Source organism: Saccopteryx bilineata, chromosome 3 (genome assembly GCF_036850765.1).
Source record: "Saccopteryx bilineata isolate mSacBil1 chromosome 3, mSacBil1_pri_phased_curated, whole genome shotgun sequence".
Lineage (NCBI taxonomy): Eukaryota > Metazoa > Chordata > Mammalia > Chiroptera > Emballonuridae > Saccopteryx > Saccopteryx bilineata.
In genome coordinates, this window is record NC_089492.1 from 151,918,343 (window position 1) to 152,370,544 (window position 452,202).

Here is a 452,202-nt window from a genome sequence, read left to right on the forward strand (position 1 = left end):
TGCTGATAGCAAAGTATTCATGGTCTGATTTCTAACACCAGGATAATGCCATTGGCAGGTTTTTATCTATTCCTTCGCTTGGACAAGCTGCTTAACATCTCTGAGTCTCAATGTAATCATTTTTAAATGAGGATAAAAATCATAAATATCTGATGAGGTTATTTGAGGATTGAATGAGATAAATGAAATGTGTACTGGGTTTAACATCACATTGTGAAGATTTTATGAATGTCAAGTATTACTAATTTATGATTTTAAAAGTCCTTTTATTGATTGATTTTTTTAAAGAGAGAGAGAGAAACATCAACCTGTTGTTCCACCCATTCATGCTGTCACCAGTTAATTCTTTTTCTTTCTTTTTTTTTGTAACAGAGACAGAGAGAGTCAGAGAGAGGGACAGATAGGGACAGACAGACAGGAAGGGAGAGAGATGAGAAGCATCAATTCTTCGATGCAGCACCTTAGTTGTTCATTGATTGCTTTCTCATATGTGCCTTGATCGGGGGGGCTACAGCAGACCAAGTGACCCCTTGCTTGAGCCAGAAACCTTGGGTCCAAGCTGGTGAGTTTTGCTTAAACCAGTTGAGCCCGCGCTCAAGCTGGCGACCTCAGGGTCTCGAACCTGGGTCCTCCACATCCCAGTCCGATGCTCTATCCACTGTGCCACCACCTGGTCAGGCCGGTTAATTCTTGTATGTGCCCTAACTGGGGATAGAACCCACAACCTTGGCTTAGGATGGCACTCTAACCTGGCCAGGACCTATGTTTTGTTTTAAAATAGGATTTGGGATAGCAATGAAAACATGAGCCAAATTATAAAATAAAAAGAAGTAAAAACCAGAGTCAAGAAGGATATTGTATTACCCAGAGAATGAGGGTTTTAGCTTTCTTACATCAAATAGCAACTTGGCCATCCATTCATTCTCTGGATGGGCACTTAACTCAACAGCTTTCTGCCTGGCAGCGTATATGAAGGAGTGAAAACCATGTTTGTGCTTCAGACAGGGAATCAGAGCCCAACTGAAATAGTGTGGCAAGAACTGTGAGAGAAAGGGGAGAAGAGCTTGCCTGGGAAAGTAGCCCTCCCATATGAGGATGAGGTGAGTCTTCAGTTACTTTCTGTACTGATCATATCTGTTCTGTGTTCATGTTTCAGGAACCACCTTGGAGTGAATATAACAAAGCAAGAAGATGGCCAAAATTAACACCCAATACTTCCACTCCAACCCACCCCACCCTGCAGTAAGGACCACAGACAGAGATCTTGATCACCTTGAAAACGGTCTCAGCAGGTAAGATGGGTTTTTTCTTTTATGCCTGAAAAATGTTATTCCCAAAGCTGATCTAAACTCTGGGGGAAGAATGCCTTTGCCTGTGGCCAGCCACAGGTCAGAAGGCTGGGGCTATTCACAGTGTTCCTTCTAACTCCATTTTTCATCTCACTGAATCCTCATGACCCACAGTGAAGTAGTTTGTGTTCTTATTTTAGATATGTGGGGAAATAAGGCTCTAAAAGTTACATAACTTCTAGATAGTACAAAGTGAAGATTCCAAAATGATGGATTCAATTCTACTGTAGAAATTTCTCCAAATTGTCATACTTTCCCAGATGAACACCAAACATGTACTGGACTCTATCTGTGCACCAGCCATTGTCCTGGACACTGGGGATGCCCTGTCCACACTTTCAGGGGCAGGTCAGGATTCATGCTGTGCACATGGGCCTGAAGGGAGTGGACTGGACCCTGCCAGCAAAGCCATTAACCCCGCCAATGACATCCCAACACACGCAGCTGTAGGAAGCTCTGCAGCCTTGAGTTCTACAAACTTTTAGCTGAGTTGCAAACTTCCTAGGGGACTTGGGAAAACTGACTTAACCTTTCCATGCATCAGTTTCTTCAACTGCAAAATGGAGCAGTATTCTTTTCCAAGTTCCTGACAAATTAGTGAGGAAACAAGAGAATGAATACCTGTTTGGTGTAAGTGGACTCACATTTTTTTGTTTCCTAAATTCCCAATGAGTTGACTGAGTAGAGAACTTTATTTCCAAAATTTATGTTATTTTGTCCTCTGTTTATAACCCTGAACACTTTTTTCTCCCATGGTCACTGCATATTATTTGATAAGCAAACATTGCAATGGCAGCCCCTCGGCCCCCGCCGCGCTGGCACTGCTCCCTCTTTCCCCATTTCTTTCTCCTCTGCAGATGCATATGTCTGGATTCTTGGTTCCAGCTCCTTAACAAAACTCTGCTAATAAGTGATGGATAACAATTTCCAAAGATATTAGGGCCCTATTTTGAAAACTTATGCAGCCCCTGAAACCCACCTTCTAGGATTCAGGCAAAGGAGGAAAATCTCAAAGCACCCCATCAGAGATTAGGCCCTCCCAGCACGTTAACACAATGCTGGGGCCCCAGGAAATTTTTGTTTGTTTGTTTGTTTTTAAAGATTTTATTTATTCATTTTAGAGAGGAGAGAGAAAGAGAAGGGGAGGAGGAGCAGGAAGCATCAACTGTCATATGTGCCTTGACCGGGAAAACCAGGGTTTTGAACCAGCGACCTCAGAGTTCCAGATCCCCAGGAAATTTGATATGACACGGGGGCTTCAGAAATCCCCTCCCTCGGATGATAGGATGGGATAAAGCTGAAGGGAAGGGGGGAGGGCGCTATGGGGAGGGGGGTAAGGGAGATGTTGAGGGGAATACGGGGGAGGGGGGATGCATTAGGGGCAACACTAGAATTTATGTAAACACAATAAATTAAAATCAATTAAAAAAAAAAGAAATGCCCATCTTCCTCAAATTGTTCCCTCCTAACTGGACTACTGTCAATCCCTGGATCCCAAAACTACGGACTTACTCCTTAAGTTAAGGAGTAACTCCCTATTTAAAAGGAAAAAAAAGAATATTATTAGTATAGTTATCTGCCATGAATGCTTTAGTTTGCATTAATAGTTTCCTACCCATAACTGAGTTAATAAAACCTCTCAAAGGTGGACTTCAAAGAAGTTTGGGGGAGGGGAGAAAAGACCCAAGCAGGGGGCACAGTAGGAAAATCAGGCTCCCTGGGCCACATCTGGCTGCTGGGATCTTGGGCTCAGTGGGAGAAGGAGAGAGACTGTCAGCATCAGGGAGAATTTTTTTTAATTATTATTAATTTTAATAAGGTGACATTGATAAATCAGGGTACATCTGTTCAGAAAAACATCTCCAGGTTATTTTGATATTTGATTATGTTGCATACCCATCACCCAAAGTCAAATTGTCTTCCAGCACCTTCTATCTGGTTTTCTTTGTGCCCCTCCCCTCCCCGTCCCCCCCCACCCGTAACCACCACCCTCTTGTCCATGTATCTGAGTCTCATTTTTATGTCTCACCTATGTATGGAATCATATACAGTGTGTCCGAAAAGTCGTGGTGCACTTTTGACTGGTCACGGGAAAGCAACAAAAGATGATAGAAATGTGAAATCTGCACCAAATCAAAGGAAAACTCTCCCAGTTTTTGTAGATGATATGGCAGCATGTGCGCACGCACAGATGATGACGTAACACCGTGTATACAGCGAAGCAGCCCACGGCCATGCCAGTCAAGAAGTGAATGGTACAGAGGAAAGTTGTGTGTTCTATGGCTCGCTGTATTTGAATCCATGACCAAAGTGCAAAGTGAATATCGGCGCGTTTATAACGAAGCACCACCACATAGGAATAACATTACTCGGTGGGATAAGCAGTTGAAGGAAACTGGCAGTTTGGTGGAGAAACCCCGTTCTGGTAGGCCATCAGTCAGTGACGAGTCTGTAGAGGCTATACAGGATAGCTACCTAAGGAGCCCTAAAAAATCTGTGCATGAGCCCACATCGAACTACACTGAATAAGTATGAAACTGGGAGAGTTTTCTTTTATTTGGTGCAGATTTCACATTTCTATCGTCTTTCGTTGCTTTCTTGTGACCTGTCAAAAGTGCACCATGACTTTACAGACACACTGTAGTTCTTAGTTTTTTCTGATTTATTTCACTCAGTATAATGTTATCAAGCTTTCATCCATGTTGTCGTAAATGATCTGATGTCATCATTTATTATGGCTGAGTAGTATTCCATAGTATATATATTCCAAAGCTTTTTAATCCACTCGTCCACTGACGGACACTTGGGCTTTTTCCAGATTTTCGCAATTGTGAACAATGCTGCCATAAACATGGGAGGTGCATTTCTCCTTTTGAAACAGTGCTATGGTGTTCAGGGGGTATATTCCTAAAGGTGGGATAGCTGGGTCAAAAGGCAGTTCAATTTTTAATTTTTTAAGGAATCTCCATACTGTTTTCCACAGTGGCTGCACCAATCTGCATTCCCACCAGCAGTGCAGGAGGGTTCCCTTTTCTCCACATCCTCACCAGCATTTATTCTGTGTTGTTTTGTTGATGAGCGAGCACCATTCTGACTGGAGTAAGGTGATATCTCATTGTGGTTTTAATTTGCAATTCTCTAATGATTAGTGATGTTGAGCATTTTTTCATATGCCTATTGGCCATCTGTATGTCCTCTTTGGAGAAGAGTCTATTCATTTCTTTTGCCCATTATTGATTGGATTGTTTGTCTTCCTGGTGTTGAGTTTTACAAGTTTCTTTATAAATTTTGGATATTAACTCCTTATTAGACATATTGTCGAATATGTTCTCCCATTGTGTAGTTTGTCTTTTTATTCTGTTCTTATTGTCTTTAGCTGCACAAAAGCTTTTTAGTTTGATATAGTCCCATTTGTTTATTCTGTCTTTTATTTCACTTGCCCGTGGAGATAAATTGGCAAATACATTGCTACAAGAGATGTCAGAGAGCTTACTGCCTATGTTTTCTTCTAAGATGGTTATGGTTTCACAGCTTAAATTTAAGTCTTTTATTCATCTTGAGTTTATTTTTGTGAATGGTGTAAGTTGGTGGTCTAGTTTCATTATTTTGCAGGTAGCTGTCCAATTTTCCCAACACCATTTATTGAAGAGGCTGTCTTTACTCCAATGTATGCTCTTACCTTCTTTGTCAAATATCAGTTGTCCAAAGAGTTGTGGGTTTATTTCCGGGTTCTCTGTTCTGTTCCATTGATCTATATGCCTGTTTTTATGCCAGTACCAGGCTGTTTTGAATACAATGGTCTTGTAGTATAACTTGGTATCTGAAAGTGTGATACCTCCCACTTTATTCTTCCTTTTTAAGATTGCTGAAGCTATTCCTGTTCTCTTTTGGTTCCATATAAATTTTTGGATTATGTGTTCTATATCTTTGAAGTAAGTCATTGGTATTTTAATCAGTATTGCATTGAATTTATAAATTGCTTTGGGTAATATAGACATTTTAATGATGTTTATTCTTCCTAACCATGAGCACGGTATATGCTTCCACTTGTTTGTATCTTCCTTGATGTCTTTTATCAAAGTTTTATAATTTTCCGAGTACAAGTCTTTACTCTCCTTGGTTAAATTTATTCCTAGGTACTTTATTTTTTTTGGTTGCAATGGTGAAGGGGATTGCTTCCTTAATTTCTCTTTCTGACAGTTCACTGTTAGTGTGTAAAAATGCCTCTGATTTCTGAGTATTAATTTTATATCCTGCCACCTTGTTGAATTCATTTATCAAGTCCAGTAGTTTTTTGACTGCGACTTTAGGGTTTTCTATATACAATATCATATCATCTGCAAATAATGATAGTTTTACTTCTTCTTTTCCAATTTGGATGCCTTTTATTTCTTTTTCTTGTCTGATTGCTGTGGCTAGGACTTCCAGAATTATGTTGAATAAGAGTGGTGAAAGGGGGCATCCCTGCCTTGTTCCTGATCTTAAGGGTATTGCTTTTCATTTTTGACCATTGAATATGATGTTGGTTGTAGGTTTATCATAGATGGCCTTTATCATGTTGAGGTATGGTCCCTGTATTCCCACTTTGCTGAGAGTTTTGATCATGAATGGGTGCTGGATTTTATCAAATGCTTTTTTCTGCATCTATTGAAATTATCATGTGGTTTTTCTCCTTTCTTTTGTTTATGTGATGAATCACATTGATTGATTTGCAAATATTGTATCAGCCTTGCCTCCCAAGAATAAATTCAACTTGATCATGATGTATGATTTTTTCCATATATTGCTGGATCCAGTTTGCTAATATTTTGTTGAGGATTTTAGCATTTAAATTCATCAGTCATATTGGCCTATAATTTTCTTTCTTTGTGTTGTCTTTGCTTGGTTTTGGAATCAGAATTATACTCACCTCATAAAAGGAGCTTGGAAGTCTTCCTTCCTCTTGAATTTTTTGAAATAGCTTGAGAAGGATAGGAGTTAGTTCTTCTTTGAATATTTGGTAGAATTCACTTGTGAAGCATCAGGCCCAGGACTTTTTTTTTTGGGGGGGGGGGGGAGTTTTTTGATAACTGTTTCTATCTCATTTGTTGTAATCGGTCTGTTTAGATTTTCTGATTCTTTCAGATTAATTTTTGGAAGATTATATTATTCAAGGAATTTTTCCATTTCATCTAGGTTGTCTAGTTTTTTGACATACAGTTCTTCATAGTATTTTCTTACAATATTTTGTATTTCTGTTGTGTCAGTTGTTATTTCTCCACTCTTGTTTCTAATTTTATTTATTTGAGTCCTCTCTCTTTTTTTCTTGGTGAGTCTAGTTAAAGGTTCATCAATCTTGTTTACCTTTACAAAGAACCAGCTCCTGGTTTCATTGATCCTCTGTATTGTTTCTTTAGCCTCTATGTCATTTATTTCTGCTCTGATCTTTATTATTTCCTTCCTTCTACTAGCTCTGGGCGTTACTTGCTTTTCTTTTCTAGTTCTTTTAGATGCAGGGTCAAGTTGTTTATTTGAGCTTTTTCTAACTTCTTAAGGTATGCCTGTAATGCTATGAACTTCCCTCTCAGGACTGCTTTTGCTGTGTCCCATAAATTTTGAGTTGATGTATGCTCATTATCATTCGTTTCTAAAATTTTTTTTATTTCTTCTTTGATCTTGTTAACCCATTCATTATTTAATAACATGCTATTTAGTTTCCAAGTGTTTGAGTATTTTTCAGTTTTTCTGTTGTGGTTGATTTCTAGTTTCATGCCATTGTGATCAGAGAAAGTGCTCAATACAAATTAAATTTGTTGAGACCACTTTTGTGCCCCAACATGTGGTCTATCCTAGAGAATATACCATGAGCACTTAAAAAGAATGTATATTTTGCTGCTTTAGGGTGAAAGGTTCTGAAGATATCTATTAAATCCATTTGATCTAGTGTGTTTTTTAAGTCTGCTGTTTCTTTGTTAATTTTCTTTCTTGAGGATCTATCTAATGATGTTAGTGGGGTATTAAAATCCCCTACTATTATAGTATTGCTGTTGATCTCACCCCTTATATCCATTAATGTCTGCTTTATATATCTGGGTGCTCCTATATTAGGTTTCTAGATATTTATAACTGTTATATCTTCCTGTTGGATTGCTCCCTTTATCATTATGTAGTGACCTTCTTTATCTCTTATTATAGTCTTTGTTTTAAAGTCCATTTTGTCTGATATAAGTATTGCTATCCCAGCATTTTTTTTTTCATTTCTGTTTGCATGAAATATTTTTTTCCATCCTTTTACCTTCAGTCTTTGTGCATCTTTTGTTTTAAGGTGTCTCTTGTAGACAGCATATGTATGAGTCCTGTTTTCTTATCCATGCAGCTACCCTATGTCTTTTGATCGGATCATTTAATCCATTTACATTTAAGGTTATTATTAATATGTTGTTGTTTATTGCCATTTTATTCTTTAAAGCTGTATTCCTCTTTTGCTATATTCTTTTTCCCCTTTGATCTGTTTACAACAGGTCCCTTAGCATTTCTTGCAGCATTGGTTTGGTTGTAGTGAACTCCTTGAGGGGTTTTTTTTTTGTTTGTTTTTTGTTTGGGAAGCTTTTAATTTCTCCTTCAGTTTTAAGCAATAGCCTTGCTAGATAAAGTAGTCTCGGTTGTAGGCTCTTGTTCTGCATTACTTTGAATATTTCTTGCCATTTCCTTCTGGCCTCAAGTGTTTCTGTTGAGAAGTTGGATGTCATCCTTATTGTGGCTCCTTTGTAGGTGATAGCCTTTTTTTCTCTAGTAGCTTTTAATATTTTCTCTTTATCACTTAGCTTTGGTATTTTAATTATGATGTGTCTTAGTGTAGATTTCTTTGGGTTTCTCTTTAATGGAGTTCTCTGTGCTTCTTGAACTTGTGAGATATTTTCTTGAATTAATTTAGGGAAGTTTTCAGCTATGATATGATTGAACAAAGTCTTTATCCCTTGTTCTTTCTCTTCTTCTTCAGGAATTCCTATGATGCGGATGTTATTTCTCTTCATGTTGTCACAAAGCTCTCTTAGAGTTTCCTCAGACTTTTTGAGTCTTTTCTTTTTTCTGCTCTGCTTCCATGCCTTCATTTATCTTGTCCTCTAACTCATTGATTTGATCCTCAGCTTCATCCATTCTGTTTTTAATTCCTTCCATTGTGGTCTTCATTTCTGATATTGTATTTGTCATTTCTGACTGATTCTTTTTTATTATTTCAATGTCCTTTTTTATATTTAGTATGTCTTTACTTACATGTTCATAATGACCATCTATTGTTGTTCTAAGATCTTTGAGCATCCTAACAATTGTTATTTTAAACTCTTCATCCAGTAATTTGGTTAAATCTGACTCATTCGGGTCCTTTTCTGGGGATTTCTCTTGATTCATTTGTGTTGCATTTCTCTGCTTTCCCATTTTGTCTGTGTATAAGAAGGTTTTGGCCACTGGAGTCCAATGGGTGTGGCCTCTGTGTTCCCTTGGTGTGGTCTGTATGCAGGCCCTCCACCACCTCTGCCACTGCTGCCTAGGATATTCAGGTATGGGTGTTGCCTGTGCCAGGCCACTGGGGCTGTCACAGCAGTTTCTGCCTCTCCTCCACGGGAGGGGCTGTGATCACGTGCCCAGGTCTACAAGCCTGGGGGGCCTTGGCCTTCTCCCCGCCCCCATGGGTGGGGTTATGAGCTGTGCGGTCCGCAAGCCTCAGCACCGCAGACAGCGGTGAGCACCTTTGCTCAGCTACTGGTCTCCACCTGTTTCCCGGCTTTCGCCCTGCCCGCATATGGGCCTGCTCTCCAGTGAGCTGTAAGCCTTGGCTCTGCAGGCAGGTGGGGCTGTGTGCCCACACACAGTCGTGGGACTCTGCCTGTTCTGGGCTTTCACCCCTCTCCCGCCAGAGGAGCCAGCTTGCACGTGCAACGGGCTGCAAGCCTCGGTTCTGGGAGTCGGGGAGGCTGCACCCCCACATGCCCTTGCTCAGCGGGGGGTTTCTGCCCCTTCTGGGGCTCCCATTCTCCCCCCCCCCAACTGCAAGCAGGATTGCAGGCGGTGGGCAGCTGGGCCTGACCACTTTCGCGTGTCCCCTCCTCCCCCACTGGGCAAGACAGCTTACATCTGGGCCTCAGTCGTGGCTGGCAGGCTTCTGCCCTTGCGGATGTAGCCACGCTTCCACCTCCCACCACTTCCCGCCCTCTAGCGAGCCCTCAGCTGTGTGGGTGAGGGCACTGCAGCTCAGACCCTAACACTCCATACTGTAGTCTGGAAAGCTCTCTCCTTCTAAGCAACTCTGCTCTGAGTGCTGCAGGAGAGCTTGGCTGGCTGGTGTCCTGCTTCCCTTTGCTGGTATTGCTATTTCCAGGGGAAAATATTTGCTTCAAATTTGGGGAGTGACTCAGCCAAGGGGTTAGGATGGCTGTCCCTCAAAATGTTTCTCCCTATGCCTCCTAGATTACACTCTCTTCCTGCTACTCCAGTCCTCTCCTCCCTTGCTGTCCGCCAGAGCCCCAGGTGAATGGTTGTGAGGGAGGTTTTCTGTATGGTCCCTTTAAGAAGAATCCTGGGTCTGAGAAATCTGTCTCTTTCTCACAAACAGTATCCTGACTTGTTTTGCTGCCAAATACTGTCCATATTCCTCTTCTAGACTCTGGGGCTGCAGGCTGGGGCTTTGTTCCTGGGACTCAGGACCCTCCCCTCTCCGCTAAACTCACTTCCCACCACGCGAGTCTCTCCCGGCTGCCGTTCACTCCGAGGAGCTGGGCAGCCCTCTCCACATTTCTGCTTTTCCTACCAGTCTCAGTGTGGCTTCTTCAGTGTTCCTTGGTTGAAGAGTCCTCTTAGTTCAGTTGGTTTTTCCAGATGATGGTTCTTAAAATTAAGTTGTAATCCACTTTGGTTCTGGGAGGTGGAAGTTGGTACATCTCCTACTCCATCGCCATCTTGCCACTCCACATCAGGAAGAATTTGAAGCAACATGGAACTTTTCCCCATGGCTCCCTTCACCTCTAGTGGGGCACAATCAGAGTATCTGTTGGAGCCTGCAGACTCCTGAGGCTGCAAAGAGTGGGGGCTCAGTCTGGCTCCCGGTCAGGGCTCTGAATCAATGCCCTTCCACAATGCTATTTGTGGTTTTCATGGGAGAGAATGTCCTCCCCTAACTTCCCACCACCTGGTCCCTGACCAGCATGATGGCTAACAGCACAGATCAGATTGCTGATCTGAACAATGGCTATAGCTTACCAGCTCTGAAAATATGCTTTACTGCTCCAAGCTTCCATTTCCTCATCTACACAACATACTAGTACTTACCTCAGAGGGATACCGTGAGGTTCAAACCAAGTTTAAGAAAGGTGCAGTTCTCCTTTAATAAGCACTCCATGAAACTCACTGTCAGTCTTAGAAATGAATCCCACTCCTGTGGGCTGTCTCAGGTATCCCAGGCTGGAAGACTTCTCCTCCCCTGACCTCAGAGAGCCCTAGCTGTCTAGACATCTGGAAATGGCCCTTTCCTGCCTGTGTCCCAGTCATGCTCTTTCAGCCTGACTGCTAGCCAGGTCTCACTGAGCCCCACATGAGGCCTTGCTTGCTGAAGATTAATAGAGTTCCATGGAAATACTGCATATATTTCAAACAGATAGAGAGAAAAACTGCTTCTTTCATCAGGTGTTGTGCTTCATTTCATAGAGGCAGGAGGAAGATGGAAGTTTCCAGAATGGGTCCCATGGTACACCAGGGATTGAGACCCTGTCTCAGGCTGGGAGTAGTATGGTGGGGTCCAGGGCCCTCCCCTGCTTCCCAATGTAGTCCAGTGTCTGTCTAGTCACAGAAGAATTCTCCTATAAGATTTATTTGCAGGACTTTGGTACAAATACAAAAACATTTTAAAGTTTCAAATCACTATTTTAGGGGAGGATATGGTGTTTTAACAAACCATAGATCTTTGCCTTGAAATTCAATCTTTTTTAGAAAGCTTTTAGGAGGAATGATTGTGAATGTGTGCCCTTAAATATTTTTTAAATTTTTAATTGACTTGACAGAGAGATAAGAAGGGAGAGAGAGAGAAAGAAAAAAATGAACAGACATCAATTTGTTGTTTCACTTGTTTACACATTCATTGAGGTTGATTCTTGTATATGTCCTGACACTGGGGGTTGAACCAGCATCCTTGGTGTATCAGGACAGTGCCCTAACCCATTTAGTTACCTGGCCAGGGCACATCCTTAAATATTAATTACTCCTTATCCTCAGTGACACCCCAAAAATGTGCTGAGGGCCTGTGTCAGGTGGCACTTGGCTGAGTCCCTCCAAGAGGGTGGAGACGCCATGGTCTCCTTCCCTGAGAGAGCCCCGCCCTAGTTTGCTTTTTGTTTTTGTATGTTTGTTTGCTTGTTTTTTACCAAAATGGAGACCCAGGTTTCTGTTTCTTTTTTAAAATCATTGGGATCATTTTCCTAATGACCAGTCATAAGGAAGAATGGAAACAGTTCCCTTGAACAAAGAATTAAGCTTACACTCTGAAAATACCATGAGAAGCAACCAGTGATGGATGCTTGCCTTCCCCTTCCCTTCTCTCTTCTTTCCTCTCTCTGTCTCTCTAAAAATCAATCAATAAATTTTTTAAAACTTTCTTTTTTATTTAGATCTGTTTAAGTTGACTCAGTTACTTAGGAGCTGCCAGGTATTTTTTGAAGATGACATAATAGGGAAAGACTTAGAAAATTGTAGTTAGGACTGAGGGTGCCCCCGGTCCCAGCCCAATGTACTGGGGTAGTAGCTATTTTAGGTGAGCTTTGGAGCATAGGATTCTGTGTCCTAAAGAAGAGGCATTTTCTGTGTTGATCCCCAAGCAGAGTCCCAAGCAATTATCACTGAAGAAAACCATTTTCAGCTGCTTACCAATAGTAGGTAAGAATGCAGTGACTTTAGTTCCCTGGGCACGTGCGGCTAGTGTTGGTACATGATGATCACTCAAATTCCTCAGGGCTTGGGAGGAAGTAAAATAAGATATCAGATTCTTCGCTCTTGTTCTGAAAGGCCGCTTCTGTTTACTCTCATGTCCCCAAAGTCACCTGAGGAAGGCAACAGATACTCCACAGAGGACAAAGTTAACTACCACTTCCAGTTCTGATGAGACCTCTGTCTTCTCCTAGTGACAGAGGAAACTTTACCTCATGGACATCAAATCCTCTTTAGAAGTAAACATAGAAGTAAGCATTGCACGTTGGAAAGTATCTTGTCTTTCAAAGAGTCACTTCATTGTGTTGCACTCTTTGCTCTTATTCTTGCTAATTACCAAGTTCATGAGGCCTCTTTCTGCTAAAGCACCATCACCACCTAGAGCCGGGGTCTGTGAGTGGGAAGGCAGGTGGCTTTAGGGCTGTCCTGGACTGACCTGCTCATTTTGCAGAGACTGAGGCCTTGTGGAGTCCTTGCCCCAGGCCCCTCAGCCAGCTCAGTGCAAGACAGGGTCCCGCCTCCCACCTCTGAATTTCACTGGGAGATTCTAGATCCTGTTCTTGCATCGATTCCAAAAATGTCTTCCTTTTCTCAGTGCCTGTGTGTCCTTGGGGACTCAAAATGTCACCTAAACATTCAGTTCCTTTCCTCTTTTCCCATCTCAGAGGAGTAACTACTTGGGTTTACTGCTTAAATACTCCAAGCACTTAACACATCGCAGATCAATCAGTAGTTTTTTGCTAGCTTTATCCAGTGGCCAGATAAGTTTCTATTGAACAAATCAAAACATTTTACATAAGTGTTAAAGGCATGCTTTTAAAATACCAATTGCATTTTGAAGTTATTTATTACATGTTCTTACAAGCTAATATCTTTTAAAAGTACAATACTTTGTAAAACAAGCCTTAGAACAGAAAACACGAGAATTCTCGTGATCCATTCACATTGTTAACAGGTAGAGACTCTGGCCTAGAACAAAGACATCACGTTAGAAATTCAAGCATCACCTGACCGGGCGGTGGCACAGTGGATAGAGCGTCGGACCGGGATGCAGAGGACCCAGGTTTGAGACCCCGAGGTCGCCCGCTTGGGCGCAGCTCATCTGGTTTGAGCAAAGCTTACCACCTTGAGCCCAAGGTCACTGCCTCGATCAAGGGATTACTCCATCTGCTGTAGTCCCACAGTCAAGGCACATAAGAGAAAGCAATCAATGAACAACTAAGGTTTTGCAACGAAAAACTGGTGATTGATGCTTCTCATCTCTCTCCGTTCCTGTCTGTCTGTCCCTATCTATCCCTCTCCTTGACTCTCTCTCTGTATCTGTAAAAAAAAAAAAAAAAAAAAAAAAAAAAGAAATTCAACCATCAAGAACCAAGTGCAGAGATGCACAGGGAAGAAAGACTCCCTCAGGTCCATTGACCTTACATTATATGAGGCTCCACTGTTCTTCATGGTTAAATGTGCCTTTCTGGACTTGAGTCTGTGAACAACACTTACATCAATATGAAATTACCATTTTCCCCTTTCTTCCCTTTTTGAAAACCAGGACACAAACCCAGGGAGGGTGAGTGACCAGCCCACAAAACCTCTGCAGAAAAGGTGCTGGGGCAGGGATTCGATCTAAGCCTCTCACTCTGCCACCTCTCCTCCGAGTGGGTGTTATAGGTCCAGTTTACACACAATAGCTCTCATTGTGGCCAGCAGCAGGCCTGCTTTGAAATCGGGGTGAGTTCTGCCCTCCTCACTGGCTCACAAGCATTGATGTCATGGGCAATGATTCCTTTGCTGCTAATGCAACTAAATCTGGTCACAGGATGTGTCCTCTGGTAATTAATAGAAGCCAGACTCAGCAGAAATGCTGGGCCAACTGCTTGGTGCCAAGAGCTCCCCGAGGAGCTGCTGGGGGGCAACAAAACACCTCCATCCTTGGGATTGCCTCCAGACCTTACAGGTGTACCTGCCATGACAGACCTCCAGCCAGCTGTCCATCGCTGCCACCACCTACCATCATCACATGCCAGCTGCTAGGACCCAGGGGCTGGAAAGACAGGTTCCCCTGTCTCGTCCTGCTGTCACTGACCCAGGTGCCTCGGAATGAACATTCCACCTTTGTAATATACAGCATATTAGAAAGGCAACTGAATTGTAGCTCTCTTAACTGCAGTAGGGCCTGGCAGGATGAGGATGAGATATGAGTGGTCTCTTATGGGCGTAGAGGGGGAATTCAATTAAGTGGTTTGGCAATGAAGAGCCATGCCTACTTAGTACTACTGGGTGGATTGGAGCCACGTCTCTCGTTGCATGCCACGGGGCTCAGTCCTCAGCCTTGTCTTATGCAACTTTTGCTTTAATTGATACCATATGTGAAAACAGAGGGCAACTTTCTGGAGTGGGTGTGAGCAGGCTTTAAAATAGAATAGAATGGGCCCTGGCTGGTTAGCTCAGTCAGTTAAGAGTGTCATCCTGAAACTACAAGGTTGCAGGTTCGATTCCCAGTCAGGGTACACATGGGAAGCAACCAGTGAACACACAACTGAGTGGAACAACAGATGGATGCTTGCCTTCCCCCTCCCTTCTCTCTCCTTTTCTCTCTCTGTCTCTCTAAAAATCAATCAATAAATTAAAAAAAAAATAAAGCCCTAGCTGGATAGCTTGGTTGGTTGGAGCATTATCTTGGAGTACGGAGGTTGCCTGTTCAATGCCACGGTCAGGACACATACAGGAGCAGCTTGATGTTCTAGTCTCTCTCTCTCCCTACCTCTCTCTCTCTCAAAAAGGGGGCGGGGGATAGGACTAGTTTCAAATCTCAGCTTTGCCACTTGGCTGAGTGCCCTTGGAAAAGTTACTTAACCTCTCTGAACCTTGTTTTCCTCTTTTATAGTAGGGTTGTACATGGCCGACATACAGTAAGCAGTCAATAAATAGCATATGGTTTGTGCATTGTATTTTTGAGTGAGATGGAGTTGGGAGGAAAGGCTAGTATGATGCCACTGAACACCAAGGGTCCCATAACATCAAGTGACTCAGATAAATAGGAAAGTCCAATTCTTATTTCCAATAAATAAATTGTACATGCACAAAACAGGACCCCTGGCTTAGCTGCAGCCATGTTATAGGATGTTGCGTTTGGGCTGATAGTTGGTGATGGGGCACCAAAGCACATGAACCCACAAACCTACCAACCCTCTAGCTTATGCTGGGTAGGGTGGTCTTAGTCTCCCTGTCCAGCCAGGCAAGAATGCAGGAACCTATTCCCAGGAGAATGATTGGGGAATGACAGAAAGAGATTTGACCCTGATGAGGAATAGCAGGTGAGCTGAGGGTGCTAGCCTGGAAAAGCAGCACAGGTGTGGGAGTTGTCCCATCATGGAAGGCAGCCATGGAGAAGGTGAAGGCACCAGCCTCTGTGGTTCCAGAAGAAGAAAGCAGCCCTGCCATGGGGAAGCTGAGGGCAAGGGAACCTGCTAGCCGGGCTGCACAGAGAGGGCCTGCACAGGACACGGCATGGTCGTGAGTCTGCCACAGCTGGGATGGCAGGATTTGCAGGAAGGAGGAGGCTACAGCTCAGTGGCTGGGATGCAGGATTCTGCCTTCCGATCACTCACTGGGGAGAAGTGGAGCCTTTTCCCCTGACATTAACTCTTGCCTCTTCCTTCAGCCTTTAATACCATGTCAAGAAGGCTGAATAGGTTGGAATAGGTCATGAGATAGAATTAATTTGTCTTGCCTGGGCTCTTTAAGACTCGCAGAATGGAGTACACATCCCTAGAGGTCAATGCTTGGATGGCTTTTAATCAGGCTGATCAAACTTTAGCCCCAGGAGTTTTTAAAAAATGGGAAATAAAGGAAAATATTCCCAGACACACTGGTCTTATTCCAGGCAATTTCATAAACACCAGGGTGGCACTCATCTTGCCTTAGAAGATGGGATGAATTTGAACCAAATCCTCATGTGGAATCAGAGTGTGGAAACAGCTGCTATGTCTCCAGGTAGCGGCTCTAGGACCTCCCCCTCCCAGTGCTCTGATGAGGACCATTTGTTGCTGGCCTGCCCCTCACTGAGCCAATGGCAGCAGCTGGTGTTGAGCAACTTTCCTGGATCAGGCTTGCTATAAAGGAAAGGTCTCATGTATCCTAAAGGGCCAGGATTTGCAGCAGCGTGACCTGAAGTGGGGAGCCCCTGGCTGAGGACCTGCGACAGCAGCTGTCCTCATTAAGCAGAGCATCTGGCCATCTCATTCCTGATTGTGTCCAGGAGGTGGAGGAGCTTGGAATCAATTTAGCCCGCTGCATTTCTGATTTCTTAGGAGCCACTCACCATGCGAGGAGATGTGGTCAGGACTGCGGCAAGGGATTGCCATGGACACCAGAGGACGGGCTGAATCCAGGCGAGGCTCCTTCACTGGCCAGGAGCCTGCCAGGTAACTGGTGGGTCTCAACCTTCACCTTGGGAAGGAGGAAACTGAGGCAGAAAGAAAGCAGATGCATTTCACAAAGGTGGGTGGAGGTGGGTTGAAGATTTGGAGAAAAAAGAGGCAGGAGCAGAGCTGTCAGAAACCCATCAATGAGTACTTCTCTGTTGGGTCAGGTGTTCCAAGCTCAGGAATGTCTAAGAAAAACTGCATTTATCTGAAATTGCTTTAATAAAACGTGCTATTGAGAAATTTGCTCAATTCTGGAAGAATTAAAAAATAAATAAATAAAAAGCAATCCAGAAAGTTTTGGAAAAATGGTCCAGCCAGCCATGGAGACCCTTGCATGGACCACTCACTGTAGCATGTAGACAGCAATAGTAGCACTTCTGAGATGGCCTCTGGCAGGCCCTCACCAGTATAGCATGTGTCCTTGTAAAAGATCTGAAAGATGAGCCAGGCTCTGTCTCCTTCTGATGCCTGTCCTCTGGCATTGGCAGCTATGCCACCTGGAGGAAATCTGGCACCTTTCCAACTCTCATCTGGAAGTGCATCTAATCAGCCAGCCCACGGCCCCATGGTGGCTGCAGTTAGACACCAACTCACAATGGGGGTCCACACAGCTGGGTATATTGTTGCCCTCCATCAATTTTGTCCATAGTTATTTTACATAATCATGTTTTCTACAGTTTTTGCTTAAGATCACTGCACAAATTTAATTTGCTTATCCTTCATATTTTTCATTGTGAAGGATGCTACCATTATTTGTTTCACTATTCTATTGTAGCTGGACATTTAAATGGTTTCCAATGCTTTAGTCTTACTAATGAAGTACTGTCTTAAGGCTCATTGATTGCAAGAAAGAGAGTACCTTCAAATCAGCTCAAATGAAAAGACCTGGGGCAGGGCTGGGGCAGGTTGCTGGGGGAAGGTGGGACACAGGCCACCTCATGGATGTGGAGCTGGTGGGGCTCAGGAGGAGAGCTGGGGAGGCAGTAGCTTCTCCCTGTCATGGAGTTTCAGGTCCTTGGTGCTTTTTCTCTGCATATCTCCTTTGTTTTTGTCTTTCTGCTCACACATCAGTAGTAGGCACAGGCTGAGAATCACCTTCACCATGTGATCTTGAGTTGAAACATCCAACTCCATCTTGGAGTGGCTCTTAGATCAGTGGCTTGAGTGGCTCTGTGGTTTAGCTGTCCACCTCTGAGGCCGCTGTGTGAGGCTAGAGAGTGATATGGCTTTGGTTTCACCTTCTCAGCCAAGGGAAGATGTGGAAGGGGGCGTGTCCAGGCTGACAAGTTGGGCTGGGTGGGGCTTCAGCAGATGTTCACAGCAGTAGCTGTTTATGTTCTTGGGGCTTTTTCTTGCTTCATTTTATTCCCTTAGGCTAAGGTCACAAGACTGCAATTAGGTTCAAAGTATGTGAGCATTTGTGATTTCACTCCAGGTTGCAGAACTATGTATATTTGGGGGACTGTGGTGTGCACTGTTGGCGCCAAGTCAGCGAAACCAAACACCAAAATATACAGCTGAGCCTCTCCTCCTGTTCCCCTCGGGCAGAAACAGGGATGGCAGGCAGCAGGGCTCAACTCAGAACACCTCACTAAGTGTTCTAACTGTCCCTGCCCAAATCCAAGCTCTGTGGGCATGGGCTGTCGGTCTCAGGGCCTGAGGCCCCAGTGGGGTTTGGTTCCAGGAGAAGGATCAAGGCAAGGTGCAACTGGATTTATGTACAAGCCTGAGGAGAAAATGAAAGTTTGTATAAGAAACAGTAAGACAGGGACTGGGGGAAGGCTCTAAACTGTATCTGATAACTTGTTCCCTTAAACCTTGCTCTAAATTTTTCACCATTTGGAAATTGCTTCTTTTTTTTTTTTCCTATTCCTATACTAGCCAGGCATAACAAAGAGTTCCACGCAGGATAAAAGGAACAGTGAGCAGAAAAGCTTGTTCACATCCATTTGAAGGCTCATGCCTTTGTCAAGTGAAGGTATTAGAAGGACAAAGCCATAATGAGGATGGCATCCCTTACAGAGGGGGAGGCTGTGTTCAGGGTGCAGGTGTTAAAGGAGATGGAAATACAAGGCCCTGGAAGAGTGAGGTGCAACCTAAGCCAGGACCAAGGAGACGAGAGCTTTCTTCTTCCTCCTCCGGGCACTGGCTGCCCATCTGTGCCCTTCCAGGTTGTGGCGCCTCATCATCGCGCTGCGTGTGTGGGCTTCCAGGCACTTACACCACCGGGAACAGAGACCAGACTCCTTCCTGGAGCGTTTCCACGGAGCTGAGCTCAAGGAGGTGTCCAGCCAAGAAAGCAATGCCCAGTCCAATGTGGGCACCCAGGAGCCTCCAGACAGAGAAAGAAGGTAGGGTCCGAAGTGGGAGAAAGCCACCTGCACCAGGCAAGCAGCAGGAGGCATCATGTGCTAGTTCAGCTGTAAGTTACTTCTTGAAAGTTTCTGTCTTAGGGGAGCACTGAGTGTTCTAACTGTCCCCACCCAAATCCAAGAAGTCCTGCAGAGTAAACCAGAGTCCCCAGCCTCATGTGACCCCTAACCCATCCTATTCATAGCTGAGCTAGTGTCCTCTGGAATTGGAACTTTCAGAGACACACATGAGGGACCTTGCCTGACCCATCTCTGCCCACCAAAGGACCCTCCTCCTAGACTGCTCTATAACCCACCTTGATATAAGCCCACTTTAGGAGACCCACATTGTTTTCTTGCTTGGGAAGGTGTGAGGGTTGCTGACTGAGAGGCAAAGGACCCCTGGAAGGACATTCTTGAGCTCCTGTTTTCACATGAGCCTGGCCTGCAAACCTTTGGGCTCCTCAGGCTGTGGGAAGGGGGCCGTGGAGGGTGTGGGTGCTGGCCACAATCTATGCAGGGACATCCCAAGTTCCCAGGACCAGGCTTCCCAGACCACATAGGCTTTTTCTGACTGCAAGGCCTTAGCTCTACTCACTGCTGAACCAGAAAGATGAGATGGGGGTGTGATTGTTGGCAGCTAAGGAAAAAGAGAAGGTGGAGAAGGAGGAGGAGCAAGAGAAGGAAAGAGGGAGGAAAGAGAGGTTTGATGGCAAGCCAACCAGACCTGCTTAGTTCCTTTTGGGCAAGCAAAGACTTCTTTAGCTAAACTGACTGAATTCTCCACAACCTTAGACTAATGGAAGTGAACGTTAGACTCTGCTGATTCCCCAGTGTGATCAGATGAGTGGAGAGTTGAAATAGGACCAGGGCCAGGCTTGACTGAATCACAAATGCCTGGTCAGTGGCGGGAAGGATCAGAGTGGATAGATTAATTTGATGGTGCAGGATAATAGCTGATCAATTAGGGAGGCTTCCTGGGAAATGAAGACCTTAACTTTTTGAGGCAAGTCCCATTGGCAAAGCAGAATGCACACAAAGAGAGGTCTTACTTCAGTGGGTTTGGGCTTGTGGGATCACTGGCTCAGAGTATGATGAACACAGGCCACTGCCCCACAGAGTTAAATTTTCACTTCTTCACAATCTCACAGGGAAGTTTTCTTTCCTGGGTTTTCAGATGATTGGAACCAATCCCCAAATAAGCCTGGGTGAGGAGAGGGAGACTTGGGTAGGACACGTAGAAGCCCCCAAATGGCATTTGGCTGGATAGTCAGCATTGTAGAAGAGGGACCCTGAGGGTCAGGCTGGGGCTGCTGGCTTTGGTCTCCAGGTCTCCTATGAGTATCTGCAGTGACTATGAACAGGCAGCTTGGGGAGGCCATGCTGGCTTCTTTACACCATCCATGTCATAAGTATGCCCTGGCAGCTGACCACTTGGAGATAATGCCTTTTCCCATGAAGTGCTGAGTCATTCAGCTTTTCTTTTTTTTTTTTTTTTTACAGAGAGAGAGTCAGAGAGAGGGGTAGATAGGGACAGACAGACAGGAACGGAAAGAGATGAGAAGTATCAAATCAATCATCAGTTTTTTGTTGGGACACCTTAGTTGTTCATTGCTTGCTTTCTCATATGTGCCTTGACCATGGGCCTTCAGCAGACCGAGTAACCCCTTGCTCAAGCCAGTGACCTTGGGTCCAAGCTGGTGAGCTTTGCTCAAACCAGATGCCCTCATGCTGTCGACCTCAGGGTCTCAAACCTGGGTCCTCTGCATCCCAGTCCGACACTCTATCCACTGTGCCACCACCTGGTCAGGCCATTCAGCTTTAAGTAAATGTTTCGTTGGGTGCAAAACCAGCTCCCCCTTCTACCAGATCCTCATATAGAACAGGGGTGGCAGGACCAGACATTTTAAGATGAATGTGAAGGCAGGGGATGGGAGAGGAGAGACTAACAACTGGGGCAATTCTGTCCACGGTCCTAAGTTCACCCTGAAAATTGGAAGTGGCAGCCATTAGTGAATTTCCAAACAGGGCTACTCTTTGAGAGCCAGGCCTGTGCAGACCAGGGTAGCCAGTTGTCACCACTGCTGATGGGTCCATTCTGATGTACCAGGCACTTGACCTGCCTTACCTGAGAGCACCTGAAGCACAGGTGTCACATTAGGTCCATGGCTGTACCGTTCTTGCCACTTTCACATGATTAAACTGAACGAAATAGAGTGGAATCTGAGTCAGATGCCAGGTGGAGTCACATGGTTGATCCCCATTCACTCTGAAGCCTCCCTTTAGCCAAGCGTTTACCCTCTCTTCACCCCAAGGCTTTTACCAGAATTAACTAGTCACAAAATATTTTAGTCCCTGATACCCTCTGTTCTTCAAGCTGTGTGGAAGTCCTGGGGAACAGGGTAGGGGTACTGGACTACCCACCTGAGGCAAATGAATTGGAGCTGAGTTCATGTTCCCATGCTTCATTCTCTCTGCCTCCTGCAGCGGCTGGCCCCTGGCCAGAAACAATGCCAACACCTGCAACAACTCAGGGAAGGAGTGAGTACCTCAGCTCCCCATGAGCCCAGCCTTCCCTCCTCCCCGCAAATGCCCCAGCTTTGCCTTCTCCTTAAGTATCCCTGCTTCTCATCCTCTCAAAACACTGCCAGACCATTCTAGAATCCCGTTCCCATCACTGGAATTCCGTTCCTGGGAACAAAGAGCAGAGAGGAACTTGCTCTGTATGACTTCTTGGGGCAAATAATTGTATTACTTTGCCTGAATTTTTTTTATCTATAAAGCAAGAGGTTGGATGGGATAAACATTTTAAATTTTAATGCCTTCTGTTGCAGTCTATTTGAGAGTGCAACACGAAGCTCCTTTACCATGCAGTGGCGTTCTCTTATACCTCAAGCTCCTGTGAGCCAGTGAAATGCTCTTATCTTAAAAGCCAATCCAGGCCAGTTTGAAGGGTGGAATCAGGGCGGTAGAAAGAGGAAATTTAAATATTTCCAGAACATAGCCTCTAGAAATGGTGACCCACTCTACTTACTTTCTGTCACAGAGCCAGCATATCAGTATGATGTGAAATGATGGCAAATGCCACCCAAGAGCCCAAGAAGGTATGTGCACATATGATCATACATGTGTATATGTGTGATCTTACATGCATGTGCATCATTCTCCTGCCTTCTTCATGGAATACCATGAGAATAGGTAGAGGAGTGTGTTTCAGTTAGAGCCTAGGGAAAAATCATCAATATCAGCAAGAAATGCCAATTTCTTGACTACCAATTGAAAGAGAAATGTACCAAGGCTTTTTCTTATTTCCCTCTATTGGAAACTTTTTTACATTTTCCTTCATGAACCTTAGTTCCATTTTGTTTGCATAAATTTTGACATCAAATCCAGATACCCAAATGAAAACAATCAAGAAAAATGAAATTATTTCATCTATAAAACAATAGCTATTGTGATGTATGCTTAATGTATAGCCAAACCTGATATTAAATCCTTTGAAATCTGCTACTGAGTCCCACAGTGAGGAAAGGCTCAGGCCACTAGAAACCATAAACAGAGGTCCTAGGGCTCTCTTGGCTTCTTTGTATTGGGGACGGCATGTGGTTGAGAATGGGGGTGGATGACGTTGGCTGCAATGACTCCTAGAAACCTTTTCAGATGGGCTCATATGACAGATCTACACTGCAGCCAAGGGCTGAGGGACAAAATTGGACACTGTCCCAAAGAGTGCCACCTAGACACAGAGATACAGAAATAATTCTTATGGACACCCATCCCCATTCACCTGCCACACTTCTGGCATTTTCACTTAGTCCCATGAATCTTAAATCTCCCTCCATGATAAAACTGTTCCAGACAAACCAGTATCATTTTGCAGCTGGGTGGATTTGAGGATGCAGCTGGATGATGCTGGGTCTTTCCTAAGCCCTCATCAGGATGGTAGCCAGAGGAAAGGCCAAAGCCTATAATCAGGGGTCAAAATCCTAGACAAGGAAACCTGAACCTGGTGCAATTAAAACTCCCACCAAGGCCAAAAAGCTTGTGGGCACAGCCCTCTGCTGGTGTCTTTATGTTAAGACTTCAGAGGGATCCAAGATCATGGCAGAGTAGGTGGAAGCTACACTCACCTCCTTCCCAGACCAAACTGGATTTACAATAAAAATACAGAGCAGTCAACTTGAACAACCAACTGAAGACTAGCTGAATAAAATTCTTATAACCAAGGATTTACAGAAGAAGCCACATCGAGTTTGCAGAAAGTGCGAAGACACAAAAAGGGCTGGCCCACTCCCATGGGTGGTCACTGAGATTCCAGAGGGATATCTCAGCTGCAAAGGCCCCCCCCCTGAGAAGTGTGAGATATCAACCCATATCAGGCTCCCCAGACCAAAGCACCAACACCAGAAGAGGCACCCACATAACATCTGGCTATGAACAGTAGCAGGGTTTCTGTCTACCAGAGAGATATGAGTCCACTAGATACAAAGGTACCCTCTTTTTTATTTAGAAATTAAATTTAATGGAGTGACATTGATCAATAAGAGTTTATAGGTTTCAGGTGAACATCTCTATAGCATTTGAACTGTTGATTGTGTTGTGTGCCCATTACCCAAAGTCAAATCATTTTCCATCACCATATATTTGTCCCTCTTTACTCCCCTCCTCCCATCGCTTCCCCTAGTACCCACTTTACTTTTATCTATGTCCATGAGTCTCAATTTTATATCTCAGCTATGTGTGAAATCATACAGTTCTTAGCTCTTTCTGATATACTTATTCACTTAGTATAATGTTCTCAAGGTCCATCTATGTTGTTGTAAATGGCACTATGTCATCATTTCTTGTGGCTGAGTAGTATTCCATTGTATATGTGGACCACATCTTTTTTATCCAATCCTCTTTTGAGGGACACTTTGGTTGTTTCTGTCTTGGCCACCATAAATAATGCTGTGATGAACATGGGAATGCATGTGTTTTTGTATACTGATATTTCTGGGGGTTTTGAGTAGACACTCAGTAAAGGAATTGCTGGGTCATATGGTAATTTTTTTATTCTTAACATTTTTAGGTACCACCATACTGTCTTCCATAATGGCTGAACCAGTTTACATTACTAATAACAGTGAATGAGGGCTCCTTTTTCTCCACAGCCTTTCCAACACTTGTCATTACCTGTTTTGTTGATAACAGCCAACTTAAGAAGTGTAAAGAGGTATCTCATTGTAGTTTTGATTTGCATTTCTCTAATAGCTAGCGAAGATAAGCATCTTTTCATATACGTGTTGGCCATTTTTGTTTTCTTAGGAGAAGAGTCTGTTCAAGTCCTCTCCCCATTTTTTAATTGGATTCTTTGCTTGTTTATTGCTGAACTTTGTGAGTTCTTTATATAATTTGGGCATTAAACCCTTATTGGAGCTGTTGTTTGTGAATATTGTCTCCCATTTGGTTGGCTGTTTTTTTGTTTGTTTGTTTTGTTGGTTTCTTTTGCTGTTCTTTTAATATTGATATAGTTCCATTCATTTATTGTTGTTGCCTTTATTTCCTTTGCCTTTGGGGTCAAATTAATAAAATGTTCTCTATAACAAATATCCATAGGTTTACTACTTATATTTTATTCTATGTAATTTATTATTTCAGATCTTATATTTAGGTCTTTGATCCATTTTGAATTAATTTTTGTGCAGGGTAACAAGATGTAGTCAAGTTTCATTCTTTTGCATGTAGTTTTCCAATTTTCCTAGCACCATTTATTAAAAAGACTTCTTTTTTTCATTGTGTGTATTTGGCTCTTTGTCAAAGATTTTTGTCCATATAGATGTGGTCTCATTTCTGGGCTCTCGATTCTGTTCCATTGTTCTGTATGTTTGTTTTTCTGCCAATACCATGCTGTTTTGATTATCATGGCTCTATAGTATAATTTGAAGTCAGGTAGTGTGATACCTCCAGCTTCATTCTTTTTCCTCAGAATTGCTTTGGCTGTTTGGGGTCTTTTATAATTCCATACAAATCTGGTGATTTTTTTTGTTCTATTTCTTTAATAAAATGACACTGGGATTTTAATAGGAATTACAATAAATCTGTATATTGCTTTGGGTAATATGGTCATTATAAACTATGTTGAGTCTTCTGACCCATGGACATAGACTATTTTTCCACTTCATTGTGTCTTTTTCAATTTCAATAATATTTTGTAGTTTTCAGTATATAAGTCTTTCACATCCTTTTTTAAGTTTCTTCTTAGATATTTTATTTTATTTTGTGTTGCAGTTGTAACAAAAATTGTTTGTTTTTTTCAATTTATTTTATGAAGTTTTATTGTTGAAGTATAAGAAAGCAGTGGATTTTTGTATATTGATTTTGTATCCTGAGACTTTACTTCATTTATTTATTGTTTCTAATAGTTTTTCAGTGGAGCCTTTGGGGTTTTCTATGTATAGGATCTTCTTATCTGCAAAAAGTGAAGCCTTTACATCTTCTTCCTTAATATGAATGTCTTTTATTTCTTTCTCTTGCCTGATTGCTCTGGATACAACTTCTAGCACTATGTTGAATAAGAGTGGAGAGATTGGGCAGCCTTACCTTGTTCCTAATTTTAGAGAAAAAGCTTTCAGTTTTTTATCATTTAGTATGATGTTGGCTGATGGTTTGTCATATATGGCCTTCATTATATTGAGGTACTTTTCCTTCTATACCCATGTTATTGACAGTTTTAATCATAAATGGATGTTGTATCTTATTAGATGCCTTTAATGCATCTATGATAAGATCACATGATTTTTGTAGGCACCCTCATTAGTAAGCACATTCTCATTCACAGCCACTCACCCTGAGTTCTGGTGAAGGAAGGGTAGAGTGGACAAGAGTCATGCAAGGAGAGTCTGGGGTTTTCGGCGCTAGGGAGAGAGTTGATGGGACAGCCATCAGAACCCCCTGTGCCAAGTCACTCTATTGCACTGCAGACTCTTATCTTTCTAGGGTGGAGCTTAATCATCCTTATAGCATCAGCCTGATGGAAAGCTATAGCTCTGATGAGGAGTTGGCTTCCTGGCCTGGGATACAGAGGTCTGGGCAGACTCAAGGGTTGTCAGTGACTGAGTTGTGTGACTTTTGGTTGGGGGCTATTCTCCCATTTTCTCATGAAATTGACTGGTGCCTCCCCCTTATGGGAGACCCACTAACCCCATATTCTGGGATCCTGGTGGCCCCATCCTCTTGACTCTTGGTGGCTCCACCCTGCTGATATTTAGACAAAATCCAGGACAGACTGAATTGTGTGGCTCTGGAGTATGGCCACACATACCCCCATCTTCTCCTAAAACTGACTAGCATATCCCCCTCTCCTGAATCCCAGCAACCTGCCCTGCTGAGATTGGGATCCTGGCAGATTTTAGGACAGATTAAGTTGTGTGGCTCCAGGAAGGGAGAAATATTCTCTTCATATGCTTGACCAGTGCAGAGTACTCCTTTCACACAGCCAAATATTGGTTTGTTAAAACCCGATAAACAGTCCGTCAGTGGACAAGTGGATTAAAAAGCTTTGGTACATATATACTATGGAATACTACTCAGTCATAAGAAATGATGATATATTACCATCTATGACAACATGAATAGATCTTGATAACATTATACTGAGTGAAATAAGTAAATCAGAAAAAAAACTAAGAACTATATGATTTCATACATAAATGAGACATAAAAATGAGACTCAGAGACATGGACAAGAGTGTGGTGGTTACCGGGGGTGAGGGGAGGGGAGGGGCACAAAGAAAACCAGATAGAAGGTGACGGAAGACAATTTGACTTTGGGTGATGGATATGCAACATAATCAAATGTTAAAATAACCTGGAAATGTTTTCTCTGAACATATGTACCCTGATTTATCAATGTCATTCCATTAAAATTAATAATTAAAAAAAAAGAATAGGAAAGACTTTTCTAAGAATGAAACAACCCCCCCTACTGTATATATAGAGAAGCTGAATTGATACTTTTGACTATCTAATAATTTAAAGTTTTTGCAAGAAGTAAAATACTACAAGCAATAACAAAGGAGAAACACAAATCTAGAAAAATAATTGCAAAAGACTTGTATAGAAAGAGCTGTTACGAAACATTACGTAAAGGGACAAGAAACCAAAGAAAAATGGACACTGGACCCAAACTGGAAGATCAGAGAAAAAAGAGAGTGCCTCATCTTCACTTAGAGTTAAAGAAATAAATCCAAAGGATGAAGTACTATTTTCACCTCTTAGGTTTGCAAATAAAGACTGACAGAGCACATACCACAGGCATGTCAGGAAAGCAGCACTCTCGTGTCCTGGTGATGGAACTGCAAAGTGGAACTCTGTCTTTTTGGAGGGGGTTGGGCAACAGCTACTAAAATTTAAATGGAGGCATTTTTTGATCCATTACACTCCAGGATTACTCTACAGATGCACTCATATGTGTAAGAAGATGTAAGCATAAAGATGGTTATTGCGGAAATGTGTGTGAGAGCAGAAACTGAAAACAACCTAAATATTGAGCAGTGAGGTCTGGTTAAATAAAGTATAGCATAGCCACACAAGGAAATACTGTGAAAAAAAAGACTTTAAATCCATAAGGCTGATATTGAAAGCTCTCCAAGAAATGTGAAAAGATGCACAGTGCAGAGCAGCCTGTGCGATGTACTCCACTGACGTGGGAAAACAGTGTGCACACCACTGCCTCTGGGTGCTTCTTCCGCTCGTGCCACTTCCGGGATTCTCTCTTTATCTTTGCCTTTCCAGACTTTCTGGCGAAAACATAAAAAGGCCTTAAATGAGGAGGAATGGTGGGTCAGGTGGGAGGAAGCTGTACTGAGCATAATATATGCCCTTTGGTTTTATTCAACATTTTCACTTTCAATTAAACTTGTTTTTTAAAAGAACATGTTTTGATTTGAGGGGAAATTTGTTTTATCTTCTGTTTAGGTTTATTCTGTTCACTGGGAGGTCCACAGGAGAACTCGTACTGCATTTACTTTCTATCAAGTCCATCAACAAGTATTTACTGACTGAGTTAGAAATTATTGTGGGATATATCATACATATCACAAATACAGAAAGTGTGTGCAAACAATTTAAAGATGAATAATAAAAACAAACACATATATACCACCCTTCCCCTAGCAATATCTGGGAACATCCACATGCTCCCCTGTAAAACACACCCTTCCCTCTGTACCCCAACAACTCTTTGAGCTCAAGTAGATTGGGTCCGGTTCCTTAAAAAAAGAAAAAGAAACCCTGATAAACTGCTGATCTCACCATGATGATTCCCTGAGACCCCACCCCACCACAAAGGTATGTGAGCACCCAGCTGGTGTCGGTGAGACTTGATATACCCTGGGACATTTGCTGAGTGCTCTCAGACCCAGCACTGGCACCGAGTGTGAACCTGTATTAATCTAGTGAATACCACTCGTCCTTTATTCACTGAGGGATTTATAGTATGCATCTTGAATATTGCCAAGTCTCTTTCAGTGACTGAGCCTAATAGGCAGTTGGGAGGTGGAGTCTGGCAGAGGCTGATCTCAGGGTTTCTTGGGACTTTTCTGACCTGCCTTGGACTCAGTGCTGGTGAAAGCTGGCCTGATGTTCAGCTCCAAATAGGTTGCCCAGGGCTAGTCACTGGCAATGTATGATATTGGCCAATGTCAGCATCCCTCCCAAGAGGCCCCAGAACTAACACACCCAGTGGCCAGCTTCAGACAACATCAGAGCAGGATCCAATTAGCTTCATAAGTGACATATCCAAAGGAAGATCTTGGCAGGCACCAAACCCTGCTGAGGTGCATTCCACTTTATGTGGTAAGGACCTGCACAGCAACTTCATGCCATTGTCAAGGTTGAGCTTCACAGTCAACCATCCTGAAGGTTGATCCCATGCTCAAATGGGCCAGTAACAATCAAGACTCAATTATAACAAGAGGGCCCATATCACTCACACAAAAGACATTCTTGGAGTACCCAGCACAGGTGATCAAGAAGACTGCACCACAGGGTACCATAGAACACCTACTATATAAGGCCACCCTACAAAGAATAGGAATTACAGCAGATCTACCTAATACATAGAAATAAACACAAAGAGGCAGTCAAACTGGGGAGACAGAGAAACATGCTCTAAATGAAAGAGCAAGAGAATGTCCAGAAAAAGAGCTAAATGAAATGGAGACAAGCACTTTACCAAGTATAGAGTTCAAAAGAATGATTATAAGGATGTTCAAGGAGCTTAGTGAGAACTAGAGGGAGCTTTGTGAGAACTATCAACAACATGAAATAACATAGAAACTATAAAAGAACCAGTCAGATATGAAGAATATAATATCTAACATGAAGAATACACTAAAAAGAGTGAACAGTAGATTAGATGAAGCAGAAGATTAAAATCAGTTAATTGGAAGACAAGGTAGCAGAACACACCCAATCATAGCAGCAAAAAAGAAAAAATAATTTTAAAAAGTGAAGATAGTTTAAGGTCCTTTGGAATAACATGGAGCAAATCAATATCTGCGTCATAAGGATCCCAGAAGGAGAAGAGAGTGAATAAGGGATAGAGAACTTATTTGATGATGAAGTGATGACTGAAAACTTCCCTAACCTGGTGAAGAAAAATGGCACACAAGTCCAGGAAAGTCAGAGTTCCAAATAAGATGAACCCAAAGAGGCCCACACCAAGATACATCATAATAAAAGTGGCAAAGGTTAAAGGTAAATTGAGAATCTTAAAAGCAGCAAGAGAAAGACAGTTACCTACAAGGAAGCTCTTATAATACTGTTAGCTGATTTCTCAACAGAAATATTTCAGGCCAGAGAAATTGACATGAACTATTCAAAGTGATGGAAAGCAAGGGTCTACATTGAAGACTACTTTATCCAGCAAAGATATCATTTAAAATTGAAGGAAGGAAAAATAAAGAGCTTCCCAGAGTAGAAAAAGCTAAAGGAGTTTGTTACCATCAAACTAGTATTACAAGAAATGTTAAAGGGCCTGCATTAAGAACAGGTCCTTTAACATTGGTGGTGACACACTGAATAGAGTGTTGACCTGGGGCACTGAGGTCCCGTGTTCAGAACCCAGAGCTCACTGGCTTGACACAGGCTCATTTGGCTTGAGTGTAGGCTCACTAATTTGAGCGTGAGCTCTCCAGCTTAAGCGTGAGATCATCAACTTGATCACAAGGTCACTGGCTTGAGCAAGGGGTCACTGACTAAGCTTGAGCACCTCTCCTGGGTCAAGGCATATATGAGAAACAATTAATGAACAAATAAAGTGATGCAACTATGAGGTCATGTTTCTCATCCCTCTCCCTTCCTGTCTCTCTCCCTTCCTGTCTCTATCTCTCTCAGAAAATAAAAATAAAATAAAATAAAATAAAAAAGAACAGGAAGAAGTATAAAAATAATCAAACAGAAGAACACAGTTTAAAGACTAAAATGGCAATAAATATGTACCTATCAGTAATCATTTTAAATGTAAATGGCTTAAATGCTCCAATCAAAAGACATTGGGTAACTGAACAGATAAGAAAACAAGACCTATATATGTGTTGTCTACAAGAGACACACCTCAGAATGAAAGATACACAGACTAAAAGTAAAGACGTGGAAAAAGATATTTCATGCAAATGGAAATAAATAAAAGCTAGAGTAACAATACTTATATCTGACAAAATAGACTTTAAAACAAAGCTATGTTCTGAGACAAAGAAGTATACTAAAAAATAATAAAGGGAACAATCCAACAACAGGATAAAACCCTTGTAAACTTCTATGTACCCAACATAGGAGGACCTAAATATGTAACACAAATATTGATAAACATAAAAGGAGAGATTGACAGTAATACAGCCATAGTAGGGGAATTTAATACCCCATTAATAAAAATGGATAGGTCTTCCATATAGAAAATCAACAAGGAAATGGCAGCCTTAAGTGTCACATTAGACTAGCTGGATTTAATACCTTCAGAGTATTTCACCCAAAGCAGAATGTAATGTATATTCTTTTCAAGTGCACATAAGACATTTGCCAGGATGGACCATGTTAGGACAAAAAATAAGTCTCAATAAATTTAAGAAGATTGAAATCATATCAAGCATATTCTCTGACCATAATGGTATAAAACTAGAAATCAATCACAAGAAAATTAATGAAAAACACACAAAGACCTAGAAGCTAAATAAGATGTTACTAAACAGTGAATGGTTAACAATGAGATCAAGGAAGAAATCAAAAGATGCCTTGAAACAAATGAAAATGAGGACACAACAATTCAATATCTATGGGACACACACACAAAAAAAGCAGTCCTAAGAGGGAAACGTATAGCATTACAGGCCTACCTCAAGAAAAAAATCCCAAATAATTTAATTTCTAACTTTACACTTAAAGGAACTATATAAAAAATAACAAACAAAGAGGGTAGATGAAATGAAATAATAAAGGTCAGAGCTGAAATCAACAAAATAAAATCTAAAAAACAAAATATCAATGAAACCAAGAGCTGGATGAAATAATAAGTTCCTAGAAACATACAATCTTCCAAAACTGTATCAGGAAGAATCAGAGATTCTGAATTGACGGATTATGACTAGTAAAACTGAAGCAGTAATAAAAAAACTTCTAACAAACAAAAGTCATAGACCAGATGGTTTCACAAGAAAATTTTACTAAACATTCAAAAAAGAACTAACATCTATCCTTCTCAAACTACTCCAAAAAATTCAAAAGGAAGAAAGACTCCCAAGCTCATTTTACAAGACCAGCATTATCCTTATTCCAAAACCAGATAAAGACACTACACTAGACTAGAAAATGAAATGGAGGCAAGCACTTCAAGCATTTATCAGGAAATATCCTGATAAATACAGATGCTAAAATCCTCAACAAAATATTAGCAAACCAGATCTAGTATTACATTAAACAGATCATACACCATGATCAAGTGGGATTCTAGGGATACAAGGTTGGTAAAAATTGGCATTATAAACATGATACACCATATAAACAAGATGAAGGCTAAAAATCACATGATCATATCTGTAGATGCAGAAAAAGCATTTGATAATATCCAGCACTCATTTACAATAAAAACTCTTCAATCAAGGGGGAATAGAGAGAACATACCTCTACACAATACAGGCCATACATGACAAACCCACAGCCAACATCATACTCAATGGGCGAAAGCTAAAAACCTTTCTCTTAAGATTGGGAACAATGCAGGGATGTCTAGTATCACCACTCTTATTCAATATAGTACTGTATGTCCTAACTGCAGCAATCAGACAAAAGAAGAAATAAAAGCCAACACAACTGGAAAGGAAGAAGTAAAACTCAATATTTGCAGATGACATGACACTATAGAGAGAACTGTATAGGCTCCACCAAAAACTACTAGAACTGATAAATGAATTTAGTGAAGTAGCAGAATATAAAATAAATATCCAGAAATCAGTTGCATTTTTATACACTGATAATGAACTATCAGAAAGGGAAACTAAGAAAACAATTCCATTTACAATTGCATTAAAAAAATAAAATACTTAGGAATATATTTACCAAGGATCTAAAAGGCCCCTACTTGGAAAATTATGAGACACTGAAGAAGAAAATTGAAGATACATATAAGTAGAAACATATCATATATTGTGTTCATGGATAAAAAACCATTGAGATTAAAGATTTGTCTGCGAGCCAGATGCAGCTATCAAAAGTGCCACATCTGAAAAAAAGACAAGATGGTGCTGGAGTAGGAGGACGTACCAACATCCACCTCCCAGAACCAAAGTGGATTACAAACTAATTTTAAGAACTATCATGTGGAAAAACCAACTTTGGACTAAACTAAGAGGACTCTTCAACCAAGGAACACTGAAGAAGCCATACCGAGACTGCTCCAGATATATGGAAAAGATTTACATAGGCGGATGGGGATCCTCAAACCCCTCAGCGAGATCTTTTGAGCATGGCCTTTAAGATACCAAGAGGCAGAAAAAGCCCAATAGAGATCAGGGGAACTACCAGCTTTTAGGATACGCCCTTAAAGGCTCCAACACCCCAAAGGGGTCTCATAGGATGCCATCTGGGTCCTGCTTCAATAGTGGAAATGAAGGTCATTGAGCTAAAGCCTGCCAGACTTACATGCCTCTGCTGTGAGGAAACAGGAACACTGGAAGGTAGGCTTCCCCCTTGCTCTTCTAAGGGAGGGTTCAGTCTCTTCCAGCCCTGCTCCAGCCACCTATGACCTAACCTTGCCCAGAATGCTGGGGTTTGCCACTGAAGGCTAAAGGTGCCCAGGGCCCTTGGCCCCATCTACGACACTGTGGATGAGCCTAGGGTATTTCTTCCAAGTAGCAGGTAAACTGATCTCATTTGCACAAGGACCACTTAACTATGTCTTGCCTGAATAGTCAGGTTTTTTATTCTTCCCTCATAGATCTCTGTTGTGGGTGTTGATAGTCCTATTTTCTGCTGCTTTGTTTAATATATAGTGTCTCCTTTATTCCTCCTACCTCAATGCCCCACTCATATTCCAGGCTGGGTCCTACTCCTAATTTAGAGCTCTCTTTCCCCCTTTTGCCCACTTCTATTATGAATCTACCTTTGCCGCCCAGCTTGGTGTATCCCAGGGTTCTCTTTGCCAGGCCACAGTCGCAGAGCTCCAGGGAGGAGCGGCCTGGTCTCATCTCTCCAGGCAGAGGAGAGCGGAGGCTCCATCTCCACACATGCTGCAGATGGCTTTTCCAGTCTGCCTGAATCATTACCAGCTAGAAGCAGTGGTCATTGGGACTTGTACATGAGCTGCAAAGTGTGGAGTTGTGACAACAATTCCAGTGCCATGCGAACTTTTCCTGGATGTGGACTTTTCCTGGACTCCTGCTCCTTGTGACAACTCCTGACGAACTGAACTGGGGTTGGGTTGTATTTTTCAGGGATTTGGCATGGTGTTGGGGCCAACTTGGACTTGCTGAACATATTAGGGACACTACTCTTTTATGGATTCTTGTTGTATTGGCCAAGAGTTTGCTTTAAGGCTTTAATCACTGTAAAAAATATATATATATAGAAGACTGGATAAAGAAGATGTGGCACATATACACCATGGTTTACTATTCAGCCATAAGAAATGATGACATCGAATCACTTACAACAAAATGGTGGGATCTTGATAACATTATACGGAGTGAAATAGGTGAATCAGAAAAAAACAAGAACTGCAGGATTTCATACATTGGTGGGACATAAAAACAACACTAAGAGACATGGACAAGAGTGTGGTGGTTACGGGGGGTGGGGGGAGGGAAAGTGGGAGAGGGGGAGGGGGCGGGGGTGGGGCACAAAGAAAACTAGATAGAAGGTGACGGAGGACAATCTGACTTTGGGTGATGGGTATGCAACAGAATTGAGTGACAAGATAAGCTGGACATGTTTTCTTTGAATATATGTACCCTGATTTACTGATGTCCCCCCATTAAAATAAAAATTAAAAAAAAAACAAAAACCATTGACATTAAAATCTCTGTATTACTAAAATATATTTATAGATTCAGTGTAATTTCTATCAAGATACCAGTGGCATAGTTCACAGAGCTAGAATAAATATTTCAAAAATTTATGGAACCACAAAAAACTGTGAATAGCCACAGCAATCTGAAGAAAGAAGAACAAAGTTGAAGAAATCATGCTACCTGATATCAAACTATACAAGGCCTTAGTAGTCAAAATAGCATGGTACTGACATAAAAAACAGAGATATAGATCAATGAAACAGAAAAGAGAACACAGAAATAAACCCACGCTGTTATGGTCAATTAATTATTTTGTATATGTGTGTGACAGAGACAGAGAGAGGGACAGATAAGGACAGACTGACAGGAAGGGAGAGAAATGAGAAGCATTAATTCTTTGTTGCAGCATGTTCCTTGTTTATCAATTGCTTTCTCATATGTGCCTTTACAGGGATGGGAGTGGGGCTACAGCAGAGCAAGTGACCCCTTGCTCAAACCAGTGGCCTTGGACTCAAACCAGTGACCATGAGGTCATGTCTATGATCCTGTGCTCAAGCTGGTGAGCCCATGCTCAAGTCAGTGACCTTGGGGTTTCGAACCTGGATCCTCTGCATCCCAGTTTGATGCTCTATCCACTGAGCCACCTCCTGATCAGGCTGGTCAATTAATATTTGACAAAGGATGCAAAACCCTACAATATGGTAAAGATAGTCTATTCAACAAATGGCATTTCAAAAATTGAACAGATACATACATAACAACAAAAAAAGAAAAGCCGTCTACCTTCTAACACCATACACAAGAATAAACTTAAAATGTATTAAAGACATAAATGTAGGACTCAAAACCATAAAACTCCTTGAAGAAAACATAAGCAGTTTTCATAGCATTTCTCATAGCAATATATTTTTTCTGATATATCTCCTTGGACCAGGGAAACAAGGAAAAATAAACAAATGAGACTACATCAAACTAAAAAGATTTTTCACGGCAAAGGAAACCATCAACAAAATGAAAAGACAATATATTCGCTAATGATACATCTGATAAGGAGTTAATATCCAAAATTCATGAAGAACCAACACAACTCAACACCAAAAGAAACAAAAAAGCCCCTCCCCAACAACCTAGTTAAAAAATGGGTAAATAGACACTTCTCCAAAGAGGACATGCAGGTGGCCAATACATATGAAAAAATGCTCAATGTCACTATCATCAGAGAGATGTAGATTAAAATCACAATGAGACATCACCTGACATCCGTCAGAATGACTATCATCAATAAATCAACAAAGAACAAGTGCTGGCAAGGAGGTGGAGAAAAGGGAACCCTCATGCACTGCTGGTGGGAATGCAGATTGGTGCAGCCACTGTGGAAAGCAATTGGAGTTACCTCAAAATATTAATAACAGAGCTGCATTCTGACTCAGTGATTCCACTTCTGGGAATATATCCGAAGAAACCTGAAACACTAATTCAAAAGATTATATTCATCCCCATGTTTATTGCAGCGTTATTTACAATAGCCAAGATTTGGAAGCAGCCCAAGTGTCTATCAGTAGCTGAGTGGATAAAAGAGCTATGGTAAATTTACATAATAAAATACTACTCGGCCATAAAAGAAAGAAATCTTACCTTTTGTAACAGCATGGATGGACCTGATGATTATTATGCTAAGTGAAATAAACCAGCCAGAGAAAGAAAATACAATATGATTTCACTGACATGTAGAAGCTAATGAACAAAATAAGCTAACAAACAAAACAGCAACAGACTCAGATACAGAGAACAGACTGACAGCTATCAGAGGGGAGGGGCATTACAAGGCTGCATGTAAAAGGTGAATAGATTAAGGGGAAAAAAAGCTAAGAGACAACAACAGTATCACAATCACTAGAGGTAAAGGGGGTTAGGGCAAAATAGGAGAGGGTATTGGGGGTCGTAAATTGTAATGGAAGGAAACTTGACTTGTGGTGCTGAACACACAATACAGTATACAGACGGTGTTGTTGCAGGAGAGCAAAACCTTAGAGGATTGACACTCAGATAACTTATAAGAGGAAAAAGAATTTATTAAGCCAGTGGAGCACGAGAGGCTATAGCTCCAAAGACCATGTGCTCCCTGAAATTAGATTTCTTACATCTCATATACCCTTTACAGAACTTAAGTTCACATTTATGGGTCTCGTGATTCCTTTGTCGTCAATCACACAATTTCAGGATGAGAGGGGGCTTACAGGATGCTGGAGGATAATCATTTGTAAATCGTTCATTAAGGAGAAAGAAAGGAGAAGAGAAAAGGGCTACTCAAATCTCCTTTCCCCCTTATATATTCCTGGCTGTTTACCTTCTTTCACCCAGGTGTATAGAAGAGAGGGGGTTCAAGCCTCCTTCCTCCTTCTATTAAAACCTTCTAAGTATGAATATTGTAAAGTAGCATACCTTAATTCCGCCAGTTATGTAGAGACACCAAAGAAGAATTTTTAAGAGGAGATTTATTAATAAGCCAGCTGCATATGACTTACACGGGGTATAGCTAACCCAAATCATGTGTGTCCAAAATAGCCCTGAAGCTAGTTATATAGACCTGACCATGTATAGTTTGGGGGAAAAGGAGGGGGAGCATGACACAATAATCAATCATTAACAAGCTTATGACATTTGTCTATAGGATCTATAAAAACATTCCTATAGGATGTGAGGGCGATCTGGCTGCGACATCTGTCACCCCATTGATCGCCAGGGTTGATTCATCTGATCTGGCTGGCAAGGCAGGTGTCCCCTTCCTCCCTCACTGCTCCATGTGCATGCCTCCCGGAGCTGCGCTCTCAGTCAAAGAGGACGACCTTCCTCGCTAGAGGAGAGGACCGTTATTCGGTCAAGGGTATATGAGTAGCTGCGCTCCCCTGCTAGAACCTCCAAACAAGTCTCAAAAACATTTCTACATATTAAAACTTACAAGGTAACACAATAGTGATGTCATTTTACATATCAAAGACATTCACAAATCTTTTAGTGTCTACCTCCCATCCCTTTGTCTAGAGCAGGGGTCCCCAAACTATGGTCCACGGGCCACATGCGGCCCCCTGAGGCCGTTTATCCGGCCCCCGATGCACTTCCAGAAGGGGCACCTCTTTCATTGGTGGTCAGTGAGAAGAGCATAGTTCCCATTGAAATACTGGTCAGTTTGTTGATTTAAACTTACTTGTTCTTTATTTTAAATATTGTATTTATTCCCGTTTTGTTTTTTTACTTTAAAATAAGATATGTGCAGTGTGCATAGGGATTTGTTCATAGTTTTTTTTTATAGTCCAGCCCTCCAATGGTCTGAGGGACAGTGAACTGGCCCCCTGTGTACAAAGTTTGGGGACCCTTGGTCTAGAGGTATATGTTACTCTCAGGATTCTAGGAAGGGAGGAAGAGTTAAAATCAGTGTAAGGTATGTAAATATTGTCTCTTATTGAAAGGGAAAGGAAGGTCTCAGATAACCTTTATCTTCTTTGTTGTCTAGTAAGTAGTGGCCTCAGTCCTGCCAGAGAACTATAGTTAAACTATGACTAGATGACCCATTTGTCCCTATAAGCCAGGAAGATCCCACATTCTTCTCTCTCCATTCTCTAAAGAAAGGAGGGGGCAAGAAGCCTGACTTTTCCTCTTTAAAATGGTGTTGCCAATAGTAAGTTTTATAGTTCTTTGGCACCTTATCACGTGAAAACCTCTTTATTTACATTATAACAGCCATTCCTAAAAAGGAATATGATCAGCCATCTTGAGATTTTGTAAATTACACAAAAATTTATATTTACAAACTCTCTCTGAACACTTAGCCTAAATTATAAAATATTCTTGAAGCCTCTTATTTGAAGGGATGTCTCCTTCCTCAGTGTATTATAGAATTGTACACCTGAAACCTATAGAATCTTATTAACCAGTGTCACCTCAATAAATTTAATTAGGAATTGTAAATAAAATACAGGCAAAAAATAAAATGAAAACACTTCAGTGGGAGAAAAGTCTTTCAGGGGGTGTATCACAGCAGATCCAAGAGGGCAGAAGAGGAGTGACTTTCTTTGCTCTTCTCACTTAACAAGTTTAACACATTTTATTCTTATTCAGTGTATTCATTGTCTAAAACTTGCAAAACACAGAAAAGCACATATGAGCATACACCCATAGAAAAGCAGACTGCATGTTAATAGTGAAATTCCATGATCAGTAAAAAACCCTTACCTTAACATGTTGGCAAAGATTCCTCACAGTTTTTCCTAGGTATAAAAAAATCAAATGAATTAATGGATAAATATATAGATGATATATAGATAGAATATAATTAATATATATACTGTTAAGAGCATTCGTATCCCAACTCAGCCACCTAAGAGCTGTGTGACCTTGGGTAAGCTACCTGACCTCTCTGTGCATTAGGTTCCTGACTTATAAAATAAGTATTATAATAGTGTCTTACTTACAGATTTGTCTGAAGAGGAAATGTGTTAATATATGTAAAGTGCTTAGAACAGTGCCTGGTACATAGCAAGTGCCCAATAAATATGGACTTGTACATTAAGCAGAATAATTTCAGACTGTAGTTGGAACCAGGCTTGGGGATTTGGACCTTAGGTTGCAGGTATGACTGGGCCAGACATGTGAACACAAGTGGAGGATGCCATGTTGCTGACCTGGCCTTCACAGTCCGACCAAGAGGAACACTCCCAGTGCCCCACCTCCCCTGGCCTCTATTGTGCTTCTGCTGCCCCCTAGCGCTAATTCCCGGGGCAGTGCTGCTTCTGCTGCCCAGTTCACTTAGCAGCTGCCTCCAACATGCTGAAAGTCACCAGACCGCTGCATGCCTCTTGCTCTGTCAAGTTATTTGTCCCCTGGTGTGGACGGACACTGTAAGAGGCACCTGTGTAATTACCAAATGACAAGGAATTGTTGCATTAGTAAAGGATGATTGTACTGCCATCACAAACACCTGTAATAAGTCTGGGGCTATCCAGTCCTGGCAATGGGCCCAGGACTGCTGATGGGATTGTCAACCATCCAAAAGAGCAGACAGAGACAGCTTCAGTTCCCCTCAGGGCTGAGGAAGAATTTGAGAAGTTCATTAATGGCAAAGATGTTTCTGTGGTGGACTTTCTCAAGGATTTATTCAGTGAAGCTCACTTTGAGTTTCTAAAAGCAGCCGGCATCTTGAGGGGTAACTACTGATTGGCACGAAACTGTAGGCAATCACCCCTCTAACCTGAACCCTCCATGACTGAGATTGGGGAACTTTAGTTAAAAGCCCTGAGTGAATGTCTCTTGGATGAAAACACTAAGAAGCTGTGTGAGTGAGTGACCTTTGTGCAGACACAAAGGAATGCATGTGAACTGCTTACGAAAATTAGCCTAGAGGTTCTAGACTGCCTCTTCTTTTGTGCTTGTTAATTAACAAAAGAAAAAGAATATACTGACCAAATTAGCCCTTTCTCCATATCAGCAAAATGGACATTAGTCATTCTTTCCCCTTATCACCTGGCCTCCCTCCCTTGTAATCCTGTTACTCTGTTCTGCTTCTGATCAATAAAAGCTAAGGGAGAGGGAAATTCAGGAAGTCTTCTTTGCCTCCCTTGGCAGGCCTCCTCCTCTTCCTCTTGACATCAGTTTGTGTCTTGAGTAGGATTTTTCCATGTGACACTGTAGTTCCCGGCGGGCTGAAGTGCTACATGCAACGATGCTGAGTTTCTGGTGAACAAGTCTGATGACAATGGAGAGGGTATCATCTTATTCCATCCTTCACATCTGATAAACAAGTTTGAGGACAAAACTGTGACATATACCAAACAGAAAGTGTCCAGGGGCAAGACTTAAAATTTTTTCCGGAAAAATACTTTTGGTATCTTCCCTCACAGACTTGATGTAGAGCAAGGACTTTAGTTATGGCTTCTTCTGATGTCGACTATGAAAAAAATGCTAAAGTTTCTGATACTGGAAAAATAGGGTGATGATGGTGCAAAGAAATTCGTGGATGGATGCTGTACACAAACTCAACTTTGCTGTAGCTAGCCACAAAAATCTTTAGCCATGAACTTTCTGTTTTTGGTTTGCAAAGCACTGCTGAAGAGCTGTCTGTTGTCACTATCAGAACTGTAAAATGAGAGAAGTTTGTCATGAAGGAGGAGTTCTCAGGGCATAGCAAGGCTCTTGAGAGATCCCTGTAGGATCACTTTGATGGCATCCTGAAGAGATACCTAAAATCTGAGCCTATCCCAGAGAGCAAAGGATCCCATAAAGGTAGTGGTAGGTAGAACAATGGTTCTCCATGATGCCCAGGCCCTAATCCCTTCATCCTGTGACTATACAGGGGATCCTTGGATTATGACACAGTTCTGTTCCTATGACAGTGATGTAACCCAAGATTTTTTTTTAATAAATTTTTATTTTAATGGGGTGACATCAATAAATCAGGGTACATATATTCAAAGAAAACATTTCCAGGTTATCTTGTCATTTAGTTCTGTTGCATACCCATCACCCAAAGAGAGATCGTCCTCCGTCACCCTCTATCCAGTTTTCTTTGTACCCATCCCCCTCCCCCCTCCCCCTCTCCCTCCTTCCCTCCCCCCACCCCCCGTAACCACCACACTCCTGTCCAGGTCTCTTAGTCTCACTTTTATGTCCCACCAATGTATGGAATCCTGCAGTTCTTGTTTTTTTCTGATTCACTTATTTCACTCCACATAATGTTATCAAGATTCCACCATTCTGCTGTAAGTGCTCTGATGTCATCATTTCTTCTAGCTGAATAGTATACCATGCTGTATATGTGTCCCATCTTCTTTATCCAGTCTTTTATTTTTTTTACAGTGATTAAAAGCCTTTAAGCAAACTCTTGGCCAATACAGCAAGAATCCATAAAAAAGTAGTGTCCTTAATATGTTCACCAAGTCCAAGTTGGCCCCATCACCATGCCAAATCCCTGAAAAATGCAACCCAACCACAGTTCAGTCTGTTAGGAGCTGTCACAGGAAGCAGGAGTCCAGGAAAAGTCCACATCCAGGAAAAGTCCGCATGGCACTGGAATTGTTGTCACAACTCCACACTTTGCAGCTCACGTTCAAGTCCCAATGACTGCTGCTTCTAGCTGGTAATGGTTCAGGTAGACTGGAAAAGCCATCTGCAGCATGCATGGATATGGAGCTTCTGTTCTTCTCTGCCTGGAGAGATGAGACCAGGTTGCTTTTCCCTGGAGCTCTGCGGCTGTGGCATGGTAAAGAGAACCTTGGGGTACACTAAGCTGGATGGCCAAGGTAGATTTATAATAGAATTTGGCAAAAGGGGGAAAGAGAGCTCTAAATTAGGAGTAGGACCCAGCCTGAAATATGAGTGGGGCATTGAGGTAGGAGGGATAAAGAAAACCCTATATATTAAGCAAAGCAGCAGAAAATAGGACTATCAACACCCACAACAGAGATCTTCGAGGGAAGAATAAAAAACCTGACTATTCAGGCAAGACATAGTTAAGTGGCCCTTGTGCAAATGAGATCAGTTTACCTGCTACTTGGAAGAAATACCCTAGGCTCATCCACAGTGTCGTAGATGGGGCTGACGGCCCTGGTCACCTTCAGCCCTCAGTGGCAAACCCCAGCATTCTGGGCAAGGTTAGGTCATAGGTGGCTGGAGCAGGGCTGGAAGAGACTGAACCCTCCCTTAGAAGAGGCAGGGGGAAGCCTACCTTCCAGTGTCCCTGTTTCCTCACAGCAGAGGCATGTAAGTCTGGCAGGCTTTAGCTCAATGACCTTCATTTCCACTATTGAAGCAGGGCCCAGATGGCATCCTATGAGACCCCTTTGCGGGGTTGGAGCCTTTAAGGGTGTATCCTAAAAGCTGGTAGTTCCCCTGATCTCTATTGGGCTTTTTCTGCCTCAAGGTATCTTAAAAGCCATGCTCAGAAGATCTCGCTGAGGGGTTTGAGGATCCCCATCCACCTATATAAATCTTTTCCATTTATCTGGAGCTATTTGGAAAAAGTCAAAACAGTGTTATTAGCTGGATCTAATAAAGAAGGTAGTAGTTTGCAGGCAAAAAAGATTTGGTGTCTCCTGTTCATCAGCATTCCAAAGAAATGTAAAAAATTTTTTTAAGTAAAAAACATGATATGGTAGACCCGTAGGAGTTCCAGGATATGACTACCCCCTCTTAAATTTTTTTTTAATTGACCTTAAAATGTTTGCTGAGTACACTTTAATAATACCTTAACTTTAAAGATTGTAAGCATGACAAAATACAGGAAATGCTTTTGCTCCATATGCAGGAGCATTTTCAGTTTAGCCAGTTTAGGAAATCCAATAATAGAACAATGCATACAGACAATGAGCTATAGCATGCTTAGCAGCCTCTCCTGTTCTGACCGAGGTTACTATAGATCCGGAATATGTATCCACTGTAATGTGGACATATGACTGTTTGCCGAATGAAGGTATATGAGTAACATCCATCTGCCAAAGTTGTCCTGGTAGGGGTCCTTGAGGGTTAACTCCAAATGAAGGGGCAGATTGTAGTATAGGACCCCTTGGACAGGATTTCCCAATCTGCCGTGCTGCTTCCCGAGAAAGTTGAAACTTTTTACACCAGGCTGCAGTGTTCTTGTGATGAATAGTTAGAGACTGACTTGCTCGGTCTGTCATGGTTGCTCCATATAATTTTCTTTTGGGTAGCTTGATCAACAAGGGCATTCCTAGGCCCTGGCCGGTTGGCTCAGTGGTAGAGCATTGGCCTGGTGTGCAGGATTCCTGGGTTCAATTCCCAGTCAGAGCACACAGAAGAAGTGCCCCTCTACTTCTCCACACCTCCCCCTCTCCTTCCTCTCTGTCTCTCTCTTCCCCTCCTGCAGCCAAGGCTCCACCGGAGCAAAGCCACCCCGGGCACTAAGGATGACCCCATTGCCTCTGCCTCAGGTGCTAGAATGGCTCTGGTTGCAACAGAGCAACACCCCAGATGGGCAGAGCATTCCCCCCTGGTAGGCATGCCAGGTGGATTCCGGTCAGGCGCATGTGGGAGTCTGTCTGACGGCCTCCCCATTTCCATCTTCAGAAAAATACAAAAAATAAGTAAATAAAAGAAAAAATACAACAACAACAAAAAGAAGGTATTCCCTTGTGCTAAAGCTCCAGGGAGCATGGAGTGAGCTTGAGGATGTCCTATGAAACATGGAGCTCTGTGTTGACATATAACTCTTTGAAGAAGGAGGAACTACTGAAATAGTTCATCAGCATTTGTCCCTAAGACAGCAGTCTTTATAGTGGAAATACCATAAGTAAATATTTGCTGTCTGTCTATAGATTAAAGGGGAAATATGGCAAATGCTGAAAAGCCATGATCTTTGTACCCCTCCCCTCCCCCAACCCCCTTCCTCTCCTCCCCGCACCCTGTAACCCCAACACTGTTGTCCATGTCTCTGAGTCTCATCTTTATGTCCCACCTATGTATGGAATCATATAGTTCTTAGTTTTTTCTGATTTACTACTTTCACTCCGTATAATGTTATCAAGGCCCATCCATGTTGTTGTAAAAGATCCTATGTCATCATTTCTTATGGCTGAGTAGTATTCCATTGTATATATATACGAAAGCTTTTTAATCCACTTGTCCTCTGATGGACACTTGGGCTGTTTCCAGATCTTTGCTATTGTGAACAATGCTGCCATAAACATGGGGGTGCATTTCTTCTTTTGAAACAGTGCTATGGTGTTCTTGGGGTATATTCCTAACAGTGGTATAGCTGGATCAAAAGGCAGTTCGATTTTTAATTTCTTGAGGAATCTCCATACTGTTTTCCACAGTGCCTGCACCAGTCTGCATTCCCACCAGCAGTGCAGGAGGGTTCCCTTTTCTCCACATCCTCGCCAACACTTATTCTGTGTTGTTTTATCGATGAGCGCCATTCTGACTGGTGTGAGGTGATATCTCATTGTGGTTTTAATTTGCATTTCTCTAATCATTAATGATGTTGAACATTTTTTCATATGCCTATTGGCCATCTGTGTGTCCTCTTTGGAGAAGTGCCTATTCATTTCTTTTGCCCATTTTTGGATTGGATTGTTTGTCATCCTGGTATTAAGTTTTACAAGTTCTTTATAAATTTTGGTTATTAACCCCTTATCAGGCACAATGTCAAATATATTCTCCCACTGTGTAGTTTGTCTTTTTATTCTGTTCTTATTGTCTTTAGCTGTGCAGAAGCTTTTTAGTTTGATAAAGTCCCATTTGTTTATCCTGTCTTTTATTTCACTTGCCTGTGGAGACAAATCAGCAAATATATCGCTGCGACAGATGTCGGAGAGCTTACTGCCTATGTTTTCTTCTAAGATGCTTATGGTTTCACGGCCTACATTTAAGTCTTTTATCCATTTTGAGTTTATTTTTGTGGGTGTAAGTTGGTGGTCTAGTTTCATTTTTTTGCAAGTAGCTGTCCAATTTTCCCAACACCATTTGTTGAAGAGGCTGTCTTTACTCCATTGTATTTCCTTACCTCCTTTGTCAAATATCAGTTGTCCATAGAGCTGTGGGTTTATTTCTGGGTTCTCTGTTCTGTTCCATTGATCTATGTGCCTGTTCTTATGCCAGTACCATGCTGTTTTGAGTACAACGGCCTTATAATATAACTTGATATTGGGAAGTGTGATACCACCCACTTTATTCTTCCTTTTCAAGATTGCTGAGGCTATTTGTGTTCTCTTTTAGTTCCATATAAATTTTTGGAATATGTGTTCTACATCTTTGAAGTAAGTCATTGGTATTTTAATCGGTATTGCATTGAATTTATAAATTTCTTTGGGTAATATAGACATTTTAATGATGTTTATTCTTCCTAACCATGAGCATGGTATATGCCTCCACTTATTCGTATCTTCCCTGATTTCTTTTATCAATGTTTTATAATTTTCCGAGTACAAATCTTTAATCTCCTTGGTTAGATTTATTCCTAGGTACTTTATTTTTTTGGTTGCAATGGTAAAGGGGATTGATTCCTTGATTTCTCTTTCTGACAGTTCATTATTAGTGTATAAAAATGCCTCTGATTTCTAGTATTGATTTTATATCCTGCCACCTTGCCAAATTCATTTATCAGGTCTAATAGTTTTTTTACTGAGACTTTAGGGTTTTCTATATATACAATATCACATCATCTGCAAATAATGATAGTTTTACTTCTTCTTTTCCAATTTGGATGCCTTTTATTTCTTTTTCTTGTCTGATTGCTGTGGCTAAGACTTCTAGAACTATGTTGAATAAGAGTGGTGAAAGGGTGCCTTGTTCCTGATCTTAAAGGGATTGCTTTTAATTTTTGCCATTGAGTACGATGTTGGCTGTGGGTTTGTCATAGATGGCCTTTATCATGTTGAGGTATGTTCCCTGTATTCCCACTTTGCTGAGAGTTTTGATCATGAATGGGTGCTGGATTTTATCAAATGCCTTTTCTGCATCTATTGAAAATATCATGTGGGTTTTCTCCTTTTTTTTTTTTTTTTGTTTATGTGATGAATAACATTGATTGATTTGCGAATATTGTACCAGCCTTGCCTCCCAAGAATAAATCCCACTTGATTGTGGTGTATGATTTTTTTTCATATATTGCTGGATCCAGTTTGCTAATATTTTGTTGAGGATTTTTGCATCTATATTCATCAGGAATATTGGCCTATAATTTTCTTTTTTTGTGTTGTCTTTGCCTGGTTTTGGATTCAGAATTATGCTTGCCTCATAAAAGGAGTTTGGAAGTCTTCCTTACTCTTGAATTTTTTGAAATAGCTTGAGAAGGATAAGAGTTAGTTCTTTGAATATTCAGTAGAATTCACTTGTGAAGCCATCAGGCCCAGGACTTTTCTTTGTTGGGAGTTTTTTGATATATGTTTCTATCTCATTTGGTGTAATCGGTCTGTTTAGGTTTTCTGATTCTTCCAGATTGATTTTTGGAAGATTATATTATTCAAGGAATTTTTCCATTTCATCTAGATTGTCTAGTTTTTTTGGTGTACAGTTCTTCATAGTATTTTCTTACAATATTTTGTATTTCTGTTGTTTCAGTTGTTATTTCTCCACTCTCGTTTCTAATTTTATTAATTTGAGTCCTCTCTCTTTTTTTCTTGGTGAGTCTCGTTAAAGGTTCATCGATCTTGTTTACCTTTTCAAAGAACCAGCTCCTGGTTTCATTGATCCTCTGTATTGTTTCTTTAGCCTCTATGTAATTTATTTCTGCTCTGATCTTTATTATTTCCTTCCTTCTACTAGCTCTGGGCTTTACTTGCTGTTCCTTTTCTAGTTCTTTTAGATGTAGGGTTAAGTTGTTTGTTTGAGCTTTTTCTAGCTTCTTGAGGTATGCCTGTAATGCTATAAACTTCCCTCTCAGGACTGCTTTTGCCGTGTCCCATAAATTTTGAGTTGATGTATGCTCATTATCGTTTGTTTCTAGGAATTTTTAAATTTTTCTTTGATCTCAATGTTAACCCATTCATTATTTAATAACATGCTATTCCTAGTGTTTGAATGTTTTTCAATTTTTTATTGTGGTCGATTTCTAGTTTAATGCCATTGTGATCAGAGAAAGTGCTCAATATGATTTCAACCTTCTTAAATTTGTTGAGACCGCTTTTGTGCCCTAACATGTGGTCTATTCTAGAGAATGTACCATGAGCGCTTGAAAAGAATGTATATTCTGCTGTTTTAGGGTGAAAGGTTCTGAAGATATCTATTAAATCGAGTTGATCTAATATGTCCTTTAAGTCTGCTGTTTCTTTGTTAATTTTCTTTCTTGAGGATCTATCTAATGATGGTAATGGGGTATTGAAATCCCCTACTATTATAGTATTGCTGTTGATCTCACCCTTTAAGTCCATCAAAGTCTGCTTTATATATTTAGGTGCTCCTATATTAGGTGTGTAGATATTTATAATGGTTATATCTTCCTTTTGGATTGCTCCCTTTATCATTATGTAATGACCTTCTTTATCTCTAACTATGGTCTTTGTTTTAAAGTCTATTTTGTCTGATATAAGTATTGCTACCTCAGCTTTTTTTTCATTTCCATTTGCGTGAAAAAATTTTTCCATCCTTTTATCTTCAGTCTGTGTGCATCTTTTGATTTAAGGTGTGTCTCTTGTAGACAGCTTTTGTATGGGTCCTGTTTTCTTATCCATGCAGCTACCCTATGTCTCTTTATCGGATCATTTAATCCATTAACATTTAAGGTTATTACTGATATGTAATTGTTTATTGCCATTTTTTTCTTTAAAACTGTATTCCTTTTTTGTTATATTCTTTTTTTCCTTTGATCTGTTTACAACAGGTCCCTTAGCATTTCTTGCAGCCTTGGTTTGGTTGCAGTGAATTCCTTGAGTTTTTTTTTGTCTGTAAAGCTTTTTATTTCTCCTTCAATTTTAAATGATAGCCTTTCTGGATAAAGTAGTCTTGGTTGTAGGTTCTTGTTCTGCATTAGTTTGAATATTTCTTGCCATTCCCTTCTGGCCTCAAGTATTTCTGTTGAGAAGTCGGATGTCATCCTTATGGGGGCTCCTTTGTAGGTGATAGTCTTTTTTTCTCTAGCAGCTTTTAATATTTTCTCTTTATCATTTAGCTTTGGTATTTTAATTATGATGTGTCTTGGTGTTGGTTTCTTTGGGTTTCTCCTTAATGGAGTTCTCTGTGCTTCCTGAACATGTGAAATGTTTTCCTGCCTTAATTGGGGGAAGTTTTTCGCTATGATACGTTTGAACAAAGTCTCTATCCCTTGTTCTTTCTCTTCTTCTTCAGGAACCCCTATGATGCGGATGTTATTTCTCTTCATGTTGTCACAGAGCTCTCTTAGAGTTTCCTCAGACTTTTTGAGTCTCTTTTCTTTTTTCTGCTCTGCTTCTGTGCCTTTAGTTATCGTGTCCTCTAACTCGCTGATTCAATTCTCTGCTTCATCCATCCTGCTTTTAATTCCTTCCATTGTATTCTTTATTTCAGATATTGTATTTGTCATTTCTGACTGATTCTTTTTTATTATTTCAATGTCCTTTTTTATATTTGTTATCTCTTTATTTAGGTTTTTGTAATGGCCATCTATGGTTATTCTAATATCTTTGAGCATCCTAACAATCGTTATTTTAAACTCTGCATCTGGTAATTTGATTATATCTGATTCACCTAGGTCCTTTTCTGGGGATTTCTCTTGGTTTATTTGTGTTGTATTTCTCTGCCTCCGCATTTTCTCTTCACAGAAGTGGCTGTGATCACGCGCTCGGGTGCACAAGCGTTGGTGGCCTTGGCCTTTGCCCCACCCCTGTGTGTGATGTTATGCTCAGTCCTGAGGGCACTGGTGAGCACCTTTGCTCAGCTGCGGGTCTCTGCCTGTTTCCAGGCTTTCGCCCTGCCCTTGCAGAGGAGCCCACTCAAGGAACGGCTGCTAGCCTTGGCTCTACCACCAGGCAGGACTGCATGTCCAAGCTCAGCTCAGTAGCGGAACTCCAAGTCTTCTAGGCTTTTGGCTCCACCCCCGTGGGAGGAGCCGGCTACCAAGTCAGACTGCAAGCCAGGGTTGCACAGGCGGGGCAAGGCTGTGCTCCTGTTCCCTTGCTCAGGGGCTAGTCTCCACCCTTTCCAGGTTCCTGCCCTTCTCCCACAGGCTGGATTACAGGCTGCCAGCAGCTGAGCTTGACCACTTTTGCATGCCCCCTTCTCCCCAGCCAGGCAAGATTGAGCTCACACCTGAGCCCAGTGGTGGCCCACTGGCTTCCACCTCTGCCCGCAGAACCATGCTTTTGTCTCCCGCTGCCGCCCGCCCTCTGGCGAGCCCTCAGCTGTGTGGGTGGGGGCGTTGCAGCTCAGACCCTAAGACTCACTACTGTAGACCCCAAAACTCCCTCCTTCTATGTGACTCTGCTCTGAATGCTGCAGGGGAGCTTGTTTGGCTGCTCTCCTGCTTCCCTTTGCTGGTATTGCTGTTTCCGGGGGAAATATTCACTTCAGCTTTGGGGAGTGACTTGTTCCTGGGGTTAGGGTAGCTATCTCCCAAAATGTTTCTCCCTGTGCCTCCTAGATTACACTCTCTTCCTGTTACTCTGGTCCTCTCCTCTCTCCCCGTCCCCAGGAGCCCCAGGTGAGTGGTTGTGAGAGAGATGTTCTGCGCGGTTCCTTTAAGAAGGATCCTGGGTCTGAGAAGTCAGACTCTTTCTCACAAACAGTATCCTGACTTGTTTCCAGCTAAATACTGTCCTTATGCCTCTTCTGGGCTCTGGGGCTGCAGGCTGAGACTTTGTTCCTGGGGCTCAGGACCCTTCCCCCTCTGCTAAATTCACTTCCTGCCATGCGAGTTTCTCCCTGCTGCCTTTCGCTCCGGGGAGCTGGGCAGCCCTCTCCGCGTTTCCACTTTTCCTACCAGTCTCGGTGTGGCTTCTTCAGTGTTCCTTGGTTGAAGAGTCCTCTTAGTTTAGTCCAAAGTTGGTTTTTCCAGATGATATTTCTTAAAATTAGTTTGTAATCCACTTTGGTTCTGGGAGGTAGATGTTGGTACGTCCGCCTACTCCAGCGCCATCTTGTCTCAGAGTAACCCAAGTTTTAATGTAAATCGAAACACACCCTAGCCTAAGTCACTTACCTATCATAACACAGTATTAAAATCATAATCTAGAACATAAAGACACAACTAAGCCACAGAAAAAAGGAAGCACATACTGTACTGTGCATTGTACTGTAGTAACAGAAAAAATGACTTACATCTCAACTTGTTTAACTTTTTATGGGAGTGAGCATTGTAAAATTGAAATGTCGTATGTCAAGACTGTCATAACCCGAGGACCCCCTGTATTATTTTACATGGCAAAAGGAACTTTGCAGATGTGATTAGATTTAAGGACATTAAGATAGCAGATGATCTTGATCCTGGATTATCAGGGTGGGACCCCACTAATCACATGCATTCTTCAAAGTAGAGAATCTTTCCTAGTTGCAGAGAACCAGGGAGACAGCATCTAGAAAAGAATCCAATCAGCTATTTCTGGCTTTGAAGATGGGAGAAGAGTAGCACAAACCAAGGATGCAGCAGCCTCTGTAAGCTGGGAATGCCCTCAGCCTACAGGCAGCAACAAAATGAGGACGCTGATTCTGTAACTACAAGGAACTGAATTCTGCCAACAGTCCAAATGAGTAAGAAACAGACTCTCCCCTGGAATCTTCAGAAGGGGCCACAGCCCTGTGCTACTTTGATTTTAGCCTGGTGAGACCCAAACCACACTCGGACCCACAGATCTGCAAGATAACTTTGGGTTGTTTAAAGCCATTAAGTTTGTGATAATGTGTTCTGGCAGCACTGCAAAAAGAATACATCTATTATTATAAAAACTCTTGTGTAGTCTGCTTTGCAACTTAGCTAAACATCAGGACCATTTTCCCATGTCCTGAATATTCTTCAACGATATTTGTAGAGACCCCATAGAATCACTGTTGATGATGCTGCTCCTACTGTCGCATGATTAGTTTGCTTACATATTTTGCCTATTATCCATAATAATAGCAAGTATTCTTTTATATGCATGTTTTCACACAGCTTTGGTTATTTCCTTAGGAAATGTTGTATACACTGCATTGATCTTTTTCAATGTATGTGTAATTAGCAGACATTTATTTCTTATTCAGTGTCTTGGGGTGGGGGGTTGCTTATGCCCCCTACCTTCTGCCTTGGTTTCCTTGGCTGTACAATGGGCGGTAATGCCTGCCTTGCAGAACTGTTGTAACTATTAACAAATAACCTTCATGACCCTGCCTAGTCCTGAAAAGACAGCCAATAAAGAAGAGGAAGCAAAGTAAAGCCATGTGCTGAGGAGACTGCTGCACTCACAGGCCCTTGCTCTCACCTGTATGGAGCTTGCCTCCTTCCTGGCCCCCTTTCTCGTCGTGGCCAGTGTTTCATTTGATGAAAAGACAGGTTTTGAGAAAAACAAACATGCCACACTCTTTCCTTCCTAAGAAAGCACTTTATCACTTTCCAAGAGTCTCAGTGACTTTTTACCCTAAAAGCAAAGGTGGATTTAACGGCGGGCGCACCAGGCGCGTGTCCTGGGCCCCAACTTCTGCAGGGCCTTGCAAAACCCCAACTTTATATTTTTTTCTAATGACACCAAGTTTGGGTTCACTTGTGCAATTTTAACATTAATAGTATATAATATTTTTATTTATTTAAAACTATGGTTAACATGTTTTTTAATTTTCCTTGTCTCTCTCTTTTTTTTAAGGGGCCCAATATTTTCTTCTGCACCCAGGGCCTCAACTAACCTTAATCTGCTTCTGCCTAAAAGTGTGGATTTGGGTTTATTTCCTATTACCTCAAAGTGCCTCCAGTCTCAGCTGTTTGTGACCTCCCAGGGGCTCGTGAAAATGGGTCAAAAATTGCACCACACTAGGCTGAACCACTGTGTACATGTTAGTGTACACGATATGAGTTTCACTGGCTGGCTTACCTTACATTTCAGAAATAACAATAATAATATTTATTATTGTTTATTATGAAATCAGTAACCTCCTTTCACCCCAGGGTGCTAGAATACCCACTTCCTATCCCATGCCCTCTCCTCCACATCACTCCAGCTTACCCCCTCCATGTCATAGTGTCTGTGGTATATGAAAATTGCTTAATGTCACCCTGTATTACCCAGTGACAAGGCAAGAAAGGAGGAGAAAGAGAAAAAGGAAGAAGAGAGAAAGGAAAACTGCCTAAAACAAGAGGAGTAAGTACTTAGAAAAGTGCTTCCAAAGAGGGGTTCAGTGATCACATGGAGCCTGACCCCACCCAGGGCCCCAGGACCTGGGACTAAGTGTGAGGCTGTCAGGCTTCAGGGTAGCCCTGGAGAGAAGGCTGGTGAGGACTGTGGAAGAGGAGCTGGTCCCAGGCAAGGGTCAGGCTTATGAGATCCTCTGAGGGTCTCGTCCTACAGGGAGAGTCTGGTGCAGCTGTGGAACTTCAAAGAGGGTCTACTGGCAGAAATGGTGGTCTGCAGCCTCAGGAGAGCAATTAGGGGCTGTCTCCATGAACCCATGCAAACCACCATCCCCAGGCATTCTATTTGGCCACTCAAATGCTGTTTACACAGCCCAGGTAAGCTGAGGCCTTCTCTTGGGCACTTGAGAATACTATAGTCACACATCTTAATCTATACCCAATGGTGATAAGTATTGGGAACAATCTGAATCCTATTGGTGAGCAGGTAATTTTGCACTTGCTGAATTCAGGTAAGGGCAGGAAGGTCCCTGGGTCTCTTCCAGGGCATAAGGGCCGCTCTGCAGACCTGGCCAGCATATGGGCTGGGGGAGAAGACACATGGACCCAAAGAAAAAGAATCTTTAGCACTACCTGTTAACGCTAATCCTCAGAAAGTCCTGAAAATGAAGCCAGAAACACCCTTAACCACTTCTCTTCTCAGTATTCTCATTTTTACCTACAGGGCAAAGCCACATTACCTAGGTGATGGACAGGCAGGATCCAGGTGCCTGGAAATGAGCTATTAGAATATCTGTGTAAATGATGTGAGAAAGAAGGCCCAGGCTCTCAAACTCTGTCCTGAGAAGGGCTGCCCAGACCCACTGAGCAGTACATGCATGCACATTGGCAGGCTCCAGCTGTGGGGGATTGTGGGGGTCAGGGGAACCTGGGGATTTCCACAAAGTTCCCAATGGTTCTGAGACTCCATCCACAGCCCTCAGTGATGTCATGATGCTGCATTTTTATTCCCAGCATCCTGAAGGCGTGGAGGATGCCATGGGGCACGTGGGAATGTCATCACCATGATTTTTTTGTCAACTTGGCTTCCTGGAGAACTAAGCTGGGAGGGAGAAAACTCCAGAGTCTGCTCTGCCTCTCAGCCTTCTTCCCTTGCAGGGGCCATGTGACCCCTGAGACCCCTGAGACTGACAGGATACTGTCTGCAACAGCCCTCCCTTGAGCTTCCGCTCACCACTGCCCTAGACTTCTTAAGCTAGGCTAGGTCTCTAAGACCCTCCAAAGTTGTGGTTAACCAACACACTGCACTGTGTGGGTGTCTGTGTTTCCAGAAAGAAGGACACCATTGTGGTGGACCCCTCCAGCAACGTGTACTACCGCTGGCTGACAGTCATTGCCCTGCCTGTCTTCTACAACTGGTGTCTGCTGGTGTGCAGGTAGGGGTATGGGCGGGACCTCCACCAAGGAGGCTAAGGAAGTGGGAGGGCAGTCAGACTTCCAGGCAGAAATCTGAGTCTCACTCAAGAGCCAGGCTCCTGATCTCCTCTTGGCCACCATCCAGCTGCTTGCACCTCACTTTCTCTGTCTGTAAGGTGACTCTGAAAGAGCACCATCAGGGCCCTCTGAAGCACTGATAGAGACCTGTGCTTGGGCACCACAGCAAGGGTCCTGGCACCTGGGGGCCTTAATCAATTGCAAGAGGAAGACGTGAGGCATGCTGCCCATTCTCAGGGTGGGGCGTTCCCAGCAGGGGTGAGAGACAGGGCTTTTCTCTGGTTGTAAGCTGTGGGATGGGCTTTTCACACTGGGGTATAGGAGTATGCTGCTCTTATGAAGGCAGCCAGGGCCTTTGGGGTGCAAGTTGTACTTCTGGAGTACAGGGACGAACTGCTGCTCTTCTGGGGATAAGTGGGGTCCCAGGACTTTTGTAAGCAAGCTGCAGGGGAGAGAGGCAAGGTGATTGGTTCCTCTGGAGAGGCAGAGAGCAGGAGGTTTGAGCCTCTCCTAGGAAGATACTGATTCTCTGAGGGTAAGGGGAGCTGGGCTTTCCTGAGCAAGCCTACAAGTGGGGCTGCTGGTGGGCTATGCTCTTCCTGCACAAGCGGAAGGACAGAGATGCAGGTGAGCTGCTGCTCTCTGTGGGCACACAGAAAATCTGCAGGAAAAGGAGGTCAGGGGGAGACCTGAAGATGGCAGCAGAGTAGGCAGATGCACAGACTCCCAGCTACACCACCGAATTGGATTATAAACTAATTTATGAACAATCAGCGTGAAAAACCAAATCTGGACTACAAGAACAGCTTTCAAAAATCAAGGAGCAAAGAAGAAGCCACAATAAACCTGGTAGGGAGCGCCTGAATCTCCCCTGCTTGCTGGAACGGGGGGGGGGGAGGGGGGGAGGCTGAGCTCTCAATTCCAAGGATAAAGAGCAGTAAATATTGCTCACAGCCACTTACCTGGTGACCAGGAAACAAGGAGTGTTGAAAGGGCCCGCTTGTCTTCCAAAAAGAAAGGAGAAAGAGAGAGACGGATGGTGAGGGGGAGAGGAATATAGGTGGTGACATAAAAAGCTGACTCATTCAGTGCTGGAGGTGACCATAACTGGGGGAGGGGTCGATCCTTCCACAAAGCAAAATACAAAAGTACTTCCAGGTCACAGAGATACAGACATCTCTCCAGCTCCAATCAGCGTAACAAGACACAGCTGAAAACAAGAAGTGGGGAGGAGGGGAAGTAACTCAGGTCTCCCTGGAGATCTGAGATACACCTCCCCCTACTGAAGCTGAGAAAGCAACCCACCCCCAGAGGGATTAACTGGCAAAAGAGGATTTCAAAGCCTCAAGTCACACCCACTGCATTCCTGGATACAGTTTCAAATAAGCCCCCTGCTGAGAACAGCAAACAAGACAATCAAGACTTCAAAGCAGCCCAAATCCTAAAGTGGATTACAAATAATAGCTGAAGCCAACCCAAGAAGACTTAGAAACAACACAAGTAAAAACTAGAAACAGACAACACCAAGCCTAGACTCAACCAGCTCTACAAAGAAAACACCCAGATTCCCAGGCATAATGAGAAAACAAAGAAGTACAATCCAAATGAAACCACAAGAGAGACCTTCAGGAGATGAACTGACTGATAGGGAAATAATCAAACTTCCGGATGCAGAGTTCAAAATAATGATTGTAAGGATGCTTAGGGAACTTAGAACAACAATGGATGGTCATCACAAACACCTAAATAAAGAAATAGCAAGTATAAAAAAGGATATTGAAATATTAAAAAAGAATCAGTCGGAGATGACAAATACAATATCAGAAATGAAGACCACAATGGAAGGAATTAAAAACAGGATGGATACAGCTGAGGATCGAATCAGTGAATTGGAGGACAACTGGAATGAAGGCATGAAAGCAGAGAATAAAAGAGAAAAGAGACTCAAAAAGTCAGAGGAAACTCTTAGAGAGCTCTGTGACAACATGAAAAGAAATAACATCTGCATCATAGGAGTTCCTGAAGAAGAAGAAAAAGAATAAGGGATAGAGACTTTGTTCAATCATATCATAGCTGAAAACTTCCCTAAATTAATGCAAGAGAAACTCTCACAAGTCCAAGAAGCACAGAGGACTCCATTAAAGAGAAACCCAAAGAAACCTACACCAAGACACATCATAATTAAAATACCAAAGCTAAGCGATAAAGAGAAAATATTAAAAGCTGCAAGAGAAAAAAAAGTTATCACCTACAAAGGAGCCCCCATAAGGATGACATCCAACTTCTCAACAGAAACACTGGAGGCCAGGAGGGAATGGTAAGAAATATTCAAATAATGCAGAACAAGAACCTACAACCAAGACTACTTTATCCAGCAAGGCTATCATTTAAAATTGAAGGAGAAATAAAAAGCTTCCCAGACAAAAAACAACTCAAGGAATTCATTACAACCAAACCAATGCTGCAGGACATGTTAAGGAGCATGGTGTAAACAGACCAAAGTGGGAAAAGAATATAGCAAAAGAGAAATACAGCTTTAAAGAATAAAATGACAATAAACAATTACGTGTCAATAATAACCCTAAATGTAAATGGATTAAATGATCCAATCAAAAGACATAGGGTAGCTGCATGGATAAGAAAACAGGACCCGTACATATGCTGTCTACAAGAGACACACCTTAAAACAAAAGATGCACATAGGTTGAAGGTAAAAGGATGGAAAAAAACATTTCATGCAAATGGAAATGAAAAAAAAGCTGGGGTAGCAATACTTATATCAGACAAAATGGACTTTAAAACAAAGAACATAGTAAGAGATAAAGAAGGCCACTACATAATGATAAAGGGAGCAATCCAACAGGAAGATATAACTATTATAAATATCTACACACCTAATATAGGAGCACCTAAATATATAAAGCAGACTTTGATGGATATAAAGAGCGAGATCAACATCAACACTATAATAGTAGGGGATTTTAATACCCCACTAACATCACTAGATAGATCCTCAAGAAAGAAAATTAACAAAGAAAGAGCAGACTTAAAGGACACACTAGATCAACTCGATTTAATAGATATCTACAGAACCTTTCACCCTAAAACAGCAGAATATACATTCTTTTCAAGTGTTCATGGTACATTCTCTAGGATAGACCACATGTTAGGGCACAAAAGTGGTCTCAACAAATTTAAGAAGATTGAAATCATATCAAACACTTTCTCTGATCATAATGGCATGAAACTAGTAATCAACCACAACAGAAAAGCTCAAAAATTCTCCAACACATGGAAACTAAATAGCAGGTTGTTAAATAATGAATGGATTAAGAATGAGATCAAAGAAGAAATAAAAAAATTCCTAGAAACTAATGATAATGAGTATACAACAACTCAAAATTTATGGGACACAGCAAAAGCAGTAATGAGAGGGAAGTTCATAGCACTACAGGCACACTTTCAGAAGCTAGAAAAAGCTCAAATAAACAACTTAACCCTGCATCTAAAAGAACTAGAAAAAGAACAGCAAGTAAAGCCTAAATGTAGTAGAAGGAAGGAAATAATAAAAATCAGAGCAGAAATAAATGATATAGAGACTAAAGAAACAATACAGAGGATAAATGAAACTAGGAGCTGGTTTTTTGAAAAGGTAAACAAGATTGATGAACCTTTAACTCAGTGTTTCCCAACATGGGGCCCATGCCCCACAGGGGGCAATTCAATAGTTAAGGGGGGCAATTTGAAAATGGACTCACAGGACTTTAACTCTTTTGCCTCGGGCCATTCAAATGCAATGCTAGATATCGGTGCCAGATTTAACAAAAAATGCAATTCTTAAATAATTGCGGTAAATAATTATTAAGTATAATTTCGTTTAACGAGACCAAAATATCAACTGGGTGATTGGCGTCGTCAAGTAAACTTCATCCTGGGTTCACCGTGGAGTGTGCCGTCTGCCGCGGGGAACCCTGGACATTTTAAAAACTCGCTAAACAACGCAGTTATTCTCACCTAATTGGCCCATCGCAACTTCTGTAGTGTTTCACATCATTCAGTTGGTGTTAATTTGAAATAAGTGTCAGTCAAAACTGTTGTAAAAGCTCATTGATTTAATAAATATACATATATATATTGTATAGATATAATTGGTAAGTATTTGATTTTATTTTTATCAATATTAAACTCTTTATTAAGTACTTCTTGCATCGGGGCTAGAAAGCACTAATATTTTATAAATATTATTGGGGCTATAATAGTGCATGCATGACAATTTTAATTTTAGAAGCATAACTTTCCAGAAAATTTTTCAAGTGGAAAAAATATAGATACCTTTTGATTTGCGGTGGTAGTGTAGTAAATGTGTTTTATACATTTAAATAAATATGAATTTTTAGTATACGTTTACTCTATGTCACATTGAATATATTTTAACACATATTTTAATATTAGTTTTTAATTGATCTTATTTTTATTATAGCCCATAGTAAAATGAGTGGTGCAAGCAAGAAAAAAACTCATCAATATTCAGAGGAATATTTAAAATTTGGGTTCATACCCGCTGTTCACATGAGCGAATTCCTTTTTGTCTTTTATGCCAGCAATGCTTGACCAATGAATCAATGAAACAAGGTCATCTTGAGGCGCATTTGAAGGCGAAACATAGTGCTCATATTAATTCAGATTTGAGTTACTTTAAAACTTTAAAGAAAATTTTTGAAAAAAGAACATTAAAGTCTCTATTTACTGCTCATACTTCAACTAATAATCGTGTTCTTGAGGCTAGTTATCAAATTTCTTTATTCATTGCTAAAACTGGAGAAAATCACAGTATAGAGAGAATTTAATAAAACCATCAATATCAGCATTTCTTAAAACGGTTCTTGAAAAAGAAGACAAAGATGTAAAAGCTATGCCACTCAGTGACAATTCTGTTAGCAGAAGAATAGACGAAATGAGTGAGGATATTGAAAAACAACTTATTGAAAAGCTGAAAACAAGAAAATTCTCCTTGCAAATGGATGAATCAACTTTGAGAGACAGTGAGGCAGTGTTGATAACTTACGTAAGATTATTGATAAAGGACATTTTGCTGAAGAAATGTTGTTCTGTAAAAGATTAGAAAGCACCACTACCTCCAAAGATATATATAATAAGCTAAAAAACTACTTAGATGTCAATGATATACCAATGAAAAATAGAACATCTTGTGCTGCAGATGGTGCTCCCAATATGATGGGCAAGAAAAATGGCTGCTTAAAATTGATGAAAGATGCGAATCCAGAAATGATTCTTGTGCATTGTGTTATTCATAGGGAAAACTTGGTAGCTAAAAACATCTCGCCTGTTCTGAATGAAGTATTACATACAGTAATAAAGTGTGTTAATGCTATTCAAGCTAGTGCCAAATGTGAGCGTCTTTTCAAACTATTTTGTGAAGAACAAAATGAAGACCATGTGAGACTTTTACTTCATCCTGAAGTAAGATGGCTATCTAAAGGAAACTGTTTGAAAAGATTTATGGAACTGTTTGATACTCTTAGTGATTTTTTAAGCGACAAACCTGAAATGAAGTATCGGTTAACAATAGATGGTAAAGCATTTGTGAGTTATTTAGCCAATATCTTTGAAACACTAAATATATTAAATAAGCAACTTCAAGGAACAAATAAAACTCTTGTCGATGCAAAAGCAAAGATATTTGGTTTCATTACCAATATTGAGTTATGTCAGAAACATATTAACAACAAAAACTTTAAACAGTTTCATTGGCTCCAAAAATGTGAAGTAACTGATACCACTTTACTTGTTATTGTCAATCATTTGAATATTCTATCGGCTGATTTAAAAGAAAGATTTTCTGATTTAAAACAAATTGATTTCCCAACATGGATGATGCAGCCAATGTTAGTGGATTTGTCTGATATATCAAGTATGCAGTATCAAGAAGAACTCACAGAATTGCAAAATGATGAGTCAGTTAAAGCTTTATTTAATATCAAAGGAGCGATGGCATGGCTTTGTGAGGAAACAGAAATCAAATACCCAAATTCAACCAAATGTGCAAGAAAACTATTGCTACCGTTTCCATTTGCATTTTTAGCTGAATGTGAATTTAGTGCTGTAAATGATTTACTGGTAAAAAAAAGAAATTGGCTGGATATAACACAACGTGGAGACTTGAGACTAAAGCTAACCAAATTGGAACCTAATATAAAATCTCTGTGCAGCAAGCGTCAAGCACAAGGATCATACTAAATTAAAATAATAAATTAATATAGAAAAATCTGTATTAAAATTATTTGGAATTTAAATTTCTGTTTTTCATTATATGTTTTGAAATTTTACTTACTGTGTTTTGTTAACAATTTCATAGTGATTTCTTCCTAGAACCTATCATTTATGTTTATTAAGTGAACAAATCAATTTTTTTAATGTTAAAAATTATGTATTTTACATAGGGGGGACATAAAAATTTTAGAAAGGTTAAGGTGGAACATGGCACAAAAAAGGTTGGGAAACACTGCTTTAACTAGACTCACCGAGAAAAAAAGAGAGAGGACTCAAATAAATAAAATTAGAAATGAGAGGGGAGAAATAACAACTGACACAACAGAAATACAAAGGATTGTAAGAAAATACTGTGAAGAACTGTATGCCAAAAAACTAGACAACCTAGATGAAATGGACAAATTCCTTGAAACATACAATCTTCCAAAAATCAGTCTGGAAGAATCAGAAAACCTAAACAGACCAATTACACCAAATGAGATAGAAACAGTTATCAAAAAACTCTCAACAAAGAAAAGTCCTGGGCCAAATGGCTTCACAAGTGAATTCTACCAACTATTCAAAGAAGAACTAACTCCTATCCTTCTCAAGCTATTTCAAAAAATTCAAGAGGAAGGAAGACTTCCAAGCTCCTTTTATGAGGCGTGCATAATTCTGATTCCAAAATCAGGCAAAGACAACACAAAGAAAGAAAATTATAGGCCAATATCCCTGATGAACATAGATGCTAAAATCCTCAACAAAATATTAGCAAACTGGATCCAACAATATATGGAAAATATCATACACCATGATCAAGTGGGATTTATTCTGGGGAGGCAAGGCTGGTACAGTATTTGCAAATCTATCAATGTTATTCATCACATAAATGAAAGGAAGGAGAAAACGCACATGATAATTTCAATAGATGCAGAAAAAGCATTTGATAAAATCCAGCACCCATTCATGATCAAAACTCTCAGCAAAGTGGGAATACAGGGAACATACCTCAACATGATAAAAGCCATCTATGAGAAACCCACAGCCAACATCATACTCAATGGGCAAAAATTAAAAGCAATCCCCTTAAGATCAGGAACAAGGCAGGGGTGCCCCCTTTCACCGCTCTTATTCAACATAGTCCTGGAAGTCCTAGCCACAGCAATCAGACAAGAAGAAGAAATACAAGGCATTCAGGTTGGAAAAAAAAAAGTAAAGCTATCATTATTTGCAGATGATATGATATTGTATATAGAAAATCTTAACGTCTCAGTCAAAAAACTACTGGACCTGATAAATGAATTCAGCAAGGTGGCAGGATATAAAATTAATACTCAGAAATCAGAGGCATTTTTATACACCAACAATGAACAATCAGAAAGAGAAATTAAGGAAACAATCCCCTTCACTATTGCAACCAAAAAAATAAAGTACCTAGGAGTACATTTAACTAAGGAGACTAAAGACTTGTACTCGGAAAATAATAAAACACTGATAAAAGAAATCAAGTAAGATACAAACAAGTGGAAGCATATACCATGTTCATGATTAGGAAGAATAAACATCATTAAAATATCTATATTACCCAAAGTAATTTATAAATTCAATGCAATACTGATTAAAATACCAGTGAGATATTTCAAAGATATAGATCACATATTCCAAAAATTTATATGAACCAAAAGAGAACATGAATAGCCTCAGCAATCTTAAAAAAGAAGAATAAAGGGGGAGGTATCACACTTCCCGATATCAAGCTATACTACAAGGCCATTATACTCAAAACAGCCTGGTACTGGTGTAAGAACAGGCACATAGATCAATGGAACAGAACAGAGAACCCAGAAATAAACCCACAGCTCTATGGACAACTGATATTTGACAAAGGAGGTAAGGAAATACAATGGAGTAAAGACAGCCTCTTCAACAAAAGGTATTGGGAAAATTGGACAACAACCTGCAAAAAAATGAAACTAGATCACCAACTTACACCATTCACAAAAATAAACTCAAAATGGATAAAAGACTTAAATGTAAGGCATGAAACCATAAGCATCTTAGAAGAAAACATAGGCAGAAAGCTCTCTGACATCTCTCGCAGCGATATATTTGCTGATTTATCTCCACGGGCAAGTGAAATAAAAGACAGGATAAACAAATGGGACTTTATCAAACTAAAAAGCTTCTGCACAGCTAAAGACAATAAGAACAGAATAAAAAGACAAACTACACAATGGGAGAACATATTCGACAATATGTCTAATAAGGAGTTAATATCCAAAATTTATAAAGAAACTTGTAAAACTCAACACCAGGAAGACAAACAATCCAATCAACAAATGGGCAAAAGAAATGAATAGACTCTTCTCCAAAGAGGACATACAGATGGCCAATAGGCATATGAAAAAATGCTCAACATCACTAATCATTAGAGAATTGCAAATTAAAACCACAATGAGCTATCACCTTACTCCAGTCAGAATGGTGCTCGCTCATCAACAAAACAACACAGAATAAATGCTGGTGAGGATGTGGAGAAAAGGGAACCCTCCTGCACTGCTGGTGGGAATGCAGACTGATGCAGCCACTGTGGAAAACAGTATGGAGATTCCTCAAAAAATTGAAAATCGAACTGCCTTTTGACCCAGCCATCCCACTTTTAGGAATATACCCCAAGGACACCATAGAAGGGTTCCAGAAGGAGAAATGCACCCCCATGTTTATAGCAGCATTATTCACAATAGCGAAGATCTGGAAACAGCCCATGTGTCCATCAGAGGACAAGTGGATTAAAAAGCTTTGGTACATATATACTATGGAATACTACTCAGCCATAAGAAATGATGACATCAGATCATTTACAATAACATGGATGGACCTTGATAACATTATATGGAGTGAAATAAGTAAATTAGAAAAAAACTAAGAACTATATGAACCAATGCATAGATGGGACATAAAAATGAGACTTAGAGACGTGGACAAGAATGTGATGGTAACAGGGCGTGGGGTTGAGGGGTGGGGAAGGGGCGAGGAAGGAGAGGGAGGGAGTGGGGGGAGGTTAGGGGTACAAAGAAAACCAGATAGAAGGTGACGGAGGACAATTTGACTTTGAGTGAGGGGTATGCAGCATAATCAAAGGTCAAAATAATCTGGAGATGTTTTCTCGGAACATATGTACCCTGATTTATCAATGTCACTGCATTAAAATTAATAAAAATAAGATTTAAAAAAAAAGGAGGTCAGGATGGGTTGTTTTTTCTCTAATGGGGTAGACAGGGGTCAGTGGGGCATTTTTAAACAAGGTACAGGGTAAGGATGCAGGGATAAGAGGCTCCATTTCTGAAAGTGACTCGTGGCTTTGGGACATTCCTGTTCAAGTCTGGAGACAAGAACGCAGGGTTAAGGGGTTCTAGGAAGGTGGGATTCGGGCCCCTGGAGAGGCTGAGCAGGTGTAGCTACCTCTTTTAGGGGGTAAGGACTTTGGGAAATTCCTATGCAGGCATTCGGAGACAAAGCTGTTGCTCTTCTGGGGTCTACAGGAGGGTTGGGCTTTTCTAACCAAACCTTATGACACAGTAAAGGGTGAGTGGCTCATCTCTGAGAATGAGCAATGAGTTGGGGGCTCTTCCTAGCAGGCCTGCAGGGCAAAGATGCAGTGTGACCTGTTGCTCTTCTGAGAGTAGACATGGGGTGCAGAGGAAGGAGGCAGAAGAGTTTGGGGCCATTCCTAAACAAGCCTGCAAAGCAAGATGACTACTTCTGGGGGTAAGCAGGGCTTTGGAACTTTCCTGAGGATGTGGTAGGACTGGGATGTGGAAGAGAGGTACTACTCTATGAGGGTGAGCAGGGGCTTTGGGACTTTCCTGAGCCAGCCTGCCAGGCAAGAATGCAGGGGTGAGTCCTGCTCCCCTGGTGGGTATTGGAGCCATCTGATCATGCCTCACAACAAGGAATGCAGATACCCATGGTTCCCTGAGTGTAAGCAGGGGCTTTTGGGATTATCTGAGCAAGGGTTGGTCGCTTGCACTTCTGAGGGTATGAGGTGAAGACAGGGAGAACTCAGGGCCTTTCCTAGCATGCCTGGGGACAAAGAGGCAAGTGGCTGCTCTTTGGGGGGTAAGAAGGGTATTTTGTGGGTATTGCCTGTATGAGAAAGTGAACATAAAGATCTGGAAAGTAGAAACTATTTACTGGTTTGTTCAGTTGTTAATCTCCCAGAAATCTCATTTTTTACTTTAGAAAGGGCACCTGACTCCATCAGTGAGGCCTGGAAAAACTGTCTCTCCTAGGATCTCGGAACTTACTGTTCAGAAGCAATAGAGTCCATTATTTGGGGTTAATCCCAGCCTTTCTTAGCTATGTGACTTTGGGACAGAAAAGCTTCTCAGAACCTGGCTTTCCCCATCAGGGCTGGGGTGAGGGTACTGGGGCACAAACCCTGCAGGCAGGGCAGTTACTGGATGAACCAACTCAGTGTTTACAGCAGAGCTGGTGCCCAGATGAGGACCCTGTCCCAGACAGCCCAATCCTTGTTACGCTGGTTTAGGGCCTGTTTTGATGAGCTGCAGTCTGAGCACCTGGTGCTGTGGGTGGTCCTGGACTACGTGGCAGACGTCCTCTATGGCTTGGATGTGCTGGTACGAGCCCGGACAGGTGAGTATGCCCTCAACCCAGAGTCCTGTGGGCCAGGCTGCAGTCCCCACATCAGGAGGGGCCTGGGGGACCACAACTATGTTCAGGGAGATCCAGAATGGTAGGCTAGACATTACCTACCCCTGACCACCAGAGGCCAAGCATGCCTGGGGAGCCTCTGGTGCCACCTGAAGCTTCCTTAACAGTGACCACTTGGACAGGACCCTGAGCAGGGGTAATGACACCTGGGTTCTGGGTTTCTTGTCCCGATGAGCTGTGTGACCTTGTTTAAGTTGAGCTGTCTTTCTCAGCCTCATTGGTATTACTTATGATGTAAGAAAGCCAGATCATCATCCCAAAGCTCCCCTCCAGCCCCGCACTGCTGGAAGCAGAAGACAGGGCTCGGTCGACCTTCTCTTGGACAGTCAGATGACCCAGGACATGTTATCTGTGGCTTTTAGAGGAGTATTACATATGGAGAACTAAAATCAGAAACAGGGCCTTCTTACAGGTTACCTCGGTTGCAGTTGGGAACTAAACTCCCTCCCTCCCCCATGCCTCAGAACCCAAGCCGTGCATCTTTGGGGAACCTTTTTCTGATTTGCACAAAGATATCACATAAACTATCGGAGGTCTTGCTTGTAACTTCCAAGATTTTTTAATTATAAACTGTGCCGTAGTTGTCAGTATAAACACGGCCCAATCACAGTGACAAACCATGTGGCCTCACAGTATACAAAGCTTTTCAGCACTTCTGTTTTCTCAGTAGAACTGCTGATTTAGATACTAAGGCCCAGAGATGCTGAGTGACTGGTCCAAAGTTACAGTCACTGTCCAGCAGCCTACCGGCTTCATGGCAGTGCCCAGCATCGTCAGAGAAGACCTCATGTACACACATGTACACACCCAGCTTGAGGCTCGCATGGGTGTGGTGGGCACTCCACAGTCATTTAAGCCTACCAAGACACAAGAGCTCCTGGAGTGACCAGACTCGGTGGACTAACTGTCCCTGTTTCAGCCAAACTTCAGCAGGACAGGTAACTCTGACTCAGACATCGACTCCACCCCTCCTTGTGCTTTGGTGGTACTGCTGGCAGGAAGCTGGAGGATGAGGGGGCAGGTGGGCACAGAAACCAATTGGCTGTGGATTATATTTCAAGGGGAAAAAACACTTCAAACTTGAAAGCAGCTGTAATAAGGGAGTATCAAGAGGTCTCAAGGCACAAGGAGTGCTATGTAATGAACTAGGTTCTCAATAAACATGAGTATAACCAAAGAACAAGATAAGGAATACGGGGCTGGGAAGCAGGGTATCTCTAACATGTGACAACAGATGTGATGTTTATCTTCCCCAGAAGGGCAGTCCTACCCCCGTGCACCTCAGAGCGTGACCCTGGACCTGTAGCAGCTGCAGAAGCAGCCCTTGGGCCTGTTAGAAGCGCCCAAGCCCTAATGTTAGGGATAGGCCCAGCATTCTACGTCTTACAGAGCCCTCAGAGTGACTCAATGATTACCAAAATCTAAAAAGAATTCATTATATTATTCTCTTTACTTTTGCACATGTTTGAAAATGTTATAAAAATAAAAATTTTAAAAAAGAATGCAAGTCATGTTCACCAGATTGATTTCACCAGTAATTATGACTCCCAATGTTCAGACCAGTCTGACTTTTGGGGGGTGGGTTTCAGGCTTCATGTTTTCAAAACCCCTTGGATGGCAATAATGTACAACCAGGAAGATGTACTACTGCTTTCCTACACAATGTCTTTAAAAGGCCAGTCATGCCCCATTAGTGACTAGTGAAATCAACTGAATGGGCTAGAACTTGTGGTTTTAAATTCATATTTTCAAACATACACAAAACCAGAGCAAGTATATTATGGATTCCCATGCATCCTCACCCAGCTTCCACCATTATCAATATTTTGCCAATCTTGTTTCAGCCACCTACCTCCACCCCTTTTCTCAGCTGGAATATTTTAAATCAAATCTCCAGACAGTAACCACTTTATCACGTATCTCTAATTTTAAAGAACCCATGAAAATAATGTTCATTTATGTTTTAAAATTTAATGATCATTTCTTTCTATCTCTAATACCCAATCCACATTCAAATGGATCCAATTAATCTATATTTTTTATTGAATAAAATGGATTAGAACATCATAGACTCATAAATATCAGAGTGTATTTCCTGTAGTAATGGTAAATGTGGCTTTTGAAGTGATATCTATTTCTTGTGTATAACTGTCTTCTGTAGCCACATTATGAAATATCTTTCTGTGGGCCATAGTAAAAAAACGCAGCCTCTTTGATGCCCAGGTGACCTCCATCTCCTTATTTAGGCTTTCTCGAACAAGGCTTGATGGTCAGGGACGCCAAAAAGCTGTGGCAACATTACACAAAAACCTTGCACTTCAAGCTGGACATGTTCTCCCTAATCCCCACAGACCTGGCTTATTTTAAGCTGGGCATAAACTACCCAGAGCTGAGGTTCAACCGCCTATTGAAGTTTTCCCGGCTCTTCGAATTCTTTGACCGCACAGAGACAAGGACTAACTACCCTAATGTGTTCAGGATCGGGAACTTGGTTTTGTACATCCTTGTCATTATCCACTGGAATGCCTGCATCTACTTTGCCATTTCCAAGTTCATTGGTTTCGGGACAGATTCTTGGGTCTACCCAAACATCTCAAACCCAGAGTATGGGCGCCTCTCTAGGAAGTACATTTACAGTCTCTACTGGTCCACTTTGACCCTGACCACCATTGGTGAGACCCCACCCCCTGTGAAAGACGAGGAGTATCTCTTTGTAGTCATAGACTTCCTGGTGGGTGTCCTCATTTTTGCCACCATTGTGGGCAATGTGGGCTCCATGATCTCAAACATGAATGCATCACGGGCCGAGTTCCAGGCCAAGATCGACTCCATCAAGCAGTACATGCAGTTTCGCAAGGTGAGCAAGGACTTGGAGACACGGGTTATCAGGTGGTTTGACTACCTGTGGGCCAACCGGAAGACAGCGGAGGAGAAGGAGGTGCTCAAGAGCCTCCCAGACAAGCTGAAGGCTGAGATCGCCATCAACGTGCACCTGGACACCCTGAAAAAGGTCCGCATTTTCCAGGACTGTGAGGCAGGGCTCCTGGTGGAACTTGTGCTGAAGCTGCGGCCCACGGTGTTCAGCCCGGGGGACTACATCTGCAAGAAGGGGGACATTGGGAGGGAGATGTACATCATCAAAGAGGGTAAACTGGCAGTGGTGGCTGATGATGGGATCACCCAGTTTGTGGTCCTCAGTGATGGGAGTTACTTTGGGGAGATCAGCATCTTAAATATCAAGGGGAGCAAGTCAGGAAACCGCAGGACGGCCAACATCCGGAGCATCGGTTACTCGGACCTGTTCTGCCTTTCCAAGGATGATTTGATGGAGGCGCTCACCGAATACCCGGATGCCAAGAAGGCCCTGGAGGAGAAGGGACGGCAGATCCTGATGAAGGACAACCTGATCGATGAGGACCTGGCCAGTGCGGGGGCAGACCCCAAGGACATCGAGGAGAAGGTGGAGCACCTGGAGTCCTCCCTGGACACCCTACAGACTAGGTTTGCACGGCTCCTGGCCGAGTACAATGCCAGCCAAATGAAAGTGAAGCAGCGTCTCAGCCAATTGGAAAGCCAGATGAAGCTCTTTGGGAGCAGCCCTTTGCTTGATGAGGGCGCTCTAGAACCAGATGCCAAGCAACAGTGAACATGCTGAGGTTTGTCTCCTGCCCCCTGGAGTCAGCTGTCTGTGTGATACCACATAACCCACATGGCAAAGGACTTGGCAGGGTTGTATTTCAGCTATTCTTACCCTTTGCAAGCTGAGTGGCCTTGGCATAGTCTCGGTTTTTCATCTAGAAAATGGGACTCATTATGTCAGCCCCAGTCAAATGGCAGGTTACTAAAAGGTCCACATGGAACACTGCATGGGGCAGGACTTTGTAAAGTACATGGTGTCCCCAGCCCAAGCATATGAAAGTATGGGTACCGAACTTATGTTTTATTCGTGAGGAATTTTTAGACTTCTGACCTTCCTTTTGTTATAAGTGAAAGGTTATTTAGTCCCCATCCCCACCTCCTGGGAAACCCCCCCACACCTCCTTTTTATAAAGGAGATGTAACAGAGGCTGACAGCATGGTGCAGTAACTCATTCAAATGAGCCTCACACAGGCAGTTTAAGGCAGATTTCTGAATCTGGTGTCTCCTTGAGGGCTCGTTGGGGCCCTAGAAACCCAAGCCTTTGGTGGTGCTGTGACAAGCACAGGATGAAGCAAGGTCACCCCATTTGAGGTCATTTAAAGTCTGTGATGCAAATCCAAACACCTTGTGAAATGGGAATCTGTTTCATAGAAAAGAGCACCTCATAGAAAAGGCTGGGCCAGACCTTGCCAAAACGACTCGAAGACAGTCTCTCATCCTTGAGTGGGAGCTCTGGGGAGGCCTGTCCAGACTGGTGAAAGAGTTATGTTTAGGGGAGAGCTTTTCAGGTGGAGGTTGGAATGGGGCTCTCAACCAACCAGATCTGACCATTGGGACTTTGAAAAGATGAGACCCTTAGGCTATATATTTGTACATTGCCCCTTCACCCTCTAGGAAGCCTCCCCCACCCCCCAGAATTGCATCCTGAGGCAAAGCTCTTAGCAAGCAACAAGTGTATGTATAGTGTGGAAAGTAATTTTTTAAAAAACCGAGTAAGTAGAATTCCATTAACATTTTATAAGGTATTTATGTAATTGGGTTCTATGGCTGTAAATTATAACTTTAATGGCCCATCCTTTGCTTACATATGCATTGTAAATTACACCAAGAAGAGTCATCTCCTGACAGACAAGCCATACCGGCAGGTTTTCCTTCCTTCCTCTTCAATCTCTCCTCCCTCCCCCCCTCCCTCTTCTTTCTCCTCTTCTTCCCAGATAAAATGCCCCATTTTGCTTTGGCAATTTTGAAATCTGTGTTCTGATGTTATAATCCATATGCCACATGACTGGGCCCTAATGTAGTTCATACAAAAGATGCTGCATTTTCAAGTCTGTATTTTGAATTTTTATGGGTCTCTTCCAGTTTTTAGTATAAATTATTTAACCATTTTAACTTTTTAAAATAAATTTAAAATGTCTGTTAAAGGAAGTTATGATCCACGCTCATATTATCAGCAAAATGCAACTAGCAATGTATTTTCAAAATGTATATATTTTAAAAGCCTTAACTATTAATTATGCCTACGTTCATATTTGCACAGGAAAAATAAAAACCTATATTAAAAAATATTGAATGGCTCCTGCTTCATATTTTGCCATCAGGGAAGATGCGGTCCTGAGGCATGTTTCTGGGGCTGTGGCCTGGCTACCCCGAAGAGAAGAGGTGCTGGTGGGCAGTGGACGGCACACACTCCTTGTGAGGGTGCGCACACAGCCAGGAGCAGGGAAGGGAGTGCAGCCAAAGCTGCAGCGCGTGTCAGCATAAAGAAATGAAAACATTCAGATATATAGGCAGTGTGCCCCGGGAAGGATGCTCAACTTGTGGTATCCTTTGTCCAGGGTCACACAGGGTGTTCAGGCAGTTAGGGAGGCATGAACAGACAGGAAGCTGAGAGAAGCTGGGGAAGCATATCCTCTGCTCTTCCACTGCTTGTGCCTGAGATGTTTCTGTAATAAATTAGAAAATAGGAAGTCAGGCCTGCAAGGTTCAAGTCATAACCTCACTATCGTGGTCCAACCACAACAAGTCTGTTACAGGGTCCTCGAATGAAAAAAGGTAAGGAATTAAATAAATGATAGACAGAGAATTAAAGATATATACATAAAGATGGGTTTGGGAGGACTGCACAGCAAACAGTCTCTACTGCTCCTAAACTGATGCAATAGCGGCCCCCAGAAACTCATCGTCTTTATTCAAGGAAAAAGCATGGTCCATTAGCAATTCAATTGTTTCCAAGACAACTCAAAGATAACCCTCACCATACCATTTAGATCTAACTTTACACCAATAAGAAACTAGCTTCCAGCTCTTCTGGAGAGCATGGGTGGGATAAGCAATAGTCAGGTAAAGCTCTTTGTTAACTGGGCAGGTGAGATGGGTGGTTAGGCCCAGCACCTGTCCCCTGGATATAAAAACACCCTGTTTATAGTTTGGTCCCCAACAGATCTCCCTTTTGTATTTATTAAAACTTCAAATTCACATGTTGTGATTCATACTCATCTGAATTGCCATGTTCGGATTTGGAGGCAGACTGGAAAAATATAAAATAAACAACAATTTTAAAATAGCCAATGCTAACAGATACTATAACAAGTGTCCTAATACAATGAAGTGATTAAAGCCTATTAGATTATCAAGCAAAGTCTTAACTAATACAACAGGATCTAAAATAAAATTCTTAGTCTTAAATGTCCTTAACATGTTATAGTAATTTCACCAAGTCCATGTTGACACCATCACCGCTTCATATTATTTGTAAATATAACTTCTCACTTCAGTCTGAGAAGTGTCCCAAGGAGCAGGAGTCACACACATTCAGGAAAAGTCCACCAGGCACTGGAGTTGCAGTCACATTTCCATGCTTTGCAACTAGAGTCCAAGTCCCAATGACCACTGCTTCTAACTGGCAATGATTCAGGTAGACTGGAAAAGCCATCTGCAGCACATATGGAGACAGAGCTTCTGTTTTCTTTAAACTGGAGAGGTGAACCCAGGGGACCTTTCCCTGGAGCTCTGCAACCATGGCATGGTGAAGAGAACATGGGGATACGCTATGCTGAGTAGCAGAGGTAAATTTGTCTAAATTAGGAGCAAGTCCCAGCCTAAAATAGGCATGGGGCATTGAGGCAAGAGGAATAAAGGAAACACTATATATTAAACAAAGCAGCAGAAAATAAGACTATCAACACCCACAACAGAGATCTTTGAGGGATGAATAAAAACCTGAATATTCAGGCAAGGCATAGTAAGTGGCCCTTATGTCCATAAGAAATGAGATCAGTTTACCTGCTACTTGGAATAAATACTCTAGGCTCGTCCACAGGGACATGAGATGGGGCCGATGGCCCTGGGCACCTTTAGTCTTCAGTGGCAAGCCCCAGTAGGCTGGCAAGGTCAGGTCACAGGTGGCTGGAGCAGGGCTGGAAGAGACTGAACCCTCCCTGGGAGGAGTGAGGGGGCAGCTTACCTTCCAGTGTCCCTTTTTCCCACAGCAAAGGCATGTCCCTGGTGGGGACAGAGAAGCCTGGCAGGTTTTAGCTTAATGACCTTCCTTTCCACTCTTGAAGCAGGGCCCTAATGGAATCCTATGAAGCCCCTTCAGGGCATTGGAGCCTTTATGGGCGTATGCCAAGAGCTGGTATTTTGCCTGATCTCTTTTTGGGCTTTGTCTGCCTTTTCTGTTCCTCTCTTGGTCATTATAGACCTTAAAAGCCATGCTCAAAAGATCTCGCTGAGGGGTTGAGGGTCCCCATCTGCCTATATAAACATTTTCCGTATATCTGGAGCTAATTGGAAAAAGACAAAACAGCGTTATCAGCTGGATCAAATAAAAGAGGGTAGAAGTTTGCAGGAGAAAGAAAAGAAGTTTGGCATCTCCTGTAGGATTCCAATCTCTCAGCCTCTGTACATCAACATTCAAAAGAAATTTTTTTAAAGTAAAAAGCATGATAAAATAGATTTGCAGGAGTTCCAGGATATGACTCCCCCCCTTTTTATATTATTTATAATTGACCTTTAAGCATTTGTTGAGCACACTTTATAATACCTTGACTTCAAAATTGTAAGAAATACTTGTCTTTATGTTAACTTCTAACAAAATATAGTAAATAAATTTTCAAGTAACATTCCCATATTTATTAAAACATTTCTACCCTATTAATTAACAGGCAAATTAAAGAGCACATTAAAGCTGGAAAATTCTAGTGTGGCTTTCATTATTTTCCTATATTATTAACAAAAATCTACACCTTTGTTAGGTAAATCTACTCTGCTTCAAGCTCTGTACCTGCAGTAGCAGCCTGAAGTTTGAAGCAGTTTAGCCAAAACTAGCAAGTCTTTAGGATCCACATTCCATTCTATTTAAATTTAAATGAGTGTTATATCTGTTCCAATTAAATTAAAAATTTGTAGGGATGATATAATTTTACTTTTTCAATATTAAAGCCGGCGTTTCCAGTTTTTTGCATGCAAGAACTTAAAACATCACAGTTAGACAACATTAAACAAAAACCAAACACAAACAAAGATCAGACACGGTAGACAAATCAGACAAATTAGAGAGAAACCGGGATTTTAGAGATTAGAACGTGGCCTGCTTGATCTTTATGCAGGGCTATTATGATAGGAACAAAAGTATAGAAACTAAACAGAACTCTCTCGAAAAGGTTCCAGAACGGCCGTTTATGAGATTCTGTTTAGCCACATCCAAACAGGCGTTCCCTTCGCTCTCATTTCAGGCATAGAACAGTAAAGAAATAAAATGAGCCCTGGCCGGTTGGCTCAGCGGTAGAGCGTCGGCCTAGCGTTTGGAGGACCCGGGTTCGATTCCCGGCCAGGGCACATAGGAGAAGCGCCCATTTGCTTCTCCACCCCTCCGCCGCGCCTTCCTCTCTGTCTCTCTCTTCCCCTCCCGCAGCCGAGGCTCCATTGGAGCAAGGATGGCCCGGGCGCTGGGGATGGCTCTGTGGCCTCTGCCCCAGGCGCTAGAGTGGCTCTGGTCGCAACATGGCGACACCCAGGAGGGTCGCAACATGGCGACGCCCAGGATGGGCAGAGCATCGCCCCCTGGTGGGCAGAGCGTCGCCCCCTGGTGGGCGTGCCGGGTGGATCCCGGTCGGGCGCATGCGGGAGTCTGTCTGACTGTCTCTCCCTGTTTCCAGCTTCAGAAAAAAAAAAAAAAATGCAAAAAAAAAATAAATAAATAAAATGAGTTTAGAGAAAGAGAATATTGCCTGGTCAAGGCACATATGGGAGTTGATGCTTCCAGCTCCTCCCTCCTTCTCTCTCTGTTTCTCTCTCTCCCTCTCTCTCTCTCCTCTCTAAAAATGGATAAAATAAAGTAGCGTAGAGAAGGAGAATAGTTGGAAAAATCTGTAATTTTCCCAAACTCTTAAGTATTTCTATTTACTAAAGAAAATCAGATAATAACACAAATTTAAAAAGCATCTCAGTCTTCTAATCATTCATAAATTCTAATAGCTGCTACAACCAGCAGCTGAAATCTCTTCATTTCAACCCCTGCTGAAAGGCAGGTTTAGCTTATCTGGGAGGGGAGTATTTTCCCGCTCCTCTTCTGGGGTTGGGGCTCCAGGCAGAGCCAAACCTCACTCGCACAAAGGTAGCCTGCTGTAGAGCCGCCACCTCCGCGGCCACAGGGATTTGGGGCCCTGGGCCTTGGAGGCGCTTCCTCTGCTGCTGCGCCTCAAGCTCATTGGAGCTGCACATTTCAGCAAAGGAGGCTGCGCTGGCCTGTGCCACCTGTGAGACATGTCCCGTGTGCCGCCCGCCTGCAACGCTTTCTTCGCCGCCCACGCGAGTGGCCGCCTGCGCGTCCAAGAAGGGACCATGGCCAGGCGGCACTGGCGGCCGCTCAGACTCAAGGCGGTGGCTACCACGGCTTCTCGCGCTTGCACTACGGAAACTTGGCGGCCTCGGAGCCTTGTATTTGGGGCGTACCTTCCCTGCTGCACACCTTTTGTATGCGGATTCCGAGCACTGGCCAGAGCTCTCTCCCGCCCCATTTGTGTCTTTTTCGCCCCGCTGACCTGGGAAGCCACCGCTCCTGCCTCCGCTGTCGCCTGCTTGCTTCACCTCGGAGGCACGGGACAGGGCAAGCTGCAAGGCCAGCACGAACCCTAGTCCGCGGGTGGCCTTGTCCCTGCCGCTTTACCGGCTCTCGGCTCATCGCCCCTGCCTGGGGAGGCCAGCTTTCCACTCTTTGGAGCAGAGATTTCCAAGGATCTGAGACAAAGACTTTGCGAGTTTAAAATGGCCACAGCTGTGATATTCCCATCATCTGAGTTACTCTCAGACTCCAACCTCTTGCATTTACATTCCTCTATTTCTACCTCATTCTGATCAAACAACTTATTCTCAAAAAAGGAAAAGGTCCCTCACTTTTGAACCTAGTACTCCCATAGTTATTTACTCCCAAATTATTACTATACTCTCCCCCCACACACACTGTACGTAAAAGCTTCACTCTCTAAAAGCTTTAACTTACTTCGTGTGCTCACCTCGGGGGGGGGGGGGGGGTTCCATTACCTCTCCGCTTTCCCTTTTTCGATGCCCACACATATGGGCGCCAATTGTCGCGGTCCAGCCACGACAAGTCTGTTACAGGGTCCTCGAATGGGAAAAGGTATGGAATTAATTAAATGATAGAGAATTAAAGATATATACATAAAGATGGGTTCAGGAGGACCACACAGCAAACAGTCTCTACTGCTCCTAAGCCAATGCAATGGCGGCCCCCAGAAGCTCATCTGTCTTTATTCAGGGGGGAAAAAAAAACGTGGTCTATTAGCAATTCAATTGTTTCCAAGACAACTCAAAGACAACCCCCACCATACCATTTAGATCTAACTTTACACCAATAAGAAACTAGCTTCTAGCCTCTTCTGGAGAACATGGGTGGGATAAGCAATAATCAGGTAAAGCTCTTTGTTAACTGGGCAGGTGAGATGGGTGGTTAGGCCCAGCACCTGTCCCCTGGATATAAAAGCACCTTGTTTATATTTTGGTCCCCAACACCTCACCACTCGGGTAAGTTATTTTAGCTTTAGGCCTCACCTTTCTCACCTGAAAAATAGGGATTATACTGCCCACCTCACAGAGTTGTTGTTAATAACACACTATTTTGAGCAGTGCACAACTAGAGCAGCTATCTGTGACAATCCTGAACATAGTCACTAGAAACAAGCCAAAGAATGAGCAACCTGCTCCACTGAAAGGAACACTATTTTCCTAGAGGATCAATTTTAGCTAGTTAGCCTCCAACTGCCAGGATTATTGGGAAATTGAGTCTCAGGACTCCTATTCACTGACTTGAGATAGGGTTTGTGGCCTCCCAGACATTGTGTGTGTGTGTGTGTGTGTATGTGTGTGTGTGTGTGTACAGACAGTCCCTGAGACAGGAAAGAAAGAAATTGGGTATGGACTGATGCAGGCTCCCTGGGAGAACCCTGGGAAGGTGAGAGGTAGTGGGACCTCAGATGAGGGGCTAGAGCATTGGCTTTGTGGAACCCAACCTAACAAAGATTCCAGTGCCTCAGTCTTGGAAACCCCATAGCTCATGAAAACATGCACCATTGGACAAAGGGTATCTTGGTAGTAAGCAGTATAAACAATGTCTGGAAATGTTTGAAACTCAAATGATTCATCAGGAGAGAAGCCTGCTCCACATACCAAAGCATTGGGCCTCAGAGTTCTGATGCTCCCAGTTCTCAAAGTTAAACAGAGCCAGGGACCTAGAATAGCTTCATCAGGCCAACTGTGGTCCCTCTCAGACCCTTCTGCCAGTATTTTATTAAATAGAAGACAAGGTAGCTTCTATCTTTGCATCTCATGGCTATTAGTAATATCCCAAGGAAGGAAAAGTGAGATGCAAACTGTGATAAACAAAATGTAGAATAAAAATGCTTCCCTGGAGTGCAGAGAAGATTTTGTCCAGTAAGGATGATGACACTCATCCCTGTTACCTAACAACCCTACTTCTGGCTCCACATTCTAGAATAGCTCTCACCTATGTGTACCCAGAGACGGGTATAAATGTTTATTGCAGCATTGCTTTTAATAGAAAAAAAAAAACAAAGAAATAACCTGAATATCAGAATCTAAGAACAAATTAGGAAAAATGTATAACGTGTTAGGTATTTTACCAAAGAGAATTTAATATAAAAAATGAATTGTGTGAGCATTGGAGAGCTGGAAGGACAGGCAAAGAACCCTGAGGTTGTCTGGACAGAGCAACTGTGGATGCAGCTCTGGCCCCTCAGGCTGGGGGAACATAGGAAAGAGGTGCTGAAGGACAGCTCCTCAGAGCTGGACCATGGACCTTTGAGGAAGGGTTCCACTGTTACTGGTAATTTAGGAACTCACAGGAGTTTAGCAAAGATGGGACTTTGGACATTAACTGAAGAGTGTCATTGAATGGTGAGATTGGTCCTGGGAGTCCTCCCCCCAAAAAATGTCCCCAAAGATGACTGGAACCAATTGCCACTACCCTGATCTTCCATTGCTGCTAAGACTATATAACCATGACAGCAGGCACATGGGAAAAGAAAGTCCCTCTCTCTTCCCCCTTCTTCTCAATCTTCCTAGTAGAGAGATCTAGAAAAGCGAGGACCGAAAGGAGGACTTTGGACTTGACTGACAGTGTTGTCTCATTTGTATTTATTTGTTCACAAGTGATTTTAATATTTCCCCCTTTGGTTTATTAGTCATTTGAATCTTATTTTCTGTGCATTGTCCATTCCAACAATATTTTATGCTTACTTAACATTCCAGGTCTGGGTAAGAAGAGAATCAAGTGTTGCCAAAATCACGCCAGGAAGTCTCTCACATTGCCCTCTGCTTTCAGTCTACAACAGTTTGTTCTGTCCAGCATGGCTAGTGTTCCCTTCAGTGGAGCAGGTTGCTCATTCTTTGGCTTTTTAGTGACTGTGTTCAGGATTGTCACAGATAGCTGCTCTAGTTGTGCACTGCTCAAAAGGGTCCCTTCTAAAAAAGCATGCTGTATTGTCGCCATCAATTTTTGTTTTTATTATGATCATTTTCCAGCAGATAGCAGTAGAGGGTTTTGTTCTAATAGTCATTACAGTATGACAATTCTCCAACAGGGAGAGGCAAAGAGTCTTTTCTGTTCGGGGTGCTGGGTATATTCCCTTTCACTTGAGTAAGGGTTTTTAATCAAGTCAATTTCTGACTCCTTCTAGAATGTTAAAACATATTTGTAGCAATGGTTCACTTCTAAGTTCTTTTGTATATATTTATATACAGAATCAGGTAGCCAATACCTGTTGTCAGTGGAGATGTAGCTTCTCTTAAGATTTACAAAGTCACAAGAAAAACCGGCAAATGCCATGCTCATTTCTATAGAAAAGAGACAATGGGACATAAAATCATTAAAATGGCAGAGAATTTAAACCCCACAAAAGTGTGTGTGTGTGTACTTCATAACAAATCAATATATCTTAGTGATTTTGAGTTCCTGTGACAATTCAAAATGCCTATTTTATGTTTGATAATTTGCTTCATATAGTTTTACTTTTTTTTTTTTTTTTTTTTGCATTTTTCTGAAGCTGGAAACAGGGAGAGACAGTCAGACAGACTCCCGCATGTGCCCGACCGGGATCCACTCGGCACGCCCACCATGGGGCGACGCTCTTCCCACCAGGGGGCGATGCTCTGCCCATCCTGGGCGTCGCCATGTTGTGACCAGAGCCACTCTAGCACCTGAGGCAGAGGCCACAGAGCCATCCCCAGCGCCCAGGCCATCTTTGCTCCAATGGAGCCTTGGCTGCGGGAGGGGAAGAGAGAGACAGAGAGGAAGGTGCTGCGGAGGGGTGGAGAAGCAAATGGGCACTTCTCCTGTGTGCCCTGGCTGGGAATCGAACACGCTAGGCCGACGCTCTACCGCTGAGCCAACCGGCCAGGGCCTCATATAGTTTTAAAGAATGGTTTTACGTTTGTTATAATTGTTCATATTGAGAAATTTTAAAAATCTATTAACTAAACAACATGTTTGCCTGGTCCTGGCATGTTGAGCGTCAGTGTGGTGAACTGCTCAGACTCTGAGATGCTCTTGGGATCTGCACTCCCTTCAGCAGTGGAAGGATGAGCAGTTTTCTACACTGTTCAGATTACTTTCCTCCTCCCCTCCCTTCCACTCTGCCCCATACTCAGACAGTAGGATTTGCAGAAGTCAAATGAGTAAATGGTACAGCTCCACCATGCCCCTGAATGTTTGTTGGCAAAGGATACTGTGTTCAGGGCTGTGGGACCACTGTGGTGGGTTAATGTAACTGCCACCAGGGTGACAGCATCGCTATTGTACCTCTGAACCTGGGGCAGGGACAGGAACATGGAGCCAGCCAGTTTCCAAGGTCTTTCCTGCTTTGCCGTCCTCTGATCCTGTCAGGAAGAAAGAGAACTGTGGCCCTGGTGTTTTGTAGGTAGCTCTGGTGGCCACTGGTCTTTTGGGTAATGTTGCCTGACAATTAAAATGGACTCAGTGTTTCCTAGGAATATTAAAAACATGTTCATCATGGAAGGAAACAGGAATTATAACAGGCTGGCTCTGAGTCATCACTGTCATGGCTTTTGCAGTTGCTGTCTGGGACAGAGCAGCCCGTTCCTGTATTGAAAGCATCATACTGAGGATACAGGGCATCTGCCCGCTGCCCTACTAAATACCATGAGCATCTATAGTCACCTTGATAAGCCAGCATGCTTTCCCCACACTTCCCAGTGCCCTCTGGGAGGTTGGTTGAGAACCATTGAAATTTATTCTAATTTCAGAAATTAATGTGGCTTTTTAAATATTCTTTTGTGGCAACAGTCCTATTTTAAATTAGACATGAATTGTGGAATACAGAGTTCTGTCTTTGTAATTCATTTTTATCTCCTATAAGCCACTCAACAATTCAGGTTAAACACATTTTAAAGTAATACCATTTTCAACTAAAAGCTCCCTATTTAGAAAAGTTACTCACCCTTAGATCAGGTCCCACTTTTGCAGGGTAAAAGGCAAATCCACAGGTTCAGGAAGGGTACAAAGAAAGGAGGAGAGGCTTTGGAGGGAGTCCCATCTCTTGTTCAGCCCCCATCCCCACCCCACCCCCCAGTGCCCCCAAGCCAAACTCTGCTCCACATATCCCTAACTCACATTCCTGATGGCACCTCTGCCACCACCAATCTGGGTTGCCTGTCTTCCTTACAAAATGAGTGATGGGCAGGGCAGGGATGGAGGGAGGGAGATAGCCTGATTGCAGCAAAGAGAAAGAATCTTGCTATCCCCGTAGAATTCGGGTTCTATTTTCTAATTGATAATATTATAATATCAGTTAAATAGAAATCTGTAAGTGTCTGAAAATGTTGTCCCCATTTGTAATATTGATTCTCTGGGGGGAAAAACACAAGTCCAATTCTAGACAACATTGAAAACAAACTTCTTTTTGGTAATTCCTTTCATAGGATTTATTTTTATTTGGGGCAGTGGCAGACAAGGGGATATGATGAATGGCTCCTTTCTGCTTCCCCATTAGACAAAGGAAACCCTGATGTCTGTCTGTGCAGAGATCCATTTTTCAGTGTGCTCAGGCGCAGTTTACATTGTCTTAAATGATTGCACACCCTGCTTTTATTGGAACCTGGGAACTCACATGTTTGTATGTTGAGTTCCCTGGGTGAGTTGCCATCTTTCTCAGTTGTTCCTTGGGTTCATATGCATGCACCAACATATCCTCAACTGTGGAGGGAGAAACCATCCCTGTGTGACCCTCTGCCACCTTTACTTTTTACTCCACACCTGAAAAAGTCCAGCAGCATTCCACACTGAGATTCAGAACCCAACCTTTCAATGCATTTCTGCACTAGCTTGTAACTTAGTCTTGGGTGGGGGAGGTGCTCAGTGCTGACAACTGAAGTGGCCATGAAATTAAGCTCCAGTTGAAGAGTGAAAATAGGCTGCTATCGGCATTGCCCTGGTCTTTTGGCCTTATGACCCTCACCTCCTCTATTGATGGAGATGCTGAGGCTATTGAAATTATTGAAATTATTGAAAGTTTGGCATCTACGTAGCACCCTTATTTCAGGCTACCAGCACCATTCATTTATTCATTCATTCATTCTACATCCTATATTGCTAAGAATGAAAAAGTTGATGGCTTGAGATGAAATAGGAGAGACAGTTAAGGGCTGATCAACTTATTTCATAACATGTCTTCCTTCTCTCACCCCTTCTTCCTGGTTAATCCTCTTTTGGCACTTTCCAGATTCTCTCTACCTTTGGCTTTTGCTAGTTTGATTATGATGTATCTAGGTGTGAATCTCTTTGAGTTTATCCTAGTTGGATTTACTAAAATCTAGGATGTGTAGATTAGTGTTTTTCCATCAAGTTTTAAAATCAAATTGGGAAGTTTTTAGCCATTATATCTTCAAATATTCTTTCTATACCTTTCTTTCTGTCCTCCTTCTGGGACTTCTAATAGAAGTTGATATAGTAAATGGCGTTCCACAGATCTCTAAGGCTCTGTTTATTCTTTTTTCTTTATGTCCCTCAACTTGCCTATCTTCAAGTGCTAATTCTTTCTTCTGCCAGCTCAATTCTGCTGTTGTACCCCTCTAACAGATATTTTTTTTCATTTCAGTTAATTATAGGATTTTTATTTGGTTCTTTTACGATTCTTATCTCTTTATTGATACTCCCTTTTTGTTGCTCTCAAACTTTTTTTTTAATTCTGGGGACAATTTTTGTCTAGTAAGTCCAACATTTTATTTCTTCATGGACATTCTTTCTCCTACTTTTTAGCCTGTGTTTTTTGTTTCTTTATGTATCTTATAACTTTTTGTTTAAAACTAGACATTTTAAATAATTAACATGGCAATTCTAGAATCATATTTCCCTCTATCCCAGAGTTTGTTGTCGCTTTTTGTTTGTTTAGTGACTATCTTGGAATAATTCTGCAGAGTCTGTATTCTTTGTCACTTGTAGCCACTGAAGGATTTGCTTGGGTAGCTTAATAATTTGCTAATGATTAGACAAATATATTCTCAGATGTTGATTAGACAAAGTTATTCTCAAATGCTGGAACCAATATGCCTCCCTGTCTTTATGGAAAGGCTCTGTGTATATGTTGACTCATGTCTTCAATGATCAGGCAGACAGTTTACAACTCTGCCTCAGCCTTCACTTCTTGCTTGCTCAAAGCCTCAATGTCAGCCAGCAGTGAGAGAGTATGGCCTTCTCAAGCCTTTCCTGGGCATGTGCACAGTTGTACATGTGTATGTCCATTTTTAAAAATTATTAATTGATTTTAGTGAGAGGGGAAAGAGAGAGACATTGATTTGTTGTTTTGCTTAAGGTGCACATTCATCAGTTACTTCTTGTATGTGCCATGACTGGGGATTGAGCCTGTAATTTTGGCAGTGTTATGTCCTTTTAGATTCCCAGAAATATGTCATATCTTTCCAAAATTCCCACCCTGCTCCATGAACATCAATCCCTCATTACTTCCTTTTAATTTATTTGGTTAACCTCTTGTTAGCTACAACTGGTGTTACCTCCTTAGGTAGCTAAATGTTAAACAATCGCTGTTGATCGACTCACCAAATGCCTTGTTGGATAGAACATTTGCACAGAGTAAGTTCTGAGTCAGGTCAAATAAAGACCAGCCCTGAGATTTGAGCTTTTCAAGTAAGGTGCCAGACCAGTAAAATAGGGACACATCCCTGGGGATAGGACTTTGGCAACAAGGCTGTTGGTTTTCAAGGTTACCTATGTTGTCTAATGACAGCACATATCAACATAAATATATCATGTTTAATAGTCCAAAAAGAAATTCTCATGTAGGTTGGTTCAAGTTCCCAAGATAACACTGTTCAACTTATAATTACCTTGTCTAAATCAGTTTACTAAGTGTATATATGATTATCTAGGCCCACATGTTTATCAGAATCCCTTGGGAGACTTGTTAAATACAGATTGCTTGGCCCCACTTTCAGAGTTTTTGATTCAGCAGATCTGGCATGGAGCCTGGGAATATGCATTTCTAGCAAGTTCTGGGAGGATGTTAATGCTGCTGGTTGGGAAACCCATGTTGAGAACTTCTAAAGGTTGGGAATACTTTCTTCTATCATGTGATGCTAAGGGTATGCACAGCATCATATTTACTGACCAGCTTGGTTCCATTTTTCTCTCCATAATGTTTTTTTTTTACTAGAGAAATTCAAAATCATGGTAGAAGATTTTTAAAAAAGAGTTATTTATTGATTTTTTTTTTTAGAGAGAAGGTGGGGAGTAGCAGGAAGCATAGTTGTTGCTTCTTGCATGTACCTTGACCAGGCAAATCCAGGGTTTTGAACCAGCAACCTCAGCATTCCAGGTAGACACTTTATCTATTGTGTCACCTAGGTCACTACAGGTTAGGCTCCATAATGTTTACTCTACAATTGGAGCCTCATTTCTTGCCACACTGAGAACATGATTAATCTTTTAAGATTATGCTGAATTACACAGTGGTCGAATGACAACTTTTATTGGAAGCCTGAACCTCAGTCAGTGTTTGTTACTATGCTAAATGAATGAATTGTTGAAATTAAACTAATGTCTATTTTTAAATATTTGTGAACTTAAATGTTTATTTTTTAAAGCTAATAATTTAAAAACACTCTCAGCTTGATTAAAGTTAGCCTGTATTGTCTAAACTTTTTTGAGAACAATTTTGAGACTGAAAGAGGACCCTATTAATAGTTTGTCTGGGTAAAAGGTGCCAACTGGTGCTGCCTCAGGTAAACCAGGTATATTGATCATCTTTATATTAGATAATAAAATATACGTATATTTTGTGTTTCCACAAATTTGTTTGATTTCCTGATTTTAATTTTATACTAGGGCTAAGGTTCTGATAGTTTTATTTCCATTTATCTGAAGAAATTATAAGTGTTTTCTTTATAAATTACTTTTAGAGAAGAAATAAAATAAACATCAGAAAAGAATTAGACTTAAAATAGTTTTATATTTGATTATTTTTTATTCTAGACTATTATCTGCATATGGTTTTTAGTGACATGGGGAATCTCAGATATAATTCTAAATGAGATCAGATAATTGTTTAATTTTTATTTATTTATTTTAAGTGAGAGGAGAGGAGATAGACAGACTTCCACATGTGCCTGACCAGGATTCACTGAGCAAACCCCATCTGGGACCTATGCTCAAATCAACCTATCCTCAGCATCTGGGGCTGATGCTCCAACCAGTCAAGCCACTGGCTGTGAGAGGGAAAGAGAGGGAGAATGGGGAGAGGCAGGGGGAGAGAAGCAGATGGTTGCTTCTCATGTGTTCCCTGAATGGGGGTCAAACCTGGGATGTATGTACACTGGGTGGACGCTCTATCCACTGAGCCAACCTGCCAGAACCTAATTTTTTGTTTCTAATAGGTTAATATCCTTCCTTTTTAAGGCAAATTATAAATGCTTACTTTTATACCTGAGGAATGTGAATGCTAAGTGTTCTGGTTTATTGAATGAAAATAATTCTCACTTAAGAACTTAAAGGAGAAATTTTTTTTCTGATAAAATTTAAATACTTCAAGATAAAATGTTTATATTCAGCCCAGTATTTATCCTAGCTTAAGCAGAAATATTAAAGTTTAAATCCATATTTGTTGTATCAGAACAGTGAGAAACATGTCCTGCCACAAAATCAAGAAGCCAAATTAAGAAATTAAAGAGTCTTTATTAATGCTGGCTGTGCTGACTGCATGGAGACCTAAGTCATTCAAACCAATGCGGCACCGAACACAGTTGGGGCTAGCTTTTAAAGACAAAATTACATACTGATTGAGGAATGGGGAGGAGTGGAAGCATAGCAGTGAAACAAGCTTTCTTACAATGTTTATCTATAGGGTTAATTCAGGGAGAAACATTCTGAGAACACCTGCAACCTTGCAAAGTGAGCCCAAGGCCACAGCCCGGGAGACCAGCCTCAAGGCCAGGAATAGGGAGTCTTTTCAGAGTAAGTTCTGCTAAAAGTCTCTGTTTTAGAGAAAGTAAGTTCTGCTAAAAATTATTCATGCTAAGCCTTTCTTTTCTATGTTTCATATTGAAGTAAAATATTTCTTCCAAAATTTCTATTTTATTTTCCTAAAATAAAACAGAGCTTTGAGGACAAGTGTAGGGAACGAATTTTTGGTGCGAGTTTATAAATGCGTATTTACACAATGTACCAGCACAGGTCTGGAAGAATGTTAACAGTTTCTCTTCTTTTTGGTCATCTGCATTTTGGCAAGTAAGATGTTAACTTTGCGTGTTTCTGGGTTAAATGTTGCGTTTCCTAACTTCTCCCAGGGCTTGGGGGCATTTGCTCCAGGAACACGCGCACATCCTGCGGGCAGACTGCAGCGGAGCATGTCCAGGTTCGGGCTCTCTTGTGGAACCGCCTACTTTAGGGATTGCCAGGGCCTCAGAAGCGTTACTACATTAGGGCGACATACCGCGGTCCGCTTAGGTGCAGAGGTCCAAGAATCCCTGAAGGAGATGCAGCCCCGCGCCCAGAGTGGGGTCTCGCGGGAACCCAGGAGTAGCCTTCAGAAGTCGGTCTCGAGGGCGGGCCCCGCAGGGCGCATGCGCGGCGAGGGCGTGCCGAGGCGGGGCTGCGTGGCTTCTGCCTCCAGAGCAGCGGCTGCCGTGCGGACTTCGGGCTGCGGCGCGGGTGGCAGGTTGGCGGTCGGAGCGCGAGGACCGGCGTCTGGAGCCGAGCCGGATCCCACGACTCGGTAACTCAGCGACGGCGCTGCAGCTGTGCGGCCTGGTCGCGCAACACGGCGGACGGACGACGGAAAGCAGCGGGGCGCGCCAGGTAGGTGGGCCGGTCGGGCCCGGGGCGCTGCGACGCTGCGGGGCCGGGACCCAGATATCCCCGGCGGAGCGCAGCGTGCACCGCGACACCCGTGCGCCAGATGCGGGTGGCGCCGCGGTTGTCGTAGAATTGTGCAGCCTAGCGGTGCAATCGCGGTCGCGTCTTCTGAGACCTGTCCGGCCCAGCGCACCCAGGCGGAGGCAGACCCTGTGTCTCCGGCGAGGGCAGCGGCACGGCGGACACGGGCCGCGGGCTGGTCGGCGTCAGCCTGATACGTCTCTAGGGCGGATCTGGTGACTCCAGACGTTGAAGGCCTTGCGGTCTTTCGGGTGTAAACATATCGGGTAAAAATAAAAATGGGAAATTCAGCGTCCACCTTCGGAACTCTGCCCTTCGCTGCCGGTCCCTAACTCCTGACAGCATTTCTGGTATCTTTGCTCTTTATATTTTGCTTCTTTCTGTCTTTGGTAGTCAATGAATTGAGGCCTGAAACATTTGCAGGGAGCTATGATCGTCACATAAAAAGCCAGTCATGAGTGTGTAGGCCATGGAAGACTAAAACACTCAAAATGTCAAAGGTAAATTTATGTCTTTTTGGTCTCAGCTTTCCGTTCCCCGTGTGGTCTGCCCTCTGACATTACATAATGGTGTGTTCCTGCTGCCTGAATGACAGATCAGGAAAATATTCTTCTGAGTAGGAAATAAGTATAGACAGTGGTAAAACCCATCTTCTTGTTTTTTGCTTTGCTTCTGTATGTGTTCTGTGTTGAGAGGCTGTTTAAGAAGAGTGATTTGTCACCTGCCCCTTGGTGAGGGGGTGGGATGGCAATTTGAATGTTGGAGTGAATGTTGGCCTGATTCATCTCCATTTCACAGTGGAGTGTGGACTGTGGGCAAGCCAGTGAGGTGGGGACAGACTGGCCCACTGGGTGTGAATCCTGGATTTGTCACTTGCTAACTCTTGTTCCGAATTTTCTCATCTCTGAAAGGTGAGAACAGAACCTCCTTTGCTGAGTGTTCTGTAATCTACATGCTCTTGGAATTGGTAAATTCACATAGGATAGCTGTAGATTGGGATAAAATTAAGCCTAATTATTTTTAGTTGAAAACAGGCTTTCTTTAAGAGGAATTTTGTCTTTGGATCTAGGGTAGGGCCATCTTTTGGAGAATTCTTTGCAGAAATGTTTACTTCTAGAAGATTCAATTTAGTGCTTTCATTGAAGAAAGATGTATAGTGGTGCCCACATGGGGAGGACAGTATGGTTGTTCTGTTGTAGGGTTGGTGTCAGAAGACCATGTCCTGTCCCTGCAGTGGTGTTACATGTAAATGGAGCCTCATAAGGCCTCTGTCCCTGCTGTAAACACACCTCTGTAGCAACAAGCCAGGATTACCAGGATGGTTTGCCAAGAAGACAGGCCTTAAATGAGTGGATGCTGGACAGATTCAAAGAGGAGAGAAGGTGGGATTTCTACTAAGCTCAGTGACAGAATTTTTTACCTATTTTTTATTTGGCTTATGCCCTGTCAGAGTGTTTATCTGCTCAGGTACAAGCCCTGTCTCCCATCTAGACTCTTTAAGTTGAGGGTAGACCCAGTTTATCCCATTGTCTTGAAAATTGGATGTTTGTCTTAAGACTGAGAAACTGAATATTAGGATTTTAAAAATTACTTTAAAGAAAGGATGAAATAATATAATGTAGATGAGAATGTGGTGTAAACTATAAAGCACCAGAGAGGCAGGATCTAGGATGCCAGAACTCTTGACCCTGAAATTTCCTTAGCCCGCTGCCTACCTAGAGCTTTCTCTCCAGCCAGCAAATCTGTAAATGCCTCAGAGGAATGGTATGAAAAGGTGTGTGACTGACCCCTGATCTGTACTCCATGGCTTAACATCTTAAGAATCTAACAAGACAGAGTAGAGGGGGAGTCTTCGGATCAAGACTGTTATTCTGGTTTCTTACAAAAACCTTCTTTATAGATTACATATGTACATGTTCCAGGAAAGTCCTTTAGCATCATCAGCTATTCATGGTGGCAGGATGCTTGTCACCAAGGGAAAATTAGCACAAATCTGCAATAAAGAAGGTGTAATTATGTCATTGCATCTTTTGTGGAACTTGAGTGATGAGCTGGTCTTGAGAAATCATTCAAAACAGCTTTTTCTAGTGTCCCGGAGCAGAAGCTCCGGGAGGAGTATTCCGGGGAGGCCGGTATTAATTCTAGGGCAGACCCACTTTGTTTTGTCTCTGTGCTTTTTAGGAAAAGGACATCATGAACCTAACCCTCAGGAATTGACCTATAATTTCATAATATGCACATCTAACTCTTTAAAAAAATGTTTTTTGAGCAGCTGTCTTAGCATGCCCCATATGCTGGTGTATGTTACTTTCCCTACTAGCTTTTAGAAACCTTTGATGATTCTTACCTGAATCAGTTATGATGATAGTTGACAGATGATGATTTTTCAATTCCATATTTCCTTCTACACTTATTAGTTGAAATTGTGCTGAAAGGAAGAATTTTTCTTTGTCCCTTATTTTTTTAAAATATTTTTTAAATTGATTTTTTGAGAGAGAGAAGAAGGGCAGGGAGAGATATAAAGAAACAAACATTGGCCCTGGCCGGTTGGCTTAGCGGTAGAGCGTTGGCCTGGCTTGCGGGGGACCCGGGTTCGATTCCCGGCCAGGGCACATAGGAGAAGCGCCCATTTGCTTCTCCACCCCCCTCCTCCTTCCTCTCTGTCTCTCTCTACCCCTCCCGCAGCCAAGGCTCTATTGGAGCAAAGATGGCCCGGGCGCTGGGGATGGCTCCTTAGCCTCTGCCCCAGGTGCTAGAGTGGCTCTGGTCGCAGCAGAGCGACGCCTGGAGGGGCAGAGCATCGCCCCCTGGTGGGCAGAGCGTCGCCCCTGGTGGGCGTGCCGGGTGAATCCCGGTCGGGCGCATGCAGGAGTCTGTCTGACTGTCTCTCCCCGTTTCCAGCTTCAGAAAAATACAAAAAAAAAAAAAGAAAAAGAAAAAAGAAACAAACATTGATTTGTTTTTCCACTTATTTATGCTTTCATTGGCTGATTCTTGTATGTGTCCTGACAAGAGATTAAACCTACAATTTTGGTGTATTGGGAAGATGCTCTAACCAATTGGGCTACCCAGCCAAGGCTCTCCATTTTTCTTTGATTTATATCTCTGCAGTCATGAATTCCATCTTTCACAATAGATTATATAGTCTGTTACTTTCACTATTCATTTTGTTGCTTAAACTGTCCCAGGCTTGGCCTGCAGGAATTCTATCACCCTGACCCAAATGTCCTTTTTATGTGTCCTGATTATTCTTTGAGGACTGTTTTACTTTCTGGCAAAAAATCTTCAAGACTCCACCTGTGCTTTCCAACCCTCGAATCAGCCATGCCTCCCAGAGTCTGGTTCCTTTGAATGGAGAATGGTATTTAAAAACCAAGATCTGGGTGTGAGGTGGTTTCATTGCTACTGGGGTGTCACTACTTCTAGGCCTTTTTAGTGGGCCAATGCTCTTGTTGTAAACATAAACATTGATGCATTATTCAAAGTTTTCTTGGATTTATTTTTTAAAATTTAATACTATGTCAGGAGATCTAGATGTATTGACATGAAAAGTTTGCCTTTTTTCTGTCTGTATTCCATTCCAGAGTATGGGTTTATCATAGCTTACTTAACTATTCTTGATTGACATTTAGGTTGTTTTCAATTTTCTGCTCTAAAAGTAATGGAGAATCTGTGAACCATATCACTATTAGCACTCACAGATATCTCAGTTTTCTAGATCCCTAGAGGTAAAATTTCTGGGTCAAAGAGTAATTTTAAGTTGATAGTTTTGCCAAATGGCTCCCCTCTCCCTACTTCCGAGAGGCTTTATCAGTTTGTATTTCTTCTGTTGGTGTGTGAAATTGCCTTTTCCCCTTTAACTCAGCCAACACTGAAGAGTGTAAATCTTGTTAATTTTTAAAAATCTAATGGATAAAGAAGACATTGTTTTAGTTACATTTCCCAACTTACCAAAATATTGAAAATCTCTTCTTGCTAATCGATATTTTTATCTTCTGTGAATTAACTATGAATAGCTTTGCCCATTTTTTCTAATTAGGCTGGTTTCTTTATTTTTCTAGATGAGGGAAGTTACTGTTACTTAGGACTTTATTGTCAGTGGCCTTAGAAGTCTCCTTTAAGTGTGATGAGTTTTCGTTCATCCCAAAGGGGAAGGAACCTGCCATTTTCTGAGCACCAACTGCATCCCAGTCTTCCTGTGTCTCCTTTGAGGAGATCCTGTGGGAAGGGAGTTGGGGCATGGAGGAGGAAGCCAAGGCATTCCCCTGAGGGCGGTTGTAAGGGTTTGAACTGACTTTCAGAACTTGGTCTGTCTGGATTTAGTGCCATTTACATTGAACCACATAGCTGCTGTGGGGAAAACAGCTGTGTTAAGCTTGCTTGCTGGTTCCTGGCTGCGAGCACTTTTCACGATTGGTGTGTGAGCACGTGGAAGAAAGCCATGTGTGTGTCTCTGTGAAAAGCTATGGGTGCTTTGGCTTGCGGGTGATTCTCCCAGATGGTTCTCCCACCACCCACTGTGAGGGTCAGTTCCCTGATTCCCTCAGCCACCACCGTGAGGGGCGGTGTTCCTGGTCCCTTGCCCTCCACTGTGAAAAGTGGTTTTCTGTTGCTTATTCACTCGCCCATCTCTGGGAGCCTCCAATAAACGGGAATGGCCCCACACTTTCTGTCTCCGCAGTTCCTCTACCGTTTTTCCGAGTTCAGTGTAAACCTGCCTAGCCTTGACCACTGGCATTGCATCTGCCTTCATGGGACTTTAAAATAAATGCCATACCTCACCACATATCAATGTAGGGATGAAAATTAATCACTAGGGTCACCAATATCAACAATTTCTATTTTCAGTATTTTGATTTATTAGTAAGGAATCCCACCCTCTCTCCTTTTTTTTTTTTAAACTCAGCCCTGTTTGCTGAGCATACACATCTTTCAAAACTATTTTAATCCAGAAACTATTGTGGTCTTGAGAGCTGAGCTTGTATGAGCCTTCAGCTAGCTGTGTGACTTGGGGTGAGTAGTTTAATCTTTCTGCACCTTAGTTTCCTCATCTGCAAAATCAGGCTGATGGTGGTAGCAACTCCAGAGGCTTGTTAGGGAGTAAAATGAGTGAATACATGTCAAGTGCTTGGAGTGATGGTTCCTACTGAGCACTGAGTGGTAGCTGTTACGATGAGCTTTCATGTAGAGTGGGTGCAGAAGTGTGGAGCTGATCAGCCTATCAGCCTTTTCTCTGTGAGTTTAATCTTTTAACAATTCCTTTTGCCATAATCTGGCTGAGGAGTGGGAAACCAGAGCACTGGGGTGCTCTATCTGGTCTCTGTACATACCTGTTTGTGTTGTGTCCCATGCTGCCAGCCCAGCTGCTCCTGGTGTTTGTCATGGTCCCTAACCTGGGTCAGGTGAGACCCTGCAGGCCTTTCAGTGGGGAGTCCGTTCAATGAGGTTCACCTGGTGAAGGCCTCAGAAGAAGAAAGGATCTAGTGGGGGAGGGGGTGATCTGTGGTGATAAAGATGAGATATTCATTTTCTGGAATAGGGTCAGGAAGACAGAAGGGTGTCCTCTGGTGTCCAGGAGGATGTGAGGGACCACTGCAGGAGGAATGCGTTCACCCCCTCCATTCCTAGGATCTTTACTGAGCTCTGTCCCACAGACACCTGGTCATTCTAAGCTGGAGTTCCTGCATATCCACCTGGTGCCCTCACTAAATAGGATTCTGAGGCCTCTGAAACCTCCTGACTCTCTTCCTGCCCCCTACCCCCACACCTTCACTATAGCTATTCCTTGCTCAATTAGAACAAAATTGAGAGTAATACTTTTAGTGGTATCAGCTGCTGTTATAGGCTGTCTGATAAGATTAATTCACTAGGGTGTAGAACTCCTTTCTTGTGTTGATTGCATTTCACATGGTGTATTCTCTAAGTTGTTCAAATTTTCAAGAATGACCTAGGTGTACCAATTCTGGACGTGTGAAGGAAATATAGTTAAGTAGGTAGGTGTTTCTGGGGAACACCTATGAGGAAACAAGGATGCCCATTTCAAAGGTCCCTTGGATTATGGGGCATGTTAGGGGGATGCTTATGGTTGCCAAGTAAACAATGAGGACATTTATTCTCTCACAGCCCTGGAGCCTTACTGTGTCATCAGTTTCATCAAGGACCTTGGTTCTTCTATCTTCTTTTTCAAGTCATTCCTGCTTCCTTGTGATTATGAGATGGTCCTTACGGTCAGTGGAACTGTGTGCCTCCCTGCTCCTGTTCCTGTCAGCAACAGGGAAGGAAATACGCCAGCCGGTCCTCAGCCACAGTGTCTACTGGTCCTCCCTTTGGCTGTGGAGCAGTGAGGGTTATGTGGTCTCCCTGGACCAAGAACCTGAGGCTGTGAGAGTGGTGTTCCTCCACGTGTGGTCCCTCTCCATGTCTGGTCCCCAGGCCTGCAGCTTCAGAATCATCTGAGATTTAATATAAATGCAGTGTCGCCCCCACCTCCACCCCTCACCCCCAAATTAGGAACTCTGGGATGGAGCCCAGCAATGATCATGTTTTAACAAGCCCTCTAGGTGATTCTGATGCAAGGTCAAGTTTGAGAATTGCTTTCTTAGTCCAATCAAGACCATAGCCACTCCTCAGCTAGAGGTGGGACTGGCTTTTCCTCAATCCAGAGAGGACAGTTCCCAGAGTCGGAAGAAGGAAGAGTGAATATGGGTGGTCAGCCACAGTATGAACTGAGGATCATGGGAAGTGTTTAAAGCTGTGGGCAGCTTTGCTGTCCTTGTACCTGCCGCACACTCACCCTGTGCCCCAGTGTTTTGGCCCAGCTAAGTTTCCCAGCTCCAATACCTGCAGCTCTCCAGCTTCTCTGAGCAAGGCCCAGACCTGCCCTGCAGGCCTGGGTGCTAAAGGAAGTAGCACTGATGACAGTTTGTCTCAGACCCAACAGGAGAGCAGTCTTTTGGGCTTGCCATTGAGGGTCTGGTCAGGCCCTTATGACCCACTCTCTGAAGCCATTCCTGAAATGCGTTCAGATCTGTAGTTTCCATCATCTGCTATTCCTTGCTCAATTAGAACAAAATTGAGAGTAATACTTTTAGTAGGGGCTTGGGAAATGTTTAAGCAATTGGCCTAGAGCAGTGGTCGGCAAACTCATTAGTCAACAGAGCCAAATATCAACAGTACAATGATTGGAATTTCTTTTGAGAGCCAAATTTTTTAAACTTAAACTATATAGGTAGGTACATTGTTATTAACTTAATTAGGGTACTCCTAAACTGGCCTTTGCTAAACCAAGGGGCCAAAGAGCCGCATGTGGCTCGCGAGCTGCAGTTTGCCGACCAAGGGCCTAGAGGCAGCTGAAGAAGGGCCTATTTTTAATGGCAGTTTGTAGCTCTCTCTGTCTGGCTCCACCCAGGTGACCTGCATTTTTGTCCCCTTCTGCAAGTATAGCTCCAACTCGATGTCTGGGTGGTGTGAAATAGCCACCAAACCGTGTAATTTGTGAGACCAGAATAGCCCACTGTTAGATATTTTCCTGGAACTAGTGAGCTGAGGTATTTCTAGATTATCTTGACTTTCCAAGGTTCATCTTAGTCCTGAAAAAATGGTTAGGAAGTCTCACGCTGAACTGTACCGCTTCGGTGCTAATCACTGAGAAAAGACAATGCTGAGGAGAAGATAGCTAGAGGGGTCCAGAAATGAACCCATTTGAGGTTATAACCAGTACTTGAATTTTTTTTTTTAAATAAAGTAGAAAATATCCAAGTATATTTTTTGTAAGAAGGGTGTAAGCATTTTTGATAAAACATTGTTATTTGCATATATATAGTATATGATTGGGTAAAGTCACAATACAGATGTTTCTTACTGAGTGTTTTGGTAAAAATGTATCAAACTGGGGAATAAGGTGGGTGTGGGGCAGATACAGGGAAAGCAAAAGGAGGAGGAGGCTACTCTGAACGTGTGTATCCAGGGGTCCTTTCCTGGGGGGAGGGCCTACATCTCCCATAGGCGGAGAACCACTGATCTAAAACGAGAGGGGCCTTTAGCAGTGTGGGCCAGTGGAAGTGGAGCTGGAGCCCACAAAACTCAGTAAGAAAGGTATAAACTTTTGTTCTTGCTCTGGTTTACCCTCTGTAGTGTTTGGTAACCTGGGCCAGATCATCCTGGTGATGTTGGAGGTCCTCAGCATGGCCACTCTGAGAGATGGGGAGGCAGTGGCAGGGAGTGTGTTGATTTGTCACAGGCTTAAAATTTAACTGTTGATCCCTGCCTCATCCTTCTCCTATTTAGGTGGATCAGCACCCCCTACCTACAGAGGGAGTCAGGGAGGGGAGAGAGGGGAAAAAAGGACATCTGACCCCATTGAAGCCACAGCTGCTCCTCATTCCCCCTTGCAATCCTTTGTGACAGGGTAATCCCAAGTCATGTTGGCTGCCTTTGGGACAGGTGTGATATACATTCTTCGATGCTGATGTTAGTCTGGTTTGTGTCACAAAGCATTGCAGTCATGTCTTTGGGGCATCTTGTCTGTTTCCTAAGGGGGAAAGTTGGATTGTGGGAAGAAAAAGATCTAGACATGAACCAGAGTCAACTTTCTCATCTGTGAAGTGGGGAAGTGCCCAGCTCACAGGGGTTGTATGCATTCAGTATTACAAGCAGGAGAGATCTTTGCCTGCAGGTCACTGAGCCAGTGCAGGGAGGAAGTTTCTGTCTTGCAGGAGACTCCAAGTCTTTCCTCTTGACTTTACAGTCTGGATAGCTGTTTGTCCTAGAGTGCCCCTATTTAAAAAAAATGTATTCAGAAGGTGAGGAGTACATCCCATCTCTGACTCCTGCCCAGGACAACTCTGAGGGGAAATGTTGCAGAAGGAGGAGGCTCTGAGAAGCAGGGAACCACCAGCAAAGGTCAGAGGACTAGGATGTGGGCAGAAGCAAAGGAGGAAGTGGGAGGTTTGGCTCCTAAACTCTTAGTTAGGTGGTAATGACCCAGCTAAGTCTTCTACTGACACTTGTTTTTTAAGCACATGAAAACTTTTGGTTGTGTGCAGTGGAATGTTCAGTATTTCCACATTTCTTATTCATTGCTTTGATTATGTTCTGCATACACAAATGTTAAACCAAGTGATCACATTACATAATTAGGTGATAGTCAGATATACAATAAACTGGAATTAAGATGAGACTATGAGCCAAGAAATGTCAAGCTACCCTAGAATCTTCCAAACATTGTTCCTCCTATGGCTTGAAAGAGGAGAGAGAGGTGAGAGGTGGGTGAATTGGCCTTAGGGAAACACCTTGCTGGTGGACAGTGCCCGTCTCAGGTGGCAGAAAAAGACACACTTGGATTTTGCTCCCAGCTTGTGGTGACTTGAAGTGATGCCTGAATCTCACCATCTCCTTCCTCGTTCATGTAGTGAAGGCAAGTCCCTTCATTTCTTCCTCACTTGGCTTCCAATTCAGCACTGAAGTGGAGCTGTGATAGTGCTGAGGACTGGCTGGCCTTGGGGTGATGCTCACATGCACAGAGTCATTTAGGGAAGTGCTGCTTTCATGTGGCCTTGGGACCCGCGCTGCTGCCTCCTTGGTCTTTCACTTTCACTCCCTGCAGTGATTCAGCAGCAGCTTTCTACAGTAGGGAAACTTGGTGTCAGGGATCCTGGGACACCCTGGGTATGTCCATGGAGATTGATGCTGCCTCTGTAGTGTGAGGCCAGACTCTTCCTGGCCCAGGCAGAGCAGCCGGTGTCTGGCCCCACACTCCCTCTTCTGAGGCCCTTTGCAGACAGGCCTCCAGTACAGCCACAGGTTCTGTGTTGCGACCACCTCATTTCCCACGGGTTGATGGGGACCACTCAACGTCTTGGAACTTTCCCAATAACTTATGCATAGTTGTCGTTTTCCTGATCACTTACACATAGTCTTGTTCTTATCTGCACCCTCTTCCTGGCAGCTTGACATCCTTTCTCACTTGCCTGTCTTTGACCTTTCTCTAACTCTATTTTTAACCTATTACGTTTCCTATTTAGCTATTCCTGACCTTTTACATAAAGACTACCTGGATTTAAACTTACCATTAAAAGCATAAACTGTTTAAAAAACTAAAGAGCTCAGATGGATACAACTTTATTGCATGCTGTCCCTTAAAGAATCCCAACATATTGCTGAAAGCTTTCACATTATTCATTTGTGTGCTTTTCTCCTTAAAGCCCTGCAGAGCTCTTGAGAACAGGCCCTGTCTTACTTGACAGAGCCCAGTCTTCCATGTAGCCTGCTACCCACAGCAGCCCGACACACATGTTTTGTGATTTTCATTATGGGTGCCTACCAATTTCATGGTAGGTGGTTTGAGCAATTCTACTGGAGGGAGGAAGATTTTTGCATTTGGAGTCAACTTAATCATTTAATCATTCTTTAATTAGTCAAATATTTTTCCCAAGCCAGGTATTAACTTGTTGATAGAAGAGAGAAGAGAAGCTGGCAGAGAGAATGTGAAGCAGTAAGGCCTTTGCGGGGGTGATGGGCTCTGAGAGGCTGTTCTAGTGACTGACTGCAGTGTCACTTGCATACCAGCTTGGTTGTGAAGAGGCATACAGGTTTTAAAGTGAATTCCCATCAGTTTCTAACCTGGGGAGACACTGGCCCTTTGCACAGGGGACTGGACTATTGGGCTGTGTCCCCCTGTGTGCGCAGCCCCGATGCTCTCAGTCTTGGCCACCTGTCTCGAGTGCGGCTCTGGCCTCGTTCAAGCGGCCATCACAGCTGTAGCCCCTTAGAAGCAAAACGTGTTCTAAGCTGTCATGGGACAGGCTCAGCTCAGCCAGGGTCAGGTGAGGGATGACCCAGCTGCAGGGCAGGAACCACATGTCGTTCCCTGGATAGCACAGGATCTGAGCAGTGCTGCACAGCCACAAGCTGGCTGTTTTGTCAACTGTTAGGTCTCATACCAGTGCTTGTCATGGCAACCAGCAGCTCGTGGCTTAGACTGTGAATCTAACTTAATGAACTAACTGTAATGAGTAAAAGACTATTTTTACCTCATAACCTAGATTTGTCTGTATTAAATATGCAAGCCAAACTATTATATGTTTGGGGCAGTAAATGGGAATTTAGTACATTAAAACATTTTGAGTTTGCTACTTAGGCAGGGCTAGAAATAGGATTGGTTAGCTTTTTAGGATCATAAATGTTGATTATATTAGGGAGAAATTGTTCTATAAAGTAACTCTACAACAAAATGAATCATATTATGTTTATAAGGTCTTGTGAGAATGTATTCACCCTGGGTAAATTTGAGAGTGCTTTATTTAAGGGCCTCTTTCTGGAAAAAATAGGCATGTTAATGAATTGGAATCTTAAATAGTATCTTTCCTTACCCCCAGCATTCCAGGATGGTGACATTCTCTAGCATTCAGTAGAAGAAGGGAATGGTAAATTGTTAGAATCAACACTTGACTGTGTATAACAGAAAAAACTGAAGGAAAAGAGGGTTGGTCAAGATAGATGTTTATTTCTCTTTTATTTACTGAGGTCTGGAGATGGGCAGGCAGAGTTTATGCCCCATCATCCCCTGGATGAGGCCCAGGGCCTCCTGTCCAGGATGGTGGCCAGAAGTATAGCCTGCTTGTAGGCGTTCCAGACACCAGGCTGGAGGAAGGCACTCTTCCTGAGAACTCCTTATCTGACGTTGTCCTTGTATCTTGTTGGCAGGAACTGAACCCCTGGCCACACCTAGCTGCAAGGGAGGCAGATAGCCCTGTGCCGACTAAAAGCTAGGGTCCTGGGCCTGTCACTGAGGAGGAAGGGAAGAATGGATATTAGAGGTGGTTGGCTGTGTCTTTCCTCGATGAGTTTTTGTGCTCATTAGGAAAATGTTGGCAGAATGTTGGGAAATTTTCTGCAGGGAAACTATAGGTGTGGGCTAACTATAGACTTCTCCCTTCCATATGTGCTAGCAATTCCTAACTCAAAATAAAGCCTCTGTGATGGTTGGATGTCAGACCCTAGAAAAAGCATGGATGGGAGAAGTTGGGGGCCCTCCTTGTGTTTGCCAGACACTGAGCATAAGCATTTGGCTGCTGCACATATAGGTAAAGCTGGCTATACCAGCTGCTTCTATCACCTTCCTCCACTCAACCTGGTGCACATGCCCACTGTAATGCTGGTGGCTGAGATCAGGCAGGTTCACATTGGATCTGGGCAGACAGTAGAGGAACTGCAGAGCTGGAAAGTGTCGGGCCATACTTGTTTATTGGAGGCTTGCAAAGACAGGTGAGCAAATAAACAACAAAAGGGAAAAAGCCAATAAAAAGGGGAAAATCTTTTTGTAGTGAAAGGCAAGGGAACAGGGAAAACACTTCACAGTGGTGGGAGAGCAATCTGGGAGAATTGCCACCCAGGGGAAGCACCCACAGCCTTACATAGACCACACATACATGGCACTACCACACACCATGCACCAATCAGGCAAAGTGCTTGCAGCCAGTAAACCCGTGAGCAAGCCTAACAGACATTTCCCCTACATTCCACCTCTTTAGGGTCGCTTACCTCACAATCTATGTGATAGGTTTCTTCTGTGATTGTCGCTGTGTGAGAAGTGAGGTACATTATACAAACAGAAACAGTACAGACCACAGAATTACAAAACATAAGCTATAGGAGAAATGAGACAGTGATCAGTGGCACTCGACCTCGTTCAGCTTCTTGCACAGAGCTATTGGTTTCTTCTCGCAGGATTGTAAAAAAAACCCCAGCCCATGATTCCCACCAGGAGAGCCACTGGGAGCAGCCACTCTATTCCACCCCTCAAGGGTATCAGCGGTTCCATACCCATCTGCTACGAACCCTGCCCACTACGCCAGATGTAATGCTGGTGGCTGAGGCCAGACAGGCTCACATTGGATTCGGGCAGATGGTAGAAAAACTGTGGAGCCGGAAGGCCTTGGACCATTCTGTTTAATAAAATCTCACAATGTCGGATAAGCACACAGGCAGAGGAAACTGCCTCTCAGGCAAACAAACAGCAAAATGGTCCCTCACAGTGGCTGGCAGACAATCGTGCATCTGCAATCTCCCATCTCTCTGAGCACAAGCACCCATCCCATAGCCTTATATAGGCCATACACATGTGATGATGCTACATGCTCACGCACTAATCAGGCAAAGGGCTTCCAGCTGGTAAACCCTACCACAGCTGCCCCACGGTGCCCTTCATAATGCTGTTTCCTTGAGCACTAGAGGGATAATTCATTTCTATCTTAGGTGGCCAGGTGCTGGTTGCTCAGGGAGTTAACTGGAGGTCCCCCTCTAGTCCCCTACCCCATGGTGCCACCAAGGCCACCCATCATAGGTGGGGGGTATGTACAGTCGAGGGCCATGTTCATTGAAGCCGTTGGCCTTTAAGGAGGGCTGTTGGGGCAGGCAAATGCATGTTGCCCTGCCATGCAATGCCTGGCTTGAGTAAAGCATCCTTGGTGCGTATCTGCAACTGGATGGGAGCAGCTGTCCAGTGCAGGAGCGCCTCCACCAGAGCTGAGCCGACCTGTCAAGGTCTCTCATTCAAAATCTAGAGTACTATCCACAAGCGGTGTGTCCATCCAGTAAGGGAGCCATTACTCCCTCCTGTCACAGTCCCTGCTTTAAGAGTCCATTATACTGCTCAGTGATAACAGCAGCCTGTAGGTGGTAGGGGACATGATACTTCCAGTCCACCTCTAGGTCTTGAGCCCATTGCCTCACCATTGAACCCGTGAAATGGGTACCATTGTCACTTTCAAGGACCAGCGGCTACCCATACGCAGCATTCAGGCAGTTCAGAGCCTGTATGACTGCCCTTTGGTCTGGGGTTATGGGCTGGGTAAGCAGCAAGCAGACTGGTGGCAGTATCTACCCAGGTAACTGCATACTGGTACCCGTCTGGCTTTGGTAAGGGTCCAGTGATGTCTATTTGCTACCGTGTCAGTGGAACATGACCCCTCTGGATCTATCCAGGTGACACCAGTTGTCTCTGAGGGTGCTCCTTAGAACACACTGCATGTTGATCACGAGCTGCAAGTATCCTTGTACAGGACACAGGTAAGTTCTATGCCTTAACCGTAGCCCACATAGTTTTCTGTCCTGCATGGAGCAGATGCCGGTGGAGCCACTGTGCCATGTCACCTGCAGCCACAGTCTCCAACCATTGTACCCTCGCTAAGGTGTCTGCCTTATCATTCCCAGGATGGGCTAGAGGGGCATGCCCTGTGACATGATATACTGTCACCTGCTTCTGGTGTCCTGTTTCCCATAAGTCCTGCCACATGACCGGACCCCATAGTGGGTAATGCATTACCATCCACTGGTTAACGTGCCAAGTAGCAATCCAAAGGGTCAGTTCACAATAGACAGCCCAGCTATCGGTGCAAATCACCAGAGATCAAGGTTCATTATGGGCAGCTAGCCATATGGCTCTTAATTCCGCCCATTGGCTGCTTTGGCCTGTAACTTTGTCCATCCAAATAGTCTCAGTGGCCAGATGGAAGGCTATGGCCATCCACTTGGCCCCATCTAGAACCATCAGTATACCAGACTGCAGAGGATGAGGTCCCGCATCCCAGCAGTAAACACTTCCTCAGGGATGGGTGTTGGCCCTTCCTGGTAGGGACTGATTTCAGGTTCTGCCTCCTGAACCCCAGCTGCACCTGACTCTAAGGTCGTATAAGTGACGGGACCCAAGACTTCCTGCAATTTGGCTCTCAACAGGCTCGTGCTAAGGGCGCAGTGTTGTTGCAAGTATGCACCCCACTTGGCCAGGGTGGAGGTTTTGGCCGTACCACTACGAATTTTGGTTGCCCAATCCTGTAATGGGGTATGTTGTCTTGACCATAACTGGAGTTGTGATTGTAATACTCTCAGTGGCTAGGAGGGCAGCATACACAGCTGCTTTTTCTCTACTAATGAATAATGGACTTTAGCACCTTTCCAAAATTGGGACCAAAACACAATAGGGTGCCATAAGTGCTCTGTTCGTTGACATAAGCCTCATTCAAACCCCTCAGAGGTTACATGGACATCAAGCTCTTAGGGCCTGGCAGGAGCAAACACATTCAAGGCCTGTGCCACCTTGACAGCTCTCTTAGCTGCTGCAAATGCACCTTGCGCCTGCTCAGTCCAATCCCAGCAAACTCCCTTCCAAATAAGATGATATAAGGGGCGCAGTAATTGAGCCAAATGGGGTATAAATGCTCACCAATACCTCAGCAGACTTAGGAATTCCTGTAACTGCTTTACTGTGGTGGGCAAGGGGTATGCTTGAATCTTATCTATAAATGCATCAGGGTTAACCTTTGTCTTACCTGACCAGACAGCCCCCAGGAACTTAACAGATAACCCAGGTCATTGTAATTTGCCCTTGATGACCACCCAGCCACACGCTTTCATGTGGGATAACAGAGTAGGGACTGCTTGCTCCAATTCTGGAAGAAAGTCACTAGTTATAATGTCATTGATATAATAATACATACAAACTGCCTCTGGTTGTTTCCACTTAGCCAGGTCAGCAGCTACCAGTTCATGACACAGAGTAGGGCTATGATAGCGCTGCAGTATTACTGTAAAGGTCCATTGCCGCCCTTCCCAGGTGAAGAAAAATTGGTCTTGACTCTCTTGCAGCTATATCAATAGAGATAAAGGCATTAGCCAAATCTGCCACAAAGTGGGATATCTCCAACTCATGGCTTAACCAATCCATCAGGTTAGTTATTGAGGGTATAGCAGTATTTAAAAGGGCAACAACTTTATTAAGTTCCCTGTAATCTACTGTCATTTGCCAGATTCTATCTGGTTTGCATACAGGCCACACTGGGGAGTTGTAAGGGCTATGTGCTGGCCAGATGATTCCCACCTTTTTGAGATCATCCTAGTGATTTCTTAATAGCAGCTTGGCAGGCAGTACTGCTTCGTGCTAGTTACATGCTAGAGAATGGGTTATTGCAAGGAGGAATGTGCTGTGTGTCCCCACAACACTACCTTCATAGCCCGGACTTACAGGAGGAAGTCCCTGGCTGTAGTTTCCAACCACAGTCTTTGTAAGACATCTACCCCCCAAAATATATTCAGGAATAGGAGATACATATACCATATATGGTTTAGGAAGCAGTCTTCCTATCACCAATGGAATAGATATTGGCTTCACTTGAACAGTTTGGCCCCCATAACTGTCAATGGCCACTGGGGTCCCAACAAACCGTTCTGCAGCCCATAAAGAAGGGAATATTCTGTACCTGTATCCACGAAGGCCAATACTCATTATACATTAGAAGGGGACCAGTGGATAACCAGTTCCATGTGGGGCCTCTGGTTCCCGCCTGTCCCTGTTAGATGGGTCCCTCAGCCTTTCCCCTATTCAAACTGGAACGGCAGGTCTTGGGGGTCCTCCTCTCCATCAGTGGTCTCTATCATATAATCTTGTAACCGTGCTGCCCGTGCACCAACCATTTTATTGGTAGCTGCTGGGGCCATTCATCTCAGCGGCTGGAATCTCTGCCCTGGTTTAAGCTGCTGCCAAAGCTCCAAAAGAACTTTATTAGGCTTGTCATTTGATTTATCCCTATCTGCCCACATCTGTGTTTGGTTAACTTTCACAGGCCCATTTCTCTTGCTAGTCATGGGGGCAGAACAGGCAGCAGCCCTAACAGCTTTGTGATTCTGTGCTGCCTCCAGCTCCCCCAAATCTGCTACCATCTGCATAACCACCTTGATGGGCTGTCACACATAGGGCCCTAGGATAGCCACTAGTAGTGACCCAAAAAGGGCTGATGTGGCACTGCAGAGGATGAGGTCCCACATCCCGGCTGTAAACACTTTCTCATCTGGCCCATGGGACCCCAGGTTGAAAGCAGCATTCTTCATACTTAGTTCCTGAAAGACGCAAGGCAGTTCACTATAGCACTGCCACTGACTCACTGCCCCCGGCAAGTCCCCAGCATCCTGCCAGACCATACAAATGGCAGCCATTACCCATTCTAATAGGGTATGGTCTCCTGGGCTAACATGGCAGTTCTGAAGATGCTACCTTAAGGAGGAATGTGTGGTAATGGTGGCCAATTTTTTTTTATCTCTGCTCCAGAGAACATGATGCCATCCACCCCCTATGTCCCACAACTGCAGCAACAGGCTGCCACGGGCTCGGTGGGTTTCTGCCTGAATTGTACCCCCAACTCCATCAGCTCTGCCTGGATGTAGGGCTGGACCACAGAGTGCTTCACTCCCTGGGGAGGGGGTTGTGCTTGTCCCTGAGGGACTCTTGGCTGCTGGGTCTTCTTTTTTTTTTTTATAGAGACAGAGAGAGGGATAGATAGGGACAGACAGACAGGAACGGAGAGAGATGAGAAGCATCAATCATCAGTTTTTCATTGCAACACCTTAGTTGTTCATTGATTGCTTTCTCATATGTGCCTTGACCATGGGCCTTCAACAGACCGAGTAACCCCTTGCTCGAGCCAGCGACCTTGGATCCAAGCTGGTGAGCTTTACTCAAACCAGATGAGCCCTCGCTCAAGCTGGGATCTCGAACCTGGGTCCTCCTCATCCCAGTCTGATGCTTTATGCACTGCGCCACCACCTGGCGGGCTTGGCTGCTGGGTCTTTACTTTCTTGGTGACTACTAGCTGGGCTCTGAGTCTGTGGATAGCAGTTTCAGCCCGAGCCTCCCCATCAGAAGAAGAGGAGTTGGAAATGCCTGTTCCTGCCGACTCAGAGCCACTCCACTGGCAGGAATGCAGCTACGTCTTCTGCACCTGCTTTGGCTCCTGTGGCTACCGGCTCTCGGCCTGAACCCACAGTTGTTTCTCCAATAGCTGTTGCTGCCAATGTTCAGCTTCCAGGGCAAACTGCAACTTGCGAACTCACAATTCCTTCTCCAGAGACCAGGTGCCATTGGTGCTCAGCCTGCATCTCACACTGCAGCTCTTGAACCCGGTTGGCCTCCCTCTCCAGCACTTGCTCCAGTTCACACCATCATTGATTCTCAGCCTGCAGCCGACCTGCAGTTCTCAGATCTGCAGCTCTTTCTCCACTGACCATTCCAGCTCATGTCATTGTTGCCGCTCAGTCTGCAGCTCACCCTGGAACTCTCGACCTCGGGCAGCCTCTCACACAGAGCTCTCATTTTCTCCCGCAGGGCTGTAAAAATCACCCAGCCCACGGTCCCCAAAAGGACAGCCATGGGAAACCATACACTGAAGAACAATGACCATTCTTCTACCCCACCCTTCAAGGGTGTCAGGGACTTCATGCTGATTTGCTCTGAATCCTACCCACTATGCCAGATGTAATGCTGGTTGTTAAGGCCAGGCAGGTTCTCACTGAATTCGGGCAGATGGCAGAAGAACTGTGGAGCCGGAAAGCATCGGGCCATACCTATTTATTTGAGGCTTGCAAAGACAAGCTAGCGAATAAACAACAAAGGGAAAGAGCCAATAAACAAAGGAAAATCTGCTTTTTGCAGTGAAAGGCAAAGGAGCAGAGAAAACCGCACTTCACAGTAGCGATCTGGGAGAATCGCCGTCCAGGAAAAGCCCCGGCAGCCTTACATAGACCACACACACATGGTGCTGTCATGGGCCCATGTACCAACCAGGCAAAGTGTTTGCAGCTGGTAAACCCATGAGCAAGCCTAACAGCTGTTTTCCCCATGCCCACACACACCACTCACGTTTCTCATGAGCTCACCACCCATGTGCTCTCACATGCCATCTATGTGTGCACTGACAACTGCCACTTGCCTGTGTGCATGCACACACACACCCTAATAAGGCAGTGGCCCCAGGAAGCTGAGTTCCCTGAGGAGCCATTCTGTGCTTCCTGGCTGGTGGGACTTCCTGGGAGTTACAGGTGTAGATGTGCATGCACAGATCTGTACAGAGAAACATTCCCTGACTCACACTTCTGAAATAAAACTTCTGATAGTGTTTCCAAAGCTGGTCATGAACATTTGTTAATCTGCAGTAACAATTTTTTCTAGCCTTGAAACTTTTTTACTTCACATTTTAAAAGGGCAGGGATTATCAACTGGCTCTTTCTCACCTTCTCTGCCCAGGAGGGGCTACTGCAGGCCATGAGTGGGCACAGTGTCTTTCTTGTTTCTCAGTATGAATTGTTACTGCCAGAGCTGCTGATTACCTTCTAGATTGTTCTGCTCTACAGTTCTTTCTTATTAAAAACATCTTTTTTTTTTTTTTAATTTTGGTGAGATATTTTACATAAGGGAGGTGACCACTGTATTTCAGAGAACCCCTTTCCCTCCATGGACTTGCTGGTTCAGGTGTTGTTTGGGACTTGCCTTTTCATTTCCAAGGTGCCATGGCGGGTGTCTGCCCCAGTGAGTCAGATGCTACATGTGCTTCCCAGAGGAAGCAGAGACTGTTGGGACATTCTCTGTATGCATCACGAGTGCAGAAAGCAAGGTTTTGGCCAGGGCACTGTTTCCAAGTTCCACCTGTTACCTGTCACTCCTAACGGGGAGGCCTGGCCAGTGGAGCATGGCGGAGATAGAAGTGTAGAGAAAGTGAAGTCTGAAAGCATTGCTGACTAGGAGGTGGCTGTCAGCACCCTGTTTGGCTGCCGGTCTGGTAACTCTTGCCAGGACATAGTAAGTAGGCACTTGGGGAATGTCTGGGTTCCAGGAGGCACCTGAAGAGTGGCTGGAGCACCCATGGAACACAGAAGTAGGGTCCTAAGTTGGGATCGGGTAGCACACAGGCATAGAGTTCCGCCCTTAGGGAATGATGTTCACTATGAGACAAGGTGGATGGTGGAAGTCTGGACTGTCCCAGGAGAAGGAGTTCACTCACTGAGTGGACCTGGGTCAGGTGCTCGTCCTGATGCTGGGGAACTTGGAGCACTCTGCCTGCCTGAGTCTCCTGACCACTGTGCCCCTCACCCCTAAGCCTAGTGTCTTGAAGGTGGGCAGTACAGTTTCCCTGATGGAGCACAAGGCCCCATTACTGAAAGGAAGGGGGTGAGTGCTGGGCGGCATAAAGGAAACAGCCTGGAAGTAAAGTGGGCGGCCCTGGGAGTGCCTCAGGGCTGGTGTGCGGGCACTCAGTAGCTGCTGTCCTGCCCCTGTACTGCTGGCCCTTACCCTCCTTCTAGCTCCTGACAGTAACTCCTTAAGGGTCTGGAGGAATCACTCATGTTAAATTCTGCTTTACTGCATTTGATGGGGGACATTGTGTCCCACAGTGGCATTTACAAATGTTAAGATTGTTCTCTAGGGACATGCCCAGTGTACATTACAAATCTGGAGTGTCATTCATAAGTCTTAAGTGTCTTTCAGAGCAGGGACAGTAGCTCAGTTTTCTTTGTATCTTCAGAGCATCCCACAGTGCTTGGCACAAAATAGTTGTATAGTCAGTGTTTGTCAGTGTTTGAATGAATGAGGGATCAGAGCTACTGTGTCATTGTCAAAAGTACAAAAAGATAGTCCATTTCTGGAAGGTCAGATTGGGGTTCAATCTAAGGAGAGGGAGGTAATTCCAGAGCCTGTGGCACAGCTGTGAACCCAGTAAGTTCTTAGGGTGAAACCAAACCTATCAGTAGTGCCCAGCCCTTGATGTGTCCTCGTTGTGCAATGATGTTTGTGTCCTCGGCACACTAGCCCTCTCATCCATTAGACTCCGGGGACTGCTTCTGTTCACCTGGGAAGAGGGTACTACACCCTAGTGCTTGGTATTTTGGAGTTTTTCTTTCTAAATTTAGTCAACCTAAAGAATAGTTCTGTTTGCATATGCACAGGGTCCTGAGTGTGGTTTCATAGGCACTAGAGATGAGGAGAAGCTGGGAGGGTGGAGTGTCCCGGAAACGTAGGGCACCCCGGAACTTCATGCAGGGTGACTTATGTGTCAGGAGGGGGTGATGGCTCCTGCTGGGGGGGCTCATGAGAGAAGTGTGGGAGTTCTGGGGGTGGTTGGCGACCAAGGGGTTCAGGGCCTGTCAGGCTATCTTCAGGGTTTGGGACTTCTGAAGCTGCTGCAGACTTTAAGCCTTTTTATTCTGTTTTGCTTCTATGATTATTATGATTTTAAAAGACAACAGCAACTTTATAGTCTTGTTAATGGTCTGAGCATACCCTTGCTTAGAGCATTATAGTTCTTCCATGCCTGCTCGCTAACCAGGTTTGAGGGTCAAGATTGGCTTCTTCATCCCTGCTCAGGGTTGGACCAGCAGGTTCTGATGCAGGGTGGCTGAAGTGCCATCAACAATCAGAGCATCACCAGAGTCCACAGTGGTGGCAGACACCATGTCTGAAATGATAGAAATGAAACCAACCCTGTGGTCCCCAACCTTTTTTGGGCCACGGACCAGTTTAATGTCAGAAAATATTTTCACGGACTGGCCTTTAGGGTGGGATGGATAAATGTATCACGTGACTGAGACAAGCATCAAGAGTGAGTCTTAGATGGATGTAACAGAGGGAATCTGGTCATTTTTAAAAAATAAAACATCGTTCAGACTTAAATATAAATAAAATGGAAATAATGTAAGTTATTTATTCTTTCTCTGTGGACCGGTACCAAATGGCCCACGGACTGGTACCGGTCCGTAACCCGGGGGTTGGGGTCCACTGCTCTAAACCACCCATGAAAAACTGAGGTGATTGAGCAAGAGGAAGCATTGGGGTGTGAAGAGCCCCCAGAAATGTAGGTTTCTAGAAATGGATATTCATCCTTCAAGATCCTCCTTGTAGTGGAACAGCTGAGCTGACAGCTTTGCTTGGCCCCAACGTCACACAGCCATACTTTCTTGTGACCTTGTGGTGTCTGTGCCATTGGTGGGAGGAGAGCAGGGAATGAGAGATCATGGGCCAGGACTTAGCCTGTGATTCCCCTTAGGTACGCTCCATTTCGGAGATCTGGAACTTTGGGACCAGGAGCCTAAACTTTATATAGTGAAGTTGGCAGGGAGGAACACATGGCAGGAGCAGCCAGGATGGAGAAGAGGGAGGTGATTCTGTCACCTGCTGGGGTGGCTCTGCCCTGGAGACGGCCCCTTTAAAGCCCCTCCCTCTTTGTGGTGGCTACATGTCAATGTCAGTTGGTGGGACTCCTCAAACCAGCCTTATTTAGCTTTATTGGACACATTTAATAACATTTTATGTTATATTTTGCAATAGGCATATATTTTCATGGTTTAAAAATTATAAGGTACAGCAGGCTGTGTCGTAGTCTGCCTCCTATCCCACCCCTCAGCTACCCAGGTTCCCTCTCTGGAGACACCAGTGCCATGTGCTGCTTCTGTATTCTTCCCAGGATATTGAAGAGTCCATGTACATATTAAATACATTTTCATACCTATGGCATCGTGCTCTACACTTGCTGTGTCCCTTCCTGCCTCCCCTCACTGTCTCTTGGTACTTATAGCGCACAGAGATCTCTCTCTTTCTCTCTCTCTCTCTCTCTTTTTGCTCAGCTACACAGCATTCGCTTTCCAGGCTGTACTGTCAGTTGTTTAACCAGAGCTCTCTTGATACCTGGTGGGCCCTTTGCAGCCTGCGCTTGGCACTGATGTACAAAGTCTTTGGAAGAGCTGCACCCCTTTTTTGTAATGTCTGGGCTGAGTGTCCCCCCTGGCTAGAAGGGGAGAACCTGGGGTTACATGATGTCAGGAGGTTCTTCCCTATTTATTTCACTTCTCATCTGGCCTGTAACTTCTTTGGGAAGTGGAGGGCAGTTAATCTTATATTTGTAAGCTCGCTCTTTAAAATATGACCTCGTTACACACACACCTTTTCACTGAACCCTTGCCATCCCAAGTGAAGCTTTTCAAGGCTGTCTTTGACCCCCTTGAGAATAGTGGCTCCCAGGGGCTTTCTTCTGCCCATGGGGCTGAGCTGCAGGTGCTGCTAGTTCTGGAAGACGGCTGACAGCCAGGACCTGAATGCACAGTTCTTGCCCAATCAGGGAGACTGCTGGTTGTGATGGGGTCCTGCTGAGGCTGGTTCTGGTCCTGCCTTCCCAGCTGATAAGCTGCTTCCACCAGCATGCTCTGCAGCTGGGAGGGACAGGCACAGCCCAGACGGGCATTAGAAATATGTTTTGGAGCCATATTGGGTGATTATCATCAGCTTCTAAATCTGCAGGGAAGATCATCACAAGTGCTTTGGGAGTACAGTTACCTTTTGCAACCTTGTGAAGGCAGAGGGTGTCTATGGGGACCCCTCCCACTCTGGGGACCTCCCCTCGACCCCCCAGCAGGCTTGGGAGGGGGAGCAGCCTGCCTGTGTACACTTGCTCCTGGACACTGCAAGCAGGGGAAGGGACTGGTGCCGTGCTGGTCCAGAAGATGCACTGGAGAGCAGCGCTTGTTGCCCCCCTCAGGAGTAACCAGGTGTGTGTCTGGAGATTGCAGACAGGTCCTTCCGTGGGACTTAGCTGAACAGGTCTGAGCCAGGAGGCCTCTGGGGAGTGAGAGGCTGGTGGACGTTAGACGTTAGCCCCTGGGGTCTGCTGTGTGCAGTGCTGGTGGCTGAGGACCACTGAGGGGGTTCCTCTTTGGGGGCCATGGTTCACTGCATGCACACCACTGTCCCCTTCTTGTCTTGGTGGTGGCTGTCAGCTAGTTCAGAGCACACATCTCACTGAGTGAATCAGCTCTTATAGAACGTTGGAGAATAATGGGTGCCAAGAAGACAGCTCAGAGGGCCATGCAGATGGCCACTTTTAGGAAGTGAATAAATAGGCTTCTCCTTTGGTTAATCTTTTCTCTGAAATACTTGATGTTTTAAGGCCCTACCCTGGAGTGCTTTGTGCTGAAAGCTGCTTGGCTTGGTGCAAGGGATTGTACTGGTGCAGGCCAGAGTCAAGGTGGCGGGGTCCTTGGGGCAGCAGAGCCCCAGCTCTCAAACTGAGTGGGGGCAGGGGGAGGGCACAAGAGCCGCCAGGATCCCCAGCTTCATGGCGTAGAGCCCAGAGGAAGCTGAGGCTGCAGGGTCTGTACGAGAGAGGCCACCAGCAACGCAGGAAGTGGAATTACTTCACATCCTGTGTTTCGACACCAGGACTCCACCCTCAAGAAGGAAAACCAAGAACAGAGGTGCATGGAGCAGGCTAGAGGAAGGAAAAGCTGGGGCAGAGGGCCAATGTTAGGCCCCCCCCAGGTTTGGTGGGGGCCATTGTCCTGGTTGGCTCTGGTTAGAGGTCTCAGACCCCGTTTTGGAAGCCCCATGCAACCCCTCCTTTGGCAGCTGCAGGGACTGTGGCTGAGAGGGGTGTTCTCTCGCTGTCTACTCAAGGCTGGTGCCTGAGGTCAGGAGGGTACACCCCAGGGACATCAGCAGGGGCCCCTATGAAATACCTGAGTTAATTGTACTGCAGGTTTAAGACAAATGCCTGTGGCAAAATTAGATTTATATAGGGCAGGCTAAGAATCCTTGGGTACTCCCTTCTGGGAGAGACAATGTATATGAAGGAGCTTTAAAATCTAAGCAGGATAATGATCGCATGAGCTGCCATCCTTGCACAGCTGAAGACTGGCTGGTGGCCCGGGAAGGGTGGCAGGAACTGTCCTTCCCTGACAGATTTTAGGCACTGTGCTAATCACCTTGTGTGCAGTTCCCATTCGATCCCAGTGTTTGTGTCTAGGGCTGCTATAACAAGTACCTACAGATGGGGAAGTTTAAACAACACAGATTTATTCTTTTTCAGTTCTGGAGGCTGGAAGTTCAAAGTCAGTATCCCAGGGCCAAAGTCAAGGCATCAGCAGGGCTATGCTCCCTCTGGTAGCTTTAGAGGAACATCAGTCCTTGCCTGGTCCAGCTTCTGGTGGCTGCGGGCATTCCTTTGCTTTCTGGCCCCTTCCGGCATCTTCAGTGCTAGCTGGGTAGCATCTTCTGTGTGACTGCTTCCCTCTGTTTGTCACATGGCTTCCTCTTCTGTCTAAAGTCTCTCTCAGCCTCCTTCTCATAAATACTTATGATTGGTTTTAGGGCCCACTCATATGATCAGGCAAAATCTCTTTATCTCAAACCCTCAATTTCATCTTATCTGCAAAGCCTGTGCCAAAAAACGGCATCCACAGGTTCCAGGAATTAGAACATGACATATTTTGGAGCCACTGTGGGACTTCGCACATCCCACAGCAGCCTTATGAGGACATAGAGGACATAATGAGGAAGCTGAGGCTGAGCAGCTGTTGGGTGGCCATGGTTTTCTCTCCTCCAGACTGCAATGGGGGCCATTTGCGTGATGTTGCTGGACATGTACTTGGTGAACAGATACGCACCAGTCATTTTTCTTTCTTGTTATATTGGTTTGAAAACATACGAGCTTTGGGGCCAGGCAGCCAGGTTGCATCTTGCTAGGACATGTTTGTTGACTGAGTGGATGCCTTCACCGTGGCCAGATGCTTTGGACAGCTTCATTTTCCTCATCTGTACACTGATGGCAGGACTGTGATGGCAAACCTTTTCATAAAAACCGCCCACTTTTGCAGTGCTGGTCAACCTGGTCCCTCCCACCCACTAGTGGGCGTTCCAACTTTCATGGTGGGCCAATCACGGCCTCTTTGGATGCTCTACTACCACCCACCATGAAAGCTGGAACTTCCACTAGTGGGCAGGAGGGACCAGTTTGACCAGCACTGCAAAAGTGGGCGGTTTTTATAAAAAGGTTCGCCATCACGGTGGCAGGACCACCTATGGGCCCTGGTAGAAATTAGTTAGTATCACTTCAAATGGCCCAGCATTGGTGGCCTAGTAAGGGTCTGTGCAGCGTGTGAGTTCCAGGTCCCAGCCAAGGAGAAGGCACATGAGCAAGGCCAGGATGGACTGTGTACATACCTGGAACAGGTAGTGCATTGGGAGATGTGTACATAGTTAACCCATTGACCTGACAGACATTCATCGAATGCCAGTTCACACTGAGCAGTCTAGTGGACAAAGCAAATGACCAACCCTTCTTGCCATGGGTGAGGAAGTGAGAGGACAAACAGTGCAAGAATCCTTCTACAAGTGCAGACTCAAAGATGTAGTCTTAAAATTTGAATATGTATGCGTATGCATATATTATATGTTTACATACTAGAAATAACCTGATGAAAATTCATTAGTAGTCCATGTTCCTGAACCTGTTTGATATCTTCAGCTCATCCTTTGTCTCTCACCCACCTCAATGGCTGGTTGTAGGTCCCTGAGATCCCAGTGGCTGGCTTTTAGGCCACTGGAGTAGCTGGATGGGCTCAGTTATCTCCTTCCCATTGAGCAGAGCCCGCTTCCTACCTCTTGTCAGTGAGTCTGTGCTGCCGTCAGGGCCTGTGGATTCTCTGCCCGGTGCAGCCCTTTAGGTGGACAGCAGCATGCCTAGAAGGCACTGCCAGCACTCGGATGGCCTCTCTGAGAGCTGTTCCTGGCCCTGCCTAGGCGCACATTGCTTCCCTTAATCCTCTGAACACCTGAGTGGTACGTGGTCATCCTCCAGTTCACAGAACGGGGGTGCAGAGAAGTTAAGTCACCTGGCTGGTCAGTGGCAGAAGTATTTCTGTCTGCAAAGCTTCTCACGGTTAGACAAGCTACACATTCACAGGAGTGACAGGGTTGCCCACAGGTGAGGATGCCTGCCTGTATTTTTTTGATGAGGACCCACAGTTTTTTCTCTCTCTCTCTGTAACACTTGTCTCACACTTGTGGATGCGCTGGCCATCCCTGAGTGGCTATCCCAGGCTTCTGGCCTCAGAGTGTCTGGAGGGGTGTGGGGGAGGGGTACTTGCCTCTTTCCCCTTGGATGCCTTGTGCCTGGCTGCTTCCCCGGTCGGTTTGCTGGCCACCACTCTGGTAACGTGGTCTCCGTCTGTTTACCTCTTTTCTTCTTTTTTACGCTGTTAGTAGACTGAGAACCTGTCAGCAATAGCAGTGACACCCGCATGTGGGGGCAGCAGGTCTGGTGAAGACCCAGCAGCATCAGTGTCCTCCGCACTTGGAAGTACGCAGAATGTCCCTCCAGGCCTCCGTGGACCGACTTCACATGCGTGCTGTTAAGCATCTTTAAGTAACAATTCTTTCATTCCCCCCCACAACGCACTACACAGGCAAACACACACTTAATTTTCTTGAATTATAATAACATTTTCTTATTTTAAATCAATAAAAGAACAAATGAGTTAAATTGTCATTTGCCTCTTAACTTGGAAAATTAAGTAGCATTTAATGATAATTTTTTTTAATTTTTTTTTTTTTTAGTGAGAGGTGGGAAGGCAGAGAGACAGACTTCCGCATGCACCCCACCAGGATCCACTCAGTAAGCCCATTAGGGGGCGATGCTCTGCCCATCTAGGCTGTTGCTCTGTTGCAACTGGGGCCATTCTAGTGCCTGAGATGGAGGCCATGGAGCTGTCCTCAGTGCCTGGACCAACTCGCTCTAATCAAGCCCTGGCAGGAGGAGAGGGGAGGGGGAGAGAGAGAGAGAAAGGGGAAGGGTGGAGGAGTAGTTGAGTGCTTCTCCTGTGTGCCCTGACCAGGAATTGAACCCAGGACATCCACATGCTGGGTCGACACTACCACTGAGCCAAACGACCAAGGCCCTTAATGGTAATTTTACATGAAAAGTATTCTCTAGGTTCCAAATAACTTATAAATGGGATTTGGCAGGTGATTGCCCATAAGCTCAACCTCACCTTTGTGAAATTCCAGAACTGAGATTTAAAATTCTCTGTCAATGATGGTGTTTTGTTCACTTTCCAACACAGTGAGATCATGGACTGATCTACCATGTGACGACTCTAAGTAGAATAGTAGGAAAACTTGGAGGTCTTACAGTAAAGGAGTGAGAGCTGGAGACACACCAGCTTTGAGGTCTCAGTAAGGAAAACAGAACATTTCAGAGTGCCATCAGGGAGAGGTAATAAATGAAAGAAGGGGAATAAAACCCAAACCACAGTTAGCACAGTGTTGTATGAGGCTGCCTCTGAGACCTGTAGCCCCTCTCTCTTTATGGCCTTGATCCTGAACCCAGTGAGAGGTTGGCTTGTAAAGGAGAAACAATACATCCTTTGGACAGTGAAGAATCAAAGTGTATATTCCCTGATAGGTTTGCAAGGGACCATCAGTTTCATTTGAAACCAGCACAGAGCTCATGACTGGATGGAGGGGGTGCTGGGGAGACCTCACGGTGCCAAGCCACCCTTGGGAACTCCCAGCCTAGGATGCTTGGTGGAGACCTTACTGAGATGGCAGGAGGACAGATGTGGACAGCCTTGGAGAAGGACTTGCTGGGGATTGGGGTTACAGAGGGAAGCAGAGTGGTGCAGCTTCTTCATCCTGCTGCACATGGGAGTCACCTGGTGACTTTAAAAAACCCCATCCCCAAGACTAATAAAATAATGTGGGGGTGGGGTCAGCAATAGCATTTGTCACCTTTCCCAGGAGGTAACTCTAAGGTGCAGCTGGGGTGGGGAGTGCTGGGCCCTGGAGGTTTAGAACTTGGACTTCTGAACTGGACCATCCTGTTTTGAATCCCCACAGAGCTGAGGTGAGCCAGGCTAGTAAGTGCTGAGCCTCACTCAGTGCTGCCATGTCTGAGCTTGCAGAGATGGACTGAGGGCTCTTGGACTCTGCTGGGCCGAGGAAGCTCTGTGAGAGTGGCTGGCTTGTCACTAGTATGAGGGGGCTGGTGGCAAATGGCCCACCTGGCCCCTCTCTCTTCACGGTTTTACTTTGTGACATATGGCTGTAGAAGAACATACAACTACTCTAAATGCGTGACCACGAGAGTAGGTGAGACTAGAGGCCCTCAGAGTCTTTCCCTACTATCCTAGACAAGGGGCTAACCAGCCTTCTCTGTCAGGTCGGATAGTTCGTATTTTAGGCTTTGTGGCCACACCGGCTTTGTCAGAGTACTCCCGAGCCCTGCTGCTGGAGCACACAGATGGACATGCTGAGTTCCAGTGACACTTTGTTTTAAAAAACCAAATGGTGGGTACAGTTGACCCTTGGGCTGGAGTTTGGCAATCCCTGTCCTAGACTATTGTTTCATACTTTGTCCTCACGCCTCTAAAACCTCTGAGTGCACTCCCTGCATCCCCTCACTGCCACTGTCCTTGCTTCCTATTTACTGAGAAAACTGTTAACCTGGAGAGCACGTCTTAGACCCACTGACCAGCATCTGCACTGTTGCTCGACCTCTGAGGCCAGCCTCCTGTGCCCTGGACCTGTCCCTCACAGTGCTCAGTCCCCAGGCTGTGACAGAGGTGGTCTGGTGACCTCATTTCATCACCCCTTTGTTGTTCTACTCTCTCCTCTCAGCTCCCAGGACCTCGGACTTAAGAGCCTTCCTGTCTCAGTCAGCCTCCTTGGCTGGTTTCTCTTCCACTCCCCAGTGTTGCCAGGGCCTGTCCTAGGACCTCTTCACTTCTCTGCTCACTTCTTTGGTGGTGGTGTCCACTCTGGTGCTTCATTTCCCACTGATTGGCTGATGGTCCCTAATAATACTTCTCCCCGGCCTCAGGCTCTGATACCCACCACCTTCTTGGCAGCCAGCATATCAGACTTCCCAATTCCCCTCACCCATACCTCCTTCCTCTCAGCAGATGACCATGCGTCTCCCTGGTACTAGGTGCTCAGTGAAACCTGGGGGTCATCCTGACTGCTCTTCACTTCCTGTGCTGCCTCTGTCCGGAAATGCTGCTGGCTCCATCTTCAGAGTGCACACGCTTCTCCTTTCTTTTTGCTCCACCTTTGCCTCCATCACTGCAGTGTCTGCAGGGAACCCACCTCCCTGTGGTTGCCCTCACCCCGTCCATCAGTCTGTTTCTAGCAACATCAGCTCAGAGCCCTCCCCTGCTCAGAGCCCTCTCCCAGGGTTTCATCTGTGTAAAGCAGTGTCATGAGGCCCCCTGCCCCCCATCTCCTGCTCTCCCCACTGCAGCCTTGGTGGGCTGTCTGGCTTGCCTTTCTTTCTGGCATCTCTTACCTCAGACATGCACATGACTTACTCATTTTCACAGATTCTTTGGGTCTTTTCTCAAATGTCACTTTCTTAATAAGGCCTGTTCTGGCAACTGTATTTAAAATGTAAGCCTGCCACCTCTTCCTGGGTTGGCCCACAGTCTCTGCTGTTGTGGCTTGGGAGCTTTTCCGGGTCTTGAGAGCCCACGATGTTGGCACAGCATAGGACCCACATGAGGCCCGACACCCAGGCAACTGTTTCCAGCTCCTCTGCAACGAGGTATGGCTGTCCTGTCAGTGGCTTTGATGGGTGTATCCCACAGCCAAGTGTTCGGCATGGAGATGATGGAGAAGTGAGGGGACAGCCGTGGGGAAGCGCTGCTTTCTTCTTGATAACAAATGTGACTTATTTTTCATTAAGAGCTTAGGATTTATAACCACAAAGCCTTCGTAATGACACATTTATTAATTTATTACATTATGTTCCTCTTAGACATATTAAAGGGTAATGTGCAGGCTGAGCTGAGGTGCTAACCCACTGGCTCCACAAAGACTTTCCCTGATTTTGCCTTTTCCTTTCCTTTTCACTTCTTGAGATTTCAGAGTCCCACTGTTTGCCTTGTCTTGTCCCTGGATTTTAAGAAGCCTATCTGGGGTGTGGGTGGGAAAAGCTGGCCTGTGGGGGCTAACCAAGTTCAGATGTACCCACTTTGGGTGCCTCCTGACCTCCTGACCCTGGATCCAAGTTGCCTCTGGACTTCATGACCCCCACCCCCTGGGTGCCTACAGACTGGAGCCCTGCCTGGCTCCCAGCTTTCACTGCACAGAGCAGGGGCGAGGTCCACCTGCTGTTGCTGGTTCTGACCTCTGCAGGAGCTCAGAGCTTGCCTGTGACCCCAAATGGGTGGTCCTTCCCTCCTCCTGCATCGGAAGGCAGATCTGGAGCCCAGAGTGCAGCCTACTGCTCTTGGCCCTGTGCAGGGAGGGCCGTGGGGTGATTCTTCCTTCATGGCCAGCCACTAAGGAGCAGGAAGGGGAAGAAATGGTGTGCGTGAGTGGTTCTTTCCTGGTTGTCCTCTGGTCAGGCGTGGTTCAGGGCCATGCTGCAGGAGGATCTGGAGGACTTTTCCTGAGAAACCTTCACTGCCATCTTCAAATGAGTTTCAATATGTGCTTCATTTTTGCCACACTTGATCCGTAGTCTCAGAAACCAGAATGATTTGGGCAAACTTTTTATTTGAGGTCACATTAAAACAGTTTTAGCCATGAGCGTTGTGTGTGTATGTGTGAGTTCACATGTATGTATGTGTCTGTGGCTCTGCTCTGGGCAGCCAGCATGAACAGTGTCCTAACTTTCATCTTGCTGAAAATACCATTTTATTCTTTGTATTAATTACACATAGGAGAGAAGGATGGATGACTCTGTAAGGTTAAAAATGAGTTTTAGAAAGTTTTTCCTTCTAAGTTTGGCAATCTTGCTAAGCTGTGGAGAAATAAAATATGCAACATGTAGGAGTATGTGTATTTTTAACTTACATTTAAGACTTACATTGTCTGACCAGGCGGTGGCGCAGTGGATAGAGCATCGGACGGGGATGTGGAGGACCCAGGTTTGAGACCCTGAGGTCGCCAGCTTGAGCGCGGGCTCATCTGGTTTGAGCAAAGCTCACCAGCTTGGACCCAAGGTCGCTGGTTTGAGCAAGGGGTTACTCGGTCTGCTGAAGGCCCACGGTCAAGGCACATATGAGAAAGCAATCAATGAACAACTAAGGTGTCGCAACGAAAAATTGATGATTGATACTTCTCATCTCTCTCCGTTCCTGTCTGTCTGTCCCTATCTATCCCTCTCTCTGACTCACTCTCTGTCTCTGAAAAAAATAAAAAAAGACATTATTAGGCTGTCTGAGATGTTAAATTCTTGTGAATGAAGGCAAAGTACTTTTGAACATCAGGTCTGTAATACTGCTTCTTCTCAGAGGCTAAAAGCCTCAGTTTGAGCTTTTGGGAACCAAGGGTTGAGCTCAGTGTGTGTAGCTGAGTGGACTGTGTAGATTTGGAATGCTTAGCTCAGTGATCTGCAAGCTTTTTTTTTTTTTTTTTTTTAACATCCCGTTAATATTGAAGCTCTCCAAGATGTTGTGGACCCTGTCAATGCCCCCTCCAACCTGCAGAAGTGTTCAAGATCCCCCAGTGTGTCTAAACCCAAAGCAGTAGAAGATCAAGTTATAGGTGTGGGATTCGCCCCATACCACGAGACTAAAGGGACAGGTCCCTGTGGGCTTATCTAAGCAGGAGCTGTTATGATTGGCTTTGAAAGCACTTGAGGTCCCACTGACTGTAGTGTTGGTGCTGAGCTTATTATACCTAAGGACCATCTGTGCTTGTCCCTCTCTCTGTGCCCTGCCGGGAGTGTATGGGGGCCAAGGTATCAACTGGGATGTGGTCTGCTTCAACAAGGCCCCTTTTTTGATCTTCTCGGTGATTTTTAATTTTCCTTCCTTTAGCCAGACCTATTTCTGCCCCTCATGGGCCAGCATCACCGTTCACACTCTCAGAGAGCTGAGGCCTTGTAGGTGATGAGCATGAGCCATGGGTAGGGTCCTTGGTGAGTGGAAGACAGTACAAGGTACATGGCGGGGCAAGAACCTAACACCACATGGTAGTTCCTCGCATCCAGAGTATGAGGGTCAGATGGCAAGCCCCGGGCCTGGACTCCTCCGGCAGGTGTTCACTGCTGTCCTGTGTGCCAGGCTCTACCCCCAACACCTCTGGGGACTGTGGGGAGGATGAGAGTGGAGCAAACTGCTCTCTCTGGAAGCCCACAGCCCAGTGGAGGAGACAAGTACTGTGACAAGTGTCCAAGGAACCAGGCCATTCTTCCAAAGAGGCCTGATGCAGCTGTCTGTCCCCCTTCACCAGCTGCTTCTGCTGAGGTCCCCTCTCCCTGTGTATCCTTTTCTCGTGTGTCACCCTGTCCTGGGGATGGAGACAGACGTCTTGGCTTTACCACCAGCCCCGACCCAACCTCCTCAATGGTCTGTGGTGGTCCTTGGAATGTGTGAGTCCTCGCAGAAGGCTTCTGATTGGGCGTCTGAGGTTCCCCTTTTACAGAAGAGGGAACCAGGGGCCAGAAAGGGCGAGTGACCTGGCAGCTGAGCCCAGGCCAGAGCTGGTTCTGGAGCCCTGGTTCCTAGCCTCCCTCTCCCCTCGGAATGCTCTTTCCACTGCACGGAGCTGCTCTTCTGAACCACATAGCGGAGGAGGGGAAGGCATTGTAGGTGCTGTTGGGGAGGGTGACAGCCAGCTGTCTGCTTCTGCCTCCCCATACACTCTGGACATGGTCATGACAGCTGCAGTAGGCATTGTGCACCGTGGGTGGTGGTCTTACCTGGGATGGGCAGTGCTGTGTTGGTGCCTAGGTGGGTACTTGGAGACACCTTGCACCTACAGGCTGGCCCACCCTTACTCCTGGCCTGCTGACCATCCCGGCTGCCTCAATTCATCCCCTTCTTCATTCTCCATCTTTCATCTGTCCATCCCAGATCGTGCACCACTTCCCATGAACCCAATGGGCCGTTTCTACCTGCCTCTGTCCATCCCAACCGCCTTGGGGGGACAGTGGGGCATGGCGTTTGTGTTTCTTAGAAGCTGGAAGTGATTGTTTTGTTAAATGCTGCCCAAGGTTACACAGAATTAAAAAGCTGATCTGAACTTTAAGTTATCTTGACTTTCTGCTCATTAGGGAGTTGAATGAAAACATGTTTGAGGGTTACTACATATGACTGGTAAAAATAAAATTTGTTCACTGTGGAACATTTTCAGAACTTGTCTTGAGGCTAATATATACCTTATGTCAGTAATTTTCAACCTTTTTCATCTCATAGCACACAAAAACTAATTACTAAAATTCTGTGGCACACCAAAAAATACATTTTTTATGGATCTGACAAAAAAAAAGGTACAATTTTGATTCATTCACACCAGATAGTCATTGTTGGGTTAACTGTTGTCAGTTTTTTATTGTTGTTAACTATTTTTAATCAATTAAATCCCTTAGATTTTTTACAGTCTAAGAGAAAAGAGGTCAGTGCCCCTGACTAAATATGTATTACATGTTTTAAAAATTCTTGCAGCACACCGGTTGGAAATGGCTATGAGGTGTGTAGCTTACCTGTGGTACCCAAGATTATAGAAATAAGAAAAACCAGTCTCCTGGCCTGTCCTCCAGGCCCCTCTCTGGTGTGGCTTCCTGGAGGCTGTCTGTCAGGTACAGATGTGTGTTCTGTACCATCTTCCATCTGAAGTAGGCAGGAATTATCCAGGCTTATTTGGAAAGCCATGTACATGGGGTTACAAAGTCATGTGTGGTTTTTGGGTTTTTTTTTTATCTTATTTTTATTAATTTTAATGCAGTGACATTGATAAATCAGGGTACATATGTTCCGAGAAAACATCTCCAGATTATTTTGACTTTTGATTATGCTGCATACCCCTCACCCAAAGTCAAATTGTCTTCTGTCACCTTCTATCTGGTTTTCTTTGTGCCCCTACCCTCCCCCTACCCCCTCCCTCTCCTTCCTCGCCCCCTCCCCACCCCTACACCCCACCCCTTGTTACTATCACACTCTTGTCCATATCTCTGAGTCTCATTTTTATGTCCCATCTATGCATGGGTTCATATAGTTCTTAGTTTTTTCTGATTTACTTATTTCACTCCGTATAATGTTATCAAGGTCCATCCATGTTATTGTAAATGATCTGATGTCATCATTACTTATGGCTGAGTAGTATTCCATAGTATAGTATATATGTACCAAAGCTTTTTAATCCACTCGTCCTCTGACAGACACTTGGGCTGTTTCCAGATCTTCGCTATTGTGAACAATGCTGCTGTAAACATGGGGATGCATTTCTCCTTCTGGAACCATTCTATGGTGTTCTTGGGGTATATTCCTAAAAGTGAGATGGCTGGGTCAAAAGGCAGGAGGTAAGGGCATACAATGGAGTAAAGACAGCCTCTTCAACAAATGGTGTTGGGAAAATTGGACAGCAACCTGCAAAAAAATGAAACTAGACCACCAACTTACACCATTCACAAAAATAAACTCAAAATGGATAAAAGACTTAAATGTAAGGCATGGTATCATAAGCATCTTAGAAGAAAACATAGGCAGTAAGCTCTCCGACATCTCTTGCAGAGATATATTTGCTGATTTATCTCCATGGGCAAGGGATAAATCAAATGGGACTATATCAAACTAAAAAGCTTTTGCACAGCCAAAGAAAAGAACAGCATAAAAAGACAAACTACACAATGGGAGAACATATTTGACAGTACATTTGATAAGGGGTTAATAACCAAAATTTATAAAGAACTTGTAAATCTCAACACCAGGAAGACAAACAGTCCAATCCAAAAATGGGCAAAAGAAATGAATACACACTTCTCCAAAGAGGACATACAGATGGCCAATAGGCATATGAAAAAATGCTCAACATCACTAATCATTAGAGAAATGCAAATTAGAGAAATGAGATATCATCTCACACCGGTCAGAATGGCACTCATCAACAAAACAACACAGAATAAGTGCTGGCGAGGATGTGGAGAAAAGGGAACCCTCCTACACTGCTGGTGGGAATGCAGACTGGTACAGCCTCTGTGGAAAACAGTATGGAGATTCCTCAAAAAATTGAAAATCATGTGTGGTTTTTATTTCAGACTCCCAGTAAAGTGGTATCTTGAGATATGAATTTAATTCATTCTGTAACCGAGCTTGTAAGTCAATCAACTCGTATATCAAACTGCCGATACTGGACTCGTGCGCCAATGCGCCAACTAGCAGCAGCTTCCTGAATCACGACTCGTATCTTGGAATTTCACTCGGATCTCGAACAAAATACAGACCGAGTCGTAGCTCGTATCTTAAAAAAAATTCGTATGTTGGTCTGTTCTTATCTCAAGATACCACTGTATTTTTCTTTTTCTGTTATTAATATCTAATGTTACCCTTTTAGCCTCAGGATCAGCCTGCTGCTCGGGAGATATTGGTGAACACGATGCAGTGGTGACAGCTGCCTCCTAGTCTCCCGGGCACTTGGTGACATCTGTAGCAGGTCGTGTGTTTTAAGCAGGACTCCTACATGAAAGGATGTCCACCAGAGTAGTTGCAGTTGGAGGCTTGTTTTGTTGCATTGTATGGTTTGTAACATGGAAGTAAATGCCCTAGGTACTCTGTGCTTGGAAGAGCTTGGGGTGAGATGAGTTCTGACTGATACCTTCTAACCCATTACTCCACAGAAGTCTTTTTTTTAAAATTGATTTTGAGAGAGGAAAGGGGAGAGAGAGAGAGAGAGAGAGAGCGAGAAAGAAACATCAACTTATAGCTGCTTCAGTTTAGTTGCTCATTGATTACTTCTCATATGTACCTTGATTGGGAGGCTTAAGCCGAACCAGTGACCCCTTGCTCAAGCCAGCGACCTTGGGCCCCACGCCAGTGACCATGGGGTCATGTCTATGATCCCACGCTCAAGCCAGTAACTGTGCTCAAGCCAGCAACTGTGGGGTTTCAGACCTAGGGCCTTCAGCTTTCCAGATCAACACTCTGTCCACTGTGCCACCATGATCAGCCATGAAAGTCATGTTAAGGGGCAAGTGAAGGAGGGGTCTGCTGGTAAGCAATGGACAAGACAAACGCAGGCTTCTGATTCAGGCCTTGCCCTTGTATACCATGAGGCTCCAGGAATCTGTAGACCCCTCTCAGCCAGTTGTCACCTCCGTCAGCCTGCCGTCACCCTAACAGTTTGCTGCCTTTCTTTGCACAGTGCCACCAGTAATTTATTGTCATAATTTTAAACATTTCATTGATAAAAAGCACTTCCAAATAATTTTTGTTATGTTCCATACCCATCTGGGGCACTGATGATACTTTTTCTGTCATTTACTCATTTCATAAGAGCTTGCTTGAGTTCCTTCAGTAGTTCTGCCCCATGGTCAGCACTGAAGGGTGCAGATGATGATGACTCAGTCCCTTAAGGAGCTCAGGAGAGACAAGGATTTACATTGTGTTATGTCTTCATGGCTGTAGAAAGGGCTGCCATAAAGAGCAAGGGGATGTGCGCTGCCTGGTAGAAGCTTCACAGAGGAGTTGGTGGTGAAGCATGGTAGGACTAGTCAAGCCCAAGGCCAGGGAGGGCCCTCCAGGCAGAGGGGACAGCCTGAGCAAGGGCATGGTGAGAAACAGCCTGGAGTGTGGTACCGAGTAATCATGGGAAAGGTGGCAGGCCAGATGTCCATGCTGGTGAAGGACTTGACACTACATCCTGCCTGTGCTGAGAAAGCTGTGGAGGAATGGAAGCCTAGAAATAAGCCTGTCAGTTCCAGGTTCCAGAGAACCTTCTGTGACCCCACAGGCTATGATTCAAGTTGGGAAGACTTCTCTCCCCAGCTATTTAAACTCTGTGCCTTATCATTGGGTATGAGAAGCAAGGGTAGGAAAGGGAGGCCAGGCTTTGGATGAAGCAGACCATGGGCAACACAAAAGAGTTCAAATGTCATACAAAATGAGTTTAATCTGGCTAAAATTACATGTAAAATTTAGCAGCACCTCGAACTTTTATATTTTAAGTGTTAGTATTACATTGCATGACCAGAAATCATAATGACCTGTCCTTGGCTGTCTCAGAGGCTGTGTGGGCAGGGGTGGAGCTCCAAGTCCTCCCCTCCTTCCTGGTTTCCTTACCTGGGCAGGGGCTGAGGAAGAGGGCACTCTCAACAGTGGCTGGCGAGAGACAAGCCTCAGTGGGGCCCTGTGTGTCCCCCTCGGTTGCTGTTGTTTCCGTTAACAGTATGGAGTGCAGTTAGAGTGGCTTTTGTTTCTGCAAATGTCTTATTTTTTCTCGTTTACCAAGGCTGACCCACAGTTGCTTAATCTGCTCACAGGTAGTCAAAATTTGAGGGCAGAACATTACTAAAATGAACTCCAAATAGCTTTGTGGCAATCAGCCTTTTTTGCAGTGAGATTTTGCCCATGTTTCTCTTCTCTTCTTTTTTTTTCTTTTTCTTTTTTTTCTTTTTGTATTTTTCTGAAGCTGGAAACAGGGAGAGACAGTCAGACAGACTCCCGCATGCGCCCGACCGGGATCCACCCGGCACGCCCACTAGGGGGCGACGCTCTGCCCACCAGGGGGCAATGCTCTGCCCCTCTGGGGCGTCGCTCTGTCGTGACCAGAGCCACTCTAGCGCCTGGGGCAGAGGCCACAGAGCCATCCCCAGCGCCCGGGCCATCTTTGCTCCAGTGGAGCCTTGCTGCAGGAGGGGAAGAGAGAGACAGAGAGGAAGGAGAGGGGGAGGGGTGGAGAAGCAAATGGGCACCTCTCCTGTGTGCACTGGCCGGGAATCGAACCTGGGACTCCTGCACGCCGGGCCGACGCTCTACCGCTGAGCCAACCGGCCAGGGCTGGTAAACCAGTTCTTAAAATGGCACTTGTGATCAGGGTTCTCTCTAAGGTAGGTGCCTGGACAGCCGCCCCATGTGGAAATCACAAATTTACATTCCTTACTCTTTTTTAACATTCATCTGCGCAACAGCGTATTCTAAGTACCTGTAGTAATGTTTATTTTGTCCATAGGTAAAAAAAAATTGCAAGTGAGGATGCCAATCAAGGAGCAATATGAAAATATCTTAAATAACAGTGGTACCTTGACACACAAGTTTCATTCGTTTCATGGCCGAGCTTGTGACTCAATTTGCTCATGTGTCAAATCGAATTTCCCCATTTAAATTAATAGGAATGCAGTTAATCCGTTCTGGTCCCCAAAAACCACACGAATGTTTTGTTTTATATGCTTTTAAATAAGAAAATGTACTTTATGAATAACAAATACACACACACACACACACACATATATATATACACATAAGAAGAGAGAATGTAAAGAAATAAACTGGTTTATGAAGTGTAATTTACCTTCAAGGTCAGGCAAAGATGCTGGCAGAGGAGGTTTTCATTTTGTGTGCTATCGCTTAATTTACTCTCTACACATTAATGCTACATTTAATTGCAAAATTTAACTAACATATTACATGTGGTATGTAACTGTCACTAAACTTAATTGCTATGTTTTTACTTTGCTTAATTATTGTCATTTTCTTCATTGACTTTTGGCTTTTTCTCCACACTTTCCTCACTTTCACTTAGAGGCTGTTTTAACAAAAACCTTTCCATGGAAGTTTGTTTCTTCCTCTCTTTCAGAACGTTCGGCAGGCCACCTAGTAGAGGGTGGTGGAAGCTTGTGATTCAAATAATCACTAATATCTGCTAGTGACTTAAAGCAAAAAATCCTGCGAGTGACTGCTCGTCTCTCAAATTGCTTGTGATTTAAAATGCTCGTGTGTCAAGGTACCTCTGTAATAGTTTTATTGTTTTTTGTCAGATATTATTTAATATTTTTTCATTAACATTTTTAAACTCTTCTAACATAATCTAGTTTTGTGTATCTCTTTTATTTTTATTTAAGTATTAAATGCGTGAAATAATAAACTACCTTTCAATATATCATTTTTTATACTTAAAATGGTTATTAGGGCAGAGACCTGGTTGTTAAATTATTTGAATCCCACTACTGGGTGAGCACCCCCCACACACACCAGTTTCCAGCCCTCGAGTCAAGGGACTCTCTCCTGGGAGTTAGGTCACCAAAAGAAGGACCCACAGGCTTGATGACTTTTATAAGAAATTTATGCATCTGTAAACAGACAGGCTAAGTCCAAAATGGCATCAACCCTGAGGGTCTGGGAGTTTAAGCTTTTATAGGATTAGTGAGCAAGGCTTAGTTAGTAGGTTAGTTTTGGCAGGAAATTTTGGGATAGGGTGAGGGGATCGCTTACTGAGGAGATTGTCCCAGTGGGGGGTTGGGTGAGGGGGTCCCTTCCTGAGGAGATGAGGGTATCCCTTCCTGAGGAGGTTGTCCCAGTGGGGGTTGAGTGAGAGGATCCCTTCCTGAGGAGGTTGTCCCAGTGGGGGGTTGAGTGAGAGGATCCCTTCCTGAGGAGTTGTCCCAGTGGGGGGTGGGGTGAGGGGATCCCTTCCTGAGGAGGTTGTCCCAGTGGGGGTTGAGTGAGAGGATCCCTTCCTGAGGAGGTGTCCCAGTGGGGGGTGGGGTGAGGGGATCCCTTCCTGAGGAGGTTGTCCCAGTGGGGGTTGAGTGAGAGGATCCCTTCCTGAGGAGGTGTCCCAGTGGGGGGTTGGGTGAGGGGATCCCTTCCTGAGGAGATGAGGGGATCCCTTCCTGAGGAGGTTGTCCCAGTGGGGGTTGAGTGAGAGGATCCCTTCCTGAGGAGGTTGTCCTAGTGAGGGGTTGAGTGAGAGGATCCCTTCCTGAGGAGGTGTCCCAGTGGGGGGTGGGGTGAGGGGATCCCTTCCTGAGGAGGTTGTCTCAGTGGGGGTTTGGGTGAGGGGATCCCTTCCTGAGGAGGTTGTCCCAGTGGGGGTTGAGTGAGAGGATCCCTTCCTGAGGAGGTTGTCCCAGTGGGGGTTTGGGTGAGGGGATCCCTTCCTGAGGAGGTTGTCCCAGTGGGGGTTGAGTGAGAGGATCCCTTCCTGAGGAGGTGTCCCAGTGGGGGGTGGGATGAGGGGATCCCTTCCTGAGGAGGTATCCCAGTGGGGGGTGGGGTGAGGGGATCCCTTCCTGAGGAGATGAGGGGATCTCTTCCTGAGGAGGTGTCCCAGTGGGGGGTGGGGTGAGGGGATCCCTTCCTGAGGAGGTTGTCCCAGTAGGGGGTGGGGTGAAGGGATCCCTTCCTGAGGAGGTTGTCCCAGTAGGGGGTTGGGTGAGGAGATGTGGGATATCAGTCAGGTTTGCTCAGATAGGAAGTTACAGGAACTGCTTTGGTGCCAGATTACTTAAAGTTTAACCTTGCTTATTAGAGGTTTTTGGTCAGAGGCCCTGGACCTGCACCTAACACCGGGCACCGTGCCGCTCCAGGTATGTGTGTGTGAGGAGGAAACCACTGCAGGGGATGGGGGGGTCTGGGTTGGCGTCTTGGAAATCTCTCCCTGCTCCAGAGGGGAGTGGGTCCACACCCATCAGAGGTTCTGGCCACCAAGGTGATTTCCCTCATGTGCCATTACATGGAAGTGCCTCCTTCTGTCTTCCAGAAATTCTAATAGGCCCTCTGGCCTATTCTTTTCCTAGCCAGATTTTTAATTGGGTACTTTTAGTAGTTTTATTGACCTTCTTCACAGCCTTATTTCTTGTGGTAAGCCTTCCGTGTTCTCTAGGCACTTAGAGCCCTCCTGCTGTCCTTGATCTAGGGGACAAGGGTCCTAGACCCTTTGCTGACCTGGATCCTTATAGGACCCATGTTTCTGATTGGGTAGGAAGGAGTCCAGGGCCTAGGGAGTGTCAGGTGGCTTCGGTCACAGAGCAGCAAACCCTTAGATAGCATTTCTGTGTGCCAGGTACAGTCTGTAGGGATAGGATCTTCCTAGTTCTGGAAACAACCTGATGACTTGGATGACTGTTCTGCCCATTTTAGAGTGCAGACAGAAAAGCAAAGGGTTAAGCAGTTCCCCCCGTTAATAGGTGAACAGGTGTGTGGCAGAGCCGAGGAGGAACAGATGGTCTGGCTCCAGCCTGTACACCTCACTGTGAAGCTTCACCTCTTTTCAGGGACACGAGACATGCTGCCCTGACCCCCTGCCATCCTGACTCCCTGCCATCTTGACTCCCTGAACTGCCCACCGCAGTGCCCCCAGGTCTTTGTTCTGAGCTGTGTGGTGGCACACCCTTGTTGTTTTGGCTGGACTAGGGAAACATGGCCCCAGCAGTATCCCAGTTCTCAGCAAGTTTCTGCTCCAGGCCCCATTTCCAAATGCCAGAGGTGTTTTTACTACAGCCATTCTCTGTGTGAAGTATGCAAACATAGAGTTACCAGACCACAGCCTAAGAAGAGGATTAACCAAGCCCTCCATTTCAGCAGACCTCCAGCCATTCTGGCTGGCCACCACCTCCCCTTCCCTGTGTCCCCAGAATATAACTTGGTCTTATTGGAACTGTCCTCCTTTTGTGAGAGAATAGGACCGTGATGGTCACAGTTGTTCTGTTAGTGACTGTTCTTCTTTAGTTCACAGTTTGAGTATGATGAGCTGGCGGGGGGGGGGGGGGTGGCGCCTTCTGCATCCACCCCCACGACCATTCCCACCCAGTGCCCTTGTATCCAGGAATGCCAGTTGTGCCTGGGGAACCACAGCTGGAGGAGGGAGTAGATGCTGAGGGTCTCCCTGACCCAGACTGCTTGGGCCCCCCAGTGAGAGCAGAGCTACATAGCAGAGGTCAGAGTAGACAAGGTGGAATATGAGTCAGGAGGACCTAAGCAACCATTTAGCTCTTGGAGCTTCAGACTCCTGGATCTTAACAGTGGGCTGGAGGGGGAGGTGGTTAACTGCTGTCTGCCCTGCAGCCTCTTATTAGGAACTCAAACTCAGAGTCTGTTTTATAGCCCATTTAGGAGCTGCCTTTGGTCTGCCTTATGTGGGATGTGCTATTTTAGATATTGCTGCCTCTGAAGGATGTGTGTTTAAAGCTAAAATAGGGTGCACATTTAATTTGCAGGTGTTGCCTTTTCTGGACTCAGGCACACTGTGTTTACGTCACAGGACAGCCTCAGGCTGCCTGGACACTGAGGCTGGGTGTGGGGAGGCTGCCCTCCTCACAGTGTGAGAGGAGTGTCTTGCTCGGCAGGCTCATCCACATCCTGAGCTGTTTTCACGGGGCAGTTCATAACCCCAGCTACCTGATGAGGTAGTCATTGCTCATTTTCAGTTGAAGAGAAGGGAAGGGAAGGTCAGAGAGGTCAGGTGACTTGCCCAGATTTTATCCGGCATCCTGTCATGTGTTCTTGTGGCTCAGTATGGTTTTTGCTGTGGGAAGGATTGTCCCTGTGAATGGACCTGTTAGGAACATCCTGGCTGATAGCTTTCCTTATACTGCCAGTGATGAGAGCAGGGCCCACATCTGCACTCCTCTCCTTGGCTCTTGCTCTCTCATGTGGCGCTTAGTGGGCTCTCTGTGTGCCAGGCAGTGAACGGGCAAGGCCACCAGCTCCTGTGCATTTATACATTTGCTCCCTCACTTCTGGGCAACAGTCTTGCCAGAGGTACTCCATATTCAGCCTCTGAATGGCCAGGACACTGACTGCAGCCAGTCTGCCTTGTTTCCCTGGAGCCCTGTGTCTGTCTCCCCAGCCTGTGCAGGGTGAGCGGGCGGCAGGGCCACCCTATGCCGCAGACCCTTCCTGCCACTGCAGTGAGGAGTGTTGTGGTTTGTGCCCAGCCTTTTGCCTTTGCTTTTCCCTTTGTTACGTGTCTGCCACCTTGGAGTGGCTTAATAGTTCAATACTGTGCCTTTTAAAAGCTTGTAAAGTTTAAGTAAAAGCAGTATTAAAAAATGTGGCACAGCCGGTGATGTCAGGGACCTTATTGGGCACCCTTTGCTCTGAAATGTTTCCTGTGCTCTGAAATGTTCCTCCCCTTGTTGCCTCTACTCTTGTAGCTCCCTTGTTATCACATTTGGCCAAGACTTCGAGGGTATGGGTAAAGGTGCATCTCAAGGGGACAGCAGGTTATATTGCTACTGATGACCACCATCAGTGCAAGTCACTGCAGGGCCTTGACAGATGTCACATGTCAGTCTTGCCTGGTTCCAGGTGTAAGGACCCTACAAGGAGGGCAGGTTGGTGGGGGCTTAAAAATGAAAGGTGGAACTCTCTAGACAGGTGTAACTGTCTCTCTGGGAAGGTAGAAAGGGGCCAGCTGTGGGCAGCTATGAGGTGGCCCCTCCACTTGTCATTCCTCCTGCCTGGATGAGGTTGTCTCCCCAGTAAGCCTGTCACACGGGGCAGATGCCAGCAAACAGCAAGTTGTCATTGACAGTGGGCAGGTGTGGCTAACATCAGGGATGTGACCCACAATGACAGATGCCTAATTATCTGTTTAAAAGGAATGCATGGCTTTTGATATCAGCTTAAAAAGTTTTTTGTTATACTTACATTGCTTTTTTGAAAAGAAAAAAAAGAAGTGAAAATATAATACAGATAGAGATTTTTGGATGTACTTTATTATAATAAAAACATTTTAGTTGATACTTTATATGAAAACCACCAGAGGAAAAATAATACAGTGAATGCCCATTTAGCTTAAGACACTTTACTTCCCAATACAAATTTTCTTTTATTATTATTTAGCGCACGTGAGAGACACAGACATGAAAGAAGAGAGATGAGAAGCATCAGTTCTTAGTTGCAACACCTTAGTTGTTCATTGATTGCTTTCTCATATGTGTCTTGACTGGGGTGGGAGAAGGCTTTAGTCAAGTCAGTAACCCTTTGCTCAAGCCAGGTGACCTTGGGCTTCAAGCCAGTGACCTTTGGGCTCAAGCTAGCGACCATGGGGTCATGTGTATGATCCCATGCTCAAGCTGGCAACCCTGTGCTCAAGCTGGTGAGCCTGTGCTCAAGCCAGATGAGCCTGCGCTCAAGCTGGTGACCTCTGGGTTTTTAACCCGGGTCCTCAGCATTCCAGGCCAATGCTCTATGCACTGCACCACCGCTTGGTCGGGTCAGGCACTTCCCAATACAGTTGAAGCTACATGCGCCCTCACTGCTCCCTGGGGTTACCATCACCCTGAATTTACGCTTTATTATTTCCACCCACTTAATTCTTTTTATTTTGTGACCCAGGCCTCATAAATTTTTGTGCTGTGAGATGAGAAATAAGTACTGCCTTATAATTCTGAGTTTCAGTTAGTGATACTGAAGTGTGGAAAAGAAAGGCTCTGAACATGAATCATTTTTGGCAAAACTTACTTTCTCTAAAACAAAGAGACTTTTAGCAGAACTTACTTTTTCTGAAAATACTCTCTATTCCTGGCCTTGAGGTTGGTTTCCCAGACTGTAGCCTTGGGCTAGCTTTGCAAAGTTGCAGGTGCTTTCAGAATGTTTCTCCCTGAATTAACCCTATAGATCAGTGGTCCCCAACCTTTTTTGGGCCACGGACTGGTTTAATGTCAGAAAATATTTTCACGGACCAGCCTTTAGGGTGAGATGGATAAATGTATCACGTGACCCAGACAAGCGTCAAGAGTGAGTCTTAGACGGATGTAACAGAGGGAATCTGGTCATTAAAAAAAAATAAAACATCGTTCAGACTTAAGTATAAATAAAACAGAAATAATGTAAGTTATTTATTCTTTCTCTGAGGACCGGTACCAAATGGCCCACAGACCGGTACCGGTCTGCGGCCCGGGGGCTGAGGACCACTGTTATAGATAAACATTATAAGAAAGCTTGTTTCATTGCTCTGTTTTACTGCTATGCTTTCTCTCCTCCCCATTCCTCAATCAGTATGTAATTCTGCCTATAAAACCTAATTATAAACTGCAGTCGGGGCCGCATTGATTTGAAAGGCTTCAGCCTGCGTGCAGTCGCGCAGCCGGTTAATTAAAGACTCCTTAATTTCTTAATTTGGCTAATAGATTGTGTGTGTGGCAAGACGTTTGTTTCTCTCTGTTCCATTACAACAGTGCTTATGGTCAGAAAGAGCTGTTCTTGAAAATGGGCTTGTGGCTGCTCTGCTACCTCAGGTGGTAAGAGAATGGTTGGGGTCAGTTCAAGGGCCGACTCCTGGTGGATTATGCTCCCTTACCTTCTCTTCCTTCTGCCTGACCTGCTGGGTAGCATGACCTGTCCCGGTCCCAGAGCAGAGCATAGGCTGGTCCCTGTCCACCTTTGCTGCAGAGCTGGCTTCACTCAGGAATTTTCTCTCTGCCCTGAGCATCTCTGTACTGCTTCAAACACCTTGACATGAGCCCTGCTCTAAAAATAGCAGCCCTAGCCAGCTCTCTGTCTCCCCTCTCCTGGGCCTGTCCCATCTTCTTGCCAGCACCCTGCCCCATGAACAGTGGGACAAGGTCACACTATACTGTGCTGCCACACAAGGTCTGGTGAATAGATGGGCTGTGCCCAGCAGACGGATTGCATTTATATTCAAGCTTGTGAAGTCTTCTTTTCACTCTGCCAGGAGCCTTTTCTTTTGCTTACAGAAGTGCTTGGTTCTACCTCACCCCTCCTTTACAGATGTCCCTTTGCCTCCCTGTGTTAACTGAAATATGCCTGGTTCTCCTAGGAGAGCCAGAGGCCTCAAAATAGAGTGAGTCCTGTCTCTACACATCCTAAATCTCTTTGCAGAAGTGGGCTCCAGACCCCCTTCCTCCTTGATTCACAACTGTGCCATCCTCTCCACTTCCTGTCACTGCCCTCTATACCTCCAGGTTACCCACTCTCTAGAGAGGACTGGGTACCCACCTCTGAAGTACTGTCACCTCTGACAACTTTTGTCTGCAGGGGCATCTAGTGTCACTAAGCCCATGCCTCAGCTGCCTGGCCCGTGGTCATTCCTGAAATTGCCCCCAGCCACTGTTGCCCACCCCTTCTGAACTTCTACCTCCCCTCTGGCTGTGCAGCCTTCCCCTAGCTCCCCCTCTCCTTCCTGTCACTTCCACTAAAGCTTCATGTCCAATGGCCTTGAAGTACAGGAATGACCAAGCTCCAGTCACTGCCCTAAAGGACCAATGTGGAGTGTGACAGTTTTCATGTGACCAGGGTGATGGAGGAGGTGTTCACAGAGTACTATGAGAAGGTGGGGTAAGGGCAGGGCATTTGAGGCAGCTCCGGAGGGGAGCTCTTTCTGCAGTATCTGGGGGGTGCAGAGAGAGGAAGTAGCCTGGAGGCAACGTGAGAAGGGCATTGTGGATAAAAAATAAAATCATACTACTTGCTGTGTTAATGTTTTAATATATTGATATTTTCTTCTAGCTTTTCCATTGTGTGTGTGTGTGTGCTTCTATGTATTTATATTGGTGGATCTTAGAATTTACTTTTTCACTTGTCAGGTTCTTATAAACTTCTGATTTCTGTTTCAAATGTCTGTTTAGTAAGTATTTCACCGTGTGATTAAGCCATCATTTACTGTTTCCCTGACCAGCATTTAGGCTGCTATTAAATCTTGCAGTTTATGTTATAAACCAGGGGTCCCCAAACTACGGCCCACGGGCCACATGCGGCCCCTTGAGGCCATTTATCTGGCCCCCGCCGCACTTCTGGAAGGGCACCTCTTTCATTGGTGGTCATTGAGAGGAGCATAGTTCCCATTGAAATATTGGTCAGTTTGTTGATTTAAATTTACTTGTTCTTTATTTTAAATATTGTATTCCTGTTTTGTTTTTTTACTTTAAAATAAGATATGTGCAGTGTGCATAGGAATTTGTTCATAGTTTTTTTTATAGTCCGGCCCTCCAACGGTCTGAGGGACAGTGAACTGGCCCCCTGTGTAAAAAGTTTGGGGACCCCTGTTATAAACTATATAATGGCATGAATAATGCTGTAGGGAGCATCCCTGTCTGAGGTCCTGCCAGGGATCAGGAACGTCCCTGTGGCTACTTATAGCACCCCCCCCCCCAACATGCACACGCAGTGGCAGAGTGAAGTCAAGCTGCTGCACATCAACTGGGGACAGATGGCTGGACCCAAAGGGGAATGACCTCATTCCATGTGCAGTTCTAGCCTTCCCACTTAACAGAGACCATTCTGACTATGACCACAACCGCACAGGGTCCTCAACTTTGCCTGCATGACTATTATCTTCCTTGGAAGGCATATTTTAGATTTAAGTTTAAAAAAATACATGTGTGTGAAGATATTGATGCAGTCTTTACAATATGGTAATTGTGCAGCCTGGTAACAGCATGGAATTTGTTTATAATCTCACACACAAGTGCAGAAGCAGGATGCTACTACACCTTTATACTATACTACCCATCTTGTTGTGTAAACTTTACACACGTAACATAGTGAAGGTGTGGTTATGAATGGGGTCCCACTTTATTTTCCGAGCTTGCTGTAAGGGAACTATGGTAATAATTTCTGCCTCTTTTTTAAAAGTTTTTGTGTTTACTGTTCTTGAAAGCCCAGGGTGGGTGCTGGGGTAAGCTGGCTTCAGGTCAGCCAGTGCATGCCTGGTTGTTCCTCCTTAGGGCCAGCTATTGCTCAGGGGCTAAACCACTGTAGCTCTTCTGGTGAAGGTTCCTCCAGTTTGTTGATTTCAGAGTAGAAGCATCTTATTAATTGATTTTACAATAAGACTTTTGGGAATTTTTTCATTTGTTATTCTTTTAATGGTTAATCCAGAGATTTGTTGTTACCTCTTTTCTTTAGGTAAATCTGTAACTGAGAAAATCGGGGCTGGAAACACCTTGTCTAAAGAACTAAAGTGTGCTTGCTGTTTGCTAACCACCTAAATTGAATATTTCTCTTTTTCATAAAAATTATTTAGGTTTTATTGAATGAGTTACTGTTTATTAAAATGAGGGGAGGAAGGCCTCCTGATGAGAAAGTTAAATTAGAAACAGGGTTATTTAAACATTTGAATCATATCTTAGTGAGGACTTGCCTCATCTGCACAGCAGACCAAGGCTGTTGTCCATGGTCCCCAGCAGATTTCTCTTCCCTGATTCTGCCCTATGGTAAAAGAGTCCATTTCTAGCTTTTTCTTTCTTTCTCCTGGGAATCTTCATGGGGTACGGTAATTACGTTGACTGACCTCTTATTTTCCTGGAGCCTCACTAATATATTATGTAAGCCGAGTTTTACGGAAATTGGCATACATAGCAGGCACTCTCCCAGGCGGTCTGAGAAGCCAGTGTGGCCCTGCGGTGTTTTGGGAAGCAGCAGAGGCGCTGTGAAGTGCTCTGGGTCCCAGAGTCTGGGAGGTTTGGAAATCCTCATCCTTATCCAGGCCAGCCCCTTGCTTCTTTCCTGCTCTTGGTTCTGTTCTGAGAGGGAACACTCCTCAGTCTTTCCCGCCTTTGGTATCAGCCTGTGTATTCCTTCTGCAGCAGGGTTTGTCTTGATGGGCTAAGAAGGAGTAGAAACCATTGACTGGCAGGTGAGCCAGAAGAAGCGAAACCCTAATTAGAACAGTCTGATGCTCCCTGGAGTTGCCCAGAGGCCCTTCATTTGGGGGTAGGCAAAGCAGTCCCAAGTCACAGAGTTTTTAGGTCATGGAGTTAGATTCCTACAGCCGAATTTCATCCAAGTCTAGGAATAGAGGTCAGTTCTTAGAAGGCTAGGTGCATGATGGCAATGCAGCCACTTCTCCAGTGTCTGATTGCTTCACTCCTGATGGCCTCTGCTGGGAGGAGTCTGCTGGCTCTGACCTGGGGCCCTTGAGACCATGAGCCTAGCCAACAGCAGGAGGTAGGCAAGAGGGGAGACTGAAGCCAACACCAGGCTGCCCAGGAATGGATTGGCTCCTGCGGAGGCCAGCGGTAGCTGAGTAGTGCTCTCTGGGGGATAAAGTATAGGTTTTCATTCTTGATCTTAGAAAAATAAATAAAGGCTAGTAGATTCAGAGCTAAGATTATTTTTAAATAAACTTTTAAATTTTGGAATAGTTTCATGTTTACGGAAAAGTTACAAAGATAGTACAGAGTTCCCCTATATTGTCCCTCCTACCAACCTCCCATGTTGTTAACATCTGACATTATCCTGGCACAAGTGGTGCCTGCCTTTTCTTTTTTCTTTTCTTTTTTCTCTTCTCTTTTCTTTTCCTTTCCTTTCTTTTCCTCTTTCTTTCTTTCTTTCTTTCTTTCTTTCTTTCTTTCTTTCTTTCTCTTCTTTCGATAGAGGGACAGACAGACAGGAAGGGAGAGAGATGAGAAGCATCAACTCAGTTGCGGCACCTTAGTTGTTTATTGATTGCTTCTCATACATGCCTTGACCAGAGTGCTCCCGGTGAGCCAGTGACTCCTTACTCAAGTCAGCAACCTTGGGCTTCAAGCCAGCGACCTTTGGGCTCAAGTCAGCGACCTTTGGGCTCAAAACAGTGGCCATCGGCTCATGTCTATGGTCCCATGTTCAAGTAGGTGACCTTGTGGTCAAGCCGGATGAAATCATGCTCCAAGCCAGTGACCTTGGGGTTTTGAACCTGGGTCCTCAGCATCCCAGGCCAATACACTATCCACTGTGCTACCACCTGATCAGGTGCATTTTAAAAAAAATTTTATTTATTGATTTTAGCCAGAGAGGAAGAGAGAGAGAGAGAGACAGGAAAATCAATCTGCTCCTGTATGTGCCCTGACCAGGGATTGAATGGCAACCTCTGCACTTTGGGCTGATGCTCCAACCAAGGGAGCTATCTGGCCAGGGCACAAGTGTTGCATTATTAACTAAAGTCCATATATTTAGGTTGCCTTCATTTTGTTTTTGTTTTTGTTTTTGTTTTTTTAATCTAATGTCCTTTTTCTGTCCCAGGATCCTATCCAGGATACCACATTACATTTAGTCATTTTCTTTTCTCTTGGTTGTGAGAGTTTCTCAGACTTTCCTTGTCTTTAATGACCTTTACAGTTTTGAGGAATAATGTTCATATGTGTATAGAATGCCCTTCATTTTGGATTTGTCTGATGTTTTTCTCATGATTATACTGAGATTATGGGTTTTGGGGAGGAAGACAACACATATGAAGTGCTCTTCTGGTCACATCATGGTTAAATACTGTCAAAATGACTGTCCTAGTTAATGTTGACCTTGATCACCTGGTTGAGGTGGTGTTTGTCACGTTGATCTACTGTAAAGTTACTCTCCCTACCTCCCCTGTAGTGTTCTCTTTGGCCATGATGGGAGCTAGAGTTCACCTCTTTGAAAGGACAGTGGTATTTACATAAATTTGGAATTCTTTTATATGGGACATTTGCCTCTTCTCCATGTATGTGTTTATTTAGTCATTTATGTCAAGATGGGCTCATGGATATTTATTTTGTACTTTGGGTTCTAATCCAGTACCAGGTTGTTAATTTCGTTGCTCAGTTTGTGTCATTGGGAGTTCTTTTTTTTTTTCAGTTTCAAATTTTATTTCATTAACTTAAAAGTGAACAAAATGTTAAAAAAAAAGTGAACAAAATGTGTTTCAAATCTTACTAAACCCATTTATCTGAACAAGTTTACATAGAGGCCAGATATAGGATTTCAAGTAACTTCTGGTAAAGTCCATTGTCCATTTAAAAATAAGCTTCTTTCTTCCACAAAAACTGCATTGAAAAGGTAAAAAATATATTTCTTTTATACTGCAAAAGAACTAGATGCAAACTTCTGGTGTAAATTTCATTGTGAACCCTGATACTGAAGCTGGGAGGCATAAATGTTCATAGTTCGGTAAAATGATACAAAAAGATTCCATTTCTCTCAGATACAAATCAGAAGCCTCCATTCGTGTCTCTTACAGTAGTACCACATACTTGATTCTCATACCAGGTCACTTTTTCTTCTTTCCTTTCCCTTATTTACTTCCCTCTCCTTGTTGAAGACTTTGGCCACCACCTCCTGTTTTTTGTGTTCTTGTTTTTAGTTTAGGAATCATTTCTGCTACGTACAACATTACTGATTTACCTTACTTAGGGGGATTCGCCTGCCCTCCGCGATGGTCTTCTTGTTATTTAAATAAGCAGGATATATACAAATAAACCTGTCCTGGTCCGCTGGGATCTCGCTGCGGGGCAAGCCATCTCCACCCTCGCCCAGTCCGGTGGGACGCGACCACACAGCCCACCAGAAATCGGCTCTCGGGAGTTCTTTCAGTTGGTTCCTGTGCCCCTTTGACATCCCGATTTTATGGGTTTTATTTTTATTTTTATTTTTATTTTCTTTATTTATAAATTAAATTTAATGGGGTGACATTGATCAATAAGAAGAGTACATCGGTTTCAAGTGAATATCTCTATAGCATTTGAACTTTGATTGAGTTGGTGCCCATCTCCCAAAATCAAGTCATTTTCTGTCACTGTATATTTGTCTCTCTTTACTTTGCTCCCTCTACCCCCTCTTCCTGCTACCCACTTTACTTTTATCTATGTCCATGAGTCTCAGTTTTATATACCACCTATGTGTGAAATCATACAGTTCTTAGGTTTTCTGATGTACTTATTTCACTTATAATATTTTCAAGGTCCATTCATGTTGTTGTAAATGGTAATATGTCATCATTTTTTATGACTGAGTAGTATTCCATTGTATATATGTACCACATCTTTATGCAATCCCCTATTGAGGGACACTTTGGTTGTTTCCATATCTTGGCCACTGTGAATAACGCTGCTATGAACATGAGGCTGCATGTGTCTTTGTGTACCAGTGTTTTTGAGCTTTTTGGGTATATGCCCAGTAGAGGGATTGCTGGGTCATATGGTAGTTCTATTCTTAGTTTTTTGAGGAACCACCATACTTTCTTCCATAATGGCTGTACCAGTTTACATTCCCATCAGCAGTGCATGAAGGTTCCTTTTTCTTCACAGCCTCTCCAACACTTGTTACTACCTGTCTTGTTGATAACAGCCAATCTAATAGGTGTGAGGTGGTATCTCATGGTAGTTTTGATTTGCATTTCTTGAATAGCTAGCGAGATGGGCATCTTTTCATATGTCCATTTTTATGTCGTCTTGGGAGAAGTGTCTGTTCAGGTCCTCTCCCCATTTTTTAATTGGATTGTTTGCTTGTTGTTGAGCTTTGTGAGTTCTTTATTCATATTTTGGATATTAATCCCTTATCAGAGCTTTTTTTGTTGAATATCTTCTCCCATTTGGTTGGTTGCCATTTTGTTTTGTTATCAGTTTTTTTTGCTGTGAAGAAGCTTTTTAGTTAAATATAGTCCCATTCATTTATTGTTGCCTTTACTTCCTTTGCCTTTGGGGTCAAATTCTAAAAATGTTCTCTATGGCCAAGGTCCATAAGTTTAGTACCTATGTTTTCTTCTATGTATTTCAGATCTTATATTTAGGTATTTGATATATTTTGAATTAATTTTTGTGAATGAGGGAAAGGTGTAGTCAGGTTTCATTCTTTTGCATGTGCCTTTCCATTTTCCCCAGCACCATTTATTAAAGAAGCTTTCTTTTCTCCATTATGTGTTCTTGGCTCCTTTGTCAAAGATTATTTGTCCATATAGATGTGGTTTTATTTGTGGGCTTTCAATTCTGTTTCATTGGTCTGTATGTCTGTTTTTCTGCCAATATTATGCTGTTTTGATTATCGTGACTTTATAGTATAATTTGAAGTCAGGTAGTGTGATACCTCTGGCTTCATTTTTTTTTTCTTCTCAGGATTGTTTTGGCTGTATCGGTTCTTTCATAATTCAACATGAAATCTGGTGATTTTTTCTATTTATTTAAAAAATGACATTGGGATTTTAATGGGGATTGCATTAAATTTGTATTTGCTTTGGGTAATATGACCATGTTAACTATGTTGATTCTTTCTATCCATGAACATGAAATATTTTTCCATTTCATTGTCTTTTTCAATATTTTTAAATAATGCTCTGTAGCTTTCAGAATATAAATCCTTCACATCTTTTGTTAAATTTATTCCTAGATATTTTATATTTTTTGTTGCAGTTGTAAAAGGAATTTTTTCAATTCCTTTTCTGAAGTTTCATAGTTGGCGTATAGGAAAGCAGTAGACTTTTGTACATTGATTTTGTATCCTGCAACTTTATTGTATTTGTTTATTGTTTCTAATGGTTTTTTGGTGGAGTCTTTGGGGTTTTCTTTATATAGGAGCATGTCATCTCCAAAGAGTAATAATACCTTTACTTCTTTCCCAATATGGTTGCCTTTTATTTATTTCTTTTGCCTGATTGTTCTGTCTAGAAATTCCAGTGCTATCTAGACTAAGAGTGGAGAGAGTGAACAGAGTGGAGAGAGTGAACATCCTAGCTTGTTCCTGATTTTAGAGGAAAAGCCTTCAATTTTCACCATTTAGTATGATATTGGCTGATGGTTTGTCATATATGCCTTTATTATGTTGAGGTACTTTACTTGTATACTCATTTTATTGAGTGTTTTAATCATAAGTGGATGTTTATCTTATCGAATGCCTTTTCTACATCTATTGATAGGTTCATACGATTTTTGTCCTTTGTTGTATTACATATGTTGAATGATCCTTGTGTTCCTAGAATGAATACCACTTGATCATGATGTATTAATGTGTGGTTGTATTCGATTTGCTAGTTTTTTGTTTAGGATTTTTGCATCTGAATTCATTAGAGAATATTGGTCTCTAGTTTGTTGGGTTTTTTTTTTTTTTTTTTTTTTTTTTTTTTTTGTGGTGTCCTTGCCAAGCATTGGTTTCAGGGTTATGTTGGCCTCATAAAATGTGTTAGAGAGTATTGCTTCTTCTATTTTTTGGAAGACTTTGAGAAGGATAGATACCAAATCTTCTTTGAATGGTAGATTTTCATTAGTGTAGCCATCTGGTCCTGGTCTTTTATTTTGGGGGGAGGTTTTTGATAGTTGTTTCTATTTCCTCACTGTTTATTGCACCGTTTAGTTGTGACTCATTCAAGGAATATTGTGTAGTTCTAAGAAGATATTCATTTCTTCTAGATTGTTGAATTTGGTGGTATATAGTCTTTCATAGTATTCTAGTATGATCCTTTGTATATCTATGATGTCTGTGGTAATTTCTCCTCTTTTATTTTGGATTTTGTCTATATGAGTCATTTTTCTTTTTCCTTATTGAGTCTAGCCAGAGGTCGGTCAAGTTTTGATCTTTTCAAAGAACCAGCTTTTTGTTGTATTTTTAAAATTTATTTTGTTTTCTATTTTATTTAGTTCTATTCCAATTTTTACTATTTCCTTTCTTCTGACTTTGGATTGCTTTTGTTCTTCTTTTTTGAATTCTTTAAGATATAATGTTAGGTTGTTTACTTGGGATTTCTCTTGTTTCTTTTTTTTTTTTTTTCATTTTTCTGAAGCTGGAAACAGGGAGAGACAGTCAGACAGACTCCTGCATGCGCCTGACCGGGATCCACCCGGCACGCCCACCAGGGGCGACGCTCTGCCCACCAGGGGGCGATGCTCTGCCCATCCTGGGCGTCGCCATGTTGCAACCAGAGCCACTCTAGCGCCTGGGGCAGAGGCCACAGAGCCATCCCCAGCACCCGGGCCATCTTTGCTCCAATGGAGCCTTGGCTGCGGGAGGGGAAGAGAGAGACAGAGAGGAAAGCGCGGCAGAGGGGTGGAGAAGCAAATGGGCGCTTCTCCTGTGTGCCCTGGCCGGGAATCGAACCCGGGCGCTCCGCGGGATTTCTCTTGTTTCTTGATATAAGCCTGTAATGATATACACTTCCCTCTTATTATTGCTTTTGCTGCATCCCAGAAGTTTTGATATGCCATGTTGTCATATGTCTCATTTGTCTGTATATATCTTTTGATCTCTGCTTTTATTTTTTCTTTGACCCAGTCATTTTTAAGAATTATGTTGTTTAATGTCCACATTTCAGTGGATTTCCCCTTTTCCCCCTCTTTTTTTTAAGGTGAGAGGAGGGGAGCTAGTAAAACAGACTCCCGCATGCCCCCTGGCTGGGATCCCTTAACCAGCAACCCTATCTGGGGCCAATGCTCAAGTGCTGAGCTAATTTTAGTACCTGAGGCTGATGCACTCCAACAGAGCTATCCTCAGCTCCTGGGGGCTGACACTTAAACCAGTTGAGCCACTGGCTGTGGGAGGGGAAGAGGAAGAGGGGAGAGAGACAGATGGTCATGTCTCCTGTGTGCCCTGATTGGGAATTGAACCTGGGATGTCCATATACTGGGCTGACACTCTATCCACTGAGCCACTGGCCAGGGCTATTAGTGGGTTTCTTTACTTCCCTTTTGCAGTTGAATTCTAATTTCAAAGCCTTGTGGTCAGAGAATATGTTTGGTATATTTTCAATCTTGTTGAATTTATTGAGGTTAGTTTTGTGGCCCAATATATGGTTTATCCTTGAGAATGTTTTTATTTATTTATTTATTTATTTATTTATTTATATAGAAACAGAGAGTCAGAGAGAGGGATAGATAGAGACAGACAGACAGGAACGGAGAGAGATGAGAAGCATCAATCATCAGTTTTTTGTTGTGACACCTTAGTTGTTCATTGATTGCTTTCTCATATGTGCCTTGACTGCAGGCCTTCAGCAGACCGAGTAACCTCTTGCTTGAGCCAGCGACCTTGGATCCAAGCTGGTGAGCTTTTGCTCAAACCAGATGAGCCCGCACTCCAGCTGGTGACCTCTGGGTCTCAAAGCTGGGTCTTCTGCATCCTAGTCCGATGCTCTATCCACTGTGCCACTGCCTGGTCAGGCTATCCTTGAGAATGTTTCATGCACACGGGAAAAGAATGTATAATCTGATTTTTTGGGACAAAATGTTCTGTAAATGTGTGTTAGGTCCATTTGGTCTAGTGTGTCATTTATGGTTGATATTTCTTTATTGATTTCTGTTTGGATGATCTATCTAATCTGTCAGTGATATATTGAGATCTCCAAATATGTTTGTGTTTTTGTCTATTTCTCTTTTTTGTTCTGTTTGTAGATGTCTTATATATTTTGGTATTCCCTGATTTGGTCCATATATATGAAGAAGTATTATGTCTAATTGATATAATGTCCCCTTTACTATTATGAAATGTCCATCTTTGTCTCTTGTTACCTTTGTTGTCTTGAAGTCAGTATTGTCAGTTGTAAGTATGGCTACGCTTGCTTTTTTATTGGGTATTATTTGCATGAAGAATTATTTTCCAACCTTTCACTTTGAGTCTGCTTTTGTCCTTGCAGCTTAGATGTGTCTCCTGAAGACAGCATATGGTTGGGTTTTGCTTTTTGATCCAGTCTGCTACTCTGTGCCTCTGTTTTGGTGAGTTCAGTCCATTTATGTTTAGGGTAATTATTAATATATGAGGATTTCTTATAGCCATTTTATGTTTAGTATTTTGGTAGCTGTTCTGTGTGTCTCTGGTTCTATTTCTTTGTGTTTCTCTCAGTTGTTTTTGTTTGATGGTATTCCATGCTGCTTTCCTTATTTCCTCTTTTTTTTTTAAGCTATGTATTTCAGTTTCAGGTTTTTTGTGGGTGGTTACTGGTAGTTTATTGAGAAAAAATTTTCACAGGTACAAGAGTCGTTTGTCTTATGAATGCTTCTGTACTCCATTTTCCTTTGCTACTTCAGACCTTTATCCTCTCCTCTTTTATGTTATTGTTATCACAGATTGTTCTTGTTTGTACTGTGACCTTGTTAGAACTTTTACTTGTAGTTTTGACTTGTTTTGTTCTTTGTATCTGGTATAATACCCCTCCCCACTGTGTATTTCCTGCAGTGGGGGTTTTCTGGTGATAAATACCCTCAGCTTCTGTATGTTTGGAAAAGTTTTTATTTCTCCTTCATATTTAAAGGATAACTTTGATGGATATAGTATTCTTGGCTGCCATTTTTTTTTTAAGTACTCTGAATGTTTGGGTCCACTGTCTTCCAGCTTGTAGAATTTCTGCTGAGGAGTCTGATGATAATCTGATGGGCCTTCCTTTATATGTTGTTCTTTATTTTCCTTAGCTGCCTTGAAGATTTTTTGTCATTGATTTTTGACTATTTTATTACAATATGCCTTGAAGAAGGAATGTTAGGGTTGAGAAAACTAGGAATTCTGTTTGCTTCTTGAATTAGAGGCTCTACCTCTTTCCATAGGCTTGGGAAAGTCTCATCAATTATTTGTTGGAATAGGCTTTCCATTTCCTTCTCCCTTCCTCTTCTTCTGAAATAGCCATTATTCTTATATTGCTTTCTGGTGGAGTCAGACCATTCTAGTAGAGCTCTCTTATTTATTTATTTTTTAAAATTCTTGAGTCTCTCTCTTCTTCCTTTTGTATCATCTCTAGTTACCTATTTTCAATGTCACTGATTCTCTTCTCTCTCTGATCTGTTCTGTTAGCTAAACTTACTAGCTCATTGAGTTCTTTATCTCTGTTTTTAAAGTTTCAATCTCCTTGGTGAGGAACTCATTTTGTTTTCTGAGCTTATTAAGTTGCCTTTCAGTGTTTTCTTGTGTCCCATTGAGTATTTTCAGAATTTCAATTTTGAATTCTCCGTCATTTACAGGGTTTCCATGTGATTGAGACTGCTTTCTGGAGATTTTTTTTATTTTCTTTCTGAACTGCATCTCTTACTTGGGTAGCATTGGTATTTGTATTTTTGTTTTATGTGGATTTTTTTGTTTGTTTTTTTGCCTTGTGGGCATTTGAGAGTGATATTGTTAAGAAATCAAAGAAAAAAAAAAGACAGCAAAAAATGGAAATAAAAAATTTAAAACTAAAAATAAATATAAAATAAAAAGAGAAAAATCACAAAAACAAAGAACAAAAACCAAGTAAGCACAGGATTTAAAAACAACAACAAAAATACAAAATAAAAACAAAAAAATAGAAGAAAAGAAAATTCGTTCCAAACACTCTAGCAAACAGAACAGGATTTCCAAGAGGTTTTTAATTTTTTTTCTTCTTGTAGGCAGTATTGGATTACATGTTTTAGCTTTGTGAAATTCACAGGCTCACCTCCGCTGAGAAGCTGCTGTCGTGATGATGGGTGGGGCATGCTGTGAGGTTTACGGCTTTAGCAATGGTGATCTGAGGCCTCGGTACTATTCCTCCCTGTGTTCCAACAGACCAGAGGACCAGACACAGAGAACCTCTGCTCTACAGGGGAAGTAGTGGTCTTGTAGAACTAGCTATGGGGTTTGTCTCTGCCACTCTCCATTCCTGCAAGGGGAAGTGGCAGGATCTAGGAGGCTGGGGGCCATACTTTGTTTTTCTCTGTCTTTGTGCAAGTGTGTAGTGCTAGCAGAACCACTGGGGGAACACTGGCTGTGACCCCTCATTCTGAGGCTGCTTTGGTTTAGTATTTTCCCCATTTTGCCTCAATTTCTTCACTCCTCTCAGCAGGGGGTGTGCGCTGTGTCTGTGGGCCCAGCTAAGGCAAAGCAACTTGCCTGGAGCAAGGCATCACCCTACCTGAGGGCACCAAAATGTGGCGAACAACGAAAGATTGATCGTACAAGTGTTCAGTTCAGACACTGGTGGTAGTCACCTTGAATACTGAAAGCGGTGAGGTCCTTGAAAGATGGCAGTTTGATATTGAGTGTGGTAAGACCGCCGAAGATGACAGCACACCCAGAGAAAAATCTCAGCGACCCAAGATGAACTCTGCTCAGTGATCAGGTTGCAGCTACAGTGACATTTCTGCCACTACTGGATGTTTCTCATTATTTGAGCTACTGATTTATACAAAGATTTGGTTGAACCTGAAAAGTGGGAAGAGTCAGGACCACATTTCATGACCAGTTCTGAGCAAGTCCATTGGGTTCCTTCACTACTACAGCCCACAAAATGAACAGCATGGTGGCCTACAAAATCCCTGTCCATGCCTGATGGTGAGACAGGAACAAGTGTCCTTCTCAAATGTGTGTTTCCTGAAACCAAGTAACTATAGCTCATGTTTCATTTCATTAATTTCTATATGGGGAAAATGTAACATTATACTTTACTGAACTGTGCATAACTGTTCCAGTTTTTGGTACTTGTTTATCCTTCCAAAGGGTTGATGTAATATTTTGCATGTTGTTCAAAAGGAACAAGCATAAGGCCATCTTTTATACTTTTTCTCTATGACTTTCTTGAGTTCATGCAAAAAAGCAAAACCACTTGTGGAAGCGCTGCTGCTTTCGTAGTCCAGGGGTGTTACTATGTCCCCGTGCCTCTGCTCCACTCGGTCACTCATTTTTCTGGGGAATGGTGGTTGCTGGCCACTGTCATTTTGACCAGCTAGCTGTTGGGTGGGCTGAAGTGGCCATTGTGGGCATGTCTGGCCTGTGGCCAGACTGGAGTGGAGTGGAAGGTGTGGTGGACATGACTTCCAGAGTCCCCAGGGCTGGGCATGTGTGATACTTTCTGTACAGCAGCCCTGTCCTTCACATGAAATAATGTAATGTGATTCCATTGGTGTTGGGGTTTTGTTTGTTGTTAAATTATACATGGATCTCTTAGTTTTACCGTAGTTTAAGAGCTCCCCCCAAAAAAGTTTATACCTAAATTTATGTTTGTGTTATCTATTTTAAAGAATATAAAAACAGCTCTTCCTCTTAAAGAAACACTTGCCATGGGGTTTCTCCATTTGGCTACTGAATGTTGTGGTGAATTGAGATGATGATTTTCAGCCTCTCCTTGCTCCCTTTCTGAGAACTCTTCCCCACCACACTCAGTCTCCTGGGAGCACTGTGACCCCAGCCCTCCAGAGAGGGAGGTACTTGGCCCAAACTAGACCCTTAGATTACCTTTCCTGGGAAGAGCTGGTCTGAGGACTTGGAGGAATTCATACAGCCCCGGTTTGGGTGGAAGAGAAAGGGGAGGGAAGAATGGTCTGAGGCAATGAGTTAGCATACATGCCCTGGGGGAGCCAGAGTTCTCTTCTAGCCGCAGCTCCTGGAATCGAGCTTTGAGAAAGTGTGTGGGGCGGGGTGTTTGGGTGGGCAACAGTGTCCTTCATGGTGCTGAGGCCCTTCGCCCCACTCAGGGATAAAATGACTCAGGTCACAGGGATGCTGTTGTCCTCATCTTTGGTCTTCTGGGACAGCATGTATTCACTGATGATGAGAGCTGATAAATACTGGATGGTTTCTTCAGTCCTTTTACATACCTATTATGAAATCTTTGTGGCACTTCTGAGAAGCCTTTCTGGCCAACATCCAGGCAAACTTTCAGTTAATTAGGTGAGAGTTTCGAGTGACTGAGTTGACAGTGGAGCAAGATGTGAGACTTGTCACAGTCATGACATTTCTGGGAGTTGGCAGGGCAGCATTGATACTGGTGTGCATTGTCTCCAGCACAGGACAGGCAGCTCTCACAGAACTGGGGTGCCTGGTGCAGTAATTCCATTCTCTCGGGTTCTGGAACTTTTGTGGTAATAGAGTGACCAATAGAACCTGGTGCATGAGAGTGAGAGTACTCTTCAGGAACACTGGGCTGATTCACCCCAAGAGTTGGCCTCTGGAATTCCTGGTGCTACTACTGGGCAAGTAGACAGCTACAGGTCACTGTAATGGCAATCTCAGGCCAGGCAGGTTCACACTGGATGTGGGCAGATGACAGAAGAACCACTGAGCCGAAAGGTGTTGGGCCATTCCTGTTTATTGGTTTCTTGTAATAGTGGGCAAGTGAACAGGCAGGGAAAACCACTTCGTGCAGCAGTGGGAGAGCAAACAGAAAAACTGCCCCTCGCTGTGGCAGGCCAGTGATCAGGAAAACCACCCCAGCTCTTCCTGCTGCTGCCACTCAGCTTCCAGCTCACACTGGAGCTCTTGAGCTCAGGCAGCCTCTTGCACAGAGCTGTCAGTTTCTGCTCACAGGGCTGTAAACACGCCCAGTCCCCAGCAGGGTGCCCACAGGGGAACCATATGCTCGAGAACGGCCACCCCTCTGTCCCACTCTCCCAGGGTGCCCATGGCTTTCCACCAGTCTGAGACAAGTGCTGTCACAGCACCAGGTGTAAGCCAGTGGTCTGCCCGGATCCAGTGTGAACCTTCCTGGCCTCAACCGCTGGCATTACAGCCACTCTTCTCACAGGGAAGGTTCCAGAAGAGGCTTTGACAATAGCAGTGTAACCTTCGGTGTAACTGTTCACCATACCTGCTTCTGTTATGTTTCTTGTGATGTGTTTCCTGCCCAAGCTGCCCTGTTCATCTTTGCATCCCTAAGGCCAGGTCCATGAGACCTTTACTGTTGAGATTGCTAGTTTGTGGACAAGAAAGAGCATGAGAAAGTGTGGATGCTTAAGAAAAGCAGCCAAGGGATGGGAGGGTTTGTTCTGGCTGAGGCAGCCCAAGGACGCCCGCCCACCACTGCCGCTGCTCACCCAACGGCATGCTTGCTTGCTTGCTGTGAACACAACTGTCCGTCTCCCAGACCCAGGGTCTACACTCATATTGCTCAGCAGGAACACTTTAAACACTTTCTTAGGGTGACTTATTTTTAAATATGTTCCTGTAGAGAATCTCCAGAAGGCTCATGGTTTGTAGGTGAAGCATCGGTAGCCCAGCAGTTTTAAACTGACTGTCCTGAAGCTGTCCTGGAGAAGCTCATTTCAAGAAGGACATACAGGAGGTGGAGGAGCCGCCTTCCCTTGTCCTTGCAGAGGCTGGGCGGCTGGGGGACCTCAGCAGCAGGGAGGTCAGGGTGGGAGCCAGTGCTGCGTGGAGACAGACCGTGGGGCAGTGCATCCAGGGGCCACGGAGGGATTGAAGTCTGGATCTCTGGGAAGGAAGAGCCAACAGAATGGCTTAGGTATGTGTGTGTGTGTGTGGGGGGGGGGGGGGTGGAATAGAGGCCAGCAGCCAGCACTGATTTTGTTCTCTGGCTGATTTTGAGCCAGTGGAGGATGGAGCTGCCAGTGACTGGGAGGGGCACTGAGGAGCTGGGGGGAAGCTGGAACAGTCCAAGCTGTCCTTCCCAGGGGCAGTTGGCCTGCCTAGTTTTTTAAAGGGACGTCCATGGCCCACCCAGGGTGACAGACTCCCACTTGGAGTTCCAGATGTGCATTTGAATCTGGGTTAAGGCATTCTATTGAGTCAGCGGCTATATTAATGAAACAAATAATGCTGGTTAGTTAATTATATTGGGTGGTGACCTTATTGCCACTGCTGCCTCTTCAGTGTCACTGGCAGAGAACAGGGCTGGGGAACGTGAGAAGCACTCATGAAGCTAACTGCCTCCCCTTCCTCCCTCTGTGAGACATGTGTCCCTTCTAACAGGAGGACACAGACCATCAAATCAACAGCCAACCCTAAAATGTCCCTGTCTTCTATGGAGTGCAAGCCCCGAGGACCCTGGCGGGGAGTTTGTGCTGGCCATTGAGAATATGCACCAGCTGTAGTGCAAGCTTTGTTTCCTGGGCTTAACCTCCAAGGTCCATATGCTTCCTTCATTTAAATCCCAGCCTTACTAGACTGAGGCTCTGCAGGTGCTCACATGCTGAGCGGTACTCTCTGAGTTGGAGCTTTGCTCACAGTGAGCCTCTCTGCTCACCCAAGGCCCTGCGTAGGCACAGGGAGCAAGAAGTACATGGTAGTTTGATCATGGCTGTGAAGGGAAGGAGGAAGCCGGCTCCCATAGGTTTTCCCAGCACTGGGGAAAGGGCCTTAGAGTCATCTATTGGGTGTCTAGGAAGCAGGAAAAAGCCAGTCTGGTGAGCAAAGACAGTCACCACAGATGTTGACTGTTTACTGGTGGGTGTTTATCAGAAAACCTAGTCCTTGCACCAGGAAGGTAAGGGAAAAGCAAAGAGTTAAGTCTAGCATTTCTAACACCAAAGGTCCCAGCTGGTCATCCTAGTCACACAAAGAAGCACCTTCCTGGAGGGACAGACCACTGGCCATGTCAAGGGCCATCTGGGTGGTGAGGCTGAGGCTGTAGGTGTGGGTAAATGTGCAGAACGGACTCGTGCGGAAGGCTGCCGTCGCTGGGGTTTTCCCTGCAGTGGTTTTTGGTGGGAGTGAATGGTGTGATGCCTCATTGCTCAGTGATTGTGGCTGTCCTGGATTTAGGGGTTTTGAGAGAAAACTCTTCCTCTTTCTGACTCCTGAAGTACCTCCTCCCCAAGGGCTGCTGGTTTGTGCTCTGACTCACTCAGCCTTTCTCGTCTGACTTTCTCCTGTGCTGCCCCAGCCAGGAGAGCAGAGGCCCAGTGGAGGTTTGCTGTTAGCCCTTTGGCTCCCATGGTGACAGGGACAGGGTGGGCTAGGCTACAAAGCTCAAGGAGAACGGCCCGGCTGTACTTGGGCTTTTTTGCTTTGAGCTGTTTCTCCTAGTTCATCCTTTTCCTTCATGAGACCTTGAGAAGGTTGGTCACCCAGTCTGGACTTCTGTGTGTCTCCTTTTAAGGCCATTTTCAGAAGAACCCTAGTGTGTAAGGTGGACGAGAATGGGGCTCTCTAGTTAGTCCTCCCGAAGCCTGCTGAGTGGGGGGCCTCCAGAGTCCCCTTCTAGCCCTAGGGTCCCTGTTCTCTAGCGGAGGGCAGGACTGGGTCCCAGGTTCCGGGGAGGCTGCTCATAGCCGGAACCACCGTCCCTGGTCCCTGACCTGGGTAACCCCGTTCTGCCATCATCTCCCTGTCCCCCACACAGGTGGAAGGGACATTTTTGGGGTTTGCCATTGCTCTGATGGCCTGTGTCCTGTCAGAGGGACCACATGTCTCTCACAGAGCGAGGAAGAGGGGACAGTTAAGTTCCATGAGTGTTTCCTTCTTTCTTATCTTCCTTACCCCACCCCAGCTCTCTACACTCCCTACATCCTCTTGTCCTCTTTATTTTTAGTGTAGTTTTGCTTCTAATGAGTTTCAGTCTTCAAACGAGGGAAAAAACAGGGGCTGTGGGAATATAGGAATCCTTGGTAAATTACCTTAAATTAATGAAACTGATAAGGGAATTGAGTTCAGCTGTGCAAATTAGCTTTGTGTTCTGGGTTTTGATTACTTAAATTGCAGATTCTAATTAAATGCCCTCAAGTAACCTTGGAGTAGCTTCTAAGGTCTTTTTGACCTAAAAGCTTCTGTGATCTCTGAACTCTGTCAAGTATAACAATTGGTCTGTAGCTGTTCCCCTTTAAGTATTCCTATCCCCAGAATATAATAATGCCTATATTAACTGCCCTCCTAGGGGGAGGGGCAGGTGGAGTGGGCAGGGACCCTGCATGGGGAGGGATGGAGAGAGGATGGGAGCCTCCATTGGGCAGTCGAGATGTCAGGGTACAGATGTCACCCTTTGTTAGGTGGTATGTCTCTGCTGACCCAGCTGAAGGACAAGGTGTGTGTGTTGGGGGGGGGGGGCTGTAACTTCTTTAAGAAGTTGGGAGAAGGTTCAAGAGAAAAGAACTCCTTCCTCTGGCTGATTCATTTCCAGGGTGCCCCTCTGCCTCTGGCCGGCATGGGATGCTGCTTTCAGTGATACAGGTGGATGACAGCAAGCCAAGAGAGGAAGCAGTTCCCCGCACATGCCCCCAAACATGACCACTGTCCTGATGTGGCCTCCTGCTAGCTCTTTGCCGCTGTGTCACATCTTTTTAAGGGCCATAACCAGAACATGGATGGAATAGTCCATGAAAAACCCACATGAGGCCCTGGCCGGTTGGCTCAGTGGTAGAACGTCGGCCTGGCATGTGGAAGTCACAGGTTCGATTCCCAAACAGGGCACACAGGAGAAGCACTCATCTGCTTCTCCACCCTTCCCCCTTCTCCTTTCTCTCTATCTCTCTCTTCCCCTCCTGCAGCCAAGGCTCAATTAGCAGAGTTGGCCTGGGTGCTGAGGATGGCTCCAGGGCCTCTGCCTCAGGTGCTAGAATGGCTCCGGTTGCAAAGGAGCAACATCCTAGATGGGCAGAGCATTGCCAAGTGGATCCTGGTTGGGAGCATATGAGAGTCTGTCTCTCTGCCTCCCCGCTTCTCAGTTCAGAAAAATACAAAAAACAAACAAACAAACAAAAAACACACATGATACAGAGCTGACAAAAAAATTTTCATGCTGTGGGGTTTTTTTTTGGTATTTTTCTGAAGTGAGAAGTGAGGAAGCAGAGAGACAGACTCCCATAGAGTTTCCCCTAGATCTGTCAACAAAACATATTCGTAATAGAAGAACAAACTACTTTTGGAGGACTAATTCAGGGGATATAGGAGTGGTGAGCATTGCTTTATTATGAATGTGTTTGGTCACTTTTCAAAATGCTTACTATGTGTATTACTTTTTTTTTTTTTTTTGTATTTTTCTGAAGCTGGAAACGGGAAGAGACAGTCAGACAGACTCCTGCATGCACCCGACTGGGATCCACCCGGCACGCCCACCAGGGGCTACGCTCTGCCCACCAGGGGGCGATGCTCTGCCCCTCCGGGGCATCGCTCCGCCGCAACCAGAGCCACTCTAGCGCCTGGGGCAGAGGCCAAGGAGCCATCCCCAGCACCCGGGCCATCTTTGCTCCAATGGAGCCTTGGCTGTGGGAGGGGAAGAGAGAGACAGAGAGGAAGGAGGGGGTGGAGGTGGAGAAGCAAATGGGTGCTTCTCCTATGTACCCTGGCCGGGAATCGAACCCGGGTCCCCCGCACGCCAGGCCGACGCTCTACCGCTGAGCCAACCGGCCAGGGCCGTGTATTACTTTTTTATGAATTTTTACCTTTTGCTACTTAGATTTTTAGTGAGTTTTTAAATTAATTTGTATATTAAATATTAGCAAACATTAGTCCTGCATTTACTTTCCCATTTCTTTTTTTATAGATATAAATTTTTATTAATTTTAATGGGGTGACATCAATAAATCAGGGTACATATGTTCAAAGAAAACATGTCCAAGCCCTGGCCGGTTGGCTCAGCGGTAGAGCGTCGGCCTAGCGTGCGGAGGACCCAGGTTCGATTCCCGGCCAGGGCACACAGGAGAAGCGCCCATTTGCTTCTCCACCCCTCCGCCGCGCTTTCCTCTCTGTCTCTCTCTTCCCCTCCCGCAGCCAAGGCTCCATTGGAGCAAAGATGGCCCGGGCGCTGGGGATGGCTCTGTGGCCTCTGCCTCAGGTGCTAGAGTGGCTCTGGTCGCAACATGGTGACGCCCAGGATGGGCAGAGCATCGCCCCCTGGTGGGCAGAGCGTCGCCCCTGGTGGGCGTGCCGGGTGGATCCCGGTCGGGCGCATGCGGGAGTCTGTCTGACTGTCTCTCCCTGTTTCCAGCTTCAGAAAAATGAAAAAAACAAAAAACAAAAAACATGTCCAGGTTATCTTGTCATTCAATTATGTTGCTTACCCATCATCCAAAGTCAGATTGTCCTCTGTCACCTTTATCTGGTTTTCTTTGTGCGCCCCCCCCCCCCGTGACCACCACACTCTTGTCCATGTCTCTTAGTTTTGTTTTTATGTCCCACCTAAGTATGGAATTATGCAGTTCTTAGTTTTTTTCTGATTTACTTATTTTACTCTGTATAATGTTATCAAGATCCAACCATTTTGTTGCAAATGATCCGATGTCATCATTTCTTATGGCTGAGTAGTATTCCATAGTGTATATGTGCCACATCTTCTTTATCCAGTCATCAATTGAAGGGCTTTTTGGTTGTTTCCATGTCTTGGCCACTGTGAACAATGCTGCAATAAACATGGGGCTACATGTGTCTTTACGTATCAATGTCTCTGAGTTTTAGGGTATATACCCAGTAGAGGGATTGCTGGGTCATAAGGTAGTTCTATTTTCAGTTTTTTGAGGAACCACCATACTTTCTTCCATAATGGTTGTACTACTTTACATTCCCACCAACAGTGAATGAGGGTTCCTTTTTCTCCACAACCTCTCCAACACTTGCTATTACATGTCTTATTGATAATAGCTAATCTAACAGGTATGAGGTGGTATCTCATTGCAGTTTTGATTTGCATTTCTCTAATAACTAATGAAGATGAGCATCTTTTCATATATCTGTTGACCATTTATACTTCTTCCTGGGAGAAGTGTCTGTTCATGTCCTCTTCCCATTTTTTTATTGGATTGTTTGTTGTTGAGTTTTATGAGTTCCTTGTATATTTTGGATATTAGGCCCTTATCTGAGCTGTTGTTTGAAAATATCATCTCCCATTTAGTTGGCTGTCTATTTTGTTGTCAGTTTCTCTTGCTGAGCAAAAGCTTCTTAGTCTGATGTGGTCCCATTTATTTAGCTTTGCCTTCACTTCTCTTGCCTTTGGAGTCAAAGTCATAAAATGCTCTTTATGGCCAAGGTTCATGAGTTTAGTACCTATGTCCTCTTCTATGTACTTTATTGTTTCAGGTCTTATATTTAGGTCTTTGATCCATTTTGAATTAATTTTAGTACAAGGGGACAAACTGTAGTTGAGTTTCATTCTTTTGCATGTGGCTTTTCCATTTTCCCAGCACCATTTGTTGAAGAGGCTTTCTTTTCTCCATTGTGTGTTGGCCCCTTTATCGAAAATTATTTGACCATATATATGTGGTTTATTTCTGGACTTTCTATTCTGTTCCATTGGTCTTTGTGTCTGTTTTTCTGCCAATACCATGCTGTTTTGATTGTTGTGGCTCTATAATATAGTTTGAAGTCAGGTATTGTAATGCCCCCAGCTTCATTCTTTTTCCTTAGGATTGCTTTGGCTATTCGGGGTTTTTTATAGTTCCATATAAATCTGATGATTTTTTGTTCCATTTCTTTAAAAAATGTCATTGGAATTTTTATGGGATTTGCATTAAATTTGTATATTGCTTTGGGTAATATGGCCATTTTGATTATATTTATTCTTTCTATCCAAGAACAAGGAACATTGTGTATTTTTGACTTGTCTGCCTTTTGATGTTGGCAACTGATGAGTCTTCCCCTTGGTTAACTTCTGCTATGATTCCCCAGCTAGGTTAATGCCCTGTCTGCTGAGGTGCCCAGGCTAAAGATCCCTGGCTATCCCAGTGGAAGGCATAGGAGCACAGCCTCAAGGAACTGACTTTGCCTGAGGGCTGAGAGCACTGCTCTTCCTGTGGTCTACACCAGTCCAGTGTTTTTCAACCACTGGGTCCAAGGACCAAGGCCAGTGGGCCGGAAATTCTGTGCCCAACTGTGAAAGAGTTATCTACCCTGATGTTGTATGAAGATTATAGACCCAAGGATCTTAGTCACATTTGCTATATTCAGGGTGATTTCTGCCTTAGCGGTCCTCAAAATAATTCTTCTATTTTTACCAGTCCCCAAGTGTAAAAAGGTTGAAAACCACTGGTCTATACCTCAGGCCCTGGCATTTTCAGCTAGCTCGTGCACTGGGCCCTGATGTTTGCCCTGACAGCTCCCCAGCAGTGCTGGGACTGAGTCAGAGTTGGGATGTCCTACTCCACAGCAAGATGCCCACGGGCCAGGCCACAGCAACAGTGTGGGAGGCCAGCAGAGTTGGGGAGCCCCATGGAGTTTGCAGAGCCCTTTCCCATTGTGGCACACTTGGTTCTCACTGCAACCCTGTGAGATGGGTACAACTGACCTCATCTTAGACACTGAAATGCAGAGCCTTGGAGGGACCCAGCAGCTTGTACCCGGACCTGAAGTTTGTGAGTGGGAACACTGGGACTCAGATTCTTACTTCCTCATTTACCCTAAACCACCCAGCTGCCCACCTAGCTCTTTAGGGCTGGAACAAATTCCTGAGTCACCCTTGGAGGGGAAAAGAAATGTGTACTTTCTATTTCTTGTTTTTTTGGGCTTTGAGCAAAATCTTTGCTTTTGAGCCAAAAAAGTTAGCTTGGTATATGGAGCCAAAGGCACACATAGTACTTTTGGTCTCCCCATATTTCTAGGTATTTGAATAACGTGTTACGTGTTTGCATGAACTCTGTGCGTGTTGGCGAGCTTGTTAAGTTTATAACTTTCTGTTTTTAGAGGATGGATTTGGACATGCTTCTATGAAGAAATGCCACGTGTCTCTATTGATCCAAGAAAAAATATGTCCTGTAAGTTACTGGATGAATTCACTTAAAGTGGGAACATTATCTGGCTGGTTGGCTCAGTGGTAGACTCAGTGGTAGAGCATTTACCTGGTATGTAGAAGTCCTGGGTTTGATTCCTGATCAGGGCACACAGGAGAAGTGACCATCTGCTTCTTCTCCCCTCCCCCTTTTCTCTCTCCCCACCTATTCCACTCCTCTTGTTGCCCTCCTCCCCTCCCCTGCAACCATGGCTCAAGTGATTTGAGTGTGTGGGCCCCAGGTGTTGAGGATGGCTCCTTGGAGCCTCTTCCTCAGGCACTAAAAATAGCTCAGTTGTGAGCACTGGCCTCAGATGGGGTGGGGGTTGCCAGGTAGATCCCAGTTGGGGCTTATGTGGGAATCTGTCTCTCTCTCTCTCCCCTCCTCTTACTTAAAAAGAAAAAAAAAGAGTGGGAGTATAGACCCTGTAGGTACAGAGGTGTTGACACCAGAGAAGATGGGGCATCTGGATATAGGAGGGTATTTTAAAGCAGTTTTATTGCTCAATCTAATTAACTTATAAAGGGTGGTTCCTTCTAGAGACAGGAGGAATTACAGCATGTAGGGTTGGAAAAACATGGAACTCACTTCTTGCTTCTTGTTCAGATCTAGCCTGAAGGGGCTGTTTTCTCAAAGAGGTACATATCCAGCTATTGCTTCAGGCAGGCATAGAGCATCACATACATGTGGGGAAGAAAGCCCAGGACCAACACTCACACGAAGTATCTATAGCTCTGGAAAGAAAGAGAACAAGATCGGAGGACTTGTGCCTTTTGTCTATCAATGTCTCACCGTGCTGTGTCCTTATAACAGGTTGTAGTTTATTGGTTTAAGATTTTATGATATTTATGAGACTTGCCAATGGAAAAGCCTAATAAAGCAAACAAGAAAATCTCAAAAGCCACATTTTATGATTATATATAAGCTATCATTTAATATGGCCTATCTTTGGTGGAGAGAACACGATTTCTGTATGGGACTCCGACCCCACGGGCATGCCATGTTGGTGTGTGTGAGAGCATCCTGGGGAGGGCAGAGGAAGAAGTGACTAAACAGACTCTCCACCCTGTTCCTGGCCTGCCAGGACCCTGACTTTGATGAATCTGCTCATACTAGGTCATGTACTCTCCATGATCACAGTGTCTTTCTGCTGCTATCTCTGTGCCTCTTACCAGTGTTTGTTCCTGTTTCTCAGGACTTGCTGCCACCTTAGGGGACTAGGGCTGGATGATAGCTCTTCCCGGAGGATTAGGCGTGGTCTGACCCAGGAGCAGGAAGCACAACATCTCCAATGACATCATGACAGCAAGAGAGCACAGCCCTCGCCATGGCGCCATGGCCCGTGCAATGCAGCGGGCTTCTACCATCGATGTGGCAGGTGACATGCTTGGCCTCTCTCTGGCAGGTGAGCCTCTTGGGGCCTGCACCCAGCTCCTGGTGGTCCCATACCGTGGCAGTTCTGGGAGGGCCAAGGCTACCTCCTGGGGCTCCTTGTGGACAGGAATTCTGAGCTCCCTAATCTTGCCCCTGGCTGGAGGGTGTCCTGGTCTGGCATCCTATGGTTGAGGCAGAATATGGAGAGAAGTCAGAACTTTTCCTGGGAACTGCCTGCCCTGGTAGCAGCCTGCTGTCAGGTCTCCCATTCGGATGGATTTCTCTGAGGCTGATTTGCCACAGCTACTGTGAGACTGTCCACAGGGCATTCCTGGCCAGTGTCTAGCCACTATAGAAGTCTTACCTGTTGTGGGTATGCAGACCTGAAAAGGAAGGGCTTAGGTCTTGGGGTCTGAGACTTCTTAGGAATCTCAAAAAAAAAAAATGTTTAGAAAATGAAGATGTCATCTCCCATAACAGTTTTGGATAGAAAAATAAAATAGAATGTTGGAATTTTCCCCCTGGTTTTATTGAAAAACGACTGACACAACACTAAGTTAGAGGTATGCAGCACGACAGTCTGGTTTACAAAAACTGTGAATGATTAAAAATGTGTGGAGATTGTTTTCTGCATAAAAACAGGGAAAAGTTGACGAAGGGTAACCTTTTCTACAATTTCTTTTTTATTCAGGAAATCTACAAGATCCAGATGAACCCATTTTAGAATTCAGCTTAGGTGGGTGTCTTTTAAATTTTTTTTGTTTAAAAATATATGTTGCTCAAAAACAAAAATACAAGCTCTGGTCCAAGTTTATCTTAGAGAACTTACTGCTGCTGTCACTGCTGCCGAAGTGTTTCTGAGCAAATGAGCCAGAGGCTGGTGTGGACTCCCTGTGTGGGGGGAGGCTGGGGACTGCAGGCCTGCAGGGTGGTGAACCCACCTGACCTGCAGACAGCGTCCCCTCCCCTGCTCCTGCCCTTTTGGGATGGGCTGGCAGTGTCCCTCTGGCCTTGAGGTCCTGGGTGGTTGAGTTGAGGTTTCTAGCCCCCATTCCCTACCCTGTGAACAGAGGTGGTGACACCTGCGAGCTCGCCCTCAGGGAGCATCAGGAGAGACGGACTAAAATTAGAATGCGCCAGCTCCAGGATCAGGAAAGTGTGGCATTGCAGGTGACTCACCCAGGAGGTTGGAGAGCAAGGTAGGGCCCGCTGAGCTGCTTCTTCTCTGGAGTCCGTGCTCTCTAGTGGTCCTCCCCTCCCCTCCCTGACCCTCCCCTCTCTTCCCCTTCTTTCCTTTCCCTTCCCCTCATCCCCAGGGTGGTGGTCAGCATTAGTTAGTGGCCTGGCAGTGGTATTCAAGAGGTGATGTGACATAAAAGAAACACCTCCTGGGGAGTCAGATGACCTGGAATCTAGTCCAGGCTGTGCTGCAAACTAACTTCTCAGCCTTAGGCCTGTCCTTGTCCTTGCTAGATAGGTTTCCTATGGGTTATGTGGGGTGTACTATTTGAGAGACAAGCTCAAGGTAGTTAAAACAGAAGGACTTTGACAAATTGCTAAACCCATAAAAATAAGTACATTAGTATCAAGTTTTAAATTCTGAAAATGTCCCCATTTCAGGTTCAATGCTCCTAAACAAGTTGAGGTTTCCCCAGCCCTTACTGGATGGCTGGGTCTGCAGCGGTAGTGAATACTGTGCTGTGCACAGGGTTTCAGGTTGTGGGACACACGCAATTGGCCACCCAGCCTAGAACTGTATTGTTCTTTACAAAGTATAATGTCAATCCAGGTTTCACAGCAGTATGAGCATATTTTCACCCCTTATCCTAAACCATCCCAAACATCAGAGAAAGTAAGAAACAGAACAAAGACAGTACCGTATATGATTTCTTTGACATTCTCTTCTGCTTTCTTCAGTGTCTGTTTCTTCCAAGTTCTACTTTTTCTTTCATTTTGTGGGCCTTCCACCAAGGTCTGGTGATCTTTGACTATTCTTTCATTTTGTTTTAAATCAACATTGAGGTATAATTTATATGTCAGATATACCCATTTTAAGTATAGCATTCATGAGTTTTGGTAACCCTATATATCCATATAACTACTGTCAAGATACAGAACCTTTACATCACCCAAAGGCTTCCCTGTGTGCTCTCCTGTCAGTCCTCACTCCCACTCCCAGACTACCATTGACCTGGATCACTGTAGTGAAGCCTTGTGAGTTTCCTGTAAGTGGAATTGCACATACATAGCCTTTTGTATGGCTTCTTTCACTTTGCATAATGCTTCTGAGACTCACAGACATGTAGTTAGGTAGATCAGTAGTTCGTTGTTTCCTTGCTGAGTGGTTGCCCATTGTGTGTTTATTCTACTGCTCATGAATATGTGGGTTGTATATAAGTCATATATTTACATAAGTATACTTAATGTATATTTTATATATAAAATTATATTTATATATTTATTATATATATTGTAATTTATAGCCTCAAGAAAAGATGCATATCCATCCAATAAGAACCAGGTAATATAAAGAAAAGGAGAACAGTTGAAGAACATGGATGATTTTAGAAATTTAAAATAGGACAGAAATTATTTGAAAATTTAGTAAAAGTTGGAAGATATTCAAAGAATTGTCCCAGAAAGTAAAAACTTAAAAGCAAAATAGGCCTGACCAGGCAGTGGCGCAGTGGATAGAGCTTCGGACTGGGATTAGGAGGACCCAGGTTTGAAACCCCAAGGTTGCCAACTGGAGCGCGAGCTCACTATCTTGAGCATGGGGTCACTGGTGTGAGCATGGAATCACAGACATGACCCCATGGTTACTGGCTTGAGCCCAAAGGTCGCTGGCTTGAAGCCCAAGGTCGCCAGCTTAAGCCCAAGGTCGCTGGCTTGAGCAAGGGGCCACTCGATCTGCTGTACCCCTGTGGTCAAAGTACATATGAGAAAGCAATCCATGAACAACTGAGGTGCCACAGTGAAGAATTGATGTTTCTCATCTCTCCCTTTCTGTCTGTCTGTTTCTATCTGTTCCTCTCTCTCTCTCTCTCTCTCTCTCTCTCACACACACACACACACACACACACAAAGAAAATGGAAGAGAAATCGAAATGGAAAGTTAGAGAGCAAATTTGAGAGGTCCAACACTTAGAAGAGAAAGTAGAAAAGAATGTAAGGGAGGAAATTACCAAGAACTAATATCAGGGGTCTCAGAACTGAAGAATGTGTTTCTAAGAGGTTCAAAATGCCTACCAGGCCCAGCCTGTTGACAAGGACCCTATCATAATACACATCATGTTGAAATTTCAGAGCACAGGTAATAAAATGAAGATTCTAAAAAGTTCCAGAGAGGGAAAAAAAATGTTCATATCCAAGGATCAGTGATGAAACTAGGGTGGAGATTCCCAGTGACATTAGAAACTTGAAGGCAGTGGGGCAGTACCTTTAATATGGGTGGAAAAGTATTTCCGATCCAGAATGCCATAATCAGATAGACTGCTAATCAGACGTGAGGGGAAAAGGGACCTTGTTTCGTTGTTCAGAGTTGCAAGTAAATTGCTTCCCACACTTCCTTTCTCTGGAAGTTAGTGGAGGGAGAGAATTGAGAAAAAGGAAGACAAGAGGTCCAGGAAACAGGTAGGGTCAAACACAGGAGAGAAGCGAAAGAACTCCCACTTGGCTCATAATAATGCTCACTTAGCTGTAACAGTGCAAAATGTGGATTTAACAACAAAGTGAGCTAAACTGATTGAGCATAGGATGGTGAGAGTTGATGTAATTGAGTTACACATCCTTGCCCCTGGAGTAGAAGTCAGGACGTTTCTGCACATGACAAACCAGGAAGAGGAATGTAGACACACAGAGGAGGAAACAGCTTAGGGTGAGGCTGAATTTTATGGGAAATGAATTTTACCACAATTTTTTTAAAAAGGTGAGGAGCCAGATGATTGAATGGTCAAATATTTTATCTTAAAATAAAAATAAAGGCTTAAAATTAAAAAGTGCTTATATTAAAGCCTTTATTACAGCAAATGTTAGAGAAGAAGTCCCCAAGAGAGAGTTACACTTGGCATTTCGGTGCACGTCTCTCCAGATATTTTTACACCCACACAGTGCTGTCATGATTTTCAGTTTGGAGGTGGTGGAATTATTTACAAAAATGTCACTCTAGTGTTCTTAACATATTTTTTTTCCTTCATGTAACCAAATATCATGGGCATCTTTTCATTTTAATAGACATGGATCTGCCTCATCCTGTTGGGTGTCTGTGCCACATTCATTTTACCCCATCTCCTGCTGGTGGACATGTGGGTTCTTTCCAGTTTGTCGTCATAAACACCACCGTAATAGACACACTTGTACATAGATCTTTCATATATCTTGCTGGTTATTTCTCTAGGATAAATACTTGGGTATAGAATTGTTGAGTAAATGATAATGCACTTGAAATGTTTTACCAGTTAACCTCAACAGTATTTTCTTCATTAGGATTACAGATGATTTAGTTGGCAAGACAAGGCTTATATATTAAATATTAATGGTTTCTATGGAATTAAGTTAAAGGAGAGATATAAGCAGTAAACAGAAGGAGACATAACAGTGGGCTGCTGAGAGAAAGCTTTGTGGAACTTTGAGCTAGGAATTAAATATTGACTGAGACTTAGAGGCTGATTGGGGACAAGACTGTGAGAGAATGCCATTTGTAGGAAGGTGTGTTTTGAAGGTGGCATTTCTGATATTAATTTCCCAGCCTTTTGCCATCTCTTATTCCTCAGCCTATCTACCATCACATGTGCTTAAAAGATCCAAACATTCTAGCCTTGCATGGGTATTAAAAATGGATACCTGATAAAAGGGCAAGCCAAGGGAGACCAGACCACAGGCCACTTAAGAGCATAGCATAAAGAAGGGAGAGAAAGTGCAACAGTCGAATCCCTGATTCTTGTTGAGGTAGACATAGTAGGAGAAATAGAAGAGAACTTTAAAAATAAAACCTTAATGATTCTAGAAGTAAACAAAGGATATAACTCACATCCTCAGGGTAGTCAAAATTTTCTTGGATAGAATGCAAAAAGCACTAACTGTGTTTTAGTTTGCTACTGCTGTCATAACAAATTACCACAAATTCAGCACTTTAAAACAACACAAATTTATTATTTTTACCATTCCCTTAGGTCAAAAATCCAGTGGGCTCAGCTGGGTCTCTGCTTAGAGCCTTACAACACCAAAGTCAAAGTATCAGCAGGGCTGTATTTCTTTCTGGGGGTCCTAAGGGAGAATCTGGTTTTTTTGCTCATTCAGATTGTTGACAAAGTTTAGTTCCTTATGGTGGTAGGACGCAATTCCCATTTCTTTGCCAGCTACCAGTTGAGGCTGGTTCTCAGTTTATAAAGGCCACTTATCTTTCCTGGCTTGTGGACCCCTTTTTTCATCTTCATAGCTAGCATTGGCAGGCCAAGTGCCTTTCAAACTTTGAATCTCATCTCTTTTTCCATGGTCACATCTTTCTGAATTCACCGTCCTCTCCTACTTTTAAGAGCTCATGTGATTAGATTAAGGCTATTCAGATAATCCAGAATAATCTCCCCATGTCAGGATTCCATAACCTTAGTCACTTCTGTATAGTCCTTTTGCATGTGATGGAACATATTCATAGGTTCCAGGGACTAGGACATGGATTTCTTTTGGAGGAAGGGACATTTTTCTGCCCACCACTCCCTAAAATTAAAGATCTAAAATAAAATAGTCTAAAAATCTTTAAGACCATGAGTAGGTTAACCATAGATTGGAAAAAAGATATTCATTATATTTATACCTGACAGAGAACAGATCTAAAATAAATTCTTACAAATCAACAACTAAAAAGTCAACAAGTCAGTTTGAGAATGAGCAAAAGACTTGGTGAGACTGTTGACAAAAGTTATGAAAATGAACAATAAGTTTATGATGAAAAAGTACTTAACATCACAGAAGTGCAAATTAAAACACATTAGAACAACTAAAATAAGCACTAACCTCACTGAATGTTGGTGGGGTGCAGACCTATAGAATTCACATACATGCCGATGGCATTGTAAACGGATGTGGCCACGTTAGAAACTGTTAGCTTAAGAAGTGAGACATATCCTCTGCCAAAACCCAGAAATCTTACTCCTAGGTGCTTATGCAAGAAAATGTAAGTTCACAAAGATACATGAACAAGAAAGTTTATAGCACCTTAATTTATAATGGTTCCAAATGAAGGAGCCCAAATGCCCATTAACAGTAGAATGGATAAACATTTTTTGGGGTACTTTTACACAATGGAATATATAACTTGTCAATTTAGAAGAATAAATTATTAATACATAGAACACAGTAGATGAATCTTAAAACATTTTGTTTACATGCAAGTCAAGAACAGACAAAAGTGATGGGAGAAGGAAGTGGTTGTGGAGCTGGTGTTGACTAGGAGTCCAGGGAGCTTTCCCATCTTATTGAAGAAGTCTTCTGCCTTGCTTTGATGATGATTACATGGGTGGATATGGTTGTCAAAACTCATTGAACTGAAAAGCTAAGCCCTTTGTATTTTATTATAGCCAATAAATAATGGAAATTCAAGATATACAAGAATATATTACAAAGGGGATAACCAGAGAACCAAAATTAATTTTCAGAAGTAAAAATGGATTTCTAATTTTAAATCATTGAGCATTTTAAAAGTCAAATGAGTATGATGGAAGCAGGAATGACAGAGTAAGAACCTCCAAAATTTTTTTCCTCAATGAAGGCAATGAGAACCTGGTAAAAGTGATTGAAACCAGTTGTTTTAGAATTCTGGAAATTAAGCAAAAGCTGGCAGCACTGAATTGTGTCTCCTCCAGAAAAGGTGGTTGTTTCTAGTGTTGACATTAGATTTCTCGTGTATTTAATCAGTTCTAAAATGTGTATTTTTTCATCTTGTAATTTCTCCATAATAAGATTCTTGAAGTCAACAGCATAATGTAGTCGCATGGCAATGGGTCATTCTTTTCTCTCATAGTGCATTTATAGCAGATAGCATGTTCGAATTAACGAAATGGGACCATTCTCCTGTGGATCACTTCACTGATAGAATTTTCTGAGTCTCGAATCTATTTCAAAATGCTTAGTACAATAAATTTTCTAACTGGAATAGTTTAGTTCTGAATAGTAACATTTTTAGTAATCTTGCATTTGATATAAATCTTATAAGGACAATAAATAAACAAGGACTCGTTTTTTCAAAAAATGTTTTATTTTGTCATAGAATTTTAATTTGCTTCCAGTGTACGTCCACACAGAGACCAGGGGGCAGCACAGCAAGGGGCTGGCATGGCAGCCGTACACACAGGCATGAGTGTGCCCTGAATTCATGGACTCTGTGATGCTTAGCTGAGCTGGTTAGAAGTTTGTGAAGGTCAAACTTCATGGGTAGACTCCATGCGACACTGTTGGTGCTGTGCTGCATTCCATGGACAGCCCCCTGTGACAGCTGACAATGCAGTTGTCTAATCCCTTTAAGTGTCGTTTACTTCTTTAAGTGTCTTTTTGGGTGGGTGTGGAGGAGAGAACTAACTAGAGCCTGATTTTAAAGGATTCATTTTTTTCTCTCTTCTTGATTTCATAGCTTGTAGTGAGCTACATACGCCATCGCTAGATCGGAAACCAAATAGTTTTGTAGCAGTGAGTGTGACCACCCCTCCTCAGGCATTCTGGACGAAGCACGCGCAGACGGAGATCATCGAGGTGGGGCTCTGTGACAGGCTCGCTGTGTTTGTCACCCCGGCAGCAGGGCTAATCAGCAATCTGAATGCTGCCTGTAGCTGTGATCATATCTATGTGAATTGTTGCCATTTCCCATGTGTTTTTAGTAATTGATATTTTTCATCTCACTCTTCTGGATGGCATTTTTATTTGTCATACCCTTTACAGTTATTGATTGGCCATTCGGCTGGTTATTTTTGAACAATGATGCTATCAGGTTGATTGCCTTTTCAGAGGCAAGATCCAATTCTTCCTTGTTATTTTCAGTCGACTGCCACTTTTAGAGATTTATGCTCATTAATCAAAGTTTGGAGGGTAACTCTTAACCAACCCTCTTACTGGACATACCCCTATTTTTATTGGTTTTTATTTTTAGATCCTTTTGAGTTATAGGTTATATATTTACATTTTATATTAAAGTAAATAATAGGCTTTAACATGGGACTTTTACAATAGCCTTTTAGATAATTGAGCACATTGTGTAAGTTGTCAAACTAAGTGTGGGAGTTGCTGGTGTGAGATTCTGCAGGATTCTGTTGGCAACATGAGTGCTTGTGTGAATTACCTGCTCCTGGCAGTCTCCTGCAGATTCCACTGTACTTCCTCTTTGCCCCGGCTTTACATTTTGGAAGACAGATCTTTATATTCTCTTGTAAACTTATTTCCAAGTTCAAGTAACAATTGTGTTTTCTAAACCTCCTTTGAGCACTGCCTACACATGCTGCACAGGGCTGGGCACTGCGGATGGTAGACCACTGAGGCCCAGTCCCTGCCCCCAAGAGGGTTACCGTGCTGCGGTGGGGAGGCAGAAAGAACATGGCCACATCGATGCCCAGCGGAGTGTGGAGGTGTTAGAGAGGAGGATGACACCAGGTTCCCTGGTGAGGCCCCGGATCAGTGTTTCACATGGGCCCATGCTGCTAGTCCAGGGGCCACATGTTGTAGAGCACTGCAGAGTTCTTTGGTAGTGATGCAAAGGCACGGCAACAGAGGAGCACCACGTGGCTGGGAGAATGAATGTTAGCCTGCTCTGTGCATGCAGAAGACAGGCAGAAAGCAAGGGGGAGCCTTGAACATCAAGTGGGAGTTTGCAGGCAGCCAGCACAGGTTTTTATGCAAGGGTCACCTGAGCAGAAGTGTTGGAGGGAGGTTCTAACTTGGACAATCATGTGGGAGTGTGACATGACACCTGACTGGTCCTGAGAAGGAGGGGAAGGATGGGGTGCACATGAGGGAGGTTTTGTGGAAGAGTTTATTGTCATTGGGTGGGTGAGAATGACGAAGGAGGCACCAAAGCAGATGCTAAGTTTGTAGCCTCTTTGGAAGGAGAGTCAGAGATGGCTAACCAAGGGCGGTTGGAGGGAGAGGCTGGGTGGGCTGTCCAGCAGACACTGAGAGCCTGGGTTTGTAGCTGCAGAGGGCACACAGCCAGAAGCACAGACCCGCCACAGAGACAAACAGGGGCCAGTAACTGTTTGGCTGAGGTAATTATACTGCCTGAGAAAGAGAATGTGATATTGTGAGGCTTTGAGGGGTGAGGCTAAGCTACCAGGAAATAGCCACCTATGACCTAGAAACCAGCTGCTAGTCCTCAAAAATGGTATAGCCTTCAAAAGGTCAGGCCTTAATTATTTTAAACCACAGGTTTCTAGAAATAAGAAACAACTTAAGTCATTCATTTTCTCTTTCATCCGCTTTGGCATATCTCACAGGGACAGCTGAAAGTATTAGATGCAATTACACAACTCATCTAAAGTTGACCAACATGTGGACACTCAACCTGTGTCCATTTTGTAAAAGCTCTCCTGCTGAGGAGAAGCCCTTTGAATGAGCCCTGGGCACAGCTGGTGTGGTGGCCCAGTCCTTGTGTCTGGGTCAGTAAGCATCTCTGTAAGACTCCTTCGTCTTTGAAAAGCAGGTTTTTGGTTGTCTGCATCCATTTAAACCATGAGCATTTGTGTTGATCCAGATTGGTAAGAATGTTAGTTTCTCATTCTGAAAAATGTTGGTGTTTTTCAAAAGCAATTACTTTAAAAATTCAACTGTGTTCTGATGATTTTCTTTTCCATTCTAGGGAACCAACAATCCTATATTTTTAAGCAGTATTGCCTTCTTCCAAGACTCCCTTATCAATCAGATGACACAAATCAAACTCTCAGTGTACGACGTCAAAGACAGGTCTCAGGGAACAGTTAAGTAGCACATGGTTCGTGGGATGTTCTTCCCTCTTTAAAGTTCTGTGATCATTTCAGTGAGAGGTGAACATGAAATCGGTGTCACTACTGGCTCACAAGTTGACTGATGTCCAAATGGATTTGTCTTTGGAAAGTTCTTTCCGAACGTCCCAATTAGGCTGCTGTACTGAGGGTCAGAGGTTGTGGGAACCAGCTAGATGACTCCCCCCGGGACCTGGACATTGGAAAGGCAGAGCAAGTGGACTCATGCCGTCTTTCCCTCTTCCTCAGATGTATTTACTGGGCTCTGGAACATTCATTGTGAAAGATCTGCTCCATGATAGGTATCACCGGTTGCATTTAACACTAAGGTTGGTATTTACGGTAATTTTGTTCCAATCTGGAGTTATGAGGTCCAGGGACTGATGGGGAAGGGCGCTATTTCCTCCCCTCCCACAGGCTGGTCTTAGCGAGTGGTTGTCCACTGAAGTGAAAGCAAACCTCAGCCTGTCCGAGGGCCTGCTGGTGATGGGCATGTGTGGCGTCTGTAGGAAACCTGCTGAAGGGGAGCCTGCATGCATAGCTAATAAAATAAATGTACTGTATGGTGTCTGCCTCCCCCCAGCAGAATGTCAGCTCCCAGAGAGCAGGAGTTTTTGTCTGTTTTCTTCATTGCTGTGTCCTAAGCACGTATAACAGTGCCTGGGGCTTCATAAATATTTGTGGGCGGAACCCCCACTGTGATCCTGACAGGAAGATGAAAAATGTCAGGATAGAAACCCTTCCCAAATTCATTTTAGGGACAGCTGCCACCCAAACCCTGACTTGGTGTTCTTGTTTTTAAAATCATGTGAAAATTGGGAAAACAGTCCAAAATAGCAAAGAATATTTTGACAAAGAGGATTAATTCCCTGCTAGATGGTGCAACATTCTGCAGCTGTGGGGATAAGAATGTTGCAGGCATGAGTCAGGACGAGAGCCCTGCAGGTGCGTCTGAAGAACCTGACTTAGGATGGAGGAAGACTCTTAGGGAAAATGAGAGGAGTGACTCTTAGAGAAAAATGTCCAGCTACATCATATGCCAGAGATAATTCTAGTTGCATTTGAGTTACATGTAAGAAGTGGAAATCTTCCTTCTTTTAAAAAAAGTTAGACTATTGGGATAGTGTGGGTAAAAGGACTTTTCCTGGCGTGAGCACAGTGAGAGACGGTCACAAAGGAAACGGGCAGTTGAAGTGAGCACATGAAAATTACAGCTGGCTAAGTGATACATCTTTTTTTCTTTTTCTCTTTTTATTATTTTTATTGATTGATTTTAGGGGAGAGAGAGAGAAAGGGTGGGGAGGAGCTGGAAGCATTAACTCGTAGTGGTTGCTTCTTGTGTGTGCCTTGACCAGTCAAGCCCAGGGTTTCTTTCTACTAGCGACTTCAGCATTCCAGATCGACCTCAGCAATTTGCTGTGCCACCACCGGCCAAGCTAAGTCAGACATTTTAAATAAAAAGCCTGGGGCTTCCCTAGACGAGTCAGGTGGGCCCAGGCATGGGCAGCCCCCTGAGGGATCTTAGGAGTGAAGCTGACTGGGGCTGGAGTGGCATCGGCTGTATTGTGTCAGGATTCAGAGGCTTTGGGAAACCCTGGGTGACCTCAGCTCACTTGAGGTCAAGCTTACGCCTTGGAGCAAATCAAAGCTTGAGGGAGGTGGGAAGGAGCAGAAAGGGGTCCAGTGCCAGAAGGTCCTCTTCAGTCTTGATTATGAGATGTGTCCCCATCGCTGTCTGGGGCAGGGGTCAGCCTAGGGGAGCAGGCATTGGCTCCTTTCTCGGCTTCACCAGATATGCTTACTTCTCTGTGGAGCTTTGTCCCCTCCTCTGTGTCCCCATGGTTTCCTGTCCAACTCCCCTGGAGTCTGGGCATGCAGTGAATGCTGCCTGACTGGCCGTTCAGCCAGGTCTTAGCACGCCCTGGACCTCTTGGTGACCCAGGACAGCTGAGCTGCAGGTTGAAGATGAAACACAGTGAGGATGCCACTTCCAAAACACTTTGCTTGTTGCAGGTCTGCAGAGAGTGACCGTGTGGGTAACATCACAGTTATTGGCTGGCAGATGGAGGAGAAGTCTGACCAGCGACCTCCAGTGACCCGGGCGCTGGATACCGTCAATGGGAGGGTGAGCATACCACCATCCTCCCCTCCGTTAGAAGGAGTAATGGGACCTTTCTAGATGGACTTTGACTCTGCACCCAGGGAAAGAAAAGACAGGGCCTGCTCCTAGCTGCTACCACCATAAATGCACCAGTCCCCCAGTTGCTTCTCAAAGTAGAGAGAAGGGAATCCCCCTGGGCCCTGCTGCCCTGGAACCTGCCTCTGCACAGGCCATGCTGGCCACCTCTAGGGAATAGGCAGTGGGGGCTTGCAGGACCTGGCTGGAGGGGCTACAGTCAGGAGGGGAGAGAGGTGGGAGTGTGGAATGAGACCCAGATTTTCTTTGATAGTTTGTTAGTATCTTTCTCCTAGATAGTCAGGTGCTCATCGTCATGTTATGCACACACATCTCATATCTTACACACCCTCCCCTGCCTTCACACCCTCCTGGTCTCTGTCTGTCCCACCCCTTCTTACCTTCTTTCCTGCAACTCTCCCCCCCTACACCTCTTCCACCCCACCTCTTCCCATACTGCACCTCCCCCCTCACACACCTCTCCCCTGCACTTCTCCCCCCACACCCACCCCCGCACACCTCTCCCTGACATCTCTCACACTCTCTCATGCTCATAGACACTCTTATGCTCTCAAACTAGAATTCTAATTTAAGAGCCTAAGGACTGGTAAGTAGTCATTATTGTGAAATACGGAGATATTTACCCAAAATAGGCCCAGAACAACAGCTGTGAAAATACTTTTGGTTGTCATTTTCCCTCCCTTTCATTTTACACATCAGAACACTGAAATACCAGGCAAAGTGACTTAGTTAAAAGACGTGCGTTCCTAGAAAAGTGGGCATACAACACATTCAGTCTGTTGAGAGGTGGGTTGGTTTGTCTGTGACCTAGGTGTTGTATTTATTGCGGAGTTGACAGTGGGCATTAGTTTTGAGTTCTTCTATGACATCTGTAGGCCACCGCTTCTGAGTCTACATCTCATGGTTGTCTTGTGCTTTTCTATACGTGTGACTAGATGGTCCTGCCCGTTGATGAGAGCTTGACTGAAGCGTTGGGAATCCGCTCCAAATATGCTTCCTTGCGAAAAGATACATTACTGAAATCTGGTAAACAGCTTCTTCCGTTGCTACTCTTGCCATTCTTGCCACTCTGTGAGTGTCCACTTGGTCACCCTTTCTAACCCACTGCTGTGATTGTCACAGCCATGCACCCCAATTGTTTCCTCTTTGCTACATTCTTTTTCTTATTTTTATTTTTTTTTATTTTTATTTTTTTTCTGAAGCTGGAAATGGGGAGAGACAGTCAGACAGACTCCCGCATGCGCCCGACCGGGATCCACCCGGCACACCCACCAGGGGTGACGCTCCACCCACCAGGGGGTGATGCTCTGCCCCTCTGGGGCGTCGCTCCCCCGCGACCAGAGCCACTTCAGCGCTTGGGGCAGAGGCCAAGGAGCCATCCCCAGCACCCGGGCCATCTTTGCTCCAATGGAGCCTTGGCTGCGGGAGGGGAAGAGAGAGACAGAGAGGAAGGAGGGGGTGGGGGTGGAGAAGCAAATGGGCGCTTCTCCTGTGTGCCCTGGCTGGGAATCGAACCCGGGTCCCCCGCACGCCAGGCCGACGCTCTACCGCTGAGCCAACCGGCCAGGGCCTGCTACATTCTTTTTGTCAGCATATAGAGTTGGTAATACTCCAAGAAAGGGGCTTCCTCCTTCACCTCACTCTTTCATGTTTTGCATTGGGTTTAGTGACTTCCAGCCTCACTGCCCAGACCTTATACTTCAGAATTAGTTATGAATCCTGGGACAAGAAGATTGCATGTGTCAGGGGAAGAACATTCAGGCTCAGTCACCTGGTGGGTTTTTGGTTAAATGTCTAATCCCCTTAAGATGAATAGTAAGAAGACTGAGGGCCTGGGGAAGAGCCGACACAGGTCTGCATCCTGCTCATGCGCATCCTGTCTCTCTGACATCCTACTCAGTGTTTGGTGGCGCCATCTGCCGTATGTACCGATTCCCCACCACTGATGGGAACCACCTGCGGATCCTGGAGCAGATGGCAGAGAGCGTGCTCTCCCTACATGTGCCCCGGCAGTTCGTGAAGCTGTTGCTGGAAGAAGATGCGGCCAGGTGAGGCCAAGTGGAGAGGCTGACCACTCATCACGCCCATGCCATGTGCCCTTCCCTTCTGGGAAGCTCTTAGATGTACGTGGTGGACAGAGCACTGGACCCAGAGAGGCAGATGTCAGACTGCCTCTGCCACATGCCTGCTCTGTGGCCTGGGCTTCTAAAACTTCAGGTGCTCATCTGTATCTTGGGGTTTCTATGTCAGGACTTCACAATATATGTGCCTGGAGCACCAGATGTGTGCCCAGCACTCAGTACCCGCCCCCCTCCCTTCCCTCTCTTGGTACCTCTCATTTGGCCTCAGAAGTGAAAAATAGCTGTCATCCTTTGGTTGTGGCTACCTGGCCAGCAGTTTCCTTGGGCAGGGCCACAGCGTTGTGGGCTCTAGAGTGTTAAGAAGGACCCATCAGAACCTCCCTCCAGCACAGGGCGTATGTCCCTGGTCCTCAGGGAGGGAAGAGCCGTGCGGGGTTCAGACACTGCACATGCTGCCCCCATCTGCCTTATGCTGCCCTTACTCCTCCTCCTCAAACAGTGTCAGTTACAGGCACAGTATAACAAAAGCCTGGAAGAAAGCAGTGCTTCCAGGTATTTTGTTTTAAATTTTTATCTTGAAAAAAAATGTAAACTTTAAGAAAAATGACAAACAATGCAAGGAGCTGCATTTCTCTATTTGTACATATTTTATATGTATCTTAATTCAAGAATTTTTTCACCTTTTTTGTATTTGTATCTATATATATCTCCCATATTTCTCCACTTTTCTTCTTATCATTTCTGGTTAAGGCATCATTTCCCATTACTTGTACCAGGTATGTACTTTTGTGTACTATAACATTGAAGACTGGTTCATTTAATGAGCATTTTGTTTCGAGGGCTGTGTTGTTTTGCCCCAGTCATTTGGTGGTGCTGTGCTCAGTGTAGAGGTTTCTTGATGAGTGAGACGGACCACGGAAGAGTTACTGGCAGGCCGGGGCCATCTGTAGAGCCCGCAGTGCTGGTGAACAGTAAAGGGGGCTGTGAGGAGGGTGTGGCCCGAGCTGGCCACTGTGAGACAGTGGCGTTAAACTGGAGCATAGGAAGGATCCACATGAAACACAGGCAGAGACAGCCAGAGAGGGCTATCATGGGAAGGCAGTGGGCGCAAGTCCGGGGCCAGCGGGCCTCTGAGCGAGGACTTGGCCTCCACACGATCGCCAAGCCTCGCCTGCCCTGTGTGTTCTTTACATTAATTTTGGTAATGTAATGGTAAGATAGTACAACTCTTTTTAACATCAGACAATTTAGTACATTCCTAAGAACTTTTATAAAAGTAGCTTTTTTTTCTTCTCAAAGAAAAATGTGTATAGTATAAAAAGCCAAATAGTGCTGAAGGCTTTTAACAGTGTAAGTCTTGAGTCCTCAACTTAATGATCCCAGAAACAACTACTTTTATATCCATTTTAGTGTTTAATGCTGTTTCTAAATATATGTGTAGAGCAGTGTTTTTTAGCCACCCTGACGTTGTATGAAGATTATAGTGTCAACATCAGGGTGGTTAATTCTTGCGGACCGTCATGAAATTGCTGGCAGACCAGCAGTGGTCTGCAGACCGGCGATCGAAAACCAGTGGTGTGGTATACTTTTAATCAATTTCAGGGATCAGCCACTGATTTCCTATGAAGTAAGGGTGCTATGTCTTTTATACTTTGCAGCTCCCCAGTTTCGTAGAATAGTTATCATTAAAAAAACCAAACATCTTGTGTTTTGTTGTTCTGATTATGTAACTATTATTTACTGGTGAGCTCAGAAGTTTTATCAGTTCTTATACAGCTTTTATTTTTCTGGAGATGACAAATCATGGCAGGTGCTTATAGCCCCTTGTGATTTGGGAGGGTTACATGTCATTCTGTGCTGCTCAGACCCAGATGGGCCGCACCTCAAGCCTTTACCTGTATGGTATGTGGTGCCCGCGAGGGCGCCGGGGCCATGGCACCCTCTCCTCCACTCAGTTTGCCTCGAACATTTGACTTATTTTCTGTGAAAAGTTTCTTTGTGCCCTGACCACATGGTCAGTGGTCTGCCTTCCACATGGCCATTCCTTCTGGAGGGGTCTGTCAGGCACCCTGCTGCTTGGCCTTAGACTTCCGTTTGGCCTGGGCTTGGCCTGGGCATGCGCGATAGATACTCCATGTGCACGTTGTTCTCTGGGTTGGTACGCACCCCTATTCCTCTCCAGGGATGAGAGCCAGCTCCACATCCTGACACATGCGTCTTGCTTGCAGAGTGTGTGAACTGGAGGAGTTGGGGGAGCTGTCCCCTTGCTGGGAGAGCCTCCGGCGCCAGATCGTCACTCAGTACCAGACCATCATCCTCACGTATCAGGAGAACCTGACCGACCTCCATCAGTACAAAGGTGGGCACCAGGTCCCGTCTTTATCACCACACGCACAATCTCCACTTTCCTACCTGGAAATCTGGAACCCAGGGCCACTCAGATATTCTTGTTGACAGACACTTTAATGGATTTTAAAAATAGATACTCATGTGAGTGTGAATTCTTTAAAATATAGATTTTTCAGATCTTAATTAAAAAGACAGATCTGTGAATTGCATTGAAAATTCCTTCCAATCAAGGTGTCATCTGCCAAACAACCACTGTGGGGTGACATTTAGGAAAGACCAAACTATAGGCTATCAGTTCATATTATTTCTCCATCTTGGTCTAATGTCCGTGAAACGCCCAACAGGCTGTAGGCCATTTGCCTTCAGATAAAGCAGTTTTATAGATTTCTCAGTTTAAATATTCAGTGGTTCTTGTATTGAACATATAAATTGAGTGGAAATCTCTATTTTAAGGCTGAAAAAGGAGAATGAAGTACAGACACCTCACCTTTTCTTGAAAGATGCCATTTGATTTTCAGAATACTCTCAGGGAAGATTTAGCAGACTATTCTTAAGTCACTCCCATTTTATTCCAAATTGAATGATTTTTTTTTCTTTTGGCTTTTCATTACTTTATTCTCTATCTTTATATTCATCCCTCCTTCCCTCTTCATAGTGAAATTTCAAGGTTGGAAGAAAACCATAAGCCCTTAATGTACTTCTGACATAGACATATGAACATGTCCATGAATTTGGCTAAGAAACCAAGTACAAGAATGATGACTAGATGATGGTGCCCGGGGTTAGCTTTGAATCTGAAGACTAGATGTAAGAGAAACAGCAGCATTTGCCTGAAGGAACTTAGGGAACTAGTCGTGCTGGATGCCTGTTACCTGGGAAAGTCTGACACCCACACAGCCTTGCGTTTTTTGAGCAGGGCCTCTCAAATGTCACTGTGTGTCTGAATCCCAGAGGTTCTTGTTAATAGCAGAATTGTGCAGTTCTAACAGGCTCTCGGGCTACTGGTCTCTGAGCCGCTGCTTAAATATCTAGTGAACAATCTCTGGTGGCAAAATGCAGAACAGACAGTGTTGGTCTGTATTTTGTATACTGGCAAAATGAATTTACCTTTCTTCTCTAGATGCAGTGTTTATTCCTTCTACCTCTGATTGCCAGTGTAATGTGTAATCCCTTTTTTTTCTAGGCATGGAATTTCCTCAGTTAGTTATGGTTCTGACTACAGAAATAAGATTGTGGATATTTGGTACAAAACAGTGTCCAGTTCCTTAACCACCCAAGTGTATACAAGGGAACATGTTTAAGAGCGTGTTCCTGAGGGCCAGAATCAGTGCAGTCTGGCATCTGTCCATCATGACAGACCTGGGGTGATGAGCAAACCTTTACATCAGTTTTCAGAGTTGTGTTGCTCTAATCAAAGCAATTTCTCAGATCTTGGGAGATAGCAATCTCTAGAGTTGGAATAGTCAGTTCTTGGTATGAGCCTGTTGCTTTTTATAGTGCTGCTGACGCTGTGTTGCATGAAAATCTCTCTGTCAGACTTTTCCATTCAGAGCTGAGTCATGGGTAGGCAGGCATCGTCACCCTAGCCTCCGAAACTGCTCTCACTGGCTCCGTCCTCGACCCGAGCATGCAGACCCAGTCTCCTAGCCAGCCAGCTGGCCTCCCCCAGTGTTGTTCCCTCCCACTACCTGGAAATGACACGTACTCTGGCCACAGCCTACACATACCTGCTTTTTGAGCAGCATCTCCAGAATATCCCTTTTCTACTTACCGTTCAGAAATGTCGGATGCATATTGATGACCTTTCTTTTCTAATGTTCTGTTTCTTAGGTCCCTCATTTAAAGCAAGCAGTTTGAAAGCAGATAAAAAGTTGGAATTTGTTCCCACAAACTTGCACATACAAAGAATGAGAGTTCAAGACGATGGAGGATCAGGTAACTCTTTCTGCCCCTCTTGCATGCCCATTTCTCTGTCTCCCTGTGCACTTGCCCCTGTGTTGCCCCACATCTGCCCAGCCATGCCTGTCTGTCCTGCTGGGCAGCTCAGATAAGACACTTCACAGGACCTTTGTAAGGCCTTCGTCCAAGAGCACAAACCTTTTCCTCTTGTTTCCCCTTCATCCAGCTTCCTTTGTGTTTCTGTGGCAGAAAGCTGCCTGTTAACCATCCTTCTGAAGGAGTGATGCAGGCTGGTGTTGCCCGCAGCCCTGTGGGACTCCACCATGGGATGTATTGAGGCCCTTGGGTAGCCCAAGCTGTGGGACTAAGGGACCTGCAGGCCGCTGGACCTGGTTGGAGGGTCAGGAACCAGAGTTGTGTGCATATCCCTGTAGCTGGCTCGTCACAGGCCAAAGCCCAGAGTAACGGAGGAGAGCTTTCTGTCATTCAGATCAGAGCTACGACATCGTCACCATTGGGGCACCAGCGGCACACTGCCAAGGTTTTAAGTCAGGAGGCCTCCGCAAAAAGCTGCACAAATTTGAAGAGACCAAGAAACAGTAAGTTCTTAGAGGTGTTCATGGTCCTTGTACAGCTGTCTGATGCTTCCTAGGTTAAAAAATATCAGAATATGACCACAAAAACATCCAGCCATTTAGTCTGCTTTTGCTTGGTGAGAGAGGCTGCCTGCAGACCCTGTGCTGCTCTGTGTGTGTATGCGACTGAGATGGGTGGTTGAGCAGGCCACCTGATCAGCAGTCCTGTCCCTGCAAATTGAAACCCACCTTAAAAGTGGCGCTTTCAGGCCCTGGCCGGTTGGCTCAGCGGTAGAGCGTCGGCCTGGCATGCGGGGGACCCGGGTTCGATTCCCGGCCAGGGCACATAGGAGAAGCGCCCATTTGCTTCTCCACCCCCCCCCCCCCTTCCTCTCTGTCTCTCTCTTCCCCTCCTGCAGCCAAGGCTCCATTGGAGCAAAGATGGCCCCAGCGCTGGGGATGGCTCTTTGGCCTCTGCCCCAGGCGCTAGAGTGGCTCTGGTCGTGGCAGAGCGACGCCCCGGAGGGGCAGAGCATCGCCCCCCTGGTGGGCAGAGCTTCGCCCCTGGTGGGCGTGCCGGGTGGATCCCGGTCGGGCGCATGCGGGAGTCTGACTGTCTCTCCCCGTTTCCAGCTTCAGAAAAGAAATAAAGAAAAAAAAAATTTAAAAAAAAGTGGCGCTTTCGGCGGCTCCCCTGTGTGGATGCTGACTCCGCTGTCTTAGAGAGGCTCTGGTCACTTGGCTGGGTGCCCCAAAGTGAGCAGCCTGTGAGAGATCCCCTCCCTTTCTAAAGGACTGCTGTGGATGAATATTCCCAGTTTCAGAAAGGCTTGAGGGGCTGCATGGATCTGCATGCTGAGCAGGGAGCTGTCAGGCAACAGGAAGGGTGGGGGAGGTACAGAGCGCACGTGTAGTGTCACTGGAGGTGTGGTGCCCGGTGCTTTGGGGAAAAGACCGAGTGGAGAGCTAGACTCAGTGTGGGGTGCTCTCGAAATTGGGGATGTGGGGGTGACAGACCTAGGCCTCGTCCTGAGGTGCTCCGGGTCTGGAGCTAGCAGTGCCATGTTTGGAGACAAGCACAGAGGGTGCTCTGGAGCTGGAACAGGTGTTGAAAACATGGGAGGTGATCTTCCAGAATGTCACCTGCCAAGATTTAAATAGATCAAGGGATATAAGAATAAGACATGGAGGTGGTGAGTGTAGATGGTTCTGTAAGATCCTTGGACCGTGAAATAGAGGATACAGGTCTCAGGTTTGGGGAGGGTGATTATGACGTGAGCATGTGTTTAAGCTGAAAAATAAGATAGATGGGACTGACGTAGAGAAGGAGGCATGGATGGAGCAAGTTCTGGAGGAGATAGAGAAAGGCAGGACCAAGCAGTTAGTCAAAGGAATGTGAGAAGTTGAGGTTGCAGAGAGGTTTTTGAGGTGGGAAGGAACAAGCTGAAGGTTTGTTGGAACAACCTCTGCAGAATGTACAGTGAAAGGCAGTACTCACCACTGGAAATGGAATGGCTTGAGGAAGGTGAAGCAAAGGCTCAGGCAATGTCAAGGGAACCCCACAAGGTGGTCAGGCAGAAAATGTTAGCAGGTGCCAGAGCTAGGGGCCCTTGCCTGGCTCTGTGCTGCTATGTCTGGAGGAAACTGACCTTGGACTGGATCAGGGATGGGTGAAAGGTCAGGTGCAGTGGTTGGTCAGTGGGCTGAGGGGTCAGGGATGCAGCTAGGAGCGTCGCTGACCATGGAGCTGAGGCTGGAGGAGGACAGGTGGACAGAAGAGACTGTACTGTGAGAAGTAACCTTCAGATGTGTGCACAGGTTATTCTGAGCCAAGGAAGTCCTGGAGACAGGAGGAGGAGGAGAGGAGGAGGAGTGAGACAGACCCTGGTTAGGAAAGGGAGTTTCAGCCCTGGGCGGGAGAACATTCTCTGGGAGGCCCCAGCAGCCCGCTCTACCTGATTCGTTCCCATCAGGGGCTATCTCCTGCTCAGACAAGCCAGGTGACCAGACCTGCCCAAGGACTCACTGACTCCTGTGTTTCTCTGGACACTGTGACAACTCCGAGGCTTCCTGTCTCCACCACTCTGAACAGCATGTCTCTGTCATGCCATTGCATTGAGCTGTGTGGGTATGACTGTGATTCAAGGGTGATGTGGTTGCCCTGGAGAAAAAAACCAGTCCTTGTCCCTGATTGCTCTATGTACTAACTTCAGAACTTCTTATCCCCAAAATGCCTTTGTGGTCTTTTCCAAATATATACTAAGAATTTTTATTTACTTTCCTACTAATGTGATAAAACCATTGGTAGAAATGCTTTCCATCATTGGAACTCTCCTTCAGATGTAGATGTAACTTTCCCCTCAGTGGAGCGGCTACCATGTAAGCAGCCCGACGCTGCTATAGCGGATAAGCACTAGCCCTAAGTTAATTGTTCTTCGGCAAATGCACTCACATGTTCTGACAAAAGATAACTGGGATTTTTAAACTTTTGTTTTGCATTTGGTGTTTACTAACAAATCCTAATATTTCACTTTGATTCTTTTCTTTAGCAGTTTTGAGGAGTGTTGGTGAGTTTTCTGTCTGTGGAGAGAGTGTCTGTCCTGGTCTTGCTCTCATGCAGAGAAAGCCTGTGCTGCCCCTGCCCTGAGAGGCGCTTCACCTTCGGTGCCACTGTGGGCTCCTAGTTACAGCTTGTAAATAGTTCTCCTTCCAACTGCAATGTTCTTTGGTAATGAATAGTCAGTCTGTCTTTACCCTGGGGCCCCCAGCCCCTGTCCCACTCTGAGAGGCCTGCTGCTGCCTCCCCCAGAAGGGCGAGTGGGATTTCCTGTCTGCCTGCTGCTGCGGCTGGGAGTCTCTTGATGGCTCTCTTGTTACAAGAGCCTCGAGGCTTTTCAGTTTGCACCCCGCCATCACTGGGTGGAAATGAAGCCAGCTTACATTTTCATGATATTTAGTAGTTTATATATATTTTAAATCAGTGTTACTAATGTCAGTTTTAACAAGAATTACAATAACCAAGTGACTTTTTCTAACAAAGAGTTAGATGGCAGCCAAAACCATCATGTCTGCTGCCTGGTGGTTCCCGCTGCCACCCCAATACCCCCAGTCATGTCCAGAATGCTTGCCCAGCCAGAACAGGGACTTTGCAGTGACACTTCTTTGGGTGACAGACCCCTTTGGAATTGCTGCCCTTTTGGAGCTGGCGGGGCTCAGGGGCTGTGGCTGGGCCCTGCCTGAGATGTCAGGCTTTCCTGGGGACATCTGACAGCAGGAAGTTCTGGGGACACTCCTCCCAGGCTGAGGCCTCTTTAGCTTTTCCCATTTTTAGAAGTAGGCAGATGGGCACACATGCTCATATATTCATGATCACCCTGAACAGCAGCAGTTCTTTGAAATCTACTCAATCCTTCTTGTGTAAAAGGTGCTGGTGGCCTGACCTGTGGTGGCGCAGTGGATAAAGCATCGACCTGGAAATGCTGAGGTCGCCGGTTCGAAACCCTGGGCTTGCCTGGTCAAGGCACATATGGGAGTTGATGCTTCCAGCTCCTCCCCCCTGTCTCTCTCTCCTCTCTCTCTCTCCCTCTCTCTCTCCTCTCTAAGATGAATAAATAAAATAAAAATAAAAAAACATTGACTTTTTAAAAGGTGCTGGTTACTATTATTAGGGCATGATCTGTAAGGACAGGTTCAGTGGGCTGAGTTCTTGAGTGTGGGGGTGGGTATGTATTTGTTGAAGTGTACATACACAGCCATGTATGCTCTAAATATCGGGACCTGCGAGGAATACATGTTTTTTAATTCTATTTTGAGATTATATTTTTAAGACTGAATTGTCTTAAATGACAGCTATTCATTTGGAAGAGTGATTGCAGATTGGAAAGTCATTGTGTGCATACGGAGCTGTGGAATGGCTCTTGTCAGACCGAATAGGCTTGAGCGCATTCTGCTGCATGGGCTTCTGGCAGCTCCGTTGTTTTTATTGTGGTGTGTGGGCTTGCGGTGTGGTTTCTTTCGGGGCGTTTTGGGTTTTGCTTTTTGCATGTTCAGCCCATATTTTGTCTAGGGAAGAGGCAGGGCACTTTTTTGATGACTCGCCTTTGGGTTACCCTGGGAAAGCCCATCGGGTGGTTCTCAGCCCTGCCCTCATTATCCCCATCTCCGGGGAAAGTGATAGCAGGTGTAGCTCTCTACCTTCTCTCTTCCCCCAAACTCAAGGGGCAGCTCCGAGGGAACCAGTCAGAGCCCCTCACTCCATGAAGCATAGGTCACCCACTTGAGCCAGAGCACACGATCTTAAATTGTGGGAGGGACCTCTGCACTGGCACCTTATCCTTCCTCCTTGTTTTCCTCAGCTTCCACACATGGTCTGAAAATTCAGTTTATAATATTGGTTTGATTTGGGATCTTAGCTGAGAGATGCAATTTACCACCTCCATCTAGAAGGGCCAGATGTGTCTGCCAGACCTCATATAGCCGTGGCATTGAGCTGGTTCTCCAGAGGCTGGTATTTACTTGTGCCAGAAAGCGTCTAGGCTGTAGCTTTGACCTCAGATCCCGAGACACACATGCTGCTTGGTGGCAGAAGGCGGGGAAGGAGGAAGAAGCAGGTTTCCAGAGCTCCCAGGTTTGACAAGAGCCAGGTTTGAGTTATCCAGGCCCGGCCTCTGGCCTGGCACATTTTCTGCCTCCTCATCTGATTGAATGATATTTTTCAAAAATGGGAAGTACTAGAGCAGGAAGAAGGGAAGGAAGCCAAGTTTTCTGAAAATGTGCTGGGTCAGACACAGGAGGGAGGAGAGCTGTGGGTGTGTGCACAGGAGGGTTGAAGTTCTAGTTGGCCAAATGAAACATTGAGGACCCTTTCGGCAGAGTCCAGCGCCCATGGAAGTCTCCCTTCAGGCATCAGTAGCCCCATGTCTTCACTTAAGTCCTGCTTAGAATTTGACAGGTCAGGTTCTTAGATGAAAGACAGATCATTTGGGTAATTTCTGGATTTAATATGTGCACACATGGTACAAATACAGGTGCAAATATAGGTAGAAGACTTAATTGTATGTTAATACTTCAAGCTTCTACCATACAGACAGAAAGGATCTTCTGAGATATACTTTTGTACTTCAATAGCTACCCAGCCCAGGAAAATGTCCCTGAGCAGCAATGCTTTCTTCTGTGTTGGTTGTGGACTGAGGTTGGGAGGGACCTAGCAGGCTCATCAATTTGAGAGAACCTCTTAAGGTCTGTTCTTATCCTTTTTAGTACATCGTCCAGCTGCCAGTCCATAATCTACATCCCACAGGACATCATCAGAGCCAAGGAGATCATCGCCCAGATCAACACCCTGAAAACACAAGTGAGTTACTATGCAGAACGACTCTCACGGGCGGCCAAGGACAGGTCTGCCACTGGCCTCGAAAGGACACTCGCTATCTTGGCAGACAAGGTAAGAGGATGCCCTGATACATGTGGGTGGGGGCTCCCTTGGATTTCTGGCATGGTGTGCCCAAAGCCATTCATATGAAGGGTGCCATTGGGATGGTCTTGAAAATCTAGCTTCAGATCCAGTTCCCACAAGGTCCAGTGGGGATTGGTGATTTGCCTATGGTCACAGACGTGGATGAGGACAGGCCAAGAACAGCCTGGGGTTGTGATGCCAGTTGCTGCTTCATACAGAGGTGTCTCCCAGCAAGTCCAAGGGGGTCGTTGGTAAGGCTGGGGCAGTTCCACAGCTTTCTTAGTATGCATGCACTCAGCACATTTTTCATTTTGCCACGGTTTAAATGTAATTGGATTTTTTTTTTAAATGAGTTATTATACCAACACACATAAGAGCAACTTAATTTTATTGGCTTATATAGAATCAGTAAATCATCCATTAATTAATAGTAATTTAATTCTGATTTAAAATACATATATATCCATACTGGGGACGTGGGTCGATCAGATCCTTTTGCACACACAGATTCTGATCACACTTCCCTCGTCACAGCTGCCGTACTAGGGTGAGGGGCTGTTCTTGAACAGTACACACTGTATCCTTCACGTGTCATTAGCAAAATGATTGAGAACTGGGGATTAGATCCATTTTGGAAAGGAAGATGTTGGAAGTCATGTGATGAGTCACAGAGCCCCCATTGCATATAGAAGTCCCCAGAACCAGGATTGCTATGCCAGGAACCCTCTGCCCAGAGTCCAGGGCTCCAGGAATTAGATGCAAAAAGATAAGGCTTCAGTGACTGAAGCAGAGTAAGGCTGACCCCCTGGAATTAGAGGGGTTGGCCCTGATGTCCTTGAAGACTGGGATACTGGGCTCTCTTTTGGCCCTTCCTCTAGCAATGCCATGCTCAAAGGCCAGCAGTGAACACAGACTGTCCCTTCATCCTCTTTATTCTTTACTCTTCTTTTTTCTCCCCTTCTTTTTCCAAGTGAGAGGAGAGGAGATAAAGAGACATTCTTCTGCATGCGCCCTGACTGGGATCCACCTGGCAACCCCAATGTGGGACTGATGCTCAGCCCTTCCAGGGCCATGCTTGCCACCAAGCTAATTTTAATGTGTGAGGTGGAGGCTCCACAGAGTTGTCCTCAGCGCCTGGAGCCAATGTACTCGAACCAGTTGAGCCATGGCTGCGGGAGTGGGAGAGAGAGAGAGATTGAGAGAGAGAAGGGGGAGAGGAAAGGGTGGAGAGCAGATGGTAGCTTCTCCTGTGTGCCCTGACTGGGAATCAAACTGGAACATCCACATACCAGGTCGATGCTCTACCACTGAGCTAACCAGCCAGGGCCCAGTCTTCCTCTTTTTTCTTTTCTTTTTTTTTTTGAGAGAGAGACAGGAAAGGAGAGAGATAGAGGGTAACAGAGGGTGAGAAGCATCAATTCATAGTTGCTTTCACCTTAGTTGTACATTGAGCTTTTTATATATCCTTCACCAGGGCCAGTTTTTCCTTGCTCAAGCCAGCAACCTTGCGTTTTTCATGCCAGTGACTTTTGAGTTCAAACTGGTGAGCTTTGGGATCATGTAAAATAATTTCCCCTCTCAGTCCCCTGACTTTGCACTGATGAGTCCACACTCAGAGCCAGCACCCTCAGGGCTTTGAACTGGTGACCTCAGCATTGCAGGTTGATCCTTTATCCACTGCGCTACCACAAGCCAGGCCCCAGTCTTCTTGGTGGGAAATTCTGGCTGAGATTCAGCCAGGTTGGCCATGAGGCAGTCTTAAAGCTCGGTGTCCTGCAGGCAGCAGCCCTTGAGTTGTTTGTACTCTGAAGAGGGGCAAGGGATGAGTGCTGGTCTCAGGCCAGTTCCCCAACCCTCAGAGAGGACAGGCCTTCAGTCCCAGGCCTGGGGCTCAGCAGCCTGGGTATGTGTGCACCTGCAGACCCGGCAGCTGGTCACTGTCTGCGACTGCAAACTGCTGGCCAACTCCATCCACGGGCTGAATGCAGCGCGGCCCGACTACATTGCCTCCAAGGCCTCCCCCACCTCAACTGAGGAGGAGCAAGTGATGCTCAGGAATGACCAGGACACCCTCATGGCCAGGTGGACGGGCAGGAATAGCCGGTCTTCTCTGCAGGTGGACTGGCACGAGGAAGAGTGGGTGAGTCTGCTGCCCATGGCCCGCATCCTGCTGCTAAGCTCGGGTTGACAACACAACACTTCTCACCAGCCTTTCCCCCCCAGAGGGGCCTGAAGGGTCATTGCCTTTGTAGACAAGCTCTGAATCTCCTTCACATGGCTGCTGGGCCACCTGACTTAAGGAAGGAGATAGTATTTTACCATCTGTGTCCATCTGAGAAGCAGGGCTGCTGGGGGCTGGCCATTCTTGGACCTGGCTCTTAAGGGCGATTTTCTCCTTGGAGTCTCTGGTCAGGTTAGCCCTTCCTGAGCTGTTTGTGTATTTTCAGATGTGGAAACTCGGGCGCTGGGGTAGCTGGTAAGGACATGGGAGATACTGCCCTGACACTGTGTCACATTGTTTCTTCCTCACAGAGCTGTCCCAGGAACAGATCTGTGTCTCCTCATGGAGTGGTACATAGAACTTGTTTTGTCATTTGTCGGGACTGTTTAGAAGTAGACTTGTGAACCACTGAACTCAGTAGCCCAGTGTTCTGCCTGCCCTGATCAGACTTCCTTGGCTTCCCCCAGTCTTCTCCCATACCTCCTCCTCCTCCTCCTCCCTCACCTCCTCTTCCTCACCACCTCCTCCTCCTCTCTCACCTCCTCTTCCTCCTCCCTCACCTCCTCTTCCTCTTCCCTCACCTCCTCCTCATCCTCCCTCACCTCCTTCTCTTCTTCTTCCCTCACCTCTTCCTCCTCCCTCACCTCCTCCTCCTCCCTCACCTCCTTCTCCTTCCTCACCTCCTCCTCCTCCTCCACTTCCTCCTCCTCCTTCACTTCCTCCTCCTCCTTCACCTCCCCTCCCCCACCCCTTCCACACCGCCCCATCTGAAGTGATTAGCTGTTGCCATTTTCTTCCTTCCAAACCAGATTTCAGTCCCCTCTGGTGTGATACTGCAGGAGGCCTGCAGCAGAGGGAGGAGGATGACACTGCCTCACGGGACCTTGTGGCCCCTTCTGTTAGTGCTGGTAGCTGCTGGGAAGTCCTGTCTGGCTTCCATGATGGTTACTAGCAGACTGCTTCCAAATTTTAAAACCAGCATTCTCAAAACATTGATTTATCCTTTGAAAAGCAAATAGAATTTTAATTTTTGGGGGGGGGAATTATGAATCCCATTGACATTTCTAAATCTTGTGGTGGTATACTGAGCACAGTGGTTGGGATGGGGGTCAGTGGAGGATGGTTTGGTTTGTGTTGTGGCCTGTCATCCTCATCGGAGAGCCGAACAAATGAGCCCTTTGATTTGGAAGGAGAAAGTGTGGCTGAACGTTGACAAGAGCCTGGAGTGCATCATCCAGCGGGTGGACAAGCTGCTGCAGAAGGAGCGCCTACATGGCGAGGGTTGTGAGGATACCCTCCCCTGCTCGGGCCGCGGCACCAGCAAGAAAGGTAACCGAGACAGCCACGCCTACTGGATCAGACCGGAGGAACCTTTCTGTGATGTCTCCTCTTCGCCATGCCCTTCCACCATGCCCTCTGCTGCATGCCATCCTCACCTGACCACACGTGCGTATGCATCCATACGTCCCGTCACTCTGTCTCCACTTCTGTCTGTGTCTGACTTCATGTCCTCTTCCCCCATACAGACTGCAGGGAGGGCTGTCGGGAGGAGCAGGGCAGAGCAGGGCCTTGCAGTGCTTGGAGCAATGGGCAGTGAGGGCAGAGGCCCCCGTAGGCTTTATGCCCACGGAGTCTGCATGTGTACCTGCATGTCTGGCAAAGGCAGGCTCTCAGGCCCTCCTGGATCATGCTGTCACAGCAGTAAGATTGGGCTCCCTGAAACCAGTCTGAAAACCTGAAGGAGGCCAACGTGGATATTACCTTTCTGATGAGGCTGTTGACTGCACTGGGAACTGGCAGTCAGGCACAAGGTGAATGTCTCAGGGATGCGGTAGAGGACTGCTGTTAGTGGCCCAGTGAGCTCGTGTGAAGACTGGTTGGCATTGGTTGGGTGTGCTCATCCAGCAGAGGCGTGTTGCCTGAGGACATGTTGCTAACTCAGTCCGGTGGTGGCACCCAGTCCTGTGCCTCTGGGGACTGAGTTAGGTTCCTCTGTTACCACCTCCAGGGTAGGGCTCTCAGTAAATGGTAGGACATTGGCACGAAGCAACAGTTCAGAAAGTCTTCTGTCTGTGGGGACACAGAGCATAGCCAGTTGGTTGGCGTTGCATGTGGGCTTAAGGCTAGTGAGATGGCTCCCTGGTCCCTACAGCTCGGCCTCCTGCCTTTTCCCACAAGCACAGCTGGAGGGCTCGTGAGCCAGGCAGCCAGCCTGGCTGTAGAGCCAGCTTCTGTTTTCACTTTGCTTTCCTTTCGGGGTATTTGGCCACAGGAAGTAAGACCTAGATGTGCCAGGATTAGACTTCCAAGGGTGAGAACTGTTAATCTCCGAATTGGGCAACTTTCATTCAAGGCAGTCATGCTTACTCCTTTATGGAAAGCCTCTAGATAAACCCTCTCGATTTATAAGTGAAACCTTCATCTTCCTAATCTGCCTCAATCTGTCTCCAGGCACATTTCACTTGAGCCTCTGTCTCAGCTGTGTTCACGTCCTCCACTCTTCATTCATGAGGGATTCTAGTTCAACTCCCCAAACTGTGATTGGTTCATGGAGCTATTTTGTCTCTGTTCTCATTTTTTAATGTAAATTGTTTCTTTTTAAAATTTCTGAAAGTTCATTGCTCATTTTTCTTTTACTATTGTCTTGCTTGTACTTTAAAATTTTACTGCAGATATAAAAAGTAGTTTATTGGACTTTTTTTAGTGGAGAGTTTATTTTATCGGATAGACTGTTATTATATCCATAACTTAAATGTCATTTTTCTCTAGGTATGTCCTGTATTATTCAAATACAGACAAATGTAAATTCAGTGTTAGTTATTTAAATGAGCATTTATTTATGACTTTAATGTTCAGGGTCTGACTTGTAACTGTGTGTGCCACACAACTGGGTATGCTGTGGCGATGGGAGCATGAAGTGCACACTGAGAGAGGCTGGCAGCTGGTCAGGACTCACAGAGTGCGTGACGCCACTCAGTTACCTCCCACAGTCCTCAGCACCACAGCCTTGTACATCGCCAGGACGCTTCTCAGAGGGGTCAGAAAGAACCAGACTGTGAACCACTTATTTCACTCAGCCTTTTGTAAGGGCCAGAACTGGGCCCTGCCATGACTGTTTAGACCAGGGGTCTCAAACTCAACTCAGCATGTGGGCCGCAGAGCAAGATCACAGCCGTTCGGCGGGCCGCACTAGGTCTACAAAAGGCAACTGTTACGCAACACTTTTCTCACTGCAGTTGAAAACAAAAAAAAATCAGTACAACAAGCACAATCGTACATGCAGTTTACTCAGTGTCACAAAACGACCAGAAACTGTAGTTCGCATCACAACTGCTGTTAACTAAGCTAATATCTAGCTAGGATGCTAGAGAAATGAAAAATACAAGTAGGCCCCTAGGCTTACTTAATTTTATCCAAAATATTTTGAACTTTGTGGATTAGTCTGCGGGCCGCACAAAATTGTTCGGCGGGCCGCGAGTTTGAGACCCCTGGTTTAGACCATTTGGTGTCACTGGGGCAGGAGTTTGGCCTGATGAGCAGGTGTGTTCATACCTGCATATTTATTACCTACAAACAACTCCATGCCTCTTTGAAAGGCATTGTTGCTTTTTGTTCCAATTCTCTGCCCATCCTGGATCCTTGTTCTTCATCTTACCAAGAAGCTGCTCTGCCTCCTAGCTTGCTCTCCTGCAGACCTGGTCAAAGCCACCTGGTGGGCCAGGATCACTCAGGGCCAGGGTTCTGCAGGTCCCACTGGAGGCTCCAGAAGCCTCTCTCCTCCCTGCTTTTCCCACAAGCACCCTACATCGTTTTCACATCCTTTACCTGCCAGGGTTTGTGGCTTCCACTACCCCCCCCCCCCACACACACACACACATACATTCTCCTGCTCTCCTCTTCCCCGAAGAGTCGTTTCAACCAGGACCAGGTTGTCCTTAGGCTGAGGTCTGTGGGTCACACCCAGGTTTGTATGCCCTGAGACTGCTAAAATGAAAGAAAGTCCATAGCCATCGTGAAACCTCAAGGGACTCCGAGACCTAACACATAGCAACTGGCCCAGGAGTAGTACCCTGAGGGGTGCCTCCCTCTCCCCTCTGACTGAAACAGGAGTTTGCCCTGCAGGCTTACCACACGCTTTCTCAGCAAGGGGCCCAGCCCAGCCATTTGGGGTTTCCACAGAAGATCATAAAAACAGGCTGCCAGGCTTTCTTCCTCATTCAGACCCAGAATCTCGGACAAGGCAGGAGTCTGTATTTTGTTCAAAGCCTGCTATAATTCTCAGGAGACTATTCTGCATCTTCACAGCATGGGGGCCCTTCTCTTTGTTAGGTGGATGGGCTCTGATAACGAGGTTCAAGTCCTCAGTTTTGCTCTATTTCTGTCCCTTTTCCCAGAAGAAAATAATCATTGCCAAAGATGACGAGAAGGGAAGGACCCCTTGCAGCCCACTGCTGGGCCATCTCACAGGTTGTGCAAGTCTCCACGTGGCCAGACCTGTCTGTTCCTGGGGATCTGAAACTACCTGTTTCAGTACCCATGACAAGCTTTGAGCCAAAAATTTTAGACAGCAAAGTAAAAAAGCTTTTATTCCAAATTATCTTTTTTCAAACTTTTTTCTTTTCTGTGGCACACCCAGTTAACCAGGAAATTTAGAGTTTTTAATTAAAGTGTGAAATTGAAATGAGTACTTTCCAATGTGACTCAGTGTGGGTGAAACTGAATTAAAATTGGTATTCTTTGAGGGACCTGTAAGGACATTCTAATTCTAGACTTCCCCCTGGTCATACAAGTTTTATATTTGGCTTAAATTTTAAAGAGTGGATAGATGTTTGTGGTGTATCGGCTTCATTACCAGATCCTATGTTTGGAACTCAGCAGTCAGTCAGTAGCCAGGTTTCCCTATTCAGCAGGACAGTGGCTCTGTGCTGGGAGCTCCCCACCAACCGACTGGCCAGTCTCTCTCATTTCAAGTTTGCTTCCAGATGTTGTGAGCCAACATGGGCTCCATCATTTCCAATGTGATGGACGCGTGAGCACTTCCACACATTGGAATATGTAAGTGTGCTCACCCGAAGAGCATTTTATGTTGACATTATTAGCAACATGAATGTTTATGCCACGTGAATTGAGCTGTGGTTTACAACCAAGGGGGCTCAGCAGCCTCAGAGCAGCTGGAGTGCATCCGTGTGACTTGTCAGGAAGAGGCAGGTTAGCCCTCGCCTCTTCTCTGTTCAGGTTAACCCCCTTACTGCAGGCTGTTGGAGCAGCTGCTCCAGGTGGTGGCTGTTGGTGCTTGAACTGTGTGCTGCTTCTTAATCACCCATGTCACCCTCCGTTTCTGTGCAGATTGCAGCCCCCCTCCTGAAGAGTCCAGCCCAGGTACGTGGCGTCCGTTCAAGGTGTCTGCAGATGTCTTTTTAATACTCCACTAGCATTGTAGCTATGTTATTATCAGATTACCTTGTGCTCCCAGGGTTAGAAAATAGTTTTAGGATTTTTCATTAGGAGGCATGTAGCCACTTCTCTGAGATTCGATGAGGGACCTGTTGGGGTGGGGACTGTGGCCTGAAGCGGGGCACCACAGGCGTTTTTTCACTTTCCTGTCCTAAAGCCTTTTCAGATGATGAATGTCCATGAGTGCATTGGGCTTCCTGAAGTGAGTGACCTGACTTAGAGAGGGACACGTTTGAATAGGGTACTTACTCTAATTTCACCTGGACTTTGGGACATCACATGGAGGGAATGGTTGGAGGCCACCCAAATGTGACATGCGTGATCGCACAGCACCCTTTTCTGAATCTGAACACAGCCTTAGATGTCAGGCGTTGATTGCTCCAGGCTCCCACTGGAGTTAGTGCGGGAGCTGGGACTTTTACTGCATTTGCATGTAGAAATCAATGTTTACACTTCTAGTTCTGGGGTCAGCAGACTGCAGCTCTGAGCTGAGTCCTGCCAGGCACCTGCCCTTGTAAATAAACCAGTAGTGCCCATGTGTTCACCTACTGTCTCTGGCTGCTTCACGGGCAATGTCTGAATCCCATAGGTGCAGTGGAGATCCTATGGCCTTCAAAGCCTAAAATACAAACTGTTTAGCCCTTGACAGAAAAGTGTGCCGACCCCTCCCCTATTTTATGCTGATTTTCTCAGGTGTGGCTGTGGTTTCCCCAGAGTGAGCATGAGACCCCCAAATAATGATATTTTCCTACACTCTAAAAAATCAACTGCATGATTGATGACATAAATATGAGCAGGACTTCTGTTTCGTGCCGAGAGGGCAGCAAACCAGCAACTGTGGGATTTCCCAGACTATTCCTGTTAGGTGTGAGAGAGGCCTCTCGGCTCACCCAGCACCTTGATTCCCACTCAGCTCACCTGGTGACTGCTGGCCACAACTCAGACCCCCATCGATGTTAGATCATCAGTGGACTGATCTGATTGGGTTCATACAATACGCTTTCAGCCCCTTTACAGCTTCTCTTCCTCAAAACAGTCAGTGTAGGGTCTCCCACCCCAGTCACCTGGATGCTCAGGGCCACTGAGGCCCTAATAGATACTCAGGTAGTTACTTGGTCCCTTCCCCCCTTTGCTGCTCCCAGCCCACTCCTTCTCCTCCCTCATCTCTGTCCCTGGAGCTTACCTCCATGCTGGTCTGTGCCTCATGCTGAGCTGGTTTTCCCAGAGCTGAGGTGGTAAAGTCCAGGACCATACCCAGCTGTCAGGACCCAGAAAGTATGGCAACATCCTGAACCTGCCACCTAGAAGCTTAGAGTTCTCCTCAACACAGTGTCTCGAAGTTCGGAGAAGACTAGACAGGCATGCAGCACATAGACCATGCCGGGCATGTAGAGTCAGCCATGGCCTTTCCAAGGGTGCTGGTGGCTTGTCCACAGCTGATATCAAATAGACTAAAATGGACCCCACTAGGAATTTTTCCATAGAACCTTACTGAGTCTGCATTCTCTCTCTCTCTCTCTCTCTCTCTCTCTCTCTCTCTCACACCCTTCTCTCTCTTTCCCTCCCTCCCTCCCTCCCTCCCTCCCTCCCTCCCTCCTTCCTTCCTTCCTTCCTTCCTTCCTTCCTTCCTTCCTTCCTTCCTTCCTTCCTTTCTTCCCCTATTAATGAAGGGGGAAATGCACAAGTATGGTCCCTGGATTGGCTAGCAGTTAGCAAAATTACTGATTAGCATTAGATGAGGAGCCGGCCCCAGAGTGAGTTGGCTGTATCAGCAGGGGCACTTGTTGGTCGTTGGTACTTGCTTTCATAGCAATACTTTCTTGATGAAGGAAGCAGAGTATATAACCCATCACCAGCCCTGACATCCCAGATGCCTTTACTCTAAAGGACCTGGGGTGGACATCTCATTAATGTCCCAGAAATTCATTTTGTTGGAAAGTTTTAAATCTTATTTTCTACTCATATTGACCCAAAATGTGTTATCGCCCAATCCTACCGCAGCCCTATTCTCAAGCAGCCTGACACAAGAGAAATCACACGGGTTTAGTCAGCCGTGCAGGTGGCAGGTCTTTCTGTGTGACTTTCTCAGCCTTGCTGAGCTTGTCCCCTGCCCTGTGTAAGTGACCCCCATTCTGTGAATAAGGTGGGAAACTGGTTGTAAAGAGAAGCATGGGGTGGGCAGGCAGGGTCAGAGTGTGGTGATGCTCCCCTCCGAGCGCTTCTCTGGGCTGCTGTCAGACTCACCTCAGCCCAGGTCCACATCTCCTCCAGGACAGACTCCTAGTGCTTTCTAACCGTTCTTTCTGTACTCCATTTTTTTCAGTGTTTTTTTTTTTAATTTTTTAAAATAAGGTAGCAAAACTGAATTATTCTTCTGTGGATTTTTTTTAAGAAGTAGCAGGCAAAGTAAAATCTGCTATATGGAGAGGGCTTGCTTAGATAGAACACTGATATATTTTGAGCATTTTCAGATTAAAATGATTATAATTTGTGTATTAATTGCATATATATATATGCACATTAAGTGGAAAAGAAAGTAAAATTGGCAGCATTGACTTCTTTGTGAATAGTCGTTATGACTGCTCACCTTTCCCCAAACTACTTGGCTACTAAACCTTAGTTGTCATTGGCCTTTTGTAATCGTTGCTGAATATATTGACATACATTCAACAGAGTTCTTCAAAGAAACAAAAAGATTGTCTCTGAGATTTTTAGAGGAAGAAAGAGCCTTGGGTATTATTTAGTATGACTTTCCCTTTTTACCAAGAAGGTGGAGAGGGTCAAAGGACCTGCCCACAATCCACCACTGCTTAGCTCAGCCTGGGTGAGGACTCACATTTTCCATTCTTCGGTTCAGTGTCCTTTGTCGTCACAATTTATTTGCTAAGACCTTCCTGCTGTAGACTTTCTATATTTAAGCATACTTTTTTTTATTACACATGTAAAGCCTTGTCCACATACAGTGTGCCTACATATACAGTTAGGTCTTTGCTAAATTTTGAATAGCTAAGTATACTTCAAAAATCTACTTTCACCAAACACTGAATATAGGGAAGTCCTTTTGCAGGTTTGAGGCATTTTTCTAAGTTTCTTTTTCAATGAATTGCTAAATACACAGTCTGGAAGAGCAGAGGCAGGTCGCCCCTCTTGCTGTGTTTAAGACAGAGCTTGCTCTGGTGATGCACCCAGACCCAGGACTCTCCCCGAGTACGTGATGTTTGTGGGCAGTCTGTGGCTGGCACCCTCATCCTCAGAGGCCTATGCTGCCCAGCCTTTGCTCCACTGCCTCTGCCACATTTGGGGCGGTGGGGGCACCAAGTGGTGAAGATCAGTGCCTATTTCTGGGTTTGGTGGCCTGCTAAAAATATAACTGATGAGGGCATGTTTTCTCCCCTTTAAATGTTTTCTAAATAGGAAGGAAAAAAAGAGCCAAAGCCACGCTGTTTTTCTACCCTGAGGTTCTATTTTTAAAAAGCTGTTCTGGTACAGGGTCAAAGCGTCCTTATAGTCCTTTAAAACCCCCTAAGCTAGAAATAGATGGCCACCAGGCAGGAAGGTCAGGATGGGAAAAGAGCACAGAAGAAAGAACCGTGCCAAGAGCTGAACACAGGAAACTGGTGCGACAGTCTTCCAGACATGCAGAGGGAGAACTGAGCACATTTGCACACAGGTAGACAGGGTGGGATTACCCTTTGCTCTAGAAGGACAGGGGTCAGCCTTAATACCTGAGTCAAGAGAAGCAAGGGAGCCAGTCAGTTCTGGGTGCTCTTATCCCTGGGTGGAGGACTGGTAGTGCTTGGCCTCTATAGACAGGATAATTTTCTTTTTCATTCATGACTTAAAGAAGCTCCCCTCCCCCACTGTTTTCCTCAAAAAGAATAGTCTTGAGAATTTATGTGTTGAGTCCCCAGTAGGTTCAGGAGACCAGGCATATGGCAGAGTCCCAGAGTAGGGCTGACATTTGAGTTTATTGGAAAGCTTCAGACTGGAAGGTTAGAGACTAGATCATATCCAGGCAGAACTTGGCACCATTTGGGGCCAGAGCTTGGGCCAGGCAGAATTAGAAGATGCAGAAGGGGTGGGAGTGGGAGTGGGGGGGGCAGGACAGGTTCAGAGGTGGACAGGCACCTTGGTGGACGTCCAGAGCCTTTTTCTTCAATCTTCCTTCTCAAACGCAATCTTCCCCCTGTGTCCAGGTGAATGGAGTGAGGCCCTTTACCCCCTGCTGACCACCCTCACAGACTGTGTGGCCATGATGAGCGACAAGGCCAAGAAGGCGATGGTCTTCCTGCTCATGCAGGACAGTGCGCCCACCATCGCCACCTACCTGAGCCTGCAGCATCGCCGTGACGTGGTCTTCTGCCAAACCGTAAGCCCGACCCCCTACCTCAGAAACACAGGCACAGAAAGCCTTTCCCTCCCTCTGCACTTTGGAAAAACCACAGATGGCTGTGTGGTCTCCTGCTTGCTGCTTTTACATGTAACATGGAGGTCTCGATTTTAACATAGAGGGGAACCTACTCAGTCATCTGCATTTAGGAGAGTCTGATTCCACACCTGTTCCTCCTGAAGAATGGGCAATGAGGGATGCACTCACCTGCTCCTTCTGCTCCCCGGACTTGGTGGCATTGCCAACAGCTCAGGCCTCTTCACTGCCTTTTTTTTCTCCCTACTGAGGAGGTTAGTGAGGGAGACATGGCTGTTCACCAGTAGTGCAGTCTGTTTTCTTGTATATAAAACAGTAGGTGTTTAGTTCTGCCGCTTGTGCACAAGTCTGTTTCAGTGATTTCTCTTATCCTCAAAGAGAAGAACTTAAATGAGTGTCATAGCTACCAGTCATCAGTTTAAAAAGTCTTTCTCTCTGTGTCCTTACCCATCCCCGTGAGGCTTGTTTCATCCCGTTAAAATCTCCAACATAGGAGACATGTAGGATGACCTGTCTTCTTACTTCTCCCTGTTGTGGTCACCTCAGGTTCCAGCCAGAGCTGGTATGGATCTGTGAGTATATAGACACTTTCACTGCATGGAATTAATTCTTGGCTTCCAGAAGGTCCTAGCCCAGGCGAAATTGTAGGCATGTCAAGACAGAAGCTGAGCCAAAACCAAACTTAGCTTTGGGAGCAACAGAGTAGTGAGCCTGGAGTGTGGCACACCCTCCCTGGGGCCTCAGAGACAGATGCTCCCACCCCCAAACCCCAAGGCAGAGGGGACTGCTGAAGCTTGATTAGAGTGAGGAAGCAGAGGAGCTCGGACCCCATGCACCTGCCCTTGGTGAGGAGGTGTCTGTTCCCACAGCTGACCGCTCTCATCTGTGGCTTCATCATCAAGCTGAGGAACTGCCTGCATGATGACGGCTTCCTGCGGCAGCTCTACACCATCGGGCTGCTCGCCCAGTTTGAGAGCCTGCTGAGCACCTACGGTGAGACCCCAGGAGTTCATGGGGCTACATGGGAAAACATGTAATCCCATGTTTTCTTGCTAACTATCTTTCTGATTACACAAGTAACACATGCTGGTTTGAATAAATCCAGCATCCCCCAAATGTGTAGCAAATACCAGATAAGAGGCCTATACAGGAGGTCCTCGGGTTACGACAGTCTCTACATACGACATTTCAAGTTTACAATGCTCGCTCCCATAAAAATTTAAAACAGTTGAGACGTGAATGTTTTGGCTTATGCTGTTAGCATTGTACTTATGGACTACAAGGGTGAACTAGTTTGGTTGCACGCAGCGGAAGAGTACACAGTAACACAGTGTGTGAGTGAGGGAGTTGGCATTCCCCGGTACGCTTACCCACGCCATTTTGCACTGTTACTACAATACAGTATCTTTATGTCCTTTTCCTTTTTCTGTGGCTTAATTCTATTTTTATGTTCTAGATTATGATTTTACAACTGTGTTAGGATAGATAAGTTACTTAGGCTAGGGAGTGTTTCGACTTACACCAAAATTCAGGTTACGTCACTGTCGCAGGAATGGAACTGTATCGTAACCCAAGGACCCCTGTGTACTTTAACCACTTCAGTTTGTTTTGTGGTGGTTACATACCTGGAAGTCCTTCCTAATTGAGAATGGCTAATGATTATTTAAGTATACTTAAGTAGGATGTTTGGGCTGTTTCTGAATCCCTCCTGTGGGAACTGTTGGTAAGTGTCTCTGCACGTAGTCTGTACACGTGTGCCCATTTCTGTAGCTACTGAATTATTAGAAGGAAAATTACTGTGTCAAAGAGTAGGGATATTTTTAAATTTCATAGATCTTCCCAAATTGCCTTCTAAAGGCTCTTGCCTCCATTTTTATTCTAGGAAGGTAAAAATGAGTAATTTTTTTTTTAAGTGAAAGAGAGAGACAGACAGGGACAAACAGGAAGGGAGAGAGATGAAAAGTATCAACTTGTAGCTGTGGCACTTTAGTTATTCATTGATTACTTTCTCCTATGTGCCTTGACCGGGGCTCTAGCTGAGCCAGCGACCCCTCGCTCAAGCTGATAAGCCCGCTCTTAAGCTGGTGACCTCGGAGTTTGAACGTGGGACCCAGGTCTATGCTCTATCCACTGCACCACCTCCTCGTCAGGCAAAAAATGAATACTTTTTAAAAGTATTTGTTAATCTTTGGAGTTTTAGAACGTTCAGTAAATATCACTCCACTTGCAGTGGAAGAGTCTGGCCTTCATCTACTGTTTTATACTTTCTCTGTCCCCTTCTGAAGAACCAGGTTTGTCTTCTGAGGCTCCATACTATCTGTCTCCCCCTAGCACTTTCCCTCCCCAGGAAGGGCTGGGAAGTATGGCCCATCTTCCCACCAGCTGCAGTTTTATCATGACTGTGGGATTTATAGAAGCCTTATTTGGGGAGAAGTGATTTGCCCAGTGAATAGGCTTGGAAAGGCCCTTGTCTCCCTCGTCATAAACACACCTGACTGTGTCACCTTCCTCTTGCATCCCACTTTGTGACTAGGCTGCGTCCATGGGGAGAGGGGCAGGTCCCCTCTCTCTGATAGCCTCCTTCCCTCTTTTGTGTCCAGGTGAGGAGCTGGCCATGCTGGAAGACATGAGCCTTGGAATCATGGACTTGAGGAACGTGACCTTCAAAGTCACTCAGGCCACTTCTAGTGCATCGGCTGACATGCTGCCTGTCATCACAGGAAATCGGTAGAAATACTTTTTAAATTCTCATAACTAGCAGTGTCTTAATTTATGTTTATTATCTGCTGTGCATTCTTTTTAAAAATAATTTAAAATTTTTTTATTACAGTTGACATACATTATTATATTAGTTTCAGGTGTACAACCCAGTGATTAGACATTACATAACTAAGTGATCACTCTGGTAAATCTCACACCCATCTGACACCATACATAGTTATTAGAATATGATTGACTATATTCCCTATTCTGTACTTCACATTCTGTGACTATTCTGTAACAACCAATTTGTAGTTCTTTTTTTCTAAGTGAAAGGAGGGGTGGTAGATTCACACATGCACCCTGACTGGGATACACCTGGAAACCTCCATCTGGGGCTGATGCTTGAAAAACTGAGCCATTCTCAGCACCTGAGGCTGACACTCGGACCAACTGAACCACTGGCTGTGAGAGGAAGACAGAGTGAAGGGGGAGAGAGGGGAAGAGAAGCAGATGGTTGCTTCTCCTGTGTGCCCTGACCAGGGATCCAACCTGGAATGTCTACATGCCGGGCCAATACTCTATCCACTGAGCCAACCGGCCAGGGCCCCTTCCGATTTTTAATTGCCACAATTGGGTGTAGGACCAGCCTTTGTCATGTCCCTGTCCCTCCTTCTAGTCTCAGTGTGGCTTCTTCTTTAAATTCCTAGCCATAGGACTTCTATTCAGTCAGATTTCACGGAGTTTTGAAAGATGGTTGTTCTATAGTTTAGTAGTAATTTTGATGTGGTTGTGGAAGGAGGCAAGTACCGCATTTACCTATGGCACCATCTTGACGGAAGTCCCTGCCATGTACTTCTAATTTTTGTTGTATTGTTTCATTCAGTTAAAAGTGCTGATCACAGTTTTCTATATTAGTTGCATCCTTTAAAGGTTCACACCTAGCAGTTTGGAAACCACTGAGCCTGAAGTCCAGCCCACACTCCATGTGAGGAGAGCTTAGGTCCCTTTTCACATGGCTCCTTTCCTGTCTCCCTGTCGTAAGCCTAACCCCTCCTTGTCCTCTCTCCCATTCCCTAGGGACGGGTTTAATGTGCGGATCCCTCTGCCAGGCCCCCTGTTTGACTCCCTGCCCCGGGAGATGCAGAGCGGCATGCTGCTCCGGGTGCAGCCTGTGCTCTTCAACGTGGGCATCAACGAGCAGCAGACGCTGGCCGAGAGGTACGTGCCGGGCCCACGGGACAGGTGGCCACAGTGGTCCCTGAGATGAAGTAGAATCATGTGCTCAGCCCTCTTCAGCTCCAAGTACTGGATGGACTTTGTCATCCGTTCCTTCCTTTGGTTCTGGGGACACAAGAATGAACCAGACATGGCCTCTGTCTTCAAGAGACTTGGGCTGATAGGAGGGAGAATTGGGTGCAAGGATGAAAATAAGTGTAGGGTGTGGAGCCCTAATGAGGTCTGAGAGGGCCTGAGGGGGCTGTGCTGGAGGAGGTGATCACTGAAATGGGTTTTGAAGAGTAAGTAGAAATTGATCAGACAAGGAGTTGGAGGAGAGACCTGACATCCCATTCTTTCCAGACCAAGCAGCCTCAGCAAAGACAAGCAGGAAGAAATGGCCTGGGGTCTAGAGGCCCAGGTTCCAGGCAGATGGGCAGTGTTGAGGTTAGAGAGGTCTGTATGCCAGGCTGAGAGCCACACCTTGATCCTAAAGGCTTATCCCTTGTAAACTCCCTCCAGGGCCCACTGCCCGGCAGCGGGGAAGAGCCATGGGTGCACAGGTGTGTGCGTGCTGCAGAGGAGGGGACTAGTACACGAGCATCTTTCTTGCTTTCTGTTACGTACATGTGATGTGTGTGCTTCAGAATAAAAAGAGCTCAACTTTCTGTCAAGGACATTTGGTCTTCAGGATAATGGGCCATATTCCTCCTGGGCTTTTAAACCCAGTGGTCAATATCCATTGACCCTAAGTATAGGGTCACCCACTTAGCAAATGTGGTGTGGCTGGTGGGAGATATGAAAGAATTGTTGGCAGGGCAGGACATGATCAGGTTTACCTTTTAAGTAGATTGCTTGCTGGCGACTTCCTGAAGAGGCTGTGGTAGAGCCCAACCAGAGGCAGGCTGGGGCAGTGTGGATGGCAAGTGATTTCAGCAATGGAAGGCTGGGCATTTGCAAGAGAGGGACAGTGAGGACAGTGACAGCCGGACTTCTGGATCAGCTGTGGGGGTTGGGGCACTGAGCTCAGGAGCCAGGAGCAGTGTCCTGCTCAGGGTAGGTGGAGAACTGGCCTCAGAGCCCTCGAGGGTGTGGAGAGTAGGAGTGTTGGGGCCTGGCAGGGGAGCGCCCCAGGGGGAGAAGGACATCCCCTGCATGTGGCAGCTGGTGTTCCTGATGACTTTGCGAGGGCAGTTTTTGGAAGGGCTGAGACAGGGTCACATCGCAATGAGCTGAGGGGCAGGTGGAGGAGGACGTGATGGTGGGGCAGATGCAGAGTTTGTGCTTTGCTCCTGGTACACTGTCCCTTCAGCTCATAAACAAGCCCAGCTGCCATGTCCTTGGGTGACCACCAAGTCAGCAGGTGCCTAGAGGAAAAGTTGTTGTCGTCCTCAACGTGGACAGGCTGTGGTAGACCCACAGGAGTGAGCTCTGCTGTCTGAGTGATGACATGGGACCATGGAGAGGCTGCTGTGCAGGGAGATCACTCAGCAGGGAAGAGTGAAGCTGGACTGGGCACCCAGGCCTTAGAGTTTGGAGCCTGCATGTTTCTGTGACTATATTGCACCTTCCTGGTGGTGGCTTTCCTCTGCCTCTCCCTTGTACCTCTGGCACATTGTGGCTACCTGTGAAGTGGGCAGGGTGAACCTGCGTGGTGAGAAGAGCTGTGTCTCCACACAGTCCAGGAGAAACAGCTCCTTTGGGGGTCATTCACAGAGTGCAACTTGTGTAGGACTGTCCTCACTCCCCAGCCACTGCCCTGCTGTCCCCTCTCCTAAGTACCTCTGGTATGGCAGGACACGGGCGCTCCCAGCCACGCTCTGTCAGGGGTTTCTGTGCCATGCTGCACAAGGGGCTGGTCGGGGTTGAGTCCTCATAACCTCGTAGGTGCATCTATAACCAACTGTGTGTGCCTCCTGCTAGTGAAATGTGTTGCAAGTTGTTACCAACGCAGTGGAGACCACCTTCCACTTGGGCGGAGGAAAGGGGCTCAGAGTGTGATGTGCACAGTGAATGTTTGAGAGAATGGGCGCTGTTAGCCTTAATGCATGATGGTCGTGCTAGAAGAAAGCAATGCCAGCCAACTAACTGTGTCTTCTGTGACCTCTGAAGGTTTGGAGATACCTCTTTACAAGAAGTGATCAATGTGGAGAGTTTGGTGCGGTTAAATTCCTACTTTGAGCAGTTTAAGGAAGTTTTGCCTGAGGATTGTAAGTATTTCTTCACTTGTGGTACGTCCCTTTGTCTCTGTCACTTTGGGTGATTGAGAGCTTCCTGCCACTCCGGCTGCTTACTGGCCTTCCGGGTGCTGCCTTCTTCCTTGCTCCGTGCCCCTCTGGCCGCCCTTTCACCCGCTCAGGCTCTGCCCAGTTGCTACCCCACCCAGAGAACTGCCCTCAGGCTGCCGTCCTCAGGGGCCTGCCTCCCTCTGGCCAGTCCTCCTCCCATTCTTACCACACAAGGCTCCGCCACACACAGTCTTAGTCACTGGCAAGCACTGTGGTCAGGAAGGGGGAGCTCTGTGCTTTATATTTTGTGGGTGGCCAGTTTTCAGTGATGCAGGGCCCCAAGAAATGTGGACGTGAGTCTCTCCAGGGCCGGCCAGCAGCTCTGGACCACAGCCCAGCAAGCTGGGGGAGTGGCAGCCGTGCAGTCTTTAGCTCAGTGGTTCTCAACCTGTGGGTCATGACCCCGGCGGGGGTTGAACGACCAAAACACAGGGGTCGCCTTTTCCTATGGCTTTAGGCGACCCCTGTGTTTTGGTCGTTCGACCCCCGCCGGGGTCTCGACCCACAGGTTGAGAACCGCTGCTTTAGCTTCTGGGTATTGCTGGTCTGTGAGGCTGATGGATGGAGCTCACCAGTGAATACCCCTCTGTCTGTTCTGTTCATCAGTGGGCAGGTGTTCCTTACATGGGCAGCAGGGGAGGCCAGGAAGAAGCTACAGTTGATCTGGGGAAGAAAGATGTTCTCCTCCAGGATGCTAAATTCTCATTTGTCTCAAGCTTACTTCCTCTGGGCACTCACAGCCTCCATCACAGACTGAGCCTATTTTTGTTTCTGCCCTGTTTTCTGACTGGCATGGTGCTGGGCACCTATCAGGAGTATGAAATAATTATCATAGAGTCCCATGTCCAACAAGGTGAGGTTCTGTGGTGGACACTGTGGGTATAGGTACATCCCAGAATTCCATGTATTTGATTTTGATTTGTGGATTTATGCACTGGCTGTTTTCCTTAGCTGTGGCATTGAGACTGTTTTACTCTGATGATCCTGGTATCTGAACATCCCAAGTTTATTAAGTAAGATGGCAATCTGACTGATCTTCAGTGTGAGGAGTCCTGGAAGGGACTGGAGATGTCATGATGGAGATGGAGCTGTTGGAGAGGTCAGGAAGACCCCTGGCTGGGTCATTCCAAGTCCACCTCAATAGGCTGCCCTTCATACCTCCCCCAGTGAAGGCCATGCCCACTCATGGTTGACACCACTGCCCAAAGCGTCCCCCATCCCTGATGGAGGCTGTGAAGACTGGGTCCTCCTCACCCCTTTCTCCCTCTCTCCCTCTCACCCTTCCACCCTCCCTTCCAACCTAGGTGGTGTGATGCCCGCCCTCTGATGACAGGGTGAAGCGAGGCCCTCTGCAGGTGGACCTGAGCTGACAGTGAAAGTCAGTGCTCACTACGCTGGCAGCCAGGGCCAGGCCCTGAACACACCCCTGCTTTCTCCCTTAAATCACACTGAACTTCCCGCTTTAACCAGAAACTCTTCACTTTGCCATCTCCATGCCCCGGCAGCTCACGCAGCTGAGTTCCTGGGCATGGCGCCAGTCCCTGCCTCCTTTCTCCAGGCTTACCTCGGTCTCGGAGCCAGACGTGCCTGCCAGAGCTGCTGCGGTTCCTGGGCCAGAACGTCCACGCCAGGAAGAATAAGAACGTGGACATCCTCTGGCAAGCTGCTGAGGTATGTGTTACAGTGAGGAAAAGAGTGGTGTTGCTCCTGCTGCCTGTGACGATGATAACAATAGTAACAATAAATCTGAATCTTGGCCAGAAGCGGAGAGCACATTTTCCATGTGGACACAAAAGAAAGACACTAAATGAGCCCCAAACCAGCAGGTACTCACAGTTGCCTGTGATTCATTACTTTCAGGCTACCTGAATTCTGATAAGGTTGACACAGAATCTGTCCGCTGGGGCATTAAATAACCAGGCTGATGATAGTTGTCTCCTTCAGAAGCCTGCAGTCTATGCCAGCTAAACTTACTACCTCTTGCATCATCTTATAGGTCCAAAGGGGACCCTGGTGACCTTCCAGTCTTTTTGAACAGTATTTATCTACGTTGCAGCTTGGATGTCCTCTTTTCCCTGAGCACTAAACACTTCAGATATGTTCTCATAGGTTTCCCTGTGGAGCTCTAGGTCCCCTGCTCTGAGCCTGGTGTCAGAGCAGTTTAAAAGCTAATTGTTCACTCAACCTAATGGGGTGCATTTAACTTATAATCCGGGGCAGCTCTGGGACCTGTTTGTCATTGGGACTCACAGACTCAGGGGTACAAGTGGCCCCAAATGGCATCGCAGCTCCCTGCCTGGTCTGTGCACTGGGGAGGACAGACACACCCTACTGCTCTGGGAGAAAGTGTTGGTTCTGCACTGCACTGCACTACACTGCACTGCCAGCTGGGCCACTGCCCTGCTGTAGAGCCAAGGAGTGAGGAGGGCTGCCACCACAGCTTTACAGACGAGAGTGGATGCAGGCCTCTACACATCTTGTTTGGGAACTGTGGTTCTGTTTTTTCTTCTGCTACATGATAGAAAAACTACCCATAGTGGGGATCGACTATCCCCTGTTGCCAGGTCAGAGAAGCAGTCCATCCAGCCCATGCTTTTTGTTTCCACAAGAGGCCACAAGGTACAGACGCACCAATTCAGAGTTTGAAGGTGTCAGAGACCTTTGGATATGTCAGTTCTCATAATGTCCCCCTGGGATTCCATGGGGGAGACAGGTAGATGAGTACCAAGTCCTCCTGTCTCCTCACACTGACCAGAGCCACCTCCTTTTCTTGATTTTATTTTCATTTGTGTGTATGAGCAGGGGTCCCTAGCTGAACGGTTAGAATATCGTTCGGTCCAATCCCTACTTCATTGATGGAAAGACCAGCTGGAGCCCTCAGGCTGGCTGGTGGCCCCTGGAGACTAGAGCCTGGCACTGCAGACTGTGCCTTCTTGGGCAGAGATGCACGTTTTTGGCCCCTGCCTTCCTTCTGCAACCTCATGTTAGCTCTGGATGCTCTCTTTGCAGCTTGTGTCCACGGTTACCCTTGCTGTGTCAGTTACAGTCTCACAAATCTGAATGAAATTGTTCTTCACCTAGCTTAGGGTCTGTATAGGGTCTTTTTCTTTTTCTGTTTTTTTTGTCTGTTCTCAAAAGAAGCCTGTTCTCCTCCTGGTGGTCTTGGCTGAACTTGTTTGGGGCTTTTCCATTTTGTCTTTTCTTAGACACAGTGATCAGACCCCACGGCGCTCTCTGCCTGGTGGCACCCTAGTGCTGGCGTGGCTCTGGCTGGCCAGCTTAGAAGAAGCTGTGGTGCATCCTCAGGGCAGGCTTCCTGGACAGCAAGTCACTGGAGCCCACCACTGTCCAATGTGTATGGTTTCTCATTCAGTACCAGTGTTGTTCTCATGGTGTGGTATCTGGTCGGGTCCATGGCCCTCCTCTGAAGCTCTGTGGCCAGGTGGTTTGGCATTCACAGGTTTCCTTATTTTAGGAGTGACATGGTATATTGTTGGTGCACATGTGTAGAACATGGTGCACATATATGATTTAACATCCCTGAGGAGCCTGAGGGAAAACCTGGAATCAAACTCATTAGTACTGTTTTACTGAGAAGTATAACTATTTATACAAAATGGGATTCATAAAGATTATAAATAGGCTCATACCAGCTCAGATCTCTGTGCGCTGCCAAGTGAGGTTGCCACAAACTTAGCAAAAAAAAATCTTTTGTTTTAGGGATTTCAGGATTTGGGGACTGTAGACTGAGGATTATACCTAGTGATACAGAGAAGGTGACCCAAAACACGCTTATGTGGGAAGAGGAGATGCCCTGAGGTGGTTCTTTCCCAGCCCGTGGTGGCCCTACCCTGCGAGCCCCTCATGTGAGAGGGAGGCACACTGGCTCCTAGTCCAGCACCCAGGCCCTGGGGAAGGTGGAGGGGAGTGAATGTCCTGTGGGTTCTTGTGGTCAGCAGGTGGCTAAGTGGAAGTGGTCTTCTTTTTTTCTTTTTTTTATACCTGATTTATTAAAATTAATTTTAATGGGGTGACATTAATTAATCAGGTATATAGGTTCAGAGAAAATATTTCCAGGTTATTTATTTATTTATTTATTTGTATTTTTCTGAAGTTGGAAACGGGGAGGCAGTCAGACAGACTCCTGCATGCGCCCGACCGGGGTCCACCCGGCACGCCCACCAGAGGGCGATGCTCTGCCCATCTGGGGCATTGCTCTGTTGCAACCAGAGCCATTCTAGCGCCTGAGGCAGAGGCCACAGAGCCATCCTCAGCGCCCAGGCCAACCCCGCTCCAATGGAGCCTTGGCTGTGGGAAGGGAAGAGAGAGACAGAGAGGAAGGAGAGGGGGAAGGATGGAGAAGCAGATGGGTGCTTCTCCTGTGTGCCCTGGCCGGGAATCGAACCCGGGACTCCTGCACGCCAGGCCGATGCTCTACCACTGAGCCAACCGGCCAGGGCTCTCCAGGTTATTTTGACATTTGATTATGTTGCATACCCATCACCCAAAGTCATATAGTCTTTCATCACCTTCTATCTGGTTTTCTTTTTGCCCCTCCTCTCCCCCCACCCCCACCCCCGGTAACCACCACACTCTTTTTCTTTTTTTTTTTAAATGAAAGGAGATAGTGAGACAGACTCTTGCATGCGCCCTGACAGGGATTCACCCAGCAACACCCATCTGGGCTGATGCTCGAATCAACTGAGCTATTTTTAATACCTGAGGCTGACACTGGGACCAACCAAGCTAGTGGCTATGGGAGAGGGAGAAAAGGGGAAGAGGGAGGGCAGAGAAGCAGATGGTCACTTTTCCTGTGTGCCCTGACTAGGAGTTGAACCTGGGATGTTTGTATGCCAGGCTGATACAATACTCTAGCCACTGAGCCAACTGGCCAGGACAGGAAATGATCTTCTGAACTGTTTCCATTGGTGTGAGAGAGGAGAGTAGAGACCAGTGGATCTGTTCTGTGCCTTCCAGAAAGGCCTGAGGACCTGACCAGGGGCTGGACATCCTTTGAGCTGTTCTGACCACCTTGAGTTGGTCTTTGCTGTCCCTCCTCCCCTCCTCACAGGGGCGGCCAGCACCAAAGAGCTGAATATAATAAGATGGTGTTGTCCTAGTTTGAAAGAGAACAGCTGGAAAGGTTAGGCAGCAAAGAGGGACACACTCAGAAAGGAAGGAGCCTGGACTGAGAAGTAGCCACCTGGGAGAGCAGGTGAGGGAGGAGTGGTGGCGGGGGCAGTCCCAGGGCATGATTGTTTCTCCGTCACCAGCTCTGGCAGGGCAGGAGCTGGGGAGCAGATGCAGAGGGAATGGCTGAGCCTGCAGTGGAATTGTTGCCACATCCTTACTGGGTCCTCTGGAACCTCTGTCCTGTGTGGAGGGCGTCTCCATTCTGCAGAGTCAACCTCTAAGTCAGGGGTCTCAAACTCGCGGGCCGCATGAACAATTTTGTGCGGCCCGCAGACTAATCCACGGGCTTACTTAATTTTATCCAAAATATTTTGAACTTCGTGGATTAGTCTGCGGGCCGCACAAAATTGTTCGGCGGGCCACGAGTTTGAGACCCCTGCTAAGTGCACCCTGTTTTCCTGTTGGCAGGTCTGCCGCCGCCTTAATGGGGTCCGGTTCACCAGCTGCAAGAGCGCCAAGGACCGCACAGCCATGTCCGTGACGCTGGAACAGTGCCTGATCCTTCAGCACGAGCACGGCATGGCCCCACAGGTCTTTACCCAGGCCCTGGAGTGCATGCGCAGGTGAGTGCGCTGTCCGACCGCTGCTGCCTCCCCAGCTCCCAGCACAAGGCCCCTGGACTCCAGTGTCATGCTCAGGTTTGACATTGGAAAGTTCACTAGTGTCTGCAAAGTCAAACTGTTGCCACTATTAAATTGAAACAATGTTCTCTCTTAAGTCAAGGGGTAAAGAGCTAGCAGCTTCTAGAGCAGGACTGCACTGAAGCAGGTAGGTGGGGTGAGCTCAGGCGTTAGTGATGTGGGAGAACATCCTGTGACAGCCATTTGGCACGTGGCATTCCCCAGCCGCCTGCCTGGCTATGGGTGTGAGTTAGAACAGACCTGTGTCAGCATGCATCTGCTGCTTACACCATTCATATGTCCCCTTTCAAACCCGAGCAGCAGAGCGTGTCTGCAGGTGCACAGGTCCGCACCACTCTTCTGGCAGTTGGCACAGTTTGCTTTATGAGCAAAGTGTTTTAGACAAGTGTTCTGTGGTGAAGGCAGCACCTGCCCATCTGTCGCGGGCCCTGGCGACCTCACCCTAACCATGTTCTGATTCTGAGGCAGCAGGCGTGTTTGCAGAATGAAACCCGGGACTAAAACTGTCTGCTGTTGACCCATGCCTGTTTCAAGCGCTGCGGGGAGCACCTTACCGCACATAGCAAAGAAAGGATAAGAAACCTGGCTTCCCACCCCTTCACTGTAGTCACCAATGCTGTCAGTCTCGTTTCCTAGTCACTCCTACCAATGTTCTGTGTCATTGTCCTCTCACCAAATTCTTTAAAGTGTTCAATTCTCTTATCCTTTCTGTGTGTTTCCGCCATTTGACCTTCTCACAGTACTGCACAAATGATGCCTGAGCTCCTGCCTCTTGATAATTGAGCATTTTGTAAAAATGAAATTGTTCTGTCCTTGTTCTGTCTTTCCAGGTTTATCTAAACCTCTCTGTTAGCTCAGATCACATTTTCCGAATGGTCACCGCCCTCCCTGCCTTTAGCCTCAGAGAGGCAGTGAGGCTCAGAGACCCCTGCCTAGACACCCTGACTGAGGCCTGTTCTCATGGAGTTCTTGCCCTTCAGGCTCAGTGTCCTTGGTGCCCTCGGAGTGGCAGGTCCTGGGCTTACAGCCACATCTGTGCCCTGTTACCTGAGAAGTGGTAGAAGGGACGTCTCTGGTGACAGGCATACCTCAGCCAGCAGAGAAACAAGTAAGATAGAGGGGTGTCTGTGGTTGTCAGAGCAAATGTCAGGGTCAGGTTCATTCAGGAGAGCCAATTAAGGCTGAAACATCACTGGATACACAAATGACAAAACTGAAGCTGTCCTACTCCACACACATCGTAAGAGCACAGGGTTCTTTGGGAAAAATCAGTAATGCTGGGGAAACAGAAGAAGCAGGAAAAGAGTAACCCCAGTGTGAATGGATTAACTCCATGGAGGAAGCTATAGGCCTGGGTCTACAGAAGCTCAGCAGACTGCTGGGGATAGGACCTTACGGGCATCATACATGCACAGAGTCGCCATGTAACACACACCATTCAGTAGAGCAGGCGCCGAGCCAGCTGTAAAGTGTAGACCTCTGTCCAGTCTTGGCTTCTGGAACAGATTCAGTGAAGACAGGAATTCCTCTGTCTCATCTGAGCACAAGGATCTCCGGACACTAGGGAGTAAGTGGCTCTTTAGCAAGACGGACTGCCTTGCCTATGGCCTGCTGTGGGGTTATGGGCGGTGCCCACATATGTACAGATTAGTATCATAGTGTGCAACACACAAAGCGCTTTCTACTTTTTTTTTCAAGTGAGAGGAGGGGAGAGTTAGACTCCCACATGTGCCCCTTTTGGGATCTACCTGGCAGTCCCTGTCTGGGGCCAAAGCTCGAATCAGTCAAGCAATTTTTAGTGCCTGAGGCTGATGTGCTCAGGCTAACTGAGCCATCCTCAGCACCTGGGGCCAACATTTGAACCAATCAGTTGCAGGAAGGGAAGAGGGAGAAAAGGGGGAGAGGAAGGGAAAAGAAGCAGATGGTTGCTTCTCCTGTGTCAGGAATCAAACCTGGGACATCCATAAGCTGAGCTGATACTCTATTCACTGAGCAAGCTGGCTAGGGTCCACTTTCTACTTTTCATTACATAATTAATTGATAGTCTTTGTAGGAAGATTAGAAAATACAGCTTGCACAAGCACACACACACACACACAACCACAAAAAAATTCTCCATATTCCTGCTATTAACAGGTAACAGTGCTAGCATTTGATATACACTCCTTCAACATGCATACATACATACATGCATACAAAGGGTGTGACTGTGGTTTATCCACACATTGGTTCACCAGTTCCTGAATAGTACAGAACACAAAACACACACATTCACAAATACAGTTATATGTGAGATTCTGCCTATTGTTTTAGTCTGCTTTCTATATTTAACTGTCTTGTAAGCATCTTTCAGGTAATAAATATAGCTAATTATTTTTAGCACAGCATAGTTTATCCAATTAGTGTTCATGACTATTTAAGCTGTGTATGGTGTTGAGCACTTTAAATGGCACAGTGAGTATCCTTATGTGTTCTCCTAGCCACATTTCACCATTGGTTAAAAAGTATACACCTTTGTAAGGTTTTTAAACCAAATTGACAGACTGTGCCATACTATCCCACTCCCTCCCTGTGTCTCCCAATGAGTGTCTGCTTATTCACCATCTGGGTGTTACCATTTCTGTCACCGTCTGAGTGCTCTGCCTCGTATAGTCGGTGCTCTTTCTCACCTTACAGGTGAGGCTGCCCAGTTCTGAGCAGGGAAGGAACAGGTATCGTTCCAATGAAACCCCACCCACGTCCAATGATAAACATTTGTCTTTTTTAAATTTTCTTATTTATATTTTTGTAACATCTCTACAGTGAACATGTATTACCATAATAATCATTTAAGGAGTTATATAAAAGCAAAAAGCTCAATCCCCTTTCACCTCTGCCCACCCTCAGAATCCTCATAGCACCAGCCTAGGGCACGGTGCTGACCGCTGCCTGTCCACCTGACCTTGTGACAGTGTCTCCAGCTCTGTCCACAGGCGTTTGCTTTAAGGTGATGCTGTGTTTTCTGGATTATCCCGTGTGGTGAAGATGTGTGTTGATAGACTACAAGCCCAAGGGGCTGGGGCACGAGCTAGGGTTCCGGCTCCAGTGATGGCAGGGCCTGCGGTTCAGCTGAGAGCCCAAAGGAGGCAGCAGGAGGGCGGCCAGGCCTGAGGGAAGGAGTGTGTTTTGGTTGTCTTGGTTTCTTGCTTGTGTCTGACCAGATGGGGCTGTACAGCGTGCTGGCCAGGCTGTAAGGGTACTGAGAAGAGAGTGCTCTTAGGGGCACAGCTGAGGCTCCAGCTGTCCTTCACCTGGGGGCCCAGGGTGAGCAGTGGCAGGGAAGGCTGTGCCAGCAGATGTTGAACAACCAGCTCTCTCAAACAACAACAAAAATGCCCTGATCTGTAGTGTTTGCCAATTTGTTTGACACAAATCCTTTCACTAGGGCATAGGTCCTACGTCAAGCTACCAGTGGGACACCATGGACACGGAGTTGGGAAGAGATGTGTACATATAGCTCTTCCGAACTGTCTGAGCTGATTCTGGTTCACTGCTGGTTGTCCCCTCTGTCTCCAGGCAGTGGAGTCTTCCTCAGAGTGGGCCTTCCTCGGTAGCCACAGCAATGCCTTTAGCTGGCTCTGGCCTGAAATGTGACAGTCACTCAAGTCAGCAGCACATGCCAGCAGGGCCAGCCCAAGGCTTCCCACTCTGTCTGGGAAACCCTGGGAAGACCTCTGGCCTGTCCTTTCCCACTAGGTCCTCATGGGCCACTGCTGTGTCTCAGCACCTCTGTGTGTCATCATCACTACCTTGGTGGCCATGTATAGAGGATATGGTTGTAGAGTCCTTTGGTCTGGCTGTCATCTTGCCTCCGGATGTCTCGCCTCTGGACATCTCTTCTGGAGCACCAGAGCGGGGAGCTCAAATTCTCAATGGAGCTTGGTTAGATGCCATTGTTGGGGACAATAACTTGAAAAGCTGGAGCCACCTCCTTAGCCACTGCTTAGCCTGAAGGCCCAGGCAGGTCTGGTGAGGACTCTGCCTTGGGTTGATGCTTGAGGTAAAGGTCTTTGTTTGAATGGTGCGTCAAGAGGCAGCTTCAGCCGCATGTGGCCCAGCCGCTCTGGCACCTGTGAGAAGGCCAAACTCTAATGGTTCTTCATGTTCAGCTTGCTGTGTGAGGTCGTGTCTTCGCAGCATGTGAGCGCATGGCAGGCAGCATGCTGTGTGCCGGGCAGCGAGAGCGTGAACACGGACCACCATTCGGTCAGCCTGTGTGTGTGTGTTTTTAGCGGACTTCAGTACTTTTTTCTTATTTTTACCTCTTTTTCTCTCCTCCACCTTGTAACTGCTGGTTTGTTTGGTATTCCTTTCACATCCTTTCCTGCATCTCATCTTTTCTTTCTTTTGTGCCTTTTTTCACCTTCTTTTCAATTTTATCTTTTGTTCCCTTTTTTCCATAATTTTGATAAAAATCTATTGCATGTGTCTCTTTTTTTTATTTCCTTTCCTCTTTTCTTTGCCTTTCTCCCAAACTTTTTCCTTTTCACAGCATTGGAACACGGGAGGTAGTCACCCAGAAGAACTTGAGCGGCCTGGTGCCCATCCGAGACTTGAGACTAGACCCCAGCCTGCTCTGTTCCATCCCTTTATTAGCTCTGAGCCCCAATTTACTGATTGTGTGGCTCTTTCTCAGCATAGCATACCTGGTGACCAAATTGCGTTGCAAATGACTATCGTTATGAAAAATTAATAAGTCACAGGAAAACAAAAGTGCCAGAATATGTCCCGCCACCATGTACCTAACTGGACAGAAGGAATGTGTCACAGCGTGGTCTGCCAAGAAATATTTCATGCCTTACAGTTTGATGTTTTGTTGTTCTGAACTGTAAATACCTGCCACTTTACTTCACCAGGAGGACTTGTTTGTTTAACTTCTATAGTTTTCAGTGCTTGTAACATGTTTTTACAGTGCCCTGTGACTGCATTGTTTCGCTAACCTGGAATCACTTGTACCAAATCTCTTATTTTCTGATATGTAAAGCTATTTATTACCTGTATATCTCATGTGCCCTGTTTCCAAGAGAAAGGAATTCTGTCTGAAAATAATTTGTATATTTGATACTATTCTTTAAATGTGCTGCTAACCTTTCCTTCCCTTTTGTAGAGAAACAAGGAGAAAGGGGTAGATGCTTTATACCCGGCTCACCCACGTAGGCCTATTTACTATGACATGGACTCTGCTTTCTTTTCAAAGCGCAGTCCCTTCAGTTACAGTAGCAAACAGTTGGCAGAGTCATAACATTTCCTTGCTTATGTGCATCATTTCCAGTTTGAGATGACACAAAAAGCTGTGAATACAATAGCACATTGTACCAAGTCAGGCACATAAAGTAACATATTGCATGTGACTAGATTTACTCTTTAAAAATTTTAAGGATCATTAAACCAATTATAGGAATTAATGCATATAGAAACAAAAGGCTGTTGAAGTTATAAACGTTTATTGAAGTAGCATTTTTCATTTTAAAGATTGCATCTTCAAGTTTAGATTAAAGTCCAAACATCTTTTCTCTCCGCAAATCAAATCTAGTTAATGGGAATAAAATGTTAAAGAAAAATGACCAAAAATTGAGGCTTGCTCATTGGGCATTTGTGTTGACGGAACGCTGAGAGGGCGCCTCTGGTTCTGCTGCCCTCGCTCTTCCGTTAATGGGCATGTCCGGAAAGTGGTGTGTGTGTCACCTCAGCATGGCAGAAGGATAGTTGTACACCTGTAAAGTTAACAGAATAAATTAGGGAAAATTCCACAGACCCTGTATAAGAAGTACTCCAGTTCAAATTAGGTTGTGATCCATTTTTTACCTCCAGCTGGTTCCCCATATACTGTATTTTATGAAAATGTTTTTTTAACCAGTCTAGAAAAACTGCAGTGAATTTAGAGAAGCTGGCTTTCCTGGAAACTGTAGCCCTGCACATGCACACAAACCCAGTCTGCCCCAGAGCCCGGCCTCTCCCCTCCCTCCCCAGGACTTCAGCACTTACTCTGGGGCTTCTCTGGTTTGGCCTCAGATCTGAGTCTGGGTTCTAGGGGTCGCAGAAGCAGTTAGCAGTGAGTGATGAATGCCAGACTCACACTTAAAATTCTAAAATGGAAGACAGTCCTCACACGCCCAGGGAGCCCTTCTTTCCTGGATCCCTGAAACACTGCCCTTTGGGGAGAGATCCCACCTGTGGGTGAATGCATCTCCTCACAGGGGCAGTGTGTTTATGCTGTCCTTTCTTGGATAAGTGAGGGGCTGTTCCTTTACTATGGAGTCTGTTTCCAAACTTCAGCGACTGGTGGGAGCAAGTTGTAGAATGTGACACTGGTTACTAGGGGAGGTCCTAGCCATCTGTGATTCTCTGAGAAGAATGATGACCCCTGCTCTCCTTCAAATTGTGGTGCGTGCACCAACTCTCTAAGACTCTTTCCTTTATTTGAAGGAGAGAAAGTAGAGTCTCTAGGCATGCTCAGTACCCACCCATAGCTTCCCAGTCACTGCTCCTGGTAAGGTGTTTCTGATGCCCCACGTGGGGAACACGTGCTTGTGTTCATCCAGGCTGAGCAGAGGCCATGCACAGGGGAGGGGGATGCCTCTGCCTACAGACAGCAGGCCCTCCTCTTCCTGGGGCCTGTGGGTATGTCTGGGACTCTTTTAGACTCAGGACTCGCACACAGCAAAGGAAGGCCATGGCAGAGGAGCAGCCGCTCTGTGGGTCACGGTGCTGCCAGGTCTTCCTGCTGCATTTGGGTGTGGTGCTGGGCTGAGAGGACATGGGACAGCAGGGACAGAGGGTGTGGTTCTTTGTTTTTCTCTTCTGGGGCTAGGTCAAAGCCAGGACATTCCAACTCTAGAGTCATGAGGGCCCGCACAAAGAAGGACACCATCAGCCTAGGCTGTGGGTGGTTTATTTTGTAGAATATCTGAGAAAAGAGACTCAGTATGCCCACCCTCTGTTCTTAGTTTTAATCTCACTGAGGCTTTTCACTCAGTGAATCAGGCTAAATATATATCCAGGATCTCTTCTGCTTTAATGAGAACTTGGCAGGATGAAACAAGGAGAGGAAGAGAGAGGAGTGTCACTGAGGTTTGGTGATGGCTTTCACGTTGCTTCTAAGGGGACGTGAGCACTGAAACCTGGTCACTCTAGCTATTCAGGGTCACTAAGACACTGGTGCATCCAGATTGCTCTAACGTAGAAGAACTCACCAGAGAGGGAAAGCCAGAGGAGTCCTTAAAATGAGTTGTCATTTGCATTTCCATTTTAATTTTTCATTTAAAAAATGGATGTTTTTAAAAAAAATTATTGTATAATGTATTTAGCCAGTTAAACCAGTACTAGCTTCTTTAACATGTAAATAAATGATAATGTCAAAATTCCCAAATTATTTTTTGCTCCTCAAAGCAGTTTGGCATTTATTCGTGATAGGTGGTTTTGAAGAAGTGCCTCCATTCTGTTAAGTGGAGAAGCCCTGCCTGAAGTAGTCTGGTAATGTGAGTTCCCAAAGACTAAATGAGACTGTGCGTAGAGCCTAGAGCTTCTGCTCTAGGTGGAATTGTATTATGATCTGATTATTGGATGATAGACATACATGATCATTATTTTCTCTAGGGCCCTCCTTGTGTGGCCTGGGCACTCAGCTCAGGTGACACATCTCACCGAGGGCTAAGGCTTTGGCAACAAGGAAGCATATTTGAGTTAATAAATTACTTAACACGCAGGTGAATATTTTTCTGATACTCATGCTATCTTTTGAATAAATTACTGTGTTACCAAAAATATTTTACATGTTTTTGAAAATGAGAATGTCATTTTTGCTTTAAATGGCTTGAGCACTTCCCACTGATTTTTTTTTCAATGCATGACATAATGGTATTGTTATGATTGGGAATATTTTTTTAAATCACTGTTTCTTGGTAACTGCAAATTTTACACTTCATAAAGGGGATTTTGTACTAAATTTGATAACTATTTAATCTAATTACTAGTCTTAGAAAATGTAAAACTACAGTTAGATTATGCTATAGGAAGTCATTTTTATTCAGAACCGCCTTTGCCTGTTTAATTTGATGTCTGCACCAGTTTTCAGAAGATTCCCCTGATGCTCTCATTTGGGAACCTGAGGCCTGCCTGCCCCTCATCCTGCTCTGTGTTTGCTTTGCACACTGGGTTGTCATGACAACCCCCATCAAATGCAGTCAGGATGGTGCCGGTAGTGGGTTCCTTAGGGGAGGGCACCTGTGGGCTCTCACAGGCTCAGTGGCCCTCTTCTGAAAGGGGACCACTGAGGGCAGCCCACCTGGAAAAGGTGGCTGGCTGCCACCAGGGTACATCGGTGGGGTCACTCCTTCATGACCCCCCAACTTTGCTAGCCAACGCAGACTCATCATGCATCCATCACCTGGGCCCACTGGGTTGCTTTGCACTCACTTAGGAGATAGCCTATTAGAGAGCCTTCTGAGCCACTTGGCTTTGCTACATGTCAACATGTTGAATTCTGCAAGGAAAATCGGCCTTTTGAATCTGAGGTGATTAACAGCTGTTGCTAACATAGAAAGATGCAGCTCTTTAAAAGCCTCACCATGGCTTCTCTTTCCTTTTACTTGGCTAGTAATAGAGCCTTTGAACCACTAGTTGGGATAGAATCTTTAAATACCTACATGTGAAATACATGAAACCATTAACTTCAAAAGAAGTTTGCTTCCACTTAGATACAGTGCTGCTTTCGCAAATGCAAAACTGGCAGTCCCATACAGCATGTGCCCATCGCTGTGCTTTTAATGCCTGTTCAGAACCCACCGTCTTACGTGTGTATTGTAGATAGTCTGGCACCCATTTATATTAACCTTTTTTTTAATGCTATAAAAATAATCAGTTCATTTCATCTTAGTTTAAGTCATTTATTTTTTTCCTTTTTTACTGCTGTCATTTCTTGTGCTTGTTTTTTCCCCAGTGAGGGTTGTCGAAGAGAAAATACAATGAAGAATGTTGGAAGTCGCAAATATGCATTTAATTCCCTGCAGCTGAAGGCTTTCCCCAAGCATTACAGGCCTCCTGAAGGGACTTACGGCAAGGTTGAAACTTGAACACATGGTGTCCTCTAATTAGCTGTTCTATAACAAATGTGGGTACCCTCTAGTGTCATATATGAATTCTTCAAGAATACCTGAAGGATTGGTTATACTTTTGTGTTTTTAAAAAATATTTCACTAAAAAGTCTATGGAGCATGTTTTTTATTCCGTTGGAATCAGTAGGAGGTAATGTTTGGCTCAATAGTGTGGATAGTAACAGCTGCCCATTTACACTGCCTGCAGCTAGACCCACACTGATGTCACAATAGTCACCTCTATGAATCAAACTAGGCAGGGCTGAAAGGCTAAAAGACTTTTTAAAATGCCCACTTTGGCAGCTGCTCACTTATTTTTCTACTGAGTAACTCACAACTGAACATTGCATTACAATCTACTTTTTAAAAATTTGAATGTAAAACAGTAAATAGTAAACAGTTGGATCCTGGACAGACCCATTTATGTTAAATGTTAATCCCTGTTTTGGTAGAAGAAGCCAACTCTGGCTCACGCAGCGAGAGAGTGGCTCTAATGAATTATCCTGTCTTTGATAGCAAGGTGGAGCCAGAAGTTGAAGTCAAGATTGAGAAATAGCCCAAGATGAGACTTTATTAGAAGATAACACATTCAAGGTCACTCACACAATGGGGCCACTTCTGTTTCTTATTAGTATAGAACAGGGTGTCTGCTTGAGAGCAGGAAACCAGCTGCCTCCTGTCCTCCTATTGTCCATGCCTAGTCCCACCATGCCCCAGGATACATGTTGCCTTCTCCACCAGATGCTGAGTGGGTATGGCTGATGCCTCCCGCTGCAGTAGGGATTTATGTGCATAGATGGAGTAAGCCTAAATCTTTCCAGAACAGATGTTCTTTTGTGATTTTTTCCAGTTTGTTGTCTTTTAAAATATAGTATAGTCATGTTTGAATGTCTGATGAAAGTATTTTTTGTTTGCAATAATTGTTACTCTCCTCCTCTCATTCTGTTATGTAAGGTGACTATTGAGAAAGTTGAAATTAGCTCCTAAAATGAGATTTTGAAAGGGATTAATGGGCCATAAAACTTAGGGATCATAGAAAATGATGTCTGGTCATCTATTATAAGATGATGAGTCTTTTCTGCACATAGCAGAGGTTTTTTTCTTAGTTTATATGTTTTATCAATTCTGGTGATGATGATGATGATGTTTATGTTATTTAAAAGGCTGTAAAATGTATTTGGCACATTCATGATGCTGATCCTAATGATTGGTGCACCCTAAGGAATTCCTGTGTCAAAAATTCTGGGTATTATTCTTTGGGCTCCTTTAGCAGTGCCACTTGGAAACATATGACAAGCTTGGGCCTGGGGAACTGAGGCTCAGGCAAAACCACCCATGGCAGGGACACAAAGGGGTGGTGAGCAGTAGGAAAGGGTGGCACTGGGTAGCCTTCCAGATCCCTGCCTACCTGAAGTCAGTGTGCAGGCAGAGCCTGTTGTCTCGATATTCAGGGGAAGGAAAGACCCCACTGGCTGAGTGTGAACCGGTGTGGAGGGCGTGGAGGGCGGCAGCGAGAAGCCCTTGTCTGCAGACCCCACTGCTCCTGGCAGCCACAGTGTCAGGTTCTCTCGTGCATTCCCTGACCAGCTTTTACCTCTCTACCATTTCATTTAATTTATATTTTCTCTAGTATCTTTTGTATTTCTGTCTTTTCTCATTTTAACATCACTACTTTTTAAAATATTCCCTTGTCTTTTTAAATTAAATGTCACCTCTATTGTTTTCAGAATTTTTGTCTGAAGAGCATTAAATGCCTGCATTTATCAAAAGGGAATATTGCAAATGTTGACTCAACTGCAGTTTTGCATGTGGCACCTTTTTATGATTATTTTCCTGAGTTTGGCTTCATGTTATAGACCACTGTAAAACTTTAAGACTCAGCTAATCATGAAGAAAATATTCAGGTTCCAGTGTTCTCTCTGAGCTTTGCAGCCGGGCTCCCATGTGACAGCCTCTCAGGGCATCACACACTCTTACCACGCTTGCTGAGCAAGGTACATTGTGGTGGTGGCCAGCAGCTCCTGGGACATGTAGGAGCTTTCAGTTTTCAGGTGCATAAGAAGGCAGTCTTACAGGTTACCATGAAATAGTGGTTCTGTCTAGTGTTCCCGAGAAGGCCCACTGAATAAACAACCTGAAGACACACGGAAAACCTGGGACGTGCTGTGGGGTCAGGTACCTGCAGCACGACTGCCTTGGGTTTCTTTGAAAACATACAAACGTTAATACAGTTCTGTCCCTGTGCAGTTGTGTTGGCTAAGCTTCGTTCACTAAAGTACTTCTATTTATTTGTTTGGGGAAGTGTGTGTGTGTGTGTGTGTGTGTGTGTGTATATATATATATATATGGTTACTGTTTTATATATTCTTAGCTCAAAGCCATGTATGCTGTAAATGTGCTCTAGTCTTTAGAATAACAAATAAATGACAAGAACATTAAACTTGGTCTTGCCTGATTCATTTGTTGCATTAAGAGGACTAGTTCTCTGGTCAGCATCTGACTGGACACTTATTAATGGGCATTGCATTGAGCACATCAGACCGTAAGAGACTTGTTTTATGACCTTGTTTTCACTTAATATGAAGTGAAGGGGTACAGGACTGTGGGATTAAGCACATGGATGTCCACTTCAGACAGACTCGGGTCCCTGTCTCATACTGCCAGTTCTTGCCTGGTGACTGAGCAAGTGGCTTGCCCTCTCTGAGGCTCCGCTTCCTCATGTGGAAAGGACACAACGGTATATTCTTCACAAGGCAGCTGTGACGTGCCTTGGCATTAATTTATGTTAGATGTTGTTACTGTCCCACATCCATTAACATGGGTCACATCATCTCTGTGGGTTGCCTAGTCATATGCTGTATGACTTGTTAAAATGTTTCGTTAATGATTTGATTACCCATTAAACCAGCACAACATCTGGCACCTTTTACTAGGCATATGTTCCCAGTGGCTTTCCTTGGATAAATTCCTGGCAGTAGAAATGTACAATTAAAGGACAGTGTAAATGTTTTTAAATTTTTAGATTTTTCATACAGGCACATCTTGGAGATAACTGCACATTTGGCTCTAGACCACCACAATTGCAATAATGTGAGACATTAAAAATTTCTGGTTTCCCAGCACATACAGATGTTGTATGTGCATACTGTAGTCTCTTGAATATGTGAACAAACCAATGTACATACTTTAATTACAAATTACTTTATTGTGGCCCTGACTGGCTGGCTCAGTGGTAGAGCATTGGCCCAGTGTGTGGATGTCCTGGGTTTGATTCCTGGTCAGGGCACACAGGAGAGGCACCCATTTGCTTCTCTACCTCTCCCTCTCTTGCTTCCTCCTCCCTGGGCTTCTGTGGCCTCACTCTCCAGTGGTCCTGCGTCTTCCCTCCTCCTCTGACTTGCTTGTCATCCTCCCAGGTTTCTGTCCATAACTTTCTTCTTCCTTTGATGCTTTTCCTGAAGTCTTATCTATTCCTACAGAATAAATTACCCCTTACTGGCTTAAGGACTCTCAAATTTCTAGGTCACCGGAGACTCTAGATCCAGAGCCATGTATATATCCAACTACATTCTTGTCATTTTACCTGAGTGTCTAACACACCATGTCAAAGCCAAACTCCTGCATCCCCTTCTCCCAGCTGGCCGAGACTTCCTGACAGATGACCCTTTCACCTTGAGGTCATCTTTCTTCCTCAGCACATCCCAGCAGCCACTAAGAACTGCAACCCACCCCTGATTCCATCCACACTCACAGCCATGGTCCATATCATGTCCCTCTGCTAGGACCACCACCCCTCAGCCTCCACTGCTCCTTTAAGGCCCTCACAGGCACACTTGCCTCCATGGAGATTTCTCACCTCAGAATGAGTGGCCTTATAGAAAAATATTTTCTCATTCAATTTTGAATATATATGACTATTATATCATGCGTATTCTATCCATCATGTTGCTTACCTTTTCTTTTGCCCAGCATATTACTTTATATTCAAAACAGCAAGTACAATGCCTGTTGCAAAGGAGCTACTTAAGAAGTTTATGGAATAAAAAAATGGGTAAAGGATTTTTTCAATTAAAATCTTTGCTATTTCAGTACCAGACCATACTTTTCTGTGGCAGAATCCCCCTCCCCCAGGGTTCCAATTTCTGTGGTTTCAGCTACCCACAATCAGCAGAACATCACCGCAGGAAGGGTACATAGTACAATAAGGTATTTGAGAGAGAGACTACATGCACATAACTTTTATTATAGTATATTGTTGGAACTGTCCCATTTTAATTATTGTTAATCTCTTGGCCTAATTTATAAATTAAACTTTACCACAGGTATGTCTGTGTAGGAGAAAACATAGTATATTTAGAGTTCAGTACTATCTGGGGATGAAGGGACCCAGTGGGGGTTCTGGAACGATGTCCCCCATGGATGAGGGGGACTACTGTATTCTAACACATTACAAGGAGCCAAATGCAACAAGTTCAAGGGAGAAGGAAACTTCAGAGCTAAGTGTGGTAAACACTAGAACAGTGGGGCAAGGAGGAGGGCCTCTGAGAAAAGTCAGGCATTACAGGGGGTTCATTCAATGTTCTGTTCACTTGCATGGTAGTAACGTGAAGATTTATAGTTATTAACATTATACAAATATCCTATGTATTTTATAAAATGATAAAAGGTTAACCAATCATCCAAATATCATCCAAACAACCTAAAAAGAAAATTAAGAAAATTCCATTTGCAACCACATAAAAAAGAATGAAATACTTAGGAATAAACCTAACCAAGAAGGCAAAAGTCTTGTACACTGAAAATTATAAAATGTTGCTGAAAGAAATGAAAGAAAACACCAACAGATGGAAAGACCCATCCTGCAAATGGATTAGAAGACTTCATATTAAGATGCCAACACTCTCCTAAGTGATATACAGATTCAGTGTAATCCCTGTCAAAATTACAATGGTGACTTTTGCAGAAATAGAAAAACCCATCCTAAAATTCATATAGAATCTGAATAGCAAAAACAATCTTGAAAAATAACAAAGTTGGAGTTCTCACACTTCCTGATTTCAAAACTTATTACAGCCTGACCAGGCGGTGACGCAGTGGATAGAGCATCGGACTGGGATGCAGAGGACCCAGGTTCGAGACCCAAGGTCATTAGCTTGAGCGTGGGCTAATCTGGTTTGAGCAAAAGCTCACCAGCTTGGACCCAAGGTCTTTGGCTTGAGCAAGGGGTTATTCGGTCTGCTGAAGGCCCGCGGTCAAGGCACATATGAGAAAGCAATCAATGACCAACTAAGGTGTCACAATGAAAAACTAATGATTGATGCTTCTCATCTCTCTCTGTTCCTGTCTGTCTGTCTGTCCTTACCTATCCCTCTCCTGGATTCTCTCTGTCCCTGTAAAAAACAAAAACAAAACTTCTTACAAAGCTACAGCATGGCATTGGTATAAAGACAGACATATAGACCAATAAACAGGATAACACAGAAATAAACCTGGGTATATACAGACAAATGATCTTTGATGAGGGTGCCAAGACCATTCAAAGAGGAAAGGACAAGTGATGTTGGGAAAACCATATAATCATGCAAAAGGATGAAACTAGACCTTACCTTACACCATATACAAAAATCAATACAAAAGAGATCAAAGACCTAGACAGAAGAACTAAAACTATAACTCCTAGAACAAATCTAGGGGAAGGGTTTTATTGGAGTGGGCAATGATTTCTTGGATATGACACCAAAAGCACAGGTACTAAAAGTGAAAACAGATAAACTGGACTACATCAAAATTTAACTATGCATCACACATAATCAACAGAGTGAAAAGAAACGAGGGGAAACATCTGCAAATCGTATATCTGGTAAAGGATTCACATATCTAGACTATACAAATATTAATCGACTTAACCTATGCAACTTACGACCATTTGACTTTACGACCACAATCGCTAGCCACGACTGCTCCACATCTGGCAGCGCAAGCGTTGCCCAGCTGGGCGTACAACAGTGCGGACCAGCTTCCGGCAGCACTACCATCTCCACGTGCACCATTTCAGCTGTTATCCCAGACTTGGTATAGCAATTTGTGTTTTGTGTCTTGGCTATTTTTCATCAAACCTCTCCTAAGATGTCTACCAAGGGGAAATTGTCTTTGCAAATATTAAACCAGTTGTACTGGTAATGCAGTGTTTTACTTAAACCTGATGAATATAAAAGTAATAAACAAAATGGTGTAGAGATGATACAAATAGCATAAAATGAACAAAGAAAATTATGATATATAACAATAATGAAAGAAAATTATGATAAAATGACTTAGATTTTTGTAACATCATTTCACAGTACTGTACATATAGCCTACTCAACTTACGACCAAATCGTGTTACGACCGGTCTGTCAGAACTAATCGTGGTCATAAGTTGAGCACTAGCTGTACAAAGAACTCCTAGAACCAACAATAAAAGAGCAAACACCACTATTTAAAAATGGGCACGGCACTTGAGTAGACATTTCTCCAAAGAAGACTCACAAACAGCCAACAAAAACATGGACTGATGGGATGATACTCAACATCAGTAGATGGTGGCTTGCCAGGGGTTGGGGGGCCGGGTGATGGGGTGTTGTTTAATGGGTATAAAGCTTCAGTTTTGTAAGATGAAAAAAATTCCAGAGATTGGTTGCATAACAAAGTGACTATACTTAACATTATTGAACTATATACTTAAAATTGGCTAAGGTGATTAATTTTACATTAGGTGTATTTTATTTACCATAACTAGTTACTAATACAAATGTCAGAAATTACTTTTAAATGGATTATAGAGCTATACATAAGCTACAAACTATAAAACTCTTAGATGAAAACATAGGAATAAACTTCTATAAGCTTGGATCAGAGAGTGGTTTTGAGATACACCAAAAGAAAAATGGATAAATTGAAATTCATCAAAATTAAAAACAGCTTCAAAAGACAGCATCAAATAAGACAAACCACAAATTGGGAGAAATATTTACCATTCGTCTTTAAGGAATGGTAATATATAAAGAACTCTTACAACTCAACAATAAAAAAAACTCCATTGAAAAACAGATGACTTGAATAGACATTTCTCTAAAAATATAAAAGTGGCCAAAAAGCACATGAAAACATGCTTAACATCATTAACCACTAGAGAAATGCCAATCAAAATCCCAACTAGATACCATTTGAAACCTAGTAGAATTTATATAATCAAATAGATGAAAAATAACTGTTGATAATGTAGATTGTAGAGTAACGGAAATCCTCATATGCTGCTGATGTAGCCACTGTGGAAGAAAAGTCAGGCAGTTTATCAAAATGTTAAGTTACAGAACCCAGTTATATCACTCTTAGGTATACAGGAAGTCCTCACTTGACATCATTGATAGATTTGGACTTGAACTGAAATGACATAATGAAACCAATGTTACCATAGGCTAACTGGTATAAACAAGAGTTAAGTTCCTACAGCATCTCATCGTTATAACAAAACATTAAACACTTTTAGGACCAGCTGAAGAAATTAAATATGTCTATGCTAAACTTGTTCATAATAGCCCCAAAGTACAAACAATCCGAAGTCCATCAAATGATGAATGGGTAAATAAAATGTGGTCTGTCTACTATGGAGCGTTGTTCTGCGGTGAAAAGGAATGAAGGATGCACAGATAAGAAGTACACTAAAGGCTGCTGGGAGTGGGAAAGCGGGAAATGGCGAGGAACTGTTTACTGGTATGGGGTTTCTCTTTAGGGGATGGAAGTGTTCTGGAATTAGTGGTAATGGCTGTGCTACTCTGCAACTGAAAAAAATCAAAACAAAACTGAATTGTATACATTTCAAGAGTAAATTTTATAGTATGTGAATTACTCCAAATGAAGCTTTCAAAAAGCTATTATTAAAAGATAGGGTTCTGTAACATAATTTTAGCAAAGTTCCTTTTAATAAAAGTTGTAGCACTTGGTTATACAATTTTGGAAAAATCCATCATTTTCCCTTTTCGGTGAATAGCAGTACACACACAGACCTCTGGGATTCTGCAAGCAGGACTAGTGCCGGTGTGGAATTCTCACAATGGTGGGTGAACATTTAAAAAGGAAGTCACAAAATACCTGGAGTGCTTTAACTCTGATAACGTTTGGATATTTTGAAGCACCTGTGGTTCTTCAGTGTTTTTTAAAACCAGAAATAAAATGGAAAACTTGGATGCATATTCACTTCCGTACTGTATTAAATGGTCAGAGTAAAATTACTGTGACTCTAAACTTTTTCAAGCATTTCATCATGTTTTTCACTCTTGCTTTCCATAGTGAACATGTTCTTCAGTTTGTGCTAAATCCCCCTTTCCTTTTGGGATGGGGCCCATCCCTCATCCCATGTGATTCTTCCAGGACTGATGAGACCAGGCCTGGCCAAGGTCATGACCCTATCCTTTTTCCATGGGGACTGGTCTAATTCAAGGGCAGGTGATACAGGCAAGACAATATAGTCCTTTTGCAGAATTTGACTAGTGGCTGCTAGAAAAGGAGGTCCTCTCTTCCTTTTGGATCATGGATCTGAGGATGTGTGCTTCCAGCTGACAATGGCCTCTTTTCCCTTAGGTAGAGAGGGCCAGCCTGAAAATGAAGTCAGGAAACAGAAAAGCAGTCAAGAGATGGAGGCAAGAGCTCTGGGAACAGAATCTGAGGCTGTGTGTATGCAGCTAGGCCTCGGCTACGATATTAAGGTTTTGAGGCTGTTACTTCAGCAAATCAGTGAAATGAAGCAATTTTCTAAGAAATCAAACAATTTATTTTAGAATTAAAGAGGTCAGACTGAATAAAAGAAAGTTTTATCCTAAACTTTCCCGATTGACAATTTCTCCCCAGGTTCCATGTTAGCGATTTCAACAGTCCTGTCAGTGGCCTTCATCATTTTCACAAAGGAGGTACAATTGTGTAATTTGGTTGAGGAGTGAAGTTTGAAAATAACTGTGCTTTTAGAACAATTCTTAAAACGCATTTATTATGCTCTCCACTTATAACAGGTCAATTAAATTTTTCCTCTAAAATAACTTAGAGCAAGAAAATCATTTACTCTATCTACATTCAAAAACAGAACAACTCCTAACTCTCCAGGGTTCCATGGTCCGACCAAACAGGTATAAGAAAGAAGTATGCTTCATATTTTGGATTCTGTGTTTTAATGACCAAAAGAAATCCTTTGTTGTTTTCATCTTGGTTTCAAAATAATGCATATCAATATCCTTTTCTTCCTCTGAATCTTGATCTGGCATCCAACTGAAAATAAATGTAGAAGTTAATCAAATTTTGTGCAACATAATTAAATACAGCATTGGTAAATGGCATCACTACAAGAGAAGTAAACCAGTTTCCAGCAAAATCAAAAAGGCAACTTGTCTAGACCCTCCTGTGGAGCACGCCAAGTCCCTCTCTGCAGCTCCCTACCCCTCCCCCCAGCACGGTCCCCTTGCTCTTCTTCCTCCTAAGCTTCAATAGCCCTTCTTTTTGCCTCTGTAACTCCTTTCTGAGCCCATTTCTTTTATATCTGTGACTTCCTTTTTTTTTTTTTTTTTTAAAAAAATCATTTTAGAGAGGAGAGGGATAGACAGGAAAGACAGAGAGAAGGGGGGGAGGAGCTGGAAGCATCAACTCCCATATGTGCCTTGACCAGGCAAGCCCAGGGTTTCAAACCAGCGACCTCAGCATTTCCAGGTCGTTGCTTTATCCACTGCGGCACCACAGGTCAGGCATATCTGTGACTTTCTAAATTTCCTCTTATAATTTGAGTTTTGGCTTTGAAGTCTTTTCTTAGAACTCAAGTACTGAGGTTGCTGGTGCGAGGTCCGGTCTGACTCCTGGTGCTGTTTTTGCTCCGACAATACAACTGACTCATTTTAAATGTAGAATTCAAGAGTTCTAGCACATTCCCGGTCAGCAAGTCACTCCCCATTCCTTCCCAATCTCTCTTCCCCATCACCAGCACCCATTCACCTACTTTCTGTTTCTATAGATTTATCTATTCTGACATTTAATATAAATGCATATATGCAAAAAAGGCTGAAGGTAAGTGAGCTAAGTGTTTATCCTAAGGTGTCAGAAAAAGAACAAATTAAAGCTAAAGACAATAGGATAAAGGAGAAACAGAAAACAAATAATAGAATTTTTAAAAAAAAAGACAACTGTCAGAACTACACAAGGAACTCAAAAGGAACCCAAACTATATAAAGACAGCATTAAAAACTAAAGTTCCGGCCCTGGCTGGTTTGCTCAGTGGTAGAGCGTCAGCCTGGCGTGCAGGAGTCCCGGGTTCGATTCCCGGCCAGGGCACACAGGAGAAGCACCCATCTGCTTCTCCACCCCTCCCCCTCTTCTTCCTCTCTGTCTCTCTCTTCCCCTCCCGCAGCCAAGGCTCCACTGGAGCAAAGTTTGCCCGGGTGCTGGGGATGGCTCTGTGGCCTCTGCCTCAGGCACTAGAATGGCTCTGATTGCGGCAGAGCGATGCCCCAAGATGGGCAGAGCATCGCCCCCTGGTGGGCATGCCAGGTGGATCCCAGTCCGGTGCATGCGGGAGTCTGTCTGACTGCCTCCCCATTTCCAGGTTCGGAAAAATACAAAAAAAAACAAAACAAAACAAACAAAAAAAACTAAAGTTCCACTTGAGGTTACAATAAGGATTTTCTTCTCAAGTACAATCCAAATTACATTTATCTTTTTCTTTGAACTACATTCAATATATGTTCTAAACAATTTTTTAATTAAGTTTTGTTTGGGTTAATACTCAAATGTATTTAAAATCTTTAAATAGCAACTGAAAAAAAGAAAGAGCCCTGAAGAATGGTGACACGTAGCTCTTTGGGAACTAGAACCCGTCAATGATCTACTCCAGTGGCTCTCAGACATTCTGAAGTCGGGTGCATTTAAAATCCTACAAATAATTGTAGGTGCACTATATACAAATTTTTGAAAACTGTTATGATAAAGTCAAATATTAAAGAAAAAAATATAAAGTCCAAGTGTGCTTTTATGGTAATTAAAATAAATATGACAAAATTAAATTTATTCTGACATTAAAAAACATTTTTGTTACATTTTTTGTTATGCTTTTTAGAACTCGTAAAAAGGGGGTTAAAAATAAAAAAACGACAAAAAAGTTATCTTTTTATATATATAGATACATTCTTAGTAAGATTTAGTATATTCAGCAGGTCCTGGCATGAATGTGTTAAGTTTTTTCATTCTTGTGTTTATGAGAAACATGAGCCTGATGTGTCCTAGCAATTTCTTCAATGTTTGGGCATATATTTGAAAGGCAAACTTTCATTTCCTCATCAATACATTGAAGAATTCTCTTTTTACTCTTGTGTTGAGGGTAGAAAATCCTAATTCACATAAATAGGATGTTGAAAATTGTAGTAAAAAAAAAAAAAAATTGTAGTAAAGTGTACAAAGCTTTTTTAGATATTGCCACATATTCTTCTTTTATAGAAATCCAAAAGGCTTCAAGAAACAATTCCTTATGTTTAATCATGAATCCATGATCAGTGGATATAGCTGCCAGTTCTTCTTCTGTTAATGTTAAACCAAAATCTCTTGAAGCTTCCATGAATGGGTTTCTAATCCAATCATACTGTTTAGTTTTAAGTGATGGAAAATGCTATAAATTAAATTCTGCCCGTCAGCCTTCAAGTCCTATTTTATTTACACTTAACTTTTGCTGACTTCTAGAATCAGATTCTTCAATATCACACTTCTTTTTGAGAAATCTATCCATTTTATTTGGGTGTATTTATCTAAAAATAATATAATGATGTGTTAATAAATATAATAATGATGTGTTAACAAAAAGAGCAGTATTTCCGTAATGAAATGGTATAATAGAGTAACTATATATACTTTTATATCTGGGCACCCCACAAACCAGCACAGCTAGTAATTCCAGGTCCCGAGTAGGAATGGTGCAGAATTAAGAAAATATGCAGAATTAAGAAAATACAGGGTCGAGAGCCCTGTAATTGCTGCTGGCAAGAACAAAGCACGCCCCCAAACCGCATTTTGCTTTATTTATAGGGCAAAGTGGGCCATTAGCAAATCAATGAGATCTTTGATCATGTTTCTAAGGCAACCCAACAATTTTACCAAGTGCAGAAAACCCCGCCATACATATCAACTTAACTTTACACAAAACAAAGGATAGAAGAAACTTGCCTCTGGTCTTTCTAGGGAACATGAGGGGTAGTGTAAACAATTCAGCACCACAGTTTAATAGCCTTTTGCAACCTAATCAGGTAAGTGAGGTGGGGGTTTGGGCAGACTGTCTGCTTACAGCCAATTCCCCACACAACTGTCCCCCAAAAATCTAACCTCCAAAAACACTTGGTTTTATGGTCCCCAACAGGCACATATTTCTCTGGAATACCAGAGGGCACACCTGGAAATCTTCTAGGGCCACTGATCTACTCACAGGATGACAGGATGAAGTCTCACAGTGGGGGTGAGAGGTACACTCAGTGTATAAGGCAAATTTGCATAGTCACTATTACTCCCTAGAAGTTCTAATGGAATTATTTTAGAGATATACTCTATTAATGAGTTCAACACAATCAATGTGGGACATACGGCCGTTTCTTCACCTGATCACGACATGAAGGTAAGGGCTACATTTCAAAAAATTTAATAAATAATCTTTAAACATAAGAGTCATCACTAGGATGATAAGATGCTTGGTACTATGAGAACAGACTACTCAAACTTCCCATCTAATCTTTGTTCTGAATTATACACTCATTTAAATAAAATCACCAGCACAATTATGTTTCAGGTTTTTGCCAAGCATGTACAATTGAAGTTGCATTAGTTAAATGTGACATTAGTCCTTTCTTGGAGGACTAACAGTGAGTCACTATTTTATACTTACCAAGACTTCATTTTCATACCTTCAGAAATTCATGAAGGTCAGCAGTTGTGGTTAGCAGAATAACGGAAAAGTTGGTTATGGGTTTTCACCAATGCTACCTCCCTGGAGTACCAAATAATGTCTCTGTAACTTATTTATAATTACCAAGTCACTCATGTATTTAAACTCCACATAACTAATTTTTACTGTAACTTTTTAAAAATACTTTCCTTACCATTGATCTTTTACATTCAAAAAATGAGTATTTCAAAGCTTTGCAGTTTCCTTCTTTCAGACATTGCCGAGGGGATTTTCCTTCCTGTGACACATATAACAATATAAATATCTGGAAATTTTCTCACACGCTACAAAAGAACTACCCTTCTGAAAATAGTTCTTTTTTAAAAAGCAAAAGAAAACAGTAAATCATGTAATAAATAGTTCATAATTCATTTTGACTGCTGGTCCTTAAGGAGAAGAGGATTGAAATAGCAACTTTCTGAAACTGCATGTCCATCTGCACACAACTGATTGCCCTCTGTAAATGGAAATGGCACCACTCAGAATCTAGCAGAGTGGCAGCATTCAGTAAATGTTTCTCTAACCGATAAGGTTTAATTAATCTTTACAAAAATCCAACGGGGCAGTGTCGTTATCTCCAATTTAAAACCGGAAGGAAAATAAAACCAGAGGGACACGAGGTTCAGACAGTGGATATGTCCAAGTCGGAACTGTAAGCCGCACCCGGAGCCAGTAACTGAGTCACCTTCCCCGTTTCAGTGTCCGCGGCATCCAAAGTATCCCCGCTGGCCGCACTACCTTGAGCACACAGTCGGACTGCAACAAACATGCACCCAGGTCCTCCTTCACACCCGCGCACGCGCCGCCTTGAGGTTTGTCCTCGTAATATCGAGGCATGGCCACACCGGCGGGCCGTCACAGCCCCCTAAACGCTTCTGTCCCCGACTGCAGCGACCCGGGGCGAGCCACGCCCCCTGCAGGAGAAACCGGAAGCCGGCAGCAATAACTTCCGGCGAGCTAGCGCAGGCTTTGGGCCCTGAGTGGCAGCGCACGGCGGAAGCAGGCGTACGTCACGGGTCGTTCCCCCTGCGTCGTCGACGTTGCGGTAAGCGAAGTTAGCCTGGCGGCACCTTGGCTTGGCGCCTGGGCGGTGGTGACGGGCTAGCTTGGAGCCGGAGTGGGCAGTGCGGCTCCAGGTGAGTCCTGAGGGGCGCTCCGTTCGGACGCGGCCAGCCACTAGCGGCCCAGCGGCCCTCGGCTCTGGAGTGACATCCCTGTGGCCCACTGCTCGGCCTGCGGTGGAGTGGCGGGATAAAACTAAACAATCTCAGCTATACTGGAATTTCATATAATGTTTAGTATGACAGTGTCCTACGCAGTGTTTCAAACGTACTTATACTATAAAGCATTTTGTATCGGATTCCAATTTAAGTGGACTTTTTTATAGTTTTATTCCGGCAACCCTACCGGAGGCCGGGGCTAGCGGGGCGTGGTCTGCGTGGAGGTTGGGGAGCAGAGCTGCAGTGGGGTCCCGGGGCCGGACCGTGACTGCGCTCACCTGGCTTCAGAGTGCTTCCACAGGTCTCCCACCGTGTAGTTCCCTTGCAGAACTCTCGTGAAGTAAAGCGCTGGGTTTCAGTTTCGCTTTATTTTTTATCTCACCCAGTGAACAAGTTGCCTGCTGGTAATGGTTTGATAGACCACCTGTGCGATTAAGTCATTTACTTTACCTGGTTGGTAACATTGTTCCTAATTGGCCTAAAGGCGTTCTCTTAAACGTTGGTGCTTAAGAGCACAGAATTTTGAGCTAGAATTTAAATCAGAATCTCAGTGTCTCTCTCCCCTTCCCTTCCTACCTCCACCCCCTTTCTCACTCTGATTCTATCTAGATCTCAGGCTCTCTCGCTCTCTCGCTGCCACAACCTGGGAGGACTGTCTGAGGATTGAGGGAAGTGAGTTGTAAACGTGAGACCCCTTTAAGTGTTAAGATGGCTCAGAAGGGTGCAGTGCTGCCCTTGGCTGAAATGCAATGGGCAGTTCTCAGCTTCCCAACAAGCCTCAAAAACAACTCACTTGCTTTGACCACTGACTCTTCTCAAAGACTGGGACAGCGATATCAGGTGACCTCCCTCCTGGGTGACTCGGGAGTGTTAGTAGTCAACACTTTCTTCAGATTATAGTAACAGATTCTTCCCCCATAGGAAGATGTTACCAAGTACTTCAGTGAATTCCGCCGTGCAGGGAAATGGAGTGTTGAATTCCAGGGATGCAGCAAGACACACGGCAGGAGCAAAGCGCTACAAATACCTGAGACGGCTTTTTCGTTTTCGGCAAATGGACTTTGAGTTTGCTGCCTGGCAGATGCTCTATCTGTTCACTTCCCCGCAGAGGGTTTATAGAAACTTTCATTATCGAAAGCAGACAAAGGATCAGTGGGCCAGAGACGACCCAGCTTTCTTGGTCCTATTAAGTATCTGGCTATGCGGTAAGTGTTGGTTGATCTGTAGTACAGTTGAAAAACACTGAATGTTGGATTGGGCTTGTCATTTGGAAAATCTTTTGTTATAAACTTTTATGGGTCAGAATTTGGGGATACCTAGAGCTGTTTCCTCTTTTCTGAAACCTCTAAAATCACAGGAAAGAAGGCTGTATTTGTCCTTGTTCTAAAATGTGGTTTTCAATCTTTTTACACTTGGGGACTGGTGAAATATAATAGAATTATTTTGGGAATTGCTAAGGCAGAAATCACCGTGAGCATACATGAATTCTATCTACTAAGATCATTATGTCTGTAATCTTCATACAACATCAGGGAGTTGACTCTTTGATGGACTGGCATGAAATTTCTGGCAGACCGGTTCGTGGACTGGCGGTTGAAAAACATGTTCTAAAGAACTCAAGTAGTTGCCACAGAAAATTGTTAACTTGGAACTTTAAGCAACAGAGGGAAAGAGTTCATGTTTTTTAATAGTATGCTTTGATACCCAAATGCAGACTTACTGTGAGAAGGTATATCAAGATTGGAAATTGCTTTTCACAGTCAGGGAAATCCAGAGGAAGAGTTCTAAAAGTACTGTTAGGAATTCGAGAAACTACTTATAACTTTTCTAGTAGTGTAGCAAAAGAGTTGCTTTAAGCCTTTAGGGCAGGGGTCCCCAAACTACGGCCAGCGCATGCGGCCACCTGAGGCCATTTATCCGCCCCCGCTGCACTTCCAGAAGAGGCACCTCTTTCATTGGTGGTCAGTGAGAGGAGCATAGTTCCCATTGAAATATTGGTCAGTTTGTTGATTTAAATTTACTTATTCTTTATTTTCAATATTGTATTTGTTCCCATTTTGTTTTTTTACTTTAAAATAAGATATGTGCAGTGTGCATAGGGATTTGTTCATAGTTTTTTTTATAGTCCGGCCCTCCAACGGTCTGAGGGACAGTGAACTGGCCCCCTGTGTAAAAAGTTTGGGGACCCCTGCTTTAGGGTGTGGAAGTGTGTGGGGTTTTCTTACCTTTAACTGAATTTATTTTATTTTATTTATTTTATTTTTTTTTCATTTTTCCGAAGCTGGAAACGGGGAGGCAGTCAGACAGACAGAGCCACTCCAGCGCCTGAGGCAGAGGCCCCAGAGCCATCCCCAGCGCCCGGGCCATCTTTGCTCCAGTGGAGCCTCGGCTGCAGGAGGGGAAGAGAGAGACAGAGAGGAAGGAGAGGGGGAGGGGTGGAGAAGCAGATGGGCTCTTCTCCTGTGTGCCCTGGCCGGGGATCGAACCCGGGACCCCTGCACGCTAGGCCAACGCTCCACCGCTGAGCCAACCAGCCAGAGCCTAACTGAATTTAAATAATGTGTCTTTTCAGTACTGGTAGTGTTCCAAAAGCTGGGCCACAGATGGATAGGAGCCTCCTTTGGTAAACTTGAGATGCCTCAGTGGCCCTTCTGTCTTCTAAGTTGGTCTGCATTTCTTAATCACATAGATCACATCCAGGGGGTTTTGTCTGCCTCCCCCACTGGACCACGGGATTCTGGAGGGCAGGTACTGTACCCTCAAAAGCTTGCAGAGTACCTGAATGAATCTTGTAAATCTTTCTTTCAGTGTCCACTGTAGGATTTGGCTTTGTGCTGGACATGGGATTTTTTAAGATGATAAAGCTTCTCCTCTGGGTTGTATTCATAGATTGTGTGGGCGTTGGTCTTCTCATCTCAACTCTAATGTGGTAAGTGCCATACCTTTGACTCTTCGTATACTGTTGTAGAGTCTCCTTTGCTTGCTTCACAGATACAGTAGCTGGTGGAAATTGAAACAAGATAGGTGAACTGAAAGCATCCATTTTGACTGCCAATATTAGTTTAATTTGCCCCCTTATGTATACCTTTATCAAAAAATACTCTTAACAAATGGGTTATATTGTCAAAGTGCGTGCATCAAATATGTGAATTGAAATAATGATTATATCATTCTGACAGAACCCCTAATTTTGTAAAAATATGTAGTTAGCCAATTCTGCTTAAGTTGTCTGGATAATGGCTCAGTTTTTTGCTGCATTTATCAGTGGTTCACCACTAAATGTCTAAAATATGGAAGGTTATTTCATGGAATTCTACCATGAGTTTTTGGTATTACACACTTGAAAAAAGGATTTTTAAAATTAAACTTTTGGTGCATTTCTGCTGAGAGAGAAACACACACAGAAGTTTTATTGAAAGGGTTCTCCCTGGTCTGGTTGCTCAGTGAAAAAAGCATCATGCTGGTGCTCTGAGTTCACGGATTCTATCTCTTGTCTGGATACGTAAGAGAAACAATCAGCAAGTACACAGCTAAATGGAAAACTGAGTAAAACTCATAGTTCACTTTAGTTGGTCATTGGTTACTTGTCATATGTGCCTTGACTGGGCAAGCCCAGGGCTTCAAACTGGCAGCCTCAGCTTCCCAGGTCTACACTCTATCCTCTGCACCACCATAGGCCACGTGGTTATTAATGTTTTGAACAAAATTTTAAAAAGAGAACCTCTGAAGATACCAACTTTCATTTTCCTTTATAATATCTGATTAGTACAGTACCATTTTTGTATGTGCTGGGTAGCAATAAATTGTTAATCTAAAATTCTAAAATCTGACCTAAAAACGATACTGTTAATGTATCGTTTTTATGAAAACGATTATTCATAATTTATTATGAAAAATTTTCAGTAAATAAGGTTTTTAAAGGAATAGACTAGTTTGTAGCAAACATTCTGCCATGGACTCTGGGGGGCCATAGAAGTCAAGTCATCCTGGAGTTTAGTACCTTTAGCATGTTAGTACCTTTAGTTAAATAGAAAAGGACTCTTATGTTGTTGAGAACCTGCATTGTCTTGTGAATGGTGCAAGGAGCTAAAAATAGGAATGATGATGTGATTACATCATCTCAGAGGCACCACGGCAGCCAGCATAAGGAAGTGTTTGGGGTGATGGGATTGATGATTACTAGTACTAGCTACAAAAACAGAAATGTGGACAGCATGCTAGTTCTGAGAATATCGGGTGGCACTGAATGGCAGATGGAGAGATTTGACTACAGAAATTGTCCTTAAAAAATAATTTAACTATTTCATAGGCTGCAGGTGTGGATTTGAGGGTGATGGGAAGGTGAGTAGCTTGGAGGCTTTGAAGAAAGGAAACGATACCAAATTCACACTTGAGGAAATTTTTTTCTGTGGCAGTGGAGGGGGAGGAGCTGGAGAGTGGCAAGGCCGGGTACAGTTGTGGGTCTGTGTGAATAGAGGAGGCCCAGACTAGTATGGTGATCATAGGAAGAGTAGCAAGATGGGCTAGAGAGCTTCCAGTGAGAAGAAGATATAATGAGGGTAGGGAAGGGGAGGCCAAAGTCACTTTGGAATGGGCTGCAAGTTTTTGGCTTAAGAGTAAGTGGTGGGTATAGATGAGGGATTCCATGTCAGACACTGAGTTCAGGTGGCATTTTGAGTATTGAGTGGAAATAAGGGTTCGTTAGACATTGGCGTACATGTCTCTGAGCCTACAATAGTCTGGGCCAAGGTGAAGACATGACTGGCTTCATTAATGTTAGTGTGGGAGGGGAACACCATGTTGTCTTTGAACTCTCTCAAAAGGAGTGTCTAGAAGTGACACTCTCACTCAGGACAGAAGTCTGCAAAGTGCCCTTTTAAGGAATAACCATAAAGGCGGCAGCAGCAGGACCACAGCATGGGAATTCTCGGGTAGTGAGCTAGATGCTTATTCCATTAATTTGATGGCACATGTGGCTAAAATGGAAGATGTATCGGTAAGTTCCAGTTTATTCTAACAAAGCAGTATTATTTTGATATTTTCAAGTAACTGAGTAGAGAACTATTTTATTAGTACTATACTATGTTCTTTTATTTTTTCTATTTTTTAAGGGTTTTTAATGTTTTATTTTCAGTTACACTTAACATACCTAATTAGTTTCAGTTGTACACCCCTATGATTAGACATTACATAACTTACTAGTGGTCATCATGATAAATCTTGTAACCATCAGACACCATATATACAGTGTGTCCGTAAAGTCATGGTGCACTTTTGACCGGTCACAGGAAAGCAACAAAAGACGATAGAAATATGAAATCTGCACCAAATAAAAGGAAAACTCTCCCAGTTTCATACCTATCAGTGCAGTTCAATGTGGGCTCACACACAGATTTTTTAGGGCTCCTTAGGTAGCTATCCCGTATAGCCTCTACAGACTCATCACTGACTGATGGCCTACCAGAACGGGGTTTCTCCACCAAACTGTCAGTTTCCTTCAACTGCTTATCCCACCCAGTAATGTTACTCCTATGTGGTGGTGCTTCATTATAAATGCGCCGATATTCACATTGCACTTTGGTCACGGATTCGAATTTAGCGAGCCACAGAACACACTGAACTTTCCTCTGTACCATCCACATCTTGACTAGCATGGCCGTGGGCTGCTTCACTGTATACACAGTGTTACATCATCATCTGCACATGCTGCCACATCATCCTACAGAAACTGGGAGGGTTTTCCTTTTATTTGGTGCAGATTTCACATTTCTGTCGTCTTTTGTTGCTTTTCTGTGACCAGTCAAAAGTGCACCATGACTTTACGGACACACTGTAGTTATTAAACATTATTGATTATATTCCCTATGCTGTACTTTACATCCCTGTGGCCACTCTGTAATAGCCAATTTGTACTTCTTAATCCTTTCATTGTTCTTATCCATCTCCTAATCCCCTACCATTGGCCAGCCCTAAAATGTTCTCTATGAGTCTGTTTTTGTTCTGCTTATTGGTTTATTTTGGTTTGTTTGTTGTTGTTTTTTTGTAGGAATGTATTTATTGCCCTTTTATTGTTCATATTACTGTTTTTTTTTAATTAAGTGACAGCAGGGGAGGCAGATATACAGATTCCTGCATGCACTCCGCAACCCGGATCCACACAGCAAGTCCTTCCCATCTGGGGTGTTGCACCATTGCTTGGCAATGGAGCTATTTTTAGTGCCTGATGTGGGGGCTAGGGAGCCATCCTCAGAGACCAGGACCAACTCACTCAAGCCAATGGAGCCATGGCTATAAGAAGAGGGGGAGAGGGAGGAGGTGGAGAAGCAGATGGTCACTTCTCCTGTGTGCCCTGACTGGGAATCGATCCTGGGACATGCACATGCTGGGCCGACACTCGACAACTGAGCCAGCCAACCAGGGCATGATGTTAATTCTTAGTATGTTTTCATTTATTTGATTCTCCTTCATTTTCTTTTTTCAGTGTCTTATAGTTTTCTAAGCACAGGTCTTTTACCTCCTTGGTTAAATTGATTGCCAGGATTTTTTTTTGTTCATTTTTGTTTTTTGGGTGTTTTGGTGCAATTATGAATGGTTTTGTTTTTCTTCCCCCCCTTTTTTTTAAGTGAACGAAGGGGAGATAAACTCTTGCATGTACACTGACTGGGAACTACCCGGCAACCCCTTCGAGGACCGATTCTCAAATCAACTGAGCTATATCCTCAGTGACTGAGGCCAACACTCAAGCAACTGAGCCACTGGCTGCAGGAGGAGAAGAGAGAGAAGGGGGGGAGATAGAGAAAGGGAAAGAGAAGCAGATGGCCGCTTCTCATGTGTGCCCTCCTGATTAGGAATCGAACCCAGGATGTCTGCATTCTGGGCTAAATGCTGTGCTATCCACTGAGCCAAGCGACCAGGACTCTGATTTTGTTTTCTTAATTTCTCTTTATGATCATTTATTATTGGTATATAGAAGTGCAGGCGATTTCTGAATATTTATTTTGCATTGTTAGTTTACTAAATTTATCTATTGTAATAGTATTTTTGTGGAATCTTTAGGATTCTCATTATATAGTATCATGTTATCTGCAAATAATAGCAGTTTTACGTCTTCCTTTCCAATTTGGATGCCTTTAATTTTTGTTGTCTGATAACTGTAAAAAAAAGGGGGTGAAAAGTGGGCATTCTTGTCTTTTTCCTGATCTTAGAGAAAAAGCTTTCAGTTCTTCACATTTGAATATATTAGCTGTAGGTTTGTTATATATGGCCTTTCTTGCATTATGTTCTCTCTATACCCACTTAACTGAGTTTTTATAAGTGAATGTTGGATTTTCTCAAATGCTTTTTCTGCATCAATTGATAATGACCATAGGATTTTTATCCTTCATTCTGCTTATGTGGTATATCAGTAATTGATTTGTGAATATTGAACTAGCTTTCCATCTCAGGAATAAATTCCACTTGATCATGGTATGTGATCTTTTTAATGTATTACTGAATTCGTTTGCTAATATTTTATTAAGGATTTTTGCATCTTTATTCATCAGGGATATTGGCTTTTATAATGCTCTTTTTTTTGTAATGTCTTTTTCTGGATTGGGTATCAAGATAATGCTGGCCTTATAAAATGAGCTTGGAAGTCTTTCCTCCTCTTCAGTGTTTTGGAATGCTTTGAGAAGGATAGGTGTTATTTCTTCTTTGAATGTTTGATACAATTCACATGTGAAGCCATCTGGTCTGGGACTTCAATTTGTTGGGAGTTTTATTTTTATTACTGATTCAATTTTGTTAGCAGTTATTGATCTGTCCATATTTTCTGGTTCTTCTAGACTCAGTCTTGGAAGATTGTATGTTTCTAGGAATTGATCCATTTCCACCCCCCCCATCCCTTCCTTCTATTAACTACCATCCTGTTGTCTGAGTTTTTGTTTCCGTTGTTCCATTTGTTGCTTTCAGTTTATCCTACATATGAGTGAAATCATATGGTTAAATTATTTTAACTGTCTTATTTCGCTTCGCATGATATTCTCAAATCCATCCATGTTGTCGCAAATAGCAATATTTCATCCTTTCTTAGGACTGAACAGTATCCACTATATGTATGTACCACATCTTCTTTGTCCAATCCTCTATTGAGGGACATTTTGGTTGTTTCCATGTCTTGGCCACTGTGAATAATGCTGCAACATAGGGATGCATATATCTTTGTGAATAAATGTTTTCAAAATTTTCAGGTAGCACCCTGGCCGGTTGGCTCAGTGATAGGTAGCATTGACCTGGTATGTGGAAGTTCCAGGTTCAATTCCCAGTCAGGGCACACAGGAGAAGCGACCATTTGTTTCTCCACTCCTCTCCCTCCACCTTCTCTCTTTCTTTCCCCATCCTGCAGTAATGGCTCAATTGATTCGAGTGCGTTGGCCCTGGGCACTGAGGATGGCTCCGTGGAGCCTCCACCTCAGGCACTAAAAATAGCTTGGCTGTGAGCATGGGCCTCTCTTGGGCAGAGCATTGGCACCAGACCGGGGGTGGGGGGTGGGGTCACTGCGTGGATCCCGGTCAGGGCACATGCAAGAATGTCTCCCCTTCTCTGACTTAAAAAAGTTTGCTGTCTGGCCCTGGCCGGTTGGCTCAGCAGTAGAGCGTTGGCCTGACGTGCGGGGGACCCGGGTTCGATTCCCGGCCAGGGCATATAGGAGAAGCGCCCATTTGCTTCTCCACCCCCCCCCCTCCTTTCTCTCTGTCTCTCTCTTCCCCTCCCGCAGCCAAGGCTCCATTGGAGCAAAGATGGCCCGGGCACTGGGGATGGCTCCTTGGCCTCTGCCCCAGGCGCTAGAGTGGCTCTGGTCATGGCAGAACGACGCCCCAGAGAGGCAGAGCATCGCCCCTGGTGGGCGTGCCAGGTGGATCCCGGTCGGGCGCATGCGGGAGTCTGTCTGACTCTCTCCCCGTTTCCAGCTTCAGAAAAATACAAAAAAAAAAAGTTTGCTGTCGCCTGACCAGGCGGTGGCGCAGTGGATAGAGCGCCGGACTGGGATGCAGAGGACCCAGGTTCGAGACCCTGAGGTTGCCAGCTTGAGCACGGGCTCATCTGGTTTGAGCAAAAGCCCACCACCTTGAACCCAGGGTCACTGGCTCCAGCAAGGGGTTACTCGGTCTGCTGAAGGCCCGCGGTCAAGGCACATATGAGAAAGCAATCAATGAACAACTAAGGTGTTGCAACGCGCAATGGAAAACTAATGATTGATGCTTCTCATCTCTCTCCATTCCTGTCTGTCTGTCCCTCTTTCTGACGCACTCTCTGTCTCTGTAAAAAAAAAAAAAAAAAAAAAAAAAAAAAAAAAAAAAAAGGTTGCTGGCTCTGTGGTAACTCTAGTCTTAATTTTTTGAGGACCCTCCATGTATTTTCCACAATGGCTTTATCGATTTATATTCCCACCAGCAGTGAATGAGGTTCCTTTTTCTCCACAACCTCTCCAGCACTTATTACTTGTCTTGTTGAAAATAGCCATGCTAGCAAGTGTGAGGTAGTATCTCATTGTAGTTTTGAGTATATTTTCATATATCTGTTGGCCATTTGTATGTCTTCTTAAAAGTGTCTCTCCAGGACCTCTGCCCATTTTTTTTTTTAAAGGAGGACAGTAGGAGGACACTTTTTTTTTTTTTAATTTTATTTATTCATTTTTAGAGAAGAGAGAGAGACAGAGAGAGAGAGAGAGAGAGAGAGAAGGGGGGAGGAGCTGGAAGCATCAACTCCCATATGTGCCTTGACCAGGCAAGCCCAGGGTTTTGAACCGGCGACCTCAGCATTTCCAGGTCAACGCTTTATCCACTGCGCCACCACAGGTCAGGCCCTCTGCCCATTTTTTAATTGGATTGTTTGGTCTTGAATTGTATGAATTCTTAATATATTTTGGATCCTAACCCCTTGTCTGAGCTGTTGTTTGCAAATATCTTCTCCCATTCAGTTGGCTTTTTGTTTTGTTGGTAGCTTCTTTTGCTGGACAGAAACTTTTTAGTTTGATATAGTCATTTACAGTATTTTTACCTTTACATTCCTTGCCTTTGTATATGGAGGAGCTAGCTACTTGAGAGGCAAGGGCCCGACTAGCAAGTTGGTGGGGCCTCTGGGAATAATCAGGTTAGAGTGAACATTGTTAGGTTCACGGAGAACACAGATTTGGTGCCCACATGTACAGGGCTGGTTGGGTGGGAGGAAAGATCAAAAAGGAACAGTGGCAACTGCCAGTGTTTCTGTTGCTGGTGAGAGTTGTCCTGAGCCCTGCCCCTCCACCCCTCACCTTGAAGTTAGTCAAATCAGCTCCTCCCACTGTGTTTCTGGCCCTGTTGGAGTGACAGGCTCTGTACTGGAGCTTAAGAGTAAGTTTGTAAGTGAGTCAGTCTGCGTGTGGTCCTTGGTCCTTTTAAGAGCAGTGCCTTAGTCTCTAGCAGATTGCACAGCCAAGTGTTATGGGGACTCTCTTACTGGCACTGGGTTCCCTGGTTTGGGGAGTCCAGTATAGGGTTGTGACTCCTCGCTCTCAGTGGACATCCAAGGCCGATAGCCCTCTCACTTTATAATTGCCACATCATGGGTGTGGGACCTGCCCAGTCCAACTCTCCACTCCTCTTACAGCCTTCACATCTTTAATTATAGCCATTCTGTTCAGCTAGACTTCAGGTGCTTCTTGATGTTCTGTAATAAGTTGTAATTGTGGTGTGATCATGGGAAGAGGCCAGCTCAGAGTTGACCTACTGTGCCGTCTTGACCAGAGTTTGGTCTATCTCTTTCTGATATTCTGAGCTCATCTATTCTCTTGAGTTTATTAGGCATCCTTATCAATGTTTTGAATTCTGGTATATTACTTGTTCCCTTTTAATTTACTACTTTTTCTGGGGTTTTGTCCTGGTCTTTTGTTTAGGACATATCTTTTTGTCTCAGCTTGGTTCTGTTTGTTTATATGAATTAGGCAAAACAGCAACCTCTCCTAGTCTTGAAGAGAAGCCTTGTGTAGGAGCTTCCCCTTTGTAAACTGTGCTGTAAAAAGATATGGGGTCAAGCTGCACCAGGCTGTCTTAGCCAGCCAGCTGGAGCTATAGCCAATGTGGTCTGTAGAAGTCCCAGGGACAGCATACAGGCTGGGAGCTGTAGCTAGAGCATCGATGAGCTTTGGGAAGTTCCAGGGGGAAACTTCTGGGGTCACCCTGGCAGGCTGGCTGGAAGCTGGAGCTGGAGCTGGAGCAGGCTACTGGGAGACCTGGGGACAAGCCTAAGGGCCTTGGCCAGCCTTGCTAGAGTGCCTGGATCATGGGTCTGCCCATGTGATCATTGAGGGGGCAACAGTTGGTACTCTGTGGTGCCTACAATAGGAGAGTTCCCATAGTTTCCATAGTTCCCCTCCCTCCTGGCAGATAGTGTAGGTGTGTTTTAAACCAGTTTTCTTACCATGGTCCAGGGTGGGTGAGGCTACCTGTGGCCTGTCAGTGAAACCCTCCCTGCTGTAGGTTGTTGTGTTGGGAGCGGGGTGCCTGCAGTACTGGTACCATGTCTGTCTGTGCTGTTTCTGTGTGTTCTCTCTCTCATTTATTGTGCAGAAGCTGCTCAGTCAGCCCTCACTACTTCAGGGGAAATTGTTCTGTGGATATAAATTCGATGAGTTCGTAGGAGGAGATGAGTTTAAGGTCTTCCTATGCCCCATCTTGAACCAGAAACTGGTATTTTACTTTTCATTCATTCATAATTTAAGCTAGTGGGCCATGCTGTGGAACAGAGACATAAGCTTGAATAGTTGTTCTTGTGGATGTCACTGGCCACTCTTTTCCTGCTTGTTCCTGCTGATTCTGTGACCTTAGACCTGTTGTTCTCTACCTACCTTCGATCGGCAATCTCATTCAGACCCTTGGCTTTAAATATCATCTATACACTGATGAGTTTATATCTTGTTTGGCCCTGTTCTCTAAACTCGACTTCATATTTCTTAGTCCACACTAATAGGCGTCTTCCACATAACAAGTCCAAATCCAAACTCTTGCACTCTTCTTCCCACCCCCAAACCTCAGTCATTGGCAGCTCAACCTTCTGTTTGTTTAAGGCAAAAATCTCTCAGTCCTCCTTGATATTTTTTCCTTGTACTCCATGTCCAATACTTAAATCCCGTTGGTGCTGCCTTCTAAATACAGCTGGTATGCCCCACATCACCCTGCCTTCACTGCTGCCACCCTCTTCCTCTTTGCAGTGGCCTGGCAGCTGGGTTCTCCCTCCCACTTTGTCCTGTAGTCTTGTTCTCAGGAGAACCTGGCAGAACAGTAGTTTCTCTTCTGGGAAACCGAGATTTCCTATTTCACCAAGAGTAAAATATAGGTCTTTAAAATGGCCGCAGACTCTGTAAGAGATGGTTTCCTATTTTCTGGTTTCATTTCTTGCTATTCCCCTTGTTTGTTCTTGACACACTGGTCTCATCAACCATTCTTCAGACATGCCAGGCACCCTGCCACCTCCTCTCCTCCACTGTCTCCTCAGTGCTTGGCTCCCCACAGCCTGGAATGCTCTGCCCTGGAAACTCTCATCACTGCCCTTGGGTCTTCACCCAGATGTTATTTTCTTGTGACCACCAGATCTAACATCGCACTTCAACTCCATATTCTCTAACCTTCTTTACTGTTTTTTTCCACAGTACCATCTAACATACATACTTCTATTCTGTTGTGAGTCTACCCCCACTGGGCTGAAGGCAGAGTTTTTGTCTGTTACCGCTTTGTCTCTAGTGTATGAAATAATGCTTGGTACATATAGGAGGCAGTCAGTAAATATTTTTTTTTTTTTTAATAAATTTTTATTAATGGTAATGGGATGACATTAATAAATCAGGGTACATATATTCAAAGAAAACATGTCTAGGTTATTTTGTCATCAAATTATGTTGCAAACCCCTCGCCCAAAGTCAGATTGTCCTCCGTCACCCTCTATCTAGTTCTCTGTGCCCCTCCCCCTCCCCCTAACTCTCTCCCTCCCTCCCTCCCATGTCCTCCCTCCCCCCACCCCTGGTAACCACCACACTCTTGTCCATGTCTCTTAGTCTCATTTTTATGTTCCACCAATGTATGGAATCATGTAGTTCTTGTTTTTTTCTGATTTACTTATTTCACTCCTTATAATGTTATCAAGATCCCACCATTTTGCTGTAAATGATCTGATGTCATCATTTCTTATGGCTGAGTAGTATTCCATAGTGTATATGTGCCACATCTTCTTTATCCAGTCTTCTATTGAAGGGCTTTTTGGTTGTTTCCATGTCTTGGCCACGGTGAACAGGCAGTCAGTAAATATTTATAGCATTTTTGTTGTATTATAAATTTCAATTTTACTCTCCAGGTTTATCTCTAACAAGTATTTAGTGAAACAGCAGAGCAGAGACTATGATGTGGAGTGGGGCTACGCCTTCGATGTGCATTTGAATGCCTTTTATCCTCTCCTAGTCATTCTGCATTTTATCCAACTTTTTTTCATCAACCGTAAGTAGCAGTTACTTCCCATTACTTCCCAAAATATTATCAAAAAGTCTTCACCGTATGCAGTGAAAAGAGAGTCACACTGTCTGCATCTCTTCACAGATGTCATCCTAACAGACACATTTATTGGATATTTGGTTGGAAATACCTTATGGTTGATTGCTGTTGGCTATTACATATATGTAACCTTCCTGGGATACAGTGGTAAGTAATTAAATTTTTTGGTTGACTGAAAACATAACAGGGAGGGGGAAAGTTGTAACACTAATACAATTACCATATTTCCCCATGTATAAGACGCACCTCCCCCCGAAAAAATTTAGGGTTCAAAAACTGGGTGTGTCTCAAACAGTGGCTATAGATTTTTTTTACTTGCACTTCCCACTTTTTCGCACTTACTGTCTTTTTTCAAATTTCGGGCCCCCAAATTACAGTGCACTTATACATGAGAGGGTCTTAGACATAGGGAAATACAGTAGCTTTATTTTATGGAGCTCTTGCAGGCACTGTCCCAAGTACTTTATATGAACTATGTCATTTAATCATCACAAATATATAATATAGATTTACTATCCCAATTTTTCAAATGAAGAAATAAACACAGATTAAGTTGGCCATGGTCACACATCTCAAAAGCTGGTATGTAACATGTGGTATCTTTTCAAGGAACCATGTTAAACCATATTGATTCCTCCACGTTCCTTACAGGAACCCACAACCAGTTTCTTCTCCCCAGGCTCTCAGGTTCAGCATCACAGTGGTAGCATAGAGAGGAAAGGATTGGTGGGGTGAATGGGCACATAGGCATATGAACCATATGAACTTGAGTATTTAAAACTTTTGCTTCATTTTCCATTTTTATGATCCCTATTGGTTCTGTAGATCCCCCAAAATCAGGCCCAACTTCTAGTGACCTGAGGATATGTTAGCAAAGTTGTTATATCCTGCTGTCATTTTATTTTTCTTAATATGAAGAAACATTTACATTTTCATTTATGTTGAGAAAAGATCTCCATTAAGTAGAGCTACATTTAATCTAGAGAGCTTACTTATAATTGATTGACATTTTATATTTTTTTCACCTTTCCTTTCTTGTCACTCTGGACAATTAGGACCTTACCTTACTGTGAAATGTAAACTATCCTACTCACCTATGACTGGCTCCTCAAGTCTGAGCTGTTCCCACCTCCTTGGCTGTTTTGCCAGAGACTACTTAATCCCCTCAAATTGTAATACCTGTTTGAGATAGAGTCATTTCTCCAGTTCAGGGGAGATGTTTGTGATGTCATATTGTGATTAGCATGCTGCAACGTTGTGGTTTCTCTGAGTGGATTTTGATCATTCTCCTGGTACCTGTATAATTTGGAAATTTCCTTTGAGTATATAGCTTAGTTACTATTTGGGACTTTCTGTATGAGAAATATTTAGGTAGAATGCATGGGACAAGAAGCAAACATGGTTACAGGGGACAGGGCTTTTTTGTATGTTATTTTTTTTTTTTTAAAGATTTTTATTCATTTTAGAGAAGGGGGAAGAGAGAAAAAGAGAGAAGGGGGGAGGAGCAGGAAGCATCCACTCCCATATGTGCCCTGACCAAGTAAGCCCAGGGTTTTGAACCGGCACCTCAGGTCGATGCTTTATCCACTGTGCCACCACAGGCCAGGCCAGGGGACAGATTTCACATTTGAGTGTTAGCACTTCCATAAAACTGGGATATTAGTTGAACTCTCACTTTGCTCAGAGTAGAGGGGTGGCACACTCTGCACTGGGAGTCCCACAGCTGCAAGTTTTCTCCTACATCATCCTCCATTTCTTCTGGGTATGTTAAGATACTGATTGAAAATATGTGCTCCTCTTTGGCTACACATATTGTTGTAAGAGCTATCTTTCAGAATATTCATTTCTTAGTCATATTTAAAATAAGAATTTGGGTTTATTTTCCAGCATTGCCGTTTTTGAAAAACACCGTAGTTCTTCTCTATCCGTTTGCGCCTCTCATTCTGCTCTACGGGCTGTCACTAGCACTAGGATGGAACTTTACACACACACTGTGTTCCTTCTACAAGTACAGAGTGAAGTGAAAAAAAGACTGTTCCATCTTACCTGTGTCAACAGTATTGGAGAAGTGATTTCTTATGAAACTTGTAAGTAAATTCTCATTGTAGATATCTTAAAGGTGTACAGTTTGTGAATTTGAGGAACTGTATGTTAACACTATTGTCAAATACATTCCTTAAAGCTAATTAAATGTACATTTCTATAATAAATATTTTTTAAATGAAAGCATGTATTTCATTCTAATATTGGTACGTACCAGAATAATATACAAAGTACTGAAGGCATGAGGAAATTAGAAGGGTGAAAGTTTTTAATAGGAATTCTTTTTTAAAGACTTTCTTTTTGGAGCACATGGTAATAATCATATGCTTCCTCCTCTGCCCCCACTGTTACTGACTAGGTACACTCTGCCTCCATTTTCAAAGTGGCTATATTTTAAACATTTATCTAGAACATAATGATCTTAGTCTGATCCTCAAGCCTTAATATCACTTACAGCATTTGATCTGTAAGAAAGAAAACAAAAACAAAACAAACAATACCTAGAGTGAAGAGGCCCATGGTGGCTACTTTTAATTTGGGAGCAGTATGTGCACATAACATAGGCATGAATATCTGCATCACATGAATAACTAATGTCTTAACATCAATGCTTTTTCTTTCTTTAAAGATTTTCTAAAACCCACATAGATGATCCAGTGTTGTTTTCTAACCGAAAATAAACTATAGTATTATATCAATAGTATTTATAAAACCAATAAAAAAAAGTTGCTACTCATTAAGTCTTACCTATTTTTTTCCATTGACTTGGGAGAGACGGAAGAAGGGATGGGGGGGGAGCATCAGTTCGTTGTTTCACTTAGTTGTTCCATTTAGTCGTCACTGCTTGTAGTATATGCCATGACTGGGGGTTGAACCCGAGACCTCTGGCGTGCCAAGCCAACACTTTATCCATTAAACCACTTGACCGGGGCAAGTCTTACCTATTTTTACTAAAAGGAATCTTGAATTCAGCATGGCTTTTTAAACTTCTTTATTTCAAACACACATGAACAATTATGGCACAAACAGTAATGAAAGGCACAGTCAACAGGATCAGTTTACAAATTTGAAAATAACTTTGAAAATCTAACAGGCCCCTAAAATATTACTGTGGATATTACCCATTCAGTCAATGAAGACACTATAGGAACATATGTACAATACATTAAAGAGAAAAAGAATCAGTACAACCTGGAGAAGCAGTTCCTCAGGCAGTTTCTCCAAGGAGTACTTCCAGAAACATCCCTAATTGCAAAGATGGCCTTTCCCAAGTATTCTCAATGAGAAACACTTTAGTTTTCAGTTCATAAATGAAAGATTATCATGTTTAATCATCTGATTTCCAAATCGTTCCTAGAAAACATTAATTGTCTAAATTTAAATGACGAGTCAAATCTGCAGGCAGTGCATCTTCTGTTACTGGCGATACCAGCCATTTTTAAGGCTCAGAAAAGTTATTCAAAAAGATATTTTCACCCATTTTAGCAAACATTAAGCATTCCTAATAAATCATGGAATGCTAATCACTAGAGTACTAGACCTTTGACTTCAAGGCAATTTGCTAGTTACTAAACCATGAACCGACTAGGAGCAAGTGACAAAATACCCTCCCTAATGTCTATAGTACTCCTCACAACAAACTCCTAATTTTGCACGACTCTTAATATTTTTACTGCAATGTTAACAACACTGGGAAAAATAGTATAAAGGACAGTCTAACACTCAGTTTACTTTCTGGAACAGTATCTTATAAATTCTCAACTCCAATGCACTCTGGAGTGCCAGCTTGTTCCTGTTGGTCCCTTTGAAAGTGATCTAATTAATACCACACCAGTGAGGGGAGTGTTTCAGGTGAGAAGAATTTATATATAGGTATTGGTGATACAGAGATACCTAACAAATCCTCTTAAAAAAAAATAGTAATAGTCTTATCACCACTGTATGCCTGTCCACCTGCATTAAATAAATAAGCATATTAGTTATCATGGCATATATCTGTTAATATTAATAATTAAAATTTATAACAAACTAAATTTTACATACTATAAATATGCTACATAGCTTGGAAGTTTCCTTTTGTATAAAAGAAAAGATGGAATATGTAAAACACTAAGATATGTTTATGACCCCAATTTCTGGCCTTTAACAAGTCTCTCATTTCTGTAGCTCTACTTTACTTACATCAAAGGTATACATAGCATTACAGTAAAAATAAGTACAGAAATTACCATTTTTCCTCATGTATAAGATGTGCCTTTGAAAAATTTGGGGTCTAAAAACTGAGTGCGTCTTATACAGTGGTTGTGGCATTTCAAATGCCATAGATGGAACTGAGGATGAGGCAATATATGAAGACAGTGATTCGTCATTAGATATAGATGAGGACAAGCTAATGGATGGGAGTTTTGACAGTGATTAGGAGTTGTATGAATTTTATGATGAATAAAACTTGAGTTCAGTAACTTTATAATACAATTTTTTCCCCAAATTTTGGGCCCCAAAATTAAGGTGCATCTTGTACATGGGAAGATACGGTAATGGACAAACCGAAATGGAAACAAACTTTGTTCACAATTAATAGCTCAAAAGCAGAGGTATTTTGGGGAATTCTCGCGAAGTACAAAAATTTGATTGGCGCATACAGGATTTGATCTGTGCTTCCACAGTAAGTTTTGGTTAAAAAAAAGTACTTCAATACAAAAGATTTACATAGAGGCAGAAGGGTTTATTTTGCCCTAATATCTCATTTAAAATACCAGTGTTCATCATTGTGAAGTAATATCCTGACAGGCTCAGAGCAGACTGAATTGCCTTAAAGTATACTTGTTCTGGGAGGAAGATTCCTTACACACTGGCCCCTCCTCCCACAGTCTCATCCTAGCAGTTCCTTTAGAAACACTATTAAGATGCTGCAAGTTTTTGTCAACAAACGTCCAGTGAAGACTATGAAATCTCAGGCACAGAAATCCCAGATGAGGCTCACGTACAGGATTCGCTAGACTTCTTACACATTTATAGAGAAATACCACCATACCAGAGGGAATCCATATGAAGACTTCACCTTTTAAATAGTGTAGTCATTTTTCATTGCTGCATATCACAAATTCAGAAACCCCTTTCATATCTCACAGAACTCTGTGCAGGTTTGACAGAGTGCTCAGGTCTGGGTCTCAGGCTGGAATCAAATACTGGTGGGCTGGGCTCTGATCTGTGGAAGACAAGCCACTTGCCAGCTGGCTCGGGTTGGCTGTCTTCAGTTCCTGTGGTTACGAGGGTTACTTTCCCTCAGCTCTCTGCTGGGATCTCTCAGCTCCTTAACGCCTTCAGCATTTCTTCTCATGTGGCCTCCATCTTAAACCAGCAAATAACTTCTGCTACCAGCCTGAAACAACTCAGCTTAAAAGGCTCACATAATTAGATTCGCTGCAAACATAAGTGCAGATCATAATCCCAGGTTCCACCCACATGCAAAAGGGGAGGCTATCTTACAAGGTCATCACAGAATTCTGGCTACTACAAATACACATCGCTATTAGAGCAATCTCCAAATGTGCTATTCCATAAAACCAAACTCATCTTTGAGGACAAGGAGGGAAGACTTTCATTATGACAGATTTAAAAGATTTCAGAACATTGCTGAAGGTTTTTAAAATAATGACAGTGCGACCATTGATTCGAAAACCATACCTTTGTTTAAAGACATTTCCAATGGCTGAATAAAAATGCACGTACTTGTCCTGGCCAGTTGGCTCAGTGGTAGAGTGTCAGCCCAGTGTGTGGATCTCGGGTTTGATTCCCGGCCAGGGAACACGGTTAGAAGTGCCCATCTGCTGCTCCATCCTTCCCCTTCTCCTTTCTCTCTCTCTCTCTCTCTCTTCTCCTCCCGCAGCCAAGGCTCTATTGAAGCAAAGTTGGCCCGGGCGCTGAGGATGGCTCCATGGCCTCCACCTCAGGCACTAGAATGGCTTCAGTTGTAATGGAGCAATGCCGATGGGCAGAACATCGCCCCTAGTGGGCATGCCGGGTGGATCCCGGTTGGGTGCATGCAGGAGTCTGTCTCTCTGCCTCCCCACTTTTCACTTCAGAAAAATACAAAAGAAAATAAAATGCACGTACTTGCCCATAACAGACGTGTCTGCATGCTAAATACTTCTCCTAAAGGTTGTCGCTCTCCCTACCTCAAACCATTGCTCCTTCTGTCCTGGAGTGTAGTACCAACATACTGCAGAGAACATTGGGACTGAGGACAAGCACAGAAACCTGTGCTCGCAGAAACCTAGAAATAGGACCTCGCCCTCTTCTGCATATCTACTTTTAACCTAATAGTTAAAATTCACTATTCTGGTCTCTAAAATGTTCGCATTAGAAAGCTTGACACAGTGCTGGCCAACGAACTACTGCAATGAAGGAAATGTTCCCTGTCTGTGCATCTGACCCAGTAGCCACTAGCCACATGTGTCTACTGAGCACTCAACTGTAGCTAGCATGAGGGAGAAGTTGAATAAGTGTTATTAATTTGAAGAACCACCATGTGTCTGTCTATGTGAATTGCGCACCAGATGCCAAAACCTGCCTTATTCATTTATATAAGTAATCTCACCATTCTGTGCATTTGCCACTCACTGTTTGGGGAAATGTGGTCCAGTGTGCGCTCACCATCAAGAATGTGCTTTCAATCCTAGGGCCCTTCACCTGCTCTGTCCAAAGTCCCCACTCATTAACATGACTCCTTGGGCAACAACTAATTTTCTGCTTGAGGAAAGTATGGTTGCTTCTGTCTAGTGCAGTGTTTGGGGAAAGGAGAGAGCAACTAAAAATCAAACTACCTGAGTACCTGCTACAGCAGAGGACAGGTAAGTATCAGTTACAGGCTTGTCCTCAGCTTGAAGTTTCGTCAGAAAACGTGCACACACACACACACTCCCCATAAACGAAACCCGGGGACCTGAGTGTGTATTAAGTGGGTGGCAAAGAGACTGGTAAAGGAGAGCATGGGTGGAGCAGTGGGCCTCACCCAGACACTGCCTGGGCACTGTGGAAGCAACACTAGGCATTGGTACCAGACTTGGGAGGAGGGTGCACAAGAGAGTCCTCAACAGATGGAATAGATTTGGCTACACGCATCCTTGGGAACAGGAGTGATAGCCAATCCTGAGAGGGAAGGAAGTAAGGAACACAGGAAAGGGCTCAGTCCGAAGCCTGAAGTGCCTCAATGGAGACAAAGGGCTACAGCAACTGTCACCTCTCTGGATTTCCAGAGCATGGCATATTTTCCTGTAGTCAGAGTTGGCTACTTAGGAAGCCAGATTTTTACCTCTGAATAGATACTTAGTTCTTATAGCAGTAGTTTTGCATGGTAAGCTGGTACCAGAATTTTATAATGTAGTTATTTTCAAATGAAATCTGTCTTTAGAGAAGAAAATCAATTTTTTTTTAAATGAAAAATGTTCAGAATCTCAAAAATATTTCACTGGAGTTTGACATAAAAGTCATTATTGGCAACACATGACTTTTTAATCAAAAGTAACTAAAAACTATTCTAATATGGAATAATGGAGATACCTTATCAGCATTTCCCAACCTGTCACTTCCTAACAATGCACAGAAAACAACACGATCTGGAGGCCATTTGCTCAGCACACTGGAGAACCAAGTGAGCTCCTCCTGGCTGACAGCCAGCAGGAACCCACCATCGTCCAGGGCCTGAGCTAGTGACTACTCTGAGAACTTGGGAACAAGCTCCACCACCTGTCACCTCCCTGCAATGCAGCCCACCTGCAGCATGCCAGACTGGTCAGGAACTGATGTTGATAATTCAGAATTCTTTTTAAGTAAAATACTTATGTAAAGATCACTGACTGCTATGGCTGATGATGTTTTCATTCTAGTAATAATTGAAATTGCATGTTTAAGAGTAAGTCTTTTTTGATATGGACTTAATTGTAAAGTTCTAATGCAAAAGAATAAATCATTTTGGAAAAGCATATGAGTGCTATAATACCTTTTACCAAAAAGCAGTATTACAATTTTGTTTTTCTTTAAACTAGTTATGACACACAATAGCATTATCTAGGAAACATTTTGTCAAAATTCATAAAAATGAGTGCAGATTATAAAAATCAACAAGAAAAGAGATAGTGCATCTAACTGATGGAGTGAAGACAGAGATCCAGGAAGAGAGTCTATCACCTTACACGGCAGAGGGGCATCATGCGGTGAGTCCATGATAATCTGGGTTGGATGCATCAATCACCCCTGTACATTAGAATGTGTCAGACTGGCTTTTTTGTGGCTATACACCATACACAGTATAGTAAAATTAGCCTCAAAAAGGACATTGGTTTTTAAAATCTTGGATTTAAGGAATGACAAATGTCTTTAAAAATATTTAGTTCAAAAGCAATGATTACAGCCCCCCTTTATCCATGGGTGATATGTTCCAACACCCCCCGTGGATGCCTGAAACCACAGCTAGGTCCAAACCCTATATATTCTATTTTTTTTCCTGTATACACATACCTATGATAAAATTCATATATTAGGCACAGTAAGAGATGAACGATAACTAATAAAGTAGAACAATTATAACAATACACTGTAATTAAAGTTACATGAATGTGTTTCTATCTCAAAATACCTGTCCTGCATTCATCCCTCTCCTTGTGTGATGAGTGAGGGGGACACACTGGCCAAAGGGACGCTGCCCATCCCAGGCGGGCCGGAGTGGGATGGCGCGAGATTTCATTACACTACTCAGAAGGGTGCACAATTTAAAATTTATGAATTATTTCTGGAACTTTCCATTTAATATTTTCAGATCACAGTTGACTATGGGTAACTGAAACTGTGGAGCGCAAACCAACAGACATGGGAGGGTGACTGTAAAAAAGTACTTAGGTTAGGAAATCAATCTAGACTCATTCTTAAATGGCAGTGCATTTGAAAAATGGCATTAACTTGTAATGTTTGCATTTTCAAAGGAAAATATAGAAAGAACTTAAAAAAGGTAACTGGTTTTCAAAAAAAGTATTGATTTAAAAATTTACTGCACAAAAATATGTACTTCTTAAGTGTTTCTAATAAATTAACTCCATAACATTTTTATGTATATTTATATATTTATATATAATCCCTGATAATCTATAAAAGAGGGTCTATAATAGTAAAATAAATGAATTTCAAAAGTACCCCCTTCATAAAATGTATTTAACATTAATATTTCTCAAATTTAAGGAATGTAACAATATGTACAACTCTTATGTATTAGTATAATACCAAAATAGTACAAGTCATATTAACAGGCTGTCGTAACTGTAGAAGGTCTGAGTCAAGTTAAAATTGGAGGACAGCTCAGGTTTGAGTGAATAAATTATCCATGGGAGATTCACTTTCCAAGTGGAAATGACAATCATCTACAGTAGATTTCACAAGAGGTAGTGTTCAAGTTAAAAAAGAAAAAAAGGGTACATGCTTCACTATCTTTGATCAACAAATTTACAGGAAAAAATGTATTGGTTTCTTAGGAGATGATCAGTTGGTGACTTTTTTAATATGAATCTGAAATACAAAATTATGAAGAGTACAATGAAGCAATTAATTTTCATTTTCAAAAAGGCCTTAAATATGAAATCAAAATGTTGTAAAAAAACAAAACCAAACCAAAAAGACATGAACTCTAAGCTGTATTGCCTTACCTCATTAAGAATGGCCCAAACAGCAGAATTCTGAATCACTGAAAGTCGAAAGGCTGCAATGGGGTTTAGGCTGGGATCCACTATTCCTTCTGCAACACCGTTCTCAAATTTTCCTTCAAAATAAAAATCAACACTAGTTGGGTAGACTTGGACCAAGCACTCATCAAATATCACTGAGGTAAAGCAAGAAAAAGTAAACAACAAAATATTTCTAGTGGGGGTCTTTAGGTAGGGAGGGCATGGGTGAATTTTTTTCCTTCTTCCTACTTTTATTCAACTTTAAAATTTTTCATGAAGTAATGCATACTTTAAAACATTAGAAGCAATCCATTTGAAAAGGCAGAGCTATATTTTTTCTTATTATAAATTAAAAACAAAATAAAAATATATTTGTTCTTGCATTAACTGTTATGTTATACAGGTTTTTAGCAAAATGTGGCTTACTCAAACCTTACCAAAATATACGCTACCATCACTCATTTAACCACTTTAAAGGTTAAGTCAATAGTAACAAATTTCAATACTTTAATTATACATGCAATGGTTGGCCTCAGTCTACATGTATTCTTGCCAAGGTAACATCACGAAGGTATTAAGGAGTGATTCCTCCTCTAGGCAATTAAAATATAAAACTCCATTATAAATGAGAAGCTAAAAAAGTTCTCCCATAAGGGTAAAGATCAAGAATTTCTACGAAAGCTAGTGTGCTCTGTATCCAATTTTTCTTATTGTGAGGAATAATATTCTTTTTAAAACAAAACCAAAAATGCTGTTACAAACGTGACAGAAAAAGTGGTTTGTTCTGACCCACCTCTGTCTAAACCAGGAATCGGAAAACTCTTTCTGTAAAGGGCAGATCATAAATATTTGGGCTTTGACAGCCAAAAGGAAAATTGAGGATACCATGTAGGCAAACACACACACACACAGGTTTCCACAAAATTTTTATTGACAAAATTCAAAATATAACAACTGAGTACAATTTTTCCCTCTAATACAGGTGTACAAGCCTGCAGGTGGTGCTGTAGTGAGTAAGTGTAGGCCTGGGACACAGAGGACCCAGGTTGAAAACTCCAAGGTTACTACTGGCTTGAGCATGGCTCAGCCAGCTTAAGCGCTGGGTTGCCGGCTTCAGCATGGGATCATAGATATGATCCCAAGGTCGCTGGCTTGAGACCAAGGTCACTGGCTTGAGCATAGGGGTCAGTAGCTCAGCTGGAACCCCTCAGTCAAAGCACATAGGAGAAAACAATCAATGAGCAATTAAAGTGCCACAACTACAAGTTGATGCTTCTCACCCCTCTCCCTTCCTGTCTATTCCTGTCTGCTGTCTCTCATAAAAATAAGAAAGAAAAAAATCACTGCCCAGAACTGCTGTGTAATAGTCAGGATACTCAGTTCCTATTTTTGACAAAAATTCACAGAACTGCTAATGGTGAAGTCCATGAGCATGAATAAAGTTCACCATAGATACTACTAGTTCAATAAAATAATGACAGATTCAAACATTTTCAGTAAAGTACCTGCTGATGAATAATCACAGGCTTTAAAACCATACATTTGCATAAACTATAAATTTATCCAGCTAAGCCTTCTCCACATACACATATTTTTACCAACATTCAGTTTAATACATCTTAGCAGATTCCACTTCAAGTGTACTAAATTTGTCTTTTGTCAACTTTTTTGAAAACATTCTTGTCTATACTTATTCTAGAGATTATTTGCAGAAACCAATTCCTCAGTCATTTTAAACATGGCATTGATTCCAAATAACTGGGCAATACTAGCAACATCTGTCAACTTATCAAAAGCCAGGAAAACTTTTCAAATAGTTTGCTTTGCTTTTTGACTGCGATATTTTCCCAAGGTCCTCAATGCTTCAATCAATTGTTGCTAAAAGACTAACAGTTTAAATTTTGTTTTTTTCTCTGCACACATATCTTTGGTGCAATTAAGTGTGATTAATTCACAGTCGGTAAATGGTTTTACTTACCTGGCTAACACATAAGTCACTTGGAAACTCACTTTGGGTACAATCTCATTTGAAATTTTTATTTTTGTGAAGAAAGTCTACTGTGAAAAAATATTCCATTTTAAATTTTCTCACCTTTCTGATCACTGCTTCTCTGTGAGTGGGGATATTGTCATGAGTGCTAAGTATTGATTGCTTTCTCATATGTGCCTTGACCGTGAGCCTTCAGCAGACCGAGTGACCCCTTGCTCGAGCCAGTGACCTTGGGTCCAAGCTGGTGAGCTTTTGCTCAAACCAGATAAGCCCGCACTCAAGCTGGCAACCTCGGGGTCTCAAACCTGGTTCCTCGGCATCCCAGTCCGATGCTCTATCCACTGCGCCACCGCCTGGTCAGGCTGATGACGTCTTCTTTAGCTCAGCTACTGTGTTGCTACATAATCACTACAATGATCTGACACTAAGCTTTGCAAAATCACCCACATCCCACTGTTTTCAAAAGCACTCAAGGTCTACTTCTGTTTTGACATGGTGGGTACGCACTGGTAATTTCTCTTTTTACAGTCACACTACAGCAGGGGTTGGGAACCTATGGCTCGTGAGCCAGATGTGGCCCTTTTGATGGCTGCATCTGGCTCGCAGACAGATCTTTAATAAAAAAATAATAATAACATTAAAAATATAAAACATTCTCATGTATTACAATCCATTCAATTCCTACCACTCAAGTTCATGGTTGCAGTTGGCTGGAGCCAATCACAGCTGTCCTCAGGGACAATACCAAATTTTTATTGGATAATGCATAATGTACATGGGTCGTTGTATGGCTCTCACATTTTAAAATACGTGGTGTTCATGGCTCTCTCAGCCAAAAGGTTCTGGACCCCTGCACTACAGTGATGTGTGTGGAATTCAAAACAATGTATGCATTGTTGCTATCTGTAGTGCACCAGCAAGGACTGGAAGCCATGTGAGCACGTTCTTGCTCCCTACCTCACTCCCTTCTGCTGCTGCCACAAAAGGCACACAGAAAACACAGGACAAGTGCAACTGAGCGTGGCTGTGTTCCAACACAACTTTATTTATGATGCTGAAATCTAAACTTTTATATATTTCACATGGCAATGAGTCTTTTTCTTTTTTTAACCTTTTTAAAAAATGAAAATAAACAATGAAAAAATTTCTAAAACATTCTTCTTAGTTCACGGTCCATTCAAAAAGAGGCAATGGGCCAGATGTGACCCCTGAGCTATATAGTTTACTGACCCCTGTGGTGTTATGTTACACAGTCTATTCTAGAGTCTCACAATATATTGACTAAATTCCTAGTAAGATATAATCAAATTAAAAATTATACTAGACAAGACTTATATTCATTTTTATAAGAAATAATATAAACTTATGTACTTCCAAAATAATGTTTTTATTCAAAAGTTATTAAATTTATTTCATAAAAGTCTGTCCTTACTTGGGGCTATACAGGGATAGGGAGTCAAAAATATATTACTGACTGAAAGCCCAGGATTCAGGGCTGAAAAACACCAGGGAGCTTAAAACATGTTAACTAATCAGATATCTGATACTGTCACCTGATGAGGTCATTTAATTAGAAAAACTACGAAATAAACGATGAAATTACTAAAGAGTGACTAGAATCCTCAAACCCTGCCATTGCAGGGGACTGAACTGCCAAGGTCATGTCCATTCTGAACCTCCTTCAGCCACCCTGACCACGGTCCATTTCTCCTTCCAGTGTCTCTGTGAAATTTCTTCTTCCAGAATTTCTCTGTGAAAGGCTCTTCTGCTACTTTACCTTACTAATTAGTCTAGTATTTCTTTCACAAGACTGCCCTTAGCTATCATGCCACACCCAGCTAACCTACCCCCTTCAACCATCAGATCTCTACTACCTGCCAGATGACTGTTTATTGTTTCTGACATGCCTGCAGGCATAAATTGTTGCATAATCTCATCCAGTTCAATCCCAGTGCCTTTGTGGGACAGTCTTTGTGGCTTCCTCCCATGGAAGACTCTTAATAGTCTTTCCCTGGTTCTGTCAAACTTCTGGACAGGCTACAGGTTAGCTGGAATGTAGTTCCAGTCTTCTCTTAATTGCTTACCACCAAAATCTCAACTGCAGTCCACAGTGCTCTTAGGCTTGAACTTCACCAAGCTCTGTCTCAAATATGTCAGCCCACTTTGGGAAGGCTCCAGAGCCCTCTGCTCATACGGCCTGCCTCTCTGCTGGAGGAAACCACTGTTCAGGGTCTTTGGCAGGGACACAGCCTACTGCCCTGAGTGACACCTGTTTTGTGAGCAGAGCACCGACCGGGTTGTAGCAGCAGCTCCTCACTTCTTGGCTTACCTCTCTCTGTGCTGAGGCAAGGGACTGGGGATGAGGGTGATTGGGGCCAAGTCCTCTTGCCCTGCTGTGCTGAGAGAGAGCTTCTGCCCTATGCATGGAGGCTTGGTAAAGGAAGGGGCCTCAGATTTCTTAGTTGTTGTCTGGAACAGGGTGTTTGCTATATCTATTTGGGGAGGAGGACAGATGCTGGCACCTGCCCTTCCTGGTGAGATCCCCCAGCCCTGGCATGGGAGCTGCCAAGAGAGAGGGGATCCGGTGTCCTCATCTGCACCTGCACAGATGACAGCTTCCATCCCACTGACATAGGCAGTGGGTAATGGAGCTGGTGAGGGCTCAAATGCCTAAGACTCTTGATCTTATTACTGAGATTCAGATTTTTATGAATAAATGTTTCTCCATTTGCTGTATTTTGTAAAAATTAGTTTCACCAGTTGTGATTGTTTCACTAAGGAGGTGTGTAAAGCCCTCCCATACTGATGCACTGAAGCAACTTCTTAAGGGAGAATTTATGTTCAGTCCAAAACAATCATTGCTCTATGCTTCTGATGCATGCTTTTGTGACATAAGGTCCTACCTAGGTTTGACAATTCGTAAGTTCCCATCTGGTTCTAAATATGTGAGATGGTCTTTATCTTCAGATTACTGCAGATACTTGATATAGATATATCTATTTCCTATGCTACTTTCATAATCTAGAACACACACTCTCAAAAATTAAGTAACTGACAGGTAATAGGGTTAATAAATGTCTTGGACATGCTGTAATTTTATGTATTTTTCTAGAGGTGGGCTAAAATATAACCCAAATATGAAAATAAACTCATCTATACACCCAAATCACATAGAAATTAGTCAGGGTTAGTGTACAAGGTTTGAGAAAAAACTGACTGACATTCACCAAATGTAAAACTGCTCTAGAGAAAGTTACAGGGCTGCATCTGTCCTGTATACCACAATATTAATTTACCAACATTCTCCTTTGTGCAACACTAAGAAAAGCTTTAACTTGTTTTAAGTAAGAGAAAATACACAGTTATTCATTGAGTTGGTAACTGTCGAGTGACAGGCCTGACATGAGAGAGAACCTTCCCTTTTCCATAGTGAGCACACAGCCCAGCTACACAGAACACGGGGGCAACTCAACTGGTTAATGAAGGATGAGAGTGTTCACTAGAGGAGAAATATCAACCAATCATTTCAGGCAAAAAAAAAAAAAGAAAAGAAAAACAGCCAGAGACATAGCTGCACAGAAGAGCATGGACTGGAGGAAGAAGACAGGCAAGGGAAGTTTTGAAAAGCAGGTAGGAACTATGGAATCTGACCACGGAAAGTCAGATTTTACCCAGGTCAGATTTAACCTGGGTTTTACCCAGGTTAACATAATTATAATATCAACATTTTAAAAGGAAATGGCAGTGGTTCTGTGCAAAGCCAACAAAAGGACACAAATACAGTCCTCCGGCTCAGACAAAAGCACAGAGACTAGATATGTTTTCCTCATGAGCAGTAAAAGGAGGTGGTATTCAGGGTCTCCCAAGGTTAGGCTCAGACAACCAGATGAATAGTGACCAGAAAAAGTGTGGTGCCCAATAAAGAACTGCCCATATTACAGATGTTCAGAGCAGGGGCTACGTCAGTGGGTATCAGTACAGCTCTAAAGCCCAAGACGGGGCAGGAAGAGGCCCGGGTCTGGCATGTGGATGTTGCTGAGATAAAAGATGCACAAAGGTCATGCAGGGACACTGCTGAAGGTGGCTGAAGGCAGTTTAGCCATCACTGAGGAAGCATCAGCACTGAAATGGCAGGTGGAGAGAGAGAGGTACCAGTAAATGAACCTTTAATCTGCAATCCTAATTGGGTCAAGAAAATAAAATGCAAAAATAAATAAAACTTGGAGCACACTGGTAGCTATCATACTAAAGATGGTGAGTATTTAAAGTTGTTCAAAATTACTTGAAGAGTAAGTTCAAAAAATAAAAAACATTTTTTTTACAAGTTTAAAGTAGGTATTACCTATTCTGAAATAACCATCTTCTAATCTTTTGTCTTTGGTTTCTTTGCTTATTTCCAAACCTTCACCCTGAAATAGAAAAAAAACATTAATTTTATAAATAATTTATTTAAAACAAAGTTATTAATATATCTTAAAATATACTGCTCAAAAAAATTAGGGGATATTGTATCTCTTCACATGAAGCTTCATATATGAACAGTACATAAACGTGGCGTTTGTGGCACAGCTCTGTCTACACTTGATCTTTGCCAAAAAGCCAAGAAACGAGGTGGCACAGCCATCTCTAAAAATAGAAAATATCATTATAGTCTTTAAAGACTTAAAAATATCATTTTAGTCTTAGAAGGTTTATCGATAAAAGTGTTTTCTTTTAACCATCATCTGAATCTGTATATAATATACTGGTGATTAGTAAATATAAATTTTAAATAATTTTAAATTCAAATCAATTTAGTAGAAGACTTTTATTTATTTTTTTACAGAGACAGAGAGAGTCAGAGAGAGGCATAGACAGGGACAGACAGACAGGAATGGAGATAGAAGCACCAATCATTAGTTTCTCATTGCAACACCTTAGCTGGCTTAACTGTTCATTGATTGCTTTCTCATATGTGCCTTGACCGTGGGCTACAGCAGACCGAGTAACCCCTTGCTCAAGCCAGTGACCTTGGGTCCAAGCTGGTGAGTCTTGCTCAAATCAGATAAGCCCATGCTCAAGCTGGCAACCTTGGGGTCTTGAACCTGGGTCCTCAGCATCCCAGTCCGATGCTCTATCCACTGCGCTACCGCCTGGTCAGGCAGACTTTTCTTTTAAAAGCATACACAAGAAGTAGTGTTAAATCTAAGCATTCCTTAAAAACCAATGCAAAAATTTTGTGTATTAATCAATAACTATTAAAACCACATGGTATTTGGGACTCAAAATACAAAACAGCAGGTAAACACTGAAGTAAAAGAATGATTCATTTATTTCCCAGAACAAACTTGCAAGTATTTTCCAATGGGAAACAAAATGAAGGCTCACTCTATGAATACCAAACGGGTAAATATATTAAGTGTTCCACATTTCAAAAGAAATTATTACTCTCCACTAAGGTCCCTCAATAATGAGAATTTTCTTTCACCTCATAAACAAAAATGGCCTCAAACCAACTTTACTGGAATTAGTTCTTAAGGAAAATTAAGAATTAAAGTCATACCTTAAAAGGCAAAACTTCCACAGATGTGTTTAGCAGAATATCTCCTGGATGTTCTTGGTTGCCACTGTGGAACAAATAACTGAAAATACAAACATAAACATAAAGATACAAGTCAGACTAGACTTCACAAAGATTCAAGAAGAGGGCCATTCCTCAGAGGAAGCTTTTAGCACATGTTGATGCTAGAACTTGAGTAACTGTGCATCACCTCTGAGAGTTGTGGAGCCTAAAAACTGAAGGGCTCAACCCTTAGTGATATGTTAATTCCTTCTGCCAGAAGGGACGTGCTTGCTGCTGACATACTAATGTACTTAACACGTTAAAAAGTGATGCCAGTTTTATGTTGCTGTTTATACTGCTTTAAATATATAAACCACTTGACAGAAATAATCAAAACTGCATTATAATATCGTGTCTTGTATCAGAGAAAATTTTCACTAGGACAGCCACAAGTTGTGGCAAGGTCAAAGACTAGTTTTAGCCAATATAAGTAATTTTAGTATGAGAAAAATAAATTAACCAGTTTCAAAAACCTTAATAATCCCATTTTTCAGTGTTAACAAATATTTGAATAGTAACTGATTGCATGATATACGGTGGTAAATCTAAAATACTCTCTGGGAAGGAGTATAACATCCTTATATTTTGATACATGTACTCTGAAAACTACTGTTAGTGTGTGGAGGAGAGTGAAAACCAGGTAGGGCATACAAAGTATGTCTAAATCTACACCTAAAACTTAAGTTTAGTTAAATTCAGTGGTTAAAAGTTTATGCTGAGTAGTCAGGAGGACCTTCAGTCAAGTCCTAGGTGTCCTGTTCACTAGAACTTTTACCTTAGCATGCTGAGTTAGCTTTCCGAGCCTGAGCTTCAACTATACAATGTAGCCAGTCACACCCTCATATGACTGTATCAAGAAGTTTGTGATAACTGACAAAAGGTATCTTGTATATTAAAAATACACAGCAGGCAGAAGATGGTGATGGAGTAGGGGGATGGAGTAGGCCGACATACCAACTTCTACCTCCCAGAACCAAAGTAGATTACAACTTAATTTTAAGAACCATCATCTGAAAAAACCAACTTTGGACTAAACTAAGAGGACTCTTTAACCAAGGAACACTGAAGAAGCCACACTGAGACTGGTAGGAAAAGCAGAAACATAGAGAATGTGGCCCAGCTCCTGGGAGCAAATGGCAGCCTTGAGGGACTTGCACAGCAGGAAAAGAGTTTAGCGGAGAGGGGAGGGTCCTGGGCCCCAGGAACAAGCCCCAGCCTATAGCCCCAGAGCCTAGAAGAGGCGTATGGACAGTATTTAGCTGCGAAACAAACCAGGATACTGTTTGTGAGAAAAGAGATTTCTCAGATGCAGGATTCTTCTTAAAGGGACCGCACAGAAAACCTTTTTCACAACCCCTCACCTGGGACTCTGGGGGATGGAGAGAGAGGAGAGGACCGGAGTAGCAGGAAGAGTGTGTAATCTAGGAGGCACAGGGAGAAACACTTTGAGGGACAGCCACCCTAACCCCTGGGCTGAGTCACTCCCCAAATCTAAAGTGAGTATTTTTCCTAGAACCAGCCAATATCAGCAAAGGGAAACAGGTCACCAGCCAAACAGAAGCTCTCCTGCTGCACTCAGGGCAGAGTTGCTTAGAAGGAGGGAGCCACCAGGGATACAGTATTGAGTGTTAAGATCTGAGCTGCATCCCCTTCACACACACTGTTGAGTGCTTGCTGGAGGATGATGGGTGGTGGCGGGATGCGGAAGAGTGGTCCCATCAGCAGGGGGGGAAGCCTGGGGCTGGCCGTGGCTGTAGCCCTGGCACGAGCGCAGTCTTGCACATGGGGGTGGAAGCCAGGGCTGGCCACCCGGCCGGCCAAGACTTGCAGACCCCGCATGCAAACACAGTCCCACCCACAGAGGTGAGGCTAAAACCGCAGTGACCGCTTTAGCGGGCCAGCGCCAGCAATGCCCATGCCCGAACGCCCTAGGTGGTGTCAGAGAGGGTGGCAGGCCTACAGGCAGATCACACCTAGGAAACAGAGGCCACACCCATCGGACTCCTGTGGCCACACCCTTCTTATACACAGACAAAATGAGAAGGCAGAGAAATGCAACCCAATGAATCAGGAGAATTCCCCAGAAAAAGATTTGAATGAGTCAGAAATAACCAAATTACTGGATGTAGAGTTTAAAATACTGATTGTTAGAATGCTCAAAGATCTTAGAGCAACAATGGATGGACATGATGAGCACAAAAATAAAGAGATAGTAAGTAAAAAAAATTAAAATAATAAAAAAGAATCAGAAGTGACAAATACAATATCAGAAATGAAGATCACACTGGAAGGAATTAAAAGCAGGATGGATGAAGCTGAGGATCGAATAGGCAAGTCAGAGGACAAGATAAACGAAAGCAAGGAAGCAGAGCTACAAAAAGAAGAGGCTCAAAAAGTCTGAGGAAACTCTAAGAGAGCTCTGTGACAACATGAAGAGAAATAACATCTACATCATAGGGGTTTCTGAAAAAGAAGAGAAAGAACAAGGGATAGAGAATCTGATTTAAGAAATCATAGCTGAAAACTTCTCTAAATTGATGAAGGAAAAAGTCACACAAGTTCAAGCAACACAGAGAGTTCCATTAAGGATGAACCCAAAAAAGGCCAACACCAAGACACATCATAATTAAAATACAAAAATTAAGAGATAAAGAATACTAAAAGCTGTAAGAGAGAAGCAGTCTATTACCTACAGAGGAGGCCCCATAAGGATGACATCTAACTTCTCAACAGAAACATTAAAGACCAGAAGGGAATGGCAAGAAATGTTCAAAATAATGCAAAACAAGAGCCTATAACCAAGACTTCTCTATCCAGCAAGGCTATCATTTAAAATTGAATGAGAAATAAAAAGCTTCCCAGACAAAAAAAAAAACAAAAACAAAAAAACAAACAAAAAAAACAACTCAAGGAATTCATTACAACCAAACCAATGCTACAAGAAATGATAAGGGGCCTGCTATAAACAGAACAAAGCGGGGGGGGGGGGGGGAGGATCTAGTAAAAGAGGAATATAGATTTAAAGAATAAAAAATGGCAATAAGCCTGACCTCTGGTGGCACAGTGGATAAAGCGTCGACCTGGGAACACTGAGGTCGCCGGTTCAAAACCCTGCACTTGTCTGGTCAAGGCATATATGGGAGTTGATGCTTCCTGCTCCTCCCTCCTCTCTCTCTCTCTCTCTCTCTCTTTCCCTCCTTCCCTCCCTATCTAAAATGAATAAATAAAAAAATATAATAATAACGTTAAAAAATGGCAATAAACAACTACATATCAATAATAACCTTAAATATAAATGGATGAAATGCTCCAATCAAAAGACATAGGGGCCTGACCTGTGGTGGCGCAGTGGGATAAAGCGTCGACCTGGAACACTGAGGTCGCCGGTTCGAAACCTTGGGCTTGCCTGGTCAAGGTACATATGGGAGTTGATGCTTCCTGCTCCTCCCCCTTCTCTCTCTCTGTCTCTCTCTCTCTCTCACTCCTCTCTCTCTAAAAAATCAATCAATCAATAAAAAAAAGACATAGGGTAGCTGCGTGGATAAGAAAACAGAACCCATACATATGCTGTCTACAAGAGACACACCTCAAAACAAAAGATACACATAGACTGAAAGTAAAGGGATGGAAAAAAAATATTACATGGAAATGGAAATTTTTAAAAAGCTGGGGTAGCAATATTTATATCTGACAAAATAGACTTTAAAATAAAGGCTATAGTAAGGGATAAAGAAGGTCACTACATAATGATAAAGGGAGCAATCCAACAGGAAGATATAACCATTATAAATATATATGCACCAAATATAGAAGCATCTAAATATATAATGCAGATTCTGATGGCCATAAAGGACGAGATCAACAGCAATACTATAATAGTAGGAGATTTAATACCTCACTAACATCACTGGATAGAGCCTCAAGAAAGAAAATTAACAAAGAAACAGCAGACTTAAAGGACACACTATCAACTAGATTTAATATATATCTTCAGAACCTTTCACCCTAAAGCAGCAGAAAATACAGTACATTCTTTTCAAGTGCTCATGGTACATTCTCTAGGATAGACCACATGTTAGGACACAAGACAAGTCCCTATAAATTTAAGAAGACTGAAATCATATCAAGCATCTTCTCAAATCATAATGGCATGAAACTAGAAATCAACTACAATAGAAAAACTGAAAAACACTCAAACACTTGGAAACTAGCATGTTATTAAATAACAAATGGGTTTACAATGAGATCAAGGAAGAAATCAAAAATTTCCTTGAAACAAATGAAAATGAACATACAACAACTCAAAATTTATGGAACACAGCAAAAGCAGTACTGAGAGGGAAGTTCATAGCATTACAGGCATACCTTAAGAAGCTAGAAAAAGCTCAAATAAATAATTTAACCTTGCATCTAAAAGAAATAGAAAAAGAACAGCAAGTAAAACCCAGTGGAAATAGAAGGAAGGAAATAATAAAGACCAGAGCAAAAATAAATGACATAGAGGCTAAAAAAACAATGAAACCAAAAGCTGGTTCTCTGAAAAAGTAAACAAAATTGATGAACCTTTAACCAGACTCACAAAAAAAAAAAAAAAAAAAAAAAAAGAGGACTCAAATAAATAAAATGAGAAATGAGAAAGGAGAAGTAACAACCGACACAGCAGAAATACAAAGGATTGTAAGAAAATACTATGAAGAACTATATACCATAATATTAGATAACCTAGGCGAAATGGACAAATTCCCCGAAACATATAATCTTTCAAAAATCAATATAGAAGAATCAGAAAACCTAAACAGACTGATTTCATCAAATGAGATTTAAACAGTTATCAAAAAACTCCCAACAAACACAAGTTCTGGACCAGTTGGCTTCACTGGTGAATTTTACCAAATATTCAAAGAAGAGCTAACTCCTATCCTTCTCAAGCTATTTCAAAAAATTAAAGAGGAGCCCTGGCTGGTTGGCTCAGTGGTAGAGCATCGGCCTGGCGTGTAGGAGTCCCGGGTTCAGTTCCCGGCCAGGGCACACAGGAGAGGTGCCCATCTGCTTCTCCAGGCCTCCCCCTCTCCTTCCTCTCTGTCTCTCTCTTACCCTCCCACAGCCGAGGCTCCACTGGAGCAGGGTTAGCCCAGGCGCTGAGGATGGCTCCATGGCCTCTGCCTCAGGCAATAGAATGGCTCTGGTTGCAACAGAGTGGTGCCCCAGATGGGCGGAGCATCACCCCCTGGTGGGCATGCCAGCTGGATCCCAGTTGGACGCATGTGGGAGTCTGACTGCCTCCGTTTCCAACTTCACAAAAATACCAAAAAAAAAAAAAAAAAATTAAAGAGGAGGGAAGACTTCCAAACTCCTTTCATGAGGCAAGCATAATAATGTTTCCAAAACCAGGCAGACACTACAAAGAAAAAAAACTATAGACCAATATTCCTGATGAACTTAGATGCTAAAATTCTCAACAAAATATTAGCAAACCAGATCCAGGAATACATGAAAAAAATCATACATCATGATCAAGTGGGATTTATTCTAGGGAGACAAGACTGGTACAATATCTGCAAATCAATCAATGTGACTCAACACATAAACAAAAGAAAGGATAAAAATCACATGATAGTATCAATAGATACAGAAAAAGCATTTGATAAAATCCAGCACCCATTCATGATCAAAACTCTCAGCAAAATGAGAGTACAGGGATCATACTCAACATGATAAAAGGGCATCTATGACAGACCCACAGCCAACATCATAATGAATGGGCAAAAATGAAAAGCAATCCCCTTAAGATCAGGGACAAGGCAATGGTGCCCCCCTTTCACCATTCTTATTCAACATAGTTCTGGAAGTCCTAGCCATAGTAATCAGACAAGAAGAAGGAATAAAAGGCATCCAAATTAAAGAAGAAGTAAAACCATCATTATTTGCTAATGATATGATACTGTACATAGAAAATCCTAAAGTCTCAGTCAAAAAAACTACTGGACCTGATAAATGAATTCAGCAAGGTGGCAGGATATAAAATCAATATTCAGAAATCAGTGGTATTTTTATACACCAACAGTTCCTATTAAAATACCAAAGACATACTTCAAAGATATAGAACAAATATTCCAAAAATTTATATGGAACCAAAAAAGAACACGAATAGCCTCAGCAATCTTGATAAAGAAGAATAAAGTGGGAGGTATCACACTTCCGGATGTGAAGTTATACTACAAGGCCATCGTACTCAAAACAGCTTTGTACTAGCATAAGAACAGGCATATAGATCAATGGAACAGAACAGAGAACCCAGAAATAAACCCACACTTTTATGGACAACTGATATTTGATAAAAGAGGTAAGAGCATACAATGAAGTAGAGTCTCTATAACAAATGGTTTTGGGAAAATTGGACAGGTACTTGCAAAAAAAATGAAACTGGATCACCAACTTACACCATTCACAAAAGTAAACTCAAAATGGATAAAAGACTTAAATGTAAGTCGTGAAACCATAAACATCTCGGAAGAAAACATAGACAGTAAACTCTCTGATATCTCTCATAGCAATATTTTTGCTGATTTATCTCCACAGGCAAGTGAAATAAAGGACAGGATGAACAAATGGGACTATATGAACCTAAAAAGCTTTTGCACAGCAAAAGACACCATTAACAAAATAAAAAGACAACGCCCACAATGGGAGAATATATTCACCAATAATAAGTGCTAGAGAGGGTGTGGAGAAAAGGGAACCCTCCTGCACTGCTGGTGGGAATGCAAACTGGTGCAGCCACTGTGGAAAACACTATGAATATTCCTCAAAAAATTAAAAATAAAACTGTCCTTTGACCCAGCTATTCCACTTTTAGGAATATATCATATGAATATCAAATCACTGATTCAAAAGAAGAAATGAACCCCCATGTTTATGGCAGCATTGTTTACAATAGCCAAGATCTGGAAACAGCCCAAGTGTCCGTCAGTGGATGAGTGGATTAAAAAGCTGTGGTACATATACACAGTGGAATACTACACAGCCGAGAGAAAGAAGGAAATCTTCCCTTTCACGACAACATGGATGGACTTGGAGACTATCATGCTAACTGAAATAAGCCAGGCATAAAAAGAAAAATACCATATGACCTCACTCATTTGAGGAATTCAATGAACAATGTGAACTGAGCAACAGAACAGAGGCAGAGGAGGGATCAAAGGGACCAGAGGGAAAGCGGTCAGAGGGAAAGTGGAAGAGATGATGGGATCAGAGAAGGGAAAGAGATTAGTGAAATTAGATACACATAACACAGCATTATAGAGAGCAGGACAGCAAATCCTGGAGGGAAGGGAGGAAAACACTGGGGGGAAGGGGCAGAGGGGGGGCCGAGGTGAATAAGGGGATGGGAGGAGATATATTCGGTGGGACACTTGAATCTATGTAAACACAAATTAAAATCATAAATTAAAAAAAAATACACAGCAAGTGGCCCTGGCTGGTTTGCTCAGTGGATAGAGAGCCCTGAAGGTGGATGTCCCAGGTTCAATCCTCAGCCAGGGCACACATGTGAAGCGACCATCTGCTTCTCTTCCCCACTTCTCTCCCTCTTCCCTTTCCGCAGCCAGTGGCTCAACTGGCCCAATTGTTGGCCCAGACCAGGGATGCTGGGTGGATCCCAGTTGGGGCACATGCAGAAGTCTGTCTCTCTATCTCCGCTCCTCTTGCTTAAAAAAAAAAGATACACAGCAAGTAATAATTATAATATGGCCAAAACATGGAAACAACCAAAATGTCCCTTGATAGAGAATTGGATAAAGAAGAAGTGGTACATATATACAATGGAATACTACTCAGCCATAAGAAATGATGACATAGTGCCATTTACAACAATATAGATCAGGCATCCCCAAACTATGGCCCGCAGGCCACATGTGGCCCCCTGAGGCCATTTATCCGGCCCCTACCGCACTTCCGGAAGGGGCACCTCTTTCATTGGTGGTCAGTGAGAGGAGCACTGTATGTGGCGGCCCTCCAACGGTCTGAGGGAGAGTGAACTGGCCCCCTGTGTAAAAAGTTTGGGGACCCCTGAAGATGGACCTTGAGAATATTATAACTGAGTGAAAAACGTAAATCAGAGAAGGCTAAGAACTGTATGATTTTACACATAGGTAGTATATAAAACTGAGACTCATGGATGTAGACAAAAGTGAAGTGGTTACCAGAGGGAGGAGGATATGGGGGAGGGGGTAGAGGGAAAGGTGTAAAGAGGGACAAATATAAGGTGACAGAAAATGATTTGACTTTGGGTGATAGGTATACAACATATCAACCATTCAAATGCTATATATAGTACTGTTTACCTGAAACCTATATACTCTTATGGATCAATGTCACCCTGTTAAATTTGATTTTCTAAATAAAATTAAAAAAAACAAAACATGGTTCTGACATAGTATGCTATTTGTGGGCAGGAATCACCTACGACTGATTTTCAATCATGCCTTGATTTTCAAATGTTACATAGGTCAGTGTACCTTACAATAAGAAACTCCTAAGCTACAACAAAAACTACTTGCAGCATTTTCACTGACACACTTCTTAAGACATCTTTGCCTTGGAATGTTGCTTCATTGGGCCAATCGATATCTCACCTGTGGATGTAAAAATATGGGTGGGAAAGCCACTTTTTTTAAAAGAGCTCATGAATATAATCTGGAGTTTATAAAGATAGATTCAGATGTGTTCACTATGCAATTATCTAGAAAAACTCACCACCACCTAAGAAGTTTAATATTAGAAATAAATGATGGGAGAGCCATGCAATGGGACACTGCATAGCCAATAAAATGTTTATGAATAGTATAAGACAGAGCACAATGGAAAATATAAGATATAAACTTATATACACACCATGATCTCAAGGTAGAAAATACACAGAACCACCAAGAAAAAGAAGTGCCAATATAGTCACAATGGTGTCATTCGGGTTGTGATATTTATCCTTTTTTTTTTTTTTGAATGAAGCAATTTTACTTTTATTGTTTTTAAATATTCTGTTTTTTATAATAAAATATTTTTTATTTTTTAATTATTAATTTTAATGCAGTGACTGATAAATCAGGATACATATGTTCAGAGAAAACATCTCCATTGTTCACAATAGCGAAGATCTGGAAACAGCCCAAGTGTCCCTCAGTGGACGAGTGGATTAAAAAGCGTTGGTACATATATACTAGGGAATACTACTAAGCCATAAGAAATGATGACATCGGATCATTTACAACAACATGGATGAACCTTGATAACATTATACTGAGTGAAATAAAGTAAATTAGAAAAAACTAAGAACTATATGATTCCATACATAGATGGGACATAAAAATGAGACTCAGAGACATGGACAAAAATGTGATGGTAACGGGGGGGGGGGGGGGGGGAGTGATATTTATCCTTCTTCGTACTTTTAGATTTTCGTATATTGAACAAATATCATGCTTTACAGTCAGAAAACATTTTTCTTAACATGTCATGTCTATATTGGTAAATACAACTTTTGTTTTCACTCTTCTTAGCATAAAAGTTATTGTGAACATCAAAGCAATTCCCTTCTTCTGTCCTGAGACAGAAAATTCACACATGAATTTCTATTAGACAAGCACCCTCAGGAGGGGCATGCAATATTATTTTACAGAGGCTTATGTAAATGTATTTGTTGCTAAGAAATTTGATCTCCACTACATCAGTTTATAGGAAGATTCTTCAATGGAATTATCTTCATTTGCTAAAAATAAACCAATAGACATAGCTTGAGTGGAGTGGCTTGAGGCTATTCATGTTTATCAAGATGAAAGAAAACTGGTGTTTCTAATTCTGTGATGACTCTTTAAATGTGGTAAACAATACCTCAAAGTACAGGTTATCACTATATAGTATAAAAATGAACATTAACAAGAAATATTACTCATATGAGAGCAAAATACTGCTTAAAAGCATTTTTATGATTTTCCAGTGATATTCTCATTGCTTAAAACATTTTTACGCTTCAATTCCTCTTTAGAATCAGTTTAAAGTAACAAAAGAAAATTAATAACATTACATTAAAGCTATGCATTGTTTTTGTTCACCTTAAATAGAATTATTCCAAATGACTTTCATCCGATTCTAAAAACGAAATAGCCTCTCACGAGAACACATAACATAATAAACCAGAGGCTAAAGAATTGTGTTCTTTTCTGGGGATCACATGTTAGCATGCTACTGACAGTTTGGGAACCAGCCCAAACTGAGCAAAGTTTGAAGGACTAATGACTGCTAAATAAAAAACGGGGAAAGCCAGTGGATAGAGTGCCTACCCGGGACACTGAGGTCCCAGGTTCGAAACCCCAAGGCTGCTGGTTTGAGTGTAGCCTCATCAGCTTGAGCGCAGAGTCGCCGGCTTGAGCATGGGATTACAGACATGATCCCATGTTTGCTGGCTTGAAACCCAAGGTCACTGGCTTGAGCAGGGGTCACTGGCTCAGAGGCCCCCAGTCAAGGCACGTATGAGAAGCAATCAATGAACAATTAAAGTGATGCAACTATGAGATGATGCTTCTCATCTTTCTCCTTTTCTGTCTGCGTCTGTCTCTCTCTCTCACTAAAATAAACAAACAAACAAACAAACAAAAAACAAATGAGAAAGACTCCTAAACTTTGTATGATGGACATAAAAGGTTGTGAATTCCTCCATGATATATTAAAAGTAATCTGGCATTTGAAAAACCATTGACTAGAAATAGTCACCATCTATTAAACTTGTCATTTCAACCAATTTGCTGAGTAGCAAATCATCCAACTCAAATCTTAGGAGTATTTGAGGATTAGGCTGTGAAAACAAATTTGAGATTCTGTGGCACATTTAGTTCTAAAGTATTTAAAAATACTAAGTATATGTTCAGAAATGCCAATAAAATTTATGAAACATGCTAAATGCTGCTATCATATCTGAAAACTACACACCTATTTTATTATAAGAGTTGTAAAAATGTATTTAATAACCCAAATTTGGGACTCACTGTCTGCTCACCTGTTACACACAAAAAATTCCAGTATATAAAGGTCACACTATAAAACAGGTTTGAACTGTAAGACCAAATATATTTCAATAATCACCAACCTTTCTACATTGACTGGCTTATCAAATTTAAACAAGATGTAGTCTCCAGCTAGTGGGGTTATAGCCCAGAAGAAATCCTCCCCCATATAAGTTTTCTCCAGTGTATGTCCTTGGTAGACCTTCAAAGAAGTAGATACTTCTGCAGGTGGGTTTACATGGATTTTAAGAAGTAATGGTTTCATATAATCTTTATCCTAGGATGAGAGACATATATGCAATTAAAACAACTTATAGCTTATTTATACTTAAGGAAAAGAGCAATGATAATGCACTAAATAACAAATTGTATGTTCATGAGAAAAATCAAATGAAATGACCAACCGTAAGTTTTTGAATTTTTCCTGTTAGTGAAGAATGCAGACCAACATGTTGAAAGAGGGAAGGTCTGAAGCGGATTCGCAGATTTGCTTTCTGTCTATCACAATGTTTCTAAATATTAGAGAAAAAAATTGTTAGAGTTACATTAAACAGTGAAAGAGTGTCCTTTTTGAAAAATGAGAAGTCCTTTACAGAAATATTGAAAAATATCCAACTTGATCTCATAATTACAGATCACATATTTTTATGGTCCTCATTAAGGCATTAATAGAATTACTACCTATACACTTGGTAAACAGACATGATGCAGAAATTTAAAATAAGCACAACTAAGGAAAGAGTTATGAATTTCATTTCAACCTTTCTGTAGATATATCAATATAAACTTGATTTTTAATATAAAAATGGACAAACTATAAGCTAGAGGTTTGGTTCAAATAGACAAAATACACAAAAAGATAATATATTGAAAAATTTGCAAATAAAAGGCACATTTTGTTCCATAAAAGCAATTTGAAAATGTGAAGCAGTAACTTGACTATCAACAAATAATTAAAAGTTTGACACAGAAATCCATCTCAGCACAGTTAAGGGACACAACATCTACATTTCAACTCAAAGTGCCTCATGGCTCAGACTCCAGATTACAACCTGTCCTCAAATTTGATCATCGTGTCAGACACCTATGATGCCAGCAGGGTTCTCAATGGGTGTTAGTTTGGTGCTTCAAGATAGCCATGACTGACTGGTCATGCTTTTATAAACTCTTCATTTTCAATGACTTTTTACAAGTTTGAGGCTAAGAACTAACTGAAAAAGACATATTTGTAAAACATTTTCACTTTGAAAGACCTTCAATAATTTACCAGGTGTTAAAATGCCTAGTTTCTGAGGGATGCACAATCTCCTCACGTATGTTATTCACACACAAAAAAATTCCATCATAACACATATTATGAATAAGAGGTCTGAATTGTAAGGCTTAATATATTTCAATAATCATCAACCTTTATACATTGACTGGCTTATCAAATTTAAACAAGAGGTTAGCATCATTCCTAACTAGAAGTGAAGTAGTGCATATTATTCACACAAATTCAACTACTCAAGTGGAAGGAGAGGGAGAGGGAAGGAAGGAGGAGGGAAGGGGAAGAGCAAAGAAAGAAGGCAAGCACTTCAAACATGAACCTATTTCACTGTGAATGTACAAAATCTCGCTCCCTAACAGTCACTTTCACGAAGTATTGAAAACAAGCTTCTTCTACCCTCATAAGAAATTAACTTACTGCATCTTTTTCAGGGTTGCAGACTTTCACCCAGAGAATATGGTCCAAGAGCCAATCAATGGGCTTCTCCTTATAGAACATAAATATGAATTCCACAATTAGAGTGAGGTCTGGCGCTTGAAACATTTTCCCTGAAAAGATATTCCAGTCAATAGCTATAATAAACCAAGCATCAATATAGTTTAAGTGAAACCTTAACAACACATATACTAAAGCTTTGCTTTCAACTATATAAATAAATCCTTATGAATAATGTCCCCACTTGTCTTATTAAAAACAACAAACCTGTCTTTAGCTAAACACTAAGCTGTCATCTGGGTATAAATGGAAGTAGTTAATTTCTGATTTTCTCTATTACAAAATCTATCATGCAACTACTGGCTCACAGGATTCAAGAAGGAAGTCAGAGATTTTTCTTCCATATTTTAAGATTATTTCCATAAAAAAGGAATTTAAAGAGATTTAGGTTAAAAAAAATTAATAATAAATGCAAAAAAAATGACTCCTAATTCTGTCTTCACTTAAACCTTCATGAGTAAAGATTTTTTTGACTCAAATTAAGTTTGAGATAAATGATCATCAAGATCAAGGGCCTCAGGCTCAGACAGGTACATATTTTAAGTACTACAGAAAGTGAAATGTTATCCTCTGGGTGTTTTTTAAAACCTGTATATTTCCTTCAATTCTTCAACTTTCAACCTAGTCTCTTTAGTTGGGTAATTTAGAAAGCTTTGTGAAAAAAAACTTTTAAAATGAGTACCCTGACTAGTCAATAAAAGAAACAAATGAATACAAAATCCCTGAACAGAACTTCATGTGCTCTATTAAATACCAGGAATTCAATTAGAAAACTGTTAGTTTGGCATTCTTTAAAAACAAACAAACAAACACAAAGCTCAGCAACAAACAAGTGAACAATCCAGTTAGAAAAGGGGGAGAGGACCTGAATGAACACATCTCCCAAGAGGACGTACAAATGTCCAACAGATATATGAAAAATACTCATCTTCACTAGCTGTTAGAGAAATGCAAATCAAAATTACAATGAGATACCACCTCACACCTTTTAGATTAGCTATTATCAACAAGACAGGTAATAACAAGTGTTGGAGATGCTGTGGAAAAAAAGGAACCCTCATTCACTGTTGGTGGAAATTAAATTAGCACAACTATGTATTATGATTAAGAATAGAACTATCATATGCCCTGTGGTGGGATTCAAATAATTTAACAACCGGTTCTCTGCCCTAATGACTGCTTTAAGTATAAAAAAACAATACACTGAAAGGTAGTTTATTATTTCATGCATTTAATACTTAAATAAAAATAAAAGAGGTACACAAAACTAGATTGTTATAAAAATTTAATGAAAATATATTAAATACCTGACAAAAAACAATAAAACTGTTATTTAAGTTATTTCCATATTGCTTCTTGATTGGTGTCCTCACTTGCAATATTTTTTCACCTATAGACGGAATGAACATTATTATGGGTGCTTAGAACACACTGTTGCACAGATGAACGTTAAAAAAAGAGTAAGGAATGTAAATTTGTGATTTCTACATCAGGCGGCGGCCCTGTCGCCCACCTTAGAGAGAACCCTGATTACAAGTGCCAACTGGTTCGCCGAACTCAACAAAACAAAAAATTAGTTATCAGTTCTGCCAAACCGGTGCAAACTGGCTGAATCCCACCACTGCATACGACCCAGCAATTCCTCTACTGGGTATCTACCCCCAAAAAAGCTCAAAAACAGTAGTACATACTGCTCAAAAACAGTAGTACATACATAAAGATACTTGAACCCCAATGTTCACCGTAGCATTATTTACAGTGGCCAAGACATGGAAACAATCAAAGTGTTCCTCCACAGAGGGCTGGATAAAGAAGATGTGGTGCATATATACAATGGAATAACTCAGCCATGAGAAATGATGACAATTACAACAATATGGATGGACTTTGAGAACATTATAGTGAATTAAATAAGTAAATCAGAAGAAGCCAAGAACTGTATTATTTCACACATAGGTAACTGAGACTCATGGACATAGATAAAAGTGAAGTAGTTAACAGAAGGAGGAGGATGTGGGGGAGGAGGTGGGGGAGGAGGTGGGGGAAGGGAGTAAAGAGGAACAAACATATGGTGACAAAAAATGATGTGACTTTGGGTGATGGGTACACAACATAATCGACAGTTCAAATGCTATAGAAATGTTTACCTGAAACCTATGTACTCTTATAGATTGATCACTGTCACCTTGTTAAATTTAATTTTCTAAATAAAATTAGAACAGACAAACCAATCTTGCAAAAGCAGTAGGGTATAAAAGAGGTGTCGGAGAAGAACTCAGACATACTCACCAAGACCATGGCTGGCTCTACATGCAGAGTCAGTGTGACTGCCCTGCAGAACTCTAGAGCAAGTGGTATAATCTTAGAAATCTCCAAATGCTATTTTGGGTTGCCTTTCATTATTTACCTAAGCTAAATTTCCTCAAAAACAATCCATTTGCAGAAAATAAAGACCACTTTAAAATTTAAAAAAAATTAGTACATCCCAAGAGTCCCACTTATTTCTGAAAAGTAGATAAATCCAACACGTTTCTTACCAATGAAGCCCAGCTGGGAGAACTCTAGTATCATCCATTCCTCAGAAGAAAGTTGAAGGGCAAAATTTTTTATAGTGTTAAAGTAATTCTGTTTGGCAATAATATCATCTTCAAGCTAAAAAAAGTTGAACAATTAATACATCAAAAAGAGAGGAATGATTTAGATAGCCAGACCATCTTTAGTATGGAAAAAAATCAAGCATACTTTTTCATAGAAATCAAGTAAACAATGATCAAAAATTTTGACAACACAAAACTAAATTTTACGAAAATAAAATGAGGAAAATAAAATGGAAGATGCACATAGCAAGTCAACTAAAAGTCCCCTCATCACATGAAACAACAATTCCACTCCGTGAGTTACTCCCTTTTGGTCCTTTCATAGTGCCCAACATGAGTTCACACTACCTTTTTTATTTTCAAAGGAAAAGAATTATTGTAGGCTGTCTATCTATCTATCTATTGCTTTTTCATAATACAGTGGTATCTTGAGATACGAATTTAATTCGTTCTGTAACCAAGCTCGTAAGTCAGTCAATTTGTATATCAAACTGCCGATACTGGACCCGTGCGCCAACGTGACAACTAGTGGCAGCTTCCAGAATCACGACTCATATCTCGGAATTTCGCTGGGATCTCGAACAAAAATATGGACCCAGTTGCATCTCGTATCTTAAAAAAAAAATCGTATGTTGGTCTGTTTGTATCTCAAGGTACCACTGTACATATACCAAATCAAAAAGAAAGTCAAAGAAAAGCTAGTAGCTTCCCTTCTCTATCCTCCACTCTGCTAGCTGAGGTGACCAATGCTAAAAGTTGTGTGTGCATACATTCAACACCTTCTGTATGAACATACAGCACATACAGACCCATGTATATTTATATTTAAGGTGCCCATCCACCTCTATTATTATGAAACATTTTTCTCTTCATATATCATGAATATTTTTTCAGGTTAAAAAATACATATATATTTTATTGATTTTAGAGAGACAGAGGAAGAGGGAGCAGGAAGAGGGAGAGGGGAAGAGGGAGGGGGAAGAGGGAGAGAGGGAAAGAGAGGAAGGGAGAGAAAAGCATTCATTTGTTGTTCCACTTAATTGTACATTCATTGATCACTTCCCATTATGTGCCCTGACTGGGGATTGAACTCACAACTTTAGTGTTTTGGGACAATGTTCTAACCTACTAAGCTAATCAGCCAGGGCCAATAACTATATATTTAAACTATCCTTTTTAATAGATGCATAATATTCCATACTACAGATCTATAACAAGTCACTCAACTCACCCTGCTCACAGGCAAACATCTAGCTTGTCTCTCATTTTTTGTCTGTGCAGACAATGCTGCACTAACATGCTTACACTTATATACTTTTCATTTCTGTAGGCTTGATTCCTAAAAGTTCCTTTCTTATGTTTTAAAAGATGTCTTCAAAATACGTAAGAAGCCATAGCAATTTAGAGTGCCAATGAACCTCACATGCTCTGTCAATACCATGTGTTAACTATGCTTGGAATTTTTTCCAGTTCACTAGGGAGTTGATAGAGATCAGCGATCAGGAATGTATGCAAAGACTTCTTCCCCAAGATTACCTTTCATATCATTTTAAAGTCACAAGATAATTTTAATATCCTAAGAAAAGTTTCCCTTTCCTTAATTTTTCATTAGCATCTTTAGTTACCCACTAAGTAATTTTCACTTATTTTAGCATTTAGTTTTCATGTATTTAAGTACTATAAAAAGATTTCTTCTTCCTATCTGTGAAAAAACAGTAGAAGTATTTAGAAAGATATGATATTTACTCACCAAATAATTATTGAGCTATTATGTTCCAGACAATGTACTAAACCCTGGCAATACATTAGTGGCCTACAAAGGTGCCTACAATATGTTAATACAACACTACGTACAGTTTGATCCTGCTCTTGTGAAAAAAGATTGTATTAAATGAATATTATGTGTAAAGCACACAACACTGTAAAGAACAATGCCTGACAAATGGTAAGCATACAATAAATGCCAGTTCATAGCTGCTGCTGTTGTTACAATACTGACCCCTGCTCTTACATACCGACCCTGCTTAGGCTAAGTTTTCCTTATCAACCTCTAACTCCCTCCATCTTTTCCTTAAGTTCCTAAATATTTACTTTTCCTATACACCATGAACAAGCTGTAAGTTTCTATTAATTCTCTCCTTGGAAAGAAATTTAAAGAAAATTTAAAAGCAAAGTAATTATACTTTTAAATTCTCTCTATAAAGTTCTAATTCATAAAGCAAATAACTCTGTAGTGGTCCTATAGGAAACAGTAAGGTTTAACTACAGTAATATTTGGGATATGTTAAAATAAAATGTTTTGAAATTATTTTGAAATTAAAATAAGATTTCTCTAAGGTATTTAGAGGAAATGTACTCCCTATTATTAGGCTATTGATTTTTATATGCTCAACTGTTGTATACTGTTCTATACAATGTTAAAATTCTGATCCTAGAATCATTCACATCTCTTCCTGTGAACCAAAGAAGGGTGCATGCACGTTTGAATGCAGCTGACATGAGACAACATGTCAAAGGAGACAAAATCTGATCTCAGGAAGTCCAACTTGCCTGTAGTGCCAAGTTTCTTCCTTCTTTTCTTCCCCATTAAACCCCTCCCTACCTCTCCCCACCCAGTATGTGCCTACCATTTCCTTCCTGAATCAGGGACCCAGAACTTCTTCTTGACACCTTCATCAAAACATCCTCCTAGGTAAGGACCCAATAAACATTGTATACTGAAAAATAATTACTGATAGACTTAGTATGCCATTCCTTTTGGGTATTTGCATTTCAAACAAGGGATAAAGGCTTTTGGTGAAAGAAATAAAATTCCAAATGGAAAATTTAAGCTTAAGTCATTGAGGAAAATGAAATTTGAAAGAAGAGCTTCCTAGATTACTGAGATGTTGTTTAACTGGCTAAATTAAAACTCTTATCCCTATAGATTTCTTCTTTTAGCCATGCTAAAAGTTGGACCATTAGGATTAAATGTCAGTTTTATTATCTTTGATATAAGTGTAAATGTAGAAAATATTACACTAATAAGACCACTAAAAATTATAAGATAACCCTTTAAATGTTTCCAAATAATTAGTTTTTAGTTCTTTTTAACAGTGGAGAGAGGGTGAGTGAGAAGATAGAGGGATGGGAGAGAAGGGAGGGAAGGGAGGAGATGAGTGACCTGTCCATTGTGACATGATGAAGTGGACAGCCAGTGCTTGGGCTGAACCAGGAATGGAAGCTCAGAGCTCCCAATGTCAGTGACCATAAAAGACGCTTCTGCTCTCGGATACATTGTTAGGATCTTATAGATCTCAGAGGGTTTACATTGTCAACACATTCTGTTCTAATGAAAGTATACCTTTGATGTTACATTTGCTTGAGAAGTATGAAAGACATTAAAGGAAAACCACACTTACTTGAATGTAATACATGCCCTTCTCCTGAGCATACATCATTAGAAAACAATAATCTAGGTTTTGCTTTGTTCTCCATCTGAAACAAAAATTTTCAAAAATAAGTTAGGAATCAGACTCAAATTAAGCAAAATAGGACTAACTGTTTATATTTTATATATCATGATATAACATTATAATACCCTATACTATGTACATATATTACATAGATACAACTTGTATGATATATATACATGGTGTATACACTACATATATGTAGATATAGACATATAGATATATAGAAATACACACATACACAAGAGATCCACTTAGGAGAGTGAAAGAGAACTCATTTCTAGTGAAGCTTTTAACAAAACATGAATTCTGAAGGTGTCCCAAGGAAAAAAGGAGTCTAATGTCAAGTAAGTTTCAGAGGCCCACACACATATATAGGGCACTGAAACATGCAGCAGTAAATAATCTGTTGAAAAAAAATTGTAATACTGTATTTTCCAAACTTTCTTGACCACTGGCCCTTCTTTAAGTGACATCTTAACGTCACTGGGAACTAGTGCTTCAAAAATTATACTTTGGGGATCACTCCTCTGGTGTGCTTCAAATAAGTAGAAATTAATAAATATGTATTGAATGCTTAAAAAAAACAAAACATCCTCTTAAAATTTATGAGATTTGGCCCTGGCTGGTTGGCTCAGCGGTAGAGCGTCGGCCCAGCATATGGAAGTCCTCCGTTCGATTCCCGGCCAGGGCACACAGGAGGAGTGCCCATCTGCTTCTCCACCCTCCCCCTTCTCCTTTCTCTCTATCTCTCTCTTCCCCTCCCACAGCCAAGGCTCCTTTAGAGCAAAGTTGGCCCAAGCACCTCAGGCACCAGAATAGCTCCGGTTGCAGCAGAGCAATGGCCCAGATGGGCACAGCATCGCCACTGGTGGGCATGCCGGGTGGATCCCAGTTGGGTGCATGCGGGAGTCAGTCTGTTCACAGCCTCCCTCCACTTGTCACTTCAGAAAATTATAAAAATTTTTTTTATGAGATTTAAGTCCTTTCAGTGAATCCTATAGCTTACAGAAGCTGACTAATGTTAAATAAGAGAAGTGGTTCTAAAAACCAACTTAAAAACAAAACAGTAAAATAAAAGCTTTGATTCATACTTAGCAAGCTTTTCTATAATACAGCTCATCAGTTGTTCTGAGTTTAATGAGACTACCTAAAAAAAAAAAATTTTATACCAAATTCAACCCTAAATTAAAAAAAATAAAACATTGTATTTATTAAGGAACAATTAACCAATTATGTGGATATAATTAACTGTCTTTAGGACAAATTGACAGCTCAAGTACAATAAATCTCTTCCCAAAACACCCCTTTATCCTTTTCTCTAATTATAGAGAAAACTAATCCAAAATTTAAGTGCTATTGGTATTAACTAATCCAAAACTAATACCAATAGCTCTTAAATTACTTTGTTTTTAATAACACAACAGAAGTTAAGTCCTTCAATTTTAGAGATTTAGAGACATATCCAAATGACTAAATTACATTATTACAATTGTAATTTTGCAAAACAGTATTACTGTTTGTCATTTTTACTGAGTCGGCTCTCATTTATGCTGCATACAGAAAAGGTTTTGATCTGAACTAACTTCTGACTTACAGATAATATACTCTTAAGAACAGTCATAACATTAGAGCAGCAGTTATACAAATTATTAATTTTACCAAATTCAATCTCTCATCAGAAACTCCACAGAATTTCCAATAAAATACCCCCAAATTCACTGGCTCTTAACTAATTGGCTCAACCCTAAAATGTGTGAAGCTCTGACACATAAAACTACATTTACCATATATTCAAATGAGTGAGGGTTCTAAAAAAAAAACACAGGCTCACCTTACTCTTTCTTTAGAATCTCCAAATGTCTCCTTTAAGTTTGTCAAGTCAGGATAATAGCTTTCAGGAGGTGATATTATTTCCACCAAACCAGAACTGATTTCTTTAGAAAATCTATCATGAAAAAGGTTAGCTGAGTTATTTAAGCTCACTAGGATTTAATCTTACTGCTCAATTTACTGTGTTAATATAAAACACATCAGTAATGTATAATGTTATAGTGACACTATGTTCAATGAAGTAGCTCAGCAATGATTTGCCTGAAAAATACGGATTTTTCCAATAACACAGCCTTTTCTAAAAATAATGCTAAAAAAAAGTGTAAAATGCCACTATCCTTAGAGCAGCAAGGAAATCTTAGGCCAACTGCAGGTATCACCTTCCTAAAAAGTATAAGAACTTTAACAAATCAAGGTGTTACAGAAAATAAGAATTGAAGAAAAACTAATGAATGTGTCTATGTGTACATATATTTATGCAAAATCCAAGTTCAATTTTCAGGAAGATTTAGTCGTGGATTATACACTATATGTCATTCTAAACTATTGTTTCTCAAGTGAGAGTGCTCTTGTCCCGAGGGTACTCTGAGCATTGTCCAGAGATATTTGGTTTTCTTAAGTATGGACAATACTGAGATCTAGTGGGTAGACATCAGGGACACTGTTAAACATTCTTCAATGCACCAGAAGTCCTCACAACAATTATCTTGCCCAGGGGTAGTCAACATTTTTATACCTACCACCCACTTTTGTATCTCTGTTAGTAGTAAAATTTTCTAACCGCCCATCAGTTCCACAGTAATGATGATTTATAAAGTAGGGAAGTAACTTTACTTTATAAAATTTATAAAGCAGAGTTACAGCAAGTTAAAGCATATAATAATAATTATTTACCAAGTACTTTATGTCGGATTTTCGCTGTTTGGCAGAATAAATCTTTATAAAACAACTTACTATAGTTAAATCTATCTTTTTTTTTTTTTAAAGATTTTCTTTATTCATTGTAGAGAGGAGAGAGAGAGAGAGAAAGGAGGAAGAGCAGGAAGAATCAACTCCCATATGCGCCTCAATTGACCAGGCAAGCCCAGGGTTTTGAATCAGCGACCTCAGCGTTCCAGGTCAACGTTTTATCCACTGTGCCACCATAGGTCAGGCAAATCTATCTTTTTATTTATATTTTGGTTGCTCAGTTACCGCCAATCATGTCAGCTGGAATGCCCACTAGTGGGGGTAGGGACCAGGTTGACTACCACTGATCTAGCCCAAGATGTTAACAGTGCCAAGAAACACTGACCTAAAGTTTTTAAAATCAGTCTTACTTACTCAGCTGCAATTTCTTTCTTATTTGCATTTTCCTTTATTTTTGCAAATCAGTACAAATTGCTTGTGTAATTACCTGCCTTTGCAAGAATGGTCTTAGTGCATAACTGCACTTTTTTTTCTGGACATGGTTTTACTATGCAATGATGAAGAAAGGAATCAACATCACTGCATGTACCCCACAGACCTGCCCATGTGATTCATGGGCAGCGGATTAATGATTGTCGTGGTCCTATGTTAAGGATCCTATCCTAAATTGTACTTGTGTGAAGGCTGCCAAGAAATTGAGCATTTGAGGAAAATCTAACAAATGCAGTTCAATGCTGAACAAATACATGTATTTTTTAAAAATCTCTATTGTAGGCATTTTGATAAACAAAGACAGAGGCACATTATTTAAATCTAGAGTTGGCAAATAATTGTTTCTCTTTAGTCTTTTTAAGTAGAAAGTTGGGTTTTTGGGAGCAAAAACAGATATAATTCAATGAAGAAACCATGTCAAGACTGATTTTTTTGATGTTACCATTAAAACCACCAAAGCAGACTTTTAAAAATTATCTAAAATTTACTAAACTATCCATCTGTTACCTGAGATGTGCCTTGCTCACAGCATAATGTTAATCTTTGCAAAATAGATCAGATTTGGGTGTAGTTTAGCACTGAAGTTTAAAACTGCTTCATGACTACTTACCTGACAGCAGAGGATGAAAGATTTAAGTAATTTCACATGACTCTCTCTATATTCACTATCTTTCAGATGAAAGACTGTTATTTGATGTTACATACATAGAACATTCAAGTCTTTTCTACAATAAAATATACCAATTTATCTCATCAGATAAGTGGATAGACATGCACCTACTTTATAACAATGTAAAGACCAGTGATAGGTAGTCCAATGAACACTGAACTCCAGAGAAATGAATTATAAAGGAAGGCATTAACTTTTAGCAGAAAGCGAAGAAATAACAATAACGATTATTTTCACTTCCATAATTAAGAAGAACTTACTCTTTCTCCAGGTTGGCTATAACACCGTGTACATAATCAATATCTGTCTGGGAAAGAAAAAAAATTTTACCTACATTCATTGTTTTTATATTTTTATTTAACTTTTAATACTAAACTCAAAATGAATAAAACATTCATTGACATTACATTGAGTTTTCAGTTAACTTATGGGATTTGCATTTCTGTCTTCTGCTTTATTGCCCCATTATCACTGAGTAGTCACTAATACAATATGCAGATAACTAAATTTTTATTATTTTCAACTGTTGATGTTCAATTCAACAGAAAAAGTGAGCAGCACAGAAACTTTCTAATACTTCTGAAACATGCAGACTACAAGTAGTGAAGAAACAACAGCTGCAGATGCTACAGGAAAAGATCTGTCCACTTGGAATCATAAAACCCAGCTTCAAGATGTGCCTTTGTGGCTACTGGCCTGTATAATTTGAAGTAAGCCACATCTCTGAGCCTAGTTTCCTATACTATTTTAAAAAAGAAAAGTGAGAGGAAAAAATACCTCAGAGACAGTAATAAAAATGTATTATAAGAAAAAAGCTATTATCAGGTTGAAAATGGTAACCCAAGTTAAGAGCACTTTAACCACAGTTAGAAATAAATGCTTATCAGACCTATGTACTTTCAGATTATATTCAAGTGCGGATCCAATAGACCTATCAATTCTAAATTCAGTGACAGCTTATATTAAAATGCTCAATTGTTAAAAGAAATCAATTGCCCATCAATGACCTATGCTATGAAGACTACCAAAACACTTACTACAACTTAAGGAAAACAAACAAAGATAAAGCTTAACTCTGGAAATTATAAAACTTTTGGATTATAAGCAGTTCTATGGAAAAATATTTCAACTTTAATTTCTGTTAATTAAAAGTATTCCCTATTTTTATTGTTAAGTCTAACGACTTAGGAGTGAGACATCTTAGACTACATCCTTCAGGACTCAAGAACTATGGAGATACCAATAGAACACAGCCCACCACTCTGTGTACTTCCCCTATATGAACGCAAATAGTAGTGATCTCTTTGTCAATAAATTATCACCTACATGTTTAATCAGTGAGTATCATACTACTCATCAGATTCTGATTTTGGAGAACATGATCAAGTCTGGTTTATATAAACTTTAATAAGTTTAGCAAAAACATGAAATTCAATTTCATAAGCATTTACTGAGTGCCAGTAATTTGCCTATCCAAGGAAACAGAAATACAAATATGAACAAGACCAGCTCCCTATTCTCAGTAGGCTAAGAGGGCCAAGAAGAATAAACTTATATGAATGTAGATTTATTGTGTCATGTCATGTGTAATAATTTATCAAATGTAAGTGGTCCACATCTAATACTACACATAATCCTTATGTTGCATGCTAATTGACGTAACTAGAAAAAGATTTGCCTGAATGACTGTAACTAGTGTCATTTTCAAACAACAGAATCAATCCTTTCTGGTATCAGCTGAGGAAATTGTTCTGGAACTCCACTGAGAAAGTTAAACCATATAACTGGCCCAGAACACATGGCCAGGGCAATCTGTGTCTCCCTTGGGCCTCTATTCGCCTCTTCCCCATCTTAAATGTCAACAGTAAGAAAGGCGGTCTCTTCTGAGATCTTGGGGCTTGCTGATTTATGTAACAAGAGCACTTTCTCCTGAGACTTTTGTAAAAGCATATGGAGACTTCTTAAAAGGTAATATCGGCCTGGCTGGTTGGCTCAGTGGTAGAGCATTGGCCTGGCGTGCAGGAGTCCCGGGTTCGATTCCTGGCCAGGGCACACAAGAGAAGCACCCATCTGCTTCTCCACCTCTCCCCCTCTCCTTCCTCTCTGTCTCTCTCTTCCCCTCTCGCAGCCAAGGCTCCATTAGAGCAAGGTTGGCCCGGGCGCTGAGGATGGCTCTGTGGTCTCTGCCTCAGGTGCTAGAATGGCTCTGGTCTCAACAGAGCGACGCCCCAGATGGGCATAGCATTGCCCCCTGATGGGCAGAACGTCGCCCCTGGTGGGCATGCCGGGTGGATCCCGGTCAGGCACATGCAGAAGTCTGTCTGACTGCCTCCCCGTTTCCAACTTCAGAAAAAATACAAAAAAAATTTTTTAAAAAGGTAATATCTTCCACTTCTGAGAAAGTATCTGTGAATCTAAAAGTAGAATACGTATATTGTAGGGGTATATAAACAATATGCTTGGGATTGGAGGGAAGGAAAGTGGGCATACATAGCCAAAGAACATTTTTTCTGCAGAATCAAGTATTCTTCATCGCTGTTATTTTTATATTAAACTAGGAAATATTAGATACTGCAATATACATGAACCATGAAAACATTATGCCAAGTGAAAGAAGCCAGTTACAAAGGGCAACATACTATATGATTGCACTTACATAAAAATCTATACAGCCTGACCAGGCAGTGGCATAGTAGATAGAGCGTCAGACTGAAATGCGGTCTCCCTTCCAAGTACTAACCAGGCCCAACCCTGCTTAGCTTCCGAGATCAGACGAGATCGGGTTTAGGGTGGTATGGCCGTAGACACCTGGACTGGGATGCAGAAGACCCAAGTTCGAGACCCCGAGGTCACAGCTTGAGCGCGGGCTCATCTGGTTTGAGCAAAAGCTCACCAGCTTGGACCCAAGGTCGCTGGCTCGAGCAAGGGGTTACTCGGTCTGCTGAAGGCCCATGGTCAAGGCACATATAAGAAAGCAATCAATGAACAACCAAGGTGTTGCCACAAAAAACTGATGATTGATGCTTCTTATCTCTCTCCATTCCTGTCTGTCTGCCCCTATCTATCCCTCTCTCTGACTCTCTCTCTGGTTCTCTGGCTCTGTTAAAAATAATAAAAAAATAAATAAAATAAAACTAAAAAAAAAAATCTGTAGAGACAGAAAGTAGATTAGTGGTTGCCCAGGACTGGAGTTGGGAGAGTGCTATTAATGGGCGATGGCTAAGGGCTGCATTTTGGGGATGACAAAAATGTTCTAAAATTGATTTGAGATAAAAGTTGCACCACTCTGACTCTAAATGGGTAAATTGTATCTTATGTGAATCACAAAAAAGAAAAAATAGAATAAAGTTACGTTTTTTAAAAAGTATCTTAAAAAGAAAAACCTGTGTATACAAACTGGATGATTACAAGGTCCCACAGCTTCTCTGAAGTATAAATAAGAAAAGATTAAGCCCTGGCCGGTTGGCTCAGCGGTAGAGCGTCGGCCTAGCGTGCGGAGGACCCAGGTTCGATTCCCGGCCAGGGCACACAGGAGAAGCGTCCATTTGCTTCTCCACCCCTCCGCCGCGCTTTCCCTCTCTGTCTCTCTCTTCCCCTCCCGCAGCCAAGGCTCCATTGGAGCAAAGATGGCCCGGGCGCTGGGGATGGCTCTGTGGCCTCTGCCCCAGGCGCTAGAGTGGCTCTGGTCGCAACATGGCGACGCCCAGGATGGGCAGAGCAACGCCCCCTGGTGGGCAGAGCATCGCCCCTGGTGGGCGTGCCGGGTGGATCCCGGTCGGGCGCATGCGGGAGTCTGTCTGACTGTCTCTCCCTGTTTCCAGCTTCAGAAAAATGAAAAAAAAAAAAAAAAAAAAAGAAAAGATTAACAAGCATAACAACAGGATAAAATAAGCCACTAATGTTGACAGCCGTTCACTAATAAATACTCATACAGAACAATTCATCATCAACATATATACTTGGCTTAAGAGTCAATTTTACCAGTAGTTTATAAATTAAATGTTAATAATAAATTTCAATCTTTATCATTTTAAATCAATAATTTATAAAGTCTCATTTGAAAAGAAATGTATCTCTATATAACATCATGAAATTCAGAAAACTGCAACAAAGTTAACTGATTTCAGGGAAACTTTCAATTAAAATCAATTAATATATGTAATAACATCCCTTCTGAATATGCTATAGGTGTTGTGCTAACACTGCAAATGTGTGAAATAGAAATCTGAGTAAAAAGATACTTCTAAAAGTAAGTTACAGATATTTATTTTTAATGGCCCAAAGAATAAAACAAAGTTATAGGCAAGCTCCTATGAAAGAAAAATAAATGTTGTAAATGACCTGAGGCTGTTGTAAAACAGTTACCCAGATGAAAAGGAGAAAAAAATATATAAACGTCAGATCAAAAGAGAACATAGAATTAAGAAAGCTAAGTTTTAAATAACTTGAAGGTAAAAGTTGGTTTTGGAAAATATCTTTTATATGTAAATTTACTACCTTCTTTCTAGTCATTTCACTCCAGTTAATGCCTACAACATGAGCTGGGATATACTGTCAAGCTCTGAGTAAAATGTTTGTGACAGCTGTTTTATTGTCCTTATTATCTTCCATTTCTACCAACTCTTGTCATAGATTTGTTTCTATTTAGCTAAATTTTATTCTTGTTATAGGTCACATTTATTTTTACTGCTTGGCTTTCTATTTTTATATGATCCTGGACATCATAAATGGCACACTGTTGAGTGTCCTGATTTTGTTATCTTTTTTAAAAAAAGTGTTGAGCTTTATTCTAGCAGGCTATTTGTGGATCAGTAGATCCCTTACAGAACTCTTTTTAAGCTTTGCTGGGATAGGTCTAGAATCACCACTTCAAGGATAGTTCAGCCCAGATAGTAAGGTGTTGACCACTCTGGAGCCCCCATTGAATACCTCACATAATTATCAAGGATGTGCCATTCTGGCTGATCAGACCGCATCCTATGTGGACAATGGGAACTGTCCAGCTTATATCTCCCTGATCATTTCTTTCCCAGACTTGTGGAGTTCAATCCTATGCATGTATGGCCCAATACAACAAAGATGCGCAGGCACCATCATTTTGTATGTAGCATGCTCCTTTTTAGAACTGTTCTGCAATATCTAGCTGCTGTCTTTGGATTTCCCCTTCCTGCAATGTGATCTGAAATGTGTTTCCAGGCAGAAAGCTGGGCAATCATGTTGTCCACTGTATCTATTTCTCTCAGGTAATCACATCCTGCAGAGTCTGTTGCCCAATGTCTAAGAACAACTAAATCATATATTTTGTGAGCTAGTTTCTAGATACTGATAACAAGAAGGTAAGTCCAATTCTTATTAACTCCATCATGGCTGAAAGCTGATGGCCACTTTACATAATAAGAAACCAGTAAGAATTCCAGAAAGATAATGTATACAAGTGACATATGACTAAATGGATAGGCATATGTGAGAATGGGGCTGGCAGTTCATAATAAATCTTATTTTCCTAGGGTCTGAGAAAAAGCTATTTCTACCTACCTAATGCTTGATTATGTGATATTTTAATTTAGTGTAGATGTACCACAAAGGCTAACAAATATCACAATTAGCTTTGCTGGCTTCTAACATGGTCAACCTGTTGAAAGGTAAGTAAAAAGGAGAGGAAATTAGGCCCCGGCCAGTTGGCTCAGTGGTAGAGCGTCGAGCTGGCGTGCAGGAGTCCCAGGTTCAATTCCTGGCCAGGGCACACAGGAGAAGTGCCCATCTGCTTCTCCAACCCCTCCCCCTCTCCTTCCTCTCTGTTTCTCTCTTCCCCTCCAGCAGCCAAGGCTCCACTGGAACAAAGTTGGCCCGGGCGCTGAGAATGGCTCTATGGCCTCCACCTCAGGTGCTAGAATGGCTCTGGTTGCAACAGAGCATCGCCCCCTGGTGGGCGTGCCGGGTGGATCCCGGTGGGGCACATGCGAGAGTCTGACTGCCTCCCCATTTCCATCTTCAGAAAAATAAAAAAATTTTTAAAAAAGGAGAGGAAGTTAAAAAAAAACAGACAAAAAAAGGAAAAATAAGACTTCTTTTTCACCCTATCCACCATCACCTTTCTCTCTTTCTCCTAGTTTGTTAATGCTACAGCAGTATTTTTCAAAACTTTTTTTTTTTAATTAACAAACCGTTCTTTTTTTTATTACTGGAGATAAAAACAGTGACATCCCACACACCATGCCCTGTGCTGGGAGGGTGGGGTGAGCAGAGGAGTGCTGATGACAACGATAGCTGCAGCCACAGCCCTGGGCCTGTGGAAGGCCGCCCCGCCCTGCCGTGCCGTGCCGTGCCGTGCCGTGCCGTGCAGGGTGCAGTTCTCCAAGGGGAGGCAGCGGTCAGTGGCAGAGGGCCATTGTTTCCATGTTAAGGAAGCAGACGTGCATCTTGGTCTCGATGTCAAACCCCTGCCAGATCTTCAGGAAGTCGTCGAAGGCAATGCCCTTATACTCAAACCTTTTTTTTTATCAGAACCCATTCAGCTCAAAATATGTTCATAATGTGACTACTTCTTACCACCTCCATGATTATCCTAGTCCAAGCCTGTTGGATGATTGAAACAGTTTTCTAAGTAGTCTCCTTGCTTCTGCCCTTTCAAAAGCAACCAACGTGATCCTTTTAAAAGTCAAGTTATTCTTGCCAAAAATGTACACCTACAATCTCATCATGAGAAAATATCAGACAAATCCAAATTGAGACAGGCTACAAAATAACTAAGTGTTCATGAAAGACAAGAAAAAAACAGACGATCTGTTCATGGATAGAAAAAAAAATGAGTCAGTCAGAACAAGTAAATGTAATGTGATGTTTTGGATTGAACGTTAAAACAGAAAAGTGACCTGAGTTGGAAAAACATAGAATTTGAAGAAAGCCTATAGTTTTGCAAACTGTATCATACCAATGTTAAGTTCCTGGTTTTGAACATTTTATTATGGCTACATAGTTGTTAACATTAGAGCAAGCTGAATGAAGGAAATACTCTGTATTATCTTTGCAACTTTTCTGTAAATCTAAAATTATTTAAAAAGTGTTTTAAAGTACCTTAAAGAAAGAAAAAGTCAATGACTTTTCTACACAAAACCCTTAAATAGCGTTACATCTTAAGAAGAGCAGCAGATGGCAAAGAGACCTGCTGCCTGTTTTCGTAAAGTAAAACTTCATTTAAACCCAACCCCACTCATTCATGTATAGTATCTATAGTTGTTTTTGAGCTACAACAGTAGAGTTTAATAGTTTCAACAAAGACAATCTGTCTAGTTTTCAAAGCCTAAAATATTTGCCACCACGTAGCCTGCTACAAAAAACTTTGCCAGTGCCCTGATTCAGAGTAAAAGCAAAGGTCTTACAATGGCTGGACCGTCCTCCGTTATCTGGCCCACCCATTCCTTCTCTGCCTGCCTCCTCCTACTGACTGCCTCCTCACCTTTTCTGCTCCAGCCACACAGCTCTTACTGTTTCACAAAAAGTGACAAAGCAATACTCTAACCTCAGAACCTCTGCACATGGTATTTCTCTGCTTGTTCAACTCTAGCACCCTTCAGGTTTTGTCCAAATGTCCTGACCTCTCTAATAAACCATCCCCTGGCCACCTTGTCCTCCCTTTCCTGTCTGTTTACTCTGATTTCTTCTCCACAGCACTTCCTACCATCTAACATACTATACCAGTGTTTTTCAACCCTTTTCATCTCATGGCACACATAAACTAATTACTAAAATTCTGCGGCACACCAAAAAATGTTTGTTTTTTTTTGCCAATCTGACAAAAACATAGGTATAATTTTGATTCATTCATATCAAGACAGCTCTTGTGTTGGCTGTTGTTATTTTTTTATTTGACAATCTAAGGGAAAAGAAGTCAGTGCCCCTGACTAGTCAGGTATTGAATCTTGTAAAAATTCTTGCAACAATCCAGTTGAAAATTGCTGTACTATACATTAGTTTTTTCATCTGTCCTTCTCTATAATATAGGTTTCACTGGGCAGAGGCTTTGTTATATTCAATGATATGCCTGGCACTTACCATTGTTTCAGTAAATATTATTTGAATTATAAGCAAATTTTATAGGATATTACACACACACACACACACACACACAAAACTTCTTCCCTATCAGATTTGTATGATTTATAAACAATGCATAAATAATCATCTCAAAATCTAGCTGTTGAATAATTATAAGCCAAAACACTACTGATGCACCAACACAGCTAACAACTAAAGAGAAAATCAATAAGTCTATAGAAGACTTGAATAGCACTATCAACCATCTTGACCTAACAGACATCTATAAAACACTCAACAACAGCAGTCTATTCTTGTCCAGGGAAGTTCTATATGTAAGTCCACAGACCAGCTTTAAGCACACATGAAATTCTGTCCACAGGCTCCATATGCTAGTCCATAAACTAGTACAGTAGCCCCCTGCTCCCAAGTTTCACCTTCCGTGGTTTCAGTTACCTACAATCAACAGTCAGAAAATATTAAAATGGAAAACTTCAGAAATAAACACATTTAAATTACATGCCATTCTGAGTAACATATAAAATCTTGCACTATCCAGCTCCTGCCCAAGATGTGAATCATCCCTTTGTCCAGTGTATCCACACTTACATGTTACCTGTATCTTAGTTACTCGGTAGCCATCTTGGTTATCAGATTGACTGCTGTAGCATCAGTGTTTGTGTTTGAGTAACCCTTACTTTATTTAATAATGGCCCCCAAACAAGTAGTGATGCTGGCTATTCAGATACGCCAAGAGAAGCCGTAAGTGCTTCCTTTAAGTGAAAAGGTGTATATGTATAAGGAAAAAACATAGTATTATATATGGTTCAAAATAATATTATATATAGTTCACAGTTTCATTCACTGAGGTCTTGAAAAATCCCATCGGTAAGGAAAGACTACTGTACTGGTAAATTTAAAAGGTCTAAAATCATACAAAGTCTCTTCTCTAACTACAATGAAGTTGAATTAAAAAATCAAAACAAGAGAAGGAAAATTGGGATATCCACAAATAGTTAAAAATCAAATAATACATTTCTAATTAACTATGAGTGGAAGAAGTAGTTATGTTAGAAAGTATTTTGATCTGAATAAAAATAAAAATGACATATCAAAATTTATGGGATCCAGCTAATATGGTGCTGACAGGGAAATTTATACCTTTAAATTGCTTATATTATGAAAAAAAGCCTCTCCAATCAATAATCTAAGCATTCACTTTAAAAATCTAGAAAAAAGGAATAAGCCAAACTTAAAGTAACCAGAAGAAAATAACAGAGTAAAAATAATTAAATAGAAAATAGAGAAATTAAAAAGTCAATAAAACTAAAAGTTGGTTTTCTTAAAAGATCAAAGAATAGTGTCACTTGAATAACATAGCAGGAAGTCACTTAACTTGATGACTGGCGAGCTAGAACTAAAGAGCCAAAAGGTCTCAGATGGGGAGGAAATGAGGAAGCAGAAAGAAAAGGAAGGGTACAGGGATAGGAGAATAAAGGCAGGAGAATGCATTTAATACTATAATGAACTTTGGAGAACTGGATGGACTCTTAAGCCATGTGCATGTATAACTGATATTTATAAAAAATTTATTAAAAATAGACAAAGGTATAAAAAATATTACTGTGGAAGACTAGATTACAAATTAAAGATACAATATCTTGTCTAACAAATTTTTTAAAAATTTTAATCTTCATTATCTTCCTCATTCTAGTACTTCAATAAATACTTGTTCAATAAATACTTAGACTAAAATATGTACTTTTGCCTTTATTAAAATAAAAAAGACTAACAAGGTAATTACAAAATCTTGAGAATACATAACTATTGAGAGGGCTACTATTTATTTCTGAAGTGACTATTCCTCAGGTGCTCTGGGGTGCAAAAAGTTCCAAAGCACTCAGGTACCTAACCCTAGCTGAAAGCACACTAAACTGTCTAACTAAAAAGACTAAGCTACTTATACAGAGTCCACCCAGGAACATAGCATTGACATTATATGCAATTACCAATGAAAATCAAACACAACTCTATGGAATACAGAACCTATGAGCTACAGCTAACAGTGTTCAGAAGAAAATTCATATTCTTATCTTAACAAAAAGAAATAATGAAAATAAATCAATTTAGTACTCGGGACAAAATGTTTATAAAGTATAACATGGAACTAACAAAAAGCAGAAAAAATGTTAAAAGTAGATGTTATTGAATTATAAAAAAAAGAAAGAAATCCAAAAGGTGGTTTGTGAAATGATAAATAAAAACTAATCAAGAGGGTATGAATACAAATACACACATATACACAAAGAAATTGGGGGGAGGGGGAATATCCACAAAAAGAATTAATCTACTTTGTTCCACCTTATATCAAACACATTTTAAAATTTAGACAAAAGGGATGATTTTCTAAGAATAAATTTTATAAGAAATATAGCTCTTTATGTTCTAATGTTCTGATATTATACCATATATAGAGAAATAAAAAAATATGTCCACATATATATCCATTAAATATATTATATCTCTGAATAGGAACCGCCACCACTAACAGTTATGCCTGTAGAGAAGTAATCAGTGGCTAGGCGATAGCACTAAAAGGAAAATTTTTCAAAGTACATAACACACACACATCTTTATAATTTTTAAAGCATATGATCATATTGCCTACCCCAAAATTAATCATCAGGAAATATTTCCTAGCAAATAAAATATATAATAGAAAATATGGGGAAAAAAACCCCACAGCAATTTGATCAATTCTCTGGTTATTCTGTTTCTGTATTCATTTATAAATTTACTTGCTTTGTAAGTTTTTGTCCATTAGCCAACTAACTAGCACTGTTAATCTAATTTAAATCTAAGAATTTTAAAGAAGGCATAGTAAAAGTCTCAGGCATATTGACTATAAAATACAAAATAAAATGTGTACAACAGAAAATCCAGAAAAGTTTTTCATGCTACATACTAAACACATTATGAGCTGGAAATTCTCTAAATTCAGTTTTTCAGAGACAACCTTTAGATGGTTTTCCAACATGTTTAATTTATTTAATTAAAGAATCTCAGCTTGAATTCTTCAGTTTAGGGAACTTAAAAATTAAACATGTCTTTGGAATGTTTTTAGGCAAATTACAGAAACAATGTGAATAATTAGAATGATATAAAAGATATACTACCTAAAGGTTACCTAAAGTTCTCATTTCAAATTCTCAGCACTCCTTATGGTTATCATCAAGATAATCTGGATAATCTGACAGAAAAAATTCTATCAGAAACTGGCTCAAAAACTCATTTCATCTCTTCTTTTCACCCTAATAGCATTTAGCCCCTACCCCTGTGCGTCCATGTTGACTGCATGTTCTGTTTCAGTGGTAGTTACATATAATTGAGGCATTTCTGAACAAGATACAAGCTGTATCAGTCAGGATCTTAGTTGTAACAGAAACTGACTCTAGCAGAGCAGTCAGAAAAACAATTCACTGAAAGATGATGAGTAGAACTAACTCATGGAACCCTCAGTCAGGCCGAGGAGCCAGGATAGGAAGGTAGCAGAAATAAGGCTGGGCGACAGCCAAAAATCAGAGAACACACTCTCAATGCCACAGCTTGCAAAGTCCTCTCCATCAGTCTTAAATGCCTCTGGACTCTGCTCCTGTAACCCCAGGAAAAACACCACTACCAACACCACTGTATCACCACAATGAACTGTTCACAATCTCTTCTTCTTTAGAAAATCATTTCTTCTAAATGTATTTTCTTATTTAGTGTTACTGACATATAGAAACATAAATTGAACATATCCGGCCTTGACAAATTCTCATTATTTCTAATAAATTGTGGGTTTAGTCTTTTGGGTTTTCTGCGTCATCTGAAAATAATAAAGCTCCACTCAAAGTCCAGGATAGGAACACCCAAGTGGCTGAGCCCAGGTCATATGCCTGAACTAGTAAAGCCAGTATCTGACATTTTCAGTTTCCACAGCAGGAGAGAGGCATTTCCTCTCACCAAGATGAATAAAATAGAGAATTCTACAAATAAAAGAATGGAACAGAAAAAATAAATTTTGCTAAAATTCAGAGTATAATGTAAGAAAATGTTTTGTCAGAAATGATTATGAGTGATAGAAATAATGTAAATAATGATATTATAAATAATAGAATAAAATATATAATAATAAAGCATATGGACAACAAAGGATTAGAATACAAAAATTATAATTAAATTCTATTAAAAGTAGACACAAAAATGACACAATTTAAAAATGTGAACATCACAATTGGATCATCTCATGAATCCTTATGAACAACTGAAATCTATTTCTCTCAATTCCTGCAATTCCAAAATAGAATCTGTGAACTTTTAAATAACACATCAATAGTCAACTGTCCAGATCCTCAATGTTCTATAAAAATGTCTCCTCAGGTATGCCCAATGAACTCCTAAGGGAGAAATCACCAGAGAAACAAAACACAAAAATGTAGCTAATAATTACTTTTCTGTCTCTCCTCTACTCCCAGAGGGGCATCTTATGGTCTCCCCCTTCAAGAAAAAAGAATAACAAAAAGTCACAGGGGATGAAGAGATTATGATACCCTTTCTTGTCCATGTGTATTCTTCTCCAGATCTTTCTCATTCTAAATTTTCTCCTCATATATGAAAGTGGACCAGAGGTAATTCAATCCTTTACAAAAAGTGAAACTATTTGCAAAAGATTAATTTACTTCTGTCTATTTACTCTAGGTTAATTCTGAATGGGCAGTAGGGATAGTTTTATAAAAGGGATGAGGTGGAACCTGAGGATGAATAAGAAAGAAGAAGAAAGAGGTAACATTTCAGGCTAAGGAATAACACAACCAGAACCAAAAATGCACAAGGTCTACATAATGAACCAGAAGTAAAATAACTAGCACACAGAACTACTAACACTAATATGTAAAGAACTCTTAATAAACAGGTAGGAAACCTGGAAAAGAGGCAGTCTGACAAAACCAGATTATTTTAGTTATTGAGAGGTTAAGAGTTGCCCATAAAAACAATTCAAATTAAGTAGGCAGTTGGAAATATGGGCTCAGGAAGAGGCTAGGGATCTGTCTAGCACAGTGGTAGTCAACCTGGTCCCTACTGCCCACTAGTGGGCATTCCAGCTTTCATGGTGGGCGGTAGCAGAGCAACCAAAGTATAAATAAAAAGATAGATTTAACTATAGTAAGTTGTTTTATAAAAATTTATTCTGCCAAACTTAGCGAAAATCCGACATAAAGTACTTGGTAAGTAATTATTATTATATGCTTTAACTTGCTGTAACTCTGCTTAATAAATTTTATCAAGTTACTTCCCTACTTTATAAATCACCATTACTGTGGAACAGGTGGGTGGTTAGAAAATTTTACTACTAATAGAGATACAAAAGTGGGTGGTAGGTATAAAAAAGGTTGACTACCCCTGGTCTGTATCTAGGAACCATCTCATATGTAGGTCAAGGTGAAAGCTACAGAGTATCACTTGTTACTAGTGTTGATGAGCCCTAAGCTACCACTTACTTTAAAATGACTTACTTTAAAACTTGATTAAGGTAGAACCAAATGTAAATGTAATAATTAAGAATTTTAAATTACCCAAAGGCAATTCAATCAACTCTATAAATTATTTTTTCTGTTCAGTACAGATTTTCTTCCAAATATTAAAATTCTATATAGATACGTATATAATATAAATTCTGCAAGTCGGGAGAAGTCCTCATAGATCAGAATACTTGAGACACTTGGGCCACACCGTGAATTTACAACTTTCCATGTGTGATCTCCTTATGCGTCCCTGTAACAACACTGCACTCAAAAGGCTCAATAACACCATTCTCATTTTAGAGATGAAGAAACTAAGTCTGAAGAAAGAAAAGTGACCTGCTCAGGTGGCAGTAAGTGGCAGACATTAAGTAGCAGAATCCAGGGTCTGAACACAGGTCATCTGACTCCAAACCCAGTGTTACTACATCTTATTATCAGGAGTGATAGAAAAACAGACTCCCACATGTGCCCAGACTGGGATCTACCCAGCAAGCCTCATCTGGGGCCGATTCTAGAATCTACTGAGCCTCAGCACCCGAGGCCAATGCTCAGACCAGCCAAGCCACTGAATGCGAGAGGGGAAGAGAGAGAGATGGAAAGAGGGGGACGGAGAGAAAAGCAGACAGTCACTTCTGTGTGCCCTCACTGGGGATTGAACCTGGGACTTCCGCATGCCGAGCTGACATTCTATCCACTGAGTCATCTGGCCAGGGCCAAGGGTCTTGAATCTTTATGTCCACTAATCTGTCTATACACTGAACACTATTTTTCAAGTGTGTAAGAATTTTTTTCTGATTAAAATACCAATACATGTTCATTATTTTAAAAATTCTAATTTTATAAAACTATATACAACAGAAAGTGGCATCTTCCCATAATCCCAATTCTCAAGATAGCTGCTACTAATAGTTTGCAATATATTCCACAAAACCATTTTCTCAATTCACTTGATTAATGCAGATGTAGGAGCTATATACATGTGTGTATGTCCTTGAATATATTTACACACTTGCAAATGTTACTTCTGAATCAATTAGAAGAAGAATGTTAGGTCACAGAGTATATTTTAAATTTTAATAGCTTTCCAAGAAGGGCATACCAAATTTCTACTGGTATACATTATGCAATTGACAAACATAATTACTTAAAATGTAACAGACAAAAAAATCAAACAAATTCATGCAAAAGACAAACTGGACTAAATACAACATTTCAGAGTTCATTCCTGTCATACATGAAAATTTATTATGAATAGAAAATGAGCAAGGTTATAAAAACAATTGTAAATTCAAATGATCCCCCCAAAACTTATATCAACATTTAACCCTACTCAGTAAAGAAACCCAAATTAAACAAAAGTAATGTATTATTTTTTAACCATCAATTGACAAAAATATATATTTAAAAACTGATAGGCCCTGATCGGTTGACTCAGCAGTAGAGCATCCACCCAGTGTGTGAAAGTCCCAGGTTCAATTCCCAGTCAGGGCACACAAAAGTGGCCATCTGCTTCTCCACCCCTCCCCCTTCTCTCTCTCTCTCTCTCTCTTTCTCTCTCTCTCTCTCTTCCCTTCCTGTAGCCATGGCTTAAATGGTTCGAGCAAGTTGGCACCGTGTGCTGAGGATGGCTTCATGGCCTCGCCTCAAGTGCTAAAATAGCTCAGTTGCTGAGCAGCAGCCACAGATGAGCAGAGCACTGCCCTGTAGGGGGCTTGCCAGATGGATCCTGGTTGGGGCACATGCGGGAGCCTATCTGTCTGCCTCCATGCCTCTCACGTGAAAAGAAGTTTGAAGACTGATATTATCTAGCAGAGCTGGGGACGGGGAAATAAGCTTTCTCACAGAATGCTGGAAGAATAATAAACTGGCTCAATCTCTGAATAGCATTTTGGCCATGTATGAACATTTTAATGTTTGTGGACTCTGACCAAGGCAATTTTACATTTAGGAATTGATCTAACCTCAGTAACTATACAAAGGACACAAACACTTATTTACAGTAATGCTCACTGCTATGTTGAAAATAATAACAAAAACCTAGAAACAACCTAAAAATGTCTATCAACCAGAAATAAATGATGTTAAAACAATACAATGGAAAAACATATAGTCAGAAAAAATGATGCTGTGATATTTATTCTTTGTAACATGAAAAACATCCATGATATTAAAATACATATACAACAAATCCATTTGTATGCAAGTCCCAGGAAGAAATTTCTTAAGATATATTTCAGAGTATCTGTATGGAGGAATAACAGGTAATTTTTCATTACATATTTATTTAATTATCTTGAATAGCATACATGTGTTTAGTCTTAGAGTAAGAAAAACATTAAGAAAATTTTCATTTAAAAAACACTGAAAAGTTGGAAATCAGTTAGGCCAGAACCAGATGATGTTCTAAATCTTTCACATTCTGAAATTCTATATAATATTGTAATTAAGAAAATAATTACTTTAAGGTGTTTTTTTCCTCATTATTAATGAAAAATTTGCTCAAGATTTATTCTTTCCTTAGATATTTTAAGGAACCTAAATTACAGGAAATATAGTATTTCCTCATGATTATTTTGACGTTTTCAATAATAATGATGGCTGTGTCTTACAAGTACAGGCCGGGGTGGAGAGAATAACAAGATAATAAACCCCACACTAGGCTAATCCTTTCTCAGATTTCAAAACTCCCAAAGAACATCAATGAATCTTCAAATTTAGGTCCTAGAGCAGTGGTAGTCAACCTGGTCCCTACCGCCCACTAGTGGGCATTCCAGCTTTCATGGTGGGCGGTAGCTGAGCAACCAAAATATAAATAAAAAGACAGATTTAACTACAGTAAGTTGTTTTATAAAGATTTATTCTGCCAAACAGCGAAAATCCTACATAAAGTACTTGGTAAGTAATTATTATTATATGCTTTAACTTGCTGTAACTCTGCTTTATAAATTTTATAAAGTAAAGTTACTTCCCTACTTTATAAATCACCATTATTGTGGAACTGATGGGCGGTTAGAAAATTTTACTACTAACAGAAATACAAAAGTGGGTGGTAGGTATAAAAAGTTGACTACCCCTGGACTAGAGCAACAAATAGTGACTCGCTGTTCTTAAAGATCTATGTATGAAATATTATCTTACTGAAAACAGATGACTATTCCTGGCCTGTAACTGTAAGAGAGAAGTTAAGGCAAACAAAACAAGTTAGACTTAAATTTAACTATCAAATGGAATATATTACCTAACCTTTACTCATAACATTAAAAAATGCTCATAAAAGTATATTCAATTATTCAACTATAGTTTCCTATAGATTATATGTGGTAAAAAAGTAAGAACAATTAAATAATTACCTCTCCTATGAAGACTACTATTACACAGTCCAACTTTTCTTCAGGATACAGATTATCAATAAGGGAATGAAGTGTTTCAATGAGGTAAGATTTAACTTCTCTCTTCACAGTGGGAATTCCCATTACTATTGAAACTGAAACAAAATGATGACAGTAATTATATAAAAAGATTTTACAAAGGCAAGATAAAAAAAAGACCACTACCTCAAAAGTACTATACCCTCTCAAATTGATAAATATAGTTGAGGGATCAAAATATACTACATTTCAGAAAAAAAATAACCAAAAGAATATAAAAGCATACCCATAATACTCTAATTCTTTTCCACAGTGCTTATCCATAAGAAAATAAATAGTATCAAAGAACCAATAAAAATGAAGGATATTAAATTTCACACTAAAAAATAACTATAAAGTGTAAACAAATTTAATTATACAACTAAACCTTAGAAACACTAAATGCATCTTAAATATTAATGCCCCAAATCTCATGTATATGATGCACTGAGAGGATACATGACATCCCTTCTGCGGTTTCCTTGCCCAAAATGCATAACCTCAACATAATCATGAAGAAACATCAGGCAAATCCAAACTAGGAGAATAGATCACAAAGCAATTGATTGGCCAGTACTCTCTAAAGCAGGGGTCCCCAAACTATGGCCCGCAGGCCACATGCAGCCCTCTGAGACCATTTACTCGGCCCCCGCCGCACTTCTCGAAGGGGCACCTCTTTCATTGGTGATCAGTGAGAGAAGCATAGTTCCCATTGAAATACTGGTCAGTTTGTTGATTTAAATTTACTTGTTCTTTATTTAAATATTGTATTTGTTCCCACTTTGTCTTTTTACTTTAAAATAAGATATGTGCAGTATGCATAGGGATTTATTCATAGTTTTTTTTTTATAGTCCGGCCCTCCAACGGTCTGAGGGATAGTGAACTGGCCCCCTGCGTAAAAAGTTTGGGGACCCCTGCTCTAAAGTGTCAAGATCAGGAAAGACAAGAAAGAGTGAGGGATTGTCCCTGACTGAGGAAGACTAAGGAGACACGATAATTGGATAAAATATGGGCTCCTGAGCTGGATCCTAAAACAAAAAAATAATGAAAAAAATGACAAAATCTGAATAAGATGGAAGGTTAATTAACAGTATAACATCAATGTTTATTTTCTGGTTTTGATCACAGTACTATGGTTACATAATATATGAACATTTAGAGGAACCAGGTGAGCTATATGGAAACTCACACAACTTTTTTTAAGTCTAAAATTTCAGTTCTACTACGATGCTTGTTTCGAAATGCAAATTTGTCCCTATGTGTGATTAGTATATTAGGAAACCATTTCTGCATAACATGGATTTCACATTTGGTTATGTGCAATTTCTCCTCTGTTACACTCACTAGGTGGATGCAGAAAATTGTACTCACTGGAACTGAGTTCAGAAACTGAACAAAGCATTGCAGGAACACACAAAATGCATATACTATCAACTGAGCCACAGCTGCCTCTGTTCACAGCATCTGTGAACCATACCTAGCCACATCTGGTGTCAAAGCTTTCTGTCAGATTTCAGATAACCTGCCTTGCACCACTTTCTAAATGCTTCCAAGCTGTAGTCCTTCTGAAGCCCATTTTAATACACAAACTTCAGGTCTTTTTTTTTTTTTTTTGTATTTTTCATAACTTAGAAGTGGGGAGGAAGTAAGACACATTCCCGCATGTGCCCAACAGGGAACCACCTGGCATGCCCACCAGGGGGTGATGATCTGCCCATCTTGGGCATTGCTCCATTGCAGCCAGAGCCAATCTAGAGCCTGAGGAGGAGTTCATGGAGCCGTCCTCAGCGCCCAGGCCAACTCTGCTCCAATGGAGCTTTGGCTGTAGGAGGGGGAAGAGAAAGACAGAAGAAGAAGAGGGGGAAGGGTTGAGAAGCAGGTGGGTGCTTCTCCTGTGTGCTCAGACCAAGGGACTTCCACATGCCAGGCCAATGCTCTACCGCTGAGCCAACTGGCCAGGGCCCACAAACCTCAGGTCTTTTCCAAAGCAGAGTACCATATTTATTGTAGTCATTTTCTATTTGTTAATCAATTAACATGTGTAAAATTGTGTAACCTATTTTATTGGATTCTTATCTGTTTTTATGTGTAACTGGCAAAGCTGTTGAGTGTTGTAACCCTAACCTCATTTTTCTCAATTTGCACAATTCTGCAGAGTGCAATAATTTTTAGGAATGCATATATTGTGTTACAATACAAGAAAGTTTTTTAAAAAATCATCTTTTAAGAAATCTTAGTATCCTGCATGTTATATGTCAGTAGAGAAATACTTTACAAATGTTAAAAATAATTGCTTTAACAAATTATTGAAGATAATACAAAATACTTAAAATTCACAGAATTCTCAAGCTCAAAAGAAAGTTAAAGATCATTGATCAACAAGTCTACCACTATGATTATGAATATAAAGTTTATAAGATCCAAACAGTTAAAGGGACTTCCCCAAAACTATTCCTCTTTCATTTTGGGATGAAGAGATTTCAAGGATTCAAAAAGTGATTTGCTATATTTGTTCCAAACATATTTACTGAACACCTATTAAATGTAAGGCATTATTCTGGTGATAGGAGTATAATAGTGAACACCACAGATGAGGCCCCTGACCTCACGGAACTTACATTCTAGAAGAGGAGGCAATAAAATAATACAATCTTAGAGGCTAAACGTACTATATCAATTAAAATGTGGCAATCTTAGAAAAAGTGGGTAGGAGAGAAAGAGGTACCTTTATAGATAGTGAAGGGCATGGAAGGCCTATCTGGGCCTTCCCATCATTAATCAACCGAGCTGGTGATTAATGATGAGAAAGAGAAGAGAAAGAACACTGCAGAAGAAGAAACAGCAAAGCCCTGAAGAAACAAAGATCTTAACATTGTAAGAAACACTCAAAGATAAAATAATAAGCCTAGATTAAGAGCACTAGTAAGGGGTCTTTCCCAGAAAACTTTAAATTTAGTGTTAATTCTGAGAGTAAAAGAAAGCCATTATCGAGCAGGACAGTGACATTATCCAACTCATTAATTTTAAAAGTTTACCAAGTTTTGTGGAGAATAGACACAAAAGTGTTTAGAGTGAAAGCATGGGGAAATCAATTAGGAAGTTAACTGCTGTAATTAAAGGAAAAGATGGTGGATTGAATTAGGGTATTTAAAGATTTAGGACATAGTTTGGAGATCCTCTCCAATGGGGCTGAAGACTGGGAGACACAAAGGAGAAGGAGGACTGAAGGATGATCTGAATAAGTGGGTGGGGGATCTCTTACTGACAACAGCACACTGTTTTGACCCTGTTACTCTGAGACCGTAAAGACAGAATGAGTTACCCCAGAAGCAAATTTCCATATATCCTACCTCAGAATTCTAAGTTAAATATTTTAAATATTTAGAACATAGGTTAAAAGAGTAACATTCATGATGCAAAGCATTCCTACAAAATGTTAACTCATATGGAGTTCAAAAGACTCTGTGTATAGAAAAAGCAAAATACACGCTGACCCACAGTATGCAAACATAAGTGGATAAAGTTATGACACAGACTCTGTTCCCTGCCACGGTTTCTGGTTGTCTTCTTTCTGTTTTGTTTTGTTTAAATTTTAGATGGCATGTCCAGAGAAGTCATTTTTCCCAACTATACTGTTTTGGAATTAAAATTTAAATTTTTTTAGTTTGAAACAAGGCACTTAAAAACTACAGGCCCTGGCCGGTTGGCTCAGCGGTAGAGCGTCAGCCTGGCGTGCGGGGGACCCGGTTCGATTCCCGGCCAGGGCACACAGGAGAAGCGCCCATCTGCTTCTCCATCCCCCCCTCCTTCCTCTCTGTCTCTCTCTTCCCCTCCCGCAGCCAAGGCTCCATTAGAGCAGGGATGGCCCGGGCGCTGGGGATGGCTCCTTGGCCTCTGCCCCAGGCGCTAGAGTGGCTCTGGTTGCTGCAAAGCAACGCCCCGGAGGGGCAGAGCATCGCCCCCCGGTGGGCGTGCCGGGTGGATCCCAGTCGGGCGCATGCGGGAGTCTGTCTGACTGTCTCTCCCCGTTTCCAGCTTCAGAAAAAAATTAAAAAAAAACAAAAACCTACAAAAGCACAAAGCACTAAAAATGAAAGTATTAATTTCAGCTAAATTTACAGAATTAGAATATCCACGCTTGTGGTATTTCACAAAATTACCACAAAAAAAAGACAATTTTTCCTGACTTCTGGGCACAAGGTAAGATTGCACTTTCTGGTCCCCTCAGGGTTGGGGAGAGTAGTGGGAGAGGTTGTGACAAGAAACAATGAGTCATCCCCAGCCTAAGTGGAACTGCAGTGTGAAATCCTTCAGTTGTCTTTTCCTCAGCAGAGTAGCCAGTAACAGTCAAGATGACCCCTGCTTTGTCTGCCTGATGGACATGTACTTTGAGTGAAAAATAAATAACACTAAATTACTTAAACCACTGAGATTTGGGGGTTCTTAGTTACCACAGCATAACCCAGACTGTCCTGGTCCTGCTTGATTCAATGCTCTTCTACAGCTTACAATCTAGAAATATATGTATTCTAAAACGTAAAAGTTCAGAATAAATATGTCAGCAATATAAACAATACATAGCATCCTTCTAGGGAGGATCAAGGTAGACTAGGGAATCAAACAGAAATAGAGCCAAACAGTTGAATCCAGTACTTTGTTCCACTAGTTAATCATCCAATATTTGCTATTTAAGTATTAAATGTTCTATAATACGTTGATTATTGAGGAGCCACTGCGCCACCTCACCCACAGGTGTTGTAAAGTACCAAAAGCTACAGAATCGATATAAATATTTTAAGAGGCTTAAAGAACATTTTATTAATTTGGGTTAAAGTGTGCAGAGAAATTTTGAGAATAATCTCTGTACTGTGTGATTGGCATAAAACCAGGATGGCCCTTGGCATTGTATTGTAAATGCAAAGGGAAGGAAAACATGGATTCCCAGACATTCCACCACACCTGTGGGAAAGGGGTGAATGGCTAGCCAGGTGCAGGGAGAGAAAAGACAAAATAAACCTTTTCTTATAGTAATGAGCCATTTGCGGGCATTTGTCCCCATAGAAACTACCTCTCCTATGTAAATGCATATGGTTAATACGTGTGAGTCTGGACAGAGAGATGGCGAATAAACACTAGAAAATATAGGAATGCCTTTTAATATGTAAACAGACATCTTTCTACCATTGTGTTGACTTGTAAATTTTGTTTTCTCCAAAATGATGTATGGCTTGCAAATTGAACATGGTCCTATCATGTTAAAGGACATATGACTATAACCAATAGTGGTAAAGGGCACCTAATCGCAATTTTTACTTCTGTACTTCCCACTTACAAAACTATAAAAACTAGGTAGAACAAAGGGCCGGCGCGCTCTCAGATTTCTGTCGGAGTTGCCGCCGCTTGGTCAAGCTAGACATTAAAGCTTTGATGTATAATTGATGGATTTTGTTCATGTCTTCAATGTTTCGAGTCCCTCTGGATTAGGCTTAACAATTATATACTAGACAATCTAAAATACAGTCATAAGATAGGTCAGGCCGCTGCCTCATGGTGTTTATAATTTGACAGAGCTATCAACCGTTATTATTTGTTTTCTTCAACTTTCCTAGGAAGTTTTCAAATTCTAGTATTTATTTCCTTTAAGATCAAGAGAAATTTAGGAACAATTGTTGTAAAGTAACGTTCTGCCAGGTTTACGTAGAGACACAAAGTCCAAATGAATTTTTAAGGAGTTTTATTAAAAGGAGGAGATTTATTAATATGCCGGCCGCATATGACTAACACGGGGCAAAGCTGACCCAAATTGAGCCATGCAGATTATAGCCCTGAGGCAGGTTATATACCCTTGATCACACACAGGTTGGCAGGGAAAGGAGGAGGAAGGGAAGATGACACAATTTATTATCAAGCTTGTAACATTCATCTATAGGATTTATAAAAAAAAAAAAACATTTCTACATGTTAAAAATTGTAAGGTAATAATACAATAGCAAAAAATGTTGCTTTTCATATTAAAAGACATTTCCAAAATTTTCAGTGTTTATCTGCTATTCCTTGGGTATATACATTAACTATACACCTTCAGGATGGGATGGGGAGTCTACACTGCGCCAGGGCCTAAGCCTCAGTGAATGGCCCATTTAAAGAAAGAAAGGGAAAGGGAAAGAAAAGGCTTCACTTAATTTCCCCCCCACACCTGGCTAGGTGTTTATTTTCTTTCTTACAGGTGCGGGGTAAGGGAGGGAATTCAAGTTTTCTTTCTACTTCTATTCAAAACTTAGCACAAAATCTTTTTATTTATAATACAATGCTGTTATCTATCCTGAGTCGGTGCAAATCACACAAAAGTATAAAATCATATTTACAAAATCTTTCTGTATGCTAGCCTAAATTATAAAATGCTCTTTAAGCTTCCTAGTAAAGGGGGTTTTCTACACAGTATGTCTCTGCAAGCCAGAAAAACTCCCTCATTCCTCTCTACAGAAAGGAGAGAGCAAAAAAACCTGATTCTTTTTCCTAAAATATTAATATTAATTTTTCAATTCTTTGGTACCTTACCACACAATCTTAATTTGGCATTCTGAATCTTTAATTACTAGTCCACCTTCAGTTACAACTAAATTATCCTCCCCCCTCCCACCCCAGTTTTTATGAAAGAGGCAGAGAGACAAGGAGACAGAAACATCGAGCTGTTCCTGTGTGTGCCCTGACCTCCAACCTGTGTGCTCCGGGACGATGCTCCAGAGCTCTCTGGCCGGTGCTAGCTTTTATCAATTTTTAGGGAGACAGAGAGGAAGGGAGAGGGGAGGGTGAAGGGAAGCATTTGTTATTCCACTCAGTTGTGCATTTTTTGGTTGTTTCTTATGTGTGCCCTGACCGGGGATTGAACCTACATTCTAGTTGTTTTGGGACACTTTTAACTGACTGAGCTAACCAGCCAGGGCCTATTTTCCTTTTCCAATATTTGCTGCTAGTCAAATATTTTTAGCCTATCATGTTTCCTATGGTTTGATTTTAGTCACTTATTCCCCATTTCTTTCCTTATATTCCATGACAATATATCTATCTCTACTGCCTAGATGCACTGCACCTCCTTTGTCTTGTCTTCATCTTTCTTTTTCCAGAATCTTAACTGTTGGAAACCTTCAAGGCTCTAGGTAATCTCATCCATCCCTGCATCTTCAAAAACTAGTTACTTGCAAATGATGACCTAAAATAAAACCTAACTCAATCTCTCCTTTGAGTCCCAGATCTAAATAACCAACTGCCTATACTCCATTGATAACTCCAAATCACCTCCTAACTTAACATAGCAAATTGAATGCATGGTCTTGCCTTGCAAATCAGCATTATAAAACATTTCTACTGTCCTCTTCTCAGTGACTAGTACCATCCATCAAGTTACATGATTCAAAACCCAGGACTTAACCTGATGTGGTGGTACAGTGGATAGAGCATCAATGTGGGACGCTGGGGTCCCAGGTGTGAAATCCTGAGGTCATCAGTGCAGGCTCACCAGCTTGGTCGCCAGCTTGAGTGTGGGACCATGGACATGACCCCATGGTCACTGGATTGAGCCCAAAGGTTGGTGGCTTGAAGCCCAAGGTCACTAGCTTGAACAAGGAGTCACTGGCTCAGCTAGAGACCCCGGTCAAGGCACTCAATATGAGAAGCAATCAGTGAACAACAAAAGTATCAATTATGAATTGATACTTCTCATCTCCGTTCCCTCCTATCTGTCTCTCTGCCAAAATGAAAAAAATAAAAAGAAACTTGAGGACTTACCCCTGACTATTCCCTCTACCTTGGTCAACCAAAGAGCCCATCGCTATGTCCTCCCATACACATCCCCACACATTTCAAACAATTCATAAATCTTTACTGCTTCACTACCATCTAGCCAAAGCTCATTTTCTCTCAAGTGGATTCACGACAGCAGCCTCTATCTGGTCCTTTCACATCTACTCTTCTTCCCACATTTTCAATCATTTGTCTCACTGCAGCAAATGTGAGCTTTGCAAAATTTGAATCTTATAAAGTCATCCTAAGTAAATCCTGCTTAAAACCCTTCAGTGGTTTCTTTCTGCTCTTAGTATAAAATCCCAAACCCTATAAATGATCTGCAAGGCCCTTCATGGTCTGGCCTCAATATGTCTCTAGTCTCATCTTCTTCCATGCTCTACAGTGGTTATCCTAGGATATTCAAAAGGTTCAGTGACTCTCAAAATGTTAAGAACTATTGCCTAATGATTTAGGAGGGAAGATTTTTAAATTAAATGTGAGGGTTTTCTTGTTTTTCCTCCCAGTTTTATGCTTTTTCTAGCTCAAAAAAAAGTTATCAGTTTAATAAGAATGTTAACTATAGGAAAGCTGGTTTACCAATATTTTATTATTTTTAAGATGGATAATGTTATAAACAAATGGAATGGAATAAGTATCTTCAAAAGGAACAGAGAGAATGTCACATTCATAAAATAAAAACAGACTAATATAAAAGAATATATTAGTGATTCTTAAGGTTTTTTGTTTGTTTGTTTGGGGGGGTGAGAGGAGAGGAGATAGTGAGGCAGACTCCTGCATGCACCTGACCAGGATCCACCCAACAACTCTATTTTGGACCAATGCTCAAGTACTGAACTTTATTAACACCTGAGGCTGACACGCTTGGACCAACTGAGCTATCCTCCGTGCCTGGGGCCCCGCTCAAACCAATCAAGCCACTGGCTACAGGAGGGGAAGAGGGAGAGAAGGGGAAGAGGAAAGAAAGAGGGAGAAGAGAGGGAGAGAAGGGGAAGAGGGAAGGAAGAAAGAGAGAAGGGGGAGAGACGGGGAAGAGGAGGGGGAGAGGAGGAGGGAAGAGAAGGGAGAGAGGAGGGGGAGAGGAGGAAGAGAGAAGAGAGGGAGAGGAGGAGGGCAGAGGAGGAGGTGAGGAGGGGAGAGGAGAGGGAGAGGAGGAGGGGAATAGAGAGGAAGAGGAGGAGGGGAGAGGAGGGGGTGAGGAGGGGGAGAGGAGGAGGAGAGAAGAGAGGGAGAGGAGGAGGGCAGAGAAGCGGGTGAGGAGGGGACAGAAGGGGTAGAGGAGGGGGAGAGGAGGAGGAGAATAGAGAGGGAGAGGAGGAGGGGAGAGGAGGGGGTGAGGAGGGGGAGAGAGGAGGGGGTAAGGAGGGGGAGAGGAGGAAGAGAGAAGAGAGGGAGAGAAGGAGGGCAGAGGAGGGGATAGAGGAGGGGGAGAGGAGGAGGGGAATAGAGAGGGAGAGGAGGAGGGGAGAGGAGGGGGAGAGGACAGGGTGAGGAGGGAGAAAGGAGGGGGAGAGGAAGGGGCGAGGGAAGGAAGAGGGAGAGAAGTGGGAGAGGGAGAGAAGCAGATGGTTGCTTCTCCTGTGTGCCCTGACCAGGAATCAAACCTGGGATGTCCATACGCCAGGCCGACACTCTATCCACTGAGCCACTGGCCAGAGCCTGATTCTTAAGTTTAAAAACATGTGCTTTCCGGGCCCTGGCCGGTTGGCTCAGTGGTAGAGCGTCGGCCTGGTGTGCAGAAGTCCCGGGTTTGATTCCCAGCCAGGGCACACAGGAGAAGAGCCCATCTGTTTCTCTACCCCTCCCCTTCTCCTTCCTCTCTGTCTCTCTCTTCCCCTCCCACAGCCAAGGCTCCATTGGAGCAAGGATGGCCTGGGCGCTGGGGATGGCTCCTTGGCCTCTGCCCCAGGCGCTGGAGTGGCTCTGGTTGCACCCCCTGGGGTGGGCGTGCCGGGTGGATCCCGGTCGGGTGCATGCGGGAGTCTGTCTAACTGTCTCTTCCCGTTTCCAGATTCAGAAAAATACAAAAAAAAAAAACAAGAAAAAAAAAAAAATGTGCTTTCCAGAGGAAGACAAGATGGCGCTGCAGTAGGTGGACGTACCAACATCCACCTCCCAGAACCAAAGTGGATTACAAAATAATTTTCAGAACTATCATCTGAAAAACCAACTTTGGACTAAACTAAGAGGACTCTTCAACCAAGGAACACTGAAGAAGCCACACCAAGACTGGTAGGAAAAGCAGAAATGCGGAGAAGGCTGCCCAGCTCCCTGGAGCAAACAGCAGCCGGGAGAGACTTGCGTGGCAGGAAGTGAGTTTAGCAGAGAGGGGAGTGTCCTGAGCCCCAGGAACAAAGCCCCAGCCTGCAGCCCCAGAGCCTAAAAGAGGCGTAAGGACAATATTTAGCTGGAAACAAGACAGGATACTGTTTGTGAGAAAGAGACAGATTTCTCAGACCCAGGACTCTTAAAGGGACTGTGCAGAACACCTCTCTCACAACCACTCACCCGGGGCTCCGGGGGATGGGGAGAGAGGACTGGAATAGCAGGAATAGAATGTAATCTGGGAGGCACAGGGAGAAATATTTTGGGAGACAGCCACCCTAACCCCTGGGTCGAGTCATTCCCCAAATCTGAAGTGAATATTTCCCCCGAAAACAGCAATACCAGAAAAGGGAAGCAGGAGAGCAGCCAAACAAGCTCCCCCGCGGCACTCAGAGTAGAGTTGCTTAAAGGAGGGAGCTTTTGGGTCTACAGTAGTGAGTCTTAGGGTCTGAGATGCAGCGCCCCCACCCACATGGCTAAGGGCTTGCCGGAGGGCAGGTGGCAGTGGGATGCAGAGGCGTGGTTCTGTCAGCACGGGCGGAAGCCAGCTGGCCACCACTGGGCTCACGTGTGAGCTCAGTCTTGCCTGGCTGGGGAGGAGGGGGCGTGCAAAACCAGTCAAGCCCAGCTGCTGGCAGTCTGTAATCCAGCCTGCTGGAGAAGGGTGGGAACCCCGGAAGGGGTGGAGACCAACCCTTGAGCAAGGGCACAGGAGCACAGCCTTGCCCGGCCCGTGGAACCAAGGCTTGTGGCCTGACTTAGGAACCGGCTCCTCCTGCAGGGGTGGAGCCAAAAGCCCAGAACAGGCGGAGTTCCACTACTGAGCTGAGCGTGGGCACACAGTTCTGCCTGGCCAGGTAGAGCCAAGGATAGCAGCCATTCTACGAGCGGACTCCCCCTGCAAGGGCAGGGTGAAAGCCCGGAAACAGGCAGAGACCCGCAGCTGAGCAAAGGTGCTCACCCCTGCCCTCAGGGCCGAGCATAATGCCACCCACGAGGGCGGGGGAAAGGTCAAGGCCACCAAGGCTTGTGCACCCGAGCACGTGATCACAGCTACTCCCGTGAAGGAGAGGTGGAAACCACAGCAACAGCCCCCAGTAGGCAGTCACGGCAACGCCCAAACCCAAAAGCCCTAGGCAGCAACAGAAGAGGGGTGGCGGGCCTACAGACCATACGTAGGGAACAAAGGCCATAACCAGTGGACTCTAGTTGCCAAAACCTTTACGCAGAGAAATGTAACACAAATGAACCAAGAGAAATCTGCAGAAAAGGACCTAAATGAATCAGATATAACCAAATTACCAGATGCAGAGTTTAACATAACGATTGTTAGGATGCTCAAAGATATTAGAACAACAATAGATGGTCATTATGAAAACCTAAATAAAGAGATAGCAAATATAAAAAAGGACATTAAAATAATAAAAAAGAATCAGTCAAAAATGACAAATACAATATCTGAAATAAAGAACACAATGGAAGGAATTAAAAGCAGGATGGATGAAGTGGAGAATCGAATCAGCAAGTTAGAGGACACGATAAAAAAAGGCATGGAAGCAGAACAGAAAAAAGAAAACAGACTCAAAAAGTCTGAGGAAACTCTAAGAGAGCTCTGTGACAACATGAAGAGAAATAACATCCACATCATAGGGGTTCCTGAAGAAGAAGAGAAAGAACAAGAAATAGAGACTTTGCTCAAGCATATCATAGCTGAAAACTTCCCTCAATTAAGGCAGGAAAACATCTAACATGTTCAGGAAGCACAGAGAACTCCATTAAGGAAAAACCCAAAAAAATCAACACCAAGACACATCATAATTAAAATACCAAAGCTAAGTGATAAAGAGAAAATATTAAAAGCTGCTAGAGAAAAAAAGGCTATCACCTACAAAGGAGCCCCCATAAGGATGACTTCTGACTTCTCAACAGAAACACTTGAGGCCAGAAGGGAATGGCAAGAAATATTCAAAGTAATGCAAAACAAGAGCCCACAACCAAGACTACTTTATCCAGCAACGCTATCATTTAAAATTGAAGGAGAAATAAAAAGCTTTACAGACAAAAAAAACTAAAGGAATTCACTACAACCAAACCAACATTGCAAATAATGCTAAGGACCTGTTGTAAAAGATCAAAGGAGAAAAAGAATATAGCAAAAGAGGAATACAGTTTTAAAGAATAAAATGAAAATAAACAATTACATATCAATAATAACCTTAAATGTAAATGGATTAAATGATCCGATCAAAAGACATAGGGTAGCTGTGTGGATAAGAAAACAGGACCCATACATATGCTGTCTACAAGAGACACACCTTAAATCAAAAGATGCACATAGGCTGAAGATAAAAGAATGGAAAAAATATTTCACGCAAATAAAAATGAAAAAAAAGCTGGGGTAGCAATACTTATATCAGACAAAATGGACTTTAAAACAAAGACTATAGTTAGAGATAAAGAAGGTCACTACATAATGATAAAGGAAGCGATCCAAAAGGAAGATATAACCGTTTTAAATATCTATGCATCTATATAGGAGTACCTAAATGTATAAAGCAGATTTTGATGGATTTAAAGGATGAGATCAACAGCAATACTATAATAGTAGGGGATTTCAATACCCCATTAACATCATTAGATAGATCCTCAAGAAAGAAAATTAACAAAGAAACAGCAGACTTAAAGGACATATTAGATCAACTTGATTTAATAGATATCTTCAGAACCTTTCACCCTAAAACAGCAGAATATACATTCTTTTCAAGTGCTCATGTTACATTCTCTAGAATAGACCACATGTTAGGGCACAAAAGCGGTCTCAACAAATTTAAGAAGATTGAAATCATATCGAGCACTTTCTCTGATCACAATGGCATTAAACTAGATATTAACCACAACAGGAAAACTGAAAAATACTCAAACAATTGGAAACTAAATAGCATGTTATTAAATAACAAATGGGTAAAATTGAGATCAAAGAAGAAATTAAAAAATTCCTAAAAAGAAAAAATAATGAGCATACATCAACTCAAAATTTATGGGATACAGCAAAAGCAGTCCTGAGAGGGAAGTTTATAGCATTACAGGCATACCTCAAGAAGCTAGAAAAAGCTCAAATAAACAACTTGACCCTAATTCTAAAAGAACTAGAAAAAGAACAGCAAGTAAAGCCCAGAGCTGGTAGAAGGAAGGAAATAATAAATATCAGAGCAGAAATAAATGACATAGAGGCTAAAGAAACAATACAGAGGATCAATGAAACCAGGAGCTGGTTCTTTGAAAAGGTAAACAAGATCGATGAACTTTAACCAGACTCACCAAGAAAAAGAGAGGAATCAAATAAATAAAATTAGAAATGAGAGTGGAGAAATAACAACTGACACAACAGAAATACAAAATATTGTAAGAAAATACTATGAAGAACTGTACGTCAAAAAAACTAGACAACCTAGATGAAATGGACAAATTCCTTGAAACATATAAGCTTCCAAGAATTAATTTGGAAAAATCAGAAAACCTAAACAGATCAATTACAACAAATGAGATTGAAACAGTTATCCAAAAACTCCCCAGAAAGAAAAGTCCTGGGCCTGATGGCTTCACAAGTGAATTCTACCAAATATTCAAAGAAGAACTAACTTCTATCCTTCTCAAGTTATTTCAAAAAATTCAAGAGGAAGGAAGACTTCCAAGCTACTTTTATGAGGCGAGCATAATTCTGATTCCAAAACCAGGCAAAGACAACACAAGAAAATTATAGGCCAATATCCCTGATGAATTTAGATGCAAATATCCTCAACAAAATATTAGCAAACCGGATCCAGCAATATATGAAAAAAATCATACACCATAATCAAGTGGGATTTATTCTGGGGAGGCAAGGCTGGTACAATATTCGCAAATCAATCAATGTGATTCATCACATAAACAAAAGGAAGGAGAAAAACCACATGATAATTTCAATAGATGCAGAAAAAGCATTTGATAAAATCCAGCACGCATTCATGATCAAAACTCTCAGCAAAGTGGGAATTCAGGGAACATACCTCAACATGATAAAGGCCATCTATGACAAACCAACAGCCAACATCATACTCAATGGGCAAAAATTAAAAGCAATCCCCTTAAGATCAGGAACAAGGCAGGGGTGCCCCCTTTCACTACTCTTATTCAACATAGTTCTGAAAGTCCTAGCCACAGCAATCAGACAAGAAAAAGAAACAAAAGGCATCTAAATTGGAAAAGAAGAAGTAAAACTATCATTATTTGCAGGTGATATGATATTGTATATAGAAAACTCTAAAGTCACAGTAAAAAAACTACTAGACCTGATAAATTCAGCAAAGTGGCAGGATGTGAAATCAATACCCAGAAATCAGAGGCATTTTTATACACTAACAATGAACTTTCAGAAAGAAAAATTAGGGAATCAATTCCCTTTACCACTGCCACCAAAAAAATAAAGTACCTAGGAGTAAATTTAACCAAAGAGGTTCAAGACTTGTACTTGGAAAATTACAAAATATTGATAAAAGAAATCAAGGAAGATACAAACAAGTGGAAGCATATACCATGCTCATGGTTAGAAAGAAAAAACATCATTAAAATGTCTATATTATCCAAAGCAATTTATAAATTCAATGCAATACCAATGAAAATACCAATGACTTACTTCAAAGATGTAGAACACATATTCCAAAAATTTATATGGAACCAAAAGAGAACACGAATAGTCTCAGCAATCTTGAAAAGGAAGAATAAAGCAGGAGGTATCACACTTCCAGATATCAAGTTATATTATAAGGCCATTGTACTCAAAACAGCCTGGTACTGGCATAAGAACAGGCATATAGATCAATGGAACAGAACTGAGAACCCAGAAATAAACCCACACTTTTATGGACAACTGATATTTGACAAAGAGGGTAAGAGCATACATTGGAGTAAAGACAGCCTCTTCAACAAATGGTGTTGGGAAAATTGGACAGCTACCTGCAAAAAAATGAAACTAGACCACCAACTTACACCATTCACAAAAATAAACTCAAAATGGGTAAAAGACTTAAATGTAAGCTGTGAAACCATAAGCATCTTAGAAGAAAACATAGGCAGTAAGCTCTCTGACATCTCTCGCAGCAATATATTTGCCAATTTGTCTCCACAGGAAAGTGAAATAAAAGACAGGATAAACAAATGGGACTTGATCAAACTACAAAGATTCTGCACAGCTAAAGACAATAAGAATAGAATAAAAAGACAAACTACAAAATGGGAGAATATATTTGACAATGCGTCTGATAAGGGGTTAATAACGAAAATTTATAAAGAACTTGTAAAACTTAATACCAGGATGACAAACAATCCAATCCAAAAATGGGCAAAAGAAATGAATACACACTTCTCCAAAGAGGACATACAGGTGCCAATAGGCATATGAAAAAATGCTCAACATCACTAATTATTACAAAAATGCAAATTAAAACCACAATGAGATATCACCTCACACCAGTCAGAATGGCGCTCATCAATAAAACAACACAGAATAAGTGCTGGCGAGAATGTGGAGAAAAGGGAACCCTCCTGCACTGCTGGTGGGAATGCAGACTGGTGCAGCCACTATGGAAAACAGTATGGAGATTCCTCAAGAAATTAAAAATCGAACTGTCTTTTGACCTAGCTATACCACTGTTAGGAATATACCCCAAGAACACCATAGCACTGTTTGAAAAGAAGAAATGCACCCCCATGTTTATGGCAGCATTGTTCACAATAGCAAAGATCTGGAAACAGCCCAAGTGTCCGTCAGAAGACAAGTGGATTAAAAAGCTTTGGTATATATATACTATGGAATACTACCCAGCCATAAGAAATGATGACATCGGATCTTTTACAACAACATGGATGGACCTTGATAACATTATACTGAGCGAAATAAGTAAATAAAAAAAACTAAGAACTATATGATTCCATACATAGGTGGGACATAAAAATGAGAGTCAGAGACATGGACAAACAGTGTTGGGGTTACAGGGTGGGGGGAGGAGAGGGAGGGGCACAAAAAACCAGTTAGAAGGTGACAAAAGACAATTTTATCAATGTCACCCCATTAAAATGAATCACATACATAAAAAAAAGAATGTGTCTCACAGCTAATTCAGGCAGTTAGAAGAATAGTATAAGGATGTTAATTCTGCTTCTCAGGCCACATCCTACAAAAGGGGCCCCAAGCAATTTGGTGAGTTGGCTCCTCTGATTTTGCCAATTGGATTAAAAAAAAATAGGTCAGGAACGCCTGAAATGAAACTAACAATACATAAGCATAAATTTAAAGGACTTTTAGATACTGGAGCTGATGTATCTGTTATTGCTAAGCTACATTGGCCTCCTTCCTGGCCCACTCATGCAGCAGCCACAGAATTACAAGGTATAGGGCATAGTAAATCCCCTCAACAAAGTTCTAGTTTTCTACATTGGGAAGATTAAGAAGGTCATTCTGGATTTTTTTAAGCCTTATGTGCTCCCTGGATGGCCAGGTAATTTGTGGGGTAGAGATGTTTTGAAAAATATGGGAGCATTGCTTGTCAGTCCTAATGGTTTAGTCAGTACTCAGATGCTTGATCAGGGATTTTTGCCCACCAAGGGACTACGGAAAGAACAGCGAGGAATTCTCACCCCCATAGAAGTGGCACCCAATACCAGAAGGTGTGGATTAGGATATCAAAATTTAGCATAGGGGCCTTGGTAGCTCCTGCTACCTCAATAATGCAGTGTGCAGACCCAATTACTTGGAAATCAGATAATCCTGTATGGGTAGACCAACAGCCCCTTTCTCAGGAGAAACTTAGGGCAGCTGCTCAATTGGTACAAGAGCAACTACATCTTGGGCACATTGAACCATCTAATAGCCCATGGAATACACTTCCATATTTTGATCTTGTTGCCTCCTGGATTATCAGGGAGCATAGGTGACCCTTACAGCTTATAGGTTTTGAGCCTCAAAATTACTGTTGTTCCTCTTTTCAAAGGATCAACAACAATGGCTCTGGGAAACTTCCATTAAATGACAAATTGCTCTTGCAAATCAATGGACTTTATACTGAAGCTGTCAACTTAAAATCAGCTCAAAGTCTAGAATTATATGCCATTATCACGGCTTTTCAGCATTTTCTATATTCCCCCTTTAATCTATATACAGACAGCAAATATTTACTTACGGTGTTTCCACTATAAAGACTGCTGTCTTAGGGACAAATGCTGATGAACTATTTCAGCAGTTCCTCCTTCTTCAAAGACTTGTATGTCAACATGGAGCTCCATGTTTTATAGGACATACTCAAGCTCACTCCATGCTCCCTGGAGCTTTAGCACAAGGGAATGCCCTTTTTTCTCTCTCTCTCTTTTTTTTCTTTTTTGTATTTTTGTATTTTTCTGAAGTTGGAAACTGAGAGGCAGTCAGACAGACTCCTGCATGCGCCGACCGGGATCCACCCAGCATGCCTACCATGGAGGGGATGCTCTGCCTATCTGGGGTGTTGTTCTGTTGCAACCAGAGCCATTCTAGTGCTTGAGGCAGAGGCCACAGAGCCATCCTTAGCGCCTGGGCCAACTTTGCTCCAATGGAGCCTTCGCTGCGGGAGGGGAGGACAGAGACAGAGAGGAAAGAGAGGGGTAGGGGTGGAGAAGCAGATGGGCGCTTGTCCTGTGTGCCCTGGCCGGGAATTCGAACCTGGAACTCCTGCACGCCAGGCCGATGCTCTACCACTGAGCCAACCGGCCAGGACCTAGGAATGAATCCTGATGAACGGGAGACATCAAATCTTTTTCTCCTGCAAACTACTACTTTCTTTATTTGATCCAGCTAATAACACTGTTTTGTCTTTTTCCAAATAGCTCCGATATATGGAGAAGATTTATATAGGTGAATGGGGACCCTCAAACCCCTCAGCGAGATCTTCTGAGCATGGCTTTTAAGATACCAATAGGCAGAAAAAGCCCAATAGAGATCAGGGGAACTACCAGCTTTTAGGATACACCCTTAAAGGCTCCAACACCCCAAAGGAGTCTCATAGGATGCCATCTGGGTCCTGCTTCAATAGTGGAAAGGAAAGTCATTGAGCTAAAGCCTGCCAGACTTACATGCCTCTGCTGGGAGGAAACAGGGACACTGGAAGGTAGGCTTCGCCCTCGCTCCTCTAAGGGAGGGTCCAGTCTCTTCCAGCCCTGCTCCAGCTACCTATGACCTAACCTTGCCCAGAATACTGGGGTTTGCCAGTGAAGGCTGAAGGTGCCCAGGGCCGTCGGCCCCATCTACGACACTGTGGACGAGCCTAGAGTATTTCTCCCAAGAAGCAGATAAACTGATTTCATTTGCACAAGGGCCACTTAACTATGTCTTGCCTGAATAGTCAGGTTTTTTATTCTTCCCTCGAAGATCTCTGTTGTGGGTGTTGATAGTCCTATTTTCTGCTGCTTTGTTTAATATACAGTGTTTCCTTTATTCCTCCTACTGCAATGCCCCATTCATATTTCAGACTGGGACCTACTCCTAATCTAGAGCTCTCTTTCCCCCTTTTGCCAACTTCTATTATGAATCTACCTTTGCCACCCAGCTTAGTGTATCCCAAGTTTCTCTTTACCAAGCCACAGTCGCAGAGCTCCAGGGAAAAGCACCCTGGTCTCATCTCTGCAGGCAGAGGAGAACAGAAGCTCCATCTCTACACATGCTGCAGATGGCTTTTCCAGTCTACCTGAATCATGACCAGCTAGAAGCAGTGGTCATTGGGACTTGGATGTGAGCTGCAAAGTATAGAATTGTGACAATTCCAGTGCCATGCGAACTTTTCCTGGATGTGGACATTTCCTGGACTCCTGCTCCTTGTGACAGCTCCTAACAGAGTAAACGGAGGTTGGGTTGCATTTTTCAGGGATTTGGCAAGGTGTTGGGGCCAACTTGGACTTGGCGAACATGTTAAGAACACTACTCTTTTATGGATTCTTGCTGTATTGGACAAGAGTTTGCTTAAAGGCTTTAGTCACTGTAAAAAAAATAAATAGAAGGCTGGATAAAGAAGATGTGGCACATATACACCATGGTATACTATTCAGTCATAAGAAATGATGACATCAGATCACTTACAACAAAATGGTGTGATCTTGATAACATTATACAGAGTGAAATAAGTAAATCAGAAAAAACCAAGAACTGCAGGATTCCATACATTGGTGGGACATAAAAACGAGACTAAGAGTCATAGACAAGAGTGTGGTGGTTACGGGGGGTGGAGGGAGGGAAGGGGGAAAAGGGGGAGGGAGAATGGGAGAGGCACAAAGAAAACTAGATAGAAGGTGACGGAAGACAATCTGACTTTGGGTGATGGGTATGCAACAGAATTGAATGACAAGATAACCTGGACATGTTTTCTTTGAATATATGTACCCTGATTTATTGATGTCATCCCATTAAAATTAATAAAAATTTATTTATTATAAAAAATGTGCTTTTATTTGGTATTCTTATTAAAGATTAATGAAGTCTAAACCAACAAATGAACTACATGACTAACACATCTTAACTACACAATGATTATTAAAGAAAGAGTACTATAACAAATTCAGAAATGACTAATGACCAATGTTCTAAAAAACAAAACAAACAAAAAACTTTAGCCCTGGTCAAGTAGCTCAATTGGTTAGTGTTGTTCTGATATGCCACGGTTGCAGGTGCAGTCCCTGATCAGGGCACATATAAAAAGCAACCAATATATGCATACGTAAGTAGAGCAACAAATTGATATTTCTCTCTCTCCTTCCCCTACCCCCTTTCTCTAAAATCAATAAAAATTAAAACAAAATATTTTAGAGTATGCTACATATCTTGTTAGTCTGTATATACCCAGTACTTTCTAGATAAATATTTCTTAAATCACAAAGAAATGAAAGAATAAGTTAGTCTGAACATGCTATTTTAAGAGTTATCTCCTTTGGAAGACAGAGTATAATGTTAAATAATTCATAAAGTAGAAAGATAGTAGAGCTAAAAAAAAGATGAATGTATAATCTTGTGCTTAGATGCCTGGCTGGTGGTGGTGCAGTGGATACAGAGTCGACCTGGGATGCTGAGGTCCCAGGTTGAAAACCTCAAGGTCGCCAGTTTGAACTCAGGCTCATCTGGCTTGAGTGTGGGGTCGTCAACTTGAGCGCTGTGTAGCCAGCTTAAGCATGGGATCATGGACATGATCCCATAGTTGCTGGCTTAAGCCCAAAGGTCACTGGATTGAAGCCCAAGGTTTCTGGCTTGAGTCCAAGGTTGCTGGCTTGAGCAAGAGGTCACTAGCTCAGCTGGAGCCCCTGGTCAAGGCACATATGAGAAAGCAATCAATGAACAACTAAAATGATACAACTAGGAGCTGATACTTTTCATCTCTTCTTTCATGTCTCTCCCTCCCTTAAAAAAAAAAAAAGCTTATATTACAGATCAAACAATGTAATGAGAAAACTTGTCCCCCCAAGCAGTAAAATACCTAAGAATCCTACTGAATTAAAAGCTCATTCTTTTTTTTTAAGTCTTTTTTTTTAAAGATTTTATTTATTGATTTTATAGAGAGAGGTGTGGGGCGGATTTCAACTCATAGTTGCCTTGCTTTAGTTGTTCACTGACTGCTTGCCATACATGTCTTAAGCAGGTGAGCCCGGGGTTTCAAATCAGCGAACTCAGTGCCCCAGGTCGAGGCTTTATCCACTGCACCACCACTGGCCAGGTGAAAGGCAGATTCAATCAGCTTTGCAAAGGCATTATCACAATGATGAATTTCAGTAACTATGAAGTAATGGTTTTGCCATTTGTTAAAGACTTATTAGGAGAATAGAATATTTTGGTCTCTACATTTAAAACTCTACAAAGAAAAATTAACAACATAGTAAAAGTAGAGGAATAAAAAGTATAAACAAATGGTAAAGAGGTCCCACAAAAAAAGTTAAAGAAGCTCTCTGGTGGCTCTAAGAGGAGATTAAAATGCTATGAATTATCTTTGGTTATATCAGAAAAAAGAGTCAAAGTAAAGTATTCTATCATGAGAGGCTAAATAAAAGTAACTATGTACTTCCATCTCTATAAGAAAATGTAGGGACAGATACAAAAAGAATTTTTTTGAGAGAGTAGAAAGGGGAGAAAGGGAGGGAAAAGAGAGAGAGAGAAGTATCAACTTGTTCTACTTAGTTGTAAATCCACTGATTGCTTCTCAGAGGTGACCTGATCCAGGCTTGAACCAGCAACCTTGGGATCTGTCCAGCACCCTCAGCATCAGACCAGCGACCATGGGATGAAGCTGATGATCCCAGGATCATGCCAGTGGCATTGGCGCTCTGGAATGAAACTCTATTTATTATGCCACGGGCAAGGTCAAGAAAAATTTTCTTGACAGGACTGTAAGAACTATTAATGTTGAATAAGATATAAGGAAAAAAGGTCATCTCTCAAATTTTTAAAATTAAAAATAACAAAGGTTTAAGTATTTTTCTGCCTGGAGATGGAGCAGAAACTCAGTATCTTATGATCCTTTTCAGCTCTAATTAATCTGGTCTATGGAGAAAAATGTCCAATTCTTTTCAATATAAACTTCAGAATGAAGTTACTATGCACAGAAAACAAATTTTTATTTGTTAACCTGTCAAACTTCTAACAGTTAATGAATACTCCGGGACAAACACAATAAGAAAAATAAACATACCTCCTGTTCTTCCATTACCAATCTGCACAGCAGGTTGAAGGCTTCCTTCATTTTTCAATAAATGAGGCAAATGATAATAAATACTTGGCACTTGAAGAGATTTTTTGCTTGTTAACTCCTTTAACAGCTTTAGGGTATTATCTGAAACACAGAAGTAAAATATACCCACAAGACAACTTACTTATAGAAAGTGCAGCTTTTATAAATACAGCAGTAAAATTGATGAAAACTAGAACTAAAGAATTTTCTTTCCTACTTCATACTTTGGTGAATGAGATCTCCATTTAAAATGAAAAAAGACACTTTTACAACCAAACTAAATAATGAAACTAAATTTTGGTGACAATGTGATAAATGTTCCAGCTATTCAGAACAACAGCAAAACCCTCAAGAATCTCTGTCCTATTATTCAATAATTACCTTTTAGGAATTTAACTTTCATACATTCAATGAATATTTAGTGATTAGCTATCTTGTTGCAGCCACAGTGTTGTGTGTTTGGAAATCAATAGTCCTCAAAACACAGATCCTGTTTTTACGAAAGTCATAACCTAATAAAGGGCTACCATAAATGTGATTGATTTATATGCAAAGATGTTCATCCCAAAGCTATAATCTGATGTGGAAAAACCATCCAGAAAATTCCATTTGCCTAATTATAGAAAAATGTTTAACATATTACAGTATATAATTAGCTGACAAATTACACAGCCATTAAAAATGTTATTTTTGAAGGATATTCAATAACACAGTAAATGTTAACAGCATAATTTCAAGAGTAAAAATCAGGCTACAACACACAGTCACAATTTTGAAGAAAAACACTCATGGAAAAAAGACTAGATGGAAAAAATAAACAGTGTTACTAAAAATCACTTGGCAGGAGGCTTATGGGTGATTTATTTTTATTATCTATAACATTCCATAATTTTATTTATTTATTTTATTTTTATTTTTATTTTTTTTTTTTTTCTGAAGCTGGAAACCGGGAGAGACAGACAGACTCCTGCATGTGCCCGACCGGGATCCACCCGGCACGCCCACCAGGGGGTGACACTCTGCTCCTCCGGGGCGTCACTCTGCCGCGACCAGAGCCACTCTAGCGCCTGGGGCAGAGGCCAAGGAGCCATCCCCAGCGCCCGGGCCATCTTTGCTCCAATGGAGCCTTGGCTGCGGGAGGGGAAGAGAGAGACAGAGAGGAAGGAGGGGGGGTGGAGAAGCAGATGGGCGCTTCTCCTGTGTGCCCTGGCCAGGAATCGAACCCAGGACTTCTGCACGCCAGGCCGACGCTCTACCGCTGAGCCAACCGGCCAGGGCCACATTCCATAATTTTAAATGATACTATGCCATTATAAAATTTCATAATCAGTAGAGGAAACAATAAGCATAAAACTTTAAAAATAAGGTAAGGTAGCAAATCTTAGAAAAGAAGAAACAATGGTAAAGAATTAGAACAAATGATTCTAAATGAAAAGTATATTAATCTTGAAAGAGTACATAAATTTGGAGGCAACTGATTATATACATATATCAACTTAATTATTAGAATAAAAACAGCACAGAAAAAGAGAGATGATTGGCACTCAGATTACTGACAAGATGTTCTCAGAGAGGGGAAAATGTTAAATATTTCCAAAAGTACTCATTATAAAACTTTTATTTTTTTCTTACAGGTCAGATCTAGGAGCACTAATTACTTTAAACAAGTCAAAGATTCTCAATAGTCTATCTGAGATCCACACAAGTCACAACATAAACAGGTGTAAATGCAAAGTTAAATTTTGATCTCATTTTTAATATGATTTTAAAAATATGAAAACACTACTGTAAGGTATTTTTCCCTGCCGAGAAGGAAAGAAGGGGCTGGAGCCACAAAGTGTGGAAAAACAAAAGGCTTTATTGAGTACAGCGCATCCCCGCCTGGCGAGGTTCCCTGGCCCCGAGGTAAGATGGAGGCCAGAGAAGTTGCAAGGAGTGAACCCCGAGGGAGATATTTAAAGGGTCCCACTAAGGAAATTGAGCTAATATGACGTGGTGAAATCTCACTGGCTGGCAGACAGTCGCTCTTTTCTGAAGGGTTCCTGTGGAGCCTCTTTTGGCGTGCTTGGTTGTGGGCAGTCCTAGCCAAAGTTCACAGGCCTGGGTTCCCCACGTGACCATTCCCCATTATCCACCAACCTTACAACTACTGTCAATAAAATTAACACAACTGAAATTTAACCCATTATTACTCTCTTAAAGTCAATTAAAAACCGTTTTATAATATACCACAATGGAAAGTTTGTTGATTTTTCTTTCTGAAAAGGGCAACAAATGCTGGCTGATAAGCTACTCTATACAATTTTTAAATAAAATAGTTCACATAACTCTTTGAAAATATCTTTTTATAAAATCAAAACTATATTATACCTGAAAACTTGGTCAGTGTGTCCTTACTTCCATTTGTCTCTGCCCCTACACGCCTGAACTGCTGTACGATGGCACTCAGTTCAGAAGAGCGTTGTGAGATTCTATGTTCAGCTATCCGAAGACGTTCTTTCAAAGCAAGAAATTCTCGTTGATAAGCAATCAGTTTTTCTAGAAGCAAATCCAAGTTATTAGCATATATCTTAAAAACAAAAAGAAGCAAACATAAAACAACTGAAAATAAGAAGGCGCCCCAACAAATTATATAACAAAGCACCAATAAATAAATGTGGGCACTTAGCACTTCAGAAATTAAAAGGAAGGAAAAGACAAAAGATTTCAGAATTAACTTCAAGAATAATACTAACACCATTTCTCAAAAGGTGCAAATAACTATAAAGATGTATAAAGAAGAAGCCCTGGCCAGTGTTGCAGTGAGCATCCTGGAGTGCTGAGGTTGCCGGTTTGATCCCGGGTTACCAACTCAATCCCAGGGGTGCTGGCTTGATCCCAAGGGCACCAGTTCAACCTTGGGTCAGGGCTCAACCCTGACAGCGCCAGCCAGGCCCCCAAGGTTGCTAGTTCCTGCTCCAGTCAAGGTGAATATGAGAAGCAATCAATAGCACAATTAAGGGAACAATGAGTTGGGGTTTCTCCCTCTCTTTCCCATCCTCCCCCTATCTTCCTCTCTCAAAAAAATGTATAAATAGATGTATAAAGAAGATAAAGAGCTGAGGCATTGAAAATACAATATATATAATAACATAATGAATAAAATATCTTTTTAGTGTAATCATTCATTTCCATAAGCTAAATGCTTCCTCTGACTCCATATTCTGCAAAGATTTCCCTAGGTCAGACTTTGGCCAAATTCCTAATCCCTAAAAACTCAATCAGATAGATGTAAAATGTAAGATCAACCTAGTTAAAACCCATTCATTTTAATTTGAGAGATCACAGGTCAGAAAAACCTAGTCTGGGAAATAAACGTAGGGTTTTTTTTATAGTATATTTTTTACTTCATTTATTCATTTTCTTTTATAGAGGAGACAGAGAGAGAAAAAGAGAGAGAAGGGGGAGGAGCAAGAGTCATCAACTCCCATATGTGCCTTGACCAGGCAAACCGAGGGTTTTGAACCTGCGACCTTAGCATTCCAGGTCAACGCTTTATCCACTGCACCACCACAGGTCAGGCTAAACATAGATTTTTATGAGGATAAATGCAGGCATGGAAACAACAGTAGGAGGCAGCTCAGAGGCAAAGTCCACAGTGAGAGAGGTCCAAGGACAAAACCAGACACCAAAATCTATGAGATAGTAGAAGGAAAAACATTAATTTATCTTGATCACCAGTGCTGAAATGAAATTGAGGCTATGGCAGCTGTATCAGCAATTTCTACAACCTCATTAAAGTAAGAGAAACAGATCAATGATTTTCAACTTATATAGCAAGTTAGAAAACCGAAGGCTACTATATTGACATCTAAATTAAATATATCTTAGAAAAATTTTTTTAAATTTAATATTATAATCTGTTATTCTAGCATAGACTCAGTAAGAAACAGATTAATGAAAAATCTGCATATTTCATAAAGCAAGTCTTAAAAAGAGTCAATTATACTGTTCTGTCCCTTACATAAAAACCCACACAGTAAATATCTATTAAGAATTCTCTAGCGAGGAGATGACGTCAGAGTAATGGCGGGGTAGGAAGCGATACCGATAAATCTCCCCCAAAACTCAACAAGATCTTCAACCAGAAACAGAAAAACCTATCCTTGGAGCCCCCAGATGTTTCTTTCGCAATACACCCAAAGGTATGATCGAGCGAAAAATTGGCTAAATATATAACCAAACCTCGAAGGAAATAGGGAATAAGAAATGCTCCGCCTTCCTCACTAACATAAACAGGGCGGCTTTCACTGGAAACTGAGAATATAGAAACTAAGGCAGGCAAAGGGGGTGAATAGATCCAGGCCGCGGCATAAACGGCCGAACCAGGCTGTGGCACGGAGATCCAAGCTGAGGAAAAACTGTTCCTGTGACAACCCGGGCAATACAGCTAACACTCGCGCCAAACTCAGACAAAGAAAGACAAGCAGGGCAGCCATTTCACCCGATCTCCTGGTCGGCGCGCGCAGATAGTGGGCGAGAGATTCCTTCCAAAGCCCTGGGAGGGTGCGCCCGTGTTACCCCACAGAGAGGCAGAGTCAGAGGCCTTTGTGTGGGCCGAAAGCCTCCGGACTGCCCCAGCACTCTGGGAGAGCCGCACACGGGGAGGGAGAGAGAACTAATTCCAACGCTGGAACTTTTCCATACGGGCGGAGGTTTCACTCAGAGGGTGAGGCCGCTGGTCTGATATCCTGGTCTGCGCGTGCAGATAATGAGCAAAAGATTCCTCCGAGGGCCTCAGCAGTGCCTGCCCGTGTTATCCAACAGAGGGGCAGAGTCAGGGGCCTTTGTGAGGGCCAAAAAGCAGAATCTCGGGCTGCCCCAGGGCCATGAGGGAGCCACGCACAGGAAGGGAGTGAGAGCTAATTCCAACGCTGGAACTTTTCAGTGCAGGCGGGGGGGTTTCACTCAGAGGGCGAGACTTCCGGCCTGACATCCTGGTCTGCGCACAGGGAGAGTGGGCAAGAGACTCCTCCCACTCCTCAGAAGTGGGAGCCCGTGTTATCCCACAGAGGGGCAGAGTCAGGGGCCTTTGTGTGGGCCAAAAGTGGAATCTCAGGCCGCCCCAGCGCCTTAAAAAAGCCGCACATGGGACAGAGCGAGAGCCAATTCCAACACTGGAACTTTTCAGTGCGGGGGGGGGGGGGGGTATCACTCAGAGGGCGAGACTTCCGGCCTGACATCCTGGTCTGCGCGCACAGATAGTGAGCGAGAGTTTACTCTAAGCGCCCCGGGACTAGGTGCCCGCCCGTGTTACCGGACAGAGTGGCAGAGCCAGAGGTCTTTCAGTGGGCGGAAGCCCCGCCTGATTATGCTAGCAGCTCTGACTGACTGAGCCTTACCCAGAGCCCTGCGCTGAGTGGGAATACAGTGGGGAGTTGCCAGCTCTTTGAGCCTCTTACTATCCAGGCAGAGGCAGCAGCAACCCCATAGCTGGATTATCAGGCTATTAATTGAGGAAGGAAAGACTAGGAGAAAGGCTCCAGGAACACGGACTCTCTCACTGTCAGAGCCTATAAATGCTAATGAGCCTCGACTGCCAACGAGACTGAAGGACAATACGTGGCATCACCATAGAGACTTACCAACTGCAAACCTCTACCTAAGCGTGCCAAAGGGGCAGAACCCAGGGTACAGAGTCACCGACCAGGAAGAGGGAGAGAAAAGAAAAAGCAAGAAGATAACCTCTCAAAATCAAGAATAATCCGCAGACTTTATATCCTATCCCATTTTATTAATTTGTTCGTTTGTTTCTCTTATATTCATCATTGATTTTTTTTTTCCTCCTCCAATTTGGTCATTTAACTCTCTATGGATCTTACTCTCTCCTCTCCTTGAACTACACTACCCATAAGTGTTACATCTCCCATTATCTTTTCTTTCCTCTTCCTTTCTCTCTATGAGGGTTGCACTCCAAAACCCTTAACTCTCTCTCTCCTCTTTTTTCTTTTTTCTTCTTTTAGTAGTTCCCTCTTTTTTTCTCTCTCTCTTTTCTCTCGCTATATTAGTTTCTTCCTTTCTCCTTTACGTCTCCTCTCATTGAAACCTAAATAACAAACAAATTATCTTATCTGGGACTCAAACTTATGTTTGTGGCATTTTGGGGGGTTTTTACTTCACTTTTTTTTTTTTTTTTTTTTTTTTCTGAAGCTGGAAACAGGGAGAGACAGTCAGACAGACTCCCGCATGCACCTGACCGGGATCCACCCGGCACGCCCACCAGGGGCAACGCTCTGCCCACCAGGGGGCAATGCTCTGCCCAGCCTGGGCATCGCCATGTTGCGACCAGAGCCACTCTAGCACCTGAGGCAGAGGCCACAGAGCCATCCCCAGCACCCGGGCCATCTTTGCTCCAATGGAGCCTCGGATGCGGGAGGGGAAGAGAGAGACAGAGAGGAAAGCGCGGCAGAGGGGTGGAGAAGCAAATGGGCTCTTCTCCTGTGTGCCCTGGCCGGGAATCGAACCCGGGTCCTCCGCACGCTAGGCCGACACTCTACCGCTGAGCCAACCGGCCAGGGCCTACTTCACCTTTTTAAATCACTAGCAGTGCTCCCATCCCTGGCTCTCCATTTTATCAAGCTCTTGTTCCACTAAATACAATAGTAATTTTTTAATTTGTCCCCCCATTTTCCTGTTTCCCTCTTATTCCTCTCATCATAACTCTAAGTCAACCAACACCTAAACGCAAATCATTTTATTCTTGATCTGAATTTTTCATTATTTGCTTTTTGTGGGTCCATACCCCCCCTTTTTTTCATTTTTTATTTAATTTTTTTAAATTTTTTTTTCTTGCCCCTTTATTACTTTTCCCCAATTCAGGCCCTCCATTACAGGCATTGTTTGTTCTATTAAATACAATATAATTCACAGTGCACCACAAGATTTTCTCAAGAAAGAGGGGAGAGGAGTGGAGGGGAGAGGAAAAAAGGAGGGGGAAAATAATTTCCTTTTTTTTAATTTTTATTTTATTTTATTTTTATTTCATTATTATTAAAAAAACTTTTCAATTTTTTATTTTTTTAACTTATTCTTTATTAAATCTCAGTAATACTATCAACAAAACCACCCTCAGATGCCATTAAGGAAGAGAAAATCGAATATCATGGATACAAAAGAAAGAGAGGTAACACAGCTAGATGAGGAAAAATCTATGGAGAAAAAATTTAATATATTGGAAAACTTGGAGCTAAATGACAGAGAATTCAAGATAGAAATCCTAAAATACTCAGAGATATACAAGAAAACACAGAAAGGCAATTTAGGGAGCTCAGAAAACAACTCATGAACACAAAGAATATATGTCCAAGGAAATTGAAACTATAAAAACAAATCAAACAGAGATGAAAAACACAATTCATGAGTTGAAAAACAAGGTAACAAGCTTAGCTAATAGAACAGGCCAGATAGAAGAGAGGATTAGTGAAAGAGAACACAAGCAACTTGAGGCACAACAGAGAGAAGAAGAGACTCAAAAATTTAAAAAAAAAATGAGATAGCCCTACAAGAATTATCTGACTCCATCAGAAAGAATAACATAAGAATAATAGGTATATCAGAGGGAGAAGAGAGAAAATGGAATGGAGAACATACTCAAACAAATAATAGATGAGAACTTCCCAAGCCTGTGGAAAGAACTGAAGCCTCAAATTCATGAAGCAAACAGAACTCCGAGTTTTCTTAACCCCAACAAACCTACTCCAAGGCACATCATAATGAAATTGGCACAAACCAATGGCAAAGAAAAAATTCTCAAGGCAGCCAGGGAAAAGAAGAATACAACATATAAAGGAAGGCCCATTAGATTATCATCAGATTTCTCAGCAGAAACTCTACAAGCTAGAAGAGAGTGGACCCCAATATTTAAAGTCCTGAAAGAGAGGAACTTTCAGCCACGAATACTATACCCATCAAAGCTATCCTTCAAATATGAAGGAGAAATAAAAACATTCACAGATACAGAAAACATGAGGGAATTGATCATTAGAAAACCCCCACTCCAGGAATTACTAAAGGGGGTTCTCCAATCAGATACAAAAAACAAAAAAAAATAAAGCCACAAATAAAAGCTCCAAGAAGAACACAATAAAATCAAATATAAACTGTGACAACAACAAAAAGAAAGGGGGGAGAGGATGGAGATTAACAGTAGCAAAGGACGATGGAGTGCAAAAGTACTCACAAAATAGTGCGCTACAATGAACAGGGTAGGAACCCTTTTCATTACTTAAAGGTAACCACCATTGAAAAAACCACCACAGAAGCACATGAGATAAAAAAGATAGCAACAGAGGAAAGATGTATGGAATACAACCAAATAAAAACAAAAGATAGAAAAACGAAAGAGAAGGATCAAACAAGACACAAAACTAACAGAAAGCAATCTATAAAATGGCAATAGGGAACTCACAAGTGTCAATAATTACACTAAATGTAAATGGATTAAACTCACCAATAAAAAGACACAGAGTACCAGAATGGATTAAAAAAGAAAATCCAACTGTATGCTGCCTACAGGAAACTCATCTAAGTAACAAAGATAAAAACAAATTCAAAGTGAAAGGCTGGAAAACAATACTCCAAGCAAATAACATCCAAAAAAAACCAGGCGTAGCAATACTCATATCTGATAATGCTGACTACAAGACAACAAAAGTACTCAGAGACAAAAATGGCCATTTCATAATGGCTAAGGGGACACTGAATCAAGAAAACATAACAATTCTTCCGAGATCAGACGAGATCGGGCGCGTTCAGGGTGGTATGGCCGTAGACAAGAAAACATAACAATTCTTAATATATATGTACCATACCAAGGAGCACCAAAATATATAAGACAGCTACTTATTGACCTTAAAACAAAAACTGACAAAAATACAATCATACTTGGAGACCTCAATACACAGCTGACGGCTCTAGATCGGTCATCCAAACAGAGAATCAACAAAGACATAGTGGCCTTAAACAAAACACTAGAGCACCTGGATATGATAGACATCTACAGGACATTTCATCCCAAAGTGACTGAGTATACATTTTTCTCCAGTGTACATGGATCATTCTCAAGAATTGACCATATGTTGGGCCACAAAAACAACATCAGCAAATTCAGAAACATCGAAGTAGTACCAAGCATATTTTCTGATCATAAAGCCTTGAAACTAGAATTCAACTGCAAAAAGGAGGAAAAAAATCCCACAAAAATGTGGAAACTAAACAACATACTTTTAAAAAATGAATGGGTCAAAGAAGAAATAAGTGCAGAGATCAAAAGATATATACAGACTAATGAAAATGACAATACGACATATCAGAATCTATGGGATGCTGCAAAAGAAGTGATAAGAGGGAAGTTCATATCACTTCAGGCATATATGAACAAACAAGAGAGAGCCCAAGGGAACCACTTAACTTCACACCTTAAGGAACTAGAAAAAGAAGAACAAAGACAACTCAAAACCAGCCGAAGAAAGGAGATAATAAAAATCAGAGCAGAAATAAATGAAATAGAGAACAGTAAAACTATAGAAAAAATTAATAGAACAAAGAGCTGGTTCTTTGAAAAGATCAACAATATTGACAAACCCTTGGCAAGACTTACCAAGGAAAAAAGAGAAAGAACTCATATAAACAAAATCCAAAACGAAAGAGGAGAAATCACCACGGACACCGTAGATATACAAAGAATTATTGTAGAACACTATGAAAAACTTTATGCCACTAAATTCAACAATCTAGAAGAAATGGATAAATTCCTAGAACAATACAACCTTCCTAGACTGAGTCAAGAAGAAGCAGAAAGCCTAAACAGACCTATTAGCAGAGAAGAAATAGAAAAAACCATTAAAAACCTCCCCAAAAATAAAAGTCCAGGCCCAGACGGTTATACCAGCAAATTTTATCAAACATTCAAAGAAGACTTGGTTCCTATTCTACTGAAAGTCTTCCAAAAAATTGAAGAAGAAGCAATACTTCCAAACACATTTTATGAGGCCAACATAACCCTCATACCAAAACCAGGCAAGGATGGCACAAAAAAAGAAAACTACAGACCAATATCTCTAATGAATACAGATGCTAAAATACTAAACAAAATACTAGCAAATCGAATACAACAACATATTAAAAAAATAATACATCATGATCAAGTGGGATTCATCCCAGAATCTCAAGGATGGTTCAACATATGTAAAACGGTTAACATAATACACCATATCAACAAAACAAAGAACAGAAACCACATGATCTTATCAATAGACACAGAAAAGGCTTTCGATAAAATACAACACAATTTTATGTTTAAGACTCTCAACAAAATGGGTGTAGAAGGAAAATATCTCAACATGATAAAGGCCATATATGATAAACCATCAGCTAACATCATATTAAATGGCACTAAACTGAAGGCTTTCCCCCTAAAATCAGGAACAAGACAGGGTTGTCCACTCTCTCCACTCCTATTTAATGTGGTACTAGAGGTTCTAGCCAGAGCAATCAGACAAGACAAAGAAATAAAAGGCATCCAAATCGGAAAAGAAGAAGTAAAGAGGTATCACTTTTTGCAGATGATATGATCCTATACATCGAAAACCCCAAAGAATCCACAAAAAGACTACTAGAAACAATAAGTCAATACAGTAAGTATGCAGGATACAAAATTAACATACAGAAGTCAATAGCCTTTCTATATGCCAACAATGAAACAACTGAGAACGAACTCAAAAGAATAATCCCCTTCACAATAGCAACAAAAAAAATAAAATACTTAGGAATAAACATAATAAAGAATGTAAAGGACTTATATAATAAAAACTATAAACCATTGTTAAGAGAAATCAAAAAAGATATAATGAGATGGAAGAATATTCCTTGTTCTTGGTTAGGAAGAATAAATATAATCAAGATGGCTATATTACCCAAAGCAATATACAAATTTAATGCAATTCCCATCAAAATTCCAATGACATTTTTTAAAGAAATAGAGCAAAAAATCATCAGATTTATATGGAACTATAAAAAACCCCGAATAGCCAAAGCAATCCTAAAGAAAAAGAATGAAGAGAACCACCGGTGGAAGGATTAGAACTGGTCGCCATCCGACTCATTTTTCCGCGAGGAAGTTGATGCCCAGTGAAGCCGAGGGACAGAGAGTGACCTGCGCAGTGCTAAATGAAAAAAAAAATCACCTTAAAACTCAAACAGAGTTTTTTTGAAGATGGCAGCGGAGTAGGCGGACGCCCAGACGCCCAGCTCTCAACACCAAACTGGAATACAAATCAATTCAGGAAAAATCAGCATGAAAAACCAACACTGAACTGCAAGAACAGGTCTCAAAAACCAAGGAGCAAAGAGGAAGCCACAATAATCCTGGTAAGGAGTGCCTGAATCTCCTCTGCTTACAGGAACAGAAGGGGGGGGGGGGAGGCTGAGAGCCCAGAGAGGATTTCACAGAGGAAAAAGAGCAGAAACTACTGCTCACAGTCACTTACCTGGCGACCAGGGAGCAAGGTGGGTTGAAAAGACCAGCTTATCTCCCAAGTGGAAAGGACAAGGAGAAGGACAGACTGTGAGGGGCTAAGGTATACAAGAAACGAAATAAAAAAGCTGACTCATTCGTGCTGGAGGCGGCCATAGCTGGGGGAGGGACTCCCTTTCACAAAACAGAGCTGAAGTGCTTCCGGATCAGAGATCTCCGGACATCTATCCAGCTCCAATCAGCGCAACAGGACACAGCTGAAAACAAGAAGTGGGGAGGAGGGGCAGTAACTCAGGTCTCCATGGAGATCTGAGATACACCTCCCCCTACTAAAGCTGGGAAAAAACCCTGCCCCCAGTGAGATTAGTTGGTGGAAGAGACCTTCAGCGTCTCAGGTTACACCCACAGCATTCCTGGTTACAGTTTCAAGTAAGCCCCCTGCTGAGATCAGTTAACAAGACTGTCACCTATTAAGAAAACAAACAAATCAAGACTTCAAAGCTGCCCAAATCCGAAAGTGGATTACAAATAATAGCTGATACCAACCCAAGAAGACCTAGAAATAACACAACTGAAAACTGGAGGCAGACAACACCAAGCCTAGACTAAACCAACTCTACAAATAAAACACCATTATGAGAAAACAAAGGAGTGCAACCCAAATGAAACCACAAGAGACACCTTTGAGAGATGAGTTGAGTGATATGGAAATAATCAAACTTCCAGATGCGGAGTTCAAAATAATGATTGTAAGGATGCTTAGGGATCTTAGAACAACAATGGAGGGGCAGTTTGAAAACCTAAATAAAGAAATAGCAAGTATAAAAAAGGATATTGAAATATTAAAAAAGAATCAGTCAGAGATGACAAATACAATATCAGAAATGAAGACCACAATGGAAGGAATTAAAAACAGGATAGATACAGCTGAGGATCGAATCAGCGAGTTGGAGGACAACTGGAATGAAGGCATGAAAGCAGAGAAGAAAAGAGAAAAGAGACTCAAAAAGTCAGAGGAAACACTTAGAGAGCTCTGTGACAACATGAAGAGAAATAACATCCACATCATAGGGGTTCCTGAAGAAAAAGAAAAAGAACAAGGGATAGAGACTTTGTTCAATCATATCATAACTGAAAACTTCCCTAAATTAATGCAAGAGAAACTCTCACAAGTCCAAGAAACACAGAGAACTCCATTAAAGAAAAACCCAAAGAAACCTACACCAAGACACATCATAATTAAAATACCAAAGCTAAGCGATAAAGAGAAAATATTAAAAGCTGCAAGAGAAAAAAAAAGTTATCACCTACAAAGGAGCCCCCATAAGGATGACATCCGACTTCTCAACAGAAACACTTGAGGCCAGAAGGGAATGGCAAGAAATGTTCAAAGTAATGCAGAACAAGAACCTACAACCAAGACTACTTTATCCAGCAAGGCTATCGTTTAAAATCGAAGGAGAAATAAAAAGCTTCCCAGACAAAAAACAACTCAAGGAATTCATTACAACCAAACCAACACTGCAAGAAATGTTAAGGGGCCTGTTGTAAACAGATCAAAGTTGGAAAAGAATATAGCAAAAAAAGGAATACACCTTTAAAGAAGAAAATGGCAATAAACAACTACATATCAATAATAACCTTAAATGTAAATGGATTAAATGATCCAATCAAAAGACATAGGGTAGCTGCGTGGATAAGAAAACAGGACCCATACATATGTTGTCTACAAGAGACACACCTTAGAACAAAAGACACACATAGATTGAAAGTAAAAGGATGGAAAAAAAACATTTCATGCAAACGGAAATGAAAAAAAAGCTGGGGTAGCAATACTTATATCAGACAAATTGGACTTTAAAACAAAGGATATAGTAAGAGATAAAGAAGGCCACTACATAATGATAAAGGGAGTAATCCAACAGGAAGATATAACTATTATAAATATCTATGCACCTGCCTGACCAGGCGGTGGCGCAGTGGATAGAGCATCGGACTGGGATGCGGAGGACCCAGGTTCGAGATCCCAAAAGTCACCAGTTCATCTGGTTTGAGCAAAGCTCACCAGCTTGGACCCAAGGTCGCTGGCTCAAGCGGGGGGTTACTCGGTCTGCTGTAGCCCCACAGTCAAGGCACATATGAGAAAGCAGTCAATGAACAACTAAGGTGTCGCAACGAAAAACTAATGATTGATGCTTCTCATCTCTCTCCATTCCTGTCTGTCTGTCTCTGACTCGCTCTCTCTGTCTCTGTAAATTAAAAACAAACAAACAAAAAATAAATAAATAAATATCTATGCATCTAATATAGGAGCACCCAAATATATAAAACAGACTTTGATGGATTTAAAGGGCGAGATCAACAGCAATACTATAATAGTAGGGGATTTCAATACCCCACTAATATCACTAGATAGATACTCAAGAAAGAAAATTAACAAAGAAACAGCAGACTTATTGGAAACACTAGATCAACTCGATTTAATAGATATCTTCAGATCCTTTCACCCTAAAGCAGCAGAATATACATTCTTTTCAAGTGCTCATGGTACATTCTCTAGGATAGACCACATGTTAGGGCACAAAAGTGCTCTCAACAAATTTAAGAAAACTGAAATCATATCAAGCACTTTCTCTGATCACAACGGCATGAAACTAGAAATGAATCACAGCAGAAAAGCTCAAAAATTCTCAAACACATGGAAACTAAATAGCAGGGTGTTAAATAATGAATGGATTAAGAATGAGATCAAAGAAGAAATAAAAAAATTCCTAGAAACGAATGACAATGAGCATACAACAACTCAAAATTTATGGGACACAGTGAAAGCAGTGCTGAGAGGGAAGTTCATAGCACTACAGGCACACTTTCAGAAGCTAGAAAAAGCTCAAATAAACAACTTAACCCTGCATCTAAAAGAATTAGAAAAAGAACAGCAAGTAAAGCCCAAATGTAGTAGAAGGAAGGAAATAATAAAGATCAGAGCAGAAATAAATGACATAGAGGCTAAAGAAACAATACAGAGGATCAATGAAACTAGGACCTGGTTCTTTGAAAAGATAAACAAGATTGATGAACCTTTAAGTAGACTCACCAAGAAAAAGAGAGAGAGGACTCAAATAAATAAAATTAGAAATGAGAGAGGAGAAATAACAACTGACACAACAGAAATACAAAATATTGTAAGAAAATACTATGAAGAACTGTATGCCAAAAAACTGGACAACCTAGATGAAATGGAAAAATTCCTTGAAACATACAATCTTCCAAAAATCAATCTGGAATAATCAGAAAACCTAAACAGACCGATTACAACAAAGGAGATCAAAACAGTTATCAAAAAACTCCCAACAAAGAAAAGTCCAGGGCCCGATGGCTTTACAACGGAATTCTACCAAATATTCAAAGAAGAACTAACTCCTATCCTTCTCAAACTGTTTCAAAAAATTCAAGAGGAAGGAAGACTTCCAAGCTCCTTTTATGAGGCGAGCATAATTCTGATTCCAAAACCAGGCAAAGACAACACAAAGAATGAAAATTATAGGCCAATATCTCTGATGAATATAGATGCTAAAATCCTCAACAAAATATTAGCAAACCGGATCCAACAATATATGGAAAAACTCATACACCATGATCAAGTGGGATTTATTCTGGGGAGGCAAGGCTGGTATAATATTCGTAAATCAATCAATGTAATTCATCACATAAAAAAAAAAGAAGGTGAAAAACCATATGATAATTTCAATAGATGCAGAAAAAGCATTTGATAAAATCCATCACCCATTCATGATCAAAACTCTCAGCAAAGTGGGAATACAGGGAACATAACTCAACATGATAAAAGCCATCTCTGAGAAACCCACAGCCAACATCATACTTAATGGGAAAAAATTAAAAGCAATACCCTTAAGATCAGGAACAAGGCAGGGGTGCCCCCTTTTACCACTCTTATTTAACATAGTCCTGGAAGTCCTAGCCACAGCAATCAGACAAGAAGAAGCAATAAAAGGCATTCAAGTTGGAAAAGAAGAAGTAAAACTATCATTATTTGCAGATGATATGATATTGTATATAGAAAACCCTAAAGTCTCAGTCAAAAAACTACTGGACCTGATAAATAAATTCAGCAAAGTGGCAGGATATAAAATCAATACTCAGAAATCAGAAGCATTTTTATACACCAACAATGAACAGTCAGAAAGAGAAATTAAGGAAACAATCCCCTTCACAATTACAACAAAAAAAATAAAGTACCTAGGAGTAAACTTAACCAAGCAGATTAAAGACTTGTACTTGGAAAATTACAAAGCATTGATAAAAGAAATCAAGGAAGATACAAACAAGTGGAAGCATATACCGTGCTCATGGTTAGGAAGAATAACATCATTAAAATGTCTATATTACCCAAAGCAATCTATAAATTCAACGCAATACCAATTAAAATACCAATGACATACTTCAAAGATATAGAACACATATTCCAAAAATTTATATGGAACCAAAAGAGGACACGAATAGCCACAGCAATCTTAAAAAAGAAGAATAAAGTAGGAGATATCACACTTCCTGATATCAAGTTATACTATAAGGCCGTTGTACTCAAAACAGCCTGGTACTGGCATAAGAACATGCATATAGATCAATGGAACAGAACAGAGAACCCAGAAATAAACCCACAGTTCTATGGACAACTGATAGTTGACAAAGGAGGTAAGGAAATACAATGGAGTAAAGACAGCCTCTTTAACAAATGGTGTTGGGAAAATTGGACAGCTACCTGCAAAAAAATGAAACTAGATCACCAGCTTACACCACTCACAAAAATAAACTCAAAATGGATAAAAGACTTAAATGTAGGCCGTGAAACCATAAGCATCTTAGAAGAAAACATAGGCAGTAAGCTCTCGGACATCTCTCGGAGCAATATATTTGCTGATTTATCTCCACGGGGAAGCGAAATAAAAGACAGGATAAACAAATGGGACTATATCAAACTAAAAAGCTTTTGCACAGCTAAAGACAACAAGAACAGAATAAAAAGACAAACTACACAATGGGAGAACATATTTGACAATACGTCTGATAAGGGGTTAATAACCAAAATTTATAAAGAACTTGTAAAACTCAACACCAGGAAGACAAACAACCCAATCCAAAAATGGGCAAAAGAGATGAATAGACACTTCTCCAAAGAGGACATACAGATGGCCAATAGGCATATGAAAAAATGCTCAACATCACTAATCATTAGAGAAATGCAAATTAAAACCACAATGAGATATCACCTCACACCAGTCAGAATGGCGCTTATCAACAAAACAACACAGAATAAGTGCTGGCGAGGATGTGGAGAAAAGGGAACCCTCCTGCACTGCTGGTGGGAATGCAGACTGGTGCAGCCACTGTGGAAAACAGTATGGAGATTCCTCAAAAATCTGAAAATCGAACTGCCTTTTGACCCAGCTATCCCACTTTTAGGAATATACCCCAAGGACACCATAGAACTGCTCGAAAAGGAGAAATGCACCCGCATGTTTGTGGCAGCATTGTTCACAATAGCGAAGATCTGGAAACAGCCCAAGTGTCCGTCAGAGGACGAGTGGATTAAAAAGCTTTGGTACATATATACTATGGTATACTACTCAGCCATAAGAAATGATGACATCGGATCATTTACAATAACATGGATGGACCTTGACAACATTATACAGAGTGAAATAAGTAAATCAGAAAAAAAAAAAAAAACTAAGATGAATCCAGACATAGAAGGGACATAAAAACGAGACTCAGAGACATGAACAAGAATGTGATGGCAACAGGGTTGGGATGTTGGGGGAGGAGGGAGGGGGTGAAGAAGGAGAGAGGGGTTAGGGGAGGGGAGGGGCACAAAGAAAACCAGAATGAAGGTGACAGAAGACAATTTAACTTTGGGGGAGGGGTATGCAGCACAATCAAATGTCAAAATAATCTAGAGATATTTTCTCTCAACATATGTACCCTGATTTATCAATGTCACTGCATTAAATTTAATAATAAAAAAATAAAAAAACAAAAAAACAAAAAAAAAAAACCTCAAACAGATAAGATTCACAAATAACCCCCCCCCCAAAAAAAAGAATGAAGCTGCGGGCATTACAATACCTGACTTCAAACTATATTATAGGGCCACAACAATCAAAACAGCATGGTATTGGCAGAAAAGTAGACACTCAGACCAATGGAACAGAATAGAAAGTCCAGAAATAAAACCACATATATATAGTCAAATAATTTTTGATAAAGGGGCCAACAACACACAATGGAGAAAAGAAAGCCTCTTCAATAAATGGTGCTGGGAAAACTGGAAAGCCACGTGCAAAAGAATGAAACTGGACTACAGTTTGTCCCCCTGTACTAAAATTAACTCAAAATGGATCAAAGATCTAAACATAAGACCTGAAACAATAAAGTATATAGAAGAAGATATAGGTACTCAACTCATGGACCTGGGTTTTAAAGAGCATTTTATGAATTTGACTCCACAGGCAAGAGAAGTGAAGGCAAAAATTAATGAATGGGACTACATCAGACTAAGAAGTTTTTGCTCAGCAAGAGAAACTGATAACAAAATAAACAGAAAGCCAACTAAATGGGAAATGATAGTTTCAAACAACAGCTCAGATAAGGGCCTAATATCCAAAATATACAAAGAACTCATAAAACTCAACAACAAACAAACAATCCAATAAAAAAATGGGAAGAGGACATGAACAGACACTTCTCCCAGGAGGAAGTACAAATGGCCAACAGATATATGAAAAGATGCTCATCTTCTTTAGTTATTAGAGAAATGCAAATCAAAACTGCAATGAGATACCACCTCACACCTGTTCGATTAGCTATTATTAACAAGACAGGTAATAGCAAATGTTGGAGAGGCTGTGGAGAAAAAGGAACCCTCATACACTGTTGGTGGGAATGTAAAGTAGTACAACCATTATGAAAGAAAGTATAGTGGTTCCTCAAAAAAATGAAAATAGAATTACCTTATGACCCAGCAATCCCTCTACTGGGTATATACCCCCAAAACTCAGAAACATTGATACGTAAAGACACATGCAGCCCCATGTTCATTGCAGCATTGTTCACAGTGGCCAGGACATGGAAACAACCAAAAAGCCCGTCAATAGATGACTGGATAAAGAAGATGTGGCACATATACACTATGGAATACTACTCAGCCATAAGAAATGATGACATCTGATCATTTACAGCAAAATGGTGGGATCTTGATAACATTATACGAAGTGAAATAAGTAAATCAGAAAAAACCAAGAACTGCATTATTCCATACGTAGGTGGGACATAAAAGTGAAACTAAGAGACATTGATAAGAGTGTGGTGGTTACGGGGGGAGAGGGAGAGGGAGAGGGAAAGGGGGAGGGGGAGGGGCACAAAGAAAACTAGATAGAAGGTGACGGAGGACAATCTCTCTTTGGGTGATGGGTATGCAACATAATTGAAAGACAAGATAACCTAGACTTGTTGATCTTTGAATATATGTATCCTGATTTATTGATGTCGCCCCATTAAAAAAATAAAATTATAAATAAATAAATAAATAAACAATTGATTTGTCTGAAACAAAAAAATAATTAAATTCTGTGGCAGGAAAATAGTCTCTCTTGCTTAACTGTCATGCTTCCCCATATTAAACAATGAAAGCCAGGTAAACAGCTATATTCCCTTAATTTGCTGGCTTCAAGAGGAAAAGTAAGAGAAGGGATTGTGATTAGAAAAGGGCAAACAGGGAGCTTCATGTTGCCAGCAAACTTATATTAATTGAGGTGGGTAGAGATTAAGTAAAATTCATTACTATACATTCATTGTTTAGGCACTTTTCGATATGAATAAATTCATAATAAAAGAATCATTAAAAGACACTATTCACAAACACAAAACTATAAGCAATTACTGATTACTTTGAACCATGTGGGGGTTAAGGGTGCTGGCCTCACACACAGTAGAAACTCTCTGTATGCCGCTGACTCCCCCAAAACTTAACCACAGTTGGCCTTTCATTTTCACAGGTTTTGTCTCTGCAGATTCAACCAACTACAGATCAAAAACAGTATTTTTGATCCACATTTGGGTTCCATGGATGCAGAGAGGGCTGACTACACTAATAGCCTATTGTTGACCAAAAGCCTTACTGATAACATAAACAGTCAATTAACATATATTTTGTACGTTGTATGTTGATGATCCCACTCTCAAGCACATGTGCCATCCTGATGTGATATATTCTTACAACAAAGTAAGCTAGACAAAAAAAAATGTTAAGAAAATCATAAGAGAAAATATTTGTATATTTATTGTATTTATTGCAAAAGTCTGCATGTAAGTGGGCCCAGGCAGTTCAAATCCACAATATTCAAGGATCAATTGTATATAACAAAAATTGTAACAATTATAACAAGAAACATGCAGATTTATGTGATGAAAACTACAAGTCCTTTACTGATGATGCCTATAAACCAAAGAATAAATGAAGTCATCTCTTAATCCTAAACGGAAACAATGAATCTTATAAAAAAAGATAAATTCTGCCCAAAGCTAAACAATAAATTTAATACCTTTAAAAATAACAAAATTTTCTTGAAACTTGATTTTTGACATGTTACTCCAAAATCCATCTAAAAGAGAGAATGCTTTTCAAGGGCCAAACAAAACAAAACTAGAAAGGAAACTTGCTCTAAGGTCAGAACATACTAGAAGGCTATGGAAATGCACTGCCAGGTCGGGACAGTGTGAACAAAGGCTGATTATGATAAAAGAGACCATGTCCAAAATTCGCAGGAGTGAACTGTCCTGGGTTCTTCCCTCTTTACATGAGCAAGTTAAAATCTTCTCCTTAGCATGTACACAGTGCCAACAGAATAGCTTCTAAATGCCATCTTCCCTAAAAAGAATTAGAACTCTTTGGAGAAATAACTTGAAGATGAACCTGGAGCCTTCTGTGTCATGTAAGAAAACGTTACTTTAAAAAAAGACAGAACTTGTCAAAAGAGCACAGGAAGGTACTTGAGGCACCCTGAATAACCAAATTTGAGATGATTTAAGTACCAAAACAATAGTCATGATAATAGATTATAACCTACTGAATAAGAATCAATAAGTCCATAAAATAATACATAAAAATTAACAGATGAGGGAAATGTTTCTTACAGTAGTATACCAACTAAACATAAACATAGAAGGAATGATGTATGTTAGAAAATCACCATTTTGCAACTAACATAGCAACAACTAAATTAGGCAAGAACCAAAAATGAATGCTAAAACAGTAGGTGAAAGTATAATGAAGATCAAGATATATATGATATATATCTCAGGTACCTTCCAACAAAGTGCTTATTAATTTACCAAAGAGAAATCTAGCAAGTATCATCTTAATCAAATGATCAAACTTCACTTCAGCAACAATGGAACAGACATCATGTGCCTCCTGATATGATGCACAGAGCACACTTCAATGATGTAGCATTCCTGCCATAATGTATAATCTAAATCTAATCTCAGATAACATCATACATATTAAAATTGAGGACCAATGTACAAAACAAAAAGCTTGTATTTAAATGTCAGGGTTATCAGAAACAAATATTTAGGAATTTCTGAGACGAGACTAAAGGAAACTGACAACTAAATGCAAAGTACAATTCTGGATTGGATCCTGGACAATAAAAAATAAATGCAATGAAGTGCATTACTGGAAAAAATAATAGAATATAGAGTAGCTAATATTATCCCAATGTTAAATTTCCTAAATTTGACACATGGACAGGAAGTCCTCACTTAATAACGACATCAATAGATTCTTGGAAACTACAACTTTAGGCAAAATGACATATAACAAACCAATTTTACCACAGGCTAATTGATATACAGACATATGCCATAGGGCTTAACTCCTGTTTATATCAATTAGCCGATGATAAATCTGTTTAGTGGACATTATGTGAGGACTTACTATACTGTAATAATGTAAGAGAATTCCTTACACTATGTTCTTAGGAAATATTATAAAAATTAAATTATTTAGGGGTAAAAAGGCATGATTTCTGTAACTTACTTTTCAAATGGTTCAGAACAGAAACACATCTATAGATAGAAAGATGACAGAGGCAAAATGTTGAAAATAGGTGAAACAAATAGAAAAGTTATTTGTACAATCCTTGTAACTCCATTTCTTTTTTAAAATTGATTTTTAGAAAGAGAGAGGAGAGAAGGAAAACAGAAGCAACTCGTAGTTGCTTCATTTTTTAGTTTTTCATTGATTGCTTCTTATATAAGGTCTACTGGAAAGTTCTGTCCTTTTTTTGGAATAAAACAAAATACAAATTTTTCTTACTATCAGTAAACTTTATTAAATAATATAATTGCATTAATAATGATTTCTTGCCAGCGTGAGGGCAATTTGTATATCCCATTTTTGAAAAATGTTTTATCTTTTGATGCAAAAAATTGAACCAGTGCTTGTTTGATATCTTCTTCATTTTTTAATTTTTTGCCCTTCAAAAAATTTTGTAAGGACAAAATCAAGTGATAGTCAGAGGGTGCTAAGTCCGGGGAATACGGTGGATGCGACAGACATGCTTCTGTAGCATTTCTTCCTTGTTGAAATTCGTAAAAATTACAGTGGCATAAATGAACTTTATCAGTAGCCATGGGTACACTATCGCTTCACACATAAGACTAACGTGAAAAAAAAAAAAGAAAAGACTAACGTGAATCAACTTTGTTTTAGTTAATTTGCTACGTCAGTATGTATACATTAAGTGATAAAAATAGAGAGGCACACATGCACCAAATAAACATGTGCTTACATGTCGAAACTTGTTGTGATAGAAATGAACAGAACTTTCCCGTAGACCTGATATATGCCTTGATAGGGGAAGGGCTGAGAGAGGAGCTCAAGTCAGAGACCTTGGGCTCAAGCTAGAGACCTTAGGAACATGTCAATGATCCCACACTCAGGCCAGAGACCCTGAGCTAAGCTGGAAATTTCCGGGTTTAGAACCTGGGACCTCAGCATTCCAGGTCGATGCTTGATCCACTGCTAGATAAGGGTATCAGTCTGGAACACTGAGGGCCCAGGTTCGAAGTCCCCAGCTTGAGCGCAGGCTCATCTGGCTTGAGCGTAGGCTCACCAATTTGAGCGCAGGGTCATCAGCTTGAGCATGAGATCATAGATATGACCCCATAGTCACTGGCTTGAGCCCAAAGGTCACTGGCTTGAAACCCAAGGTCAGTGGCTTGAGCAAGGGGTCACTGGCTCTGCTGGAACCACCCGGTAAAGGCATATATGAGGAAGCAATCAATGAACAACTAAGGTGCTGCAACTATGAGTTGATGCTTCTCATCTCTCTCCCTTCCTGGCTGTATGTCTCTCTTAAAAAGGGGGGGGGGAGGGGAAGCAGGAGGACTGATAGCACAGAGATACAGTATTTTATCAGGGAAGAATATTAATCTGAAGGCAGTCTCTGTCTCTACATACATTTTTTCTTGGTACTTTTTGAAACCACTTTCCCAAAAGCCAGCTTCTCCATAAAGGGAGAGTAATCAATACCATGGAGAAATACTCCCACCCCTAATTTCAAAATGCTCCTGATTTGAGGTAAACTAGCTGCCTTTTGAAAAGATTCCTATGGCACATGGACTGCTGGATAAAGTCATAAGTATTTTCTTTCAGGCCCAGATGTTACTGCTGCTCTTAATCCAAAGCCCACAACTATGAAAGGGCTCCCAGTGGGTCATTTCCCATCTCCCTTACATCCGTCCTGTTTCTAACCCCACTATTCTTTATTAAAAGGACATCAGAGCAATCCACACTCCCTCTAGGAAACCTAGTCAGTGAAAAAGAGTATGTGTGGTGAAGTCCTCCGTTAGCTCTGCTAGGGAAAGAAGACCACAGAGTTCTGCTGGCTCTTCCAAACAAAAGGGGTTGTATGATCTTCCCACAGCCCTCCCTGGCCGTCTATCTTCTATCATCCACCCCAAATATAGGGTTATTAGTGACTTTTCCTAGAATTTTCTCCACTTACATTTCCTATAGTACTCTTGGAGAGTACTATACATGGCTCTCTTAAAAGAATGGTGTTAATCAGCTCCCAGAAGTTTAGTTCAAACTTCAACATAATAGGCCACAAACTCCTTTAAATTAGTGATATGTGACTGACAATTTCCTATTTTCAACATTAGCAGCAAATTCTTATTTTTGCTTTTCTTTAAATTATTTCAATCAGTTTCTATGGGGGTTACACTACAGGAAACTGGGAGGGAAGTCTTACACAATTACTGTATCTTACTGAAAAGTACTTAGTTTTGTTTTTATTGTAGATAGAATCTACCTTCTTAAACTGTATAAAGTTATATATCTAGATTAAACAATGAAAAATACAAATCATGTTCTATGAATCTAGGGTTCTGAAACATACGAAATTTCCAAAGACACCACTTTCACTCCTTCAAATCAAATAACCAAGTCAGTTTTTCCAGTGAAAATGGTACCTTTAGGCTTCCAAACACTTATTAGGTTGAACCACATGAAATTATTGATATTTGATCATTTTTTGCAAAAATGACAGTTTCATATGGTTCAAAATTTTAAACAGTTTTGGACTCAATTTAATTTTTAAAATGTATGTAGTATAGATGAAAAGTTAACACAAACACAAAGGCTCTAATAACTAATACCCAATGTATAGTGCATTAAAAAGGAAAACTTCATCTTTTAAACAATAGTACCTTCTTATTACCAGGACATGAGGCCTTCTACTGAATTCAATGAGCTAACATTAAAACTGAATTTTTAACACTGACATTAAAATGATCAAAATTAGACCTACTCTTAAATTTCTTAATTTTAACTTTATTAAACAATAAGTTTCTGGCACTGGAAAGAATGCTGAAAACTAATCTGGTCCATTCTTCTGTCCTTTAGTACTACAGTGAACTATTTCACAAAGATAAATTTTTTAAAAATATGAATGAGCTTCGCCCCTGGTGGGCGTGCTGGGTGGATCCCGGTCGGGCGCATGCGGGAGTCTGTCTGACTGTCTTTCCCCGTTTCCAGCTTCAGAAAAATACAACAACAAAAAAAAAAAAAAAAAAAAAAGAATGAGGAAAATGCCTCATGTGATAGGGGCCTAGTGTTGTGTATGGGACCTCAGTATTGTGTATAGAGAGTTGGACATAAAGAGGAACTTTAAACTTGCTTTTAGTAGTTGCTTAAAGTAGAAAATCCCCAATAGTCTGTACAAGAAGTTAAGCATTGACCGGAGCTTGCCTGGGGCAGTAGTTTAGAGTAGAAAATTTTTATAAGCCCAACTAGTTAGATATCTTGACTTAAATCTTGCCTACAAAAGCAGGATGTAGTTTTATGCTTTTAGCCTTGCAGCACTTACAGGAAGAACTGTAATCAGCTTTAGAACAAAGAATGCTTTCTACCAAAATGTCGAGAATGTTGGTGAATACATATTGTAATAGCTATGACTTTGTGATTTATCCCCTTAAATACTGCTCTCTCCCTAGGCTTGGGGCTGTTAGCTGTTTCTCAGCTAGCAGTCGCTGGCCAGCTAATAAAGGCTCGTAAAATTTATAATCAATTTGGGCTCCGATCAATAATTACTCGCGTTTGGTCCATAACATATAATACATAAAAACAGAACAGCCTGACCAGGCGGTGGCGCAGTGGATACAGCGTCGGACTGGGATGCGGAGAACCCAGGTTCGAGACCCAGAGGTTGCCAGCTTAAGCGCGGGCTCATCTGGGTTTGAGCAAAAGCTCACCAGCTTGGACCTAAGGTCGCTGGCTCAAGCAAGGGGTTACTTGGTCTGCTGAAGGCCTGCAGTCAAGGCACATATGAGAAAGCAATCAATGAACAACTAAGGTCTCGCAACGAAAAACTGATGATTGATGCTTCTCATCTCTCTTCATTCCTGTCTGTCCCTATCTATCTCTCTCTCTTATTCTCTCTCTATGTAAAAAAAAAAAAAAGAACAAAAAACTTCATTTTTTAAACAATAGTACCTTCTTCTACTGAATTCAATAAGCTAACATTAAAACTGAATTTTTAATATTGACATTAAAATGATCAAAAATTAGACCTACTCTTAAATTTTTTATTTATTTATTTATTTATTTTTGCATTTTTCTGAAGCTAGAAACGGGGAGAGACTGACTCCCGCATGCGCCCAACTGGGATCCACCCGGCACGCCCACCAGGGGGCGACGCTCTGCCCACCAGGGGGCAATGCTCTGCTCCTCCAGGGCATCGCTCTGTCGCAACCAGAGCCACTCTAGCGCCTGGGGTAGAGGCCAAGGAGCCATCCCCAGCGCCCGGGCCATCTCTGCTCCAATGGAGCCTCGGCTGCAGGAGGGGAAGAGAGAGACAGAGAGGAAGGAAAGGGGGAGGGGTGGAGAAGCAGATGGGCGCCTCTCCTGTGTGCCCTGGCCGGGAATCGAACCCGGGACTTCTGCACGCCAGGCCGATGCTCTACCACTGACCCAACTGGCCAGGGCAAGACCTACTCTTAAATTTCTTAATTTTAACTTCATTAAACAATAAGTTCTGGCACTGGAAAGTGAGGAGCCCTGAGGAGCCACTGCGCCACCTCACCCGCAGGTGTTGTAAAGTACCAAAAGCTACAGAATCGATATAAATATTTTAAGAGGCTTAAAGAACATTTTATTAATTTGGGTTAAGGTGTGCAGAGAAATTTTAAGAATAATCTCTGTACTGTGTGAATGGCATAAAACCAGGATGGCCCTTGGCATTGTATTGTAAATGCAAAAGGAAGGAAAACATGGATCCCCAGACATTCCATCACACCTGTGGGGAAAGGGGTGAATGTCTAGCCAAGTGCAGGGAGAGAAAAGCCAAAATAAACCTTTTCTCATAGCAATGAGCCATTTGCGGGCATTTGTCCCCACCGAAACTACCTCTCCTATGTAAATGCGTGTAGTTAACACGTGTGATTCTGGACAGAGAGATAGCAGGTGAGCACTAGATAATATGGGAATGACTTTTAATATGTAAAAAGATATCTTTCTGCCATTGTGTTGACTTGTAAATTTTGTTTTCTCCAAAATAATGTATGGCTTGCAAATTGAACGTGGTCCTATCATGTTAAAGGACATATGACTATAACCAATAGTGGTAAGGGGCTCCTAATTGCAATTTTTGCTTCTGTACTTCCCACTTACAAAACTATAAAAACTAAGTAGAACAAAGTGGGGCCAGCACGCGCTCTCCCTCAGATAACTGTCGGAGTTTGCCGCCGCTTGGCCAAACTAGACAATAAAGCTTTGATGTAACGATGGACCTTGTTCCTATCTTCAATGTTTCGGGTCCCTCCGAATTAGGCTTAACAATATCATTTAGGATAATGTTTGTTGGGTAAACAAATGTTTTTTAAGTTTGCTCGCTTGTACTGGGGCTGCACCACATTTGTATAGTCTATGAAAGGCTGCAGAAGCTTGCCCTCAGGGCATCAGATTACAAACTGTGGATGGCCTGCCTACCTCTGGAGGGGTGATTGTTTGCTATTGTTTGCTGGAAAAGGGGTTTTTCCTCAAACCTGTTTTGCTGGAGAGTTCAGAGAGAGAGAGAGAGAGAAAGTACTGAGGGCCTTGGGAACCCGGCTGAGGCTGGTGTGGGTCTGGACAGTGAGTCTGGAAAATGATTCTGGGTTGTGGAACTAGAGACCAAGTAGGGGCTTGGGAGCCCTGAGGAAAGGGAGGCAGTCTTCCCTGCCTGTTTGCTCATCCACCATTAGGAGACTTTAGTAAATGGAATGGCCCACCATCCTCTGGCTCCACAGTTCCTTTACCATCTGCCCAAATCCAATGAGAACCTGCATGGCCACGGCAGTGGCCACTGGCCCTACAATAGTCATTAGAGTATATGTTTATAACAGTTCTTTACATTTAAAAAATACTGACAATGATTTTATTTAGCCTAATTCTTTGAAATTCAACAAGTCATAAGGAGGTTGGAGTAAAAATTATCAGTAGGTATAAACTATTTTCCTTAAGTATTTAAATTTATTGGCAGTCATTTTCCCATAAAAGTGTTGGTTCATTCCCAAAAGAAAAAATATCTTGTGTTCTAAAAGACATAATGGTATGTATTTTCCCATGAAGAATCTGTCAAGCATTTTATTCTATATTAGAATCATCTTTAAAGAGAATACTGATAATTAACGAATCTTACACAATGAACTAACTTGCTCTACCAACAAGCACGGTGTCCTCTAACTGTATGTCCCTACCTAATCTGGTTATTCCTTTTATAACCTTTTCATGTTTTCCTCTTCTCTCTCCTCACTTTCTTCTTATTTCTTATTTTTCACCCTTCCAATTATTCTTCCACAAAACCCTTTTCAGGCCCTGGCCGGTTGGCTCAGCGGTAGAGCGTCGGCCTAGCGTGCGGAGGACCCGGGTTCGATTCCGGCCAGGGCACACAGGAGAAGCGCCCATTTGCTTCTCCACCCCTCCGCCGCGCTTTCCTCTCTGTCTCTCTCCTCCCCTCCCGCAGCCGAGGCTCCATTGGAGCAAAGATGGCCCGGGCGCTGGGGATGGCTCTGTGGCCTCTGCCTCAGGCGCTAGAGTGGCTCTGGTCGCAACATGGCGACGCCCAGGATGGGCAGAGCATCACCCCCTGGTGGGCAGAGCGTCGCCCTTGGTGGGCGTGCCGGGTGGATCCCGGTCGGGCGCATGCGGGAGTCTGTCTGACTGTCTCTCCCTGTTTCCAGCTTCAGGAAAAAAAAAAAAAAAAAAAAACCCTTTTCAAATTCTCCTATGTTTTCTCTGGATTTTCATTTTCAATGACAACCTTCACATCTCTCACCTCTTTTTTCTTTTACATTATTCACACTACCGCCTTTCACCCTGCAATACCCCATCTTCTCTGCTGTCTTTTTTTTTGAACTATTGAGGACTTTTTTCCCCCTCCATTGGTATAAATAGTCCACTTGACTGGAGACCCTAACTTTGTCGTCTTTTGTAACTTTCACTGAAAACAATTGAGAATTATTTTTCCTTCTTGTACCCATAATGGTGATGAGAAGAAAACTGGCAGAGGAAAACATTTCACAATTTTAGATGAATCAGAAAATGAACAGCCTGACCAGGTGGTCACACAGTGGATAGAGCATCGACCTGGAACGCTGAGGACCCAGGTTCAAAACCCCAAGGTCTCTGGCTTGAGCAGTACAGTCTTACCAGCTTGAGTGTGGGGTTGCTGGCTTCAGCGTGGGATCATAGACATGACCCCATGGTCACTAGCTTGAGCCCAAGGGTTGCTGGCTTGAAACCCAAGGTTGCTGACTTGAAGTCCAAGGTCACTGGTTTGAGCCCAACATCTCTGGCTTGAGCAAGGAGTCAACTGGCTCAGCTGAAGCCCCCCACCCACTCCAGTCAAGGACAACTAAAGCAGTCAATGAACAACTCAAGTGCCGCAAGTACAAACTGATGCTTCTCATCTCTCTCCCTTCCTGTCCCTCTCTCTTAAAAAAAAAATCATATATATATGATATATATATAGGTACTATCACTCTAAACTCTAATAATGTTGGTGAAATTGATCATAAAAATGCAATCTGACAATATCCTAAACAAATGACAATAAGCCAAATAAATTTTCTCAAGTTCAAGATTAGGACTTCCAGTTATAGACCAAAATGGAGTGCACATACTTCTTATTTTTTCCACTACATACAACAAAAATTACACATTAAACAAACATAAGAAAGGTGAAAAGAAAGCAGATAAAAGTGACCTTAGGGCCCAAGAAACAACACAACAGTAAGTTCCCTGAGTTTTCTTATTGCTTTATATCTCCCAGACTGAGTACCGGAGAAGCCAACATCTCAGCAACATCAACAGGAGGAGCAAAAATGCCCCAGGAAAGCCTTCTCTCTACAAACAAAGGACTAAGGATGCAGCAACCTAGCAAGACAAAAATTTTTAGATAATTAATTGCTTTATTCCAACCAAACACCATGGAAAAAAAATAGTCCCACCCCACTCCACTGGCAAAAGCCAAGTAGGGAGTCTGCCACTGCCTCTCAACTGCAACAAGGACACACACACACACACACACACACACTGGGGTGGTATCGGAGAAGTGTGAGGAACCAACATTTCACTATCCTACAGCAGAGAGCTCCCCCCATAAGGTTTCAGTAGAAGCCACATGGAAAAGTCTGTTACTGTTTTCCGCCTGCCAGCCAGAGTGGTGTCAGCAGAGGCCTAACGGGGAACTAATCTCCTACTCCTGTGCAGAGTAATGAGGAACCCTTCCCAGCCAGGTATCAATGGAGGCCAAGTGAAGAGCCTGGACTTCTATCCTCACCTTGTAGTAACAAGGTGACTCCCTCTTCCCATCCCAGAATGGTGTCAGAAAAAGCCAGCACAGACAGACAACTTAAATAAGACCCAGAGAGGTTCAGAACATAATACCCAAAATTCCCTGGATATAACTGAAAATCATTCATCATGCTAAGAACCAGGGAAATCTCAACTTGAAAAAGACAATCAATATATTACCAACACCAAAGTGATACAGATGTTGAAATTATCTAATAAGGATTTGAAAGCAACCACATAATAAAAATACTTCAATAGGCAAATTAAACAAGTAAAAAAGATAGAAACTCTAAAAAACAGAAGAAATAAATAATAGAAACAAAAATTTTAGAACAGAAAATATAATTGAGACAAAAGCTTAATGGATAGATAGATTCACTACCAGAAAATGGAGAGGACAGAAGGACAGAAGGAAATATGAGTGAATCTTGAGAAAGACAACTACAATTACCCAGTCTGAACAACAGAAAGAAAACAGATCGGAAAAATAAAATTAAGAGATCCTCTGGGACTTTTGGGACTTGAACTAAAGGTCTAAATCTAACATTCCTACTTAGAGTTCCAGGAAAAAAAAAGAGAAAAAGAGGTAGAAAAAATATTCGAAAAAATAATGATAAGACTTTCCCAAATTTGGCATAAGGCATAAACCTATGTAGATTCAAGAAGCTGAGAAGATCCCAAACAGGATAAACCCCAAAGAAACTCATCTCAAGAAACTCTATGCCTAATCTGTGGTGGTGCAGTGGATAAAGCATCAGCCTGGAAAGCTGAAGTCGCCAGTTCAAACCTTTGACTTGCCTGGTCAAGGCACATATGGGAGTTGATACTTCCTGTCCCCCCCCTCCCATCTCTCTTTCCCTCTGTCTCTCTCCCCCCTCTCTAAAATGAGTAAGTTAAAAAACAAAAGCACTATAAATGAACTTTAAAAAATTAGAGACAAAAAATCTTGAAAGCAGCTAAAGAGAAATAACACGTTACCTACCAGGGAAAAACAATTTAAGTGGCTGTGGTTTCTCATCAGAAACTGTGGCAATCAGAAGAAAAGTGCCATCACATTTTTTCAAGTCGCTTAATAACAGAATTATGAAATATATTCTGAGATATGTGTAGTTAGGATTCCATGGTTGTGTGAACATCGTACAGTGCACTTACACAAACCTAGATGGTAGGTTTGTTTACACCAGCATCACCATAAACACAAGTTATGTGCTGTGCTATGATGTCACCATGGCTATATCATCACTAAGCAGTAAGAATTTTCAGCTCCATCATAATCCTATAAGACCACCATTGTACATGAGGTCTGTGTTGACTGAAATGTCATGCTGAAGAAAGAGAACTATCAACTCCAAGTTTCATATCTGGCAAAATTATTCAGAAGGAATGAAAGGGAAAGCAAGATATTCTCAAAGGGAAAATATTTACTGATGGATATTGTCATCAGCAAACATACCCTAAAAAAATGGCTGAAGGGAGTTCTTGAAATAGAAAGGAAATAATAATAATAAAAAAAATGAATCTTGGAACACCAGGAAGAACTGAGAGCAAAAGTATGGGTAAACACAACAGACGTTCCTTCTCTTTTTGAGTTTTACATTTGTGTTTGATGGTTGAAGCAAAAAGTTTAGCATTGTCAGATGTGCTTTTCCATGTGGTAGAAATATTTAAGACAATGGTAAACTGGGGAGGGTAAAGACACTTTAAATGGGATAAGGTTTCTACATTCCACTCAAACTGATAAATGTGGAGAGCAGCAGACTATAATAAGTTACGTATGTCTATTATAACATCTAGAGCAACCATAAAAATATTTATAAAAGGGATTCACTCAAAAACACTATAAATAATAATAAAATTTAAAAAATGTTTAAATAGCCCACAAGAAACCAGAAAAAAATTTAAAAAATAAAAACAGGGAATAAACAGTGAACAAAAACAAAATGACAGATTTTATCAAACCTATCATTCCTAATCATATTAACTGTATATGGTTTAAAAATACCAATTAAAAGAGAGATCAACAGAGCAAATTAAAATGCATTATCCAATTCTACGCTGTCCACAAGGCTGACAACCATGTAATCCTACTCAGCAATAAAAGCACCTTCAATGGACCTCAATTACAAGTGGAAAATGTCAATTTTAATAGGTCATGTAAAGTATGATTCCATTTATATAACATTTCCAAAATGACAAAGTTATAGTAATAGGTAACGGATTAGTGGTTGCCTGGAGTCAAGGATAGTGGGGGATGGAGGAACAGTTGTGATTATAAAGGGTCAACTTAAGAGAGATCTTTGTGGTGATAAAATTGTTCTGTATCTTGTCAGTAGTGGTAATATAGTACAGAACTGTACACACTCTCATAGCACCAATATCGCTATCCTAATTTTGACACTATCCAGTACACATACAGAACTTATCACAAGAAGTAACCACTATAGAAAAATCGGTGGTTACACTGCATCTCTATTACTGTCTTAGCAGCTTCGCAATTCTATAATTATTTTTAAATAAACAACTTTGAAAAAAGTAAACAACATGACTCAATAAATGAAGAAAATTTCTAAGGACAAGAAGGAAATAACAGCATTTTTATCCAGCTATCTATTCAACTGGAGAGACTGCATTATGATATTTGCCATAAGAACCCAGAACATCCTGTTTTACTAAAAAGATAGGTAATATTCTTTTGTCTACTACACATTTGTGCCACCAACTTACTGGATGAGTTCATAAACCGACAAATGATAATGACTGTTGTGTATTAAAAAAGTGATTAGAAAGAGATAATGTAACAATTTTAAAAAACATCATCGAATTGGTCATTCTAATTGGTGTTTATAAATTTAACAGTGAAAATGTTTTGCAATTAAGGAGGAGGAATATGTCCATCCTTCAAGAAAACTGTAAGCTGCAAAGTTTGCAAAAGTTTTATGCTTTGATGAGGCAAGTGCCTCATAGAAGAAATAGAAGTAATGATGAGCTAGAACCTATTAGAGATGTACAATATTTTAAATCTGGAATTAGAATTTACAAGCAAGATGTGTCCCAGTTTCATACACGACAGTTCATGAGCAGTTAGTTGTATTCAAAAGATGCTGCCCATTCCAGTTTATATATCTACCAAACAAAAAATATGTGAAATGAAAATATGGTTTTGTTATGTTTAAATTCTTATTAAAATTTACAATAGAGTTTAGGGTTTTTTTTTAACATCCCTTTATTCTTATTCCTGTATTACTTGTTAAATTCTTACAATAAAAATAAGTAAAAGGCACCCACTAGACCCAGATGGTAAACACGGATGTCTATTTATCTTTGTACAATATATAACTAAGTTAGGGAAACTGCCTCTTCCCTTCATTCATCCCTTGCCACATTATCAAGGGCAAAGCTCAATTTTGGGAGTCTCTCATGCTGCCTACAGGGGAAAAGGATCAATGAGTTCACTAAGCATCTCATGATTCAGTTCACTCCAATAGCTCCTAAAAGGCCAACTCTGCATCTCCTTCATCTAACAAGGTAAGGGGGACAGAGAGGATGGCCCTACTTATATAGATAACAGAGATTACAGTTGCCACAAAAAACACACACCCTGAGCTTCTCATTTATAGGCTGAATATTATGTCTCAAAAATTTCTTTAGCCCACCTTCTGAATGTTGATTTTCATACACTGAAATTTCATCACATTTGCTTACCTTGGTGCTCATCTACCCTCTCTTCTTCACACAGATGCCACCAATTATTTTATTTTTCCTCTGGATTAGAACATAAATGTTCTCCTGCCTTCTTACATTCCCCTCCAACTATTCTCTGAACTATCACATAGTTTACTTTCTAAACTGAAAAGCCTAGCTTAACTCTCCAATGTTGCCCAGGAGCATTTCTTGCTTCAACATCACCAAAATGCTTAGACCTCTCCAAGCACACTTATCCCTCTTAGCTTATGCTATCTGCTTGCCAGACCCACCACTCTCTTTCTTCATGTGATGAAATTGCATTCATCCTTCAAAATATTCTTTCATTGTCTCCCTATGAAGCTCTCTCTCCTCTGCTTAGCTCCTCTTTATCTTAACTATACTTTATCTTACACACTCATATTTTATGTCCACTACACTTTACTATAACTACATAGAAATTTCTTTTTTCCCTGCTAAACTGTGTTCTGTGGTGGCAGATATGACAGGAATTTCCAGGACCACACCAAGGTCCAATAATTCAGTAGAAGGATTCACAGGATTCAGCATATAGTTGTATCAGCAAAGGGAAAAGGCATACTGACAGAAGTCTAAAGGAAATCAGGTACAAACTTCCAAGTCTTCTTCCAGCGGAGTGGCACGGTACACAATACATGCAAAACATGACAATACATGCAAGTGTTGTCTACCAGGGAAGCTCAATAGAGACTCAATGCCCAAAGCTGTTACTAGAGGCTGGTCATAAGAGGTACTCTCTGCCCAGCACATACCAAAATTTCCGAACTCTAAAAAGGAAAGCAGGTGTTTGCATAAACCAAGTTGCTCATACCAATAGTTTAAGCACAATGAGCCACTCCTATCACATAGGAAAAGTTTTATATCAGTGTTTACCAGCCAAGTTTCCAGATGCCAGCCTTACAAGCAGGCCTTTCTAATGATAAGCAGCCTTAGATCTGCTATTAACTCATTTCTTTTAAATTTTATTTATTTATTTATTTATTTATTTATTTATTCATTTTTTAGACAGGAGACAGAGTGAGAGAGAGAGAGAGAAAGGGAGGAGGAGCAGGAAGCATCAACTTCCATATGTGCCTTGACCAGGCAGGCCCAGGTTTTGAACCGGTGACCTAAGCATTCCAGGCCGACACTTTACCCAGTGAGCCACCACAGGTCAGGCTAACTCATTTCTTTATAGCAGGACTCATATTTTAGATTTTTGTCCCTAAATGTCAATGCCTTGTAGATGGCAGATAGTTAATAGCAATGCCAGCAAACTGAGGGAAGTCCTTTTAAATTTTAGGAAAGAATTACAGGAAATTGATCAATAACATATGCTAAGTTTGTCATAGCATTATTCATAAGGTTAAGTTAATGACAGTAATAATAAAACAGAATATTATGGATCCACTAAAAATCCTAACACAAAACATCTGTGATCTATTAGGTAAATATGTAGATTATACAGCATGCGCCACAACCCAATGTCAGTTACCTTTTGTTTATATTTAATACAGTAGCTCTCAAACTTTTTGCTCTCAGAACTCTTCTTCAAAATTAGAGAACCTCGTCTGACCAGTGGTGGTGCAGTGGATAGAGTGCCAATCCAGGATGCTAACTAACATTGCCAGCTTGAGCACAGGCTTGACAGCTTAAGCGCAAGGTCGCTGGCTTGAGCACAGGATCATTGACATGATCCCAAGGTCACTGGCTTGAGTCCTTGAACCAGGGGTCTCCAAACTTTTTACACAGGGGGCCAGTTCACTGTCCCTCAGACCACTGGATGGCCAAATACAGTGGTCCTCTCACTGACCACCAATGAAAGAGGTGCCCCTTCCAGAAGTGCAGTGGGGGCTGGATAAATGGCCTGAGGGGGCCGCATTGCGGCCCGCGGGCCGTAGTTTGGGGACGCCTGCCTTGAACACTGGCTCAACTTGAGGCACCCAGCCAAGGCACGTATGAGAAGCAATCAATGAACAACTAAAGTGAAGCAACTGCGAGTTGATGCTTCTCATCTCCTTCCTCTCCCCTTTCCTGTCTATCTTAATCTCTCTCTAAAAAAAAATTTGAGAACCTCCAAGACCTTTTTTTTATGTGAATTATATCTATCAAGATTTACCATATTAGAAGTTAAAACCAATAAACATTTTGGTTTTTACCAGTAAAATATTTTAAATTCATTTAAAAACAAACCCATTACCAGTTAACATAAGTAATGTTTTATCAAAAATAACTATTTTCTTTTTTTTTTTTTTTTTTTAAAGGTTATGAAGCTTTTTTTTTTTTTTTTTTTTATTCATTTTTAGAGAGGAGAGAGAGAGAAGAGAGAGAGAGAGAGAGAGAAAGAGAGAGAGAGAGAAGGGGGGAGGAGCTGGAAGCATCAACTCCCATATGTGCCTTGACCAGGCAAGCCCAGGGTTTTGAACCGGCGACCTCAGTATTTCCAGGTCGACGCTTTATCCACTGCGCTACCACAGGTTAGGCAAAAATAACTATTTTCTAAAACAAAAATTTAGTAGTGACATCTGCTCAAAAATCATTAATGTTTGACTTAAAAAACACAGCTGAATTCTCGTCTCTGTTTCTGCTATTTCTTCTGAGAGTGAAAAAGCCAAATAACCAAATTATATTAGTATTACTGTAAAAAAAAAAGTTGTGACTTTATGAGTCTCCTGAAAGGGTCTCAGAAATCATCATAGACCCCTGGACTACATTTTAAGAACTAGTTAGGGAAAAATGAAAGAAAATATACCTAGAATGTTAACATTGCTCTGACTGCTAGATTCCATTGATTTGCACTTTATGATTTACATGCATTTACATTCTATTTAGTAGGAGTTATTTATGAGTCTCTTTTTTATGCTATTCTTGTCCAATACTGGTTTTAAGGATTCAGCACACCTTTTGTCCAAATCCTTCATTAAATAAGGGAGTCTAGAACTGAACAATCACTTGTATTTCCAAAACCTGACTGGCAGTCTTCCTAAAGCAGCACAAAAAAATTCAGTTAGCCAATAATGTTCTGTAATAACCCAATGTTCCCAATTTAGTCTCCTTTAATATGTCAGCCATGAATAATATTCTTTTGGAGTTAAGAACACATCAAGTACAGATTCCAGACAACCTCTAAGTACACTACATATAATGCTTAAGAAGCTTTCCAACCTGGAAAAATCAGATTAGGAAACTGTTTTAGGAAATGGATGCTAGTCAACTAAGATGAAGATAAATTAATGCCATACCAAGTCAAAGGGCTAAATCTGCCAACTTTAATATATAAACAAGAAAGGCAGCTGGCCAACTTAGCAGAATCTAGGTCTATATTCTAGCTCTTCTTTAGGTTTTCCAGTTTTAAAATTAGGTCCTTATTTATAATACCTCAGATATTAAAGACTTTTTTTATGGCAATTCATTGTGGCTAAAACTTTACTATGTCATGATTTTTTTATGTGTATGTACACAGATAGGCAAAAGTAGATTTACAATTGTTCATATGGAAAATAATAATAAATAATGCAAGAATAAACTTTCTCATCTCACAACTGTAAATGTACTCCTCCCCTCCCTTTTTCAGGTGAGAGGATTAGAGACAGTGAAACAGATTCCTGCATATGCCCCAACCAGGATCCACCCTGCAAACCCACCTGGGGCCAATGCTTGAGTATCAAAGCTATTTTTAGCGCCTAAGGCTGTCATCACGCTCCAACAGAGATATTTTCAGAGCTTGGGATCACGCTTGAATCAATCAAGCCACTGGCTGTGGGTGAAAAAGAGAGAAAGAAAGGGGAGAGGGAGGGAGGGAGGTAGAAGCAGATGTGTAGGAAAATGGCTAGAGATTGGAATGCTGGCTTGAAACAAGTCTTATGTGTGGACTTTGGAATGCCAAGTCCTGCTGGGGTAGTACACCACCCGGGCTAACATTGATAAGATTGTTTACTGGAAAGTTCTGAACCTTATAGCCATTTCCCGCATACCGCATACCTGCAAGGTTTTAGTTAATCGTCCTTCTCTGTTCTTGAGCTTATGCTCTGCTAATTTCCTTGATGATTAAAGAAACAAATACGATGCGGGTGCAGAGATCTGGGCTCTCAGTCCTAGAGGCTGGGAGTCCACCATACCTATCTTTTTTCATGCTGTGTGTTTTTTCTAAGTACTGCAGTGCCCTCCTCTCATGCATACCCCTTGCCAAGCTGGTCTCTGCACAGATGGTCACTTCTTCTGTGTGCCGTGACCAGGAATAGACCTGGGACATCCATATACTAGGCCAATCTCTATTCACTGAGCCACCAGCCAGCCCTTCCCTGCCCCCATATTTAGAGCTTGAAAAATTCTAGGTGTTGAAAAACTCTGGTTGCATATCGAAATTATCTAAGGGAATATTTTTTAAATGCCCAAGGGACTTTTCTAACTCCTGGCATCATAGATTAAAGAGAACACAAGTTTTCTCCTCCAAAAAACAACTATAAAGATGGACAAAAGAGTCAAAAAAATCATTTCAGTGCTCTGGAAATCAACCAAAGACATGTAACAAACTGAAAAATGTTTATTCATGAAAACTACTGTACTCTGGGTAAGAATAACATAAGTCACCCTGGCCAGTTGGTTCTGTGGATAGAGTGTCAGCCCAGTGAATGGATGTCCTGGGTTCGATCACTGGTCAGGGTACACATGAGAAGCGACCATCTGTTTCTCTCTCCTTCCCTCTCCCACTTCTCTCTCTCTCTTCTCCTCTCACAGCTAGTGGCTCAACAGGTTTCAGCACTGGCCCCAGGCACTGAAGATAGATTGGTTGTCCAAGTATCAGCCTCAGGTGTGGAGGATAGCTAGGTTGAGCCAAGCATCAGCCCCAGATGGGGTTGTTGGGTGAATCCCTGTCAGGGCACATACAGGAATCTATCTCCACTACTCTCACTTTAAAAAAAAATAAAAGAAGAAGAAAAGAGCATAAGTCTGTAATTTTCATGCCAGGACCAGCCTTCATCCCTCTCCAGCTTTATCACTTCACAAGTTCAAAAAGATGGAAGCAGACCTTGGAACCAGTAGACTCACTGCCATGCCAAGAGGGGGGATTCATTTGATTTGGAGTATTGTTGGTCAGAATGGCAAACTCAGAGACAAATGAACAGGGAGGGCCTGTGGCTCTGCTAGCCTGATGTTGCTGCCCTATTTGGGGCAATGGACTGGTAGATCAGCCAGAGACATCTAGGGAGTTCCAGGAGTGAGACAGCTTTAGGAGGCTTAAAAAGCTCTTCATATATCCCAGGTTGACTAGAGGGTAGGAGCTTGCAGAGATCACAGTGGGCCCAAGCCACCCACACATGCCTAGCTGATGAACTAATGTGTACACATAGTGGAATCGATATAGAGGCCAGAGGAAAGTAAAGCTGGGGCAGACCTGAAAAATGACTGTCCTCACAGTCCCCATGAACTCATCAGCACAGAAGGAAGCATTACTGGCTCAAGTGTCAGACTGTAACCTCTGACCACTATGCTATGCAGAAATAGGGGCAACCCCCTCTAGAAAACTAGGCTTAAAAATAAAAATAAATCTGCCCTGGCCAGTTAGCTCAGTCGGTTAGAGTGTTGTCCCAAAAGGACAAGATTGTGGGTTCAATCCCTGGTCAGGGCACATACGGGAAGTAATCAATGAAGGCATGACTGACTGGAACAAGAAATGAATACTCTCCTTCCCCTTCCTCTCTCTCTCCCATCCTCTCTCTGTCTCTCTAAAGATCAATCAATTAAAGAAAAAAAAACTAAGCCCTAGCTGGATAGCTCTATTGGCTGGAATGTTGTTCCAAAGCGCAGAAGTTGCCAATTCAATCCCCAGTCAGGGCACATACAGGACAGTTCAATGTTCCTGTCTCTCTGTCTCTCTTTCCTACCTCTCTCTAAAAAGATACATATAAATAAATAATTAAAAATAAAAATAAACCAAAACAGAAGAGTCAAGACATCAGCAGTCATATACTGTGGAAGACAGAGACTGTGGAGATTTAGTCCAGTCACGTTGCTGAACAAATAAGCAAAATCACTAACACCCACAGGGATAAAAAGTAAAAACTTAAGAGTTGCATCAGTACATTATCTAAAATGTAGTCAACAAAACTTTACAAGACATGAAAAGAAAGAAGAAAGTGTGGCCTTGGTCAGTTGGCTCAGTGGATAGAGAGTTGGCCTGGCATATGACGTTCATGTTCAATCCCTGGTCAGGGCACACATGAGAAGTGACCATCTGCTTCTCTCTCCCCGCCTCTCCCCCTTCTGGTTCCAGTGGTGGCTCTGGGTACTGAGGATAGCTGAAGAGGTTCAACAGATTTGTGATGGCAAAGAATCAGTGAACTTGAAGTTAGATCAACAGAAATTATCCAATCTGAAGAACAGAGAGAAAAAAGATTGAAATAACTAAAGAAAGCTGCACAGTGTACACTATACACAGAAAGAGGGGAGTAAGAAAAAGTGGTAGAAAAACATATGGAAAAAGTAATAGCTTTCCACAAACTAGGAATAGAGGGGAACTTCCTCAACTTGAGAAAGAACATCTACAAAAATTCTAAAACTAACATTGCACTTACTAGTGAGAAACTAAATGCTTTCCCACTAAGACCAAGAGCAAAGCAAGGATGTTTGCTCTCACCACTCCAATTAAACAGCATACTGATACAGCTTGGAAAGAAAGAAAGAAAACTCTCTTTGCTCACAGAGAACATAATTGTCTATGTAGAAAATACCAAAGGACAACAAAAAAACTGGAACTCACAGCAATTATAGCAAGGATTTAACACACAAGATTAATAATGTACAAAAATCAATGGCTTCCTTATATACAAGCAATAAAGATCTGGGACTTGAAATATACAGTATCATTTACATTAGCAGCCACCAAAATTAAATACTTAGGTATAAGTCTAACAAAATATGTAGAGGATTTATATGCAGAACTACAAAATTCTGCTGAAATAAAAAAAGATCTAAATAAATAGATATTTCATACCGCTTCTTACCAATTTAACCTAAAGATTAAGATGTCCATTCTTCACAACTTAGAAAGAAAAATCAGTAACACCAAGTTAGTTCTTTGTAAAGAAATCTTCCCAAAGAAAAATAAAATCCCAGTTTCAAATGGTAGTGAATGCTTGGTTGATTCAACATGAGAAATCAATATGCCATATTAATATAATAACGAAAAAAAACCCCATGATTTTCAATAATACATTAAAAGCATTTGACAAAATCCAAAACTCATTTATGATTAAGAAAAAAGATAAATTCACACCACACTTAATGGGGAAAAGGCAAGGATGTACACTTGTCACTTTTACTCAACATTACACTGGACTTTCTAGTCAGTCAAATAAAGGAAAGGGGAAAGGAGAGTAGGAGAGAGAGAAAGAGGAATATAAAAATACATTTCTGAAGTTTCTGAAGGGGTAAGAGGAGCAGGTAATATATCCAGAATATAGGATTCATCTTAATAGCCATACTGGCTACTCAAGAACACAGTAAAGTCATGTCTTAAAAATCCAGAGGAAATATATGTAATTTTCAACTTAAAATTCTTTACCCAGCCATCAATTAAGTGTGAAATTAGAATTTTAAAATATTCAAACACATGCCTATTCAGGAAACTCCAGAAGAATGTGCTACAGCAATTATATTTTAGCTCAAAAGTAAGATATATTTACTCAGTCTCAATTATGAAAACTGTGATGTTTTAAATATTGAAAAAAGGGAAAAAGGAATAAGAACTAAATTTTCGCCTAGTGTTGAGCATATACAAGGTACTGCTCTACTAGACTATACAATAGGAAGAACATAGATGATGTCTGAAATTGAAAAAATCAAGAAATAGTAGTATATCTATAATATATATAATTTATAAATATGAAAACACCAAAAAGAACTGCCAAAAGAACTGACTATAGCTTCTTCTGGAGAATAAGTCTGGGGGAGTACAGAGAGGTGCAGTGGGATATAATTCTTTCAATATAAACTTTCAGTGTAATCAGATTTTTATTTATTTATTTATTTTTAATTCAGTGAGAAGAGGGGAAGCAGAGACAGACTCCCACATGCGCCCCAACCAGGATCTACCCAGCAAGCCCACTAGAGGGTGATGCTCCATCCATCTGGGCCCTTGCTCCATTGCAACCAGAGCCATTTTTTAGCACTTGCAGCAGAGGCCATGGAGCCATCCTCAGCCCCTGGGGCCAACTCGCTCTAATCGAGCCTTGGCTGTACAGGAGGAGGAGTGAGAGAGACAGAGAGACAGAGAGACAGAGAGAGAGAGAGAGAGAAAACAGGAAGAGGGGGAGAGGTGAAGCAGATGGGCGCTTCTCCTGTGTGCCCTGACCAGGAATCAAACCCAGGACATCCACAAACTGGGCCAATGATCTACTGCTGAGCCAACCAGCAAGGGCTTTAATCAGATTTTTTAAAACCATGAGTATATTTTACTTTAGAAATTTTGCTTGATTTAAAAGCACACAACATATACATAAATAGCAATAATCTGGCTTTAACCAAATGACCGAGGAATCAAAATCAGATGATCCATTCTGCTTAGTAGGGATACTGAAAGAAACACGAGGAAGTTATGATAGTAGAACTTGGGGGAACTGAGTGTGCTGGGAATAATAGTGACCAGGTACTAGGACGCCACAGCCTGGGAGATACTGATAGGAGGCCGAGGGTACATCTGTGCTGAATATCAGTTCTTGGCCAGGATGGTGAACAGGTGACACACTGGCAGGAAAGTGCCATGAAGAGTAAAAGGAACAGTTAAGAGATCATGGGAGTGCTGAGGCATTTAGGCTAGAATCTATGAACAGGTAAGGCTGTGGCAACAAGGGTTAGGGGAGAAACATCTGCAAGAGGAAAGGCCAACAATTCTGAGGTAATATTAAGTATCTAGGACAGTGATAACTTAGAAGACGAAGGTGAGCTAGATACTAGAGACTACTGAAATGTGAGGATAAGAAACTTAAGAGTTGCACATAAAATTGGTCTGTCCTCATCCTCACCTCTCAATAGCCTTCCACATAATTGACCAGTTTTCTCCTTGAAACACTTCCCTCAATTGATATGTTTGGGATCACAATTTCCTAATAGTCTTCCTACTTCACTAATTGCTTCTCCTCCTCTACTTGACCCCAATGACAGAATGTGACAAGGCTCAATTCTCTAAGTTACCTCATCTACTCCCATGACTAAGTTTTGCCTATGTCAATAATATAAAATTTTTTATCTCTAGCCTAAGCATCTCAAATGATTACAGAGCTCTTGATGCCCATACTCTGTATACTCCTTATCTCTTACTGTGCTTTACCCACACTGACTTAATCATGTTCCTTTAACATGCTAAGCTCATTCTTATTTCACGACTTTAATTCTTGCTATTTCTACTATTGGGACTTCTCTTTACTCCTCTGGTTTCTTATTATTTAGGCCTCAATTTAAGTGTCACCTCCTAAGAGAGGCCTTCTTTCACTATCTATATCAAAATAGTCCTCATTTCCACCTCCATCATTCTACATCATGTTGGCTTGGTTTATTACTGTCAATATTCATTGTTATCTGAAATAATCTAGTCTGTTCATAGTTACTAATCTATTATTGTGTAATACCCCCTTCTCCCTTTAGCATCTCTATAAATAAGCTCTATGACAGCAAGAATGTCAAATATCTTGTTTACCACGATATAGTCTAGTGCAGGGGTCTCAAACTCGAGCCCGCGGACCGCATGCGGCCCGCCCACCAATTTTGTGCAGCCCGCGGGCCGCGAGTTTGAGACCCCTAGTCTAGTGGAACAGTACCTTGTACAGGCTTAACACTAGGCAAATAAATACAGAGTGAGTTATACAGAGAAAAGGAGCAATACGAAGCAAGTTACTTATAGTTCAAAGAATACTGTGCCAATTAACCACTAATATTCTATGACTAGGACAGTAAATTTCCCTCAAGATCTAATTCATTATAGCTGTAGTTTAAGCACAAGACTAGTAAAGGTATTGTTCAATTACCCACTATAGTTTACTTCTAGACAGAAGAGGCACATTAACTTCTAGACAGAAGAGGCACAATTCATATGCAGGAAAAACTTCCCTTAAGGAAGGTACAGTGGAGTGTCCTATTTTTACTTCATCTTTAATCTTAGTTTTCTGATATGGAAACCCAAATTATCTTTACTCTCTTACATCCAATCTTTTCAGAAAGGGCAAAGCTCATTTACCTTTAAGAGGGTTGTTCTAGATAGGTTTACTAAGATCTTCTAGGTCTTAATTGAGACACTAAAAGGTAACTTCCTTTCATTACTACTTCAGCAAAAGCTTACCAGCACTTCAGAAAACATTCCGCCTCTCCTGTTTATGCTTCCTTCTTCAAACATTAATTGCTGCTCTGTGCTTATTTCCTGTGTTTGTGAATGCCCTGGATCACGCACTCTCTCAGGTACACAAATTCACAATGATGTTTCTAAATCTCTGAGAGCTTGGTTTCCCAGCACAACTGAATGAGCTGTTCTGTTCTACCCAAATATAGCCCATCATTTTCTACCACTGTCCTTTCACTTCACATCATTAACAGGGTCATTACATACAGTACTGACCTCTGCTTAAGACCATTCCACCTTACAACTGCTATCCCAGCATAACAGCACTCCCTTTAAACCAGCGGTTCTCAACCTGTGGGTCACCTTGTGTTTTGGTCGTTCGACACCCCCCCCCCGGGGTCGCGACCCACAGGTTGAGAACCGCTGCTTTAAACTCTTAAGTGCCCCAGTTTGGACAATAAATATTGTAGAGAAAATAATGTCTACTAACAATATTGGTTATAGTCACACAACTGATATGTGACTATGGAATAGTCTAAACTTAATGAAAATCAACTAACAATAAAATTCCTATTACTAGATACCAAGAACTAAGTGTACCCAAACACTGAAAATGACCACAATGTGGATATTGAAGAGACAGATAACAAGAAAGAAAAGTTATCCAGATGATTTAGAAAAACTTGGACCAGAATCTTGCCAGGAACTGGAGAACAGAATGGTGTAAAATGGTCACAGAGAGCCTGACTTGTGGTGGCGCAGTGCATAAAATGTCGACCTGGAATGCTGAAGTTGTGGGTTAGAAACCTTGGCTAGCCTGGTCAAGGCACATATGGGAGTTGATGCTTCCTCCTCCTCCCTCTGTTTTATCTCTTCCTCCCTCTCTCCTCTCTAATAAAAATGAATAAATAAAATCTAAAAAAATGAAAATTAAAAAATGGTCACAGAGTAACATCAGCAAAAATGGTAGAGTAGGGCCCTCCTGTGTATGTCCTTCCACCGAAACACTAAAATGATATCAGAAAAAAAATTAAGTATTATTTTCTTCTTCTTCTTCTTTCTTTCTTTCTTTTTTTTTTTTTTTTTTTTTTTTGTGAGACAGGAAGGGAAATGAGAAGCATCATCTCGTAGTTTCATCACTTTAGCTGTTCATTGATTGCTTTCTCATATGTGCCTTGACCACGAGCTCCAGTTGAGCCAGTGACTCCTTGCTCAAGCCAGTGACCATGGGGTCAAGTCTATACTTGCTCAAGCCAGCAACCCCGTGCTGAAGCTGGTGAACCTGCGCTCAGCCAGATAAGCCTGTGCTCAAGCAGCAACCTTGGAGTTTCGAACCTGGGTCCTCAGCATCACAGGTTGACATTCTATCCACTGCGCCACCAGGCAGGCATGATGTATTATCTTAAAGAATACTTGCATAGTACTATTATATATACCATAATGCAATTTGTGTAAATATTTTATAACACACAAAATTATATATAGATACACATATATCCATATAATCTATATATAACATAAATCAATGATAAAAAAATGGACTTGAGAAATACACAAACATGATGTAGATTGCCTCAGTTAACATTGGGGAATAAAGGTGAAAAATAGGTGTGAGATTTCAGGTAGATCTGCCATGCATTACTTATTTAAAATGAAAGAGTGAAAGTAAATATAAAAAGATAGGAGGGATGCTTCTTTATTTGACTATATTTTTCTGTATATTTAAAAAAAATTTTAAAAAGGGTTTGAGGGGAAGACATGGTCTCTGTCCTTAAGAATTTCATTGTCTAGACTCAATCCTAGGTCATTTTAGCTGGCTGCTAGCATTCACTACTTCTTTTTATAAATATTCATGCTCACAGAGTACCAAATAATATCTGTCCCCAAATGTCAAGCTCTGTAATTTGCAGTATACACCTGCTTGTCCTTTAAAAAAAAATAACAATAATCCTGTTTGCCTACATTTGTCTCCTAGCACTTCTCCTAATCTTTAAAATTCTTCAATGATCATTAACAGTAAAGAGGCAAAAAAAAAAAAGAAAAGAAGAAACAAGCCTTAAGAGAGCAGGCCGTGGCCGGTTGGCTCAGTGGTAGAGTGTCAGCCTGGCATGCAGGAGTCCTGGGTTCGATTTCCGGCCAGGGCACACAGGAGAAGTGCCCATCTGTTTTTCTACCCCTCCCCCTCTCTTTCCTCTCTGTCTCTCTCTTCCCCTCCTGCAGCCAAGACTCCATTGGAGCAGAGTTGGCCCAGGCGCTGAGGATGGCTCTATGGCCTCTGCCTCAGGTGCTAGAATGGCTCTGGTTGCAACAGAGCAACGCCCCAGATGGGCAGAGCATCACCCTCTGGTGGGCATGCCAGGTGGATCCCAGTCAGGCGTATGCGGAATCTGTCTGACTGCCTCCCCGTTTCCAACTTCAGAAAAATACAAAAAAAAAAAAAAAAAGAGCTAAAAGTGACTTTTCCAGAATCAAAGAGTAAAGCTACAAGAGAACCAATGCCCCTAGACTCTTATTTCTCCCTATTATTCCTTAGGAAAAGAAACCATGAACAATATGGTAAGAGTTTAACAACCTCTACACCCACCCTGCCTCTCATCTCTGAAATCTTACTATTCCAGAGCAAGGCAGGCCATTTGTAATCTCTAGAGTTCTTTCTGGATCTGCTCTATGGCTTAATTCTTCAAATATTTAAAAATATGTTAGAAATAAAAAAATTCCACACATTCATCATGATACGCCTGGATCTCAATATGACTCACAGAAAATGGTTTTAAAGTGATTTAAAGTTTAATAACGCAAAGCTACATTTTCTAACCACTTATACATTTTCACCAGCTGCCTTAGGTTTACCTTAATCAACTCAGTTATAGACCAAAATATGTAGGTCAAGCCTATAACATCTTCCTCTATAATTTATTCAATATTAAGGTTATTTAATGAGCCCAATTGGTAATAGCCTGCTTTTTAGGACCACAATAAAAGGGAAACTAAATCTGATAGCACCATTGATAATATGTTTTATTTTCATCAAAAGCCAAAAGATTTATGTTTGCTCCTCTACATCAAAACCATAAACCTGAATTCCTAAAGTCTAATATTCTGTGTAATTTTTCGGGGGGGGGGGGAAGAAAGGTTATATCCATCCTAAACTATGGCACACATATTGCTAGGAAGACACTTTAACGGTTGTACTCAGTTAACAACAACAACAAAAAAATCCACCATCATCACTCAAGTTAACTCACTCTTCTTCTAGAAATGCCAGGAACCAGTAATACAGACACTCCCATTAAAAACAATCTTTTTACAGTACACAACAGTTATTTGCATGACTTAAGTATCCTTTAGTAAATGGCAGGGAAAACTAACTTTTTACCTTAAAAACACCCAAGTTAAACTGGATTTTTGCTAATTTCTTAAAAATTGAAACTTGATACTTTTTTTAAAAATTGCAACATACACAAATAAAGCTAGATGATTAAATACTATCAAAGAAAATGCTGTTTTAGAAAAAAAGCACATGAGAAAATCAAATTAGGTCAGAGATTTTCAACCCTATTCATCTCATGGCACCCATAAACAAATTACTAAAATTCTACATTCACCAAAAAATCTATTTTTTGCCAATCTGACAAAATAAAAGTATAATTTTGATTCAATCACACCAGATGGCTATTATTGTGTTGATTGTTGTCATTTTTTAATTTGATGGCTAGATCTAAGGGAAAAAAGGTCAGTGTCCCTGACTCAATAGGTATTGTGTGATTTTTATTGTTATTATCATTATTAATTTTAGACAAAGAGGGAGGGAGGGAGGGACAGAGGAGGAAGGGAGGGAGGGAGGGAGGGAAACATCAATCTGTTTCTGTATGTGCTCTGACTGGGGTAGAACTGAAACTGTCTGCATATTGGGACAATAATTTAACCAACTGAGCTATCCAGCCAGGGCTAGGTATTTGGATGTTTTAAAAATCCTGCAGCACACCAGTTGAAAATTGCTGCATTAGATGACCAACTATAAAGTTCCTCCTCTATTGAGACCCCATTAGATAACACCACTCTACTGCACAAAGAGGAGTAGCCAGTCTCGTTCTAAAATCTGTTCCATGTAGTACATGCGATGGCATCAATACACCTGCACTCAGATTCTATATTCTATCATTCTTCAGTCATATAATAGAGTGACATTAAGTAAGTTACTAATTGCCAGAGTATCTTCATGTCAAATAGGGATTTAATACTTCCCTGGAGCTATTGTGAAGACTATAGACTATATGAGACCATGGATGCAAAGATACTCAACAAATGCTATTCTTCATTGTTCCCAAATCCAAGTTTATTCTTGCATAAAACCCCAAACTCTATGCTTATTTTCATTTTGAAACCATAGCTTTATATCTCCTGTAATGGCAGCAGTATAGCAGTAACAGACGTTTAACCAATCTTACTATTTCTATGAAAAATTATGTGTAAATAAATAGGATCTTACCACTGATTAAAAGTCAAAATGGGAAAAAACAGCGATGAATAAAAGATCTGGGGAGGCTATATATGAAATCTAAAAATAAATAAAGAAAACCAGAAACAAACTCATAAGAGGGCTGGATTATAAAGACAAGGAATTAAGAAGTACAAATTGGTAATTACAAAAACAGTTACAGGGATGGGAGTACAGCATCGGGAATACAGTCAATAATATTGTAACAATCACGTATTGTGCCAGGAGGGTACTAGACTTATTGGCAGGGAGGATCACTTCCTAAGTTATATAAATATCTAACCACTATGAAACTAATATAATATAATATATAAATGTCTAACCACACCTGAAACTAATATAATATTGAATGTCAGCTGTAATTAAAAAATAATTAATAAAAAAATGTTAAAGAGATTTGGGAGAATGTTGCAGAGTTATAAAAGAGACAATTTGAGATAAATGAAAATTATGAGGTGCAACAAAAATAAGAAACTTTACATCTTAAGTCTCAAACTTCAAGTTTTTAAGCTTAACCTCACGTGAACAACCATGCAAAATTCAGAAAACAGCATTTGATTACACAATTATAAGACTAAATTCAAAAAGAACTGTTCACAAATAGTGTATCCTAGTAATCTATTTTTCATTTGGGTATGGGTTACCAATTCTGAAACTACTGCATGTACGGAGACTGAGCAAATAAGTACTGTAATTATATCAGGATACCAATAGACATGTTTTTTACTGTTGGAGAAAAAAGTTACAAATAAGGAAAGTAGATACTAGAATGAGTACTATAGTATTGGATTGAAAATCAGAAGGATCAATATGAACTCATAAGTGGGTTTTTAAAAATATGTACAGAAATAAACAGAAATGGATACAGATGTGCATGTATACACACATATATGTCCTTGTAATGCCCACTGAGGATCAGAATTGGTGATAACACAGTAGGAATGAGTACACCAAGATTTTACCCTGCAAAGGAACTACAGATTCCTTGGAAAAATTACTTCCAGGGTGGGGGCAAGAAAAATACAAGATGAACTTGGAGCATCTTATAGCACCAGAGAATTAAAAATTGTTCAAAAACTGAATGGGACTAGATAAAGGTGGTGGTTGCACAACATAATGAATGTACTATCACTAAATTGTTCATTTTAATGTGGTTCATTTTATGTTATGTGAATCTGAAAAATACTTTGGAAAAAAATGCTGGAGGAATGTTGAAGGCACAAAAGCCAACTTGAAGGAGCTGACAATGGCACCTTGTGAGACAATTTAAAAAACAAAATAATTAATGAAAACAAAAGATTATATAACCAAGCTCTGGCCAGGTAGCTCAGTTGGTTATCGTCCCAATAAGCAAAGGATGCATGTTTAATCTCTGGTCAGGGTACATGCAGGAATCAAACCAATGAATGCATAAATAAGTGAAAGAACAAATCAACTTTTCTCTCTCCTCCCATCCTTCTTCTCTCTTTCAAATCAATAAATTAAAAACAATAAAAAAATTATAACCCACAGAACAAAATAAATATCCATGAGTTCATACTCATATAAAAAAATAAGAAATAATTGAGGGTGAAGAGAAAGCCGTTCCTTTCAGCAGTTTCAATTAATAAGTATATTGAATAGAAGGAATAATGGAAATAGAAAACTATATTTGGCAAATACAACAGTAATAACAGACACAGAAAAAAATCATCAATGGAGGTTAAAATTTGTGGGCAAAAGTATGGTGAGCACCCTGGCCAAACAGCTCAGTTGGTTAGAACATCATCCCAATACACCAAGGTTGTGGGTTTGATCCCCAGTCAGAGCACACACAAGAATCAACCAATGACTGCATAAATAACTGGAACAACTAATCAATGTTTCTCTTTCAAATCAATCTATCAATCAATCAGTAAATCAATAAAAATTTAAAGTATGGTAAGAAACAGAATATCTGCTTAGTTTTAATGTATAACAACTCCACAAAGTTAAAGATAGAAACTTTACAGGGGAAGCCAGGCAGACACTTTAACCAAGTAATCCAAGTTAACATAACCCATAATGAGACACAAGGTCATTCCTGTGGCATTCTTGCCAAAAAGGCATTACCTCAATCTAATCATGAGAAATCATCAGACATACTCAAATTAAGGGACATTCTACAAACTAACTGGCCATATATTTTCGAAAGTGCCAAGGACATAAAAGATAAAAAAAAAATTGAAGGAATTCCCCACAATGGAGGAGACTAGGAAACATGACAACTAAATGCAACATGAGATCCTGTACTGTATCCTGGAACAGAAGGACATTTAGTAGAACAATTGGTGAAATTCAAATGAGGCTTGTATATCAGTTAATAGTATTGTGTAAAAGTCTATTTTTGTTCTAGAAAATTGTACTCTGTTATGTAAGTTGTTCATATTAGGAGTATAAGGGAATTCTATGGGCTATTTTTGCAAATTTATTGTAAATCTAAAATTTAAAAATAAAAAGTTTAAAGAACACATTTATTATTCTTCAGCTTACTGTTTAATTGACTTACAGTTTTTTTAGCTGTCTCCCTCTCTCCTCCATTAGAGGAGGGCTTTTTCTTTAATATATTTACTAATATAACCCAAACCTCTAAATAGTGCCTGACACACAGAAGGCACTCAACAGAAACTATTACAGACCCTAGGTAGTGTACTCCAAATCTTAGACTTACTATTAATTTTCCTTATATCCTGTTTGAAATGAGCTTTGCTTATTCCATAAAGAGAAACTAAAAAAAATCTAAAAGATTTTGTTCACTATGTTTGTTCACAAATAGTTTTAAACAAAATGCTTCATATAGTTTCTATATTTTTATAGCTAACAGGTTATGACATCTGGTCTTTTCACATATCTTCATGCACCAAGGCTCTACTTTAGGTGCAGTATGCTAAGAATACTAAGGACCCAACAGCCCTTCCTCTACCTAGCGAGACAGTGCTTTCCCACTAAGTCAGGTAGAGTCAAGAGAATCTCAGACTCACTCCCTTCATCCAGGGCTCAACTTCTAAAGTGGGGGTAACACTAAGAAAGAAGCCTGTCATTGTCTCTAACTCACCTCCAAAGCTCTGGCTCAGAAATGTTTTCTGGGGTAAAGCAGACCATAAAAGAGATAGCTCCTAATCTGTTCCAGAGGAACTAGCTTCATTTGCAAGAGCATGAAAGAGTTGAAACATAAAGCCCTCTCAAAAACAGTGGAGGTTGTAGACAGAGGAACTGGGAGAATTGGAGAGACAATGAAAATATAGACTCGACTGTAAGTGGCTAGTTTGCAAGACAGAACCAAGAAAGTGACAGCTTTCCTGTGGTCAGAAATAACAAACACTGAACTCAGGAATAATTTCTTCAAAGGAACCATGATTAAATAAGATTAATCTGCAGAATTTATGCTCCAGTACACTGTTATAAACAAAAAATCAGCCAGCAATTAGTGTACTGGCCACTGAAAGAGTGGGAGAGAACCCCACCAGGGACAACAGTCATCCCAGATGATCCCCAAACTGTGCCTCCTTGAAGAGCAACAACCTTGGGGGGAAGGCAGGGAGAAAAAGGAAGAACATGATTTAACAAGTAACAATTTCAAAACAACCATTATAACTATGCTCACAAAACTAAAGAAAAGCTTCACTAAAGAAGAAAAGGGAGGTATGGCAATGTTGCATCAAATAAAATAAAAACTATCAATAAAGAGATATAAATTTTAAGAAAATTCTGGAGTTGAAAAGTACAGTTGGAGATGACGTCAGAGTAATGGCGGAGTAGGAAGCAATACCGATATATCTCCCCCAAACCTCAACAAGATCTTCAACCAGAAACAGAAAAACCTATCCTTGGAGCCTCCAGATGTTTCGCAATACACCCAAAGGTATGATCGAGCGAAAAATTGGCTAAATATATAACCAAACCCCGAAGGAAATAGGGAGTAAGAAATGCTCCGCCTTCCTCACTAACCTAAACAGGGCGGCTTTCTCTGGTAACTGTGAATATAGAAACTGAGGCGGGCAAAGGGGGTGAATAGATCCAGGCCGAACCAGGCTGTGGCACAGAGATCCAAGCCAAGGAAAAACTGTTCCTGTGAAAACCTGGGCAATACAGCTAACACTCGCGCCAAACCCAGACAAAGAAAGACAAGCGGAGCAGCCATTTTACCTGATCCCCTGGTAGCCGCATAGTGGGCGAGAGATTCCTTCCAAAGCCCCCGGAGGGTGCGCCCGTGTTACTCCACAGAGAGGCAGAGTCAGAGGCCTTTGTGTGGGCCGAAAGCCTCCGGGCTGCCCCAGCACCCGGGGAGAGCCGCACACGGGGAGGAAGCGAGAGCTAATTCCAACACTGGAACTTTTCAGTGCGGGCGGGAGGTTTCACTCAGAGGGCGAGACTCCGACCTCACATCCTGGTCTGCGCGCACGGAGAGTGGGAAGGAGACTCCTCCCAGCACCTCCGGAGTGGGAGCCCGTGTTGTCCCACGGAGGGGCAGAGTCGGGGGCCTTTGTGTGGGCCGAGGGCGGAGTCACGGGCCCAGCGCCTTGAAAGAGCTGCACACGGGGACGAGCGAGAGCCAATTCCAACATTGGAACTTTTCAGTGCGGGCGGGGGGGGGGGGGGGGGGTCACTCAGAGGGCGAGACTTCCGGTCTAACATCCTGGTCTGCGCACACAGACCCGCCCGTGTTACCGGACAGAATGACAGAGCCAGAGGTCTTTGAGTAGGCGAAAGCCCCGGCTGATTATGCTAGCAGCTCTGACTGATGAGCCTTACCCAGAGCCCTGTGCTGAGTGGAAATGAGAGTGGGGAGTTGACCGCTCTTTGAGCCTCTTACTATCCAGGCAGAGGCAGCAGCAACCCCATAGCTGGATTATCAGGCTATTAACTGAGGAAGGAAAGACTAGGAGAGAGGCTCCAGGAACACGGACTCTCTCACTGTCAGAGCCTATAAACGCTAATGAGCTTCGACTGCCAACGAGACTGAAGCACAATACATGACATCGCCATAGAGACTTATCAACTGCAAACCTCTACCTGAGCGTGCCAAAGGGGCAGAACCCGGGGTACAGAGTCGCCGACCAGGAAGAGGGAGAGAAAAGAAAAAGCAAGAAGATAACCTCTCAAAATCAGAATAATCCGCAGACTTTATAACCTATCCCATTTTATTATATTTGTTCGTTTGTTTCTCTTATCTTCATCCTTGATTTTTTTTTTTCTTCTTTTTTTTTTTTCCTCCTCCAATTTGGTCATTTAACTCCCTACCGGTCTTACTCTCTCCTCTCCTTGAACTACACTACCCATAAGTGTTACATCTCCCATTATCTTTTCTTTCCTCTTCCTTTCTCTCTATGAGGGTTGCACTCCAAAACCCTTAACTCTCTCTCTCTGTCTCTCTCTCTCTCTCCTCTTTTTTCTTTTTTCTTCTTTTAGTGGTTCCCTCTTTTTTTCTCTCTCTCTCTTCTTTTCTCCCTCTATATTAGTTTCTTCCTTTTTCCTTTACATCTCCTCTCATTCAAACCTCAATAACAAAAAAATTATTTTATCTGGGACTCAAACTTATGTTTGTGACATTTTGGGGGGGTTTTTACTTGACCTTTTTAACTCACTAGCAGTGCTCCCATCCCTGGCTCTCCATTTTATCAAGCTCTTGTTCCACTAAATACAATAGTAATTTTTTAATTTATCCCCCCATTTTCCTGTTTCCCTCTTACTCCTCTCATCATAACTCTTAGTCAACCAACACCTAAACGCAAATCATTTTATTCTTGATCCAAATTTTTTCATTATTTGCTTTTTGTGGGTCCATACCACCACCCCTTTTATTTATTTATTTTTTCTTGCCCCTTTATTACTTTTCCCCAATTCAGGCCCTCCATTACAGGCATTGTTTGTTCTATTAAATACAATATAATTCACAGTGCACCACAAGATTTTCTCAAGAAAGAGGGGAGAGAAGAGGAGAGAAAAAAAGGAGGGGGAGAATAATATTTTTTTTAATTTTTATTTTATTTTATTTTTCCTTTTTTCATTATTAATTTTAAAAAAAAAAACTTTTTTCAATTTTTTATTTTTTTAACTTTTTATTTTTTATTAAATCTCATTAATACTATCAACAAAACCACCCTCAGATGCCATTAAGGAAGAGAAAATCGAATATCATGGATACGAACGAAAGAGAGGTAACACAGATAGAAGAGGAAAAATCTATGGAGAAAATATTTAATATATTGGAAACCTTGGAGTTAAATGACAGAGAATTCAAGATAGAAATCCTAAAAATACTCAGACATATACAAGAAAACACAGAAAGGCAATTTAGGGAGCTCTGAAAACAACTCAATGAACACAAAGAATATATGTCCAAGGAAATTGAAACTATAAAAACAAATCAAACAGAGATGAAAAACTCAATTCACGAGCTGAAAAACAAGGTAAAAAGCTTGGCTAATAGAACAGGCCAGATAGAAGAGAGGATTAGTGAAATAGAAGACAAGCAACTTGAGGCACAACAGAGAGAGTAAGAAAGAGATTCAAAAATTAAAAAAAATGAGATAGCCCTACAAGAATTATCTGACTCCATCAGAAAGAATAACATAAGAATAATAGGTATATCAGAGGGAGAAGAGAGAGAAAATGGAATGGAGAACATACTCAAACAAATAATAGATGAGAACTTCCCAAGCCTGTGGAAAGAACTAAAGCCTCAAATTCATGAAGCAAACAGAACTCCGAGTTTTCTTAACCCCAACAAACCTACTCCAAGGCACATCATAATGAAATTGGCACAAACCAATGGCAAAGAAAAAATTCTCAAGGCAGCCAAGGAAAAGAAGAATACAACATATAAAGGAAGGCCCATTAGACTATCATCAGATTTCTAAGCAGAAACTCTACAAGCTAGAAGAGAGTGGACCCCAATATTTAAAGTCCTGAAAGAGAGGAACTTTCAGCCATGAATACTATACCCATCAAAGCTATCCATCAAATATGAAGGAGAAATAAAAAAATTCACAGATACAGAAAAGATGAGGGAATTGATCATCAGAAAACCCCCACTCCAGGAATTACTAAAGGGGGTTCTCCAATCAGATACAAAGAACAAAAAAAAATAAAGCCACAAGTAAAAGCTCCAAGAAGAACACAATAAAACCAAATTTAAACTGTGACAACAACAAAAAGAAAGGGGGGAGAGGATGGAGATTAACAGTAGCAAAGGACGATGGAGTGCAAAAGTACTCACAAAATAGTGCGCTACAATGAACAGGGTAGGAACCCTTTTCATTACCTAAAGGTAACCACCATTGAAAAAACCACCACAGAAGCACATGAGATAAAAAAAGATAGCAACAGTGGAAAGATGTATGGAATACAACCAAATAAAAACAAAAGATAGAAAAACGAAAGAGAAGGATCAAACAAGACACAAAACTAACAGAAAGCAATCTATAAAATGGCAATAAGGAACTCACAAGTGTCAATAATTACACTAAATGTAAATGGATTAAACTCACCAATAAAAAGACACAGAGTACCAGAATGGATTAAAAAAGAAAATCCAACTGTATGCTGCCTACAGGAAACGCATCTAAGTAACAAGGATAAAAACAAACTCAAAGTGAAAGGCTGGAAAACAATACTCCAAGCAAATAACATCCAAAAAAAAGCAGGCGTAGCAATACTCATATCTGATAATGCTGACTACAAGACAACAAAAGTACTCAGAGACAAAAATGGCCATTTCATAATGGCTAAGGGGACACTGAATCAAGAAGACATAACAATTCTTAATATATATGCACCAAACCAAGGAGCACCAAAATATATAAGACAGCTACTTATTAACCTTAAAACAAAAACTGACAAAAATACAATCATACTTGGAGACCTCAATACACTGCTGACGGCTCTAAATCGGTCATCCAAACAGAGAATCAACAAAGATATAGTGGCCTTAAACAAAACACTAGAGCACCTGGATATGATAGGCATCTACAGGACATTTCATCCCAAAGTGACTGAGTATACATTTTTCTCCAGTGTACATGGATCATTCTCAAGAATTGACCATATGTTGGGCCACAAAAACAACATCAGCAAATTCAGAAAAATCGAAGTTGTACCAAGCATATTTTCTGATCATAAAGCCTTGAAACTAGAATTCAACTGCAAAAAGGAGGAAAAAAATCCCACAAAAATGTGGAAACTAAACAACATACTTTTAAAAAATGAATGGGTCAAAGAAGAAATAAGTGCAGAGATCAAAAGATATATACAGACTAATGAAAATGACAATACGACATATCAGAATCTATGGGATGCTGCAAAAGAAGTGATAAGAGGGAAGTTCATATCACTTCAGGCATATATGAACAAACAAGAGACAGCCCAAGGGAACCACTTAACTTCACACCTTAAGGAATTAGAAAAAGAAGAACAAAAACTAGCCGAAGAAAGGAGATAATAAAAATCAGAGCAGAAATAAATGAAATAGAGAACAGTAAAACTATAGAAAAAATTAATAGAACAAAGAGCTGGTTCTTTGAAAAGATCAATAAAATTGACAAACCCTTGGCAAGACTTACCAAGGAAAAAAGAGAAAGAACTCATATAAACAAAATCCAAAATGAAAGAGGAGAAATCACCACGGACACCGTAGATATACAAAGAATTATTGTAGAATACTATGAAAAACTTTATGCCACTAAATTCAACAATCTAGAAGAAATGGATAAATTCCTAGAACAATACAACCTTCCTAGACTGAGTCAAGAAGAAGCAGAAAGCCTAAACAGGCCTATTAGCAGAGAAGAAATAGAAAAAACCATTAAAAACCTCCCCAAAAATAAAAGTCCAGGACCTGACGGCTATACCAGCGAATTTTATCAAACATTCAAAGAAGACTTGGTTCCTATTCTACTCAAAGTCTTCCAAAAAATTGAAGAAGAAGCAATACTTCCAAACACATTTTATGAGGCCAACATAACCCTCATACCAAAACCAGGCAAGGATGGCACAAAAAAAGAAAACTACAGACCAATATCTCTAATGAACACAGATGCTAAAATACTAAACAAAATACTAGCAAATCGAATACAAAAACATATTAAAAAAATAATACATCATGATCAAGTGGGATTCATCCCAGAATCTCAAGGATGGTTCAACATACGTAAAACGGTTAACATAATACACCATACCAACAAAACAAAGAACAAAAACCACATGATCTTATCAATAGACGCAGGAAAAGGCTTTCGATAAAATACAACACAATTTTATGTTTAAGACTCTCAACAAAATGGCTATAGAAGAAAAATATCTCAACATGATAAAGGCCATATATGATAAACCATCAGCTAACATCATATTAAATGGCACTAAACTGAAGGCTTTCCCCCTTAAATCAGGAACAAGACTGGGTTGTCCACTCTCTCCACTCTTATTTAATGTGGTACTAGAGGTTCTAGCCAGAGCAATCAGACAAGACAAAGAAATAAAAGGCATCCATATCGGAAAAGAAGAAGTAAAGGTATCACTTTTTGCAGATGATATGATCCTATACATCAAAAACCCCAAAGAGTCTGATGACGTCAGAGTAATGGCGGAGTAGGAAGCGATACCGATAAATCTCCCCCAAAACTCAACAAGATCTTCAACCAGAAACAGAAAAACCTATACTTGGAGCTTCCAGATTCTTCGCAATACACCCAAAGGTATGATTGAGTGAAAAATTGGCTAAATATATAACCAAACCCCGAAGGAAATAGGGAGTAAGAAATGCTCCGCCTTCCTCACTAACCTAAACAGGGCGGCTTTCTCTGGTAACTGTGAATATAGAAACTGAGGCGGGCAAAGGGGGTGAATAGATCCAGGCCACCGCAGCAAAAACGGCCGAACCAGGCTGTGGCTCAGAGATCCAAGCCGAGGAAAATCTGATCCTGTGGCAACCCGGGCAATACAAGCTAACACTCGCGCCAAACCCAAACAAAGAAAGACAAGCGGAGCGGCCATTTTACCCGGTCTCCTGGTCGGTGCGCAGTTAGTGGAAGAGAGATTTCTTCCTAAGCCGCGGAAGTGGGTGCCCGTGTTGCCCCACGGAGAGGCAGGGTCAGAGGCCTTTCTGTGGGCTGAGGGCAGAGTCTCTGGGCAGCCCCAGCGCCCTGGGAAAGCCACGCACGGGAGGGAGTGAGAACTAATCCCAACGGTGGAGATTTTCCGTGCTGGAGGCTATTTCACTCAGAGGGAACCGCGGCCGGCCTCATATCCTGGTTTGCGCGCGCAGATAAGGAGTGAGCGATTCCTCCGAGTGCCTCGGCAGTGCGCGCCCGTGTTATCGCACAGAGGGGCAGAGTCAGGGGCCTTTGTGTGGGCCAAAGCGGAATCTCGGGACGCCCCAGCGCCTTGCAAAAGCCGCACACGGGGACGGAGCGAGACTCAATTACAACGCTGCAACTTTTCCCTGCGGTTGGGGGTTTCACTCAGAGCGTGAGACTGCTGGCCGGATATCCTGGTTGCAGACAGTGAGTGAGAGTTTCCTCCAAGCGCCCCAGAAGTGGGCGCCCGCTTGTGTTACCGGATAGAGTGGCAGAGCCAGAGGTCTTCGAGTGGGCGGAAAGCCCGCCTGATTATGCTAGCAGCTCTGACTGACTGAGCCTTACCCAGAGCCCTGTGCTGAGTGGAAATAGAGTGGGGAGTTGCCAGCAATTTGAGCCTCTTACTATCCAGGCAGAGGCAGCAGCAACCCCATACCTGGACTATCAGGCTACTAATTGAGGAAGGAAAGACTAGGAGAAAGGCTCCAGGAACACGGACTCTCTCACTGTCGGAGCCTATAAATGCTAATGAGCCTCGACTCCCAACGAGAATAAAGCACAATACATGACATTGCCATAGAGACTTATCAACTGCAAACCTCTAACTGAGCGTGCCAAAGGGGCAGAACCCGGGGTACAGAGTCACCGACCAGGAAGAGGGAGAGAAAAGAAAAAGCAAGAAGATAACCTCTCAAAATCAAGAATAATCTGCAGACTTTATAACCTATCCCATTTTATTATATTTGTTCGTTTGTTTCTCTTATCTTCATTCTTGAGACTTTTTTTTCCTCCTCCAATTTGGCCGATTAACTCTCTACCGGTCTTACTCTCTCCTCTCCTGGAACTACACTACCCATAAGTGTTACATCTCCCATTATCTTTTCTCTTCTCTTCCTTTCTCTCTATGAGGGTTGCACTCCAAAACCCTTAACTCTCTCTCTCTCTCTCTCCTTTCTTTTTTCTTCTTTTAGTGGTTCCCTCTTTTTTTCTCTCTCTCTCTTTCTTTTCTCCTTCTATATTAGTTTCTTCCTTTCTCCTTTACATCTCCTCTCATTCAAACCTCAATAACAAACAAATTATCTTATCTGGGACTCAAACCTCTGTTTGTGGCATTTTGGGGGGTTTTTACTTCACCTTTTTAACTCACTAGCAGTGCTCCCATCCCTGGCTCTCCATATTATCTAGTTCTTGTTCCACTAAATACAATAGTAAGTTTTTAATTTGTCCCCCCATTTTTCCATTTTCCTCTTATTCCTCTCATCATAACTCTTAGAAAACCAACACCTAAAAGCAAATCATTTTATTCTTGACCCAAATTTTTTCCTTATTTGCTTTTTGTGGGTCCATACGCTCTTTTTTTTTTTTTTTTTTTTTCTTTTTTTCTTTCTCTCTTTTTTGCCCCTTTATTACTTTTCCCCAATTCAGGCCCTCCATCACAGGCATTGTTTGTTATAACTCACAGTCCACCACAAGATTTTCTCAAGAAAGAGGGGAGAGGAGAGGAGAGGAAAAAAAGAGGGGGGGAATAATTTCCTTTTTTAAAAAATTTTTATTTTATTTTATTTTTCTTTATTTCATTATTAATTTTTTTTAAAAATTACAATCCTTTTCGATTTGTTATTTTTTTATTTTTTTTAACTTTTATTCTTTATTAAATCTCATTAATACTATCAACAAAACCACCCTCAGATGCCATTAAGGAAGAGAAAATCGAATATCATGGATACAAAAGAAAGAGAGGTAACACAGCTAGATGAGGAAAAATCTATGGAGAAAAAATTTAATATATTGGAAACCTTGGAGCTAAATGAAAGAGAATTCAAGATAGAAATCCTAAAAATCCTCCGAGATATACAAGAAAACACAGAAAGGCAATATAGGGAGCTCAGAAAACAACTCCATGAACACAAAGAATATATGTCCAAGGAAATTGAAACTATAAAAACAAATCAAACAGAGATGAAAAACTCAATTCACGAGCTGAAAAACGAAGTAACAAGCTTAGCTAATAGAACAGGTCAGATAGAAGAGAGGATTAGTGAAATAGAAGACAAGCAACTTGAGGCACAACAGAGAGAAGAAGAGACTCAAAAATTAAAAAAAATGAGATAGCCCTACAAGAATTATCTGACTCCATCAAAAAGAATAACATAAGAATAATAGGTATATCAGAGGGAGAAGAGAGAGAAAATGGAATGGAGAACATACTTAAACAAATAATTGATGAGAACTTCCCAAGCCTGTGGAAAGAACTAAAGCCTCAAGTTCAAGATGCAAACAGAACTCCAAGTTTTCTTAACCCCAACAAACCTACTCCAAGGCATATCATAATGAAATTGACACAAACCAACAGCAAAGAAAAAATTCTCAAGGCAGCCAGGGAAAAGAAGAATACAACATATAAAGGAAGACCCATTAGATTATCATCAGATTTCTCAGCAGAAACTCTACAAGCTAGAAGAGAGTGGACCCCAATATTTAAAGTCCTGAAAGAGAGGAACTTTCAGCCACAAATACTATACCCATCAAAGCTATCCTTCAAATACGAAGGAGAAATAAAAACATTCACAGATACAGAAAAGATGAGGGAATTTATCATCAGAAAACCCCCACTCCAGGAATTACTAAAGGGGGTTCTCCAATCAGATACAAAGAACAAAAAAAAACAGAGCCACAAGTAAAAGCTCCAAGAAGAACACAATAAAACCAAATTTAAACTGTGACAACAACAAAAAGAAAGAGGGGGAGAAGACGGAGATTAACAGTAGCAAAGGACGATGGAGTGCAAAAGTACTCACAAAATAGTTCGCTACAATGAACAGGGTAGGGACCCTTTTCATTACTCAAAGGTAACCACCATTGAAAAAACCACCACAGAAGCACATGAGATAAAAAAGATAGCAACAGAGGAAAGATGTATGGAATACAACCAAATAAAAACAAAAGATAGAAAAACGAAAGAGAAGGATCAAACAAGACACAAAACTAACAGAAAGCAAGATATAAAATGGCAATAGGGAACTCACAAGTATCAATAATTACACTAAATGTAAATGGATTAAACTCACCAATAAAAAGGCACAGAGTAGCAGAATGGATTAAAAAAGAAAATCCAACTGTATGCTGCCTACAGGAAACTCATCTAAGTAACAAGGATAAAAACAAATTCAAAGTGAAAGGCTGGAAAACAATATTCCAAGCAAATAACATCCAAAAAAAAGCAGGTGTAGCAATACTCATATCGGATAATGCTGACTACAAGACAGGAAAAGTACTTAGAGACAAAAATGGCCATTTCATAATGGCTAAGGGGACACTGAATCAAGAAGACATAACAATTCTTAATATATATGCACCAAACCAAGGAGCACCAAAATATATAAGACAGCTACTTATTGATCTTAAAACAAAAACTGACAAAAATACAATCATACTTGGAGACCTCAATACACCGCTGACGGCTCTAGATCGGTCATCCAAACAGAGAATCAACAAAGACATAGTGGCCTTAAACAAAACACTAGAGCACCTGGATATGATAGACATCTACAGGACATTTCATCCCAAAGTGACTGAGTATACATTTTTCTCCAGTGTACATGGATCATTCTCAAGAATTGACCATATGTTGGGCCACAAAAACAATATCAGCAAATTCAGAAAAATTGAAGTTGTACCAAGCATATTTTCTGATCATAAAGCCTTGAAACTAGAATTCAACTGCAAAAAGGAGGAAAAAAATCCCACAAAAATGTGGAAACTAAACAACATACTTTTAAAAAATGAATGGGTCAAAGAAGAAATAAGTGCAGAGATCAAAAGATATATACAGACTAATGAAAATGACAATACGACATATCAGAATCTATGGGATGCAGCAAAAGCAGTGATAAGAGGGAAGTTCATATCGCTTCAGGCATATATGAACAAACAAGAGAGAGCCCAAGTGAACCACTTAACTTCCCACCTTAAGGAACTAGAAAAAGAAGAACAAAGACAACCCAAAACCAGCCGAAGAAAGGAGATAATAAAAATCAGAGCAGAAATAAATGAATTAGAGAACAGAAAAACTATAGAAAAAATTAATAGAACAAGGAGCTGGTTCTTTGAAAAGATCAACAAAATTGACAAACCCTTGGCAAGACTTACCAAGGAAAAAAGAGAAAGAACTCATATAAACAAAATCCAAAATGAAAGAGGAGAAATCACCACGGACACCGTAGATATACAAAGAATTATTGTAGAATACTATGAAAAACTTTATGCCACTAAATTCAACAACCTAGGAGAAATGGATAAATTCCTAGAACAATACAACCTTCCTAGACTGAGTCAAGAAGAAGCAGAAAGCCTAAACAGACCTATCAGTAGAGAAGAAATAGAAAAAACCATTAAAAACCTCCCCAAAAATAAAAGTCCAGGCCCTGACGGCTATACCAGCGAATTTTATCAAACATTCAAAGAAGACTTGGTTCCTATTCTACTCAAAGTCTTCCAAAAAATTGAAGAAGAAGCAATACTTCCAAACACATTTTATGAGGCCAACATAACCCTCATACCCAAACCAGGCAAGGATGGCACAAAAAAAGAAAACTACAGACCAGTATCTCTAATGAATACAGATGCTAAAATACTAAACAAAATACTAGCAAATCGAATACAACAACATATTAAAAAAATAATACATCATGATCAAGTGGGATTCATCCCAGAATCTCAAGGATGGTTCAACATACGTAAAACGGTTAATGTAATACACCATATCAACAAAACAAAGAACAAAAACCACATGATCTTATCAATAGACGCAGAAAAGGCTTTCGATAAAATACAACACAATTTTATGTTTAAGACTCTAAACAAAATGGGTATAGAAGGAAAATATCTCAACATGATAAAGGCCATATATGATAAACCATCAGCTAACATCATATTAAATGGCACTAAACTGAAGGCTTTCCCCCTTAAATCAGGAGCAAGACAGGGTTGTCCACTCTCTCCACTCTTATTTAATGTGGTACTAGAGGTTCTAGCCAGAGCAATCAGACAAGACAAAGAAATAAAAGGCATCCATATCGGAAAAGAAGAAGTAAAGGTATCACTTTTTGCAGATGATATAATCCTATACATCGAAAACCCCAAAGAATCCACAAAAAGACTACTAGAAACAATAAGCCAATACAGTAAGGTCGCAGGATACAAAATTAACATACAGAAGTCAATAGCCTTTCTATATGCCAACAATGAAACAACTGAGAAGGAACTCAAAAGAATAATCCCCTTCACAATTGCAACAAAAAAAATAAAATTCTTAGGAATAAACATAACAAAGAATGTAAAGGACTTATATAATGAAAACTATAAACCATTGTTAAGGGAAATCGAAAAAGATATAATGAGATGGAAGAATATACCTTGTTCTTGGCTAGGAAGAATAAATATAATCAAGGTGGCTATATTACCCAAAGCAATATACAAATTTAATGCAATTCCCATCAAAATTCCAATGACATTTTTTAAAGAAATAGAGCAAAAAATCATCAGATTTATATGGAACTATAAAAAACCCCGAATAGCCAAAGCAATCCTAAAGAAAAAGAATGAAGCTGGGGGCATTACAATACCTGACTTCAAACTCTATTATAGGGCCACGACAATCAAAACAGCATGGTATTGGCAGAAAAATAGACACTCAGACCAATGGAACAGAATAGAAAGTCCAGAAATAAAACCACATATATATATAGTCAAATAATTTTTGATAAAGGGGCCAAGAACATACAATGGAGAAAAGAAAGCCTCTTCAATAAATGGTGCTGGGAAAACTGGAAAGCCACGTGCAAAAGAATGAAACTGGACTACAGTTTGTCCCCCTGTACTAAAATTAACTCAAAATGGATCAAAGATCTAAACATAAGACCTGAAACAATAAAGTACATAGAAGAAGACATAGGTACTCAAACTCACGGACCTGGGTTTTAAAGAGCATTTTATGAATTTGACTCCACAGGCAAGAGAAGTGAAGGCAAAAATTAATGAATGGGACTACATCAGACTAAGAAGTTTTTGCTCAGCAAGAGAAACTGATAACAAAATAAACAGAAAGCCAACTAAATGGGAAATGATAGTTTCAAACAACAGCTCAGATAAGGGCCTAATATCCAAAATATACAAAGAACTCATAAAACTCAACAACAAACAAACAATCCAATAAAAAAATGGGAAGAGGATATGAATAGACACTTCTCCCAGGAGGAAGTACAAATGGCCAACAGATATATGAAAAGATGCTCATCTTCTTTAGTTATTAGAGAAATGCAAATCAAAACTGCAATGAGATACCACCTCACACCTGTTCGATTAGCTATTATTAACAAGACAGGTAATAGCAAATGTTGGAGAGGCTGTGGAGAAAAAGGAACCCTCATACACTGTTGGTGGGAATGTAAAGTAGTACAACCATTATGGAAGAAAGTATGGTGGTTCCTCAAAAAACTGAAAATAGAATTACCTTATGACCCAGCAATCCCTCTACTGGGTATATACCCCCAAAACTCAGAAACATTGATACGTAAAGACACATGCAGCCCCATGTTCATTGCAGCATTGTTCACAGTGGCCAGGACATGGAAACAACCAAAAAGCCCGTCAATAGACGACTGGATAAAGAAGATGTGGCACATATACACTATGGAATACTACTCAGCCATAAGAAATGATGACATTGGATCATTTACAGCAAAATGGTGGGATCTTGATAACATTATACGAAGTGGAATAAGTAAATCAGAAAAAAACAGGAACTGCATTATTCCATACGTAGGTGGGACATAAAAGTGAAACTAAGAGACATTGATAAGAGTGTGGTGGTTACGGGGGGAGGGGGGAAAGGGAGAGGGAAAGGGGGTGGGGGAGGGGCACAAAGAAAACTAGATAGAAGGTGACAGAGGACAATCTGACTTTGGGTGATGGGTATGCAACATAATTGTAAGACAAGATAACCTGGACTTGTTGATCTTTGAATATATGTAACCTGATTTATTGATGTCGCCCCATTAAAAAAATAAAATTATAATTAAAAAAAATAAGGTACAGTAACAGAAATTTAAAAATTCAGTACAGGGATTCAACAGATCTTAACTGACAAAAAAAAAAGAATCAGCAAGATCCAGAAGACAGATCCATAGAGATGATATAAACTGAAGAAAGAAAAAGAATGAAAAAGAGAATCTCAGAGAAATTTTGGATACTATTAAATATAACATCATTAGTGTAATAGGAACACCAGAGGAGAGGAAAGAAAGGTGGAAAAAAATAAAGATAAATAATGTTGGAATACTTCCCAAACTTACTGAGGAACAATCAATATCCTACACATCTAGGAAGTAAGTCTCAAAAGAAGACACATCATGGTAAAAACAATAAAAGCCAAACACAGGCCCTGGCCTGTTGGTTCAGCGGTAGAGCATCGGCCTGCTGTGTGGAAGTCCCAGGTTCGAGTCCTGATCAGGTACACAGGAGAAGCACCCATCTGCTTCTCCACCCATCCCCCTCCCTCTCCTTCTTCTATATCTCTCTCTTCCCCTCCTGCAGCCAAGGCTCCACTGAAACAAAATTGGCCCAGGTGCTGAGGATAGCTCCATGGCTTCTGCCTCAGGTGCTAGAATGGCTCTGGTTGCAGTGGAGCAATGCCCCAGATGGGCAGAGCATCGCCTCCAGTGGTCATGCTGGGTGAATCCCGGTCGGGCGCATGCGGGAGCCTATCTGACTGCCTCCCCACTTCTAACTTTGGAAAAATACAAAAAAAAAAAAAGTCAAACACAAAAACATCTTGAAAGCAAAAATAGAAAAATGATGCATCACTTACAAGGGAACCCCAATAAGATCAATAGCTCACTTCTCATTAGAAATTGTGGTAGCCAGAAGACAATGGGATAACACAAAGTGCTAAAAACAAAAAAACCTGTCAACCACAAATCCTATGTCCAGTGCAGCTATTTTTCAAAAATGAAGGTAAAATATAAACATTCCAAGATAAAAAATATATTTCTTTAAAATGTACATATTTTTATGTCTATAAATATGGAAATATAGTACATTTGCCAATGACAGCACAAAGGAGGTAGGTGAGGATAAAGCTATAATGTGCTACAGAAATAATAACAGATGGTAAAACAATAATTAAACCAATGTATTATTGGGCTTGTAATATTAACAGACATTATGTTTATAATAATACCACCAGCAATAAATGTGGGGAAAGGAAATATAAAATATAGCTATATAGGAATAACATTTCTGTATATTACTGAAATCAAGCTAGTATAAATCTGAAGCTGATTCTAGTAAGTTGAGATGTGTATGATAACTCCTGAAACAACCACTAAAATATACTAAAAAAGTAGTGAAAAGGTCATTAATAAAATCAGAATGCTAAGAAAATAATCAATGTAAAAAATAGGAAAAAGAGAAAAAGAGAGGAACCAAAAAGACACAAGACACATGAAAAACATATATAAAATGGCAGATATAAACCAAACTATATCAATATTAAACATAGATTGATTAAATAGCCCAACAAAAGGTAGACATTGCAAGACTATATTTTTAAAAGCAACTACATGTTATTTACAGAGATACATTATAGATTTAAAGATACAAATAGGGTTAAAAAAAGAAGAAAGGGAGGGAAGGAAGGAGGGAGGGAGGGAGGGAGGGAGGGAGGGAGGGAGGGAGGGGAAGGGAAGGGAGACAGACATATCATATACACAGATACCATAGGAAAACTGGAGTGGCTATGCTAACATCAGACAAAATAGACTTTAAAAAAAATATGTTACTAGAGGTAAAGAGGAAAAAGTTATAAACATACACACACCCAATAACAGAACACCAAAACAGGTGAAGCAAAACCTGAGAGAAATTAAGATAGAAATAGACAATTTTATTATAATAGCTAGAGACTTTAGTACACCATTTTCAATAATGAACAGAACTATAAAATCAGCAAAGAAACAGCAGACTTGAAAAGTACTATAAACAAACTAGACCTGACAAACATCTATAGAACACTCCACCCAACAACAATAAAATACATATTCTTCTCAAGTGCACATAGAACATTTTAGAGAACAGATCATATTCTAGGTAATAAAGCAAACCTAAATTTGAAAAGAATATAAATGTTATAAAGTATGTCATTTGACCACAATGGCATAGAGAAAAATTTGGGAAATGCACAAATATGTGGATATCAAAGAACACACTCCTAAATATTGGTAAAAATATCAGAAAATAATTTAAAATGAATGAAAACTCAAAACAGAGTGTACCAAAATTTATGGGATGCAGCTAAAGCAGTGCAAAGAGGAAAATTTATTGCTATTAATACCTACAGTATGAAAGATCTCAAGTCAGTAACTTTACTTTCCACCTTATGGCACCAGAAGAAGAGCATATTAAGCTTAAAACAAGCAGAACAAAGGAAACGATCAAGATTAAAGCAGGAAGTAATGATATAGAGAACAGAAAATTAGAGAAAAATCAAGAAACCAAAAGCTGGTTCTTTGAAAGAAGAAAATTAAACTTTTAGTTAGTTTGACCAAGAAAAAAAGCAGACTCAAATTACTAGAATTAGAAATAAAAGGACATTAGTATTGATTTTACAAATATTGAAAGGATTATAATGAAATACTATGAATAACTGTAAACCAAAACTTAGATATCTTAGATGAAATGAACAATTTCCTAAAAAGATATCTCCTATAGAAACTGACTGGAGCCTGACCAGGCAGTGGCGCAGTGGATAGAGCATCAGACTGGGATGCAGAAGACTCAGGTTCGAGACCCCGAGGTCACCAGCTTGAGCAAGGGCTCATCTGGTTTGAGCAAAAGCTCACCAGCTTGAGCCCAAGATCACTGGCTCAAGGGATTACTCAGTCTGCTGAAGGCCTGCAGTCAAGGCACGTATGAGAAAGCAATCAATGGTCAATTAAGGTGTTGCAATTTCGCAACGAAAAACTAATGATTGATGCTTCTCATCTCTCCATTCCTGTCTGTCTGTCCCTGTCTATCCTTCTCTCTGACCCTCTCCCTGTCTCTGTAAAAAAAAAAAAAAAAAAAGAAAAGAAACTGACTGGAGAAGAAATGAACAATTTGAAAAACACTTTTAAAAAGTAGAGAGATTGAATCAGTAACCAGAAAGTACCCACAAAGAAAATCCCAGCACTAAGTGTCTTCATGCTGATTCTACCAAGCATTTAAAGAATTACAGCGGGCCCCCTTACCTGCAGGAGATTTTGGCCAAGACCTCCCAGTAGATGCCTAAAACTGTGGATAGTACCAAACCCTATACACACTTTTTCCTATACATGCATACTTATGATAAAGTTTCATCTATAAGGCACAGTAAGAGACAACAATAAAATAGAACAATCATAACAATATGCTATAATAAAAATTATATGCACACAGTCTCTTAAAATATCTTAGCATACTGTATTCACCTTTTCACTTTAAAAAAGCATTTTATGGCTTCTCTTGAACATACCTGAATTGCCAACATCACTACGCTTGTACTTGGGGCCGTTATTAAGTAAAATAAGGGTTTCTCTTGAGTACAATCTATATACCACAACAGTCAATGAGATAAAAATAAATAAAACAAGTGAAGTTAGCTTACGGGGCCTATGAGACAACATCTAATGGAACAACATTCACATCATATGGGTCCCAGGAGGAGAAAAGAGAAAAGAAAGGACAGTAAGCTCATATGAAAAAATAATGTCTAAAAACTTTTCTAACCTGGGGAAACAGTCATCCAGATCCAAGAAGTCTAATGAGTTCCAAACAAGATAAATCCCAAACCCCAAGAGATCTACTCAAAGACACATTATTATTAAAATGTAGAAAGTTAAGGATAGACTCTTAAAAGCAGCAAGAAACAATCATAAGATTATCACCATATATTTCAGCAGAAACTGTGCAGGCCAGAAGGTAGTGGCATGATATATTCAAAGCGCTGAAAGCAAAAAATGTCCAACTAAGAATGCTTTACCTGGTAAAATTACTCAGAATCAAAGAAGAGATGCAATTTCCCAAACAATTAAACTAAAGAAATTCAATACCCCTAAACTGGCCCTACAAGAAATGTTACATAGACTTCTTAAAGGTGAAAATAAAAGGCATTAATTAATAAGAAAACATAAAGTAAAATTCTCACTGAGAAACAAAAATATATAGAAAATGTAGTGGACTAATCAATTATAAAGTTCAAATAAATGTTAAGAAAAAAGTAGTAAAAATAACTATAACTACAATTAGTAGAGACACAAAACAAAAAACATCAAAAACAAAATGTAGGTGAGGGAGTAAAAAATGTAGGATTTTACAATGTGTTTAAACTTAACTTGCTATTAAACTCATATAGACCAATGAGCCTAGGTAACCATGAAACAAAAACATATAGTAGATACACAAAAGAATAAGAATGAAATCTAAACAAGACACTAAAAAAGGTCATCAAAACACAAAGAGAACAAGAAAGGACAGCCAGAAAACAATGAACAAAACTGCAATAAGCAATACTTATCTATAATTTTAATTACTCTAATTGTAAATGGACTAAATTCTCCAATCAAAAGACATAAGAGTGAATTTTAAAGAGAAGCATCTATATGACACCTAAAAGAGACATACTTCAGATAAAAAGACACATAGAGACTGAACGTGAAGAGATGAAAAAGATGTTTCAAGCAAATGAAAAACAAAAGAAAGCTTAAGTAGCTTACTTACATTAGACAAAATAGGCTTTAAAATAAAAGACAAGCATTACATAAGGAAAAAAGTCAATCCAACAAACTGATATAACATTTGTAAATATACATGCACCCAACACAGAAGCATCTAAAAATATAAAGCAAACATTAAGAGCTGAAGGGAGAAAGCAATACTAGTAGGGGACTTGAATATCCCACTTACACCAATGGACAAATCTTTGAAACAGAAAATCAATAGGGAAACACCAGCCTTAAATGACCCATTACACCAGATGGAATCAGAATTCTCAACACATGGTACATTCCCCATATAGATCATATACTAGGCCACAAAACAAGTCTCAATAAATGTAAGAATACTGGAATCCTATCAAGCATCTTTTCAGACCACAGTGATATGAAATTGGTAATAAATTCCCAAAAGCAAACTGGTAAAGTCACAAATGCTTGGAGATTAAACGACATGCTACTAAAAAAACAATGGATAAATGAAGAAATTAAAGAAGAAGTCAAAAATTACTTGAGACAAATGAAATTAGAGATACAATATTCCAAAATCTATAGAAAGCAGTTACAACAGGCAAGTTCATAGCAATACAGACTTACCTCAAGAAACAAGAAAAATCACACCTAGAAAAACTAGGAAAAATAATTGAATCCCTAAATTAGTAGAAGAAGGAAAATAAATATCAAAGCAGAAATAAATGAAAGAGACTAAAAAAAGTAGAAAAGATCAATGAAACAGAGCTGGTTTTTCAAAAAGATAAACAAGGAGGACTACGGAGTAGGCGGATGTTCCAACTCCCACAATCCCAGAACCAAAGTAGATAACAACTTAATTTTGAGAACAGTCATCTGGAAAGACCAACATTGGACTAAAAAAAAAAGAGGATTCTACAGCCAAGGACCAGCAAAGAACCCACATTGAGACTGATAGGAGAGGCGGAGATGTGGAAAGAACTGCCCCGCTCTCTGGAGCAAGCTGCGGCCCAGAGGGACTCTCACAGTGGGGAGGAGTGCTTGGTAAGTTGTGGGTTGGGGGTCCTCAGCCCCAGAACTGGAGTCCCAGCCTAGAGCCCTGGAGTCTGTATTTGGTATACTGTTTGAGAAATACTGTTTGAGAGGAGACAGAACTCTCAGACTCAGGCTCTGCATTAAAAGGACCGCACGAAGAACCTCATTCACAGCCACTGGCCCAGGGCTTCTGGACCGGAGAGCACTGGGAGGACTGGGAGAATGGAAGCTGCCAGGGGAGAGTACGGTTACAGAAGCACAGGGGGAGACACTTTGAGGGATGGACACCCTAACTCCTGGGCTGAATCACACCTCAAATCTAAAGTAAACATTTCTCCTTGGAGCAACAACAGCAGCAAAGGGAAGAAATTACCCCATCGACCAGAGGCTCCCCTGCCCCAGTTAAAACAAAGAAACAGAGGCAGGCAGCACGTTAGGGACACAGCCAGTGAGTGCTGCGGTCTGAACACTGCCCCGCCCGATGCTGCTGAGTGCTTGCGGGGGGCAGGCGGGTGGCTGCAGGAGCCAGGGCCATCTGAGCAGCTACACGCCGCCTGCCTGTGAAGGCAGTGGATGTGGAGGATGCTGCACGGGTCTGGGCTCACGGGCAATCACGCCTGCGGCTTGGGCCCACACCTGACAGCGGCTGAGGTACCAGCGACAGCGGAAGCGGTCCTAAAAGGCACACGTGGACCACCTGCATTGCAGAGGCCACAACGTGAGGCTGTGGAGGTCCGAGCTTACACACAATCTGGCTGGCGGCCTGAGTTCGTCCTTAGCGGTGGCTGGGGCCCTACGCAACCTCGGGGTCAGTCTGAGCGGGCCATGGGCCCACCAGGGGTGGCAGAAGCTACAGTGGCTGTAGCAGCCGGCTAGCATCAGCAGCACCGAAGCCCAAACGCCCCAGGCAGCAACAGCAGTGGGGCGGGGTGGGGCGGGGGGGGGGGGCTGCAGACAGACCACACATTGGGAGCACAGAGACCACACCCTTCTGAGTGCTGAAAAAGAAAAAAATAAATAAACAAAATAAAAAGTCTGGATAGAAAGACATCTGAGGCTAAGGGGCAAGCTACATTCAATACCGTACCTAATCACTGAATTACAGTACCGAGCCCAACAAGTAGCCAGCAATAAGAGAGAGCAGAAAGCAGTTCTCAGGGGAACTTAAACTTTCAAAGGAACTTCCCCCAGGACAAGAGTAGATAAAAGCTAGCCTAGTAGTGTAGCTGATATTTACAATGGCACCTGGGCCCAGCAGAGGCAGCCACAAGATCTGGATCATCTGTAGCTCCAAAAAAGGTGGATAAGAACAAGTCATAGGCAGTGACCCACACTGATCTGCACCAGGCTCTGGCAAGGGAGGTCCAGGGCAGGCACATTCATGGGCCACATATGGGGAGCATTAGTTCAGGACCTAACAACCCTTGTAAGAGAGGTAGCTGAAGGGCTCCTCACACCTGACCCAGCAGACATAGAAAAACGCCATTTCAAATAGCAAAAAGAATAGTGATAGCAGATAAGCAGTACACAACAGAGTACAAACAACAGCTGATGCCAACCCAAGAAGACCTAGAAACAACACAACTGAAAATTGTAGGCAGACAATACCAACCCTATACTCAGCTAGCTACACAAACAACACACCCAAAAGAAGAGTGTATAAACAAAATGGGAAGACAAAGAATTGCAACCCAAATGAATCAACAAGAGAAATCCCCAGAAAAAAGAACTGGGTGAGATGGAAATAACCAAATTACCAGATGCAGAGTTTAAAATGATGATTGTTAAGATGCTCAAAGATCTTAGAGCAACAATTGATGGAAATAATGAACACCTAAATAAAGAGATAACAAGTATCAAAAAGGACAATGAAATCATAAAAAAGAACCAGACAGAAATGACGAACACAATATCAGAAATAAAGATTACACTAGAAGGAATTAAAAGCAGGCTGGATGAAGCAGAGGATCAAATCAGCGACTTAAGAGGACAAGATAAGCGAAAGCACAGAAGTTGAACAGCAAAAAGAAAAGAGGATCAAAAAGTCTGAGGAAACTCTGAGAGCTCTGTGACAACATGAAAAAAAAATATCCACATAATAGGGGTTCCTGAAGGAGAAGAGAAAGAACAAGGGATAATTTCCCTAAATTGATGCAGGAAAAAGTCACACATGTTCAAGAAGCAGAGAGAACCCCAATAAAAAAGAACCCAAAGAGACCCACACCAAGACACATCATAATCAAAATACCAAAGCTAAGAGATAAATAAAGAATACTGAAAGCTGTAACAGAAAAAGTCTATCACCTACAAAGGAACCTCCATAATGATGACATCTGACTTCTCAACAGAAACGCTCAAGGTCAGAAGTGAATAGCAAGAAATATTCAAAGTAATGCAGAACAAGAACCTACAACCAAGAATTCTTTATCCAGCAAGGCTATCGTTTAAGATTGAAAGAGAAATAAAAAGCATCCCAGACAAAAAAAAAACCTCAAGGAATTCATGAAAACAAAACTAATGCTGCAAGAAATGTTAAGGAGTCAGCTATAGACAGAACAAAGCGGGGGTGGGGGGAAATCTAGTAAAAAGGGAATATAGATTTAAAGAAAATAATGGCAATAAACAACTACATATCAATAATAACCTTAAATGTAAATGGATTAAATGATCTGATCAAAAGACATAGGGTAGCTGAATGGATAAGAAAACAGGACCCGTACATATGCTGTCTACAAGAAACCCACCTCAAAAGATACACATAGACTGAAAGTAAAAGGATGGAAAAAAATATTTGGTGCAAATGGAAATGAAAAGAAAGCTGGCACAGCAATACTTATATCTGAAAAAATAGAATTTAAAACAAAGACTATAGTAAGGGATAAAGAAGTTCACTATATAATGATAAAGGAAGGAATCCAACAGTAAGCGATAACCATTATAAATATCTATGCACCTAATATAGGAGCACTTAAATATATAGAGCAGACTTTGATGGATGTAAAGGGTGAGATCAACAGCAACACTATAATACTAGGGGATTTCAATACCCCACTAACATCAATGGATAGATCCTCTAGAAAGAAAATTAACAAAGAAACAGCAGAATTAAGGGACACACTAGATCAACTGGATTTAATAGATATCTTCAGAACCTTTCACCCTAAAGCAGCAGAATATACATTCTTTTCAAGTGCTCATGGTACATTCTCTAGGATAGACCAAATACTAGGGCATAAAACAAGACTCAACAAATTCAAGAAGACTGAAACCATATCAAGCACCTTCTCTGACCAAAATGGTGTGAAACTAGAAATCAATCTATAATAGAAAAACTGAAAAACACTCAAAAACTTGGAAACCAAACAACATGTTATTAAATAACAAATGGGTCAACAATGAGATCAAGAAAGAAATCAAAATTTTCCTTGAAATTAATGAAAATGAACATACAACAACTCAAAATCTATGGGACACAGCAAAAGCAGCCTGAGAGGGAAGTTCATAGCAGTACAGGCATACCTTAAGATGTTAGAAAAAGCTCAAATAAAGAACTTAACTTTGCAATTAAAAGAACTAGAAAAAGAACAAGTAAAGCCCAGAGGAAGTAGAAGGAAGGAAATAATAAAGATCAGAGCAGAAATAAATAACCATAGACACTAGAAAAACAATACAGAAGACCAATGAAATCAAGAGCTGGTTCTTTGAAAAGGTAAACAAGATCGATGAACCTTTAGCCAGACTGACCAAGAAAAAAAGAGAGAACTCAAATAAATAAAATTAGAAACAAGAGTGGAGAAGTAACAACTGACACAGCAGAAATACAAAGGATTGTATGAAAATACTATGAGGAACTGTATGCCAAAAAATTAAACAATCTAATTGAAATGGAAAAATTCCTCGGAAAATACATTCTTTCAAAATTAATCTGGAAGAATCAGAAAACCTAAATAGTCCGATTACAACAAATGAGATCAAAACAATTATCAAAAGACTCCCAACAGGCCCTGGCCGGTTGGCTCAGTGGTAGAGCGTCGGCCTGGCGTGTAGGAGTCCCGGGTTCGATTCCTGGCCAGGGCACACAGGAGAAGTGCCCATCTGCTTATCCACTCCTCCCCTTCTCCTTCCTCTCTGTCTCTCTCTTCCCCTCCCGTAGCCAAGGCTCCATTGGAGCCAAGTTGTCCCAGGCGCTGGGGATGGCTCTGTGGCCTCTGCCTCAGGCACTAGAATGGCTCTGGTTACAATAGAGCGACGCCACAGATGGGCAGAGCATCACCCCCTGGTGGGTGTGCCGGGTGGATCCCAGTCAGGTGCATGCCGGAGTCTGCCTGACTGCTTCCCTGTTTCAACTTCAGAAAAATACAAAAAAAAAAAAAAAAAAAAGAAGAAGAAGAAGAAAGTGGGAGGTATCACACTTCCTGATATCAAGTTATACTACAAGGCCATAGTAATCAAAACAGCTTGGTACTGGCCTAAGAACAGGCATACAGATCAATGCAACAGAACTGAGAACCCAGAAATAAATCCACACCTTTATGGACAATTGATATTTGACAGAAGAGGTAACAGCATACAATGGAGTAAAGACAGTCTCTTTAATAAATGGTGTTGGGAAAATTGGACAGCTACCTGCAAAAAAATGAAACTATACTACCAACTTACACCATTCACAAAAATAAATTCAAAATGGATAAAAGACTTAAATGTAAGTTGTGAAGCATCCTGGAGGAAAACATAGGCAATAAGTTCTCCATCACTCGCAGCAATATATCTCCACGGGCAAGGGAAATAAAGGACAGGATAAACAAATGGGACTATATCAAACTAAAAAGCTTTTGCACAGCCTGACCTGTGGTGGCACAGTGGATAAAGCGTCGACCTGGAAATGCTGAGATCGCCGGTTCGAAACCCTGGGCTTGCCTGGTCAAGGCACATATGCGAGTTGATGCTTCTAGCTCCTCCCCCCTTCTCTCTCACTGTCTCTCCTCTCCTCTCTCTCTCTGTCTCTCCCTCTCCTCTCTAAAATGAATAAGTAAATTTTTTAAAAAAAGCTTTTGCACAGCTAAAGACAATATGAACAAACTAAAAAGACAAACTATACAATGGGAGAACATAATCCACAATACGTCTGATAGGGAGTTAATAACCAAAGTTTATAAAGAACTTCTAAAGCTCAACACCAGGAAGATAAACAATACAATAAAAAAATGGGCAAAAGAAATGAATAGACACTTCTCCAAAGAGGGCATACAGATGGCCAATAAATGAAAAAATGCTCAACATCACTAATCATTAGAGAAATGCAAATTAAAACCACAATGAGATATCACCTCACACCAGTCAGTGGTGCTCATTAACAAAACAACACAGAATAAGTGCTGATGAGAATGTGGAGAAAAGGAAACCCCTCCTGTACTGCTGGTGGGAATGCAGACTGGTGCAGCCACTGTGGAAAACAGTATGGAGATTCCTCAAAGAATTAAAAATCGAACTGCCTTTTGACCCAGCCATCCCACTTTTAAGAATATATCCCAAGAACACTACATCAATGATTCAAAAGGAGAAATGTACCCCCATGTTTATGGCAGCATTGTTTACAACAGCCAAGATCTGGAAACAGCCCAAGTGTCCATAAGTGGACGAGTGGATTAAAAAGCTTTGGTACATATATACTATGGAATATTATGGGGCCACAAAAAAGAAGGAAATCTTACTTTTTTGCAACAACATGGATGGACCTGGAAACTATTATGTTAAGTGAAATAAGCCAGGCAGAGAAAGAAAAATACCATATGACCTCACTCATTTGAGGAATCCAATGAACAATATAAACTGAGGAACGGAATAGATAGTTCAAAGGGCCCAGAGGGAAAGCGGACAGAGGGAAAGGGGAAGATAGGATGGGATGAGAGCAGAAAAGCCAAACTGGGGGTGAGGGCATTGTGTGGAGGAGAGCAAGGGGGATGTGGTGGGGAACGGGGGGAGGGGGTGGTATGTGGAGGGACATTAGAATCTATGTACACCCAGTAAATTAAAATTTTTTTTAAAAAGATAAAATTGATAAGCCTTTAGCTACACTCACCAAGAAAAAGAAAAGGCTCAAATATATATAATCAGAGATGAAAAAGAACTCAACTAATATGACAGAAATATAAAAAATAGTATCTCCATAAGTTATATGGCAACAAATTGGACAACCTAGAAGAAAAAAATTCCTAGAAAAATACAATCTTCCAAGATTGAACCAAGAAAAAAATACAAGATCTGAATAAACATATTACTAAAAACAAAACAAAAAACCCCTCCCAACAAGACCAAAGGGCTCAGTGGTGGAATCTACCAAACATTACAAGAAGACTTAAAAATGTCCTTTTTAAATTCTTGTAAAAATACTGAAGGGAATGCTTCCAAACTCATTCTACAAGGCCAGCATTACCCTGATACTAAAACTAGAAGAAGAAAAAAAGATACTATGAAAAAAGAAAATCACAGGCCAATATCCCTGATTAACACAGTGTGAAAATTCTCAAAATATTACCAAACCTAAATCCACTATACATTAAAAGGATCATACACTATAATCAAGTGGGATTTATTCCAGGGATACAAAGATTCAACATTTGCAAATCAATCAACATGATTTATATACCAGATAAAGGAAGAATGAAAAATCATCTCATCTCGATAAACGCAGAAAAAGCATCTGACAAAACTCAACACTCATTTATAAAAAAAACTCTCAACAAAGTGGGTATAGAGGAATATACCTCATTATATAAGGTCTACCGTAAAGTTCTGTCCGTTTTTGGAATAAAAAAAAATCAAATTCTTCTGACTTAATTCATGTGGCACCCATCTTGAATATTTCCACACCAATCCTATCTTCCAAATATGGTCCAAAATGGTTTGCTGAGCTGAATTAATGAATTAAGCCTTTCTGCGATCTCCGATGTTGTCAGAAAAGGATCTTGCTCCAACATGGTCTTAACATCATCATCATCGATCAAAGATGGTCGCCCAGAACATGGCTTATCAAAAGGGTCGAAATCACCTGTTTCGAATTTTTTGAACCATCTTCTGCATGTCCTATCAGAAACTGTACCTTCACCAAACACTTTCAATAAATTTCTACATGCTTCTGTAGCATTTCTTCCTTGTTGAAATTCGTAAAAATACAGTGGCGTAAATGAACTTTATCAGTAGCCATGGGTACACTATCGCTTCACACATAAGACTAACGTGAATCAACTTTGTTTTAGTTAATTTGCTACGTCAGTATGTATACATTAAGTGATAAAAATAGAGAGGCACACATGCACCAAATAAACATGTGCTTACATGTCGAAACTTGTTGTGATAGAAACGGACAGAACTTTCTGGTAGACCTTATATAAAGGCCACATATGACAAACCCACAGCTAACATCACACTCAATGGTGAAAAGTTCAATCAAAGCTTTTCTTTTAAGATGAGGAACATGACAAAGATGCCCACTCTCATCACTTTTATCCAACACAGCATTAGAAGTCCTAGTATAAAAATTAGTATAGCAAGAAAAAATAAAATAAAAATCATCCAAATCCGAAAAAAGAAGTAAAATTGTCATTATTTTCAGATGACATGATACTACATAAAGAAAAACCCTAAAGACTCTACACACACAAAAAAAACTACTTTAAAAAAATGTGTTCAGAAAAGTTACGGGATACAAAGACAATATACAGAAATCTGTGGCATTTCTATACACTAATAATGAATGGGAAGAGAAATGAATAAAATAATCCCATTTAAAGTTGTACCAAAAAGAATAAAATATCAAGAAATACATTTAACCAGGCAGTAAAAGACCAGTATACAGAAAACTGGAAGACATAATGAAAAAAAAGAAGACACAAATAAATGGAAAAATATTCTGCACTCATGTATTGTAAGAAGTAATATTGTTAAAATGTCCCTATCCAAAACAATCTACAGATTAATCCCTATCAAAATTACAACCTAGAGTGTAATCCCTATCAAAATTCCAAAGACATTTTTCACAGAATTAGAACAAGTGATTCTAAAATTTGTATTAAATCACAAAAGATCCCAAATGGCCAAAGTAATTCTTGAGAAAAACAAAGCTGGAAGCATCAAGTTCCCTGTTTCAAACTATATTACAAAGCTACAGTAATCAAAACAGAATGGTGCCTGACCAGAGGTGGCACAGTGGGTAGTGTGTCAACTTGGGACACTGAGGTCCCAAGTTTGAAATCCCAAACATCAACATGATCCCAAGGTCACTGGCTTGAGCCCAAGGTCACTGGCTTGAGCAAGGGGTCATTGGCTCTGCTGGAGTACTCCAATCAAGGCATGTATGAGAAGCAATCAGTGAACAACTAAAGTACCGCAACTATGAGTTGATACTTCTCATCTCTCTCTCTTGCTTTCTCTCTCTCTCAAAAAAAAAGAGAGATGGTATTGATAAAAATAAAGAGTATGGTATTGATATAAAAACAGACATACAGACCAATGGTACGGAATAACCCAGAAATACACCCACACATACATGGACAATTAACTTACAATAAAGAATCTAAGAACATAGAATGGGGAAAGAATAGTCTCTTCAATAACAAAAATATGTAAACAACTCAATATGTATACAACTTAATATCAACAACAAACAATTTAATTTAAAAATTGTTATAGGCCCTGGCCAGTTGGCTCAGCGGCAGAGCGTCGGCCCGGCATGTGGAAGTCCTGGGTTCAATTTCTGGCCAGGGCACACAAGAGAAGTGCCCATCTGATTCTCCACCCTTCCCCCTCCTATCTCTCTCTTCCCCTCCCGGAGCCAAAGCTCCATTGGAGCAAAGTTGGCCCGGATGCTGAGGACAGCTCTATGGCCTCCACCTCAGGCACTAAGGAAGGCTCCAGCCACAACGAAGCAATGCACCAGATGGGCAGAACATCGCCCTCTAGTAGGCACGCCAGGTGGATCCCAGTGGGGCGCATGCAGGAGTCTGACTGCCTCCCCGCTTCCAACTTCAGAAAAAATACAAAAATAAAAATTGAGTTATACACTTAAAACCTGCATGGTTTTGTGAACCAATTCAACTTAATAAATTCAATCAAATAGTATATGCTACCTGCCTGTTGGTCAATCAGAAGCTGGCTTGGTTATCTGATGGACTATTGTGATGTCACTTACTTACTTAATAAGGGTTCCAAAGTATAAGAGTAATAATGCTGGCCCTTAGGATATGCCAAACAGAAGCCTAGAATGCTTCTTTTAAGTGAAAAAGTTAAAGTTTTCAATTTTATATGGAAAGAAAAAATACCATATACTGAAGTTACTAAGAGCTACAGTAAAATTGTAAAAAAAGCAAAAGAAATTCATGCTGGTTTTGCTGTCAAACCTAAAACTGTGAAAGTTATGGCCTCAGTGTGTGATAACTGCTTTGTTAGAATGAAAAAGATATTGAATTTGTGGGTAGAAAACATGAACAGAAAATGTGTCATTAATGATGACAAAGTGTTGCACCAAAAAGCACTAGTCTAAAGAAAGATTTCAACAAGGGACCCCCAAAACAAATGACATCCAGTCATTACTGTAAGTACCATTAAGGACCCTCCTTCTGATATAGCATGAAAGGCGTAACATTATGTCACAATGCCTGCGTCATTCTCCTTACTTCATATCTAATCACGTAGACATTTTCTCATCTTATATCACAAGAAAAAGAACAGTGAATACAGTACAATAAGATATTTTAAGAGAGAGACAACATTCACATAACTTTTGCTATAGTATACTGTTATAAGTGTTCTATTTTACTATTGTTGATATCCTAATATATCTAATTTATAAATTAAATTTTATCACAGTTATGTATGTATAGGAAAAAAAGATAATATATATAGGATTTGGTACTATCTGCAGTTCCCAGCATCCACTGAAGGTCTTGGAAAACAGTAAGAGTTTCTAGGGTATGCACCCCAACATTCACTGCAGCAGTATTTACAATAGCCAAGATACAAAAACAATTTAAGAGTCCATCGATGAAAAAAAAGAAAAGAAAAAAAAAAAAAAGAGTCCATCTATGGATGAATAGATAATGATGTGGTATATATAAATGGAATACCACACAACTATAAAAAAGAAAGAAATCTCACCTGACCAGGCAGTGGCACAGTGGATAGAGTGTCAGACTAGGACGTGGAGGACCCAGGTTTGAAACTCCAATGTTGCCGGCTTCAGCACAGGCTCACCAGCTTGAGCATGGGGTCACTGGTTTGAGCATAAGATCACAGACATGACCCCATGGTCGCTGGCTTAAACCCAAAGGTCACTGGCTTGAGCAAAGGGTCACTCACTCTGCTGGAGCCCCCCAGGTCAAGGCACATATGAGAAAGCAATCAATGAACAACTAAGGTGCCACAACGAAGAACTGATGCTTCTCATCTCTCTCCCTTCCAGTCAGTCTGTCCCTTTCTGCCCCTCTCCCTGTCTCTGTCATTAAAAAACAAAAAAAACAAAAACAAAAAAAAAAGGAAATCTTGACATTTGTAACAACATGAACAGACCTTGAAAGTATTTCGCTAAGTGAAATAAGACAGATAAAGACAAATACCATATGATTCCACTTATATGTGAAATCTAAAAAACAAAACAAACAAAAAACCTCATAAATACTGGACAGAGAATAGAATGGTAGTTATCAAAGGGGAAGGGGGCTGAGGTGGGTAAAGATGGTGGAAGGGGTCAATTGTATGGTGATAGATAACTACACTTACTGTGGTTATCACTTTATAGTGTATATAAATACCAAGTTATAATGTACACCTGAAGTTTACATAATGTTATGTACCAATTTTAAGAAATAATAAAGACAGTATGATACTAGCACAAAGGTCAATGAAATAGAATTCAGAGTCCAAAAATAAATCCATAATCTGTGATTAACTGATTTTCAACAAGAATGTCAAGACCATTCAATGCGGGAAAATAGTCTTTTTGACAAATGGTGCCAGGACAACTAGAAAGCCACATGCAAAAGAACAAAGCTGAACCTTGACTTCCTACCCCATACAAAAATTAACTTAAAATGGATCAAAGACCTAACATAAAAACAAAAACTATAAAAATCTTAGAAGAAAACAGGAAAATCTTTAATGATCTTGGATTTGGCAATGGAGTTTAAGATATGACACTAAAAGCACAAGCAACAACAAAAAAGAGACTGGGCTTTGTCAAAATTAATATACGTTGTACTTCACAGTACACCATGAAGAATGTGAAAAGAAAACCCACAGAAGGGGAGGACATATATTTGCAATCATGTATAAGAACTTGTACCTAGAATAAATAACTCTTACAACTTAATAAAAAGGCAACCCTTTTTTTTTTTTTTGTATTGAGTTAGAGAGAGAGGAAGGGAGGGAGAGAGAGAGAACAGGAACATTGGCCTGTTCCTTTATGTGCCCTGATCGGAGACCGAACCAGCAACCTCTGTGCTTCGGAGTGACACTAACCAACCAAGCTATCTGGCTAGGGCAAAGGCAACACATTTTTAAAAACAGGCACAGGACCTGAATAGATATTTTCCCAAGGAAGTTATAGAAATGACTAATAACATAAAATGATGCTAGACATCATTAGTCATTAGGTAAATCAAAATCACAATGATGTACTACATCACATTCACAAGGATAGTAGAATCAAAAATCCAGATAACAAGTGTTGTCAAGAATGTAAAGAAATCAAACTCTCATACCCTGCTGGAGGAAATACATAATGATCCAGCTGCTTTGGAAAAACAGTTTGGCAGCTCTTCAAATGATTAACATAGAGTTACAGTATAACCCAGCAATTTCACTCCTAGGTAAAAATACTCAAGAAAAGTGAAAGCTGTATGTCCACACAGAAACATATAGATGAATGTTGCATGTCCCTATGAACAGGGATCTACAACTGCTTGCTCAATCTTGCCCAGTTTCTGGATTATGCCTAAACAAAGTAGGAGGTTCATGAGGGGTCCTATCCCCACCAGTAAGACATGCAATTATTCCTGTCTCACTTTCAGAAAACCTACTTTCAACTTTCTCAACCTGTCCATGACACATATAGTTAAAATTCTGTTCATTTTTATATGGAATCCTGTATACCCTAAAACTGCTACCCTGATCGGGAGACCGAACCAGCAACCTCTGTGCTTCAGAGTGACACTAACCAACCAAGCTATCTGGCTAGGGCAAAGGCAACACATTTTTAAAAACAGGCACAGGACCTGAATAGATATTTGATCTACCCAGCCAAACTTCAGCTTCCCTGGCTGGGTTCCTAACATCCTTCCCAATTTATACCAATCCCATGGACAAGTTCACATATTCTTCCAAGTGGTAAGTGAAGACCTATGACAAACTAGATATATTTGTAGACACTGTACTGTGATTACCAGCTAAACCTTGAGACAGTCTAGGAATCCAATGTCAATCACAATGACCATCTCACAATTCGAAGCACAAATACTGTCTACACTCTCTCAGAACTCTGTGGCTGCACATGCAGCTCCCTTGACCTGACATGCCCACAGTCCCCTACTCTACCTGGAATTGCCTTCACATGTACTCTTCCTCTATGAAGTGTCTCAAAAATTAGTAGACTCTGTCTCTGCTCTTCTGGTCAACAGACCAATAGCTAAAAGAATACCTCTGGAATTAGCAGGCCTGAGTTCAAACTTCACTCTGCCACTTAATGTTTAGCTTTGGCAAGTTTCTCAATCAGTCTGCATTTTCTCATCTATAATAGGAAGTAGTACTAACTCCCAGAGTTGTCATGAGGATTAAATGAGAGAAAACACAATATGTAACATATGTATAACAGCACAAGCCCAGCACTGTTACTGCTTCTCTCTCCAATATGATGGCACTGTTTGTTTAGAGACATCTTCCCTGACTGGTCCCTCAGCTTCTCACAGATGTAAAGTTCTTATTCCTTCATATATTCATAGCATATAATACAGTGCTAGGCAGGGACGGGTACATAAAAGGGAACAATAAACAAATAAAAAATAAAAACTATTAGTTCAGCAATGTGAATGATATGGCAACCATGCTTTCTATATAAAATCAAAGGACATGGTTAATGGGTATACTGGAATATCTGAAATCAGGTCTGCTCTGGAAAATCCATGTTGTTTGTCTACTAGAACAATCTAGAAAGAATACAAATGCTCAGCAGTTAGGGTGATTACATAAACAACAGCATTACAGCATGGGATTTTAATACATAACTATATCAGGTCTCTGTTGATACCTAAAAAGAGTCTGGACAAAACACTGAGCAGGAAAACAGAGCACAGGAGCATACAGGGAAGCATGACAGAGCTGTTCAAAGAGTGAGATCAAAGAGAACAGACTTTGGGTGTATATCTAAACCATGTGGTGAAAGAATCTTACATTTTTAAAATTAATTTTGATTCTAAAAGACAGCTTAATACAAAACAAAAACACTTATAATGCCTTTACACAAGAAATAAGATCAATGGAACAGATTCTGAAACTTGAGAAGAAATGTCAAGTTTCTCTGTTACCATAACTCTCAGAATAAGTTTCTTGATTAGAAAAAAAAAAATCCAGATACCCTTCTTATGGTTAATTCTCTTATTTCACAAGTAGACTTTTAATGCCAGTCATCTGTTTTGCCCAGAATATCAGGGACAATCAACAGCTTGATTACCCAAAGTTCTCCCTACATAAATCTTCTTCCTTTAGTACAATAAAAAATAAAATCTAAAATGTAAAAATTGTCCACAAAGAAAGATCTTCAACAAGTTTTTCAATCATTTTCCCCAAAAGTCTCCCCCAAATTAGAACACAACTCAGAGAAAAACAATAACATACTTGCTCAAAGCACAGAACATAATGTTTTTCACTTATATCAGCTTATTTTATACAGATATATAAAAACATATATACTCACAGAGATATATCAGTATCTAAATATGAATACCTATATACATACATCAGAGAAAAATTAAGTCAGGAATCTATCTTTTCAGTTGTCTTTATACAAGTCAATAAAAAAATGCCAGCAATAGAATCATCAGACAGCCAGGTTATGATGACTACTCTAACTGGACTCTCTATCAGCACAAACATTCACTCATCTCAACATCTCCATCCTCTTACCATTAACACTCCTTAGATTATTATAAGGAGACAGGTAAAAAGTATGGGTAGAAATTTACTCCAAATAGTTTCTCTTCAAAAAAAGCCAAATAATGCAGTATGCCCAAATATATACAGTTTCAATCAATGGATAAGCCTTCTTAAAAACACAGTTCAAAGTCTTATACAATTTTTAAAAATGTTTTAAGTTTTCTATCAGAATTTCTCATCTACTTCATAAATACTTTTGCAATCAATCTGTCAACACATGCAGTTTAAATCATTAACCACAGAGCACCAAATCATTAGTATAATCAGCATGTAAATATCATGAAGTTGCTGATTATGCCCTCTTAGGCATTTTATAAACATCCAGTACAGGGATGCTCATAAAGCATATATGATGTTTAATAATAAAAATAAAGTGCCAAAACAAAAGTCTGTTATGCAACTTGGCTGTCATGTAAAAAAAAAAAACACTGATCAGTATCTGTTTCTCCAAGTGTACTTGTAAGAAATGGAAAACAAAACAAACCCTATTCAAGTTAGAAAGTCTCTGTCTCCTCTGTCCAAGAATATTGTTTCATTTTTATATCAGAAAGAAAGTGCCAGGCCACCAACAGATAACATGCACACTGCTGGGGAATTATTTAACTGAAGTATTTATGCACCATTAACAAAACACAAACCCTAGTATATTTCATGCACATTTTTAGAGATATTTTCCTTACCTTTCCCATTTTGCCATGTAGTATACCAAGATAAAGTAAGGAACGAAGTGATAAATGCTACAACGGTGGCTACAGTTCCATTTCGGAGCCTCATCTCATTTCACCATCACACTGGTTCATATGTTTTCAAAGTCAACTGAATCCAGTACTCCTGGCTCTGAGCCAATGAAAACAATCAATAAGGAAGATTCATTTCAGATGTTCTGCAGAGTAAGTCTGACAGCAATACCAGTCACAACCGCTATTCAAAATTGTCTTCACAGTCTTCACAGGTTGATGTCAGAGGCTTCTTCCTATTCAAGAGGAAAAGAGAAACACTTGTTCAGTAATGCAAAATATTCGTTTCTTCATTTATTAGTCACCGTTACAAACAGACTTTTGGTGGGGCTAAACTATATCTATGAAGATTATTCCCACATCTAAATCACTCATTTAATATACCAGAACTGTAGGCTTCTCCTCAGGGGGAAAAAGCACCAAACTACATATATTCCCTCCTTGATAGTTTGCTTTTGTCTGTGAAAAGAAAGCTATGGTTAGTTATTTAAAGAGGGAAGTTGTGGGGCTCATTAAACATATAATAAGCCAGAGCTCAAGCTCAGAACTTTATGATCACACAATGGTTCCTGAGTAACCATTATCTTCACTCTCCTCAGTTTTCTACAGCACACTAGTTAACATTTTAAAAAAATTTTAAAGGCCCTGGTCAGTTGGCTCAGTAGAGCACAGGCCCTGCATGTGGATGTCACAGGTTTGATTCCCAGTCAGGGCACACAAGAGAAGCAACCATCTGCTTCTCTACCTTTCCCTCTCCCCCTTCTTTCTCTCCCACTCCCACAGCCATGGCTCAATGGTTCCAGCACATTGGCCCCAGGCACTGATGATGGCTCTGCAGAGCATTTGCCTCAGGTGCTAAAAATAGCTCCACTGCGAGCATGGCCCCAGATGGGCAGAGCATCAGCCCCAGACCAGGGTTGCTGGGTGGATCACCGGTCCCTGTGCATGCGGGAGTCTGTCTCTCTATCACCCCTCCTCTCACTTAGAAAAGATAAAACAATTTAAGAAAACTGACAGACTACCACATACAAGGGTCAAAAATTCTGCATCCTAGATCTGGCTCTGTTACTTACATGACAAGGTATGTCACTTATCTAGGCCATACCTTTTCATTCATAAAACACAAAGACAAGCTGTCCTGGCTTCTCTTTCATATGTTACCAAAAATCATAAAAAGGTTATAGTTATTATTGCTATTTATCATTGTCAGAGAATAAACATAGTGTTTCCAGTGATTAAATGTATTCAGGATATAAATTAGGAATGTTTAAGCACTTAAAAGATGCAACTATCCAACCATTACTTATCATTGTTTCAACTCAAGATATCCAGGTGATCACAACCCATCTAATAAAACTGATGGGAAAAAGAAGTAATAAAATGTAGTCCTTAGAAGAACTTGAGCATAGTAACGAGTACATAATAAAGGTTCTCAATAAATGTTAACTGTGTTAAAAATAAAACCAAACCAAAAAACTACAGCCAGCTACTGGTTCAATCGCTCTCATAGCCAGCCTCATTCCCTAGGGTCCTGGTCCGCAAACTGCTGCTCGAGAGACACATGTGGCTCTTTGGCCCATTGAGTGTGGCTCTTCCACAAAATACCCCGTGCGGGCGCTACCTCGATAAGGAATGTACCTACCTATATAGTTTAAGTTTAAAAAATTTGGCTCTCAAAAGAAATTTCAATCGTTGTACTGTTGATATTTGGCTCAGTTGACTGATGAGTTTGCTGACCACTGCCCTAGGGCATTTCAAGAACTCTGAGATGTCCCGTGGCCTCAAGGGGACTACAAGTTGCACTCTGCAATATACTAAATTACACTCTAGTGGAGTGAGTTAATGTACCTTCAAAAAGGCCTACTAAGCCCAATGGACAATTCCCTCAATAGAATATGGTTGATTAAAGCTGCCAACTGTAGGCAATTCTGAAACAACCATCTCAGCTACTTTGTAAAACTGAACACTACTAGAAATCTCTACTAGTGAAGAAAGAGCACTAAAGCATAGTATTAGTAATACAGACACTACAATGAGAAAAACTCATTGATTGTTTCCTATGTGCTGGTTTCATTATATGTTTTAAATCTTCACAAAATCCTATGAGGCAGGTGTTATTAACTCTATTTTATACACAAAAAAATGAACTCAAAGAGAACCCTAAAACCTATGTACTCTTATTGATCAATGTGATCCCATTAAATTTAATTTCTAAATTAAAAAAAAAAATGAGAACCCTAATTTGTATGACTCCAAAGTCTAAGCTCTTATGTAACAGACCCTTTGTCTCTCAAACAGCCACCTGAACCAAGGCAAGAAGAGAGGTGCCAGGGATACTCCCAAGTCTCAGGTTACATTAAGAATGTTCCCTTGCCCTGGCCGGTTGGCTCAGTGGTAGAGCGTCGGCCTGGCGTGCAGAAGTCCCGGGTTCGATTCCCGGCCAGGGCACACAGGAGAAGCGCCCATCTGCTTCTCCACCTCTCCCCATCTCCTTCCTCTCTGTCTCTCTCTTCCCCTCCCGCAGCCAAGGCTCCATTGGAGCAAAGATGGCCCGGGCGCTGGGGATGGCTCCCTGGCCTCTGCCCCAGGCACTGTAGTGGCTCTGGTCGCAACAGAGCGACGCCCCGGAGGGGCAGAGCATCGCCCCCTGGTGGGCAGAGTGTCGCCCCCTGGTGGGCGTGCCGGGTGGATCCCGGTGGGGTGCACGCGGGAGTCTGTCTGACTGTCTCTCCCCGTTTCTAGCGTCAGAAGAATACAAAAAAAAAAAAGAATGTTCCCAAGGTGTTAATTTTACCCAACACTTTAAGTGTGAATTTAATTTTTTTTACATTTTATAACAAATATGGATCTATTATGAAATAAGATCCAAAATTCGTATCTCAAAGTTTAAACTTAAAACTCTAAACAAAATTCTCACTTCCTGTTGCATTTGGCTAAGCCCACCCCTAAACACACACACACACACACACACTCCCTCCAATATGCTTGTTAATCTAATCTTCCTTGGCCAGCAGTTATCAGTGGTATAATATTCTAGATGCACTGAATTAGCCCTTTACACACACACACACTTATACACACACACACACTTTCTTGCCCTTACTATCTGAAAAAAAGGAACTCTAAAAAGGTATTCTCACTTAGAAATTATCATTGTTTTCTTAACCCAAAGTTATTCACCTTCTACAGTTAAGACAAGTTAACATCAAATATGCCCATATACAATTCAGAATTTAAAATCTTCAATGGAGAAATTCTAAAATTTCAACTAAATCCCATAAAGTGCCTAATATCTTGTCTTATATCAATAAGCACTCAATGAGTTCTGATTATAGAAAGAGAATTACAGTGAATTACTAAATAACTGGGAATTTTAATCCTGGTGTGACATTATATAAAAAATGTATATAACTTTCTGTTGCTATATAGTTTTCCCTACCTAACTTCAGGAAGGATTTTGTCCTAGTAAAAGATCTAAAAGTATATAGATCAGAGTAAACATTCACTTAATAATGGTGGGAAGTAGAGAAGCAGAGAATCATAAAATAAAGGCTATTTTAAAATACAGTTTCATTAAATATGAATAAAGCCCATCTGATAAAATTGAGCATATATGGGTAGAGACAATTAAAAGTGAATGAATTCTAAAACCAAAGTAGATTACACATATTTTATTGAAAACGTTAAGGAATATTAAATATTGAATCCAGGAAGTAAGAGGATACTTATAATAAATTCTAATAACTAGACCTGAAATTCTGCAAGAGAACTACAAAGATATTTTACACAGGAAGAATGTAGTCATACGCTTTTAATTAGGATTTCAAAACTAATGAAGTTTAACTGCAACGGCACAAATGAAGGCTCCAGATGAGCAAAACTACTAATGTCTGCGCTCTTATACCAAGAGCAGCAATTCGCAAGCTAGGCAACCAAAAGCCCTCTAGGTTGACTGACTACCTCAAATCAGAGACAAAGTGACCCATATAGTAAACTCTCCAATTCACAAAAATTTTGTTCTGAGACTATCACTTTACATATTGTAATCTCTAACAACAACAACAAAAAAGGACTACAATTAGTAGTCATCCTCGTTCTGACAAAGTTGAATGGAACTTTCAACTCTAGATCTCAGACTGGAAAAAAATATTAGTAACAGATCTTTAAGGACTGCAGTTCTATATTATTAGATAATCAATTATTTTAAAGTGTTCTCTGAGAAATTCAAAATATTCCATGGCTGAGAACCGTTCTGATGAACATTTAACAAATTTCTTAATTACCATCCTGAGGACAGGACAGAGGTGCATGAAGAAAGAAAGGCACAATCATGAAATCCAAAATGTAAACTGTAACTTCACACACCGCAATTATGTTAAATTCACTTATCTTGCATTTATAAAAGGGATTACCGGTAATATTTTTATTTAATATAGCTTACATAATTGCATCGTCCAGGGTGTTTTCGGATTTATACGTGTGAGCTTAAGAAACCGATACTCCGATACCCTGTTAGTAAAACTATTTTTCAAAACATTCAGAAAAGAAACCACAAAACACACATTATTTGATCCTCAATTTAGTTTCTCGGTTCAAATGAACAACGTTGTCATCTATCAGAATTCGTCCAACAGCAAAAGCACAACAGCAAAATATATGGAAAGCATTATACACATATACCGTACCTGCTCATATTTTGCAATTCGGACTGTATGTAATAAACGGGCTCCAGAAAGCATCCACTGCGAGAAATAAAAGCGGACGCGCGAATGGTTTGACCGCCAGCTCATAAAACACGCCCCCGAGATATCACCTGGTACACTCAGTGGAATCACTGGGACCCAAACTAAAGGTCCCACGTGCAGCTTCCTCTCTAAGCGGGGGTTAAGGCTGGGGGGAGGAGGAAATGGACTCTCTCTGACACCCGACCATCACCAGGAAAACTGGCTACCGCGGCTGCAGCCTCCTGACCGCGGAGGGAGCAGCCCGACTCGGGCCCGGCGGCGCTTCGCCCCCTCCCTCCTGCTCCGCCGCCCCGTGGCAACGAAGGGAGCCGGCCCGCGGGCAGCCCCGCTCCGCCTGCAGAGAACTCTAACTCCCCCTCCGCTCCCCCAAACCCACTCCTTCCTCCACTTTGCCCCGAAGTCTACCAACCCGCCGCGCCGAGAATGCACCTGGAGCGCGGCCCGCCGCTCGAGAGCGCGCGGCACCGAGGGGCCGCGGTGGTTGTGACGGTGGCGCAAGAGTGACAGAGCGGCCAGGGCACCCGGTCCGCGCCCCGCGGCCCAGCCTGCGCCCGGACAGATCCCACAGCAGCCCGCGGCGCGGACGGCTCCGCTACCAGCAGGTGGATCTCCTGCGACCCCGCGCCTCAGAACCTGGCAGCCGGCACCGCCCCTCAACCCCGCACTTCTCCGCACACCCGCCCTGCGCCGTCACCCCCCAGGCCACCTGTGCCCCGCGGCTGCCGCGAACCCCTCAACTTCGCCCTTCTTACCACTGCCGTCGCCGAGGCAGCTGTGGTCGCCGTGGTCGCCTTCGCCGCCGCCGCCGCTGCCACCGGGTGCCCCGCCTCTCCGCTAGACTCCGCCCCAACCGCTGGAGGGCCGGCCGCCCCGCCCGCGACCCCGCCAGCCATTGGCCGCCGGGATTGCGCGCCGTCCACTGGGCGCCCCCACGCGGCCGAGCCGCTCTCGTCACTGGCCCAACCGGCTGTCATGTAGGGGCGCGGTCTCGCAGCCTATATAGCTCTCGTGAGATGTGCGCGCGCGCGCGCACACACACACGCGCACACGCACACGCACCCACGCACACACCCGCTTCATTTAATGTCACGGTGGGGTCTGGATCGGCGTCGTTTTTTCTGGTCCCAGACTACGCGAGCTCGGCGCTTCCTAGCTGCCCTACCGCTACATCTGGCATTAATCCTTCGCAGCCTGAGCAGAGGCAGCTCAGATGGGCAACAAAAGGCCCCACGAACCCTTGGCCTCAACCTCGGCTCACGACCCGGTTACCCCGGGCTGCCCCAGTCATCGGCCCCCTTCCCCAGCAGTCCTGGCTGGGTAGTGTCCCTGGAAACAGGTCCCTGGGGTGGAACCCGCCCTAATCCAACAGTAGCTTCCGAGGCTCCACGGTTCCAGGCACCTATGACAGTCAGGAAATCCCCAGCCACGGGCATCTTTATTCCTTACATACCGATGAGGAGACCGGTATTCTGGGAGAAGTGGCTAGAACAACTAAAAACAAGAAATATAATTAGAGTATAAATGCAGATCGTTTGGGTGCTAAAAGCCTATGACTTTTCCACTACACCACACCATCCTGCCCCTTTCTCCTGAGCCCACGTCCTTAATCTGTCTGTTTCACAAGGTTTGAGATGGACTTCAGAACCAAATAGATAATCATCTTTAGAAAGCCTGAGTGGTCTGCCCTGTTTTTCTTAGTATCCACATGTACTATGACTTGTGCTAATAGTAACTACCATAGGGCACATCATCTTTTGAATACTTACATTATACCAGGCAAAATGCTAAGATTTAAATTGTGTTACCACATTTAATCCCCATTTTTCTTCAGTAAACAGACTCAGAGAGTTTGCCCAAGGTTGCACAGCTGCTGTTAGATCTGGATTTAACCACTAGAGATGCATTATTTTAACCACTATAATAATCCTTACAACCAACCTGCAAGTTAATACTGATAGGGTATTAGGGACCCAAGATCAAGAAAACATCCTTGTGCCTGCCAATTGCCCAAGGTAATAAGTTCTTTTGAGAAAATAGTAATACAAAGATTCAAAACTCTAAGAGACAGCCATCAATCAGAATGTTTTTTCCCAGCAAAATTTCTTTATTTTTGTCAAGATAAAAGTAATTAATAATCAGCTACAACATACAGGTGTCTCAGCTCTTCCATATTAAGATTTCTCTTCGTGACTGTAGAACTGTTTGTTCTAAAGATTCAGGAAGAGATGATTCTCCTTCTTTTGAGGTTCCCTCTGATTTAGGGGAGCAGACAGAAAGAGGTTTATCTACTTACTGTTCAACACCATGAACATGACTTAGGCATGACAGCCATAATATTAAACAACTTTTCTGTCTGCTCTGAGGGCCTGATAGCCAGATTTCCTGTATTCTATGACAAAGGTATTTCCTAGTAGCAAGCTGGAACGGATTTCATGACGAGATGTAAACAATAAAGACAGACCATTTCAGGATACAAGCTTTGATCCATTGTTTTATATATCTTGCCTAAAATATCTCCTGGGAATGGACAACTCTAGATCTTACTATACAATGCTTTTAATGACAGACAAGCAAACTTCTTGCAGATGAAGAAAGCACTGCCATTTGACAATGATCGAGAAAGCCACCAAGTCAAGTTCACAGGATTGGCCAAAAGATCTGATAGCACAGGTAGCTACTCTCCCTATTTTACAGAGGAAGAAACTGAAGACCTGAGGGGTTAATTTGGTAAATACAAATGGTATCTTAGGCAGCTAGTAAATGATCCAATCAGAATTCAAATCCAGGGCTGTTTGACTTCAGAACCCCTATACCATCCACCACACTACCTTGCTGCTTCCATCTTCAACAACTGACAAACTTTTGTTGACTGGATGAATGTTAAAATATATATGTTTCTCTCCACCATTGTCCATATTTTTCTCTCAGTGAGGAAAGGAAATGAAAGCAATCACAAACATTATATAAGCAGAAGCATATATCAGAGAAGAAAGGAAAGCCAGGAAGGAGAAGCTTCAATGGGATTATTCAGAATCACAGCAGGAATTCCCTCTGGATGCGGAAACCCACAGCAGAAGACAAAAAAGAAAAAACACAACTGCCTTCCTTTTGGGGCCTTTTTGGTAATTTGTTGCTACTCCATCTGGCAACAGAAGGGTAGGTTTGGGAAGAAATCTGGTGACACAATTATACTTGTCACAAACCATTTACATTTTAGCTCAAGAAAGCCTGGATTTCAGTTTGTTGTCTAGAAATTGGAATGACCTGGAATACAAGCCTCCAAAGATGAGTTAGAATTGGTTGATCATTCATCCTACCGTTGCAGATTATACAATCTAGATTTTCCAACCAAGCCTATGGTATTTGTTTAATAAACCATCAAAGGCAATCATTCCAAACCAGACTGAATTTGATCTATTTCTTTTCCTATTTTCCATGAGGATTCTCCTTTCCTGTTGTTCCCTTTTTGTTTCTTCTCTACTCTTGCTGTTTCTCATTTCGCCTCCTCAAGGCCTTTAGTTTCCATAATCAGCAGAAATGGGAGAAGTGCCTAGGTAAGAAGTTCTGTCTGCCTGACCAGGTGGTGCGCAGTGGATAGAGCATCCTACTGGGACGCAGAGGACCCAGGTTCAAAACCCCGAGGTTGCCAGCATGAGCAGGGGTGGAGGGGCTGAAGTCACTGACTTGAGCCCAAAGGTTGCTGAATTGAGTAAGGGGTCACTCGCTCTGCTGTAGCCCCCCTGGTCAAGGCACATATGAGAAAGCAATCAATGAACAACTAAGGAGCTGCAATGAAGAATTGGTGCTTCTCATCTCTCTCCCTTTCTGTCTATCTGTCCCTATCTGTCCCTCTCTCTGTCTCTCTGTCTCTGTCACAAAAAATAAGTAAATAAATAAGAAGTTCTGTCTGTAATTTCATTCTATATTCTATCCCTGTACTGTGGTGACTTTTCTTTGTGCAAACAATTTCTTAGTACTTATGATGTGCAAAGGGTACCTAACCATGGTATGCTCACAGATGAGTGAGAGAGGTGGGTAAGGAATTAAACCACGAAACAGTGTCACAAGCCTGAGGTACTAGGACAGAAGATAGGATTGGGCCATCATTCAGACTCTTGGTGCAGGAGAGGCTTCCCGGAAGTGACATATAACTAAACACAGAGTACATACTAATCTTTTCCTGATATTGCTGATCTTTTCCTGGCATTGCTGATCTTTTCCTGGTATTGCTTTTGATGGTGAGTAGCTAAGGGGGCATGCCTACAGCAATCAGCTTCTAAGAAATCAAGCACAAACCTTTAGTTCTCTTTTATATCAGTTTCCTCCACATATTAACAATCCAATTTGCATCATCTATAATTGTTTACAAATGTTGTGATTTTGGTTTCTTCGCTACTAGCTCAAGTGGATCTTTTCTCAACCATCAAGGCTTCAAGAGGAATTACATGAAGAAGTTCTTCCTGGCTTTTTAGAATGACTTCTTTAGAGGTTGTAGGAATCCTGTCATTAAAGTGAATAGCACACTCATAACTGTCATCTAGAAGCCATAGCAGAACTAGGGCCAGGATGGGCTGTAGCCCTTTGTTAACTCTTTGTTAGCTGCAGAGTGTTGCAGATACAGTGTACAAACTATACCTGTTGTATAGTCAGACAAGACACATGAAGTCCAACAAATTATGAGAGAATTTAAATAGAACCAACCATCACATTTTCTATTCAGCTCTAGGTGCCAAGTAAGGTTCATTCAGATGAAGGATAGCAGAGAACTAAATCATTTTTACATTTTGTTTATGCTCCATCCTTCCTCTCCACACCTTTGCTTATCTCTACGTAAGGGAACCCTTGAAAGACCCCTTTCCTGCTCTTTCACGTGCACACTGTTGGGGTAGATGTGCCTATCTGTTATACAGACAAGAGCCAGGCTGTGTGGCTACAGAATTATGGACTTACAAGACCTTATCATATTTAAGTATGTGGCCAGTGGTGTTCACATGTGTGTATAAAACATTGCTAAAATTGTTTAAGAACCCCCCCCCCCCAATAAAAAGAGAATCTAACTATCTTACTGAAAACAGGTTCCCTTCCAGGCATTGTTAGAACCATCAGCCATGCCTGGTGGCAGGAAGAGTTTCTGCCAAGATTGTTCATGAGGCTTGGGGGGATCATTCTTACCTTTTCAGTGGTTTAATCACACCATTAAAGCTTACTTGTTGGTTTTATTATATTTGATGTATACTTTGAAAGCACGGTGGGAGAAAATTGTGTGCCTGAGAATTATAGAGCTTTGAGGATTTTTTTCTTTTTTCTTCTGTGACATTGATACTTGTAAAAGATGCTGGATCAACAGCCCTGAATCTGAAATACATCCATGCATAAAACCAATCCCAGCAGTTGAACTGTGCTATTCCACCAGTACTTTTCAAACAGGATAAAAACCTTTGCTCAATAAAACACCCAGGATTGTGACTGCCAAGTATTAGACCATTTGAACTTCTGTACATATGGACAACATAATCTACATCACCTTTTTCATAGCCCCAGCATTTCTTTATGCTCTTTTATAGGAACTGAACACACCCCTCCAAGTAGGTGTCTGTATCAGCCAGAGACCAAGAAGGAAGGGAGGGAGAGAAGGAGGGAGGGAGGGAGGGAGGGAGGAAGGGAAGGAGGAAGGAAGGAAGGAAGGAAGGAAGGAAGGAAGGAAAGAAGGGAGGGAAGGAAGGAAGGAAGGAAGGAAGGAAGGAAGGAAGGAAAGAAGGGAGGGAGGGAGGGAGGGAGGGAGGGAGGGAGGGAGGGAGGGAGGAAGGAAGGAAGGAAGGAAAGAAGGGAGGGAGGGAGGGAGGGAGGAAGGAAGGAAGGAAGGAAGGAAGAAAGGAAGGAAGGAAAGAAGGGAGGGAGGGAGGGAGGGAGGGAGGAAGGAAGGAAGGAAGAAAGGAAGGAAGGAAAGAAGGGAGGGAGGGAGGAAGGAAGGAAGGAAGAGAAAGAAAGAAAGAAAAAGGAAAGAAAAAAGAAGCTATTCTAGGTATTTTGGACAGCGGGAATATTATATAGGAGATTGGTTGCAAAGGTGCCAGGAGGGCTAAGTGAAGAAAGAAGAGAGTGAAGAGCAAAGAGAAAACAGGATGGAAAACCAAGGATCAGAGGCTGCTAATGGCCCTGGGTGGACATCCTGAGCTTACATCTGTTGATGTCCACCTATTGGAGGACTGTTCCTGTTGATTCTGGACCCCTGAAAAGATGCCGTGTGAGCCTGGGTGGATGGGGCCATGAATCACCCCAACCCCTGTGCACCTGCTGCTGCCAACAACCATCAGCAACGGCCACACTGTTGAGGCAGAAATCAGAAGCTTCTCTCTTTCCTCTACCTTCTGATCTCTAACCAGTGGCCTTTACTGGCAGATGCCAAAAGAAAGCCAGTGCCAGGAACCCCAGGAACTAGCTCACAGGCAGCTACAGCATTACAGAGCAGACCATACATAGAAAGGCAGCAGAGTGTGAGGTAGAGACAATGGGTAAATAACCAACACAATGTCAGAATTAAAACCTTGTTAGACATTCTTTAAAGTAAAACCAGAAGCTTGTCTTGGAAACATGAGGAAATGGAGAATCGCAAGCCTGTCATATCTTTCCACTCCAGTGGGACTTACACAAACTCTAGAAAACACCTTTCACATTCACATCGCTCTTTAGAGAGACTATTCACAGTTTGAGGGCAGCCATCATGACACTGTCACTAGCAATAGAGATATCTATCAATAATGGCTGTATTGAGCCCTTAGGTAACAAATTATAAAATGTAGTCTCAACCCTCAAGGAGTTCACAGTCTGGTTGGAGGAGTACTTAACACCATCCCCATCTCATGCCTGCTCACCACTAATGCCCCATTGCGGTCCCTCAAGGGGAGCCATGCTATGCTGAACCACTCCCTTCCTTCCATAAAGAGGCTCATGCCAGAGGCAAGTGACTCCCATCTCCACTCTACCACCTACTTGGCTAGCTAACATCCTTCAAGATTCAGCTTGATGCCACTTCCCCAGGAAGCCTTCCCTTACTCCCAAGCATGGGTAAAGGACCTACCGCACTCTCTACTTCTACCAGTGGATTTATAACACTGTACCATCCCCCTGAGTTTCACATCCCCCTGAGTTTCACATCTGGTATACTTCAGTGTCTTTCAGCCTTTGGAGTAGTTGGGTCTGATCTAAAGCAGCTAAAACAGCCCAGCTACAAGCAGCCTTAGGGGCCATGATGAATATTACAATTTTCTTTGTGTTTTACTAAGTGAAAACGCTGAGCAACACCAATATAATTGTCTGCAGATGTACCTGCCTCATTCACTCAGCTGTTCTGCTGCTTGAGAGTGGGGACCATCTTATTCATCAATGTGTGGCAGGCACATGGGAACTACTCTGCAAGTGTTCATTGACAGAATGATGGAGGACTTCATGAAAGAGGATACACACACTTTCTCTGAGAACAGGTATAGGGTTTGGGCAGGTGTATGGGAAAAGAAAATAAGCATTATAAGAGAAGGAGCAGACCCTGCTGATTGGCTCAGTGGATAGAGTGTTGACCTGGCGTGTGGACATCCGGGTTTGATCCCCAGTCAGGGCACACAAGAGAAGCAACCATCTGCTTCTCTTCCCCTCCCACTCCCGTCTCCTCCTTTTGCAGCCAGTAGCTCAGTGGGTCCAATGTTGGCCTCAGGCACTGAGGAAACCTCAGTTGATTTGAGCATCTGCCCCAGATGGGGGTAGCTCAGTGGGACCTTGTCGAGACACATGCAGAAGTCTGTCTCTTTATCCTCCCTCCTCTCACTTAAAAAGAAAAAAGAGAGAGAGAAGGAGCTCACATACAATGAGGGCAATGCATACTCAGTGCTCATAGCACCTAGGCAGCAAGGATAAACGAGGCACTATGGGAAATATGGCAGATCATGGAAACTGCAGGAGAGATTGGACCTCCGGCTCTGGTGAGACAAAAATCACTGAAGATTTTTGAATAGAAAAATGATGTCATAACAAAAATATTCAAGAGTAGAAGAATCCTCATGTCATTGACACTAACTATAGAGTTGTTGTAATATTTTCACCTGAGTAGAAAAAATGGGTATTATGATCACCAAAACATTTTCACTGAGCTGCTACTATATGGCCCATCTCCATTCCTCTACTAGAGGTGCTTGGCACATATATGCTCATTGTTCTGATTTTTGCTTCCTACTTTAAATTTCACATTGGTCTAGGATCAAAATCACAAGGCTTCAGATAAAGGAGAGTAGAGCAAGACAGCTCTCTTCTGCAAATGAATATTCTAATATTTATTTCCTCTGATGCAACTAAAAATGCTGTATCACTTCAGAAATGAACTGTAGCGAGAACCAAGGTGTCCCCTTCAGGGAAAGGAATCATCCAGAATTCTGAACACTCCTTTCAATAGTTTTGTCCATGTCAGCCTCTACATAAGGAGTTTGGGAATGTAAAAACAGCCTAAGAAATCAGAATGTCCTCTGAATATAAAACTTGGTGCACGGACATATTGATAAAACATTCCAAGACAATCCCCACAGAGTGACTTGCAAAATTAATTTTTTAAAAATTCTCTAAAAAATGTTTGAACAACAATTTGCTTGTGTGTTTAACAAATGCTAATTGAAGGTACACAGTATGAGAGTGACCTACCTCTGGTTCTCTATGGGAAGAAAATGGAAGGCAAAGTTCAAATCTTTTTCTGGAGAGAAGGTGGAGATCAGCAAGTCTTCCCCAGGGTGGGGCGGGGTCTGATATGAGAACAATCTTAAGAGAGGTACAAAGAATCTGAACACAGCCAAGTTGTAAACACAGAGGCCTCATATAGAAGAGCTCAAAGTCTTGTGACAGCTGGGTTCCCTTTCCTTTTCCCCTGGGTCATCAGGCCAGGTCTGTAGCAATCTTCTAGCCAGCCAGACAGGCTTCCCTCATAGGTTGACTTCTTTCAACAAATAAACACAGTTGCTCTATCCTTTTATCACCTGGAGCCTTTGGTTTTCCTCCTAAGGACTCCATGTAGCTTAAAGATTGTATATACCAAACAAGCTAAATATATTGCATCATCACTTTTCTATTATTAATCGAGTGATGCATAGATATACAGGTTGACAGATAGATAGTTAATCCAAAATTCAGATTCACAACCATGAGCGGCCCAACTCAAAAATGGCTAGCTATTTACAGATTAGCTGGCATAACATCCCCCAGGGATGATTTAACCTGGGCTGAAACCAATATAACTCATCAAATCTCTTCTCTGAAACAAAGACAGGTAGCCTCATCAGTGTCATGCAGGAGCAGAAAGACAGAGGATGGACTAGGCAGAAGCCATGAGCAAAGTAGAACCCAAAAAGTGGAGAATGAAGGAGGAGGAAGTGAGCCCATGAAAGGAGAAAGCAGCAGTTTTGGAGAGCAGCAGAGACAGAGTGGTTGAGGCCCGATTGGAGCTGCTTGGGGGACTGAGCTACCATGGGACAAAAGGAGTACCTGCTGCTGACAGGACAGGGACAGACAGGCTTGAACTTGTTCTGAGGCTATGGGTGTTGACTCCTGCTCTTCTCAAAACTTACTAACAAATGACTCTGTCTGCAGGGCACAGCAGAGGCGGTCAGGGATTTGAGGAAGGCTACCAGGTCTTTATAACAGGACTCAATTGTTTTTGTGACACAGGCCGTGAGCTCTTACAAGATCACATATGCAGATTCAAAAGTGAAACCTAAAACATTCTGGAACCAAAGGCATAAATATGCTTTTAATGTTATCCACGGTTTATGTTATGCACTCTATTATCCCATACACCTGTCACCCATTAGTGGGGGGAAAAGGTAGGGAATTATACTTATTTTCATTTTGAAATTTGAATTTAAGACTATTGGGCATGGATTGGAAGGATAGAGAGGCCAAGCTTCCTAACCTCATCAGGGCAGCCAGCGATCCAGCCAGCCCAAGGTTTGATGAATGTGTGACTTACCAATGCAGATTCTAAAATCATTAGACAGAGGACAAACATGATCTATTTCTAATAATGATTATAATTTAATCATTCCACTCATTTTCCTAAAACCCCAAACCTGAGATCACACAGATAAATCATCTTGCATTTTAGCATTCAGAAACTGCCTGTATGATATTATCTTTTTATCAGCTTTCTAATTTTCCAACCTGAACCCTGTGTCATCAGCCACATTTATGTTGCAATTTATCTATATAACACAGAGGGTGATAGTCAGAATTTTGAGGAGTTGGACTCTGGAACTTACAGCAGGATGTGAATTTGGCACTGTGGGCTTGTAATGAAAAAAATATAAGAACTGCTCACGCTAAAAGAAAAATAAATAGGCATTGCACTGGAAAAGTACCCAAAAGAACTTGTCTCAAATGAGAATTCAGTTTTGATTGAAAAAGTCTGATAAGAGTTTTAAAAAAATGTTTCCTTTAATCATCAAATAGTCTTCATAATTTATCATTTCATTGCCCTCCTATAAAGGGACATTATGCTTTAATGTCTGTCAAATGTTTTTATAATTATGAAGGCACCCTTTCCCAGCAATCTGAAATAATTTCTCTTTTCAAGTGAGAGTTTTAACCTTGCAGTGGAAGTGCATGTGCAAATCTTTTGTCTTTCAAGCACTAAAAAAAAAAGTCATCACCTTAGCCTCTGCAGAGAACAACAAATATTTAGGAAGCTTCTTCCTTATGAATTTTAGCACACTTCACAGTTGCTATTTGACTACATATCATATTTCTTTCCTGTTCAATGAATATTTATTGAGTGCTTACTGTTTTCTGGACAGTAAGTGCCCTGTGACATGCACAATTGAACAAGAATCTTCAGTTTATCTGGAGTGCAGAGGATAAGGGCAGAAATATATGAAGAAATGAGGTTGCACAGAAACATTGAGGTTTGGGGTCAGTTTTTTTAGATGTGTTAAGGAGGCTTTGGTGCTAGTATAAGGAGTTTGGACTTTATTTTAGACCATGTGAAGTCATAGACATTTTGGGGAATGACAGGTCAGAGCCTGCACAATAGCTGGAAGGGAAGGAAAGTAGACCATCTGAGCAAGAGCTAATCGGTTTGAATTTAGAGTTGCCAAGCAAACAGATAAGAAGAGGGCAAAACTGGCATTGAGATTTGAGCCCAGGGATGGGGCTGATAGCATTTCAAACCAAATCAGCAATCACAGTGACATAGAGGGAGGAAGATGAATTCATGCTGGGTCTATTTAATGAGTTCTTAAGAAACATGGAGATGTTACTCTTTGGCAGGAGTGGAAAATGAGAGAAAGATCAGGTGAAACCAGCAAGATGGAGAAGGATGGAGAGACAAGATGGCGCTGGAGTAGGCGAACGTACCAGCATCTACCTCCCAGAACCAATGTGGATTACAAACTAATTTTATGAACTATCAACTGGAAAAACCAACTTTGGACTAAACTAAAAGGACTCTTCAACCCAGGAACGCTGAAGAAGCCACCCAGAGACTGGTAGGAAAAGCGGAAACGCGGAGAGGGCTGCCCAGCTTCTCGGAGCGAACGGCAGCAGGGAGAGACTCGCGTGGCGGGAAGTGAGTTTAGCAGAGGGGAAAGGGCCCTGAGCCCCAGGAGCAAAGCCCCAGCCTGCAGCCCCAGAGTCCAGAAGAAGCATAAGGACAGTATTTAGCTGGAAACAAGTCAGGATACTGTTTGTGAGAGAGTCTGATTTCTCAGACCCAGGATCCTTCTTAAAGGGACCACGCAGAACATCTCTCTCACAAACACTCACCCGGGGCTCCTGGAGACGGAGGGAGAGGGGAGAGAACCACAGTAACAGGAAGAGAGTGCAATCTAGGAGGCATAGGGAGAAATATTTTGAGAGATAGCCACTCTAACCCCTGGGACGAGTCACTCCCCAAAGCTGAAGTGAATATTTCCCCCGGAAACAGCAATACCAGCAAAGGGAAGCAGGAGAGCAGCCAAACAAGCTCCCCCGCGGCATTCAGAGCAGAGTCGCACAGAAGGAGGGAGCTTTTGGGTCTACGGTAGTGAGTCTTAGGGTCCGAGCTGCAACGCCCCCACCCACACGGCTGAGGGCGCACCGGAGAGCGGGCGGCAGCGGGAGACAAAAGCGCGGTTCTGCTGGCAGGGGCGGAAGCCGGCTGGCCACCAGTGGGCTCAGGTGTGAGCTCAATCTTGCCCGGCTAGGGAGAAGGGGGCGTGCAAAAGCGGCTAAGCTCAGCTGCCGGCAGCCAGTAATCCAGCCTCTGGGAGAAGGGCGGGAAACCCAGAAAGGGTAGAAACCAGCCCCAGAGCAAGGGCAGAGGAGCACATCCCTGCCCCGCCTGTGCAACCCAGGCTTGCGGTCTGACTTGGTAGCAGGCTCCTCCCGCGGGGGTGGAGCCAAAAGCCCAGAAGAGGCGGAGTTCCGCTATGAAGCTGAGCTTGGGCACGCAGCCTTTCCTGGTGGTAGAGCCAAGGCTAGCAGCTGTTCCTTGAGTGGGATCATCTTGCAAAGGCAGGGCGAAAGCTTGGAAACAGGCGGAGACCCGCAGCTGAGCAAAGGTGCTCGCCAGTGCCCTCAGGACCCAGCATAACATCACACACGGGGGCGGGGCAAAGGCCAAGGCCACCAACCCTTGTGCACCCGAGCACGTGATCACAGCCACTCTCGTGAAGAGAAAATGCGGAGGCAGAGAAATACAACACAAATAAACCAAGAGAAATCCCCAGAAAAGGACCTAAGTGAATCAGATATAACCAAATTACCAGATGCAGAGTTTAAAATAATGATTGTTAGGATGCTCAAAGATATTAGAACCACCATAGATGGCCATTACGAAAACCTAAATAAAGAGATAACAAATATAAAAAAGGACATTGAAATAATAAAAAAGAATCAGACAGAAATGACAAATACAATATCTGAAATAAAGAATACAATGGAAGGAATTAAAAGCAGGATGGATGAAGCAGAGAATCGAATCAGTGAGTTAGAGGACACAATAAATAAAGGCATGGAAGCAGAGCAGAAAAAAGAAAAGAGACTCAAAAAGTCTGAGGAAACTCTAAGAGAGCTCTGTGACAACATGAAGAGAAATAACATCCGCATCATAGGGGTTCCTGAAGAAGAAGAGAAAGAACAAGGGATAGAGACTTTGTTCAAACATATTATAGCGGAAAACTTCCCCCAATTAAGGCAGGAAAATATTTCACATGTTCAGGAAGCACAGAGAACTCCATTAAGGAGAAATCCAAAGAAACCAACACCAAGACACATCATAATTAAATTACCAAAGCTAAATGATAAAGAGAAAATATTAAAAGCTGCTAGAGATAAAAAGACAATCACCTACAAAGGAGCCCCCATAAGGATGCCTTCTGACTTCTCAACAGAAACACTTGAGGCCAGAAGGGAATGGCAAGAAATATTCAAAGTAATGCAGAACAAGAACCTACAACCAAGACTACTTTATCCAGCAAGGCTATCATTTAAAATTGAAGGAGAAATAAAAAGCTTTACAGACAAAAAAAAAACTAAAGGATTTCACTACAACCAAACCAAGGCTGCAAGAAATGCTAAGGGACCTGTTGTAAACAGATCAAAGGAAAAAAAGAATATAGCAAAAGAGAAAAACAGTTTTAAAGAAAAAAAATGGCAATAAACAATTACATATCAGTAATAACCTTAAATGTTAATGGATTAAATGATCCGATCAAGAGACATAGGGTAGCTGCGTGGATAAGAAAACAGGACCCATACATATGCTGTCTACAAGAGACACACCTTAAATCAAAAGATGCACACAGACTGAAGATAAAAGGATGGAAAAAAATATTTCACGCAAATGGAAATGAAAAAAAAGCTGGGGTAGCAATACTTATATCAGACAAAATGGACTTTAGAACAAAGACCATAGTTAGAGATAAAGAAGGTCACTACATAATGATAAAGGGAGCAATACAAAAGGAAGATATAACCATTATAAATATCTACGCACCTAATACAGGAGCACCTAAATATATAAAGCAGACTTTGATAGACTTAAAGGGCGAGATCAACAGCAATACTATAATAGTAGGAGATTTCAATACCCCATTAACATCATTAGATAGGTCCTCAAGAAAGAAAATTAACAAAGAAACAGCAGACTTAAAGGACATATTAGATGAACTCGATTTAATAGATATCTTCAGAACCTTTCACCCTAAAAGAGCAGAATATACATTCTTTTCAAGCGCTCATGGGACATTCTCTAGAATAGACCACATGTTAGGGCACAAAAGCGGGCTCAACAAATTTAAGAAGATTGAAATCATATCGAACACTTTCTCTGATCACAATGGCATTAAACTAGAAATCAACCACAATAGAAAAATTGAAAAACATTCAAACACTTGGAAACTAAATAGCAAGTTATTAAACAATGAATGGGTTAACATTGAGATCAAAGAAGAAATTAAAAAATTCCTAGAAACAAACGATAATGAGCATACATCAACTCAAAATTTATGGGACACAGCAAAAGCAGTCCTGAGAGGGAAGTTTATAGCATTACAGGCATACCTCAAGAAGCTAGAAAAAGCTCAAATTAACAACTTAACCCTGCATCTAAAAGAACTAGAAAAAGAACAGCAAGTAAAGCCCAGAGCTAGTAGAAGGAAGGAAATAATAAAGATCAGAGCAGAAATAAGTGACACAGAGGCTAAAGAAACAATACAGAGGATCAATGAAACCAGGAGCTGGTTCTTTGAAAAGGTAAACAAGATCGATGAACCTTTAACAAGACTCACCAAGAAAAAAAGAGAGAGGACTCAAATAAATAAAATTAGAAACGAGAGTGGAGAAATAACAACTGACACAACAGAAATACAAAATATTGTAAGAAAATACTATGAAGAACTGTACGCCAAAAAACTAGACAACCTAGATGAAATGGACAAATTGCTTGAACCATATAATCTTCCAAAAATCAATCTGGAAGAATCAGAAAACCTAAACAGACCAATTACAACAAATGAGATTGAAACAGCTATCAAAAAACTCCCAAAAAAGAAAAGTCCTGGGCCTGATGGCTTCACAAGTGAATTCTACCAAATATTCAAAGAAGAACTAACTCCTATCCTTCTCAAGCTATTTCAAAAAATTCAAGAGGAAGGAAGACTTCCAAACTCCTTTTATGAGGCGAGCATAATTCTGATTCCAAAACCAGGCAAAGACAACACAAAAAAAGAAAATTATAGGCCAATATCCCTGATGAACTTAGATGCAAAAATCCTCAATAAAATATTAGCAAACCGGATCCAGCAATATATGGAAAAAATCATACACCATGATCAAGTAGGATTTATTCTTGGGAGGCAAGGCTGGTACAATATTCGCAAATCAATCAATGTGATTCATCACATAAACAAAAGAAAGGAGAAAAACCACATGATAATTTCAATAGATGCAGAAAAAGCATTTGATAAAGTCCAGCACCCATTCATGATCAAAACTCTCAGCAAAGTGGGAATACAGGGAACATACCTCAACATGATAAAGGCCATCTATGACAAACCCACAGCCAACATAATACTCAATGGGCAAAAATTAAAAGCTATCCCCTTAAGATCAGGAACAAGGCAGGGTTACCCCCTTTCACCACTCTTATTCAACATAGTTCTGGAAGTCCTCGCCACAGCAATCAGACAAGAAAAAGAAATAAAAGGCACCCAAATTGGAAAAGAAGAAGTAAAACTATCATTATTTGCAGATGACATGATATTGTATATAGAAAACCCTAAAGTTTCAGTCAAAAAACTACTAGACCTGATAAAAGAATTTGGCAAGGTGGCAGGATATAAAATCAATACTCAGAAATCAGAGGCATTTTTATACACTAATAATGAACTGTCAGAAAGAGAAATCAGGGAATCAATCCCCTTTACCATTGCAACCAAAAAAATAAAGTACCTAGGAATAAATCTAACCAAGGAGATTAAAGACTTGTACTCAGAAAATTATAAAACATTGATAAAAGAAATCAGGGAAGATACGAATAAGTGGAGGCATATACCGTGCTCATGGTTAGGAAGAATAAACATCATTAAAATGTCTATATTACCCAAAGCAATTTATAAATTCAATGCAATACCAATGAAAATACCAATGACTTACTTCAAAGACATAGAACACATATTCCAAAAATTTATATGGAACCAAAAAAGAACACGAATAGCCTCAGCAATCCTGAAAAGGAAGAAAAAAGCGGGAGGTATCACACTTCCAGATATCAAGTTATATTATAAGGCCATTGTACTCAAAACAGCATGGTACTGGCATAAGAACAGGCACATAGATCAATGGAACAGAACAGAGAACTCAGAAATAAACCCACAGCTCTATGGACAACTGATATTTGACAAAGGAGGTAAGACAATACAATGGAGTAAAGACAGCCTCTTCAACAAATGGTGTTGGGAAAACTGGACAGCTACCTGCAAAAAAATGAAACTAGACCACCAGCTTACACCACTCACAAAAATAAACTCAAAATGGATAAAAGACTTGAATGTAAGCCATGAAACCATAAGCATTTTAGAAGAAAACATAGGCAGTAAGCTCTCTGACATCTCTCGCAGCAATATATTTGCTGATTTGTCTCCACAGGCAAGTGAAATAAAAGACAGGATAAACAAATGGGACTTTATCAAACTAAAAAGCTTCTGCACAGCTAAAGACAATAAGAACAGAATAAAAAGACAAACTACACAATGGGAGAATATATTTGACATAGCGTCTGATAAGGGGTTAATAACCAAAATTTATAAAGAACTTGTAAAACTTAATACCAGGAAGACAAACAATCCAATCCAAAAATGGGCAAAAGAAATGAATAGACATTTCTCCAAAGAGGACACACAGATGGCCAATAGGCATATGAAAAAATGTTCAACATCATTAATGATTAGAGAAATGCAAATTAAAACCACAATGAGATATCACCTCACACCAGTCAGAATGGCGCTCATCAATAAAACAACACAGAATAAGTGCTGGCGAGGATGTGGAGAAAAGGGAACCCTCCTGCACTGCTGGTGGGAATGCAGACTGGTGCAGCCACTGTGGAAAACAGTATGGAGATACCTCAAGAAATTAAAAATCGAACTGCCTTTTGACCCAGCTATACCACTGTTAGGAATATACCCCAAGAACACCATAGCACTGTTTGAAAAGAAGAAATGCACCCCCATGTTTATGGCAGCATTGTTCACAATAGCAAAGATTTGGAAACAGCCCAAGTGTCCATCAGAGGATGAGTGGATTAAAAAGCTTTGGTATATATATACTATGGAATACTACTCAGCCATAAGAAATGATGACATAGGATCTTTTACAACAACATGGATGGGCCTTGATAACATTATACTGAGTGAAAGAAGTAAATCAGAAAAAACTAAGAACTATATGTTTCCACACATAGGTGGGACATAAAGATGAGACTCAGAGACATGAACAACAGTGTTGGGGTTACAGGGTGGGGGGAGGAGAAGGAGGGGGTTGGGGGAGGGGAGGGGCACAAAGATCATGGCTTTTCAGCATTGGCCATATTCCCCCCTTAATCTATAGACAGACAGCAAATATTTACGTATGGTGTTCCCACTATAAAGACTGCTGTCTTAGGGACAAATGCTGACAAACTATTTCAGCAGTTCCTCCTTCTTCAAAGACTTATATGTAAACATAGAGCTCCATGTTTCATAGGACATACTCAAGCTCACTCCATGCTTCCTGGTGCTTTAGCACAAGGGAATGCCCCCCCCTTTTTTTTTTGTATTTTTTTTTTTGTATTTTTTCTTTTATTTATTTATTTTTTGTATATTTCTGAGGATGGGGATGGGGAGGCAAGCAGACAGACTCCTGCATGCGCCTGACTGGGATCCACCTGGCATGCCTACCGGGGGGAATGCTCTGCCCATCTGGGATGTTGCTCTGTTACAACCGGAGTCATTCTAGCAACTGGGGCGGAGGCCATGGGGCCATCCTTAGTGCCCAGGGTGGATTTGCTCCGGTGGAGCCTTGCCTGTGGGCGGGAGGAGAGGGACCGGGAGGGGGGAGAGGGGGAGGGGTGGAGAGGTAGATGGGCGCTTCTCCTGTGTGCTCTGGCTGGGAATCGAACCCGGGAATCCTGCACACCAGGCCAATGACTCCGACGGGTCTACCATATCATGCTTTTTACTTAAAAAAAAAAAAATTTACATTTCTTTTGAAAGCTGATGAACAGGAGACACCAAATCTACCTTCTTTATTAGATCTAGCTAATAACACTGTTCTGTCTTTTTTCCAAATAGCTCCAGATATATGGAAAAGATTTATATAGGCGGATGGGGATCCTCAAACCCCTCAGCGAGATCTTCTGAGAATGGCTTTTAAGATACCTAGAGGCAGAAAAAGCCCAATAGAGATCAGGGGGAACTACCAGCTTTTAGGATACACCCTTAAAGGCTCCAGCACCCCAAAGGGGTCTCATAGGATGCCATCTGGGTCCTGCTTCAATAGTGGAAAGGAAGGTCATTGAGCTAAAGCCTGCCAGGCTTACACACCTCTGCTGTGAGGAAACAGGGACACTGGAAGGTGGGCTTCCCCCTCGCTCCTCTAAGGGAGGGTTCAGTCTCTTCCAGGCCTGCTCCAGCCACCTATGACCTAACCTTGCCCAGAAAGCTGGGGTTTGCCACTGAAGGCTGAAGGTGCCCAGGGCCGTCGGCCCCATCTACGACACTGTCGACGAGCCTAGGGTATTTCTTCCAAGAAGCAGGTAAACTGATCTCATTTGCACAAGGGCCACTTAACTATGTTTTGCCTGAATAGTCAGGTTCTTTATTGTTCCCTCAAAGATCTCTGTTGTGGGTGTTGATAGTCCTATTTTCTGCTGCTTTGCTTAATATATAGTGTTTCCTTTATTCCTCCTACCTCAATGCCCCACTCATATTTCAGGCTGGGACCTACTCTTAATTTAGAGCTCTCTTTCCTCCTTTTGCCAACTTGTATTATGAATTTACCTTTGCCACCCAGCTTAGTGTATCCCAAGGTTCTCTTTACCAGGCCACAGTCACAGAGCTCCAGGGAAAAGCAACCTGGTCTCAACTCTCCAGGCAGAGGAGAACAGAAGCTCAATATCCACGCATGCTGCAAATGGCTTTTTCCAGTCTACCTGAATCATTACCAGCTAGAAGCAGCGGTCATTGGGACTTGGACATGAGCTGCAAAGTATAGAATGGTGACAACAATTCCAGTGCCATACGGACTTTTCCTGTGGGGAACTTTCCTGGACTCCTGCTCCCTGTGACAGCTCCTAACAGACTGAACTGTGGTTGGGTTGCATTTTTCAGGGATTTGGCATGGTGAGGGGGCCAACTTGGACTTGGGGAACATGTTAAGGACACTACTCATTTATGGATTCTTGCTGTATTGGCCAAGAGTTTGCTTAAAGGCTTTTAATCACTGTAAAAAAAATAGAGGACTAGATGAAGAAGATGGGGCACATATACACCATGGTATATTATTCAGATAGGAGAAATGGTGACATTGGATCACTTATAGCGGAATGGTGGAGTCTTGGTAGCATTGTGCGGAGTGAAATAAGCGAATCAGAAAAAAACAGGAACTGCAGGATTCCATACATTAGTGGGACATAAAAGCGAGACTGAGAGGCATGAACAGGAGTGTGGTGGCTATGGGGGGTGGGGGGAGGGAAGGAGGGAGAGGGGGAGGGGAGGGGGAGGGGTACAGAGAGAACTGGATAGAGGGTGGCAGAGGACGATCTCTCTTTGGGTGATGGGTATGCAACATAACTAAATGACAAGATAACCTGGAAATGTTTTCTTTGAATGTATATACCCTGATTTATTGATGTCACCCCATTAAAATAAAAATTTATTTATATATATATAAAAAAAAAAAGATGGAGAAGGATGAGAGGTGAGTAGAAGCCATGGGGGTTTACCAGCTAGGTCCCTGTTCACTTGTACAAGGGCCACTTCAGTGGAGCAGTATTGGCGAAAAGCCATGTGGCCATTTGCCAAGGATGAGTGGGGTGGTAAGGCAATAAAGACAGGGAGCTTGAGCTGTGCTTTTGCAAAGTAGAGTGAAGAATGAAGGCTTTCTAGTTTTGTTTGTAAGATCACAAACATTTTTAGATTAGGAAAAAGGGAATCTAATGGATGAACCCTAATCTCTCTCCTAACTGGCAACAACCTACTGAAAATTCCCTTTTAGATTTGCCATTCATATTCGTAACCATTCACTGTGCCTCTGCTATTCTTTTTTTATAATTGCCAATAAGAACGAAATAATGGTCAATATAGCTAGCATTCTCAAAACATTCACACTTTGCCAGCCATCATACTATGAACTTTATACATATTAATTAATTTAATCTTCACAACGGCCTTAAAAGGTTGAGACCTTGTTCTGCCTGTTTTACACTGAGACATTAAATAACTTGCCTAAATTCTCATAGCTGGGAAGTACCTGAGGTTTCAGCTCAGGAACCTGCTATAATCTGTGCTCTTAATCATGATGCTGGCATCCCTACAAAGATATAAAAGGAGTCTTAGGAATTTTGCAGAAACTAAACAGAATTGTAGAAAGCTTTCATTTGATTTATACACTGTCTTATTTTATAGAATGAAACAGGCTAAATTCAACATCACTTACTTCAATAGTTTTGTAGGAGAGCTGAAAATTCTGCCAACATCATACATAAGCCTAGAATAGAGGACTCTGAACTAAGAGGAACCCTAAAACCCTTTGGGTTAAGTGCTTTCTTTTACATAAAAAAGAACCACCATCTGGAGGAGCAGAGTGGTTTAACCAGGGTCAGGTTTGAGTGCAACTCAATAAATATCCTGTCTTTTCACTGAGCCCAAAGGAACTCGAGCTAGGGTACTATGAGAGAGAAAGGAAGCAGCAGGGGAAGACTGCACCCTAGCACCAAGTTCAAAGTAACAGTGAGTGGAACTAACCTGTCCACAGGCTGCAGCCCACCTCAGGCCTTTTCCTGAGAGGTCACCCTGAGTTTGCAGGTTCCTTTCTGCCATTCACCTGATTCATCTCCTTTCTCTCCCCCTTCTCCCTCCACCCACTCCCCTGTCTTAGCCCTACTGGTTTTACACTGTATATACCCAGAATAAAGTGTGGATGAGGTCTAGCACACAGTGATTGGGGAATGTTTTTGAATTGATTAATTAATTGATTGATTGATCCATATATGAGTGACAAAGAAGAAAAATGCCAAGGAAAAGTAGCTCCATGGAGCTCATCTTGATCCACTAGGGAGACAAGAAAATAACCTCAGGAGAAGCTTCATGGAGCCTACAGAACAAAGCACATGTCTGTATCAGTGATGTGAACTGTGCAGTGTTGGTGCTGGTTCTTTTTAAAGTTTGTCCGCTTCTTCTAAGCATTGAAGCTTTCTGTGTGAGCTGCAGGCAGTAGCCAGCACAACTTCACACATTCCATCTTGCTGCCAACAGGGATGCAGTAATGGTAAAACACTAAAGGAATGTCTCCTGAAAAAATAATTTTCTGCAAAAAAACTTACTGTGCAAAACATGGTTGTTCCCTAAATGGCTCTACACATAGGCCAAGACACAAAAAACACATTTTGCAAAATCACAGTCTCTTCCCAAACTATTCAAGCTTTTTGGGTTCTAGCAAATCTCATAAGTAAAAGAGGGAGAAGATATTACACCCAATAATCATCTTTTGCATTAGGCTTGGGTACATATTATGTTTTGAGGTTATTTTATTTGTATAATTAAATTGAATGACTTAAGAAAAATATAAAAACATTTACTTTTTACATAAAACATATATAGTATAACTCAGCCATAAAAAAGGGAGGACAACTTGCCACTTGCAACAACATGGATGAAAGGTATAATGCTAAGTGAAATAAATCAGATAAAAACAAATACCACATTTCACTTATATGTGGAATTTAAAAAACAAAATAAATGAACAAAAAAACTCATAGATACAGAGAACATTGTGATAGTAGCCAGATGGGAGGTGGGTAAAAAACATGAAGAGATTAAGAAATACAAATTGGCAGTTACAAAATAGTCATGGGGATGTAAAGTACTTCATAAAAAAATAGTAAATGATATTATATAACTATGCATGGTGTGAGATGATTCTAGATATATCAGGGGATCCCTTTATAAATTATATAAGGCCTGACCTGTGGTGGCACAGTGGGTAAAGCATCAACCTGGAACGCTGAGGTCACCAGCTCAAAACCCTGGACTTGCTCAGTCAAGGCACATATGGGAGATGATGCTTCCTGCTTCTCCCCCACTTCTCTCTCTCTCTCTCTCTCTCTCTCTCTCTCTCTCTCTCTCCTTCCTCTCTAAAATAAATAAAATCTTTAAAAAACTACTTTTAAAAAATAAAAATAAGTTATGTAAGTATCTAATCACTGTGTTGTACACCTGAAACTAATATAATATTGAATGTCAATTGTAATTCTGCAAACCTCCCTTTTTAAAAAAGCCTGCCTTTCTGCACAAGCCTGCTTTGTCCCCAGCTTATAAAAGCAGCCAAGCAGAGCCCACCCCTGAGCCAGTTCAGAGGACCGTCCTTTCCTCCGTGCTGCCTCCCTTGTGCTCAAGCATAAGCTTAATAAAATCTGTTGGGAAATTTCTCTGGGATTTCCTCTTGATTTCTATATTGGGGAACACAAGAACCCTAACACTGATAACAAGGAGAGACTTCCAGGGTTCTCTTTATGCTTGCCAGATGGACAGTTTTCCCAGCACCTGGAAACTCCCAAATCCAACAGTTCTCAGTCTGAATTTCCTGCCCTCTCAGCAACACTCAGCTCCATTGGGCCCTTTCTGAAATGCCCTCTCCTGGTGTGCCCCGCCCCTGACTGTACTGAGTGAGCCCCAGGGCTTCTTCCTGCACTGACATGTAAATGACCTGAGACCTCTCCTCAGTTCCCTCTATCCTCTTTGTCCCAGAGAGCTCTCACCATTCTACCAGCACATTCTTCCATTTCCACTTCTGCCCCAGCAGACCTCTCCATAAGTCTGCATAGCAACTACATCAGGAGGCTCTCAGTATCAGTATCTGATTGTCCAGTACTGTAGACTGCCCAACATAGAACGGAACCAGAATAGGCTCCCTCTGGGTAAAAGCTCAGGACCAGTTCCCATCTTTTTTTCCTTCTGAAACTGGACTCATCATCTTTCTCCAACACACACCTTCTCCTCCCCCTGTTCCCACCTAAAGGATAGTAGTCTCTTGAAACCTCAGACTCAGCCTCTGCCCCTCCCCCCTCCTTGCACTTGGACTCAGCTGCCAACTCCTTGCTGTCTGCCTCCCATAAACTGTACAGGAATTTTCTCTCGTTCTTCCTGTCCCCTCGTTAGAAGAAGACTTCATGGACTCAGCCTTTTGGCAAAGTGATACAGAAACCCCTGCAATCTATTTTAAACACAGAAGGGGATACATCGGGGCTTTGTGAGAGTTTGAAACCAAGAAACAAAACTGAACACTGGGCTTCGACTAGCATAAAAAGTTAGTCTTGAAGAAGGGTTGGGAAGTGGTGGGGGGTTGGGAGCACTCCATGTATTGTAAAGGATGAATTCCAAACTCCTTAGCCTGTCACTCAGAGCTGGCCATGAGTTTTGCCTCACCAACCTTCCCTCGTGAATATTTTTCCTCAAAATCACCTGCTTCTCCTTCCTCATACTATTCAGAAAAATGTGGTTTTAAATCATGAAGTGCCTATGCAGTAAAAAGTCTGAGAAAAGAAATATTTCTCTTTAAGCTGAAGACCATTTTTTCAACAAGGCAAATGTAAAAATGAGACTTACTGAATGTCATGACCTTTTTAGAAAACATGCTTTTATTTTATTTACAATTAGATTCTATAGCACAAATGTTTCATCCTTTGTACACTAAAGGATTCCAGGGATAAGAGGAACTTTAATGGCCAATTATTGGTTTTTGTCTAACAAGCATCCTCATGGCAGAAACAGTTGATTGCCTGTCCTATTTCAATTCTCCATTCTTCTGGGAATGAATGGCAAAGTGCTTGACCAAATGAGCACATTTCCCAGTCCCCCTTAGAAATATGGGTGTGCGGATGACAATATTCTGACATTCCTGCCATTGATAGTTACGCAGAAATTATGACATGAGCTTTTACCCTTGGCTCTTCCTCCTTCCTGTTGTGTGGTAGGTGGACCTGATGGTGGGGGCTTTAGCAATAATTTTATGGCTCTAAGGATAAAGGCCTCATCCCAAGGAACAGAGCCTGGGTCCCTAATGCTTTGTGAAGTTGTCAAACTAGCCTTAAACTGCCTGACTTCAGATTTCTTGCCATGTAAGAGAACAATAAAACCCCTCATTGTGGTTCCCAGCACAAGCTGCTCATTAAACTCACCAGAGGAGCTTTAAAAATGATTGTTGCCTGGATCTCACCTAAAAAGATTCTGATGTAATTGATAGGGGGCAGCTAGGCATGCTGTTTTTTAAAACTTCCAGATGATCCTACTTGCACCAAAGTTGAGAATCATTGCCCTACTTTGTTTCAGCCACTGCTTTTCTCACAGCTACAACCTTCTTTTTCCCTTTCTTTTTTTTCCCTTTTCTTTTTCTTAGGTGAGAGGAGGGGAGACAGTGAGGCAGATTCCCAAATGTGCCCTGACCAGAATTCACCCAGCAACCCCATCTGGGGCTGATGCTTGGGTACTGAGCTATTTTTAGTGCCTGGGGCCACACTCAAAACAATCAAGCCACTGGCTGCAAGAGGGGAAGAGAGAGAAGAAGGTGGTTTGGGGCGGGGGAAGAAGCAGATGGTCACTTCTCCTGTGTGCTCTGACAGGGAATTGAACCAAAGATATCTGCATGCCCGGCCGACGCTCTATCTACTGAGCCACTGGCCACGACCTACAACTTTCTTTCATTGAAGAATTGCCTGCTTTCAGCCACCAACCATATTTCTAGTTAGAATGGTAATTGAGAGCTGTAGATGAGAAGCACATGGGTGCTACATAGAATTGCTGGGTGTCTGACCTAACCAGGGCTAGTAAAACAACAAAACTTTTAGAATCAAACATAGGAGAATAACTTCATGATTTGGGGGAGAAGATTTTTTAAACAAAACATAAAAAGCACAAAACATAACATAAAAGCTGAAACTAATGTTTAGTAATGAGCCAGGGAAGCAGGCCCTCTCAAAGCCAGCTGGTAAGGTAGAAATAGAAACAGACCATCTGGAAGACAGTGTTATTGAACAGCAGAAGCCATGTAATTTTGACTCATAATTCCACCTCTGTCAGTTTATCCTAACTAACAATAGGGGATTGGTCAAAGTAGTCTAGATGGAATATTATGCATTAAATTATTAAAAATAATTTAATAGACTATACAGTAGTAGAAGAAAATGACATGGGAAAATGCTCATGATATATGCAGTTTTAAAAAGTTATCAAATAGTGTGTACTGCATGATCTCATGTAAGTATATATAGATATATTGGGATGGATCGACAATCAAGTAATCAATAGATAGATAGATGTATAGGGGTAGATGTAGCTATATTTGCAGGTATATGTAGGTCAATGTATATTGCCCAAAACAAAATAGGGAGGCAAAATGTGTGCCCTCAAGTATAAAACACAATCTCTGAGTACCCTGTATCCTCAAATGGGGGTCAGGCTGTTCCCTTCTTCCCTACAGAGAAGTTTGAAATATTTGTCTAGGCATCCTTAGGTGTTGGAATCTAAAGAAATTCCATAAGCTCCAGGACTGGCTAGACAAAACTCAAGAACAAATTCAGCATGAGTGCTGGGTCTCTCTGAGTCGCAGTGAAAGTTGGTGTTTGTAGCACAGGTTTCATCTACCAAGTTAGAGCATTTTACAGGAAGTTGTATTTTTACTAGCAAAATAGATGCACTATGGCAGAATGCAGTCTGCTCCCTGCCACCACCCATGATATACCTACTCGCGGCATGGCCCATGAGTGCGCCAGCATGGCAAACTTCCTGCTGCACATCTGGGTTTTTGCACAAGTAGAAGCAAACGTTCCTTCACTGAGGTTTCTTAATTCATTTCCTGAACATACAGCTGTCTTCTTTCAATTCCTCAAAAAAGTGCTCTAAATATCTTTTATAGCTGTATTGTAGTTTTCAAAAATGTGGCTCCAGAGCATCAGTTAAAGAAGTGGTCTGGACCTGCTGCCCCTGAGCAGAAGTCAATTTGTGACTTTCAAAACATACTTACTGTAGTATGTTTCAAAAACATACTATGGACACAAACAAACACCCAAAACCAGACTGCCTGTTAGACTCTGAATAGCCAGTTACCTAATGGAATTCTACTTAAAGTCTTTGATTACTTGTGCAGAAACAGCCTAGGCTTCTTCAGAACTTCCAGGCATGCCATTTAAGACAGTGTCTGGTCGGATGGGGGAGAGCAGTAGGAGGCAGAGGGCCCTCATCACAGAACAAGCCCAGAGAAAGGAGAGTGTTTACAAAGACAGTGGGCACATGGACAGCCAGGAGCAGGGCAGGGTGAGGGATGTGTGGAAATGGGTTGCGCATGCCTTAACTGCTCTGTCACTGCCTTAAATCAAAGGAGAGGTCTTCTGGACCTTAACTTGGAATTCCTCCTCTCTTCACTCCTAAGCCCCTGCCACCTTGGCAACGTCCTGGCAATGCAAAAGATAGAGCGTGGGAGGAGGTTTTATCCACATCCTACAAATGACAGGGCAGTGTGGTCAGAAAAGAGCCATTACTGACTCCTCTTCATGCTTCCTCTTTTGTCTTGCTGTCTGCAGAATTTCAAGAAACAAGGCGAAAGACACAAAAATGAATAACCAAGAAAAATAAAAAAGAATGTGGAACAACTATTAAGGTGGTAAATTGCTGTCTAACTTTCAAAATATAACTGATATAAATGCAAGGAGTGGTAAGGGGTAGAAGGAACATAGAAGTTAGAATCCCTTTCCACAAAAGCCTACCACTTATATAGGCAAACACGCAAGGTCAGAGATGATAAGCAGCCTGATTGAACTTGACCAATAGAAGATCCCAAAATTTAAAAATCAGGAGATTTCCATATTAAAATATAGGAATCTGGATGCTTGTGAATAATCAGAGGATGCAACGAAGTTGGATGTGTATTCTTACAGGGCAACAGCCTGCTTGAATCATCCAGTGGCCACGCCTGGGGCAGGCATCCTTCAAAGAGTCCCCATCACTCCCTCTTGCTTACTCTTTATCACTGAACTGCTTGAACCCTGTAGCATATGAATCTGTCATTCCCAGCTGGGACATCTAAAACATGAAATTAAAAGACAATTTTGTAAATTCAGTAAAAGGCCACTTATCCTATATCCACCATAAATTCTTACAGAAAGAAGAGCAACACATCAATTCTATACATTGTCTCAAGGCCTTCACTCAAGAGTTCTGGGCTGGTGATTGGATGAATTCATCTGTCTTTTGTCAGTTGGATAAGGGGGCCTAATTGTAGTGACCAACCTCTCAGTCCCTGGGCCCATGTGGAGAAGAGCCAGGGTGTTGCTCAGTACGGGGTCAGGGAGGGGAGTAAAGATACTGCCTGATATCAACCTTCAACATAAGGGTGTCATGAGGGGGATGCATGAATAATTTATATCACAACCAGATTGATGCTCAGTGAGACCCAATGGCAATGAATTACCTTGTATCCATTTCCTGCCTACACATCAGTTTATCTTTTCACTTGTGTCTGTGGTGAGCTTATGAATAGGTGCATTCATTCTCTAATGCCTTTGCTTTAGGCCAAGCAGTTTTAGGATCCTGGCTCGAATTTCCAATTTCTGACTTGCTGTTTACAAACTATATATCATACAATTTCAAATCAGCACATGACTAAAAAATGCCCTTACTAAAGAGGAATCTGGATGGAAATAAGGAACCACAGTTCTTTTAAAATCTCAGGACATTCTTGCACATGAAAGTCAACAGACTTGGGTGCTCTGGTGATTTAAAGTGGTGGTGGGGATGCTCTGGTTTCTCTTCAGATTGTATAAATCTTTCGCCTTTTAAAGCGGTGGTGGGGGATGCAAAGATTTACTGATGTGTGCACTTTACATGTGTTCTCATGGTTAACGTCATTTTGCAGATAAAGAAACAGGTTCTGTGACAACACTGTCCAACAAAAATATATTGTGAATCACATTTGTAACTTAAGATTTTCTAATAACCACATTTTTAAAAGGCAAAAAAGAAAAGGGTGAAGTAAATTTTAATAGTGTATTTGTTTAAGTCGATGTATCCAAAATAATCATTGAAATACGTTATTATAGAAAATATTACAAGCGAGATATTTTACATTCTTGTTTTCAGACTGTCTTTGAAGTCCAGGGGAGAGTTTACACTTCGAACATGTCACAGTCTGGACCAGCCACATCGAGTGCTCAGGAGACACTGCAACAGCACACCTACTGAACAGCACAGCTCTGAGAGACTGATGCACTCCAAGTTGCATGACTTGGGTAAATTGCTTAACTTTTCTGGGCCCCCATAGTCTTGTTATAAAATATGAAGCATAACAGTTGGACTGGCCCAACTTGGGTACGTCTGCTCATTCTCTTAGGTCTTCTGATAACAGATTAGTAGGATACAGTGATCATTGTTACATGGTGGCAGGGTAACTGCAGGGGAAGACAAGTGGCAAAATAACACGAGTGACATAATTACAAGATGTATCACAAATCCAGGGAACATGGGTAATAAATGGCAGCTTTCACAATGATATAGACTTGAAGGTAACATGCAGGAATACTTGAGGTCTGGAAAGCCCCCACCAGGGTCCCTGTCAGGCCTTCACTTGAATAGACAAAATTCTAATGCCCCCAGCCATAGCATATTCTAGGAGGAACTGGGGAAATGACAACTTCTTTAGCCTTATCATAATAAACTATCACTTCTTTAAGATTTGTGTGTTGAACCTGACCAGGCAGTGGTACAGTGGATAGAGTGTTGGCCTAGAATGCAGAGGACTCAGTTTCGAAACCCTGAGGTCACTGGCTTGAGCGCGGGCTCATCCAGCTTGAGCGCAGGCTCATCCAACTTGAGTGCGGGGTCACTGGCTTGAGCATGGGATCATAGACATGACCCTATGGTTGCTGGCTTGAGCCCAAAGGTCACTGGCTTGAGCAAGGGGTCACTGGCTTTGCTGTAGACACATATGTACCTTGACAGGCACATATGAGAAAGTATTCATCGAACAACTAAAGTGCCATAACGAAGAATTGATGCTTCTCATCTCTCTCTCTTCCTGTCAGTCTGTCCCTGTCTGTCCCTATCTGTCCCTTTCTCTGTCTCTTTCTTGCTAAAAAAAAAAAAATGTGTGTTGAACATTTGTTTATAATTATTATCCCAAAAGAATAAGACACATGAAAAAATGCTGTATCTAGCTTATTTGACCAGTTTGTTCTGTTTTATTCAGACCAATTAGCCTTTTTTTTTCTTCTTAGCAAGAGACAGACAGGCAGACAGATAGGAAGGGAGAGAGATTAGAAGTATTAACTCATAGTTGCGACACCATAGTTGTTCATTGATTGTTTTCTCATATGTGCCTTGACTGGGAGGGGGGAGGGACTCCAGCTGAGCCAGTGACCTCTTGCTCAAGCCAGTGACCTGGGCTCAAGCTAGTGAGCCTGTGCTCAAGCTGGATGAGCCTGTGCTTAAAATGGTGACCTCGGTTGGGGTTTCCAACATGGGTCCCTTGCATTCCAGGCCGATGCTTTATCCAGTGCATCATCACCTGGTCAGGCTAGACTGTCTTTTTAATATAATTATTCAAAGAATTGACACTCCTTGGGTAAAAATATTAGCTAACTAAAGAAAGTTAGCTAGAATGAAATTTTTATAGAAAGTAGAATATCTTTATTATCACATGGAATTTTATTCTGATAAAATCAGAAATCTTGGGAACCAAATAAAATACAGCTTAAAAATGTCACTCGTAGGCCCTGGCTGGTTGGCTCAGTGGTAGAGCGTTGGCCTGGCGTGCGGAAGTCCTGGGTTCTATTCCTGGCCAGGGCACACAGGAGAAGCACCCATCTGCTTCTCCACCCCTCCCCCTCTCCTTCCTCTCTGTCTCTTTCTTCCCCTCCCGCAGCCAAGGCTCCATTGGAGCAAAGATGGCCTGGGCATTGGGGATGGCTCCATGACCTCTGCCTCAGGCGCTAGACTGGCTCTGGTCGCAACAGAGCTGTCGCCCCGGATGGGCAGAGCATCGCCCCATGGTGGGCGTGCTGGGTGGATCCCGGTCAGGCGCATGCGGGAATCTGTCTGACTGCCTCCCCGTTTCCAGCTTCAGAAAAATACAAAAAAAAAAAAAAATCAGAAAGCTTGGGAATCAAATAAAATACAACTTTAAAATGTCACTCGTAGGCCCTGGCCGGTTGGCTCAGTGGTAGAGCATCGGCCTGGTGTGCAGGAGTCCTGGGTTCGATTCCTGGCCAGGGCACACAGGAGAAGCACCCATCTGCTTCTCCACCCCTCCCCCTCTCCTTCCTCTCTGTCTCTTTCTTCTTCTCCCGCAGCCAAGGCTCCATTGGAGCAGAGTTGGCCTGGGTGCTGAAGATGGCTCTGTGGTCTCTGCCTCAGGCACTAGAATGGCTCTGGTTGCAGCAGAGTGACTCCCCAGATGGGCAGAGCATTGCCCCCTGGTGGGCATGCCAGGTGGATCCCAGTTGGGTGCATGCGGGAGTCTGTCTGACTGCCTCCTCGTTTCCAACTTCAGAAAAAATACACACACACAAAAAAGTCACTCGTAGATATGGAACCACAAAAGACTCTGAATACCCAGAGCCATCTTGAAAAAAAAGAACAAAGCTGGAGGCATCAAATGCCCTGATTTCAAACTATATTACAAGGATATGGTAATCAAAACAACGTGGTATTGGCATAAAAACAGATGCATAGATCAATGTAAGAGAATAAAGCAACACATATAGTCTGTTAATCTATGACAAAGGAGCCAAGAATATACAATGGGGAAAAACAGTCCCATTAATAAACTTTTGGGAAAACTGGACAGCCACACAGAACTAGACCACTATCTTATACCATACACACACACAAAAAAATTTAACTCCAAGTGGATTAAAAACTTGAATGTAAGGCCTAAAATCATAAAACTTCTAGAAGAAACCTAGGAGCTATGTTCCTTAACATAGGTCATTGCCATGATTATTTGGATTGATACCAAAAGAAAAGGCAACAAAAGCAAAATATACAAGTGGGACTACATCAAACTAAAAAAGCCTCTGCATGACAAAGGAAACCATCAACAAAATGAAAAGGTAACCTACTGAATGGGAAAAGATATTTTCAAATTATATATCTAGTAAGGGGTTAATATCCAAAATACACAACGAACTCATACCACCTAACAATAGCAACAAAAATAAAACAGCCAACCCAATTAAAAAATGGGTGGCCCTGACTGGGTAGCTCAGTTGATTAGAGCATCACCCTGACACATCAAGGTTGCAATTTTGATCCTCAGTCAGGGCACGTACAAGAAACAACTAATGAATACACAACTAGTTGGAACAATGGGTTGATGTTTCGCTCTCTCTCTCACTTCTTCTGTTTCTCTCTAAAATCAATAAATAAATTTAAAAAATGGGCAGAGAATCTGAATAGACCATATTCCAAGAAGACATACACATGGCCCACAGGCAAATGAAAAGGTGCCCAATATCACTAATCATCAAGGAAACACAAATCAAAACCACAATGAGATATCATGTCGTCCTTCTAGTCAGAATGGCTATTACAAAAAAGACAAAAAATAACAAGTGCTGGTGATGATGTGGGGTAAAGGAAACTTGTGCACCATTGTGGGATTGTAAATTGCTGCAGACTCTATGGAAAACAGTATGGCAATTTCTCAAAAAATTAAATATAGAACAACTATATGAGCCAGCAATTCTTGTTCTGGTTATTTATTGGAAGAAAATGAAAACACTAACTCAGAAAGATTTTTCGCTCAATAAGATGCACCAGACCATAAGACACACCTAGGGTTTTAAGGAAGAAAGTAAGAAAAAAAAATATTCTGAACCAAATGGTATGTTAAAATATTTAGTAAAATACCACGTTTTCTGCTCCATAAGATGCACGGGCATTTTCCTCTCCACTTTTTTGGCAAAATAAGTGCGTCTTATGGAGTGAAAAATATAGTATGTGCCCCATGTTCATTGCACCATTATTTATAACAGTCAAAACATGGAAACAACCTAACAATTCATCAATAAATGAGTGGATAAAAAATGTAATACAAAGTATAATGGGCATTATTCAATCATAAAAAGAATCAGACCTTGCCATTTGTGACAACATGAATAAACCTTGAGGGCATTATGATAAATGAAAAGTCAGAGAAAGACAGATATCATATTATCTCACTTATATGTGGAATCTAAAAAACAAAACTGAGCTAATAGCTACACAGAAGAGTTTGGGGGTAGCCAGAGGCGAGGAATGAGGGGTGGGAAAAATGGGTGAAGGGGTCAAAGGTACAACCTCCAGTTATAAAATAAATAAGTCATAGGGATGTAATGTAAGCATAATGACTACTGTTACTAATACTGTATTGCATATTAGAAGGTAGCTAAAAGAAATGGGCACTGGCTGGGGTAGCTCAGTTGGTTAGATGTTAGAGTGTTGTCCCACTATGCCAAGGTTGCAGGGTTCAGTCCCTGGTCAGGGAACATACAAAATGCAACTAATGGATTATTAAGTAGGCAGAACAATGAATTGATATTTCTCTTTCTCTCCCTTCCTCTCTCTCTTTAAAAATCAATTTAAAAAGAAAGTAGCTAGAAAAATGGATCTTAACACAAGAAAAAAAATGAAACTATGTATAATGATTAACTGGACTTATTGTGGCCACCATTACAACATATGCAGATATTGAATCGTTATGTCATACACCTGAAAGTAATATGATGTTTATCAATTATACCTAAAAAATAATCACATGTAGGGACAACATAGAAGTGAAAAACCAACGAACTTGTGTTTATACCTAGGTTTCCCCACCCTTTTCTTTGTGATTTGTTTCCTTACCTTTAAAATGGGAAAGATGTATACCTTCCAAAACTATCAGAAGAAGGAAATGGATTCTAGACATCATAAATGTTACTTCCTCTTTTTCTACATCAACAAGAAAGGATGTGGTTAAACAATTGAGTAAAAAAAAAAAAAAAGGCAAAGTGGCCTTTAGTGTTTTGTATGTTTTTTTTTGTAGCCTAATTTCTTTAGTATATAAAAGTAATTTTTTCTCTTATTAGAAAAATAGCACATATATTGTAGAAGATTTGGAAAATACAGGAAAATGTATTTTAAAAATCACCAGTAATTTTATCCCTGAGAGGTAAATACTGTTAATTTTTTATGTTTTCTTCATCTTTACAAAATTGGAATAATAGTATAGAAAGTGTTAGATCTTATTTTTCACTTATATACTCTTAGTTTAATAATTCTTCAAGTTTTGGACTGTCTCTCATTTTAAAAATATTGTTCCAAAACATAAATGACTGATTATATAACACTTTGCTATATTGCTGTAACATATTTTATTTAGTCCTATTTTGGGGCAGTTAGACAATTTCTAAGTTTTCTCAATATAGATATGCCACATGATGTTCTTGTAGTATACAAATTCTCATGCACATCTATTGATGTCTTTAGAATAAATTCCTAGGAGTAGAATGAGTAATTCTAAAGGTTTTTAAGTGGTCATAAAATATATTACTAAATCACATTTCTCAAAGATTATAACTGATTATGACTTCTACCACAGTGAATAATTTTGTACCATCTGGCCTTAGAACCAAAGGAACAACCACAATTTTTAAAGTAGTAGATTGAAAGCAAATGGATTTTAGGTACACATGGGAGTTCTACTTATTTTTTTATTGAAACTTATCTTTCTATATGATTTTCCAATTTTTGTATTTAGAATGTTGGGCTACAGAAAACAGAGTGGGCCAGATGATTTCCAGAAAAGAGAAGTGCCCCAAAGACGGCGAACATTCTTCAGACACAATGAAGAACCAAGAATTAGAAATTTCCCTCCAAGTGTCAAGATGCTGAGTCAGCCCACAGCAGAGGAACCTGCACCAGACTTGACTTCTGCCCTTGGTGAAAAGGCTCTGGCTGCCTGCCAACTGTAATCAGCTACAAACAGAGCAGGTTTGAAGGAAGATTAAACCTGGGTTGGGGGTAGGTGACAGTGGAGGGGACTGAAGGCACCAGCATAGGATTAAGAAGCCAGGAAAAGTTGAGAGAGGATGGGCTGGTCTGCTAGTGGGACAGGCTATCCAGCTACAGCCACAGCCTCAGCCTCAACTTCTGTAGACTAATTACAGCTTCCCAGAAAGGGAAGAGTTCTCAAGAGCAGTCCATGAGGGCAATTCCTGCGAGGTCCTGGACTGTCAAGAGGATGTCATAGTAGGTGTGGGGAGAACCTAGGACGTGGTTCCACAACCTAGGTTTGGCCTGGGCCAGCAATCTAGGTTATGTGACAATTCAAAATTACAGTTAGGGATTTGGAGAAGATAATCTGAAAGTCAAGAATTAATTTACATGTATTTAAATTAGAGATATGCACAAACCATAAACCCCAGAGATTAGAGAACCTAAACAATTGCCATTGATTTTAGTAACTTTAGGAGAACAATATGAAAAACAATAAGAAACTGGTGAAAATAATTCTCAAAATCATCACAAAGGAAAATACCTAATCCCAGTAAATATGGACCCCTCACTACTGAACTCCCCAGGAATAGATACAAAGCCCTATTTAATATAGCCTTGGGAATAAGAAGGCCTGTCAGACTAGTAATACTCTGGCAAATCAAAGGCCATTGTTTATACATGGTATACAGGATATATCTTAATTTTGACAAGTGGTTAAACTTGTCCCACATAAGCCACTCAAAAAACCATAAAAATATGGTCAAAATGTCAGTATTAGAAAACACACAAGAGAATGTTTTCAAAGGCTGGCCTTGGGCCAGTATATTTTACCTTTTCATCAGTGATGAGAAAAGATAGTGTATGAATTAATGAATAAAAGAGATGGCCCAGCATGGGGTTAGCATCTACTAACATACTAAATAAACATCGAGGATAGGAGAGAGAAACTTAGACATCAGTCACAGGTACAGAGAATGAAGCTTGATCACATCAGGTACCTTTAACAACAGAGAACAAATTAAGCAAATAAAACTGAAGTGAACACCTAGTGTAGTAAAACAACCACCATCTGGAGTCCCCAAGAGCAAGTCCCTCTAGATAGCCAGTTTCCAGCAGTCAAGACACTTTTAAGCATTAATTTTATGTTTTTATCTATTTTGAAAAAGGTATAATTTATTTCCTTGCTTTCTTAAAGAATGTGATGAGGTTATGATAACATAACCTTTTGTTAATGAGTCAGGGCAACCTTGGAGGACTAATGTCAAGTTAATAAGCATTTATTGAGCACCTCTACTCTGTGCCACATTCTGTACATTGAACTTTAACCATGTTTTATTTATTTTAAAACCAGTCTTGATGACAGTATCCTAAATAAAAGAAGCCAGTCACAAAGGACCACAGATTGTTTAATTTCACTGAGTTGAAATGTCCAGAACATGCAAATCTGTAAAGACAGAAATTAGACCATTGGCTTCCTAGGGCTGGGAGGGGAGTAAGCTAAGGTGTGTGGGTTTCTTTGGGGGGTAATGACATTGTTTAAATAATTGTGGTGGTGAATTTATGTTGGGGTCTAGGGGCCCCTTGGGAGGTAAGGAGATACCAAGGTTGAAGAATACATGAGGAGGCCTGACCTGTGGTGGCACAGTGGATGATAAAGCGTCATCCTGGAACACTGAGGTCACCGGTTCAAAACCTGCACTTGTCTGGTCAAGGCACATATGGGAATTGATGCTTCTTGCTCCTCCCCCCTTTCTCTCTCTCTCTTTCTCCTCGTAAAATGAATTAAAAAAAATGCATGAGGAGTTTACATTGGGGGAGAGAGGGTTACAGAAGCTGTTTTGCACTTTATTTTCCAAGGACAGTTTTGTACAGGGCAGAAGGATTCACGCATGCACGGTCTTCCTGTTGCTGAAGTAAACTATAGATAAGGCAGCAGGTTATATAACTGTGGGAGCAGCAGCACATGCGCTCCCACTTCTGGGTCATGTCCTTTGGTTCAGGGGTCGGGAACCTATGGCTCGCAAACCAGATGTGGCTCTTTTTTTTTTTTTTTTTTTGTATTTTTCTGAAGTTGGAAACGGGGAGGCAGTCAGACAGACTTCTGCATGCGCCCGTCCAAGATCCACCTGGCATGCCCACCAGGGGGCGATGCTCTGCCCATCTGGGGCATTGCTCTATTGCAACCAGGGCCATTCTAGCGCCTGAGGCAGAGGTCATGGAGCCATCCTCAGCACCTGGGCCAACTTTGCTCCAATGGAGCCTCGGCTGCGGGAGGGGAAGAGAGGGACAGAGAGGGAGAAGAGGGGGATGGGTGGAGAAGTAAATGGGTGCTTCTCCTGTGTGCCCTGGCCGGGAATCAAACCCGGGACTCCTGCATACCAGGCTGACGCTCTACCACTGAGCCAACCGGCCATGGCCAGATGTGGCTCTTTTGATGGCTGCATCAGGCTCCCAGACAAATCTTTAATTAAAAAAAATAATGTTAAAAATATAAAACAGCCCTGGCCGGTTGGCTCAGCGGTAGAGCGTCGGCCTAGCGTGCGGAGGACCCGGGTTCGATTCCCGGCTAGGGCACATAGGAGAAGCGCCCATTCGCTTCTCCACCCCTCTGCCGCGCTTTCCTCTCTGTCTCTCTCTTCCCCTCCTGCAGCCAAGGCTCCATTGGAGCAAAAGATGGCCCGGGCGCTGGGGATGGCTCTTTGGCCTCTGCCCCAGGCGCTAGAGTAGCTCTGGTGGCAATATGGCGACACCCAGGAGGGTCGCAACATGGCGACGCCCAGGATGGGCAGAGCATCGCCCCCTGGTGGGCAGAGCGTCGCCCCCTGGTGGGCGTGCCGGGTGGATCCCGGTCGGGCGCATGCGGGAGTCTGTCTGACTGTCTCTCCCTGTTTCCAGCTTCAGAAAAATGAAAAAAAAATATATATATAAAACATTCTCATGTATTACAATCGATTCATTTCCTACGGCTCATGTTCATGGTTGCAGGTAGCTGGAGCCAATCACAGCTGTCATCCGGGACAACACCAAATTTTTATTAGATAGTACGTAACGTACACAGGTTGTTGTGAGGTCAGTAAGTAAACTTCCCTCCTTTAATCAAGTAGTCAGCTAGCTAATTGCAGAAATCCTTTTGAAGAAGAAGATGACTAAAAAAAAAAAAAATGAGGAGTATCGTACTTTTCAGTAGGAATGGACAGAGGACTTCACCTTTGTGGAGAGAGCAGGTTCTGTAGTGTGTCTAATATGCAATGATAAAATTGCATCAATGAAACGGTCAAATATAAAGCGGCACTTCGACACATGCCATACTACATTTGCATTGAAATATCCAGTGGGGGACAGCAGGAAGAAAGCATGTCAAGAGCTACTGTGCAGAGTGCAAGCTAGTCAGCAGCAATTTCGTGTTTGGACCCAACAAGTTGACTGGAATTCAGCTAGCTTTGCTGGTGCTTTAGCAATTGTGAAAAACGGAAAGCCATTCACAGATGGGGAGTATGCAAAAACATTTATGGTTGATGTTGCCAATGAACTTTTTGATGACTTTTCAAATAAAGACAAGATAATCAAACGAATAAAAGACATGCCTCTGTCGGCAAGAACTGTTCATGATCGTACCATCATGATGGCAAATCAAATTGAGGCAACACAAGTGAAGGACATAAATGCAGCACCATTCTTTTCTCTCGCTTTGGATGAGTCAATAGACGTAAGCCATTTATCCCAGTGATTGCAAGGTATGCTGTCAGTGACACACTACTTGAGGAAAGTCTTGCTGTTTTGCCTATGAAAGAGACAACAAGAGGGGAGGATTTATTCAAGTATTTCACTGAGTTCACAAAAGAAAAAAATCTACTGATGGATAAACTTATTTCGGTGTGTACTGATGGTGCTCCATGCATGGTGGGGAAAAACAGAGGATTCGTAGCGCTTCTTCATGAACATGAAAAGAGACCCATCCTAAGTTTTCATTGCATCCTACATCAGGAGGTGCTCTGTGCTAAGATGTGTGCTGAGTAGCTTGGTGAGGTGATGTCGCTGGTCATTTGGGTGGTCAACTTCATTGTTGCCGAGCTTTAAATGATTGCCAGTTTAAAACACTGCTGGGTGAAGTTGGGAATAATTATCCTGGTCTGCTTCTGCACAGCAATGTGCGTTGGTTGTCAAGAGGGATGGTGCTCAGCTGTTTTGCGGCTTGTCTGAGCAAAATCCAGACTTTTCTTGAAATGAAAAACGTTAAGCATCCTGAGTTAGCTAACACTGAGTGGCTCCTGAAGTTCTAATATCTCGTGGACATGACTGAACATCTGAACCAGCTCAATGTGAAAATGCAAAGTGTTGGAAATACAGTCTATCCCTTCAACAAGCAGTGCTTGCATTTGAAAATAAGCTGAAACTCTTCATTGCTGACATTGAAACAGGTCATTGACTACACTTTGAAAAAGTGGGATAATTTAAAGATGCAAGCACAGCAAGTGACCCTGCTCACTCTTGATCTCCAACAGCTAGCGGGCTTCACATCTAATCTTCTGCAGTCATTCAAAGTGCGCTTTGGAGAATTTTGTGAGCACACTCGTCTTTTTAAGTTCATCACCCATCCACACAAGTGTGCAGTGGACAGTGCTGACCTGAGTTACATCCCCGGTGTCTCCGTCAGAGATTTTGAGCTACAAGCTGCTGACCTGAAGGCCTCAGACATGTGGTTGAATAAGTTCAAGTCACTGAATGAAGATTTGGAAAGACTTGCACAACAGCAAGCAGAGTTGGCGAGCAAACACAAGTGGAGAGAAATGAAAAAACTTCAACCCGCGGACCAGCTGATTGTCAAAACTTGGAACTCGCTTTCCGTCACATACCACACACTGTAGCATGTGAGTATTGCTGTACTGACAATGTTTGGCTCTACATATGCATGTGAGCAGTCTTTCTCACATCTAAAGAATGTTAAGACCAACCTATGATCACATTTAATGGATGGAAGTCTCAACGCTTGCATGAAGCTTGACCTCACCATGTATCAACCAGACTACAAAGCCATCAGCAAAACCATGCAGCACCAGAAGTTGCATTAATGGTAAGAAGTACTTTATTCATCATTGGTTAGCAACAGCATAACAACATTATTAAAAAGAATTCAGAGACTTGTTGTACTTTAAAAGTGTTGGTCTTACATAAAATGCACACATTTACTTGTATTTAGTGTTAAACATATTGTATGGCTCTCACAGAATTACATTTTAAAATATGTGGCGTTCATGGCTCTCTCAGCCAAAAAGGTTCCCAACCCCTGGTATAGTTACTGCGCAAGCACCCTGGGCTGTAGCTCACAGTTGGGCCTTCACAATGTACCACTCTGTGTCTATATTAAAAGCCAGTGCATTGTACACTTTTTAAAAAATTTATTTTATTTTATTTTTATAGAGACAGAGAGAGAGTTAGAGAGAGGGATAGATAGGAACAGACAGACAGGAACAGAGAGAGATGAGAAGCATCAATCATCAGTTTTTCGTTGTGACACCTTAGTTGTTCATTGATTGCTTTCTCGTATGTGCCTTGACAGGTCGGCTACAGCAGACCGAATGACCCCTTGCACGAGCCAGTGACCTTGGGTCCAAGCTGGTGAGCTTTTGCTCAAACCAGATGAGCCCGTGCTCAAGCTGGTGACCTTGGGGTCTCAAACCTGGGTCTTCAGCATCCCAATCTGACGCTCTATCCACTGTGCCACTGCCTGGTTAGGCTGCATTGTACGCTTTAAATGAGTGAATTGTATGTTTTGAGAACTAAATCCCAATAAAGCCATATTTTAAAAAACAGGTGGGCAATGTTTGCAGAACCTTGAACAAGGAACCTTGAACCTGAACCTGAACCTTGAACCTGAAGAAGGATGAGGAGGGTGGACAGCACAGCTGCCTGGAAAGAAGCTGTTGATAGCTCCTATTCATCCCTGAAG

At 42.0% G+C, this 452,202-nt stretch overlaps 5 protein-coding genes and 2 pseudogenes across 17 annotated transcripts; 4 read left to right on the top strand and 3 right to left on the bottom strand.

Annotated features, from left to right (window-relative positions):
* Window positions 1-1,169: 1,169 nt before the first annotated feature.
* CNGA3 (cyclic nucleotide gated channel subunit alpha 3) lies at window positions 1,170-69,256 on the top strand. Its single transcript, XM_066264846.1, has 8 exons — window positions 1,170-1,292; window positions 16,607-16,720; window positions 18,895-19,074; window positions 21,562-21,615; window positions 52,289-52,360; window positions 53,682-53,786; window positions 64,664-64,770; window positions 67,095-69,256. The coding sequence occupies exons 1-8, from the start codon at window positions 1,192-1,194 to the stop codon at window positions 68,492-68,494; spliced, it is 2,133 nt and encodes a 710-aa protein (XP_066120943.1). The 5' UTR covers window positions 1,170-1,191; the 3' UTR covers window positions 68,495-69,256.
* LOC136328652 (protein disulfide-isomerase A3-like) lies at window positions 33,964-48,419 on the top strand (annotated as a pseudogene).
* A 15,829-nt stretch (window positions 69,257-85,085) lies between the features above and the next one.
* Window positions 85,086-214,056, top strand: INPP4A (inositol polyphosphate-4-phosphatase type I A). Of its 10 annotated transcripts, none has more exons than XM_066267796.1 (26): window positions 85,086-85,349; window positions 154,695-154,765; window positions 155,976-156,185; window positions 156,846-156,890; window positions 163,779-163,897; window positions 165,990-166,106; window positions 166,381-166,460; window positions 168,145-168,256; window positions 169,264-169,399; window positions 170,229-170,376; window positions 172,638-172,768; window positions 174,589-174,693; window positions 175,148-175,256; window positions 177,782-177,799; window positions 180,492-180,675; window positions 182,609-182,827; window positions 184,099-184,237; window positions 188,255-188,287; window positions 192,559-192,731; window positions 193,658-193,781; window positions 195,389-195,515; window positions 196,569-196,709; window positions 198,819-198,916; window positions 200,553-200,665; window positions 204,596-204,750; window positions 213,806-214,056. In XM_066267796.1, exons 3-26 carry the CDS (start codon window positions 156,080-156,082, stop codon window positions 213,936-213,938), a joined length of 2,865 nt encoding a protein of 954 aa, XP_066123893.1. In that variant the 5' UTR covers window positions 85,086-85,349; window positions 154,695-154,765; window positions 155,976-156,079; the 3' UTR covers window positions 213,939-214,056. The 10 variants fall into 10 exon arrangements, with proteins under 10 accessions (XP_066123893.1, XP_066123887.1, XP_066123894.1 ...); XM_066267797.1 differs by having other exon boundaries at window positions 85,090-85,349; window positions 169,264-169,354; XM_066267791.1 differs by having other exon boundaries at window positions 85,091-85,349; window positions 184,099-184,354.
* On the bottom strand, window positions 136,596-136,951 carry LOC136328867 (signal recognition particle 19 kDa protein pseudogene; annotated as a pseudogene).
* An 8,897-nt stretch (window positions 214,057-222,953) lies between the features above and the next one.
* COA5 (cytochrome c oxidase assembly factor 5) lies at window positions 222,954-227,874 on the bottom strand. Its single transcript, XM_066267799.1, has 3 exons — window positions 227,692-227,874; window positions 227,108-227,191; window positions 222,954-223,256 (listed from the first exon to the last, which is right to left on the bottom strand). The coding sequence occupies exons 1-3, from the start codon at window positions 227,788-227,790 to the stop codon at window positions 223,215-223,217; spliced, it is 225 nt and encodes a 74-aa protein (XP_066123896.1). The 5' UTR covers window positions 227,791-227,874; the 3' UTR covers window positions 222,954-223,214.
* Window positions 227,875-227,930: 56 nt separating this feature from the next.
* UNC50 (unc-50 inner nuclear membrane RNA binding protein) lies at window positions 227,931-243,959 on the top strand. 2 transcript variants are annotated; one of them, XM_066267805.1, is made up of 6 exons: window positions 227,931-227,998; window positions 229,095-229,378; window positions 230,982-231,102; window positions 241,540-241,679; window positions 241,779-241,880; window positions 243,621-243,959. In XM_066267805.1, exons 2-6 carry the CDS (start codon window positions 229,099-229,101, stop codon window positions 243,755-243,757), a joined length of 780 nt encoding a protein of 259 aa, XP_066123902.1. In that variant the 5' UTR covers window positions 227,931-227,998; window positions 229,095-229,098; the 3' UTR covers window positions 243,758-243,959. The 2 variants fall into 2 exon arrangements, with proteins under 2 accessions (XP_066123902.1, XP_066123901.1); XM_066267804.1 differs by having other exon boundaries at window positions 227,960-228,089.
* MGAT4A (alpha-1,3-mannosyl-glycoprotein 4-beta-N-acetylglucosaminyltransferase A) lies at window positions 231,063-412,821 on the bottom strand. Of its 3 annotated transcripts, none has more exons than XM_066267803.1 (16): window positions 412,740-412,821; window positions 407,186-407,478; window positions 323,119-323,286; window positions 320,710-320,850; window positions 298,801-298,934; window positions 282,113-282,159; window positions 279,783-279,896; window positions 277,898-277,973; window positions 274,437-274,551; window positions 271,822-271,952; window positions 270,539-270,646; window positions 270,218-270,411; window positions 259,021-259,099; window positions 257,821-257,887; window positions 251,471-251,583; window positions 231,063-231,173 (listed from the first exon to the last, which is right to left on the bottom strand). In XM_066267803.1, exons 2-16 carry the CDS (start codon window positions 407,277-407,279, stop codon window positions 231,159-231,161), a joined length of 1,596 nt encoding a protein of 531 aa, XP_066123900.1. In that variant the 5' UTR covers window positions 407,280-407,478; window positions 412,740-412,821; the 3' UTR covers window positions 231,063-231,158. The 3 variants fall into 3 exon arrangements, with proteins under 3 accessions (XP_066123900.1, XP_066123897.1, XP_066123898.1); XM_066267800.1 differs by lacking the exon at window positions 231,063-231,173 and adding an exon at window positions 244,751-251,333; XM_066267801.1 differs by lacking the exons at window positions 231,063-231,173; window positions 412,740-412,821 and adding exons at window positions 244,751-251,333; window positions 411,928-412,023.
* Window positions 412,822-452,202: the final 39,381 nt, after the last annotated feature.

Coding starts and splice junctions, on each gene's coding strand:
- CNGA3 (XM_066264846.1), top strand. CDS start 1,192: ATGGCCAAAATTAACACCCAATACTTCCACTCCAACCCACCCCACCCT. Junction 19,075..21,561: donor CCTCCAGACAGAGAAAGAAG/GTAGGGTCCGAA, acceptor TGCCTCCTGCAG/CGGCTGGCCCCTGGCCAGAA. Junction 52,361..53,681: donor AACTGCCTAAAACAAGAGGA/GTAAGTACTTAG, acceptor CTGTGTTTCCAG/AAAGAAGGACACCATTGTGG.
- INPP4A (XM_066267789.1), top strand. CDS start 156,080: ATGACAGCAAGAGAGCACAGCCCTCGCCATGGCGCCATGGCCCGTGCA. Junction 170,377..172,637: donor CTGGAAGAAGATGCGGCCAG/GTGAGGCCAAGT, acceptor TCTTGCTTGCAG/AGTGTGTGAACTGGAGGAGT. Junction 188,288..192,558: donor TCCTGAAGAGTCCAGCCCAG/GTACGTGGCGTC, acceptor CCCTGTGTCCAG/GTGAATGGAGTGAGGCCCTT.
- COA5 (XM_066267799.1), bottom strand. CDS start 227,790: ATGCCTCGATATTACGAGGACAAACCTCAAGGCGGCGCGTGCGCGGGT. Junction 227,192..227,691: donor AGTCCGACTGTGTGCTCAAG/GTAGTGCGGCCA, acceptor TATGTGTCACAG/GAAGGAAAATCCCCTCGGCA. Junction 223,257..227,107: donor TTGAATGTAAAAGATCAATG/GTAAGGAAAGTA, acceptor ATTTATTTTCAG/TTGGATGCCAGATCAAGATT.
- UNC50 (XM_066267805.1), top strand. CDS start 229,099: ATGTTACCAAGTACTTCAGTGAATTCCGCCGTGCAGGGAAATGGAGTG. Junction 231,103..241,539: donor CTCATCTCAACTCTAATGTG/GTAAGTGCCATA, acceptor TTTACTCTCCAG/GTTTATCTCTAACAAGTATT. Junction 241,881..243,620: donor AACCTTCCTGGGATACAGTG/GTAAGTAATTAA, acceptor TTTATTTTCCAG/CATTGCCGTTTTTGAAAAAC.
- MGAT4A (XM_066267800.1), bottom strand. CDS start 407,279: ATGAGGCTCCGAAATGGAACTGTAGCCACCGTTGTAGCATTTATCACT. Junction 274,552..277,897: donor AGGGCATGTATTACATTCAA/GTAAGTGTGGTT, acceptor AACTTTTTTTAG/CTTGAAGATGATATTATTGC. Junction 251,584..257,820: donor AGATGGTTATTTCAGAATAG/GTAATACCTACT, acceptor TTTATTTTGAAG/GAAAATTTGAGAACGGTGTT.